Source organism: Cygnus atratus, chromosome 2 (genome assembly GCF_013377495.2).
Source record: "Cygnus atratus isolate AKBS03 ecotype Queensland, Australia chromosome 2, CAtr_DNAZoo_HiC_assembly, whole genome shotgun sequence".
NCBI classification, from domain to species: domain Eukaryota; kingdom Metazoa; phylum Chordata; class Aves; order Anseriformes; family Anatidae; genus Cygnus; species Cygnus atratus.
In genome coordinates this window covers 157,656,230-158,232,945 of record NC_066363.1, presented here as the reverse complement: position 1 = coordinate 158,232,945, position 576,716 = coordinate 157,656,230, and the positions used below count along the sequence as shown (strand labels likewise).

The window sequence follows — 576,716 nt, the reverse complement described above, 5'->3', positions numbered from 1 at the left end:
AGGTTGGCTGTAATTTTCCAGGAGCCTGCAGTCAGGGCCGGAGCAAGAAGCCAATGAGTCCACAACTCTGTGATACGTCTCTGTTACGGTTGCCTCACCAGTCACATCTATGCCCTAAGAGAGTTCAGATCTAGGCTCACACTTATGTTGAGGGTGGCAAAGGGGGGGTAGGTCAGAAACATATCACCTAAATCAGTCTGTAAAGAGGAAGATACCCATGCAATGGTCACCACTGCACAGGAGATCCTTTTATGTGTCATGATAGATGAGAAAAGGATATTCTTATACCCTAATGTAGGGTATATTAACTGAGTCAGCTGATCTCCCTAGGCTTCCTCTACAGTTGATGGTGATGCGCTGAAGGTGGGATCCTTTTTATCTGTCTTCAGGTGTCTTCTATCCAGGTGTCCACCTCTACACTAGTTGTCTGGCCTCCAATAATAGTGGAGATCTAGTCAACAGAGGCAGTAGAGTTAATGCCACAGGCCTGTCCATGCTAGGGTAGATGCTCAGCTATAGTTAGATAAACCTGAACTTGGCTCAGTAAAAAGAACCTGGGGTGACTTGCTCGGATGGAGACAGCTAAAGTGCAGATACCCATCCTCAGTCAGAAGAATTTACCCACGAGGGTCATTTGAAGGTGTCTGGCCTGAGCATGCTTTACCTCTCTGAAGAAGACTTAGTACTTAGACACCAGCAAAGACCTTGGGTGACCAACTAGCTTGGCGTGAGTAGAAGGTAACAAGCCTAAAAACACTTAACTGATACGCATTTCCCATTTCGAACACAGAACTGTGCATGCAAGCATCAGTTTAATATCAAAGCTCATCCTTCTAACATCTGATCTAACACAGGCTGCCAAATACCACTCAGCAACACATTAATTGGGTTAAATGACTACAGTTCCCTTCTTGCACGTGGAAATGACTGTACTACCTGAGCTCTTGGGTGTCTGCCACAGAGACTTAAAAGCTTCCAGAGTCACAGACTTGACAGGGAAGGGTTTTCTTCCTGAAGCAAAATGTATCTTCTTTGACAGGACACACAATTCATTCCAGCATGACCCAACTGCTCATAACCTAATTGGATAAAAGACAAGTAAGTATGAGCATTAAAAGACAACATACGTAAAATCCATAAAGGAATATCAGTGCAGATGCCCAATACAAAATTAACCTCAGTGAAATATGAAGTCAAATATGAATCTCAAGTTATCCTGGGACTAGATCTCCCTAGTCTGAAAGGGTGATATCAACTTGCAGCCTTCATTTACAAGAACTGCACACTAATGTCCAGTGAGCAACATGCAGATTCATGCTTATGAGCCGCCTGGCAAATACTTATGCACCTCCCACAAAAACACTCTAATTAAATGTTAATTAAATGCAACACATTAGGCTTTAGCAGACACTCTGCTGCTGAGTTATATACATACACTGCAGACACTCTAATGAAATACTTGACTTTGATTTACGAACATGAATGCTGCTAGAACTGGGTTTCGCACTGGTATCTAATTTTGTGCAAAACAAAGGAGGCCGCCGTGCCTCTGCTAATGGTTCCAGCTTTTTAATGAATGCTTCCCGCGATGATGTAATTACACAGTAACTTACAGGCAGGAAAGAGACACAGAGAAATGCCTTGCATGAGGGGAACCTCCTCTCCTGGCAGGGGAAAAAAGATTCCGTCAGCTCTCCAGCGCCAAATGCCCTTCATCCACTGCAGCGATCTTGTTTCGGTCCTCGTTGCTCTTGCTGCCATCACAAGCCTTGTACTTGATCTAAAGAGAAAGAAACAGCAGCTATGGCCTGTATTATGTCATACCAGTTACAGTCAAGATGATGAAGGGCCACAGGTGAAAATCATCAAGAGAAAATTAGAGGTGTCGTACTTCAGGAGTGAACCCATTTATGCAGATGACTCCTGACAGAGCTTCTCAGTGCCATATTCACTCATTACACGTATGAAATCATTAACACATCATTAACCTTTATTCAGCTCAAAAGTAAGGAATACACCTAATTCTGGCCTAAATGTAGAGTAATTTAAAGATTGTCTACTTTTTTTTTATTATTATTATTTTTTAGTTGACCCCTTGCAGAAGCTGATTGGCAATTTCAGAAAAGAAACTAGAAAGTACTTCTAAGACTATATGTAACCTGGTGTACGGAACAATTCTGAAACTCTACAGTGTTTGCAATACAATTCATTTCTTCCTGATCTTTTCTATCGGATCTTCCTTTAGTATCCAGAAAGAGAGACAGATCCTGTAGTGCAAAGTATTACAACTCCTAAATGACAAGCAGCATCTAGCATAGAGCATACAAACATGTGGCATCCACCCTTACCACAAATATCAGCAGAGAAAGTCTTTTTTTAAAGGTTTCCCATCTAAAAATAATTAATTAAATAAATAAAAATAAATGATAATAAAAAACTCCAAAACTCTGAGGCTAGTGCCAGGTATCCATTTGCCAGGGCTGCCATAGATTCTCCTCTCGAAAGACCGCTCTTACTCCTTGTGCAATGAGCCACCCAACAAAAATACAGAGCAAATTGCCCCATGCTGAATTTGTAAATCCCTTGACAAAGGGATAATGAGCCCAGGCAGAATTTGTTCTGCAGCAATTCTCTTTTTGGCAATTCTCTTTTTCAAGCACAGACCTCTTTCTCACTAAAAATATACAGCTTATTCCTCAGTGTGGAGAAGAGCATTGTTCTCCAAGCGAGCCCAACCAGAGAAACTTGAAAATAGCTGAAGTTGTAGGAGGCTGAAGTCACTGAAGTTGGCATGGTACTTCGAGATTCCCAGGATGGAAGACATGGCTGAAATGCACATTACTGTCTCAGAGACCAAGAGGAGAGATCAAATGAAATAATGATAAGGAAAGGCAAAATAAATGAGCTCTTCCTTGCCTCCCTGAGGGTAGGCTGTGCTTATTTTATGAATGTGAGAACCTATTCTTGGCCTTACACAGGCATCTGTGGAAAATGTGTCACTGCTGCATCTCTTTATGTGTATCCTGTCAAAAAGAGTGAGCATGGGGAAATGTAGTGCACCTGACACATTCTGCAGGAATGTTTGTGGATGCAGCCACATCTTTCTGGAGGGCTCTGCACACAATGTGGATAACTGAAGAACCAGCAAGGTCAGAGACTGCCTTGGATGTAGTCCTAGAAAACCATCCAGGCGCACTAAATAAAACAGAAGCCAGTAAGCATCTAGGGGGAAGTGATCTTAATGTATTCAGATCAGAGGTGTCACCAACAGAAGGCTCAAGCAGCACAGCTTGGAACATAGGACCTTTTGGAAACTTTACCTTAAACAGAGGTCCTTACCTGTGAGGAGACAAACAGGTAATGAAAATATCTATTTTTTCCAGTCATTCCCTAGAACTAAATGGAACAGAGGGAGTCTTTCTTGGGAACTGTCCCCAGAACAACAACAGAATCACTGTCTTATGAAGAAGGTTAAAAAAAATAATAAAAATAAAAATTTAAGCTGTTAAATGTTACATTGACAATGCTAAACAACGTCTTGATGGACATACAGAAACTTTATTAGTTAGGAAGAAGATCTGTGCCTATAACTCACATATTGTGAGAAGCCTGCAAAAGATCAAACCACTCTAAAGCAATGGAGATAAACTAGTATTTTGGGAGGATCAGGTGACCTGTTGTAGACATCTCCTCCAGGATGAAAAGATTCACACCAAGCAGTGCGTATTGCTATGCATTCTGCTCAGCGGGCAGACGTGTTTCCCTTAATACCTGTAAACAACCCGCTTTCTTTTTGGCAAAACTGGAGGAAATTTAAAAGATTTTGATTCTTTATGGGAAACCATACAAAAGTTTTGGCTCCAAAAGAAGTATAGCACTTGGATTTTTTTACCTCTAAATACATTTAATTAGCTATAGCCACCCAGGAGTGGAGCATACCACTGAACTCAACGCATGAGCTCCATAGAACAGCTACCAAATTATGCTGGTAATTTGGGAAATAGGGAAAGCTTTTTTCTTCAGATAGCCACTGTGGGTTTAACTCTTCCTCAGCCACACATACTGAGTAGTTTGAATGAAGATGAAATACTGTTTAAAAACTATAATGTAAAGCCACACCTCTTTCAAAATGTTCCATGATTTTTGAGACTTATGGCCAGAATATTAAATAATCCAGAGTTAAGGTTAGGGTTTTTGTGTGTGTATGTGTGCGTGTGTTTTTTTTCCATTTGAAATAGTTAGTTCTTCTTTACTTCTCTAAAGAGAATGACTTCTTTAACTCTCCACCCCATTATAATACATTATAATACATTGGCATAAGGCATACATTATTTGATTACAAAGTGCTTAAAATACATATACATCAGATTTCCCTTAAGCAGATTGCCAGAGAGGGAAACCAGAGTCAGTAGCTTAAGAAGCCAACTCGTCCACCTACTGCTCAGACTAATCTACTGTTAAGATGGAAAGATTTGAAAGACGCAATAAGGGGTGATAGCATCTAATTTAATCACAGAGAAAACTAAATGCTGAACAGAAGAACAAAAGTAAATTCTGCTCATCTACCTTGTGAGGGAGACAGTGAGAAATTAAAATGAAGACTATAAAGGACCCTGGGTAAGAAAATGGAGTAATGAATTGCCTACTGTGAACCAGGTATGCTGACAAATCAATGGACACCCAAAACTTCAGACTAGTCACCACAAAGTTATTCTCAACATTGCAGCAGGGAGTCAAACCTACAGCTGCTGCATCCAAAGTCAATGAACATTGGATAAGGCTGCTAATGTTATGAGAGTAGAGAGGAATGTTTTCCTTCTAGTAGTATAGTCTATAGTCCACAGGGTAAGAGCTGTGAAGCTACCCTAAATTGTGAAGAGGAAATCATAAATTATCAAGTTCAAGACACCATATGAAGAGAAAGTAATTGTCTCCATCAAAATAGGAAATGTTGAAACCTAGGTTCCTGTGAAACTGCATCTTGTGATGTTTTAGATTATTATAGTAAAACTGTAGTTTGAACTATTGGATGTCAGAAGAAGAAACAGAAAGAGTTTCCAAATGCCTAGTTTAGGGGAAAAACTTGAACTGGACTTTGTGCTCTGTTAGACACCAGAGGGGAGCAGGAGACGCAACGTGCCTCTTTGGAGTCTAGCATGTCCCATTGGAGTCTTTCTAGACGTAGGGCCACTGATTCTCTACCTGGAAGTCCATCCAATTCCATCCATACCTGTGAGAATTTAACATTTTCATTCTCTCACATTTAGCTTTAATTGGAAAAGAGACTCAAAAGTCATGAGAAAGGAACAACTGACAGTCATAAAAATAGTACGCAGCCCCAGCTGACTAAGTCTAGCTGTGCAGAACCCATCAACAGTGAGTTATGACACCCAGAGCTGCAGAAGCTGCCAGGAGGAGAGGGAAGCACTGATAGAGCTCTGGTAGTTGGGAGAGAAATATCAAGACAAAGATATCTGTGTAGATGGGCTGAAATTGAATTTAAAAATTGGAATTAAAAGGAAATAAAGAGGAAGCCAGAGATTAGACTGTGGGCAGACTGATTAGATGGAGAATTAAAAATGCTAGCAACCACAAAAAGTGGAGAAACCCTATGAAAACAGAGAAGATGTAATACGAAAACAGAAAAGATATTAATATAAACTGTTGTAGAAAACCAAACAGGGAAAGATTAGAGTGTGGACTGAAGTCTTGATTGTGGAAGATAGTGATTTCCTGTGAAAATGGTTGGGAATTATAGGAAAAGAGGTTTCCAATAGGGATAAAAGGAAGAGATCAGTGAGGAGAAAAATGGCTGCATTGATTTCCAGAAAGGGGAAGGGGTAGAGGCGATGGTGCATAACAAGCAAGTCTGTGTTAGGCAATTCAGTGATGTGGTCTAATAAAGCTGGACCCTGTCTCCTTTTCTCAGTCATGCAAGTGTCTGAAATGAGATTCACTCTAGGGGAAAGAAATTAGTTCCTAATAATCATGAGGGAGGAGAAGTTAATTTCTGGGATGGAAATAATTTGGTACTTCATCAGGACACACAGCTCAACTATTAAGAAAATAAAAATAAGAAACACAAAGAAGACATATTGTTGGGACAAGAAAGACATGGGAAATTAAAATTGTTTTTTTTTTTTTTTTTCCATTTTAAGGGAGGAAATGGTGGTCAGCTCTAACAATAGCACACTGAATTGTTCATGATGTCCACAACCAGTTATGCCCAGAAGCTGGGTGCAGTGTGACCAATTTAATAACAGAGGTATCAGCTAGCTGCAGACAACCTGTGATTAGGTTTGGTTTCATCACTCCTATTTAAGAAGTGGGCATCCACTAAACTGGTTGGTCTTGGCTCCTTTCTCGTTCAACAGACTAAGATCAGCACCTCTAGAGGTGATTCATCTTCCTCGCCCCCCACTTCTGTTCCCCCCTAGCTTTGGATGAGATGAATCACCCTCTGGAGATATCATTCAACCTCTAATAAATATTGAGGGAGCCTATTTGGCTGTCTAAACAAATGGTATAACTCTTAATTGGTTAAGAGTATAAATCCAGCCAAGGTGATGACTTGGCTGCTGTGATGACTTCTCTCCATCTGGGGATTGAGTTATACAGTTTTATGAGATGGGGTTTACTCCATCCTAACACTGGTCGAGATGACAGGAGCAGCCTTCAATCCAAAGAGATGCAATCCCCACACCAACAGCACTAACGACCCAGCTCCAGTTTGTAGCTCAGATCTCTTGACATTGCTATCATTTAGAGCCACAGGAAGGAAGCGGACATCCATATTTTGAAAGGGAGAGCCAATGGGTTTCTTGTTTTTCCAGGGGTCATTGTTGCGTGCTACATGGCAATAGAGTTTTGGGAAATGAGAGGAGTCACAGAAGACTTCAGATATTCCTCTTTGCTGCAAATTGCACATATAGCTGCATGAGTAATTTTCATGCAAATGACCTTGAAGAAAATATTAATAATATGATAATGAAACATTTGCATACACTGCTGAGCATGTTGTCAGTTCAAACAAGAGAGTTTGTCCAGAGCTCTTAGTCAGCAAACAGAAGCAGAATAAGCTCTGCAACTAACTTTTACATTAAAAATCCCAACCTGGTGCTTGAAAATGTTGGCAACAAACTTGACTTCTTTGAAAGATGTTTTGAATGCCAGACTATGGTGAGTAGCAATTGGACATGGACACTGTAAATATGTTACTTGGTATCCAGAGCTTAATTTCACCCTATTTTCACCTTTTCTCTCTTGATGATTTTTTGTATGCTTTAACATTTCCTAAACATCAGATGAGACGGTTTCCTGATTTTGAGAATTAGAGCATGACAAATACATTCAAGTTGTGCTTTCCTTGAAACCTGCCAAAATCTGAACTTTGTTTTTAAGAACCAGATGCACACAACAGAGAAAAACACCAAACCAGCCTTTCCCATATCATTTAGGTATTTAACTGTGTGGTAACTCTTCCTGCAACAGATCTATGATAGTTCCTTCCAGGTGATTTAGAAATATCTGAAAATGCCATCAAAATTAAAAAGAAAAGAAAAAAAAAAAGAAAAAAAAACCACAACCTTGTAGACTTATAATTTTCTTTTCGCTTCCTAGTGCAACTTTCCCTCTGATGATTACATTTATTATAGGCATAGAAAGGACAGTCTCAAACATGAAATATGTGCTTTGTATGCTAGAAGGGCTAATTTCTCAAAGCTGAGAAAAAATTTGAGAGAAATTGACATACGTTTAGACAGGAAATTGTGAATAAAAATTGAGTCTTTTTGGAATAATTTATTAGATGGCCAAAAGCCAAGCATTCACAATGAAGGCAGAGGATAACTTCGACTAGAAACCCATTATGGTTTTCTGACAAAGTGAAAACATCAAGTAGAAATATCTATATATAGCCATGTTATCTTTATGTCTGTGTGCATTTATTATATCTAATTTCTTCTTTACTTCATCTGTGTATACATGCATTTTTCATGCATATGAAAAAGTATGCATTATGTATTTGTTAACTTAAGAATTTCAGACCACAGAAGGTAAACAGAAAACGGTGATTAAAGTTTTCAGAAAGAAAAGGTAAGGTGAGGGAATCTCAAACTGACAGGAATATAGGATTGTGGAAAGATTTTTGTTTTTTATTTTTAAATATACTAGAATGAGAATGAAGCAAGGAATGGTAAAGGGCAAGGATCTGCAATCTTCATCTAACACCATTATAGAAGAAGGAGAAACATTGAATAAACCTTTCTTTACTATATTAGGAGATGTAATAACCTTGTAATGATGATGAAGCGCTTCGCACTTCCCTGGTAACTAAGGGGAATGGTAAGCAAAATTCAATCAAGAAGCAACTGGACATTTTAAAATCAACAAGTCAGGTCACTGATATTCAAGTCCAAAAGACACTTTTTGAGATTTCCAGTCCTGGCAATCATTGTTAAATTTTAATACATCTTGGAATCTCAGAGACATTTCAGAAGGCTCAGTAAGAATTACATCTGCTCTCACGACCTGAAAGGGCAAGCCTGAGGTTATAGACTGTATAACCTGACATCAGTCCCAAATAAAACATTGAAATATTGCTGTTAATTGGTAAAGAATGGAAGAACAGGCATATAACAAATGACAGTCCGCATGGTTTGGGGGGAAAGATGTGCTGCAAATAACTCAGTCTGATTTTATTCTTTCAGGGCATTTGCTGGAAGTGATTTGAGAGGAACTACAAACACTTTTAAGGAATTTGACTTAGTCATCACAGACTCACAAAATCATTGAGGTTGAAAGGGACTTCTCAAGATCATCTCGTAGTCCTACCACTCACTCAAGTACAGACAGCTAGAGCAGGTTGTCCGGGACCATGTCCAAGGACAGAGATATTCAAGTGATGGTTGACATTCGCATTAAAACCAGACTCAAATACCATCAGTGCCATGTTAAGTGGATTAAAATATTGTTGACTGACAGAGAGTGGGAAATTGCTGATAGATCTGCTTCTAACAAGATTCTGCAGAGGTCAGTCTTAGTACTGCCCTCATCCTGTCTTTTCATCAGCAGTGTGAAAATAAATATAAAATTAATTATGATTAAAATTACAGCCAACACTAAGCTGGGAAACAGTGACTGGTGCTGGGGCAGTCCCGTAGGGCAGCCTGGACCAGGTGCTCAGTTGTGCCCATTCCAGCAAAATGCAGCTGCATCCATCCAAATGCCAAGAATGAGGAACATAGGCCATGCTTCCAGAGCAGGAGGTGTTTTTCTAGCTCACAGGGGCTCCAAGCACAATTTTGGGAAATTAGTGGCTTTCAGCCATGACCTCCCAACACAATGTTGTGGCAAGAGAAGCCTTTGGCTGGGTGACCAAGGGACAAGTGAGTGGGAGAGAAAAATTCTGTTGTATTTGCAGATCGAGTTGGTTGGACTGATGCTGCTGGATTTGCATCACTTTGTTCTCCATCACTTTCAAAAGGTCACTGGCGGTTCTGGAAAATACTGCTCTATAATTTAAGATGTAGAAAAGAATTCCTTATTAAATGAGACATAAAGAGGTCATACTTTATCAAAAAGATGCAGTGTGTAGGTTATGGCATGGACATACCTGCATCAGAGGAAATTGTGGGTGCTCATGTTTCTTTAATCTAGCAGAAAAAGGCAAAACAAATACCAAAAGCTGAAAGCCGAAGGCAGAGAAATCCAAATTAGGGGAAAGACACATATTATTAATCGTGATTAATCACTGAAATAAACTGTCCAGGGAAGAGGCAGAATCTCATCTCCTGATGTTCTCAAAGCAAATGCATTTGCTTTGTCAGACAGGATGTTTTCAGCAAACATATGCTGTTGGTCTTGTTACAGGAGGAAGAGGTAAAATTTAATAAAATGTTTTAAAAAGAGACCTAAAGACCCTTATTCTCTTCTTTTCTTTTAAAGTTTTCCTAAGCCTATGAATTGTTACCTAATTAACTATATTCAGTCATCACAAAGATAATGAGAACATCTCAGTTATATAAGGATGAAGCTACATTTGCATGTGACACCTCTAAACAAGCACAAAAGTCTTCCAGACAAAAATAAATAAATACAAAAATACAAATAAAAATTGTGTTAATAGACAACTACAGGGAAAAAATGGGAATAAGAAAAAAAAAATAAATCCTATTTCTCTCTCTTATGGATTTTTATTCTCATTTTGTCTCAGGAAGTTTGTTGTGACCTGGACTTCTTTGATGGTATATATGCTTCCTCACCTGTCATTTTAATTGCAAGCCTTTTAAAAATTTGATATTCACTTAAATATAAGTAAGATCTCTCTAGCTTGCTGTTTGACACTTAAGTTGAATGCTGTGCCTAATTTTTTTTTAGGATGAGCCCTCAACATTGCTGTGAAACACCTCCTTGAAACTCTTTGAAACATTAAATCACATGTTCCCATCACAACTGCTGCCAAAGGGTACTGGATATGTTCAGATGACTTGGTGAAGAGAGTCATATATTGGTATTTTTGATAGCAATGCAAATATTAAGGGTTGTCATATAATGTCTATGCACAAGTTGGTTCATGTTAACATGATCCCAGAGAAAATTATATAAAGCCTAAATTATAGCACCCTTATTATTATTATGACATTATTAAATAATGCCAAAATTAGCATTTAAAACCTCTTTCTTCTCTAACTAGGTGATCTCTACTCAGAACACTGCCCTGTAACAATATATAAAGCTAAGGCTGGCAGGCTGGGAAAAGAATGATTGTGAGGGTTGGAGCATTAATTAAGAGAAGCTGAATTCTGATTTATTCTATTCTCATTCATCAACACCGCTGAGGTGTTAACTTCCTGATTTGGTTTCAGCTGTTTACCTGAATGTCTTTGGCTTGTTAGTAGAGCATTCAGAATTCCTAGGCAGGCTCACACCTAAATACTACCCAGGCTTGGGGTGGGTTCATTTCCAAGAACAGATGAAAGCATCTCAGTTATTCCAAAATGGGCATAGGCCAAAACATTCAGTGCTCACAGCCAACTGCTCATGAACTGTCTGCAAACCAAGAGTTATTGGCAGGCAGCATATGGCAAATATGTTGCTCTTCAGAAAACTGTGATCTCTTTGTGGGCCACTTTTAAGTAGATAAACGGACCAAATGGTTTGTTATGAATTATGTACACCATTTCTATATGTCACCAGATGTGTTTCAGTGTAAAATCAGCATCCCATCCTCCAGTCTGTAATGATTAGTTAGCAAGCTGGATATGAGAAGAGCTTGGACAGGCATTTAGAGCTAGCTGGTTTTTAAACCCTGCCAAGATAAATTAGATTGTGCCCAGATATCAAACTGTGCCTAATAAACACCAGTGCTGACAATGAGCACCTGTATTTTTCACTGTTATATTTTAGTCTTTCACCAAAGATTCATCATAAAGAATAATTATTATGAGCAAGCATAAGACTGGCTATAGCAATTAATCTAGTAATTGCCAGACATCACAATGCCATTGATGGCAATGCAGATGAGGAAGATAGTGCTAAATGTGCTAAATACAGATCTGGACTGACATCGCTCTTTTCCAGGCTCAGAAGATATTCTCCTTCTTGTGTGTAGACTTCAGGTTGAAGTCTCCAAAAGCTTTCCACCCCTTCTACTATCAGTTTTACATCACCACAGTGAGTTTGGGGTAAATTTTTTCTAGTTTTATGCACTAAATTTCACTTCAGACCAAATTTTAGCCTATCACTCTTGAATTTAGTGAAGCATTTTCCAATTTAGGAATCTGGACAGATATATGCTGGAAGCTCTTCTTATAGAGCTCTTCAGCCTCTTCATTTAGTTGTATCTCTGTAACGAAACAAGACTTCAGAAAAGATTTAGCTTAGGGGGGTTTAAGCTTAGCCAAAAGCTTTCATATAAGATCTGTACAGAGGATTTATTGAATGAGAATAAATTCCCTGAAAAGCACAGAGGCCAAAAGAAAACTTGCAATAAATAGGAAGCTGGAAAGGATGGATCTGTGCATCCAACAGCCCAGAGCATCATGCTTGCTAAGTCATGGCTCTCCAAAACAACAGCAACATGCTGTCAAGAGAACCCCCACCATTTCAGTCAGTATCTCAACAAAACCTTCTGGTCCTTACCTGGATGCAGATGCACAGCGTATTTTGAGAGGACTGTACCACCACCAGTGGTGTGGACCACCAGTCCCAGGTTTACCACGTACTGCATTGCCAGGTCGATGTGGGGAGCACTGGGAACTCAGTGCCTGTAAAGCCAACTGTGCAGAAGTTCAAAAATAGCAAGAAACCAGCATTCACTTTCTCCCCTGAAATCCTTCGTACTCTTCTCTCAGACATTCACTTTCTGCTGGAATAGCAGGTTGATTGATGCTGGGATGTTCACCCAGGCTGGAACGTGAACTTTCTCTTCATGCTTACATAGTCTGGTTTTCATTTCAGGTTTCTCTCTTTCCCTTGTGGGTTCCTCTGCCTGCCTAGCTCTGTGAATTCACTGGATTTTATGAGTTATGCTAATCAGTCCTCTGAGTCTGTGCTAATCCATCATTTGGGCTTCAGTGGATGGACAAAGCTGGATGGCTTTCAGTCCCCTCCCTGTCCCCCACAGCCTCCAGCAACCCGAAGGATGAGGGTGGCATCTGGAGCTAGACCTGCTGGGGAGAGGTGAGGAGGGACCTGTTGACAAAACAGAAAGGGCAAAGGGATGCTCATTTCTCTCCATCATCTTGGAAGGGGGAGTCTGCTTTCCATGCAACTTTTCCTCAAGGCACAACAATCCTCCTGAAGTCTAATTTGAGGATGGGGTCCTGGGGAGCTTCTGAGAGCAGACTCAGTGTCAATAAGCTGTCAGGAACTGGCCTTATTCATCATGGTTATTGGGTAGCTGCCAAGGACCCTACAGTAATTCGGTTGAGTTTCTTCTCTTCTAAATGAGTTTACAGTGATGAATAGTGTTTGCTGGGTAATTTAATAATATTAATGGGATCTCATTAGCTTTGGTATTCATTTACATTCTTGAAGGTGTATCCCCTGCTGGCAGTCTTGGGAAAGACCAAGGCGGACAGGAAAACCAATATCCTAATTCATTCACATCCCTAAATACTTCCAATAAGGTAAAGGTTTTAAAACACTTTATTGGTTTGGTTTATTTAATTTACATTGCTCTTTGTGTGCTGTGGTTTTATTTCCCACAAAGGCAGTAAAACCAATATTGTTTAGTCAAAAGTGCCCTCAAGAAAGATGATATTTGAGTTAGAAATATCAAAATGGCCAGAATTATTGTTATTATTATTATCCAAGAATCAGATGATGGAAATGCAATAATTCACTTAAAATAAATCCTTCTACCAGGGCACAGGTAACCTATCTGTATGAGATAAGCAGCACTGATAGGACTGGTAGCTGTCATCTCCGTCATTGCTCTAGCTATTGAAAAAGAGGCTGGCAGAAAGAAGGTATTCATACTGCTTCTTTTGATCTCTCTGAATGAGATCCTTTTTTATTATTTTCATTAAATTTGATATCTCCTGTGTGAAACCCTCTCCCTCTTTTTGCCTCACAGGAGACGTGAAGGTAAGAATCATCATATAACATCACCAATAGGAATAACACTATCAGGGCAAATAATCTTTCAAGAATTGAAGTTGCTGTCAGGAGCCAGGACACTCCAGAAGATCCACAGTGGCAAAATGGAGGAGAAAATTAAGTTTAAAATTATTTTTAAAAAGAAGTACCTCAAAATGGGATTCTGTGCTTCATGTTCCCATTGCCCTCTTAGGTGAAAACAGCCAGATCATAACATTGAGTGCAACTTAATTTTCTGGGCAAATGAGAATATTTCACAGAATTTTCATTGGAGACTAGCACAGAAGATATTAACTTTCACCCATATGCTCCCTGATACTCACCTTATTGAATTTCATAATTTTTTTCCATACGCGCCATTTCTCAGTACCTTTAGAAAAAGTTTACTCCTAGGAGATAATAATACAGGCAATTGTAAAATTCCAGATTTTAAAAGAAAACTCTTATTTTCTTAAGTACTTATTTTTCTTTTAGAAAAAAAAATCTTAATAGAAATAGAAATTTCAATTTTTTCACCTTTTAAAATTCTTTTTATGTCGCATGGTGCTGAATATAATTTTGGATGGAAAAGACTTAATAAAACTGTTTGTTGAAATGTAAAAAAAAAAAAAAGTGTAGACAAAAGAAGGGATATTTTTAATAAAATGCGTTATTCAATCAAAAAAAAAAACCTCCCACATTTTTCGTCACAAATTTCAGATGGAATTATTTTAGTCCAGCTGTAGTTTACCTCTAATATGAGAATAAAATCCCTATCACGCTAAAAACCTCCAGATCCTCAGAGCTCATATTTCATGCCATTTTTGCACCAGAAGAGTGAATAATTCAGCAGATTGGAGTAATGAATCATTTTCTCATCCCAAGGTGGCTGCTGCTCGCGATGATTAATACTGATTTATTTATTACTCATGACAGTCTTAACCAGGTCAGGGCCTCACGGTGTGACATACTGTATGGGATACAAGAAATAAACGGTTCCTGCCCCAAAGAGCTTGCAGTGTAAAATTTTGTTCTTCAGGTCCTTGCCAATGGGGAGCTGCCCCTAGTGAGCAACCAACATTTACCCACACCAGCCAAGGACAATGCTGATGGGTGGAGAGGAAGAGGTAGAAAAATAGAAACCTTGCCAGTATATTCCACCTTTGATAAGCACCAAATACATATTTCTTTATCAGCCTCACTGCATGTCACCTTGCAAAAACTGGCTGATGAGATGTTTTGGCAAACAAGGATCCCAGAAAGGTATTTATAGGCTCCCTTGCAGTGTTGTCAGGAGTTGCAGTTACATTATTTAGCTACCCATGCCTGGATGTATTTAGGCTTTTTGACAGGCTGAATTCCCTGACCAATGAGGAACATAAAAGTGAAACACCAGCCATGTGTAATTTTGTTTCTCCACATTTAATAACTGTGGTTCCTTTTAAAGACTGATGTGATTTCAATATAAAAGCCTACCGATCCATACAAATACCACCAATTACATTATGGCCTCTTTTCAAAGGCCACAGTTTGCAAAAAGTTAGTTCCATCCGGAAAGAGGAACATGTACTGTACAGCTGTGGAATGATCAGAACTATTTCATCTTCTCAAAACAGCATGATGGGCTACAAATTCCAACTATGGGCTGTCCAGAAATAGAAAATAAAATAAAATTAAAATTAAAATAATTAAAATTAAAATTGAAATTAAATAATAAAAATAATATTATACCATTTGTATGCTTTTAAGTGAAAAGCATGTCTTAGGAGCTCACATTTTCTCATGAACACTGCCTGTGTAGGTAGAGTCTGCATTATTATTTGAGTTCCCCAAGCAGAGATTATGTAGGTCCTTGTCAAAGAAAAATGATAGAGATATAAAAAAAGAGAAGCCTGTCTTTGTCCCCTGCTCCATTTGGCCCATGACACTGGACTGCACTGATTTCTCTGGCACCTCTCCAGCCCAGACAGACTCTACTTCCATACCAATACCAGGGAAGGACAGGGAGGCTGGCATCAGTTAAGAAAGTGCTGCTCTACTTCTCATCCTGGCATTGCAGTCAGCTGTGTCCCTTATTTCCCCCAACCTCATACATGACACCTATTAGTGCTGTATTGAGTGGTCTGTGATACCATTCCCATTCTCCTGCCTTCCTTGACAGGTGTTTTTATCTAGTTGTCTCTAAAAAAAAAAAAAAAAAAAAGCTCAGCTCAATTCTAGTTAGCAGACTTTACCCACAAGTCTCCTTCTCACCCCTGTCATTCCATAATGAGGAATGGGATTTCTTTCCAGGAATACCTGGCAATTTTTTTTTCCTGAAGAAGATAATTCTTTAAAGGGAGCCTGACTCACTCATGCTCAGCTCACACGCAAGCAAAGCAGTATCTGCAAACCAAGATCAAGTCTTATATCTTTAAAATAGGTTGTATTATGTATGGAAGGAAGTCCCCTTGTCTGTGAGTGATGTCCCTGTAAGGCATCACCCTGGAGGAAAAAGAGAACTTTATAACTCAAGAATATCTGTCCAAAAATATTCAGCAGTCATAACTACAAGGCTACATCAGCGATGCATGGGCACTGGCAGTGCATCTTTCCTCCGATGCTTCCTGCTCAATCATCGTCCGTAGTGTTGTCCTGCACTATGGAGGGACAATTCAGCACCACAAACACCTTAAGTCAGTAATTATAACAACAGGGATATTATCTCTCCAAGGAAATCATTTCAACCTGTATTTTCTTCTGGAGAGCCCAAACAATAATCACATCAAATTATCCTGGACAATAATTTCTCCCTAAAAAAAAGAAGAGTTATTCCAAACTCATGTTTACATTCAAAACTGGTTGTGTCCTGTACCTTTAGGGAATAGATAGATCTAGGACTACCTATTTGTCGTTCTTCTTCTCTTCTGTCTCTTTTCTATATTATTAACTATTAAAAGGTTAAGATCTTTTCTATTTTTAAGATTTTTTTCTTCCCAGTTTCCAGACTCTGATCTTAAGAGTTTTTGTGGAGGGTTCTCAGGCCTCTTTTTACCATTTTTTTTCTCTGGAAAAACTCATCTAGCATCTTTATGCAACGGTCATTAAAATACTCATATCAGCTACATCTGTCTGTGTCCAAACAGATATTTTATCCTTTCTATTTGACAGCAACCCATAAATGGTCCATTGACTGCTCAAATCAAACTAATTTATTTAACTTTTCTCCCAGGAGTTCCTTCCTCTCACAACCACTTCAGCCATAAGACTCAAACACCAGCAAAAGGACAAAACCTTTTCTACTGTCTCCTTTCTTAACCTCTGAGAAAATGCAGTTTTCTCAGCTGTCAGACAGACCTTGATTATCTATTGGCTTCAGGTGAGACCTGTCCCTGATCCTCACAGCCAAGGCATGTCTTGGTCTTGCAGATTCATCCTGAATAATAACTCTACAGTGCCAACTTTTGGGGTCCCTTTCTCTATGCATAACACATACTGCACAATGTGTTAAGCGATGTCCCGCTCCACGCCTCCCTGATCTTTCTTTTTCTAGTATCATCTCTTTGACAAGGTACAAACCTGCTATCCCAGGGGCAGAATTTCCCCCTGGCTAGCAGTCCTCTGCCCCTCTATGGTGTGAGCAGCAGTCTGAGATCCCAGGATTATTGAGTCCAAGTGTGTAGGGCAGGATTCATCTCATCCAACTTGTGAAGACAACCATATGATCCTCTACCTAAGATCATTGCTTACGGTTCCATGCATAGTCAGCAGAAAAAAATAATTTAAAAAAAAATTAAATAAAGCCCACAACAGATACGCTGGGGTCCAGCTGACCTACTTTAGTTTGAGAGATCTATTCTTAACAGCAGGAGGGATTGTACCCTGCAGTACAACACTCCACTGACTATATTGACTATATCTCCCCAAATTAGAGTAGAGCCGAGGGTAAGTTTCCTGAGAAGACATCACACGTAGTTGAAACCTGCTTATTTTACCAAGTGTAAAAAGAATTTGTTGCTGTCAAGTGCACAACTATTTTTTCCAAGATGAGGTGAAAGCATTTAGCTTCTTTGCAGGGAGAAGCCACTGGCGAGGTGTAAGCTCTGAATACCAATCCAGAAATAACATTTGAAGAACTGACTGCCTCCTTGGGAATGAAAGTGCAGACAGAAAATTTATGTGCATTCAGCCTGGGCCTTTTATTCAGAGTCCACACCAATTTCCACACAGGACATTTTGGGTTAATTAGGTCAGCTCAGATTAGTCACAGCTCTCTTAAGGAACATTTTTAAAATAGGTTTCTCTTCTTAGGGCCATATGGAATTAGTAAGAGTCTAGTCAAAATACATGCACGTAGCAGCCTTTTCTGGGCTAGGGCTTTAGAAAGTTTGTTTAGAGAAAGACATTTAAAAAAAGCCAAGACCTAATTCAGCTTCCCCTGAGCATGAGGAAATAAATAGTGTTCCTGTAGTGCTAAGATGTGTCTCTGGAAGTAAACAAAACAAGGGATACTTGCCCCCTCTGCCCTTTGATTTCAGACCTCTAGACCAGACTGATGGCTGCCTGCTAACACTCTCAATAAAATGTGTCCATTATTCCTGTCTGTAAAGCAGAGCACTAAGGCCATAATCCCCTACAGCAAATACTTAGAAAGGGTGGGGAGAAAAAAAAAAGTCTTTTTTGTTCTTTTCTCTGCCTGACTGCTGTTCTGTGTCACCCATACCAGCCTAACCCTCCATCCCTTGTCCACAAGCATCACCTAGACCATTTGTTGTGGTTTAACACTGACAGGCAGACCTTACGGCCACTCTCACACTCCCCATTCTCAGCAGGATGGGGGAGAAAAATGAGATGGAAGAAAAACAAAACCAAAAAAAGCTTGCAGGTATGAGACAGGAGCAGTTTAATGACAGGAAAATGAAAAGGCCTTGCAGAAGCAAAAGAAGAAAAAAATATTTTCTACTTCTCAACAGCAAGTGATGTTCATCCACTTCTTTGGGAGCAGAGCCTCAGTACACATAGCAGTTGCTTGGGAAGACAAATGTTTTCATAACAAACGCCTCCCTTTCTCCTTCTTCCCTCCAGCTCCTAGGTATTTGCAGGAGACTCAGTTTCCTCTATGTTTGTGGTGGGATGCTCACTTGGTTGGGAGCCACACAACAGCCTCCAAAGCTGTCAGCCCAGCTACCCATCTGAAGGCAGTGTCACCAGAGGTTTCTGGTGGCCATGGTCCTCCTGCTCCATTAGTTGAACCTGCAGGTGTATCAGCGTGGCCAGGAGTTTGCCATGTGTGCCTTAAGGTTGGGTGAGGTTCTTGTGCCAATGGGCACACTCTCTCTGACTGGATATGGTGGGGTCACGCCGGTTCTAGCTCTTGGGCTGTGGTGGATCTGCAGAGAAAGCTGACCAGAGGGCTATGGTGCTTTGTTGAACCTCACATCGGTGAGTAGATGTCTTGCTCTAGGTCATATCAAGTGAAATAGCTGTGTCTCTAAACCAAGGACATTCTCTGTTGGAGGAGATGGATTGAAGAAATGGGTCTGGAAATGCTAATGTGAGGTCTGGGTCACAATCTGACCCATTGCCCCATCTCTGCTCCCTCTGACCACTCGTGTATCTTGTGCCTCTGATTTCTCCCTAATAGCTTGCTAGGGATTACCCCACCAAAGGTCCTTCACTTCAAGCTCTCACTGAGATAGGCGACCCAGAAACTGGTCCACCAGTGTTTTGCCCATCCCTCATGCATTACTGGTGAACTCATGTGCATGATGGCACAGGGAAATAAAGCCCCAAGACTTTCTTCTGCTAGGAAATGAGGAGTAGAAGCACTCCTGAGATCAGCATTGGAAGCCATCTCTTTAAAGGGGGATGCTCTGGAATTGCATAGCTGCAGCTCTCATTGACCCTTATAGTGAACGCTACAGACCACCATCCATTCTGTGTCCCTCTGTAAGCATTTACTGAATCCTGAACACTTCTGAGTCCCGGCAAAGAATTAAATTTAGTCCCTCTCCCAAAGCAAATCAAAAGTCACATAGCAGAGCAGGCAGGCTACCAAGACGCATCTACCCCTCCAAATGGGTGTAAGGGAGCAGAGTGAAAGTCCTAAAATGTATGGAAAAAAAAATAATAAAAAAATAAAAAACAGGGCAAAGAAATGCTTTTAAAATAACCCTTTCAGTTTAATGCATTGCAATAGGGAGAGTGGCCATCTGTCTGGAACTGACACTCATCCCCAATCCACTACACACTTTGAGAGCCATTTTCACAGGAGAGAGTCAAAGAGCTCAGATACCTTCACACCTGCTTTTTGCAACAGTTACAAGCGTGTTCAACACAATAAAATAGCATCAAATACAAGGAGAAGGCAAAATGCGTATGTAAAATACACAAATTACATTTGACAAGAACCGATGTTTCAAAAAGTATAGATTACAGGGTCCTAAGAAGTGAAAGTCACTACTATCATGAACTGGAAGTGGTTTCCTGAGCTCAGTTCTACCTCTGCCATGTTTAATACTGGCTACTCCTACGCGTCTCTGCTACTGCTGGCAATGGCCACAATGCCACCATAAAATATCTTGGGAGGGAGTGCAAGGGAGCAAGGGGTGGAAAGCAAAGAGATGTCTGTCCAGTATACTCCAGGTGCAGGGATGTGCTTGAGTTTCCTGGCACTTTCTGTAAAAACTTCTAGGTTCTAGAAAAATAATAATAATAAAAAATAGATAAATCCTTCTCATTGGAACTTTCACTGGCATGAAATTAACAGGTTTAGTGTAAAGCTGGGTATACAAAGTCAAGTTATTACAGTTCAGCAGCCATGTGCTAACCCCTGGGTGACAGGCACACAAATGTCCAGGAAAGGTCTGTTGAAGCAGGACCCTTTCTGAGCGTCACCAAGCCCACCCAAAGGTGCTAAAGGGGTCAAGAACTGGAGGCAGGTGAGTTACACAAGCATTGTTTCACCTCCTGCCATGAACCTAATACCTCCCTCCCTAGTTTAGACCTCGTGTTCCTGGACACTGCACGGCCACTGCGAAGCAACAGCTTCACGGAGACCTTGAGAAGCCAGCTGGCAACATCTCAGGTGTGTATTTTTACCACACAATGCCTGGACACTCAGCTCTGGGATTTACTACTAGAAAGGCAAGGGAAGCATGGGAGCAAGGAGGAAAGCGGGGTACATTCTGATAAGGAATTAGCCATCAAATGATCACCATTTGGGTACCCGAGACGTGAGCCTGTGCCCCAGCTTCAGCATCCTCCCTCATTTTCACATAAGAAGAAATGAGGGAACAGCTAAGGTCATCTTCAGGAGGGGTTAACAGACAAATGGAATTTTTAGGGAGGGAATTGCAGCCCCCGTAGTTTCTCTTGGAAGCTCACAATTAATTTTCTACCCAGACATCAGCAAAAAACATACAGTGCTTCACCCAACAGGTGCATCTTGGTGGCCTCACTCCCTCTGCTTGCCTTTACTGTCATTTATGAAGGGGGGAGTCAGTTTTCAGCACTGGTTAGGCACGCACTTTGCCACCAGACAGCACCATTTAGATGTTTTTTTTTTTTGGGCCTGGGACAGATGTGAGTTGAAGGTTTGGAGGGCCTTCACACGATCGGATGACATCCCAGTCACCAAGAGGAAGGCCAGAAAAAGTGAAAGCATATGAGATGTGGGAGGACAAAGAGTGTAGAGAAGGGATGAATGTCCGGCTTTCTCTGTTCGGAACTGCACAGAATAAAATAATTCATTTAAATACAGAAACTGGCATGGATTACCAGGCTGGCAAGTAGCCCTATGTCAGTAGAGGCTTACAGCTCATAGAGACATCCCTGGTAGCATAGAGATGTGTCCACGAGGTGACTCAAAATACCTCATCTTCGCCAGCAGTCCCCACCTATGAACTTTTAAAGTTCTTCACTTTTCCTGGCCATAAATAGTTATTGTCCCACTGGAGGCTCACACTTCCCCCTGGGGTGAGTCTGTGACCCCTCCTTGGGACATGCATCAAGCATCTGCTGAAGTCTCAGCTGGGACACAGAAGATACATGACAGACCCCTAAGCAAAATCTTCACCCCATGCTGACAAAACTTTCACGCCAGTTGCAAACTGAGAGTCTCCTGAAACCACTTATGGCTAGAAGTTTTTTGGTGATGACTTATGGTGAGTGATGTGGAAAGAAATGTGTTTTTTGAGGGGTTATTTCAAGAGGATGGGATAAAACCAGGGATGGAGACAAGACATGAGGCCTGGTGGAGAGAGCAGTAGCAGACATAAATGATCTATGAGAGACACTTGGGAAGCCTTCTAGTAAGCAGTGATACCACAAGACTCCTAAAAGCAGGCTGTTTTCCTGACCTTGAGAAAATCACCTGTCAAACCCCACTTCTACTCTGCCTCCGCTTCTCCTCGGTTATTAACCACCCCCAGAGAGCTTGGGAAGTCCTCTGAATACCTGAACCTCAGGCAGAGAATTTCAGAGCTTTACATGTTAAAAAAAAAAAAAAAAAAAAGTGACAGGAGGGGTGTGAAACTGAGCAACACCTGCTATTTTGCTGGCTGAGTCTCGATGTGCCTTGATGTACTTCAGAAGAAGTCCTGATTAATACTGATCCCACATTTACAAAATTAAATTAGGCTGCTTAAAATTAAAAATACATATTTGTTTTAACCAGGCAGGGTATTCTGAATGAACTGAAAAAGAAAGAGGATAGAATATTACAAATGAGACAATTAAGCAAAGCAAGCAGGGGAAATTGTATAAATTACAGTCCTGCGATGCAAGGGAGGGGGGCTGGTAAGGACGCCTGCCACCAGATATGGAGAGTGTTGGGGAGGGGTGGTGAGAAAGGGGTTATAGAAGAAATTATAACAATAAAAAATATTAACTTTGAGAAAATCCGTTAGTATTGATTTAAGGAGGTAATCAAGGGACAGGGTGGTGACACCCGAACACCGTGATACTTGGGGCTTCACACAGCTCTTTGACCGCAGAACTGCACTTCTGGGGAGCCTTGGGTCCAAGCCTGGTACCGACAGGTGAGGTGAATGAAGCTCCTAGGTATGAAACGGGATCAGACCAGACCCTGAAGCTCTTCCCTCAGCTCTCAGGATGGGACCGTGGGCAAGTGAAAGGAGCAGGAGTGAAGATGGTTGCTGGGGTTGGAGGCAAGCCAAGGGGAGAAGACAACTAGCAGCCTATGAGCACCAACGCATTTTGCCAAAGGTTGTCATTTTTGGAACAAGGAAAATTCCCAGTAAATCCAAAAGTAAAATGCAAAACAAGTTTTTTTTGTTTTGTTTTGTTTTGTTTTTTGAAATGGAAAGCACATCCCTCTCCCTCCCCGTACAGATCACAGACCCCTGTCAGAGCAAAACACCTGTGCAAAAGAATACTCCCAGGAATGATAGAGCTTTGCCAAGCAACAATAGTGACCTGTTCATTTCAATAGTGCATTTGGGACTGTTTGCCTTTCCCAGCAGAAGACAAAGCTGGCCATGGACAATATTCTCAGTTTGCTGGAGGCTACAGAAGCTCAACACATTGCAGAACATGGCCCCAGGCATGTGGATTGTTCCCGACTAAAAAGCAAATTATCCTTGAAAATACTGAAAATGTTTCTTGCAAGAATGCAGAAATATATGCAAAGCTTTACATATTTTCTTAAAAACATACTCATAATGCAGAAAGAACCCTCAAGTACCTAAGTTTTAGTGGAGTGAAGTAGGTCATAGTCACTACGTGGTATAGGTCCCTATAGTGGGGTGAGGAGAGTGCTTATGGGGGTCCTGGGGCAATCAGTCTAGCTCATCTGGACCCTAAAGAGAAGAGAAGAGTCCATGTATTTTTTCCATGTATTTTGTTCCCCATGAAGGTGACTTTAAACTCAAAACTGTCCACGTAGCACTGCAACTTGACTGTGTGTATGTGGTTGAGCAATTCCTGTGTGTGCTTAAAACATATGGTTTATATTCCCTTCTTGAACAATTTAGCATAGTTATATTTTGGTCACAACCAAATCAAACCTTCTTGAGATTAGTTTTTCAAAGGGAAAATTAATTATCATACAGTGGCCTGAGCTGTCATTGGAGGAGACTTATAGCCCTCTGAATAAGGCATGAGCTGGATGAAAGGAGTATATGGGGCCTTCCATACAAATTTATATTTCACCAACCTGATAAGCAGACATTTTCACCTTGCACAAGTCTCATTGTAGCTGACAGGTCCTACAATCACATTTTCCACTGCACCCAACTCCTCTTTTTAATGGTGAACCAGGAACATAGAAGCCTCAGGACCCCTGGGTTCTAGTTCTGTATTGCTCCCAAACTGTGCAACCTGCCACATCTCGATTTTAATAAAGTTCACACTGGAATGAAGGAACTGAACTGACCCTAGAGACTAACCAGTATCTGAGCCTTGTGGAGCTGTATCGGTCACGATGATACATCAACAGACTGGCACCAGTGCCTCTTTGCTGCAGTCCTGACTATTTGAAAAGAGCATCATCCTCTTTTCCATACATTGGAGAACAAATCAAGGGCTAATTTCTTGACTCACAACAGCCAAAGTGGGGCCCTCAGGAATCTTTGTGTCCAGCACAGTCTGCTTGTTTCCATGCTGGGACATTCTACCACTCCTGATTCCTCCCTGGGTTTTCCCTTTCCATTTTTTCTCACACCTCCAAATACATAATGGCAGTTTGCAGACAGTCCTATAGAAAGGTTTTCTGTCCTTCTGTACTTGTTGGTACAGTTTTCTGTGTGTGTGTGTGTGTGTTTCTTTTTTCTTTTTCCTCTTTTCTTTTTTCTTATTTTCTTGGGGATCAGTGCTTTGGAAAACAGATTCCATTATCTCTAGTTATATTATAGATGAAGGGGAATGTAATTGCTTCTTCTATTTGTCTTGAGAAATGGGTCCTTTGCAGATCTGCCAATTGTAGCTCTCTGAACAGAGATCTACTTGATCTCTGAACATCAGACACAATATTTACTTTCTTTCAGAGGCTCTTGCAAAATCTGGTTTAGATATCCACTGAAGAAACATATATATAAATATATATATAACCACCATATAAATGCAAAGTGGTATTATTAAGGGGAGAAGAGAACTGCCATATTGATCTAAATAATATGCTCTTAACTGCCAAAGAGCAAGCACACTTTCTGCTAACAGGTTTTTCTAATTCTAGAGGAAGAATAACAGGGCTGGAGGCTGGAAGACATTTAGCAGCAAATATGAAAATGGTTTTGTTTGTTCTCATTCTTTGTTCCTTAAACTCTCTGTGCTTTGCTGCACGCCTGTTTTTCAAAGCTGCAAAGCACTTTCACCCTACAGCAAGCTCTAAAAGCAATTCCACATGGCCAACAGAGCTGAAAGGGGGAGTGAAGGGAAAACAGATTGACGTTTCTATACAGGGAAATGCAACATGGCATGGAGAGGCCCGTGAGAACAGGAGGCATCCTGAACCAAGAAGCTCCAGGTCTGCATCTCCTAGGGCCTGCTTTTCCCTCCCTTTAATTGGTTTGTATTGATATTTATTCATTTGGGCATTTGAATATCTTTCTGGTGATGAGGGAGTTCCATTGTGTGCAACAAAAACCTGGGAGCTTAGAAGGTTCCTATACAACCCTCATGCCAACAAAAGGTAGACGTTCTTTGCTCTGCTCTGTCTTTGTCAATTGAAAACCATGCAAGAAATAAGGTCAGAAAAAATCCAGCCCAGTGATGTGGTCAAGTAACTGGGTGATCATCTCTTATTCTGCATTGCAGCTTGCTATTTTGTTATCAAATTTCCCCTCTTTAAGACCTGACATGGTGATGAAACTCAAACTGGATGGTTACAGGCACATATTTTTGACTTTCATAGGGCATCCACAAGAGAAGCAATACTGTAGAACCCATATGCAATTGCAGAAATGAGGCAGATTAAAGATGCTGTCAATCATGTTTCATGAGCTACAGAAGGTACAGAGATAGTCCATGAACAACAACAGTAAACGAGTCAGTACAGAAGACAAGAAACAGCATTAACGGGAGGGCATTACAGAGATCTCCAGACAGATCCAGAGATGGTCTAACTTCAGTGGTCAGTGCCATACCGCAGCTAACAAGTCTTGCCTCTTCTCAGGCTATTCTAGACTCCTCGACGTCTCTTCTACAAGTTTCAATATCTTCCTATTATTTAAAGCAGGGATACACAATCTTTATGACTGGATAGGCAAAGAGAAAAAGGAGTGAGGAATATCCTGTCATGTGCCTTACTACATGGAGTAAGGGATGTGCAGTTTAGTCTGCAAGCATACAAAAAAGAAAGACACCACAGAGGAACTTAGAAACTGTGATGTGAGGACTTGAAAGGTCAAAGCTGAAGATCATGAAGTTTGTGTTTCAGATCTGGAGAATATGCAGGATGGTGATGCCTGTCATTAAAAAAAAATCACCAAGGACGTTGTGGCTGAGGAAGGTTAAAAGCTTAATGTTGTTATATTAGACTTGGTTTGAGGTTAGCCATAAGGATATGTCAGAGAGTCGGCACATGGTTTTGGACAAAAAAAAAAAGGTTTTTGGACAAAAAAATAAAAATAAATTTTAGACAAAAGCTTCTAACATTTATCTCATTTACTGTAAGATACGTGTACAGCAGATTGTCCACCTCTCAATCATCAAAAATCCCTCCCTGCAGGAGAGACACAAATATTTCTGGATGCTTTTCACCACCTCCTGAGAAACACCTCTGAAGTACTTCTGAAGAACTGTGTCCTAAAAGTCATTTTTTACTCCCAGTGACTATAGATAAATAGATAAATAAATAAATAAATAGCTCAGATGCAGAAGTATCCCTCGTGTCTGTACAAAATCAGGCAAAATTAATCTCACCTTAGGTGGCCATCTGTTGAAAGAGAAATTGCTAAAGCAGCTATAGTGGGCTGCCAGTTGTAATGGCAGATGAGAGAAGCAGGGCCACAAGCTTGTGGAAATCCCCAGCCAGATGGAGGATAAGGAGAATCCTTCACAAGAGCTGTGAGAGTGGTAGGAAAACACCGGTCATGGGAAGCAGGAGAGGAGAAGAGGAGCTCCTGAAGTCAAAGGCAGTGGAGAAGCTCAAGGGGATTAAGGGGCAGTGCTGGGCCTCAGCTTTGGCTTGGGAAAGGTCATCAGAGACTTCTGAGCAAGTTGTTTCAGCTGAGAACTTGGGGCATGCACTGGATTTCAGAGGCTTTTGAGGGAATTGGCAGAGGGGAGCTATACACATTGAAAATAAGTGTTTGGGGAGGTTGGAGATGAAAAGGAGAAAATGAAGCATTTTTTCCTTTGGGTGAAAAAATAAAAAACAATCCATAACTAATTAAAAAGGTAAATCATCTCAATGTGGTTGTCATAAATACATATATAAAGTAAAAATAAATATATAAATAAATAAAAGGGAAAGAAAGAAAAAAAAAGGAAGAAAAAAGGAAGAAAAAAGAAGTAAGAAAAAAAAAGAAAAAGAAAAAAAGAAAGAAGAAAGAAGAAAAAGGAAAAAAAAAGAGAAAGGAGATAAAGGAAAGAAATAAAAAGAAAAAAGAAAATAACAGCAACAAAAACTTGTGGTCAGGTACAGACATCATCTTTCTATTCCAAGCCTTACCTTTTGAAAATTATTGATGTTATGGAAGTGTGCCAGAGTCTGGCATAACAGCTAGCCTTGCACAGAGGGCAAGGTAGAAATTTCCCCACAGATATCAGCAAGACTTTTCAAGTTTTATCAGCAATGTTTTGTTCAAACGGTCCGTAATGTGGATACCACAGGTCACATTTTAAGTAGTTTTGGGAAAAGTCTTTAATACTGTTCTTGCCATTGAAGTCCCTGATCAGAAGTAAAAAAAAAAAAAAAAAAAAAGTGAACCCACATATTAGCCATGGCAGTAATTCCCTCAGTAGTGTCAATCTACTGTACTAAAACCTTCCTGCCTCAGTTTCCAATTGTTAAAGCAAATGCAAATCTAAATCTATTGTCCTGTTTGATAGGAATTGTTAAAGCAAATGTAAACCTATGTCCATGGTCCTGCTTATTCAGGTCATAAATGCCTGTAGCTTCTTGTTCTGGGTTACTTTAGTAGGTAGAGCAGTACAATCGTGATCTCATCCAAAGTCACGGAAGAACCATGATATAAATAACAACCACAACCAATTTCCTACAGTCTTACTAAAAAGGTTTTTTCTTCCTTCTGCCATACATATACATATGCATGAATATTAATCCTGCCAAAAAGAAGAGAGAAGAAAAAGACAGAGATAGAGGGGTAATAAAAATTCAGTACATCAAACTGACTTTTCTTGATTTACAACAGATAATTATCATTCTTCATGCATGGCTGCTCTCCTGTTGTGAGAAAGCAGAGCAGGTGGAGCACTGCTCACCCAATATCCTTCCCCCAACAATCCCATCCACCTGCAAACTCCCCATGCAGCTGCACCAAGGGAGGCATTGTCAAGACCAGACAGGATAGGTGAGAATATAGAGATGGAGGTAGCTGAACAGAGGCACTTGGAAAAGTTGGTTTTGCCCCTGCTTGCATAGTCTTGAAAGTTTATTTAGCATCCACTTACTTAACCTGCCATGGTGACGGCTCTATCATTTTACTGTGGGGTGTAAAAGAAAAAAAGGCAGTAAAAAATTTAGACGACATAAAAGAAGTGTGGAATGATAATTGGAATTATTCAGGTAATGGATTAAAACTATTACAAGTACCATGATCTAAATCTGAATGGTGGGGGATGGGGAGGAGGGGAGTAAACTAATAGAACTTGGAATTGATTTTCAAAGAATACTAAAAATTATTACCAGTAAAATTTACAAGCGCTGTAGATCACCCGCACTGCTGCCTTATTTGTAACAGAAATATCCAATTCCAAAATGAATTGGGCTGTGCAAAAACTAACTCTTGCTGATGGTGGCAAGTTGTTAATTAAATGACACTTCTGCGCTGTTCATTTTGAAAGTCTCTGGAAAGATAACCTGAAGTTCTCAGCTTCTGAAATAAGTGGAGTGAGGTGAGCAAGCATGGAGTTTTATAGACCCCAGGGGAAGAAAAAGAAAATTCCCTTTAGGAATATGGTCACTGGGACAGGGTTTTGTCACATTACCAATACCAAGAAGGTATAAAATGTTTAGAAGGGACAGAAATGGAGGTGGGAGAGATGGCATTCACAATCTAGAAACACATGGTCTTTCAGAGAAAATTATGTCACTGATCGAGCTGTTTTGTGAGTAGTTCACAGAGGCTTCTGAGTGCCCGTGGACCATAAAGCCTTGTTTTTCCATTGAAATGCAAGATGCAGTATGCTCGCCAAATGCCATAGGGGCTATATGCATACATAAGGCTGCAAACATGCATAAAGCCTTTGGTGGAGAAAGCTTAGGTTTCTTGATGCCCTAACCACCTCCCTTTTCAGATAATTTCAGTGAGCCTTGGATGGCTTTGTGCTTTCCACCAGACATCTTTTTCGGAATTGGTAGGTCAGTGGCTACTTGAATATGAACACTCCTGATAATCTTTAACCACTTACCCTTCGTGGTGGGGCTGAGTAGCAAGAGTTTCACAGAGAGGACTCAGAAGACAGAGAGAAAAGTCATGTATAAAATCTGACTCAAAAGGGACTTGAGCCCAGGTCTTCAGGGTTTTAACTTAACACCCTGAACACACAGCATGTTAGCACACTTTTAGCCCCAGCCATTATACACAATCTTCCACCACCCTTAGAAACAACCTCTTATGGCCAAAATTATTTGAACTCCTGTAGGAATAATTCATAGGGTTGTCTATAGTCTGTTTCTACACATGTAGCTCTGGTTACCTGCTTGTCATCCAAAGGGTTCCTTCATATTTGGTTAAACAAACAAACAAGCAAACAAAAAACAGAATAGGATGTGCCAAATTCACCTTTTGTTATCACGAAGCATCTTTCCAGGTGAGGTCAAGGAAGTCGTATCTGCTTCTGTTAGAAGAGATACTAGCCCAAAGAATATTTTGGCATTCCGTCAGTATTTGAAATCCAGCCCCATGCATGTGGCAAGGAGAAGCTGTTGCCTTTCAGGTATCCCTCCTCCCATTCAAGTTGCCACACTGGGACACAGTAGCTGGCCCTACAAAATGATCCTAGAACTGACACTCACTTAAACAGATCCAGCTTGGAGGTTTCTTTTTTATTATTATTATTTTGTTTCCTTCGTGCAGTTCTGCTCATAGAGTCTCACATAACTGCCAAACTTTTCATTTACATGCTGATCCTGATATCCTGCCCCAGCTCTGTTCTCTGAAGCATTCATGGGGAACAGTGAAATATATCTGGCGTGGTTCGGCTTACTCATGGAGCAGCTTGCTCCTCACTTAGGGGCAATATATTTTTCAAGGTGGAGATCTTATCTCTTTCATTTTGCTACCTTCATTTATTTATTTCATACAACAGAATGGTTTATTTTTGACTCACGTATGTCGTGCAAGGGGGTGGTGTTAGTGATGACAATGAAGAGGGGAGGAACTTTGCTAGGAATAGGAGAAAAGAAGCTACCAGCTGGGGCAACTGTCTCTCTATCTTCTATCCCATATACTAGGTGGTAGAATCTCTCTAATTTGTGCTCTCTTTGCTTTGACTTTACTCATAATGTTCACCATCAGGCCTTCCAGTTTCCTGTAGACAAGGTAGAGGAAGACAGAATGAAAGACAACTGAAGCAAATAGGATAAACACAAGTCCATGAGGCCGTGCTCCTGAAGTTGCTGGGAAAGTTGGCCAGTGTTATGGTGTCATTCTCTACATTCTCTAGCACGTTCTCTAGCACATATGTACATTCTCTAGCAGATAAGTAAGGTTAAGGCAATCATGGGATTTTCTGATTTCTGGGAAAAGGCAAATGTCACTAGCAGTTTCAAGAAAGGCAAAAAGGAGGATCCACATAGCTGCAGGCCAATCAGTTTATCCTTATTCTCTGGAAAGGATGCAAAGCAAATCCTTCTGGACACTCTGTACAGAAATATGAAAGACAAAGCTCACTAAGAACAGCCAGAGTGAATTTATCAAATGCAGGTCATGCATGACCAACCTGATGATACGACTAGCTCCAAGGAAAGAGAGAGAGCAGTGGAAGTGATTTACGCTGACTTTAACAAGTCTCCCATAACACTCTTGTAGATATATTGGAGAGCTATGAACTGGATAATGATCTTCTAAGATTTCTCCCCAGAATAGTGGTAATCTTATCACATAATTTGGCTTTTCAATATCCCAGACCTTTGCAATGCAAAAAAATGGTGGTGGTTGTAAAACTTTGTCCATGTAGAAATAAAAAGACAAGGGGAAGAAGAGAGAGAGAGAATCTTTAAATCCTTACGGGTGGGACAGAGCAGCAGTCACATGTGGGAGTTTGGGCCCTGATAACTGAGCTCCAAAATTCAAAACAATACAATTCAAAGTTTATCCAGGGTCCAGAAGACATCCAAGAGGGATAAAATATTCTGGCCATTAGCCAGAGAATATCAGAGACGTTTGTTCCAAATATTTTCATCTCCCTCAGAAATACAATTGGTAAGAAAGTGTCTTTGGGATGATGAAATACCTGACACCATACTACGCAGGGGGGTTGGAATTAGGAGATCTTTAAGGTCCCTTGCCAGCCAAACCATTCTGTGGTTCTTTGAGTCCAACCCAGACAACTTCTACGAGTGCCATATCCACAAGGAAAACAATTCCTTTTGCATCTGTCCAGTTTCAAGAGGTAACCATCCAGCTTGATTTTGGCTCAGGTCATATAGCTGTGTGTGTCTATAAGTCAAAGCACGTTGTCTTTGTAATTCATGAAGAAATACAGCCATTTTAAAGGAGTGAGTCACCTGACCTTTTTATAAGTCTGCTTCGGGATCAGATGAATCATGGCCTGAGCTCCACTGTCTGTGTTGACTAGCTCTCCATTTACTGACTCAATTTATTCTCCATTTGTTTTGACAAAGATATTTATTTAATCAGATGCATTCCACCCCAGGAAATATAAGAAATTATCTCTTTATGTCTCCCTCGTACTTTATGCTCTTACCCTAAGTGTTCATGAGCACCAGCCGTCACAGACAGGGTAGCTGGGCTGAGGGACAGGCTGATGCACGGAAACTGCTCTTACAGTCCTCTTTAAATGACCTTCCTTTGCCAAGTCCAGCACACACAGAGGCTAGAAATCTGACAAAATACCAGTGGAGCGTGACTGGAGGAGAAACAGTGCCAGCTTTGTATCAGAAGCAGACAAGCATCCCCTTCTCCATCTCCACAATCGTCCTCTACCAACACAAATCAAAATTAAAACTGGTCTACCAGCAGCTTAGCAAAGACGTTTCCAACAACAGCTGTAGATCTTCCATGTGGGGACCACACATTCACTAAATTGTGTTTTCTTTGATTTCTTTCTTTTTGTGTTTTTCCCAATGGCATGAGCATAGGAAGACCACCTACCTTGGAAGGCTTTGCTGTAATTAAGATCAATTAAGTTTGGTATCCACTGTCTTTAAAGAACCTACAGGTCCCAGCTTTGGGTCTTCTACCTCTAAATACTCAGTTCAGATCACCCACAGGTCTGCAGGAAGGAGACAAGTTCAGTCATTGGTAGCCCACACAATGCTTATTCTGTGGCCAGAACCAGTCCAGCCTTTCTGATCAGAACCTCATGCACAGAAGCAGGGGAAAAAAAAATAAGAATATGGTAAAATGCACCACATTGTGAGCAGGAAGCAGCAGGGAATGTATGCAAAGGGGAGAAAGGAATTACATCATGAAGAACTGCTTTCTCTGACAGAATTATAAAATTATTTGGTGAAAGGAAATTTGCAGATTTAATATGCTAGTTAATGATGTGGCATTTGAAACAGTCCCTAACAAAACACTGCTCATGATATTAATTGATATTGTCTCTGAAAGGACTGCTGAGTTTACAATTGGTGGATGAATAAGAAGCAAAGAATAACCTTTTTCCAGGCTAGTGTGTACCCACAGAATTCTCTCAATAAATTTTAATTTTGGTAAAAAGCATGAATAATGTATTTGATCAAGTGCTAAAGAACAGGGCTTTGTTTTGCTTTTTTTCTTTTTTTTAAACCAGAACACAGATATATTAAGCTATCTAGACTGACGCACTGTGCACAGTGTTTGAAACATAATTTACAGCATGGGATTTATCCTCTCCTGTTGACTGAGGCAACAGTTATTTCAGAAGACTGATGAAGAGACCCAACTCTGGTCCCGTTAGCACCAGTGGCTGAATGAAGTGCCGCACATAAGTGGCAGAGGTGAACAAAATTTCTCATTTGCTGTTTCCTGAGAAATGTCAGGATACTGAACCCTCTATTTTTACACACGCACAGCCAGCTATAGATTGGCCTACAGGTCAGTCAACCATACACTCTAATTCTCAATATAGATTTATTCACGTGGCCACAGATAACACAGTATCCACATGAACTTATTAAATATGTCCTGAGAACCTCACTGCAGTGTTGTTAACTCTCCTGTTCTGAGGGAGAAACAGGTCAAAAGACCTAAATCGTCTGTGCAAGCTCACCCAGAAGATACATCAGAGAGAGATGGACAAAACCCAAATTTCCAGAATCCAAATCCAGAGCCTTAATAGCAGTGTCCTACTTTGGGATATAATGTATGTGTGAATCACAAGGAGGTGCTACTTGGATCACAGTGTGGGTCAGTGTCAGATCAATTTGCTTAACAACCTTATTAGCAACATGAGAGAAGAAGATCAGAGAATCCTAATGGGCGTCGCAGGGTGGAGAGATCAGCAAGGACATTGAACACAGAAGAGGAAACAACAAAATGGTTTTAACCTCCTTGGGGGAGAATGTCCTATAAGGAAGCCTGCTCCTGGGGAAAAACATGAGAAAAAACAATCTCTGCACAAGTATTATGGGTGAGATGTTGAGTTCAAGTGAAAAAAGACCTGTTGTGAAGGGCCCAGATTGAGTGGTCTCTGCAGAGCATCGCCAGAACCTCCATTTGGAGGAGGCAAAGACATCATCCTAGGGAACATAGAAAGGGGAGGAGAGTCAGGATTAGTCCTAAATGCAGGATGTTAAGTAACAGTCTTCCTTTTTTTTTTTTTTTCTTTTTTCCCCAGTGGTACATTATAAAAGTTAGTGCTTTTGTGCTAGATGTTTGGTAATATGCAATATGCCTGACATTGTGAGCGACCTGAAAATGCTGATTAGAAACTCAAAAGCAGTGTAATAAAATCTGATGAAAAAGGAAAGTGATAACAACTGAGCTGAATAATGATATCTGAAGTGTTGAGAAAGCATACAGGAAAAACTGAAGGCATCAGTTAAAAGGTCACACACTTTGGCGACAAAAAAAAAATAGCAACGATATGGGGCTCTGTGATAGATAGACATAGCCTGTTTACTATATATAAGGGAAAAGTGTTCAGTAATTATTACTGTTTTTTCCTTTGGAATTACAATGAAGGGGAAATATTAATATCTTCTTAGGGTGTCAAAGCTTATGGCAGTCACTCAGAAACCAAGAGCATTGCAATGCATATCTAGTGACAGAAATGCATTGAATATTTAGGCCAAGTGAAATGCACTCTGAAATTTTATAAGATGGGGCAAACAGCGGTGTTATCTTTTGGGGTCAGCTTTTGAGAAATCTTCAAATGTGAGATAAAAAAAATAACACAGGAACAGCCATGCAGGGAAGTTGCAGAGACTGAGGACTTTGTGGAGCAGCATCAGAAGTCTATCGGATAATCTTAGGGCAACATAGCTCCAGTGTTCACACAAGGCAATAAAGCTCTTTGTGTCTACTTGAAAAAAAAAGTTCTTGGGCCTGATCCTGAAGTGACTCCTGAACAAAATACTGAGACTTTTGATCTAGGACTCGAAGTATGAATGTCTAAGAGTCCTACACATCTGTGGGAACCTGAATTAAGTCAGTTCAGTGCTGCAAAGCTGCCTTGTGCATTCTTCTGCCTATATTACAGGCTGAGCAGTAAGCCTTCCCAAAGCGTTTGATCTAGTAGTAATGACAAAATTAGCAGTTGGAGTTATCAGTAAAGCACATGGTAAATAAATTAATAGCTAAATTATTAATGACTAGTCACCAGTGGAAAGAGAGGTGTTTTTGATGAAATGCTAGAAGGATGACTTCTGTATTTGTGCACCACCACCAGCAGCGTTAATAAAAATGTGTGGCCAGACTCAGAGAATATCAAGAAGGGCATGCCCAGCCTTGGGGAGAGGCTCAGTGCAGACAAGCCAATGACCATGAGTTCCCACGCAAACCTACAGCAAAAAAGGCAAATTTAGTCCTTGGCTTTACATAGAGGTGAATATGAATAAAAATTTTACTCATTTCTTCTGCTCCTTTCTTGCTCCTCCTTTTATTTGTATTATTTTTATTATTATTATTTTGTCAGCAGGCTAGAAAGAATGAAGAAAAGCACACCAAAAAAAAAATAGAAAAATTGCAAATTGAATGCTGGTGGATTTTTCCCCAGACACCACTGAAAACAGGAAGAAGTGGAAATAACAAACAACGCATTAATTTGGTTTGTTTGTTTGTTTGAGGAAAAAAAGGTCATTTTTCTCTAAGAGAAAACTTTAAAAGAAAATATTGCAAATAGCTCTACTTAGGTCTCTGGAAGCAAGACTGAACTTAATGCCAACGGAGGCTCTGTAGAGAGTAAATGAGGCACCAAAAGACTTTATAATTGCCCCATTAGCCTTCTTTCATCTTTTACATCTATGACACAATCAACACAGGCACCCTGAGAGTCTGGAAGAAAGGGTTTTTACTCGCTTGCAGGATGATACTATCAAGTAGCTACAGTACAAGCTACTCAATTTGCACTGAAGTCTCCCAGCCCAGTTAATTTCTGCTGCAACGTGGAGACAGCAGCCTCAAAGAAATTTATCATTTCTCCCTTTCCATCCAGCAAAATACAGGAACAAAGGGCAAAGAGTCACTGCCAAGGAGTTGCGCAGTTGGCATTTAAACTGTAATTCACCCAGAGCAGAATGGAGGAGTATCAGACTTGTTGGGCCTGGAGTTGTAAGACTAATGGAGCTGAAGGGGAGCAGAAGCTTTTTAAATGCAATTCAGGAATTGTCTAGACTTTGTGAGAAACCTGCTAAATTAGAGTGGCACGATGTTGGGAACAGGGAAGCTCTTCTTGCTCTTGGCAAGAGGACCAGGTGGTGGAGGGGGGGACGCAGTAGGATTGATTGCTGGGAGATGTCTGGTTGTTGCTGCTTGGAGTGTGATGGGGTGGTTGGCAAGACGAAGCATTATCTGACTCAGGACTCTCTTCTCTAAATGAATATGGTGCATGCCCAGAAGGGAAATCATTTGGGGGCATCTGATATGAAATTGGGGGTGTCTCATATGAAATTGCAACCCCATGGCAAAACTTTCATTGATCCCAGCAACAGCTGAGGAGGGAGGAAGAAGGATTGGTAAGGATAATAGGTCAAAGAAAACATTTTTGGCTCTCCTTTCAACACGCAACCCTTCCTTTTTATCTAGTTCTGTGTTCAGGCTTTCCCAAGGTGAGGCTCTTTAACAAGCACAAGAAAAGCAAGTCATGCCAGCTAGACCAAGATATCATAGAATCATTAAGGTTGGAAAAGCCCTCCAAGATCATCTGGTCCAAGCACCCCCCTATCACCAATGTCACCCACTAAACCATGTCCCTAAGCACCACTTCCAACCTTTCCTTGAACACCCCCAGGGATGGTGACTCCACCACCTCCCTGGGCAACAAATCCCAATGTCTGACTGCTCTTTCTGAGAAGAAATGTCTCCTCATTTCCAACCTGAACCTCCCCTAGCACAACCTGAGGCCATTCCCTCTGGTCCTATCACTAGTTACCTGTGAGAAGAAGCCGACCCCCAGCTCCCCACACCTTCCTTTTGGTAGTTGTAGAGAACAATAAGGTCTCCCCTGAGCCTCCTCTTCTCCAGACTAAACAACCCCAGTGCCCTCAGCCACTCCTCACAGGACCTGAGTATGGTTACCCCATGATGTCTGTTGCTGGTCTCCATAACTATTTAAGACAGCTTGTGTTGCAACCTTCCAGATGGCCAAGAGTTTCCACTATTTCAACCCGTGACTGTTGTTTGAACTCCCTTGCTGTTTCCTCTAGTCCCTTCTTAGCTCCCAGACTTGTGTTATTATCTTGGTTCCTGCGCTAGCTCCAAATCTTCAGTTTGTCAGAATCAGTTATGACAGACAATTACAGTTGTTATCCCAAGACAGGGTAATGGGTCTTGTGGACAGGAGAAAAGCAGCAGAGGTTGCATCCTGGCATTAGAAAGGCTCTGGACAGTGTTTCACATGATGTTTTTCTAAACAAGATAAGGAAACATGGTGTGGATGAACGTTAAAAGGTGGGTGCTCACAGAGCATCAATGGGCGTCAAAATGTATGCATGCATCTAATAGGAACATGCAGAAGTCTCCTTTGGACCAGTGAAATGCCAGAAAGCTTGCTTGGGAGGAAGCATTGAGCAAACCAAACCAGAGGAAGAAACTGCAGAGGGTAGAGATGACAGCAGTCTTCCAGATCATAGAAGGTTGTCCAAAGGAAGAAGGGAAATTTTTGTTCCTGCTTCAGTGGTTCCTGGGGAAAATATCATTGCTATAAGTGGAGGTGCTTAAGAACAACCTGATAACAAAGTGTCAAGAATGACTTAGATCCAGTGAGGCAGAACGATAGACAAGGGTATTTTCAGGGTGTCCTAGCCCTGTGATGCTTGGTCTTCTAATAGTGTCACCTGTGTGAAAACATCAATGTTCCCAGAATTATTCCTTCCATGAAGAGCTTAGCCATGCCTTGGAAAGGGAGATCCTATGTAGAGTTTAATCTGGACAAATTTTCAAGCCATTTGAAGGTGGTTGTGCATCTGTGGCTCATGGGACATCATCTGGGAAAGCCCCTAATGACATGTTTTCAGAAACAAGGGGACGAGGAAGATCTCGGGAAAAGTTCTCACTAACTGTGCTGTTCAGGTCTGGTCCTGCATAGAAGTAAAATAAGTGCAAAGTTAAGCCAAAGAGAGGCTATTTCTGGAGAAGAATAAAATAAAAAATCTTGCCGTCCTATTTTCTCAAACATGTTTAACTGAATGTTTAACCAGAACACATTCTTGCCCAAGGCAATAGACCCAAAATTGAAAGTAAAGAAGTTGACTAATTAGGTGGAAGCTTTTCAGGAAAAAGACGGCATTCCTCTGACACAGAACAAACATCTTTAGGATGAACAAGGGATCACCCTGTAGCTGCCATACCTCCTTCCTCTGGGGGATGGAAAAGGAGAGTGAGAGAAGAAGATAGGGGTGTTGGTTTCTGTGGAGCTTAAAAAAAAATAGTGAAAGGTGTCATACTCATCTTGTCATGTAATGTCCAATGCAAAATTAGTCCTCTGCCTGTGGATGGGAGCCCAAGCAATGCTGGCAGTCGTATGGAGGGGAACATATGAAGGCCTTGCAGACCCCCCATAGTCTGATCTACCAAAGCAAATTGGCCATTTCCTAAATCTTTTATAAGAGACCTTTTGTAAGGAAATGGGCCGCTTTCTTCTCCACGCGCTCTCATTCTGTCACTGCTCTTTCCATTTTCTTTATCTGTAATGTTAATAATCCTAAAGGTATTTTTAGTGGGTTCCCTTGGAGATATATCTCTTCTAGTCTATATGTTTCCTTGAATACCAATAGTCCAATATCCTGATATCATGATTATCTGCTAAAATGATTTACGTTATTTTATATAGAGTTTCCCACTAAAAAATCCAATAAAGTCAGGTTTCTAAATTATATTCCATCCTGTGAAAGTGTCTGGGAGAGAAAATAGTTTTTTAAATGCCATTTGTTACTGATAAATTTTCAAATTAACTGCAAGTTAATGAGAATTATTGTTCCAGACAATCCCATATGAGATTTTCCAAACTTTTATCTGTTGATATTTGCCAGCTACAATCAACCTTCATAAATCAGAATGGGGAATTATTCAGTAGCTTTAAATGTGAAAGTTCATTTGCTTGTTTGTTTCAAAAAAAAAAAAAAAAAAAAACTCTTATTACTGAACAGGCATTTATTCAGCAAAGCATTCAAACCTCTGCTGCTCCTCACAGTGTTGTCATCATGACTAACTTGAAGAACTATATGTTAGGTGAATATTTTGTTATATTGCTGCTTTTTTTTCCCAGACCACAAATGCCCATGTTCTTATGTTCCTGAGGCTTTTCTCTCGTTAACACAGTGCTCACAACTGGGCACATCCGTCTGACTTTGATCCCTTAAGCAGCTCCGAGTCCATGACAGCACTTCAGCACTTCATCCATGGCCACTCAGCTTATTAACCTCATGCATGATGCTATCTCAAGGCTTTTTTTGCAGATCCAAATAAATCCACCAGGACTTCATCTCACAGCTCTTTCCAAACAGTTCTTGCTGATTATTGAGATACAACTTTCCCCTCCAGAAGACACTCTGCAGTCCTTATTTTCTCTGTTGTACTGCTGCAGCCGATTTTCCTTCTACAGAAATCACACCTTGTTGGGCAGCCTCATTTGGTACCTCTAAAAAGCTACATGTTGGTACCAAAAGTGTATGTTTTTATGTCAGAACAGCTGTCATTAAGAATTCCAGCAGCAAACTGGAATCCAGAAATATTCCTCCAGTATTGTCTGAATGAAGTGTATTGCATCATACAGTTATTATATTACTTCACTGAGTTCAGACTGCAGTAGCATCCAGACACTATATCAACTTGCAGCTAAAGGACAAGCCCATCCTCAGAGAGCTGAATGCCGTAACAATTTATCATATTGCTGAGTATCACACATGCTCCAGCTGCTCTCTCCATGAAGGTAGTATCTGTATTCTTTCCAGATAAGGTCTCAGACACCTTTCTTGTATCTAAAACAAAAAGCCTTTGGAGGACTGATCTGACTCCAGAATATCATGAGACTGGGAAAGCACTGACCTCGTACTTTTAGGATTTGGCATGAAGAGGTGTATGAAATAGCACCAAAACTTGCTCTCCTACCTAACTTTGCTCTTTCTCCAGACCCTTCAGGAAAGCATTCTCCACCTGATATTCCCTGAGCAGACAAAGACTTTCAGGAGAAGAAAAAGGAAACAGGTAAAGCAGTGACGATACGACAGCAGCAACATAAAATGCAGCTACAGGGTACCCCCCAGCACTGCATAATCAATGTCCTAAATCAGCCAGAGCATTCTGCCTGGGTTACAGAAAAGCAGCATTTTCAGGATGTGCTTTGTTTGCCTACTGTGCAGCCAGAGAGAAACCCGACAGTTTGGAGCAGTAGCTCAACCTACACAGTGTCCATCTCCTTGCTCTGCAGGAGAGGCAACAAGCTGGCAGCAAATTTATGTGCTAGTGGAATTCACCTGATTATTTTCAGCTGTAAATTAAGGTCTGCGAGATAAGAAGCACTCACACACCGTGGCTCACAAGGATCAATGCACAGTTATGTGGAAGAATAGATGCACACATGAGCACACACTGATATAGAAATGTTTTCATAAAACCCTCTAAGAAATACATGCACAAGGTCACATGCAGATAAAGCGAGATCCGTGGACAAAGATGCAAGTTATTAATATGAATTTTCAGAGAACTGTGATGCAGCTGGGTGGCCTTGGGGAAACATCTTTTCCAATAGTAATAGCAGAGTCAACAACTTTCTCAAAATACAAGAGTATTCAAACACCAGAGAATTTCCTTCAACAGAAGGGTGTTCTTTACTTATTCTAATAACTGGCCAGACTCATTCCTTCAGATGTTTATTAATTACAGGCTTGGTAGGCTAGAAACACGCTGATGCTCACATACAAGCAACATTGGCTGAGATAACTCCAACCCATGTAAATAAAGAACTTAAAAAGATACTTAAGGCTCAGATCCGTGGTCCTTTCTGTATGTTCCCGCCTGTCAGATGAGCTGTGGTAGCTATCAGTCTGTATGCCTTCTGCATTGACTGTGGTCAAACTAAATGAAAATAAATCCCAGTGGTATTGGGCTACGGGCACACTCAAAAAGAGTGATTGCAGCTGGGCTACAGCTCCCCACTCCCACAATTGTCAGGACTAGCCCTGCTCAGGGAGCTTGGCTATCTGTGTGGATACATACTCATGCAGGCTTTTAGGAGATGCTGAAATCATGGGATCAGAGACTGGTGGAGGTGGGAAGGGACCTCGGGGTCCATCTGGTCCACAGAAGTGCTGCCTGATGTCCAGATGTCTCCTCCTGCACTCCAGCTTGTGATCCTTGCCTCTTGTCCTAAAATGTGATGCAGGAAAGAAATGGGTAACTCCTAAGAGTGCAGCCTGCTGTCTTCCCCAGCACTCAATTCATTCAACAAGACCAAAACAGCTCCACTGAGTTGGTAGCTGCAGAAGAGCAGATTAGCATCAATATGCTCGTGGCTATAATGCTTTTTTTTTTTTTTTTTCCTGTTTTGCACCAAAATAGCTTGCTTCCATATGGAAGAGATCAACCTAAAGATTTATCTATCTCATTGACTTCCCAGTTCCACAGCTGACAAAGATCTGGGGAGGAAGTTCAAGTAAGCATCAGAAAGAGGCAAATTGGGTTTTCATGGCCCCATGCTACTTTATCCAATTACAGTTTCCCATGTGAGGGCATCCCACTGGGGTCTCACCCTTGGATTCACTCTTCTTAATGACATTCAATCATTTTGTGCTGAAGACAGTCATTTACATAGCTGCTTGCATAATAAATTCACAGAGTTACATGCTCACTGGTTCTCTAATTATACCCTATTCCTGCAAAACAAAATGATTAAACCGAGTTTCTACCAAAAAAAAAAAAAAAAAAAAAAAAGTGAATCAGCAGTTTTATTTTACTGACAGAATTTGAAAGGATGTGTTTTTGTTTGATGTTTTCTTTTGTAAATTGGAAGCTCACCGTATTTAATGGTTAAGAGTAGAAAATTGCTTGTCCAGTGGATCATTGTCCAGCAAGTTTGGGGTACTATTCTGTATTCTGATCCTGGCTCTGCTTAAAATGATCTGAGTGACCTTGGGAAAGTTAATCAGCATCATGTTTGAAGTTTTCAATAGAGTGCTATGCAGAGATAGGAGGACACATTTGGACTAAATGAGTTTCAGACCTAGAGGCAGCATAGGTCCTGCATAAATAAATAATAAAATAAAATAAAATAAAATAAAATGTCATCATTCAGAAGATGTCTGGCAGGGAATGGAACACAAACTATTTATCTATATTTACGTTAGTTTAATCACAGACATCAACATAATCTAACCAGTAAATTTCCACATTTGGGTGGTCCTAGAGAAGTAAATCTGGGAAGCTCCAGAGGAGATGTCAGAAATCAATGGATCTATGATCACAGTCATTGGGGATCCTACTATTTTAGGTATCATGTGCTGAGTATTGCAACTGACTGCTGGCTATGAGGCTTTCTGAACATCTTTAGTTGTCACACATTATTGAAATTCCCCTAATTTCATCAGTTTTGCAGGGGGTGATACAGGTTGAGGACATGCTTCTGGGTGTAAAGGCAATGAAATCATTTGTTCCAGGTGTTACCTGCGCCAACCAATTGTCAGACATAAGATGAACATGGTTCAGAGCCTAAATCAGGTTGAATATGGAAGAAAAAATCCAAGGGACAGGCAGAAACAGTAAAGTTTCATTAGGAAGGAATTTGCTAGCTTTCCTAATCCATTCCATGATGTCATACCACCCTTCCTTAAATGTCCCCAGAGTGACACTGCTGGCCATAGGAGATTCAAGATCTAGGACAGCATCAACAAAACCACAATGAATAGAACAGGAAGGGAGAAACATCTCTGTGGCCACGCTTTGGCCACCCAAACTAGCCCTTAGCTCTGCCCATGTGCCATGCTGGGGAACCTTTTCAGTTAAGTATTTATATACACAAACTAGAAACTAGGAACAAAGGAGGTTGATGCTAGATTGATTGAAGTAGACAGCAGAGCAGGACACTTTGGTTGCCCCAGAGGCAGAACTGCAGACTTGTCCCGAGGTGGGAAACATCTCTCATGATGTATGGGATTGGTTTTGGCTGATCAAAACCAGCGATGAGATGACTGACGTCCTAAACACTGCTAGGTCTACTGGATTGCTCTTCCTTGACCACAGTGGGAGCCAGCAGTGACTGTCTCCGATGCTGGCACTTCCAGGATAGACACCCATGCTTAGTCAAGCAAATCCTGCCCCAACTCAATTCTTCCTTTAACACCCCCACACAATATACCTGCCCTTATGCATCCATTTTGCTTTACCCAACCTTGGCAAAGATACGCATTCCCATCCTTGTTATGGACATCAGGAGGCAAAAATCCACCTCTTACCCCTTCTGTCAGGGTATTTTCTTGTCCCCTCCACGTCTCAGGGCAGACCTGCTCTTTAAATGTCAGCCTTCCGACCCCTTTTGATTTAAGACACTACTGGAAAGCTTCTCAGTCCTCATGGGCATGTCAATAAATGAACAAAGTTAATTGTTATCACTACTGTGTGGATAGAAGATCTATGCCATCACTGTTTGTTTCCTACTGCTGGCTTCTGTCACCACCCATCCCTCATCTTTGTTGCTTTTCGACATTGCAAATTCTTTACAGCACAGAACTTGCTCCCTAATTTGTCTCTTAAATGTCTACTCTACAAATTAGTCCTAGCCATCCTCATTAACAATAGCTGGTACTTATCCCTTCATAAACCGATGGATGAAAAGCTCTATAAAAGTGCAAAAAATATTATTTCCCCCAAGAGAAGGGTTTTCAATGTCATTATTCAAAGAAAGCCAGCAGACTTCTCCATCTAACTGAAATCCACCACAGCACAACTCTGTCGCCAGAAGCATATCTTGTTTTTCCTCTCCCTTTTTTAATTTTACTTTATCTTCTGATTGATTCACTTATGAAATTAAAGGAGATTATGATTTTAACTCTTTGGTTTTAGAGCCATGAGCAAAAAAACAACTAGCAATGCCATCTGCAAATTGCAAGAGACATAAAACAGGGTAAAAGGAAAAGAAGTGTTTTCCACTTAGCAATATATTTCAGCGGAAGATTAATTTGCTGTCTGACACTGGATGGTTATTGTTTGCAGGCTTCAGATCTGCAACTGCATATCAAGCTGAAAAGCATCATCTAATCAAAGAGGGGATAATCTGACAAGAAACCACTCGCATGTGTCTTCTTTCAGGTTATGGGTGCTCGTGTGTGCAAAAAATGTCACAAGAACAAAGCCCCACTAACCCAGTACACGTGTCTGTAACAGCCTCCTCTCTGAGAGGCTTCTTCAGCCAAACTGATTTGTGCACTGACCTTTACTGTAGTCGAGAAAGGAAGAGCTGATGCCATTGCACAAAGCCCAGAGACAACACTCGAGTGCAGGTATGCCAACTCGTCTTCCAGGAAGAGGCCTTCAAGATGGGATAGAAGAGAAAGTCTACAGGGAGCAATTTAAAAAGAGATCTTTTGGGTTGCAACATCCCTGATTTTTAAGACATGACTGCTAAGGTGACAAGCTGACATAGCGTTTCAGCACATTCCTCTACCCCCACCTTGTATAAGACCTTATTAATACGGTGAACCTGCAGTACTGCCTTGAGTACACTGCAGTAAAAAATAATAAAAAAAAAAAAAATCTAGACTTGTTTGAACTCTATTAAATCTCTGCTTCACTGGTTCTAAGCCTGCCCAAGCCAACCTGAATGATTATTGTTATTATTAACAGAGCACAAAGTGAGAAAAGAGAGGTTTTATTTAAATAAGTTATTCTTCCTGCGGCTGGCTGTGCTGCAGAGGTCTGGCAATGGTTCCTATTATGGGCATTAAGGATTCCTTAGAGCTTTTCATGGGGAGAGGCTTACTTTGACATTCTTGTCAACTCTTCTCTCCCCTGTTTGTTGTCCAAAGATTGTATGATGTCTTCTCATAGCAATAATTGCATATTTATAAGCTATCTATGCAGTTCTATCTTCGTGTTAGGATTTCTCTATAGTATTTGTGTTTCCTGCTGTTTACCAAATAAATCAGTTTTGTGGTTTCAGTGAGGCTTTCGTTTCCTTCTCTCCTACCTAGTAGAAAAAGCTCAGCTGTGACTGTAAAAATATGTAAGAATTTGGCATGAAAAACTTAAATAAAAGAAAAAACATACTGGGTCTGTCCAATAAAACAATTTCAGCCTATGTCCTGACTATGAGTGGTTGTGGAGAAGTACAAAGGCAATCTAGGCAGACACTGATACTGCCCAGTACCTTAATGACCTCAGAGGAGTTTTCTTCCATGAAATTTTCCATAGAAAGAACACCGTAGCATAGCTCAGCCACATCCTGCTTGTAAAGAACCTACCCCCTTGTCCTTCACTGCCTCCACATCCATAGGGATTTAAACCTGACAAACCCCTTCCACAATATGTCTCTTTTGAAGAGTGAACTGTGCACATCTATTTAATCATTTGCAGTTCTATTCATTGGCAGCTATTCCTTACAATCCTTCTGTCACCTTCTCTGAGCCTTTTCCAGAGCTGCTAGAGCCTTTTGGGAGGGGGAGAAGAAGGACAAGAACTGCAGACAGTATTCAAGATGCAGGTTCAAAATGCATTTATACAGTGGCATTATGATGATTTCTGTTTGGCTTTCTATTCTCTCCTTAATAATCCTTAACATTCAATTTCCTTTTTTGATTGCTACAGAGCAATGAGCTCATAATTTCATTCAACTGTCCATTATAAGCCCCAAATGTCATTCCTCAGTAACAATAACCAGCTCAGAGCCCGTCACTGAGCATGCAGAGTTAGAACTGTTGTTTTTTCTTGCACGCATCACTTGTATTTAATGCCACTGAATTTCACCTGGTGTTTTATTGCCCAGCCACCCAGTACAGTAAGACAATGCTACAACTCTTCACAGATGTAGTTATGAACCAGCAAGAGTGGGGCTGCTCCACAAGGCAAGGTGAGAAAAAAAACAAGATCAATGCAGGGACAGACCTCACCAGCAAGGATTCATAATTCCCTATATTTGAAACTTCCTATTTAAAATTCATTGTCCCTGAGACCTAGGAGGTGAGATGGAGTCTGATTACTTCTAGTCCAAATACACCACTTCTTTTAGGTGATAACAGCATTATTTAAAGTGGGGTGACTGAATTTTGAAGTCTAATCAAGTAGTTTTCAGCCTCACCATCTGGCAGCAATAATGCAGTATTAAGATTTTGCAGTTGTTTCAATGAGAAGCATCGGATGTACCAAACCACCTGATGTGTTTCTACGAAAGTATCTTAGAAGCTGTGTTTACTCTCCATGTCACAGCATGCTACAGAGAAAGTTTATATGCTTCCAATCTTTGCCTCAGACAACTGTAAAATCCTTCCATCTGGTACACATCTGGTCCCTTAAATAGAGAGTATCAGGGCTTTTTCAGGCTGGACCCCAGGAATCCTGTAAGGAAGAATTGTGCATCATGTCTTCTGGTTGATATTGCCACCAGAAGTTTGGTTAAGGTTTCACATGATGGTAGACCTGTCTGCAGAGCTGGTAGGCCAGGTAAATGTGGATGCCAAAAGCAAGGTTCAAGAAGGTGTGTTGGGTTTACACGGCAAGGTTTTGGTAGTGGGGGGCTGCAGGGGTGGCCTCTGTGAGAAGAATCCTACAGCTGCCCCATGTCAGATCAAAACCTGCTGTGCCTCAGCAGCTGGGAGAGAGGAGTGAGAACCATCCCTGCAACCCCAAGGCCCATGCAGCAGGAGGGCAGGAGGTGTTCCAGACACTCAGCACAAGTTCCCCTGTGTCCTGTGGAGAGGCCCCTGGTGGAGCAGGCTGTCCCCCTGCAGCCCATGGGTCCCACATGGAGCAGATCTCCACGCTGCAGCCCGTGGAGGAGCCCCCGGTGGAGCAGGTGGATGTGGCCTGGAGGAGGCTGCGGCCCATGGAGAGCCCCCGCAGGAGCAGGCCCCGGGCCGGAGCTGCAGCACGTGGAGAGGAGCCCACGCAGGAGCAGGGGGTCTGGGGGGAGCTGCCGCCCACCCGTGGGGGACCCGTGCTGGAGCAGTTTGCTCCTGGGGGATGGACCATGTGGTACGGAGCCATGTGGGAGCCGTTCTTGAAGAGCTGCTGCCTGTGGGCAGCCCACGCCATGACGGAGCAGAGACAAAGCATCAGGGACTGACCACAGCCCCCATTCCCCCTTCCCCTATGCTCCTCAGGGGGAGGAGGGAGAAAAGAGTGGATGGGGGGGAAAGAGTTTTTAGGCTTTTTGTTGTTGTTGTTGTTTCTCACTGCTCTAGCTCATTAGTAACAGGTAATAAATTTTATTAATCTCCCTACACTCTGTCTGTTTTGCCCATGACAATAATTGTTGAGTGCTCACCCTCTCCTTATCTCAACCCCTGAGCCCTTGCCATCGTATATTCTCCCCCTTTGTCTTCGAGGACGGGGAGTGAGGCAGCAGTTGTGGTGGAGTTCAGCTGCCCAGCTGCATAAAACCACCACAGAAGCATCTGTGTGGAGCCAGGAGTCGGACTCAATGACCCTTGTGGGTCCCTTCCAAAACATAATCACCTATGATAAGGTTCAGCCAAAACCTCCATCATGAGTAGCAGCTAGGACAGCATCCCCCCTATCCCCAAGAGCTCATCTGCAGAGATCTGTGTGGCTGAGTGGCTAAGTGCTTATTGGTGTGGGCACAGCTTTTCAGGCGATGCACTGAAAAGCTCTTCAGGCTACACGACATCGCCGAGATGGCTCCGTCCTCTCTGGGTGCTGCCACTCATTTTAATGAATGGGATTCTCTCTGCGGATGACAGCTGGAGGATGCTGACAGAGTGGCACAAGCTGAACCAAGCAACCCTTGGTTCTCCCAGCCTGACAAGTGCTCCTTGTCGGACGTTCATTAGTTGATGTCAAAAATTCAGAACAGAGCCATGTTTGCATAACTGGGAGGGGGTAGCCAAAGGATGTTATACTTACTCTGCTTGTCCAATGTAAAGGCAAATTACTAGTGAGATATGCATCACTCCTGTCTTCCAGTCTGTGTGCTGATGGTTTTAGTAGGTAGAAGTGTTAAAAGGATCTAGCTCCTCCTTAGTGGAGGGATTACAAAAGGGATTACGAAATAGCTCTACACACAGCAGCTCAGTGAAAAGCTTTGGTTAACACAGCATGAGGCACATCCCGAAAGAGCAATGGTCAGAGCTTCCTCCGTGGGGAAATGGGTCTGTGAGATCTGCTTTCACAAAAGAGCACATTATCTACCTATTGTCCCCCCCTTAGGTGATAATGCAAGGTTCATCCCAGGGGAAGTAGAAATTTGCCCCAGCTCTGTCTAAAGGGGTTGGGTAGAAGAGGAAAGAAAATAATTCTTGTTATAAGAGAGGGCATACGGAGATGGGCATTTGGAAATGTGCTGAAAGCTGGGTTACTGCAATGCTGCTACTAATGACTACAATACATCATTTCAACTTGTTGATTTTTCTTTCTTTAATTTCCAGATTATCCGGCTGTTCCTTATCCTCCACCCGTTCTGGAAGTAAACAGAAACATCATATGCCTGAGATTCCAAAAGTTACTTTGAGCTGCAATTAATTTGAATTTTTTTCTCTCTTTTTTTTTTTTTCAGAAAAAAACAAAACCAAAACCAAAACCAAAACCAAAAAAAACTTTACCTTTCAGTTTTACCTTTTTCAGTTTTGCCTTTTAATTTTCTTTTTCAATTTTACCTATGTAACATCCTGGTGATTTATGAAAACATTATTTCTGTTCTGCAAATAGTGGAGAATGTGACAAAGGGTAGTTTAAATGTCTTGAATAAAATCCCACGGGAATCTGTGAAAGGGCTTGGAGGAGAGAAGCTACTACTCTGCAGTCCCAGAGCCTTCAACACAACCCAAATGATGGGCTCAGTCCAGAAAGATGGGATTTTTCCCACACCAACATCCCAGGCACAAGGAGCCTCTGGCATTGCTATGGGAAATCTGGCTTCCCTACCCTTCTCCCAGCCTCTTGGAGAAGCCCTGCAGTGCACCGTCAACCCCAGCTACAAAAACAGTATGCAGATCCTCATCAGGTAAATAGTTCGAGGAAACATAGGAAAATCTGCCAGAAGACCTCGGTAAGAAGGCACAGGCCTTGGCAAGACAACCCAGAGAAACTCAGTAGAAAAATATAGAAGTTCTGGATTTCTCTGCCATTCTCTACTTCTTTGTTTTGGAGCCAACCCCATTTTGTCACGCTCACAAAGGCTTCCACATCTCCTCCAGGGAGCAGCTCTGTTTTGAAAGGGCCATGAATCACATCCATCAATCTTCAAGTGAAAAATAATCAACAGATGGTCATTAGGGATCATGTGGTTCCATTGAAATCAGAGATGCAGCAGAAAACAAGCTCTCGCTCCTCTTGGTTATGTTACTTTAATGCAGTCATGCATTCAGTCAGGCTAGCAGGAAACATGGCAACACCAATGTTTTGTGCATGGTGCCAAAATCAGTACAAAAAGATCCAGACTTGATCAGAGAAGAATATTTACCCCTGATAACCACAAGGAGAAAGAGAGGCATGTTTTCAGGCCACAGAAAATAAATAAATAAATAAGTAAATAATACAACATTGCAGAGAGTTTGGTTTTTGCACTTGGTACGCAACCCTCAGCTGTCTCTCAACCTGCTGTCTTCCAATCCCAACCACAATAACAAAAAGCCATGTCCATTTGAATGCCAATAATTGTGAAGGAGAAGGTACAAGATGAAATTAGACATCTCTTATGCAGATATACTTCACAGCCAAAGAGGTTGTGGAGTCTTCTCCTTGGAGACCTTCAAAAGCCACCAGGACGTGGTCCTGGGCACCCTGCTGGAGGTGGCCCTGCTTGAGCAGGGGCTGGACCAGATGGACCCAGAGGTCCCTTCCCACCCCAGCCAGTCTGGGATTTGTTGTTCTGGGATTCTGGGATTCTGGGATTCTGGGATCCTGGGACTCTGTGATACGTTCGCCTGAGCCTACAGCAAGAGGTGTCAGCTAACCAGTCATCACAACAATGGATTAAGTCAGACAAAAAATGTGATTATTGACTGGTTTTGCTTTGAGTGGCTGATTTTTTAAACCCAGAATATTCTGAAAGATGGACTTTGTCTTTGAACTTCTATTACTGTTCTTTGGTTTATGTCTAGGCTAAGCTGGACCTAACTAAGGCAGAAACCCAAAGTACACCTCAATTTGCTCCCTCATTGCCCATGGAAACTGCCTGAACTCAGGCTGATATTTCACTACCCTTGTAAAAGATGTCTCAGGGGCCTTTCTAAGTCAGAATATCCACGTCTGGTGAAATGTGGGCCAACTGCAAGCAACTTTGATGCTCTAATGACAGCTAAAAAAAGAACTGATCAGAAAGATGACGGCTTTTTGCTGCATCATTAAAGGGGTGGGGTAGAACTTCAGACACATTTTTTTTCATGATTTTTTGGGGGGCAATGGTGGGAAAGTCATTCAAATTATTATAATTTTTCTCCAAAGCTTTTCAGAGATCTCCTCCTTCTGGCTGATGTCTCAAGAAGGGAAAAATTTGTGGCCTGGGACCCACAGACATGGTCTTATAAAATTCTTTAATTGATAATATTCTTACTGTTGAAAAGAAAAAATAAAGAAAATATCAAACAGGGCAGAAGGCAACCTTTGAAATTACATATTTAGGAGAACTCATGTATATTCAGGGGAAATTTCTGAGCATCTTATTAGGAAGTATCTTCTTCCAATTCCCAACAGATCTTAGAAAATAATTTGTGTTCTCTGTTTCCATCCACACAGTCCTTCATTTGCTCATTTTTCTGAGGGCATGCTATATCTCTGAGGCAGGGTGGTGTGTTGAGGGTTTCTGTCTTTTGATTCATTTTTTAAATGCACACCTAATGACTGGCATCCTTTTCACTTCGCACATCCTTTTTTTTTTTTTTTTTGCTTCACACCTACACAGCATGCTCTTGTCTAAAAGACAGATACCACAACATAAAGCAAAGAATAAAGAGCTCTTCCTGGATACATTGTCCTAGCTTGGGCTTTTGTTTTAGCCAGAGTTTTCCACCTGGGTATGGAAAACCTCCAGTTGAAAGCAGCAAGTATTTCACCTTAGCCTGTGACCTGCTCTTGCCACAGCAGTGGGGCAAGCACTTACCTTGCAGAGTCCCAGGGAGTCACTGTAAGAGCAAGCCCCCCCAAGTACAGCTTTCCCATCGTTTTTTGTCCTGCTCTTGAGCATGTCACTTTTGATTTCTTCATGTTTTTGTCTGCTCCCAGTGGATATCCACTTCAAAATGAATTTTGGATCAGGAAAAAAAAAATAATTTTATGTAATCACTCCCAGTTCTCAAAGCCCACCTGAATCACCCCAACATCAGTGTCTGCCATGAGTAATGCATGGGACAGAACCACACACAGTCTGTTCAAGACACTGAAACCATGGAAACACTTCTGACGAGAGCTGCTACTTGGGATGATCACAGGCAATAGTGGCTGAAGGAAGTTCTGGTTCGTCCCTGTTCATAGAATTATAGAACAGCTCATTTGGAAGGGACCTTAAGGATCATCTAACTCCAACCCCCTGCCATGGGCAGGGATGCCACCCACCAGATCAGGTCGCCCAAGGCCCCATCCAGCCTGGCCTTGAGCACCTCCAGGGATGGGGCATCCACAGCTTCTCTGGGCAACCTGTGCCAGTGCCTCAGCACCCTCACAGTGAAGAATTTCCTCCCAACCTCTCATATAAATCTCCCCTTTTTTAGTTTAAAGCCATTCCCCCTTGTCCTGTCATTATCTGAGCAAAAAGTTGCTCTCCATCTTTTTTATAAGCCCCCTTTAAGTATAGAAAAGCTGCGATAAGGTCACCCTGGAGACTTCAATTCCTCAGGCTGAACATCCCCAGCTCTCTCAGCTTTTCACAGAAAGTTGTCCAAGGCCAGATCATCTCTCCCTATGCGCATATAACGAGGGATTTCAAGTCTGTTAAAGTTCACCCCTATGAGGCTGCTCTCAGTTCTGGGTGATAGAAAAGCCTAAGCAAGACCTGAAATTGGAAATTCTGGAGTTTTCTCAGTGAGGTCTAAACACTCTGAACTGGGATCATGGTGTGCCTCCGTGGCACCAAGCTATCTTTATAACCTCTGGCTGCCTTTGAAGGCCAACGTAGGTGTGGAGCAAGGACAGCTCACTCCGGCTTCGTCCTCCAGTGCGGACAGGGATGAGGAAGAGGACAGACCTTACAATAAGAATTTGCATCTTATTTCTGCAATCAGGCTCTTTAAAAAGGTAACCACAGCCCTCCAGAAGCACGTTGGGCACTTGTTCCTTGCTTCTGGGAAGTTCATCTACCTTGCAATAAATCCTATGATTAAAACAGGCTGCAGGTTTTCAAGAGGAGCACTGGGGGGGAGGCTGAACTGCTATACAATCTTCCCCATGGCAAAACCATCCAAATCTGGGCATTCCCAATTGCCAGCTCTTTTTTACACATGCTGGCTGGAGGAGCACAGGCCAGGAAAGGACTGCAATTATCTGTTAATGAGGTATGTCACAGGGAGAAGGGTACCTGGCAGAGGGACTTGTTTTGCCACATCTGAGATATGGGAAGAAAACAGAATGGGAGGAGGAAAGACTTTTCATTTTGTTTTCCAGTCATGATCACGAACTAGTTCAGTAGCAAGAATGGTTCAGATGTAAGATCCCACTCCTCAATGTTGCCACATATTCTCAGAACCAATTTATTTTTCCATCATGACTTCTCCCCTCATCATCTGCTTTTCCATGCTCAGGACAGAACACCTTCCTCACTCACCTGTTTCTATGACACCTGATCCCTCTCCCAACCATTTGGAAGAATTTCCCCACACCTCCTTTACTTGTGGGGCAGGTTTAAATGACACAGAGCAGCCAATGCATATAAAATATACATCCTTTGGTGGGGAAGCAGCAGCTAAAATTAGGCGGTAGTCCAAAAATGTAGTAAGGGAAGAGTCTCAGGTTGGTTATTTTGCATCTTTTTGAGTCACCCATGTGGAGGCAAGCAGCTGCTCGGAACAGTGATGCACACTGCAGTGTTAAGACACCTGTGCTACCAACAGCTCATATGCATGGAGCATCCTTCAGGATCCAGGAAAGCTCCAAAAACTATCAAGAAGATATAAAGTGCATATGTGGAGTGCCTCATTCAAGTCTGCGGTGATGTGGAAGAAAGGTCTCATGAACAGACTCCAAAAACATCTGCAGGTCTTGCAGAAGGCCTTTACTTCTCAATAGTGCCCCCAAACAATCAGTCCTGAAGCAAGACCAAAGCCTGAGCCAACAAACTCTTGAGTAACTTTTCTCACTTGAACAGGTCCAGAAAAAGCCACTGAGATTGCCACATTAAATAAAGATTCTCTTACTGGCTTCCAAAAGCTTCCAAAAGCTTCCTCATCGGTGACGTGTCTGAGCGCAGTTAGGAGCAGACCCCAAATCTGGACACGAACCAGCTCTTAGTCAATACTCCTAAGCAATGTTTCATGTCTCGCCTCTTTCTTTGCCTTCTGTTATTGATGTTCATAAGCAGCACAGACTGATTTCTGATCTCGGTTTCGCTCCAGCAAAGAAATTAAGTCAATTTTCATCCACTGAAACTTGATTCATAGGAGATGGAGCAAAGAGAGACACAACCCTATTGAATAACGGACATGGCTAGTAATTGTTTCATGTTTCTGTTCCTAAGTAGATACTTTTCCCCCCAAAAAATCATTATTCTTCATTCAGGAGAGGCAGTCAAACTACACTGCATTTCAATAGAGAGACGTTTGCTAGGTAATTACTGATATTTAAATTATTCTGCATATACTATATGGCATGAATGGCACATATTAAAATGCAGAGACGACTTAATAAGTTATAGTTATCCATATGTGTCATTCTCCTAATAGAATGGAAAAAGTATTTTTATATTTCAGATTTGCCAGGTGTAGAGTAAATAAAATTAGTGTACTTCAAAACCCCTGTAAGTGATATTGTCCCTGTTAGAATTAAGATAAATGACACCAATAAAATAAGTAGGTTAGAATGCATTTTTTTAGGTGTTGAATCAAAAGTATATTAAACTTGTTGATATGCATATTAAAATCAATGTGAAAGAAAAAAAAAAAAACAAAAACAGCGTTTTCCCATTAAAATGATGGATTAAAGGGTCAAAATCACCGTGAAAGGTAATTGGATAGCTCTGCAAAACTCTGAGAGGCAAAGAATTTCTAGTACCTGAGTTTTCTGGTGAGGCTGCAGAGCAAACATTTGTACAACAGGGAATTTAGCTCCTAGGCAGATACACCTTAACTGATCCACTGATAGACCTCCAGCAAAACAAACAAGACACCTGGGGTGTGATGGCATTTAAAGACCCTATCTTACAGCTAGTGCACTTATCATTCTTGATCGGTTATGAACACAAAGAAAATATAGAATTGCTACAGTTCTTTGCAGAGGCTGGTGAATAACCAGGCACGCTGGGTTCGGCCCAGCGCAATGTGTTTTAACTCGTGTCAGTGCAAAGTCAGGTTTTAACAAAGACTGGAAATTACTCAGAAGGGGATTGTGCCTTGGGAAATGCATTCAGCCAGGTACGCAGAGTCATGCTGAATATGGAAAATTCAGTCTGGGTCGTCTAACCAGGGAAACCTCAAGTGGAGAGAGAGGAGGTTATTAATGCAATCAGCTCTGAATTACTCCGTCTGCTCTTGCTGTCCACCACTGTAAAGGAGGATGATAAACTGGAACGGGTTCACAGCAGACCAACAAGAGCGAGGCTGGACCTGGAAAGCTGGGGGGATCAACGGGCTTGAAACAAAAGGCGAATTGGACCATCCAGGGTTGTGTGTTGTGAGCAAACCACCCAGTACTTCTTTTTTTGGATGCGATAAAGAAATGGTTCTCTTTAGGCAGATCACAATCAAACATTTATTATTTTTTTTTCCTAGCTTGTAACAACACTTGTGAGTTCAACCTGTTCCCAAAGGTGTAGATGTGCATCTCTCTGAGGGAGGTTTGGTGGAGGCATGTGAGTGTCTCCCATTCAACACATCCACGGACATAAAAAGTGAGTTTTTTCCCCGTTCTCCATGTGTTCAATACAGTCATGGATGTCAGGGTTGTGAATTTTTAATACGTCCTTTTGGAAAACTGTATGTTACCATATAATGAAAAAGAGTGGGTTTACTCAGCCTTTCATGCATGGGATAATAATATCATTTTCCTTTAATGTGCATTGTTAAAAAAAAAAAAAAAAAGAAAGAAAAGAAAAAGTAGAGAGAGATCTTTAACTAGGATACTTTTGCTGGTATTATTTTCTCAAAGAAAATTGAGTTTCTGAAATATCGATTATTTTCCTATGGGAAAAAATAAAAAATAAAATGCCCAAACTTTTCTGTATTCTGCTATATTTGGCTTTTGTTCAAGGTTCCCAGGTCTGCTTAGGCTCCTGCCTTTTCCAAATCTGGCAGACTGTCTTTCAGGATCCTCAGTGAGCTTCAGACATGCTCCAAAAAGATTTAAAGGAAATCTCTTCATTTCATCTAAACTGAGCGTGAGAGTTCCCATTCCATGAGAGGCTTGCGTTTCATTCCATTTCAGAATAATTATCTCTAAAAAGAAAACAGAGGGGATTTTTCCGTGGATTTCCCAAGGAGTTCCAGTTTTGAGCCAGATCTATAGATAGATGTAGTTTATTCAGTGCTCAGAAATAAACTGTGAATCTTCCCAGCCAGTACAGAGGATCCCCCAAGACTACAACCTCATACAGGATTCCAAAATACACGGAAATATTCGGGCTTCTCATCTCATTTACATCCTTGGCAGAGATGCCATCCCTAATTTCATGGTATTTTCCAGCAAATACACCCCTTTCTAGTCTGAAAAAGGTGTATACATGCACATACTTGTATACTATTTTCAACAGCCTTCCTCATTTAATAAGGGATATTGTCTTCACCCACAGCTCATGTCTTGCCTACAACATGGGTATGGATATCCCATATCTGATGCCATTATTTGGGTGCAGAAGATGATAGTGAATTTGAAACAGAGACGACAAGACAGTGAGAAAAATGAAGCCAAATTGAACAGTGCCATCTAATTCCTAAACTCACACAAGACACATGATGTCCTCCACTGGTTCTTCAGTTTTGAAGCTTGTTGCTTCAGTTTCAGACCTGAAGGAGAGCTCGTGGATGCTGAAACTTGAAGCCCCAGGCTGTTGTCAATGTCTTAGTCTTCCGAAGTCCATGCTTCCAGGCTTCAGCCCAAGCCCAGTCAAGAAACCACAGTGAAGAGAAGTCCTTAAGAAAGAAGTTCAAAGAACCATATCTATGTTCTTATGCCCCTAAGCCTTTACAATCAGAAAACACCACAAATAAACAAACACACTCTTAATTTTTCTTTAACTCCCTGACACCTCTCCATAGACCAATCTATAGATTTTTGGAGCTGGCTACACCAGACTGCCAGACTATCTGATTGAGGGAATAAAATGAGCCCTCTCTGCCTATTTTTGCAGGTTATGAGGGATGGGTCTGCCTCTGAAAACTTCCTTGCTCAGCCCTGTACGTGAGTTTTGAGACCCAGCTAAGGGGAAGGAGACACCAGGAGATGGAGAGCATCTTGCTGAAGGCTCCATGACTTCTGCGGGTTGGCTTGCGTGGTGCAAGAGGCCGTGAGGATCTGCTCCAGTGTGTTGGCATGTCCTGGGTCAGTTCAACTCCTCTGTATAACCTGGAAACCACAATGCTAAAACCTAGTTCCTCGATGCCCTCTGCGGTGCAATCATTCTCCAGGGGCTTCCCGGCTGATTTGTTGCCTCTTGGAAAGCTCATTTGTGTCTGCTTCAGGCTCAATGACTTCTTCTCCCTGCTAAACCTTGGTTCAGCTTTTTGGTTTCTTCTGAGAGGCATTGTTACAGGAAAACCAAACAAATCAACGATGGCTCAGTTCATCTCTGCAGGAACCCCACCTCGCTGCTTCTCCCTACCCCGTCACACAGCAAAGGATGGAATAAAAATCATTCCTTATTCCACGCAGGCACCAGGATGTGCCTGCTACCAGCGGCAGTGCCTGCACGGGATGGAGAAGCACAAACAATCCCTCTGTACTGTATGATAATCAACAAAAATTAGCTGCCTAAGGGAACCAGGAATCTCTGCCATGAATGCAGCAGTTAGAGACTGAGCCTATTTATTTCACAGGTGTCCCCTGAGCTGGGATGCCAGGCTCCATTTGCCAAATTTGCAGAGAGAGAAAGACAGCTTGAATAAATACGGGCAAGAGGGGAACGTTCCTGAAGGCATTTTTTTTTCCTAACAACTTTTTTTTTATTGCAAGAAAGTATGTGCTAGTTCTTGGCTGTGCATATTCAGAAGAAGCTGTGTGAATATCCAGTTCCCCTCCTTGTGATGCTATGTTGTCCAGCCGCAGCCCAAAGTTAGCACTGCTGGGTGGCTCGATGATTGGTTTGTTTGTTCAGTTTAATTAAAATACAGTATGGGGTAGGGCTTGGATGTGAACCCACGACAGGCTGCTAGGGATCCAGAGCCAACATGAGCAGGATGCTGTGTCTAAATGATCTCCTTCCCCATTCGTGTGCAGTGGAAATGTGCCTCCAAACACGAGTTACTGTGCCTGCTGTGGCCGTGCGGAGAAGCCTTGGGATGGATCAGATGTAGCATTTCACATCAGATTTATTAATGATTCATTCATTTATTTATTTATTTATTTAAAATGATGTGCATTGCAAGGCACGGCATCTGGGTGGTCCTTGGCCATTTTTCCAGTGTCTGGAGGCAAGGGACGGGTAGGGACAGAGAGGAAGAGCTGAAGATGTTGACGGTGATTCTTAAATGGAGAACAAAGCCAAGCAGATCATGAAGGATTTTGGTGAGCTCCAGAGAAATAAAGCCCATATGAATCCTGGACTTCATTCCAGTCTGATGTTCCGCGGGCATCCCTTTTGCCATATATCATTTGTTGACTTACAAAATATATTTTGTATGAAATATACTTTATATACTACAAAATATACTTTTATATACAGCAGCCCTGGCTTACAGCACAACCTGAAGGAAGTGGGGAAAGCAATGTCTGCTCGTCTGGAGAACAATTCGCAGGGAACATCCCAACCAACCCCACAAAAAAGAAAATCTAAGCAGCAGGAATAAATAAATAAATAAATAAATAAATCTTTCTTTCTCCTACTAGAGGTTTCTGCCTGAGAAAGAGAAAACTGCCAGGGACTGTGGAAACTGAGCAAGTGATAAGCTGTAGTAAATGTTTGCTGACTGCAGTGTCGGGCCGAGAGATAATCTGATAAATAAACAGCAAGACATCGCGTTTCCATTTTTTTTCCCCGTAGTTTTAGTGAATAAGGCACTGGCCCTGCGATATCAGTTCCCCAAAGTACACAGACCCCCTGGCTGATGCCAGCACGCCCCGATGCCCTTTCTCTCTGATTAGAGGCACGAACAGGGTCGGCGTTTGTGTCTCATGCAGCCAGGGCAGGCACCTGGGAGAAGTTAGCTCTGGGGAGACAGAGACGTGAAGGTCTTGCTCACGCCTCGTTCCTCCAGCAGCAGCAAGCTGAAGGACGGCAACGTGAGCTGGAAGCTGCCTGAGATACCCCCCCAGTGGGGCACCTGCATGAGGTTTGAAGTCATAAGTGTGTGACAAAGAGCAGCTCGCCTGAGCTGTACCCACGGATATTTTCACCCCCGGCTTGTCCAACAGTGAGGGGAATCCAGAAATATCTGTACCGGTGTAAAGAGAAGTGAGAGCATCATTTGCTTTTCGGCTTTGTTGGTGCAACAAGTGCGCAGCACCGAGCTGAATCCCCCCTCTCCTGGGCTGGAGAGCTCGGAAGAGCCCAGCCTGGCTCTTCGGCCGCTGCATCCCCGTGGCCGCACATCCTTTCGTGCTGCTTCCCACGCTGGGTTGCCCCGAGCAACCTCCGCCACCACCCCTGCGGCACAGCCTGCTCCTCTTTCACCACGCACAGCAGCTCCTCGTGGGTGACGGTGACGTCTCCGGACACCCAAGGTCAGCTCAGCCACCTCCTGCTGGAAAGCTGAGATGGAGAAGCCACTCACCATACGCCTGCAGGCTACAGGTAAAGAAATAAGGGTGAAATAATTCAAGTCACCCCTCAAATCAAAATTTCTATCCAGAAAAAAAAGACAGAGAAGAGAAACGAGGATTTCTCCATAGCAATAGAAAGCTAAAATTGCTGTGTGTTTCACAGACCTAGCTGAAATGACATTGCCACTCTCAATCCACACTCTAGTATAAGGTCATATAATTAATTTAATGCCCCCAAAATGTGTTCACCCTGATTATGGGGCCGAAGGGAGAAGTTTAGGACCACAACACAAATTCACAGGTCTGGGAGAGACCTCAAGAGTCTGTTTTCCCGTCCCAAAGCAAGACACAGTACTTCTAGGTTGCTGTTGATGGATCTTTGTTTAAACTGTTTTCCGAAGCCTTCCATAATAGAGATGTCACAGGATGTTCATCCCAGCGTTTCACAGTCCTGACCTCATAATATCTCTCATAATATCTAACAGCCATCTTCGCTGCACCAGTTTAAACCCTTTATGTTTTTTTTCCTGTCCACTATGACCATGAGGAACAGATTTATTTTCCTCCGATAAAGAGTCCTTTAAGCATTTGAACACATTTTGCTCGGTTCCGTGAAGGAGATGATGATTTCAGTATTTCCCCACAGGTAGTTTTTCCCTGTGGGCTCCTCTTCTGGTTCCCTCTAGATATTCACAAAATAGGCCAAATCTTTCTGGAAATGGAGTGCCCCACTTTACATACCCTCCTCTGACCGAGGCTTTCCCAGGGGTGAACAGAGCATCGCCTGCAGGTAACGCAGCGTAATAGAGCTTTATGGCATTTATCTTTTTGATGACAGCATGATGTGTTGATCTGGGGACAGGTTGTGATTCATTACTGCCTCCAGATGTTTTTTTTTCTTCCTTTTTTTTTTTTTTCTTTTTCCTGAGGACTGGTGTCTGATCAGTTGTTCCCAGCCCTGAATCCATGCTACCTAAATCATTTAGGAAATCACTGTGGTTAAACTTCCTTAAGGCACTATAACTAAGGCCACGCTGGAAGGAAACCAGACCATAGGCTGAAAGTAGGCACATTTAATTTCTTTCTGAAAGATCTGCCATCATGTTCAGGACCAAAGTCTGCCTTGCCCAGTCTCAGATCAACAGATAATGAGGCTTTAGGGGAAAGATTAAGAAACAGAGAAAGTACAGTGATGCTCATCTGTTTTGCCCCTGTACATTCCAGTGTTTGGTTTTGCTAGATTAATCTGGAATAAATATTTTATTGCTACCCCTAAGCCTCTTCTCTGTTGATTTTTCTGGAGAAAAAAAAAAAAAAAAAAGTTTTAACTAAGTTCTGTGATAAGTTCCATGATTTATGTAAAGGAACTTTCTCATGGTTGTTTAAACCTGCGACCTCATCTTTTCATTAGTGTCCTGGCTGCTGAAGGTGTGAGAAATGATGAGCAACCATTTCCTACCCACCCCTGCCATACTTGTCATCACTTTGCAGGTGTCTGCTGGCATGCAGAATGGCTCTCTGCTGCAATGAAAAGTCCTGCTTAGCCACTCCTCATGTTAAAACTACTCCACGTCTCTGATTAACCTTCTTTTTACCTTTTCTAAGTCTACAACATCCTTTTTTTTCACACTGCATGAATGGATGTACACACAGTGTCCCAGATTCAGAGGCACTAGGGATTTATATACCCAGTTTTAAAGTGAAATTCTGTTTTCTATCTCTTTCCTACCAAGTCCTAGGATTTTACTCAATTTTTTTTGCTCGTACTGAACACCGAGATAGGATAGGAAAACACTTTCTGCAATCACTCCAGGACCTCTTTCCTGAGGGGTCAGTGCTAATTTAGAGTGGATCCGTGTGCATGCAGTTATTGGCTTTTCATTTCCCTCCTGGCTGTTACTTGGCATTAGCTCGGGGCTCGTACGTGATGTTCTGAGTCACCAAACGTCCTGGGTCCTCTCTCCAAAAGATCTCATGTCCCAACTGGAGCTTCCTAGTTTATCGTGTGGGCGCAGACTTTCGTTCAGTTGAAAGGGTAGAAAAGGTAAGTGTACACCAGGGTATTTCCCTGAACCTTTTTTTTTTTTTCTGCAAATTAATGCAAGCTAAAATCCTGAGATGAGAGAAGACTCACGTTTCTGCAGTGCACGTCAATCCTAGCTAAAATCCAATCACTTGTGCTAATTTCGCTGAGAGAGAATTTCTATTACCAGCTTCCGCGTTATGAAAGAGGTGGAGGAAATCCCATCATCTGCTGTCTTCTAGACCAGAGGCTATTTCATATGACTCGGGAACACTGCAGGAATAAGCACAGCAAAGATTTCCATGCCTCTTGATCATGCACATGCTGGAGATATGCTGCTCCTTCTTCAAATCAAAAGAGAAAAGCAAACAAAACCCACTAAACTGCCACCAACAACAGCAAAAACACACACAAGCATTCCTTCAGTTCATTAGTGTCACTCATAGCTTGCAGAGGTGAGAAACTGGCTGTTAGAAAACATCGTGTCACCTCTGAAAAGTTGGAGCTAAGTGGAGAAAAGGGGAGCAGAAGGAAGGTCACGCTTCTCCAGCAGCCACAGTCTGCTGACTCAGAACTGCTGAGTCCTAGCCAGCTCCATAATTTGTCTTTTTCCTCTAAATTTCCCCTCTCCTACGAGGAATTTGTGACTGGATGGATACTTTTGGTTTAGCACTCAAAGACTGCCGTCTTGGGAAACGTCTCTGTGTGTTTCTTCTGAGCTTACAAGCCTATCCTAGAGCTGCTCGTTCCTGACTCTTCATTGATGAGCTCCATAGGAAGGAAACCAATTAGTCCCACTCCTGGGCAGAAGAGGAGCTGAACTCTCTGCAGGGGTGTTTTCTGTAATTATGGTCGCTTTTGCATTCCCATCATTGGGAAAATACCCAGGAGAGGAGCAGACATTTCTAACACCCTTTGTTTAGCTGCTGAGAATCCCACTGTAAGAGCATCACTCACACCTAGCACTGTGCCCATTACACCAATGCTTTCTCATATTTATTTCAATAATTTTGCAATGAGCAAACATTGCAAAACATTGGTTTCTGTCTTGAAAGAGAATGAAAAAACAAAACAAAACAAAACCCTTCTCTTACATATGTGCTCATATGGATAAGCAATGAGTCCTGATGCAACCCGGGTCGCTCTTGTTCAATTCACATCCACATTTTTGAGCACACCATGCCCCTCTATCCAGGCGTGAGTTTCTAAATGCCATCATACAATGCACTGCAGCTAAGAGGATGCTGAACGCCCTGGCTTCTTGGATACTGAGAATCTCAGCTGGGACATTAATGACCTCTTTTGCTTTTAGAAAGTGGGACTTTCTTGCCAGGATCCCAGCTATTAGAGTCATAGAGGAGGTCTGGAGAAGAAGCTGTACTGTTTGTCAGAGGAACTCATTAGGAACAGAAAGTCATATAGTTCCAACAAGGAGCCCAACAGGTGACCTGAGGCCAAAGAAAAAGCACAACCTACAGTCCTCCCTGCCTAAGAGGAAAAGCACAGAGACTGTGCAGGGCTGTATTTGGGGACCAAATTAGAGCTCAGTACAGAGAAGGCGGCAGGAGTGTCCCAGAGAGACAGGAGGGGATAAAATACACAGAAGTACTGCTGAGTTGTTGAGACAGGGAGCTGCTAATCAGGAGATTTAGCATCTCTTCCTAAACCTGTCACGGCAAGCAGTACTGAGCATTAATCTGTCAGGGCAATCATCCCCGTGTGCCTTTCTTCTGCCTAAGAAAGAGGGACGGTGGCAGTTTTGCAGGGACCTCCACTGGCTCACGTTCCCCCAGATGCAATGATCTATCAGTGGTCCTTCAGGACATTATTCTGGGTGTCAACTCTTCTCACTCCATGCTGGATATCCTATCTGGAAATCTGCAGTGTGCATACTTGTTCCAGCTGCTGTGGGCAGCGAGGGCCATGATATTTTTTTATATAAAGTATAAGAGCAACATCTTCTCAGACTGAGAAACATCTTCGCGGCACGAGGCAGCAGCAGGAGCACAACCTAATTTCCAGGCTGAATCCAAAGAAAGAAGCAGGTACTGGTGTGGAAGTTTAAAGATGAGCTCCAGCCTGTTAAGAAACGTAGTTTTCTAGGGGTGAAACACCCCCTGGAACTACTGCGGAGGTGCAGAGCTTGCAAACAGGCTCCATTCGCTCACCTCTGTGCTGTCAACAAACATATAAAAGCCTGCATCCAGATCACTCGAAAAGCCAATTTCCCGGGGCGCCATGTTACAGAAAACCCAAGTGCACACACACGTGGGTGTGTGGATGTAGGTGGTAATTTAAGGGTCTTGCCATAATCAACTCTTCTGGGAAAATTTAAAATACCACTCTCCTGTGGGTGGGGATTGGAGGACTTTCTCCTAGCAAATTAGAAGGTGTTTTTTTTTTTTTTAAGTGCATGTGGGGGTGGTGAAATTGGGCTCACCTTCGGCAACTCTGGTGTAAAAATAAAACTTGTAAGACGTTTAAATCTTCAGAGAGGATTTCAGACCTTCCTGCAGACAAATTAGCAATGAATATCTTACGCATATGTGGAATACACAGAGCGACAGGGATACAGAGCTGGTTATTATTAGTACAGCATTAATATCTCTGGAGGTTCAATCTGAGACAGGTGCCGGTGTGCAGGACACAGCAGATGCTGTAAGTGGGGCTACCTAATTATTTAATTTTAATTTTATTAATTAATTAATTTATTTTTGCTCACTGATTGTCTTTTAGCTAATTCCTCATGCCTGCCCCAAGACATTACCCAGTGAACTTTTGGTCACACTGAAAAGCTTTATGAATCTGGGTCAAACTTCCTGATTAATTTCAAGTAAAATAAATCAGAAAATAGTGGCACCCTCAGGCTTCTGCTCTGCAGCTCAATGAGGGGAAGAGGTCTTCAGTCCTCAGTGTCTGGCCGTGGGGACGTTTAATTCACCAATACAATGCAGCCCTTCAGTGGGGAAAGCTCTCATGCTGATCATAAATACGGCCCAGTAGGAGACATAGAGCCCACATGAAGACTGTATGATGGTCACTTAGGAGCGAAATAGAGCAAGTAGTCTATAGGCTGACTAATTTTGGTATATCCTGGCTTAGAATGGTAGCATTGAAATAGAGTTTATAAAGACAGTGATAAAAATCATGGATGAAAGTCATGGTAAAAGGAGCGTTAATTATTGTTGATTTCAATAACAGGAAAATGGTGAAAAATGATGTAGAACCCAGAACTGAATTATAGAAAATTATCCTTAAAAAGGATCAAATTGCAACTTAAAATCCAAAGCCCTTCCTCCTTTTGAGGTGTTTTTAAGCTTTGGTTTTAAATTTCTCCTTGAAGATCATTTCCAAAACCAGAATAAAAGCATTCCTCACTACCTGTTCAATATTAAATATGCCTTTAGATCAATTCCTAGGCAGGAAATGTTTTGTCTAGGACCCTGGACAAGGCTTCCATGCCGTTTTCTCACTTGGTAGACCCTGTGAGAACTAAAGGCAATGTAATGTTCAAAACAAAAGCCCAGATCACATGCCATTGATAAGCATATTCCCTTTGCCCTCAGAATAACAAAAATTGTCTTCTAGGAGAGGAGATTTATAGCAGTAAATTGCTGTGAAGGACACTGAGACAGGATTGGGGAGAGAGGATGGGGACTGGTCTTCGACACTGGATTGTGGTTTGGGAAAGACCTAGCAAAAGCTTTGTGTTTAGGGGCAGATTTTCTTTCCATTCACCTATAATCACAACCACCCTAGCCAGGCTCCTCATCTTTCCTTGGTGTCTTTTTCCTTGTAATAGCTACCGGGATCCAGACATCACCCTGCACAAAGCTCTTCTCTTCCCATCTCCCATCCCTCCTACACATCCTTCTCATCCTCTTCAGAAGTTCCTTTCTCAGGTAATAGTTGAAGTCCTTGCACAGTGATTTACCGGTGGTCTACCCAACTGCTAAACCTTCACACAAATCAGCAACACCAGGAGGTCAACATGCACAGAGTTGGAAATCTGTGGGTGACAAAAGACCCAGCCGCAGTCACTAGCGTGCTCCACAGACCAAACAGAGGTGAGTTGGGATGTCTGAGCCATGCTCTTCTTCTAGAGATACTCCTCTTGCATCCAGACAAGGTGCATCCTTTGATGGAAAGCTTTCCATGCTCATGTCTCATTTTGGAACAGCCCTTGCATGGATTTTTCTAAGCTCTTCATATCTTCAACCAGCCCTGGTTTTCTTTCTTTCTTTTTTTTTTTTCTTTATTTCTTTTTCTTTTTTTTTTTTTTAATGTTTATTTTTAAGCTAAAGAGAGATGTTTTCCAGCGGGATTTCCTGTTTCTGATGAGCAGGAATGGACATTGTTCATATCGTTAGTCTGCTCAGCTCTTCTCCTGGAACACAAATGTCCTGTAGCTATATGGTAATGCTGAATGCCTGAGTCTTCATACCCAAGGTGACTCTCACCTCTGTGAAGTTAAGATCATTTCAAAGCAAAAGACTTGCCTAACATTTCTGTGAACTCGGCAGAAAAGAAAGGGAAGGCATTTCCTTGAATTTCAATGGACACACCAGACAAACTTCAAGAGTTTCTGCTGGAGGATTGTCAAGATTCACCGTGTCTCGGAGCTTCAGAAGGATGCCAGTGCATCGGCTTTGCCCCCATAATGTAGCTTCCAGTAAAATCAGTTTGAAAGTCATGTGTGCGTGGCATGATAAGGCCTATTTCTCACAGTTTATTTTTCTTCCAGGTACATTTCTGGCAAATATAATAAAATAAATCAGCTACTCCTAACAAGGGGAAGTAGCACTAATGAAGGCAGTTATGACAACTGTAGAAAAAATGGGATTTCAGATGCATTTATTTCATTGCTATAAAAACAAACAAAATAGAAAATACTGAGAGAAACAGTGTGCCAGCATTTGGGAAGATAAAGGTAGGGAAGGAGGAAACAGAAAATGACATCGAGTCTAGGGGACAATAACAAGTCTTGAAGAATGAAAGGAGGAGAGACTGATACCTACTGCAGATGGCTTGAAAATGGTAATTTTTATTACTGTTTCTTGACTTCAGTCCTGTAAGCACCACTTAACTACTTCAGTTATGGCCAAGTCACTGCTACCTTGATCTCCTCGCTTGTTTGGTCTAGCTCTCTACAACCTGCCCCCCCGCATCTAGATGGGAAATTACTGAAGACAAAGAACACCCTTCCATTTTCTGAGTATGTCACTGCTTGTATATGGGATCCCTTACATACCTGGCCTCTGAAAAATATCTGGAAAATATTAGTAAATATTTTTATTTAGTTAAGTTTAGTTATTTACGAAAGTTTAGAATATAATTTCTGAGGTCTCACCTTTTTACTGCTACGTCCATTTAGGATACCTCACATCAGTCACATAAAAAAAGGAGGTGCTCCAAGGACCTCAGCACTTCTTACATGGCTGAACACCATTCAGACCACACAGTATAAGAGCTGCTGGAAGGAGAGAGATCAGGGAGTCTGTTTGCTCAAGATTTGAGCTTTACACAAAATAAACGGGAAGTATGGTTGCACAGTTTATTAATGCTTCCAAGACTCAGCAGGCTCTTAAATTGATCTATAACAAAAATATTTTTATTTAATATTTAGTCAGCTTTCTTGGTTAAAAATTGTTTCTTGTTATGTGCCCATCCTGGCAGCACAACAGCTCCTCACCATGGGCTGGGCAAGTCTAATATGCAGACTCCAGGGGATAATATTATGCCCACATGCTCAGCTCAGCGGACGAGGGCTCATCCATGCCTATCATCTGCAAGGAAAGCCCTAAAGCCCCTAAAGCTTCACATCCCAACATAGAAGACCCCTTTCTGTTCTTGCAGGGCACTGGGACGTACCCTGGCCCATAAATGTATCTCCCTTGCTACCTTTTCCTCCACCGGGGTTATTTTACAGGGTTGTTCATCAGGTACCATCCTCCCTTCCTTGTTAGCATATATTGGTCACAGCTTTTATGCAGCCTGTTTTGATTAATGATTTCAGAAAAGCTTTTCTGTAATTACACACACTAATCAATGTTTCAGGCCAAGCATACAGAAAAAGGACAATACTTTATTGTAACAGGTATTTTAGGGAAATACAGTTTCTGTTAATCTATCATGTCCTTTTCTCTAAAGTGAATCTTATATTGCCCTCAAATATATGGTTCTGAATTATTACAACCTTTATTTTCCAAGTTACAGAACATCTCTGTTTAAAATATTTCATAAAACATTAATTCACAACTCTGCTTTTAATAGATATATGAAATTGAAATTTAATAGAATCAGCATTTATCAGCTTCTAGAACTTGCCTGTTTACCCAAAGGAAAGATTATTTTCATGGATGCCTTGGAAATAAAAATGTTAAAACAAATTCCATGAGATTAAAAAAAAATGGAAAAAATGGGATTTGAAGAAAAAATCTGATCATTTCTGAATGCACGACTTGGAGCACGTACGCACACTCTACTAAACCGTTCGCTTCACCTTATCCTCTTGCTGATCTCTATTATTTCACAATGCTTATGACATCCAGAAAAAGTTAAGTTTTTTCTAAGAACATAGAGAAATCAGACTAAGAGCACTGTGTTCCGTGAAACCAAATGTCAGGTATTTCAGAAACAGTTTGTGCTGCTGAATAAAACTTGTTTTCATTTTTTTTTTCTGTTTTGCTATCCCATTCTTTTCAGGTAAAAGATAAATTTATGACCAATTTTTCATAATTATTTATTATAATTTGTCTTTCAATTACCGTGTTAAGCCTAAACCGCAGTGCAAGAAGACCAGGTCATTCTAAGCTTAACATTAAATCATAAAAAGCAGCGAGATTTTCAACACATTTCAAAAGAGACATTAACAGCCATTGTAAGCAACTTTCTGTCCTCCTGAGTTTTGTCTTTTCTAAAGAAATTAGAAATTACAATTGAACAATTGTCCCCTAACATGCGAAAGAAGAGTTTTACAGCAGGAAAACACATTAAAATATTTTGTAATGTAGGGCATAAAGAAAACCACTTCTTATGGATGTGTCTACCCATTTTCCCAGTTTCCAGAACTGTAAAATGAAATATCTCCCATAAATTTTAAGCTCCTTTTGGAGGATTAAGAAAGGTCATTAAGAACTATTGTGCATCATTCAAGGCCTGGCTGATGGAATTGTGAGGCCTCGGCTTATCACCTTCGAAAAATAACAGTTATCAGGGAAAAACCCCAATGACTGGAAAACAGGCCAATGTTATGCACATCTTATAAATAAATAGATAGATAGATAAACAAAAACAATAAGATGAACACAGGAAAGTATAAGTCACTCCATCTTTCTCAGTGACGTGGGTGATGAAAACGTGCACCCTCTGCAAATTTAAGGATGGCACTAAAATCAGAAGAATTATTGACATGCTGAGACATGGAAGAGGCTTGACTCAAGAGAAAGGCAATGAACTTGCAGACTGGACCATGTCCCACAATAAAACAAAATGTTTTTTTGTTTGTTTTTGTTTTTGTTTTTCAGTCTGATGAAGAGATGGTTAAAGGCTGACCTTTGAGTTATCTATAACTGTAGGAATTACAGTTATATGGCCAATGGAGCCAAATGTCCAAATGTCCAAAAACTGCAACTTGGGAGGTTCAGGTTGGGCATTAGGAGGAAAAAAAAAAAAAAAAAGTAGAAACAATCACTAGTAAATTAGCACTACCCCAGAACCAGTCACTAGAGAAGTCATAGAAGCCTCAAGAGTTGACTATAAGAAGCCATTGCTGACTTGATCTAGAGCTGCTTAATTATCAATCTTTCTCTATTAACTAAATTTCTCTATTAACTAAAATTTCTCTTATTAACCACTTTATCATCTCTCTTCCTTCCCACAACACTCTGGCTCCACAGATACTTCCTAGCTTTTCTTTCAAACCCTTCAATTGGTTAAAATAACTGAGATTAACTTTCAGTAATGATTCTCCACTTCCATTTGGCTTAGAAGGCTGCTGATTCGACTCTGTATTTGGAGAAGACCTTGTGTGCCTAAAAGCTTTTTATTATTATTATTATTATTATTATTATTATTATTATTATTATTATTATTTAGTACTTTTTTCTCAGTTATATCAGATTCTCTAAGAAAATACGTTGCCCATCACTACAAACTTTGCCTACTTCATATTTTCAGAAACTACAGACCAACAACGTTACTTATACTATCAAAGTCAGTATTAGCTTTGTCATCTGCTGATGACGACATATTGAAGTCAATTGACTTTAATACCCTTCTTGCATTTTAAGGCTTTCCTAATGAATTTTTACTCTTGCACTGAAAATAATTAAGTAGACAATGGATCACTCCTCTTTTGACTGTATAGGAATGAACATCTGCCAGAAACATTTTAACATTTCCATGGTTTAAAGCACCAGCGGCCACAGAGAAAAATACACCCTTTTCAACCAAGCCTTTAATGATTCTTCTGATTGAAAATGGAGCTAGTACATTACCAGAAATATGTAATGCTTTTATTCTACCAAGATGTATTATTTAACAATGGGTGAATCTTGCAGAACAACTCTATTTAATTTGTTCTTTCAATCTAATGACCCGTATGAATTATTGTAGAAACTATTGTGGCACATAAGTTGCTTCTGTCACAGCCAATGTTTCATTTTCTTCACGTCTTCATCAGGGAAAGTATTTCAAGTGCTTAGATCCTATGCAAAAATTGTTTAATAAGTTAGTTTGCTTGCATGCTACCCTGAGTCTGATGGCCAGCTACGAACAGTTAGGGAAAGTCTTCTGCTTCAGCTACAGTAGCCACAGTAATAATGGCTACCACTGATGATCCATGCAAATTAATGTCCCCAGTGAGTGTGAGGTTTCTTCTTTATAAAGGCTGCAACTGGTCCAGGATTGATTGACCTTGGGCCTGCCTCATGACTACGGTCCTGTCCAGTGATCTGGGCTCTCAGACGAAGCTGGTGACTGTCACTGGTGGTGATGTTTGCCTTCACTGGGTCCTGTGGGCCTGCCCCCCCTATTAAGAGGTCTCTGCTTGCCTTGCTATCTCCCCTAGCTCCCATTTCACCTTTCCCCGTGGAGCAGCTCTCCTCTTCCTGCAACTCTGCCCTCCTTGAGTCCTGAACCAAGCGTGGTGGAGCTTGGCTTTCAAACTGTGCAGGATCTTATGCCTCAAGACGTCCCATGAGCCCATTATTGAGCTTCAAGCCCTGCAGAAGATTATGGTCAGCATACAGAGCCAGGTCACAGCCCTGCAGGCTTCTCTTGCTCTAACAGATTTTTGACTTCATTGGGCAGATCTCAGCAAGGAGACTTTTCTCAGCCCTGCCTTTCTCAGATTGTCCATCTCTTCGCAAGCTCATATCCAAACCTTCCCCTACATTTGAATCAAGATTACCTCTTTTTCTAGTTTAGACATGCTCCTGGTGATCCATGCTGGATTCAGACTTGGTTTTTGTTGCATTCAACCTGCCCCATAAACACTGCAGTGAAGACCCAGCAGCTGCTGAGTTTGGTAGGGTGTTTCCAGAAATTTTATGGCTCCTATCCACAATTGCTTAGGCACCCATCAGAAAGACCTAAAATTTTGAGGCTTTAACTGCCAAATAACCTCATTGCATCTTCACATAGACATGCATGTCTGGTGAACATCCATTGCCTACCGAGCTGTTAATGGACCTTTCATAGGTCTGCCTCCTTGCACGCAATTTCTTTACATGAGTAAAAAATGCAGAAGCAGATTTACGGGGTAATACCAGAGTTTGGCAGGCAAAGTCCATTATTTTTATTTCAAGAGTGTAATTCGGTACAGCTGGGGACAACATGAATGGACTTTACTTAAAATAATTTGTAGGGACTTGGGCTCGCTTTTGTTAAAAGGTTTCTCAAGGCAGATTTTACAGTGAAAAGTGCCATAAACAGCCACTCTGCTTACTTTTGTTCTGCAAAACTTTAGTTGATGATTAAGCTGATTTTTTATTTGCCTAGAAGAAATGACTGAAACGGAGCTATTGTTTCAAGCAAGGCAAATCTGGCCATCTTTAAGGAGATCTTACAGAAATAAGCGGTAAGTCTTTAAAACAAAGGATGTTCAGTCAAACTATTATCTTTCTTCATCTTTCTCTAACTAAAGACTCTTTAAGACTAAAAGAGGGTTTTTTATCCCAAATATAATCATGTCTAGGATTTATCTGTGTATACACTGACATATCCCACAGAGCTTACAGACAACCTACAGATGTTGACAAGTTCCTTCTATGAAAAGCTTTTTGAGGGAGGTGGGGAGCAAGACTGGAATGACCTGTGGCATTTGTGACTTTCGTTCAACAGCTTTAAAACCAAGTGATCAAAAAATCCATATAGTTAAAGGTTCTTCTTCATCTTCTGGTTTTTACCTTTTAGATCAATTCAGGAGACATATTCAAGCTTTTTTCCCTGCAAATGAAATTTATTTTTGTTCTCGTTTTATTCAATAGAAGCTGAGACTTGTATGTAATTATTTGTTTTCAAACATCATAATAGGTGGGATTTTATCATGAAACTTTGCAATGTTTTGACTAAAGGGCACAAACTTGAAGTGTTTTGGATCAGATCCACAAGTAGGATGGGGACTATGAACGCTAAAATTACAGGACTTCTAAACTTTTGATTTACTAATGGTGCAAGGGGCTCAAATGAGCTAAAAACCAGTGGTTTGGTCTCTGCTTTTCTTACCAGTCTGGATCTCTTCAGCCTGGAGAAGAGGAGGCTGAGGGGAGACCTCATCATAGTCTACAACTTCCTCACAAGGGGGAGTGGAGGGGCAGGCGCCGATCTATTCTCTTTAATCACCAGTGATAGGACCTGCAGGAACGGCGTTAAGCTGAGGCAGGGGAAGTTTAGGCTGGACATCAGGAAGAGCTTCTTCACCGAGAGGGTGGTTGCACACTGGAACAGGCTCCCCAGTGAAGTAGTCACTGCACCAAGCCTGTCTGAATTTAAGAAGAGATTGGACTCTGCACTTAGTCACATGGTCTAAAATTTTGGGTAGACCTGTGCAGTGCCAGGAGTTGGACTTGATGATCCTTATGGGTCCCTTCCAACTCGGGATATTCTACAATTATATGATTCTATGATCAGTGTCCAAATATATTTTCCAAAAAAAAAAAAAAAAAAGAGAGAAAAAATGAATGGTTTCTTCATATTGCAGCTAATTACTATTGTAGGTGGAATCATTTGGCTTGGCTTCATGTCTTTTTTTCCTTCCCTCTGTCAACAAACCAGCTCATACAACAACCACGATTCCCTTTAACACACTAAAGTAGGAGCAAATACACTGTTATCATATACTATTCATGTTCTAAACATGTACTACATAGCCTTTAATCTGTGGTTTTACATAGCCTTTAATCTGTGGTTTTTGAATGTCCTGTGTACAAAAAATCACTTAACAAATCCAAAAGTTTTCATTTGAATCCCTCTTTATTGTAATTAGCATATAACAAATATTTAAAATAAAATTTGCAAAATGTATGCATGCACATACACATCTCGGGTTGCAATTCTGCTGTGCAAATAATATTTCTTTCTCGAGTAAGTGAGAGAGTGGCTGGGTGATGCTTAGCTGCCTATTAATGTTAAACCACAACACTGTGATGGAGTGAAATGAAGGCAATGTAAGGTTTAACGTGTAAGACATTGAATCTGGTATAAATGTGCAATCACACCCCAGATAAAACTGCTATCCAGGTAACAAATAATCATGGTGAGAAATAAAGAGGTTATCAGCCGCTGAAAAAGCTCTACACTTACTGGACAGAACGGATCTGATTATAAAATTTAAGATCTTCAAATACTATAAAAACACAGTGACAATGTTACTCAGAAAAATGAAAATATGCGTTCCATGAGGATGATTTTTGTCTACCTGACATCATCTTGCCATTGCATATGTCAGCACATGATATATCACCACCTAATATCCTAAAAAAACATATAGGAAATTAACTTTCTCTTAAAAAGGAGTATAGGAAAATGGAATTTAGAGCATAAGTTCAAATTTCCTCTGGATTTCCAGCCAACTAGTTAACTCAGGTGGAAAATGGCAACCTCGACTGGAGGGTCAAAAGTGACTGAATGGTGTGATAACACTTATTAACATCAGCCCAGGCCAGAAGCACAATGAGATAACTTTACATTAAAGACACTTTTGCTTTTTATTCAGCTTGACCAATGCAACTTACTCTATTTTTCTTGCTGAGAGTGTTTGTGAGCACTTTAAATATGAAACAAGTGACTGGCCTTTTCTTTGGTGACTTCAGATGATGGGGGCACTTTTCATCATATTGTTAAAAAAAAATCCCATTGAAATGAGGAGGATGGTGATTTAACTTTCAGGAAATGGCTTGTTCTGGAATGAAATCTTTTCCCTGGAGTTGTAAAGATGAACATGAGATCGGGACAGCATTTGTGGATGACTCTGTTCTCATACATTGAACGGGCTGGGAATGTCCCCGGCTATCAGAACATTATCCAGCTACATTAGGGAAAGGCTGGAGTGGTCCTTGACATGCCTTTGGTACATGCCAGTGGTGCTTTCCAAATAACTACAAGCACAGCTCAGGTATAAGTGTTCAGGATACCCATTAAGCAATTTGCATACAGCCACCCTACTTTGAAAGAGTTCCCTAGCACAGAGGTAGCTCCTGATGTGCCAGCTGCCCTGATAACCCAGGAATATTTCCAAGAACATCTCATTTTGAGTGTTTCCCAGGAAAAAGCATGATGCATCTCCAGCTCATGTCTCTGCAGCTTGACGGGGACTCCTGCTCGTGCTTTGCTGGTAGCAAAAGTGTACATCAGGGCCTTGATTCAGGAAAGCATGTGTTTATGTGCAATGCAAATCAGAGCCCATACAGATAACAGACCTCAGGCCTTATCTGACTTTCCTTCACATATTCATGGCAACTTGAATTACTTTTCCCCTGCAAAACTTGATAGTGAAATATTCAGCGTTTCAGGAGGCAGGCGTAAGACTGGCAGAAAGGATGCTTGCGGTCATACTTCATATTTTCCCATCCCCAGTGCATGTCAATTAAAAAGGGGCCAAATCCTGACACTCCACAGAGGTTGAGTGGGACCTCAATCATTTCGGTGGGACTTCTAGGAGTAAAAACTGCCATTTGATGGATCGCTGTGCACAATAAAATGAAGAACAGGCATTTCTACCCCAGGGCAGAGGCGCTGAAAACATCTTCAGGAGGAAATATCCAGCACTATTAGAGTCCTAGCCTGCAGTTTTCATCCTGGCAGAGCCGAGCAGTGACAGCTGTGACTCACACAGACATCGGGTTAGGAGGCCTGCTCTGAAAATAGCAGCTGAAGTATAACAGACTGCGGTAGTAACCTGCTCGAGTTAATGAGGGAGATTTGTTCGGCGTGTGTAGCATTTCTTCGTCCTATGATTAAAGGAATAATTTGGCAGTAAATGTGCTATGAATGAGCTGACAAGACTCTATCCACCAACCAGCAAATGACTGCAATATGTCATTTTTATTAGAGCATGCGTCAGCGATGAATATTTATTTAGAAGTGGATTTCCAAGAGATGCAGTGGACTTAAAGGCCATCAACTCTTGAAGCTCCCGGACTTTTTCATATTGAGCCATCTTGCCTTTCTAGAAGAGCTGAGGATCCCCTCTGCTCCCCTCTTCTTCCCAAGTTCCCTTGAAAAGTATTTTATTCTCATCTTGTCTGCATTAGGTCAACGCAAATTGTGAGTTTTTTCTTTGTTTGTTTTTCATACTGATTAATCCCTTTGGGGACTGAAGTAGCAAAGGGCAGATGGAGACACCAAGGCTGAAAGTAATTCTCTGGGGCTTTTCACAGCTTCTCAGGTATATTCTTTGTCCCAGTTTATCAACATCTGCCCCCATCCTTTCCTCGGCACCATGTGAGAATCAAGGATACCTACACCTCTCTGAAACGTGTTTGCCTCAGGTCCTATAAAAACCCAAGAAATTTTCACAACATCTCTAGACGGTATTTGCTCTTCATTTTCTTTCTTTTATGGCATTTAATTTCTCTTCTTTGTTGGACGTTGAACAGATTTCTTGTTGTTCTAGTCACCAAGGGCACAGCACTATTGACTAACATACTCTCCTCTCTTGTTGGAACTGTTTCTAGGCTAAAAAAATTCAACTGCTTCAGTTTTAGTTCATATGTTGCTTTCATCTCTTCTTCTCATTTTCATTGTTATTTTCTGAGTTTTTCTTCAGCATGTGTGGACTGTATATTCCTACTGTGCCTCTTCTTGGGGAGCTGCTGCCACTGCTGCTGTTGCAGAAATTCATCAGATTTCTGATGCTGAAGTCTGTGGCTTTCCATTATCATGTGAAAGAAGAAGAAAATAAATAAATAAATAAATAAAAGATACCGATCTCCAGAGGATTCTGAAGCACAACTTAGAGAAATCACTTCTAAGGAAAGAGAAGATCATTTCATCTCACTGGTCTAACTACTCCTTTATCAATTTACTAAGACTGCTGAAAAGCCTGAAAAAAATAATAAAAATAAATTCAGTAGTGGTCTTCAAGATAGGGACATTAGGCTGAGATTATGGAGAAATAAATCCTCAAACTCACTAGAAATCATCTTGTCCTATTCCCTTATCTCAATATGATTGGGTCATTTCTTTGTCCCTTTCCAACAGGGAAGCTGAGCAAAGCTGAGAGGTGGACAGAATTACTCTCCCTAGGGTTAGGCATCACGCATGATAGTTTTGTCTGTGCTCAGTGAGTGGGACAACAATTCTGATCCTCCTCATGCTTATATCTGTTTAGGGCTCTGTACCCAGACTTTTTGGTCCTGAGAAAGGTGTCTTTGCTAGGGAAGCAGCTGGATTTAGAAGGTTGATGACCTGTGGACTTAGGTTGCAGACTTCAGAAGTGTGGGTGGAAAGCAGAGCTGCTCGGCACTCCAGCCCAGACCAACCCACTTGTGCTTCTAGACCAAGAAAATAACCTACAACCCATGGCAGAAAAAGTTGTTGCCTTCCTCATGTGAAGCCTTTTAAGAGGGTAAAGTCAAATGCAACTTTCTGCCAAACACAGGGACCCTTAAATGCAGCTGCTGACCCTCTACTGACAAAAGCATTCTCTTGCAGTTGGTCCAGGGAAATATCCTTGCATTGCAGGGAAATTAAGGTTTTTCTTCCAAGTTTAGAAGTGCTAAGGGGAGCAGAATAACATTTTGAAGACAATAATAGAAGGTTTTTGTTTTTTTTTTTCAAGATGTGTATCTTTTCTGGAACATCCTGTGTAGTGCTGCCTTTGAGGTATAACAGAGGACAGTCCAGAGGATGGTAAAAGCCCTGAAGGCCTTTTGCATGCTGCTGGCTCAAGACTACCCTTTGGTCTCAGGAGTCTTTTGTGAGTTATAATGACCTATGAAAGAACAGGCCAGTTTAAGAAAAGAGATTTTCAAATGCGGTCCCTGCAGTCAGGGAAATAAATAAATAAATATACAAACCTACAAACAACTTGACAGAAAAATCCAATCACTGATGGCATGAAGTTTCCTTTTAGCAGTGTGAGGACAAAATAAAATAAAATAAAAAAAAGGAAAAAGGAAAAAAAAAGTCCTAGGTGCTCTACGGTATATATTTAATGTGATGCTACTTAAGGCAGTGAAGGTGGTCTCCTAAAACTTTTCTAAGGTCTCAGATGCTGATACTGAGGGACATTAAGGAAACTCCTTCCTCAGATATTTTTTTCTCTGAATTCCTCCAGCCTGACAGAAGATTTCTTATTATTAAAACCCAGAAGTGCATACCATAAACCAAATAAAGCCATTCAGCCTAGAGGTTGTATACAGTCTGTGAAGCTGTCTGTACAGGCAGAAAACCACAATGGCATTGTAGTGTGCCAAAAAAAAAAAAAAAAAAAAAAAAAAAAAAAAAAAAAAAGAGCTGTTACTATTCTTTTAATTAAATTCAAGTGTCCTCTGCATATGTTATTTACTTTCTCTGATTACCGTACACAAACTTGTGTCAAAAGGGTTAGGAAGCATGAAATGGGGATGGTTACCAGCATAGCTATTTAAGCCAACAGGGAACATCAGGATCATGAATTTTTTGGGAGATAAAGATCATGAAAGCATGACAGAGCTGGGAGATAAGTCTACATCCTGAATTTGGAGCTGGCATCTTCTACTTCACTGCAGAGCACAGCAAGGCTGGGGTTCATGAAGATGTAGTGAGCTGATTAAACCCTTTACAGGATGTGAGGAAGGCAGAACCATGAATTAATCAGTCCTTCCTGCTTTTCAAAAGGTTGGGCAGTAGGACATCCTTTGGGGCTATCTAACTTTAAAATTTAATGATTATAATCATGCTTAAAGACTGGTACTCATCATAAAGACATGATCGCATCCTGGCTCAGGATGTCCCAGTGTCACACATTGCCCAAGAACAGAGGATCTTCATTTTATACTTGTTCTTAAACAGTTTTTCCTGTGCACCCACCTGCCATAGCTTTCATTTGTCCTAGATAGAGAGATGAGACAGAGCCAAATTTTGCCAGCCTCTGCCCTTCCTGACTTCTTGACATTCTGTTCATCTCAAAGAACATCCCAGTAGCAGCCATTTGCTCTCCAAATGAAGAACTACAGACGAAGCCACCCAGCCACAGCATTGGTAAGTTGCCATGCGTTACACAAGAGTTACTTATCAGGTGTAGCTCATCAGCACACACCCATAGGGATGCTTGAGCCCCACTGACACCCACCACCCACCATTTGTATTTCTTACTCCCCATATTTCCTTATTTCTTATTCTCACTGGTATATTCAAGCCTAGCTCAGTCCAGCATAGAATCACAGAATCATTTAGGTTGGAAAAGATCTCTAGGATCATGTGGTCCAACCTGTAACCTAGCTCTGCCAAGTCCACCATTAAACCTGTCCCTAAGCTCTACATTTCCATGTTTTTTGAAGACCTCCAGGGATGGTGACTTAACTACTTCCCTGGGCAGCCTGTTTCAATATTTCACAATCCTTTCGGTGAAGAACTTCTTCCTAATATCCAGCCTAAACCTCCTCTGTCTTGTCACTTGCTGCTTGGGAGAACTGACAGATCCCCGCCTTGCTATAGCCTCCTCTAAGGTAATTGTAGTCCTAATGTGCCAGGACATTTCGTGCTACTTTAAAGCATGAAGATCTCTTCTAAAAGTAAGAGTCTTCCTTCCTATACATCCCCTTTTCCCCTCCACACAACACACACAGGAACAGTGGAGCTGCCAAAGACTAGAGGTTATGGAGGTGCCATGAATGAGGGGGAGGAAATAAAAACACCAACAGTTTTAGGAGTAACTGGCAAGACAGCTTTCTAAGAAAACAGGACATATCTGCACTTCACAGAATCATATAAGGATAGAATATCAACTCCTGGGTACACATAGGATCACTCAAAAATCAGACCCTGTGTCTGAGAGCGTTGTCCAAACGCTTCTTGAACTCCAGCAGGCTCGGGGCCATAACCACGGCCCTGGGCAGCCTGTCCCAGTGCCCGACCACCCTCTGGGTGCAGAACCTTTCCCTAACACCCAGCCTGACCCTCCCCTGTCCCAGCTCCATGCCGGTCCCTCGGGTCCTGTCGCTGTCCCCAGGGAGCAGAGCTCAGCGCCTGCCCCTCCGCTCCCCTCGTGAGGGAGCTGCAGGCTGCCATGAGGCCTCTCCTCGGCCTGCTCTGCTCTGGGCTGAACAAACCAAGGCACCTCAGCCATTCCTCATATGCCTTGCCCTCCAGACCCTTCACCATCTTTGTATCCTCCTTTGGACTCTCTCTAATAGTTTTAATGTCTTTATATTGTGGTGCCCAAAACTGCACACAGTACTCAGGTGAGGCCGCACCAGTACAGAGTAGAGCAGGACAATCCCTTCCCTCAACTCGCTAGCAGTGCTGTGCTTGATGTACCGCATTTGGCATTAAATTACTGTTCTTTCATTAACTTCTAAGAAGAAACAAGACACATATAATTTACATCAGTCACAATGTGACTCTGGACCTCTCAAACGCCTTTCCTGATATGTATGGCATTTCCCACAAAATGCTTTCCCTGAAACAGGAGCTATATTTCAAGTTCTGGTGGTCAATTTCTTTTTGGGGAAGTTACACTGAATGGTGAAATTATAATAGAAATCTAGAAACAACCTAAGAGTGGAGCCAAAAAATTGCTGTTCTGGGAACACTTCCTACTGACCTTATAATTACCAAAAGCAAGAAAAGCGCAATTGAAGTCAAACACTCCTGCCCCCTTACGGAGCACGGGGGGCACTATTATTATAACTAAAGAGTAAGTTTTAAGCCATCCAATAAACATATAATAAATCAATGTCCTTTCCCTTGTTTTAATTTCACACACAAGATTTATGAACCTGTATATTTAGACTGTTTATTTAGAGTGCTGGCATGCAGGCTACTCTTGGCACAATAAAAGAGACTTCTCTGAATGTATGCTCAGATGCTGTTTTGATTTGGCTTTATTCTTAATGATTTAAATTAAGGAATCCATCACTGCCTTCCAAAGATCAGCTTAAGGTGAACAAGGTCAAAAGTATGTTTTGTGTTAGTCTTAGCTCAGTTTTAGCATCATGTTTGAATGACACCTGATACTGTGCATGGCAAAATCTCTCCGTTCTTAACATCCCTTTGGTTCCTTCATTAAGTCTCAATTTTCTGTTGGTCTTCTGTATTCATGTCCCCTCCGACATCCCCCCAAGCTCTTATTTATTTCCTTTCTGTATGGAATTCTTGGCCTGTAACCAGGTGCCACGATGGAGCTGAAAGAGGGGAGATCACAGTTGTGCTCTTCAAGTCCTCCCACCGAAGAGCATCCTTCTGCCTGACTCACCAGAATGAGAATAAATATAGGTGTGTGTACAATTTTTGAATTATTTTTGAATTCCTAGCTTCCCCTTTAAACAGATAAACCTCTCTGATGGCATCTCTCAGCCTTCTGCATATCAAGAATAGTCCTTGCTTACACACCATGGATACCACAGGGACCGTCCTGTCGTCACTATGGGAATATAAGGGAGTTGTGACGGCTTTTCTCCTCTCCATCCCTTTCTCTCCAAACAAGGACTGATGTTCTGCATTTTTGCCAGTCTGCCTGTTAAGTGGATCATTTCTTTTCATATGACATGGCCTGAGTACTGGCAAAATTTAATATCACCAACTGTCACTTGAATGTGGGTTTCTGAACAATATTAATCATACCTAAATATTGTTACTTTTATGATTTTTGCTTTTAGCATTTTCCATTCTGTAATCAGTGTTAAAAATGTGTCCAGCTTTAATGTTAAGAATGTATTTGGCTTTTCTGAGTGCTTTGTGAACTCTTCTGAAATCTTCCCAGGATGACTGTGCTGTGACTCCCCACTTTGAGAAACACTGTGGGGTCACAGTAACCCGGTAGTACCCAGCTTACAGCAAGCACCAGAGAGGTAATTTTCTCAGATGCTCCTAGGAACACTACAGAGTATTTGTCAAAAGGGTTCCAAAAATGACATTTTGATCTCTCTCACGGAGGAAATCCTTTCTCTTGCTTTTTCACAGTTCATCCCACATAAGGAGTATTCCTTGAGTGGGACGAACTGTCAAGAGCAAGGACAGACGCCTTCCTCTTAGCGAATCTGTGGAATATATTTCTGATATGGGTGAGACACTGCAGTGTAAGATTTAAGTACAGATTGTCTAGAAGAAAGAAATTCTTCCCTTTCTTAGAAATTTTTCTTTTTCTTTCAAAATGGTCTACTGCTGTTCACGATTTGGCCATTGAGTCAAATCAACAGCCCCTAACAAGAATGAAATCCCTAACCTCCCTAACAAGAGTCTGAGTGCGATGTCACTGCTGAGTAAATTCTCCTGACCGGTTCTGAACATTTCCTTTGGATACTTTGAGTGAGCGTGTAAATAGTTTTGTGCAAGTGCCGCGGGTTATCCCTGTACTGAACAACTTGTTCTCCTGAAATATTTAGTCAGAGAAACTGGAGAAGGAAAGGAGAGCTAAAGAAAAACAGGACGTCCTCCCCTCTTGTTTGATAAACATCTCAATTTCAACAGTGGTTGCCTGTAATGCTCAGTCTTGGTCCAGTAGTTATAAACACAAAATACAAGCAAAAGATTTGTCTCCTCATTTACCTAGGCTTAGCCTGGGCAGTAATGACTCTGCTTAGGTTCATCCTTGCCCATTTTTAATCCTTCTCAGATTTATTTTTCCTATGCTGCATAAGAAATAAAAGCTTTTATTTTTTTTTCCTGTCTACTAACTTCTCCATACCACTGATGGCCCCAGAAGAATTTCATTGCACCACTTTGAATTCATATTTCTTGTATGTGGAAGCCAAGGATTTTGTACAGTGCTCTGTAAGAGGTCTCAGTATGGTCTAATCAAAGAGGAATAATTCTTCCCTGCCTCTCTTGAGAACATCTCAGCTGAGGCATTCCTAGGATGTTTGCTTTTTCAGGTCTGAATCATTTTGTGATCAACAAACACAACATACCCCTTTTATGCTCTCATTTTCTACTGACAAGCTCCTGCTTTATAAATTATTCTCTTGTTATTAATCCCCGTATGCATGACCTTACTCTTTGTACTATTATATTTTTCTGTTCTCTATCCAATTCACCTCAGTAATACACCAATCCTCTTCTGAATTGCCTGTGCCACCCAGCTTTGTGCTGTCTACAGATTTCATTAGTAAATCTCTATTTTTTAAGGCAGGGTCACCAATGGAAGCATTAAATAAGATTAGTCCAAAGACAGAGCATTGTGAAACTACACTAAAAACTGCCCTGCAAACTAAAAGTTGTCTTCTCTACAGAAAGCATGGTCATTTCTCTTCAGTAGTTCCTTACCCCATTAGTATTTTGGATACAGTCCACGTTTTCTCCAGTTAATAATTTCCCATGTGGCACAATACTGATATTGCTTTATTGAAGTCTAAGTGGGTTATGTCTACAGCACTTTTTCCATCCATAAGAATCGGTTATCTCTTTTAAGGAAAGATATCAGACATAATCTGTCTTTGATAAATCTGTATTTCCTCCCATCTTGATTTATTTTCACCTCCTTGTGCTTGTTTCTTTTCTTTAATTATTCATTCATTTTTGTTTTCTTGATGATTTATTCTAAAACATGCACACTTGTGGGGTTGCTTGGTTGCTTTTCTCCAGTCTGATATGGACACTATTTTTATTATTTGACAGCCAGATGGAACCACTCCCAAATTCATACATTTATTAAAGAGCTTTGAGATGGAGCACTGATTTCATGAGCCAGCTCTTTCAAATATCAAGAATGCTGATTACCCAGCTCCATATCTCCTCCCTTCTCCCTAGCTAAATGAAACTAGTTTAGAGAGTTTTGTTTCCACCTTGGTAATAGAAATTTCCATGTCCACGGTCCTCTTCCCATTAATCATCTTGTCTTTTCTTAGCAGGCTCTACATTAGACTCCTTACAGAAGACTGAGCTGGAGTATGCCTTTAACAGCAGGGTCATATTTCCATTATCTTTAATCTCTGCCCTGTATTTCTTAGTCCACCTTTTCTTTCTGTTTTCCTGTTTAAATACTGAAGAAATCCGTGCTCTCTATTTTAATTTGCTCTTCCAGGAATAATTTAAATTGACTTTTAGCAATGTCCATGCTACCTCTGCATTTTTTAAGCTCAAGCATGCAGTTTCCTCTACTGTTCTTTTTGCTCTTTGTAATATCTCTATTTGCTCTCACTTTCCTGTCAAGGTGATTTCAGTTGGAGAAGTTTCCCTTCGGAGGATCTTAGCGAACCCCAACCTTGCAGAACAAAGGCTGGCCCCTTTTTTAACCTGCCACAAGACACAGATTGACTGGCCCTTGTAATCATTGGCCCTAAATGATCACCAGAACCACCTCTTTTGGGGACAGCCCACACTGAGATCAGATTAGAATGCAGATCTGCACTCTAAATCGGTGGCATTTAAAATATTTCAGATAAATGAATCAGTTGGCCCATATTTGCTACTGTTGTTTCTGAAAGGATATTATTTTAAGGTCAAGAGATCCTGCTCAGCCAAGCTTAATATCTTAGGCCATTGGACTATTAAAAATATTTCGTTAACTTAATCACTCTCTCTTTTTGTATACATCATCCTGAAGAAAGCATTTATCTTCAGTACTGTTTCTCTTCCCATATCTAGCCCAAGTACTGTATTATCTCAATGGCCTGCAGGTGTGTAGATTTGTATGTCATTTTATCAACTCTGTCTGAGGAAAATAAAATGGATGCACTCACTCATTAAAATGAGGGAGCCAGCCTCATTCTGATTTCACATTCTTTAATCTGACCGATGAATAGACTTCAGCTCCCATCTCCAAACAGATAAATAACTAAGTAAAACTATTTAAAAATATATTTTTATGACATGCAAGTAAGTAAAAACACTAATTTGGATTTATAGAAAGCCTTCATCATAAACTATTTAAAAGCACATTGGGAACTGACGTAGGAAATTGATCCAGAGCTTGTTGACTCGGCAGAAGTCCTTCCATTGACTTCACGCTAACTTTGGACCAGGGCTGAAATGCAGCTGAGCCACTGCTGAAGGATTACCACATCTGACCAGCCACACAGGGGATGCTTAACACCAATTGTTGTGTAAAACTTTGGGATGTTATCTTAAAAAACCTTAATTAACGTTAATTCCTACACTACGAGTTGGAATTCTTGGTGAAATGTAAGCAGGCAGAATATAACCATTTAGCTTGTTACTAAGCCTGAGCCTAAGACTACCATGCACTTTCTTAACCATCTTCACGTGTCCTTCTTGACTGCAAATAATGGGGAGTTTTAGCTAATTCAGGATGGAAAGGCTCTCCAGTAACGTAGTATCCTCCTGGCCATAAAACGTCTGTCCATAATGAGAGGATGGGCTTATTGCAGGTAGTATTTTTTTTTTTTTTTTCATTTATTAAAAGGACTCTGTTTAGAAAGGAATCAGTGATAAAACCTCTCCTCTAAAACATGCAGCTGTATCTCACTCCAGTAATAAGCAAAAACAGATTTTTAAGAGGAAAGGTGAAGTAATTTTACAATCCCTAGCCAATATATTCAAGAGCAAGCACCACGTGCAGCAACATTACAAAGGGCATCAACTGAGGGAGGTAACATCCATTATTTGGTGGGACAAACCCTCCAGGAAAAAGGATTGAGGATTAGGCAAATTCAAGAGAATTCTACCTATTGACCCCCTCTTTTTGCCACGTCAAACATGACTGCCATTTTTGACCTCTACAGGTTCCTTACAGTTCATCTTCACACCGTTTCTCCCTTCTCTTCCAAGATGTCCTTCTTTGGATGTCTTCTTAGGATGTCCTCATTAACGAGCTGCAATGTGTTTCTTTTGTCGCTTTACGAAGCTTGAAGGCCTTTTTTCTGCACAATGGCTCAGCTTTGCCTAGCAGGATAGAAAGCAGCTTAAGCCCAGCTGCACGACTAGCACATTTTTCTAACGTGAACAGTGGATTGGAAACCTCCCAGCCTGAAAGACTTGAGCCCAAGCAACCCACTCCCTAAGTAAACAAGCAAATCCCTAGGATATCACAAAAAGGACACATTTTGCATTACTAGACAGCCAGGGTAGTGTCATTGGTGATCATCACATGCAACCAGAACATGCTTTTGAGATGAGCTTCATTGAGGTGTTTGAGGAAACAGTGCCGATGTCATGACGTGCACCTCTGGATACGCACAGGAGAAAAAATTAGATGTCTACTACTGTTTAGATACTGCTACTATTTAGGTATCTATTTAGATATCTATCTACTATTTAGATGTCTACTACCAAAAGCATTGTCATTTTTGATGCCTAAAACCAAACAAACCAGGCAATCTCTTTGCAGATAGTTTTGCAGAGTAGCCATCTCAACTTTCCTTGGAAATCAGGACCAAATTATTTGGTAATTTTTATTATTTTTAGTGTAGATCTCATCTCCAGTGCCAGAAGCAACAAGAGACCCGATCGGTATTGGCAACCTGTACTATGAGCACCTCGTTAGCCAAATGCTTTGTGTGGGTCTATGTGATATCTTGTTGTCTTGCTTCTTGCTCCCACTATTGCTATGTGCAGTCATGACACTGAGAAATTTTAGGAGAGATTTAGTAACATAAATAAGGGCAAAGGAAAGCATATTTCCATGATCACAGACTATCTGCCAGCCATTCAGATGGGAGGGGAGGAGTTGATTCAAGCTGCTAAATTTAATTAAAGCATATGCTCTTGGGCTTTGCAGTTAAATATCCTTAAATCTCTCTTACTTTGTCTCCTTTCCAGGTCACTACAAAGTTTTAAATCACTTTGAAAGGTTCTTGTTTCATAATCCTGCAATATTTTCTTTCCTAAAATTTGTTTTGCCTCCTTTCCACTTCCTCCAGAGAAATTACAGAGAAACCCTCATCAAAAGGGTATTAAGACCATTTTCAGGAGGATAGCAAAATTAAGATGCGTGGAAGACCAATCAGGAAAGAAATTATCACCTATTAAAGTTATTGGATTTAAAAGAAAATACAGTTCATTGTTATAAAATGCCAAGGTAGTTAGAAGATTATAAGAAGTAAGTGATGGGAAGGAAGTCTGTGGTCATGGCCCAAATGTGTACCAAGAACACGGGCAAGGGAGGTCCTCTCTGTGAAGGCAAAATCTAGGCTCCTGCAAAAGACCCTGAAGAGTAGGACTTCTACGGTACTGTTCTCTGAAATGCTCCCATTATCTCTTGTGACTCCAGGGAGAGTCACGAAGAGGCACTTTCAATGTAAGGTTTCAAGTTCAGGAAAAGAAAAAAAAAAAAAAAGAAGATTGATATTTGAAAAGTTTGTCAAGACAGGAACCAAAGTGGCCGGAAACGTGTCACTGTGCAAACGCTCGAAACCTCAGAAACAAAGATGGTGAAACTGTCCTTTTTTAGCCCAAATGAAGAGATGGATATACTACATATACCAGAAATGTGGTGGAAGGAAAATAATCAAAGGGACACTATCAGGTGAGCAATATCCTGGAAAGAGAGAGCAAAGTATGTGCACGAGGATCTGTACGTGTGGAAGCTCCAGGCCAATAATGAAGAATACATGCTCAGGTCAACAGACCTTACTTATACCTTACTAACAGACCTTACTGTTACCTTATAGTGACACAAACTGATGTTGATAGAAAGCAAAGAGGAAGGGAGGGCAGGAAAAACACATGTATTGGGTGACTTCTGTCACCTCCACAGAGACAGAGCAAAGGTCACATCCGTCCGAAGAAAAAAAAAAACAGAATTTTTATGTGCCTTCAAAGCATGTGCCAAGCAGGAGCTGGTTACTGACCCCAGAAGAAGATAACCCCCTAGGCTGGTACTAAGTGTTAAGAAAACTCTCGATCAAAAGCTCATAAAGAAGTCAGCATCCTGGAGCAGATTCCACAATGAACCTTGCGTCAACATCCCTATGGGATCAATGGGGGTTGAGCAGTCCACAAAAGCTTTGCCCAAATTCACAGGGGGAATGTGTAAAAATAAGCTCTTAAAAAAAAAAAAAAGTTAAAAGAGGAAGCTAAAGGAATTAAATCCTTACAGGTGTTGACAGTACTGAAGGGTGGCGACTAGGAAACATGTCACTGGCGTACCGCTGGTTTTCTCTTAGAAAAGCCTGGAGAAAAAAGGAAGCTGAACAGAAGAGTAAAGGCTGCTATTAGAAAAAGAAGGCATCCTTCAAAAGGCTAAAGCTGTATCCAAAAAAAGAAACCAGAATGGGGAACTCGAGCAGATTAAAAGCACAATGTAATGAGGCAGGCCAAAAGAGACTGAGGAGGAACCAACGAAAGGAAACAAGACATTTTAATTCCTTTTTTCAACACATCAGGAGCAAAAAGCCTGCCTGTAAGACCAATTGGTAGCAACTGTATACAGAGAAAAAGGTCACTGCAGAGGAACCATATGAATTCTCTGCACCGGTGTTTAGTACAGAAAAAAACAGGGGTGATAAACATCCTAGGCCTTCTTTAAGGGAAGGATTCAGCCAAGAGTCTGCCTGAAATTGTAGTAAAAGCAGAGACTGGAAATAAAGAAGAAACACCGAAAAAACAGAAGGGCTAGATACATTTACCCAAGGGTTTCTGCAGAAAATGAAAGATGAAATATCTGAATTATTAACAAAAATGTGCAATGTGTCCCTTAAAACTTACTTCCCTGGTACAAGAAGACTGGAGAGGGTCCAGGAGGGATCCAGGGAACTACCAGCCCGACATCTGAACCAGATAAATTAGCTGCAACTTTGATGAAGGATGGTAAAAAAGATTTCACTACTGGGAAATTGCACGTTACGGATCTCTTGATTTTTTATTTTTATTTTTAAATGGGTTAACAGGCTCGTGGACGTCAATAACCCAGTAAATAAAATGTTCTTGGTCAACCCTTGTCATGCAGGAACAAGGAACGGGGTTATGACAAACAATTCCTTCTGAACAGCAGCTCTGTGCTCACTAGAAGTGAGATAAAAAGGTTCTAAAATGATAGCAATTCTTTAGAAAGGGACAAAAAATCAAAACGAAGAGCATCATCATGCAATTACACCCGTCTGGGGTTACCCTACCCTAAACATCGTGTGTAATTCCAAACCTGGCATCTCAGAAAGACTACTGAAGATGACTGAAAAGATACAGAGAAGGATGATCAAAGGCAAAAGGAACATTTTCCTTATGGGGAATACTCGTATAGGCTGAAAATCTTTGGACTGGAAAAGACAGTTTGGGTGGCACGTAACTGATTGCATATTCATGAGGGGTGTGGAGGCCTGGAGAGGGATCCAGAGGAGTTTCTTCTAGTGCAAGGACTAATGTCTTCACGTGAAGATAATGGGATTCAAAATAAATGAAAGAAGTGAGTCTTTCATATCGCTGCTAGCAGACATGAAAAATATGAATGACGATTTTTGTAGGGTTATGACTGGGTGAAGAGATGGAAGAGACAATCAGCAAGGACCACAACAAAATGAGGTAAATCCTGAGGCGAGAACACGGGGAGACTGGGGGGAGCTGTCACCAGCATCTCCTCCGGGCTTACTTCTTCTTCGGCATCCACTGATGGGTGCTGGGAGAAGCAGAACATGGGGCTAAATGGATCTTGGCCTGAAACAACGACATTTAAAAATTCTGAAGTTACAACAGAAAGTATTACTGAGTAGTTGCTCCTATTTCCCCAGGTCTTCTGTTTTCTAGATTCAACAAGCTCACCTCTTCCCTTCTTTACTCATAGCATTGGTTAGATTTTTGATCACTCTTGCTGTTGTTTTTGTAGATTTTCTCTTGCTATTTGAAAGCGGGGACAGAAAGCTTGACAGAACTCCAGCCGAGTCCCTATAAACACCGGGAAAAGTACATTTTCTTCATGTTTCAGATCTGCGTATCCCTACCTTTATATATTCAGGTGATGTTTTCTTTTTCTGAGCAAAGTGATGTTGCAAATTCAGAGAGAGCTGATGATGTTTCAAAAGGGCTTACTGAAGTAATGGAAGCAGTTAGTCATGATAAAAAGATTTTTCTGGTGTTCTTTGCTTAGCTTCTCCATTTTGGAAACCATCTTCCAAAAATCAAGTTCTTAACGCACTGCTGGATTCACTGCTAAATACGTGTACTGACACTGCAGTCACACTGAAACCAAAATTTCTACCTTTGGAGAAATGCACAGAAAACTTCACTTTTTCATCTTTTTTTTTTTTTTTTCTTTTCATTTTTGCCATTTTTTCATTTTTGCCACTGATTAGCCATCTGCTTGCACCTTTCATCAGTGAATCCCAAAACCTAGTGCTCTTCTTTGGTCATTTTTTAAATCTTTCTTTCTGAAATGGAAGACTTTATTACATTTCTCAGCACAGTATTTTTATTTAAATAATGCAGCAAAACATGCAGCAGCGCTTGGAGGCTGAACATAGTTGGGAACCTGTTGTGAGAGATGTAGCACGTAGGTGTAGAAAACAGGAATCTTTTCCTCCCAAAGTGTCTAATTCTGGAGAAAACCTAGTAACTGGAGGAGACCACAGGTAGAAAGGACAATTATTGATTAATCAGTAGTAAACGTAGCTCTAATAACAGTAACCAAATAGAGACTTGCTTCTGGTAGTGGGAATTCAGTGTTAGAACCAGGCAATGAATGAAATATTTACAGATTAAATGAGAAATACATATTTCAAACCAAGACTCTTTTCCCATTTTCTAAGAACCTATGTACCTACTTGTATTTCAAGGTTCCTTGCTTTGCGTGATGCATTTATTAGTTTCACATAGGTATTGCACACAATAAAAAGGAGGATTTCGGTTATGCTTTGGATGCCGGGATGCTTTTAGATGTCATAGGGAAGAACTAAGACTTTGACAGCTGAAATCTTCCTTAATGTCTGCGGTGCCCTCCTTGCAGGTTTGGACCTGTAAATCCTGTACTTGGCTTCTCCGTATGGGTCAAATCTTCTGATTATAGAGGTGCAGCAGCAACTGAGTTGCTCTAAGTGAAAACCAGACCTCACTCCTACATATTTACAAGTATTTAGGCACAAGAGTAGCTTATTTTCTGCTTTCCAGAACGGAGCAAATTAACGGTGGTGTTTTGTCATCGAGTTAGGCAGGACGAGGGATTTGTTCCAACATCCATTAGTTACCTCCAAGCTTTCCTGCCCGGCTGCTTGCTTTAGCCTTGCTCCCTCTTTGTGGAGTTATGACTGTTGCACTCGGCATGTGCTCCTTTAGCTGTGCCAGGCTTAATTTCCATTAATTTTCCAGTTTAATATCTCGAGCTTTCCTAAACAAAGCTGATCACCAGGATTGCTGGGAGTATCGGGCACGCTTATTGATGAGGCGACTGACTTCTCAGTGCTTCAGACACAAAGTTTTGTATGCCCGTTTGGGCTTTTTATTTTCCTAATCCTGACGTTTCTAGAAAAGGAAGGGTCAAATCAAACAACGCTAAGATAAATCGAGGCATAATGCCACTGAAATCCGCAGATATACCTGGCTGTAACTAAAACAGGAAAGCAACAGAAAGTCCTGAAAATAGGCTCTTTATAGCTCGTGATTCCTCCTTGTGACGTACCAGACCTGCCGGATAGTCACCAGCTTGGGACGTGTATTGCTGCCATTGCAGTACTTGATGAAAACATCTGTTTTATGTCAGAATCTGCTAGGTCCTGGAATACAAGTCTCTCCTGGACTTTAAATAGACTGAAATAAGGTTGTTCGGGGATTAGCAGGCATTCTCCAGCCTCCTTTTATTGTCGCTATAATAACTTTTTTATTAAATTGCTCACAGGTAACAACATACAGATATGCTGCGATAAGCTCTCTGAGATGTACTGTTTTCAGGGAATCTTAGGTCACCGTCACAGAGCTCTGAAAATGGGAAGTAAGAACCTACCTCGTTTTTTTGTGAAGCATTCAGACCAACTTCTATTTGTTCCAGCGCTCCTTGCAGCTGACTGGCTGGGTATATAAGGCATTTGACTGGAAAAGAGCATTTTTATCAAAGAGAAAACAAAACAAAACTACTATTCTAAATGTGTAATTGTCCAATTAATCTGGGATTGAAAAGTTAAGTGATACTAAAAAACAGCCATATTTTGTCAGAAAAGCTATAACCTCTATCCATATTCTAGGCAGAATGCAGAAATAATAGCAAAAGGAGACAGTAATCTGGAGAGAGGGGAAAGGAAAACATTTTTCCTTGAGATCTGTAAAGAAATTGAGGCAAATGGAGAAACAAACTTCTGAAACGAAGGGGATTTGGCCAAAAGTGGAGACTCTTAAGCAAAGGACCAGATGAAAAACAACAACCAACCAACCAAACAAAAACAAGTATACTAAATGAATAGTTCTGAGATAATTTTAAAATCTGGAAATTTGGTTTGTACAAACTCCAGACAAGTATTCAGGCTTTCTTCTTAACGTTGTGGCAATGCTGAGCTGCTCTTTCCTCTTCCTTTACTGCTGTGTTAGAAAGCTTTGCTGCCAGGTTTGCGTGGCTTTTGGGACGGACACAATTGCTGTGTCCTTCCCAATAATGGGATAAAATAATGGGATGATATAATTATCAATAATTAATGGGATAAATTTATCCCAACAATGGGGTAAATTAACCAGTCATTAAAGCTTTCTTGTGTTATTTAATTACCTCTGTTTTCCTGAACATACCAACACTTCCAGTGAATCCAAAACAGGAGAAAAATTAATAGTGGTTTTGATTTTATAAGAAGCAATATTAAGGCCGCAAAAGAAATTATAGCCTGAATGATCCACATGCCAATCCCTTACTACTCAAGTAAGCTATGTTTTGTATTCTCCTGCCTTGTGGAAAAGTCCTGCAAAACTTATTGGGAATGAAACCCTTCTGGGTTATATGTAAGAATATAATAGGATTTAATGCAAATCTACATTTGTTCTTTTTTTTTTTTTTTTTTACACTGAAAGTTAGTAGGAGAGATATTGCTCTTTTAATATTCTCCAGTATATTTGACCATCATAGGTTTACCATTTTCTACTACATTCTCAATAATGTTTTCATAAAAGCATGACTTATTTTATCATATATTGAACAAAGAAACTCATCAGATGATAAAAAAAGAATAAAAAATAGACGGTGGCAATGGAGGTTGATGAAAAACCAGGAGGTATTACTACAGGAAAATCAAATAAACGCATCTTCAGAAAAAGTAACCTAGACGACAAGAGGATAACCTTTCTATAAGTACCCTAATAGTATAGCTACTGAACGATTATGGGTTAATAATCACAACGTAATTAAAAACAAAATTAAAATAAAATTAATTAATTTTAATTAAAACAGTATTTAAATTTAACTATTTAAATTTAATTAAACAGTAATTAAAACAAAATAATCACAAAAATAAGTCACAAAACAAACTCGTGAGCCAAAAGGAAACTCTTTTTAAATACTGGAAGGAAACTCCTAAAAACAGAGTTAACCTAGCTGGATAATAGTCTCAGCAGCAATCCCTTATGGCTATGGGATGGAATAAGGCCGTTAATTGATACATTTTTTTCTTAATTCAAAGAAAGCTTTGGCTTAGATGATGCGAGACACCTTGCCTGTTTACGCGAAAGGCCTGATTGCCACATCATGCCAAGAACCTACTCTTGTGCATTTTGAAAACTATCAATACGAGATCAATACGCAGCTGGTATAACAAGGACAAATCCTGATACACCCAATATGAATGTAAGTATAAGCCCAAAGTCTTCAAATAAAAAATGTCCCAATTGCAAAGTATTATTATTGTATGAATAACATACTTATTAATCAAGCAGTATTTCTTCAACTACAATATGCAAAATGAGCAAGATGCAGAGACTGCAGACCACATCATATGAGTTTTATCTTACTGTAATTGTTATGGTTGCTGTCCCCTAGAATACTTTGTCTGTATCTTACATTGGCATATGTTTATATAGATTTTTTTCTTATTTATTCTCATGAGGCTCCCACTGAAAGTAAATATGATTTGTACTGCAAATTACAGGACTTTCCTGAATTTTCAGTGGTTTTGAACTGTAATCTCTGCTTCTCGTAGGATTAACCTGCTCTTCCTTCCCAAGAAAACCCCTCAGCAAGAACCAAGCACTTTGCACGTGCAACTGCGGTCAGAGGATTTTGCAGCTGGCAAGCCGGACAGCTGTATTTCATTATCAGTGCATTTTTATGGCCTTTTTCCTTAGGGATTTTCTTTAGAGACCACACAAATAAGTGATTTACCATTGCAGCAAAAGATTGAGAAAAATGCTCTGATAGTGGTTTGGTGCTGTAAAAACCCTGAAGTTTATGGAGGCTTAGGTGGCCCCTCAGCCCTTTTAAAACTTTTTTGGCAGGGCTATTGGTACAGAATTACATTTCTGAAAAGGCAGCTGGCTTGTCAGCCCCTTGTTAAAATGAATTGTCGTTTAAAGGCCCTATGAAGAAAATCCTTGCTTTATAACTCCTTTTGCAAAGCCAACCACTTCCAGCTCACTTAAGTAAAGCTGCTGTCATTTAGCAAATAAAGTGCAACCTCCCCGCGCAGGTACAGCGGGAGCTGTGTGTGCCAGGCTGGTCTGTTAAACCACTTTGCTGGGAAAGCCGCCTGAGCTGGTCTTGGAAACACCACAAATCATGGTGTTTTCAACAGCATCGCATCCATGGCCAGCGCTTTAACAGCAGCAACTCAGCGGCTTTTATCTATTTGCTGCTGATCGCACACTGAACGCTAAGCGCCGTGTCGCTGCAGTGGAAGGCACGATCCTGTCCTCACAGAGCAGCCAGGATCATCTGCTAAATATCGAAGGAGAATCAGCTCATCCAGTGCTAAAATGCGGTTATTTAATTTAATGCTAACAGCTGTTTTAATTAATGAACACACAGGAGGGGTGTTGCAGGGCTGAGGAAAGATGGGAGGAGGGAAGGCAGGGGAAGCACCTCGCTGCCGCACAGGTCCTTAGACCCCAATGACACCAAGCTGGGGGGAAGTGTCGATCTGCTGGAGGGTGTTAAGGCCCTGCAGAGGGACCTGGACAGGATGGGTCGATGGGCAGAGGCCAATGGGATGAGGTTCAACATGGCTAAGTGCTGGGGCCTGTACTTTGGCCACAACAACCCCATGCAGTGCTACAGGCTTGGGGAAGAGTGGCTGGAAAGGTGTGCAGAGGAAAAGGATCTGGGGGTGTTGATCAATGCTGGCTTGAACGTGAGCCTTCAGTGTGCCCAGGTGGCCAAGAAGGCCACTGCCATCCCGGCTTGTATCAGGAATAGTGCAGCCAGCAGGAGCAGGGAGGTAATCGTCCCCCTGTACTCTGCTCTGGTGAGGCTGCGCCTCAAGTGCTGTGTTCAGCTTTGGGCCCCTCAGTACAAGAAGGACATCGAGGCCCTGGAGCATGTCCAGAGCAGGGCTACGAAGCTGGTGAAGGGCCTGGAACACAAGTCCCGTGAGGAGCAGCTGAGGGAGCTGGGGTTGTTTAGTCTGGGGAAGAGGAGGCTCAGGGGAGACCTTATCGCTCCCTACAGCTACCTGAAAGGAAGGTGTGGGGACCTGGGGGTCGGCCTTTTCTCACAGGTAACCAGTGATAGGACCAGAGGGAATGGCCTTGAGTTGCACCAGGGGAGGTTCAGGTTGGAAATGAGGAGACATTTCTTCTCAAAAAGAGCAGTCAGGCATTGGGACGGGTTGCCCAGGGAGGTGGTGGAGTCACCGTCCCTGGGGGTGTTCAAGGAAAGGCTGGACATGGTGTTTAAGGACACGGTTTACTGGTGATATTGGTGGTACGGGATGGTTGGACCAGATGATTTTAGAGCTCTTTTCCAACCTTTATAATTCTGTTTTTCAAGGGGACAGCACAGGTGGACCCCCTCAGGGTGATCCCAGGCGGCTCTGAGGGGGCGCGGGGCTGAGGCGCGTCCCCGACCCCCTCAAGCGCCCAACGCCCTGAGGGGACGGGAGGCGGGGCCGCCGCGCTCATCCCCGATTGGCCACCCGGGGCGGACAAGGGGGCGGGGCGACGCCTCGCAAGGCCCGCTGGGTCTTGTAGTCCGGCGGCTCACCCGAAAGCCCGGGCGGCGGGGAGGGAGGGGAGCGAGCACGTGGTCGGGGAGCGGGGAGGGCGGGGCCGGGAGCGGTCACGTGATGTTTGGGTGCCGGCGGCGGGCGCGCGGCGGCAGGTGAGGGGCGCGCGCGCGCGGCGGCGGGGGCGCGCGCTGGGCTCTCCCCGCCCCTCCCCCCCCCCCCCCTTCCACGCGGGGCGCGCGGTCGTGGGGGGGGGGGGGAGGGGGCGTGTGACCGCCTGGAGCCGGGCGTGCAAGCCGGCACCATGGCCCTATGGCCGTGTACGGGGCGTGAGTGTGCAAAGTGGGCACCCTCAGGCCTTGCACGGGGCGTGAGTGTGCAAAAGCGGGGTTTGCTGGTCCTGCGCGGGCCGTGCGTGTGCAAATCGGGGGCTTCCTGGCCTTGCACGGGGCGTGAGTGTGCGAAGCGGAGGCTCGCTGGGCACGCACGGGGTGTGAGAATGCGTGCTGGAGGCTTTGTGGCCTTGCACGGCGTGTGAGAGTGCAAAGTGGCGGCTTGCTGACCATGCACAGGGTGTGCGTGTGCAAATTGTAGACTTTACGGCCATGCACGTGGCATGAGGATGCATGCCGGAGACTCGCTGGCCTTGCACAGGGCGTGCATGTGCAAATTGGAGGCTTGTTGACCATGCACAGGGTGTGCATGTGCAAACTGGAGGCTTGCTGGCCTTGCACAAGATGTGCGTGTGCAAAGCGGAGACTTTCTGGCCTTGCACGGGCCGTTAGAATGCATACTGGGGACTTTCTGGCCATGCACAAGAATGTGCGTGTGCAAAGTGGAGGCTTGCTGGCCTTGCACGAGGTGTGCATGTGCAAAGTGGAGACTTTCTGGCCTTGCACAGGGCGTGAGAATGCATGCTGGAGACTTGCTGGCCTTGCACAGGGTGTGCGTGTGCAAATTGGAGGTTTGCTGGCTTTGCATGGCGTGTGCATTATGCAAAGTGAAGCCTTGCTGGCCTTGCACAGGGCGTGAGAGTGCAAAGTAGAAGCTTGTTGGCCATGCACAGGGTGTACGTGTGCAAATTGGAGACTTTCGGGCCTTGCACAGGGCATGCATGTGCAAAGTGGAGACTTTCTGGCCTTGCACAGGTTGTTAGAATGCATACTGGGGACTTTCGGGCCATGCACAAGAGTGTGCATTGTGCAAAGTGAAGGCTTTCTGGCCATGCATGGGGTATGAGAATGCAAAGTGGAGGCGTGTTGGCCTTGCACAGGGCGTGCACATGCAAACTAGAGGTTTGCTGGCCATGCACAGGACATGAGCACACAAAGTGGAGGCTGGTTGGCCTTGCACAGGGTGTGCATATGCACACTAGAGGTTTGCTGGCCTTACATAGGACGTGTGTGCACAAAGCGGAGGCTTGCTGGCCTTGCACAGGGTGTGCACGTGCAAAGTGGAGGCTTTCTGACCATGCATAGGGTGTGAGAATGCAAAGTGGAGGCTTGCTGGCCTTGCATAGGGCGTGTGCATGCAAACTGGAGACCTTGTGGCCATGCACAGGACCTGAGTGCGCAAAGTGGAGGCTTGCTGGCCTTGCACGGGGTGTGAGCATGCATACTGGAGATTTTCTGGCCTTGCCCGGGGTGTGCACATGCAAACTGGAGGCTTCCTGGCCGTGCACAGGAAGCTTCTGTGCTCGGGAGCCCCTTGCACACCCAGCCCACGTGTGCCGGCCTGGGAGCTTCGTCCCCTGCCACCAGCCACGGTGACGCTGCTCTGCAGTGCCTTCACGCGACAAAACACATGGGGCTGAGCTCCGGTGTGATGGCCGGGTCAGGAACTGCTCCAGCACCCTCGGTGCAGTTAAATAAGGGATTTGGGTTCACTTCTAACTTTGCTTGGGGGGGTATGGTGGTAATTTTATGACCTTCAAGATAATGCCTGGCAGAAACTTCAGTTGTTATGCCTGTGCTTTAAAATATATGGAGATTTCAGTAAGTTGAGCCCTGGCTGCACGGTGCATTGAACCCACGGCACCTGAAAATCACCCTTCCGGCATCTTTACCAAAAAGCTGAAGGTTTTACAGCCCAGAAGAACGTTTTCCTTCTGCAGCGAGCGCGCCGAACGTGCCCCGCGAAACCTTTTGCTGTTTGCATTTTAAGTGCGCTGATTTAGTGATGCATGGACTCCAAAGGGGGAACTAACCTGGATTAGTTTTACTTCCCCTCTCTCCCCTTGTTCCTCTTCAAAAATAATAGAAATAAGGCGCGTTTTTGTTTTTAATCCCACTTTTACACCATTTTCCAAGCTTTGCAGTGGGGCTGTGAATGCGCCGGGTCCAGGAGCCAGCATGGCAGGTGGGTGGCTCGAGCCTCCAGATTTTCGTCTCATCTCCAGCTTCATCCCTGCCTTTTTCCAGGGCACCGTTGATGCGCTGATTCCCTCTCTCCAGCCATCAGCTGAGCAACAAATCCCCTCCGCTGCGCTCAGCCAGGCCTTGCTGTTTTGCTTGTGCCTGTTAATGCAATTAAAGAAAAACAAAACAAAACAAACAAACCACTGTTGTGGCTGTAAGGGATGTAGGAGAGGCTGAGCTCAAGCGTAAATGCGGCTGTGCCTCCTCTGCCATCCCTGCTCCTCCCCAGGTTGTGTCTGAAAGGAGGCGAGGGCAGCAGCGAGCCCGCTTTGCTCCGAGGAGCTTGGAGCAGGTTTGGGATGCGGAGCTCAGCATCTTCCTGGGATGTCTCGTAAGGTTTTGGGAGGCTTTGCAGTGCGGCGGGTTGGGAAATGGAGGTGGAAGAGCCGGCGGGAGGAGAGGTTTGCCCCAGCGGGTGAGTCGCTGAGCACAAGGGGATGCGAGCGCCTGGGTTTGGGCTGGCAGAGGTGCCCCGGGGAGCTCCGCTGGAAATTGGGTGCGGGAAGGGAGGGTTTGGTACCTCCTCAGTGCTGGCATTCGCTTGGCTCAAAGGGTGGTGAGCGGTGTTGGGAGCACGGGCGAAATTTGTGCTCTTTCCTTGGCTCGTGTCCCCAAACGATGGGTGGGAAGACGGCTTGGGTGGCACGGGCTGGACAAGGGGCCGGCAGCGATTCTGGCAGCGAGATAACCTCAAAATCCTCTGCTCTGTGCTCAGGGCTGGTGTTTGGAGCAGGAACATCTACCAGGGAGTCACATCAGGCGCTTTTTGGGGGTATTTTTGCCGTGTAACTCTGCTCTGCAGTTTTCCAGCCGTCCAAAGTTGCCTCTTGTGCATGAAGACGACTGGAAATTTGTCTAGAGAGACTGGTGGAACAGGGACTTTAATATTAAATCCTTTATTCCCATCCTCCCTTATCTCTCGGTCAAGAATCCGTGGTAGGTGAGAAGGAGAATCACAGAACAATTTGGGTTGGAAGGGACCTGAAGGATCAGCTGGCTCCAACTTCTGCCTCTTGAGAAGCTGGCACGTCGCTATTACGGCACTTGAAATCTAATAAAACAAACAAAAAAAGCGAGCAAGTCAAAAATGAACGGGTCTGTGCTTCCCCCTGCTTATAAATGTATATCGAATGGTATTTTGAATTGCTGATTTTCCTGGGAATTCAGGGATATTTAAATAGCAAGCGGGAAAGGGTAAATAATATCAAGATAAAAATAAATGCTTTTGATTCCCTGCCTGTTCCATAACCGCGTTCTGCTGGACGAAAATGGAAGGAACTTGAAGAAATGGAATTTACTTTTGCTGCCTGTGTTGCCTTCCTTCCTACACTTCAGCTTCATCAGGTGGGGAGATGGCTCTTGCTTGGCTTCTGAGGTTGGTATCTCCACGATTGATGGTGTAAATCCACGATTGATGGTGTAAATCCATGACACCCGAGGGCAGGAGGAGCCTCAGTGCGTGCTTTATGTAGGGTTGGGGTCATCGTGGTCGGGGCGAAGGCTGCTTGCACCGGACTTAATGTCCACGTCTGATCCTGCGCTGGAGACCCGATGGATGGAAAACCGGGCTCTTCCACTTGGGACGTGGCTGGTGGTGTCTTGCCGAGCAGATTTACCTATGGCAGGATCCAAACTTCATCGAAATGCACGAACTTGGCTCAAAACGAAGCATTGGAGCGTGCCTAAACCCCGACACTCGCTGGCGTAGGATCGCAAAGCTTCTCCTCCAGCAGCATCGCCAGCCCTTCAGAGTTCATTTCCTTGCGGCGCGCTTTCTGGCACCTGCAGCTCCACGAAAACCTGGCCAGAAACTCGGGTTGGTGCTGCCAGCGGCGGCGTTAGGTGCTGCAGGGAAGAAGGATGCTCAGTGCTTGACGTTGAGCGCCCGGAAAGCTGTGGATGAAACGCGTGCCACAGCCCCACCTCGCCGGCAGCGCTGCTGTCACCAAGGTTATTTGTGGGTTTTAATAAAGCCCAGCGTTTCCGCCAAAGGAGCGGGGTCGAGATAAGAACTCTGCTCTTTTTATTTTTTATTTTTCCTGTTTGCCTTGCAAATGGTATGTAAGATTAAAATAAAGTAAAAGAATTAATCTGATTTAACGCTTGCAGGGAGGTTTCTATTTAAATCTCGTTTTCTTGGTAGTTCCACTAGTCAGGAAATTCAGTTGGCAGGTGCCGTGTCTTTGTTGGAATGCATGGGCACATCTCTGCCTTCCAGTGATTCTGATAGTGAAAAAATAATTAATATTAAAAAAGGGGGAAGAATGGATTTTTTTTTTCCATGTTACTGTCAGTTTTTTTTTGCAGCACCATCAGAAAGCGGAGATTGGTGATCAGTTGTTCAGAAAAATATTATCAATTGTTAAAAATATTATCAGTTGCTCAGAAAAAATATATCAATTGTTCAGGAAAATATTCTGAAATTGGGTCTAAAAAAAAAAACCCTCAAAAAACGTTTTGTGATGCTGCTTTGCTGGGATTCATAGCTAGGGGCAAAGCTCTCCCAAAGGGCATTTACTTGCATTGGCTCCTCATCTCCTGGGCTATTGCAAGCAAAAAGTTGCAAAGAAGAGTTTATATCTCTATTATCTTTTAAGGGAAACCTCTATGTAGCAGGGTTTTGGACCAGGGCTTTCCCCAATTCCCATCGTTTTCAGAGAATCGCCGAGGTCCCCAGGGCCAACCCTTGCTCAAGCAGGGCCACCTGGAGGAGGTTGCCCAGGGCCATGTTAAACTTGTTTTACTTCTGCATGTAAAACTCGTTTTACTTCTGCGTGGAGGAGGGAGATGCCTCGTCTATTTTTTTTTTTGTGTGTGAAAGATAGGTTCGGAGGAGTTGAGACCCAAATCTTCTGGGTTAAGCCATTTGTCATAAAATTCCCTTTGCCACGTGAGATGCCATACTGATATGGTCCAAAGGAACCCCCAAGCTTGCTGTGAATGGCTGCTTTGAACAAAAATGTGAAGAAATTGTAGAGGAGCTCTGTAATGGAGACATAAAACCATGAACACAGCTTAGCCTTTCTTACTTTTTTTTTTTTTTCCCATCTTTCTTTTTGGTCCCTGAAAGCCACTATTTATTTACCACTTGCATGTGACATCTCATGACTGTGACCACAGTTCACATGAAATGGTGCTCGTGCGTCCCAAAATTAGGATGTCTTGGAGGAGAAAAATAAGTCCTTTTGGCTTTTTGGAGAAGACCAGATGATATCGCCTTGGGTTTACGAGCAATGCGATGATGGCTTGAAATTTGGGCAAAACTTTCTAGAGAAAAAGTCTTAGCAGAGTTTTCTGGCTGTTGAGTACAAAGCATCAGCTGAGACTTCTGTGGAGGGGGAAATGCTGAGGTGTAGGAAATGAGGTTGGAGATGACAGAGGTTTTTCAAAACGAAGCATCTTCAGTGTGAGCAAACAATTTTCCCTCACCGGTGTTATTCAAAGAACACCACTCAACATCCAGATTTCCTCCTTGAATTTAGTCCTCAGCAAATAACCGCTATTGAAATTTTCAGCATGAATAAGTTGTTCAGAAAACATATTAGCAGTGAAAAATCGGACTTTTTATCAATTTGAGCAGTGGCCACAACTAACTGTAGATAACCGTGAATCTGTTGAAGCTGAATTATTACCAAACGCTTCTCAGCATCCCTGCCCACCAAACACTGCTCTCCAGGTGGACGCCTCCTTGGCCCAGCTTGGAGGTTTTGTTATGCTCTGAATTCTTCTAATATTGCAATTTTATGGGGAGAGAAATGCTGCTGTGCATCTGCCTGGCAATGGGGAAGTGAGATGAGGTTGCAGGAACCCAACAGAACTGTGGTGACTCACTGGGTAATTATTTAATATGACGATGGACGTGATGGATTTCCTTTATTCCTTATTTATTGCGCTTCCATCCGCCTGGCACCGGGAGCTGCAGGCGATGAGCTGTTGAGTTTGTGCAATTTTGGTGTTGTTTCTGCTGGAGCGTATTGTTCCCAAAGTGTGGGAATTTTTCAAAATTTTGAAGGAGAATAATGCTGATTATTTGCTTTCAGTGCTAGCTGGGCGCAAGGGCTCTTTTATGTCCTGCCATTGACTGAAAATCAAAGAATCCTCTATGTTGGAAAAGACCTTCGGGATCAAGTCCAGCCATCAACCTGACCTACTGAGTCCCATCACTAAACCATGCTCTTAAACACCACAGCCACACATTTCCTGAAAACCTCAAGGGATGGGGACTCCACCATTTCCATGGTTCTTGGCCAACCTTACCATGAAGAAATTCTTCCTACTATCCAATCTAAACCTCTCCTGGCACTACGCAAGGCCATGCCATCATGAGGATGGAGAGGGAAAAAAAAGACCAGTGTACTCCTCATTGCAATCTATCTTGTTCAGATCATTATGGTCTGGCTGAGAAACTGTACGTGGAATGACCTTCTTTTTGCCAAGGATCTTTAATAATGAGAAACCATTTATTAAAAAAAAAGTATGGCAATTGCTAAAACAGCATGAAGTTAACTCTGATGAACTGTTTTCTATTCACAGCTGGCAAAAGAAAATAATCGTCTTATATAAGAGTAGATGCTGTGCATTGAGGAATAGATGGATCTTCATTTTTTTTTAAATTTATTTTTATGTCTTCCATGTAGATATATTCTACTGTTGGGTCCTGCAGATCTTTAGCTTTTCATGGAATCATAGAATGCTTGGGGTTGGAAGGGACCTTGAAGCCCATCTAATTCCAACCCCCTGCCATAGGCAGAGACACCTCCCAGGAGCCCAGGTTGCCCAAGGCCCCATCCAGCCTGGCCTTGAACACCTCCAGGGATGGGGCATCCACAGCTCTGGGCAACCTATGGCAGTGCCTCAGCACCCTCGTAGTGAAGAATTTCTTCCTGCAAAGCCTAATGAAGCAAGAACTAAACCTTAATGTAGCTTTTGACTGGAGAAGGCTCTGGGGAGACCATATAGTGGCTTTCCAGTACTTGAAAAGGACCTACAAGAAAGCTGGAGGGGGACTCTCTGAGGGATGTAATGTCTTTAAACTGAAAAGAGTGTAGGTTTATATCAGGTATTAGGAAGAAATTTTTTTCTGCCATCAAAAGCTCTTTAAGGTTTAGTTCTTGCTTCATGGTCTAGCAGCCTGGTCTAGTAGAAGGTGTTCCTGCCCATGACAGAAGGATTGGAATTAGACGATCTTTTAAGTTTTCTTCCAATCACAAGAATTCTATGATTCTGTGGCTTTTTTTTTCTCCCCACAAAACAATTAATTTGTGATTCCTTGTGTTACTGTTAGCTTCCTAGACTCTGGTGAGAATCTCCTAACTTCTAAAATACCTGATCTATATAAGTTTAAACATACTGCTAAAGAGCTGGAGAAGGGATTTAGCTATTCAAAGTGCTTTGATGTCTTCTGTCTGCTTGATATATTGCCAACAGATCTCTCGCCTGCTTGTTACTGATGGTGAAACCCCAACATCAGTCCCAACATCAGTCCCAGGCAGCAGGTGCTCAGAGAACAAGTATGAGAAATGAAATTTATACAAATATATATGTTGTATAAAGTATTTTTGTAGAAATAAATATTTCTCATATGTATAAATGTGCTGCATGAGTTTTTGTTTGGTTTTACGCTATTTTTTTAAGAGTTGATTATTTCTCTACTCTGAGTTGTAGAGTTCGAGGCTTCTCTACTCTGCGCTGGTTCAGCCTCACCTTGTGTACTGTGTGAAGCTTTGTGTGCCCCAATATAAGAAGGACATAAAACTATTAGAGAGTCTCCAAAGGAGGGCTACCAAGATGGTGAAGGATCTGGAGGGGAAGAGACATGAGGAGTGGCTGAGGTGCCTTGGTTTGTTCAGCCCAGAGCAGAGCAGGCCGAGGGGAGGCCTCATGGCGGCCTGCAGCTCCCTCACGAGGGGAGCGGAGGGGCAGGCGCTGAGCTCTGCTCTCTGGGGACAGCGACAGGACCCGAGGGACTGGCATGGAGCTGGGACAGGGGAGGGTCAGGCTGGGTGTTAGGGAAAGGTTCTGCACCCAGAGGGTGGTCGGGTGCTGGGACAGGCTCCCCAGGGCAGTGGTAACGGCCCCGAGCCTGCCAGAGTTCAAGAAGTGTTTGGACACTGCTCTCAGATATAGGATCTGATTTTTGGGTGGTCCTGTGTGGAGCCAGGAGTTGGACTTGATGATCCTTGTGGGTCCCTTCCAAATCAGGATATTCTGTGATTCCATGAAAACTCATCATTGACAACCTAAGTTTCTATGTTTCTGTGGCTTCAGTCATTTCTCTGCTGAAGCTGCAGTGGACGGAGTGGAATCATTATTTTACTAGGACCTCTCTTAATGATGATCAACAAGATTTTTACGGTGATAGAAGTGTTGAACTTAAAGTTGTGCTTAGGCCACCACATGTCAGTGGCTCGATTTCACAAAGTGGAGGGCCTTCAACTTCCATTAACTGCAAGTGCCTGAAGATGCAAATAGGTGGCAAAATGTGGGCGTCACAGTCCCAGAAGTGTTGCTTTTTGACATATTTGTGGTAGAGAACAACTGTGAGCTTTCAAAAGACCTCTTAAACATTGATCATGCACCACAGGAAAGTTTCATAGGTACAGGTCATTTTTCTAAAAGTACAATGGATTGCTATCCTAGGAAAGTGCCAAAACTAGTCCCCTTGGAAATGCATCTTAGGAAGTGGTGTGAACAGCGCCGCGATATTACAATAAAATGGGATGCTGTGACAGATGCACTGTTGAATCCAAAAAAGCAGATTGACAGTCTCACTATAGATAGTGTAATATCCCCCTGATTATCGCTGCTGGAGCTTCAAGTGGATGGATTTCTTCTCCTTTGCCACAAACATGGGGGAATGGAAAATATTTCAATTTTGTTTTTTGTCCCCTCATGGAAATACCATAACTTTAATTATAAAGATCCTCTTTCTGCATGGAGACCAAGAATGTCTTTTCTTACTCTTCCCTTGCTTTGTATGTTATTCTGTTATATATTTATCCTGTTGTTTGCACTCAATTTGTTTTATTTTGTGTGTAGAGACATCTCATGGACTGTTGAATGTCCAGACTCGCTCTTCTCTCTTGGTCCAGTTCCATTGCTACTGCGTTGTCTTGGTGGTATTCTTTTAATTAATAAGAATTTAGTTTAGTTTTTACTTGGAGACAGAGTTGTGGGTCTTGATCATGTTTGTGAGGCACTTGAATGTAAACATGGGATGCAGAAGGCAGTCTAGCAGTCTTCATCTCTTTGGGTTGCTTGCCTCCTGCCTTCCTGTACCTCTTGGCTTTTAGCATCCATCTGGCCCTTGTAAGATCAGAAGGAGCTTTTGCCTTTTCCACAGTGGTCACTTTGTGGGCTTGAGATGCTCCTGCTTTCTTGAGCAGTCTTGGGATGCAACATCCCCTTGGCTGGGAGGGCTCAGATTTTGCTGTCTTTCTCTGCTGGCAGAAAGGTGGATGAGAATATAAAGCCATGCTCTTTGAAAGCAAATTGCTTCTTGAAACCTCTGGTGCTTCTTGGGTTGGGAGGTTGGGACGGTAACCTGATGCCCTGGAAGCAGTTGGTGGCCTTTAGGATAAGGTGATGGATGTGTTCATACTTACTTTATGCGCAGGTTGAGTCCCTCTGGTGCCTCCCTCTACATCAGCTTTGGCAGACAACCTGTTGTCCTTCTTCCTCTGCTCCTGTGGTGGAGGTGGTGCTCATGGTCACTTAAAGGCTTGATGAACCTCATCTCATTGCCTACGACTTCTGCAAGAAAGCCCTTGATTGAGGCAAGTTTTTCTGGCATTTTCTGTTCTTCGCCTGCCTGGGCTGACCCAGGCTTGCACACCAGTTTCCAAAAAAAAGAAAAAAAATCTGCTCTCCTAAGCAGATGAGTGTGACCTTGTGCTTGCTGATTTGATAGCTGGGCTCCGATACGACTCCCTGCCGTGCGTCTCGTAAACAACTGTTTTTTGGTTTCATTGCCTGGACCTGTTTATGTCTTGCCAAAAATAATTACTACTTCTGAGACCGGGCTTTGCTGGGCGAGCAGGAGGAAGGCATAGAAAAGCTTGCAATTGTCGGTTTTCGAATGCTTTCGTAGCACAGTGCTGCCAATGGGGACAGGGAGCTCCCTTCTGGGGCATGAGTCAGGCCATGCTCACATTCAGCCAGGACCCCTCATCTTCTTTGCACGAGCTTTCTTTCCCTTCTTCCTTTCAGAGTCTTAAATTCACGTCCCCGGTGATGCCTCCCTCGCCTGCTTTCCTTTATTACCTCTTAATTTGTTTTCCCAAGTACATCTCGTGCTTCGATAAACATCTCTGGCTTTCCGTGGCAGCAAACCCAGCTCCTCCTGCGGTTCTCCTCCTCCAGCTGCTGTGCGCATCCTTCCTCCATCCGTGCGGAGGTACTTTCTGGTTCTCAGCGTGTTTTATTGAGCTCTTTGGTTCTCAGCACTTTGGAGTGCTCTGCAGCATCCTTGAGAGGCGGATGGCTGCCGTCGCTCCCGGTTTTGCATCCGAGCCGGTGTTAGCTGTGGTCATGTGCAGAGCCAGTGGGGAAGGCGGGTATTTTTAGCGTGTGCTTCTGTGCACCGCTCGGGGGGCCGCCCACAGTTGAGTATTAAAATAATAGCGGGGACATTGGGTAATCTCTGCAGCAAAATGTTGATATGCAAATTGCCATCTCAAGAGCAAACCTCAAGGCGATTTTGGCAACGTGCGCAAGGCTCTGGAGCGGTGTGTTTTGAATACAGATTACAGCGAGGGATTTCGCCCGGAGGGCACACTCCTCTCATTTATTCTGAAGCTTAGCCGGGCCTGGAATTCGGTGTTGGAAGCCAACGGAGTGAAACGTGTGCACCTTTAAAAAGGTATTAGATTAGCATTGGCAAAACGAAATGTAACGTCACCTCTGTAACTTGAGTTTCCAGGGCTGCAGAAGCAGTAAATCCAGTTGCACTGCATTTGCAAGCGATTCCTGGGTGCTGTCCAGGGAAGAGATGGCTCTGATGGCTGTGGAGTTGGACTGGGAGGCTTGGAGGTATTATCTGGCATTAAATGAGCTCAAGCCAGCTGCTTCAGTGCTACTTTGGCTTTTGTCTTCAAGTTGCTGATAGGTAGCTTGGCTGTTTGAAACCTTTCGGTAAGGAGTATTGGATAAAATATAAATTGCTTTTTCGGTTTTATCTTCCTTGTTACTGTGTTCTTGGTGGCACTACTGGGAAGGAAATAGCGATGTCTGTAAATTAGGAGATTTAAAACGGTGGTGTCGTGCTTCTCAATCCGTGGCTGTCCAAGCTGGTTCTCTGTCCATCGGTGCAAGTCAGAGGTACCATTTCTCCTATTTTTTTTTCCCCCTCAGTTGCATTCAACCCAGGCGCAGCTGTATTCAAGCAACTACAGCTGGCTGGCTATGTGGTTTCATGGTATTTCTTGGGCAGTTGACCGGATATTTTTGTCTGGGGGGCATTAGTGTCCACAGCAGTTGGATAGGAGAGTTGGAAGACTGCACCTACAGCACTCTTTGCCCTTGCACGTGGTCTCTCTGCAATGTAAAGAACCCGTGCTGAGGTGTGAGTTGGACTTGAGGCTCACGATGGTTTGATGGGGTGTATGGTTGGACTTGAACGAAGCCGATGTGTCCAACAGAGTGGTGGAGAACGTGACCTGGAGCTTGGTTTGGAGCTTGGAGGAGTCTTGGTTGTCTCCTTAAGAGTTCAGTTGGAATCAAGGAATCATTCCCCAATTCAGCAAAGCTTTGTATGAGTTTATATACTGCTAGTAAGAGGCAACAATGTGTGAATGCTTGGTTAGGGTATGACCACTGAATGAATACATTTCATACAGGTTTAGTTTATTCACTTGCAAATTGAAAGTTTTAAGAGTCAGTTCGGACTTGCTCTAGTAAGGTGATGAGGCAGAAAAACAATTTGAGCCCTCCATTTATACCAATTCTTGAGGAGAGACTGCTGTGGTTCTTCAAGAAATACTAATTTGTAGGTGTTTTCATCATTCTTGCATTGTGAATACTGGACGTTGTCAGGCATTGACCTGTATCACAATAAATACGTTTCTTTAGGATTGCAAACTGGCAGTAAACAAGGCAAGTTCTTACGAAGTGTTTTGCTTTTTAGCTGTCTGAGATTGTACAGATCTGTACCTTTTAGAGGCTAGAGAAGGATGATCTTCAAGGGAAATAAAGTAGATTTTTTTTCCTTTCCATGTACCTCGGAAGAACCAGGTGGCTGAGTCTTCCTGGGAACACGTTCTCCTGATTTTGATACAAGTTTGTGTTGATCAGCTCTTAGTTCACTTGTGTCCTTTTAGTTTAATTATACATTCCAACACCATAAGACTTAAATATCAAATTTTGAGGGTGTTCTCTGCCAGAATTCGATAGTTTAAGTGCAGTTCCTGTTGGCAGGCATCTCAGGAGCTGTTTGTTGACTTCCCTTCTACATAACCCCATCCTCTTGGCCTGTTTTTCTCCCTCCTTAAAAGTCAAACAGCATTTGATAAAATAGCAGTGCTCTAGAACATTAAAAGAAAGTAGTCAGAAACTTAGAAGGTGGTGGTATGTAAAGTGTTCTCATGAGTGCTGAATATCACCGTGTCCTGCTTGCATCTCGACAGTGCCGGTCAATTAAAAGAAAAATATCTTCCTAGCTTGGTTCAGGTGTGTCTTGCATCTTCTTTGTGTCAGTCCTTTGTTGCGTCCTGCATCTTCATGTCATTACACGCAGGCTGCTGGTTGCATCTTCCAGAGCCCTTCGTGTGCTGCCTTACATCTTGTTGAGATGTTGACTCTTCGTTCCAAGGTCATGAATCTCTGTTTCTGACTTTCACATGCTTCACATATTTGTTGCTCTGTTGCTTTTCCCTCTTGATGCATTGCTGATGAGTATTTATAGGGTTGTCCTTAATTTTCCCCAATTCTTTTTTTTTTTTTTCCTGAAATACCTACAGCAGACTGTTGTGCTGGTGTTTCTGTTGGTCTTGCCAAGCAAGATTGCCTCCGTGCTTCCTAATATTTCCCTTCCAATCTATGTGCAACTCTGTATGCATTCAGCCTCCTAGTTTTACATCTTTAAGGCGGGAATTGTCTTACTCTGCTTATACATCATTGAACGTGATTCTGAAGTGACGAAGTTGATAATACCTTTCAGGTAGTTGTTGTAGCTGACAATTTGGGAATGCTGTCCTCTTTCTATATTTTTTGGGGGTCTGGAGCAAAAGTTAAGCTGTTGTGGCATGATAGCATTTGAAAATCTCACAGATAATAAAAATTAATATATGTATATATTTTTTTGGTCTTTACCCTGGCTTCCTTGGTATTTATCATATCAGGTATTTGATGTGGGGAATCTGAAATTGTGAGCTCCGATATTGCTGTGTAAAAAAGGTTTTTGTGAAGCCGTGCATTTAGACTAATTATTTCTGCCATACAATGTGCTGAGGATTTGTGATCTTAAGCAGACATTTGACAGATCTTAACTAGTTATGCTATGTCTTGTCAATCAAAATTATACGCCTACCTCACTCCTTCCTACTTTCTCTCTCTTCCAGCTTTTTTATTTAGGTTGGTCATTAAAATTGCTTATAACCATAGAAACAAGGAAAACCCACCCCTTACGTTCTAATTCTTTAGCATGATATTCCTGTACTTACATCGTGAGAGTTATATACACGATGGCTTCAAAAAAAACCCACCCAACAACAACAGGTAGGCAGTTGTCATTAATTCCTCCCTATAACAATGTTGTTCCTACTGATGCCAACCAAAGATTGTGTTCTTGTGTTCGTCTGTGGTGCCCAGCACACGGAAAGACCTTGCTGTGGAGCAGCCTCCTGACAAGATAGTCGGAGAAGAAAACAGATCTGTAGGATGGGAAGGGTGGGAGGATGAGATAAGGAGAAGATGGATCAATGTTCAGCAGAGAAACCGTAAGCGCGACGTAGTGCGTATTGATGTTTTCGATCTTGGTTTTCATCCTTCTAGGGCTGTGCATCCCAGGCAGCACGCGATGATGGGGTGCTCCAAGAGATGGACATAATATTGAGAGTTCTGTAAAACTGGGCCAACAAGGGTAAAAGGCAGCTTTCTGCACTTAGGGACGTGAATCCCCCCATGGAGGGATGGAATGTGACGTGTCTTTGCTTATTCTGAACAATTAAAGTACCGATCTAATTTGCAGAAGCAGTTTTAAAAAAAGCTTGACCTTAGGCTATGTAAAGGTGATAAACTCTTACATTAGGAGCTAAGAACACCCTGAGTTTGCAGTGCAGGACAAGTAACGCTGTATTCGTGCAAAACAGGATTCCTCCATGTAAAACTGCCAGAGGCAAGATTTCTGACTTTTTTCCTTACCTCAAGTTGCAATAAATCATGTGAATGTTGAAGTATTTTACAAAAAGGAAGGAGTAATTGATCAGATGAAAATAGATAACTGCAGCTGCCAGCGTTGCTGTCTATAACTTGATCAGTTTTGCGCTTTTTGTGAATTACAGGAACTTGTTAGCGCATGGAAGATGTCTAGATATGAGGCAGCAGGCAGTGGTACCTCATGTTGATGCTTCCTTAGGTATCTCATATTGATGCTTCCCACATGATATCCTTGTCTCTAAATTGGAGAGACATTTGACAGATGGACGACTCGGTGGGTAAGGAATTGGTTGGGTGGTTGCACTCACAAAGAGTTGTGGTCTATGGCTCAGTGTCCAGGTGGAGATCAGTGATGAGTGATGTCCTTCAGGGGTTGGTATTGGGACACAATAACATCTTTGTCAGTGACATGGACAAAGATCGAGTGCACCCTCAGCACATTTGCCGATGACACCAAGCTGTGTGGTGCGGTCGACACTCAGGAGGGAAAGGATGCCATCCAGAGGGGCCTGGGCAGGCCTGAGAGGTGGGCCTGTGAGAACCTCATGAGTTCAACAAGGCCAAGTGCGAGGTTCTGCATCTGGGCCGGGGCAGTCCCAAGCACAAATACAGGCTGGGTGGAGAATGGATTGGGGGCAGCCCTGAGGAGATGTACTTGGGGGTGGACGAGAAGATCAACATGAGCTGGCAATGTGCACTTGCAGCCCAGAAAGCGAACTGTACCCTGGGCTGCATCAAAAGCAGCGTGGCCAGCAGAGTGAGGGAGGTGATTGTCCGCCTCTGCTCTGCTCTTGTGAGATCCCACGTGGAGCACTGAGTTAAGTGCTGGGGCCCCAGAAGGGCATGGACCTGTTGGAGTGGGTCCAGAGGAGACCATGAGGATGCTCAGAGGGCTGGAACACCTCTCCTGTGAAGACAAGCTGAAGGAGTTGCGGTTGTTAGGCCAGGAGATGAGAAGGCCTTACAGTGGCCTTCCAGTACCTACAGGGGGACTACAGGAAGGCTGAGGAGAGACTTTTTTGTCATGGAGTGTAGTGATAGGACAAGCGTTAACAGCTTTAAACTAAAAGAGGGTAGATTTAGATTAAATATAAGGAAGAAATGCTTCACTGAGAGGGTGGTGAGGCACTGGCACAGGCTGCCCAGAGAAACTGTGGGTGCCCCATCCCTGGAGGTGTTCAAGGCCAGGCTGGATGGACTTTGGGCAACGTGGGCTGGTGGGAGGTGTCCCTGCCCATGGCAGGCGTTGGAACAAGATGGTCTTTGAGGTCCCTTCCAGCCCAAACCATTCTGTGATTCCTTGTGTATGACACAGAGAAGACAGATTTATGCAAGGAATCCTACATCTCTCTGGTGGCAGTGCTGCGTGTGTCGTGGTACAGTAATTATGAAGAGTGAAGACTGCCTCCTTGAGAAATTTCAGGACGTCTTGGTGTTTGGAAGGTGTCCAGGATGGGGACGTGGGTTATTCCTGAGACAGCGGGATGTGGGAGTTTGATCGCTCGCTCTCGAGGAAGGCTTGTCTCTTGGAAAGATGAATTTTGACCTTTGGCCAGGGAAATAACGAGTAAGAAGCGTTGTGTGATGTAGCATGACAAGGTGTTGCTGAGCAACCATCTTAGATTTTAAAGGTCTTACTTATTTACCCTGTCTTCGAAAGCTGACTCTGGGTACTGTACTTTAGCTTAAAGGCCCCTAATGAGTTTTTTTTTTTCCCCATGTGTTGGAGCTGCTTCTGCTGGCTTTTGAGGGTCTGGAAGTGGTTTGTATTTGTCAAAGAGGAGGAAACGGTAATAGTGTGGTACTTCTAAGGGTAGGAAATCCGAGGGCAGGAAGCTCCTTCAACATCCCTTGCCGTTTTCTGTGACTCCAGTGTCATCCCATGTGGTTCGGCTTCTCCGCCATCCTGTTGCAAGGAAGGATCAGAAGGTCTCATCAGAAGGTCTGATGAGCCTGGGAGGCTGAGTGCTATGTGGTGCTACTCTTTCTGCTTCAAACACGCCACCCAGCCAAAGTTTTCAGCAGTTCAATTAAAACGCTTTACTTGAGGAATAACTACTGCACAAAGGGAATAATGTTTCCATGTCTGAACTTCACATGGAATAAAATTGCCTCTACCTGAGGTGCTTAAACCTGTTTCTTCTGGAAGTAGTTTATAAAGAACATTATTATAGTTCATCCATTCAGAATATATCCTCATATTTCTTTAGCATTTCACTATCCCAGTGAAGACAAAACACCCTACAGGTTGCATGGAGCCTCCTTCTTTTTTTTTTAGCATAAGAAATTGCATTAAAAGCGTGTTAAATTCCTTCTGAATTTGGGACAGAAAAACTTAAGTGTGAAAAAGAGGGGTTAAGGGCATCACTTATGATGCACTCCAGAGTGATCTGAGCTATCAGATCTTTATGGATGCTGATATAAAATAGCTGGCTGTATATCTGTTTATATTGATGCATTACCTTTGTCTTTTGCTCTTTACACACACACGTGCACATACTCCTACATGCATAATTTTCCCCAAAGCAATAATTTTTTTTCTAAATTGTGTGTATATATAATTCATAACAAGCCGTGGAGATACCGTAATGATTTTCCAGTATTCTGCAAACGTTGCTTTCTAGCATTATCTTATTAACATCAACACAGAATCATCTGTGCAGCTTTGTGTGATGCTGTCCTAGTGTGGGTTATGCTCCTCCGTGCTGAGTCCTGTTTCAGTGCTGGGCCCACCTGGCTGTCCCAGCTGCGTGCCTCTAACTGGGATGTCAGGTCGGCAGTCCTGGTAGTTGCATGGGCTTTCTTTTTTTAGTGGAAAATGTAGGAGAAATGCCGACAGATCCTGTTTAACTGGCTGAGATTGAATATGAAGTACGAGATCACTAAGCTGGGGGAAATGACAAAGTCGTGTGAAATCACAAATTGCAGAAAATTGTCTGCTATTTCTCACTGGGCATCTTTGCACTCTGAAACTAAAGGTAAAGAGTTTTTTTGTGCGTTTGTTTTGATATGCATGGTACACTGTTGTCAGAGAGATTGTGTAGACCAAAAGGAAATCTTGTTGAAGTTTTTTGTTCTATAACAAATTCTTAGGGTGTGAAAACCCCTGAAGGGGGTTTGGATCTGAAGGTACGGCTAAAATCTCGGTCTTGGGAATACCTGACCTCATGCTGGGGGAAACAACAAATAAAAAAACGGTATGTGCTTTTCATTTGATTTTCATTTATTCTTTTTCCCTCCGCAGAGACAATACCACTGAGACAAGCCTTTGGTCCGTTGTGCTGTAGCTGGCTTGTGCGAAACCGGTGGCTCCACATCACGAGGGAATAAAAGCGTGGGTGAGATATTTGTTATTTTCTCCCTGTGATAATCCTTGCTGTTTCAGGTGGTTTGATTTGGTTGTTTTTCTCCATCTCTCCTGAACTCGCTGGCAGGGATGCTGTATTCTGTAGACCCTGGAGTGGGTGTGGAGGAAGGTTGTAGGCTCCTGGCTTGTAGATGTTCCCCTCTGGGTGGCATCTTCTGCTTCTTTCCTTAATTTCAGTGGTTGATATTGAGGTGGAGGGGGGAAATCTCCATCCAGCTTCTTCCCCTCATGGCTGATCTTGCCTTGCTTGGCTGCTAGTTCATTATGCTCTGGGAGGGCCCACACTTGCCGTGCATTTGCTGACTTTGAGTTCGGCTTTCTGGCCAAAGCGAGCGTTAATGGATGCTTTCTGCTAGGAACAGATGGTCAGTGAAAGTTTCATTTTTCAGGGCGTAACAGACTGTATTTGTAAAACCTTCAGAGTTTTTAGCAGCAGCAGTAGTTTCCTTAAACTACATCTGTTTTTCCCACCTGGAATACTGTTACCGTAATTGGTATCATGGCTGGAGTAGTTATTTCATGTGCTCCAGTCTGATAGTAGGAAATAAGTCTTTTCGTGGGGATTTTTGGTCTGTGTTCCTTCTTCATAAAATACTTTAAGAATGAAAAAACTAAAAGGCTTCATCATTTTTTTTCTGAATCTCTTGGGTGTTTTGCTCTTAATTCTTATCCTCGAAATCACGTTCCTTGCAACAGATCTCTATAAAAAGGATTTTCTTTCTTTACCTCTGTTTTCCGTACCGTGGGGAGAATTGGCATGTTCCAGCCCCGTTTCATATACAGAGCTAAACAGATTTGTAACGTGCGGTAAACTGTATGCAAAAAGTATGCTTATTAGCGTCCTGAGTAATCACCAACAACAGAGTAAATAGGAGGTTAATGAGATTAACGGCAAAGAGAAACGTAAGCATTTGAGTGCTCCTCTCCGTGGCCCCGTAGCCGGTGGCAGCCTGGTTTCTCTTGACGAGCCCAGCATGGGTGTAGACGCAGTAGTGATTTTGCTGCTGTTCCCCGTACAACGCTTAATGAGTTCCTACTGCTGACATTTTCTTTTAGACACTGTGTGATATTATTAAATCCCACTCCTCGCAAGATGTTTTGTGCATTGCTTCTTTTTGTGTTTTTTTTTTTTTTTTCCCCCCCATATTTATGTTTCTGCTGTTGGGACTCGGTGGTAAATAGTCTGATCAGCCCTTGCTGGTCCTCCAAAGTCTTCTCCCAGGCGTGTGGTGCCCTCTTTGATGTCTCCTCAAGGCTACCAGAGGAATTGACCCACATCTCTTTGGGGGAACTTGCTACTACCAGAATATCACAGTCAGAAGTGCATCGAGATTTCTCTCTTATTTTTTTATCCCAAGATCTATCTTGATTTCATTTGTCCTATGGCTTTCTCCTTCCTGACCTTCACATTCTATCCATCAAGTCTCACAAGGAGAGAGAAGCCTATTTTCAAGCAAAACCATGCCTTTCTTCTACCGTCCTACCTCTAGGTTCATTTCCCTTTTCCGGTTCTTTGGGTTAGGGGCTTTTCTGGATGTGGTGTGCTCTGCCTACCCACCTCTCACATCTTCTGGCAACCACCAGCGTGTTCTGAATGTCAGTGCCTCAGAATTGTTTATTTGCATTTTCTCCACCCAAAACTGCGTATGTGTGGTTGGCTTGAACCTCTAGGCACCGACTCCCCTTACTGGTCAGTTGACAAACTGCAGCATATTTTTTTTTTTGCTATTTTAAATAAAAGTCCCTCACCGAGAAACGTGTTTCATTTCCTCAAGATAAATCTTGTACTTCTGACTGTAGTATTTCTCTCTTTTTTTTAATTTTTTTATTATTTGCAGTTCTGATTAAACTGTGAACCTTCAACTCAAACGACTCGCACGGAGTCGGGGCACTGCACATTGCCCAAATGAATTATTCACCTTGCAGCTCTTGTTTTTTGTTATTTTGAATCCCGCAAGCTATTTTCCTCCTATTTCAGTTGAGAAGGGCAGCGGTTTCTCTTTTATGCCAGCTCTCCTGCATTTGGGTGCGATGGGGATTATGGCTGGAGCTGGGATTTCCTTGCCAGACTGCACGGCTGGAAGTCAGCCCGACGTCTTGGCATTGCCTGGGCGAAGTGGAAGAGCGCTCACGCCCTGCACCGCTGCTGTTGGAGGAAGGAGATGTCATTCCCCAAAACTTCTCTCCAGTGTCACGGGCTTGGAGAGGTTCGCCGTGACGTGACGGTGTAATTCTTTGGTGCTGTCCGAAAAGCTAGGAAGGCGTGTTTCTGATGGGAGCAGTTCCTCGCCTTGCAAGGACATGATATGGGGCAGCACGAGAAGAACAAAGTTGACCTTGAGGTTGTTTGCTGGGATCTTCCAGTTCCCATTCTCTCCAGTTCCCATTAAGCTTGGTAACTGGGGAACCAGCTCTGCTCAGTGATGCTCTCCCAGTGCTCAGGCTCTTAATCATGAGTCACGCTGCTGGTCAGCATGCCAAAAATAATATTCGCAGATGTCTTGGTGGTGGTGTTGAACTGTGTTATCGCCGGCATCCAGGACAGAAAGAGCTTCAGAAGGGGAGGAATGTGTTAAAATCACCACAGAATGGCTTGTAGTTTCTTTCTGCTATCTTTGCAAACAGAAAAGCGACGGAAGCAGCGAATGTGTGTGCATGCAGGGGAAGGACTTGCACATCTCCTTGTGCGAGGGGAAACAATTCAGCTTGCTGCAGTGTGTTACTAATACTTGCGTCTGAGCGCTCAAAACTTAGCGAGAGACGTAAGACAGAATGAAACAGATTTCTCAAGTCTTAAACGGATGGTTAAACCATTTCTTCTTTTTCACCGTGGGAATCTTTAAGCCGCTGTACTTGTTTTCTGTGGGGATCATATTAAAAGCAAAGAGGGGCTTCATTATTTATTTATTTTGGAAAGTGCTTGTCTGCCTGTCTTGTGCAAAAGCACTTTAATTGATCTTTCAGACCGGCGAGAGGAGGACGGAGGAGAAAATGTTTAATGCAACGTATAATTCTTTCTGGTTTTGCCTCAAAATAAGAAGCCACTTTGTTAAGATTTATACATCCGAGCACAGTTTATGCACACGGTGCAGCTGTGGTTTATCTGCGTACTGCAGCAGGCTGATGCAAAGAAATGCCTTGATCAATGGTATGAGCTGGTTCAGGGTAACTCCCAAACTGCTCCCATGACAAATGCAGTGCCAATTTCTTGCCACCCTCACTATAATTGCCGTTGTGTCTTGTTAAGTTTGTGATTCCTTTTTAAAATGTAATCTAGTTGAGAATTAAAAACTAAAACGATGCAAATCTATTTCTTGCTGTGCTGTACCGAAGCAGAATAACACTCCATTAAACCGAGATTCTTTTCTATTCATTTTCCGGCAGTAGGATGCTTGGGAGGCAGGTGCAGATGACTGTGCCTTGTCTCTGTTCCTCCCCGATCCACAATACCACATTACAGAGTTTGTGGAAGCCTGGCAGTTGAATACAGATTGCCTGCACCGCAAAGCATCGCTTCAGCGTCAACGCCTCCCTCTTGTCTCTTTAAGGTGAAGCAACTGGGGTGATTCGATGCTGTGGTGTGCTTACCTGCAAGGTTTGAGGTCTGAGCTTCTTTAGTCTGCTCTTGCTTGGTGAATCGGGAGTGTTTACGGGCTGGAATCACGTTGCTTTGGCTCCATCAGAGTCAAAGGTCAACTAAAATGGTGCATATCGGGTCTTGTTTGCTGTTTGTCATCTGTTTTAGTCAAGAAACCACATGCAAGTATTAACACACAGCTCCATGGCTTGCTGTTTGAGTGCAAGAGATGTCTGGGGGCATCTGGACATGGCATGTAATGGTGGTGGTTCTTGCCTTGGGTAGCTTGGGATTTAATTGGGGAGAAGTTGATGAAAACAGGCAGTGAGGAGGCTGGAAACGGAGCCCAGCTCGCAGCTGGAGCCTTTCAGGGCAGTGGGTCCAGCGGAAGCCTTAAGTCCCACAAAGATGGCTTTGTGGGGGAAGTCTTCTGTAGCTGGGGAAGACTGCAGAGACGTGCACAACAGGATTGTTGGCTCTGTCCCACGCTGGTGAGTTTCTCCAAGCAATTGAGTTAAAATACTTGGAAGAGATTCAACTTCTTAGAAGTTGCGTGAGCATCAAAGGTAAGCAAAACCCCGTAGTGAAATAGCTGGGAGGTTTTCAGCTGCGTTTGTTTGAAATACGCCATGTGCCATACCGTAAGAATGCATTTATATATATATATTTGTGTCCCTCTTGCGTAATACTGAGTTTGATTTGAATTTGGGAAGCCTGTGCCTTCCCTTCTGAGAGTTAACAAAAGCCTAAAAGACGAGAGAGCGATGCGGCACGATGCCAAACCACTGCAGGTGGGACATTGTGTCCCCTCCCCACCTCCCGTGCCATCTGTCTTGTCATCCCTCGGCGCTGGAGGCACTGCTCTTGCGTGTTAGCTGGTTTAGTAAACCTGCATTTGCTGCAGTTTGGGTAAAGAAGCGTTAGATTAGCGTGTGACAACAGGAAAAAGAACAGCCCCTTCCTCCTCCCCCCCCCCCCCAAAAAAAAAAAGATGAGAAAAAGAAGGAAGCAAAAAGAGCTTGTCATGAAACCTAGATTCACTTAGAAGCATCTAGTTTAGACAGGCATCTTTAGAAGCTCATTCTCTCCTTTATTACGTGAATGGTGTTATACTGCTGTGCTATATCAGAGAGCTGTGTGATGTGATAGCAGCTCCTCTGTCCTGAGCCACTGGCACGCCGTGTAGCTGTAGGTTCTGTGTTTAAGCAGAAGAATATTTCAGCTTGGTGTCTCCGTGGGTAAAACGGAGGGGTGGCTGCCCCGAGTGCTTGATAAAAAGTGAGTTCGGTGTTTGCAAGAGGCATTAAAAGCTGCAACCACTGCACCAGGGTCGCATCCTGGCGTCGGGGACAGCTGCCAGCCACGGGATGGGAAGCAGCTGAGATGCTGCAGTGAGGTGTTCACGGCCACGTGTGTTTGCACGAGCGTGGAGCTGGGAGCCAGCCACGGACGTTGCAGATCCTCCTGGTGGACCCAGCTGCTGTGGGGGAAGCAGAGATCTGGGGGACGGCAGTCCCACTTGCAGGCTGATGAGAGCCAGTTATTTACTCCACGTGTGCTTAGATGGAAGATGCTGAGATCAGATAAAAAGGAAAAAGAGAGAAAACCCCGCAAAAGCCTTCTGCTTCCCAGCATCAACCATAAAAACGCTTGTAAAAAAAAAATCCTAAGTAATAGGTCTTTTCTCAGCCATGGTGCACGAATAACGCAGGAGATGGTCGCAGGTGGAAGATGGTGGTGCCTCTTGAACATCCTGCTCCTGTGACATATCCATGGGGAGCCAGGCAATGTCCTCTTCAAGCCAGGTCACCACTAGCTATGGGTGCTGAGACCCATTTGCCCAGTATCAGGGTCATTCTGGTCACCCAGTAGAGCTTGGAGCAGCCCAACCCTGCTGGTGGCCCTATGGGACGTGTCCAGCTCCCACCCTGGACCTTACAGACATTACACAATTCACGTGGGGTCCTTACGTTAGCGTATTAATTGCATTTGGTGGTTAATCATGGTTCTCTTCATGAGGGTTTTAGTGTGTGTGTCAGCTGCAGGTCACCGTGGATCCGTTTGCCCCTGCTTTAGGATGTGTGAGCTCTCCACCCAAGGTTGGATTTCGGTTCGATTCTCTCCGTCCCCATGTTCTGCTGGCTGGGGTTGGTGCTGTTCTTGCCACCTTCTCTTCAGAAATTGCTCTCGACTCAGCTTTTTTTAGAAACACGCTTTCATCATTTATAATCCTAAAGGCTCTCCTGCAATGGAGGAGTTTTTGGCTGTTATTTTTAACTGAATGTTTCATTGATCTGATTTACAGCGTGAGCTGCCGGCTGCTGTATTAGCAAGAGAGCGGAGAGCCAAGCGTGGCGTGGGGCAGGGAAGGAGCAGTGTGGGGAGGTCTGAACTTACCTCCCTCGTCAGAGCTAATGCATCACGGAGCTGCAGCCCAAAGGTGCAGTTTCACATCGTTTTAAGCCAATATAAGTCACGGTTTCTTTTTATTTATTTATTTTATTTTTAAAATTTTCCTTTAAGTTGATCCACTGGCTTCGTCTCTATTGCCCGTTTTGGTGTTGGTGTCCAGGTGCCTGTGTGGCGAGCCAGTTTCAAATTCATTCAAAACAAAACCCTACCAGAAATAAAATTAAAGGGAAAAAACAAAAAAAGACTTGGAATTTGGCTAGATGAGGTGAAATTTTGAGCTCAGTGAGAGCTTGTTGCTCTTGCTTGGGTTTGGTTAGTCTTCCACCCACAGCTGAAGGGGCTGAGTACCAGCCACTGAGACGTGGTGGGACCATGGTTGGTGTGGTGGGACCATGGTTGGTGTGGTGCGACCATGGTTGGTGTGGCAGGACCATGGTTGGTGTGGTGGGACCATGGTTGGTGTGGTGGGACCTTGGTTGGTGTGGTGGGACCATGGTTGGTGTGGTAGGACCATGGTTGGTGTGGTGGGACCATGGTTGGTGTGGTGGGACCTTGGTTGGTGTGGTAGAACCATGGTTGGTGTGGTGGGACCACGGTTGGTGTGGTGGGACCACAGTTGGTGTGGTGGGACTATGGTTGGTGTGGTGAGACCATGGATGTTGTGTGGGAATGGAAGGTAGCTTCTTCAGGGCCATTGTTCATGACGTGGAGAGCAAAGTGTCCATCACTGATGCTTTGCTACACTGTGGGTGCAAACCAGAGCTGGGAGCACTTGAAACCTTCAATGACAGATCTGAGTGTTTAGCTCGGTTCTGACTAAGTGTGTAAATAAAACAAGAAGCATTAGGAATGGGTTATTCTTCTACTTGGTGAACCAGAAAATTAAACACAAATATGGTGGGTGGGGCCTGGGTATGGAAGTGAGAACAAATGAGTACTATTAAGTTGTTTTCAGAAGTGGATTTATTTAATTTTTTTTAATGGTCTAAATTCTCTCACTTCTTTTAAGGCTTTCTGCTGTTGGTCTCTTTCTGCTTCTTCCACTTTAGTAGGCTGGCTGAGTTAATCACATCAAAGAAAAGATTACAGATCGCTGATTTCAGCTTTTCTCCTCTACCCAGCCATCAACGAGCCTGTTCACGAAGCACATAAGGGCTTAATATCTCAGTGCCCTCAAGGGAAACAGGGGGAAAATCAGCAATTACCTGTTTTTTAGGGATCATCCAGTCAAACAGTTAGTATGTGTACAGGTCCTGATTATTCACATATGCTGCTTGCCGCCTGCATGGTGCTTGGGGAGGGTGCTATGGAGCAAGGATTGAGAAATTGGTGGGAATTGAAGCTGTGGAGGTGAAGCATCCGTGGATACGACAGAGGTGTCGTGGGGATGTAGAGCTGGGCAGCGGGATCATCACGGCAGGTGAAGTTTTGTAGGAGAAAAGGGCAGGGATGCTCAGCTCCACTCTTGGCTTGGAGAACATGTTGCTCTGAAGTAGTCAGTGCTGTGCCACGTGGAAATGTGTGGTTTTATTGCTGCTACAGCTTGTGTGGCGCAAACTAAAGACGGTGATGTCAAGGAACCTAAATATGCAAGGTAGCACCTCCGTGAGGTCAGGGGAAGTGTCTTTGTTTTACAGGCCATAAATTGTGTCATGGAAATGGTGTCTATGTAGGTGGTCCAAAGCTGGAAAGGAAAGCAGCGTGAGATTCAGCCTGTCCTCAGCATGAAACTCCGCTGGAGTTTGAACTGAAAAGGAGGACATTGAAGACATCGAAGAGAGATGTTGAAGAGAGAAGATGTCTGTCAGCTGTCTGCTGATGACAACCAGTTGAGACCTGTGTTCTGTTCTTCCAACAACACCATGTAAAGAGTTTCTCCTTTGCCTGAGAAGCTGTTTTCATCTGATTATAGCGTTCAGAAGAGAAGAAGTGAACTCTACATTGGTTATCTCCTGTAGCATTTGCAGAAAGGCTGAGAGCTTAAGCCCAGCCTGCTCAGGGAGGCAATCCTTTCCACTTTGCTGGAGGAAAATCCTGGCTACCAAGACTTCGGCGCTAAAATGAGCGAGCCAGTTGGGAGACAGGAGATGACTCAAAACTGTTTTTCTTTGTTGGTGTGCATGGCTTTGGTGAGGAGGAGGTCTCTGTCACAATGGGTGCTACTATGGATGGCACCAGTGCAAGTCTCGTACGCTTCATCGCAGGATCTTGTGGGCCTCTGAGGATGACACTGCATCGGAGGAGAGGAGGGCTCTTGCATACGCAGACTTGCTGTCTGCTTCTTCTATTCCTTGAATGCCTAATGAGCTCCTTTTTGTGTTGAGATATTATTTGTAAACTCCTTTGCCTTCTGCTGATTTCAATTTACCACCGACTTCTCTTGCAGCCTGAATGCAGCGTTCTTGGAACTGTGAAAAATATAAACTGTCTTAAATTATACCTCTTAGCCTCCATCCATCTCTGTTTCATTTTGCAGAGGGATTGTGCATTATCACTTCTGGTTTGCTTTCAGAATTAAGAATGGTCATAGATAAATGTAACTCATAGAAACTGGAGGATGTGGTTTGCTTTGGCCTGCTAAATATGTAGGAGAAAAAAAAAAAAGATTTTTCTTTTGTCTCCTGCTCACCTGTGCCTTGGATAAGCCTCTCTGACTTGGCTGTGAATGAAGCTGTTTGTTGGACAGCAGAAATAGTTAAAATAGAAAAAGCAGGTTCGTGACTTGGGTCTAGTTTTGAAGTACAGTGGCAAAAATCAAGTAATTGGTTCAATTGAATTACACATTTCTGTTAGTCTCCTGCTGCGCTTAGTTATGGTTTCAATTTCTTGATCAAGTGGGAGAGTAATGTGAATAGATGCGTTTGTCCGAGAATGACGGGTTTATGTTGGAAACACCTGTATTGGGTTTTTGTGGCAAGGTTTTGGTAGCTGGGGGGCTGCAGGGGTGGCCTCTGTGAGCAGAGCCCAGCAGCTGCCCCATGTCAGATCAGAGCCAGCTCCAAAATGGACAAACGCTGTTTGTGCTTCTAGGAGAGTGTGTTTAAGAAAAGGAAAAGCTGCTGTACAACAGTAGCTGGGACAGAGAAGTGGGGAAATGTGCGAGAAGCAGCCCTGCAGCCCCCAAGGTGAGTGCAGCAGGAGGGCAGGAGGTGCTCCAGGCACGCAGCAGCAGTTCCCCTGCGGCCTGTGGAGAGGCCCCTGGTGGAGCAGGCTGTCCCCCTGCAGCCCATGGGTCCCACATGGAGCAGATCTCCACGCTGCAGCCCGTGGAGGAGCCCATTGTATTTTTTCCCCTTTTTTTCTTTGAGGAAGGGGAGTGAGAAAGCAGTTGTGGTGGTGTTCAGCTGTGTAGCAGGGTAAAATCACCACAGCACCATGTGTAGAGTCTGCTGGGTGGACACTGTGCACTTGGGGAGTAAGAATATGATCTGGATGAGGGGATCAAGTGCACCCTTAGTAAGTTTGTGGACAACACCAAGTTAGGTGTGAGTGTTGATAGGCTTGAGGGTAGGAGAGCTCTGCAGAGGGACCTGGATAGGCCAGACCCATGGGCCAAGGCCAACTGTATGAGGTTCAAGAAGGCCAAGTGGCAGGTCCTGCACTTGGAGCACAACAACCCCATGCAGAGCTACAGGCTGGGGGAAGAGTGGCTGGAAAGCTGCCTGTTGGAAATGGACCTGGGGGTATTGGTCAATAGCCAGCTGAATATGAGCCAGCGGTGTGCTCAGGTGGCCGAGAAGGCCAACAGCATCCTGGCTTGTGTCAGGAATAGTGTAGCCAGTAGGACTAGGGAAGTGATTGTCCCTCTCTACTCAGCTCTGGTGAGGCCGCACCTCGAGTACTGTGTTCAGCTTTGGGCCCCTCACTACAAGGAGGACATCGAGGCCCTGGAGTGTGTCCAGAGAAGGGCTACGAAGCTGGTGAAGGGTCTAGAGACAAGTCTTATGAGGAGCAGTTGAGGGAACTGGGGTTATTTAGCCTGGAGAAAGGGAGGCTCAGGGGAGACCTTATCGTTCTCTGCGGCTACCTCAAAGATGGTTGTAGCAGGGTGGAGATCGGTCTCTTCTCCCAAGCAACAAGTGACAGGACTTGAGGAAATGGCCTCAGGTTGTGCCAGGGGAGGTTTACGTTGGGTATCAGGAAAAAAATTCTTCACTGAAAGAGTTGTGAGGTATTGGAACAGGCTGCAAAGGGAAGCAGTTATCATCATCCCTGGATGTATTCAAAAGATGTGTAGACATGGTGCTTAGGGACATGGTTTGCTTAGCACACTGGCAGTGCTAGGTTAATGGCTGGATTTGATGATCTTAGAGGTCTTTTCCAGCCTAACTGATTCTGTCATTCTATGAACATAGTCTTCTAACTTCTGCTTGTTGGGGCATCTGCTCCACGTGGATGGCTTTTGGGCGACAACATGATGATATTCTGGTGCTTGTCAGGCTACTGGAGCACGAGGAAACCCAAGAGGCTGAAGTGACCTCAGGTCTGAAGCAGTATTGACTGGCTACACTAGTGGTAGCTACACCACCAAGAGTGACCTTGCACTTGGTGGGGGTAACTACTGGAATGCAACAAAATAAATGCCTAAAACATGAACCTCAAAAGGAGGATTTCCATCTGCTGTCTGTGCTCCATCTGCTGAAGATCAGAAGATGCCTAATTTCTGGTGGATGTGTCTGTCATCTCCTCGCATGTCTTCTACCACTTGCTAGCTGTGGTAGGGTTAGCAACTACTATCTGTTTACCAGTAGGTAAGCCACGTGTTGGGTGGTTGCTGGAAGTGTTGAGTTGTGCTCGCCTTCTCAGCAGATATATTCATTTCTCTTTCCTTTACTCCAGCCTTCATTTTTACCCAACTTTCAGGGTGGTAGTTATGTTCTATGATTTTTTTAGTATTATTTTTTCCAACTGAGCTGAAGCTGCCCAACAACAGCTTCCAGTTACAGGTATGGCCGAAATGACAGGAGAATGGGACTAATAGATGAGAAAGTCAGCATGGACCACTGATGGTTCTTGTATCACTGTAATTCTTTGTGGTGATCATCATCATGTTGCTGGGAGGCTGAGAGGGTGGCGTCCATCACTCCATGACCATGGGAGGCCATTTTGTTTAAGGACAAGTGGCTGGAGGCAGTGCAGTGGTAACAAGCATTACCAAAGGCTTCTTTGTCTCTTCCAGATCTCCTAGTGGGGAACATTAAGAAAGACATCTTCTGTGACTTCTCCATCTCGTGACACAGCATCTCTGTCAACTTTTGGTAGCCTATTTGTGGAAGTACTCAGGAACATATTCTCCTACATATTCTCCCATCTGTCTTTTTCCCAAATTCACTGGCCTTGGTGTATGCTTAAGAATAGACTTGCTTTTTTGCATTATGTTGAGAAGGCAGTTAAGAATTTATTTTCTGACCCTCCTGCGTTTAGATGATAATATTTTTAGTATCTTAGATGATGGCCGTTTCTGAGTTGATTTGTAGTTTGTTCTCTCCTGCCGCCCCTTAAATGCAGAGAGGAAAACTTGACCAGCATCTTTCACCAAAAGATATTTGGTGATGTTCTGTTACTCGGATCAGGTTGCGTGAGAGCCCTTGTCACAGTACTGAACTACCCTTTTACTTTGCTTATAAAGGACTTTTTTCACGAATGGATGAACTATGCTTGTGGCTTTTATCAGTTCACAAGAATTTACACTCACTTGGCTTTTCTGACCCTGAAAAAATAAGCACGCAAAAAGGAAACTCAAAATATTACCCTCCTCTCTACCCCCCAAAAAATGTGAAAGGGAGAAGATACTTGTTTCTGCATGTAAACTACATTATTTACTTGTTGGTTTCCCCACAGAATTGGTGATTAAATGTTTTTTTTTTCTTCTTTTTGCCACTTAAGCATGCTGGCAGATGACTAGGGAAGTCTTTTCTTCTGAAACCAGTGCTGAAGGGATGATAGAGGAAAGAGTATCTTCAGTGATCCTAAGATTGTAGGACATTGAAAAAGCTTCCCATAAAATTATATCCATTTGAGATCTGGTATATCTCCTGTATGTGGTGTAATTGGACCAAATTCATCTGTGCAACCTTGGCATGGATTGGCGTCTCTGAAGGCTTAATAGTGTCTTTAATTATAAGCGGCCCAGGAATTGCCTAGTGAGACACAGGGTTCATTTAGCTCCAGAATCTCTCTTTTGGATGGCGACCAGAAATAGTGTGCTCAAAAGACGAGAAAGTAGTGAGTGCCCTGATACACAAATGTTGTGATAATTTCTCCCTTTTTCTTTTTTCTTTTTTTTTTCTGATGGTTAATCACTAAAGCTGGCTTACGCATTTGTGTTACAGCTTAGTTATGACAGCTTTGGCTGGTCTCGTTATCTACTTCCCCGTCCTTTGGATGCTTAAGTTCTTGGCCTTCATATCCTGCGCTCCAGTTTAATTACTCAAAAAATGTCCCTTACCTCTTGGATTTCCCAACTTCTCATTTTTTCACGGGAGATTTCCTGATTTTTGTGGTATGTGGAAGGATATGTCTGGAAGTGGTTCCAGACCTGTCGGCCCTAAGCTTGATTATTGATTTTTTTTTTCTGCTGTGTTTGGTGTCAGTCAGTTTTCTGAATTGAATTCATCCCTTCAGCGTGTCTCCTTCCATCTCCTCCATCACAGCGGGCTGCTGTTGTTTTGAATATCGTCCATTACATTCCTTTGCAGAAGGCATCTTGTTGGCACAACAAATCCCAGTTACTTGCAGGTGACCAGCCCTGTAGATTTGCTGACAAGAGCGGGAAATCCTTCCTGAGCTCCAGTAAAGAGGTGGTGAGCGTGGCCAAGTGGCCAGATCCCATTTGGAAGTTGGGACACCAACCATTAAGATAACCTTTTTCTGCTTTCAAGCAAACATGGTAATTGGAAGGATCCTCAACGTCTCTTCAGTGTCTTTCATCGTTTGATCTCGGAGCACTTTATTTATTCAGCCTCCTGGCGTCTTTGCGTGGAAGGGCGGTATTGAGAGAGAATAATTTATAGGACTTCGTGGCATGATGCCATTTTGTTACAGTGTAATTGCGCTTGAAATATTCAACAGAACATCGTTCTTGAGTTAATGGAGAAGATTGTCGTTGGGTTATGTCCCTTGTGATTTTATTTTTTTTTACAAAGTCTTCTTGCCGCATGTGAGATAAATAAAAGATTTTATCCGCGTTCTTAATAGCTGGTATCAGAAGTGGAGAGCTCCAGTTCAAGTATTTGTTGTTCTTTTTTCCCCCAAATAAGACTGTTTGATTAGTTTGTCCTTACGTTTTTCCCCCTTCCCCCTTTAAATAATCCTAAAATCTGGATACAAATTGTTTCCCTCTGCCCACACGCTGGAGAAAACATCTATTTCCAGAAATAACAGAATGATGCTGTATTATTTGTTGTAGGAAGGAAAATAGCTAGTTGGAGGTGAACAGCAGAGTGAAAGCTGTTTGAGATGATAGGAATTACATTTTTCTTTTTTTTTTCTTTCTTTCTGTCAGATTTTACCAGATGTAACTGACCCGATGATGGCCTGTAGGTGCTGCAGATATTATTTGGCTGGTGAAGGGACAACAGAGGGAGGTCTGTAAGAGCATGAGAAGAATATTTCTGCATCTCGGTAGGCTACAGAGTTCATTTCCCCATCAAAGCATAGCTGAGAGAAGTGAATGCAGTTAAGAGGACCATTTTCAACGATTTTCAAAATCAGTCTGGGAGAATCATTGCTCCATCTAGCTTAGGTAAAATAAAGGTGATTCAAGGAAGAGTAAATACCTCTTTTTCTTAGAGACTTTCAGCATTTTTGAAAACGATGAGCTTCGTGCTTCTTCGGAGGTGTACACACAGAACCTGCTGCCCCATCGCTGGAGTTTCAGCGTGGCAGGGCTTTCTTGTTCTGCATGGTGTTCCTCGTCTTAATATCAGGGGAAGGAGGATCAAAAAAAGGATTCTGGAATAGGTAGACTGTTCCTATGTGGTAATTCTTGTGAAGTTACAAGGAACTTTTTATCAGGAACTTTTGAGGCATGATTATCTTAATATCACAAAGGCTGATAATATAAATAGAGGTTTCAAGCTTGACCTGATACATCAATAGGATAAGTTAAAATGATGAACAGGATTGAGTTATTTGCTGCAGCTGCTTCCAGGAATTGATTGATTTGAATTTCAGCTGGCAGGGCATTGATACCATTGGGAAGGATGTCCCTGAGTTTGTTAATGGAGCACTGGGGAAGGAGGAGCATTGGGAACAGAAGGAGATGCGAAGGTTGGGTAGATGGTGGTGGGCTGGCTTGGAAGCCTTCTGCAGATATTAGTTCTGCTTGTAGCAAAATAGTTCAGCTAATACAATAATTCATCTTGGATAATGTGTTCCTGGTAGCGGTTGCTGTAGTTGGTGCATTGCAATGTCTGTTTATTTATTTTTTTATGGTGTTACGGGCTCAGAATTGCTGCTGGTGAAGAATTTTCAGGAAAAAATATGGAGTGTGTGGGCACTTCCACTAATGCTGATTTACTGACAAAGGTTTCTTTTGGAGTTATTTGTATTTTCTGGCAACGTTTCTGTTGGCAAAGGAATCTGTGGCCCGTGGCATGATTTTGTTGCAAACCCAGACAAAGTGACACGCTCATCTGTGAAGTGCAAGACCTCAGCTGGATCCGTGCTGTTGAAATTTCCCTTCCCCATTATCCCAGTCACGCATCCGAACAGTGGACTAAATTGTTTTCCCTTCTCTTGTTGTTAGACCGCACCTATGTGTAACTTACATGGTGGTTTAAATCGGGTCCAAAAGCTTTGGCATCACAGAAGATCAAGGTTGTGAACCTTCCTGGAGGAGATCTTGCCTGCAGGCTCTTGGCATTGATAAAGAAGCAGCATCTCAGCAGGGATGGGTATGCTGAGTAATTAGAGGGTGCCGCCAAATCTCTTTGCAGGTACACATCTGCTTCGCACAGCTGTATGGGCTTCTGTTTCTTTTGACTCCTAGCCACAGAGCACGTTCTGTTTTCAGCCCATCTTGGCTACCCTGCTCGCCAGGTAAAGCAGATGCTCCACTGATCCCCTGAACTGAAGGCTCTTACGTCATCAGCCAGATTTCCTTCAGCCGTATTGACAGCACGTCAGTAACGAACCTTAGAAAATGAGATTTATCATCCTAGCTAGAGAGGGAGAGAAGTCTTTCCATGGTAGAAACAAGGTGCTGACCTTTTTCTTGGCCGGTGTTGGTGCCGATGCCACTGGTGATCTGATAGCCTTTGAAAACCATCTCCCTGATCTGATGAGACCTTGTCGGTAATATCGAGGTCTTGTGTCTTTGTGAAGATGCAAGGGAAAGGGTTTATTTTTTTACAATAGCATAGCACATAAAAAAAAAATGCATGCACGCACACACATAATACTGTTGTTGTTTTTTCATTGACAAGTTAAAGTGGCAACAGGGGAATTGCCTGAAATAGAGCAGCAGTAAATTAATTTTTTTTTGCCGTTTCCTAGCCATTCTAGGTCCAGCTTAACCCCCTCAGTTCCAGCCTTCGCTCTGAAGGAAGCATCTCAGCACTGGACACCTGATGAGCAAGTTCTGTGGGAGAGTTAATGACTGCAGCTCGCTTGGGTAGAGCTGAGGGAAGCCGTGGTGCTTTGGAGACAGCGAGGCGAACATACCCTGCAAACCTTACAAACAGAAAGCCACAAAGGATTTGGCTTTCTGCTTTATTGGTTCCGCTGTAATTGGCTGTGTTTTTGTAAAAATAGCATCTCCTGTTGTCAATTTGCAATGGAGAAAGACGGTCCAGTTCTGGAGCAGAACTAACAGGGTAGTGTTGTGAGCGAGACAGCCGCGATGGCTGATCGGGGAATATGTAAATAACAGCGTGGTTTTGGGTTTCTTTCTCTTCTGCAGTAGCTCTTGTTTTTTTCCAAATGGCCATCGCTAGGTTTTATGATGCACGTATGCTTGTAGGCACCTTGCACTGATGATGGAAACAGAGATTCCCCCGGATGGGATCCTTCCTTTTCTTCATCTCGGACGTCCCGGGCTGTGTTAAGCGGTGCTGAAGTTGGAGGTGGGGACGTGGAGCCCAGAAGTGGTGACCAGGTACAGGGCACGGCAGCTTTTGCCTCTGTCCTCACCTCTAGGCACTGGCTCAAGATGAGTCATTTGCTGCTTTTCACTTGATTTTTGTCATCATTAATGCATCGCATTCTCAGTTTGTCCTTTAAATAATGCAGTTGCGTGTCTCTGTTGACATTAACCTCCTAGAAGCGTGTGTCCACAGAAGAGCAGCTTGTTTTCTCTCCAAGCATTCACCTCTATCCAAACACCTCATCTACCAGCTCAGCTTTACTTAACCGGCGAAGAATTAAAGCACCTAATGGCTGGAAGCGTTGACTACGTGAACTAAGCCTTTTATAAATCAGTATTCAGCAGTCTCCAGCGCAGTGTGTAAAGGTAAATAGCTACTCCATCTCCCCCTCCTGCTGCTTCATGGCTCCGTCCTTGTGTTAAGTCCTCGGTAAAACTCCTTATTGTGTCTCCTCTGTAAATCCTGCAGGTTGTAACGGGCCCTTAAATCTCACCATTTGGGATAGAAATGTATCTTCTGTGTTTACTCGTTTGCTGCGTTTAAGGGAGTCATTTTTATTTGACCAGCTTTGTGCGGCTCCCTGTATATAGATCTTATTTATCCTAAAAACCTCGTCCCCTGCCAGGTAAGCAGGTTGGGAAGCGATGCCTCATTTTTATAGGAGAGTCAAGATTTAAATGCACCAACTTTCCCGCAGCTTAATGCACTGCTGCAGAGGCATTGCAATCGCCGTTCCTATTTCTGCTCCTCGCTTGTGCGGTGCGTGAGATCATCGCATCCTCTTTTATCTTCTTCCTCTGTCCAAGCAAACCCGTGTGTGCAAATACAGCACCCGTGGCTCAGCTGATGCGCACCAACTTGCAAGGTTGAGCTTCCCTGATGGCGTGCCCAAGCCTGTGCTTTGCTGCATCCACACTTACGCAGCCTTCTGAATTATAGCCCCATTTCTTCCCCTCCATTTCTTTCCAGGACTGCAGCTTCTTCTGGGACTTCTCAAGAAAATAGTGAATTTCTTCCTACTCAAAAATCAGAGCGGTGTCTGGTGCTGCGAAGGCCTTTTATAAACGCCGTGCAGCGCTGCTGCTGGGAACAGCCTCCCATGGCAACCTTCAGCTTGAAAGCTAAAATCACATCACCCCATATGACAGCTTTATTATTAGATTGGCATGTGAACCCTTTGGAAGGAGTCTAGGTGGAAGAAAAAAAAAGAAAAGTTTTCCTAGACTCTGCCTTCAGTTTGTTTTTTGGATTTTCTATTTTGTGATTTTTTTTTTAATCGCTTCGAGGATTTATTTTTTTTTCTTTCCCAGGTAAAGTAAATGCTAGAAAAGTGAAAGACTTCGTTCTAGGTGAGGTGGAAGATCTCTGCCATGAGGTGTGATGCATGACGATGACCACCGCCACAGCAATTTCAGGTCCTCTACCGCTACACATGGATGAGAGTTGAGTTCAGCGTGTGCTACTTTTGGGGTCTGGTCTTATTTTAGGAGTGGTAGGGAGCTCCTGAGGGTCAGGGTTCTCCTCAGGCAAGGACTGGGGTGGATGACAACAGCTCGAAGGGAACATAGCTGCCTTCTGCACAGCGTCTGGTAGTTAGCAGGTAGCTCTTGAAGGCGTTAAGTTGGTTGGTCCAACGTGCTCTATGTGGCATCTTGGGCTTTTCCCTGCTGTCCTTGGACAACGAGTGCTGTGCCCGCGGTCAGCCGAGGGGCCTGGCTCTGTAGGTCAAATTCTGCGTAAATAAATTGGTGCTGGGGCTGTGCAGGCGCCTTTCTGCTCTCTCCAAAGCATTGTGTCGGCAAAGTTGAGTGTTTCTACTGTTAAGAGGTTTTAATTTCATCACCCTGAGCTCCATGGGGCTCCATCAGCACTCAACACACATCAAGACTTCGCCGGCATGCACGCTGTTGCTGTTGTCCAGCCTCGTGTCACATTTCCATGCTGGTTCTTGGGTTTGCTTCCTTTGACATCGGGGGGCCTGGGGGTGTGGATGAAGGTCCTGGAAAGTTGGGGGGCTCCGGAGAGCAGCTGTGGGACCAGGCTGGGACCAGCTTGGTCCCGCTCCATCTGCTGGTGATTGTAAGTTTGTTTCTTGGGCCGTTGGTTGAGCTTGGCATCACCGATCTGATGGACTCCTCCTCCCCACCAGGAAACCACCTGCAGAAAGCTGCTGGCACCCTTCTTTCCAGCCACCTGCATGGCCTCGTGGCTCGCTGAGCTGCAAGGGTAGGAGACAAAATGCCTCGTGCCATCGATAATAGCAACTTCTATCATCTGCCTTTCCATGTTTCATGGTGCAGAGATGGTCCCGTCTGCATTCCTGAGCCACCAAGCCCATGGGGGGAGCAGCATCCATCCTACTTGCTCTCGGAGCTCTGTATTTCTCCTCCCAAACTCTTCCGGGGAGGACGAAAAGCTCGGGGAGTTATTTTTGGGTGAAGGAGAGGGGGCGGCTTTCTGTGCTGGCTGCGGGCGAGACGCCAGCCAGACTTGAGCCCGGGGAAAGTTACGGTGACAAAGAAGAGGTGACGGAGCCTGTGTCTATGAGCAGGGTTTTGGAGCTGCTTCACTTTATCTGTGGCTCCCTTGAAGCTTTCCTACTAAGCTTCGTGAGTGCCTCCATCCTCTTTAAGTCCTGTACCTCTCCATTCCCTTGCACTTTCTAGAGAAGCAGGGAGAAGTGACTCATTACACAGCCTACGAGGAAACTTTAATGAATAAATGCGTTTAAAAAAAAAAAAAAAAGGAAAACATTTCTCCTGTCTGGGGCAGAGTGATGCTTGTGCTGTCATGAACCCTGAAAAAAGTAGTTAGGCTGTTTCTTTTTATTAGCTTTTAATTAATTGAGTTACAGGAAATATTTTAGTGCTCTTGTTGAGACTAATAGGACTTTGGGACTAGAGCTGCGGGGTTGTTTTTGTTTGTTTTTAATTTGCTTGAAACCTCAAGAGCAAAATTTGCAAACCTCCCAGCTATTTCCCTTCTTTTTTTTTTTTTTTTTTTTTTCCCTTCAAACTTCTGAGATGCTGGCAGCAGCCTGCGGGGAGGAGGAGCAGATCAATGCCCTGCGGTGCTCCCTGGGCATCTAATTGGGGCAAAAAGGTATTTTCCGAGGCACCTGCGGTGGCCGGGAGGCGAGGTTCAGCCCTTGCACGGGGCATCACCGAAGCAGAGCACCGCGGATGCTGCGTGAGACGAGGGACTGCTGCTGATCGCACGCCGTGAATCTTTACCAGCTTTGGGGAGCAGCCTGGCTTTATCCACTGGGCTGTAAAAAAGCCTAGAAAAGTAAATCTTCGTGCCTTTAGGAGGAGCGGTGCTTTTCTGCCAAGTCCCTGAAATAAAATATTTAGCTGCCTTCCTTCCTTTGTTGCTCGCGTGGAAGGGACCTCGGTGATGCTTTTCGCTTTTTGTGATAAAATAACCCCGCGCAGATGCAAGTTTTAAAAAATACGCCCTGTGCATCCCCTTCCTTGGGCCTGTTCTGCTCGGGATCTCTGCTCACGACTCCTGAGCAGCTGTGGCAGCGTGTGTTTGGAGCAATGCAGGACTTCTGCTGTACAGGGTCAGTTGGTTAGGTTGTTCTGGTGGTCTCAGCTGAGTTTTATTTCAACTGGGTTTTATTTAAGGGGGGGATCTTCATTTCAAAGGTTCTCCTTGAATCCAAAAGCTCGTTAGCGCTCTGCTTCTCCTCCATGAGCTCCAAGTCTTCTTCTCTTTGTTTAAATACAGGAAAGCAATGTTTTCAAAGGGAAGGAAGAGGGTGAGAAAGAAGTGTGGGTGCTCCTCTGAGATCAAGCCGATCCATTTTTATCTTGTTATATATCGTTTTTACTTAATACTGTTATATTATTTCAGCTGTGCTCGGTTTTTAGATTCGATGCAGAGATGAAGTTGCTATAACAACATGATGATTCATATAATGCTAGCAACAATCTGCCGGGATTTATTTTTCTATCATGACGACTTGGATGTTTTTGGTGGGGATTTCTGTCTATTTTCAGACAGACTGCGCCATTAGCTTTCCGTAGCGATTTACTTCGGCTTACCAGTAGTTGTACCTGTACTGGTGTAATACAGCTCGAGATCTCAAAGCCCCTTCACAAGGGGCAGCACCTTTAGGGCAGGTTTAGGTTAGGAAATGGGGGTATGGGCATGTAGGACTGACTCGAGCACCTTCAACACATCAGGTGTGTGCGCTTCTGGAACCTGTACTCAGGTGGTTCTCCATCTCATTCCCTCTTTCAGAGGTACAGCTGATAAACTGAGTATTCTTGAATTCCTGATCTGTGTTCTTAAAAAATCAAGAGGCACAAGCTAAGAGTTCTTGAATTTCTCCTGGGAAAAGACTGTCGAGATCTTTGATACCACCTAAAGTTGCTCGAAAGTCGCCAGGGAGCTATGGGCTATATCCAGAGGAACTGATTAATAAATCTTCCTTTTTTTTTTAAATAGGAAAAAAAGCGCCCAGAATTAGCAATGTCTGATTTTTCCGTGGAAGCTCTGTCACCTTCTCCCTCTTTTCTGCCCCAATGTTAAGAGCTTCAGATAACAAGTCTGAAAATGAAGCAACTTGCCCCAGTGCCTTTCATGAAGTTGTGGGTTTTCCAGTCTCAAAGCTAAGGTGTTAGCAGGAACACAAGCTTTCACCTAAAGCCAACAAATCCAGGGTTACTTGATTTATTTGTTAATATTAGTATTATTTTCCCCATGCCTGTGTAGACCTGCAGCAGGACACGATGCCTTTTGGGACAATTTTTCCTGCTTGCAAAATCCTGACCAATTTTACAGAGATCTGGAGGTGGTAGCGTGCTTTTGGCCAGCCTGCTTGTTGGGCTGGAATCTCTTTATCTTGCCCAACAACTGGAATGCAGTTGATCCTGTAAAAAGGTGTGAGCTTTCTGTCCTGCCTAATTGTGTTAAATTGCATTCACATGCTAATAGAGAGCGACTGGGAGAGGATGTTGAAGCCTGTACGCATTTTTAAATTCATAAATAACATTACAGGAGTGTCTAAAGCATCAGATAACTGACTGTGAAGACCTTGCTGCGATGAGGTGATACAGATATATCTTTGAAAGCCGTCTTCCCCTGCACTGAATCTGGATCCTGCTCGTGTTGCTGTCAGCTGTATCAGGAGTAAGGAGGAATTGTAACTGAGCAAACAGCGCTGGAAATGTGCCCTGGGGGGCTGCAATATCTGCATCAATACCCAGCAGCGGTGCAGGAGGGCCTGGCGTATCAGCGAGATCGAGTTTTCAAATGAATTTTGCATTTTTGCAGTGGGTTCGTGCTCTTGACACCTGGTGTTGCTGCTTTGGGAGGGCTTCCACAGCACAGCGAGGAGGTCTTGTTGGATCTGGCCTCCTGCATCAGAGGAATAATCTTCTCCTGGTGCCTCTGTGTGTGCTCCTTCTGATCCCTCTCTGTTTTTTTAAATGTGTGGGTGTTGGGGCACCACGATGAGAATGCAGTAAAACTGGAGGCAATGAAAAAAAAAAAAAATGCCAGATGACTCTTTCTAGAGATGTGTTCCAGAAGTTAAGAGTTCATGAAGCAGGTGAGCCAACGTATTATATGAGCTATTGCAGGCATGACAAAGCGATGCTGTCTTCACTTCCTTCCTAGGCATAACTTCAATCCTCTGACCGCATGGATGATTCTGACACGACCCCACATAGCCTACTCCATGCACAAGTGTCAGACTTAGAATCACAGAATCTTTAAGGTTGGAAGAGACCTCCAAGATCATCTGGTCCAACCATCCCCTACCACCAATGTCACCCACTAAACCATGTCCTTAAACACCACGTCCAACCTTTCCTTGAACACTCCAAGGGACGGTGACTCCACCACCTCCCTGGGAAACCCGTCCCAATGGCTGACTGCTCTTTCGGAGAAGAAATGTCTCCTCATTTCCAACCTAAACCTCTCCTGGCACAACTTAAGACCATTCCCTCTGGTCCATCCACGTTTCTCCTCTGCACACAGGATGAGGATCCTTGTGTTTGGCTTGGTGGCTCCTTGGATGCTCCATTGGATGCTGTGATGGAGCAGAGGGAAACTCCTGTTCATCACAGCCAGGACAGTCCTGAAGTTTTATTTTCTAGTTCTTGCTACTTTTGCTTCTTTATGCCTTGATTGTGTTTTCTTAGAGACACGTCACATAGAGCTGTGCCGGTGGGGTTAGTTTAAGACTGGTGGCCGTAGACAGAAGACCCAGCTCCTCTGGGGTGCACGTGTGTGTTTCTGTGCTGGGGAGAAGATGATTCTCAGTCTGAGTCACGCCATTCGTATTTCCTTCTATAGGCTGGTAAAAATTAGTCGGGAGACAGGGAAGAAATGGGAAGTGTCTCTGTATTTCAGGAGAAAAAGCAACTGCTCCTCTGTGGCGGTTATTTTAGCAGCAGTTTGCATCTCAATTTCAACCCCAAAATATGCATCCTAAGTGCAGGCAGCTGTGTTTGCTGAGCCAGAAAGTGTCTGAGATGGTCTCAGTTTTCTTGCTGTGGTCCTGGTAGTGGAAAGAGACGTAAAGAAACTGTCAAACACGTGGACAAGGAGGTCATCTGCAAAAAAAAACCAAGCCACCAAACCTGTGTTTCTGACGGTGCTGATATTTTCTTGCATTTACACCTTGCTGTGGATATATCCTTTCTTCTCCAAAAAGGGTTGGCTCCTACAACGAAACGTTCTGCTAGGAGAGGCATGGTGGCGGAGCTGGGACCTTGCTGTGGATCCTGCTGGTGGCAGAGCCCTGCTCTTCCTGCTGTCGGGAATCTCTTGACGGGGAAGTTTCCGCACCGTGGATCTCCTCCTCGCACGCCGAATTTCAGGGAGTGAGGCGAGGCCAAGTGTACATTTTAATTTTAGTTCTGCGTGACGGAGGATGCTCGTGAGCGCGTCGTATTAACTTCAAAAAGCTCTTTGGTATTTCGGGTGTTTTACTGGAGTAGTACAGTGGGTCGACTGGGGAATAAGCAAACGAAGCAAGGCTTTGGGGAGTGGTGAAACCACCCATGCAGAGATAAATTAGCCAGCATACCCCATCAGTAACCACTTGCAACAGGCAGCAGATACCTTCTTGACCCCATTTCTGCCCCTAGGAAAGAGGTTCTGACCCTGAAGGATCTTTGCATCCTTGGTCTTTTGGGCTGTAGTTACTGGATCGGAAAGACTCCAGTTGTCCAGCTCTCTCGTTCAGCCATCTTCCGCTGGTCCCATCTGCTAATTCATCCTCCAGGAGGAACAGAGTCGATGTCACGCCAGCAGGAACTGTCGTAAGCTATTTTCACATCCAGTGCCTGGGCATGGCGGAGGGGAAGGCACGGAGAATTCCCAGAAAGGCGGCTGAGTAATGGGAGGCGATGGGTCCAGATGGAGGGGAGACATCTTCCGAAAAGGGCCCTTCTTCATCCCCTCCGGTTTCTTTGACAGCACGAAAACGTCACGTAGCCTCTGTGTGCAGGCGTTTGGTCGCTCGGGAGGGGAGCTGGCTGCAATTGACTTAGAATTATAAAACCATAGAATTATTAGGGTTGGAAGAGATCTTCAAGATCACCTGGTCCAACCATCCCCTACCACCAATGTCACCCACTAAACCACAGCCCTAAGCACCACGTCCAACCTTCCCTTGAACACCCCCAGGGACAGTGACGCCACCACCTCCCTGGGCAACCCGTCCCGATGCCGGACTGCTCTTTCTGAGAAGACTTGCACCACTTCAAGCTGGGAGGAGCGGTGTCGCCCCACTTGGTCCCCGCGGCGCATTTAGGGCCGTGCATGGAAACGAGAGGTGGCCAGCAGCGAGGAGCTTGGAGCGGGGAAGCCTGGGCTGATCCCTCTGTGACCCCACCGCCTTCTTCTTACTGCCTTACTCGTGAAATGTGGCTCATGCACTTCTCAGCTTCGTAGGGTGTGGTGAAGACAAGCACACGAGGAGGCGCGAGGACGGCTGGATAGGGTGGGAATGGGGACCAGACCTCAGCGAGGTAACGGGGTTTGAAGCAAATGTCTCAGATCTCTCCTGCTTTACCTAGTTTTTTTGTAGCACAGGTGTGCAGGGCAGTGGTTTTGAAGGCTGATTTGCCTTGGCACTGTCCCAGTTTCCATCCTTTCTGTGATGCCAATCAGGGACGTTCGTGGAGAACCCGGCAGGGAAACTCTTCTGGACAGCAGCTGTATTGGACGTTGTACAAGCAAGAGGAAATCTATGCCTCCAACTCGTTATTTTTTAAAGTAAATAGCATGTTTGTGTGTTTGGATGACATTTTCCATTCAAAAAGGGAGGGAAGGAATGAGTGTCACCCACAGCTAAGGTGCTGGCCACGTAACTCAATTACTCATACAACTGCAACCTCATCATCCAACCATGAAGGATTTCTTCCACCAATTTCCTCGGTCGTGGCCACACTCCTGAAATTAATCCCACCTAAGCAGTCCATAGCGTTTCCTCTGTCAGTGCAGACAGAAGTTGTTTCCTTACACGGCTGAGTGCTTCAAACAAAAAAGAAAAGGAAAGAAGGGAGGAAAAAAAAAAAAAAAAAAAGCTCAAATGCCTAAGACTTAGGTGGTTGCGTTTTCTTTGAGTTTTAGAAAAGGTTGTCACCTTCCTGGTCCCAAGCAGGTGGGGGAGCACAAGGAACTGGAGGATAGATGGCCTTTGATATTTTCATCGTAGTTTTATATCGGTGTATAGGGATCGAAATCCGTGGTGAGTTTGTCCACCTCGGGAAAGCCTCCTTTCCTCCCGCCATCGGAAGCTTTGGCACGTTTTCTTCCAGCCACCCTTCCTTCCTCGCTGAGCTTTACCGTGCTTCCCTCTGTCATCTCCCGCTCAGTGTTTAGTGCTCCAGATCCTCAGGGATGAGCGCAAGTGGCCAGCATCGCCCTGGGCACGCTCATCCCGGCTGAAGGGCGGGATGCTTTTTGCAGCGTTTGCTTTCCAGATGGATCTCTCCCCTCCGAGTCTGCTGTTTTGCTCTGCTTGGGAAAGCACACAGGCGTAGGTGGAGCAGATTGGAGAAGCCTCAAAGCACCTCGGTGACTGGTGAGCTGGGTGGTTGAGGTAGTTTTCCCTCCCTGTAAACATTTCACGAGGAGGGAGTAGCTTCCCTGTTGGGGTAGCAGATGGGATTTGGAGTTACTGAGCCCCTCTGGGCACTGGTAGGATGAGCTCATTTTGTGGATCTTGTTGCCTGGGAGAGCCTGTGTGAGGCTTCAGGCTGTCGAAGTGCACGCTCCTGTATTTCCTTCCCCCAGTGGAGAATCGCCTGGGTTTTAGCTGCTCTTAGCAATGCCCTGCAGTAAACAGGAACGGTGAGAATGTGAGCGCTGCAATTCAGCTCTAAGTGCATCTCTCACTGATGGTAGGATTCAGAAAACCAGTGGTTTCCTCTCTGCTTTTCATCATACCCTTCCTAAATTTATGTTCCTGGAGAGGAAGAGGCTCACAGCACCTGTGCTCACAAGCCACAAATTCCCCACTTTCAGCCCCTGCTGCTTATTTACCTTCCTAGAGAGGCGGTGAAGGATGCCCAGCAGAAAAAGCATCCTAACAGCCAGAGCTGTGATGGTGTTGCACAACAAGAAGCTGCACCCAGGGACATCATGGGTGGCACAAGGCTACCTGGATTGCCACTTGTCTGCTCATAAAGAGCAAGGGGATGGAGGGAAAGGGTCGAGCTGAGCTGCCTGGTGGGGATTTTCATAGGTTAAACAGGACCGTGTTTGGGATTTATGTCCTCTAGCTGTAACAACTCAGTAAGATCGGCGTCTGCAAAAGCACCTTGCACAATTTGATCTAAATCTTGATTAAACCTCTAGGCCGGTTGTCTGTAGCCTGAAGGGTGTGATAACGTGTCCTTGTTGCATGACCTTTTGTCGTTTCTCACAGCCAGCAACAAGAAGAAGCCGATGCAGGAGGGGAACGCCTGCTGTCACCGCGTGTAATTGGCCTGGTACGTTCGGAGGGGTCACCGAAGGCTGGCATTGCTGCTCCGGGCAGCTAGAAATCACTGCTGCAATTTTATCTCGGATTTTTTTATTCTGCTTGGGGAGATTGCAACCATTTTTAAGCGAGCTTTGTATCTAAGAAGTGTTATTAATACCCTAAAAATACTATTGCATTCAGCAAACGATGACCAGAGTGGTATCGGAGGGATTCCGTGTCCGCGTTATTTGCACAAAGCAGTGGGTAGGATGCTAAGAAAAAGGTTTTTTCTGCTAACAGCCTGATAAATGGGCGCTGCATTTTCTTTGTAAAGGAGTAAATTAAGAAATACGGCCTGCTAAATGGCTGTTGCAAGGTAGATGGATACCTGGAGGAATCCACCATTTATCTGGCTAATGCTCATCTTGCATCATCCGAGTGTCTGCGGAGAAAACCCCGGAGCTGTAGGCACAGCTCTGGGTTGCATCTCAGAAGCTGCTCAGTTGTCGGCGGATGCAGGACCTGCCTCTTGGCGATGCATCGGTATTTTTTCCTGCTCGGGGGATCGAGTGCCTTTATAGCCAAGAGGGGTTGCGTTTCGAGGAGGAGAGTTCGTGGAATAAAAGCTAAAAATGGGAGTTCTTGCAAGGTAGGTTGTGTGGATGTGTGTGATGCAAGCGCGACAGCAACAACTTGCTGGTGAGAAGTGCAGATCCTCATTCAACTGGGCTCTTAGTGTTCCATCAAACTGAACATAATCTGAAATGATTAACTGGGTTGTGGCCGGAGTGCTCCTCCCATGGCAGGACCAGAGTCCTAAAGAAAACAGAACAGTTAAAGAAGTGATTCCTATTTGCCACGATGGATTTCAATTTATTTTTCACAGGTACTTTGCAACAAACGCCAGCTCTCTACCTATGCACCTGTGCTGATCTGGAAGTCTTGAATCCCTGTAGCTCCTTTTCAGCTTCGTGTCCCCAGTTTTTAAAAAGGAGGCTCTGTTCCCATACTCGGCAGGGATGTTGTGAGAATCAGCAGTTGGTTTTGTATCTGTCCATACAGCACGGCTCAGGCTGCAGGATGCTGCTGGACACCAGAGCTCACGCCTCAGTGGTGTCTACGATGTGATGAAATGGTTCATCCCAGTACTAAAAAGTCTTATGTGACCAGTAGAACAGGACTTAGGAAGCACGTGGTAAGAGCATCTCTGCAGGTGTGGGCCGTCTGCACAAGGACGAGGCGATGAGGCTCCGGCAGACACAAGTGGTGTGTGTTCGCCTTGGGAAGCGCGTTACTCCCAGCTCTCCTTCACAGATAGATGCTTCACCCTCTTTTTGAACGAGTTGTGAACTGCTTTATGAAAGTTTTGAGCTCCTCCTTCTCCAAAACAAAGCCTTCCTGGCCAGGCCTTTTATTCTTTCTAAACTCTCCCCCAACTACAGTCCTGTTGGGAGTTGCTGTTTTAAGTGCCTGCGCTAACGCGGTTAGAAATGCCACTGATCTAACTCAATTAAAAAGCCACCTGTTTACCTACTCAGGCATAGCTGGTGGTCTGGCTAGTTGTCTTTTTTTCACTCCCACGTCCTTGGTTCCTGTGCCAAACCAGGCAGTACACAGCCGCCCTGCAGAAGCTAGCGAGGCAGGGTTTGGTGATTTTCTGCGTGCTGATACGATGGCGAGGCTGGGGAAGGAGTCCCTGTGCGTCGTGCCTTAGCTTGACTCATAGAGAGAACAGCATTATCCTGGAGGTGTCTCAGCTGTAGCCATATTTTTGTGTTCCCTGCTGTTGTCATTGTGCTTGTCACTTGATGGTTTCATGTCTTGGATGTCTAGAGCTAGCTATGTACTGAAAAAATGAAATATGGATGATGGCAGCGTTCTGAAACTCGGGCGCTTAAAGATGCAGTGCAGAAGTCCCTGAAATTGCTGAGAATTGCATTGTTGTAGGTTTTTGGGTTTAACTTCACATTCCTCGTCTTGGAAACTCTTGCCAGAGCGAGTAAAGCTTGGTTGGGACCCCGTGTGGTGTGAAAGGCAAGCATGGGATGGCTGGTCCTGCACCACGATGCCCGAGTGTGCTCTCATCTCCTGGGTCCTGGCAGCGATGCCTGCTGATGCTCAGGTCACCTCCCGGGGGATTTGCCATCTGCTTCAGCAGCAGATCCACAAGAGGCAGCTCCGTTCTTGGCCAGGAGAGCAGAAGCGAAGCTCCGCTTGCTTTTCCTGGGACTGTTCTTTTTACTTTTCCCTCCCATCTGGTTCACCTCCCCTCGGAGGTGCGGATTTACGTGGCTCGTCCGCGGTGCCCCTTGAGACGGCATCTGCGATTCACCACCTGCATGGCTCGTGTTTGGAGAGGAGCGGAGCTTTGCACAGCCATTCCTGCAGGCTCCAGCGTTACCTGCAGGAGCACTGGTGCTGGCTCAGCAGTATGGGTGCCCCTTTTAATCCAGGTGAGGCTTCCCTAAATGCCACTGCCCATTGCTCCTGGCACTCCTTGCAGCAGGATTCGTGAAGAGCATGAGCAGTGTTGCTGTTCTCCTGAACAGCCTCCCAGCACCATGTTTGGATGGAGGGGGATGACATAAACTGTCTTCCTACAAGGAATTGGGCTGAAAACCACAGTATTTGGCTTTCAGTGCTAGCTAGTCGTGCTTTAAAATTTTGCTGAAGGCGTCTTCTCAGCTTTATAGCTCTCCCTTTCCATCTCTTGCTTTGACATGCAGTTTCTTCTGCGTGGCAGAAAGGACCGGCTGCGTGGGAACGCGGCCTCTAGGAGCTGCCTAAACCAGCGTGGTAGAAACCAGTTTACAGCTGCTGTAGTCAAGATTTAATTTTATTTTTTTTTTTAGGGTGGGGGTGGATGGACTTATGTGGCATCTCTGTGCCTTACCGCATCTTGCTTTGAACTTGCTCCCGCAGGGTGGTGCTGGCTGGCGGTTGGCGGTGGCGATGATGGAGAACGTCAAACGTGATGAGTGTGAAGGCTTCAGGCTTGGAGAGATGTGGGGTTGGTGTCGGCAGGGGTGAAGCTCCCACAAGATGGGCTAACAGCGTGTTGGGCCCTGTTGAGTTGATAACCCCATCTGACTTCAGAACCAGTTCTGTGGTGTCTTCATGGTGTCCCTGCCCATGGCAGGGTGGTGGAATTAGAAGATCTTAGAGGTCCGTTCCAACCCAAACCATTCTGTGATTCTATGATCTGTTTGGGAAGGGTCACCCCAGGTGCTGGTTGGGCTTGGGATGCTCTTGGAAGCCTCATTATTGGGCAGTGCAATGTGTGGTCATCTGGGAGCACAGCTACAGAAGGACATCTGCAGCAGCAAGGCCGTATCTCTGCGTGCCCAGGCTTGCTGTTTTTCACCTCTTGATACCTTTAAAGTCCAGGCAGCTGAGTTGGTTTTTAGCTCCTCGATTTGCACATGGGATCTGCGTGGAGCCAACGCTGGTGAAGGCAGCCTTGGAGCTGGAGCAAAACAGTAGCGTGCTGCCTGGCCCTGGCTCTCTTCTTCCACGTGTTTGCCACAGGCTGTGCTGAGGTCCAGAGAGGCCACTCTGTGCTAAATACACCAGCAGGTCCCCCAGGGGACACCCTTCAACTGGCCTGACCCATCCCTTGGCCAGCCAGGTGACACAAGTGAGAGATTGACAGGGGCTAAGTCTGCACCTGGACCTCTTTGGGTAGGAACAGCGAGCATCAACTTCAGCACGCCAGCTTTTCTTACATGGCCCAGTGGTTTTCTTTCTCCTAGTCTCTGTCTGGTCATCTGTGCTTTCAGATAGAGGCATGATGATTGGAAAAATTGGGTTTATATCAGTGTATAAGAATACATATGCGTGCACAGAACTATATATAAGATATTTTGGTTTGCTAAAACAAATGGAGGCATAGCTTCCAGGTGGTGATGCCCTCACTGTGCCCTGCTCCTTGCTAGATCTTGTTGCGTTTCCTCTTCATCCCCTCTGGTCCCTCTGGTCTTTGCAAGGGCTGTTTTCCATAGGGATACTTCTTTTGTTGTAAGGGGCACTAAGGAATGGGGAAACTGCTTGTCCCAAGAGCGTGCACGAGAGCTCAGAGCTAATGATAGGGACTTGCTGCTGCACTTGGGGTGCTTCTGTTCCTCTCCCAGAATGCTGCTTCATATCTTCATCCCACAGGTGTTTCTCAGCCGTAGTATTGCTTTATGGGATGCTGCTGAGTGTGTGTAGAAGGGGAAAAGCAGATGGCGTGCAACTGGCCTGGCCGTCAGCGGGTGATGGGGATGCTGTGGTGACCCAGCAAATCTGCTCCATGTAAACACACACACCTGCATTACTCTGGATGTCCCGAGGTTTAGCTTCCAGCAGACCATCTACCTTATAGCAACGGGCAGTGTCACCAGGCTGTTAGCATATTGTGTGCTTTCTCAAACCAGTATTTTGGGTAATGTTTAAGCGTTGGGGTAATTTTTGTCCTGAGTTCACCCATGTGACGGTTTCTGCTCAGTTAACAGGGCTTTGCCTTCAAAAAGGATCCCATCGTGGTGTTTTTCCCTGCGTCTCAACACTTGTGTTACTGCAGGTGAAGGAGATAACCAGAGCAGCATTCGGGTAGCAAACCTCCGTTGCAGTGACAGCTGTGCTGAATGTGCGTTGGGATGGGCGATCGCTGCGCCGTAGTCCTCCTTGCTTTGGAAGAGCTGCCACCCTCAGCTTCCTCGGTTGTCCCTCTTGAGAAACGCTGTCCCCAAGTGACCCGGGATCTGCACAAAACTCCCGGTCTTCCCCCAAGAAGTAGGAAGGTGTTCTCCCACGTCATCAACGTGAGTGGGGTTTGGCAGCACGGAGCGTGCGACTAGATGGAACGCTCCTCGTGCTTGGGTGTGAGCATTGCTGTCGCTTCTCGTGTTTGGGAGCGCTCCTCAGATAGCTAAAACTTGGGTGTTGAGGATTTATCTTCTCTTTGAGATGCGGGGGAATACAGAGGCATGCAGTTATCGCTAAGGACAGCTCTTGGATGTTTGTGCTTTTCAGAAATGAGCTTCATCTCTACCATGTGTTAAAGGACTGATGAGAGCTTTCCTGTGCTGGGCAGGTGTTTGGACAAAGCACTGGCACCTGAAAACGTATGAACCATGGAAATGCTCTGTTGATTGCTCTCCTGCAGCATCATAAGTCTGCTGGTGGCTGCCATCACATTTTTCAGGCTGTCAGTGCCCTGTTTTGCAGCTCAGATGGGACAGAGGAAGATGAAACTGTCTTTGTCCTCCCTCCACACATCCCAACCGCAGGGTTGACAATTTAGCCTTATTTATTCACGCATTTATCTTTTAAAGAAGTGGAAGGACTGATTTTTCTTGTTTGACCTGGAATTTGCAGAAACCCAGCCTCCACGATAGTGTCTTAAAAATGAAGACATCTGTGCAACCACCTTACCTTCTGCAGTGAGCTGCCAATGAATCTGTCCTGTGTCAGGCAAGACTTTTTGGCAGTTCTGGCTGCAGCCTCTGGTTTTCAGGGCACATCAACATATTTTAAGTTAGCTGCATCCCTGGGCTTTCTCTTTTGTGAGTTCTGGATTTCTTTTCGTGTTAAAACACCTTCTCTACACAAGGGCAGGTTTCAGGGTAAGGAATTTCCTCCTTACACCTAGCTGGAATCTACCCTCTTCCAGTTTAAAACTGTTGTTTCTCCTTCTCCTATCACCACACACCCTAGTGAATAGTCTCTTCCCATCTTTCTTGTAGGCACCCTTCAAATACTGGAAGGCTGCTATAAGGCCTTCTCTTCTCCCAGAGCCTTCTCTTCTCTAGGCTAAATAAACCCAACTTTCTCATTCTTTCTTCACAGGAGAGGTGCTCCAGCCCCTTGATGATCCTTGGGGCCTTCTCCTGGACCCACTCCAACAGGTCCATACCCTACTGGGGGCCCCAGAGCTGAACGTAGCACTCCAGGTGGGGTCTCACAAGAACAGAGGAGGGGGACAATCACCTCAATCCCCTCCATCGCCCTGCTGGCCATGCTACTTTTGATGCAGCCCAGGATATGATTGGCTTTCTGGGCTGCAAGCGCACATTGCCAGCTCATGTTGGGCTTTTCGTCAACCAACATCCCCAGGTTCTTCTCCTCAGGGCTGCTCTCAATCCATTTTCCACACAGCCTGTGTTTGTGCTTGGGATTGCCCCAGCCCAGATGCAGAACCTCGCACTTGGCCTTGTTGAACTTCATGCGGATCTCCCAGGCCCACCTCTCAGGCCTGCCCAGGTCCCTCTGGATGGCATCCCTTCCCTTCAGCATGTCGGTGTCACGAGCCACCCAGCTCGGTGTCATCGTCAAACTTGCTGAGGGTGCACTCAATCCCACTGACTGCCACGCTGCAGTCCGCAGTAGAATTGTCATGACCAGCTGTAGTGGGTTTACGTGGCAAGGTTTGGTAGCGGGGGGCTATAGGGGTGGCTCTCTGCGAGAAGAGTCCAGAAGCTGCCCCATGTTAGATAAGGGCCCCACCGCTGGCCAGAGCTGGGCCAGTAAGTGATGTTGTTTGTGCCTCTGTGAGAGCAGATTTAAGAAAGGGGAAAACAAAACAAAACAAAACAAAAACCTGCTGGGCAACAGCAGCTGGGAGAGAGGAGTGAGAACCATCCCTGCAGCCCCCAAGGTGAGTGCAGCAGGAGGGCAGGAGGTGCTCCAGGCACGCAGCAGCAGTTCCCCTTTGGCCTGTGGAGAGGCCCCTGGTGGAGCAGGCTGTCCCCCTGCAGCCCATGGGTCCCACATGGAGCAGATCTCCACGCTGCAGCCCGTGGAGGAGCCCCCGGTGGAGCAGGTGGATGTGGCCTGGAGGAGGCTGCGGCCCATGGAGAGCCCCCGAAGGAGCAGGCCCCAGGCCGGAGCTGCAGCACGTGGAGAGGAGCCCACGCAGGAGCAGGGGGTCTGGGGGGAGCTGCCGCCTGTGGGGGACCCGTGCTGGAGCAGTTTGCTCCTGGGGGATGGATGGACCATGTGGTACGGAGCCATGTGGGAGCCGTTCTTGAAGAGCTGCTGCCTGTGGGCAGCCAATGCCATGAAGGAGTGGCGGAGCTGAAGCGCCAGGGACTGACCACAGCCCCCATTCCCCGTTCCCCTACCACTGGGGAGGAGGATGTAGAAGAGGTTGGATGGGGGGGGAGGTATTTTTGATTTCTTTCCTTTGTTTCTCACTGCTCTAGCTTGTTAGTAATAGGCAATAAATTTTACTAATCTCCCTACTCTGAGTCTGTTTTGCCCGTGACGATAATTGTTGAGTGACCTCCCTGTCCTTATCTCAACCCTTGAGCCCTTCCCATCATATTTTCTCCCCTTTTCCTTTGAGGAAGGGGAGTGAGAGAGCGGTTGAGGTGGAGCTTGACTGCCCAGCCCAGTAAAAACACCACACCAACTCAAATGGAGATTGAACGGTTCCTTTTCGGGTTACAGCACATCCAGGACATAGTGCAGCCACATCATCCTGGGAGAGCCCCCACCACGTCCCTGTTTGACCCTATCACAGCCAGAGGCAGCACTTTTAGGTCCCTTTGTATCCTCTACTTCTGCCAGCCCTGCCAAGCACCGTCATTGCCCTATCCCCATCTATTTCCCATCTCTTTTCTTCCCAGGTGCCCCGTAGCTAGGGAGAAGCCCCACCTACCATTGTGAAGAAGCTCATAGCAAAGCAGCTAACAATCACTAACCAGCTGATGAGTAGGCAGTAACATGTCCCACATCATAAGAGGCCCTGGAGGATCCAGAACCAAATGGCCATGGGGCCAGTAGATAGGTAAATTGAGGGGGTTGTTGTCCTGATGGCTGTAAAATTCGACAATACCACCTTCACTCATGACAAACCATGCTAAGAAGGATGTGAACAGCCTAGGGAGACTTCACAGCAAAACAAGAATGAGCCATCTGAGAAGAAGATGAAAAGGTTCGTTTCTTTTTTTTTTTTTTTCCCTGAAGAAGGGCAGTTAGGAAGTGGGATCGTAATCACCATCATCTCTTTCTTCTAAAGAGGCACCAGCAATTTGTCTTTGTTTACACCAGGGTTAGAATACAAAGCTGTAGGTTTCAGCTACAGAATGAACATTAAGATATACTTAAGCAGGGAAATGCATTATATGAACAATCCCAGTTCACTGTGATACTTGGTAATACGTTTTCAGTAATAAGGAAAAATAGTTTTATTAAGCATTCTGTAAGAAAAGATGCTTCGTGGAAACTACAAGCAGCACTTTACACCTGTAATATATTAAAAACATCTTTGAAAAATACTACATCTCATTTCAGATACAATTGAATGCTGGTATTGCAGAAAATGCATCTAATTGCCATTAATGAACAGCCTTGGTAGTTACAGATAGGGCTCTACCCATTTGCTAGCAATGTTCTGCTTTGCTTACTTTTTTCCTTCTAAACCAAAAGTCATAAGTAAAAATTGCTGCATATTCTTCAGTACAGTTGTCTTCCCTTTGTGTAGTTTGAACTGACTTCTAGCTCAATGCCTCATCCTGAACAAACACTAGAGTGAAAATCATGATGTTCTACCAAGTTAAGCTGCATCTTTCTTAACGTTATAGACGTTAGATGAAGGCTTAGGTGTGATGTCCACCAAGCTCTTAGGGTGTTTGCCCTCGTCCTTGTCCATTCACTTAGGTCCATGAACCACACAAGATGGGGACTGAGGTCTGAGGCCTGATCGGGCCTCCAGCTATCCCTAAGGTCCTGTAAACACCTTTTAGTGGAAACAAAGAGAGGTGGGGGCGGAACTCTTCTTGGGGTTAACTACCATGTCAGCTTTCCAAGAAGTTCCTAAACAGGTCCTTCTGGAAGACCTTCTGCAACACAAAGGGTAGAGAAGGGCACATCTCTGGAAAATACTTTAGTCACCAGGGAGACTTCTGTTCAGGTTTCCAGTCAATTCTTCAAAGCAAGTGAAGAATCAGATTTGTCTGAGTAACAGCAGAATTAGAAGGTTGGTTTAAAGCCAGCTGAGGGAGAAGGGAAGAATCCAGACCTCAGTCCGGTACTGTCAACCTGTTTCCTTGCAAATCTAATGGTACGAGCTACGGTCTGAATGTCCAAACTTGTCCTCCATGAGTCCAGTTAGGCTTTTCTTGACTGAAGCACACTGAATGGGCTCATTTTCTTCACTGCATTTCCAGGAGTCTTTGCATCCCAAACACACAGGTCTTGGACTGTGTGTATAGAAATATAGTCTTCATTCTTTGAATCCTCAGGTGCTGGAGGAGTGCAGTCCTCAAATTCTGCAGGAGCACAGCCAAGCGCTGCGGGAACGGGCTGATCAAAATCTGTTGGAACATAGTTCTCGTGTCCTGGAGGACTGCAATGCACTGATTCTGAATGGCTGTTCTTCCCAAAGTTGGGGGCGATACATTTCATTAACTGAAGCAGGAGGCTTTACAGCTTTCCTACCGTTGAGCTCTGGTGATGTCGGTCTTTCTCCACCTGGAACGAGAGGAGTCAGTTGAGTAGAAATCTCGCCACCAATTAGACAAAACTGTGATACATGGGAAAGAGACAGGGTCAAAAATTGGCAAAGGCTGGCTCTGTTGGTGCAAGCGGTCAAAGACTGTGTTAAGGGACCCCCTCCTCCTGTCCTCCAGGAGGGAAGGAAGCACGGAGGGAGAGAGGCCAGGTCAACCCTTCCCCAGAGCAGTTGAGCTGGAGGCTGTTGCACCCACCGTATTTCATTGCCAATTGCAGAATTTTGTGTCTGCCTGCCAGCATTATTACTTCTCAGCAAGGTGCAGTTGTTTAGAGGCTAGTAGGACTTTTGGTCTGTGTATGGGGAGGGATATCTAGAAGTGATTAGAAAATAATTTTAAATACCTGTGCTTTCCAGTTAATCTTTTGCAAGTAGCATTGAACAGTCTGTTTCTTCCCCTGCACTTGTAACAAGCCTATTGCCACGTTGTAGGCATTTTTATGATAACAAAAGACATCATGTATCTACCAAAGCTCAGTTAACTAAGGCAAATGGAAGCCCTCTGTTGCCAAACAACAACGGGTGGCTGGGGATGTTGATTTCTCTAGGGATTAGTAAATTTGGCATATGAGTGTACTTCTAAAACAAAAACTACATGCTCTCCTGATGCCAGGTAGAGAAAGGGTGTTATTTCCATTGATTCCTTGTCTCTTAAATGGTCTGCAAAATCATGTGTTAGACTTTTTTGTTCCAACAGTAATAGGGTAATGACAGTAGCAAAAAATGGGTAAGAAACAGTCTGGGCAGACTGTGGAGTTGAGAGACAGATGTATTAACGCATCCCTGGGACTGAAAAATGGCCCCGTGGTCTATCGTAAACAAAGCAAGGCTGCATCTCCAGAAGCACTTGCTGTGTACTGCACACATTTAATAATGCAAGTTGTTAGTGAAGGTAAAAGCTGCATCACACTGTGAAGTGCTGACTCTCCAGAGCTTGCACAAGTTGCTTGAAAATCGTCGGCACCCTTCTGGCCTGGAGGTGTCCTTCCTCCGCAGTTGGTGTTTGGGTGCCTCTTGGGGTGTGTATTTTCATAGCCCTCTTGGTTTTTGCTAGATTTTGTGAGTGCACATTAACTAGTTTCTTACAGTCAGCTAGATCTTGGTGGTGGGGTTGGACTTTGCTAGACATGAAGGGGTGACCTAAGAAGGCAACTGGGCTCATGGGTGTTGACCCCATGTCTTCATTCTGGGGAAGACTCCGGACTCCAGCTCCGTGGGGGTCCTTGGACTTGCCATCTTTGAATCTCTTCTGTTGAGAAAAGTTGGCTTCTAGTTAATGAAATTACCTCTCCAGCACTGTCCTGCTCCCTGGCCCTTATTTCTTCTTTGGACCTGTGCTATCTTCTTAGGACTGGGGTTCTTCGTGGTGTGCTCCAGTGAGGAAAAGTGAAAGCAGATAGAAGAAGAAACTCAACGTTAGAAAGCCCTGCTGGATAGGAAAACCTGTTCTTGCACAGTGGTGGCTCCCAGATGCTTCTGCTGACCCCTCAAGGCATGCCATTGAGCCATGTTTCCGTGGTGGATATCCCTTGGGTTGTACTGGAAGTGGGAGCCTGTGCAGTGGGAGTAGTAGGGTGATGGTTGGACCAGATGGTCTTGAAGGTCTTTTCCAACCTTAACGATTCTATGATCTTAGGGAGATGATTTAAATATTTTCCCTTGGCTGATCTTTAGTTTGCTTGGACCTACTCTGTAGAGTCTGGGCTAAGGGGTCCAGTTGGCATAATTTCTCTTTCCTCTCACAACCATCCTCATGCATGATGTCTCTGATAGAGGGCTCGTATCATCTTCTAAGCTCTGTATTTGCAGCAGGCTGTGCAGCCTCTGCTGCTGCTGCTGTAGGGTAACCATAATGAAAGGCAAACCACCAGAGTTTACTGTCTAAATGAGCAGGTAATTACGTATGTTAAAAAGGGAGGGGGAAGGAGGGAGGGGAATCTATAGGCTGATGTGTTGTTTGCAGTATGCTCTAATCATTTTATTTTGTAATCTAATTATAAGAGAACAAGGGGAGGAAAAAGTTAGGTGGTAATCAGAGCAGCTGACTCATGGCATTGAGTGGATAAACAATTCTCTCCCTTGAAAAAATGAACATGTTTTGAAATTGCTTTTGAGAGTTAATATTTTATATTTACAGGTGATAGACCTTCTGTTATGTCGTGATTAATCTTGACAGCGAAGAACTTTCAGACTCTGTTACCTGATTAAATCAGATTTGGTGCTGCTGTGGTAGGGTTTCTTAAGCTCCTAACGTTAGCCAGGCAGAAGTTCACTGGCCAGAGACCTGTGCTGTGAACCCACCTATAATTTTCCCATGTTTTTGCCGGTAGCATGTCCCTCTAACCAGCAGAAAACAAACAAAATCCCAACTTCTGAAAAGTCATGACCTGGAGAAAGTAATGTTGACTTTTCTGTCTTTTATGATTAAGTTATTCTGTGGCTTTTTTGCCCTGTTTCTTGCTGCTGCTGCTTTTCTGATGAGATGTTGAACTTTGGTAAAAAATACAAAGAAAAAAACAAAAACAAACACCAACAACAAAACTGTGTTTGTCTAAAAAGCAAACAAACAAACAAAAAACCTGCTGGATCTGATTACTTACATTAAAATAAATGTGCAATTTTTCTATAGAATGTAGGTGTCCAGCAGATTTTTAGGTAACTTAACTTTATTGGTGGCACCTACACTCATTCCTGAGGAGAAGCCTAAGCCATAGGGCTGCTTTTATTCTGAGTGCATGTAGTTGTAAGAGCTCAGTAGTCCCACTGCCCATACACTAGTTTGGGAGGGTTTGTCACCTGTGGAAAGAGCCACAGGGAATGTGCCAGAGACAGAGAGAGGGAAAGTCTCAGAGGTTTTAGAGAAGAGTGCTCTCTTACTTTGGCAAGAGTTTGGCCCTATCATGAGTCTTCTTGCTGGTAATGGCTGTTCACACCTGATTGCACATTTCATTTTTCTAAAGATAACATCTGGGATATCTTGTAGTTTGGGGTTATGATCAAGGCAGAGCAATTTCAGGTTATGCCTTCGTGGTTGCACCTACACATCTGGGTCTTTGTGCCTGTTGGGCTGCTCCAGCTCACGGGAGGTGTCTGGGCTCTTAACTTTCTGCTAATTCACCAGATATTTGTTCATCCACCCGTGTTTAAATGTGTCCTGCCAAGCTGAAAACATTACAATCACAGCATTTAAAAAGTTCCTTGTTGAAAAGATGTCCTGGTCTGCTTGGCCTTTTCTGGTTTTGTGATGGACACGGGTCCATTGCTTGTCGTCTGCGAGGGTCCTGCTGGTTCTCACCCTTCCAAAAGCTCCCCTCCTGACACGGAAACACATCCCTTGCATCAGCCATTCACCGCATGCAGCCTAAGGATGCACGTTAAAAACTACACAGAACTTGAATCAGCTTTTAAATACTCCAGCTCCTTGCCAGCCCTGCGCTCGGTGTGAGGGAGGCAGCTCTTGGCAGCTGGGGATTTGGGCAGCTGTTGGGCCAGGACGCTGCTTTACGAACCCCTTTGCTTTTGGCTAGCTGCAGCTCATGCTCTGCAAGTTTAATTTTGCTCATCCACTGCGATACGCTCAGCCTGGTGCTGTTTGTCTCCGTGTCAGAGGTGTTTTATCCTGCCCAGCTGAGGCAGGACGGGCTAAGGGGGGTGGCTGGAGGTGCTGAGGGAGATGCTCGGAGCTGGGCAAGCAGCTGAAGGCACCACCTGGATGTCTGGGCATCTTCCAATTGCCTGCGTGAGCCAGCAAGGACGGTCCACTCCCTTATGCCTCCTTTCAGACGCTGGCACAACGCACGGAGATGTCTGGTTGTCTCTTTAACTTTCCACCTGTGTATCACGACTTGGCCACCGCTGCCTCGCCGTTGGACACAACATACATTTATAAACAGGAGGGGAAAAAAAAAAAAAACAAAACAGGTCCTGTGAGAGTTCTGAGGCTGTGGATTTCACTCGTTCTGAATAAATTTGGGGTTTGCAAGGCATCTAACCGCTGTCCAGTCCTCCCTCGGTGCTCAGCAGGGATGTCTGGGCAAATAGCCTTGTTTTCCTTGGCGCGGCGCCCGAAGCAATTCATGGGCCTCCAGGGTGGCTGGGAAATAAAAGCTGGAAAACCGCTACCCAAAGAAAGTTTCGGTGCCCAAAAGCTGGAGAAATGCTGCCGTTTTGGGACGGCGGTGATTATGTGTCAGCATGCTTTGGTGTTTTGTAGGTCTGCTCTGACCGTTGCCCTTGTGGTCTGACCTCGTCAGCTGGAGGTGGCGGTGCCCGTCTTTAATATCCAGCACCACACACTGGTTTCGTCTGCAGTTTGCTCCTCCAGTTGAGCTGGGTGCTGACTTTGCACGCGGGAGCACCTGTAGCGGGATGATTTGGGATGACAGCATCATGAAGTGGCAGCGCACAGCCTCGGTGTTTTCTCCTATGGGAGCCCCATTTGAGACCTTTCGGGGTCTTTGTGTTGACCAAGGGCTTGCTGTTACTGCTGTGCCCTACAACTGTACTCTAGGAAACATGTCGATAGGGCAGCTTTTGAAATAGTCACGGTTTATAATGAGTCAAGGCCTGGCTGAGCTCTGAAATGCCATGGGGAACCTGATCTGTGGAAGTGGACCGACGACATAAGGACAAAAGCCAAAAATTTAAGCCGTTGAGCTGCCTGTTGACTGGCAGCCTCGTGAGTCTTTGCTGGGGTCTGAAGAACAAAACTGTACACGATGCTCTTCACGTTTGCTCACGTTTTGCTCCGAAGTCCTATCTACCAGGCTGTGGAAGCTGGCTCACGTCACCTTCTCCATCTACAGGGCCTGCAGAAGACATCTCCAGGGGATCTTCCTCTTTCTTCATCTTCCTCCCACTGGCATCAAGGGGGTTTGGTTCTCCTATATGGTGTGTGGGAGGAACATCCTGATTTGCTCCCACACTTCCAGCCTGGGCTAGCCAACACCTTTTGCTAGGACTTACTGAAGGCCGTAGACCTCTCTGAGATATCCCTCAGCAACACACGAGTTTGGAAAATGGAGATGCCCTTTTTTGATGGCAGTTTCCAGGCCATAAATGAGGAGGATCTACACCATAATCACAATTCAGTGAAGTTTTAAGGAGGTATTTCAGTCTCCTTGAGTCACTTCTGCCTGTAAGGGTTCCCTGCTCAGCTGGGGCTCCGTGTTGCGACAAGACTTTGTGGTCACCTTTCAAACCACCATCTCTTCTACCCCTTACTTTCTGCTTGCAATACCTTAAATATCTTTCCTTTTTTTTGGTGGCTTTTCTAAGGGCTGGACTCTCCTTTGTTCTCCTTTCAAGTCCAATTCACTCTGGGTAAAACGGGGCTGGAGGCAAAGTTGCTGTCCCTTTTTGAAGTTTGTCCTTTGTGTCTGGGACACGTTTGTAAGCAGTGACATTTTGCTGGCTGCGTGTTTTTGGGCAGAGCTGTCCTGCCTATGGGATCGCTTGTGCAAACTCAGCAACATCCTGCTGAACCTCTGCTGGCCTTGTTACCTTTGGGAACCTTGTGGGGTCTGTAGGGCAGTGCTCTGCTGGAGAAGAAGTCTATGTACAGAGACACGGATGGCAGAGATTCCTGGGGCAGTGGGCAGTGTGGAGCGTCCAGGAGGGATAAAACCCCATCCAGTTCCTTGCACATCTCTGGGGTGTTTTTGTCTACTAATGCATCTGGTGGGGCTGAAGAAATATACTTTGTTTATTTAAGAGGTGGTGCATTTTGGTGAGATCTGACAAATCTCACCAAGGGAAGGGAAGCAGGGGCCTGACTTGAAATATCTTCTGTGGGGCTAACAGCTGGCATGGAGCTTTTCTGTCCCCTGCTTTTTGATTTTGCATTTTGGATGGATGGCTGAAGAACGAGGGGGTCAGTGAATACCGTGTGCTCCTAAGTCAGCAGCAAGCTTGCAATAATACAGAATAATACAGAAAGCTTTTGTCTCCGTGTGAGCAAATATCTAATTCCAGAATTAAATCCTTCCCGTCCCAGGCCCCTCAGACATTGCTCCAGCTGGGCAGTGCTCTGACGAATGGGTGGTGCTGTGACCCCCTTCTCCGGCCACAAAGAAGGATCCATCCTAAAAAAACAATGTCCTGGCTTCTCTGGAAGGAGCCCAGGCATCCCTGAGCAGTGCTCTCCTGCCCACGTTGGGGTTTTGGTATCACATTTTGATGTGTGTACACACACCATTGAACATCTGGCTTCTCTCACGCAGAAATATTTTGTCAGGATTTGTTTCCCCTCGTGGCTGCTGAACAATGTGTGAACTTGGAAAGCGTTTGATTGATTGAATGAGATTTACCTCTGAAATGTGTTTTTTGTGTATGAGCAAACCTGTGGCATTGGGGTAGTTGGAAGGAAAACGAGATGTATTGTTCATAATGCCACCGAAACCTTTTCAACTAAGAACCTGCTGTCCTCCCCTCACCCCAATTTTTCAGGTGTAGCAAGCTTGAAAGCTGGAAACCTCAGAGTCGACACGACACGACAAATATCTTTTTGGCAAATACAGAACAATTGGTATGTTACTAAGGGGGAAATGCTACTGATGCTGTATTACTAAAGGAAATCCCGCTGTTGCTTTTTTTTTTTTTTTTTTTTTCCCCCCCTGAAGCTACCGAATTTACTGCACAGTTAATGTGCTGAAAGAAAACTGCAATAAATTAGTCTCTCTAGTCAACCATACTCGTACTGCGGAAATGCTCATATTTATGAGAGTGGTCAAACATCCAGTAGTGTCCAGAGATGTATGGCAGTGTTTACAATGGACCATAGCACTCTATGATTTATCACGGTGCACTACATAGCAGGCTATAATGTGTCTTGTAATTAGTGTAATGTACCCTGTAATAGCTGTGAAATAAATTCTGCGCCGAAACTTCCAGCCCCAAAACACAGGATCTACTACAGATTCCATGAAGATAGAGGAAGAAAATCATCTAACATCTTCCAGACCTCGAAGTGAGGTCTGTAGGACATGCATCCACAACCCACAGGTTTCATGTCCGAGGGCAAAATGTCTGTTAACTTTCCACTGGGCTCCCTTTCCCTTCCCTGAAGAAGGGTTTTCTCTGTCTCAAAGCATCGTTCTTCAGTGCCAGGTGTTTTCCTGAGAAATACAGGTAGCTGTGATACACGGAAGGTATTACATGATTAATTATGATTAATTATGATTAATCAGCCAACCCCGTATTTTTGCTTGCAACCTCTTGGTGTGGCTTTTCTTAACACTTGGTCATTTAGAGAGGGTACAACTGAAAATCATATTTTGAAGCTCTTTGGGCATCTTCTTTTCTCTTATCTTTGTTGTAGCTTGCATTCAAGTGGACAGCAAAATGTCCTTTCTTGGTGGTGGTGGCTCTCGTGTGCACTTTTCGAATGTATCTTGATACAGCTGAGCAATGCAGCCAAAATATCCTATTTATTTATTTCCCCCCTTTTGGAGGTCTGTAGGACTGTCAAATCCTGATGTTCCTAGACAAAGGAACTGGCTCCCAGATGGCTGGGCTGTTGAGAAGGACCAGGCTCATATCTTTGGGCATTGCTTTCCTGCAGAGGTGCCCTCTGAGTGCTTGGGGAAAAAGTCTTGTAGTTGATGTAGGATGGAATTGATTTCATTACTTGCTATCTTTTTAGTATAAATGCTTATTTTAGTGTTTTTGGCTAAGGAGATTTATTACTCAGATTCTTATTAGGTAGAATTGCAGGAGAGAATTTCATTTTTTGGGGGCTGGTGTTGTGGCTTTTTCTTTCTTTTTTTTTTTTTTTTTTTTTTTCCTTCTCTCACTATCTGTCTTTCACTCCATAGATCACGAGTATTTGATTGGGGGTGGAAGAGTCAAACCAAAACAAATTTATTTTATCTGTCAAACTTCCTCTTTGTAATATTCTTCTCTATGTAAAAGATGACACAAAATCAATCTCCCGGCTACCTTAGCCATTCTGCTCGTGGCGGCTTGTGCTCAATGATCATTATTTTTGGTTCGGTTGCATTTTATTCTTTAACGTGTTTTCAAATACATCATCAAACAACAATGCTTACGCAGGAGGAGATCCTCTTTTCATTTGAAGGTCTGAGTACAGATATGCATTCACATGGCCTTTTTCTAACCTTTTGTGATCGTGTTGTGCTTCTTCTTTAGACAGGGAGTCTGGGGGAAGGAGTTCAGTGACAGGCAAGAATGAAGAACAGGGATGTTATATTGCAGAAGGGGAGGTAGCTTCCATGTTCTTTTTCAAGCAATAAATTTATGAAAGCTTCCAAATATCCTTTAGTTTGTGCTCTGATTCTATAACTTTTCTTTCCCATCCTGCTGCTCTTTTGCCTTTTCAGATTCTCCATGGTCTTTGTGATGGATTGTGAAAGCGAATGCGTGGTTGTAAGTGAAATGAACCAAAACATGAATTCTTAAAACTGCTGTTCCACTAATGTGATTCATTTTTTCCCCCTGCATGCTTTAATTCAGTACAAGTTCTTCCATACTATCACTTTTAATTCTAAGAGACTCTTTGAGAGCCATTATATTTGTAGAGTTTCTAATTCAGGAGGAAAAAAAAGGTGTGGATATCACTGAGATTCTAACCTGTGCTGAGTGACGTCTCTTCTAACAGGTCTTTTTATAGTCAAGACTTTGCAGGACCTTCCTGTTTCCCCCCCAAAAAAAAAACATTAAACATTAACTCCATCATTTGAGTTATCGATCTTTTAAGACTGGGAATTGTTTTTTTGTTGAGAGAGTATTGGAGAACTAACTGATGACAAAAGGTGATGAACAGAAGGTCTCGGAGTGAAAGCGCACCCCACCGATAAGAAGGCACTGAGAACTGTGGTTCAGTGGAAGGTCATTTTTCAGATAAAAGACCAAAACAGTGAATTTTGAGCCCAAACACCACAAGGGACCTAAATATGAATCTGAATGTGAGTCAGCGGGGTGTTCTTCTGGCAGGGAAGGTCAACCACGTCCCCTGTTAATAAAGCATATTTAGCAGGTCCAAGGGAATAGTTTCCCTCCATTTGATACTTGTGAGACTGCATCTGGCCTCTGTGCCCAGTTTGGGGCTCCCCAGTACAAAAAAAGACACTGGTTTGTGTCCATCTTTAGGACAAGGTGCTGGTAAGCACCTTCAGGAGAGGCCACCAAGATGTCTGAGTGTTGGAGCAAGGATGTACAAGAAGAGACAAGAAGAACTGGATTTGTTCATCCAACAGATTTTCCAGAGGACATTTTGTCAGGATTTTTGCCAGAGGACATGGCAGAGACATCATTATTTTTGTTTGCAACTCACCACAATGGTTTTTGAAGACTGGAATGGAGAGCTGAAGAGGTTGTGAGATTTACATCCTTGGAGATACTCGAAACTTAACTGGGCAATGTCTGACCAAATCTAACTGGAGCTACTTCGAGGAAGATAGATGTAGAGACTTTTGGAGGTCAATTGGAACCTAAATAATTCTGTGATTTTAAGTTGGCCTTCGTTTAGGCATGAATGTGAAGGTGTTCTTGCCCCATGGGGTGAATCTGCAGAGATTTACCCCATTTTCACTAAGAAATTTCTGGTTTCCTGAACTCCTCTGAAGGCACCTGTGAAATTATCCTTTTTTCTGTTCTTCCATTAAGCTATTGAAGAGATTTATGCTATCGAAGAGATTTATTTCTTGAACAGCTATTCCCAGACTGAGAGTTTTCAGTCCTCTAAGTGGGATTGCAGGCTGGGTGGAAATGCAATTGTTGGGGTGAAGAGACAGCAGTCAGAAAATGGGTTGTCAATGCAAAAGAGACGTCTTCGGTAGAGTGATGAACTGATGATGTGCAATACCAATCATGCTCTTGCTAGTCTATAAATGTAAAGTTCCCCTTGCCCTGAGACTTCCGCAATTAAATGATATTAGCAGTGTCTTCAGCTGTGTCCCATTTAGCTTTTCAGTGAGCGCTGGTTGCATTTGAATTTCAGTGTCTAAGAAACGGGTGGGTTGTTGCTGTTGCTGTGTTGAACACCAAGGGCAATACCAGTTTCTGTACAATGGCAAGCTAAAACCTTACGAGTTGCCAGCTTTTCAAGATGTCTTGGCTCATGCGGAGATAAACTCTTCTCCTGGAGGTGTTACAACTGAAATTGGAAGGCACAAGATTTTCTGATGATTTCTCCTGCAACAATTGATTACTGCTTCCGTAATCGAGTGGAGTGAATGGCCTGATGTAAAGCTGGACATGTGGAGACCTTTGCTCATCTTTAGTCATATGCTCTCCAGTGCCATAGTGGATTAAATTATTATTACTGTAAAAGCTACAATTCATTGTCCTGTGACCAACACCCATAGCTCTATTTTTATTTAATTATTTATATTTTTATTTTGTTCTGTCTCAAGACATGGTAGATCTTTCTTAGGTCTACCAACAGCAATGAAATTAAGAGTATTTGCTACGTACTGTGGCCATATTAGTGCTCATTGCCACCAGACCACTTGTGTCTAATTGCAGTCATTTCGGTCCCAAATAGACCCAAATGTGATAGCTCAGTATTTGCTTCCTTCAGCTTCTAAACATTTTGATTTTTAAGCAGACAGGTCTCCCTTCCCTTCGTCATTGCACTTCAGCTGATGCATTGGCGAGAGGCAATGTTAACACACAGGTATTTTGTCCTGATGAGACGTTTGGCAGCTCTTTATTAGCCTTTTCGGTGTCATTCTCCTGCTGTGAGCCGAGGATCAGAAGCTGGGTTATTTTAGAGGACTTATAAGACAAAATATAAGCTAATTCAGTTCCCCTTCTTCTTCTGTGTGTATGCACAGGCTACATTGTGGAAGCCGCTGGAATTCTCTCTCTTAACAATATAGCCTTTCATCTCTTTCAGGCTGTAATATATATATAATCCAACCGGTTGGTTTATTACATTTTTGTAGCTGTCAAATTTTGCCGAAGATTAGACTGGGAGGAAAAATGCCTTGGGAGCGTGAGCAACGAAGGTGTGAAATAGTCTCAGAAGAGAGGCTCTGGAAGCGCCATGGCTTGAATTATTGCAAAGCAAACAGGGCAGAGGGCGGAGAGGTGTCCCCTGGGGGCATTGATGTCTGGGCAGCCTGGCTGGGATGGATTAGCCCACGCTGGGGGTCGTCTTCTCCATCTGCAGGGGCTTACAGGATGGATGGGGCCGGCGGGGAGAAGAGTTAGCTCTTGCTGATGAGACTGTTGGGCTCTCAGCGCCTTTGAGATGTGTTTCCTATAAAACTGGCTACGCCTCTTTGTGCTGCTGGACCGCAGGGCGCATTTCTATTTTTTGATGCCTTCTATATGGTTAATTTCTGATTTTCCCTCACTCCTTTAAGGGATTTAATTGCCCTCTCTCCCAGCACGTCCTTGAATTTATCCTAGTATTCACTTGTGGTGGTCTCACCCAGCTGGGAAGCTGAACCCCTGCACAATCCAAACCGCCTGGATGAACATCAGTAGGTGCTCTTGGCATTCTGTTGGGAAAGGTTTGCTGTTTTTAAATATGGGGTTTTTATATGCTGCAGGTCAGTCCATTTTGAAAGCGATATTTCGGGGTGCACATCCTCTTTTTTCTGTGGCTGAAGCGGACTTCTGCAGGGTCTTGTGGGGTTGTGCAGGCAGTCTGAGTACTGGGTTTGGACCAAACTGAATGGACCAAACCCTTATTGGTATAATACAGCCTTTGGAAGCAAGATCATTTTTTTTAACACTTCAAGGCTTTCCTGATGGATCCGCTGCCTTTAGCTCTGGTTCTGGGCAACCTGTGCAGGCGCACTCATGTCGCACTCCCCAGAGTCCCCTTCCTGCAGAGACTGACGTTTTCTTCCCCCATTTTGAGGAAAAAAATGTTTTTTCTTAGTTGATAGCAAGGTGGGCACTAAGTGTAATGGTTGGACCAGATGATCCTGGGGGTCATTTCCAACCTTAATGATTCTATGAATGATTCTGAGTGCTGCAACAGATATTCTGGAAGCTTGTGTCTATAGCTGGTGAGGGGAAAGTCAGTATTAACAATAATTATAATGGACATCTTGGTGGAAGCTTAAGCTTCGTCTGTATGGTTGTATGAGTGCATGCAAGGAGCCCTGTCATTTTTAAAGATCTTAACAGCCCAGCGTTGCTTTTCCCTAGCAAAGCTAAATATATTGTACAATGTCTCTGAGACCTCTTTTCTCTATGCCAGAGAATTTTCTGTTCTTTATACGTCTCTCCACTTCAGCACAGAGGGCTCGCTTTGAATTACGCAAGACCTGATTAATCCTTTATTCCCGTATAGATGTGAATCTTGGCTGGATCCACTCATCGTCATATTTCAAGCTAATAAATAGAGCTCCATACAGGTTATCACATGGGGTTCTTCCAGAGAAAATCCTTACCACGTAAAAAGGTTAATTTTGCTTTTTGTGGTTATTAAAGATCTGGGACACCATTTGCAAGAGTACATCCTGAATGCTTTTTAAAACCATTTCTTCTAAAAAGTTGTCTCTCGCGCTGCACTATTTGATCTCTTATCTGTTACCTCCACAGTAGAAAGTACATTGCTGCATTTCACTGATAACCTTATTCTTGTATATCTGAAGCAGTCTTGCTTTAGGTGTCTTTAGTGCCTTTCATCGGAGCATCTCCAGCAGCTTTGCAAGCGTTCTGGAAAGTAGGTCAGTGTTATTCTTGTGTATGTTATAGAGGCTGAGTCTTTAGGTTTCGCTGCAACCAATTTTGTTGTTATTTGCAAGTGGCTCTGCTGCGGACAAGTTGCTGATTTCTCAGCTTCATTTTGCAGTTGTGAACCTCCCCCTCCTTTCCCCGATGCAGTTGCAAACCACTTCTGAGATGTCTGGGGAGAGGCCTGCTGCCGAACGAGCAGCACCTTACCTGCACATTGCATTTTGTTGGTCTCTACCAAATTCCTTCATCTGTCTCTCCGGGATCTCTCCGCACTGTGCAGACTGGGAAGCAGAATATAAAAAATATCTCAAATGCAGCAATTAAACTTAACCTCTTCTAAAGCTTGTTTTTCTTTGCATTTTGTATTTACTTTTAAAATTCTTAGACTTCCTCAGGAAAGGCCTGTGCCTCAGGTAGGAGAAAAGTAGAAGCACTGCTACATCAGTCCATGGTACAACTCCTGCTCTTGTCGAATTCATTGCCTTTAGCAAAGTGTTCCAAAAATTGTTTTGAACAGTTTACCCAGAAGCTGTCAGCTTCCATCACATTCACATCCGAAGTGCCCTTCTCCTTCACGAGTGGCCCATCATTAAACTCAGCTGCCCCCCATCTCTGCACACCCCTCTGCCCATCTCCCCTCCTCTCTTGCATATTGCATATTGAAGGGTCTTCAGCAGAAGGAAAGCAGAGGTTGTCCTTCCCTGGACATGACAAGGAAAATGTTGGAAAATAACCTTCGGGGATGGTTTTTGCCTTAAGGGGGATCAGTATTGTGAATTACTCTTGAAACTGTGCAGCTACTCTAAGCCCTTACAGAGCACTGGGTGTTTTACAGCGCTAATGGACGTGTTTAAGTAGGCTTGCATTTACTGACAGGTGAGGTCTGCACTGGTCTCCTGGAGGAAGAGCTGGTAAACAACATTTTTTGGTGCCTTTTGCCCCCGGCTAGGCAAAATATGAAGCGTTTTGAGGACTAGAGTGTAATGGTCCTTGAACAGGCACATGGAGTTAGGAGTATGAAATTTTCTCAAGATCCTCTTAGAGCAATTTAGACCTGGCAGAGCTGATTGGGGTCATTGTATCCCATTTTAAGCTACTTTTATAATGTTTTTGTAGACTGTATTGGGTTGCCTACAAGAGGCAACTGCAAGATGTGGGTCTACTCTGCTTCAGCTTTCTTTCTACCTGCAGACATGTTGTCCATGTGATAACAGAGATTTTGTTAGGTGAACATGTCCAGAGGAATTTCGGATGTGGCCTGTGCAAACAGCCCAGCCATTCTGCTCTCTCTTTGAAGTGCCTGACTCCAAATTTAGAAACCAGAGGGGATTTGCAAGGCTAAGACCACTCCTCTCTGTTGGGCTGAGGGTGGGAGTTTCACGAGTAAAACTCATGAGTTACTTCACTGTAACTTCTCCATGGTCCATCCCAATGGAAAGATTACTGAAAAACTGGGAATCAGGGGGTACAATTAGAGCTGTCCTTTGTTGTCTGATGGGATGTTTATGGATGCCCAAAGTCCTGACGTCCTTTTTCTTTCTTTTTTTTTTTTTTTCCTTTTTCTTTGTCGCATCCTCTGGATTACAACTTGCATCTCTTTGGGCTGGGGATGGAGGTTCTTGGTTTTACGTGATCTCTTTTCTCTGCCTTCTCAGGTTTCCCTACAAGGTCTTTGCATGTCCACTATGTAGGCACACTACCATGGATTACTTTAGTGTTTAACGGGCGTTTGTCTTTGTACTCTGTGCCTCGTTCTTCTGCTTCTTGTCAGCCTCTTCCTCCTCTCAGTTCAGGTGAGTGGCTGGGGAATGCCCTTTGGAGGAGGAGATGTGCTTTTCTCTTTCGAGTGGAAATAACATAGGGTAACACTTTACAGGAATAGGACTCAAGTGCTGTCTGTGGGATCAGCCCCAATACTTCAGTGCAATGATAACTCTAGTTTTAAGTGTCTTCTCTTGTCTCTAGGGCAAATTAGGGCAAATTTTCATTTTCTCAGCGAAGTCCACCATGGTTTTCCCTCTGCAATGCCTTTCTCCCCCCTTAAAAATTAGTTGCCATGCCATTTTTTTCCAGCATTGGTTATTTATTAGTTATTATTAATTATCATTAGTTATTTATTGGCTGTTGTTTATTAGCAGAGGACTAGCTGGTTCTCCTTGATATGGTCGTTTGCTCACCACCCTTACCTGCACAGTATTTCTTTTCCCTCTGACCTCATGTTTTCCTCACTGTCCTCCTCTGCCTTTCCACATCTCCGTTGGTTTGAGCCATTCAGAGGGTTCCCGGAGGCAGAAATGGAAATAACCGGTGAAATTTGGATACCAACAGCTTTGCTCTAAAGTATCCCTTTGCAGAGTCAGGTCATCCTGTCCTGTTACTTCCAAACTTCACACTGAAATCGCTCTTTTATTATGGGTCTCTTGACACAGGCAGAGCTCTATGGGCTTCCTTGTCCCAGGGAAGATCCATGAGATCTGGCTTCTCTGGTGCTGTAGGTGGACAGTAGTGAGGCTGGGTGTGAATAGTGTCTGTTCTCTCTACCTTTCTGGCATGAACTTCTCAGCTCATGGGACACCTGATCATCTACTTCTGAGTCGTTAAATCTGAGATCAGTGTTCCTCTTGCTCTCCTTGCCTTTGCTGCTGGACTGGTAACCCCAAATTGTGACATTCCTTTCCTGGGATTGGTTTTGTTCTCCGTCCTATCAAGCTTATGCTGCTTGTAGTTTATAAGTGATGTAGAGGAGATACATGGAAGAAAAAAATGTGATGATTGATGAATTCAGCTGGAGTAAGCTGGAAAAAAAAAAAAGTCTCATTCTTCCTTCTGCATTCCTCCAAAATTTGGGGTCAGATCTGAAATACTCCCTTCATGGAAGCGTTGAACTCTCCCTTCAAGTTACTTAGTCACAGCCATCAGTTTTCTCTGCTTTTTCTTTTTGATACCTCCTAGATAAAGTCCTAACAGAAGGTGTATAGCGTTCTCTTCTATTTAATTTCGTGGTCACTGAATCCATTAATCCACTGGAGGAGTTCTAGATGCCTTTAAAATTTCACATTTTAGATTGCTGGGCAGAAGGACTTGTTGTCATCGTGTCCTCTGAAAAAGGACCGTAGTATGAAGTAGTCCATAGGTTGTAGACTGAAAAACAGTGAGCTAAAGTATCTTTGAAGTGAAATGGAAAACATCTAAGCTCTCAGTAAGTTTTGGGATAGGCCCCTGTTGCCCGTAAGTAATTATATGGCACTGCTTGCTGCGAGGTTAGAAAGTTGGGCTCCAAACGCGTTCCTGAGAAGCAATCTGCTTTATTTTCTGGCCAAAAGATATCAATGTCTATTCCATTTTTGGTCCATTTCTGCTGCTCCTAGAAGCGGTGATGATGTGTTAATTCCCAGAACACGCTCTTGCTGAGGATTGCAAAGGCGTGACATCTATCGATGCATCAAAATGTCCCCGTTAAGCATTAAAATCTGCTTTGTTTGGATGTGAATATTAAAATCAGACTTTTCCACCTTCTCCCCCCCAAGATCAAAATGCTTCAGAGAATTATGAAGTTGTAAATGACTACAACTCCATTCTTTAAATTGAATGGTACGTAACTAAATGTAGAGAAATTTGCTTTCCCCTTCTGCAGAGTTGCAGTTGCCTTTGGTGTGGGACGTCACAGCAGGGTAAATTAGTAACTCTGGTAATCGTCTCTAGCCCCTGTGGAAGGCGGATGCATGAAAATAAGAAAAGTGGAAACATCCAGACTCTTTGGAGATACCTAGTACCCCCAGTCCTGTCCCTCCTTTGTGTGGAGTTGCTGTCTTGAACATTAACAGTTGTTCATGGTGGCACTTCTCAGCAACAAGTCTAATATAGCTATTTAATGAATGTAATAATATACGTGTGAAGGTCAGCAGTGCTGCGCTGGAAGGAATACAGATCATGCTGTTTAAAAGGGCTGCAAGATAGGTTGCAAACTACAAGTCAGATTTATTTCTTTGAAAATAATTACCATCCTTGCAGGCAAGAGAAGGTGCCTGCAGAGAGCTCTGTCCATGGCAGACCTGCTGTTTTAAAGACTCGGCACTCGTTTTAAATAACATAATTCAGTGCCAAAACGCTATTGCTCCTAGGTAGTTCAAAAGTTGATATTCCCCTCCCCCCTTTTTTTTTTTTTAATCAATTAGCAGAATAAAAATGTCACCACTATATATAGGCTGTAGAAACTCAACGTTAGTTTTCGACAGGATGTTCTCCGAAGAGAATGCAGCTAAGGACGGAGCTGCCGAAGGAGGCGGATGGATGCTGGGCTGCCCGGTGGAAATAGCCAAATTCAGCCTTTGATTATTATTTTTCACCTCACATCATCGTTGCCCAAACTTCGGTCCCTCTGTCCTTTGTGTGCTCTAGCTTGTCACTCAATTTAAATGGCATAAATCCCAGGGACAAGGAAGAGGACAAAGCCTTGTCCCTGGGATTTTCCCAGGCGATTATTTGCATCCGAGGTCCTAATTGCACAACCTTTTGCACAGTGTCAGACGTGTGGCATGTTAAATCTTGCTTTCTTTGCTCGTCTTGCAAGTTATTTGTTGCCTTAGGAAGCAAACCTGGATAGGTGTGCACCTCGCTGGGGGATTTGGAAAGCGAAGAGGATGGTGCCAGTAATGATTAATTAGGATTAGCCTGTCTGCACTTGCAAACCTGGTCTTGGGAGCAGATTATTCCTGGAAGGGATGAATGGGGGGAGGAATATTTACACAGAGAACAACTCTGGAGCTTGTGCACAGCTGCTGGAGGTCCATGCTAACATGGATTCGGGTGGTGGGTCGAGAGAAAGCCAGAGATTAAAGCTGGGGTGTTGGACTTCTGCAGCAGCAAGAGGCAAACAAGAAATTTGGTGGCCACAATAAGATTTCTGCTGGTTTCTGTGGCCACTCAGACAGTTGGCTGTTTTTTTTTTTTTTTTTTTTTTTTTCTAAGGCTTTTTGGAGGATTCTTCCTCCTTGTATCCCAAGTGCGGTGTTTGCTGGGCGGTATTGCTGCCGCAGGAACCTGCAGCTGAGTGGTTGCATGCCTGGATTTTTTTTTGCGCTCAAAATGCAATCGTAGGAATGGTTTGTGCTGAGGATGCCAAACTGGTAATGGATAGTTGTGTTTTTTTGTTATTTTGCCAGTGGTGCACCTTGGAGATGCAGCTCTTGAACCCTCCACCTCCTACCCCACTATCCCATCACCGTTGTCCCTTTTCTCTGACTGCACACCCGAGAAAGCATAAAAATCTTGGAAATAAGTAAAAACAGTTTGCTGGGAGATGGCCAGCTGTTACCCACATCAGACAGGATTAAAGTGCATCAAGCTTTTGGTCCCTCTGTTCTACAGAATGATTTATTTTGTCCTAAGGCAGCTACCCAAAATAAGGTGGGTGACTCCATCTAAGGTTGCAACCGGTGGAACAAGGCAAGAAGGCAAAGATTTAACCCCCCCAATAATATCTGCCTGCTGCTGTCCTAGCAATAGGGCAGTGAATTTAAGTATTTTGCACTGTGTGGTGTGCAGGAGGGGTTATTCTGTGAAATAGGTCCACGTTAGGAGAAAAGGGAATGTGCTAACACTGCTTCTGCGTGGTATGTCTTCAGGGTTACCTTACCACGAGAGGAAAACACACACACGCAGTGCTGCAGCCAAACAACAGAAATTCTTGTTTTTCGGCCTGAAGGACAATGCAGGGTTTGTCCACTCCTCTGGGGATAAATAATTTGTTATTCTGATTGCGGACTTTGGACGTGGCCCTGGGCAACCTCCTCGTGGTGGCTCCGCTGGAGCAGGGGGTTGGACCAGGTGGCCTCCAGAGGTCCCTTCCCACCCCAACCATTTTGTGAAGTCTCTATTGCATCAGCATCCTAACTTGAGAGAGAAAATCCCTGTGGGATTCAACTTCAGGGAAAAAAAAAAAGAGTTTTCAGTTTCTGTATTTACCTTGTGGCACTGATGTCCTTGGTGGAGAGGTCTTCACAGGTCCAGGGCACGTACTGCAAGTGGAAATCTTTCTGTTGAATATCACGGGCTGTCCCTTTCCTTGCAATGCCTGTGAATAAATGTGGCTCTTGTTATTCTGTGGCTTTCCCATGAGGCTTTTACAAAAGGGGAACAGCAAAAATTTTCTTAATTTTGTGGTTTGACTGTTGATACTTCGTGTCCTTTCATCCCGGTGTTGGGGAAGATGTTTGTGGTGCGAGCCGTGTGGCTTGTGTACATTGTGCTCAAAGATTTCCTCACCGAAAGAGGGTTGGCTGGAGCATTGCATCTTTGTCCCACCACCCCCAGGCTGGTGGAAGATTTCTTTGTTAGACAAAATGCTAAATTGCTGCTGGACCCCACGTGCTTACTCTTACTGTAGGATGGGCTCTTAAAAGCAGCATACCCCCATGAAAACTTCTCAAATCCCACTGCATCGAAGGTTGGATCTTTTTCTTCCCTCCGTGGGTCCCTAGTGCACAATCATCTCCTTAGTTTTTTTGGCTTTATTTTTTCCCTCACCCTTCTCCCCTGTGCTGTTTGCTACAGTTTATACGGACTGTGCAACCTGCTCCTCAGCTGGAAGAGCAGCAGATGAGGCCCATGCTTTGCAGCCAGGTCCTCCTGCCTCACCAGCTGGAGAACCTTCACCATCAACATGTGGGATGTCCACGACCAGCTCCCAGCCTCATCCTCTCCATGCCACCACCAGCACTAAAAGGAAAGGACCAGCACCAAGACTGAACAAGCCTCCACAGCACGACGGGTCTGACTTCGGGCTGCCTCCCGAGTCGGGTGGTGGTTCTGCCCATTGCCTTTGCTCCTGGAGAGCTTCCACCTTGGCTTCCACCAACTGTGGCTGGTTTTGCAGTGGCTGGGTTGTGATGGTACCACCGATGGGTTCAACTGGCAGAGGTGTGGAATGGCCTTTGGGGTCAACAGCTTCAGAGGAGAAGTGGCTTAAGATGGGGATGAAGTTTGGAGGGGAGAAAGTCCAACTGGAGAAACGTGCGCTGGGAGACCTCATATTGTTGTTGACATGCCACTGAGATGCCTTCGTGTCCAGCTATTCATTTGCATGGTGCCAGTTCCCTGGAGGCACCCCATGTCTTGTCTTACAGTGCCATCTGACCCCATTAGGTGGTGATGTAGCATCTCCATGTCTGCATGGCAGCTTGCCCAGAGGACCCCAAAGAGGAGGTTGGGAGGTCCCAAAGAGGACCCCACCTTGCAGAACCTACCTCCGACTGTAATTTAGACACCAGCCAGATGACTGGAGAGCTTTGTAAACCCCTCGGATTTCATTGCTCAAGTCGAAATAGAGAGAGGTAGTGAGGCTGGTTGGCTGGGTGGAGTTGATTAATTTATAATTTATGAGTTGTTTGCTGTGTTCCCGAGTGTGAATTAGCAGGATTTTTCTTTAAACCCTATTTGAACTTGGTTATCCTCAATTACTTGCCCTAAAAATTTCTCCGAGCTCGTATCATGATAGATGATTTGCGAGCGGTTCAGTGCCGGTAGCAGTTATCTGAAAACGGAAACATTTTGCCTGAAAATGTGAGCAGTGCTGTACACTCGTGTTGCTTGGCTGGACAGATACGAATCGCCGTTCTAGATTGCTCTTGACCTTGTGTTAGGATGTGCCTCGCTGTTTACTGAACCTGGGTGCTGTTATGAATGATCCTGCTAGTAAATGAGTTTGGGAGAGTGCTGCACGAGGCAGGGCGGCAGGAAGGCTTCCTAAGAAAGGCAACAGCCCCGTGGGTGTTTGTGGGGATTGCTCAGAAGTGCTGTCCTCGCCTCGCTCTTGTCTCCGGCTTGTTCGTGCGTGTATTTTTATTTTGCTCCAAGTCCACCCAAGACTTTGCTGGAGTGCCCCCTCAGCCATAACCTTTAAAGCTGCCATTTGAAGTAAGGCAGTAGTTGGAAAAGCGACTCGCTGGAAGTGACACGGTGGCACGTGGTTGAGGATTTCAGTCCCTATCCGTTTCCCAGGTGCAATGAAAATCTCAGTTTTCAGTGAGGGAGGCGAGCGGTGTTTTACATGGGCTGGCTTTGCTGCAGGAGCCTGACCGTGGATGGCTGGCACCCCAGCAGCCCCATGTCGTGCAAAAACTCACCTTTCCAGGACATTTCCAGCCTCGCCATGCCCATCCCTCCTCCTTCTGTTGTCCTGCTGGTGTACGCCTTGGGGCACGGGCTTGGCAGCTCCTGCCCCTGATGCTGAAGGTGTCGGAGGCTGGAGTTGTGCTGGCGAAGTGTGCAGGAGCAGCAGGATTAATTCAAGGTAGAGGCTTGCTCCTGGGCACCTCATCTTTCTGTCCTTGTCCCCTGCAGCTCTACAAGGTACTGGTTTAGGTGTTACAACCGTGTGATGTTTCCCTTCTTGCACCTCCCGCCCTGTCTTCAGTGTTTAATAAACGCCAATCCTGTGAAGGAAACTGAGAATAAAAAATGCTCTGTAGTCCCAAAGTGAGGCGTGAGGGAAATCCCAGGGCTTTTTGCATCCATCTCACCCGGATTTCAGGAGAAGATGGACAATCTGCCTGCGGCCAACATGTCTTTAGGTCTGCAATGGGAATTGGTCCATGCAGGCAGCGGATGGGGTGGGACGAGCTGGGACATTCCCTCGCTCTGGTTGACCTGCTGCTGCTCGAGGCGTTACACCGAGCACGTTCGATGTGAAGTTACCTGAATACATGGGGATATTAGCCCACGTTTTATTTACGCATTTGATGCTGTTGGTTTTTACCCACGTGCACGCTGCTGCCGCGTGGTCCCTCCCTGCAGAGTGCTCTCCTCTGCAGCCCCACACGAGGCAATGCGCGTTGACCATGGAGGTGAAGCTGCCAGAGAAATAAAATACCAAAATAAATCACAGGTGAGCGCTCGGTGCAGCCCAGCTGGCCGTCAACCAGAGCTGGGAAATGCCTGTCTTTGCTTTTGGTGGCTGGTTTGCTGTCTTTTGCTCTTCTCTCGTTTGCTGTTGTGTCTTTGTAGTTGGTTTTTCTTTCTTTTTTTTTTTTCACTCATATTCAGTGCGAAATAAAGGCAGGAAAATGCAGCTCCTGGGAACTTGAACACATCCCGAAAAGTTCCCCCGGAGCAAGAAATATCGGTGTTTTTCAGCACCTGTCACTGTTTGAGGTTGCGACTTGTTTTGTTGCTTCTGTCTCATCAGCAGCTTTTTAATTAATGTGGAAAAGCTCCTAGATAAAGCTTTTTTTTTTTTGCCGTTTTTTTTTTTTTTTCCCCTCTTCATCTGTCAATATAAAGCTGGTGAAAGCTTCAGGCAATGAAAAATGCCCAAAAGATGTGAATGGCTGGCAGGCCAAGGGATGGAGTTGCCTCTAATTACATCTTTCCCACCTCGGATTCCCTGCCTGCTGGTCCAGGACCTTCAGGAAGCTGCCGCTGCAGCCTGTGTATTTTAACTCGGAATAATCTTTAATAATCCCTGTCATTTTATATTTATGTGACACTTTCTATCCGGCAGCGTTCCGTAATTCACCCATCACACACAGAAGCAGCAGTTCTGTCAGGGGAAGACACAAAATACCAGAAGCTGGATTTTTCTGTTTAATTGAGGTTTCTAACCTTAATTACAGCGGGCCGTCGGTCCAGCAAACTTTTTGCTTCAGGAGGAAATCCATCGACAGCATTTTCACCTTACTAAAAGACATCAAAATGAAGTCCTGGACTTTTTTTTTTTTTCTTGTTTGGTAATGCGGAGAAATAGCAATTCAGAGTATGAATAATGTAGAAGGGATGCGGTAGTTTATGGGCGAAGCGAGCCAGTTCTGCTCGCCGAAGCAGTCTGAATGCTCATCCAGAAAGAAACACCTCTTGCTGGGAAGGAACGAAGAAAAATGCGTTTGGGTGTTATTTTTAATAAAAGACCTGGCATTTTGGAGCTCCTGGATGGTAATGTGGGAATGCAGGGTGTATGCGGAGGGACTGCAAAACCGAGCTAGTTACTAACAAAAAATAATGTTAGGGGTCTTCTTCCATCCTGTAAAGGATGGTAAAACATCTTATTTTTAGGTATTTGCTTATTTATATGAACTTCTACGAAGAAGTTGAGTTTTGCATGAAATGCCCTTGCCCAGAGGACGTTGTTCGCTGGCAGCTCTGCGTTTTGTTTTTCCATTAAATCCCCTTTTCCTTCCCTGCATCCATAACCTTTTTAGCAGCTCACGGGTAAGCAGTGCTCTTGCAAAGACGGGGCTGCAGATGTGGAGATGTGGATAATGTCCGTAGGGGGAAGCGTAGGGAGTCAATAAATGTCCTCAGGGAAATTTTATCCTGCTTTTCTTTTTCTCTTGGCCTCCCTCCTGCTTTCTTTCCTTCTTCCACAGGAAGAGGTGGAGAAGGATGTGCCCGTGGAGGGTGTCAGTCTAGCTGCTGTAGACCGCTTCTGGCCCCAGCTCTGCACTGCGATGTCCTTTGGCATGTTGGCACAGCAGGGAGCTGCAGATGCGTCTCCTGGAGATGTCTCGCCTCTCCCTGTGCTGTTTGCTCTTTGCTTTGCTGCCCTCTTGCAGGCTGGAAAACACAGTCTTCCATAAGCTGTGGCTCTCTGGCCAGCAGCCGTGTCCAAACATCTGGAGCTGCCTCCTTGCCGCTCCATCAGCAGCTCTCTGCTTTTTTTTTCTTTTCTTTTGGGATGCCCTTCTTGCTTCCTCCAGTTGTCTCATTTCTGATAGCAATGAATTGCTGCTTAAAATTTAAAGATCCATCTGTCACGCCGTGCTGGTGCATGGGAGCCCAATGTGATGAGCAAGTGGACTGGGGAATTTTCAGGAGGAATTTGATAGGAGTGGTGTTACCCCATGGGTCACCTGGCGGGGCTGTTAAAACCCCTGGCACTAACCTGCTTAGCAAAGGGGGAGCTGATAAAAGGTGGGCGGGAGGTACCGTGTGCCAGAGAAGTCAAAGTGGGGAGTTTGAGCTGAAAATTGCAAGATCTTGAATACCGTGGGTCAGTTTCTTCAGCCAGCCCCTTCCCTTGGTGCTCTTTCCCAGCTGGAGGTTCCCAGAGAAATCAAAGCAGGTTGTACAGCTTACTTGTAGACTTTAAGAAGAGGACTTTCTGCTGCATATAGCCAGAAAGACACTGAAATGACCTGTTAAATAGCCATCTTTTAAGAAACAAAGGTGGTGATTTTCTTTAATACTTTCTCGGTGGAGATCCATCCATGTACGTGCATTTGTATGAGAGCTCGTGTCATAACTTATAGATACCATTGACTAACATTGTTCTTCTTAACTTGGCTTGGAAGGTGGTTTCATCTGAACTTGAGCAGGTCTGCGTAGCCGTCTTTTGCACATTAGTAGCCAAAACCAAAGCTGGGGTGAGTGCAGATGGTTGGATTTTATTTTTTTTTGACTTGTCTTTCTGCTGTATTAGTTGCTTCATTTTTTTGAGCGTTATCTGATAGCATGGCCTTTCCATAGTTTTTTTTTTGTGTGTGCGTGCATTTCTCTGTAATTCCATTTTGCCTTTTTAAAAAGCAACTTGGGGACCCCAGGTGCTGTATAAATGCAAGTGAAAAAAACAGTTTCTGTGATGAAAGTGGTCATTTCAGGTGGTGGAGGCACATCTTGAGGGCTGATCATGTGTTGGATGTCTTGGTGCTGCGAGAGAGGAAGGGATGGGCTACAGGGGCCTTGGCAAGTCAGAAACCGACTTGAGAGGGAATGGGGGGCACGAGGAAGAACATCAGGGTTGACTCTCAGGGTATGGAAAAATGATTTTTTGCATGAACCTTCTGGATTGCTTAGAGTAGGGCAAGATGCATATATGAAAGCTGGAGAAACGGGCGGTGGTGGTTGGAAGAGGAGGATGTGGGAGCAGCCCCCTGTCCCCATGCCATGAGCCCACGAACCCAAACGGGAGCTGCAGGAGATGACCGGGTGCATGCAGAGCTGGGAACGAGCCCATGGGGAGCACTCAGGAGAGGAAAGTTCCTCTGGTCCTGGGTAACATTTGAGATGACAGTCAGAACTGAAAAAGAAGATAGCTATATATGCATAAATCCGACTGTTTCATCTTTCAGCTGCCGTGTTTTATACCTCTTGCTGCCTTTCGGTTCTCTTTGGAGAGCGAGGAGGACGTCGATGTGTCTGCAAACCATTGGAACCGCAACTCTTGGTGGGAAGGGGCAGGCTTTATAGGTTTTCTGTCCTAATCACCAGGCTATGTGAAGCACCTTTAAGCTTCATGCCCCACCTCTTCATTTTGGAAATGCTTTCTTTCCATCATTGCTCTTGTTCATGCGTGTCAGGGCATGCCTGGGAACATGTCGATGCACCTGAAAAGTCTCTCTGGAAGGGGGAGAGAGACCCACAAACTGGTTTTCAAGGCTAAAATAACCTCTCGATAAATAAAATCTCCCCGATGGCTGTTGCTGCTGTAAGGTGAAGCTCACCCCAGAGCCCTGACCTGCCTTCATTTGCTCACTTGGATCTGCATGGCTGAACTTCGTCTTTTTTTTTTTTTTTTTTCCATCTTTTTGGGGACTTCAAGCTCCCCCTTCTTCGTCTGAGTATCCCTGGTCAGTCGATTGAGGCTAATTTGTGTTTGGTTTCTGTTTTTTTGGGGTGCCTCAAGGAAATAAATACGAGCATCCTTAAGGTAGGAGAACGGAGTGGGAAGACTTACATAGATGGAACCCAAACCTCTGACGGAGGAAGATGATGGGAGAAGGATGGAGAGGAGATTATTTTATCCTCACCAAGGTGAGGAGGCCAGCGAAGGCACCTGGTTGGACAGGAGCAAAGCTGGAGATGGGTTTAGCAGTGGGGGTGCCCTGCATAAGGAACCCACCTGAGTGTGCTTCTGGGGGTGCTTTGAGAGCTGGGACCTTGCTTCTCTCCTGGTGCATCAAGGAGAGACGACTTCTCTGCCGTCCTGCCCCCTGTCCGTGGCTCCTCCTGGCCTTGAGGTACATTCGGTTCCAGCTGGTGATAATTTCTACGTGGATCACTCCTTGCCACTTCCCTGCATTCCCAGGGGTTTGGTTTGGTGGCAGTGTTCCTCTGATTCTAGCAAATAAAGATACTGGGATCCTTTGTGGGCCTTTATACATGGAGATCTAGAAAGAATGGCAAACCTCTCTTTTCCCTTTTAGCTCTGTTGTAAATTCAAACCCCGTGTAACATCATCTCTGACTCCTTTCTAGGTCCCAGAGCTGCTGTAATGAAGAAAACCCGCAGTTGTTTCAAGCCGTGACCTAAAATAGGATCTGTCACCCCACATTTTCTAAGCTTCTGTATGTGCAAGTCCCCTGGTCTAATGCATCTATTCAATTATTTTTTTTCTACTGCCGTATATGCTACGCTGGGTAACGTTAAGGGTCTTACGTATTCTTGCATAAGAGATTTTTGCTTGTAGTCGTGCTTTCCTGGAAGAAACACTAGTAGGTGAGATACCCAGAATATTTTAGACTCCCATTAGCAAACTAATGTTGTGGAAAGGCGAGAAAGATGTTATTTTTGTAATGTAATAATTCAGGTAGAGCAGCGCTAATGCAAAGTTGAACACAGTCCTTCCTTTGCATTCTGTTTATGGAAGAAAAAAAAAAAAGGAACAAAAAGCTCAAACAAGAAAAAAGAGTACCACTTTTTAATATTTAATGGAGAAGAGTAAGGATGCGATTTATTTGTGTAACTTAAACATTTCCACGAAGACAGAAGCAAGGGTAGAATGTAAATAGTTACTGGGGAAGAGGATGATTTCTTTTTTAAGGACTTGAGGCAGGAAAGCTTGTATGTCTTTAGGCACTGCTGTTGGCTCCAGCTGCTGGTTCCCAATAAACCTCCAGAAGGGAGCTCACTACATGTGATTTGGGGGTTTGGGCAGGATCTGGGCGGAGGTGATGTCTTCTTTCTCTTAAGAATTTTGTTGTTTCTGCATGCAAGACAGCAGTTCCCAAACTGATCCCAGTAATCTAGTCAAAATTAACCTCTTAACCTTTAATTAAGGGTTTAACCTTAACCAAAATTAACCTTTTGGTCAAGTGGAGACTTCACGGAGCTTTTAGTGTTTTCATATTCCCACCCGTGGTTCCTACTTCTCACTGGTGAGAAGACTGGAAGTGTTTGAAACGAATCGGCGTTATCCCACCTGTGCCCAGGGAAAGCAATGACTTAGCAAAAGAAAGGTGCTGGCAGTTGCCTCCGAAATAATTTGTTTCAAAAAAAGGTGTTTTGGCAGCCTTCCCGTGCTGGGACACGCTCGGGTTGCAGGGCTCCCACGCTTGCTGACCTGGAGGGTTGGACTCTGACACTGGCTTAAAAGAGCATCACAAAATGGAGTTTGAAGATAATGCTGTAAAAAAAAAAAAGAAGGAAGAAGGATAAGGGAAGAAGTGGCATCTTCTCAAAGACTGTAATTTTTATAGCCATTAAAAACACAGACGAAAATAGGGATTGGGCAAGTTTCAAGATGCTGGAAGTGATGGGGGGTGCTTTGTCAGAAGATGAGGGTTAGTGGGCTTCGTGAGACAGCTGATTGCTTCAGGGATTATCTTACTCATTTTTTTATCTCATTATTTGTTGCTAAAAATACTTCAGGTGTGTCCCTGTGTAGTTTCGCTGCACCAAAGAGTTTGTCGATGCAAGCTCAAGGCCAGTGCCCTTCACCCTTACAAGGTGCCTCGCAGGAGGCACCCAAATTAAGTGGTTAATTTGATGTCTGTAATGAAGGAAAGGCAAGAGGAACTGAAGCAAAGGCAGGGAAGAGAAACGAGTGGGCAGGACTGAGATGGGGAAAGCTGCTTATCACAGTTACAATCAGCCTACTGCTCTGAGAAGAGAATTACGGAAATGCTGGAGAAACTCGATCAAAACGAAAATTCATTTCTGCCCCAAATCCATTTGTTTCCTACAAAATCACACTGGGCTACCAGCGAATAATCAAGTTAGCTCAGCTCTAATCAAGAATGTCAGTGGCAAAATCATCTTCATATAGAAAAAAGTTGTTAAAGTAGCACCCAGATGCTAATGAAGATGATGCTACGCGCTGCAGAGCCATGAAGAGGCTGGGTGACATTGCTTGAAGCCTCTCCAGAGCTTTTCTCTCTCTTTCCCAAAAAATCCTCCAAGGCAGTTATGGTCCTTGCAGGGATGTTTGTGCTGAGCTCTGCCACTGAGTGTAGCTCCAATGATTTCAGTGGCAGCTGAGAAGTCGATTATAAAGCCAGAAGGATTCACTCTTAATATCTAACCTGACTTTTTATATAGCAAATACCTTAAGTCTTTTTTTCCTTCAGGTATTTTCCCTCTGAAGTAAAGCATATCTTTAAAACAGGGGAGGGAAATCTAAACTTAGATCATCCCTCATTGCATTTACATTTTTTTTTTTAAATCTCCACAGTGGATTTTTTCCAATGGTAATGGTCCCTGGAAATGGAAATTATCTCCTGATTTCTAGTTTGTCACCAAGTTTCAAGCTTACCTGTGATTAGTTGGCTTGTTTGGCTAATTAAAGAGGCAGTTAATGATAACTCCTTGCTGGATACATCACCTTTTAGGTAGAGTTGCACCAAAATCTACCTTTGGTGAAGCAAGACGTATAGCAGGAGTAGAAAAAACTGCTATTTTCAGTACGTGAGTAGTTCTCTGGGTCATCTTTGGATGCTTGGTCCATGTTTCGTTGGACGTGGTATCTGTACCTAACATGGCCAGGAGCTTGGAGAAGTGCAGAAGTAGCCTTCACGTCCCAGCTCTGGTAATTGCATGCACATAATTACAGCCTGACGTCTTGTGGTCGATAAAATTTTTAATCTGGGATCTGTTGGTCTTTGTGTTTGGTCACTCAAGATGGTGCCGTGCCTCGTGGACTTCTCTGCGTGCATCACGGCGGTGTCATCGCCCTTATCAGTGCCACTTGGGATCATCGGGAAAGAAAATTCATCACGCAGTTTGATAAGCCATAGTTCCCATAAATCCATACTGATTTAAATATTTAATAACTATTTTTTTTGGCTGAGCGTTACGTTACCAGCATTTGGAGAACCAATGTATTGAGTTTATCATTTGCTGGAGAGAAACCAGAAGGGTTAAGTTGGCCACTGCTTCAGGAAATGATAATATTCTCCTTTAATAACTGAGTCCAACATCAGCTGTTACTTCTTTTTTCTTTTTTTTTTCCTTTTTCTTTTTCTGGATTTGTTGTTAGGCTGGCAGGCCACTAATGAGCAGTGTATTATCTGTTTTACCCTTTAGCTTTGATTCAGCGTTAGCTTTTCTTCTGGAATTTCCTTGATTTTTCCAAATGGTGTCACAAATCAGCACTAATGAGCCAAATCGCTGCTTAGCTGGCTTTTTCAGCTACGTTGGTGCGGATGTTACCGACACTTGCTGGATTTAATCACATCTAAGCTGCTATTTTTGAACTTTTTTGAGCAACTGATGAGGTGAACAACAATTTCCACCAGCTTTCAGTGAAATTGTGCATTTGAATGTTTTCCAAATATTTTCCAAATGTAGAAAAAAGTTATGAATGTTGTATAATGTATAATGATTTTCCTGAATTATTTCTGAGTTTGGTTACTTCTGTCCTGTCCTGTACAAACTCTGTTGAAGGTTACCTTTGCCTTTTTTTTTTTTTTTTTTTTGGTGGTGGTAAATGTCCTGCGGGCTGTTTTCTATTTTACCAAACTGGTCCATTTTTTTCCCCACCAACTCATATATGAGCATTGTAAGTGTATTGTAAGGTCTATTTTTCCACATGTGAGATGGGTTGCCTTCCCCAGATGAGAATTGTGGACATCCAAAAAGGGGTACCTGCCAAATTCCTACTTATCACTGATATTTTGTGCACCTTTAATGGGTTCAGTTCTCCCCGCTCCTTTTCTACTTTATAAAACAGGCCTTTTAGAACAAGCAAGGACTTATATTACTGATTTGATTACTGATTTATATTACTGATTTTTTTTATTATTCTAGATTTGTGATTTTATTTTTTTTTTAATTTTTTTAAAGTGAACAAGTCACATTTACTCAAGCAGCCACTCATTTCCAGTTCTTTGATCAACTCCTCCATATGAAGATGAGCTCTAACACAAAACTCCCTTGAGCTGCACAATCCTTTCCGAGTTAGGAAGCTTGTCATCTGTAATATTAAATAATTCTAAGGATGTTTTAGTCCTGGCAGCAGGAGACTTCAAGCATATGCCAGTCAGACTGAAGTCCCTCAAGAGAAATTTTTCCTTACTCTTCATAGGCAAGTGCCAGTCTTCTCTCCTCTGGTGCATCCTCTTGTTCTGCACGCTGCTTGGTTTGTCTGCAGCTTGGAAATCCTGCCCCGTGTGTCGCTGAACGCTGCTGCTTCCTTCGCTCAGCTCGTCCCTCTTGCAGAGGTTATAGCCGGGCAACATCACGTCCTGAATATGCAAAGACCACGTTTTGATGGTGTCCATCCATGTGGGCCATCAGAGCTTCCCTAATGGGAGAACTGACCTTCACTCTAGACGGCAAACAGGAATTGTGACCATCTGATTGCTCTTTTGAGGAGCTGATGGGTGAAATAACTCAGTCCCTTTTGAAAGGTTGACGCTGACTTACTGAATTTTTAGGAAAATCGTCTTTCCTCTTCTACTGATGGTTGTTCTGAAGTGTAATGAAGTTTGCACGCCCGTCTGCGGTGCTGGCTGAAAAGGTCTAGGCTGACTTAGCCGTGTCATGCATCAAAAAATTATGCAAATGTTTCAGTTTGACTTCGTTAAATGGAAAGGCTTGACAAGTTTCTTCAAGGGATGGTGGATGTGGCTTCTGCTTTTCCCCTGAGTAAAACAGCAGGAGAGGTTGGGCTGGCCTGTGAGGATGGAGGTTTCTGGCAGAGCTAAGAAAGGAAAAAGCTCTCCAGAAACCACAGCTTGAAATTGTGGGCAGGTCTTTGTCCTCTCCAGAGGCATTCAGGTAGTGGCTGGTAGGGATTGCTTTCTGGGGGAATTTTTGTGGCTCTATTCAGTTCATTATAGCTTTGTCTTGAGATGAACAAATGAGAGACGAAAAAATCCATACTGCAGTTAGAATAATAGATTGGAACTCATTTAAGAAGTCCCAGTGTTTTAAAGAAATGCTGAAAGGTGGGGGTCTCCTTTTTGGGTCACTGTAAAGGTTACTTAATGTATAAAATAAAAATTAATATAACTTTTAATTTAAAATGTAAAATATGTAGATTCACTTACATGCAAAGCTGAAATGTTATTCCGTGAAGGACAAACTCGTGTGTGCAGTACTGGCAAAATCCTACAAAACGAAATGCCTGAAAGCTAAACAGGCCTTCTCGTTTCGAAATGCAGATTTCAGACAGTTTAGATTTTGCAATCTGGAGTTTCCAGCTCCTGAGAGTCCTTCAAGTTTAATTTATCCCTGTTGGCTTCTGTGGCAGAGAGACAGGGCATGCGTGAGCATTTTGTTTTAACTAATGCCTCTTCAGAGCAGCAGCTGTATGCTTCAGCAATGATGAGATAAGGTGTGAGGCTTTTTAAAATAGTTCGTAAAGTCAGGGAGGAGGAGAAACGGCACCTACTCTGCAGGTCTGCTGCTTGCCTGAACCTCAGGCATCTGCATCGGAAGGTTTTTTTAACCCAGCAAATTGAAAAGGTAGCTTTTGTTTTGGTGTTTGTGTGGGTTTTGTAGCAGTTATTAAGAACTTTTGGACCCTGAATTCTCAGAACTATCAGTTGAGCTAGAAGAGGTTTCTCCGTAGACACGAGGCATTGTTAGTCCTTGTACCTTTTTTAATGAAATAGCCCGTAAAGGAAGACTTCGCACACTCTTTCAAACTGCTGAGTGTAACACTTAGAAAAGTCTTGTTCTTCTACTGTTCTTATTTGGACCAGCACGGAGAGAAATGCCTTGAGGATTTATCTGTGTTCACTTTTATATATATATATTTCTAAAGCTGTGCGTGTATAGACAACTAGAAGGACGGAAAGAAAAGGGAAGTTTGCAAGATAGAGAACTGAATACCTGAAAATGATACCGTGGAGGAACACGAGCAGAAGCAGCAAGGGTCAGCCTGCTTTAATCAAATTACACTGTCTGAAGTTGTTATTTTAGGAGCTTTTCCATCTCACCATGCCCTAGAGCGAGTGTCACACGGTTAAATCGGGAAGGCTGAGTTGGTTCGGAGTGTTGTGAGACAGCATGCGGATACAGGAGGGATTCCTCAGTGGTTAAGGTTAACTCATACCAGGGGCTGAAGTTGTGTTTTTGACAGCTAACGTGTGCAACAAATGCTGTTCTCTTGCTCTGCGTACTTTGAGATGGAGGAGCATCACGAGCAGCAAGGCTGCGGTGGGACCGTGCTGTTTATTGCCACTTTTTCAATACGTTTTTAGTACTATTGAGTATGGGAGTCATGTCATTTGTGAAGTGCTTAGCTAAACATACTGTTTTTTCTTTTTTTCTTTTTTTTTTCTTTTTCTTTTTTTTTAAATAAGTGATGGTTTTGAAGAAGCGCACTTGAATTTGATTGCCATGGCATGTGGCTGAGGTCGAGTGCGACTCCTAGAAAGCACGGCCTTGGTTTTGAGGATGGGTGTTACAGATGAGATCCTGGGTGGCTGATGACAGTCCTGATCTGTCTGAAGCACCTCTGGTAAGCAGGATGCTGTCCTAAGGAGATGGGGCACGCTACAGTGGGGTAGCAAAAAGCTCTGTGCCTTTATGAGCGTAGCCAACGTGTAGACATCTATGTCGCTGTGTGCTACCTTCTTCAAGATAAATGCCATGAAAAGCCTGCAACGTTGGACAAATTTGCTCTGCCATATGCTTGTGGAGGAGTATTTTTCTGAAGCTTTTCTGTATGACTGGTAATCATAGATTGGTTTAGAGAGACATTTCTGAAAGTGTGAAGGGAAGGGAAGCTGCAGCGTGTTAATGTGAATTAATTGTAGTGCTCATCAAGGCAACATCCAGTGGAGACCGATTCATTACATAGTCTCTTCTTTTGCTTCTAAAAAGCTTAATGCTGCACTCAATAATGGATCCAAGGTCAGCTTTAAATAAAAAATTGGAAGAAACCCCTAACATCTAATTTGCTGTAAATTCCCATTTTGTGGTAATATGTGAAATGGGTCGGTATGTTTGTTTGTTTTCCCATTAATCTGCCTGCAGAGATGCTAGGGGAGGTAGTTACTTGTATTGCACAGAGCTGAGAAAACCCAACATATAAAGATCCAAGCTTAATTCATGCATCGTAATGGAGGGAAATTGTGTTTTAACATCTTTTATTGGGTTACTGGGGAAAAAGGGAGGAAGAAAGATGCATAGCCTTGAACAAGAAGCCCGCGAGCCATGACCTGGACCTTCATCCCCTGGTTTCAGCCCACTGCCTTCATGCTGTTACCTCCTCTCCCTTCTACATCAAATCCAAAGGTACCAAATACTGCCTCGGTGCATACCCTGAAACAAAAGGGTTGGATTACTGGTGGTGTCGCAACCCTTCTCCAAAATTCCTGATTAGCATGGCAGGATTCTTTGTGGTATAAAAGACTATCCCATGTTCCTCCTCAGTATCAGCTGGAGGTCCACAACCAACGTAAATTGATCTTCGTGTCCTTGATGTATAAACTGCTCCCTCCTTCTTGGGCAGTCCCAGTTTTGGCAAACAGAACATCAGTGTTTAAAAGCAGTAAACTGAGAACTTTTTTTGGCTAATCTTAAATGAAAAAGTGGATGTTTTATCCTTGTGACACGTGATTAAGTATCTTTTGGTATCTAGAGACAGCGCTGTCATGGGACTAGACTGTTAATTTGTTACATGAATGATGGTGGTATCAGCCTATGCTTATCCGAGCTAAGTCTATTTTAATGAACAAATTCTTGAACTTGGAATTCAGGGAATAACTTTGTGCTAAATTAAGCAAAGGGACAATATCTCTTTTCACGGAATTGTAGAATCAACATTGATTAATTGGAGTTACTTGCAGTAATTACAGATGAGATGAAAGTCTCTGTCCGCCTTTTTTTCTTTTTTGTAATAACATAATATCTTCTGTGAGTTTTTTTTTTTTTTTTTTTTTTAAAGGACAGGTGGAGAGCCTTTGGTTTCCACCTCATCAAAAAGAAGCGTAAGTTTTGGTGACAGAAGATCTGTAAATATTTTACAGAATTCAGCCGGGAATCCATCTGGACCATACTTCTTTTTTTAGCCTTTCGTTCTTTTATAGTTTCCCTTAATTTTATCTGCAGAGAGCAGCTATCTCAACTTTCGGAACTGAGTATTTGAAAATTGATTTTGAAACGTTCCCTGCAAAGTAATGGCCTAGTAGAGGCATGTATTTCCTTAGAGCACTTTAAAATGGGACGACCCATCCCTGCTGGAGCTTGCACATACTTTGTTTTCCAATGGAACAATTTTATTCTCAAGCATTCGCAATATGTACAGTGCCTGGTAAAACGTAATTGATACAGTTATTTATGATACTTAGTTGAAATAACAACAGTATCTTCTGATTTTTATGAGCATGTAGTCATTAGGGGCTAGATTCTCATACTTTCTGTGGATAACAAATTTAATCCTTGGATTAAGGCAGCTCAAGGAGGGAGGCAGTGTTCAATTTGAATAAATACTCTTGGTCTCATCCTGGAATGAGAACCCTTTAGACACAACTCTTTGCACCTTCCCTGTGCTCCCATGATCTTAATTGCCTGAATTGTTTGGTGTTATATTTGACCTCAAACAATTTCGGCTATGCTCCAGCAGCTGTGTTTTCATTTCCTTCCTTACAACATAGTGAGATTGGGTTTTGATTTGAAAGTTACAATGGGTTGTTTTTTTTTTTCTATCTTCTTTAAATTGAAAGCCAGAGTTTTCATCTTTTTACTTTTTTTTTTTTTCTTTTTTTTTTCCCCAAGTTAAATGTGATTTAATCAGGTTATTTTCCAAAAGGAATATGAATGGTGGAGAAGAAGAGCTATGAGCTTGGAGAGTGGTTCTGGAAAGTAAGAGATAAGTCCTTGGACTTTCTGTTATGGGGTTTAGGAGAGCTTTAGGTGCCTGGGGACTCACCAACCACCATGGTCCTTTCCCTTGGGCTCTCCTAAGAGCTCCCCAAAGCAGCACAACTCTTTAAGGGAGGTGAAAGGTGACATGGACCTCATGTCCCATGTGATGATCCGTGTCAGAGAGCCGTGCCCTATGGCTGTGATCAGTTCACCAGGGGCTTTTGTCTGATCCAAAGCCACGTAAGGCCTGTATGTCTCCAATCCTCTCTGTTTTACCTTGCTTTTGGGATTTTAGACTTTTCTGTGGCTGATTCACAAAGGACAGAAAATGGCCAAGCCTGTTAGGGATCTCCTAGGTCCTACAGTGAGATAAGAGGAAGGAGGGGGAGAAAACAACAAACTGGCAGGGATCAAAACTGCTCCAACATTTGTCCCATTCATTTTTGCATGGGACTGTTTTCCCTCCCTTTGTCATTTGATTTTATATTTTCTTCTGTCGGATCTCCTCTATTCACCATTTCTCTTCCCGCACAAGCTGTTCCATATTTTTCACTTTATCGTTGGGTTTTCAGTTTCATTTTCCAGTCAAAGCACTTTCCTTTGGTGCTGGCACCTTGCAGCTGTAATTTCCGTGGATTATTTTATGTCTGTGTAGGTTTGGATGGCTTCCCAAAGCCTTGAATGTAACACAAGCAAATGGTGCAACAGAACATTTGAATTACAAGTTCTTTTGGTCCATGTCCTAACTCCATTACAGAGCCTCCTTCATTTTATGTTTTATTTATTCTGTTTTCAGAATGATGCTTTCTTCAAGATGAAGAAGTTTGTGAGACAAAGAATATAGGTAAAAACTGACTGCATGCATACAAAGAGTGGAAAGAAATAATTCTCAAATATGAATGCTATCCTTTATGTAGAATCAAGCCACTAAAAACCAACACTAAAAAATGGGGCCAGTGAGTTTAGATGAGCTTAGCTAGAAAATAAAAACGGCGTGTGTGGGAGTATGTATTTCTACACATGCGTGCATGCCCACACAATATTGCAGTTCTGTGGAATGGTGTTTTTAAGGGAATGCCTGTGTGATGAAAGTGCTGTTGGCACTACCATCGCAGGCTGAAAGCAAATACAGCACAACAGGGTCTGTCTCTCGCCTCACCTTATTTGGGACCTAAATACTTTTATACCGCAGAACCGTCTTGATTCCCATGCTTCCTTGGCAGGTGTGCAATTGTACAGCTTAATTACACTATTTCTTTCAAGAGCAACACAGGTTCATCTTCTGTAATACAGAGCTGCCCACTTTTCATCGGATGTGGGCTTAGCATCTGTAACTTTTTCATGCCCATTCCCTACTTCAGTCTCTAAAGACTATGTTTACCTTCGTTAACGCGTGGATGGATTTAGATTCGAGCCTGCCTGAACATAGAAGGATGCTCAGCCACTAGTCTTTGGTGGCTGGTGATTCTCTCGCTCTCTCCTTTCTGCTAAGTGTTTCTCTTTCCCCTTTGGTGAAGGAGATCTTGTAATACTTGATAATTCAGTTATCTTGAAATGTGGGTCTCAGAGTTGGCTCTAACGTTGATCTGAAGGCCAAGTTAGTAGGTCATACAAAGAGCACTTAGTAGTCAAAGAGGCAAGACAAAGCAGTTGACCAAAAGAGGTGAATTTCAGGTGTTCTGGCAGGTCTTGAAAAGTCCAGTTCTGTTTTTACCTGGGGAGTTTCCTTCTGACAGTCATATAAAGAGGCAAACTGGGTCAGTTCAGAGATGTGTCCATGTAAGACGGACCAATTCCTGTCCAGTTGTGTGATGAGTCGTGGCTGCTTAGTGAAGAGCATGACGGCAAACAGAGCAAGGCTTCTTCCAGTGTTTTCCATGTTCCCTGAGTCAGAGGTGATACATTTCTGATTAATACTACCTGATGGATTTTTATTCTCTTGGTCCCATTGCAGTTTTAAACCTGTGTTCCCTGGCACTGGGGTAGTTTGCTTTTTCCTGGCCACTCAGTATGTCAGAGGATGATATTTTATGGGCTTTTCCCCATCCTGTCATTCTTTTTCCAGCCTGAAGAGACTTCACCTGTTCAATTCTTCTGCTGTATTAGAGGGAAATTGGTAGAATTAGAGCACAGAACAGGGAGATGAGGAGGAGCAATTTAAAGGTAATTTTTATTTTTTTTTGTCTGTTGTGTGTGTTTGCACCCTAGAAGATGCCATCTTCCTCCATTCCCTCTTTTTTTTTTTTTTTTAAAGAAAAGTAAGCACCTCCTGCATATTTTGACTTCCTCTCCAGGCTCCACTGACTGTGTTGACTTAAATCCCTACCAGCAGCCATGGAGGTTCAGACACTTACTGAGATTTAGGTGCCTTAAGACGCTGGCCTCGGCTCTCCTGGCAGCCCAGAAGGTCCCTTTCAGGTCTACTAGCCCCACATAAACCTCGTAGGGCATCTCAGGTGGTACTTGGCACCTATATTTCATAGAATCATGGAATATCCTGAGTTGGAAGGGAACCACAAGAATCATCAAGTCCAACACCTGGGTCCACAAAGGACCACCCAAAATCAGACCCCATGTCTCAGAGCGGTGTCCAAATGCTTCTTGAACTCCGGCAGGCTTGGTGCTGTGATCACTGCCCTGGGGAGCCTGTCCCAGTGCCTGACCACCTCTGGGTGCAGAACCTTTCCCTAACACCCAGCCTGACCCTCCCCTGTCCCAGCTCCATGCCAGTCCCTTGGGTCCTGTCGCTGTCCCCAGAGAGCAGAGCTCAGCGCCTGCCCCTCCGCTCCCCTCGTGAAGGAGCTGCAGGCCGCCATGAGGCCTCCCCTCGGCCTGCTCTGCTCTGGGCTGAACAAACCAAGAGACCTCAGCCATTCCTCATACGCCTTGCCCTCCAGACCCTTCACCATCTTTGTAACCCTCCTTTGGACACTCTCTAATAATTTTATATCCTTATATTGTGGTGCAGAAAGCTTCACACAGTGCTCAAGGTGAGGCCGCACCAACACAGAGCAGATTGGGACAATCCCTTCCCTCGCCCAGCCAGCAGTGCCGTGCTTGAGTTTTCACCACAGGGTACAGTTCCTTGTGGCTGCCAGGGCACGCTGCTGGCTCAGATTCAACTTGCCATCAACCAGAACCCCCAGATTGCCTTCTGCGGGGCTGCTCTCCAGCATCTCCAGCATCCCCCAAGTCTGTTTGTAGTTCGTTTGCCATTATTTAGGCAAATGGATCTCACCCTATGTGTTGTCTTCATCAGGGTCTTACCCATGGCAAATTGTATAAAAAACACTCCGCTTTTTTTGGTGAAAACTCACAGTCTGTATTTTTAAGGGCAACTTTGAGCTTACAGGCACAGTTTGATAGTCAGCTGTTTTGCTTTGGCTTGCTCAGGGCTTGGCGTTCTCGCATGAGTCACACGCTGAAGTGAAGCTGCTTTTCTCCTTGATATTTGCACTTGGTTCCCTTTGGTGCCATCATGTGCTACGTGAGCTTATCAGCAGGAAGAAGTCCCAAAGTATGCGGTGAATGATACTGAAGCTGGGAAACGAGCTGAAACGAGGCTTTTATGGTTCATAACTGCCTGGTAGCTGTGTCAGAGCAGGCCTCACCGATATAGTTCTCTCAGCATGATGGTGGATACACCCCAAATGTATCTGTCATTAGGGTGAAAGAAAGTTGAGAATGTGATGGGTTTAGCTCTCATCAGGCTGTCTCATGCCATTAGCTGCCTCCACTTTTTCCTCGACAAACGCTCTCCGAGCAGAGCTGGCCTGGAGAAGACGAGCTCCTTTGACAGCGTGTATTTACACGTCCAGATGCTGCAGCAGGCTTCGTGTGCACTGTCTTGTCGTCTTTGCTTGTAAGCTTTCAAACCTGTGAAGTCTCTTTTTCTCGTGTTACGCTAGTGCTGCCACTTACCTACCATGCTCTGCAGCAAGCAGGAGATGTGGCAGTAGGCTCTTCTCTGTCCTGTAGGGCCTCCTGTCCCCTGATGGCAAGGGGTTTTTGTTAAGGTTTAGGATTTAGGCAAATTTGTTGTTGTATTCTTCCACTGCATCCCTCCGGTGAATGACTGTGGTCTAAAACATCTCTATCCCATGTTCCTCTTCAGTCCACATTGCTTAATTTTCATCCTGTTGCCTTGTAAGCACCCCAACAATTCTTTACTTGACTGTGGCTTTTCACCTCCTGAGGAACATCCCATGCTTTAAAAACTTTTTATTTTTTGATGTCTTTTATCTGGGGTGGTAAAAAGTTGAAATACAGCTAGCCAAGGCAGTCACCATCCCTTCTAACTCACAAAGACTGTGATGTGGTTTAAAAATACACAAAATCCTTTTGTGAACTGTCTTTCATGGTCCTGGGCAACCTTCTCTAGGTTTCCTTGCTTGAGCAGGGGGTCGGAGCAGATGACCTCCAGAGATCCTTTCCAACCTCCACTATTCTGTGGTTCTGTGTGATTCTGTGAACGGTGAATTAGTGTGCTGTTAAGGATTTCTTGAAATAATCAAGGGATCAACAAGTGGGAACATTTGAACAGAGCACTGAGACCCGCTGGGTTTCTAATCTCAGATGCTCCTCCAGCTAGGCAGAGCCTCACAAGCCACTTCACCTTCCTTGCAAGATAGAGCTAATATTTGTTTCTTTCCCTTTCAACCGTGTTCTCCATCAGTGAAGGGTCTTGGAGAATGTGGATGAGTTGAAAAACTGAACATGCTTTTTAATTTTATTATTTTTTAATGTGTGCACTGGCACAATGGAAAGTTTTCAGCAAATTTACTTCAATTTGATGGGAAAGTTGGCTCACAGACATTGCTGACAACAGGCTGTGGTTTCTGACAGATGGCCATAGGTCTCTGTGCAATCCTGAGGATCTTCTGCATTTTCTCATCAGTGGAGCACATGGATTTTTGCTAGTTGATTTTATTTAATCTCACAATGTGGCCATCATTTGGAAGTCTTCTGTAGTTTTATATGCAGATGCCTAGTTGGAGTAACCATAGAAGTGCAATGGGAAGAGCAAGGAATAGAAATAACAGAAGGACTCTTGCTAGCAGAGGCTGGTGGTATGTGTAAGTTTGCCATCCTCACCTCTTTGTGAACAAGATTATTTGTATAAAGAGAGGAAGTACACATTTGGATGCAGTATTCATAAGGTATTTTACATAGATGCACAAGTAAATGTGGCTCCTGTGGTTGAAATCATTAGTCCTTGTCATCTTGGGGGACCTGGGGGATGCTTCGGTGATGGTTACATAGTAGTTGACACCGTGCATATTAAAGCTGGTCACAGCCTGGGATTGTGTTGAATTATTTTCTCCTCTTTTTATCCACAAAATATTTGCAGATATCACTGTTTCTCTCCTTTGTTATGTTGGTCTGTGGCTCCAGCTTTCTGGCTCGTCAAAGGTAGCCTTTGCTTCCAGGGTGTCCTGGGGATGCCCCAACTCACACTTCTTGGCTCCTGCCAAGGCTCAGCATCTGTCGGTGGTTCACCTGGGCTGCCCATGTTTGCTGACATTTGATTTCTGAGCTTGTTTCATTTCTGCCTTCCTGAGTTCTGGCTTCTCCCTGGAAAGAAACTGGGAAACTGCTGCACAGTATCTCAGTGGTTTTCTTTCAGTTCCCACTTACAAACAAGCAGAATAGCTCCGAAGAAAATCGTTCATCCCCATCGACACTGGGCTTCGGAGACTGCTGTCCATCATATGGCCAATGCGGTATATTTTAATTCTCTCCTCTCTATATCTGTCCTTTGACTTGAGTTACGCTGTGCTTAACTGACTGCTGCCATTTCCCATGGCTTTGGTAGGAATCCTGAAATGAAGACACCAAGTTGTTTACTGTTTCTCAGTGAACTGCTCCCAAAGGGAGAAGTAGATTCTTGAGTTTTCCACCATGTACCGTCTTTCTGCTAGACCATGCTGCTTCTCATTTAGCCTTCTGCAGGATTTGTTTATAGTAAAACTACTGATGAACATAAATGTAGATGAGTTCTTATGCTGATGTATATTCTTATCACGTGCAGTGAATAGCAGTGTTTCTCCTTTGGGAAGTGATACATTGGAAACAAGTGAAGTTGTGTTCCAGGCAAGCAGGATCCTCAGATTTAGGAGTCTATTACTTCATTAATTCAAGCATTCCATTTTATCCTGCCTCTTCTTCCCCTAAAGCATTGCAGGTGTGTCAGTGAAGACGTTCCTGTGGACTCAGAACTGGTTGTCAGATGTATTTTTTCCTTAGTCTGTTGAAATCTGATATTGATTTATAAATGCTATTTTTAATTTTGTTAAGCTGACCTAGTGCATTGCACTTAGTCTTTGTCCATTCATGCATGTTTGTCTTTTATAATTAATAAGCTTGCTTTAACTTCAGCGTAGCAAACTAGACACCGGTTCTCTCTTTCTCTCTTCTCTGTTTTGCTCCTTCCTTTTTTTTTTTTTTTTTTTTTTTTTATACAGCAGGTAAACATTAATATTCCTCTTTTGTAACCGCTGAAAAGGCAGATGAAACCTAGATTTTGAACTGACTGGAAATTTAATTTTGCTGTTCACTGAAATATGTAATACTTCTGTGTTTGTCTAGCATATGGATGTCTAGCATGCAGGGTTCACAAAAAGTAGACAACATGGCACAAAACAGCAAATAGAAGGCGGCAATACAGGGAAAAAAAAAAAAGATAAAATCCTTGGTAGATTAGAACAGGCACATTCAGAGCATTTGTACTGAAGAATTTCAGGGTTGGGAACTGTCTAGATCTTGTTCTCCTGCAGGAGATATGTTGTTTAACTGTTATTTAATGTCAGTTTAAAAAATAGGAGAGATGACATCACATCTCTATCAAACTGAGCTAACGATGACCCGGCACTAAGTCATCTCAGCAGTGCTTCCCATTTAGCCTGAAGATAAACAGAAGAAAACGTTACATGCAACTCAGTGGCAGTAGACTCCAAAACATCTTCGGTCTTCCTTCTTCTCTCTTGATCTAAATACCTCCGTATCATGGAGGCCTGATTGTTTCTCCAGGTGAAAAGAAATTTGGGTCCTGAGGGTTTGACCTTGCTTGTGCAGTCGCTTTGTCATTTATCACACTCTGCTGCTGCTCCTGGGAACCAAAGTGTTTCAGTATGTACTGCCTTTTGCTTTGAAGATGGAAGGCATCCATCTTTCCATGGCATTTGTGATCCTTTTGATGGAAGACTTTCTCTCGCAGCCCTAACCAGCTACTTTTGCTCTCAAGAAGTTTATTTAGCTGAAATGGCGGGTCTATGAATCTGAGATTCCCAAGTTAAACAGAATATACCTCTAGTCCTTATTCTTGGTATTTGCCTAAGGCCAACCTGTCTCTGGTGCCTCTCAGCAAGATTTGAAGACTGTCTTCGATTCTTTAGTGAGAAGACATGCAGTAGGGTCGATGTGGAAGAAGACTGCCTATTGAAGTGGCAACTGGGACTGACTTGAAAGAAGCACCACAGGCTTCCAGATTGCTTGCCTTACCTCTCTTCTTCCTGTCTGCGACGCACAGACAGTTGTGCGACACGAAATGAATACAGATGACTTGTAGGCATTCATTCCTTCCCATCTCTGTTGCTTATGATTTTCTTCTCCTTTATGTTGTGTGACGATCCATCAGATCTGAAGTCCCCTAACGTCAACAGGAGGTCTCACATTGCGCCTTCGTGAGCTTGGTGGGGATGGAGATGACTTGTGATTGACAAGAAGGGGTCTGGTGTACCTGATGGGGGCAGTTGTTGCACATAATGGAGGTAACTGACTGATGAAAGAAGGGGTTAGGTAGAAACGGTTCATGTTGGCTCTGCGTAGTGCCATGGGGCTGGTGGAAAAATGAGATAAAACACAGTTTAATCACATGCGCTGAGGCCAGCCACAGCCCTTAGTGTCATCCAAATTAGAAGCACAGTGAACCGCCTGACTTTCTCTGTGGCTCGGTATATATCTCCGTAAAACTCCAGGGCCATCTTATCCTGCTATCTCCGACTTCACAGTCTGTCCTGATAGGATCTATTCCTGAGACAAACTGCTGTGCTTCTGGAGACATGTATGATGGCAGCTATACCGCAGGGAAGAAAAAAGAACAAAACAGATCTGTCTAAAAGTAATCAGATGGTTTCCTGAAATAAGGCTTTGACAAAGAAAAATGGGGGGGGGGGGGAAGGGAATTTTCTCATTGTTTCTTAGGAAATCTCCAGAAGAGCAGAAGCAGCTTGTTTCTTAGATAATTGGAGCTGTTTTTACTTTGCACCTACTCCACAAAGCCTTAAGGCTGTGGGCGTTCGCTTCACTCTGTAGTACACTTCAGCCGGAGGAGGGTAGACAGGAGCGTGCTTCAGTGTATTGAATCGGGTTGTTTACAGTCATAAGTGACGTTGTGCCTGTCAAGTACTACATATGTGTCTCTAGAAGCTTCTGGAAGCCAAATCAATTTGTACAAGGTCTGATTATAGATATATATATTCCTGGCTTTTTTTTTTTTTTTTGGTTTTATTTGGATGATGTTGTTGCCTTATTTTGTGCCATGTCAACCTGGGCTAGACAGCTTGCTCCTCAGGGCATGGGGGCAGAGATGACTTCAGTCTCCAAGGGCCTTCCATCAGCATTAAAACTTACTTGGGAAGCAAAGTGGAAGGAAATGTGTATCGTTGCCTGGAGAGCTGCCTCCCCTGCCCTGCTGCACGTAGGGCATCGTCCTGGACCACTCTCCTGCCAGTCATTTCATCGGCCTCGGAGTGCTGTGTCCTCGCCTTGCCTGCCCGAAGCCACCTGAGAACACAACGTTAATATTACAAGCATCAAAGAAGATCTAGAAGAGCATAAATTACCTCAAAGCCACAGCCTGAAAAAGAAGAAAGTCATCCCCTACAGCTATTCTGATTGACCTCTACGGGTCACGTTACGAGGCTCAGTAAGCACTTGGGGATTTGTGCAATTACACCAATTCAGTGTTAAAACCATTGATTTATAAAAAATGCTTCGGCAGTAGAGCTTGTTCATAAATTCAGGCGCTCTGAGAAAAAGGAGAGGGGCATTTTTCCAGGTGAACAAAACAGAAGCTGCAGAAGGTGAAAAGTGGCACATCTGTGACGTAAGTGACAGAGTCAAGTCCAGGGAACAAACCATTAGAGAAGTTTTGGAAGTACAGCATAGTTTGTAAATATTTCTTCTTGTCCCATGGCATCAAAAAAGAAAAAAAGAAAAAAAGCAACAAACCCAAACCTTTGATATTAATCAGGTTAATCCTGGTACCCTGCAAAAAGGAGGGCTCTACATCTGTCCATCCATTTTACAGACAGGGAAACAGAGGCAACTGTACGGAAAGCAAGCAAATACTAAGTATTCTCCTTTCTTGTTGTGATTTGTGTGTGCTGGTAAACAAGTCACCTAACGAGAAATGAAAGGGGATCAATCTGTTCAGTTCATCTGAGGGAAGGTTAAGAGGCAGCAGAGAGATCAAACAGCGAAGTTCAAGAGGTGAGAAGATGCAGCTCTTGAAAGAGTGGCCGGGGCTAATCCTTTATTAATTGAAGCCTCAAAGTCTCTTCTGGTAAGAGGTGACCTGGTCTGACCGGAGTCTGTAGGGGTTGATGTGTAAAGATGTTTTGTGTGAAATGATCTGCTCTCTTTATGAAGAAAGTCAGGCTGCTTGATACAAGGATTTTATCTGGATTAAAAACTTCAGAAAATGTATCTCTAGCTGGTAACCGAGAAATGGAGGTTTTGTCATCACGAATCACTTCTGAAGCCCCCCCAAAAGCACTTCATCATCAAAGTGGTGGTCGAGCTGCAGTGCTGCTGCTCTCACCACCTCCAGCATTCATTCATGCCAGGTACTTATTATCCAAACTACATGATTTTAGTATTTCAGAGCTGAGTAATAAACAGAAACATGCTGCTTTGTGGCAACTGTGCCATTCCTGAGGCAAAGATAGGCTAAAGGACACACTTGGTGCCTCATGAAGAACACATTTGTAGACTTGTCCCCCTGATGACAGATGTGAAAACCCAAGAGCAAAACTGGAGAGCTCAGCTTTTTTTTTCTTCCAGGATGAAACTGGGAAGCTACAACTTACGAAGAGCTCCTTCTTCTCCTACCCACCCCAAGCCATCTGTGTACTGAGGGGATGGTTCAGTAGCAAACATCGATCTGACCTACTGAAAAAGCAGTTCAGTATTTATTTTCTGTCCTATCTTTTCTTTATTACTATGTCCCATTTCTGTGTTACTGTATCTTCTCATTTGCTTTTTCGAGCTCATCTATCCAGCATCATCTGGTCTTGCACCTCTTGACTTTAAAGAAACATCTAAGTTGCTTACGGTACTCTGTAGTCTGTTTCTTATCTTCCATGCTGCAATCTTCACACACACCTTTTTTTTTTTTTTTTTTGGTCTTCTGCTGTTACTAATGCTGGCCACCTGAATGTCCTGCTAAATGGAGAGCATAGGGGAACTCCTTAAATAAGTTTGCCTGCTGGTAGTAGCTTTCCCAGCCCATGAAACAAAGACCAACCCCTTCCTTGGGGTCCTGCGTCCTTCTGATATACTGACTGAGTGATTGATTTCTACAGGATATGGACAGCAAGAAATAGTTACATGTCATTAAAATGCACATACATGCCTGTGGTGGGGTGGATGATCTTTTGGTCTGGCTTGGGTGTTGTTCTTTCATTCCCATTGTAGGTTATGGGATAAAGCTGTGATCAAATCTCTTATTTTTTCCCTTTTTTTCTGTATCTAGTATGTTAGGCAGCGCTTGTTCCAATTTACATGAACTGCCTTCACAGCAAGTCACCTGCCTGTCACAGTAAGTTGGACAAGCCTCCCTGAGGAGCTGTAGACAAAAGAATTGGGAGGTGCCATAGGGATGGGGAGGGAAATGCTTTTATTGCCAGTCAAAGGGAAGGTGTACAGATCTGCTCTCAAATTTTTCTGTGAATACTTTACTATGGGGTAGGAGTGTGGTTCCGGAGCTGTGTGAATAAGGGATATTTCAATGGCTTAGTAGGATGGGGTGGGAGGTGGTTGCTTCTATAAAGGTTGGTTAAATGAAAACAAAATATTTTGTTTTCAATTCTTTCTTTTTTTCTCCCTTTTCAGGGGGAAAAAGTTTTAAAATGGAAACAAGCTTTGAAAATGAAAAATCAACATGAAGCGTTTGGAGTGCTGTAAATGCCTTCCTCCTCTCCCCCTTTCACGCCACTCTGTTGGGGAAAAAATAGACACATTCACTGTTTGCCAGAGAACGCTTGCCCAGTTGTAATCAAGTCATCTTATAACACGATGTAGACTTTTGCTCCACATTTGTTGTATGTGACCTTGGGGAAGTTGTGGCACCATATGCTTCCCCTCGTGCATCTGTAAAAAGGAAGGGTAGGTCAGGATCAACCTCTGAGTAGAGGCAGTTTTCCAACCATTTGATTGTTTCCCTTCCCTGCTTATTGCACATTGAATCTGTAGCCACACTGAGAGATAAATAAAATAAAATAACACCTTATCCCTGCCCAGGACTGTTCCTGTAACTGTCTTCTGTGTGTCCTTATTTTCCCAGGTGGAAGGTAAGGTCTTGGGTTGCATTTTGCAGCGGAGGTTGTGTTACTGTTGTAGCTGTGGGCTGACAAGAGACCTGGGAGAGGCAGGATGTGTTCCCAAGTCCATCGCAGACTTCCCGAGTGAATCTTCATCTGATCCTTCTATTGTTCAGTGGTTGTGACAAACTTCCATCAAGGCATCATAGATTATACTTCTACAATGCATATGGCTGTATCGGGTTTACGTGGCAAGGTTTTGGTGGTGGGGGCTGCAAGTGTGGCCTCTGTGAGAAGAATCCTGCAGCTGCCCCAATGTCAGATCAGAGCCAGCTCCAGACGGCTCCAAAAGGGACCCGCTGCTGACCAGAGCCGAGCCAGAAGTTCCCCTGTGTCCTGTGGAGAGGCCCCTGGTGGAGCAGGCTGTCCCCCTGCAGCCCATGGGTCCCACACGGAGCAGATCTCCACGCTGCAGCCCGTGGAGGAGCCCCCGGTGGAGCAGGTGGATGTGGCCTGGAGGAGGCTGCGGCCCATGGAGAGCCCCTGCAGGAGCAGGCCCCGGGCCGGAGCTGCAGCCCATGGAGAGGAGCCCCCGCAGGAGCAGGGGGTCTGGGGGGAGCTGCCGCCCGTGGGGGACCCGTGCTGGAGCAGTTTGCTCCTGGGGGATGGATGGACCCTGTGGGACAGAGCCGTGTGGGAGCAGTTCCTGAAGAGCTGCTGCCTGTGGGCAGCCCACGCCATGAAGGAGCAGTGGAGATGAAGTGACAGGGACTGACCACAGCCCCCATTCCCCATTCCCCTGAGCTGCTGAGGGGGAGGAGGTGGAAGAGGAAGGAAAGGGGGGAGGGTGTTTTTAGTTTGCTTTTAGTTTCTCATTGCTCTAGCTTGTTAGTCATAGACAATAAATGTCATTAGTCTCCCTATTCTGAGTCTGTTTAGCCTGTCACAATAATTGATGAGTGATCTCCCTGTCCTTATCTCAACCCTTGAGCCCTTTCCATCGTATTTTCTCCCCCTTTCCCTTTGAGGAAGGGGAGTGAGAGAGCGGCTGTGGTGGAGCTCAGCTGCCCAGCTGGATAAAACCACCACAGTGGCTTTACCTTCTTGACACGATTGACTACTGTGTCGTTTAGTGTCTTTCTAACCCTTGGTTCGCAGGTGGTTTCTTTTAACTTTTGCTCTTGTTTACTTCATTTGCTGACTGAAGGCTGTTTTCCTAAACTGTAGGATTTATGTGCTAGAGGTACCTGCACCCTCAGATGCCAATTATGTGTGTATGCTGTGCACTGAGGCTGGGTGGGAAGCTGCGCTCTGGATTTGCTACTCTCTTAATATATTCAGCTGGTTGGTACATCCAGCTCCCACCCCTTTTCTCTCAAGGCAAATGCACTTTCATCCTCTTTTAGGTTTCTTGCCCAATTAAGACAGGATGGTTAGTGACTTCCTTTAGTCCTATAGATCCTCTGTCTGGCTCTCCTCAGCAGTATTGTTATTTTATTTTATTTTATTTTTTTTAATTTTGAAACTCTGAAATTAAAAATGAGAATGAAGTGCATGAGGGGCCCTTTTTTGTTGAGTAAGCCCCTGCCTGCCTCCTCCCAATTTTCCCTGTTTGGGGCATTTTTTCCCAGCCTTGATACAAGAAAGCAGCAGCCGGGTTTGGTCCTGCATCATGCCCTTTCTGATGTGGCACATCTATCCGTTTTCTTCCTTTGCTGTTGTCACCTCCATGCCGTAGTGTTGGGCTGCATTTTTATATTAAAGTCGTGGAACCCCGATGATTTGCTCGAGGGTGTCTGTGGCTCACAGTGAGACGAGGCCTGCAGACAGTGAAGTGGAACAGGGGGAGAAGCCTTCCCCTGCCAGTGCTGTACTGATTTCAGTCTGCTGCTGCTACCTTAGACCCTGTAGCTGCTTCTGCTTTCTTTTTTTTTTTTTTTTTTTGTTCTTTTTCTTTTTTTTTAAACCAGCAAGGAAAAATAACCCTGGCTCCAATATTTATACTAGAGGTCCAGGAGCTTACAATACAGCAGCAAGCTGTCTCTTTTGAGAGCTAATCGAGACTGTGGTATGATGGATAGACTCCTCACCAGCTCTGTAGCAATAATGTTCCAGAAGACAGCATTACCTGGTTTTGATCAAGTGCCTAGTCTATGCCTACCATCTCTAGATCTCAAAGCACTTTGTGAACAGCGAGGAATTAGTCTTGACATGGCTGAAACAGATAAATCGTTGCCCTTTATTACTGGAGAAAGTAAGGTTGAGAGAGATCTAATGACGTGGTCACCCCCAAGATCATCTGTAGTCCAGGAAACCTGGATTTTAGTTTTTAGTTTTGTTTTGTGGTTGGGCATCCTGAAGTTTGGAGATAGGCCTTTTGTTTTTCGTTTGCCTTCCCTCCTCCACCTAGAGTAGTGGGATTTAACTGACTTTTAACAGTGTTATATCTGTCTTTTTCTCTGTTCTCTTAGGTTTAAAGTACAATCCTGCATCCATTGCTATCTAGAAAATGTCTTATGGATCCATTGACGGGAGTGGATTTGGGAGCAGGAACCCATTTGGAGGCCCTTCAAGACAAGGCTATCAACCTCTCGGTAAAGTATTGATCCCCTGCTGTAATTTATTCTACCAGACTTCCTCTTTTTCAAAAACATGAGATTTTACTGAATGATGTTCAATGTGGCTGTTGTATACATATCAGGCTATCTCCAGAGGTTGTTTCTGTTACAGATTTTCAAAGGTGAAAACCAAACTTTTGTTGGGTTTGATTTGTATGATGAGGCGCAACATCGTACCGTGCTCAGGTCTTGAGGTTTCAGTGTATCTTGCCAATTGCCATGGAAAAGCGACACTGATGAGGGTTTTGGAGGTGTTTTGAGGGATTGGGAGAAGGAATTTAGCACATTTTCTACATCTGTTTGTGGCTCTCCTCATTTCCCCAGCAAGAAGTTGGTTCAAACGGTTGTTCTCTGGCTAGTTGTAGCTGCACTGGTGATGGGAATAGATGGGGTAAGGACCAAGGAGAAGAGGGTTGTGATTCCACCGGGCACAACTTAACTGCTGGGGAGGCTGCTTTAATCTGCAAAATGCACTCCAGCATGGCAACAGGGGATAAAAACCTCCTCAGGGAATGCAGAAACCATAAACAGCGACTTGCAAATGAATGCAGATTCTGGTTTTGTGGGGTGTTTTTAAGTGAACACCAGACATACTTCCTTTTCTTGTTCCCTCCTTCCCACAAAGGATTCTAGGAATGCTAAAGTAGAAAGAGAAAAAGCATCCAGATGTCAGCCTTTGTATATGAAATGGTCTCCACTGCACAGGGCAAAGCCGTGCTTCATAAAAGCATATTCCTAGTGTAACTGCCGTAACACAGGGCTCAGCTAATGATTATAACCTCCTGCTTTGGTGGGTCGAAGGCATTGGATCTACTGTGTCCTCTTCTTGTAGGAGGCATCCTTTGCCAGAAGAACGGTAGGTAGAATAATTAGTGTTCGTTAGGCACTGCAAGCATGCCATCGTCCCTGTTGATTCAGGGCCGGCTCATGCTTGGAGGTGGAAAGGAGGTCTCATCCTGCCCACCTCTGAGCTGATGTCCGAGAAGGATGGAAGCCAGCCCATGTGGGCATGGGCAGTTAAGGCCACGTCTCCAACTGCACCATGTCCTGGTCCAGATAGGGAGTTGCTGTAGGGCCAGATCTGGTTTAATGCAGCCTGACTTTCAGCAAGCCCTGTGAGCTGGAGCGTATTTTTGCGTTTAGTTTTAGTTCTGGGTCTGTCCTGCACAGCAGGGTGAGGGTGCAGTGGCTGCTGCAGAGACACAGCTGAGGGTTCAGACCTTTGCAGAAGCATCAGGAAAGGGGACGTTGTAGCACGGCAAAGTTACTGCTAGCACGGCCCGTTACTGCTTTGCACCTGGGAAAAACATCACCACCACCCCTCTCTTACGTTGCCTTTGGTTTCAGCGGTGCTGTTCATTAAGGCAGCCTGACTTGGTTTCCAAGTTGTCAAGGTTGCAAATATTCTTCGGGAAATGCTTCATTGTTTTGCAAATAGCTGTTCCCCCTGGATGGATCTATAAAAGAAGCATAAAGGTTTCTCATGGTTTTGTGTTTTCTTACGAGTTTTGGTGCAATTATCTTTTTTTTTTTTTTTTTTCCCTTTGAAGAGGGAGAGGGTATTGAATTAAGTGTGAGTTGACTGTTCAGTTTTAAATAGTGGTTTTTAGGCAGTTCTACAAGGCAAAATTAAAGGCATAAAAACAAGGAAGAATGGGATGCTTGGGCACAATGAAAGAACCACACAAAAAGAGAATCAAAATCTGGAATAGACAAATGATGGATCTCAGTGCACCGTGGTTTTGGATTAAAAACAAAAAAAAAAAACAACAAAAAAAACCCACCCCAAACACACGAATACTTACAGTGCTGTACAAAATGATCACTATTTTTAATGCAAATGCAGAGAATAATTCAAGATGTTTGCAGTTCCTAAGTATTTGAAGAGGTACCACATCAAGCCCAGCTTGCCGGTCGTTTTAACAACCCTCAGTGGATTGCAGAAAAGTAGCTGACATAGAAACATCAGCGTTCTTAAGACCATGATCTTGAAACCATTTCAGCTGCCTGTCCAGAGCCTTTTAACTTGTCAGCTCGCATCTCAGAGGTGAGAAACTTTCCCTCCGTGCACGCACACATGGTCTTGGGTGGTGTTGCAATGGCCAAGTCTTCCAGGTCCTCCAGGGCTGATTTTCCTGGTGAGCAAAGCTTGGTCACGGAGTTGTTCAACACCACCTGGGACCCTTGGCTATGGAAGGGATTGCAAGGCTGGAGCAGGCACTTCATCACTTCGCTGTATTCCATCGCAGAAAGGCATTTCTGAAAAGAAAGAAAGACTTGTTTCCTTGGCCAAGGGCAACTCGGAGAAACTTTTCTCCTTTTTGTGTGTCTGAACCAGAGATGAGCTCTCTCAGCCTAAATAACTCTCCATGCCCCTTCGCCGTGGGAGACTGAGTAGTACCTGCCAAGCGTCTTCTGTTGTAGTACCCCCAAATATTGTCATTAAGTGTCAGGAGAGGGTCAACGCAGAGCTCATCTTACGCCTCCTGCTTCCCAAAGATGGATGACTGCCTTGCTAAGAAAAACTGCTCTCTGCATTACCTCATGGTATGGCTGGAACAAAAGACCGTGGCCTTCCTGCTGCCGTATGGATGTCTGCTCACAGCGGGGCAGACCTCGATGGACATGTTCGGCGTGTGCTCTGAAACCCTTCTTCTTGCTATATCCAGTAAACAAGTAAATAAAAAGTACCAGCATCCCTGCAGATAGGTGCTGTAGCATGTGGTTCAGCAGAAACGTTCAGGCATACAAGAGAAAACCCTGGGATCTTTCAACAACAGAAGTGATGGGGATGCTGCTGCTTAATAGCTTTCCTGTAATAAAATGAATAATGCAATAAATGGAAGTTACAAGCGGGTTTCGGTGGCCCCGGCTCACCTCAGGAGCCGGAGGCTCTTCATAGCAAGTGGTCAGACAGTGGGATGAGGAAGAAGTAAAAATCACCAGGGATTTTGTTTCTGAACTCTTTAATTTCGTGAAAGAGAACAAAGAGGCCTCAGGTTTTGCTTTTTAAAAATAAAATACCAGACATTACTAACAGGAGGGTGGCCTTTACCTGTCTGTCTTGGTTGTATCTGCTCCGTGGAGGAAATGGGAGTGACAGTGAGGCTTCCCCTGGCCCCGGGCTGCCGCGATGGTGGATGGAGTTCCAGCTCATTGTCGGGCGCTGCAGTGGTCGCCCTTGTTCCCCATCCTAATTAGCGAAATCCGCAGGGTCCGTCTGCACAATTTTATGGAGGAATCCCAGGGGCAGCTTCATGGGGAGTTAGAGTTGGGTGTTGGGCAACTCCAGTTCGAATTCTGCTTTTAATGGTTTTGCTGGATATCCAGGATTTAAACCTGAGAATGGAAAAAAAAAAAGTGTTTCAGAAGATTTTTTTAAAAATAATGTGTGATATCTGAAATAAATGGAGGCCAAATGCCGTGCAGCAGTAGGAATTAAATCCTGAATTCTCAAGTGTGCAACATCTGCCATATTAGACCCATCCTTCCGAAAACAGGCTTTTTCTGGGGAGAATGAACAAAATCTGCTGTACGCAGGGAGGCACAGAGGTCAGGGAATTCAAATAGCTTGAATTAAAATGCCACAAGCCAGGAATTTTTTAATGCTGTTTTTATTAACCTTACTGTGCACTGGCCATTACAGGACGGATTTGAACAGGTCATTTCATGTTCCAGAGGTGTAATGTTTCCAGGCGTGCTCACGGGAGCATTGGGTCAGTGCTTAGTTTTGCCGTGACTTCATCTAGACTATTTTTTCTTTGGTTGGTTGCTCGTGAAGATCTCATGCGGGACACTGGCCAGGGTTGTACTCAAGATATATCGCACATGCGGCTCCCTGCTTCCCTGCTAGGCTGGCTGTCTTGTCAAAGAACAAAATTAGATTGGTCTGTGCACCTTGTTCTTGGCAGCGTTCGCTGGGTATTTATCACCTAATTATCATTGTGATACTTAGCAATTCATTGTTATATAATTTCTGCTAATATTTTTCCAGGAATTGGGTCTATAATTTTCTTAGCCCTCCCGTCAAGTGGTTGGGCCATCCTGCCGTCCTCTCTGTGCCTGTCCAATCCTATTTTGCTCTTTCCCAGGCAGTTTTGGAAAGTGGTTCAGAAGAAAATACACCTTGAGGGTCACTGTTGCCTCCAGGATGGTGGAGTCGCAGAGTGCTGCATGGGCAGGAGGTGCTCACATCGGTTGTGGGCACTTTGGTGGGGTGGGGACGGGGCAGGAGCTCTGATGGAGACCCGGGACCGATGGCCAAAGCTGGGGTGGCTGTTCTGTAGACCGAACTCAACACCAGGTGTACGAACCAGCATTGTGGCCTGACCACCACGTGTTCCTTCGCTCCCTCCTGGCGTGGGTTGAGGTCTGATGGCAGAGCGTGGGAAGGATCCCACCGCCAAGCTTCGCATCTCCATCCTGCAGTGCGCCGAAGCACTTGGATTCCTAAACACACAACGAGTCCCCGAGGTCAATTAACAGACAGCAGGTGGTTAATGCTTCTGCTTTATTGGGACCTGAGCGCGGTTTTGTTTTAGCATGAACTTCCCAAGTGACTTTCGATACCTACAGTGCTTTGTTAAAGGAACACTGAAATATCTCATTGCTGCAGTGTACAGAGCTGTCCAAAGGGTGTGGAAGATGCTCTAAATCTGATCATGGCATGTTCCTCACTGGAGCAATGAAGGATCCAACCATGAGCTTAAGCTTCCCTGGTATAAATCATTATATCAAGAAAGAGTTAACGGTGGTGGAACAAAGCAAGAATAAAGCCTTGGCACATTTTAGTTTTATTTTTTTAGAGCTCAGAACTTTAGACTGATGCAACATTAAAGGTTTTTTGTTTGTTGGTTTGTTTGTTTGTTTGTTTCCACCAAAGTTAAAGCCTTTAAATCTGAACGATTGCATTGCGACTTGGTCACATTCAGTGATATAACCAAAGTATGTATTTGGGATGGAGTCCCATCAACAGCAGAATGGAAAGACAGAGTTAGAAGTGTGCCCATCTGCAGCACCTTTTTTTGCCAGTTGTAGGTAATTCACAAATGCTACTCACAAGTTACTCACTGGTCTGTAAAGAAGGTGGTACGTCTTCTATTTTATACAACACTGAAAATAAAACGGCTTGTCGAATGCTGTGTAAAAAGTTTGTGCGAGTCTTAATGATTGATTTTCACTTCTGAGTCTTGGTTCCTGTCATATTTTCTTGAATTTACAGGGACACAGACGTCTAGAGGGCTCGAGTGTCGTATTAATCAAATCATTAATTGGCCTGAAATGAAGTGCTGGTCCAAGTCTAGATGCAAACAATACTAAAAATCATAAGATGATCTGTCCCACTAGACAACTTCAAAATCCTTCTTATAATATCTACAGAGGAAGTGTTTCATATCGTTTCTCTGCTATTGTGCAATATTCCCAACATTAAATGCTTGTTTCCTTAGTCCAATCTGAGGAAATGTAGGGGATATTCTCTGTTTTACATCCACTTAGCAATGATTTAATGAATTAATAAGCCAAAACATATGAAAACATATTAAAGAATAATGAACAACATGTTTTATAGCAAAACAAATTGCCAGGAGAATTAACTTTGATACACGAATCAACTTTGAAACTGTTTGTTTTGAAAACCTCTGCCCTATCCCTTCTGGCAATTTTAACATTATAATAAATGTTTCACTCTAATCTTGGTATTTCAGGGAAGTTAGGTGGTTATGCATTTATTTGAATAACTAGCAAAACCAGAAAACAGCATTGAAATAAATAAGTAAATAATGAAATATTTGACCACCTCATAGCAGTTTATACAAAACAAAATAGAAACAAACTCCTGGGTAAAGATAAACTATTTTTTTTTCTCTAGCTGTTTTATTTGCTAGTCTTCCCCATGCAAAGCCATTTTATTGTAACCATGTGAAAATCATCCCGGTGCTCCCAATCTTTAGTGGAAAACCAGAAAACAAACACGCAATCTTGTCCTCGGGCAGCGTTCAGCTGGAAATGCATTTAAACATCTCATCCTCTCAGAATAGCTTGCTCCATTTTCCACTTGATTACAGCCAAATTAGAAGTAGTTGAAGAAGACGTTCTCCCCTCGGTCTGCTCATCGTACGGGTACCTTGGTGGAGAATGCAGAGCAGGATGAAGGTGCTGGTGGTTCCTTTAGTGGGTACCTGGCCACGAGCCTGTCGTCTTGGGACATCTTTCCAGGTGGATGCATTTCCCCGTTGGAGCAGAGACTTGTCCTAGGCATTAGTTTCAACTCCTGAAATTAATACAGCTCAGTGCTTTTGCTTCTGGTTGCTCTGGCAGAGCCAGGAACCAAAGTTTTTTTTTCCTTGTCTCACAAAAGAGCAAAGAAAATTTTGTTAAAACTTGCATTTCTTTACAATTAAACACTCCCCCTTAACTATCACTTTGCAGAAAGTTTGTAGCTGTTCTTGTTTAAGCTGTTTAGACCTGGAGGAGATACTGATGCTCCTGAGATTCCTCTCATCCTTCCTGTCAGTGCAATCCTATTCATGTTTGCCAGCTCTCTCAGTCTCTCAAAATCATGTCTCTACTTAAGAAAGCAGAGTGGTCTTTGCTTTAGAGCCCTTGTCCAACAAGCCATAAGTGAGTGCTTGCCTATATTACTAAATTCTTGCCAGCACTCTGAGCCTTCCTCATATTTTCTGGGATACCTCTGCTTTTGCACCTTGTGCTTTGCCTCTGTTTTTGTACCTTGGCAATATCAGATGCTTGGATCAGAAACCATTTTTTCTTGCACTCTGCCTACAAATAAGTCTTCCTGAAGCAGGACACCCAGCTGGAATGGAGTTGTGTGCCGCAGCAGGATTCCTCCAGTGACCTTGCGTATTAGTCTGGTAGCACTTGATGGGAATTACACTGGAAAAGGTGGCATCCAGGAGCAGGCTGGCACTGCTGGCACAGGTTTATCCACTCCTCGTCGCATTCCCTGTCCTGTTCTCTGGAAGGTGCCGGCAGTTTTTGCTGCCCTTACAGCTCGCTAGAAGGTCTTTTCACTTCTGATTCGTATGTTCACATCAGGAAACCAAGTGAGGTTGGAATGAAATTCAGCTTGATCTGTCTTAGGTCGGATCAGCACAAGGACGTGAATGTGCAGCGAGTGACCAAGCGTAGGTTCTGTCTCCTCTGCTATTGCTGTAGCAGCCCCAGTAAATTTGGGAATGGAAATTACTGAACATTGAAAGGCAAACTAAAATAGTACCTGGCATGGTTTTGCTTGGTCCCAGACGTTTCCCGGGTGTGAATCAGACATTTGCACAGCACAGGTTGTTAGCACAGATGAGGTGATGCTACCTCAGCATTTCTCTTTGAGCCCTGCTGGGGCAGGCATCAGGTCCACGCATGCACCTCCGCTGTGCCTTGCTGGTTGTGAAATGCTAAACTCTGATTGCGGGCTGCAAAGCAAACTTTATATTCTGCTAATTATCTTCTGTTAAAGCACTGTTGCTTCGGGGACATGTTTTTATTATTGCAGAATTTCTGTCTGGGGTGCTATTATCCAGCAAAAAGTCATACTGAGTAAGTGAGCCTGATGGGTGGGTGGATGGATGGACGGATGGATGGATGGATGGATGGACGGATGGATGGACGGACAGACGGGTGGATGGACAGATGAACAAGGCACCCGAACGTGACCATTGCATCCATGGCTACCCCACAGTACCCTGTTGGAAAGGTTTCTCATCAGCTCTTCTCTTAAAAATAAGCTTATGTCATTATTTACCTCTCTATAATACAGAGCTAAGGTGTGCATTTTATAGTGGAGAACCACAAATTTGTTTTAGACTTAGTTGATACCTAACAGTCAATCTATTATAAAATTTCACATGCTGGAAATAATTCCCATTTGACAAATGTATTCCTATTTCTTTCCTGTCCAAAATACTGAGCCCAGGAGCTGCAGACCACTGGCTTTCAGTACTGAATGAGGAATACTCTTTTTTTTTTGACGTGAGGGGAAAACCTTTTTAAATTTTGATGTTCTGGACTTGAAGTCATGAACTTCCCAGTCTTGACCACATCTGCTATCGCTCTTGTGCAAATCTCTGAATTTACCTGTATTCTTGTACCATTCCCTTCCTGCTGCCTCGTATTACCTAATTAATTACGATTTTAAGGATGGAGAATATGTCTGTCCTAATCTATTAGAACGCACTTTATCCTTCCTCCTCTGTGTGTGCCTTTTTTTTCTTTTTTTTTTTTAAGACCCAACTGGAGTTTTTAATATTTGCTCCTGCCAGCAAAATGGGGAATGAAGATTTATGTAGGTACTGAAATACCGTACCGGTGGATTGCTGTTCTGAAACCTAAATGTAAGGATGTATTTTTCTGCAGAAAGTACACAAACTCACCTCTACCCATTATGAGGGGTGGACACAGCTGACACCAACATGTACATGACACAAAAAGAAGCTGGGCTGAACAGAAAGGGAAGAATAAAGCTTTTATCCATGCTGTCACTCCAGAGATGTCATTGCTAACTCTCTCTTTTTCCAGGCTGATGTTCGCTTGGGACAGATGCTGGCAGCTAGAAGTGGGCAGGGATGAAAGATCAACAGTGAGGAAGGACTCGACAGATGTAAGCAGGTAGATTGGGGATTAGGGCGATTTAGTCTGGATGGAAAGCACTTAGGAGCAAGGAGGGATTTTAGATTGGATGTTAGGATGTACATATTGCAAATCTCCCCTGAATTTCTCTGTTAGACTTGGGTATTTATGGTTGGGATTCATGAGCACCTTTAGTAACTACTGGTGTGACTGAAGGTAATGAGAGTCGTGCAGGCAGTTGTAGCAGGGTGGAAAAAGCAGTTTGCGTAGATTTTGAGGTGTGCAAGTGATTGCATAGGTATTTATAATACCGGTTTCCCATTGCTTGCTGATTCCAAGCTGGAGAAGAGAGGGCAAAGAAGGAGGAATAAAGCAAAACCCTGCTGATTTTTACATATATGACCAAAAACGATGAACTTAGCTGGGAAAACAACACAAAGTTGGTTGCACGTGTAAACTGGACAGCTCTCCTGCTTGCCCCTTGTGCTGAATCAGCCACGCAGGGTGCTGGGACCATCCCTGGATGAACGCTATTTTGTGTAGTCACACTTTGCAGTAGAGCTGTGCTTCTCAGACAGCCCTAGCTGCTCACCTCTCCAGCTTTCCAGAACTCCACAGCTATGCAAGCATGGGTTATTTTTGGTGGAAGTGAAGCCTGAAATTTAATTCTGCTCCAATAGGCACCGTGAAGGCTTGTCCTTCTGGTTGCTCTGTAAGATTTGAATGAAATCAGCTTATTTTCAGTCCAAGAGCTGAACAAATGAGTCAGCTCTACAGTGCTAGCAGACGAGATGGGGAGTCTTTCTATCCTAAGCTGTTTGTGCATACTGTAATATTTTGCAAGTGCTGGATTGCAGATTTTCCATCTTTTTCACCCCACCACACTGGAGTTGCTTTTAGATCCTGATTATTCCCTTAAAACAGGGATGGCTTTAGTGACTGCACTTTCTTGTCTTGTGATTCATAGGGCTTGCTGTCATCTGCTGGTCGTGCTTTAAGCTGAGCTGCTTCTGTCCTGGGCTCATCCTTCAGAACTGCACACAAGCTTTGCTGCTGGGATTTTTGAACATCTGCACAGTAGCAACCCAACAAGGTGTAAATTTGCTTTTACATTTTAAAGGAAGTCCTTGACAAGGCAAATTTGCTAGCAGGTATCCCTTTCCTCCACTCCAGGTCCTCATCTTGGGCAAAGGGGAGAGTCTCGGGCAGTGAGCAACAAGACAGCATCTCAGAGAAAGTACCGATTTTACATTATTATTATAGCTTAAGGTGCCAGCAGCTTGATTAAAATAAAGATCATTCTGAGATGTTCTCCCCGTGCTTTATCGCGCTGTGTCTGTGATGGGGGTTTTCCTCTCTTATCCTTTAGCAGAACTGGTTAATATCTATCCTCCTTTGATGCTCCTCTCTCCTTCCCAGATGTTTTTTTAGTCTGGACAGGCACTTGAAGAAAGTGGTACTTCTTTCATGTAGCTGTGGGATTTTGGTATAGGTTGTCATCAAGAACACTGTGACTTGCCTTAAACTTTTTTCCTTGGTCTCACTGCAAATGAAGCAGTTGGAGGGTGAAGTAGGGCAGGTGTTGCCCTTCAGTGTACAGCTTCAGCACACATAGACACCAGGGCTGGAGAACCAGTCTTGAAGACACTCTTAAGAACCATAGATAATGCTTTTAGTAATGAGTTTTTAAGCTGTGAAGAGCAGGGCCTGGGACTCACAACTTTTTGGCATGACATTCTGAGCAGTACGTGCATTTTACTCTTTGTTTTCCATCCCTTTCTGCAATGTTTTGTGTCCCAAATACTTTTTTTAAGAGAAAACCCTACATTTTCACTTATTTTAGGAGGTCAAAGTCAGAAGGACACTACTTGTTCCGAGATAATTTGCCATTGTCATCCTTGTTCCAGTCTTCAGTCTCGTGGGCATGTCTCGTCGCTCTGGGAAATGTCCACAGTTCTTCCAAACCACAGAACAGCTTCCTTGGACAAAGGTGCTGTTTTTAGTTTTAACTGGGCTTAGTCTATCTGAAAAACTTGGTCCTTTTGTGCCTGGCAAAGACCCACGCATCTAGCTGGGCACGCTGCCATCTCACCAGATGGCCAGCAGAGCAGTGGCCAGCACTGCGTGTCACATCTCCACTTGGCAGCACACAACATGATTCCCAGGTGACAGTTGTCATCAGCTTTGAACTCAAAACACACCTAAGGACTGGCCGAACTGATGTGCCAGCCTGAATCCAGCTCTGCGTAGTGGTAACTGGGTTGGACGTCATGGAAATAATGCCCTCAGCTGCTTTAGAAGCAGGTAGGACTCACAAGACACGGCACCGGGTCAATTCTTACCTTTGCAACATACTGCGTGAGGAGGAGCTCGGCTCCTCTGGGCAGAAGAAGGACATAGAATTATTAAAGAGTGTCCAAAGGAGGCTACAAAGATGGTGAAGGGTCTGGAGGGCAAGGCGTATGACGAGAGGCTGAGATCCCTTGGTTTGTTCAGCCCAGAGCAGAGCAGGCCGAGGGGAGGCCTCATGGCGGCCTGCGGCTCCCTCACCAGGGGAGCGGAGGGGCAGGCGCTGAGCTCTGCTCTCTGGGGACAGCGACAGGACCCGAGGGACTGGCATGGAGCTGGGACAGGGGAGGGTCAGGCTGGGTGTTAGGGAAAGGTTCTGCACCCAGAGGGTGGTCGGGTGCTGGGACAGGCTCCCCAGGGCAGTGATCACAGCACCGAGCCTGCTGGAGTTCAAGAAGCATTTGGACAACGCTCTCAGACACAGGGTCTGATTTTTGGGTGGTCCTTTGTGGACCCAGTAGTTGGATTCAATGATCCTCATGGATCCCTTCCAACCTGGGATGTTCTGTGATCCTATGATTCTTATCCAGACCTCCGGGTGGCTTCATGCAACATCTTTAAATGCATTAAGTGGAAACACATCAGTTGGATGTCTGTGTTTCTTACCTTTCTGTGGCTGCAGAGGCCCACAACAAGATGATGATTTTTTTTTTCTATATGAACACATCCTAAGTATATTAAAAATGTTTTAAGTCATACTAAATCTTGTATTTTTAATGGGAATTAAGCCTGCAGCACAGTGAATTGGGGAAGGCAGCTGATTATTCTTGTGACTGGGGTTGGGAACTACAGTAGTGAATTTAACATATTCACAGTGAGATTTTTTAAAGCCTTTATCCCGTTTTCAGAAATGCTCTTGAGGTCTGTTTTCACAGGTCTCCAGGTACTTGACGATGGAGGTACAGATGTGGGAAGGAGTTGATATCCAAGGCCCTTTTGTGCTCTGGAAGGCTTCTAAGGACCTCTTGAAATACAGTCCTTTGACCAAGGGCTATTCTATTGCCAGTCAGACCTGAGAGCTCCTAAATCCACAAAAATGTGCTGAAATTGGGTTCAGTGCCCTGAAATATTTCTATGTTTTGGCTGTTCATTTCTTTGAAAGCTTTACCCAGGGACATTTGGGACTGGGTTTCCAAAGAGACCAAGATATTCCGATAGATGTAGATACAAAAGCTCATTGTGAAGACACATGCAGGGACTTTGTTTAATTAGGTAGGGATTTTTTTTTCCCCTAAAATACTTTGCTCAGGGCCTTAGTGGAGAACAGAAGCAGACTGGAGAGCTGACCACAGCCACGCTGCATAAAATTCTATTTATCCTCTATTCCTTCTCCTCTCCTAACACAGCTACAGTTACAGAAATAGAAGTAGAGACACAGCCATTGAAGTAGAAGGACTAAAAGCTATATAAAGATTTTTAAAAGTCATAAATCCATCTTTTAAGATTGAGATTAGCACATTGCAGTGAACTTGGGAAATTAATCTGTTGTGTATGAAGCTACACTGAGGCAAGACCATAGCGAATCCAGTTCCCCAAAATAAGAAGTTTTGAAGGAGGACAGTCAGTCCTGGGTGCATTAAAATTTCAAAGCTACCGTACTTGTCCACATATATGGAGGCAACTGCAGTGATGAATTGAGCAAAATGAGACTTCCGTATTGCTTTTTCCTACTGATCTCTTTTTTATTATTATTATTTTCACTTCTGTAAAAAGTTAGAAGGCACAGATTTATAAAGAGGGTTTGCTATAGAGTACAGTTTGCAAAGAACTTGGGTTTATGACAAAATGGCGCAAAAAAAGAGTTTATTGCAATCATGTAGTAGTCAGTATTTCAGATTTATTGCAAGCACAGTAAGAGTTAAGCAGGTTGGGAAGGAGGAATGGTCTGCTTCTTTTCCTGCACTGCTTTACCAACAAGACAGTAGCCTGCTTGTGGTTTTGAACAATACACAGATAATATCAAGTCAAGATCTAATAAAAAAATGGCTAAAGCTATATAGATAATGGCCAAAAGTACATGTATATCTACCTAAGGGGTATGCATTTGTAGGGTATGTATACGAATATGTAAGTATGCTTTTGAAATGCAATTTGGAGGTTTTAGTTGTACTGTTATTTCACACCTCTCCTTTTATAGTCTTACTGTTAAAATAAAGTGTGTCTATTCATATTTTTTTAATTTGGGGTTTGTTAACAGAATTTCAGTATTTTCACAGAGATTTTTTTTTCTTCATGGAGTTTTCACACTTATTGCTCATCCGTGTTGGAGAAGAAGAAACCAAGCCTTGTTATCATCCTGACTGTGAGAAAAACTTTATGCTTATATACAAGATTAATAAGAAAACAGCCACTGTTGCAAAAAAAGTTTCCTTCTGGGAAACTGAACTTGCTGGAGATCAGAGAGTTGAACTCCTTTGGATCTGAGGGATGCCTGGCATCTCTCCAAAGAGATGAGGGATATTGAGTTATCAGTGCATCTTATGTCAAGGGTTCTTTTTCCTCCATACCCCCCCAGATTTGACCTGGTAGCAATCCACCTTCTTTTTTTTTTTTTTTTTTTTTTGATAAAATATCACTGTATTTGATGCTATATAACTGTCGGGAAGAGGGCTACCTGTCCTGGTTTTGCTCTCCAACCCTTTTGCTTCTGGTTTCTGGTTGAACATCCTATTCCCTTTGGTCCACCTCTGTTTTACTGCAGCATTTTACTTCTTCCAGGCACATCTGAGACCTCCTTAAAGCTGAGCTGAGATGGTACAAGGAGAGGGCCAGCATCACACTACTCAGTGACTCTGCCTCTCTGCAACAATCAAAAGCCTTACAAGCACTTCTGGTATCTTCTCTCCTCCTTGGCATTTCCATCAGGGTGGCTGTGAGTCAGGCAGAAGGGATTCCCAGTCAGCAACAGCTGATCTTTCTCTTCAGCTGCTGGAGCAGTGCTCCCGTAGCATGCTGTGAATTCCTCTTGTTGGCTAAATACAAGGGCTAGCATGCTTTGGGGGAGAAATGCTGGGTCTTCTGCTTGATTTGCCATTTCTTTCTTTCCTAATTATTTCTAAAAATTCCCCACCCTCCACATCCATCAGTTTAGGCACAGCAGGGACTCAGCTTTTTTGATTGTTTTTGTTTTGTTTGTTTGTTTGTTTCCAAAACCTTTTTTTTTTTCATTTTGTTCTATTATTTTCTCCCCCTTCTCTCAGGCCCTTTCTCCTCACTTGCCTGTGCTGCTTTTCTTGGCCAGGCTTCCCGAAGCGAAGGCAATGACATTGTTTTACAGTGCCGTATAAATTCTTACCCTGCTTTGGCACAAGCATATTTATGTTCGCCTCCCCCTTGGTGCACACTGCGGAAAGGCTTTGTGCTCAAACCCAGCTATTAATCTCCAATTGCCCGGAGCGAGCTCTGGCTGTGAGCTTCCATGGGAAGGGTGGGTATGGAAATCCTCAACCACCAAAACAAACCCTTCCCTGCATTGAAACGAGCACTGAAGTTGTCCAGTTTTAGGGCATCCATTTAATTATCTGGTCTAAGAAGGGGACCATTACTAGTAGGCTTAGATAAATCGTCCCATGTTACACCTTGTGTGGGGATACGTTATGGCCATCCCTTGAAGCCTGTGCCACAAGGAGATATGTGTCATCGGTATTCTTCGGAGTGCGGCACATGTTAGCACTGCAAATAGATTTTCTTCTCAGTGTGCCTGCTGAAGTATATGGGCTTTGCTCTCCTCCAGAGAGAGTCATCTTGGCCAAGGTTGTTGTGAGTATTTCCCATGAAACTCTGTAGAAATGCTAAATGTGGTGTTTACTGGGTAGTTCGCTGACTTGTGCTTTCACATGTACAAAGTGGGCCATGGCCGTGATTCACTGGACAACCTTCAATAAATCAAGTATCTTCATGTGCATCTTGCTTTCTCAGCGGAGAAGAGGAGACAGAGGAGAAGGCTGTCTCCACTCCCATTGTGCTTTTCCCGTTGTGCCTGCAGGTAGGAAGGTGGGCAGGAAGCGAGCAGAAGGGCTAGGAGACTTCATATGCTGGTGTATTTCTTCTCTCGCCCTTTTTAAAGGCATAGTGATTTGCCTGGGATGGTATTTGGGTGTTAATCTTCAGCTGAGCAATGACTATGTCAGACCTTTTAAGTTAAGAAGGCAAGGAGAGGAAACCTCTAAAGAGAGCAGAAAAAATGAAGGCGATTCAGTGGCTAACCTAACAGGTTGTAAAGTAGAGGTCCTGACAAATACTTAGAAGAACAAAAATGTGAGATTCCAGCATAAAAAGTACCTCAGTTCCTGGGAGGAAGCTCTGTCAGGCCTTTTAATGACCCCCAGTGGCCAAGATCAGTTTTATCTCGTCCATGGCTTTACAGAAACACCTAGCTGTGAACGAAAGGCTTTGCAGCAGAAGGCACGGACAGAACTTGGTTATACGGGAGCCAAGCACCGAGAAATAACGTGGCGATGCGTGTGAGCTTGGGACCAGACCAGAGTTTCTGTATTGCAGTGCTGGTTACTGGGCTGCAGTGTGTGAATGCTGCCCAGTCAGCTCGAGCTCAGCTTCCTCTGCCTGCACTCGGATTTAGAAGGTCAAAAAATAGATCAGGATATTGGCTTTGTCTTCTGGGAGGAGAAGTGAGCGTCGACAGGTCGGGAGATGCAAGCATTAAAAAATAAAGAAAGGAAGGTTGGTATGCTCTAATGGAGAAGCTCTTTTGCAGCTTTTTTTCCTCTTTTCCTTTTTTAATATACTGATAACTAGTCTTCAAACATCAGTGCTTTAGGGAAAGCTTTAAACTAATTCTGCATTTGGATGTTCTGTCAGGCTAAATGCTTTGCATTTTTTTAAGGAGGATGTTTCCAGTCCCAGGTATATCAAAGTAAAGGTGAAATGACTACTGGCACCTGCAGACACCAGAAATTTGGGTTTTTAGCTCATTTTCTACGACCTGTGGTTGTCGTCGGTTCAGTATGAGGGTCAGCACACTGGCAGAAGGGTAGGAGTGGGAGTTTTGGTGCCTTCTCACTGTGAAACCACAGAGCAAGGGCAAGCAGTGGCCACATCCAGGACCACCAGCCCATCTTGGTGATGCCAAGGGTGGCTGTGATCACAAAGGTGGTGATACGGGGAGCGGGACCACAAGGAAGCTGTCTTTCTGGGGCACCCAAAGCTCCTTGCAGAGATGGGTCTGGCAGCAAACATACCAGCTTCCCTACTAAAATAGATATCAATCTTGTGAATGCTATGCTCACAGACACCTTGTAAAACTTGCCACTTTGGGCACCAAGAAAAAATACGTGAGCAGGGGGGTTCAGGAAGAAGATGGAAGAGCTCAAGAGTGTTTGTAGACACCTTGTTTTTCCCTCTGACTTGCACCCACGAGGTTCCTTAAAACACAAGGCTCTATATTCACATAGGGTAAAATAAAGCCATGTTGGTAGTTTCATTTTCATGCTTTGGGATATAACTGGTAGGGAGTTGTTTGGTTTTGTTGGTCCAGAGTTGCTCATGGACGTGTCAAGCTACCTGCCAAGGTGAGTACCTTGCTTTGGGAGGAGATTGCCATGGCCAAAAGTTCATCCAAGCACAGATAAACACAAACTATTTCTGTGGCCCCAAAGCATATATACAGCTGCAGAGGTAGGTATATAAGGAGAGGCAGATTAGACCCTTTTGCTTTGGGGTATTAAAAACTCCTAAAAACGGAGTCTTTGAAGACCATTCCCGTGTAGGTTCTCTCTCCATTTCTGCTTTCTACGGCTTCTCGGTAGGTCCTGGGGGCAGGTATCAAAATAAATGAATTTCTGATGTGGTCTGTTGGTTCAGATCTTGTATTATACCTGGGCTGCCTTGGGAGGACTTTTGTTTGGGGGAAAGTTTTCTGAAGGTATTTCTAAATTCTCTGCTGGAAGGTGCTTTGGAAGGGCAACCAGGATAAAAACAAAACCAACAAAGAAAACCCAGCAAAGAGCAGCGCATGTAGAATGGCATTGTATAAGTTTAGGGATGAGATAAGTACAAAAATCTTTGTGCAGAAGTGTTTGCAGTATCTGTTTGGGGGCTTATCAATGAATAACGAAGCAGGCTGCAGGAGACCTCCTCTGCACCTTTGTTGGGGATTTATCTCGGGGCAGTTTATGAGCCCTCACGAGGAGGTTTTGAATTTTTGGGGAAAAATAAGACCCTAATGTGGCAGAGCGGAGTGTTCATTTACACAAGATCTTTTGGTATTCCTGGTGATTACCTTTTATATGGGATTAAATACTGACCATCTTGTGAAGCTTTCATAGTAATGCTTCAAGGCCAACCTCTTCTTGCATCTGGGCTAGGAAAGGACCCGGCAGAGTGGGAGAAGTTGCTTGATTGAAATCTGCAAAGCATAACCCGTGTCCTTGCATATGAAATGCCATCATTTTGCTCAGGGATTTCGGAGCGGGCACACACGGGTAGATTTTAATACAGCAGGCATGTTTGATGTCCTGTCTTAAATCCCAAACTATTAACTTAATTAATATTTTAGGCTCTTAACACCTTTCCCTGCTCGTGATCTACCTCGTGTGAGACTGGAGGATGCTGCTGCTTCCCCTTTCTGGCCTTGCAGAATCAGAATTGCATGTTCTTTGTTCTGTATTAAGTATTTCACTCTTAAGGTCCTGATCAGGCTTTGACAGAAAGCTCCACATGGGCTTTTAGCTCCGTGGTTAAGCAGCATCCTTGCTTTACACCAGAGGCAGCTGCACTTCACCAGTCTGTATAGTGGTACACAGCTGGATGTATACGACCAAACTCCATTTTCTAACTGTTCCAGCAGTATTTTAAAAGGTAAATGAGTTTGTTTGCTTCTTTGTTTTTCCACTGCAAAGGTGGACAATATGATTTCAGTGGTTTTTACCAGCGTGGTGTGCTCTCCCCGGGCACAAGCAGCCTTGTGATGTGCGAGTGAGAGTGCAAGCGCTGATTTTCTTAGGGAGATGGTGGTGCAGAAGATGTTAGATGACTGTCTTGATGGATTTGCTGTTTGCAAGGACAAAGGGAGGGATGGGATGGTTAAGCTGCTGTCTGACGTGGAGATTAAACTAGGTTTAAGAAGGGTTTTGAAATGTCACTGAAGATGAACTATTTTGAATAGGCAATTCCTTAACCAGCTGCTTTTAAGTATCTCTTAAAGTGTTCAGCTGAGGTGTGCTGGCTTGTTTGGTGGGGAGGAAGAGGGAGTGGGCCTGGATTTGGGGTCTGGCCCTACAGGTCTCGTACACACTTCTGCTTCTGCTTGGAACAGGCGTAGTAAAGTAAAACCCAAACCATTGTGATTTCTCCATGGCATAAGTTATTTCTACAGTTCACAGGGTGGTTAAGGTGGGAAGGGACCTCTGGGTCCATCTGGTCCAGCTCCTGCTCAAGCAGGGCCACCTCCAGCAGGGTGCCCAGGACCACGTCCTGGTGGCTTTTGAAGCTCTCCAGGGTGGAGACTCCACAACCTCTCTGGGCAGCCTGTGCCAGTGCTCAGTCACCCAAAAGTAGATTCAGTTTTCTCATTTTCTCCAGAAAACAGGCAGAAAAATAATAATAATAATTTAAAAAAAGCCATTTATTGAAGAAACAACTGTGTATCTCTTGATTGGATAGCTAATTTAAAAATATTTAGGATCTGGAAGAAATCTCCCCATTTTCCTAAGAAGGACTCCATCTTTTCTCCACAGGGAAATGAAAGGAGGGGGTGGGAAATGTAAAAAATGGATTTATCCTAGTGTTCAGGACAAGAGTGAGGGCTGGGACATCCCAAGATCTTATCTCAGCCCTGATCCCACCTCCCTCACCATTTTTTCACAGAAACTGGAGCTGTGCTTCTTTCCCCAATGCTGCGGATAACTCACATTGCACATTGCTCTTTCTTTTGTAATTTTTAAGCATACTGAGGATCTTGCTGTGATTATGAAAATTGCAAAGAAATATTTATGCATTCCCAAGCTGTCAGACTGGGCAACAGGAGAGGAGGAAAAAGCATATCATACTCTTCCTGAAGGAACAGGCAGGTTTTTGAGGATCTCAAGGCAGAAGGAGGACAGGGGAATGACTGGGGTCCTGCTGGACGTTTTGCATCCCGTTAATTCCCCCGCTCCCGAGTGCGTTTCATCATCATAAAGGTCTTGTCGCAGATTTTGCTTTGAGTGCTAAAAGCTTTGCTCCCCTCTGCCTTCCTCCATGATTTAAGAGCCACAGATGCTGATACATCTCCGAGACAGAATCTATTACACTTCTCCTGCCAAGCAGAGCTATGGTGCTTGCTTTATGTCCCTCCTCCTAACACTCAATTTGTTCTTTGTCGGTGCTCAGCTGGCCACATTGCTGAGCACCAGCAGGGCTCCCTCCGTGCAGTGGTTCCTATTAGCTTTCCCCTTCTTAATTTCATTATCCATTTCTAATGGCGTTTTAATGGCTGAGCTGAATGTACAGTATCGAGGACTTCATGCAGCTTCTGTTTCTCCAGAAGTTTGCCACGGAGAGCACAACTGACTGTCCGCTGTTTGCTCCTGCTGTAGAGAAGAGGTGGGCTCCAGGACTGGAAATGATAGGGGTGTCTGCATTTATTATCTTTAACTTATTTTATTTTTTATTTTTTATTTATTTTCTCGAGGATGGATGCCGAAGCATTTACATACGTGTCAGCTTCCTACGAGTTTGTAGCAATTGCTGATTTTCCTCCTTTGAATATCAATGTATTGAACGCTCATTGCATGGACTTTTGAGCAAGTCTTTGTCCACTTGTATCTGTTCAGGTGGGAGTAGCATCTTTTCTGGACTGCTCTACAAATAATCTTTGCAAACATCATCTCATATACGTTTTCCTTTGTTTCACTTCACAAATAAATCATTTAGTATTTCCAAAGCTCAGTTTTCACTTTTTGTTTGTTTCTTTCCTTGGTTATTCCCGTGGCCTTTCTCCAAGCATCCTTGGGTCCTTATCCCAGCTGTAGAGCAGAGCAAGAGGTTGCCCTTCCTCTTGGAAGCCCACCACCCCTCTGCGAACCAGATTACTCCATGAGCTTGTCTCCGGCAAGTAGTGCCAGTACTTTACACCTAATCTGTCTGGTTTTTGGTGGAAGCAGGCAGTGCCTTACTCTCTGGCTGCCCCAGGGTCTTTGAGGGCCATGGAGTCGCCAAGAGGATCGATGGCTCCCAAAGCCACTCCAGCACCACGCAAGGGGCGTAGTCATTGGTATCGGGTTTAATATTCATACGAACATCTGCTATTTTTATTAGTCACTAAATCTGTCGGTGGTGGAATTGAGGCATTCCGCTTTTCAAAGGTAATTAAAGCCTGAGTAGTTCATAAAACATGACTCAACCTACGGGGTTCTGGCAAGGTACTGTGTGTTGCTTGCACTTGCCAAAAGGATGCCAGATGTTGATGGGAAAACGGAGCTCTCTCCTTTCCCAAAGGAGCACCAGGTTCTTCCAGACTTGAGCAAGACCTGAAGCGAGGCTTGGCGACATGGATGTGACAGCAGGTGATGGGACGAGTGCTGGCATTATTCAAGCTAAGGCATCTTCACGGCGAGGAGCAGCCCTGCAGTCCATCTCCCCTGAAGCTGTCCAGAGCATTTCTACGTGTTCCGCACCATCAAACTTCAACTGCTTCTTCAGGGGGATTAATTCAGAGCGCAGTCGTTCTCGCCATTGAGAAATGCTCCTTGAAACATAATCCATTCTTTCCTTTTAAGCTTAATTCCTTTACGCTTAATTTTTCTTGCTCTGGTCGTGCCCAGGTTACTTTGTTGGAGTAACGACGTGTGGCTGCAGAAAGGTCTGAAGACTCACCTTTTGTCTCTGATGACATTAGCCCGGATTAGTATTGCACGCTGCAGAAGGCGAGAGGGAGCACCACATGGCAAGATGAATAAATGTGATTACTGTATGGCGTGACGCAGACGCAAATGTGCCTGGGGGGCTTAATGGGAAACAGAGAAATCTTTCAGTTTTGGAAGAAGAGACAAATAGAACAAGTGCTGTTGGACTTCTGAAATTAGGAATGGCGTAGTGGGGAGAGGTGCTGTTACAGTGCATCATTTCTTCCCTCTCTGTCATCTTTTCTCTCAGAAAAAAGATTTTTATTTATGTGAACACCAGTGACCAGAACTAACAGGAGGGATCAGTATTCATTGCCTGGAAAATGGGGATTGTAGCTGCCTCGATCATCTCTTCTCTGGTAAGCTTCTGGTGCGTGTATCCATTCCTTTCTGTTCTTAGTGAAGCTTCACTCTTATGTCTTGTGTTTTCCCACCACAGTGGGCCAGGTATTATAAATAGAGCAGGACGAGTTATGCTGTCCTTTGGAAAGGCAAATACAGAAAGGATCTCCCTGATGCTTAAGTTGCGCTGTTGTGATGTTAAGCGTTGTTAAAGCAAAGTCTGGGAACATAAAACACGTGGTCTGTTCTGCCAGTATTTCCTGGACCATAGCACGGATTGCGCTGAATTCCCTTGGAGGGAATTACTATTATTATTTTTTTTCCAGTGTAATTGGTATGCATGTGATAAAAATAAGTCCTTCCTGTCAAAGACCCCTGCAGGAAAGGGAGCTTTGGGATGATTTTACCCATCCATCTCCTGCCCTGCTGTTCCATATCAGGAAGAGAGGGAGGGAGCATTTTTATTTTCATAACACTATTTATTTTGGTTATCAGTCTGATCAGCAGCATTTGCTGTGTCCTAAGGAAACCAAATGAGAGTTAAGTGCTTGACCAAAGCAAAGCACTGTCTTGCAAATGCATCTCTCCCTCTGGAAAGAAGAAAATGGAGGTGTGAGTGGCTTACATGGAGCAAGTATCAGTCCCTTGAATCACAGAATTATAGAATCTTGTAGGTTAGAAAAGATCTCCAAAATCAGGCATTGACGATCTCCAAGATCATCGAGTCCAAGCATTGACCTACCACCACCAAGTCTACCACTAAGCCATGTCCCTAAGCACCACATCTACACGTCTCTTGAAGACCTCCAGGGAAGGAGACTCAACTGCTTCCCTGGGCAGCCTGTTCCAGTGTTTCACAACCAGTTCAGTGAAGAAATTTTTCTTAATATCCAACCTAAACCTCTTCTGGTGCAACTTGAGGCCGTTTCCTTGTCCTAAAACTTTGCTGCAGGGTTGCTCTGAGAAGCTGCAGAGCGTACAACTCTTAGCTCTTATCTGTACTCTTCTTTATCTGTTGGAGGGGCTAATCCATAGGATCATTTAGGTTGGATAAGACCTTCAGGATCTTAAAGTTCAACCATCAACCTGACTGACTGAGTCCCGTCATTAAACCACGTCCCTTAGTGCCACGCTGGATGGTTTGGGATGGTTACAAGTAGTTCAGTGCTGTTCCTAAGCTACTACAGGCAGGGCTGTTGGGCTTGGACATGCTGTGCTGATGATGCTACAAGCCTTCAGTCCGCATCTGGCAGCTTCGTGTCTCTTTGGTGAAGAAGAAAACATGTTTAGGTCTGGTCTGCCCGCCAGCATTTTTAATAGTTAGGAGAGATAATTGCTCCATTCAGAGTAGTGAGACACGCAGCCAGGTTTGAAAGTGGTGAAATGATGATAGATCGCAGCTATTTATCATGTGTTGCGAGGAAGGAGAAGAAGGGGGAGGTAAGAAAAGCGGCACCAGCTCGGTGCAGGTGCTTCCTCGCAGCTTGCATCACCACTGCCAGCTGCGCCGGCAAAATGAAGCCCTTGTCCTTGCGACCTCCGGAGAGGTCTCAGAAGTTGGCCAGTCTTCTTCCCTCTGCTTTGCTAATGCACTAAATGGCTAGGCACTAATCACAGTAGTCTGCAAAAAAACGTGAGAGGTCAGAAGACCAGCTGAGTTTTTTAGGGTTTAATTTGTTTCCAGCATTGCAGGAGGAAAAATCATCATTGCTTGCAGGTTGAATGCACTTGAGAGGCATTCAGAGAAATGTATTTAATACACATATTTGCATATGTCAGCTCTTAGGTTTTGTTCCTTGCATAGAGATGTGGCAGGATGTGCTTGAGACAGAGAAAGTGGCTCATTCGTTCAAAACTGTTCTTCCCAGGAGAACGTGGTCCACGTCCCCCTTTCAAGGACACCAGTGTGGTGTGAGTGTAATTTTAATTTCCAGCAAATAAATTTAGTAGACTGGCTAGACAAGGATAGGCCTGGCTACCTAAAGGAAGTAAATACCATGTTGTTGAATGCCTGCCTTTAAATCCCATCTATTTGTGTTGGGCCTCCAGTCTTGCTTCACGCACAAGTGAGCTCGCAGAAGCGGTTAATAGACATATGTCTGCAGGATCAGGCCCCCTCTGAAAGCACAGATTCAATTATACGCATGACAAATTCATGTACTTGTTTGAACAAAGGAACATTCAGTGCAAGCTCTTCTGGGGAGGAAGCGTGTAATCATGCGTGTTTGGTGCCGCGCTCGGCGTGATGAAACATCGGGGAGCAATTCATTCTCAGCACCAGTGCAAAAATGGTGATTAATAAAATTATAACCGTTTACAGTTCTAATGCTAGGTTTGAACCAGTCTGCTTGTGTCTTTCCCTGATTCGGGAGATAGTACAATTATTTTTATATATGTGAAGCTTGGATAATATGATAGCTCAAATGCTTACTCTCTAGTAGCTGATTTAATTATATGAAATGTCAAGTTAGTTTAAGAAACACTCGGGGAAACCCCTACCTCTGTCAACCAGGAATATGCCAAGTGTTTCAGAAGATAACTTGCACCTTGTGAGTTAAAAACAAACCAAACCAGAAGGCAACACATGCCCAGCCTCTGTGCTCAGTGTGATGCATCGTGAATATAAAAGCAAAACTGAAACAACAGATTTGATTTTCTTTTATATTTTGAAGAGTGAATAAAGCAGCTTTGTGTTGCTCACGGTGTGCCTCATTGATGCCTTTTTATTGCCAACGAGTTTCAAACATGGTGAACAAGGGTAAGGCTTGGGATTTGGGCTGGGGAAATAAGTGTTGACTGAGCTGGTAGTTAGCTCTTCCCCGCAGTACAAATCCTCGTATGCATGTGGTCTCTGCCTCAAGAAGATGGGCTTCTGATCGAGAAGAAAGGCCTGGATGAACAAAAGGAATGGATTTGCTCCTTGCTGAGATCAAAGAGTGCAGGTTTTTTAATTTGAGCTCTGAAGGCTTTGAAGCGGAGGAAAGCCGCCTCGGTTTAACAAGTCGCTGTGTGTCAGCGGGACTGTGGTTTGTCTGCTGAACCCGATGGAAATGTGAGATAAAACACACTCGCCTGAATCTTTCACAGGGGTGTAAGCAAGTCCAGCACATCTTATTTTGCTGTTGGCAAAGAGCACGCGTCCTGCTCCTTCCATCAGCTCAGGCGACATAACTTGGTCATGCATCCAAGTCCCCGTCCTAAATACAGACAGCTGTTGCTCCCATTTCTTTTAGAGAACTCAGTTTAAACCTGTACAGGCAATACGTGAAAAAATATCCCAGCCGAAAGTGATTCTTGTAAGAGTGATTACTAAATTTCAGATGTGTGCTTATGGTTGGGCATAACTTGTGCGAGATGTGGACTGTGTCCGGGCCACATCCTTCTGCGGAAGCCGAGCGATTCCATCAGCCTTCAGATGTTTACTTTGATGTAAACTACTTTTGAGATGCAAAATATTTGGAAATCTCATCTGAACGCGAGGCTGAATTTAGTAACATCCTTGTGGCATTATTGGGTAAACAAGCACTTCATGCACCAGTATCATCGGGCTGTTTGAAGAAATAATTGGTTGCTATTTTGGGATACAGCTTAAGTATAAAAATACTAATACGAAGTGAGGAACTTTGTCAATGTTCAGAAATACCTTGCTAGACTTGAGGAGATAAGTGTCTTGTTCAGAAGAACAGACAATAGCTTCTTTTACTAATTAAGGACAAAGACTGCCTGAATTTTGAGAAAGCTCTCTAGAAAAGGCAAAGAATTTAAGAGTATTTTTGGTACTCTTTGAATAAAAGTTTTGCCTTCTCTGCAGTTTCTTGCAAGTTCTGTGATCTCTGAATGAGGGCTAAGGGCAAGGAAAAGTCATGGCATCAATAATGACAGAATTCTGAAGATGTTTTGATAAGAGACAGCAGTGGTTACACGGCTCTTCAGCAGGCATTGACATTCTCTACATGATATTTAAGGTATAAAGACGAACCCCAAACAGATACTTTAGTCCAGGCTGACCTCTGGAAAAGGTACCAGTTGTCAGTACCAGTAGAGGAAGAGAGGATGTACTTCTGATATTAAACCAATGGTGCTGGTGCTGGCAAAGATTTATTTTAGGGGAGCTGTGGAGCCCTCATTCTGTTTTCACGGCTCTTTGGTAGTCATCATTTCAGCAAGTTCTAAAAATAACGTTGTAATATAAAGGATCAGCAGTCTCTTCTGGTTTCGAACATTGGGTTGCTTGAGACACCAGTGAAATTTCTGTTGTTATTTCGGGTTGTTTAATAAGAACTAATTCGTGTTCTTGGACTCGTGAATGACTTTGAGTTGCAACTTCAATTCCATAAATCAGGGTTAGTTTTGCCCATTTTTAAGAAACTGCCTTGCTTTTGCTGGCAGCAAGCGTTCCCAGCGCAGTAGGTGCTTTTCTCAGGTCCCGTATCAAAGGTGGAAGAAGGCAGCGGGTGCTATCACGGGGCGGAGGTGTCAGTGTGGCTGTCATCGGGAGCTGCCGTAGGTCCTTGGGGCTGTGCGTACGGGTGTGTGTGTGATGTGAGCTCCTCTCCCTCAGCTCGCAGTCCTTTAATCATCACCGTGCTGCTGTCTTCAGTCGTTGTCTCCTTTAGTATGCGTAACATGTTGACAGTTAGATCCCAGAATTGATGCATTACAGCATTTCAGTGTGCAGGCAATTGCATAACATATTTATGTTTGCTTTTTTTGTGTGCGCGCCACACTTTTTTTTTTTTTTTTCTTTTCTGAATTTGTTTAGGCTGAAATTACCTGGAACACTGCTGTTTCTAGTCCTGCAGACCCTGGCGGGACTTCTGACCGCTCACTTGGCTGGCGCGTGGGCTGAGTCCTCCTGCCAGGCTGTGCTGACGGCCAGCATCGTGGAAGTCAGCCCACTCACACAAGCGGCTTCGGTGAGATAAAAGCAGTGGAAGAACTCCCCAATGGAAAAGAAACAACAACAACAACAACAAACAAACAAACAAACAAACAACACCTTTTTTTGAGTCTTAAGTGATGGGAATGCCTATCAATCAGATGTATTTTAAAGTCTGAAGCGATGTGAAATCCTGTAAAAAAATAATTAAAATACGTATGTATACCGAGGTTCCTAGGTTGTAGGTAAAGATAGTTAATTATTTCACAGGCAGTTTGTCACCTGATTAAGAAAGCACATCGAGCTTATCAAGAAAGCATGTCTATCTCCTCACCCTCAGCCCTCTTTCCTTTTTCCAGCAGGCCAGTTTTTATGGTCTCTGAGGACCTAGTTAATGCCTTTAAACATTTCAAGCCAAATTTGGGGACGTGGGCATGGAAGACTTCCCTGCTCCTAGTGCCATGAAGACTTGAAAGTTTGCTTTTGTTCTGGCAGTCCGAGAATTCGTAGCAAGTGCTTTCACAGTTTCCAAATGCCTTTGGGACAAAACCACCGACCCTTGGAGGAGCCTGGGCGCTCGGTACTTTTGTCGTTGCTGGCTTGCACCCAGCTGGTGTCTTCAAGGACCAACAAAATAGAGTTTCTGTGGATATTTTGGGCTGTGGCTGGCACCAAGTGTCTGCCCAGGGACAGACACACTGATGGGGCAATATGTGCTGGGGTAAAACAGCGTGTGCTCCTGCAGCAGTTAGCTTTAATGCATGTGAGTCAGAGCCCTTAGTTCTCTCTGCAGCAGTAAATTAGGGATAATTATTGCCTTCCTCACAATTTTGAGGTATATTATAAGGTGAGGTTTGCAAAAACATTTTGACCTAGATATTACAAGATTAGGACTTCCTCCTCTTTCTCCTCGTCATTCCTGCCGTTACCGTTGCAAGGTATTGCACTATCTGGTAGCCATGCGGGCAGCCTCGAGCATTTGCACATCCCAAGGTTTTTTTGGGTTTTTGGAAGGATGCCTTCTTTTAAGGGAGGAATTTCTGGGAAGGCCTTGGGCAGGATTCATCGCTGAAAGGCTGCTCTTGCTTCCCCTGGATGGTGGCAGCCCTGGACGTTAGAGCTGAAGCCATTTCTTTTGCTGCACAGCTTAAGTTGAGCTTATGTCTGTTAAAGGCAAGCTTAGGAAGGTTTTTATTCAAATAGTTAAAACCTTCATTAGGTGTTGCTTACAAAATAATCAATAGCGAAATGAGTGTTTAAAGCATTGTTTCTTGAAGGGGAACATGTCCCCAAGAGAGAAGTGGAAGACTAAAAACTATTTCTGCTGGTCAAACCATCGGTCAAGGAGCAGAGCTTCAGCAAATGTACTGAATTTGGTCACCCTTGTATTTATGGCTACACACATCCACATGCACTGATGAAGCTGTTACGGTGATACTCTCTGCCTCAGTGGTTTTAAGCATTTAGTTAATAGATTTAAAGTGCTCTAATACCGATAGGGAAAAATAAACATTTCCTTTACATTGCTGGGCTACTTCTGTTGTGGCAGCAGAGTCCTCAACGTGTGTGTTTGTTTCTAGTATTGAAGTATCGATTTCAGTATTTTGTCTTTGGATCCAGTGTAGTAGCAGCAAAGCTCAGCTTCACGTATGGATTGAGGGAGCTGGGAGGAGGGTAGCCTGCATGTGCCTGAGGAATTCGGCAAGGATGAGCAGCTTCCAGAGCATCTCTGTCAGCTGGCAGCACAACAGCTTTGGTCCTGCAGGGCTGTCCGTCCTCGAGGTGGAAATTTAACATTCCACGGCGCTTTCCGATGCATTAAGCACAGTCCATAAAGGTACTGGAGTGGATACCAACAACAAAGGCATCAATCAGGATTCACTCATCGGTTTTCCCCTGTCAAGCTGCAAACCCTACCGGGAGACGGTAACCATGCAAAGATGGCATTGGAGAGGCTCGTGCTCCAGTGTATGAGTGAGCAAGGAGATGTATAATTATGAATGCCTCGTATCGCTGCCCATCGCGAGTGTGGGAGGGGAATTTTGAAGCTCTGCTTTTGTCTGCCTTCACTCTGCCAGTTATTTACTTGAGCAGGAGCAGTATTTCTCCAGCATTGCAGGATCTCAGCTGGGAAGATCTCTAGCTGGGAGCAGCAAGAATGATTTACCAGCCGTGGTTTGCATGAACCAGAATCAGGCTCATCTCCACAGAGCTCGGTTGTCCTACCAGGAGGCTGTGCTCCGATTTCTTTTCCAGCACTTCTGGCAAGCAGCATGGCATGATGGGTGCTCAAGTCTGTCCTGCTGAAAAAAACATCAGTGCCCTGAAAAATTCCAAAGAGTAGTGTGGGCTATCACAGAGCAATGTTGGCCTTTTCAGTGGAGAAGGGGATACACCCCATGCTTCCCCCTGAAAACTGATGCATTGGTAATATATTTTTATTTTATATGCCTTACTCTTTCCATGGGTAAACGTCTGGGAGATGTTCAACAGACAGAAGCAAAGCTGGGCATTGTTGGTGAGCCTGGGGAGCAGCAAGATGATATCATTTATTAGGAAGAGACCCACAGACAACAGCAGGAACAGCACTGCATGCCAGAAGACCAGCTCCAAATAATGCCGTGCTTCAGAGCCTGATTTTTTTTTCCTTTGCTTTCAGCTTTTCTTTGCCACCCACTCAATGTCCTTCAAAAGCTGACTGCCGGGAGCTGAATAACGCAATGATGTTTATTCTTCGCTATGTCATCATGAAAAGTAGGCTGAGTTCATTGAATCTGGAAGTTAAGTTGGTGTCAGAGACCTGAGTGGGCTCAGCCTTCCTCAAAGATCTCATTTGCTGTGTGTTGGCTTTGACAAATAGTTAGTGGTGGAATTGGGAGTCCTGCTGTGTGGGCTGGGTTTTTGCCCAAGGTGGGGTTTACTCCAACACGCCATGCAGTAGAAGAGATGAAGACAGGCTAAACAGTGGTAGACAGAGGTGGAAACACTGCAGGGAGAGGGAAGGACTTGCCATCTTCTAGAAGACCAGGGGTCCATCTAGTTTGGAAACACTTTCTTGCTATGAGAGTGATGGAGCACAGGTTGCCCAGAGAAGCTGTGGAGTCTCCTCCCTGGAGAGCTTCAAAAGCCACCAGGACATGGTCCTGGGCACCCTGCTGGAGGTGACCCTGCTTGAGCAGGGGCTGGAGCAGGTGGACCCAGATGTTCCTTCACACCCCAACCAGTCTGCAATCCTCTGATTCACCTCTTTTGATGTAGTTCTCACAACATCTTGAAATACACCTGTAGATCAGATGTCCCCTTGGCATTCTGCATTAGACCTCCTTCTGTGGGAAAGCACACTGGTGCTGACTGAGGGCAAGGTGTATTTTCTGCTGTTTCAGTAAAGCTGACTGTGCTAAGCCTTTACAGGGTCTGGGCATCACAGGAGGGAGCTTCGTCTATACTGATGGTAGTACACACAGCTGGAAGTAGTGATAGTAAAGCTCTGCTCTGCCCCAGCGAGAATAAATAATAACAATTTCCCCATGCTTAGTGCCTTTCATCAAAACATCTCAGCCACTCTGCAAGCATTAATTAATGTAACCTTCGTGCCACCCCAGAGCAACAGTCCAGTATTTGTCATCACTGCTTTATGGATGCTGTAACCAACTCACAGAGAAGTGAATCAATTTTCTTCAGGTACCGACAGAAAGGAATAAAATATGGGAGTTTGGGGCTTGTAGATCTGTAGACAGTACATTTTCCATTTTTCTCTTTAAGACATCCAGAAGGGGATTTACCAGGTTAGTAGATAAGGAGATGTCTGCTTTCAGGTCCTGACTGGGAAGGAAGGAGGTGCCTGTGAAGGCACCTTCTGAGAGGATGCAGCTGAGCTGCCAGGAGGACCATGGCAATAGCTTGTAAGGAGTTAAAGTCGATTCTAGCACTTAGCACATGAGGCACAATCTGTGGGTTTTGGGCAGCACCACAATAAATGTGTTAAGGCCAATTAATAACAAAGGCCCTCAAGCAAACTTGGCTTTCTGTGGAGAGATCAATGTCATTCTTCAGCCTGCAGTAAAAATAGATCATTGCTAGGATGTGTTACACAGTCTTTTAAGAAATGAAGAACAAGCTTTGCTGCTTGAATAGCATTAAAACAAGGGTAGGCGATGAGAGTAGGTTTGTCGAGGGGCATGAAGCTGCAATAAAGGAGGGTCAGGCTGGGTGTTAGGGAAAAGTTCTGTACCCAGAGCTGGTCAGGCACTGGGACAGGCTCCCCAAGGGACGTGGTCACGGCTCTGATCCTGATGGAGTTCAAGGAGTGTTTGGACAACGCTCTCAGACACAGGGTCTGGTTTTGGGTGGTCCTGTGTGGAGCCAGGGTTTGGACTCGATGGATCCTTTTGGATCCCTTCCCACTCAGGATGCTCTGTTATCCATAATGGCTGTGATTTCTGTGCTGTCTCCCTCCTTGGGAAGTGACCTGGGGAATGTCTTTTTCCATCGAGTCTGTTAATGGCTTAGGTTTTGCACAGTTAGGATTGGCACTGTTGACCTGCTGGCTCAGAGAGATGTTGAGCCATCTTCCTTTGGGTGGTTGTATGGCTCACCCAACAAGTGCGTGCAGAGGAGCAGCAGCGTAGTAGAGGAAGTAGAAGCCTCTCAAAAACTAGGAGAAGCCTTTCAAGTTCCAAACATTTTTCTTCCCTTCTTTCTTTCCTTCACTTTTTTCTTCGTGAAGTGTTTCTGTGAAGGACTTGGAGCCGGGCCTGCTCGCTGAGGCCTGACCCGGCCTGCTCACTGCAGCCTTCCCATGGCGTGGCCCAGCCCATGCCCAGCAGGCAGCAGGAACTGTATTTTTTTTTCAGACTGGATATCAGGAAAAGGTTCTTCACCGAAAGGGTGGTCGGGCAATGGAACAATCTCCCCAGGGAAGTGGTCACAGCACCAAGCCTGATGGAGTTCAAGAAGTGTATGGAAAACTCAGACACATGATCTGACATTTTTTTCTTTGGGGACCCAGGAGTTGGACTCGATGATCCTTGCGGGTCCCTTCCAACTCAGATATTCTATGATTCTATGATTCTACAGGGTCTGCTGCAACAATACTTGACTGTCAAAGCAGATCCCTGCACAGACTGGTTTTGGATAGCATCTTTATGGTTTATTCTGATACTGAGCTCATGCCCTGGGTGTGAAGAGCAAGAGTCACGTTTGGTCTCCACATGTCGTGTGAAAGGAGAAGGTGCTGTGTTCAGAGCAAAGGGAAGGAGAAGAGCCTTAAAGAACTAGTTGTGCCGTTGTGTACATGGCTTAGAGGGGAGGCCGAGTCATGATGGAATAAGCCATAGAAAGCACTTCTTGCTCAAGAAGTCCCCAAGATACGAGTGGTCAGTGCTTGTGCAGCAGCACACGTATTTTCCACCTTTCTGCATTTTCTAGGCATCTGCTGTTCTCCACTGCTATGGCCCTTTGATCTACCCCAACGTGCCTGTTCTTGTTTTGTAGGTCAAGCTGAGCCAGATCCTGGCCACTCGTCCTTAAGAGGCAACCCAATGTGCTGAGAGCTCCAGTGGTGTGGTGGCCTCCTGCTTGAGGCAGGAGGTTGGGTGCAGTGCTGCCTGCAAGGGGACAAAGCATCAGGAGGCAAATAAGCTGCTAGGGAAGGTGTGAGTCAGCCAAGACAAGCTTTTTGTACAGCTCTTACTGCCCATCCACTTGCTCTTTGACCACGAGAAAAGGCAGAGGAAAAACAGCCTGTTCCCCACAAGGGGATGGAGAGGAAATACTTAATTAGCAAGACAGTATGCCCTGGAGGCTGCTGCAGTAAAACGTTAATTGAGCAAGCCCAGTTCAGAAGTCGTACATATTCAGCTAAATGTTTAATAGTTCACATTTTTGCACTAGTTAACGGTGGCAGTGTTCAAAAGGCCGCGCTGACTGCAGTAAAACTTCTTCACGAGGTATTCTTGGGCTTTTTCAAGAAAGCCAGGCGGAGAGATGGTGGTCTTGTCTGCAAACACGGCTGGTTTTACATGCCTCTTCTACAACGAAGAAATGCTGGATGACACCAGGACTTTGGCCATGGTTCTGGTTTTGGCAGCAGACATTTGGGCAGCAGAAAGTGGATCTACACATCGTTTTGTTGCTGCTTTGTGTAGGTCACCTGCCTCTCAACATCCCCACTTTAATTTTGCAGGAAGCTCCAATCAAGCTAAGAGAGTTAACACTTCTGTGGGGTAAGGATGGAGGGGGAACCTTTTACAAAAGGAATAATTGCCAAATAGAGATAAGAAGGTCTCATTTTTTCTCTCCTTCCCTGGCAGGTTTCAACATGGTAGAGTCCTCCCCCCCCCCCCGTTTGGTTTTCGTTGTCATTTTTACAAAGGCACTATTGTTTTTCTACACAATGGCATGGGTGGGAAGGGACAAAATGGTTCAGACAGCTCAGGGCAGGAAGATTAGCTTTGCAAAATGCTTATAATTCTATTATTTAGCCAGGCAAGCGTTGTCATTTGGGAGGGAGGGTGGGGAGGCAGAAGAGAGAGATGTTATCAACAAAACTGATTGCTTTTTTTTCCTTCTATCCTTTCCTCTGTCAGAATAAAATAAATAGCTGTCTTGTCTTGAAGAAATATTTATATTTCTTGATTTCTAGAGGATAAACTTGAAGTTTAATTAGATTCAGTGGTGCAGTATTACTTCTCATCGGCTGATCATTTTAATTAAATTATTGCAAAGATCGGAAAGTATTAATCTAGTGGTTGAAGAACAGAGGAAGAGCTTGGGAAGTTTTGCGCTATGACTCTTACCTTGAAACAAATTCTCAGTAACCGTACATCACTCCATGATTCTGTTTTCCTTCCTGCTTGCGCTAATAATCTGTTTTCCTTGGATATCAAGAAGATGGTGCAATACCCAGAAGTGCGTGAAACATGTAAGACATTATGGAAATGATGTTCTACATTCATCAAAATGACACGTACATTAAAAACTCAACAATTTCATTAACAGCATACTTTGGATTTTCATGAGAAATTTGGAGGTTTTAGCAAAGATTTAATAGCAGGTGCTTTTAATGTGCTCTCGTGCTAGGACATCTCAAGAAAATATTTGCAATGAAAAAGTAATATGCAGTAAAACATGTTTTACGTGTATCTGGGTGTATACATAGCCACATGACATGCATATAACTACTGTACGATGACAAACTCCTACTAATACTCTAATGCTAACAAGCAAACAGAAGACTTCAGATATTTTCTTTAATTTACTTTCTTGGCTTTGAAATTCCTAAAATAGCGTGTAATTTTTTACTTAATTTTTTTTTTTCTTTTTGAGCAGTGGGAGATGAACGTGATTGTTCCTGTCTTTACTATATAGAGGCAATGTTTCTGTCTATATGGGTAAATACTGCCATAGTGCATCCCACTATTGAATGCAACAGCCTATGCCCTATGGATGTTAAATCCCCTGAAACCAGTGGCAAAGCCTCCAGGGAGTTTGAGATTCGTCAGAGCATGGTGCCTGGGAGGCTGCACAGTGCCTGGTTGTATTCTGACCAAAACCAATTTGACGTGGTTTTCTGTTCTGCTTTTCATAGATTTCACTGTTGGATCGGGCAGATGGCCTACAAGTCACTAGAGCAACTGCATGTAATGTAATAGCGCGCTATGAAATTACGCCCGTCTCTATTTTGGTTGCATTGCTGCCTAGCTGTTCTGCTGATCTCAAACTCTGTGCTTTCACCTGATTTCCACCTAGGACCTGGTCTGTGTTGCAGTGGAAGGGGGGATTTGTCCATCCCAAAGGAAGCTTGCCAAAAATCCCCAAGGTTTCCATGTGTCTCAAAGACGGCGAACCACACCTGTAATCAAATTGGATTACTTTATACCTATCCATGTCAGATGCCAGAAAATATGCTTATTAATACTGATTTGGGCTACAAACATCTAAAATGGTTGTTCCTACCCTGGCATCCCTGTTGCCCGCTGTCGGGGTGGGTCCCTTGGGTGTCCTCATGCGTGGCACCTCCTGGCAATGCACAGGGTGCTCGGCGGCCAGGCTGGAGTGACAAGCCGTGAGGCAGCCAGCAGAGGGAAATTGTCAGCTCTCTCCTGCAGCTTTAATTAGCTCTCTGGAGGCGACTGCTTGACAGCAAATCTTTTCTACGGGCCTGCCTCCTAAATTGTATTCATAACGGGCAGACGCGCTCAGCACAGCGTCACCTTCCCGGCGAGGTGGCTGCTCGCTGCTGTAGAGCGTAATTGAGCCTTGGGATTAAGCAGCACATCATCAGTGGCTTGAATTTCTCTGTATTCCTGAAATGGGGGGGGGAGAACAGAGAGGATGGGTTTGTCTGTGAACAATGCTGCCTGGTCTAGCAAAACCGGGAATGAGATCTTCACTGCACACTTGTTTAGCCCTCAGAAGACCATTTCCATCAGGACGTGGCAGAAGGGTGGTGGCTTTTCTTCTGCCCCCACCCCAAAGCCCCTCTTACACACCCAGGAGCCTGCTCTCAGATTGATCCCTCTGTCCTGTTGCCAAATCGAGCTCGAGTCCAGGTTGCTTTATTGACTTAACACAATGCAACTCTTGCCAAATTTCACACACAGGAGTTAAATGGCAATTCGCCATTTATTTGAGTTGGCTTCTCCCTCCCGATGTGTCTCGGCTCTCTCTGGGCTTGCAGGCTGCTTTCGTAGGTGAATGCAGCTCAATGGGATGCCACCAGCTCTGGGAGGCAGAGGGATGGGGGCAGCTCCTGATCCCCCGTGCTAAGGGCAAGGATGGCCGTATCCAGTTGGAGGCACGTTGCATGGAGAACTTCCAGACCCTTCCCTTCCAGTATTTCTGCTCACCGCTGTGGTGCAGACACTTCTGTGCCCTACAGCTCAGGTATTTCTTCCATCTCATCCCAACTGGGCTGGTTTCTTCCAGAAAATTCATCAGACAGATGATAAGCAACGTGGACAACCAGCAGTTGGAGAGCTCTTCCATCTCCCGTGAGTCTTGGAGCTCGCTGGGGTTTGTTTTTTAACAAAACCAAAATGCACCCGAGGAATGTAGGATTGTGCCTCCTTCATGCTTGCATCAAAGAATTTTCTTCTTCAGCAATGCTTTTTTTTAATAAGGCATTTTGCAGGCGGTGTCTCAGCAGCATATAATCATGCTGACTGCGGGTGATTGTTGCTTTGGCCACTGTTTGAGTTCCGCACTGCTCAGAACAGAAGCGCTGGTGTTTTTGGGAACCGTCTGCCCCCATGTGCCAGCCCCACTGTCAGCCTCCCGAGCTTTCGTATCAAAGCAAGAAAAAGGGATTTTTCTCGTAGCTGTAAAAATCAAAGCTGGGGTGTGCAAGCAGGAACCAATGCAGGAGCACCCCTTGGGGGCTTCTGGAGCGTCTGAAACACAGCTGCTGTGTCCTGAGGGCTCGATTTGAGGAGTATTGGGATAATTTGGTCCCCCACTGCTGTGATGCTATGGGCTGCTGCTGGACACCGGGTCTGGGAACCTCCTCCCAGTGGGCAGAGGGATTTTTAGTGATCCCTTTAGTGTGTGATGGGGAAGTACGCAAAACTCACAAGGTTTGGGGGAGAATTTCATCATTGCTGGGCAAAATATCCTCAGTAATGGAGCAGCAAGAGCTCAGTGTTTAAAAAGACAGGATTGTGCCTTTCCATATGCCGTGGCTTATAGTGCAACACCAAATATTGGTGCTTTAATCTGAATATGCAACATAACCCGTAGCAGTTAGATGAATCTTGCTTATGGCCACTGAGCTGGAGCATTAAGAGGCTGATTCCTGGCTGAGGACAGACCGACTGCAACAGAGCTCACGTTGAATTAATGGGCTTACATCAGTTTATGTGGGCAGGATATTCAGATGGCAGTGCATGCCTAAGCTTTATTTTTAGAACAAACCAAAGCCCGTTTAGGAAAGGTAAGCTTCCGACTTTGCACAAGAATTTTAACTTTCCTTTTCTGCGAAGCTCATTTTTTTAAAAAAATACATTTTAAGACAATGGCATGGAAATCCCCAGACATAATCCCAGCTCATTTAGAAAGAGTGTGCTTTTAATGACGCGTTCCTGCTGAAAACAAGCTCCTTTTTAAAGTGATGTTTTCTGCCTACTGAGCCAGTTTATAGGTGCAAAAGTTTACTGGAAGTTTGGAAATTCTGTTATTTAGCCCTTTCGCGATATTGGGTGAAAACATGTCTAGGCTTGGCGTTAACAGTAAGCAATGCTGTGTTTTTTGGTATTTATTTCAGCTCTCACATTTATGGATTTTAAAGCTGGAAGGGATCATGAGATCATTTTGTCAGTCTTTTTGGATCACCTCTATACTAAGAACTCGCTGCAGCATTATTCAGCATACATTCAGCTCCTTGCATCCAGAGGTCGCCTGGATTTACCTGCAGGATGGATGCTGCTGCCCCATCCCATTTTTAACTCTGGGAACTGTTTAGCTTTGGAGCCCTGGAGCTATTCAGTGACTTGGCTGAGATTACACTCTGAATTTCTGTGTAGTTGGTAAGTCATGCCAGCAATCCCATGGATTTCTGGACCTTCGTGGAAACACTTCAGTAGGGATGGGATTCACACTGTGGGTCACCCACGCAGGACCAGGACTGGGTCCGTTGCCCCGTTCTTAACCACAGCTTACACATAGCATGGCCCACAGTTTGGGGAGGTTTGGGGCTCTCTCTGCTCGCAAACGTAACCCCAAATCCAATCTGTGGTGTCCCAGGGGCCCATGTGTATAACCATGTTGGGTTTCTGCTCTCTGTCAGTCTACTGCAAGAGTTTTGGGTAGGTTGGTAGGGGAGGACGATTCTGCAGCCCTCACAAATGAGTGTTCCCAATTCTGGCCTTTTTTTGAACACTGATTCTGCAATTGCAGCTGCTGTCATGCGGCGCCCCGACGAACACCACGGCCCCCATCTCAGCTCACTCTTGTTGCCTCCATTTTCCCAACAACATTACATGAGATGAAGAAAAGGCGGATATCTGGGAAACTATAGACAACCCCAGACTGGTTGGGGTGGGAAGGGACCTCTGGGGCCATCTGGTCCAGCCCCTGCTCAAGCAGGGCCACCTCCAGCAGGGTGCCCAGGACCACGTCCTGGTGGCTTTTGAAGCTCTCCAGGGAGGAGACGCCACAACCTTTCTGGGCAGCCTGTGTTGGATGTGCTTGGGAGTATTTTGCTGGATGCAGCTCCGCAACAAACACTGTTTGCTTTGCTTAAATGGCTGGGAGCAAAAGAGCTCTGGGATTTTTCTAAGCTGAAATGCTCTTGCTCCAGAGCACCACGTGCAAATTTTGAGCTACATGAGTGTACTCCAAGCTCATTCCCATAGGTCCTCTCCTTTTGTGCTATAAAAAGATCCGCAGCATCTAAAGGGACTAGGCTTAGCATGTTGGCCAATATATATTTATATTTATATTTTTTAATATGTATCTTGTCTTTGATTGAGTACAGGTGGCAGAGGGATGTGTGCATGTGTGCGTGTATGTGTATTTTTTCTTCTTCTCTGTTAAGCAGTATGATAAAACCAATTAGGTTTGTAGTTAATGCCTAGTGGCATCATTACAGAGGCTTTCCTCCTGAATGTGCAGGCTTTTCCCTGCAGACATGCACACAACACCTTTCTGAGAAAGAAGCGCTTTAGAGATGTCATTCTCCTTACAAATTGCTCCTCTCTTGGTGTGCTCTAATTATAGAAACTGCAAAGATGTGTGAGCGTGCATGAAGGCGGCAGCAGGAATTTCAGATAAAATCAATTCACTTAAACTAACTGATGTTAACAGCTTGGGCTGCTGGTTAAGATGAACTGGAAGAGAAGTGCTGATTGACCTCCCCGCATCTCTGGGGGGATGCGAAACCATCTCCAGTGCAGGTTTAGCACACTGTGAGGAGCAGGGCAGGACTGCCAAGCTGTGATTTCCACCTGTTTTGGGTGAAGTTACCAGGTTATGAACATCCGAGCATGAGCTCGTTGGAACTGAATGAATGGTTAGGGGCTGATCCCATTTCTGGACACGCTCTTATTTTATTTATATCCAGCAGGAGGTATTTTGTGTTTTGGGGGAGAATTGGCTCCTGTGACTTTTCCACGCACCGTTTTCCACGCACCCACGTTCTCCTGTACAGGTCTTTATTCATCTGATGCTGATCAGGAAAGAAGAATTTGGTTTGGGATGCAGCCCCTTTCCCAGCACCTCCATGCTCACCACTTTGAGGTCTGTCTTGAGGTGGGGCTGCCAGCGAGAAGAGGCTGTTGGATAGAAATTTGCTCTGCCTGGATGTCACTGGTTGCCCCTGTTCAAGCACCTGGAGCAGGTTGCCCGGCATCAGGATGGGCTGAAATTTGCTGCAGCTCCCCATGGGCACGGGGGATGCACCAGGCTGGTGGCAGGGGTGGAGGGAGTTTTGGAGGCCCTCAGCTTTCAGGCTGCCCTTCCCGAGGAGCCCTTGGCTTTCAGCCTTCCCGAGGAGTGGGGAAGAGGGGATTTCGGTCCCCTCGGTCCCCCGAGCTGCTCTGTGAGATCGCATGGCACCGGCTGCTGCTGAATTTACAAGCGGTGGGTGGAAGAAAAATGTTCACTGCGATGCTGGGGGAGTGAAGGAGAGGAGGAGGAAGCAAAAGGAGAGGAAAGGAAGGCGAAGGCCATCCAGTTGGTCCCCATGGGGCGTCCCCTCTTGGCTCATGCATGGATGACCCCTGCTTGGCCGCCCTGGGCACAGCCCCGGCTGCTTCTGCCCAGCCAGGTAGTGCCAGCTGAGGCACCAGCGACGCGAGGGAACAAGGAGGAGCATGGATTTGGCAGCAGTCCTGTTTCCTTGCCTCAGACAACCCATTTCGTTACTGTAGTGCTGACGGCGACGGAAATCCAGAGAGCCACTGCTAGCGGCACGCTGCTCAGGCATTCAGATTTACTGGGGCAACGGCGTGCAAAAAAGGCAATGGCTGTACATGTGCAAAAAAACCCCAACAAACAAACAAACAAAGAACCAACAAAAACACAATGTTAATCCTTTTAAACGCATTTGGTGGAGAGTGTGCATGGGGAAGGGTTTCTGTGGGCTCCGTTGCAGCAACGTGTGCCAGGAGGAGCATCAGCAGCGATCGCAGCGCTTTGCAAAGGCGTTTGGAGAGAGGCCGCAGGATGAGGAGGGACATGGCAGAGATCAAAGCGGTATTTCTTGGGTTAGTAGCACAAACAAAAAGGCTGCTACAGCCCTAAAACAAATGTCTGGTTTGGGTTCCTTGAGATTTTCAAAGGGACTAAAGGATTACCTCCTGTGGAGGCTGCGGATCTCCAGGAGTTTTGCCCCTGGAATCCAAAACCTTTTAAGATGTATTTTGTTTTCCACCCCTTCCCTATATCTTGTATGTGCGTGTCTCTCAGCACGAGCAGTGGTACTGCTGATCAGCAGGGGGGCTGTAAATAATAGATTTTTATTTACTTTTTAAGTTTTTCTGCCCTGTGGCTGATAAATATGTTTAGAATTTGTCTTGAAAAATTTGAAAAAGAAAGATGAGTTGCACTGATTGAAATATTTTGGGCAATGTAAACTCTTTTTTTTTTCCAGTTTAGTTGTTCTTTTGGGCCTTAAAGTGTTGGGCAGTTTTGACAAGACTCGGTATTTTGAGCCAAAATATCAAAATGCTTCTATTTGAAAGCTTGCAATGGGCTCCTTCAACTGTGGAAAAGGGAGAGGAAGAAAACCTTGTAGGCGAAACCGGCTTACTGGGTTTGGCTTTTGTAACTGCTGATCTAAACCAGAGCCCTTTAGCTAATAAACCAGTGGTCTAAAAAATTGCATTCAGTCTTTTCTTCATCATATTCCTGTCATTTCCACTGCCTCTTATTCATCAGTATCTTAGTGCCATGGATTTTTATGTTGTAGGCAGAAACATCCACCGATGTCTCAGTTGTATTTTGGAAGAATGGGAGAAATTCCGCGTTCAAGCACATAATAGAGTCTTCTGGATGAAGACGAAGATCAAAATCTGGTCTGCAGATCTTTAGTGAGTCATGCTGAGAAAGAGGGCAAAGTTCTGCTGAATTAAACAGCAAAAGGCCAATTTTTGTCTCACATCTGAATGCACAGATGGGCCCGAGCTTAAGGCTGAGAGCTGCGGTGTTACCCCTGCCATAGGGAATTGATAGTCTTGCTTTTATATATACATATATATATACACGTAAAAGCAAGACTATATAAAATATATATATAATATACATTTATAATATATATATATATGATATTTATATATATATATTTTACATATATATATATAATATTCTCTAATAAACTAACACCCATGCAATCCTTTTCTTTCTTTTTTTGTTTTTTAAGTGTGAGAGCAGAAGCGTAAAGTTTATTGTCCAAATCCCATTACACATGGAGTAACTATATTTCTTCTGTAGCTTAACATAAACTTCTAATGAAATTCTTGTCTTTTATTTATTTGTTATTTAGCATTGTGATGGGCTGGGGCGTTCTGCATAATTTGGAGGATGCCTTATACATTAACAGGCCCATGAGATTATGCCTGAAATTGTCTTTGAAATAGCAAAGTGGGATTTTTTTGTTGTCATTTTTGTTTGTTCATTTATTTGTTCAAATGGCCAGGTAGCAGTAAAGTTGTGCTCAGCTCTAGTGCTGAAGATGAGGAAGGGTTGTTGCTGAATGCGTGCCTCTGTATATATGGAAAAAAAGAAAAGAAAAAGACCAATTTTGTAATGTTTTCCTACACTGACCATCTCGCAGGTGATGAGCAATAGGAGGGCTTGCAAGTCACTTCCCCTGGCTCAGAGAACTGAGAACCCGGGGATTTTGGGAATCCCAGGGAGAGACAGCTGAGCTACACCTCCTAGAACAACCTTTCTTTTCAAGTGAATAACCACAGCAGTAGTTTCATAAGAACAAGACATTTTATGGCCATTAATATGACTTCTGACCGGTGCTACAACTTCTGCTGACGCCACAAACTGAGGAGGAGCAGGTCTACACGGGACATCCCAGGCGACTCTCAAAAGGGTTGGCAGTAACAATGTTATCTGACCCTCACCAAATGGTTGTACAGGTTTTTATGATGCTCTTCCAAAAGAGCTGTTTCCATGGGCCAGTTTCTGTTATCATTACTCTTGGGTGAACAGGTTAATCTCTTCCTCCATTCAGTAAAGGTTGGGAAGGTGCTCTGTGTTTTCTGCATAAAATATCCGTATAGCTTTCTTATTTAAAAATATAGATAAAGCTTACCAAGAAATGGCAAAGGGGGTATTGCACTTTTTCAGTCCTCTTTAGGACTTGTGATAAGTTACCTTGCTCCTTTTTTGCTAGTGAGCAAAGCGCTGTGGAAGGGGAGGGTGCATCACTCGCTGCTTTTATTCTGAGCTTGTTTTTTTGTGGAGATCTGCTCCACAGAGCACTCTTCTTTCCTGCAGGTAGATGCCAGCTGTGGCATTGCTCCATCGCTGTTTCCCACTGCATCCACCCCGTCTTTCAGTACCTTCTGCTATCTCACTATACCAGCTCTCACTTCATCCCTCTGGGACCTCTGCTTTATAAAATCTCTGTTATGATGCTAAAACATCTCCGGGACAGTGCAGGGCTCCTCAAGGGTGCTGATTCTAATCCCAACAGGTGCAATTTGTCTTCTGTACCTTTGAGATGACCTGAATTTATTTTTCCTGGCCAACAAAGGAGGTGACGAAGAGGAAGAAGATGGGGAAGAAGCATTTTCTGCACTAGAGCTTCTTCAACCTTGTGCTGGAACAAACACAGCTGACCCCGAAGCAAGCTTGGGATCCAGCAGTGACACTTGAAGCTCACCTATTCCTGCAGAGGTCTCATCCCCGTGCTGTCCTCCGCCAACTCCTCTTCTCTACAAACTTGCATGTGCTAAGACCAACGCAGACCAATGCAGCGAGGAGCAATCCCTTCTCCCAGCCCACCCTTCGTTTCCATTGGAGCATCACCGCAGTCCGGACATGGTCACTGTCACTGTCCTTACAGTTCCCATTAGTGGCTCATCCCACGACTGGAAGCCCTCCGGTACAGTGGCAGTAAGGATAAATCATCAATTATACATATTATCTGCTGGGATCTGCCTTTCCCATTCAGTTTTATTGCTAACCTTTTATCCAATATTCAGGGGCCCTTCTGGTACATGCATTTAGATATCAGAATTTGGCTTATAGTATCCATAATTTACAAGACATGAAAAATATATGGTTATTTATATATTTTCAATTGTCAAGCACCTTGTTTTAATGTTTTTAAAGGTTTCTCTTTTATTCATATGGCTGATTTTTCTGATACCACTCCCTTGCATCACACAGATTTAATCAGAAAAAATGAATAAATAAAAAATCAAACAGTCATCTCCATTTTGTCATTAATAGCCTAGATCTTTTAAAGGGTGTTTTGTAAGCAATTAGTGCTGAGTGCATTAATAAGACCAGAAGTGAGACTGATTAAGAGCTGTACAACATTATTTTGTAATTTATATAGCCTGGAAATCCTCAAATAATAACATTTCAAAAATATTTGTGTTCTTTGTCATTTTCATTGGCTGTTTTCACTTTACATTTCCTACAGCTTGAGCAGTGAGTGTAAGATCAATCCTTTTCACTTTGTTTTTCAGTCAATCCTTTGCATTTTCACATACTGTTGGTGCTTGTGTCTGTGTTTGTGTTAGCACAGTGCTGCAGACTATCCTGGGGATATAGCAGTGCAAACAAAAAATGGCTTTCACAGAAGTTTTATTTATATACTTATACCACATCGTCATTAAAAAAATAAAAATCTGCCAAATGACTTTAATTGCCTTTTTTTCAACAATTTGGGTATCCTTATAAAAATGCAGGCAGACTCTGCCATTATGCATAGTTCTGCTGCTGCTTTGGAGCATGAAGAAGGGAACATGATTAGACTTTCCATCTTGGAAAGCAGGAAGCAATGGGATTTGGAAGGGAAATTTTGCAAATGAATTGATATTTTCCAGTACGTTGATTTATTTCAATCAAAAATGAATCATCTTTTTAACTCTCTCCTAATCCACCTCTACTGAAAAAAAATAAAAAATCAAAGTGCTTTGTTTTATTTAAAAGCTCCTCAACTACATTTTGGTAACACATCAGAATTATGCAAAACCTTTAATGTTTGCCTCCTCTTTGTTTAAAAATGGAGGAAAACTCTTAATTGTAAAACTGTCCAAGCAAAGCCAGAATTCCACACTGCCAGAATAAGCAGCTTCTTAATCCATTGCATAGTTCTAATCTGTATTTATTCTTCATAAAATTTTACTTACAATTTTAAGTCTGTTTTGCAGTTAGCCATCACAGAAAATCAGTTTCCTAATTCTTCTGTTTGGACACGTGCTTCTCTGTAAATGGGGATATCTGTGGGGAAAGTTTCCATTGCTCTCCGAATTACTTTATTAATTTTATGGAGAATTGAGCAGGTGAAACAGGACCGAGAATCCCACCAAGTAATTTCCCAGGGGCTACCAAGCCAGCCTGACCTTCAGATCACTTTCACATCACTCTTAGCCATCATGTTGCTGCCATGAAGCGATAGCCTTTTTGTTCCGGTAATGGTCTCATGAGTCTTTTGACATTTCCTTCTACTAAATTAACAAGAGCTACTGTTTTCCTTGTTTGAAGAATTAGAAGGCAGTGGGTTTTTTATTTATTTGCTTTTCATAAATTATAATAAACTGGTAGAGTCATAATGTAATAAACATAGTTGGGTGGTTGGGGCTTTTTTTGTGGAGTTTTGTTGGTATTTGTGAGCTGAAGGCAGCCTCTATCCAGCATTTCTGCATCATCTCACCCCTTTTCCTTTACTCCTCTTCATTTATGGTGTATCCAAACTTCTCAGTAACACTTCATGACAGAAGCTTTCCCTAACGCTTCTTCTGAAGCTCTGCTTCTCGTTAAGGTTGCACGTGTGATCTCTCAAGGTTTCAGTTGTAGCTACTCTGGTCTCGACGTAGACCTTCAGAGCTGGACAACACTTGAGCAGGGTGGGCTGATGTGGCTCATATGCCTGGCCATGTGGAGTAGCATGGTGATCTCCAAGGAGGACACGGCTTGGCCAAGAGCCAATACTGGTAGCATCGGAAGGAGTGTGTGGGTCTAGAGGTGGCTTCTTCTCTTGATGCCCTCTTTAGACATCTCTCTTTCTTGCCTTAGTACTGCGTGAGTGGGTGCGGGGGCTGGTTTTGTTGACTACTGCTGTGAGAATGGTGGAAACGTCTCCTCTGGGGTGTGGATCCGTGGTGATTTGGCAAAGCTGAGCCATGCATCGCCAACAAGACTGCACGACTCCCTGCAAGCTGGTATATTGGTGTTGTCTGTCCTGCTCTGCTGGACATTCAGGGCAAGCCGTAGGGCTGAGGAGACACCAGCACTGGCTGTGCACCTAGAACGGCTCATTATGTTCATCTTCAGCAGCTGCTTATTAACATACACACCAAAAAAAGAGGAAACAAAAGAGCACAGACCCTTGCCAAGCTGCAGTTTTGGTCCCATTGCCCTAGACCTCACCTACGTGAGAAACCTTTGCCTCTATAACCTCTTTTCTGAGCTTCTTGGTGTTCTTCCTTGGCGTAGGCTCTGTGTTTATTATTCCTTTCAGAGAAATGTGTTGTATTTATATTTGTAAGTATTTTTCTTTCCTAGGATCTTCCAAGAAAGAGCCCTGCTGAGCTCCAGTTAAAACGTACTAGCTCTACCAGGAACACTTGTAGTGGAGATACCGTGCGTTGCAGTTACTTCTCTAGGGACGTGTTAACTAAAGCACAAACCTCAGAAGTTTAGAAAGGTTAATGTATGGAAACTCTACTTCAGAGAGCAGACAGACACAAAAAAATAATAATAATAAAAAAAATCATGACTGGATGGGGTCCTTTCTAAGTCGAAGTGATTCTCTCTGCATGCTTTACCTCCTTGGTCTTGTGCACTCATTGAATTTAGCCCCTGCATTCAACTTGGTGTGGAAATGATAAATCTTTGTTGCCCCAGTCAACTTGCTATAGATGTGGTAGGTCATTCAAGGAAAAAATAATTTATTAAAGTAGTGTGGTTGTTTTTTGTCTCATTTGCTCTCTGTTTTTTCTGCTAGTTTATCTGGTGGGAGATAAGGTGGAAGTAAGGTACTTCATCAAAGCAGGGCTTTGAGGGCAGGGTGACTTCCTAGCTTTGTATTTTTTTCTTGGGAAGAATAGGAGGAGGCAGGTTCTTCACTACCTAAACGCATCTCCCTCTCAGATGGATGGGATGAAATGGGTTTTCCCAGCTGAGATGCCTTTGCCTTAATACCTTCTTCAGGTAAAGCTTAATTTCTAAGAAATGTAGGAAAAATGTCTTTTATTTGTTCAGGGGTATTAGGCCAACCCAGGAAGGCAATTTCATAAAAATGAGCAGGAGTTTATGAGCGTCAGTGCAAACCCAGACCCCCACCTAACAGGTAACTGAGTTCCCGAATACAGTGATCCCACTGTACGAGAAGGGGGGTTGGAAGAAGATTGATGCAAACACTGGTTTTAGCCCATCTGTTAAATGTGTAATCCCCTCAGTGCGCCCCTTGGTGTTAGGGCCAAGCTGAGGACATCCAAATCTTTTGTACGAATCCATAGCGGAGAGCTTCAGAGCATTTCCACGTGAAGCAGCATCATGTTTTCCAATGCTGGTGGAAAGCATGCTGCCTGATGAGTGTGATTTTTGCTCACATTTCCCTTTATCACTTATTTCGCTCAAACTTCAACAGGAAGAAATAAAAACCTCGTAAGCTTGCATGCCAGGAGCAACTTCACAACATTAGACACGATGCAGCTCCTTCCATTCCCTTCCACTTCCCTTTCTATTTTAAGCTCTTTTCCTTGAGGAAAGGGGCCTTGTCCCAACACGCTTTTGGCCAATCCTTTCTATGCCGGTATTTGTTGAAGCTTTTTGGCCAGTTTCTATGCAAGAGCAGAGGTGATGAGGATAAATGAGGTCCCTGTGGTGTATGTGAAATGGAAATGAGGCTGAAGAGCAGAAGAGCGTTCTTGCAACACGAGAGGCTGAGGACTGGCATGAACCATGGGAAACCAGAGAGTCCATGGAGAGGAGGACCCCGGGATGCTGTATGAGGGCTCTCTCTGGTCTTTGTAGGCATTTGTGTCTGTGCACCCACCACTTCTTGTGTGTTTGTGTCTTTTCTGTGGCTCTTTCTTTCTCTGTCCTCCCCATGACAAGCCGCAGCTGTGTCTTTCCTCTTTGCCTCCTTTATCTTTTTTCTGCTTTTTCATTTTTACTTCAATCATTGTGGAAGAATTAAAGATGTGAATTTAGCATTTTGTTCTAGAGCACGCCCTTCACTCTTGGAACAGCAACCAGAAATGAACATTTTTCTCTCCCCTGAGGTCGATTTCCCAGTGCCAAAGGAACGTGGCTCTTGTGGATCATGGCCTTCAGGAAAGAGTTGCTCTCTTGGATAGCTGAGGACAATGCCATGAGACGTCTTCTAGAGGGGAATTGAAGCCTTCTGATGGATCACCTGGTCCTGGGGAAGGAGCGGGGCTCTTGATAGGTCAGGTGTGTCTTAAGCTGGGTTGTGAAAAGTTAAAGCCACAGGGTTTGAGTGCAGTCCTTTATCTTTATCGGTAGGGGTGAATCAAGGATGTAGGGTGAATGGTTTGACCTCACGGCGTGCAGCTTGCTCCCTGCCGGCACTTTTCCCCTTGCAGGACAGCACAGAAGGGGAGTTTGGCTACTGGGTAATTTTCTGCTGAAAGGTTTTTTCCCAGCAAAAGCTGGTGTTGCAACTTGAGTTAAATCTTTCAGATGAGCAAAGATGCAGGAAATCTGTGACTGTGTTTTATGCTGCAGAGACACACATAGCTCACAGTGGTGCACTGGGGATATTTGCATTGAACCCGAGGTGCTGAGTTCTGCAGCCTCATTTAGTGCTGTAAGTAGAAAGATTGAATGCTTGTCTTGTTTTTTCTCTTTTCCCTTTTTATTGGAGTTGCTTCAACTATTGTCTCTTCTTTTCTGCAACTCTTGACTTATTTTGGGTTTGCTACAACATTCAGATCATGGAGGCAATTGACTTCACCTGGCTGCAGAAAAGCCATTAGGAGCTTCAAATTGGTGTGAAATAATTAATAGGCAAGGAAGATTAACGTGGGGAACATGGGCAGTTTTCATTAGCATTAAGCACAAGGATGTTCCTGTATATACCTTTGCCATGCATGTTGTCCTGCACCTCCAGCTATCCCCTTCGGACATTAATTATATCCAGATCAGTAGAGGCAAAACCCAATAAGCCTGCTCAGGCTTCACAGAGGAACCAAAAATCATTTTTCCTCACCAGTTCGCTCAGATATCTCCCCTGCAAGAACTGCTGTCAGTGGTGGTTGAAGCAAATTGCTGCTTGTCCAAGGGCCTGAGAGCCCCAAGGACACCCAGGTGCAGCAGCAGCAGCATTTTCTTCCTTCAGAGCAGGACGGGGGAAGCAAACCAAGAGCCAGGAGCCCCCCAGTTACATTCTGGTCTGAGCAACGACCAGATCACATCCCTCTCTCCCACGGGTTCTCATCCTGAGTGTCTCCTGGAGGTGACAGTTTAGGTAGTGGTTGAGGTTTATAACTGCACTGGGACATGGAAAGCATTCTGGTTTCTAGTTGAACAATAGTTGGAAAAATAATGCCTGAGGCTTGCAAGGGTATTTGAGGTGTTTGTCTCCTTTCTTTCTTCTTATTTCTTTTTTTTTGGTTTTGGTCAGCCCAAAATGCAAGGGGTATCACAGAACTCAGGCTGCAGGCTACACATAGCGGGTAACCGAGATGGCATTGCACATCTGGAGGCAAACCTGCCGCAGTCTCACTGATTTTGCCCAGAGAAGCAATCTCTGTGATAAACTGTGCCCCAAACAGCTCCGGAGTTTGTCTTGGCAAAGCCTGGTCCAAAACAGAGCTGGGGAGCCAGCTGATGCTAAAATACGATCTTTTTCCCCTAACCCTCTCTTATTTGCTGGTGTATATGTTCTCTCAATGTTTATTTTGAACTATTTTCCTACAAAATAGTAGGAATATTTCAGAAATGCTATCGTTGGCTGCTGCTTCTTTCACAGTTGAAATAAATGCATTGGTTTGTCACTATTTGCTGGGTGGGGAGGAGGTGGAGTTGGTAGCATAGGAAATGGTCTTGTCCTGTCCTTTGCCAAGGGGATTCTGCTGGAAAAGCAAACGAGGAAAATACTTGGAAGTTATAAAAGTAGTTTTGGCCATTAAGGAAACAGAGAAGAAGCAATTTGGATGCAGGATTCTGTAACATTTCCACTGCAAACTCCTCGTGGCTTTCAGGACCCATGGTGTAATTAAAAATCACCTTTTCCCAATTGTGGAACCGACCTCTATTAGCGTAGGGGCATGGCAAGTATTTACTGCATATCAGCAGCCTCATGCTCCTTCTTAGGGAATCGTAATATTTTAGCAGTCCCTTTATGCAGTCGAAGACATTTAATTTTTTATTAGACACAAATGTGCCTCACATTCACTTTCTTTCACAGTCTTGATATGTCTTCACTTAGCTTGGCAGTACAGATGCATTTTTGCTTTGCTTTCTGCTGCTGTTTTAAAATTGTTTTGCTTGTCTGCTTGGACTGCTGAATCCTCCATGAATAGTTACAACATTTCTGCGCGACGTGTGGAAGCTCGAAATTGCAGCAGCAGTGTAAAACAACATCCCTGCTACTATTTACTTATCTTTCCTGGAAAAAAAAAAAAAAAAAAAACAGAGCCGGCACCATATTCCAACACAAAATAAAAGTCCAGGTGCAGGGAAATGCAGAAAATGGTAAGCCAGATTCTGTTCAGTTTTGTTAGACAATCAATTCCCCGAGCATTGCATTTTCAAAGTGTCTGGAAATTCTGGCCAAAGGTTGCATCCACTATTTTATTTTATTTTATTTTATTCGTGTTTGTTTGTCATTTGGAGGTGAGGTGTGTCTCTCTGATAGATATTTATGGATTGAGACTTTAAGCCTTGGAAGGGGGAGTTCGTCATCTCATGGCCCTCATCCATCCAGCCAAAATAAGTATCATCCTGCTGAGGCTTAAAAAGTTAAATATTTCCATGTTCTTAAAGTATGGTCCCCACATATTGTCCTGTCTTATTTTGCCTCTCTTCCATTAGGGAAATGTGGCAGAGGATGAGCAAATTGGTCTCTCCGTGGCCAAGCAGGGGAGATGGGATGAATCCTGCTCTGCCAGATCAGCCCCTGAATTTCTGGGCAGTTGGGGTCGGTTAATTTTGGGGGGTGGTTAATGTGATTCTGTCCCTTGCTGGGTGCTTGAAACTGGGGATTTGGAGGAATTTACAACCCTGACTTGGTTGCGTGGTGGCTCATCTGGGGCTTTACCCAGCAACGTGGAAATAAGCACATAAATAAACTCTTCCCTCCCCCCCCAAAAAAAATTAAAAAATACCCATCCAAAGAACCTCTATCACAAAATGCGTGGACCGCTACATGCAACTGGAAATGCCACTGCCCTGAAACCCTGTCGTGGCCACCATGTGCCCGTCCTCCCCTATTACTAACCCAGAAATTTAAATTTTGTTGAAAAATTCAAGAAAAGCCTCCTGAAACCGGGGTCTGCGCAGCCTGTAAAGATCTAAAACCTTATCCTGTGCTGCTCTTTTCTCAGTGATTTAATGAAAGCTGGATCTTGTTAGTAACAAGTGAAATTCCTGGGGGACAGACAAGCCCAAGCTGATTTCTTGTTCTATAGCCCGACACATGAAGTGGCGGAGAGGAGTGTCTGGGACAGCTGATTTAGGAGGAGCTGTGGAAGGAGAAGAGTGGGGAAATCTCTGGCAATGAGACCCTGTGCACTTTGATTAAACACCATTTAATGCCCTGGATTTGTGTCAACCTGACAGACTGAGCCAGGACTTTATTTATGGCTGGGACAGGGCCGAATCGTCTCACACAAGGATTGCTGTGGGCGAGATGGGTGAGAAGCAGTGGAAAACCCCCTGGATGCCCAGATTGAACATGAGGCTTGTCCTGAAGTGTTGGGGGACATCCTCAGGGCCACCCAGAGCAGTGCATGGGGAGGGCTTTTTGTTCTGACTGAGATTTGTGGAGTTTTGCCTTGCCCCATCCTTGACTTTCTGCTCTTCCAAATGCAGGCTGGGAGCGCAGTGCTTTAACAGCGTAGGGAAATCTGGGTAGAGGGTGCAGAATATGTTGCAATTACAGTCTCCTGACTTGAAAAAAATGAATAACAGCTCCTGTCTGAGTGTCTGTAATGCTGCAGCTCCGTGCTGTGGCTGTTTCAGTGTCGGAGGGACAAGCCCTGCGGTGCTTTGGACTTGGCCAAGGTTTCAGGTAGAGCAGTTTCTGGGAAACCTGCAAAAGCTGACCCAGGTGGGAGGCAGAATGGGGCAAAACCTGGGAAAATCTGCTGTAGAGTTGCTGCCTTAATGCTGATGCTAAAGACATAAGGGGAAATGAGTCTGTCTCTGGGGACTGTTGCCAACCAAAACCCCGACCCTTGTTTAAGGTTTATTTAAGCAACAGTTCCTTTCTCTGTGGTATAGCCCAGTCCAACCTCATATCTCTCCTTCTCTGGGGATGAAGTTGCAGTTTCTCATTCATTTGCAGCTCTGCTATGCCCACTTGGTAAATGAGCAGAAATCGTTTCTATTCCAATTGCTGATAATGCCTGCAGAGGCTGCCTTGATCCATGTAAACCTTATCTGCTGTATCTCAGCGTCACCTTTACTACCTGATGGAAATGGGGATGCAGTAGGTATCTGCCTGTGATCAGTGATCACACACTGTGTAAGGCTACATCCGACCCCTTAGCTGGGCTAAATTTCCAGTGAGGAGGACCCCACATCAATGAATTAATGGTTAATAAGTGTTTTAATGAAAGAGAGCATGCAGGAGTTTCGATTCAGTGCTTTGTTACATCCTTCAGCTGAGTAGGAAACACTTCAGGCTGCTGTGGGTTTGCACAGCACTGCTGGGACAGGACAGGGTCCTCCATCAATTCTCTTCTTGCTGAAGCAACACTGCAGTGAGCAAATATTATTATTTTGCTTTCCAGGAGAAAATCCACATTCTTTGTATCACTTGGGTGCTCCAGCCCGGCGTTACTGGTGTTTCTCTGTGCCTGGTGAGACTGATCAGGCTTTTTTGCAGGTGTTGGTGTTGCCCATTCTCTGCGTGGAGTGTGACAGCACATCGTCGTTGCTGTAACCTGTGTGTATATAAAATATAGTATTTTGGTGACAGCTCTATCGTAAAGGTTCTCAGCTGGGCATCCCCCTTTGGAGGCTCTGCTGGGAGGGGAGCCCCCTTCAAAGTGACGGTAGTCTCCACTATTAACAGGTCTCTCCCTTTTTGTCTTTGCAGCCACCCAGATTGATCCCAGCGAACTGCAGGAACTATTTCAGGAGACTTCAGCCAACGTCTTCCGAATTAACTCCAATGGTGCGTATAATGAAAGGTTTCCTAGTCGATTGTGTGCTGTCCTGTTGATGACTCCTGTGCGTGTACACGGCATATGACAGCTCCTGTTGTCAGGGAGCAAATATTAATGCAGTTTTCTTACTGCTGCATCTCACGAGCACCAGCACATGTCCAATACACAGTTCTTTATAAGATGTAAAAATATTCCACCATATGTTGCATTAAGCAGGCACAGATATATTCCAATTCTTACAGAGACCACATCCTTTTCTATTTTTAATTGTGTCATCTGTTACAATGGGGAGTTAGAGCGCAGAAAGGTGGAACAAGCCAGACTCATTTTCTAATGTGTTGCAGCCCTACTGTGTTCAGAGCCTGTCACGCGAGCCTGCAAAACATCCATCTCCCTTATAAAAACACCAACACCAAAACTCTTCTGTTATTCTTCACTCTGTAGATGGAGCAGCGACGCTATTCCTGCTCGTGCCTCCCCGGACACTGGAGGTGCAGAATGCTTCCCTCCTTTGGAGGTGTGCTCTGGCTCATCAGTGCCTTGTTGGGGTGGGATGTAGAGATGTATTTTGCAGGTAGCTATAAAGGAACATTGTTGAATAGCAGTTAATGCCATAATATTGCAGTTCTAAAATACACTACCGCCAGACAAGGATTTAAATTCATTGGGTGCTGATGTTGTGGATCACCTGGCCAGCTTTTCTCTCTCTGGTCTGATCTGTGTCTAAGGGGATCTGGTGGGACATTGCGCTGGACTGGGTGTGAAGAAAGGATCTCAGGGCCTCCTTCTTGTTGTAATTCTCCCCATGTGTCCTGGGGAAAGGTCCCAGTCTTTCTAGAAAAGGATCATTGCTCGAAGAAGGATGGGAAGCAGATCTTCTGAAATGAAGTCATCTTTTGTCTATCAGGATTCTTGCATGCTGCAGAGCAGTCATGCCTCCATCTGCCAGGCAAATTCAAGTGCAGAGATTTCTATGACTACGAGGAATTGATAAGTTTGAGTTTGCTTTTGACAATCATCTTTGCCTTTGGTCAGAGCTTGAGGACATCCTGCAACACAGACCTTGCTGCTCTCCAGTATCCCAGAGGGTGAAGTTGAAGGCCTGAAATCAGGTGCTGGGTAGGCCCTCTGAAGGTATTCAGGTGCTCAGTTGGCTGTAAAATCAGAAGAAAAATAATTATTCGTACTTTCTCTTGTGCCTTCGGATGGAAAAACCCCGTGCAACAGGACAGGACGGGTGCTGGCTTGCTATAAAACTCTTATGAAGTAAAGACCTGGGAGTTGTGGTGAACCACAAGTTGAACAGGAATTAACAATGATCCTACTCTTGTCTGTAATTACCCAGTATGAGACTGTAGAGAAGATGGAGCCAGGCCTATAGGATGTTCGTGGTGAAAGGACCAAAGGCAATGTGCACAGTCTGAAATATACAACATTCAATATGGAGCAAACGATTCTGGGCATCTGGTTGCAATGGGAGCCCAGAGAGGCTGTGGGATCTCTGTCCTTTGAGATATTCAGAGCTGGAAAAAGACCTTGCTTTCAAGTGGACTTTCTTTGAGCAAAATGTTAGACTAAAGACCTCCAGAGATCCCCTTGAACCTGCATGAGTCTATGATTCTTCAGTGGTTTGTCAAAGTCTCACATGTAAGATGATTCTGAATGGGACAAAATCAAAATGGGAAATGGACATTTCATGTTTCTTTTTTTTTTTTTTTTTTGTGGTTGTTATTTTTAAGAAGAGTAACTGATATATTCTACAAGCAGTTGATTAAAACACATTATTTATAGCCTTCTGGAAAACTGGTTGGGTACAAGTTTGGCAACCTTCTTCAAAGAGCACAAGTTGAGAAATTCAGTCATTGCAAGTCACCTTTGGGTTGCACTTACACGTACCCTCTGTGATGCTGGAGAGCAGTGATGGGACTGATGGGACTTGGGATGAGGTAAAACCCTGCAGAAGCTGGAGGAATTCATAGAATCAAAGAGTGGTTGAGGTTGGAAGGGACCTCTGGGTCCATCTGTTCCAATGTCCTTGCTCAAGTATGGCCACCTACATCAGGGTGCCTAGGACCATGTCCTGACAGCTTTTGAGTATGTCCAAGGAGGAGACTCCACAACTTCTCTGGGCAACCTGTGCCAGTGCTCCGTCACCCACACAGTAAAAAAAATGCTCCTTGTTGTGTCACTGGGCACCACTGAAAAGAGTCTGACCTCGTCTTCTTTGCATCCTTCCTCCAGGTATTTATATATGTTGATAAGATCTCCCCAAGCCTTCTTTTCTCCAGGCTGAGCAGGCCCAGCTCTCTCGGCCTTCCCTCACAGCATAGATTCTCCAGTCCCTTTGTCACCTCTGTGCCCTCACCAGTATGCCCAGTTCTCCCTTGTGCTGGGGGGCCCAGAGCTGGATGCAGTCCTCAACGTGTGGCCTCCCCAGTGCTTAGCAGAGGGGAAGCATCACCTCCCTCAACCTTCTAGTGCATCCCAGGACACCATTGGCCTTCTTTGCCAGAAGGACACATTGCTGCCTTATGTTCTACTCGGTGTCCACTGGGCCTCCCAGGCCCTTTTATCCGAGCTTTCCTTGGGAAACCTCCAATGTTGTGACCTGGACTTGAGGCTGCTGTGGCAGCTTGAACCTCCCAACTGTGCTGACCGGTACTCGGCTTTTGGATGGGGTATGACTGTGTTATTACATACAGAAGCACCTCAATTAGCACCAGTCTTTCTTCTTCCAGCACTAAGTGCTACCTTGACACAATGGCAATGTTGAATGGCAGCAGTACTTCAGCTGCTGGCTATTACAGGGCTCAGCGTGAAGTTTTGCAACCTGCTTTGGTCTGCGTGTGCTGTTAATACTCCAGCTAACCAGGTTAGGCACATCCACGCTGCAATTCCTGCCTTAATGGAGTTTGTGCTGAGAAGCCTTTAAGATGAGTGGTGCATCCTTTTTTTTTTTTTTGAAATGCCGCAATCCAATTTATATTTTTATTCTTTGTTATAATTGCATTTATCCCCTCAATTTGGTTTTGAGCTGTTTCTGGTGGTCTTTGCTTCTCCTTTTAAGACTGTACAGAGTGCACGAAGATACACTTTCTGTTAGAGTTGCCTGCACTGAGTGCTCTCCCAAGCAAGTAGTGACAGCACCTATATTTAAAACTATTTTGCAAAATTGGAGAGGGTACAGAGAAGAGCTAAGACAACTGTTTGAAGTCTGAGAATCAGACTTTAAAATGCATGCGCCATCAGAACTTCTGTTTGAGACGTCTGAGAGGACTTGATCGTGGTCTGTAAGTACCTCTGAGGGAAGAAAGACTTCAAATAGATTGCGTAGGGCTCATTAATCTAACATTCTCACACATAATGAGATCAGGAGATAGGAGTCAAAGCTAGACAAATTCAGTCTTTCTGTATGAGGATAACTAGCCATTAGAACTGCTTGTTGAAGGGACGTGATGGATTCAGTGTGGCTTCAAACCTTTAAATCAAGATTCAGATGACTTTTTGTAAGAGATACTCTAGTCCAGCTACAGTCTACAGTCTCGATGTAGGAGTGATGGGGCAAAATTTTATGGTAGGAAATCAGACTTGATAATCAGAATTGCTCTCTCTGGCCTTTAAAATCTATGAATCTATGAATTTATAATGCTTTTTAAAGTGCTTTTAGGTTGACAAAATACCCGTAAGATACTATGCTGTTGTTGCTCTGTTCACCACCCAGATTATTTCAGTCTGCTAAAGTCAGTTTGCTTCAACTTGCGTGTGGCTTCTTCATAAGCTGGCTGTGCTGCTCAATTTTTGCAAAGCTAATCCACCCTAGATGAAGAACTTTGTAGGCCTGTAAAACGGGAAAGGATGCCCAAGATCCCTCCTGCCTTGCACAGCTGTACCATATGGTCTCTTCAGCCAACCCAGCAAGCTCTGTGTCCGAGCTTGTAGCAAAAGTCAGAGCTGTGTGTGCACCACCATGCAAGGGGCTGATCAAGGAGCGGGCGCCTGCATTGCAGATGCTCACCAGATGATGCTTGGTGCTCCTGTTGCTCCAGGCATGGTGTGTTGAATGTCCTTCAGGGTTGCATAAATCCAGTTACAGCGCCCATTTTCCTTCTTTTCCTGCCTTACGCCAGCCTCTTAGGGGCTTTCCAAGTTCTCCATTGCATTTGGAGACCAAACCAGGCACCAGAAATGCTCCTCTCCCCTTAGCTCTCCATGCTCTGCCTCTGTTGTTTGAATTTCAAAAATGCAAGGTTGTGGGCAGCTGTATTTTTTTCTGTTTTTGAAGAATGAGTATTCTTAATGAAACAAGAAGTCGACTTTATACTGGAATTTTAAAGCACCACTGAGTTTTGTTTGGTGTCACTACAAAAACAGTAAATGCTGCATGTCTTGTTCCTCCTTGCTCTCCTTACTTTTCGCAGAAGTCTAAGTCTTTGGGATGATTTAAATTCGTATTGGGCAGTTGAGGACTTGGCTCCTGACCAAGGGGAATCTTTGCAGCTCTGAGCTAATCTTGGCAGATCTCACATATAAATGCCTCACGCTCCCATTTTCTGCTGTGGGTATGGAAATCTTCCTTGCGTGTTGAATAAAAGCCATAGCCAGGATCGTTGGTTCTGTTTATGTGCCACTGGATCATTCTTCCGCCAGTTCATGAGCTTAGGGACTTTTTTTAACCTATCTCTTATAAAAGTGTCAAGGGGTAGAGGGAACTTTTACCTATTCTTTGCATCCGCTTTCCATCTCTAGTTCTTTGGGGACTGTCTCTGTTGAGCATAGGGAAGTTTGTCTGATATGGCTTTGGCTTCTCTGAGTTTTACGTTTCCTTCTTTAGTTGATTTTTCCCTTTGGGTGAAAACAAAAAACAAAAAACAAAACACAAAAAGAAGCTCAGGTACTGGGTGAGTTTGTCTGGTTGATGGCTTTTTTTTCCTACTCATTTTTATGAAGGTTTTGCATTTCTGTCAGAGCATGGCTTTTAGCTGCCTCTCAGTAAATGCCTTATAAATAAGTAAAATAAATAACACTCGTAAACGGAGCTAGGTTGGCGCATCGTGTCTAAAGGGCTGATTGCTGGAGGATGTACTGCAGGAATCAGACCTGTTCTGACCAGATGGAGAACCTGAGTGCTCTAATGGGTCTCTTCCCTCTCTAATTCCTGTTACTTGCTCATTAATGACTCCCCGTGACAGGCTGGTGCCGTGTGCAATCCCATTACCTTGATCTGAGAGGCTGAGCAAAGGATTTTTCAGCATCCCCCAGGTGTGATAAAGTCTCCGTTGCCATCTAGGGATGGTTTCTCATCCCCCATTGATTTTAAGGATTGCGATGGCGTAGACAAGTGGTGCCAAACTTTCAGTTTATGTAAATCAGTGCAGCTCCAACAGCAGTGATCTCTGTGGATGCCTCATCTTGGAAGACTAGCATATGCCTTTTTTAATGTTAAGTGTACAAGGATTTTTAAGTAAGATGTCAGTTTTAGCACTGGCTTCACAGCATCAATCCAGCACAACTTGACATTTTGCTTCTTTGGTAGCTCGAATGGTCAGAACTGGTAAACTTGGGGGGAGATTTTCCATATCCAGCACAGGAGCCATGCAGATTTCAATAGGGATCTTGTTAGCCAAAGCAAGGTAGGTCTGTCCCAAAATACAAAAGAGCTCAGTCCCCTGAGATCCAGCTCAAGTTTGCATCTCAGTTGTGCTATTTCCCAGGTAAGAGCCATATCAAATGCCAACATCTTGTGTGTTCCACAGCACATATCTTGTCCTATAGGGATAACTGACCTTTATGTATATGTGTAAATATTATGTTCAAGTTATAATGTTAGATCAAATTTTAGGATGGGGACTTAAACCTGAGTCATTTTCTTACCTGACCAATGTGTGCTTTGCTCTTCTCTTGCAATCCTGTCTCAGATTCTTCTGCGTGTAAGTTTTGAACAGTTTTGTGCAAAAGGAAAACTGTTTCCTACTCTATTGTTGTCTGAAGCAGGCAGCAGCAAAGGTCCATACTGCTTTTGCTAAGAAGCACCCGCCTATCAGATCTGTCTTCCCTCAAGCCCGTGCTCATTTCTAGGAAAAGCTGGCAGAGAGTCCTTCACTTTGGATTGCCTTGGTTTTACAGCTCAGGTTATAGAAAGGTGCCTGGATGCTGTAGCTGCTCTTCTCCCTCCTTGAGCTGCACACATGACGTTAATGTGTTCCTAGAAATTCAACGTACAAAGTGCGTTTGCTACCTTAACTCGCTCTCCGTTCTCCAAGGACATTCGAGCAAGCATTGTGCTCTGCAGCGCCCTGAAGGGCTGCTGGGCCTGGAAGTATTTTTAGTTTTGTCTTTGAAATGGACAATTTCCATGGGAGATTGAGTTGTTAGGATTGTGGAGCAGAATGAGAGAGTATTATCATATCTGTGAGATCTTCGCAGGATCAATGCTGTTAAACTAGAGAAGCAAATGGCTATTAGTGAAAACTCTCAATTTATTCCTTAAAATATCATGTATCCAGCAAAGGATAATAATTATGAGCTCAATTGTAGACAGTTCCTTAAGGCTTTATCTTACTGAGCTGCCAAGCTCTGTACTGAGATCTGCTGTTGAGATCTAGCAGTGTAGTAAGCAAGGTGTAAATATGTGGTGGTATTCAAGCTTGTTTGAATACCATGTCCAAGCACATTAAGTATTTTTTTTTCTTTTTTTTTGTGTCTTTTGGTGTCAACCCACAGAAGAAAAGAAGGGATTCAGTTTTGTCTGCCAGTGTAAAAATAGTTGAGTGATTTGTTCAAAGCTGTAGACCGAGACCAAGTCTGCAATCATTAAAACAGAGGATATCTTAAATTTCAAGTGGAATAGCTAAGCCATGTTTCTAATCTGTTTTTTTTTTTCTTCCTTAAATAATGAAGTGTGACTGCTAACTGATCATAAGTTTGTTTTGTTTTGTTTTTTTTTTACAACTGGAAGCATCCTGAGAAAACCTCATGTGTAAATAGAAAGAATGTCATTCATTTAGCATCTTTCGTTACTGAAGGTCTTGAAGTGTTGTGCATACTTGATGTGCAAAGTCCAAACGTAATGATCTTCTGTTAATCTGAGAATGAAGATGTGGCAGTGAACACACACAAATATATATATATATATATATATTTCTTAAATGTGAAGTTACTGTGTATTGCAAAACAAACCATGTTTCCAACTTCGGATCACTTAGGGTAGAGCATTCATTCTTCTGTCCTGATGGAAAAGCCCAAGAAGCTCTCCAGCTCAAGCACATGAGATAATCACAGTAAAACACCTCATTTTATCTGAGCTAAAAGAAAAGATTTTGACTGTTGAAGTCCTGAACAATGAGTTAGAAGATATTACAATGGCTGATAGAGTTCAGGCTCTTAATGGCCATTTGGAGCAATTCACTGCTATGTTGTCATGTCCTGTCATGCCACAGCACCTGTGGAATCTCCATTTCTTCATCCTAGGGACCCAATTTATCCATTTTGGGGTAGTGGGCATTGCCTAATGACCCCTTTGTGTCACAAGGCACCTGTCTAAACACTACTTCATTATGTTGTTTTGAAAGGAAACAAATTAAAAGACAAATGAATGAAAATCCATTATTTTTTCTTTGAAAAGGTGTGCTGCTTGTTTATCTTTCTTTCTCTGCTGTTGACAGTGACCTCTCTGGAAAGAAGCCTTCGATCTCTGGGGACCTCAAACGATACTCAAGAGCTGCAGGATGGACTGTGAGTCTCTTTTGAATTGCTACAGATCTCTCTTTGTCCCAGCCTTTTCATTTTTTTTTCCCCTCATCTATCCTCACCCTTTTTCCTGTCCTTTTTTATAGCTGGACACTTTTTTGTCAGGCTTACTTCATTTTGTTCTTTTCTGTTGGTGATTAATGATGGTAAGACGTGTATTGATCCTATAAAGCTTTGCTTGTGCTGGTTTCAGGTGGCGGAGAATGGTAGGTAGATAACAGAAAATGATGGCCTACAGTGAAAGACCCTTTTTTGTGGTTGTGTATGGGTTGTTTATTTTGTTGTTTTCTAATGTGAAGCCAGGCTTGGATGCTTGTGTAGCTCTTTTCCTTCCTTCCTTCCTTCTTTCCTTCCTTCCTTCCTTTCTTCCTTTCCTCTTTATCAATGACAATGAATCTAAGAGGAGTAAAAAGAGAGAAGGATCAAGAAGATATTTTATAGGCAGAAAAGTGTGCTGTGGTATTGAAACTTGAATCACAGCATCACACGGTACAGCACAGAGAAGATGAAACTTCAGTTTCACTTGCAATAGATACAGTTCATTAAACTCTCTTCTGGATATGTGTATACACAAACACGCACAGTTAGTTTTCATTGTATGCATGCTAATTAGAGAATTAAAATGGCTTTTCCAAATGTAGCACGATTTATTAAAGCTGCTTCCCTTCATGCAGCCTGCATACAAAAATCAAGTACTTAGGACGTGGTTCTGATTCTGTATATATGACTGCATTTCCTAGTGAGGTTCAGCTGTGAACGGAAGGGAGAATTTGGTTTCTATTTCTTTGTATTGGCATTATTCTCTGTAGAAGTGCCTGATGTACTTGACTTGCCTTCTCGACGCAATATAATCTCTCAGACTGGTTTGCAGTCTCTCTCCTCTCTCCAATCCATTGCTTTCATCTGTGCTTCAGATCTGCCGTAATTCACATATACTCTGTTTTGCAAACTGGAGGATTAAAAATAGTAATAGTAATAATAGTCAGAAGATTTGGATCTAATTTTAGGAGATTGGAGAGGATGTAAGAGTAAAGAGTCAGCCTGTGGAGATCAATGTAATCAGGAAAGATGTTTACATGTACAAAATTATTTGTAGCATAAACTGCCCTTGTAACTAATGGAGATCTTTTACCAAGGATGGCTTTCGATCACCCGGAGCATCTCTTGTGCTTACGTTCCTAAACTACTTCTTTTTTATTTAAGAATCAATTCCTTGGCTCCTCAGAGAGCTTCAAAAACATGGCTAGATAATTTTCTTCTTTCCTGAGCAGTTACATAAATAGATCCATAATGCACTAATTGCAATGATTATTTTTGATCTTGGAATTATCATTAATTGTCCAGGTAGCTAAATGCAACATATTTTTATTTTAACCATGCTTCCTTGTCCCTGTCATCAGCCCCAGAATTCCTCCAGCTCTCGGCTTCCACCCTCCTGGTCTATCCCCTATCCCCAGGCTATATAGAAGGTTTCTCTTGATTTCTCCTGTTTTCCTCATTGCATCTCCAGACTGAACAGTTGCAGGGTGCCAAGCAGAGGAGGACCAGCAGCTGTCTTCCCCTCCATCATCCCATTCTTTTCTCCTGTCCTAAGACTGGTGTGTCCTTCACACTGACCCCATTTCATCGCCAGATGTGTGCAAGCAGCCTTGAATGCTCTGCGTGCATCTCTGCCCATCTCTCATGAGAGCTGCACCAGCAAAAAGCAGCGCGCCATGAATCATGAGAGCCGGCAGGGCTGCGTATATCTCTAAGATCAGGAACAAGCAGAGGGTCAGCTCTTCAGGTGAGACCTTTGGGGCAGCATTTTCTGCTTCCCCAGCTGCAAATCATGGCTTAAACTCGTGCTCCTTTGCCACTCGACCCCTTCCCTTCAGAGGCTGATGCATGCTTCTCCTTGAACATCCTCTAACTTGGAAGACGGATTGGGAGCAACGAGTGAACATTTGGTAGGTTTATAGCCTCGGCTATTAGAAAAATGATAGTGTTTGTGGATATCTAAATAATAAAATCACCGCACCTTCTCTTTCATACTAACTAGGTGACTTACCACTCTGCTGTCAGGCAGGCAAGGGGAGGCAGAGTATTTGAGAGCAGGGGTTCGTGGTGAGAAATGGGCCTGCCACGAAGGACGTTTAGTAACCATAGTCTGTGCACTGCAATAGTGTTTGCTTACCTTGCCGCAGGATCTTGCTAAAAACAATACATGAAGCCAAGTTTCAAGTTGCCTGACTTTTAAAAAGTCCTGCAGAGTTTCCACCTCTTATGCACGGGGCTCATAAGAGCATGACAGGGAGGCTGATTCAGACGGGGGCAGACTTCTCACTGTCAAACTGGGCTCTTCCCTTTGCTGAAATGCCTTCTCTCCCTTTGATAGCTGAGTCATTCAGGATAAGGACTGCACCTGTGGCAAGTGAATTTGGGACGAGTTCATCCCAAACAGGGTGCCAGTTCTAGTCAGTGAGACAGAGATGGCTGGTGATGTGTGAACAGGGTATATATGAGATCCGGCAGCCAGTAACCTTGGTCAAAGCTCATCCCAGAGCCAGCTCTAATACTTGTGTGCGACGTGCTTGGAGCTGGAAGTGCAGGAAAGCGAAATGTAAATGCCCGTAAGAAGCTCTAGATGGAGTCGGCTGAATGCAACTGACCCCGGATTAATTGGGAAAGGAGCAGGAGCAAAAGAAAGAAGGATGCACGGAGCTAGGGTGAGGAGCTAGGGCCATTAGGCAATGCTGACAGCTTTTTCTAGTGATACATGGCTGCAAACAACTTGTTAAGTACTGATCCCATGCAAGAAAAATGTAGAGATTTTTTTTCCTAACTGTTGGTTTAATAATCCAAGCTCCCAAGTAATTTATCTCCCTCCTTGGTCCCAGGGTGTGGGATTCAGGAGATTCCCTGATGTTAGGCACTGACGGTAACTAGCCCTTAATTTGGGCAAAATAAAATGAAGTGCCTGGAAGAATCACTGTCTCAAAGAGACAGTCCACAGGCTGCAGTGAGCATAAAGCTTCCCCATGTACCACTGGATATTCTTCCTAGGAAAAATATGAGATAAGAAAAAATGTAAAAATATAAAGCTGGCTTTTTTAATTATTATTTTTATTTTAGCAGAAAAGGTTGCAAGCAGCATTTGATGGCTATCTCGAAGACACAGGGTCGAGCTGTTAGTGGCAGGACGGGTCTGTGAGTCCCTTCATTGCAGGCTGGTTGACCATGACATTGTTTCATGCTTCCCAAACCAGGCTTCCTGGATAGCTTACACACAAGTATATCCTCTCATTCGACACTTGACCTTAGCTTATTTCAGGGCAAGGTCAATATGATGCTGTAGTGAATTACAGTTGTACCCCCCTTTTTTATAAGTGATGGGATGGAGCCAATGACTCTTCATGCTGCAGCATTTTTTGGTTCCTTTACCAGTCACCACCAGGAGAATTTGCCTGTTTAACGAAGGGATGTGAGGAGGATATTTTTGGGGCTTTTAGAACTGATGAGATTTTTTAATGTGTCCATGCTACAAAATGTGTTGATTTCTCCTGATTTGAAAAAAAACTACAAAACCAACAAATTTTGGCTTCCACCTCCGTTTCCTGATTGACTGTTTTTTTTTTGTTTTTGTTTTTGTTTTTTTTTTTTCAATTTGCAGATGATAGAAATATGTAGATATGTTTTTCTGCAGCTGAGGGAGGACTCAGCTTTACATCTGTACACCGCATGAAAATAAGCCTCCTATTCTTGTAGAAGTGATCTGGCAATAGTCAGTCCTCTCTATTATAAATCCTTCCCAGTCCCCTGGAAAAATCAGGCATCCTGACACTACAAGATTGCTATCAGAGAACCCATAAGGACACAGATCCTCCTGTATTTGAGTCCTGATTAAGAAAATTCCTATGGCTACAGCCTGATTGTCACATCTAAGCAGTATTAGTGGATATACACCCATGAAGCAGTCACTGTCTGCAGAACACTGACAAAGTGCATGCTTTTTGATGTATAATACTTTAATGATTTTATTAGGGCTATGCAGCAGAACTGATTACGGTGCAGTACTGCAAAGGAGATTCAAAGTATTTGCTGAACGGGAAGCACAGTTTTCAGATCCGAGCTGCTCAGGGGTGAGACAAGGGCAATGGTCCTGAAAGGGGCAAAAAGTGCAGCTTTTGGATCACTGATTGTATCTGCCTTTTGGCCAAACAGTAACCTCAGAAGGCACCTGTTTTCCCTGGGAATGCAAATTAAGCCAAAATTCATATATGGTTTGCCATATTCTTTGCTGGGATTTGGAGTAAGTCCATCTTCCTCTCCATTCCCTGGTAAGTATGCCAGATCACTGGGAGAATTTCTTGGGGTAAATAAAATCATTTAATCAGTTTATCTCATCATCACATGTTTGTGAAATCAAGCGAAGCCTCTGGGGAACCACTGCCCCTGTGATGTACAGGGTGCTCTGTTTGGGTTGCTTTCGGGAAGAGAAGTGCCTCTGTGGCAGCCTGAAGCCTGTCTGAGCAACAAGAATTAATTAAAGAATGACAATGAGCACTTCAGTCCACTCCAGCTCACTCAGTGGTGTTTTGCTGGATTTATAGAAGTGTTTTTGAAAACACTTTGGCGTTCAGGACATGGTTGTTAAGTCTGTGGCGTATTGGATTCAACCGTGGCTGTTGATGACACCTTCATGTCACCTTCATTATGGATAAGGCACCTGCAGGTAGGTGTCTACGTGGGCTTGGCCAAGGGCATCTGTCAAGCTTCAGGTCATCGCAGTAAGATGAAGGACCCTTGAGGCTACTGAGATGCTTCAGGGTGTCTGAGACACGCGTGGGACTGGCAGGTTTAGTGCAGGACTTGCTGTTCACTCACTTCTGAAATAACAGCTGTGGGCCTGGTGGCAACCTAGGACATCTCAAGTGATACCAGCTGTCCCTGTGAACCAAATGGGAGAATCACCACTGCTAGTTCACCTTCTAGGCGATTGATAAATAAAATTCAGATTCATTCCACTGAACTGATATTACGGTAAGAGGCATAGTAACCCTGGCTTTTCTGGGGAGCTGTGGGGTCATTTGTACCTTGGAGGGACTGAAACGCCCTTCAGAAATGCCCAGCTTTCTGTGTGTGTGCTCCAGGAAGGCTGAACAGTTGTCCTCATTGGTAGGAGCCTCACCATCCTCCCAGGGAGGCAGATGTATCCCCACCTCTTGGGTTTTTTGAATTGTCTTAAAACACTAAAGGTTTGTTTCTCAGTTCATTTTATCATTTATGCTTATTGTTTCCTTTTTCTTTCTTACCCATATGTTTGATAAGTTGGAGGTATAGCTTAAAAATAATAAAAGATTTCAAAAAAAAAATAAAATCCACCAAGCTTCTGTTAAGAAGGTTTTAATTCCTGTGGAATGCAGATTCACTTAGAGCAGAAAGATATCTTAAAGACATAATTTACTGAAAGAAGATTTTTTAAAAGTAAATCAGACAGAAGCTTTTAAGTGTCAGCATGTTTAATTAAGGGTAGGATTTAATAATATTTTATATGGTTTTGTTATTCTGCTTGTATAAGCTTAAAAAAAAAAAAAAGATTTCCATAAATATTTTGAAATGTCGTTTTGATTCTGTTAATATGTTAAACCCTTCAAAGTAATACCTTCCCTGTTCAACTCAAAGCAGTCGGATTAACTTTATCTATCCTCCATTTATCGCTGTTGGCATCAATTTCTGACATGAAAACCTTCTAGGTTTGGCAGTAAAAATGGGTTGCCAGATTGCAAAATTTGCATTTAACTGTATAATACACTTGCTGTATTAATAGTTGTATTTATGTGACAGATCTCACCCTTAAGAATCCCAAAGCTCCAGATATGACATCTCTGTGATAAACTGCAAAAGCTGGTGACAAACTGCAGAACTCTCCAATGATGATAAATTCATCTCCTTTTGACCACCTTCCCTGCTTAGAGAGGTCCTTCTCATGCCTGAGCAGCTTCTAATGGTCACTACAAATCAATCTGTCAGAGAAAAGTTTTCCTTTTCAGTGTTTTCTTCTCCAATTGTCCTTGCCAGAGGTCTGAGATGGGCAGAAATCCTAGCCAAAGCAGTATGTTCCTGTGTCAAGATATCAGCCTTTGGAAATAAGCTGTGAATTTGAGGCCATGAGGTGATGGAGTGATGTTGTTATTTGTGGCAAGTAGTGAGTGCTCCAGGAGGTGCAAGGAAGGGAACAAGGAACAAAAGCATGTAGGGAATAACCAAACCTCTGCTCTTGAAGGTCTCCTACTGCTGTTGCTTGTCATGTTACCTTTTCATGCTGTCTCATGTCTTGGCTTTCAATTTTTGGTCTCTCCTTGGTGTCATGGTGAGTCATGGAGACAAGACCATAGGGGCCTGGTCGCTGCTGGTGCCTCCACAGGTAAAACTGGTTGAATGACAGGACCCAGGGGGTGGCGGTCAGTGGTGGGAAATCTAGTTGGAGGCTAGTAATGAGCAGAGTACCCCAGTGGTCAATTCTGGGCCTTTAACGTTTTCATTAACCATCAGAGTACACCCTTAGTAAAGGAGTGGCTGACACACCAGAAGGCCTTGCTGCCATCTAGAGGGACCTCAACAGACTGGAGAGGTGGGCTGGCAAGAACTTTGTGAAGTTCAGCAAGGAGAAATGTGGGGTCTTTCACCTGGGGAGGGGCAACCCCAGGCACCAGGAGATGCTGGGGGCCACCCAGGACCAGGTGGGCTCAGAGGTCCCTTCCAACCTCAACCAGTCTGTGATCCTGTGAAAACTGGGTTGCACAGGAGCCCCAGCCTTCCCACCTATTCTTGTTCCCACGTCGTTTGCAGAATTGCCCTTCAGCTTTAGATCCAGTTGGTTGAAGACCAGGGATGTCAGATTTGGGAGCTGATGAACAGGAGAAATTGGTTACACAATGTGAGCACAGGCCCGTGCAAACACAAGGAAATAGGGCCTGCAATAACATCCCAGGGTCTTCATGCTGTTCAGATCGTCGATCTTGGTAAATGGAGAGATGCCTTTCGTATCCTGCCAGTGACTAGATGCAGTAAAAATCAGCTCTCTCCCCTCCTCCCAAAAACCCTTTTGATTCAGTGCCTAAGGAGAAAAGAAAAGAGCACACCCCCATTTTGGAAGCTAAGTGCATTGTCAAGCAAGTGCTGTACTTGTAGCAAGAAAATTTGACACTAGCAGAAGCGAAGCTGGATATTGCTGTGTGTAAAAATACTGTAATGCTTGGTCTTTTTATAAATTTATTCTAAGATGCTTATCTGGAAAATGCTGAATTCACAGTGATGTTATTTGTGTTTGTGGGTGACAGCAGAAGGAATAAATAAATAGAATAAAACTCTGCCTCTTTTTTCAGCATTTAGACTACCATACTAATAGCGGTACTTTGGGTAATTTTGAAGAAGCCTGTATGAGCTTATTCAATACAAAAATATGCAGATCTTCCTTCCTATTATTAGCCAAAATGCTTCTTCTAAATTTTGATTTTATTTTGTTTTCTATTCTCATATTAGAAACAAAATGTGCCGTTTGAAAAGATTAAATATTGGCATTTTGAGTGAACAGTGTGAAATCCACCCCCCCAAAAAAAAATATTAAACTTAAAATATTTCGCCTCTTTCGTCTCTCAGAGTTAGAGATAGAGAAAGACAAGTTTTCCTTCTGCGCAGCCTGCAGAGGGCAAATAATTTGTTATTTGGGTTGAAATATCCACAGGCGGAAAGTTTATCGTATGACATGAGATCCTGGTTGGAGTGACTTGCCTCTGGATTCGTTAGCGTAAGTTTTGTAAACTTTCAGAGACCAAAATAAGAATCCTGAGGCAGAGAGCAGGGCTGTCTGCATGTTTACGGTAAGTTTTTATGCCTATAGTTACACATTCAGCAGTGCAGCTCATATTGATTGACTGGGGGACCTGTGGGATGAAGTTCGTTTAATAATTCATGTATGCAGGCACGGAGTGTGCCATTGTTAGGGCTGAGCATCCAGCTTGCCGCAGAGTCCTTCAGGGGTCTGGCACACTAATCCAAACATGCTAATGTTTAGTGAAGTACTTCTATTGGCTTTGTGTAAGGTCTCATTTTTTCCCCAAGTCTTATGCTAGCCGTAAAGCCAGGAGCGGCGATCCTGTCAACGGGAATGACGTTTGTTGTGATCCGTGGCTTCAGCTGATCTTTCAGTCGTACTTCTGGAGGCTATCTGTTGAAGCAATTAGCATCCTCGAACGTTTGCTGACTTGGGGGGAAAAATAAAAAATAGAGTCCAATCTTAGAGAAAACTAAGGGGGCCTGCCAAGCCTTTTCTTGCTGGAGAAGTCACTCTGGCTCGCTAACATCACTGCATTTTTTCAGTACAGTGCTCAAATGGCTGAGCCTTTCTATACCATGCTTACTCAGGGCCATCATAAACCTTCTGCACAAAGACATCCATCTTCCCACTACTTGAGGCACCACCAGGAGTTAATCAGATCTTTGGGCAATTTGTGTGGACAAGAGATGTTTTAACTGAGTTAGAAGATGGTTTTCAGCAAGAAACACTTCCACAGTGCTAACGTGAGATGAAGGAATTCCCATTGGATTATTGGGTTTAATCCCCTGGCCCTAAGTTGTTTTCCTTGTGTTTTTTTTTTCTTTTTTTTTTTTTTTCTTTTTAGGAAAAAATTCTTCACTGCAGAGGTTTAGAAGTACTGGAACAGGCTGCCCAGGGAAGTAGTTGAGTCACTGTCCCTGGAGGTTTTCAAAAAGCATGGAGATGGAGAGCTTAGGGACATGGATTAATGATGGACTTGGCAGTGCTTGGTTAAAGGTTGGACAAGATGATCCTAGAGGTCTTTTCCAACCTAAATGATTCTGTGATTCTATGATTCTGTAAGTAGAACTATGTAAACCAGATGAGGTTGCTCTTTGGGAAAATGTTTTGGAGGCAGAGAAGTGAATAATGTCAGATAAAAACCACAAAGAAAAGAGTAGAGAACCTGTGGCTGCCTTAAATAAATTATAATTTTAGTATAGATTTTACTGGTTGTTGGTAATGTTACAGTTTCGGGAATTTACTTTGTGGCTTAGGAGATTTATTCCAGAAAATGCTTGTGATCAGCCGTGGATCCACAGCCTCATCTTGACTAACCATGCTGAAGGTCAAGTGTCTGCCAAACGTGCATTTTATGTTGAAGAAAGTCAATCCTCAGAGGGATTGTATGTGTTTACCAGAACATTTTATATCACTGTCTCCTTATATTCTCTCTCCTGGCGTTCACAAAACGCAGACGCAATTTGTACATGAAGAGCTTGCCTCTTCGCGTCCTGTGATCTTCATGCATTCAGTCTTGCAGAATAATGAATAAGTAATGTCATGCCTCTTTCCTAGATTGCTGTGTCACACAACAGGAATCTTCTTTCTGGATTTACGACGATGAAGGAAACAAATCTTAGTTCCCCAGTACACATCCATAGGGGTTAAACTGGCAGTGGAGGAATCTAAGAGTTATTTTTTTAATAGCAATACAGTAAATAAGTGCAGAAGGTTAAAACTGTACAGCTGGCTCCCTACACTGCACAACAGCAAACAGTTAATAAAGTTTGAGTGTCTGAGTACCAGGAGTGCTGTGGACTTGGTCCCATGGCAACAACCACCTTAGGAAAGGTGCAAGACAAAGAGAGCAAACTTGTACAAGCATTCAAAAGGTAGAGCATTCAGTAAGGCTTTTGTTTCAGCTGTATTTTTTCTTTTCTTTCTCAGGCTGCAAGAAATGTTAACCCCATGTGCCAAAGGCTGCTCTAACACCCTGTTTGTTTGTTGTCTTGGAAATGTGTTTATTGTGTTAAAAATGAAAATATGCTCCCTTTTTTGGAGAGATCTCTTTCCTTGAGAGGGGGTGGTTGTGGCTGGAGTCCAGTGTTGCTTCTTGGAGGAGAAACCTAGGGTGGGAGGTGGAAGCATAACTTAGAAGGATCAACAGCTTTTGTTTCTGGTGCTGACCCCTAAGAGGTGCAAAATGGAAAACCCTGGATATAGCCAAAAATAACAAGTATCTGATCAGGGCTGTCTTGTAAGGTTGTACTTAACTTTTGGATGCCTTTTGGAGCACAGCTTTTTGAAGGACTTTGGAGGAATCTGGTTGGGATGGTTAAATAAAGATGTAAAAGGAAGGGGTTGGGGCAGGTTGCCAAAATTTTGATCCCCACAAATGGTGCTGCAGGATGGGGAGGGGTGAGTTGGTGGTGTTTCTTGCTCAGGTGAACCATCACTAGGGGAAGGAAGGAGATGAGATCAGAAACAGTTTTGCTCTGCAGATGACTGTGCAAGCTCAGCTGGACCAGGAGAAGTTGGAGTTGTGTGGCAGAGAGCAGTGCTGACGTGGGCTGGGCAGTGTTAAAAATATTTTTTGTAGATGGAGTCCCAAGAACTGGAAGAGGTTCAGGGAATCAGTGCTTTGAGGGCTTCCAGCTTATGTTCAGGATTGTGTCTCTTTTCCTATGCGAAGCTTTAAGTGCACTTGTTTCTTTTCAATATAATAACCCAGTAACAAAGTCTGATGCCTGACATTTTTGTTGTGGCTTTATGGTACTGCACATGATTGCAGTCGTGTTATAATATGGCAAGGTTAGCGATAAAACCATCTCAGCTGGTTAAACTGGTGGTGATGGATCATTTCTGCATGTGGACCATTTAACTGTCTGCGATAGCAGATTGCAAATGGGATTTAATAGGGGTTAGTATTAGCTACTGAGGCATTCAAGGAGCTGGGCAAAACAGCCGAGTTATTTGCCAAAAAGCAGGTTACAGCAGCAAGTTGACAGGAGCTTTAGATTATAGTGTTGATAAAGCCCCTCAACCTTTCCTGCTTGATTCACAACTGGAGTAGAGGGAAAATCCAGCTATGTCACATTGTCTGAAGAACAGAAATGAAAGAAAGTAAGATTATTGAATTGCTGAGCATGGCAAATTCCCCCAAGCCCTGCAGAATAATGTATTTTAGCCATGCTGTACAGTTTATAAAGGTCAGTTTGCACTTCAATTACAAATCTAGGTTTAGAGCTTTTAAAGGACACGGGAAAAAAATAGTGATTTTTTTTTCTTTTGTGATTACCTCTTGAAGTGCTGATAATATTTCAGAATCATTTGTAAAAAGATTCACAGTACTATAGCAACAGGCATTTTAAAAGCCTCCGTTGAAATGCTGAAAATCTAACTCCTAGTTTTATTTCTCCATTTTGCAGATGGACAAAATAAGCCCGGTGAATTTTTAAGGTTTTTCAGTGAATTAATCAAAAGTTGGGAAGCAATCTTGTGTGAAAGATTCAGTTGAATAGCAAACCAGGTTTAATTAAAAAGAACCCACAATTTTTCTCTCTCTCTTTTTTTTTTTTTCCCCTATCCTTTTTACTAGCATCCTGGCTGTTAATCTTCTTTATTGAATATGATTTCACTCAGTTGGGAGCGCAGGGTCTTTGCGTCCTAGTTAAATTTAGAGTTGACTGGGATGACAAGAGAAAAAGGTTTCAGGCAAGGAGGAAATGACCAGAAAAAGGAATAACCTTTTTCCCCTGAATAGATATGATTGGAATAGGACAAGAAGTGTTAGTTTTAAAGAGGCGTGTAGATGCCTGTGCCTTTTACCTTACCGTGGATGGCAGCCATCCCATAGCTCTGTAAATACCTCTTCTTGTTCTTGGCTATGCCTGAGTGACCACATCACTAACAAGCCATAAAGACAGCAAGCTGGGTCACGGGGTAAAGGTTACTACGCTACAGGACCAGACCACGCTAATTATGGCACTGAGAAGTGATTTTGAGTGGATCCAGCTAAATTATTGCATTTCTCAGGCTTGCAGAGGGAGATTTTTTCCTCTAGCACCAGCTGAGGAAAGCTCCCTCCCTTGACACAAGTGCTGCAGTCTACTTTATGTGTGTCTTGGTTCAACCAATTATACCTGGGAGATGGACAATTAAAAAAGCATCTGTTTTTACAGCAAGAGCAGTCTGCCTCTGGCATTTTACTTGCCGTAGTGGTTTTCTACATAGAGGAGGAAGATAAGGGAGGGAAAATGGGGTCAGAAGGAAACAAAAAAGAAGACAATTTTGGAGACGCTCTAATAAAAATACTATCAGCTGCACATGTACCTCCTGAACTGCCAGGCTTGCTGGATCCTTTCATGGAGATGATGGGCTTCAGGACCACCGTGTTTTTCCCTGCTTTGCCTTGCAGGAAATGGCTCATTGCTGAAAGAGGAGAGAGAAGCCAAGAGATGTAGGACAACATTTGTCATGTGTTTTCAAGTATCCAAGCCACTGCTGGGGGCTGGCACATGAAACAGCTCGATGCCATGGTCTGACAGTCAACTCTGAGCAAAACCCAATGGCCAAATCCACATTTTTAAATAGCACAGCTCTTCCTGCTGTGGTTTCTTCTGTAATAGACAGTCATGGGGTTTGGGGTACACCTGGGTCACATCACCTTCCCAAACAGGAGTTTGCATGCACGACAAGCTGGGAGAATTTGGGAGAGGAGGTATAATGTCACCACCTGGTAATCCCAGCCATAGCCATATAGCCATGGCCGTTGACATGCCAAGTCAGTGCTGCAGGTCCATGTCAGATGTGTGTTCTTCGGTGTGTCTTATTTGCAGCCAAGGTAATGTCAGCTGTATTTCTTCCTCATTTTTGTGAAGCCACTGGGGCTCAGTTTCTTTCTGCTCAAGCAGTGTAAACAACAAGCATTAGTTTCGCATTTAATTACAATTGTGTTCCAATAATATAATTATATATGTATTGTATATACAAGTGTATATATATGTGTATGCACAGTATGTAGGCACCCATACATAATGATTAAAATGCTGTATTAGTGATATATAATAATTATTGTGTTGTGTTTTCAAATGTCTTGTGTGTTGAGGTGAGGAGTGGCCATATAGGCATATGAACTGTTGCTGGGAAGGACATAAAATGAAAGACATTTGGGATTTGGGGGTTACTTTAAGCTACGTCCCTCTTCAGCAGCAGTGGTTTAAGGGACCACTTTTCTTTGTTGTTTAGAAATGAAATGAGTATGCACAGTACTCTTCTCACACTTTTCAACTGGCAAGATGATGGATAAAGAGGAGAAAAGAAGTGCTCATGCTTGTCAGTGATGCTTATACACCACTAAAAGCAAAACACATTATATTTGCTTGTGAAGATATTCCTTAATCCAGCTGCTAGATCACAGAGTGATTGTGCCGCTCTTAGAAAGCCAGAGCACCTCTAATTGCAGTTGTCCTGATTCTCTTTTTTGCAGAAAGTACATTTTCCCCAGTCTGGACAGAGCAATTTTACCAATCCACCCATCCAAATAATACACATAAACCCAGATACGCACCTGCTTCCCTCACTGTATTCAGCGGGGGCTGCGGGATGGGGAGAGCTGGAAAGAGCTGGTTTATGCATGAGCTGCCGTGCCTGCTCAGCAGAAGGAGCTTGTTCCTGCGCAGATGGGTAGGGTGACTGAAAAGTGCACCTTGGTGGCCTGCCTCGCTAATCTCTTCCCTCAGTATTTCGCAGTATTCACGGTGAACGACAGGTACCCCCGAGCAAAGTAATTTATTGCTGTGTAATTGCATGGAGCAGCGAGTGTGCTTCTTTAGTATAGAGGCTTGAGGCACACGGGGGATTTTTCTCTTAGACTGCATACAAATTGATTTTTTTTTTCTAGATTTTGGGGGGGGGATATGGTCAAGTTGAAGATACAAGTCTCTGTTGGCTAACTTACTTTTTCTAAAGCACTGAGAGAGTGCTTAGCATTGATTAGGTGCAGAGAAAAAAGCAATGGAAAGAAAGACATGGCCCAGAGAGCCAGTTCATGTCTTGTTTAATACAGGATGCTCTGAATATTTCACCAGATTTGATGCTTTTACATGTTTGTTAGTACCTAAGTAGGAGTACTTACGGGGCCCAGTAGGTATAATATGCCCCAATACCATTTATAATATACCCTAATAACCATTAGGATGTAGCAACTTGCTCTCTCCAGCCCATCCAAAAAAGAATTGGGAAGAGAATGAGTATACGCAGGCAAGCTTACTAGCTTCGTGCTTTGGTCTGAGTTGTCCAAGTGCCTTATCTGAGAATATTGCCATAGAAAGAAGACTCACCTGAGTCTCCCATGAGGGGCTCTGCAGTTTCTGATATGATATTCCTCTCTGAGGTTTCTCTGTATAAACAGTGTCTTATTAATATTAGTATGAGCTGTTGGACCTATCAAGAAAACGTGGTGGCTTAATAAATGATGATGCAGGCAGCATTTTATTCATAAATGATGGAGCGGATGGAGGCACAAAAAGGGGAGTAGGAGATGAAGGAGACATTAAATCTGGCATTTGTAGAGTGGGAAAATCATCAATGTGAGGGGGAGCTGGAACATGATGGACTATTTATTGTGAGAGAGGAGAGATTTATGACGAGTATATGAATGGCTCACTGTTTTCCCCATCACCTCCTGTTTTCATGGAAGAATAGAGTTCCTAGCTGAAATCAAAGTTTGCCTAAGCAAGAACAACACACTGTTCAGAGCAACCAGGAAAAATAAATAACATAAGTAAAGAACCTCGTATTACATTTTAAACTACCCTTGGCACAGTGTAAGATGATTGTAAAATTGCAAAGATGCCTAGAAAACACAAACTCTGAATAATTCCTGGATGAAATGAAGAACAGGATTGACTTCAAAAGAATATTATACATAATAAAATTGAATAAAATACAGAAAGCTGACTCGGTCCTTTCATATGTAACCACAAGCATTCATGTTTGCTTTCTTCGTGCCTCTTTTCACTCCCCCATAAATTGGCTTAACAGGAATTATTCCTTTTCTTTACCATCTCTCTTGCGTTACGTAGGTACAATGGCACACCTTTTGCAGCCCAGCACCCTCCTCCTATGCAGATGCAGTAGCACATCCTTCTCTGATCCATCTGCCTTATCATTTGCATCCTATGCGTCATTATCTATTATGGTTGTGAGTTTTCTCTAGGTTCTTGTGCACTCTGTTTGATAATCTTCTGACCCAAGGATTTAATATAGTCACATATTAATGATTTCTTAATTAAATCCAGATTGCAATGATGCCTTAGTTCCCCGTGACCACTCATGACTAGTTTTACAAATGGTTCACTTAGCTAAAGCTTTAAGATGTGATCAAAGCATATGCATAAAAGTAGTGTCTGTTCACTGGCTTTTATGGGGTTTGGATATGTCCATTTGTATGGATTAATAAGGTTGTTCTGTATTTAAAAAGGTACTGCTCAGTATGTAAGTGTCTGAGAGTCTGGGAAGGATATACTCGGAACAAGTTGTATTTTTCTTCAAGGCTTTATTTCTTTTCTTTTCTTTTCTTTTTTTTTTTTAGGACTGAAGTCATTTTTAATCCAATTTACTTGTCACAGCTGTGATTACTCAATACGGGAAACAACAACAGACAGATTATTTTTAATCCTTTTTTAATCATTTTCCCTTCTTTAGTTTTGTGCTGTTAATACATGGCTGCAGAGTCTGAGCTGTGTGGATTGTAGCACGTTTAATTCTGACTTTTGAAATCTAGATTGGTGAGAATAAGGACAAACAAACAAACAAAAATGCAGTCCCTTCTGTTCGCCTATGAAGCCTTCAATCTGGCCTCAAGGCCATCCTAACCCCTGTTTTATTCAGCAGGGAGGTGTTAAGTAAAAAAATGTTGTCCTGTACCTCTACCCACTGGAAAGGGGTACTACAGCAGTTCCTCTCTGAAATCTCTTGAACCCAATTCTTCAGTGCATTTTGTACATTCCAAAAATTCTTTATTATTATCACAGAACTGTGGAATCATTCAGGTTGGAAAGGACCTTCATGATCATCAAGACCTACCATGGTGTGGTAGTTTTACCCAGCTGGGCAGCTGAGCTCCACCTCAGCTGCTCTCTCACTCCCCCTCCTCAAAGGGAAAAGGGGAGAAAATACGATGGGAAGGGCTCAAGGGTTGAGATAAGGACAGGGAGATCACTCATCAGTTATCGTCACGGGCAAAACAGACTCAGAATAGGGAGATAAATGACATTTATTGCCTATTACTGACAAGCTAGACCAGTGAGAAACTAAAAGCAAACTATAAACACCTTCCCCCTACCCTCTTCTATGTCATGTCCCCAGGGGGTGCAGGGGAATGGGGAATGGGGGCTGTGGTCAGTCCCTGTCACTTCATCTCCACCGCTCCTTCATGGAGTGGGCTGCCCACAGGCAGCAGCTCTTCAACAGCTGCTCCCACATGGCTCCGTACCATAGGGTCCATCCATCCCCCAGGAGCAAACTGCTCCAGCACGGGTCCCCCACGGGTGGGCGGCAGCTCCCCCCAGACCCCCTGCTCCTGCGTGGGCTCCTCTCCACGGGCTGCAGCTCCGGCCCGGGGCCTGCTCCTGCGGGGGCTCTCCATGGGCTGCAGCCTCCTCCAGGCCACATCCACCTGCTCCACCGGGGGCTCCTCCACGGGCTGCAGCGTGGAGATCTGCTCCATGTGGGACCCGTGGGCTGCAGGGGGACAGCCTGCTCCACCAGGGGCCTCTCCACAGGACACAGGGGAACTGCTGCTGCGTGCCTGGAGCACCTCCTGCCCTCCTGCTGCACTCACCTTGGGGGCTGCAGGGATGGTTCTCACTTCTCTCTCCCAGCTGCTGTTGGCCAGAAGTTTTTATTTTCTGTCTTTCTTAACTCTGCTCTCCCAGAGACCCAACCAACATCACTTATTGGTTCGGCTCTGTCCAACAGCAGGTCTCTTTGGGGCCAGCTGGAGCTGCCTCTGATCTGACATGGGGCAGCTGCTGGGCTCTGCTCACAGAGGCCACTCCTGCAGCCCCCACTACCAAAACCTTGCCATGTAAACCCAATATACATGGGGACAATTTATAACAATTTATAATGTCTTAGAATGATACAGAGCAAAAAGACTGATTCAATATGTCCTCACCTTCCTTCTTGCTCTGAAGTTTTCTTGGAGAGAAATGGAGAAGCCCTAAACCATCCATGCCCCTAACAAAGCTCGTGACACCAATACTAAGCCAGGCTTTAAGCTTTCAGTCCAGTTGAAACCTTGTTTATTAAAGATGTAGATGCAAGGGTCCAATTTGTTCACTTTATTATAGCTATTCACTCTCCAAGCACCTCAACAAGGGGAAAAGAGGAACGCATGGGTAAAGGAAGACATGTGAAACCCGTTGTCTCTCTCTGCTTGTTCCCAGTCCCCAGAACTAAGGTCTTTGCCTTCCGAGTAGAAAACATTCCCATGTTTTCAGTAGCATTATTGTAAGCTAGCTAAGAAAGGCCTCTTTTGCCCTATTCTGCACAGCTTTGCATGGCTGAGATGCCGCAGGAGGGAGTTTGGTGTGTGCTGCCACACACTCCAGCAGCGATGTGCATGGTGGGTGTGCAGCGCTCCTTAATGTGGTAATTAGGGAATGCCTGATTTAAACACACTACAAAGGGCCTGCTGTCATTTATTTACTTGTTTATTTGGGGGCTTTATTTGTTTGTTTGCTTTGAAAAATAACTAGCTTTAAATGTGCACAGCAGAAAGCCTCTGGCTGCAGTCCCTTGGGGTGTCCCTGCCCAGCGTGGGTCTCTGCTATTCCTCAGATTAAAAATAAATAAATAAATGAACTCAAAACACACCCAAACTTCTCTTACTGAGAGTTCTGTTATGTAAATGTATATTTAGAAAAAAAAAAAAAAAGAGAGAGAAGAAAAGAAAAACACACACTTAAGTGGAGATAGATTATATACTAACACGGCAACAAATATTCTGTAAAAATGGATTGGGTTTAGCCTTCAACCTGGTGAAGCAACCAGGTTTAAATTTGATCTTTGACTTGAGTCCTTGACTAAAGCCTGTGTTTCCAGGTGAAATATTGCAAGTGAAGTTCCAAGCCTAAAATAATTCACCACTACCTAAGCACTTGGTTGTGGCACATACCGAAATTTATCTCTGTCCTACCTTCATTGCAGTGATGTCCGAGCTCCTGGTATTTATTACAGTTTTAGTCAGCAGTCCTTTGAATATCAAAATATGGTATGTAAAACTCTTACAACGTTTACTTCATTGGGACAGCAGCTGTGCTAGAAACAATTGTAGTAGTAATAAGAATGAGAAAGATTGCTGGGAGGTATTTTAGTCACTGTCGGAGTTAGTATTTTATTTTCATAACAGGTTTGTGTCTCTCAGGTAAGCATAATAGCTGTACTCTAGGGACCAAAGGATGTAGCAGAATAGATCAAGCCCTTTGAGCTGCATGGAAATATGTCCTTAGGATCCCCCTGTGGCCCTCACCTTGCAGTAAACCAAGACTGCGTTTTGTTACACCCCCAAATCTTGTTAGTGTAAAGGGAGCACACCATCATTATGGAACCACAGAGTTTTTGTGAGTCCAGTTATCACTGTAACAGTCTGATTGCCCAAGTTACCTAATTACTACAGAAAGGTTCATTAATAATGCAGTTATAGTTGTTATTACTGTTAATTTCATCTTGTTAGTTCCCAGCTATTTAGTGTTTCTGTTCTCTTTTTTCTCTCTAAAGCTGATTTTACGGGGTTGACAAAGTTGCATGACCATTGACGGAGCATCATGAGTTGTATTTACAAACTAGGATGTCTGGTACCATCTCATGTCTGCACTCCTCCACATCTTGTTTTGCCCTAGTTTTAAATAGACTGTTCTATCAGCAGAGAATAGCTACTTGTAATTACTAAACCAACGTTCAACTAGAACAAATTTGTGCAGTTGCCATTGTCTAGAAAATTGTTATCGCAGCTAACATTAGCTCAGATGAAGTCTGAGAGTGAAGGGCAGTATAATAAATGGCTCTGTGTTATGCCCAGTCCTTCCAGATTTGGGAACTGATTTTCAAATAGGGAATGAATTACACTGTATGACCAATATCTGCTGCTAATGAGAATGTGTTTTGTCAGAACCAGGCATTAGAGCTCTCTGAAGGTACAATGCTTTTGACACAACTAGAATGTAGCTCCATTTTCCCTGGTTATTCATTACATCTGAGGGCAGGAAACAAATGGTACTTGCTATTCAATATATGGTGCAAGCAGCTAAAATGTCTTCCATGGCTTCTTTTATTGTCAAAAATACCTTCTTCAAGTGGACTTAAATTAGCTTGGCACACATATGTGTTCCTGAACAAAGATCAGGTTCTGCACTAGAGAAAAAGCATTGAGAACTCAATTTGTTTAATTAAGGCTGGAAGTGGATTCTCCTTTGGCATGGAAGCAGTGCTCACCCTGTTAGATTACAGATTATTTCCACCAAAAATAAATATATTAAAAGGAAACAGAGCATTTTAGCTCTTTAGTTTTTCCAGACAAGGATTCCCCTCATCCTCTTTGTTCTCTTTTCTGTGTGCCAAGTGGATCTAGATAGGACCTTACTCTACTTTAGTGATGAAGCAAAGATGAGATATAAACCTCGGTGTGTAGGTTGCAAAACCTAGCTTAAACTTATCTGTGCTCAGGTTATGTTTAGATCATTTCTCCATGAATATGTTGCATCCAGATACCCGACATCTGCACGATGTTTTGTCATCAGCCCCATCTGCTCTTGTGCGTGATGCACAGGGATGGTTGCAAAGCCCTGAAGAACTTCGTGTGTCTGCAGCTGGCCTTACATCAAGCTGAGAGCTTGACCAGATGACCACTAGTGGCCACATCCAACGCAATTTATGATATTTTGGTGTATTCTACAGGAAAGTATCAAATACTGGCACAAATACATGAGCTGCATTGGTTCAATGACAAGTTTTGCTACATATTTACCTACGTGATGTGGATAGGAGGGGGTTTAAAATGGTTTGCCAATTTTTTCTTGTGCATAGATGAGGACAGTGGTTGCTTTCAGAGGAACTTTGCAAAGTTTTAGTGATGCACATGGAGAGCCTTGGGTGCAAACTGCCTTATAGGGTAGTTTACTTCGAAAGGTAATATGCAACTCATGGTAATAGAGGTTCAATCTGTTTTATTCCTGCTGTTCTGTCATGGATTCAGATTTGTGCTTTTGTGGGCTTTCTCCCACCTTCCCTTGGTGAGTTTTGCTTTGCTTTCAGATAAATGGACATAAGATGGTGGAGGTGACTGATGGGATTTAGGGCTTAGGCAACAGACTGCTTTTCTGTCTCACTACTTCACATTCATCCCTGTTTTATTTCAGTGTCTGATTCCATAGCATATTTCAATGTCTGATTCTCCCAAACAGTCCCTCCACACTGGTTATGGAAGAAAGAGGAAAACAGCACTTCTGGGCTATAATATAATCTATGCAGTTAAATAATTGCCATTTCTGTCATCAAAATATCCTGAAGTTCATACCTTTTACTGCTGGATCCCACTGCCATGCACGCAACCCCAAGGAACGTACCTTTTGGCTGACAGTGACAGCACAGCACAGTTCGTGGGTATCAGCCACACTGGCATGACCAGGGCACGTTCGTGTGGCTTGATCTTAATGGCAAGGTCTGGAAGGGAGGTCTGGGCTGCCATCTCATCTGTGACCGCCAGCTGCTGCTTGTGGTGCAGAGACTGGCTTTTCCATCTCCTTAGGCTGCTGGAAGAAAAATGCTGCACGTCTTTGAGTTAAAGGTGGCCTTGCCATCGTTGTACGCTGGATCACGGTGAATGGTGCTTCCCTGTGATGCTCACACACTTGTTTGTGGAGTATTGAGTCCTATAATTGGAAAAGTCTCACTGGGTATGATGGGCAATGATGGACTGTTGGGGGTCTGATTCAAGGCATGGTGTGGTATCTGCAGTATCCTTGCTGGGAGACTTTATTTTTATTTTCATTTTTTTTTCCTTCTGTGAGTCATCTTGATTTTCCTTTATTTTTCAGTGTTTCCTTCAGTTCCTCAAAATATTATATTCCTCAATTTACTCCAAAGAATCTTTCAGTGTCTTCCCCTGAGACTTCTGATTGCCCTGACACTGAACTGAACTATTACAAAGTTATTAACCTAATGGGAGTTAAAACACTTTGCCTTTCTCTGCCTGGCAGGATGGTATTCCAACTCTGTATAATCCTCTGCACACGGTGAATCTTAAATTTCATATAAAAATATAATATGTTAATTAGGCTGTCTTTGTCACGTGTGTTAGACTAATGCTTGCAGATCATTGCTCGTCTGAGGACGGTCGGGGCGGTGATCAATCACACTGAGATGGTAACAGGTTTGTGACGACTGACCTCCATAATCCAATCTTTGAGGGATATGGGAGGAGAAGGCTTTTCCTCCCCAGGGGCTACCTGAAAGCAAAGTGTGAGTTAATGCAATGCCAGACCGAGAACCCTGGTGTGGATTCGGAAAAGAAAACTAGCTGACATTGTTCTCTGAAAAGGGGAGAAAAGGGCTGTTTATGTGACCCAGTTAGCATGGCTTTTTCCATGAAGAAATTTCTCTTACTGCAATCACAGATTGATAAGAGCCAGCTCCTGACACGTGAACATTGAGCTGCACTTGAAACATCCTGCACAGGCAGCTCCTGGTGGAGTAAAGTTGGTTTGATTTCAGCCGGGGTAGTGAGCGTCTGGCCTCTGAGGATGCACCAAGTGTTCAGAGTGGTGAGTATAGCACTGAAAAATCAACAGGGCTAAAGCAACCAGCCATGCCTGCCTGAACAGCTAGACATTTCCACTTCCATGCTCCTCATCCACCTCCTCACCATCTTCAGCTTCCTCCAAGGCTGTGATGTGCCGGCTGTTGCAGCCCAGACGAGAGTCCATAAATTTCATGGCTCATTGGAAACACCAAGTTTTTGTGACCTTGGCTGCCTTTCAGAGACCAAATTTGAGGTCCTTGGCACACGTGTGGCTATGACGTGTTGATGTCTGTGCTCCTCATCTTGGCACCTCCTGCACGGATTGAACAGGGGAGAAGGCAGGACCTCATGGTGTCTGTAAAGTGAGGGGATCCTGCTATCCTTGAGCAAAAGGGCTTCTTTTGTGAAGCCTCAAATTAGAGGCATCTTTTCTCTTTATGTTCATTTTGTTGCATCACAGGAAAGGAAAAAGGAAAGGAAAAATAATGCTGTGCGCCTCAGCAGCCTCAATGCTGGCTGTGCAAAGCAAGTCAGAAAAGCAGCGCTTTGTGCAGGGTGTGTGGGGGAGCCAGATGAGGAGGAGGAGGACTGTGGTAGGAGACCGAGCTCAGGTTTTGCCTTGTAAAGGCAGATGTTTCAGTATCGTGCTGTTCAGCAGGACCTGGTCTAGCTCAGACTGGGTATTTATTAAAGAGTTCATGTTTCTTTCATTGGACAGGCTTGTAGATGGAGTTAGCATCTTTTATTAGACCAAGTGTTTGAGCTGGAAAAATAGATGAGCTTTCTTCAGACGTACAAGACCAGCCTTGTAGGCCTAAAGCTTCTTCTAGCTCTTTTTTGATAAAAGATATTGCCTCTGCCTAAAAACGTTGTCTTACATATGTTCTCAGACCAGAACAACAATAGCAAATTACTGCTTGTTACCTTGGGAAAGGATGGAGATTGTCCAGGGTATTCTAGGAGAAAATCTCTTTTTTTCTGCAAGCTGTGGTGGCTGTTGTGTTTCCTGGGTGGGACTGTATTGCAGGATCCCTTTGGGAAACCTCTGCTTCCAAAATGCTCTGTAAATACATCCTTCATATAACATGTGCCGTATAGGATGGAAAATCTAAGCCAGGTTTTAGATTTTAGAGCTGTGAATATGTCAGCTGAAGTACGGCATGGCTGTCTTCTCTGGGACCGGGTGGTGGAAGCCAAGAGGAGGAGTAGGATGATGAGTTACCTGGGGACATAGATCATCCGAGGGAGGACAGGAGATTGTCTCATGTTAAGTGGCAGAGGGAAAAAATAACGGCTAATCCTTGCTTTATTGAGCAGAGACAACAAAGGTATGTTTACAGGGAGTGGTGACAAGTATAATAACCAGTTACAGTGCACTCCCAGGTATGAGTCCCTCAGTCTAACGTCACCAGGATATTAACCTTTAGAAGAAATAATAGCAACCATAGGACGTCATTGTGTGAAACACTCCATCTTTTTCTCTTTTCTTTTTTCTTTTCTTTTTCCTTTTCTTTTTCCTTTTCTTTTCTTTTCTTTTCTTTTCTTTTCTTTTCTTTTCTTTTCTTTTCTTTTCTTTTCTTTTCTTTTCTTTTCTTTTCTTTTTCCTTTTCTTTTCTTTTCTTTTCTTTTCTTTTCTTTTCTTTTCTTTTCTTTTCTTTTCTTTTCTTTTCTTTTTTCTTTTTTATTTTCTTTTTCTTTTTCTTTTTTCTTTTCTTTTTTTCCTCTCCTCTCCTCTCCTCTCCTCTCCTCTCCTCTCCTCTCCTCTCCTCTCCTCTCCTCTCCTCTCCTCTCCTCTCCTCTCCTCTCCTCTCCTCTCCTCTCCTCTCCTCTCCTCTCCTCTCCTCTCCTCTCCTCTCCTCTCCTCTTCTTTTTTTCCTTTCCTCCTTTTTCCTTTCCCTTCTGCTATTTCCATATTTCCAATTTTCCCTTTCCTTCTGCCAACACTCTGGAGCCAAAAACAAACCTAAAACTTCTTGTAGAGGACTTGTCCTGATGCTTTCCCTCTCATTTAAAAGCTAGCGAAAATATCTGAAAGCTGTCCTAGGTCCCCTTAAACACCATCTGATGGGAGAAGCAAATCGGTAACCTTAATATTGTCCTCGAATTGAACAGCAAATTGCTGGCTAAAGGTGCTCTGTGCGGATTAGCAGGCCAGTAACATTAGCACTAATGTGTATCTGTGCATCCAGCCTCAGCAGTGAGCAGAGGTGGCACTCACGTGGGTGGTGGTTGCCAGCAGAAAGGGAAGAGGAGATGACGAGAGAGCTCATTTAACAGGTAGCAAAACGAGGAGGTTGAGGGAAATGGTGGAACAAGGAAAACAGCGTGGGAGTTGTGTTTGAAAATGGGGAGGAAATGCAAGGTTTGTGTTTGGTAGCTGATACTGCCTTGTGCTTTTGGAAGGGCTTCTTTAGACAAAAAGGTTTGTGGGGTGGATTGGGGACGATTCAGAGGAGGTCCAGGGCTCTGTTCTACACTCACTTCAAACCAGCCATGGCAGTTGAAGACGTCACTACCCTGTGTCTACTTTGTCCCATGCTGGAGTCAAGGCCAGCAGAGGAAAATGAATTTGCAGTTGCTTCATTTCAACACATGGCTTCTTACAGGAACACAATTACTTTAATTCTGTGTTATAACTGGAGAGACTGGTCCTGGAGATACTTTCCTCTCTTCCCACCACCACTGACCTTCTGCTGGAGTGTGCAGAGAATAGGCAGGGCCATGAACCATATGAATTTATGGAGTCCGCCAGTGTTGTTTATTCATCACACATCTCATGCTTCCTTCCATTACCCTAAATTATGTTCTGTTTACCTGCTGCTGATTTAACTTTTGGGGAAATTCCGCAAGTAGTATTTGCTGGGCTTGTGTAAAGACGTCAAAACATGAAGACTGTCTAAAATACTGTATTTGCTTAAAAAAGCAACCTGCAAAAAGATCCAGCAGAGATGTTCTTTATCTTCATCCTGTGGGGGATTGAGAAACCCAACTGATGTTGCCAAAGCTATTTTAAGCTATGAGAACACAATACATTTGAAAGTTTAATTGCTTGCTGAATAATGTAAGCTGTCAAAATAAATACTCAAGGTCTTGCATAAGGGAGAACATTTAAAAAAAAAAAAAAAAAGACAACGCACAAATGTGAAGTCAATGAGAAGTGGAATCACACTTTACCTCAGCGTTAGCAGCACCTTTATTTTTGTAATCAGTAATTGCCGCAACAAAGAGCCAGCGAAGATTTCAGAGGTAATACTCTTTATTTTCCATCTGCTGGCTGGCTCCCATAAGTGCAACTGTTCAGAGATAACCTCCCTTCCCCAAAGGTGATGGATGCGCAGGTTGCTTTTTCTTCAGACTAACCAGAAGGAACGGCTCAGCTCCATTATGCAGCTGATGAAAGCTCCCACCCTGCAGAATGCAAAAAAAAGGCAACGGGAGGGTGGCTGTGGACGCGCTCAGATGGACAGGAGGCTTTGGGCCCCAGAGTTTGCCGGAGAAGCAGCTTGAAAAGAAACTGACGGCTGGTTGTTTGGCTTCGTTTTCTCATTTTATTGCTCTTGGGGAACAGGTCTTTGCGCATGTTCTCTCTAAAGAAACAGGATTGCATCAGGAGCATACCAGCCCTTAAAACCATGTCTTTGCAGCAGATGGAATGAGGAAAACCCTCCCTGCCCCTGCAATATCCTGGGAAACATGTACAGTGAAGGGGTTTTTGGCAGGTCACCTCGATTCCAGCAGGGTTTCGTGAAGATGCATTGCAAAGTTGGCAAGGATCAGTGTTCTCAACCAACACAAAGCCAAGCTCAGAAGCATTCAGCAAGAAGCATGGGATAAATAAATAATTTTCACCCCTTGTTGTGTGCTGCAAGTGGATTTAAATACCTAAAGTTTTGAATGACATCAGTTAAGATTGTTAAATCCTTTTAATTAAGATGGATCTGGGTTGGGCTGGTGCTCCGTAACGATAGCACTTTTTAACAGGGTGTTGCACGCAACCAGATGTGTGGTTTTCTCGTGCCCTGTTGCTGCCAAGACCAGACACTTCCATGCATCAGTACCAGGAATGATGCTCGTGTGCGGAGGGGACGAAGTGCCATATGTGCCTCCCTGCCTGCTTCAGGGAAAGACCTGCTACCAAGATGTCAAGTCCCTGACACCGTTGGAGGCAGAAGGTGATTTCTGTGAAGCTGAGCACTCATGGAAGCTGCTCTGCCACTTGCACACCAGGAAGAGCCATGTAGGGGCTGGGAGGACATTTGGCCCTCATGATACGAGCTCTGCGTGAACATGCATCAGCAGTCTGCTAGGGTTTGTACAGCAAACGTATTGCCTGGTGTCTTCCTCTGGCTATCAGGAACAATTATCTCTTAACCGAGTTTTGTGGTACTTGTCTCTAAGTGAATTAATTATCTTGTTCAGGGCTGAAATTTAGAAAAGCTTTTTGGGAAGCCACATGAATTGAGTGTTTTCTTTTTTAGTGAGAAGCTAGAAATGGCTTGCACTTGACTCTTTCTTTCAGAACTGGCAGGCATGTAACTTCTCACGTGCTGAATCCTGCCAGAAAAAGTCCCTTGTAAGAGCTTCCTCTGCATTTCTCGTCCTCTCCTAATCTTTTCCTCCTTAAATCCAGCTGGGAAGTCCAGGTGAACTGTGATTACTTCTAGAGCATGTGGGAGGCATTGCTGCCATACATTGCCTAGCTTCCCGTGTTGGGAGCTGGCTGGTATATATGATCTCTCTCCGATGGATAGGATAAGATAAGATAGGATAGGATAGGATAGGATAGGATAGGATAGGATAGGATAGGATAGGATAGGATAGGATAGAATAGAATAGAATAGAATAGAATAGAATAGAATAGAATAGAATAGAATAATAGTTTGGTTGGTAAGGACCTACAAAGAGCATATACAGCCCACTTTTCTTTCAATTGAAGAGGGGATTCAAGGGAGAATGATAAATGCCCAGGTCTCAATGCGATGAAGAACTAAATGCTCCCTTGTCACCTAAATATATCATCTGTCTTTCCTAAATCTCTCTGCCCCTTACACACACAGGCACATACACCCAAGCGGAGTTTTCCTCTTTGGTTTACTGAGTTTGCAAGACAGGATAAGAGTGACAGCTCTCTGCAAAGTTAAGAATCAAAACAGAGCATTTCAAATGGGTTTTCTCTGTTTGCTAAGTCATTTCACCAGTCAGCACTAAGTGCCTGTAAAAATGTTGCTGCTAAAATGCAGAGCTGATGCAAAGATCAGTGGCACCACTGAGGAGTCTGGAGGAGCTGTACCAGTGTGAGGCTAAGCTTTTTCTAGCACCATGTCTCTGTATATCCAAACACAGAATTATAGCTAAGAGAAAGCGCTATGAACTGTGCTCATAAAACTGGGATGCATGTTGCAAAGTGGTGACCTGAAGTGGGTCAAGGAACTTGGCATGGATTCCCAGGGATGGCATTCACAACTGTATGAACCATTAAATACTGGGTTTGGAGCAGGAAGGTGATGATTTTTTTGTTTTGTTTTGTTTTTTTTTTTGTTCTCTCTGTAACTAAAGAATTTGCCACTGGAATGCACTGTAATGTTTTCAGTGTTTGTGATTTTAAGGGATTGTTGCGAAACTCCGAAAAGGATCTGAAGGAAAAAGAAGAAATAATTGAGATCTGGGGAAAATATCTTCCTTAGCAAACCTTGTAGCACAGCCAGTTTAGTTTATTCGAAGCGAGACTGAGAGGTGACTCAATTACAGAGTACAAGCACCTTCAAGGGGGGAAAGCAGTGGCATCTAAAGAGCTCTTAAATCTAGCAGGAAGGGGAGCGACAAGAAATTATAAGAAGTCAACAACAATTAAGGAATTAAATTAAAACTAAAATTTACATTAAAAGGAATTAAAAGGGGGAAAAATTCAATTAAAAATAGTCTTGAATGTGGTGATCCAGGGAAACTAGCCCCCAAGGGTTTGGTATGCTATGTTTGATTCCACTTGTGAAATGAAAGAGAGGTTGAGAAGGTATCTGAAAGTCTTTTGAACTGTTTTTTCCGAGGAGACATTTGCAGAACAGAATGAAAAGCTCGAACTATGCAAAGACGGGCAGATGCTGGAGGTGAGCAGGTCTCCCCTCCTGCTGGGAGCGATTCACACATTTCGGCAGAGGTGTTTTCACTGAGCTGGTCACACATAAGCTCCCTTTAGTCAATGGAGAGAAACAGACACTTTTGTGGCATATAGTTTGCCTGTACTTGCCTGTATTTGATTGGGTTATTCATGTTTGGTGACTGTACCTAGGTATGCTCCATACCATTTTATTTCTCTTTCCCCTTTTCTTTTTAATTTACAAAATAAATCTGCACTATATTTCAAGGAAATAAATAATTTAGTATTATTTACAGAGTGTGTGGGAGCCATCTCCCACCTTGCACTGATCACCCATCAGATCTCCAGGTATGGTTTTGCACCCAGACTGAACTAAACTGGATGTAAAATTAAAATTGCTATATATGTTTCTGCTAAACCACACATTTTCTGTGGCGCCTTTTTGCATCTTCCTTTTAATAGCCATGAGATGGGTTGTGGGAAGCTACAATTAAAAACCACAAATTTCAGGAGGTTAAAGGAGAGACTGTATGCGGACAGCACCTGGAAACAACTAAGAAAAATAGTAACAAGGCCAGAAAGGCATATACCGGAGCACACTGTCCCCTTTTGTTCTCAGACATCTTGGATTATAAATAGAAGATAATGGAATGCAGCGTCCTGCAGGAACCGTGAATAATTAGATGGCTGATGTACAAGAGCAAGTGGAGGTCACACAGATAAACTAAAATAATACTTGAATTTATTGGAGAAAAAAATGACTTGGAAATGACTTTAGCTGGCTTCTTTTTTTTTAATGGTAGGAAAACGAAATATATAAATCCTGAAAAGCAAAAGCTCAATTCAAGACACCAGTGCAAATCGAGAGTAATTCCATTAAAGCTAATGGAATTACGTCAGTGTAAGACCGGAGGTAAGTTCAGACCCAATTACATCTTGCTCCCGAAATGAGATTTCGATATTGTTTGCTAGTGTTTGTATTGCAATGAGAGTCCAAATGAGAGCATCGTATTGCTGAACTGGGTGATGCTCCCTAGAACCTCCAGTCCCGGTAGCCAAGGTGCACAAAGTAAGAGATCAGAAGCAAAAATGAGTTCTGCATATGACAGAATGGGAAACTGAGGCAGAGAAGTAGCCAAAACTGCAATACAGAAACAACTTGGCTCATAATTGCATTCCTTTCCCAGTAATATTTTAAAAAAGAAAAGCAAATGCCCTGCTTTCCGGGGGAGCATAATGTGCATGGCCAGTGCTATCTGTGTGGCGGAAGGCTTGACCTTGGAGTCACTTATGAAATAAGAAAAAAATAAAAAAAAAAAAAGAAAGTAGAAAGGGGTTGCTGATGGGAAACAGCAGGATGTGTGGCTGGAAGGTGGCAGCTTTTGGTCACCTGAGTTTTTGATCTTCTTTTAAAGAATAGAGTTGCAGAAAATGCAACATAGACATCTCCTTTTTAAGGTTATTTCTCCTTCTTTTGTTTTTAATACCTTTTTGTTCTTCCAATCCACATGTGGAGGAATACTTATACCAACTAGTACAACCACACTAAAATTCCACCTTGTCCTGCGGGTAAGGAGTAGTTATTTTCTTTAACAGGAGAAATTGATTTTGCTAAATACGGAACATGGAAAGAGCCAACATCTATGAAAAAGGTTCTGTTATGGTCACTGCTTTCCCCTGAACCCACAGTTTTATTACTTTTTTTGTTATTACTTGACATCTGTGTGGTTTCGGGGAGACACTAAGATGCTCTGCCTTTTTAACAATGCGGAGGTATTTTAACAATACCTTAAATGTCCCCCAGCCATCCCATCAGTAAAGAGATTTTCTCAAGAGTCCACGACAGCTGTTACTGAGCTGTTGGGCTCTCCATAACAGAGTGCTGCCTAAACTGTGGTAAAATTTTTATAACCTCTGATTTACTGTCTGGACAGTATCAGGCTGGCTGGGGAATAGTAGAGGAGTTGCTGTTTTGACTTGAGTGACCATCAAGACTACCAGTGCGACACAGGAAAAATAATGTGATATTTCAGTCTGATTTAATAACTAAATTACGGAGTTCCCTTAGGTCCTTGTTTCTCGATGGCAAATCCCCAGCTCCGTAGAGATAGTAACTGCTACAGCTTGGACTAAAGCCTAATGGTGAGTAATGGTAGGTGTAGCTGAACACATGAAATTTTGGGCAAATCTCAGTTTGCCGTGCCAGGTATTGGGGCTGGAGTCGTGAGCCACGGGGAGTTGAAGACGTGCTGTCTTCAATGTTAAAAGGGGAGTTGATAAATTACTGGATTGTCTCTTTTCAAGATTGATTCTATTTTGGTCCATGGGAGAGAGAGTAGGTGATTTGACTAGTAGATTAATTGATCTTTTTCTTTTCAAGTAATTTTGCTTGCTGTTTTCCAACCGCTTCACATTTGGAGAGCTACCACGCCAACACCGAGAGTGTTAAAAAGGCAGCTGTCCAGGGAGGGGGAGCAGAGGGGAAGAGGAGTATTTCTGCAGTATTTTGTTCTCCATTAAGAAAAAAGACCCTAAAATTACATAATCACTGGCTGAGGAGTTGAGATGGAAATCTTCTTCCCCATCAGTTTCCCTGCCACACATCCAGACATTTGACAAGTTGATTTTGTACCATTGCTCAAAAGCTGCTGCTGTGGCTTGCTGAATTTACTTTCTGTTCTTGGGGAGACAGTCCGAAAGTCCTTTCTTTGTAGTTTTCTCTGACATCTTTCAACCTCCAAAATAATAAAAGTAAGGCACACTTCCAAAGCCTCATTAATTCGATACGTTAATATAAGAGATTGATAAGGAGTAATCAAATTCATCTGATTCAGCAAATTCCCTCTGTGGAAGCTTTTAGGGCAGATAAGATTCAGTCCCTGACAGAGATGTTTTATCCTCTGTGAGAGATAGTAAAAGCATCCCTTTATTTAAGTCTGTTTGGAAATGTGTTTTTGGCCTGGAGGTGCGAGCCTGCCGGTGTGAGGGTGAGATGACGCGGGGTGCATGAGGCTCCTTCGAGCTATCAAGGGCTCCCAGCAACACCCCCAAAGGAAAAGTGTCCCCGTTTTGGAAGAGGAGAGGAAGAGGAGACACGGCATCACACCGCAGTGTCTGCAGATGGATAAGAAGCAGGTGATAAAGACTCATCCACGTGAAAAGCAGCAGCACAGATTATGAGCCACCTCTACATCAGAAAATTATGTTGGGCTCACCAGGGGTGTAAAAATTGCCAAAATCTTGCTGAACCAGAATTGTGCTTGCATGTGACAGTGAAGTCCCAGTAACATGCTGAGTTGTGACTGGCTGCAGGGCCACCCTTAACACCTTAAGGACTTTAAGGTGCACGTCAAGACTCAGGCCTGGCAATGCATTTGGTCTGGCAGAGCATATGTCCACTGCCTGATGTAGTTGCTCAGAGGAGCTTATGACCACAAAATATCCAGCTAATGTTAGACTAATGGGGTGAAATGTATAGGCAGAACATTTGTGTTTGACAAGTGCAGCTAAAAATATCACCAGGCCTCTTTGCTGTTCCACGTACCATTGACTTAATGTTCTTTTGTGTCATTAATGTGGGAAAGCAGATAATCAGGAAGCAGTGTGTATATATATATATTTATATATGTATTTATATATATATATATATTTAAACTTGTATGATTGATTTGGGGCTTACCAAATATTTTGATAAACTCTGATGATTGAACAGACACATCCCTTGGGGGCTGGAATTTCCCCTTGGACTGAAGTGGTTGGGAAAACAGCGTTAAGTTCTGGAAAAAACACCAGCCTAGGCAGACTGAGTCACAGGATGGCGTCGGCTCAAAAGGGGCTTCTGGAGGTCTTCTCGTGGAAGCCTCTGCTCAAGAGCAATGCTGACTGCTTGGGTCTTCATTGTGTGACATAAACCTTGGTTTAGGAAAACAGCAGCGTTCAATAATGTCTCATAACTTGTTCGTGCTGACTGCATGTCTTCTCAGTCTTTTAGGGACGGGGGAAGAGACCCAGGTGAACGATCCAGGCATAAGATATGATACAACTTGTGGGTTGGCAGTAGCAGACCTAATTTTGGGGGTTGTCTGTGCAGGAACCCATCAGTCTGGATGGCAAGAGAGCTTTAAGAGCAGGAGAGCTGCCTATCTCCACAAAGCAGGTTTTTCTAAGCCTTTGGAGGGAGCAGACAGTAAGTTCCTACAGGACTTTAAGCAAACAGAGTGCCAACATATGTATGTTGGTACCTACACAGTGGTGTCATCCTGGTTGATAGGTGATTAGGTGGCTGGCTTGGATCTACATATATTAGAAATTATGAACGTGGATCTCTTCTACCATTTGCATGCCGTGCAATTGAGCAGAGTCCTGAAACTAAACACAAGGACTGGTTTGGGACAGCTGTCAAATTTGATGTCAGTGAAAGAAGTAACGCTGGATGGCAATTACCCCCAAAGTCGGGGGTAACATTAAAACAACCTAGAATCCAACATGTCAGAGGTGTTTGGGCCCAAAAAGGCCAAGGGACTTACTGAATGTGGCACTACCATCTGATAGCCAGTCCAGGATTAAGGTACAGGGACCAGAGATATGTTTTAAGAGACACTCTTTTCTTTTTCAGCGTGGGAAAACGTGCTTCCTAATCTTGTGGTTTATCCTTACCCTTTAACTGTAATGGTTTCATTTAGGGATTATTAATTCAGATTGCTCAAAATCAGTCCAAGATTTGGAGCTGGCACGTGCCTCCTGGTACTGCACAGCACACACTGTGTAGTACACTTGAGTTAGCTGGCAAGCAAACAGGAGGTGAAAACCTCTCTCTGCTCCTTATGAGCCAAGCCAACATCATTTACCCACGATCTCATGTCCCTGAAGATCTCCAGATCTTCGTTCTGCTCTAGAAGTCAGTTTCTGTCTGAAAAAAAAAAAAAAAACAACACTTTTCTGTCTAGTTGGGAAAGACAGAAAAAATAAATAAAAATATTTAGGATCACTCCCTGTAGCTTCTTGCATTTCAGTCTGACACTGTCATGATGTAAGATCCCTTTATTTTTTTAAAAAAATTGGTCATATGCTTCAGGAATACCTCTGCTGTGGTGCTTTAATGGACAGTGCTGCTGTATATGTTTTGGTAATTTGTCAGCTGGATCCATGTGCACAGCCCTTTGGCAGCTGTTGCATAAACCTAGCATGCTTACAATTTGGAATGAACGTCTGGCTTTTAAGCACTAAGAGTGCAAGGAAGCATGCTTGGGCTGATTGCTCTGCTATTACAGTGCACTGAATGTGACTTTCTCTGTTTTCTTTTCTTCTTGTGTACCTACTTGCACAAATGCAATGATTTGCACAACATGGTTGTAAATGTATAATTTTTTAGCTTAGTTACATCTACAATAGCTTGCGTTGCAGCAAGGCGACAGAGAATCCGGCCATGGAATATTTTATTCCGTTCATAAGCCTCAATTCAGGAAGAGGAGAAACATTATTGATCTTTCATCAGGTAATTTTCTTCTTTCAAGTACCTGCAGTGGACTCTTAAAAGCAATTCCTAAACTGAATCCATTTTCCCCCAGAGAACAAATTTGCTATCAGCAGCAAAGGTTTCTGACAACGGGACCTACAGTTTTCACATCTGAATGGATTGGAACAACTGGATATTTCCATTGTCCTTCACTGTGAACAGAGTTGCTGTATCTGAGTTCATTATGTGCTTGGTCCATTGCCTTCTGCCGGCAGAAAAAGATAGTCTTGCCTTACCCGAAACAAACTTCAGAGCCTGTCGGTTTACGATGAACTTCCTCAGACCTTTTATCCTGTTTGTTTATTGTTTTACTATATATTTGTGCCCGATTATTAGGGAAATATCTCTTTGAAGTTTAATTTTTTGGACCACTGGCAGCGCATTTTAATTGTTACTCTCCCCACTGTGTCCTTCTGGCCACAGCCTAAGATGTTTTTGCCACGGACCATGGCTGGTGATTTGCCCAATTCCCGTAATAGCAATGCCTTTTGGGTGCTAGTGCAAAATTTATTGCCCCACAAAACGGGGTCTTCGTTCACATGGTTACTCTTGCGGGTGTTTTATTGGCCAATAAAGGGCCTTGTGTTTTTGTAATCTAACTGCTAGGCTGCTTTATGATCTGTTGTTGGCTGGCGGGTGGTGGGGAAGAGCGACTCGTGGCACTTTGGGAATTACACATTATTGTCACCTGAGAGCCTGAAGGATCTTTAAATTGATGAAATGTGGGGCTGATCAGCAGAGAAGCCTCACGAGTAGCATTTCTTTTAAGAGTTTCTCATTTATTTATTTATTTATTTATTTATTTGAAACCTAATCATTCCTGAAAAGAGACAAAGACAATTTTTTTTCTTTTTTCTGCCAGCTAAATTAAAGCGTTGCTAGAAAGGCGATGCAAGGCAGAGGAAAACGTAAGTTGAATGGAAAGGACAGTGAAGGAGATAGGAAGAAAAGTATTTAGAGATCAGGAACTCAATATTTTAAGTGTATTGCACTCTGCACAGGATAAATATATTAATTTCCCTTGCATTTCACAGCTTGCCCTGATGTTCAGAAAGTTGCAGAGATGTCAGTTAAAGAGGCATATGAAGTATACAGGATAGAGCAATAGGTGGTGAGTTGACTGCAAAGATCCATTTCTCTTCCCAGCACAATTCCTTTTAGTCATCGCTGTGCTTTTAGAAAATGAAATGCAGTATGAAAACAAATAAAGCCATAACAAAAAATTTTGCTCTCAAGCAAACATAGTTTAAAGCTGTTTTTTCCATCATATGTTAACTTTTTTTTTTCTTTTTCTTATTTACCCTCTCTTGCTCAAAAATCAGAAAAAATCAGACCTTGGCACATGTGCCTCAAGGGAATGTGTTCAGAAGGTGCCAACCCTGTCACCAACTTTGACTTTTACGCTTCACGTTGTACTTTAAAGTGGCTCTTTCCTCCAGCTGGCTTCCCTATCTGCATACTGCTGTTCTCCAAAATCCCTTCCAGGACAGGAACAGGAGGAGGCGAGAGAAAACAGTACCAAATTGTGCAGCTGGGCAGGGACTATAGGGTCCGGTTTGGGAACACAAGTGTGTTTGAGCACATCGAGTCACTACATTAAGATTGTGGGTTTTTTGTGGACAGAAAGGTCTTTGTGTTTATGTGCTGTGTGATACATGAGAGGTCTAGAGGTTGCTTTTTCTGTTTAGGAAGATAAGGTCTTGCTGAACATGGGTTCTGCAGATGCATGAAGTAGACTTCTCTGGGATGGCCAGATGTGCTGAAATCCCAAATGCCTAATCCCCAAATCTTCATGCCCCATCTTAATGGGGTTTCCAGGTGGAAAAGAAAAGATGTCACAAGAAATCCAGTTTGCAGGATCCTTATACACCTGTCTTGGAAGCCAAAAGCTCTGCCACTGTCTCTGCTGTTTCCCCTGCCTCTGCCCACTGATGGTGCTGAAGCAAATTAAATGAATTTGCTAAATTCTCCGTTTCTCTGTATGACATTTTGCCATTAGTGAATTTTGCATTTATCTTCAACATCTGCTGTAAATACCAGTCCACATGCATTGTCCAGACAGCTTAACAAACCGATATTTAGGGTGAAACATTTATTAACGTCAATAGGAAGGTTCATGAAGGGTTTCTTCAGTGTCTAAAATGTGCACTTCTAACAAACCTGACAACCCATTGCTTTCAGTACTGCTGTTTTTTTGAAAGTGTCTTCACATTGCCTGCCAAGGAGATCGGCACGTATTACACCTTCCTCTGAGCTGGGCTGTGAGCTTCATGGTTACTTTTCCTCCATTTGTCATCTGGGACAGGGTGGTCCATATAACTTCATTGGATACGTTTCCTTTGCCAATATGCTTCCTTCTGAAATATGGAGCACTCAGTTCCTGCTATGGTTAAACACGAAGCATTTGCTTTTGTGCACTGGTGCAGTGTTTCGTGCATCTTTGTATGTTTAATCTTAAAGCTGAGCTTCTCGGAGATGATAAACCATTTTTTTTCCTTTTTTTTTTTCACTTTAGACTACAAAAGAATTACTTGGTCATTGTCTTTCTATTTAGATTTTTTGCTAGTTAAAGGATGGACATTTTTGACAGGTTTATAGGACATCCTGTTTGCTACACATTGGCAATTCAGTGGTACAATCACTGCTAATGCCTTTTCTTTCTCACTTAAATCCTGACCGAGGGATTGGGTTTAGGCATGTTGCTTAATTTAAGTATACACATAGGAGTGCCTTAATACCGCTAGCTGGAAATACACAAAAAATAGCAGCAAGCTGAGAGGTGTTTGTTTGCCTTAGATTTCTTGCTCACTTCACAAAATAGCGAAACACCTTACGGTCTTTTGAGTGAAATGGTTTCATTTTTCAATTAAAATTGCCTGGTTTTAAGCAAAGTTGGCTTTTCTTAAATGAAACATGACTTTTCTTGTGTGAAAATCCCTCTGTCCCAGAAATCTGTACAATTTATTCCCTTGTTTCATCTATTTTCTGTGGATCTTCTTGCCACTGAAAAAAATTTGGCAAGAAAACACAGGAAACAGCAAAAGCATCTCTTGAAAAACAGAATAAAGCCTCGAAAGATCTGCATCTCTTCAACAAAACTTTTCATACTCAAAAGTGCAAAGCACCAGTTCTTTTATTAATGATGGTTTCAGCGTAGTTTCTCAAGGAGAGCGAAGGCAATCGATCACTCATTCACATCAGTAAAGTGCCCTTCATCTTTACTTTTCACAGCGCCGTACTGAGTATTAAACCCACGTTAAATGCTAAAGCTAAGAGAGCAAGTGTGGGAAGGATAATAGGCTAAATTAATCTGCAGGGCAATTTATCTACAGGCCATTTGTCCCTGTCTTTCCTTTTACATGTCTGCGTGTAGGACACATTCTTCCACACTCGTCCACCCCAAATCACCCATCGAGTCTATCCAAATTGCTTCGTCAGTTGGGATTCACAGAAAGAAACTGATAAAGGCATTGGTGTGTAAGGAAGGGACTGGCTTAGGGTTCACTGAAGCAGTGAAAAGTTCACTGAAGCACCAGAAAGGGTCAGAGGGTTTTTGGGGCGTCCAGAGGTGGCAGTTCCCTGCCCTCGTGTGCACATCCCTCCATGTGCCATGGAAGGATTTATGAGAAATTCCAAAATAGGGGGACCCAGGCTTCTTCTGTTTCTGGTGCTCTTCCCAAATGCAGAAGCTAATGCCTACAGGAGTATGTAACATGAGAAAACGTATTGAAGAAGATCCGACAGTTGGCTTTTTTATCTGCACGAAGTCCGTGGGATTTTAGTATATTGCTTCTTGCATTTTGCGTCTGTGGCTTTCAGCCTCTGCTCTGAATAAAAAGCAAAACAAACAAGAAACCACAACAAAACAACAACAACCAACCAAACAAAAACAAGCAAAACAAACAAACAAAAAAACCTTAAAACTAGAAGTTTGCATAAATTGGAGTCCAAGTCCTTAATGTTCCCCAAAAGCATTGGGAATTAGAAACGTAAGGCAACGTGTAGTTTTCGGGAAATTTCAAGGAAGGGGTACAGTTTCTAACCCTCTTGTACAGTATATAAAATGTTTTTTTCTGTGTTTGTGGACTGTGTGCGGGACACAGAAAGCATGTTGTTCTCCCTGTGTCTCTCTGCAAGTTGTCGGGCTCCATTAACTCCTGCTGCAGAGTCCAAAACGAAGCAAACCTGAGCCTTAGATGGGCATAGTGCTCCTGAAAAACCTGGAAAGACAGCTTTCATCCAAACTTTGAGTAAATTACTGGAAGAAAGGCACAATAACAACTGTGTAGAGGTTGCACGTGGCTTTCTGGTGTTGTTAAAGCACCTCTGTGCCTCTGAGAGCTGCTGCAGGGATACATCCCCGTCACCTTTCCATCACGGATATCGAGCAGAAATGCAAAAGACACAACAGAATTAGAAAGCACAGGCAAAGCTATCAGAATACTCATGGTTTGATGACATTTATCATAGGGTGATAAAAGGATTATTGGGGTAATACCAGGAATAGCGGTGACTATTAAGAGCTCACAGAGGGCAGATGAGGTCCGAAGGCTGGGCAGGGAGGGACCTGCCTGCTTTTTGCAGAAACACGATGCAGGACAAGGGACTGCTTCAGTACAACATACATTGCAAGAATGGTTAAAAAGAAGTCATCTGTTTATTAGCACCTACAGGGAAAAAATGGCTATCGTGATCAGTAGGCACCAGGGTTCATCAAAATGAAATTATGGCAAATTAAATTAATTTCTGTCTCTGATAAGCTAAGAGGCTTACTGGCTAATGAGAGGGAGGTGTAATATAGCTCCGTTCCGGCAAGGCGTTTACAAAGGATCCAAGGGGCTCTTTTATTAGGAAATAAAGTGAAACTCGGAAAATTAAAAGTGAACTGGGGAATGGTGTGGGTGAGAGAAGGAGAAGTCACTTGAGAGGTGACTAATGGCAGCGACGCCGCTAAGCTGCTTCCCGTGGGGTCCTGCTTTGAGTGCTCCCTGAGCTGTCAGTGATGACCCGACAGATGGAGGCTGAGGCGATGCTGATCTAATCTGTAGGTGATGCGGGGTTAAGAGGGGGTCTTTTATACTGTACTGGACATAATTTAGTTGAAAAACACAAACCTGCATTCCTGGCAGCAGGTCAATGAATAAGCTGCTTGCAAAGAGTGGTCAAATTCTGTAGGGGAGCAGCATCGACTAGGGCAAGCATTCTCCTTATTTTAGCAACAGCTGCTTCTTCATTTTTAATTATTTGTTTTTAAGAGTCAATAAAAATATAAATGAATAAGTAAATAAATAAATAAATAAATAAAAAGAATACTGCCTGATAGGTGTTAAAAAGACCATGGAAAATTTAACTAGGGTTTGCAGTGTTGTTAATTGCCCTGGTTGCATTTCTGTGATGAAATTTATGAGGACTTCTCCCTGACCTCAAGTCAGATGTTTTAATCCAGAACCTGTGAATACTGTAGCTGCCACCCTACAGCCATGTTCGTCTCCAGAGGTGACGTAGCACCAGAGCCAGGTGAAATACCTCCCCTGCTCTTCCCACACAACCACAGACCATCCCCTGTGCTCCATGAAGAAAAATAGCACCACATCTCCTAATACTTTCAAGTGACAAGCAAATTGGAAATCTATGATGCTTTTATTATAGAACATTGTGTGGCTTGAAACTTGGAAGTAGCACTACATTTTTCTCCTGAGTTTTACTCGGCTGGATGATTTACACCCATGCAAAAGGGTTTGCTGACGGAACAGAATTAGAACTCTTATTTTGCTCTATTGTAAATGGTTCCTCAGCGTGCAGAATCAGTTCCTAAAGAAAAAAGGGGGAAAAGAAAAGAGTTTGACTGTCACTGTGGAGCCAGAACAAGTGGATTTATCCAGTCTTCCTTTGGTGACTTTAACAATACAGTAAAGATAATTTAAAGCTTGGTAAAACAGCTGTTCCTCCTAGCTCATCTTTCTGCTTTGTTTACATCTGCAATAAATACTCAGAGGTGAGGGATGCCCACTGCTTTCATCCCTTCCTGCTTGCAGCAGCAGAGCCAGCAGCCCTGGGGGACGATGCACTGGCTTGTCCGTGGCCATGAGCTATAGCAGTCTAATGCAGCACAACTTTCCATCCTATTGGTGTTTGCTAACACAACTGTTAGACACATCAGCCTGGAAATATCCGTAGCTCTGCTGTAGGACCAGCCCAGCTGCACAGGAGACACCCAAAAGTAGTAGGTTACTGCTGTAGGGTGGGCTTCTCTGCAGCTCTGCACAGACGATGAAGGACCTCCATTGGCTTTGGGGATGGAGTTTTCTAAAGCTGAACAACTTTTTTAGGTGGATAAAGGAAAATCAGAGCCTTTAGGGACTGAAAGTGCTCCTTGCTACTCCATGGCTGTCCCTGTGGCCAATGCATAAAGTCCTATATGTGTGCATTTAGAGTTTGCTGAGTCCTATTTTCAGCCCCTACAGTCCTTCACAAAATCCAGCTGTACGACAGGCAAGAGGCTGGCTAAAGTTTTACAATGAGAATAATTTCCTTGTGCATGCTTGATGCACCCTTACATATTTATGTCTCTGACAAATATGGAATATATTTAAATGCAGATACTCAGCCTATTTCTGCTTGAGCCACAGATTGTGCTGCTCAGTGCCCTGCTCCGTGTACTGTAATTTTTACTTTCTTTGTACAAGAAAACTGCAGGGAGTGGTAAGCATTACAGCTGCTGTATAAGAGGCAAGTGAAGGGTTTAAGGGTTAGGGTTAGGGTGCTAATGCTGTGCTACCCAGCTTAGTTGTGCCCAAACCTACTTGACCACCCAGCTCTTTAAATGCCTGCTCCATTTCTGTGTAGTTGAACTGTGCCAAAGGAGATACTAAATCGAATGAGGTTTAAACTAGTATTGTAAATGTTTCCTTGATCTGTACCTGAAAATCTTATTATTGGTCTTATATCAGGGATAGATGAAAGTAAAATAAGCCATTCCTTCTAGTCTGAGTGGAAATGCCTTTCACCTGCTGCAAACAGAAAACAAAGCTCTTCGGGATTGTTGTGAGTGGCAGCAGGCATGGTGAGGCAAAGCAAAGTCTTTCCTCTGTCGGTCTTTGTGGTTGCATTTGGGGTCTGATTATTTTGTGTTGACCTGGTCATTCAGCCTCTACGAACGGCACAAGCAGTAGTGAGGCTCCCTCATTCTGTCCCTGCAGAGAGCAGAAGCAGCCGTCACCACATCTGCATCTTCTCTAGGCTCATTTTAAAACGGGATAAATAAATCACAGGTACGACCCCTCAAAGAACAAGCTGTAAGCAGTTGCATGCTGGGGTTTATGGATTCAGTGGACCATAGTTCCCTAGTAGAGAAAACAGCAGCCATAGGAAACTCTTAGGCAGCAGCGTGCTATCTCTTGTATTATTTAGTGCATTGTCTTTGCAATCTCTGTGCGTACAGAAATGCACAGCAAGAGGTGTTATTCTTCCTAAGAGATGCCCTTTTTGTTTTTACTCTTAGAATGCTAATTTTCACAGTACCGCTGTAGCCAGATAAGTCTTTTACAACGTTTATATTTTAGGCACTCTGTATCTCCTTAGATTATTTAACTTGCTGTTGTGTGGAGGACTTTTTCAGAAGCACATTGTATTCATCAGAGACACCCCTTTAATTAACTTGCACACTTCCATGGGGAGAGGAGTATAAAGAAAGCTAATAATAATAATAATAACAATAATAATAATGACGTATCTTGTTACCATTACATATTAAAATAAAATGCTTCAGGGGGCAAGTTTCAAGGCTCCTATTTTTTAATGAAGATCTTAATAGCATTTAATGTAAATTAAATATAATCATTGTCTGATTCCTGAGCATATCTCTGAGGCTAAAGAATAAGAATTTAATTGTGCTGGCAATATAGTGGGTAATGCTAAAATCAAGCACTAACTTGTTAGTTAAATGCATTTTGAATTAAGAGGTGGAAAGCAGAACTTTTAGTTTTTGTACTCCTTCTCCCAGTTTTTTTGTAGTAGCTCAGTACAAAGTTTGTGTGAGGTGTGGATTTATTACACAAGGTATCTGACATCAAATTTGTATTAGAATACAAGTGTGGGAGACTTTCTTTAACTTTAGAAATTGGGCAGGACAGATGTATAAGCCTAACAAAACTTTTTACTTTGGGGATTGGAAATTGCTGGTGTGTAGATCCCTGACTTGTCCTGTAGGGAGATAATTTAGTTGGGTCTGCATGGCAACTCCAGTGTTCTGAAAGGCTCAGTCTTGAGATGGCTCCTCAAGGAATTCATGCCCTTCGTGGCAAGATTTACTTGATTAAAACATTGGGGCTGAGGCTAAGTGTGTAGTCCTCAAAGCAGATGATGTGACAGGGTTCAATTCCCAGCTCCCTCTCTTGTGACAGTATGGAATACCTGCCTGTGGTGGATATGACCTCTTCTATCTCAAATTAAAAGTGATGCAATTAGTCAGCTGGTGTTGTGGGTCCTGGGATCATAAATAAATGAAATGCATTTTGATGAATGGATCCAGAAACGTTATCTTAATTTAACTAATGAGAGCTCAGAGTAACTAGTTATCTGATCCAATCTTCTCTTCATATTAGATTATTTTTCTTTCCTGTATGGTATCTGTGACTTCTCTGCACTCGCTCTTCTGAATTACTGTTCTGCAGCTAAGAGATGTCATCTTCATGGTATGCTAAGCTTTAATTTGTCTACCTGTTAAGTACCATGTATAAACCTAGTGTACTTTTCTCCTAGACAGGATTTTATCCAAGGATTTTGTCCTAGACAGGATTTTTTATCCAAAACATGGTCCACCTGTTTTGTCTGCACAGGGAACATGATTTAGTGGATGAGAACTTTCCTAGGGGGATGAATATTGCAGTTCTGGGTGTCTATGTCCATCTGCTCTGACCAGGTGGAAATGACAGTGGAGTGCTTGCTGACAGGGTTCAATGTGTTTGTAGCTGAAGTTGTGTTTGGAAAAGTCTGTGTTCGGTTGCTGTAAGATGCATCTTACAAGATGCACTTTCTGCAGAAAGCAAACCTTGAAAGAGTTGGCCTCCATCAGTGCTGACGTAGCAGTAAAGAAGGAGCTGAAGGGCTGGGACTGGCCCTGGGTCTTCAGGACAGAGGGGCCCTAATGAGTTGTCTTATCAGTTTTTTAATCAAGGAACTCCATTCACTCTACATCCCGCCCACTCTGAAAAAAGAGTAGCTGACAAATGAGTTTTTCCGTACCACTGTGACTTAAATGTGTCCTCTAAGGGAGAAAAAAGATTGTTTTCTCTCGGTGTTTTTTTGAGCCTTTCCTGAGTTTTTGATTGAAATATAATTGAAAGCCACCCCTTTCTCAATAAAAAGATTTGAAGTTCTCTCTGGAGAAGTTTAGAGGCTGAAAATACCCTGATGACCTTATGATGCTTGGGAAGCAGGGGACTGAGGTAATAAATTCCTTTGGGCAACATTTAGGTCTCTTCCCCCAACTTTGTGTGGTCCTGACCAGAGACACCAGCAACCAGTCCTTAAAGAAATAATGGTACTGGGATTTGGGGTGCAAAGGAGGGGGAGAGCTATGGCTGGAGAGGGGGCTGGTTTGGCTCCCTGCCTGCCTCTTTCAGTGCTGGCAATATCTTCTTTGGAGATAGCATGTCGTTAGCAGGGAGGTGAGGATGGTGAGGAAATTCGTCCTCCTCAGCACCTGCCTCCTAAGCAACCCAGCTTTTTCTGGACAAGCCATCAGACAGCTCCCCAAACACATCTCTCTCTCCAATACAACCCTACTTTTGACAATTTCAGTCGCAGTACCAACTGTCTGTGATGACCTGGCTACCTGCCCACCCTCCATTCTCACCTTATCTTCCCCCACTGACTTTGCAGGCCTATTGTCTGTGTGCTGATCACAATAGGGACGCTTGGGGTATTTCCTTTCTAGGATTTCCTACAGCCTCCTCATTGCTGCTCGAGGCCCTGGACTTGCACAGTCTCGCTGTGGCTCCGTGTGATGTGTGGTGTGTTGTCTCGACCACTCTGCAGCTTGATGAAGTTCTGTAAGTGTCTCATTATGCAATTAATTTCAATTGCAATTCCCATCGTCTCTCCTCTGCAGGCACGCAACCCAGCAAGAGACTAATAAAACCATCACGACTAGCACCAAAGCCATCAAGCAGCTGTCTGAGGTTGTCAGAGGCTCATCCAGGGTATGTGTCATTCAAGATGCTGTTGGGAGAGGGTGCTGGGCCTTGTGGAGGGAGGAATAATGAAAAAAGAAGTGGGTAGTGGGTGCTTTAAAGCTGTTAACTCCATGTCTTATTGTAAGTTCCTTTCCTGTTACACAGTAAACATAGCTTATGTTTCTAAGTCACCAGTGGAAAAACAGCTGCAGAAAGCAGTTTTCCCCAAACCTGGGTCATTTGGAACTGGAAAGCAATGATCAGTAACAAAAACTAGCTCACATCTTTCTCAGGGGCTCCCACAGCTTGGGTGAAAGTACTCCAGAAGTTGTCCAGCTCTACATGAGTGTGTAATTGGGTATACTCAGTAGTGCAGTGGGTGCAATGGGTGCCGATGGGTTTAGAAGTGTGTTCAAGTGTCCAGAAAGAGCAGAGCAGTGGATTTGTCTATGACATTCATTCAGTGCTGTATCCTAGCAGGCAGGCAGCGGTTGGGACAGATAATAATAACTGGCTATATGACCAGATCAGAGCTGAATTTTGAATTACAATTTACCCTACATCAGTTCCATCTGTTGTGTGGACAGACTGGTCTTCTGCCATCAGTAGGTTCAACTCATATGGACATCATTGTCAAAGGAGTGTGAGTGCCTCCCATTCCCTGGTCCCCAGTGCAAGGGCTGGAGAAACAGATGATGTCTGACCTTTCCATAAAGGCCTTTAGACCCCAAAACGTTCCTGCTGGCTTTGGGCTGTGGTATGCATCTTGGGGAAGAGCAGCAGCTCACCATATGGCATCCCTGGGGAGCAAACTCCAGCTGGTGTGAGAGTTGAGAAGTTTCACCCACATAGGTGATTCAGCAGTTGAAAAAAGGACAATTCTTTTCTCCTTGACTATGGACATCAGTTTTCTATCATGTTCTAGCTTCTAACTGTGTATTTTCTGGGTCAGAAATTTACCTGAATTGGGGTTAACCCTCACTCACTTCTGCCATTCTCCAAAATCCTGTACTACAACACTGTTCTCACCATCCTCACACCTGGAGGAAACTCTGCTCTTAAAATAGAACAGAGCTTTGTCCAGGTGCTTTTTACAGACCAGACTGAAGTCACAGAATCACAGAATCACAGAATCGTCTAGGTTGGAAGAGACCTCCAAGATCACCTAGTCCAACCTCTGACCTAACACTAACAAGTCCTTCACTAAACCATATCACTAAGCTCAACATCTAAACATCTTTTAAAGACCTCCAGGGATGGTGACTCAATCACTTCCCTGGGCAGCCCATTCCAATGCCTAACAACCCTTTCAGTAAAGAAGTTCTTCCTAATATCCAACCTAAACCTCCCCTGGCGCAACTTTAGCCCGTTCCCCCTCGTCCTGTCACCAGGCATGTGGGAGAATAGACCAACCCCCACCTCGCTACAGCCTCCTTCAATGTACCTATAGAGAGTGATAAGGTCGGCCCTGAGACTTGCAAGCAGGAGTCTGAGAAAAGGATTTAAGAGTCAAATCACCCCAGGCTACCTTTATAACTGGTAGAAGACCATGTGCAAATCATCCCACCTAAAAAACGAATGGATAGTGGCATCCTCCAGAGGACAGGGAGTGAAGCATGAAATGATTGTTCTCCATTTATAAATATCAACCTTAATATTTGGAGGTTGTTAACACATTGCTTTGGTTCATGCTGGACTGCAAGGCCTATTTTTTTTTCCTTTCTCTTACACACTCAGAATAATTACATTTTCTTGATGAAACAAAAATTGTCTTTTTGGAGGTATGGAGATCTGGGCTGTTCCGTGCTGATCTCTGTCTTCCATTTTGTGACATAAATTGGGACCAAAAGGGAATCAGCCAAGGGCACGTTAAAACCAATTACAGTGTCACACGAAAACGTCATTATTAACCTTTGAAGCCAATGTTGTGTCCACTGAAAACTGTCAGCAGAACAGCTTTTACTGTCATGTGGAGAAAAATTGCTAAGTTAAAGGGGGAATATTTAGAAGCTGAAGGAAATTGACACATAAACAATTATGGTAATATGAGGAATAAACTCACCACTCTCTACTGGCATCACATAATAACTTTTTCTGCTCCCTGGTCAATTCATTTAACAGATTTTTTTCCTTAAACTCTTATTTTCTAACCGTGTGCAGTTTAAATAATTAAACCTACAAATTTTTATATAGTCTGTAGTCCTTCTCCCTTATATAGAATTAATGATTCTGGTGGGTATCGACTGCTGGGTCGGCAAGTCCCTCTTGGGGATCTGGGTAACATTTCAAACTTTCTTCCCATAAAATTTCTCACAGCGTGAAAAGCCTTCCATTAATTTGGAGCTTTATAGTCAGTCCTTTCCAATCCATTATTCTATGTATTGCTTTGAATGCACACATGGAAAGCCAAAAAAAAAAAACACCTTTATTTGCCCCTTATTTTCCAGCCATAGTGCAGAGCCAGCAAGGTACATGGTGGGAGTTTCTCCGACTTCCCTTGAAGCTGCAGGTGCTGGTGGTGTCAGGATTGCCCAACTGGGCAACCTGGTAGTATTTCAGGAGCAAAGATACTGATATAAGTGGATCAGTGTGATACAAGGCAGGAGACTGATGTGAAATAGCACATGGTTATTTTAGGGCTTTGTTTTAAACTAATCTCAAAGGGCTTAAATAGAGAGGATCTGGATTCCAGGTTTCTGTAGGATGAGTGCTAGACCATTAGATCAGCTCTCCAGGGTGGCAATCTTGTCTTATTTTGTGTATGTAACAAAGTTTATAGACCTTTATTGGTAGAATGGGAGTAATGATATTTGCCCTGTTCTAAAAAAGGTTTTAAATCTTTGGATGATGAACTGTACAACTAAGATATTCTTCTCTACAAAAATACTACCATTAAAAATTAAAGATGTTTATCCTATCCTTCATGAAATACGCTTTTGCATTCTTATGCAGTTATCTGAAAGGGCTGAAAGTACTGTAAAGTGAACATTTTGGAGTAGTAGCTTTAGCATATATTGGGTTTTGTTTGCTTAGTCTGAGGCTGGGTTTTAGTAAGTAGAAGCAGCATACAATGCTACAGCCATTTTCTTCTCATTATGGCATTAAGGTCTTTATTTGCTTGTGCTTCATGAGTCTTCAAGAACAGTTATGGAACTGAGACTCCTTCCACGTAAGCAGGCAGGAGAGAAAAAATACCACCCAGTATTTTGCTGGCGCAGAAGGTATCCAGCTCAGATCACAGACTATGCTGTAGTGCTAACACAAGTGTTACACTGGATATGCAAGGTGGCATTTTTGGAACTGATGGAAAGAACAGAGCACTGTACCATCCTGGCATCCCCAGTAAAACTGGATTATTTTTTTTTTAAATTCCACCTTTCAGTTTTGTCCACCTTGTTTATTTGGTGTATCCCACCAGGACTATTCCCAATAGTTAGAGTCAACTCAGGTGGTTTGAGTTAAGTCAACAACTTGATTTATCCCCGCTGACCTGCTAACCAGTCCTTTCTTCTCCCAATACAGCAGGAACGACTTCAGCTGGACAGGCTGAAGAACCAGCTGTCTGATGCCATCCAGAGATATGGAGCTGTGCAGAAGGTGAGGGGCTCTTGTTTCCCCCCTTCAGCGTGTGAATTTGGGATCATCCTAAGTGGGAGCAAGCGTGGCTCCCAGGGGTGTGCAACATCTGCATAGTGCCCATCTCCATAGCTGCTCACGTGTAATTCCCTCCCTCTTTTATTTTATCAGCCCAGTAGTGTATCATTATATTGAAATATGCACATGCATCTGACTGCTGAACAGTTCTGCAGCAATACCAAAGAAAAAACAAAAAAAAAACCTGTCCCTTTGTAGGCTGTGTATCTAGTGGACGATCAGTGGTACCCCTGGCTTAGCCATGACATTTTTTGGCATTTCTCCACTCAATAGAAGAGCAAGAAGTAGTTGCACAGTGTCCCTTTCCCCTTCTCTGTTTGCAGATAATGTACGGGCAACGCTGATATTTATGCTAAATGTTAACCCACTGTGTGGCTGTGTTGTGCTATGTGTCTTTGCCAGAACGTTTCCAAATGCATCTTGTGGGCTGGACCTGTCACGGAGATCAAGCTGTTTAATTAAACAAACAAAACCTGAACTCCAGCTCTTCCATTTGCATCTTGCTCTCCCGCTTTACCCTGGGAGACTCCACTGATGTGCACATTTGCTTTGCTTTTAAACACTGTAGTAACAGTCTAAATTTACCATCCTCAAACCACTTCTTTCTCCCACACTGCTACCTGCACATAACAAATCTGAACATTAAATCAAGTTCTGTGCAAATACAACCTGCACAAACTCTCACTGCTTTCTTATACTACTACAGTGAGTTTGGGAAGAATATACTGGAATTATACCGGTGTAAAGAAATTTGGCTGGTAACATAAGCTTAATAATTTATCTCTGTTAGAACCACTCTGATTGATTCCCCAGCATTTGCTGGCTATGATTAAAAAATAATAATAATTGAAAAACTATTCAGAAACTCAAGTAAGGGGACTTTAAATGACTTTATTCCATTAAATGAGAGTTTGGAAGGATCCAAGTAAAGGACCCCGCCCCTGTATGCACACACCTTTTTCATACTTTTTTTTACTGTTCATGAGTACAATCCATCTGAACTGTACGTGTGGCTTTTCAAAAAAAAAAAACTGTCATCAATTCAGAAGAGCCAAAATTAGCCACCGCATTTTGTGAATGCCCGGTTGCGTCAGGAAACCAATCTGAGTGGTAAATTGCTACTTATCCACGTCCTAGCTGTCATTTCTTAAATATACGTTTCGGTTTTGATAACCTTGTCATTCTGGAAGCTTTGAAGACTTTTAATTCCTGCAAGACCAAACTTTTTTCATGCAGTTATGCTCCCTTTCTTTTTCTAAATAGCAAGAGTTTTGTCTTTGTCTTGTTCTTTAAAAAGCAGAAGAAATAGCTTCATATGATTTCTTCCCTAAATATTTGGATTCTGTTTTCTCAACCATTTTCCTTTATTTTTTTTTTAATTTAATTTAATTTAATTTTCCATTTTTTTACAGAAAATAGCAGAGAAATCCAAAGCTTTGCTTCCTACTGGGCAGAGGAGTAGCAAACAGGTAAGTTCGTGTGTGTCTCATGGAACTGTTTTTCTGGTCTTTCGGGGGGTTTTGTCTACTCTGAAATTCAACAAAGAACAGTCCTGTACCGAATTCTCTGGGAGCTGGGCTCCTAGGCAAAGTGAAATCACACTCCAAGTGCAATTTTGTCAAAGGAGGTGAGATGGGCTTTTATCAAAGCTCTGTCCTCAGTTTTAAGAGAAATTATGTATTTTGTGTTCTTCATCTACATTAAACTGTGGCTAACAGTTATAAATGTATGCGAATACAACTTTTTTTTCCCCACTTTCTACCTATATTAGGAAGTTTGTCAATAAACAAATACTACATGTTGTCAGAGTATTTATAATTCTATGCATATATTTAGATTCACACATGCATTCATGTGTGTGTATTTATATATGATGAAATATGTGTCTGTGCAAGTATGTAACAAGGGTGTAAATGTGTGTATGTGTATATATGCATATATATATACACATACCTATAGAAGTGCATGTATATAAATATGTGTGAGTGTGTTTAAGACATCTCCACAGCTTTCCATGAGAGGTTTGATGCCAGGAGATGAGTTAAGCTGTAGTGTGAGTCCGGCAGAGATTAGGTTGGCCTTTCAAGTCCTACACACAGAACAGCTTTTAGGTGTTTGCATATGATAGCATGCAACCAAAAAAAACCAGAACTGTATGTCTAATTTCACTGATTATTTTTGATATGCTTGATACTCTCATCTCCTCTTTTTTTTTTTTTTTTTTTAGGGGTGGTTAGCAGATTTTCTGCTTTTTTAATGACTCTTTATTCTCTACCTTGTTGTACTACATGGTTTTCCACATCCTCTTTAAAGTGTATGTAAGAAATAGTTGTAACACTAATGCTTCTTGGTAAGGGAGGGTTGTGATGTCATTGAAGACCCTACCATTAGGGTAAGTCAATGGACCAGAGCTTTAATATTAGATAGATTTTAAGCAGTTATGATTCAGCATCAGACCTTGTTCTTATTTACTTGGGCTTAGGTGTCAGTGCCAATGAACCTAAGGCCTTCGAGTGCCAAAATGCTCATGTATTCCTTTACCCTTGCCGAGCATTCCCAATGGCACCGCTGGATTGACTGTGCACAAATGTTGATTTTCAGCTATGCATTTATAGAAATGTTGTACTTTTTTTGTCTGCCAACTGGTGATCGGTATTGGACACGAGAACTTTCTGTGGTCACAAATGGCATATTTTTGAATTGTGGTCAAATCCTGTGAATGTCAAACAGTCATTGGTGTTGATGGTTGAGCTTGGGGGAAAAGGGGTTTATTTTGCGCAACATAGCTGTGATTTTTTTTCATGCCATGTATATCAGATTGCTTCTCGTGCTTTTAACCAACTTTATTAGAGTACAGCCTGTCAGTGGAGTGGATTGCAGAGGTGGGAACAGCTCTGGTCTCACCAGGACCACCACATGGTTGCATGGCCATGCCTATGCCACATGGTGTGGGACTCTGCCAACCATTAACCAGTGCTAACAGGATGAAGAGGACTAATTACTGCATAGCTGTTGTCCATCCCTGCACCTGGCGTAAACCTAGATGCAATCAAATTTTTTTGTAAATTGAAAGTGTTTGATGACTTCAAAAAAAGCCTTGTCTGGGAGTGAGCAGAATTTTAAAAGAGGAACAAAACAAAAGGCTGGGTGAAAATCCTTGAGGCAGGTGATGGTGGGGTTGGAAGCAAAGGGAGGCTGGAGGAAGAGCAGGACAAACCCTGCTACATTCAAATGGGTAGAAATCCTACCCATTTGGAGTCTGCATAAGTAACAATTTGGTGTCAGTCAGGCAGCATCAGCAGAAAACATGTTAAAATGGTTCAGCAAAAGTGTGTTGTAATATCTCCTTGGTGAGATGCTTCTGACTCAGAAGCAGGCTCACGCACTTGTTTGCCTGTACCTGGCATGGATGCTTACAAGGTGTTGCTTCCATGTGTATCATGCCTCAAAGCACATCCATTTTCATGCAGTGACACTTGCTCAGGCTGGGGACACGTAAGGTTTCATGCAAACTGCTTGAAAAGGATGATGGTTAATTCACATCCATTTCATCTGGTCCCTATATATTTGCAGCTTTATGCGTGTCTTCTTTTGTTGCTCCTTCAGATATGAGAGAAATTGGATGTAGGAAATCTGCTGAAGGGAATGCAGTGTGGTGACTATATTACTTATTATTATTTGTCAGCTGCAGATTGGTCAGAACATACAAAATTATAGTTCCCACAGCAACTGTAACCTGACCAGCATGCGCATATATTATGGCATTAAAGTTACCACTCTATACAGTAATACAAAATACTACGTATGTTCAGGGGACCTGATTTATGGGTCTTGTGAGACTGCATGGTCAACTTCTTCACTCTGGTGCTGATCCAGTCTTAATTCAAATTCTGCTTGCCTGCAGGGCTTTGTTTTTATTTTATGTTTTATTTTATTGCAGCAAATTATAAGAGGTTTGAAGAATGCTAGTTTTTCCATATGGATGTCCATATAATTCCTCTCTTCCATTGATGGGTGGGAGAGGTAAGGTGTTTGGTAGCACGAACTTTAATAAGAGAGTATTTAACTCCCTAGACCCAAGTAATAGGTACAGTAAGTAACAATTGGAAAGTGAAGCTTCAGAATTATTCTCCTGTCCATTGTGGTTTGCTGTAAGAAACGTTTAATTGTGTTTATTTATTTATAAAAGCGAAAGAAAGGCATTGATCCAAAATTCCTTGAAGCCTGAAGTTATATAAATTCTTAATCAAATATATGTTTATATGAATGTATTTGTGTGTAGACAAATCAATTTAGTTCTATAGCTGTGTTATGTATTGAAAGACACAAATTTTTACAATGCTAAATGATCACTGTTGAAAGTGAGTTGTGGAAAAATAATTGCAAAAATCCCTTTCACTTGAATCCATTAAACCAATTTTAAATATTCACCCGGTGGCCAAAATGAGACCTCAGAAGTCTCATTAAGAGAGTGCACGGGGGAATCCTGGAAAGCAGCAGTTCTGTTTCTCTTTTCATGTGTGAGAAATGCTGTTGCAGAGATGGTGAGGTATTTGGTGGTACACCACTCTAGGGATGGTTGCCTCCCCCTATGTACGGGGCAGATGTCCCTTGGATGCCACCTACTCCCCCTTGGAGTGACCTTGGTGCGAAACATCCATTCCTCCTTCCAGACACAGAGCCCACTGGGATAAAAAGGTATTTTGTGTGTCCCCCAGCAGCCCAGGACAGCATGGTCAGAGGTAGGAGAGGTTGGGCAGCTAGATAGACCTTTTCCTTTTGGCATGAGTCCATCCCACAGGGCAGCAGCTGGGTATAATAAAATATGATAATGTTCTGTGTAAGCACAGAATAGATCATCCATAATATTAAAGTAATAAATGATAGCCTGCAGAAAATCCACAAGATAGCCAATAATCTCTCTGAGCACAGGCAGTGAAAAGAATCTTTTTAATTATTTTTAATTATTTTTCATCTCACATCATCTTCTTCCCGTTGAAAGAAGAATATGTTATTGTGCCCATGGTTGAACAAGTTCAAGTGATATTTAACCCAACAGCAGACTACACTGAAAAACTTTGGGCTGCTAAGGATCTGTCCCTGGAAGTACCTAGCAGGGATAGCACACTTTGTGCATCGTTGTTGCATCTGTGACATGTTTTTAGACCATCTCCATCTCTCCTGGATCCTCAGTGACCACACGGGGCCATTTACCTTCTCGATTCTTGAAGGGGAAAGTTGAATTTCTCACCATTTGAACTTTTTAGCCAATTTCCCCAAAGGACTGGGAGAGGGGAAGGAAAGCTGAGGAATGAGTTTTAAATTGAAACCACGTCAAAAATCTGAACAGACTTTTTTTTTTTTTTTTTTTTTTTTTTTTAAGAAGAAACTTTCCTGGCAATTTTTAGAAATCAAAATTACAGTAATTCTCATAGTGTAATGGCACCCCTCTTCATTTTCTGTCGCTCATGGGAAGAGGGAAGGATAATTACTGCTCTGGGATATGGCAGTTGCCAAAAGAGATGCCTTTGTCTCTTATTCCATAAGCCCACTTGACCCTTTTCACAAAGGTTAGTAAATTATGTTTCTTAGAAGCAGAAAAAAATGGGTAATAAACCTCTATTTGCATTACAAGCTTCTTTCTCCTAACTGCATCAATTTATTCATGCTTTAAATGGACTTCCTTATCACAGGAAGCATCCTTTCTCTCTTTCTTCCTGTGTTTATGAAGTTGTTCTTTTTATGTGGTTAGAGAGAAATTCTCATTTTGGGGCAGCAAGATCCAATCCTTGCCTTTATGGGAGAATAATTTCTTGGCAATAATATCTGCATAAACTGCATATATGTATGTGTGTGTGTGTAATGACTGCAGTGACTTGGGCTTCTATTTGTGCAGAGCCCTTATCATGGTAGATGATAAGCTCAGCTATTGGATTGTGCCACCCTGAGGATCTCGCAGGCTAAGCAAATGCCAGCAGGCTATTTTGAATGATAATTAACAATGACTTTTTAATGCGATAGGTGCTCTTTGTGCTGGAAGTCCAAAGCCCGGTCTGAAACTGGCTTCCACTTCTGGAGAGGTTGCGGCGTGTATTTTTCTGAAATGCAAATTGGAATTTTACACAATCAAAATAAGGCTTTTGCCCCACCAAATGGAGCTTTTTATTTACTCATTTTTTTTGTTGACTCCAACATCTTATCTTAGCACTCATCCCAGATCCTAATGTTCCAGTCTGGCTGGTATATCTTAGGTAATCAAGCCTTAGCTTTGGCGATAATGTATCTTCCATGTGTGGTGGTAATTGCTATGCCTTTTCAAGGTCATTTTGAATGCAGCTACTTCTGTAAAAGGTGTTATTTCAATAACATCAACTTTGTTTTAGATGAGTGTACATCCATGAAGAGCCATATTCTAATCAACCCACTCCTGTTCTTAGGGCTGTCAATAAGGAGCAGTTAAATCACTTGGCTATTTTTTCTTGACTTTATTTATGCGTGGGCATTTTTTTAAGGCAATCATTAAAGCATTTTTCCTAAACAATATATTATATATATATCTTTCGCTGATAGAGGAGTTTAATAAGTGGGCTGAAAGGTATTCAAATCCTTTTTTTTTTTTTTTTTTTTTTTTACATGGCCCCTATGTTCCCAATGGAGATGCCGGTGGGCTTCATCGAGACAGAACTTGACTGACTAACTGCTAAACTCCCTCTCTGACACATCAGGGACGCAGCATCTTGCAACTGTGGGAGTTAAACTGAGGAATCCTCCCTCCATGCTTACGATGAAGCCCTTGGAAAAGTGCCCGTGTTCCTCGTGCTGCCTGTAGATGTGCACGTGTTTGGTGGGGCAGCGGGCTTCGGTGCTGCATGTAAAAATGAACAAGAAAAGCTCCAAATCCCACTAAAAGGAGGGCATTTCCAAACAAACAAACAAACAAACAAAAACCTAGTCTTCCAATAACCCATAGCTCTTTATTTTGTGGATGGAGAAAAATAAGAAAAGACCAAATCCGTCCCAAGCTGCCGTTTCCGAAATCTCCCCAGCAACCTCAGCACTGTGGATTTTCCCTAGCAATCAGCTGTCAAGCTCCTTTCATGACATAAGCCTGCGTTGCTTGCCAGCTTCTGCTGATTTAGCTAAAAACTGCAGCTGCCTATATCTGCACCTGACCAAAAAGTTTTGTACTCATTAATTGGGTTTTCCGGTTTTTTGTTTTGTTTTGTTGTTCTCCTTTTTCCTTTTTTTTTTTTTACTTTTATTTTAATTTAAGTGAGAAAGAACAGAGGTTTTTATGTTGGCAGAGGATGAAGGCAGAGGGTTTCTTTTATTTCTTTCTCCTCCGCATCTCAACTGATACCCATGTTATTATTCCTCCACAGGAATAATAACAGAATAATTCTTCCTCATAGACACAGCACTTCAAATGCTTAAATACTTTTCCTTCCCATTGCTTGTGCCAGCTGCCTGTGAAGTTGCAGTGCTCCTTTCTCCTCCCAGATGCTAAATTTAAAGGATATTGCAAATACCAATCTCTCCTTTTATGCAAAGTCAGCTCATTTGTGGATGGGGCTGATGTGCCCAGAAAGATGGGAAAAGCCGTCCTCACCTGTGGCAAGCGAGCATTGGCTTTGGCAGCCCTGCCAGATCCATCCTGACAGCCCTATAAGAGGAAAGCAAATACAGGCCACAAGCTCAGAGCTGATGCACATAGGCTGGGTCTGTAGGACACCTGGCCCACAATGCTAATAGTGTAATATTAAAAAATTCATCCACGTATCAGTCTGCCAGCTTGAATTTTGTTCACTCTGGTTCGGTGGCTTTTTCCCCCCTATATATTCCCTTTTCAAAAAAAATTAATTCTCCTTTGCAGAAGCCTGATGATGCAGCAAGCAAGTGGAAGTAGTTCCTTGCTGGTGTGATGTGGTTGCTTGTATGACTTCGTGCATGCCCTCCACTTCAACCCCACCTTGCAGAAGTTGCATTGCAGCAGTCCAAATTGACTTTTGCCCCGGCAAAGATCACACAGTAACTGGAGAAACAAATGTGAAACCTTACTGAGTGTGTCACCTTGCTCCAAAGTGAATGCAGTGTTATTTAATACATTTAAAACCCTCTGTGGAGATGGATTATTGAAAGGAAGGAAATCAAGGAAATCGTATTCTTCTAAACCCACTCTGATGGCTGCATTTATCACATGATTAAATGTGAATGGCAATGGTATTTTCCCATGACAAAATATATTTGAAAATAGGTTAACCCTTGGCTCACCAGGGTGAAAAGTAAAACTTGGTGACCTTTCTAGGCTCCATTTGATTTATTTTCAGGGTCTAAATAACCAATGCTGTGTCCACAATATGATTCAGAGTTATTTAACCCCCTTGGCTCCTATGTAGAGGGTATTGCTGTTATCACCACTATAACATATATCATCTGTGAAATGCTGTGTGAGGCCCCAACTGGGGCACCTACCAGCCCCCAAATCCACCTGGCATGGTAAGACAGCCTTGCTATCTCAGATTTTTAGGACTAGACTAGATTTTTAGGAATATCAGCAATATTCTTGATTTACTGCAAACACAAAACCAGTCTTCTACTTAGGATTCTTTGTTCTGCTACTTAGCTCCAGTGCTCGGTTGAAAATATAACCCAGGTTTGCATTATTTTGCCAAATTAAGCTCTCACTGATGTTTGGATTTATTGTGGAGTTTCATCTTCACTTCTCCTTCCCCCAGGATGCTCAAACACCTTTGGAATTCAATCATAAAGCTAGGCATATATCAGAGAGGGGATTTATATATAGTTGCTTTATAAAGTACACCAGGATCTTTGAGATAAGGGATGTGCTGCAGATGGTGTTTCAAATGGTTATTTTTAAGCTGATAGCAATAGCCTCTGTGATAAATAAAATAAATGTGCGTGCAGATGAGCACAGGCGGTGGTTCTCCCTTATAACTCTCCCTCCAATTTGAGAAGGCTCCTGGGCAGCAGATAATTCCCTTAAGTTAAGGAGACTTCTCCAGCTGTGTCTGACTGTCCCGGCTCTGAACTGAGATGGTTCCCAGCACATGCTGCAGGCAAAGCCTGCTGAAAACTCCCAGGACATGCTCACGCATGCATAGATGGGAATGAAAAGACTAAGTCCTGAGTGTTGCTCAGTACTGGTACTGTCAGGAGCAAATCGGTGTCGTGTGGCTGGTACCTCCTCAGCATCGCCCCTGAGATTCCTCCTGCTTGTGGATGAATCCCAGGGGGGAGCGATGCAGCCAAGCCAGCGCAGGGCGTTCTCCTCCTGGGGATGTTCAAAGAGGCAATTCCTTGTTGCAACAGCGAGCTGCCAGGGGGGCCTCTTACTGTGCCCCCCGTGGTAAAACACAGCAAAACTTTGCAGCATCCCGTTCATTAATTCCACCTTAATTAAAGCTGTGTTACCATGCAGCGTGCTGGGATGAGCATTAAGCAGGTATTTATGCTGTTTATTATTATTATTATTTATTTATTTATTTTCACGTGATGGGTTGGAGCCTTGAAAAGGTTGAGTTGGGCCCCATGATTCTTTTGACTCCCTTCCAGCTTGGGATATTCTATAATTCTGTGATAACAGACAGTTGGATCGTGGTCAGTGCAGACACTGAGCAAAGCAGAGCCATCCTCCTGCTCCAACTTGTGCAATTTCCCAAAGCAGAACTCATGCCAAGGATAAGAGGTGCAATGTGTTCCTCAACTCCCTCTTGTATGGAGACTAAGACATGGGGAAGTCTATAGGGTTTATTCCTCTGCATGGAGAAGCTGTTTTGAAATAGGTCAAAAAGGCTTATTTCCATGAACTTGGCTTTCCATGGGGAAAAGCTGAAGATCCTGCTTCCAATCTATGCAACATGTTATCAGTTATGGTTTGCATCCGGCATTTCATTTGTTTAAAATGAAGAGCTTCAGTATTGTCTTGCACCTTCACTCAGACTCTAAGCTCCTGGATGCCTGTGACCTTGTACACTTCCACTTCCCCTTTACATTTTTTCTGTATAGGAATACTTTTTCCTGAAGAGGTTAATAGTGGCATGATGGGAAACACAAGCGATCGCTCAAGAAAAAATAAAATGAAAAATAAAACACCAATGAATAAACAAAAAACAAAACCAACAAAAAAATCAAGGAAAAAAAAAAGTAGTCAAAGCACCTGCTTGCAAACACAACTGATTTCTGGTGGGTGAGGAAGGTGTTGTGGTGTTTTGGTGTTTTCTCCCTTTCTGTGCCCAGCAGTTTGTAATTCGTGAGGTGATTTGAGCAAAGAGTGTGGGAATTTGGCTTTGTGTGCAGCATGACATACTGACCTCTTCTGGAAGCCCAGGACCGGGAAGTTTGATGGCCACAGAGTGTGAGCTGCCTCGACTACCTTTATATTCAAGCACGATTGAAAGCATCAGTGCTGAACTGGGCACAGACAAAAAAGCCTTTTCCAGGAGTTGCTGGGGATGGGGTGAGGGAAGCTGCAGATGCTGCACATTCCGGAGTGCCATCTGCTGGCACAGGATTCCCTGAATCAGATACAGGAGCCTTGTTTTAGCGTGCTCGGATGAGAGCGGCAGCAGAGAAGGCTTGACAAACCATCGATGTTTGTTGTTGCTTAGCATTGAGATGGGATAAAATCTGCATGGAGGTGGGGTGCATTAGGGGCCGTGGGTGTCTGCTGAAGTGATGGGAGAGAGGGAGGCACGGTGACATGTCAGTAGGTGCAGCACGGAGTTGTGCTAATCTGTGAATTTAACAGGCTCCAAATGATTTAAATTAACAATAAACCTCAGCTCAGCTGTGTGAGTATGAGGTGATGGGGATATCAAGGGGTTTTCATGGTGGTGTTCGTGTTCTGGATGCCTGCCGTGTTGGAGCTGTCAGACAAGCATGGGCTGGGAGAAAGAAAAGGCAGGAGAAGGGGTTTTGTGGACAAGCAAAGGGAAGGTTGCTGCACTGGTCAAGAGGAAGGAGAGAACTCTTTCTTTTTTCTTTAAAATGTTGAGTTTGGGATAGACTTTTTTTTTTTTCCTTTTGCTTTTATATTCTTTGTTCCTCATATAGTAATTTTACAAATTTGTATCTGTTCCATGTGGGATTTCATTTGTGTTCGTGTCCTACACTAATCCTGCTTCTTTTGAAATGCTTTATTTATTCTTTTTTGATGTTGTTGTTCTTGATGATATCCGTCATTATAAAACCTTTCTCTCCTCCTAGTATTGCTTCCAAAACTGCAGGTATTGCCCCCCCGTTGAGACCTAAGTTCACACAAAATCCCTTTAATCACTCTTTAGCCATCTTGAGTATCTCCTTCTGCAATCTTAAGTCTCACAGCTCACCAATGGTGCTTCTTCCCCTGCCCACAGCTGTAAAAGTCTGGAAATCGTTATAAAATATAAGGTAGTCATCCAAAGAAAAGAGCAAGTTTGAAGAAGCATAGTAAAGGAGTTTGTGTTTTTCTTTGTTTGTTTTGGTTGTTGTTGTTACTTTTTTTTTTTTTTTGAAATGTTTTATTAGGCTTCTTTCATTATGAACAAACGATAATATTTAATTGATGTGAAACGGGGAGATAAGCTGGGAAATTCTCCAATGCTGATTTTTTAGTAAATATTCCTGCAGGTCTTAACCACTTTGCAAGTTATTTCAGCTCTACTGGGGAAAGAACCTATCCCCATTTTACAGAAAAGGCTGAGGTAAGATGGAGAGTGTAGGTCATAGAGCAGATTATATTGAGCTTAGGGGATGTGACTTTGTCATTGCAGTGAACTCAGTGTATTTGTTCCCAGAGTATCCTAGGCCATGGGTTATCTGTTTTGTTTTGTTGTGGTTGTTTTTTTTTTTTTATTTGGGGGACTCATTTCCATGGGAAATAGAACTTGGTGGGTCTGGAGGTGCGTTTTTTTGACGTGTAAGGAGTCCGCAGAGTATGTGTTTCATGGGTTTGTTTAACCACTCTAGCACTGGAGCACTAGGTGTGGGATTGGAAGTGGACATGCAGAGTGAAGTACTTCTGGATACCCCTCATTGACTTTGAATGCTTCTCTCTGTAAAAGTAGAAGAACTGGGCCATGGTGTTTTCATGATGTGGGGATTTGAGGAACATCCCCTTTTCTTCTCAGTAGGGTTGTGCTGCCATGGACCCTGCTTACAGAGTAGGAAAGATGGAAGGTGGAATTAAACTTTCAGTGAGGTCCATCTCATATGACTTCTTCATAAAGGTCATGTAATCATAGTAGGCATTGTCAGGAAGGGATTCTGCAAAAGGAGGGATATGCTGCATTGCTCTCTTCATTCCACTGAATTTCTACTGAAGAATCAATGAATGAGTGAGGTATTTCATATTTATCCAACATCATTACGTTTAGCAGCTCTGAATTTTCATTTTGATATCCTCCATTAATTCCCAGCATCTCAGCAGGGAACAAGTCAATCTCCTTGTTCTCTGGCACAAATATTTGGTGAGAAGGTTACTGATAAGCTGTAAATTAGCTTCCATATGTTCTGAATGCAAAGATATACACGGAGTTCTTTACATACCATGCCAAGTGGCTCCTCTTGGCAGGTCGCTCCTCCGAATATGACAAAGAGGACTTTGGCTTCATTGCAGAACAAGCGATGCGAGAGGACCGCTTGTCTGCAAAACCTTTTACATCAGGAAAATTCCTTGTGCCGTGATTCACTCATGCCATATGCGGAGGAATTAAATTCTGGGTGAGATGCATGAAGGAAACCCCACAGGAGAAGAAATTATTTGGCAGCTGATCTGTAGAGCTCTTTCAGCCACCTCTAAAGAAAATGCTGTGATGCCAGTATCAGTTTCATTACACATCTGGGCTTGACTCATCTGCTACAGTAAAAGAAGAAAGAAACCCAAAGAAATAATTAAAGTTCGTTATTGCATAGATATGAAATAGCATTATTAAGTATCTACCTCACACTTACTTATAACCCTTCTTCTTGACAGAGCCTGACATGTTTCGCAAACACCACTGAATGATTATATATTCTTTGCCCAAAATCTGAGGATGTTGCTCTGCATTTTATTCATCACTTGTTCAGTCAAAATTTATGTTCCTGCACAATCCATGCGTTTTCCGAGATCTCTTTGTGTAGGTACATTACTCATGAGACCTGTGAGGCATATTTAGAGCAAGTTGGGGTGGAAGGACTTGAATTTCTTTTTGAGAATGCTGACACTTTCTGAGGAGTGCTGGACTGGGCACTGCTCCTGTGTGGTAGGGTGAGACTGGGGGAGAATACCACCATTGTCACTCCAATCCAATAGACACATCTTCGTTAGCAGGATATGGTTATCAAGGACGATGCTTGTCAAGGACAACAGAATCATCATGATTCCTCTTTGAAAAAATCCTGGGATGATGGACAGTGCCTAATTCTCAGAGCATTGTAACACTTCAGCAAAACTCAGGCAAATGTAGTTCCCTGAAAAATTAACACATGTCAATGTCCTTGACAGTCTGACTTAGGACATATTTCAAGGACTTAGAGATAAATCAGCATCAGGCTGGTCTCATCCCTTTCCATTTTCCAAATTTGACACAAGAATAAATTTTTTTTTGAAAGGTATGAATTGGATAAGTGCCTTTGGTGTATTAGCACAACTGTTTGAGCTAAGCAACACCACAGGTAAAAGCATGGATGGTGGAAGGAAATGCAAGGACTACAGCAGAAAAATATTGTAAACCTGTCAGGCACTTAAAAACATTGAGCTAGATTCATGCACCCCTACTGATGGGAAGTGTCACCACCCTCCATAGGCAGTTTCAGTGGTCCATAGAGTACTTTTCGTGGAGAAAGTCATTGTGCAACCTAACAATTATGTTAAAATACATGGTGATATTATGGACTTCGCGTCCACGACTGGCCATGGAAAATAAATGTCCAGCATTAAATCTGTCAACAATTTCCTCACTTGTTCTAATCACAGATCAGCAGACAACTTAGGATTTACCTTTAAAGAGTGTTTTTCCAATGATTTTTTTTTCACCATTTTTTTCTATTACCACTTTTGCCACTTTCTCTATTGCCACTTACTGTGGCAAAAAAGTTTCCTGTCCAGAAGGCAGGAGGGATGTTTTCAGCTAGTTCTGCCTCTTTCTCTGTTAGTCTCTCCTCCTCCCCCATCTCTTACTCATGCCTTTCCCCTCTGTAGAAATTTTGGCGTAGAATTGATAGCAAAGAGCGTTGAAGCCAATTCCTTGCCATGTGTTCCCCCGTTTATAGCATGTGATACGATCAGTTACATTTCTGCCCATAGCCATACTATTAATGTTTAAATTGTGCTTATTGACATAATGAAACCTACTGTGAGACTAACAATATAAATAGGCTCAAGGAACAGCTAGGAAAACAAGATAAGAGTATCTCAGCACCCAGGGAACATTCACGGGGTGGAGAGTAATAGTGAGCATTATTTATTTTGCTCACCAACAATTTTTCAATGAAAGCAGACTTAAAAAGTGTGGCAGTTCTCAGCATATTAAGTGTGCAGCTCTGAAACAAATTGGGATTAGCTTGTGTAGTGACTCCTCTCTGTGTAGTAGCAAACTTCTTCTGACTGAAGCTTTAGTTTATCAAGTTCCTCTCCTCGACTGAGCCAATGGAGGCTAAAAGCATGTTCTGTGTACATTGCTGTCTTTTCTATCTTGAAACATGAAGAAAGCCAACAGTCCTTGACTGTGGATGATTTTTTAAGTCTTAGTACAAATTCACTGAGTGCTTTTTCCTCTTCTACTTCATTTCAGATACCAGCATGAGTCCATATTGGTTAACAATATGTTAACCAAATATAAAAATGAAGTCCCTTCTTCAAGGCTCTTACCATCTAATAGACTGATGTTTTTAAGGAACTGCACACAACATTGTGGGCCTAATTAAATAAAACCTATAATGAAGGGATATGAAATGGGGTTGAGCAGGGACTAGGAGTGCAAATGGCAAAACACAGTCCTTTTTCTATTGATTGTTCTCTTGCCTGGTTTCTACACTGTCTTTTAGGAGAACAGGGTAGTATTTTTGTAGAGAAGAGTAGTAACCTTCATAACTCAAAAATGTAATTGTGTGCAATGATAAAAAGCAGCCTGCTGACACAAAACAATCAGGTTTAGTCCAGGTGTTTAAAAGAAATAATTAGATATGATGAAAGCAAATAAAGGTAGTAAACAATTTTCAAGGAGTTATCAAGAGAACAAAAAGAGTCAAAAAAGACTCATTGAGATCCATGAGAATTTTGCCATAAGCTTCGCTAAGATCAAAATTTAGCCTTCAGCCACTTGATCCTAGGAATTTTAAGTCTGTTTTCTTGCTGATACTCTTTTTCTTGGTCAGAGCCTCAGCTTGTAACATGAAAGTTCAGCTTGGATCTTGGGGGAGAGGAAGGTGGAATTTGTGAGGAAGCCAACTTTAAAATAGCTTCTTCTCCACTTCGGTACATCCTTCTTGGGTCATACTGGGCCTCCCTTGACTGATTTAAATTGACTGTGAGGCTTCTTCCTGCCTCTTGTTTTGTTCTGAGCACTAAATCTGGGAGAAGCAAAGACCTCTTGTCTGGCTTGAGCACGTTTCATGGATATCTCTGTCTGTTCTCTAGGCTCTATAATGTCTTCAAAAGACACAGCATCGAGCATCTGCTTTCTCCTCTCTCCCAACCATCAGTTTGTTTCTTATGAAATATTTATTAAGAGAATGATATTTGCAGGCAGAGAAGGAGATAATTCATGTGAGCAATCAGCTCTGGGTTAACTGGAGAATGAAAATGTCTTGGACCGTAGCAAAAACTCATAATCAAAGGGCTCCCCAGCTATCCATCAAACAATCAATTACTGTATCCATTAGTCCCCTTTCACCACACATTAGAACAATTTACTAGACATGCTAATGTTTGGGTCATTGCTCCTTAAGGATGAGCAAATAGCTGAGGCATCTATCAAAGTTTTGATGCTGTGTGATCTCATACAGTGTGAATATATGGCTTAGATCACTTTATATCCTCATGGTATCGTTAAGTCTATTAAGGACCTCGTCTGTGGGGGGCATGCTGCTTGCCTCCAGCAGCTCAAGAAAACGTCAAAAGAAATTCAGCATTTGATATGGCTTCTCTGTGGTGAGATAGAGGGTCATTCTGCGTGAAACATGAATAAACAAACTATGCATCAGTAAAACAGTGATGTTTTTGTCACTTGTTAGTTATGCTGTTCAGATTAATTGCCAACAAAATAATCTTTTTTTTTTTTTTTTTTCCTTCCTCCCCATAGTATCCCTTGGTTGTGATTCATCTAGCCAAACCTTGGCATGTGAAGTCTAGGTCTCTACCTCTGACCCTGACATTGGAGGCTTCCTTTATAGTCAGTGATACAATCTCATGTGTTAAGTAGCTGTCAATCTTTTTAATCTGGAACATAGGGCTCTAATCTCCATTGACTTTATTGACTGTGTCTCCACTGAATATAATGGGAGACTTAATAAGGAGTTTGGAGGTCAGTGCTTGCCAGATACGTAAAGCTTGGTGAGGTGGATTTCTTGAAGTTCAATTTGGCTGCTGAGTTCAGACATAGATATGTACTGTGCAAACATCTCAAATTACTTTAAGAGGGATCCTATGTGCATGCTTACACCTCTAGACCTGATCTGGTGGCACAAACTGGCATCTGGCTTCAGGTAACTGTTAGCAGCATATAACTCCTTAGCTCCATTAGCAGCACATAGATCCTTAGAAAGTCAGTACAGAAAAGGCAAAAAAAAGACCAAAACAAGGGCATAACTTCATTGGATTGAATTTCCCATTGGAGAAACCCTCTATATTGTTTTGAGTAGACAGGAGCAGAAGGAAATAAACTCCCTACAAATATTGTTCCTGTGCTTCCTTGTGGTGTCTTTCTCCCCCATACATTCATGGATCCTTGGACAGAAAGAGAGGACAGTGCTGGTAGGTACATGCATGATGCTGAGCACACACGTGTATGTGTTAGCAAGGAACATTGTGTGCAGTGTGATGTCTTAGGTTATGTAATTAAAAGCTCACGTTCATGCATGTAAAGGAGCATGGAGGAGCAATGGCATGTGAAAAAGCCTGAATGATACCCTGCCCTCTCCTGGTCAGCCAGAGAGGGCAGCGGGATGAGGCTGTTGGTGCCATTTGTATTTGTGTGGGTGAGGATGTGTCTTGTCAGTGTGAATACATATGGTCAGTTGTTTGTATGTGTTGTATGCATGTGTGTGCCCACTGGAAATACATGCTCACCCTTGCTGCTGGTTGGACCTAGGGGCATGGAGCTGTCAGATTTTGACAATAAGCAGTTATTTCATACAGCATTTTGAAGCTTGAGGTGTAATCTAGCCATCAGAGCAAGAGCAGAAAGCTGTCCACTTTCCACTGAGAGCATCTTTTTCCAGCGTGGTTTTGGAGACAGAGGTCTCTTTCAGGGAGTGAAATATGATTTTAATTCAGGGAGTATGTCCTAGCCTTGCAGAATCAGTTCATTTCTCCTTTATTGCTGTAGGAATGGAAAGTATCCATATTTGAGCCCTTTGAGACTAGGTGGAATAGTTAAGAAAATTACTGAGAAGCAAGCAACCAACCAAAAACACATGCAGCAGTTTTCAGAGTACACTCTAACATGTGACAAAATTCCTCCGGTGTTTGCGTGAAAGTTTCCAACAGAAGTATTTTTATGGCACAAGCAATCAAATCTTCAAGCTAATGGTTTGGGAAGGGTATTGGCATATAAAGAGAGATCCAAAAAGAATCCAAACAGAGCAAGTAAAATAGCATAACCCATAGAATATAAAGCATCAGATGAGAAAATGAGGGAGCTAAATTAAGTAGTTTAGAAGAGATTATCAAAAAAGATGTTTTTACAGTCTATAAATACTTTCAAGGTGAAAATATAGATGAAGACTGGGTGGATTATTCACCAAGTTAAATGATAGAAGTCAGAATGGCCTAATGTTGGGAAAGAAACATGTAGGTTTAGTGCTAAAGCTAATAAAGAACAGTTGTGTTGATGGTTTATGCCCCATCAGTTCGGCAAGTGAATAGTACAGTTAAAAGTAAAATAAATAATAATAATGTTCCAATAAAAATGTGTGGTAGAAATTATCCAAATCTGTATCTGTGGCCTCTCCTGCCTTTGACGCAGTTAAGGTATTGTCCTGATGTTCACTGAAAAAATGAACATAATTTGGGCAATTTTGTTACATGTCACATTCCAGAGGCACTGAGCTGAAAACCTTTCAGCATTTTTTATCTTAATCTCTTCCCCGAATGTTTTATTTTGCAAACATTTTAGGTAGCTTTTCAATCCTCATGAAAGCCTCCATGAAGCCCATATGCTAATGGTGTGGTGTGGGACTGAACGGCTGAGCTTAAAAAAGGTTAGCAGCTCTGTAAATGTATGGCACAGAGACAGCATGGAGCACACGAGAATAATAAAGCTGGCTTGCATTGCATATCTCTGCTGGCATTTCCTATTTCTTGTCACTGTTTGTAAGGTCAAACTCACTTCATCTTTCCCAATGTAGAACTCGTACAGGATAAATTAGCAAACTGCAGAATTCCTCTTACTTAATTTTCCGTGGAAAAACTAATTCAGAAAGAGTATTTTATTCCCTTGAGCAATGTTTATACTTCCCATTTTTATTATTTCACTTCGCAGGCATTTTGGTCACAGATATACACCTACAAGTAAATTTACCTAAAATCGTTAGTTTCTCTTTCTTGAGACGTTGTCTAAATCTGTAATAACTTTATTGCTATTCTTGAGGAAAGATACAATTTTCTTGTTGCTGTTCTTATGTTTTTCTTCAAATCAGCAAATATCCTGACTTCATTTGACTTGTAATTCAAGTTGTCACTCTTCATTTTTCTTGCAACTGAAACTTACGTACTCCAAATTAAGTTGACTGGTTGTTAAATGTTTCCAGTAATACCGTGTCCTCAGATCCAAGTGGCTTATTGCTGTCACAGCACACGGAAAACAGGGCAAGCATTTAATTCCTTCTGTTGAACTTATCTTTTTAAGGTTATTTATGGGCTGCAATCTTAGACTGGGTTTTTTGGGGACTACCACTGGTCAGGGGAATGAACAAGGCTCTTCTGCTCTTACATTGTGTGTCTGGGACAGGTGGGAGGAATGGTCACTGGAAGAGCCCCCGTGGTGTTAATGGAGAATAGAGGAAGTGCTCCTACAGCACTTAGATAGCAACCACTTAGCCATGATAGTTGAAAATGTGTTCTTTATTGCACTGGATGTATTTCTTTAGGAACAAATGCCCAAGACTTTTTGATTGAAAAAGTACTTTTCTAAACAGGCTCTGCTATGCAGTGCCGTGCCATGATTATACACTTAAGAACACAACTATTAGAATCCAATGCAAATTTCCAAGTATCTCCTTTCCTCCCAAGAGGATGATTGTGTCCCATGACCTGGAACATATCGTATTTGAAGCAAAAAGCAAAATAAAACATGTTTGGTAGCATGGGGAGACAATAAAATGAACTGTTTGTTAGGTTATACACTTTCAGCATATCCCTTTTTAGCTGGAGCAGATATGTTGCTTCAAAGAGACGTAAGACTTAAGGAGAAGCCCATAAGGACTGTGTTTTCGTCTTGGTTATTTTCTTGACCCAAGAGGAATAGCAGAACCTCTGTAATAAAACATAGACAGATGTGCTCTTCAGATCCACCTGAGTGGGCTTGAAGGCACAACCAGCTCAAGTAGTGTTGGGACTGCCTTCATGGCTTTGCCAACAGGATAGGTTTTGTCATTGCTGCCAAGTTGTTTTCTAGCAAAACAAGTGGGGAAAAGTCCATTCACCTGTTTAAAGGTCACTTGACTATATATCACTGATGGAGGATAAGGGACATTCACTAAAATACTTGCCAGAATCACTTGCCTGGATCTACTCCTTTAGTATATAATCTTTAAAAAGACCCTAGAAAAAAGTCAGGCAAATTTTACCATGTTCAGCACTGCTTGTGTTTGGAAATACCACAAAATATTTACCTAGTGTTTGTCAGTAATGAGTTCCTCTGTCATCTTCACAGCATCCTTGCTTTATTAAATCTAGATTTATTCAAGATGTTTTTGATCTTTTCAGTTTCTGGTCACAGAATCATAGGATATCCTGAGTTGGAAGGGACCCACAAGGATCATTGAGTCCAACCCCTCGCTCCACACAGGACCACACGAAAAACAGACCCTATATCTGAGAGTTGTTCAAATGCTTCTTGAACTCCATCAGGCTCGGTGCCATGACCACTGCCATGGGGAGCCTGTCCCAGTGCCCAACCACCCTCTGGGTGCAGAACCTTTCCCTAACACCCAGCCTGACCCTCCCCTGTCCCAGCTCCATGCCGGTCCCTCGGGTCCTGTCGCTGTCCCCAGAGAGCAGAGCTCAGCACCTGCCCCTTGTGACTTTAGGGACTTGATTTGCTTTCTATTTAGAGGTCTCTTTCTCATCTGGAGACACCTCATGGGAGTCATCAGTTAATTACTCAGATGGACTCTGCTTGGCTCTGACTCTCGCTGGATCATTTTGAGTATATCACATTGACTTTATGTTTTCGGATTTCCAGCCTGTGACGCTGCCCTGCTTTGTTCAGAGTTAGTATTGAAATAATTTTCTGTGAGGTGGACCAAAGGGATGAGCACCCTTTGCTGTAGAAGACAGACTGTTTAAGTCTTGATGCCTCATTTTTCCTTATGGTGAAATCTGGTGGATAGTAATTCTCAGCTGTAGAAGGCTGAGAAAAGCCTGTAAGTGAAAATAGGTTATGTTTGCCTGCAGAGGCAGTGCTGTTGTCCCAGAGCTAGTCATTTCTGTGCTGAAGCATCTTGCTGCTTTCCCAGGATAATGCTGCCATAACTTGAGCGGGGGCTCTTCCGTGGGTGGTGCCAGAAGCTGTGGTTGGATGAAGGAGCCTTGTCCCATCCTGCTGCTCCAAGCTCAGCCCCCGGCTTTCCTCCTCCTCTCCCCCAGAGGTGGACCTTGCTCTTACAAAGATGCAGGACCCTTGCCTAGTCTCCCCAGCCCAGCGGCTGACCACCGACCCCTGCAGATGCTCAGCAAAGCTCCTTCAGATGGGCAGTGAAAAGCTGCCTCTGGCTTTTGTCCACGTTTCAGGTCAGGCTTTTGGGCAGTGGCTGAAGTGTTGTGACTGCAGGCAGTGCCAGGGCTGTGAAATGGGCAGGTGTTTAGCAGAGCAGCCACTAAACGGGAACATTTCTCAGTTTCAAGCTGTGAACATTTCCTTGGACTCTGAGCAGTCCACTGAAACCCTGGAAAACACCAGTAGTGGAACGACATTAAAAGATTGCTGTCAAAGAGGTTTGTTTTGTGGGAATCAGTTGTGTTTCTGAAAAAGAGTAGCTGAGAACTCCAAAAAAAACAGAAGGTGATGAGGATTAACAGGAGTGGCTTTCCTTCGAAGTGTGTGGCATTGAAATATACTCTGGTTTTGCCACTAACATACAAATCCAAATTCTCTATTCTGTGTAGCAGCTATTAGGATTCAGTAAATGCACCCATTTTCATACCTTCCATGTAAAGCAGTGGATTTCTTGAAAGAAAAAGACGTACTTTATGTTTCCAGCATCTTCCTCCTTTTCCCCTGCTCCGCTCTACAGGGTGGCACTGCGCCCGTGCTAGGGGTTGTCTCTGCCGCAGGAAACCAAGCTGAATCTGGCTCTCGCCTCCATGTGAACCCAGGAAAAGGCTTCTCACTTTTTTTTTTTTTTTTTTTTTTTTTGCCCTAGACAGGTGTTAGCGAGTGAGCCAGTGAGTCATTCACCTTCTAGTTTGCCTTTCTAGCAGGAACCTGCTCTCCAGCTGCGTGGCACATACACCGGGAGGCAGAAACAACACGGTCCTTTCCAGGCAGTTGTGATGTGTCTGCGAGCTCTTGTGAGCGTGGTCCATTTGCAGAAATGCCGGGTGCTTCAGCTGCTCAGCGATGGAGCTGAAAGCAGGGGAGTTTTCTGCCTAGCATCAGGATCCAGGGACGACGTACAGTACAGCTCTCAGCCAGCAGTGCCAGCCAAAACACAGTGCCAGCAGCAGAGCTGTGCAGAGCCAGAGAATGATGAGAACATAATTCAGACAGCTAGGAAAGGGCAGGAACAGCTTTAGAAATGTGATGCGATGCTGTAAAAATACCGGTGAATGCTCTTCTTCAAGACAGTCCTAAAGGAACGTTTATCTGTTTGCTTTGCATTTATGGAGATGACACCTGAAGCTGCTGATAGTACAGGCAGCTGGCTTTGGGAAGGATGGGTTTAGGTATTTGTGATCAGACTTCCATTATTCAATAAAATGAGCTTGAAAATAAAAGGATGTTAGGTGACAGAGAGGGGGAATTTATACTTCTTTTTCACTGCTGCTGTTTCATTTCACTCAAGTTGCCACAGGACCATCTATTTGCATAGCAGATAAAGTTCTCAAGTCAAGGGGAAGAAAGGAGAAGGGCTGGAAATAGGAATAGGACAAACTGCTTCTTCTCTCGCTTATGGGGCATCTGTAAGAGTTATGCAGGGTGAAAATAAGGCTTGTTAGAGGTGTGCCAGGGGGAACAATGGCAAGGCCGGGGGAGAAGGCAATGGCCCAGCTGAAGTGCATCTACACTAATGTACGCAGCATGAGTAACAAACAAGAGGAGCTGGAAGCCATCGTGCAGCAGGCAGGCTATGACTTGGTTGCCATCACGGAAAAGTGGTGGGACCACTCTCATGACTGGAGTGCTGCAATGTCTGGCTATAGTCTCTTCAGAAGGGACAGGCAGCACAGAAGGGGTGGTGGTGTGGCTCTCTATATTAGAGAGTGTTTTGATGTTGTGGAACTTGAGGCTGGGAATGATAAGGTTGAGTCCCTATGAGTTAGGATCAGCGGGAAGGCCAACAAGGCAAGCATCCTGGTGGGGGTCTGTTATAGACCGCCAAACCAGGATGAGGAGACGGATGAGGAATTCTACAGGCAGCTGGCAGAAGTTGCAAAATCATCAGCGCTTGTTCTCGTGGGGGATTTCAACTTCCCAGACGTATCCTGGAAGCACAACACAGCCCAGAGAAAGCAGTCTAGGAGGTTTCTGGAGAGCGTGGAAGATAGCTTCCTGACGCAGCTGGTTAGAGAGCCTACCAGGGGAGGTGCCCCGCTAGACCTTCTGTTCACAAACAGAGAAGGACTGGTGGGAGATGTGGTGGTTGGGGTCTGTCTTGGGCAGAGTGACCATGAAAGGGTAATTCTCTATTCTTGGCAAAGTCAGGAAGGGGATCAGTAAAACCGCTGTCTTGGACTTCCGGAGGGCTGACTTTGAGCTGTTCAGGACACTGGTTGGCAGAGTCCCTTGGGAGGTGGATCTGAAGGGCAGAGGAGTCCAGGAAGGCTGAGCACTCTTCAAGAAGGAAATCTTAATGGCTCAGGAGCGGTCTGTCCCCACGTGCCCAAAGACAAGCCGGCGTGGAAGAAGACCGGCCTGGCTAAACAGAGAATTGTGGCTTGAGCTTAGGAGAAAAAAGAGGGTTTATAATCTTTGGAAAAGAGGGCGGGCCACTCAGGAGGACTATAAGGATGTTGCGAGGCTGTGCAGGGACAAAATTAGAAAGGCCAAAACTCATCTGGAGCTCAATCTGGCTACTGCTGTTAAAGATAACAAAAAATGTTTTTATAAATACATCAACACAAAAAGGAGGACTAAGGAGAATCTCCATCCTTTACTGGATGCGGGGGGAAACTTAGTTACAAGAGATGGGGAAAAGGCTGAGGTGCTTAATGCCTTCTTTGCCTCAGTCTTTAGCGGCAAAACCAGTTGTTCTCTGGATACCCAGTGCCCTGAGCTGGTGGAAGGGGATGGGGAGCAGAATGTGGCCCTCACAATCCACGAGGAAATGGTTGGCAACCTGCTACAGCACTTGGATGTACGCAAGTTGATGGGGCCAGATGGGATCCACCTGAGGATACTGAGAGAACTGGTGGAGGAGCTGGCCAAGCCGCTTTCCATCATTTATTGGCAGTCCTGGCTATCAGGGGAGGTCCCAGTCGACTGGCAGCTAGCAAACGTGACACCCATGTACAAGAAGGGCCGGAGGGTAGACCTGGGGAACTATAGGCCCGTTAGTTTGACCTCAGTGCCAGGAAAGCTCATGGAGCAGATTATCTTGAGTGTCATCATGCGGCACTTACAGGGCAACCAGGCGATCAGGCCCAGTCAGCATGGGTTTATGAAAGGCAGGTCCTGCTTGACGAACCTGATCTCCTTCTATGACAAAGTGACATGCTTAGTGGATGAGGGGAAGGCTGTGGATGTGGTCTACCTTGATTTCAGTAAGGCTTTTGACACCATTTCCCACAGCATTTTCCTCAAGAAACTGGCTGCTTGGACTGGTGTACGCTTCGTTGGGTTAAAAACTGGCTGGATAGCCGGGCCCAAAGAGTTGTGGTGGAGTCAAATCCAGTTGGAGGCTGGTCACTAGTGGAGTCCCCCAGAGCTCAGTGCTGGGGCCAGTCCTCTTTAATATCTTTATCGATGATCTGGACGAGGGGATCGAGTGCACCCTCAGTAAGTTTGCAGATGACACCAAGTTAGGTGCATGTGTCGATCTGCTCGAGGGTAGGAAGGCTCTGCAGGAGGATCTGGATAGGCTGGACCGATGGGCTGAGGCCAGCTGTGTGAAGTTCAACAAGGCCAAGTGCCGGGTCCTGCACCTGGGGCACAACAACCCCAAGCAGAGCTACAGGCTGGGAGATGAGTGGTTGGAAAGCTCCCTGGCCGAGAAGGACCTGGGAGTACTGGTTGATAGGCAGCTGAATATGAGCCAGCAGTGTGCTCAGGTGGCCAAGAAGGCCAACAGCATCCTGGCCTGTATAAGAAGCAGTGTGGCCAGCAGGTCTAGGGAAGTGATTGTCACCCTGTACTCAGCTCTGGTGAGGCTGCACCTTGAGTACTGTGTTCAGTTTTGGGCCCCTCACTACAAGAAGGACATGGACGTGCTCGAGCGAGTCCAGAGAAGGGCAACGAAGCTGGTGAGGGGTCTGGAGAACAAGTCTTACGAGGAGCAGCTGAGGGAGCTGGGCTTGTTCAGCCTGGAGAAGAGGAGGCTCAGGGATGACCTTATCGCTCTCTATAGGTACCTTAAAGGAGGCTGTAGCGAGGTGGAGGTTGGTCTATTCTCCCACGTGGCTGGTGACAGGATGAGGGGGAATGGGCTAAAGTTGCGCCAGGGGAGGTTTAGGTTGGATATTAGGAAGAACTTCTTTACCGAAAGGGTTGTTAGGCATTGGAATGGGCTGCCCAGGGAAGTGATTGAGTCACCATCCCTGGAGGTCTTTAAAAGATGTTTAGATGTTGAGCTTAGTGATATGGTTTAGTGAAGGACTTGTTAGTGTTAGGTCAGAGTGTTGGACTAGGTGATCTTGGAGGTCTCTTCCAACCTAGACGATTCTGTGATTCTGTGAAAATAAGTGACAAATGTAGCCCTTGCGATCAGCTGAAATTTGCTGTAGAAGCTGACGCTTTCCATGGGCAAATTATCTGACCTAAGGCTGTGCTCGGTGTCAGCCCCACCACCTGAGCCTGGTGGGAAGGGCATTCTTCCTAAATTTTGTCTTCACCTTGGGGTGAAAATACGCGGCACTTCTTAAAAGCACATTGGATATCAGAGAGCTAAACCTCAGGCCTCTGGTTTATTTTCCTTTTCTTCGTCTACCAAAGACATGTCATTTAATTCTCCAACCCTGAGTACAGTGAGATCGACTCTGAACTAGAGCAGCCCTAGGAGCTGAGGTCAGGATTGCTCAAAATGAATTTGGTGGAGTAATAAAGTCTTGAAGGAAAAATAAAGAAGAAAGAAACAGTAGGAGGTATGAACTGGGTAGTCTGTTAGTAAGTCTCTTCTAGTTCCAGGAAACTAAATGGATTTTCTTAGTCTTCATGACTGCAGAGACTTGAATGATTGAATTTATAAATGCTGAAAAGCGAATCAGCAAAATAGTTTCTGTTTTTACATTTTCCCTAAAACTAGTAATTTCTTGCAGACTCCATAGCAGGAAGCTGGTAGAAGTGGTGATTTTCTTGCTCAATTTCAGGCCCGCATCATTCAAAAGTAAACAACTTGATCAAGAGTGAAGACAGCAAAACATGAGACATTCTAGTTAATTTAAATAAAAATGTACTTCAGCCCTTCCCTTTATGCTAGTTTTTGCATGCTGCTTTTTCTCATGCTACATTGGTGCAGAGTAATCACATTTACATAACTTGAAGAAAATGCTGAATGCATTTCTGTATTTGCTTGTGTTAGAGATGCATGCAGGAAGGATGGAAAATATCCCCCTGAAAGTGGCCTTTGTTTAGGACTTAAAGGCAGTAGTTTAAAATGTGCCCAGCGTTTGAGTGAGAGGGAAGAGCAAGCAATGGTTAATTTGTGATTGCATTTCTTCCCCTGTTGTTGTGGGAAGCTCCTCTCCTAAGATAACAGAGCTCAGATTACCAATCACCACTGCGATCTTCTGTGTGAAAGATAATGCAAAGTTGTAATATCACTATTTCACTCCTCTAAAAGATTTAGAGGTCCCAGGCTGCTTGTTCTGTGCCTGCCTGAGGCCTTTCTACCTGTAATTGCTTTGGGCTTTTGCTTGGCGAGAAACAGCTCTAAATCTCATTGAGACTGCAGGGTGAGTTGTTTTGGAAGTGTGGTTTGAGAAAGATTATCTAATTCGATTTATTTGTCTTCTTAACCTCGCTGTATATTGTAGATAGGCAGGCCAAACTGGCTATTCTGTGCCATTTTTGTCCTATTCGGCTTGCAGTGCCAACGTGCTATTAAAAATGTGTCAGGCACAAGCAAGTAGCGTAACAACGGCAGTATTCTGCACAGTGGTCCTCCATGCAAAGTATTTTATTGATCTTTAATGCAGGCACTCTGGCCTCATTATTCTACATGCAATAAAATGCGAATCCCTGAGCCTGGATGCTAGCGAGAATAGGATATCCTCATAAAGTGTAGCCTGGCTGTTTATGTGTCTATACATACTATAAAGCAGGAGATAAACATCTCTGCATTTGCATTTTGTGTGAAAGCCAGAGCCAAAATGTTACCCAAGGAGATGTGAGAGTTTGCAGGAGGTGTGGGAGGTGCGTTGATTACTGTTTGAGCTGGCCATATCCCTGCTGGAGGCACGGGAAGCTTCTGGAGACTGGAGAAGACAGAGCACCTTTCCTTGGTGTGCTGCCTGAGGCATGTAAGACCTCTAAAATACTCTTATTTTCCTGGCTGCAAAAGGTTTCCATGGAACAACCTGCAATATGTACTACAAAATTAGCTTATTATTAGTGAGACGACTTCTACCTGGGCTTGTATAAACTTGGGGGGGATCAGGGAATTTCTGAGCTATGATGTGCATAGAAAAGGAAGGTTATTTTCTGTTTGGGGATGGTTTTGAGCTGAGGCAAGTGGCTCTGTGTAGTAGAGCCAGTTGCCAGCCCCCTTCTTCCTGCATTGATCCTGATTTCATGATTTTGGTTATTTTTCAGTGAACTTCCAGTAACAGAAAGTGCATAATGAATTTTGTGTTTCAGAGCAATAATGTGAAATAATAATGCAATAATAATATTTCAGCACAATAATGTGAAATATTTCAGCACATTAATAACTCCAAGACCTTGCAGGATGATCTAGAATAAATGAGACAGCTTTCAGTCATGAGTGTCTTCCAACCATGAGATTATGAGGACAGCTCTAACTGATTGAAATATGCATTTAAGTGGAGAAGTAGCCAGAAACATATTGTGTTCCTTCTCATTTTCCAGAGTTAGGTTTTCAAGCCAGTTAGGAGACTCGCCTTCCTTGTTTTGGCAATAGCAATGCTGTCACATCCATCCTAAGGTAGCAAGGTGAGAGCTCTTCCTCTTCCTAGTTCTCCTCTTCAATTGCCTTCACAGAGAAGCTGAAGGTAGAAGTGCAAATGTCCTCCTCAGCCCTTCATCCCTCTATCCCTCTGGTTGTGTCATTCATCTGGGGGACACAGTCTGTAAACCCAGTTCCAATAAATCTTGGTTATTTACATCTTTTACAGATAGTTTTGGAACGACTGTGAGAGGCTGCAATAGCAGCTCACATCGGACTCCTTAATCATCTGACTTGCATCTAATCTGAGCTGAATAAGTGTATGCCTGTGTCTCCCTCTTTCTCTCTGCCTTACAATTTTGCTGTGTCTTCATGGTTTTCGGATCCAGGTTTTGCTGAAGTGTGGAAAAGAATTTTTCCATTGAAATCACTAAACCTTTCACTGGTGCTGAGTCTTTTCTCACCTATATCCAGTCAACACATCATGTCCTTTATCTGTAGTACCTGTCCAAATGCCTTGTTTGCTTGATTATTTTAATCTCTGGTAAGGGAACAGCCTGTAATGAGCAATCAGAAATTACATCGTTAAAGTTAGAGACGTAAAAGAGAGCTACAGGACTGAATTGTTACCAGCACCCACCTGCAGGATATTCCCTAATTCTCTGAAGGTGAACCCCACAGGTTAGGTGATATTATAGTAGGAGTAGTTCAGGTTAGATTCCTGCTTCTGGGCGGAATTAAGAGCCTATTAACAGAGGTCATTTCAGTCCCTTCCTTGCTGGTTTTATGTGACATGGGCTGTAAAACTACTGATATTGCTGTGTGCGTAGAGAAGAAATTGTGCATGTTAGCACCCTTCTTTTGTCCCAGATAATATACAAATGGGGAGTGAAGCAGACACAGGGCTGGTTGGGGGGACTCGTCTTCAGAGCGGTCTCAGATGTGCAGCTGATGTAAAGATTTGATGGCTGGTAAAATACAGATACTGGCAGAAGTTGCCCCTTCCAGATAAACTTTTTTTTTCTTTTTTTTTTTTCCCTTTCCTCTATCAGCAGCTGCATATAGCATCTTCCCATTTGTAGAATAAATCTGATAAAAAAATGTAGTTGTAAGCAGGAATGATTTTATCCCAGTGAAGAGATTTTATCCAACAGAAAAAAATGTTGTGCTGGGGCATAATTTTTCAGATATGATGAATAACAACAAAGTATGACCCTCAGTCCTAAGAATTTAGTTTTAAAAGAACTACTGAGCATATCAGATAAACTCAACTTTTTCTGTCCTATCATTTTTTTCACAGGCAGTGTTTGGTTTATAGATATATCTTGACAAAAATCTGCTACAGGCAAATTTCAACAAAAGAGCAACTTCAAACACATCCAATTAACAATTTATGAAAGGAAATCCAACAGAAAATTACATAGAGATTCACAGGGCATAAAATTTGGCACTAAATCAAATTTAATGCAGAAATGCCTGTATGGGGAGTTATGGCCCCTTGCAGTGCATTGTCAAAAGGAACTTTATCTGTGGAGGCTCAATGAGTGCCCTCCATCATATTTCTTCTTGCTATAAATAAGAGATTTTGTCAGACATGGCAATGAGCAAAACTCTAAAGGGAAAGAAATACACTGATAAACCCACTTATGCACAGTTTTCAATCAGAAATATTAAGTCATTAGATTTCTTCTCATTTCCAAATCCAGGATTTGTTCACTTTATCACTGAAATGAGGGACACTCTAGCATCAACAACCACAAAATCACTTTTAATTTCTCTGCACAGCCGGCCACCATACAGATCCCCCTAGCAGGTCATGATGCCTACAGTTAAGGTTACTATGGAGCCATTTTTGTGGCTGGGAGGCAATTTGAGACCCCCTGCATTCTGTTGTTTCACAGTTCACTCGTTCATTCAGCAGTTGTGGTTGGGTTTTCTCAAAAGATGTTAAGGACACAAAATCACATAATTGCCTTCAGCAGCTCTCAAATTAACTTAAGCCACTACTTTGTTTGGAGAAAAACATCTGTTTCTAGACCATTATGTATTTAAACTCATAAATAGCCGGCTTTTGTAAGAGATGACTAAGCAGCATCACTTGCATTGCACTATGTGTATTATATTTGGGGGTTATTTACAGATAGTAGGACCAACAAGAGAGGATGACAGATACAGTTGACAGAAGCCAGACCAAGCATCTTTGTGATACAACTGTAGTATTGCAGGGACTAATATCATTTGAGGAGCTGGTTATTGTATTGCTGAATCTCCTGTTAATCCTGTGCTCCCACTTCAGAACAGGATGGGAAACATTTGGTCATTAGCAAATTTGATATCTTCCACTGAAATGGATATATCTGCATGGGGAAGCATGGATTAAGGTGGCCATTCACATGCATTTAAATCCATGGTACAGCAGCTTTGTGACCATAGCACTTCACCAAATCATTGCTTTCCTGCATCTTCAGAGGTCAAACACGTGAGCCCTTCCAGCCTTCATCACCTTGTGCAGTATGACTGGTGAAGATGCAAAAACTCCTCTATCACTAAAAACAAAGCATTAGAATACCCCATGGTGTGTTTTCTTTTCTTCTTGAGTCCATTAATATATGTTTTTGGCAGTGAAACACTCAACTAGATAAGTTACTGTCCAAGGCACACAATAATTGGTGAATAAACCCCCCCAGAGTATCGTAATCTTATTAAAATATCTTTTAAAGTGTAAATGAATTTTTAACCTCATTTTAAATGATGATTTTCTTCCTGTAACGCACCCTTTCTCTGTAGATAACAGATCCCAGGGAAGCAGAAGGTGAAACAAAGATGTTCATGTCAAATATTTTTATCTTCTGTTTATATGTTTGAAATATACTTGACTCTATACTGCCAATTTTTTCTGCATGCTTCTACTTCTTCCATTACCCTACTTACTTCATCACATTGTGTAATTTTCTTCGTCTGCAACTAGACAATAGTGATAATAATAATGAATTGCTTTTGTTAGGCAAAGTCTATATTTAGGCATCTGCAAAAGTTCTTTAGTCTCCAAATGCAGAAATTATACACTTTTTAAAGAGTTAAATAACAGTTTCCAGGTACCTGATATTCTTCAAAATCCAGCTAGTTTGCGTGTCTAAATGTGACAGTAATAGTTAAAAACTACCCATTTTCTCTATGCCTCCTTCACAGTTCCTCCAAGGCAGATCTCTAAGCAGAGCAGCATGAAGTATAAGCCCCTTATAAGTGGCTTTTTTTGCTCATTTTCCTGCCTCCCTCTTGCATAATTGGTTAGGTTTCTCGTTTGTGCCTAGGTGATTTGACATTTTTTTCCACTGCGACTTCCACTGCAGTCCTTACAGTCTTCCAGTCCTTCTGCGCCCTTCCAACAAGCTACGTGATGGCCTTGCTTCCTGTCCAGTTTGGGAGAATTCAGGGCATTTAACAACTTTGAGAACTTAGCTGTAGCAAGAGAGCAAAGGCCTTTATTTCTCAAACACGACTCCTTGAAGAGCCCCAGTGTTTGTGTTTCTGATAAGTCCAGATTCAGAGAACTGAGCACCCTCCTCAATGGTTGTGCTTGTTTTCTCCTGTAGTTTTTGTGGACTTTGGGGACATTCAGGTCAAGAGCGTGCTGTAGCAACTGCCATTTCATCTTTCAACTTCATAGCGCTGGAAGCAGTTGCAATGTCTTTTTATTGTAACTTTTGACTGGGAGTCAGAGCTCAAATCAAGGCCAGTTTGAAGGACTATGTGCATTGTTTGCAGTTAAATACCCATGAACTTGTACGATTGGAGCCTTCTGCAGTGCCTATTAGTTTAGGACTTGGACTCAACCTCTGGACTATCCACACCAACCTCGTATCAGTTCATTCTCTTGAGTCCTGTCTATACTGAATCGTCTCTATAGGCGCAGAAGCTAAAGGCTGGGAGGATGAGAAGACCTTGCTAAACCTCCACAGTGTAGATGAGTTGGATCACGAGCAGGCTCTTTGAACCTGGCTCAGAACACAAGCACAGCTCCTGAAGGCAACATGAGCATCTAGCTACCTAGAAATTAGTTTCTGATGTTGAAGCAAAAGCAAGTCAACTCTACAGAGGAAACACCATAAAGCTGTGAGGTTCTCATACTGATGACTGTGCAGGAACATTGTAATAAATGCCTTGCTTTTTTTTTAGTTGTATTTATAGTTTCTCATAAATAAACAAGATAGCATCTTTGTTTTCTTTTGAAAGTTGGACTGTAAAGTCTTCAAGGCAGACACGTAGGGCTTATGTACATCTGAGAAAGCATCTAATTCTAGAAGGATTTACAGTAAAATCAATGAGGTAAATGAATGTTTTTTTTCAGCTGCATGTAAATGTTTTGTTCTGTGAGAGTTGTCAGAAAACAAACTGGTTGCTGGGGCTCTAATGTAGCTCAAGAGATCTGGCTTCAGGTCCTAACTCTTCCTCAAGACATGATATGTGTTCTCTCATGTGACTTCCAGTTACTCTCTTCACCTTTTCACTATGGTTTATGTAATCTATTGTATGACTATTTTCTTTCCTGCGAGAGGGCTATATAAAACTGAACAACAGTTAAATTTCCTTTGCTTTCTTTCTATTCCCCCACCTAAGCAGAGCCCTAGGACTCCCTTCTCTGACCTCGCTGATGATGAGAAGATCTTTAACGGAGGAGATGGCATGTGGCAAAACCAGAGTCAGGATCAAGCCTTGCTCTCAGAAATCACAGAAGAGGATCTGGAGGCCATCCGTCAGCGGGAGGAGGCCATTCAGCAGATTGAGGTGAGTAACCTCCTCTTGTCGTGGGCTTGCAAGCTGGAAGTGCAGGTTCCTTGTGTTCTGCATTGCTCAACGTGACAAAAGAAATGCTAATTAACGTGGCTGCCTATACATCATCACTAGATACAGGAGAGATTATCAGGCATTTCTAAAATTGGAACTCTGTGGCAGAAGGAAGAACTAGAAATCTATATGACCTGTAATAAAAATGGCAAGTAGTAATTAATTTTCATTGGCTGGTATTTTCTTCTTCCGTAACGGTCTGTAGTAAGGTAGTTCAGTTGAACTTGCTTTTGAACAGCTAAACAACTTTCTTGGTGTGTTGTAGAAACAATTGAAAGTGAAGTTTGGGACAGAAAATATTCATCTTTCTCATTAGAGAGAATAAGTAGATGAAATAAGTTGATTTTTTTCGAGAAGTGTTGCTTTGTCACAGTGTTTGGATATTCTTAATATAGGTAAAAGAAGGCATACTATTTTTCCTCACTTTTTTTTTTTTTATTAGAGGTGCTATAAATATAATATGGTAAAGGGAAAAAAAAGAGGTCTGAATGAGTTAAACATCCCACATTTTTCTTTTTATACCTCTCTTTTATGCTTTGGGAAACTCTTGTTACCCAAATTTAGGTAATAAATGAGTAAAAACTAGAACATAAAATCTTTCTAATGTGTATGCTTTTACAGGCCTAAACTCAAGCTGAACCAAAAAAAGAGGGCTTCAGAATAAATCAGAACATTTAATTAAGGACTATACTTTGTCTTTTAATGGGATTGAGCTAATTTTATCAGAATGGATTTTGGTTGTGGTGTAGCAGGAATTGTGATTGAGTTAACAGTGGTAAAAGAGGACAAATGTTCCTGCTGTAGAATGGTGCTGTGAGGGTTTGACCTCTGTTTGCACACAGTGATAGTTACATATGAGTCAATCCTGTAAGTAGGAAATATTGATAGTTTTATAGGAGTGGGTTGAGGTTAGCGTACATCTAATCTCTGTTATGGTTTGCTGAATAGAGATGATTGACCTCTGTGCACTTGTGTGCATTACTAGGGATGAAATTGTGAAAGAATATTCTCACATTGAGTATCTTTGGGAGTGAATTAACTTTTCATACCTGGGGAATCTCTTTGCACCGACCAGGACAAACTCTAGGGAACTCTGTTGCAAGAAGATGCGTGTTTTGGCATGATCTTGTACTGTGGTGTCCAAGAAGGATGGATGCAATGGTATTTCTGCATTGTTTTGCGGATTAAAAGGATGTTGTTGTGATTGTTTATTCTAAAATATAGTCACTGCTTTTCTCTTTTCAACTTTATCCTGCCCTGTTTCATTCCCAGGGGAAAAAAAGAAAAAAAAAAAAAGTAGTCCTTATTTTACTGTTTAAAATTCTGTGTTTGTGCCACAGTAAGGTATTTCTGCATGGTGCCACGCTGGACCACGTGGCCATGCAGGGGTGGTCAGGGTGACTCCTGCTGTTTCCTCTCTGTATTGTACACCTCTATGCATCCTGAGAGCTGCTTTCCAGTGGCTTGTGGAAACTGGAGGAAAGCTGCTGGTGTTGAAAGCTGAGGAGGCAGCCAAGGAATTTGGGTGAATATAGTCCCAGTGCTATACAACTTCTCAATAAATGCAGTGCTCATGTATTTTGCAGATTGCATATCTATTGATTTGGTAGCTTCTGCTTACCTTTCTGCTTAATATTAACTTCCCTCTGAATAACCTATTTGACTTTTGCAATTAGTGAAGTTCAGACTTGTGCTTCCCAAGAATGTGTGCACTGCTTTTACCAGTTGTTTTTCCTCGTCCCCAACATAGCTGCATCCATTTTGCTTTGCTATCTGAGATCCGTGTTTATCCAGTAAGCAGGACTGCATTCCACATACATTATTTCAAATGCAGCAAAAACATTTCTCCCCAGGAGGAAAGCATTTAGGCCCAGCAGTATTTTATTTAACATCTCTTTTGAAAGAAATATAATGAAAATGAAATGGATTTTTGGACTGCATCATACCTCTCCCCAGCTGTATTTGAATAAGCAGATGGTGCGTTTAAATCATTTTCACTGGGTTTTGTTTTTCTGTTTGTTGACCCACATGAACATATTTCTTGTGAAAAGACTCATCTTGTACATTAAAACTTCCCCAACTTCATTAGAAGTTGTCAGTGTACAGAGAAGGGACTCATTGAGCTCAAAGTCACCCTTACAACTTTTTTTGCAATATGCTTTCAAAACCAGTAACTAACCAAGAAGGCTGAGAGGAAACATTATTCTTAACTGTCAAACCCAACTAATAAACTAAATTTATCACCAAATTGATATATAGCATTTGTACTTCAGTGCTCTTTGGGGACCAGGATGAAGACTAGAGCAGTGCAAAACATATTTTATGCAAGTAGATTGGCCTTACTGGGATTGTTACTTTTCTGAGTATCTAGCACCAGAAACACGCAGGTCTTAAGCAGAGCATTGCTACAACATTGTGTCTTCTGGGGCACACTGATTAGCACATAACTTCAGAGAAGCTCGTGATGCTGGTACCAGTGTTAGGCCTCTTCTTTTGGAGACATTGAATTTGTCCTTTTTGCAAGAACACATTAAAAAACGTTTTTTCATAGCTAAAAGAATGAGGAAATAAATTCTCTTGCCATCTCATGTCCTGAAAAACAGATATAAAATTGGGTCCATAATAGATATCTTCTTAATGTTCCAATGGCTCTTTCCCACTTGTGTGTTTTCCACATCTCTAGAATCTCTTCAGAGGTGCAGGTTAATGGGACATTGTTCTCTGTCGTGAACATCCCTTGAGGCACTTTTCAGTGTTCACAGTTTCTACCTAGAAAGATAACAGCCATGTCAGAAGTTCAGCTGGCTGTTCATTTTATTTAAATCTACTTCTTTTGATATTGCTTGCAGATTAAAAATAGAGAAGTCTGCAAGGGAGATGTCTCGCCAAAACCTTACATTTTGGATAAAGATCTTTATTGCTTGGAAATGTCAAAATCTGGTAGGACACAGCAGCCTTGACACAAGTGTTATTTCTTAAAATATTGCTTTGAACTGTTATATAAAACCTATTTTAACTTGAACTGTATTGGCAGTGAATAATAGATGCCATAACAACTTTATATATAGCACTGTAAAATGTGCCATCAGAAATACATGAGCTGAACTGTAATGTGCATTGTCAGTGCTCAGTGCTGGCACAAGCTCTGCCATAGCAAATGGATATAATTTAGCCCCCTGTGCCTTTCATTGGCACCTGTGGTCAGGGGGGAAGAATTAAAACTTTGAGAAGGAATGGATAACCACTGAATGAGGAACTTTGCCTGGTGACTGGAAAGACCTACAGAAAAAAAAAAAAGATGCTAAATGCAGTATTGATTCAGATGACCTCTGGTGATCCTTCCAATACAGACACAGCTTGTCCAGAGGTGATGAGAGAGGAGGAGGAGAAGAAGCCCTCCCAGGCACTACCACCACTTCCATCAGGTCATCCCACCTCTTCCACAACCTTCTTTCCTTTCCTGTAGGAGCCTCACATCCCACTCCTGTGCTTCCCGGGCTGCTAATGCAGCAGTGAGCATGGTATTACCATCTACAGTGGGGAATATCAAAAATATCATAGGATCATAGAATCATTAAAGTTGGAAAAGACCTTCAAGATCATCTGGTCCAACCAACACCCTACTACCAATATCATCCAAGGGCATATTTGAAGAGCTCCTGCTGTTGGGAAGGGTTGTGCCTGTAATAGCAAAGGCCAGTTTGTCCATCCTGAGCTCCTTACACCCATTTTTGTCTCCATCCCCACAGGACGAGCAGCAGCAATAACAGTTCAGCCCATGGGGGTAGGCAGCTGCCCATTTTGTTGGCTACTAAACCTGACATTGCCAGGACTGATCACATCACCTCTCAGCCCTGAAAGGTAGCAGATGTCAGACACTTTATAGAACTAATTGTAGTTATCAAATTACTTAACAATTAGGAGGTCAGTCATTCAGACCAAATGAATATAAGGTGAGTCTGGCTGAAACACAGTCTGGTGATAAATCAGCACTAACTGGGTGGACATTGCAGATGGGAGATCATCAGCTGCAGATGCCCATGGAGAGTTCCCCAACAGAAGGGTGCTAGAAAAGCATTTGGAAGTAGTTCAGTGTCAATTCTGCCATCAGCCTATGTGACCTGGGTGCTCATCATACTGATCTTAAGTCACTTATTAAAACAAGGATAAGAGTGTCATCCTACATCTCAGAGAGAATTGGGAGAATAAGTTGTTTAAAGTGTTCTTTCCTCACTTTCCTCATTTAGGTCAGAAGAAGCAAAACATCACAGAAAGGATCCCCCTGGTCATTTCCACAGGTTTTCTTCTCTCTTTTTTTTTTTTTTTTATTTTTTTGAATATATGATGTAGAACCCAGGCATTAACTTGGCTAATATGAGAAGGTGGACAGTTTTCTCCAGTAATATCTGGTCATCAGAGCATGAGAGATGATGCTTTGCTTGCTTGTGGGAAGTGAGTATACATTGAGAACACCTCCATCTAGTTTCTGATCATCAGTTGAGGATATCCTGGAGAAAACAAAAGAAAACAACAGAACTTCATTTTATCTGATACCTCTCTTGGCAAAAGAGAAGATGAGCTGAATAGGCTGTGGCAACAGGTGTGAGATGCTCTTATTTTTAGGAAAGCCTGTTCCCCCTGGATTGGTGTTGAGAAATGTTGATGTTCATTTCCTATCTGTTTTGAAGAGAAGTGGTAGATGCCAACTTACACTCCTGTCAGTCAAGCATTTGGAACCAGACAGAAGATGAAATACAATAAAAATAAAATAAGAAAAAGCCCCACAGAGTCTGTCAGAGTATGTTTGTTTGTTCGAACATGTTCCTTGTTCACTCATTATTACGTATAATTTCTTGCTGAGGGGTATTTTCAGTAAAATCTCTCACTGATGCTAACCGTTTAGAAGGTTTAGTGCAAGCTATTTCATCAGCTTCGATAGTCCAGGGGTTTGACTTATGAGGGCTCTGCTTGCCTCTTCACACAGACTTTTCAACTCAAAGTAATGTATAAATAACGTGGTATCATGACAAGCACCGTACGTGAAAGATCTGCTGCCGTGTAAGTGTCAAACAGCTTTCAAATGCACTCTGCTCACAGCAGCGTTGGGGAGCCTCATTATCATGCCCATCAGAGGTTGACATGGCCATCCCTGGGACCCGGTATTGAGTTGTTCCCTGGAGAATCCGCTCAGGTATTTTGGCCAGTCTAATTTAAAATGACCCGGGCTGTAGGGCTGCCACTATTTATTTTGGGAGACTATTTCACGGTCCAGCAGACTTCAGTGTTGATGAAATGCTTCCCTCTGTTCTCGCTAAAGATTCCTTACTTGTTCTCAGCTCTTAACACCTAGTAAAACTCTATTGGACCCTGCAAATAATTCTTCTTCCCCTTTGGTGTTTAAACTCCTCAAGTGCTAACAGTTATCCTCCTCTTCACAAGTCACTCTCCCTTGCTTTTCAGCCACCTCGGTGCTCTTTTCTCAATTCTTCCCCATTTGTTAATTCCCTTCTGCTACAGCAGCAGACTGTGCATAGGAACGTGGTGTCGTACCAAAGCTGAACGTAAGAAATGTGTTAAACTCCCATGGATACAATTCAAAGGGTACAAGCGCTGATGGAAAGATTTCTAGGTAATTCCTACACTAGTAAATTAAGGAGTATCAGGGAACACTAGCAGGCACCGGAACTGACTCATTACACTCCTAAGTTGTTAGGGCATATCCTAGCACGTTTTTTTCCCAGTGCTTACCCAAATATTAACACATTTTGAGAGTTAGTATTCTCCAAAAACAATTTGGCTGCAGCCACCCCATTCAGGTGGTAAGAGGACTCAGTAACGTGGATGCAGAGAAGTGCATACCTGCAGTTGCAGAGCCTGAGAACAGGCATCTTCTCTGTCCTTGTACAGCCGCAGCCCTATTGATTTGATGATTTGATCACAACAATTTTCTGTAGTCTTCACTGACATTTAGGGAAGAGAAGGAATAAGGAGAATTAAGGGTAAATTCTGTGGGAAACTGTGCAAGCCTGAGGGCAAAATAAGAGATATGTGGAAATAACAGCTGGGCTCTTTTGAAAATGTGAAGCCTTAGCAAATATTGAGAACAAAAAACAGCCTATCCCAGCAGACTCATGCAGAGACCGGCTTCTTAGCATACTGATTTACCTGTTCTGCCCCTGTTTCTACTCTTGTGGCCGGCATATTTATGCATTGCTCAAAAACTAAATTACTTGCCTTCACATCAAAATGCTTCCTAGTCAATCTCCACGTCCTTAGCATGTCGACTCCTGCCTCCAAACTGCCAGAATCATGCCAGTTAGAAATGAAAGGTTGCATTAATTGGAGTTTCAGAGCTTCTGCCCTGAATGGGCCAGTGCTGTTTTGGTGTTTTCTCTGTCAGTTTGACTCACTCGGTTGCACTCCAGATGATGCTCTCTCAAGCATCTACACTGAATGTGTGCTAGTTCACTTCCAGGCTTCCTTGTGGAGCACGTTAACTGAGGGTGCGTCTGTTCAAAAGTTTTGTGTTGAATGAGAAAAGCACTTCTGGTGAGAATCGCACACGTGTCCTCACATCCTGTGTTTTAGCTCATGCCACAGAGCTCTCAGAGCTCATAAACTTAATGCTTCTTGGATGAAACTGCTTTAAGAGATGTATTGCAAGGCTTCACCTCAGGGACTCTGACCGACAGTAGGCATTCAACCCGCAGGAGGGAAAATCTGCTTCTTGGTCTTCTCCAGCAAGCCAGTAAAATCACATATTACCTTAAGTTCAGCTTTTTCCATCCAGGACAGTTCTCAGTGCTGCCTAAAATTGTCATATACTTTTTTTTATCATGTCCTAGAGCCCAGAACATCATCATGCTAGAGGAGCTTCACCATCACGCTAGAAGAAAATTGTTCCAACAAGCTCTGACACAGGTTTCTCATGATACCTGCCACCTCGCACAGAGAAAACACACATAAAATAAGATTTTGTTTCAGGGATGAAGAGACATCACATGGGACCCAGAGGGGTTCCAAGTGAAGTGCTGTGCAATGTCCATATAGCTCGTCAATTCTGCTAGCCTTGCACGGTGTGGTGTTCAACCAGTCCATATCAAATACTTGAGCAGTCTGGATCATTTCCCTGGAGTATAGACAATTCCATAATAACCCGGAAGATGGTGTGGGTGGTAGTTGCATGTTTAAAAGACAAACGTCTGAAAGTCTCATGCAGCTGTGGAGAGTTTTTGCTGTATCTCCTTCTATTTCTACTGTTTACTGAATACAACTGTTGTAAGTCTGTTGTTATACATCCATCTGGCCTATAAACCCAATACATCCAGAGACATAGACAGGAGACACAAAATGAAATACTGCCAGTTATACAAACTGAAAATTCTTCCATCATATCCTTTCTGCTCAGACAACATTTTTGCTAAGGCTACTTGCAAATTTCCAAACTTTTTCTTGGTGACTGGCTACAACTGTACTTTTTCCTCTCCTCACGGAAACGGTTAATGCTTGTATATTTTTGCAATCAGCATTTCATCAGGGATATGTGGATGATCTAGGATTTCACAAGACAGAGAGACAGTAATACATAAAAGCTATTTTTAGCCCTGGGTGTTTCTTGTGTCTCGGGTGTAACCTTATGATGGTACTGTGTATAGTGAAGTGCTTTTAACTAAATTGGTGAGGTTTCCACTGTGTACTAGAGATAATTTTCCTTTTTTTAGATTCCCATTGCCTTATCCAGGGACTGTTAGCCTCAAAGAATTTCACCCTAAATCCTTCTCTTTGTGAACTCCTCCTTTCAGTGAGTTTGCACGAAGCTAGCAATGAAAGCCCTGATTCAGCAAATCATATGTAAGTAAGGCTTAAGAGCTTTGCTGAACAGTGATGGACTTCAACACCTACTAAAAATGAAGTATTTCCTCTGCAGAAGGAGAAAATACTGCTAACATCCACATTATTTTGCTAATAATCTGAATTTTGGGCAGACACATCTGCATATGTATCCACAGAAACTGAGCTGAGCTAAAGGCTGTCTGTACATTGGTAAGGTAGAGAGCTGGAGAGAGATCTCTAGTGCTTCTAGTGAAATAGAGTTTATCTTCTGCAAATTCTCTCACGAAAGCGTTAATATTTCCTTTGTTAAAAAACGTGTTGCTTTCCACCTCCATTTGCTGCATTTTTGCCTATTTTTTGTTGCCAAATGATGACTGTCTCAATAAAGGTAATATCTTGCTGCTATTTCTGTTAGCGCAGACAGTACAAACATCATCTGCCTCATCGATACGACTATTTTTGTAGATGCGATTTGCTGCCCCAAAGGGGAATTACCACTCTCACCTACTATTTGGGTTAGAGCAGTTCACTCTCCGGTGCTAATTAATAACAATGCAGACCAATAGTCCATCAATAAGGCAAGATCCCCTAGCAGGACTCTCAAGAGCTGTTACCAAGGATTTGACTTCTTGCCCTCCTGCTTTGAGTGCCATGCTTTCTTTTTTATTCATTTTAGGTTAGCAAATAAGGAGGGTTTTTTTTGTTTTTGTTTTTGTTTTTCTTCTTCCAGCAGCACATTGCTTCAGATCATGGTACAGTAAGAACACTTTTTTTCCTTATTTCATGATGGTAGCTGCTGCACTTTACTAATATCCCTGAGTCTTTAACTCAGAAAGGGGAAAAGAAGCATTACAGAAGTGAAGGGTGATACAGACTTGCTAACCTGTTGTTACCCTCTCCATTTGGATTGGTGAAAATTCCGATTTTTTTTTAACCTATGTCCTGAATAGAAAAAGCTCACGTGGCAAACGCCCTGAAGCATCCCATCCCTGCCCAGGCATCTTAGGAGAGAAGGGTGAACCAAGGGTAAAGATGAGACCCTACAGAGGTTACAAGGGAAAGGGATCACTGAGAAGGTGGCTGAAATACACATTTCACAGTGAGACCAGTTCGTGTTCCCTCCAGTTTGCCAAAAAGTGCGTGCCTGGTACTGCCTTGACAGTAATAGACTCATGTTCTCACTGAAATTAGAGTAAACATCCCAGGCAATGTTAACAGTATTATCAGTGAATGTCAGCTTTTAGAGGCTGATACCAGAGACTATTATTTTACGTCCTCTGCACTCTGCAGGCTCATCTTCTTCAGGTATTCTCTAATATTTTTAGTTGTTCTTTTATGAAAAAGATTTTATAGAACTGTGGTTTTGTGTTGGTTTTTGAAGGAGGAAGAAAGATATATCTGCTGGGTTTGTCAGAAGATAACCTATGTGGGTAAAAAATGGTCTTTTCAGCTAGAGGCTTACTAACTTTGTTGGTTTTGGCACCCCACTGTGCCACGTGCTTTCTGCACACCTGTATTTCCCCACTACTCCGTTCACCATCAGTCTACCTGGTATGACCCCTCTGGTTGTCATTTCCTTCCCTGCATTGAAGTCTTCAGTTCCTCTATGTACTGAGGCTACCAGACAGCACACTTGAGGCAGAAACTGCTAAGGCTTGCCTAGATATTATGGAGTAATGCAATTTTTATGTAAATATATGTATTTTTTTAAATGCACATTTTTAGATAAACTCCTGCGCAACCTGGTGTGATGTTGTAGTCTCCTGTGAGCAGGACGTTGGGCTAGGGCCCTCCTGTGGCCCCTTCAAGCCTGAATTATCCTGTGACCCTGTGATCCCATTATCCTTCCATCTCCTCAGACTGCACCACTGAGAGCTACCAAAAGTTCATGCCTTAATCTTCCTTCAGTCTAAATACAAGACACTTCAATTTCCTCACCCGTGTGAGGAAATACAAGTCATTCTCATTCTCCGTCCTCTGACATCTCTTGCCACTGCAGGCAGGGGTTCATGCTCTTCATCACCCTTCACCACATCTGTCATTTAGCTGGGAGAACGGTTAGGATATTGGGATGGCATCAGGGGGATGGGTGGGAGTCTGCAAAGGCTGGTGTGGGGACAGTGTCTGTGCCTGCATCTGCAGCTCCCTGGAAGAGAAGTCTGTGGGGTGGCCCTGTGCCTAGGGGGTCCCTGTCCTATCAATGTTGCTCTGTGGACAACCTCTGGATGATGTGTCTGCATGCTCTGATGGGTCCTGAGTACATTAATCAGCATTCAACAGAGTGCTGACATGGTGCTGTGACTATCGAACTTGCTGGATTAGTCCAAATAATTGCATCTTTTTTTGAGCACTTCTTTCTGAGCCATATTCGTTGTTGAGGAATAGATCCCAACAGAGTTTGTTGGAATCAGTCCTTTCCTAACATGCTTATTAATGCATTACTCCCGCAGAGAAAAGCAAAGAATGAACAGCAGAAAAGGCGTCGGAGAGGCCTGAATATGTCAACCCACAAAACACACACGCACACACAAAACAAACAAACAAACAAACAAAAACAACACATTTCTAGTGCTTGGTAGGGCGTTGCTAGTTTACAAAACTTGTAAAAGCGCATGGTTTAGCCTTAGATAAAGTCACCATCCCTGGGTGTGTTCAATGAAAGGTTGGACATGGTGCTTAGGGGCATGGTTTAGTGGGTGACATTGGTGGTAGGGGATGGTTGGACCAGGTGATCTTGGAGGTCTTTTCCAACCTGAATGATTCTATGATTCTACCTCAAACACCAAAACACAATAGCTTTTAAATATTCCTCCCCTTCCTGGAATTCTAGCATCATACAAGCAGCTGGGTTGGTCTGTATTTCCAGTTTGTGTCGGAAGCCAGCTGGTCATTGCAAGCACGGGTGTCTGTAAGCACTTACAACCAGGGTCATGTTTTCATTACAGTTCAGCAAGTGGCGTGCAGATATGGTGGGGCCAAGCATGCAGTGAAAGTTTGGTTGCTTTATTTAGGAAGGAAATGGAGAGTAACTCTTAAAAAATCCACTTGCTTATGGAGGAATCAAAAAGCATTTTTGGATAGTGTGGTCTCTTGCTGATACAAAGCAAAAAGATGAATAAACGTCTGATTTGAGGGTGAGGGATTGCTGTTGAAGAATGGGAAGCAGAAGGGCTTTGGGTCAAAGATCAGTCCATACAAAGCCTGTTTTTACACCCTGTAAGCTGTCAGGGACTAAAAAGACCTTTCTATAAGCACTCTCATGAATGTCTAAGACTTCCCGCTAGTACCTGTGGCAGGCAGTGCTGTGACAGCTGTAAGCATTTGCTTACCTTTAACTCTGCCTTTTTTTTGCTGGTGATTTTTTTAGCAGAAGTCCCCGAGCCCTATATTCCCTTGTCAGTTCCTGCTCACGCAGCACATGAGGGATCAAAGCTGCTGCAGATGTATGACCGTGCTCCTATCCCCATTTCACAGCTGGGGAAACTGAGACATTGCGGATTGTTTCGCTGCCAGTGGAACTCCATAGAAATGTAAATGCCTTGCCTAAGACCAAGGAAAGAGTGGGTGTCCGTGCCAGGATTAAAGCGCTGCCCGTTCCCTACTTCCGCTCCCAATTCCCTTTGAGCGTGCTGTGATGTGAGATCCAAATACAAGATCTGGCGGAGCTGGCTTTTAATTTTTCTCCCCTTATTTGAATTGCGAGGCAGATGGGACGTGCTCTTGTTCACAAAATACACTGTCGTCTATCCAGCTTGGATGAAGCTCAAGGAAAACGCTAATCATCATTTGTAACTGAAGGCAGATCTCCCCTACAGGGGGAGCTTGCTGTGTTCTGAAGGTTCGCCCATGATATCATGACTTTATCGGGAGAAGCTAAATAGCAAACCCATCTCTCCGAGGGCGTGTAGCAGATTGTACTGTCAAAGAGAGAGATAACTTCTTGCCCTCTGAAAAATCCTGAGATATGACGATGGAGAAGGGCAAGGAGGAAAAGAGTTGCTAAGATACTTGCACGCATAAAACACACCTGGGGGAAACATTACCAGAGGGGAGGCTATGTTAGACAAAGTGCTGTTAAGCTCTTAAAAGATGAGCAGTCTCCCGAGTGCTGTGGGACTGACAGATGTCTGTGGTGGAGAGCAGGTAGGGTGCTCCAAGCTGAGCTCTGGAGACTGCAAACAGCATATGCTGAGTTTACAAACGATGGTTCGCTGCTGGCTGCACTCACAGGAGGGGTCTGTGTTCAAAGCCCTTGTATGAACAGCAGCATTTTGCACATGCCAAGCTTCTCAGCAGCCACCTTTCTCCCCACGCCACGATGGAAGCCCAAATAGCTGGCAATGATCAGGAGGAATAACTTTAAGTCACATACAATGCTGAGTCCTTGTACTCTATTTAAGGAGAAGGATGTTTTAATGTAAGAAAATATGCTTTCATGTAAGAAAAACTCATCTTCATGTGCGAGACAAGTTCTTGGGGAAAGCAGCTACTGTCTCCTTCCCTGGCTGGTTCTAGGGATTGGCCATAAATTCAGAGGTTTGGGGGAATCATGAATCTTTTCAGCTTCTGCATCCTCCATTCTGACCAGGTTTCAGGTCGACATACCTTTGGAAAGCTTCGATTTGTCAGGCATGAAATTCATTTGCTTTCTTGGTCTTAGCTAAAAGTCACATGCTTAAACTGGCTGTACCCGATCACTGCAGCAGAAGGGGGTTGCACAAAGTAACTCATGCTCTCCCCACCACCCAAAACACACACAGCAGTGTGTGTCTGTCCCTGTGGTTTTCCAAGGTTTTGGGGCTTTCCTACCAAAATTTGGAGGAGAGCAGAGGTGCCTCTTTATTTTTTTTTTATTTTTATTTTTTCCTTGGTATAGGGTGGGGGGAGTGATATTGAAGGGAGGGTGAGGGACCAGTAAGGAAGTAAAGCGAAGGATGCCTTCAGATCTGCAGTGATTCAGTAGAATGTTGCATTTAGTTGAATTTTGACAATCCATATAATCATACTGTCATGCAAATTTCAGCTCATTGGCCTGTTTTGATTAGCAGGTGCTGCCAGCAGTGGTAGCCCAGAAGTTACTCCATTAGCATTGGTCCCTATGTTAGGCTTTATCCTTTTAAATAGCCCTAAAGACAAACTCTCTGGAGCATCTCGGTTGTCACAGGAGGAATTTCTCTCCTTCCTCCTTGTTCCTTGCTAACTGCAGATGAATGATTAAAATAGGAGGAAAAAATGAAGACCGACCACCATGACTTCTCCGCCTCTTAAATTTCAGCTCCTGCTCATGAGCCTCAATTATGAGCCTCAATGCTTTCACGATGGGAATTTGGGGATTAGGCCCCTCCATGCTGGATGTACCTGGAGGAAATAAATGAAGTCCTGCACCTGTGTGCGTTGGTGGTGATTGCGTAAGAGGGAGCAACCTCCTACCATGGTCAGACAGATAAGCCATGTTCCTTCAGTTATTTCCCCTCTTGTTCTTTCTAATTTGTATCACTGTGAAGGGTTAAGGAGGGTGACTTCAGGTACTGCCATTAGAAAGTCAAATTGCAAAAATAAAGCATTAAAAATAAACGCCACGGCAGAGTTGCTGAGCCAGTGAATAAAGAGCTTTAAATGCAAACAGGGAACTAGCTGTGCATTTCTCTCCCAGTCACCTGTCTCCCCATCTAAGGATTAAGGACTCTGCATCTTTTAGTCCTGAATCTTCCCGTTTAACTCCAGGCACTGCTGAATGTCACACCTTTTTACAGCTCACCTGTTAAGATTTACGGGAACTCCCTTTTTTGTGGACCACAGCAGAAGGTTTATTGCTTTTCCTGAGATGCCTCCTTGTAGGAAAGAGACCCAAGGAGGATCTATCATAAATCAGTGAATTTTAAATATAGGCAATGTTCCCCCAAACACACCTTGGGAATTTGGTGAGTGAGCTCATTTGCTTGTAGGATAGATCCCCCACTACTGGAAATTGATACAGATAACTGACTTCAATGATGATTTCTACTAGCTGCAAATGAACTGGTACCTCATTTTGAGTTACTTTCAAACACCTCCAAGAAAACAAACACGTGAACAGCATTTCTTTAGTGCACAGCTTTCCTCTCCCCTGGGTATTTTGCAGAAGAACAAAGCATTTTACAACCACACTCAAACAGATACTGCCACCTTGGAGCTTCTTGCAACATTTTCTCTCCTTGTCCACCCCTGCAAAAAAGCAGGTTATCCCCCTGTATCAGGGTGCAGCCCTCCCCTGTAGTCCCAGCCCCATGTTTGGGACACTGGTGCTTTGCTGGGGGGAAATGCAGTCGGATGGAGCATGGCTCTGGCTGCTGGGGCTGGGGAGACCTCGTGGAAGTGTGGTCCTTGTTGGGGGCAGAGAGCAGCTGAGAAACAAGAGGATTTGGGGGCTGGAAGCTGTACAACAGCTATACCCTGCTGTTGGTGGCCCTGATTGACCAGGGGCTGGACCTGATAGACCCAGAGGTCACTTCTAACCTCACCCATTCTGTGATTCTTTAACGGTACCATAGTGTGTTACTGCTCTCTCTGAGCTTCCCTTTCTTTTCTCCATCCCTCCATTCCCCCTGAACCAGAGGTATTAATTCTGCAGTACCATGTGTAGGCGTGGTGAGGTTTGGGTTAAACACTATTACATTAACGCCTACTGCTAACCTTTTTCTCCCGATGCCTGTGGAGTTGGAGCATCTATTGTTACCTTCCATCAAAAAGAGCGCCACAATAGCTACGGGAGAGCCGTGAGCAGCCAGAGCTTTGTTTCACAGGTGGGTTTTCTCCGTGGGCGTCAGGACAGCACTGCATTGCAGCGGGTTGAGCCGAGGGGGTGGCTTTGCTTTGTACCGCAGGCTCTCTGATGCTTGGTGACCTTCAAACAAGGTGAGGCAGGACCGTGTCCTCTGAGATCTGGGGACAGGAGTGCCACTGAAGTGCCACTTGCCTCTCCCACATCGTTCCCATCTAAAACAAAGGCACTGGCACTTGCTGACCGTATTGCATTAGCATGGCAATAAATGAATCCCTCCCTCCTAAGTGCAGCCAGAGCTGGTGAGTGGTGCCAGACTGGCAACCTTGTGTTATTTATTGCCCGGTTTATTCTGCTTCCTAATAACTTGTTTGCTGTTTTGGAAGGCATCAATGCATTAAGCAGTGGTTTTCCTCGGGCTGCTCGAGTCTGTCTGCTGAACTCTTGTGCCAAATGTAGGGGCATGTGAGCTGTACGAGCCGCTTTAATTTTTCCCTCTCACACTTGCATTCATCAGTGTTGAACATCGTTCACTGTCATATTATTGAAAGCGCTTAGGTCTTTCTGGTGTAGCAGCCCTCTCCGGTGCTGGCTAGCATGACTACAGAAGTACAGGCTGCTTCTGTCCCGAGCATTGCCCCCGGTGGTTGACTTCTACCTCTTCAGTGTACCAGGTCTGCGCTATTCATTATTCTACCTTTTTCAGACAACTGTCCATGCATTGCCCCACACACTGGGCATTGCCCTCTGGGTGCAATCTGACTTCACCATCCCGCTCACCTGTCCCACAGGGTCTGCGCTGAGCTGTCCGGATTAACTCTTGTTGCACTTGGCCATCTCTTAAGGTATTTCAAGAGCTCTTATGGTTGCCCAGGCCCTCCCCATGCTCATCTATCTAGGTCTGCCTCTCTCACTAAACAGCCAGTTACTGACCCAGATCTATTCGCTTTTCTTGGCAGGTTTTTCATCTTCCTTTCTTAAGGCTTGCATTTTGACAGAGGGCTTAGGGTCATCAGTGGCTTGACCAGTAAGCCATGTAGTGCCTTGGGCTCTTGGATAGTTATCCCTACTCGACCTATGTACCCTCCAGAGCAGGGTGTTCAAGTGGTCCTGGGTTTGTTGATAGCCCTGTTTCAGATTCCTGCCCCACAGGGTCTGAAGTTACAGTCGTAAATATTCTACTTATCAATACAGCTTCCATGTTAACATGCATGCAGGACCATCATGATGTCAGATTGGGATTTTTTTGGTCTGCTTTTTAGATTTTTCTATTTGTTTTGCTTCGTTTTGTTTTTCCCACCACTGATTCCCCTTCCTGGGACACTAATAAATATATTTAACAACATGGCATCCAACAAAATGCCTAGAGGCAGCAGACTGTTAACCTTTTGTTACGATGGAAACTGACCTACTTTTAGGTTTGGTTTTTTTTCGTGCGTGCATTTTTTTTTCTTCTTCTTTCTTCTGAAGTACTTGCCATTGCTTTTTACCTCACTCCATGGTAGTTATCGTCTATAGTCACCTCAGGAGTGACAATATCACAGGCCTTTACAATCTGAAAAAGAATTAAATCAACTGTTTTACAGTTTCTTTTTCATTTCCACAGAGCTATTGACTTGTTTAAAGACTTGCAAGGGATAAGTGATTTTCCTTACAAGGACCAGGCTATCACAGCCTTGCATGTGTTTTGTTGTTTTGTCCTGGTTTAGCCATTTTACCACGAAGCGTAAAGTTTTATTACTCTATTCATCATTCAAACAGCCGAGGCTTTTTGTAAGGCTCAGTTATTTGTAACCAGCAATCTGCAACAGGGGTTGTTCTTAAATAGAGATTAGATGTTACTGTTAGCAAGTCAGCTCTTGTTTACTACAGGTCATTAGAACTTTTTACTGACTGGAGCAAGGTACTTCTTCCCTGGCTGTAGGTTCCCAGGATGCAGATGTCCCCATCTGACTTAAAGGTCTCATTATAGTTAATGAGAGGACACTTTTAGGACATATTTCATCCAATATGATTTTAGACATTTGCTGAACCGTGAGATCATCCGTGGTCTCGCCTGTTTGTCTTCATTTGCCTGAAGAGCTGTTTATCTCACAAGCTCTCACATGCATCCATAATCATGGATATCTATGGTTTTCTTTAGATAAATACAGGCCAGACGGTTTGGACAAAACACTATTTTTTGTGGATTTTTTTTTTCTTTCCTTTTGAGTGACAGCACTACATCCCTGTTTCAGTCATCCCCATCTCTTAGATCACCTTCTCACATTGGGCATAAGTTCAGAAGCTTGTCACTTGAAGATTTTGTCATTTGATTTTGCATATTAAGCTATTCGTTTTTCAGAAACCGATCTTAATCTTTTAATTTTCTGCTTACTTGTAAGAGTATGACATAGTATGTTAATAACCGATTTCCTTGATTTACCCCATTTTTAGTTAAAGAGAAGATGCATAGTATTGTCTGGAGAATCGTGGACTGATGACTGCATGAGCAAATGCACTTATAAGCTGTCAGTCTGTGATAATGAAATTAAAGAAAAACAATGTCCTGATTTTGATGCTTATGTTTAATTGAACAAATGAAAAGCTTTCCATTTAGGCATGCCAGGGTTACCTAAGTAGTATTCTGGCAAGTTGCCCTTTCACCAACGTGACAGTACATTCCAGTTATAAAACAGAGACAAAAAATCAATTCAATTGAAAAACATAATAATTGAATCTAATGTTAATTGCAGATCAGTTCAGGAGAAGGAATTTATTTTATAATTTAAGAAAGCTAAGTGAAAAAGTGAACAACAGAAAAAGGTTGGCTCATTTCAGGATGAAATTCATATCTCAGCCTTTGTTGGTGAATGATGTAACACGGCCTGTGATGTGACCTGACAGGCTAACAACAGTATATTGAATTGGGCTAGGATTTCTAGAGCTGACAAAACATTTTTTTTTCCTATTCTGACTTTGTCAGAAACATTGTGGCAGTGTCTGCAAGCCAGTCCATACTGACTTGAATGACGTCCATTACATGACGCAAGGCACAGCCTCTGAGCAGCCTTGCGTACATTATAGAATCATTAAGGTTGGAAAAGCCGTCCAAGATCATCTGGTCCAACCATCCCCCTACCACCAATGTCACCCACTAAACCATGTCCCTAAGCACCAGACCCAACCTTTCCTTGAACACCCCCAGGGACAGTGATGCCACCACCTCCCTGGGCAACCCATCCCAATGCCGGACTGCTCTTTCGGAGAAGAAATGTCTCCTCATTTCCAACCTGAACCTCCCCTGGCACAACTTGAGGCCATTCCCTCTAGTCCTCTCACTAGATACCTGCGAGAAAAGGCTACAACCCCAGCTCCCCACACCTTCCGTTCACTTGCGTAGCCTGAAGAACATTTACACCAGTGCTGCATGAATGCTCTGGTCCCACCACAAAGGATTGACTTTTCATAATCTTCTAAGTCTAATAACGGTTCCCAGTGGTGATGCTATCTTGGTACTCCAAAGTCTTTTTGGTGGGCCGTTGAGCAACCCAAGAGTTGCCATAAAGGTGCAAGCAAAATGGTCTGAGACAAAGCAACAACAAAACAATATTTAATCCCAATGAAGGGTTTAATCCTGTAGTTTCTATGGTGCTGTAGCTCTTGCCTGCTTCTTGGAAGAATGCAAAATATTGCATCTATAAGTGAAAAATCTCTTTGGTAGGATCAGATTTGGGTTCCCATTCTTTTAGTGAACACAGTTATTTAGTTCTTCATACCTCAAGCTTATGGTGGTTTTATTGGGTGGAGATGTAGGTGTTGAGGCAAGAAGTGAACTGTTGCAAGACTAATATTTGCATATAATTCCATGGGTAAAATTTCTGTTTTCCTACAGCTCGAGCTGGATTGTAGCCTAGTCTGGTTTGATTTAGGTAATTCTGGAAGGCGGGAGGATCACAGCAAGCAAGAATGCAAAGTACCTTCGCTGGGAGATGAACAATCCAATTTTTGCACAGCAAGAGAGCAGGGAAATTTAAAACCAGTAACATTAATAGAGAATTTATCAAAAGAAAGTGAAAAGGCTAATAGTCAACTGAAATGCAGCCACACTTCCCTGAAGTTTAACTTTTCCTTGATAACACAACTTCACATTATGTGATTATAATGTCTCTGTGTTAAAAGGGAGAGGAAATCATCATCAGTTGTTGCACTCATCTAACTCCTCCTTCTGCCCACAAGCCCACAGAGCTTGGGAATAAGGGAAAGGTGGGGGACAAAAAAAAAGAAAAGAAAAAGAACAAAATTAAAATTGGAATGAAGCCCTGGAACTGGCAGCTGTCAGCAGCCCTCAGGACAAGTGATAAAATGCTACATTAAAGTAGCTGCAGTGTGAAATGCCATTGACGGAATAACGAGGATGGGAAATCGCTTTATAAATGTGCTTACCAGGATAAACAGATGTGACTGAGGGCAACTCCATTCTGTCACTAAACACTTGAAAGGGCAAAATTTATGGCAATCTATTTTCTGTTCAGAAAAAAAAAAAAAAAGTAATAATAATAAAAAACAAGGTAAAGATACAAAACAAAACCCAAAGAGTGTTCAGACAGAGGTGAGGGTTCAATGCACATGTCAGAGTGGGAACCAGGGCAGAAACACTCACCATTAATAAACCACTTCGAGAGTCCTATAAATCGAAATGGGACAGTGCATAATGATGCTGAGGAAGGGGGTCCAGTTCCTGACTGTGAATGCTTTGGGAAAGCAGGAGCCCCTCTATGAACCTGACCTGGGGTCTTTCAGAGCAAAATATGCAAAGGGATATTAGTTCTGAGTTTCTTTGAGCTGAAGCTGGCTGGTAGCTGCTCATGGAAGCTGCCCGATTTTAAAGGACCCTTTAGGCTCCTAGCTGAAGGACTGTACATGCCATTGGGGTTGTGCCAACTAATGAAATGCTCCTGAGTGCTGTCAGTGCCTCTGGCAATTAAGGAGGATGAGCTGCGATGGTCCAGGTATTCTTCATGTAGACCTTCTCCTCCCCATGGCACTGGGGAGACCTGGCATGGGCAAAAGTCCCAGATTTGGGTGGAAGCCTGCAGGCCTGGGAAGGCATTGGGGCTAGAGGGTTAAAGCAGTGAAGCAGAGCACATCACTGGTGTTTTCAGAGGTCAGCTCAGCTGCTGAAAGGTGGAGATGACAAGTTGAGCAGGAGTCAGCAGTGTGCTGCTGTAGCAATGAAGGCAAATCAGATCCTGGGCTGCATCCATAGGGACATTGCTAGTAGAGATTAGGAATGTGATCATCCCACTGTGTTCAGCACTCCTCAGGCTGTGCCTGTAGTACTGTGTCCAGTTCTGGTCCCCACAATTCAAAAAAAACCACTGGGACGTGCCAAAGGATGGCCATGAAGATGGTCAAAGGGCTGAAGAACCTGCCTTATGAGGAAAGACTGAAGGAGTTGGGTCTCCACCCTGGAGAAGAAAAGGCTCAGGTTGGACCTCATCACAGTATTCCAGTACTTAAAGGGTAGCTACAAAGAGGACAGAGGCTCTCTCTTCACAAGGAGCCACGTGGAGAAGAGAAGGGGCAATGGGTACAAGTTGCACTGGGAGAGGTTTCATCTTGATATTAGAAATACATTTTTTTTTACATTGACAGCAATCAATCATTGGAACAACCTCTCCAGGGACATGGTAGAATCCCCATCACTGGAGGTTTTTCAAAAAGTGATTGGATGGGGTGCAATAATCTCATCTAGACTCCCTTTTCCCACAAAAAAAGTTGTATCTGATGATCTTTTAAGGTCCCTTCCAACCTGGGCTGTTCTATGATTCTATGATCTCTGGTATGTGGGACAGCAAAGAGGATGTGTTCATCGATGTTCAGCATGAGCAAAGGCCTTATCCAGCCTCCTGGTGCAAAGCAGTGATGAGCCAGTGAGCCTTGGGGAAGGCATGTGTTCAGTCTCATAGGACAAGGGTCTCTGTAAGAGTTGTCATCAGATAAATGTCTGCTCTCAGTACGTATAGCTGTCCAGGCAAATACAAATTTATTTATTTTGCTTTAGGAAAGCAAAGCTTCATTCTGTTTTTATTCTAAATAGCCTCATCCAGTGACCGCGTAAGGGAATGCTTGAGCTGTGTTTGGATGTTAGTACACCCCCACCGGTCCTGCTGGCAGGAGATGAGCAGGGGCTGGAAGGACTGGACAGAGAGCTCACTCCAAAAGTAGATGCCAAGGAGTCAACAGGCACTGAGACTGCCTGCTTTGTCACCAAAAATCAAAGCAATGACTCACTTTCCTCCCTCCGTTCGGAGCGTTCGTGGAACTTTGTAACTTTGTGGATGGAGGCCTGAAATGAGTGTATTGATATCATTTAGTATTAACGAAAATGCAAATACCTGTGTATCTATATTTCGTTATATTCAGTGACACGTAATCTGGGGTATGATGGGCAGCATGCTTAATGTTCTCTGTGCTGGAAAATTGTTCATTTTGCCACTCTGTCTTGAAGGGAAGAAGGTATATTCAGTGCAAAAGTAGCCCCTAAGTCCTTCCACTTCTCATCTCACACCCCTAGACCCATCTGTTTTCCCCAGGGCTTCATTCTATGAGCCAGAGTGAGCTGTGAGGGAATGAACCAAGCCCTCCTTGGTTCAACTTTAGACCTAACCCAACTCTTTTGCAAATTAAAACAAACCATTTAAAGCTGGTATGAATTCAGGGAGCATGAGCTGGGCATGACCAAATACACATGCTTGTGACTTTGTAACAAACTGGAGAGATGGATTCTGAATTCTTCAGATTAGCATTTCCTTGGGGGGGCCATCGCAGGTGGAAAGGAAGGCAGGGTAACTGTTGTGCTTCTGTACTGAGTAACTCCTGGTTTTATAAGCCCAGGAGTATGTGCTCTGTCACTGCAGACATGCTTGACAGTTTCTAAATGCAGCCTTTGGGACAGGGGTTGGTTGTGGTTTGTTTTTACACACAGATGATAGATGGCACACTGTTGTAAGGATTCCCTGCCTGCAGATGCTATTGTTCCATGCTAAAGAGGTGAGACGCTGCTGTCTGATTACTACCCATTGCTATTTAATGACAAAAAATGTCTTCATTGCTACTGAAAAGTTGTTTAAAGCTTATTGGGTTTTGCCTTTTATTTTTGTGGACAGGGATGTTTAGCAGAGCGGAGATTTGCTGAATTTGTCTTAACACGTAAGAGCTGGGGGAGAGGTGCATGCTTTAATCAGTTTAGTGACTCGAGTTGATAAGAAGTTTGTGGCTGCTGCCTGAAATAGTGCGTCTCTGTCTGAGTTCCAGGGTTTGTATTGATTGCATTGAATATTTGACAAGCAGAGTTAAGAGGAATCTTTAAATGTCATCAAATCCATCTCTTCGCTCTAAGACAGGATCAACTACCCAAATCACCCAAATCATTAACTTCTTGTATGAATATCCTCTGTTGCAGTTCAAACCCATGACTTTCCATCCTATCCATAATGGATACAGAGAACATGTTCTTCCCTTTCTATCTGCAGCTGTTTTACTTACATGGAAAGCCTTATCATGTTTGCCACCACCACCCCCACAGCCACCACTATATTGGAAAGCATGCTACTTTCTGATTTTCCTGTTGGGCTGTGTTTCTGATGCCTTTGACCACTCTCCCATGGCTTTTCTATGCACTTTCTCCAGGTGGTCCACAAGTGGTAGCTTTGTTTGCTCCCCGTAGCCGTCATGGGCTTATTTTTCTTTTTTTTCTTTTTTTAATGATCTCTTCCTAGAAAGTTTTTTTCCTATTCTGTATCTCTAACTGTATAACTATATATTTTCATTATTTGACTTCACCTTTATTTCTTACAGTATTTTCCTAATTTAACAAGATCAGTTTGAATTCTAATTTATCTTCTGACAGGCTTAAAATATTTCTGAGCTTCACTGCACCTTTGTATTTAGTAACCCTCCTTTCTATTCCATCACCCAAATCATTACTGAAAAATATCGGTTAGTCATGAATCCCAGACAAATCCATGAAGAACTCATCTCAGTGCATCCTTCTGATCTAGTACCTAAGCACAGAGAATTAGTTTTTAAATATGTTTTCCAAGCCAGTTTTACAATTCTTTTATCTAAACCATGTTTTCTCTGCTAGCGTAATTGTCATCTTCTTCTTCTCCTTTTCCCCAAGGTGTGTTGTCCTGTCCTAGAAAGGTATTAGGTTGCGTTTGACAAGTACACACTTGTTTCTTCTCATTCTCCTGCTGAGTTTTGTGCAACTGCAAATCATACATTTCACTATTTGTTCCAGCACCTCTACCAACATCAGCACAGGGCTGACATTAAGCTGACTTGTCTGTAATTCCCAGACTTTTGGATTTTGTTTTGTTCAGACTGTATACTCTCTTTTTGAGTCTTCTGGAAATTCACCTGATTCCCCATGACTTTTCAGACTTAACAGCTCTAAGGTTGCTTCAGCGATTTCTCTGAAATCTTCAGGTCAGTATTTATGAGTCCCCGGCAGTTTGAAAATATCTAAACCTTAATCTAAACTCCTCAAGCCCACTTTAGGCTCTCCACCGACTCTGAAAGGAGCCCAGGGAAATTTGCTGAGCTGTAAATGTAGGTGTAGCAGACATCAACATGTAATCCACCAACCCTGCTCTATAAATAGTAGCTCTGTCCTTTAGAGATTTAAATGACCTAGACTATTTTCTATGTAAGCATCTCCCCCAACTGACAGTAACAGATAAGCAAAACTGACAAAGCAGAATGAACGCTTAACTGTTTGAATGAGAGCTGCTTTGGTCAGAGAGAGAGCTGCTTGTTGTTCATAACTGTCATTTTCATTATTGAATAGTAGTGTCATTCACAGTGCTGCTCTGAGATGAACAAAAGATTTGGGGATGTCAGACACCTACTGATATTGTACTGGTGATCTACACACATAAAAGCTATTATGTGTATATATCTATTTATCCATTATGTGCCCATATCTTTCAGTATCCAGTTTTCCTTTTTAGAAAGAAACATGTATTTATGGATGCAAAATGTGTTCCAGTTGTTCTCCCACCCCAGAATTTTGGGTCCTTCTCCAGAAAATTTTGCTCTTCCCTACTTAGCTGTTTGGGAAAAAAAAATGCCACTTGATAGTGACTCTTGAATTGTACTCCAAAGGAAGCAAGACCTGGGCTCAAAATGATTGTCTGCTAGCCTTCCGCAGTTGTGGGTTGTCTTGTTTCTCCCCAGCTCTTACTGGGAAATTCCTCTAAAGCCTTCAACCTGCAATGGTACTGAACTAAAGCAATGGACAGGCCCAGCTGTCTTTGGACGAGAAAGGCCAAAGCATCAGATAAGATGCTCCTATTTGCCTAACTAATGAAGAGAAACTTATGGGGAAAAACTGTTCTGGAGACTGAGATTAATATGGCTATGATGAGCTGAATGAAGGAATTCATTGCCTGAGAAGTCCTAGGCACTTCTGAGAAAAACAAAGAGAAAATGAAGAAAAACATGTGTGGATGGTGCTCCAGATGCGGTCTCACTAGTGCCAGGTGAGATCCCCAGGTCCTTCCCTGCAAAGCTGCTTTCCATCTGGTCAGTCCCCAGCCTGTACTGGCACATGGGGTTATGCTTCCTTAGTGCAGGACTTGCTATTTGCCTATGTTGAATTTCAGGAGATTCCTGTTTGTCCATTTCTCCAGACTGTCCAGGTCCCTCTGAAAAGGTCATTTGAGGAAGATCCATAATCATGTTCAGGAAATGGTTGAGCTATAGAAATTAATGACAGTTCAGGCATTGCAGGGTGTTATCAGTACTAAAGCATACCCTAATCAGAAACTGAGGGAACAATTATATGTCATTTTAGATTGTCACAAGATCATAATCCAGCTCATGATATCATAGAATGATAAAGTATCCTGAATTGGAAGGGACCCATAAGGATCATTGGATCTATTTCCTGACTCCATGCAGGGCAACCTAAGAGTTAAACCATATATCTAAGAGCGTTGCCCAAAGGCTTCTTGAACACTGATCATGTGTGCAAATACAGGTATGTTCACTGCAGGGTTGGTGGGCCAAGGTATGTTTTCTGAACAACATTTTTCTCTCTGGGAAGAAGGACTCAGAGGATTCTCTCTCACTTTGCAGTGCTACGTACAGTGTCGCAGGCTCATCTCACTTCTGTTTAAATTTGCTGCTTTCTGAAGGTGCCTGTCTCCCTCTTGTGCCTATTGAGGAAGCCAAGGGAAACTTTTCTTCTGGGTGACTCCGGGATTGCAGGACATAGGGGTTTGTACCTTTCTAATCTCCTTATACAGACAAACACCAAGTCCTTGCCCCAAGAATCTCAGAGCATATTGCAAAAGTCAGTCTAGAAACACTGTTCTAAACCATTCAGACTGTGCCACCCACCAGAGAATTGCTGCTGCTTCTGAGATATGGGCACTGCTCATCTGCACAGTGTAAGATACTGATGTAGTTTTAACCAGAACACGGACATTTTCAACTGGAAAGTAAATACAGAAACTTGGAAAGTAAAGTAAATGGTCATACATTTTTCAGCATCTACCTTAGACATTGGCAACTTTTATCTGATAGGAAGGTGTGTAAGAAATGAGAGCTGCTTGGACTGGTTTTTCTGTTAGTAATTTGGAGGTGATCCAAAGGGAAAGAAATGAGGAAGTATTACATCTAATTTATGAAGAAAGATTACAGGAATTTACCAACTGCAGGCTCAGAAAGTGCAGCAGTGATTAGTTGAGCCATGATGACCACATAGAAATACTTGGTGTGGAATAGCATCGAAAAAGGGTAGAATAATTTAAAACATTAAGCTTGAAAGTGGTAACAAATTACCAGGTAGTAACTAAAGACAGATAGGTATAAATTAAACATTAAAGTAATCCTTGGTCAATGAGAGTAATCATTTTGTATATAATGGATACTTTTAACAAGAAGCTGTCTCGTGCAAAATGGAAACCAAAACCACGTGAGGGTTGCTCTGGAGGGTCAGCTCCACCAAGTCTGGTTTTTACAGGAGGTGAGAACTGACAGGCCTTCCTTTTATAAGCCTTTAGCTGTAGTAGTAATTAATTGCCCCTCAGATGCCTTTACTCAGCATTTGTTCCTTTAAGGAACATTATTGGCTGAAAATACACAAGATGAGTGTCAACAATATAGTCAGCAACCCACAGAGCTGAAATTCAAGTAGTCTGCAAAGAAAATACCATTTGTTTTGGAAACATGTAGGACAATACAGAGCAGATCCATTTTCCCTTTGCTTGTATAGAGGATGCATCTTCTCTTTGCCCAGTTCTTACTGTTGAGGAGTGTGTCAACCTTGCGCAGACCTAGGATATGGAACGACTCAGGGAGCTGGTGCTACCTGCTGCTCTTGGAGATCTGGACTGCCATAGGAATCTGAAAGGGATCTGGGGGTTCTGGTCAACAGCAAGATGAATATGAGCCAGCAGTGTGTGTCCTGGCAGCCAGGAGGGCCAACCATACCCTGGGATGCATTAAGCATATCATTGCTAGTCAGCCAAGGGAAGGGATTGTCCTGCTCTGCTCTGTGCTGGTGCGGCCTCACCTTGACCTCTGTGTGCAGATTGGGGCACCACAGTGTAACAAGGACATAAAAACTATTAAAGAGTGTCCAAAGAAGGGCTACAAAATGGTGAAGGTTCTAGAGGCAAGGCTAATAAAGAGCAGCTGAGGTCCCTTGGTTTGTTCAGGCCAGAGCAGAGCAGGCCATGCAGAGGCCTCATGGTGGCCTGCAGCTCCCTCACGAGGGGAGCGGAGGGGCAGGCGCTGAGCTCTGCTCTCTGGGGACAGCGACAGGACCCGAGGGACCGGCATGGAGCTGGGACAGGGGAGGGTCAGGCTGGGCATTAGGGAAAGGTTCTGCACCCAGAGAACTAGGACAGGCTCCCCATGGCAGTGGTCATGGCACCGAGCCTGATGGAGTTCGAGAAGCTTTGGAACAACACTGTCAGACACAGGGTCTGATTTTGTGTGGTCCTGTATGGAGCCAGGAGTCGGACTCAATGGTCCTTGTGGGTTCCTTCCACCTCAGGATATTCTGTGATTCTATGACTCAGGGAGCTGGTGCTACCCGCTGCCCTTGTAGATCTGGACTGCCATACCACATCGTTTGGTTGTACCCCTTCTGTCTCCTGGAGACAGAGGACAAGCACTTCCAGCCTTCAGTGACATCTTTAAAAGATTATGTCCTCCCAGCATCAAAACCATGGACACCACCCATAATAAGAAATGAATTATCTCCAGATTCTGTACAGAGTTCAGTAGTTCCAGCTATTTCCAAACCGAGTATTGGCAGTATAGCAAAGAATCATGAAGAGATGCTTATGTTGGCAGTCTTCTCCTCTCCCCCTCTCCCTTGTTCCTTTGTCTTTTCCCCTTCAGTTAAAGTTAGATTTTTTTTTTCAAGAATAAATACCGCACCTAAATGAATGAGGGCTGATGAATGCAGAAGTTGATAGCTGCAGATCAGACTCTGCAATCAGTATTTTATTTAAGGAAAATAATTGAGTGGCAATTGATAATACATGACAGCTTAAGATTGCTCTAATTGCTTGGTTTCCCAGAACACTCCTAAAAGGAAAATGAATTTCTCCATTGTATGTTTCTGGTTAAATGACCCTCATGAAAATAAATCTAGAGTGAAGAATTAATAGTGCTGCAAACAAAGTGTAGAAAGAGTTGAAGTTTTTGTCATAATCTTTGCACTGTTTCTATTTTTAAAGATAACATACCGCCTGCAATAAACTACCTTTCCTGGGGCTGGTATCAGTCAGTGTGATAGATTACAGCAACTTTCCTCACTACTCGTATTAGTTTATATACTGCAGCCCAGGGCAGAAAGTAGGAGATGCTAAAGGAAAAGTCAGTGTGTAAGATACTGAGTTTGGAGTTTGGTTATGGATTTCCATATCTCTGTTAACGTAGTACTTGGGAGACCTTCTCCTGAACAGCTGCAAAAATAGTGTAGCTGTAAGTATTAAACCTACTTTTTTTTTTTTTTTTTTTAAATGCTATGTGTCCCCAACAAGCATTCCTATTGTAAAAAATAAATCATAGATTGCTGTATGAAGCTATATATCTCCCTTCTTGCAGTTTGTTGTTGAAGAGACCCAATGGCTTACTGGAGTGGTTTGGAAGCTTATATAAAATAACTGTATAATACAGACTAATAGTTCCTGGTGGGCAGGTATCCACATCATGAACAGTCCATGGCAATTGCATCTAATCAGTGTGTTTATTGTCCAGCTCTTGCAAAGGAATGAGTGACCTCTTGCTCATAAAGGCCTTTTCTCAGACAAGACAGTCAATAATTGTGGATGGACATTTCTACTCCAGTTGGTGTGGCTTTTTTATTTTATTTTATTTTATTTTTTACATTTTGCGTTGGATTTCATTTTTGCTCTCAGGGTGTCAGACCAGCAAATTTCACAAACCCTGAAGCTGTAACTTGTATTCTAATTTCTAATGGATATGCACTGTTGGGAGAACCTTTCTTCTTCACTGAGCATTTCTATTTCCAGAATATGAATGCCACAATGTCAGGCATTTCATTATCTTTATTTGAATCTATTCTTTTTGGGTCTTTTATTCATTTATTATAGCACAACCTGATTACCCCATAAACATAAATGAATTCAGCCTCAAAATGGATTCCTTAATTCAACTCCCAGGAAGGTGAGACAGATGAGTTGCCCAAAAATCCCACAGGGAATTTTTGTGGCATAGCAGAAAACAGAAGCAGTGTTTCTAGCCTGCCAGCCTCTTTCATATACAATGCAGTGGTATGTTGGAAACACAGCAATATTGATCTTTCTTTAGTGGCAGGGTAGCTAGAAACTTGTTTGTGGGAGAGCAAGAGGTTGGATTTGTCATTTGGGTGCAAATACTTTGTTCTGTAACATTGTCCAAATAAAGACTAAGAAATGTAAACAAAAGTGTTAGGTGTGACCAGACTATTGCATTTTTGGTGTTACTGTCTATAGTCTATGGTGTTACAGTCTATAGCATTTTTGGTGTTACTGCTTCCAAATATGCATTATAGTATCCCAGAGATTTGCATCAGCTGCGTTAACAAAATGCAGTGACAGCAGACAGTGAGCAAATGGAAATAAATTTGTGGCATTCTCCCTTCTGGAGAGCAGAGCTGTCGTTCTCCCTCATACTTGGGAAAGTAATGAAATCATTTCCCTTTTCATTTACGTGGTGTGTGGATCACCCTTCAGCTTTCAGCGGGTGCGGACAACTAGCTGTCCGGGGCTTCATGAGTTTCTAGGGGAAGAGCGGAGAGGTGGGGATGAAGGAAGGGCAGTGCACTGCAAAATATGGAAACGCACATGCTCTTCTCCATCACAGACGATTTTTGCTCTTCACTTTGACTTCGTTGTATAATTTATAAATTTGTAATTTATAAATTTCAAAACCCTTTAGATCTGGAAATGTGAGATGACTTAATGGAGGACCATATGGAGGACCATGTATAAATTTATAATTTATAAAAAAAAACTTTGTCCCCACACAAATGATATCTCTTGGTTTTCTGATGAGAGACATTACTGCCCATGCCCCACCTTATGTAATCGAAACATAGAACCATAGAATCACAGAATCGTAGAATGGTTTGGGTTGGAAGGGACCTCAACCCACCTGCCACGGGCAGGGACACCTCCCACCAGACCAGGTTGCCCAAAGCCCCATCCAGCCTGGCCTTGGGCACTTCCAGGGATGGGGCATCCACAGCTTCTCTGGGCAGCCTGTGCCAGTGCCTCACCACCCTCTGTGTAAAGAATTTCTTCTGAATACCTAATATAATATCTACCCTCTTTTAGTTTAAAGCTATTACCCCTTGTCAGGCTATTTCAAATATCAAATTATCATTCCATTATCTTTAAGATAAAATGGTATTGATACAACTTCTGTTGTCAAAACTAAGCAAAGCAAACCAATATTTTTTGTTTGTTTGCCTGCCTGTTATCAGAACATATCAGTGTTCCTGCTTATCCTGCACCAGAGTGATTAGCCAGGAAAAAAAAAGTGTGAGATTTAGGTTCTGTTTTGTGATACTGTAGACAGAAATAGGCTGTTTCTATCTCTGCAATCTGCTAAGCCTCAAACGCTCAATTAACACCTGGTGCACATTGGGGGCAAGTTAGATCTTAAAATTATTAATGTATTTCTTTATATAGTTGCTGTTTATACTTGTGGGTGGGTTTGTGGTTGAGTATACAAGGATACAGGTGTATGTGTGGCTGTGTGAATGCTCACCTATGTGCATGCATATACGTAGTCACATACTGCTGTATTAATAACTGCTGCATTTCAATGAAATTTTGGATGTAAATTAATTCGGAGTTCAAAACCATGGTTACTAAGAAGAACTTTTGACATGATCTTTGCTACTTCATTGTACACTTCAGCTTCCTGAATATAAAGGGAGGGTATCTGTTTAAAAACAGAAATATTGATGAGGTCCTCCATTAAGTCATCTCACATTTCCAGATCTAAAGGGTTTTGAAAGGGCAAAGTATCTCTTCCTCTCATCTGTATTATTATATTTCCCTGAGACACCAATCCAGTTCTGACCTTCAGCATGGACTCAGAACTGATAAAGTACTCGTGAAAGAAAATATCTGCCCTAAACAGTTTGTGATCCCTCTAAAGGGATACTGAGGGATATAGAATATGTGGGGAATAGTGAGAGCAATTCATGTTTGCAGGTAATCAGATCCGAATACACAGTTGTGATGCTTCAGAGAAAGGGTGTAGTGTAAAAGGTGGCTAAAAGATATTAACAAAATACTCACGGTAATGTGCTGTTGTTCGTGCATGCTACCTTTCACACATTTTAGGTAGTATTGCAGATAAGGAGGCCTATTATTAACGCAGGCTGTCGAGACATGTCTTCAAATATGGCTAGATGGCTAAGAGCTTTCCAGGGGAACTGCCTGTCAGACCAGCTCTTGCTCAGATTGCTGCTGGTGAGAAGACACGCTAGGGGTGGTAGAGAAGGTGAGTTGGAGGTCTTATGTCCAATTCATTCAAGCACATCATTAAAATAAATAGTGACCACATCTGTGTCTGATGTGTGAGATGTCCATTAGGATGGACAAGGGTAAGTGAGCTGCAGTAAATATGTTTAAATACCTTTCTTGCTCTTACCAGTCCTGCAAGAAGTTGTTCCTGCCTCTTCTTCTAATACGCAGCCATTTGGTCTTCCCACACACCAGCCTTATCCCCTTCACTATAGAGAAATTTGCTCTAACATTTGCACTTGGTATGGTAGGTTGAACATACCATTGGGTCGTTTCTCAGGGCACAAGGAATAATATTGCTAGCTGGCTGGTTCCAGGAGCTCTGTTCATCCCTGTTAAGGTTCTCTCTGCAATGGCTTCACCTCTGCATAATGAGCTCAAGGCAGATCACTTTCCACAGCCTCACCGTTTGGCTTTTGGTGGACAGGAAGACTGTTAACGCCACGTTTCTTGAGCCTGCTGTCCCCAGGAAGATGTAGGATTAGCATGCTGAAGCTACACACAACTATTTTAATTATGTGGTGCAGTGCTACACTTCCCAAGATGACACCAAGTGCTAAGACAACAAAACAGAGAGGAAGCACACACAAGTGAGCAAGAGGGAGAGAGAAACTCCCCACGCTGGCTGTTGTGCAGTCCCAGAGGAGATCTAACTCAGTATGTAATTGCTGTTCTGGATAGCTTCTGCCCTCAAAACAATTTTCTGTTGGTCTGCTATTGCTTAGGCTGAATCAGTTTGATTTATAGAATGTCATTTTTTTCTCCCCAGCCATAGACAAGAGAAAAATATTTGTTGAAAGGTTTTTGCAGCAAGATTTAGTTTTTGCCCATCTAGCATCAGAGAAGCTTGCTGACTTTTTATATGAGCTTTTCCCTTTCCCTTCTTTCCCCTAACTCTAAGAAGAGAATGGGGATAGATGCTTTGATTAGACTTTCTGTGTAGTTTGGATCTGTGATTCACACATGCTGGAACACAGGATAAGAGACGTCCCACAGATGGGAAAATATATGCGGAGCATCTCAGCATCTTGTTTGTAGAACATGCCAGACCCTACAAAGTGTTGGGTTTTTGTATTTCCCTTCCCTTCCCTTCCCTTCCATTTCCTTTCATTTCCTTTCCTCTTTCCAAGGATGACAAGCACTAGGGGATTTTGTTTTGTTTTTGGCAGCTTTTGCAAGCCAGAAATGCACACATGAACATTATATTGCTTCTTTCAGAATCTCCTTCAGATTTATTTTATAGCCCTCCTGGCTGCTTGTTGCAGAGCGGTTGGTGAGGAAGAATCGGACCTCACTAGTAAAATTCAGTACCACCTAAATATTGAGCCAGCAATTAATTTAGATGTTAATTTGTACTCCTGTAAAAGATGGATGGATGGTTTGTGAGCACACACATATGCACACATGCTAAATAGAATAGACCACTGATATTTCTGATCCCATTTTTTACACGGACCTAAGGCAAACATCCTTAGAAGCACGTGTGACTCTTCCCTTGCGGACCCAAGCTGACATTGATAAAGGATTCTGTAATCTGGCAAAGTGTGAGAGAGAAAATATTGACAACACTTGCTCTTTTTGTATCCTTCTGCGGAGAGCATGTTTCCCCTCTCTGGTTTATTTAGTGTTGTTCTCATGGCTGGAATACAGAAGTGTCCTCAGAATACGATTAAGGTCAGGGCTGTGTTCAAAGTTTTCAGTGTCAGTAAATCTTCATCCCATTAGCTGCGAGACTGGAAGTGGGGGCAGATTTACTTATTTGCTGTCGTGTCGAATATCTCGGTAATGTGCATTCTGTGGGGAAATGGGCTGCTGGGATTTATGATTAGGTTGTTCCCATCTTGGGAACAATGTCTGAGTTTTACGACCCAACTTGTTCCCAGATTCATTTTTTAAAATGTTGAAATTGTGGTCTTGCTAAAGTAAAAAATGGGAAATGTAAATTTATCTGCAAACTCGTATTTCCAAAAGTTTCTGCACAAGAGTTGGAATTTCAGAAATTTTCCAAATTTCGAGTACTTTGCTGTGACATTATTCACTTACCAAGTCAGCTGAAATTACTCAAACAATCCTTTCATCTTAGCCAAGTACTTTCTGTTAGGAAGTTTTGAAACAAATTTTCTCGGGCTTGAGTTAATCCTCCAGTTCTTTAGGGTCCCAAACTCTTATAATTCTCTGGTTTTCTCATCCGCATGTCTTGTTATTTGGCACTTCTCTGTTTTTTTGGTCATCTTTAGCTCTTGATATTTCTTTTTACCAACTGTAACTGCACTAATGATTTGTCTTACTCTGTTTCACTCTGACATGGGCCAAATAAAATCCAGTATACTAATCTGTACAATGGATATCTCCTTTGGAAAAAAATAAAATAAAATAATGATAATAATAAAAAAGATTTAGATGAACACTTTACTGTCTCTTGCTGCTGAATATAGGGTGTGAATTGTTGCCAAACATGAAAGGCTGGTGTTGATTAAAAAACAGAAGCTCTACCCTTGTTAGCTGGCAGGGAGGACACATTTTTGGAACAGTAGCTGGCTGTTGTACTCCAGTTTTGGTGGAGTCAAAGGGATTTACGAGGAGCTCTATTTCACTCTGAATTCTGCATATCATGTGCAAACTTGGGAAACTAATGCAGTTTGATTTTTACAAACAAACTCTGATGCTTGGCAAGTTCAGAGGAACTTCATGATAGAGTTAACCTGGCAAGAAGGAATGGGAACATAGCTGCAAGGTATATGACATTATAGAAGCTCTTTATTTCTAGCTACTCTTTTCTTCTATTTTTTTTTCTTTTCTTATGCTTACATATATCAGGTGCTTGGAAACTTCACGTTGCCAGGTTAAATTATTCAACAGATTCCTTGCTTCGGGTCAGATTGCTTTGTACTCTGTGCTTTACAACCACCCCTGTTTGCTTTTTCTTAAATACAGTAGTCACATTTCTTCCTTCCTAACAACTCAAGGGCTGGTTTTAACTAATGCATATTTACTGAACAATAATTTTAAGCATTGTTACAATGTTTTGAAAGGGATCTATACACTGCAGCAGATGGCTTGTTCATCTCAAGTACCTGAATAAAAATGACAAATCTGAAACAGCACAGTTCATATACAGTATTGAACTGCCTTTCTTCTTACCTTTCCTCTCATAATATCCCAGGACCAGCAGGCAGACAGCCCAGCTCCTTGCAGTTAAATTAGCTGAGGTAGACCCTGTGGGGAGTCAGTATATCATCAGATCTTTCTTAGACCAAATTGCCTGCATGGTTTATTCCAATGGAAACACTGAGTGAGGGTACAGTTCAATATATTACCATAGCCTTCATCTAACCAAATGTATATGCAAATAGAAGTTCATGGGTTTTAGGCTGCGTTCATTTAAAGTGGTTAAAAGAAGCAGAGCAGAACAAAACAGACTAACTGAAAGGTGGAAAGAATTTTGTTTATGTTGCTTGTAACAGAAACCAAAGACTGATGTCAGTGGCAATTTAGCCAAGAGAGACAAATGAGTACTCTGTGGTTTTTTTTAGTATTATTTTTGTTTGATTATTTTTTCCTTAGCCGTTTTTTACTAAGCAGTTAAATGAGAGCAGAACAACACATTAAAGTTAATTCTCGATTCTTTGCATTTTAATAAACTTTAGCTTTCTCCTCTCAAATATTTTTATAAGAAACCAAACAATTCCCCCACCCAAAAAATCATAACTAATTTCTCCTTGTTTCCTGGCAATGATTTATGACCACAGTGCTCAAGTGCAATCCAAGTTACTTAAACATCATTGCTTTACAAAATATTCTGCAGTATTTACAAGTTACGAATAATACCATACATAATTAAAGCTTCACTATGTTTGACAAGTGAATCAATGAAGTGCATTTTGTGATGCATTACCCAGTCTTTGTTTGAGGGTTTGGTTGGTTTTTGTTTTTGTTTTTGTTTTCTTTATGATTTGTTTTATTATGATTTTTCAGTTTTTAATACCTTTTTCCTACGTCTTCAAACATTCAACAATTTGGTGTATTCAGGAATTCACAATGCTACTCACAGACTTTATTGCAAATGAATGTGATTCCATTGCATTTTATGATTAAATGTTATGCCACTTACATTCTCACAACAAACTTCAGAAGGATGTGTATTCATTTTGCGCCATTTTCTAAATTTATCCATAAGGATTCTTAGTTCTTTTAAAGTGGGATGGAAACAATCTGACTTTCTGGCATGATGGACTAGAGTTGCAACAGGACCCAAGCAGGTAAATGAATTACTGTGTAATTAGCATTTTGGGCACTGGAGCAGCCTCCCCAGGGCAGTGGTCACAGCACCGAGCCTGATGGAGTTCAAAAAGTGTTGGGACAATGCTCTCAGACATAAGGTCTGATTTTTAGGTGGTCCTTTGTGGAGACAGGGGTTGGACTCGATGATCCTTGTAGATCCTTTCCAACTCAGGATATTCTGTGATTCTAGTGTTGGGAGATGCAGATTCTTCAGAAATACTTTCAGTGTTTCAGAAAACATCTTGGTCTTAGATCTTGTGGTAGGCATGTCTTGATGCCTCTCTGTTGTGGAATTTTAATGGTGCTGCCTTTGTTGAGCTTGTGTATATTTTGATTTTGTAGTCCTTGATTTATCCAGCAAGTTGGTTCTGTGAAGGAACTAAAGAAATCTGGTTTGCTTTGCCTTTGTATGTGTTGTTTGGATGGTTTTTTTTATTATTATTATTTTTTATCCATCAACTTGTGAGATATTTCTAGTATTGGTGCACTCTAATAGAGATTGGTTCTCTATTTTGGATTCTCTGGTGTCTAACAGGCAAGTTTTCTTCAAACCCAATTCTCTCCTTTTTTCCATGAATATTTTAGACACAATATATTTGTGCTACTCTGTCAGATTTGATTGCAATCTGCCAATAAAGAGTTTAAAGTGTTGGGGAGTGGTCGTGGGGTGTGAGAGGGTGGAAGAAAATGGGGGAAAGACAGGCCAAGAGGGCATGCGACCTGATGACAAAGGACACAGAGAAGGACAAATCAATGCCTTTTTCAGCTTCCTCGTTACTGGTAAGAATGGTCTTCAATGGTCCCTGGGTTGAGACTGGATGGAAATTCTGGAGCAAGGAATATTCGTGGTAGAATGTCGGGCCAGGGAGCATTTATACAAACTGGACCTACGAAAGTCCATGGGACCTGACTGGATGCAATTATAAGCACTGAAGGAGCTTACCAATGTCATTGCCACTCTTCATTATCTTTGAAGGATAGCAATTGGGGATATTCCCAAGGACTGGAAGAAAGAAAATTTAGCTAACTAACCTGATAGCCTTCCACCATGAGATGATTGTCTTGGTTTGCGAGTAGAGAGCAGTGGTTATTGCTTATCTTGACTTTAGGGCAGAGCTTTTCAATACCAGGTGATTTTGCAGAAATTCAGAACACCCTCAACAACCTGGAGAAATGTTCCCTGACAAAAACACCACGAGGTATAGAAACTGGAGATGGCAAGTCCTGCCCATAGGGAGGAGCAACTCCAGGCACCAGTACAGACTGGGGACTGACACAATATGGAAAGCAACTTTTCAGAGAAGGACCTGGAAGTCCTGGTGGGCAGCAAGTTGACTTTGATCCAGCAATACACTGTTGCAGCAAAGAAGGCCAACAGAATCCTGGGCTGCATTAAGCCCAGGGTCATTGCCAGCAGGTTAGAAGAGGTGCTCCTTCCCCTCTGCTGAGCACTGGTGAGACATCTGGAGTGCTGGGTCCAGTGCTGGGCTCCCCAGTACAAGGCAGACATGTTGCCCAGACAGTCTGGATGTTCATGGAGATATGCAAAATACAGGGGACATAGCCCTGAGCAACTGGATTTAATTGACTGCTCTGAACACGTTTGCTGGATGTACTGATTTCTAGAAGTTCTTGCCAACCTCAGTGTTTCTCTGATTCTGTGATTTGAACAGCTAAACAAAATGCATCTTGCTTGAATGCTTTTTTTTTTTTTTTTCCTGCTATGTTAATGTTGCCTTACTGGTAGTGCATTTAGCAGCATCTACATTATTATGTCTATTATTGCTAGGTTAATTGTTTTTATAAAAGCTAGTATCATAAGAAGTCAACATATGCTCACATTTGGTCTTATATATGGTAAATGTTCTGATACTAGGGAAACAAACTCGCTGGGGTTTGCTGTGTTGGAACTAGGAAAATTCTGTGTTGAATTTAGTAACCCGCTTTTTACATTTCTAGAGGTATGAATAAATCCATTCATCAAACAGGTCATGACTTTTTGATTTCTAAATTGTCGTAACAATAAGGAGGTTTCAAATTCAGTGAGTTTTTGATCGGATCTCCATCAATTTACAAATAGTATTTTACCAGATCGATGCTATACTGAAAATGAGCTTCTTCTTTGTAAGAATCTGCACTCCAGGATGAATGGTTTGCACCAAAAATATCTTTTTTAGAAAGAGACGGGTGTAGTGCAGTTGTTTTTATTGTTGCTTTTTCACTCTTAGTACTCCACAATTCTGAAAAGCAACCGTATAATCTGATCATTCTGCGTGTTTCTTATAAAAAGTTCAAGTCAACTGGCTGACGTAGATCCAGGAAAACATGGCTTTGTTCAAAGGCTTTTTGGATTTACTGTGGGAGCACTGTAGCTTTTTCTTTTAATTCTACACAGACAAGTTTTTCCTTGTCTTTATCTTTTGTTTTGTTTTGTTTTTCTTTGCCACGCTTGACTGCTGGACGTTTCTTTTATGCTTGGATATTGCCCATTCATTAATGTTTGACTTCCTGTCTTTTCAGAGTGACATGTTGGATGTGAACCAGATCATTAAAGACCTGGCCTCCATGGTGCATGAGCAAGGAGACACAATAGGTAGGTATCACTGTTAAGGTATGGGCTTTGTTTCCCTCCTATACCACACCGGTGTGATGTTGTGTGTCCCCTCACAAGAAACTTTTCATTGACGCTGTGCTTATTTGTCCTGTCTTTTGTGCATTTTGTATACCCAGTGATGTTTTGATCTGACAAGCTGCCCTGTGCAATAGGGTTCTCATATTCAGGATAGTTAGATGATATACTTAGCATAAAATAGATTTTGCAGTGAAATTAATCCATTCACTTTTGACTGTAACAAGGAAGCTGAAGAGATGTAGTATTAACTAGAAAGGGATTCAATTCTTCCTTTCTACCTGGAATTGTAATTAGAAAACAACAATAGTAGTAGCAGTTACTGTTATGATTATTGATGGTGGTGAAGAAAATTAAACAGCTTGCTTTTCCTAAATAGAAATTTCTATCCTGATTAATCTACCCGATTAAATCTACAGTACTCTAGCAGTACTCTAACACTATGATGTATACGCATGCACAGTCTGAAGCTTCTGGCCATTAGCTGACCTCCTCTTGCTCTCTAGCTACCAGTGGCTGAGAACATTGTGGAGAAATCATGGGAATGGAGGAGATGAGAGAACCCCCGAGTATTATCTTCAACAACAGCCCATCACTGACCACCACCAATCTTTCGAATGAGGGATAAAACGTAGATCTATTCCTTTTAAATTCCTCCTGACCCTTTCCTTTCCCTGTTGCAGCTTCTGATACAGCTAAGGATGATCGGCTATTTTTCTGTGCCTCTTTTTTTTGTTGTTTTGTATGTATGATGATACTGTGCAGTGCATCAGAAGCAATTTCCAGTTCCGAATTTGAGAGCTAGGAATCCTAAAGTCATGATGAGGGACCTAAACACCAGAGAAGCAAGATTTGTGAGGATATTGCTAACCGACAGTGCTTTTACCTTCTCCTAGAAGTGGAGTTCTTACCAGAGCTCATGGGAGCTGGATCAAATCCTAAGGCAGCTATATATAAATCATAAAAGAAGAAAATCTTCTCTGCTGTTTATTAATCACTCTGGATTTCTTTGCCATGCTCATACCTTTGCAAGTTCCCATTAGCATCAGATACCTCCTTTCACACTTCAGATGAGCTGGCTGCATTCCACTGAGAAACACCACACTGGTTCACAAGTGCAGAACAAAATCAAGATAATATCCCAAACCAATTCTTTATTACATTTTTTATTTTTAATGCTTGTTGAACAGCTCGGTTTTTGTACATGTATAACTTTGGAGCCTGACTCATCTCCAAAAAGTACTTCAGATGTTAATGCCTTGAGGCACATGACAACCTACATCAGTTAGCTTCAAGATCCTATGATTCTACGGCTGTGACTGTGATGTAGTGACTATGACTGTGTGGTTGATGTAGTCTAGTTAGACTTCAGCAAAGCCTTTGACATGGTCTCCCACAGTATTCTGCTGGATAAACTGGCTGCCTGTGGCCTGGACAGGTATACTTTTCTCTGGGTAAAGAACTGGCTGGAGGGCCGTGCCCAGCAGGTGGTGGTTAATGGAGTTAAGTCTAGCTGGCATTCAGTTACAAGTGGTTTCCCCCAGGGGACGGTACTGGGGCTTATCTTGTTTAATATCTTTATTGATGACCTGGATGAGGGGATTGAGTGTACCCTCAGTAAGTTTGCAGACAACGCCAAGTTGGGAGGTAGCGTTGGTCTGCCTGAGGGTAGGATGGGCCTTCAGAGGGATTGCTGGGCTGAGGTGAATGGGATGAGGTTCAATAAGGCCAAGTGCCGGGTCCTGCACTTTGGCCACAATAACCTCATGCAGTGCTATAGGCTTGGGGCGGAGTGGCTAGAAGACAGTGAAGAGGAAAGGGACCTGGGAGTGTTGATTGATGCTTGCCTGAACATGAGCCGGCAGTGTGCCCAGGTGGCCAAGAAAGCCAACAGCATCCTGGCTTGTATCAGGAATAGTGTAGCCAGCAGGACCAGGGAGGTGATCATCCCCCTGTACTCAGCTTTGGTGAGGCCGCACCTCGAGTAGGTGTTCAGTTTTGGGCCCCTCACTACAAGAAGGACATCGAGGTCCTGGAACGTGTCCAGAGAAGGGCTACAAAGCTGGTGAAGGGCCTGGAGCACAAGTCTTATGAGGAGTGGCTGAAGTAGCTGGGGTTATTTAGTCTGGAGGAGAGGAGGCTCAGGGGAGACCTCATTGCACTCTACAACTTCCTGAAGGGAGGTTGTGATGAGGAGAGGGTTGGCCTCTTCTCTCAGATAACTAGTGATAGGACTCGAGGAAATGGCCACAAGTTGCACCTGGGGAGATTTAGATTAGATATCAGGAAAAACTTTTTCTCTCAAAGAGTGGTCAGGCACTGGAACGGCCTGCCCAGGGAGGTGGTGGAGTCCCTCATGGTATTCAAGAAGCGCCTGGATGAGGTGATACGAGATATGATTTAGTAGCTGAGTGGGTAGTATTGGTGATAGGAGGATGGTTGGACTAGATGATCTTGTAGGTCCTTTCCAACCCTGTGTTTCTATGATTCTATGATTCTATCCTTGTAAACCATTTTCTTAAAGCAGTATTTATTATTTCAAGACATTGTGCATGCGTAGGAGTGGTCCCAGTATTACCTTGCTTGTGAAAGTTAGATAAAGTAGGGAGTTTTGGTTTTAAGCCACCATGACTGTTTTTTCTTCTTCTCATATTTATCTGTGTAGCTTCTTCAGTATCTTTTCACTGTGGAAGCTAGTCAAGATATCTTCCCAGCCAATTGCTGTAGGGTCCCACTGTTATCTTTGGACATTCGCATTACATAAAAATAAGTGAGACTAAGACTCAGATGGTAAAGGGAGTTGAAACTTCCCAGTGAACATTCAGCAGCAGTGAGGATAAGGGACAGTTCTCTCGACACTTGCTTTATTTTTTTAATGCATTCCTCTTGCATGCATGAAGTGAAAGTTGTGTTTGTGTTCATTCAGAAGACACAAAAGAAATATGTATCCAGGAAATCTGAGGTGCATCACTTGGTAAAACACAGACAGGGCTGTAGAGCAAACCACTCTTGTTCACCCTGAGCTGGGGAGAATTAATGGGAAGACCTTGTCTGATCTATGCATAGCACAGGAAGAATAACACGTACTTGTTATAAAAACCTAAAAGAAGTTTTGCTCCTGTGTGGGCCATTTCCTTAATGGGAATGTGCATAACACTCCCTAGAGTAGAAAGAAATTTCTGTCAGGCAGAGAGGAAAACAGATGAGGGGAAATGCACAGCCGGGGCAGCAAGTCTGTTATTTTTTGGTTTGTGCAAATGCCTGTGTTCCTAGTCACGGCATCTTTTTGATAAGAATATTTAATGAAACATTATAATGTCAGTGAGCCCAAGCCTCAAAGCCAAAACAAGGTAGTGGTATAGGTTTCCTTTGAATTAACAGAAGTCTTTTCAACACATATTTACAAGAGCTCTTGGCAAAAGCAACCCTGTGAAGCTTCATCACAAATATGAGGAACGGGACATCTCCTTCTCCCTTAGCCAAACTCCATCTCATCCACTTTCTATTCCCAGTCTCAGTCCAGCTTTTTTTTTCTTTCTTTGTTTACACAGGACTGAAATACTTATGTGAAAGTTCACCAACCCTTTTCAGCTTCTTTGGGGGACTCAAAAAAGGACCCCCAAAGAGGGAACACAAAATCTGGGATGGAAGCCTACAAACAATTTTTGGGGGTACTTCAGGAGAGACTTAGGGGATCAGAAGCACAAATGGCAAGATCTTCACAGGGTAGTGAGGAAAAAACTTGAGGAGCATCAAAAAGCTGACAGTGGAGTTGGGTTGTCTCCTCTGCTAAAGTTTACTCTCATGGTAACAAATGGGTTCTTCAGCCAAAGCATCCAAGGCAAAGATTAAGGACTTGGTACTGTGAGAAATAAATTACATTGGGGGTGACTGCTAGAGCAACAGAAACTCCTTTCCATGCTCACAGATGGCCACTCAACTGAACTACAAGTGCCTCAACAGGTGGAACATTCCCAGTGTTTCTTACTGAATGTCATTATTGTACGTGTGCATGCCTGTCCCACTGGCCATGCTAGGATAAATAGACATAGTTCCATGAAATAGGTTTATTATTGGTGTTAGGGAGAATCCTTAAATTTCCATTTCCTCTGTAGTATGTGTCAATAACACAGTTACCAGTATTTGTATTAGTACCTGATGAAGGCATGGGCTTATTGATTCACCTCTGTAGGCTCCTGTTTGTGTTGTAACAGAGAATAAAGATGACCTGAACAATACAGTCATTGCATTGGTTTTGACTGTGGCAAAAGAAAATACCGTTTTTTTGTTTGTTTGTTTTTGTTTGTTTGTTTTCATTGAGAAGAGTTCTTTTTCTCTCCTACCTCTGTATGGAACCTTACTAATTATACCAAAATAAGGTGCAAGATATACATCCCTCATCTAAACTGTCCTAATTCAAATTTCATTGCTTGCAGCTCCATCACATTTCTCAAAGCCACAAAGACCCACGTTGTTCTTCATAAATTTGGAACAACTTCTCTCATAAATTTGGAACATTTTATACATTTAGAAAAGGCACATTTCTTCTGGTGTTGGACAATTTTGGAACCAACCTTCTGTCAGTGTGTCTGTAACCTTCCCACCTCCCTAAAATGGTGAGAGACTGGCCATCTATTTTAAGATTACAGTAGCAGGGATACGGGAATTAATTTACCAGTTCTCTACTTCTCTGTCCAGGCAAAATGGGTGCAAAGTAATGTTTGCAAAGCAAATCCCACTGGCTGGAAGAAGACCCTACTGCATTGAAGAAAATACTTTCTCTGACTTTCTTTTTCTTCCAGTACTTCAGGCTTAGATCTTCATGCGAGTAATGTTTCATGTCACTCTTGAAGTCTGTGCATTTTATACCTGCAAATAATAGGGTGAAGCTTTAAGTGGATGCTCCCTCACTTTTTCTGACATTGTTATATGGTATCTCTCAGGCTAGAACCCACAGACCTGACAAGATAAATATAAACATGGCAGCTGGTGCTTTCCTTCAGTCTAGGAAGAACTTCATGATGGGGTCAATATATTCAGTCCTCGAGCAATGCTAGTGTTTGCTGACATACCATGTTGTCAGTTATTGCTTGATGATAATAATAATAAACCTCCTTCAATGTAAGTATATTTGCCTGAATGCAAATTTCAAAAACTTTGGAAACTTTTGAATGGTGGTTTGTCGTGGTTTTTTTTTCTGTTTTTGTTTTTTGTTTTCCTTTCTTTTTTCTCAGTTTTGTTGCCTGTTTTATCATTATTGCTTTTGTGACCTGAAGGCTAGTTTAACATGTAGACACTCTCAAAAGTCAAGAGGACACCTTTGCACACATGGTCTGCAGTCTGACTGCCTGAATGGCATGACAAAGAGTCTGTTGTCAAATGCACTGGTGCAAGCCAAGTAGGGAAATCATTCAACTGGATCCTTAACTAAACTCTCCTGAGTTATGTGTCTCGGTTGGGACATCTGCAGAAAATGAACACATCTTGAGAGTGGTCCCTGAATACCTGAATGTAACAGCTCTAATATCCATGTTGTTGAAAGTGATCTGCAAAGTCTCTCATTTGGTTAAGTCTCCTAAGTGATCTCAGAGGAGACCATTATGTGAATGGGTACGTTTATGTTCTTATTGGTTCCTGATGAATTAGGAAATTTCTCAGCTGTCTTGCTTTCAGTCGTTTGTGGCAGCACGGAGTTATGTGTTGGTACAGAGCACATCCCATGCAATGGGGTATTTCTGAATCAGTAATTTCACATGAAATAAACACTTCTCATTTCTTTAAAGAAACCTTCAGTTTCCTTGTGCATCCTAGGTATACATCCTGTTCTGTTATCAATCTAATGAAGGTTTCATGTAATCCCAAAATTTCATGTATCCCAAATGCTGAAATTGCGTAGTATTGTTACCCTTAATTGAACTGTGGGCAATAATCTTAAGGGCACAGTGCTTTCTATACCACTGTTCTTGCTCTCTGGACTGCAGTATAATCACCTCCACTATCACTTTTCACAAGTCCATAGATCTGGACACCACTGAAGAGCCCGTAAGGTACCCTGTTTCATGTTACGCACAGGTTGTTGTCCGTTGCTATAAATGAATTGCTGGAATCAGGGGTGGGCTAGCATGACCTTCTCTGACCAACTCATTTTGCTCAAGATAATGGGCAGCATAAAAATAGGGATGTGCTTTTGTGACTCTTTCCTGTTTCTGCTCTCTGTGAGTGTGAGTTTTTTTCTCTTCCCTTGTGTGTGGACTTTTACATTCAGTTTTATTGCAGACTGCTAGTAAGACAGCACATGCTGGCTTATAAGGAAAAGAATAATGGGTAACTCTAGATTTGTAAATTTACTAATGCCTAAAGATTTGTCTGCTGCTCTGTGTTTGACCTTCGTAATGTGATTGGGCTGGTGTACTGGCAGTTAATGAGCCAGCTAATTTTGTAAAAGAAACAAGACTCTTCCTTTTATGAGGTTTATTGACACTAGTAGGATTGTTCTCACACCAAATTATCCAAAGTCATTTTGGGGAAGTTGGAACTGCTGTGCTCTCAATTTCTAGAAACCTTGTGATCAATCAGCAAATGTCATACAGCTGGAAGCTGCCCATATAGTTAGTTTTTTTCTGCTGGGAGTTGTCATACTCTGCCATAGATAGTTTGGGAGGTCATGGCTTGAGCAGGTTAAGTAAACCAAACAAGCCATGTAAAGTAAAAGTGTTCAAACAAGTTTGTAGATATCGGTGACTTTACTTTGTAAGTAAAATAAATGACTTTCTGAGACAGCAAGCAGAAAAAAGTTATATTTCTTTCTATGAATCACCCCCCCCCCCCCAACATCCTCATTTACTCCCATGACAAACCCAGATGAACGCTTATTTGATCCGTTGACTGAGTTGTAGCACTTGGTATCTTATGCGCCCAGCTATGTGATTGGAGAGGAGTGTTGTATTAATTGTAGACAAAAGTAGACTTTTCAATAATGCTTAGTGCAAGTGAAAGTAAGGTATTTATCTAAACTGTGTCAATGCATGAGCTAGATTTGAAAAAGCAAAAATATAAACAGTTTGATTTTCCTTCCTTCCTTCCTTCCTTCCTTCCTTGTCATTTTAAATGAACATATTTTATTGCAGATTGAAATAATATTTTCTTTAATTTGGATGTTTTATCAAACTAAAAAAAAAAAAAAGTTTTGAGGTTACATCCCAAGGGGAAAAAAAAAAAAAAGAAAAAGAGTGTACTACAGAAGAGTAACTAGAATTTCTCAATCAGAGATAGATTGTGTGCTCTTTTCCTCTTTAAATTAATTCCAGAGATTATTTTGGAAGAAGAAAAATATGACAAAAAGAAAATCAATAAATTTTCATAGAATCATAGAATGGTTTGGGTTGGAAGGGACCTTAAAGACCATCCAATTCCAAACCCCAGGGGTCCCATGGGCAGGGACACCTCCCATCAGACCAGGTTGCCCAAAACCCCATCTAGCCAGGCCTTGAACATCTCCAGGGATGGGGCATCCGCAACATCTCTGGGCAGCCTGTGCCAGTGCCTCGCCAGCCTGACAGTGAATAATTTCTTCTGAATATCTAATATAAACTTACCCTCTTTTAGTTTAAAGTCATTACTCTGTGAAAAGTCATGACTCCTTAAAACCATGACTTCTTTTTCTCACAAAAGAATTGTGTTTGTTGAAATGTTTTGTTTTTTTTTAACCAGAAAAAAAATAATAAAATTATATGAAATGTGAATTTATTCTGTTACCATGGTATAATATCCTCCCATGTTCAAATTTAAGGAATTAAAACTAAAAAACTATCATATGGGAACCTTGGATATTTCAGATAGTAGAGGGTATGCACACAGGCAATGAGGGCCAGGCGATACCATGCACCTCCAGGAAACTGTTCATGAGCTGACTTCTCCTGGGAAATACCAGTTGTTTGTGACCACTTATTTCTCTATAAGAAAGGAAAGGCAATCACTTTGCATGTACTAAAGTGGTAATATTTCTGCACTCTGCCCTTTACCACAGAGCAGATGACATGAGGTACCTTACTCTCTGGGAGGACGTTCTGTTTTCCAGTGGATTAACGAAGGATGACATCTGAATTTTAAATCCCTGGAAGATGCATCCTGGCAGGCATGGTAAACCGCTGGCAGGGCGATACCATTTTGTCAGTGCATACATATGTAGCAGATACTTGACATTTCCAAGATGCATTTCAAGGAGAGTATAAATCACTCAGGAGCTGAAGCGCTCTAAATTTATGCTGGTGTTTGGTCATTGCCTCGTGGCCACTTATTTTCATTCAGACTAGAGCTTTGGTCTGTTTGCTGAGGAAAACCAGCAGGAAGAGCTGGTTACGACATTTGGGGGAGTTTAAACAGTGTCTCCAGGCCTGCTTGGAAAACTAGGGTGAGCAGTTGTTGCTTTAGTCCTTACCTCCAGGGGTTGTGGTGTGTCACCGTGTGGGAGAATTAGAGCTCTGCTAAAATCAAATAGAAAGCTAGGTACTACCTGCTTTTGTTGAAGCAATAACCACAGCTCCTGATGACTCATGGAGCTGCAAATTGTGTTTCACTGCACCAATCTAAGCCAATATGACCCATTTAGCCCTGGCTTAGCAAACAGGAGAGATTATATTACAAATCCTCTCGTGTGCTGAATTTGTAACTTGACATATACACAGAAGTTTGCAAATGTCTAACCCTAAGTCATTTTAAACTTCACTCTGGAAGAACTGCCATAGTTTTCCTTCCCCTTAACATCTGCAGTCATGTCTATAGAAAGCCCGAGGGGGTTTTCTTCATGGAACGAGACTCCCTTAAAGCTCTCCATGTACGTGGCAATTAGAACAGGCAAAATTATTTTTCATGCTGACAACAATTTTACCCCAAACTTGGCTTTTAATTAAGAAAGAGACCTTTACATATTACCAAAATATTCCTTTTTTTATTGTGCTTCTCAGTATGTTGTATTAATTATTTTTAGTCAGAAATTACAGTGATAAAACAGTGTTAAGCTTATTAGAGTGCTAAAAATAAAAGTGTACTGTGAAACCTAAAGGGGACCATTTTGGTTATTGCCAAGTGGGAGCATTTTGAAATTCTCATTCACAAGCTCACTTTCCTGTCTTTCAAGCAGCTCTACTGAAAATGATGCCTTGTGAAACCAGTCCATTGTTGCCGCTATAAAGACACGGGTCATATGGGTGATTTCCCAACACATTTGGACAAAACCCCATTCCAGCCACTGTCACTCCAGTAATTTCACATATAAGACTCTCGCTGGTCATTAGCAGGGGGATGATCTCAAAAGACAGGAAAATAGGTAGGGTTGAAAGAGACTTCTGGGGATCATCATGATTTCTGTCTCTGCGTGACAAGTCTGTCATAAAATCATATCGAGTTACATCTAAAAGCTTGTTAACTCTGCCGCCTTCATTATTCCTACTGAAAGGATGTAGAATTTAGGCTGGAAAATGAGAAATCTTTTCCTAATTCCCAGGTGTATTTGTTTGCAACAGCCATCTGCTTTGGTGCAGCCTTGTCCCTCAGTTTAATAAAATGGTGATCACATCGCTTTAAGGTTTGTGTTTGTTTCCAAAATGTACCGTAATTATAAATTTGTCATCACAGAATGAAGATGGGAAATTGCTAGGGGATTCAGGGTTTTGGAAAGGTTTTCCCTTTGGAAAATCCCTGACACAGGGCTGGGTTATCTCACCTGTTTGGGAGCAAATTCACTGTCCTTTCATGCCAAAAGCAGTAAAGAAAGGAAAAGCCAGCCCCTTCCAGCAGATGTTTCAGTCTACCAAAGATCCTAATGCCCCTTTGGAAATGCATGCCTCTCCATCCCCAGCCAGGGTACGTGGGAGAGAAGTCTGGAAGTAATCACAGTGAAGCTGTGAGCCATCTCTGGCATATGCACTGAAGGAGTGCTGAGTGGCACGTTCATCCTTGATTTATTGATATGGCCTGCCTACTTCCTTGTGATTTGACCCAAAGTCTCATTCCCTCTCTTGCTTTCCTGCATAAATCTGCAGAAATATCTAGTTACATTGTGTTACATATTTATGTCTCATTTTTATAGAGCTTTGCTTGTTTGTTTGCTTTTGCCTTCTGCTCTCAGGATTACAAATTGTTACAGAGAAAATTTAAATGGGAATTCGGCTTATTCCAAAGCTGGTATTCCCGTGAGGAGAGAAAGTGAGAAGAAGCAATGCCACCAGGGTCCAGTGTCCTCCTGTAACATCACATCAACTTATATAGGACTTGTAGCACGTGCCCATCCTACTTGGGAAAGCCTGTACTGGGAAAAATGTAGATAGTGTTAGCAAAACATGATGCATAGCACATGATTAACCCATTCCACGCAGTGCTAAGGGACTGTGGTAATATGTCATTAAACGTTCAGGGTCTGAATTTCAATTGGTGCAAACTGGTGTTCTCCCAGTGTTTAGTTCTTATGGCCTTCTGGAGAAGACATGAAAATGTGTTTTGGCAAAACCAGTCTGGTTAATTTGCATCCTATAGTCACGGTTAGCTACACAAGTAGGCATTTGTCACCAGCTAGGTAGCTAAGAATTTGTCACACTGGGTGGGTGACAAGTTAATCTATCTGATACGTCCTCTGTTTGTTAAGTGCATATTGAACATACTAACCCTTTTGGTTTCTCTGCCTTATACCTTGCAGTTTCCAAACCCAGAGAGGGCCATACATGCAGTGCTGGAATTTGCAGTGTAGCTTGTGGTTGCCAATTACACAGCACTGTCCTAGCATGCAAACACAGAAAGGAAGCACTCCCGTGTTCTGCAGAACTAATCTAGCCCATAAATCTACCGCTTCTAAGCTATTCCTCAATCCTACAAAGAAAGCATCAAATGTCCCTCTCCTATTAGTCCTATAAAATATGTAGAATGATCCCTTACGGATTCGTGGGTCAACCTCAATTTCTGTCTGGAAAGACCCCAAGGGCAGTCCTGGAGTTAGGACATCTATTCTTTTTAAAGAGGAGTGGGAAACCAATTAATAGTGATAGCACTGGTGGACATGTGCTATGTCCTGCTGCTATGTGCAGTGGGATTTTCCTTGGAGACTTGCCTTGGAACTCATTATTAAGAGAGAGGTTGAAAACTGCCTACCGTGTTTCACTTACAGCTGTTTCTCAGGTACTCCTGTTTGAGGTAGACCTTGGGTAGATCCACTCACATGGCAAAAACATTGCTCACTGCAGCATGATACTGTAGCATTTGTGTTTCCGTTTATCATTTTTGGTAATTCAGCACCATTGCTTTCTACTGGTGTTGAAAAGAGAAAAATCTGTAACTTTCCCTGAAATACATTCATATGGATGCAGTATTGGAAATAAGCTTTTCCAGGCTGTCACACTGGTGTGTGCGTGTGTGTGGACTCAACTCTTCTAAGGCTCCGTACAAGCAAATTTGCTATTTCTTCATAGCCAGGAGTTGCATCATTAGAAAACTTTTGATCTGTTCCTGCCGAGTCCTGCTTGCAAGGCAAGCATTTGGGCAGAGCTCAGTGATGCCAACCAACGTCCACGGTTTTAAAATCCTAATAAAATTTTTTTGAGAGGCTTTGTAAATGGCCAGTAAAATTACGGTATATCAATCTATAAAAGTGCCAGCCATGTAGTTTGCTCTTGTGTACCATGGCATGCATAATATAGCAAAAAGGATTGGAAAAAACGTCTCTGAGGTGTGAAGAAAGACTTTTAATCGGTTTCTAGATGCTAAGCTGAAGTTTGGGGTGTTGTTCCACAGTTCTGCTGGCTTGGGTTTTTTTTTGTTCTTTTGTTTTGTTTTTAAGTTGAATTATCAGAAATGCATAGTTATGTTAGCAGACTTGCAACACTTTTTCACTAAAAATGACAAAAACTGAACACAACTACCTTCCACCATTTATGTGAAAACCTTCATTTATTTATCCATCACAAAAGTAGCCAGTTGGCTTAATGTTCCTAATGTTTTGTTTTTGTTATTGTTTTTGTTTTTAAAAAAGGTAAAAAAATAAATCTTCTGACTTAATCCAACTGTTCATACCATCAGCTGAATAATTTCTGTTAATTTTACTAAAGATTACAGAAATCTCTGGAACCTTATTCTGAAATCTTTGACATGGACTGAATTCCTTCTGATCATTTTCATGTGTTCTGCGGTGTAAATCTCTGCTGTCTCTGCTGTAAAACCCACATAAGCAGACCAAGTGCACATATTCTCCCACTGTGGCCAGAAATTACTGACTGTGCATCTCTTAGGGGACAAATTGGTCAACGTTTCTAAGATTTCCATTTAAAACACAAACCACAAAAGGTTTTATGCCATAGCAATTCCATCTTGCTTTCTAAGCACAGCTCCGGAGCCAAAATTTAATCTTGTTTTTGATGGAACTGGGGGTTTCTCTCACTGCCAGCTGCAATGTGTGGCTGTCAGTCTTTCTTTTCTAGACTCATTTTGATTCCTCATGTTTCCTTCAGTTTCTCCCAACCTCAGACCTAGCAGTCCAGGGTGAGATTCATCTCCCGTAATTTTAGGCACTGGCAATTTGTCTCATTCTGAGATGCCTGTGCAGATCTCTCTTGCAGCTTGGAAACGTGATCCAGGAGTTGAGGTTGTGATTCGTCTGATCTGATCATCAGGAGGTAGCTACTGTATTGGGATGAATCTCACCTTGTGGACTTGCTCTCCGTTGACTGTGATAGCGTAAGAGGGGACTTGCTCAAATACAGACACTGGAGTATGGTCAATAACCCACAATGAGATGAACCTCATCCCTGAGCTCTAATAATGAGATAAATTTGAATAAAATCTGCTAGGTCACCTCTGTAATTTAACTCTAATCCAGTGAATTTGCCAGTCTTCAGCTGATTTCGTGTGAATGTGCTATCGGTCTTTCCATTGATTTCATGGGAGTGGGATGAGATGCTAACCTCCATCTTATCTCGGGACACATGGAGAGATGACAGTCGTACTGCCTCTAACTGATGGGTTTTGGTGCCTTAATTCATCAAAATGGGGTACAATTCCTATTTCTTTCTAATGCAATGACTTGCAAACAAGAAGCTGCTTGTCTCTTTATGTCCGGGAGTAAACTGCTGAATCGCTGTTGGTATAAACTTTTTGTTTTAGGTTTGTACCCTCTAATTATCTTCTATTATCTTAATTTGCAGATAGTATTGAAGCCAACATTGAGACGGCATCTTCTAATGTAGAATCAGCCAATGAGCAGTTGGCAAAAGCCAGTCAGCACCAAGTAAGTGGGTCTAAAAAACCCTACGGATACATTCAGTAATAGTATTTAAAATAAAGAGAACACTTGACGACTGTGAACCACATGGCACATGGGCTGCGTTGGATTTGTGCTACCTGGAAAGATGATAAAGCATATTCTAAGTAAGAGCTAAACTTTTATGTGTTTATATATATATTAAATTACTGTAGCATTGGCAATTTGCAATAGAGGAGTCATTTAGAGATCTGCATATTAAAGAGCTGTTTCCCAGTAGGAAACTCAACAATTAGCTACTGTTGTTCTTGGAAAGATGTTAAAAAAAGTGCATCATATCAGGGTATATGTGCTTCTTATTGGAGTGTTTCCCTATAGTCAGGCAACAGCGCTTTTCAAAAACAACAGAATTGCCAAAAGACGTGATGTGGCTGGTGAATAATGGTTACGGGAAAGGCGTTCAGCACTTTTTAAAGGCAACCAGAGTGTTGTTTTTGTTTTGTTTTCCTAATTTTCCTTCACTGGAGCAAGAATAAAATACACACAAAAAAAAGCATTTATCTTGTTTGAAAATAGCTTGACCAGAAGAACTGGTTGATGGTTATATTTAGTACTTCCTAGGGATGAAGGAAGGGGAAAAAAAAGAAGAATCAAACAAAGAAAAAAATGTTATTGCTTGCATTAGATTAACAGAACAAAAGTTGCTACGGTTTCATTCTTTTCCTCAATCTTTAATCGATTTGTTGAACATCAAGGTGATTTTCATGTATCTGGAGTCTTGTTATGACAAAATGTAGCTGAGATGCATGTGAGTACCTAGTGCCTCCTCCTTGATCCTTTGACACAATGAATTCTGAAGGTCTAGGACAAACCTCCAGCCTGAAGGAGAATGAAACATAAGCACTTTACTCCAATGAAATGGAGTAACGTGATTTTAAAATTATCTACAACTCATTTCCTGGTGAAATGTACCTTGTAAATTGTGGGTAATAAGAACAATTTTTGTAGAGCTTTGATATTATGGAAACTAGGTGTGGTCTTCAGCAACATTTTGGTTTTGAAGTCATATATATTCAAGATAATGTGTGTCACCATGCATTTAATCCTGCATTTGCCTTGAAAATAGGCTGTTGCATTTTTACAGCGTGAAGTCTAATATAAGACAAGAATAAATTTAGTACTTGACAGTAGAAAGATCACAAAGCTGTAAATGAGTTAATAACAATTTTGGCTAAGAAGGTCAAGGAGTAGTCAGGCAGAAAATGAACTCAGCATAGTGGAAAGGATCTGCTTCCTTCAGCCAGCGGGAACTACTGAAATAACCTGTCCAGTTAGGAGGTCCTTTATTCCTCAGATATGTTGATCAAGATGAAGATGTAGTCAGCCTTAGCAAGTCAACCACTACTAGGGGCATAAAGAGATGTTGTGTACTGACTGGTATTTATAGGAAAACACTTTGGATTCTCCCTTGCCCTTGAAACGAGTCTGGATACAAAAAAATTGCTTAGATAAATTCTGCTGCCAAAGAAAATGTGCAATCTAGGTTTCCTATAGAGGACAGGTAGTGTTCCTATACACTGCTGGATGAGGATCATGGTGTGCAACCCCAACTTTCTCTGTCACCTCTTTCATGAGATATGGGCAGAAAAATGGGTGAAAGTTTTGTGATTTTGATTGCTGGCCTGCTGCCTGGGGTTTGTGAAGTGGTATACAGTGCCTCTTGTGTTTTGTGCCCTGATATCTGCCCATTTTATGTCTGTAAGGACATTTTTCCCACAGTGTGACAAGAAAGTTCCTGGTCACACATCCCTCAAGAGCTTTTGTAGGAATTGATGTTGGTGCCACTACCATATAGATGGACAGTGCATTGCAAGTATAGGTCATCATTCCAGGTTGTGTGTGTAGATTTGTCTGCTTCAGAAATACCTAGGATGGATTTCGGAGAACGAGCAGCTGGACGGCTTTGTGGTGAACTGCTTTATAGGGAGCTGCTGTAGCTTTACACCCTTTAAATCCTCTTCTGCTCTCTGCACTCTCCTGTGCTGCTCAGAGATCAGAAGCACAGACTGGTATTTAAATCTTACTGAACAGTTTTCTTTTTTTCTTTTTTTTTTTTTTTTTAATTGCCAATTCATTAATGCATTTGGCTATTACCTATGACCTCTAGCACAGTGGGATTGTCCTGTAAATGCAGAATGGCTAACATACCTTTGTTATTTATCCCTATTTATATGTATATATGTATATGAATGTATGTTTGTGTGCATGTAATATTTTTGTGACTATATTTACAAATGTATACATAAATTGAGAAATCAGAAATGTCAACATTGCTGAAACATTCAAGCTAAAGACCTGCTGTAGACCTTAATGAAGGGATTTCTGCCAAGAATAAAGACTAAGTGATGGGTTATTTAGCATAATGTTTGCATATAATGAAGTGCAGTCACTTCAACAATACCACTTGGAGCACCAGTCCCAATCCAACCATTAACATAACAAAGCATCAGTAAATAGCTTTTCTTTAAGTTGTTCAAAATGAGGCGTTTAGGTTCTATGCACTGATAGAGATATTTAAACAAATATAAATATCTTCCTGCTGAACTCGTTCGTCTGCGTTTTAAATTTTGAAAGGGGCTCACTCATCTTGAGATGTGGGTGCTAGCAATAGCATTTTACTATTCAATGTGAATTTTCATGTGCTCCGTCTGAACTCTTCCACCAAGAAGAAAAAGATAAAATGAAATGAAATGAGATGAAATGAAACGAAACAGAACAAAACTAAATAAATAAAATAAAATAAAATAAAATAAAATAAAAACCCCAGCATCTGCATCAGTCTGCATCGTGGGGTAGGTGAAACTCCTCAACGGTCACCACACAGAGGTAAGACACCAACCGAGCTGTGGACTTTTTGGGGCAGCTTGCTTCACTACTACTGTTGTACGAGGCAGGATCAGACAGGGGAGTAGATGGTCTCAATTGGTTATTATATTCCTGACCTTAGATGCCATAGGAAGTCCCAGAGTCCATAACTGACAAGCCGTGTCATTGCCTGTAGTCTTTCTCAGCTGTAGACTTCACCCCCTGACGATAACACTTCCCTGCTTCACCAGGCAAATTCACTAAGGACTGTGTGGTGCTCAGATACTAGAGAAATTATGTGGATGCTGTAGAAAAATAGCAGTAATTGCTATTTATAATTTATAATAATTACTAAATGCTTATGCCTGTCCATGATGTAGAAAAAAATGTCTTATATCATAATCACTTTATTTCCATAAATATTTCCCTGCCATTATAAATCATTTTATATGAGCTGATTTCAGCAATGCTTGATTTATATTGGGTGATATGTGCTTGCTATATTTTTGCTGCAAGAGAGGATGTAATAGGTGAACTTGTAATGAATCATTAACAACAAAAACAAAAGTATGACATCCCATAGGCATAAAATGCTTAGTGGGAGCTGTCAGAGCTTTGGAAGAAATATATATTTTTTTAATTCTTAGCAGATTTGTTTTTCTCATCTTAAATTATTATCATTACAGAATTTTTTTTTTTCTTTCAATAGAGATAATAGTTAAGCTGGTGACCGCAGTGTGTGCAGAAACTTGCAGGGTCAAAATGCATTGTTGGATATTGATACCGGGACGAGAGGAACAGAGGCGTGTTTCCATATGAAACCCCTTTTTGGTCACAGAAACTTGAAAATTTTAGTTAATTGTCCTGTTTTTCACTAGAAGAGTCAAGTTAGAAAAACAACAACTGGGAGAAAAAGTCTGGCAAATAAACCAGAAGAAGCAGTCTCTGGCAGTAGACTTGCTTCAGTGCCTTTCCTTTCTGTGAGATCTCACTTCTCTTGGACATAAAGAAGACATGGTGACCCTTGCCTTTTAATACCTATGGTCCATATTTGTCACCTGAAACATCACTGTCCTCCCCCTAGAGGAGGTAATACATCCCACCTGCCTTAAGATGCCAACTTTAACATGGGGTGAATTGCTCTCTGGAAGGTAGGGATTTATCAGACCAAACACAAATGCCTATGGTGGAGGCATGTGTGGCTGAGGTGCGTGTCTGGACTCCTTTTAAACTAACAGGGAAGAGGAATTGCTTCCTACACGTCTTGTTTTGTCTTACAGAAATGTCTAACATAAGTCCTATGGACTCTCTGGGCTTGCCTCTTCTCCTCTCTGTCTCTAAAGTCCAGACTTCAGCAATTACCTTGCAAACATTTCCTAGGAAAATAAGTCCCATGTAAATCACCTTTCTCTTTATCGGGAAAAAAGGGGGGATCCAGACACCCAACAGCTTCAGGACCTGCTTCTGAGATTAGCTTAGGTGTGATGAACATCACACAGAGGGGCTGGATGTGGTCAGATGAGCAGTTTGTTCATAGCTTCCTGCAGATGGATTGGGAGAAAGAAAAAGAAACAAACGCAGACTCCGCGGATACATATTAAACCAGTTACTCTTTTTGACGGTAAGTTTGGCCTAAGTTCAGCTTGGCCGCGCTGACTGAAGGACTCTGTGTGCTGACTGTTGAAGCTAATTTGTTTTGGAAGAGCTGCTTGTGTCGCTCTGATTAATGCTGGTTGCTTTCCTTCCCTGTATCCTCCGTGGAAGTCAAGCTAATTTGGATTCACTGGCATCGCAAAGGCAAGCAACAGTTCAGTGACCCACTTGTGTAGTCTAAGAACAATGAGTTTTTTTCCTGTAAAGACGCAATTCCTGGGCCTGGCTTTCAGGGATACACAGAGGGGCACTTTGAAGGCTGGAGCTTTAGGAAAAAGCCTCATAAATCTGTGACATTTGCAGAGAGATCTTATTGCCAGGGGACCACCGTTAAAGGGCTGGCTTCAACTTTCGCACAAATAACTCTTCAGTACTTTAAAAAAGAAAGAAAAATTGAGTTTCAAAATCACATTTTTATATTCTTTTAAATTTCCTAGCATGCTAACATCTCAAAGCACTTCTTATTTATAAATGCTGTGATAATGCAGAATTTCTCTTCCTTGTCCCTTTGGGTATGCCCTAAGATCCTGACTTACGCTGTCCTTAAATCATTTAAAAGCTAGTCATTTTTAAACTGTAGCTGCTAACCAGTTAGCACCACAACACGATGGGATCAGACCCTGCAACTTCCCTACCTGTATGGAAATGCAGCTTCACAGCTACTTCATCTAGAACGAGGGTCTGGTAAGGCATCAGGACCAAGATGTGCCGACAATCTTGCCCTAGCTGTAAGATGCAGGGTAAACTGTCAACCTCACATTGCCGTTGCTTTGCTGTGTCTGTCAGGAGTGCGAGCATGGATGAGTTTGCTGCTGCTTTGGCTAATTAGCACTTGGAAGTTTTATTTGGGGGATTATGAAGCTATTCTTTCTTCTGTCAGGTTTTGCCTGTGAATGTGATGGGAGCTGAATTAAAGCTGCCATAGGAGCTCGGAGCTCTGTAAGGACTCCAAGCAAAAGCCGATACCAAAGTGACTGTGTAATTACATGACTAAGCCTTAATCCCCTCTTCAGCAGCAGAGGGAAACTTTGCCGCCATCCAGAGTCCTCACAAGTCTGTGCTGTGATCTCCAGTTAGTCAAAAAGTCCTACCCAAGCTGGCTGAAGCTCGCAAACATGCCCAATTTCCACCCCCTTCCTCTTTTTTGGTCTGCAGTCCCACTCACTCAGAACTGATTTCTCCAACTTCAAAGTTTCCCATTTTTCCTCCATTTGTTTTCCTTCCACCCCTTCTATCTCCCATTCAGCCACATTATTTCATGTTCTCCATCAGTCCCAGTGCCTCCATCCTCCTGTTTGATGCCTGCTTGTCAGCATCACTGCTTTCTCAAAAGTCCACTCCCTTCTAATGATCCCACTAATTTGCTTGTCCCGGATTGCGCAGAACCTACCACATAGGGATGTTTGCCTGTATCATCTATCAGATGTGTCCTCCCACAGTCTGTGTTGTCTTGGAGCTGCTCCTTGCTGAGTGTCTGCTCCTGCTTTCACCTCCTTTTGTCACGCTGTGTGCCGTGCAAGGCTGGCCAGGGCAGTGCTTTTTCCAGTTACAGGATCACAGAATCACAGAATTGTAGGGGTTGGAAGGGACCTTGAGAGATCAGCGGGTCCAACCCCCCTGCCAAAGCAGGTTCCCTAGAGCAGGCTGCCCAGGTAGGCGTCCAGACGGGCCTTGAATATCTCCAGAGAAGGAGACTCCACAACCTCCCTGGGCAGCCTGTCCCAGTGCTCCGTCACCCTCACTGTGAAGAAGTTCTTTCGCATGCTGGTGCGGAACTTCCTGTGCTCCATCTTGTGGCCATTGCCCCTTGTCCTATCCCCACAAACCACTGAGAAGAGGTTGGCCAAATCCCTCTGTCTCCCACACTTAAGATACTTGTAAACATTGATAAGATCCCCTCTGTCTTCTCTCCTTAAGGCTGAACAGACCCAGGTCTCTCAGCCTTTCCTCGTAGGGAAGATGCTCCAGGCCCCGTATCATCTTTGTGGCCCTCCGCTGGACTCCTTCCAGGAGATCCCTGTCTTTTTTGTACCGGGGAGCCCAGAACTGGACACAGTACTCCAGGTGAGGCCTGACCAGGGCAGAGTAGAGGGGGAGGATCACCTCCCTTGACCTGCTGGCCACACTCCTTTTAATGCATGCAAGGAGTGTGGCCACCAGGCCACATTGCATCGCCCTTCACCTTCCCTTGATGAACAGGTAACAGCAGCAGGTGGTTGGGATGAAACTTGTGCTTCCTTTGCTCCACTTGCTCTCTGTTAAAGATGGGCTGGGATTTCAGATTTCAGAGTGTTTTATTTTGCAGCAAATTCTGATTGCGTGTTTTTGTTTTTTTTTTTTTTTTTTACTGTTATTTTAATGCAGCCCATTTACAAAGCAGCTGCTTACTATAGGAAATGGTGTTCGAGTCAGCGGCAGTCCAAGTGATAAATGATCTGCGTGAATGCAGCAACTTAACCTCAGTGAGGTCTGAGCCATAACATTTATTTAAACCCATCCTTTTTCTGTAAATAATGGATCCATGTGATCAAATATTTATTGGGAAAGAGTTTGTTTAGAGCCTTTGAATGTCATGCAGTTGGGTGCTCTTGCATGTGAAGGTAAAATCTTTCGGGCTATTCATAATCACAGCTGAACATCTCTTCATTTGTACTGTCAACAAGAGACAGTTTACTCAGCCAGGTGGTAGTTTAATCTTTCTTTCTTTTACTATAAACCATGGCGAGAAGGATTTTTGGAAGGAAAAAAAAAATTGTTACTGTGAACTCACTTTGTATTTAAGCAAAAATCACTGCTTTCTCAAGGATAAAACAAAAAGAGGAAGAATAGAGGAGGAGGGAAGGATATGGCAGAAGGGGTGAGGGTAAGTTTAGCAGTGAGGCATCGCTGATGAAGCTGCTCTGACTGGCAAGAGGACGAGTGAGTCGCTGTGGTGTTTAGCAACCATACAGCAAGTGGCCTTGTACTTATGCAGCTCTAGGGATAGATCATGTCAAGGTTTAGGAACATCCATTACATTATGCACAGGAATCTGGATTTGGTATTTCGAAGGCAAGGGTTTTGTGTGTGAAAGCTGAGCAAATCTGATCCGCGACAGTTTGGAGACGGCAGAAGGAAATCACATACTGTCTTTTGTTCCTCTGTTTTGTTTGTTTAACAAAAATCTCTTTCCATGGTACAATTTCATTTTGAGGGATCAGAGGTTAAAAAGCAATTTTCCCTCGCTGACAGCAGCATAAAGTAGTGAGTTACATTTCTCTTAATGGTCTCATTTAAATGAGGAGTGAATGGAAATCCTTGGTAACCGAGTGGAAAACCACATTTCGAGTCATTCTTGTGCCCAGTGGCAGCATATACAACCAATTGCATTGCCCAAAGGTCAAATCTTTGAGAAACAGTATTAAACATGCCATTTAAGGGTTCTAGGAATACCAGGAAGTTGGGAATTTTAACACTGGAGATGTATACCTAACCTGACATCCGATGAAAACCAGGAATAGAAAATAAGTATCCCGGTTTGAGTCCCAGCTGTATAGCCTGGAGCAGTATTATGCTGGGCTGTGATCTTGTCAGATCTCATCAAGTAGGAAAATTATTGGGTTTGGTCAGTGCTCATGCTGGAAACCTCTCCTGCAAACCTTCTTGGATGGGCAGTGTAGCCTTGTGCTGTTCAGTGGGTAGCCCCTTCTGAGTGATTCCTTTCTGGCACAGGGACACCATCCAAACAGTGCCATCGTTCCTGAGGTATTTCATCAGGTTTTGATAATAAGCATCAGTAAAGATGCCATGTTGTTTTTGAAAACAAAAACTGAAATTAATAATAGAATTCCAATATGAGGACTTATATCCTGATTTCTGTGCCTTGATGTTTTACTTGGTTCTCACAAGCGTCAGTTTATCAGCTCATCTTTTTAATAGGGACAGTGTTCCTGGTTTCCACTCTAGTAAACTGTTTTTCCACTGAAAATCACAAGTCACCTATGCTAGTCATATTTAAATGTTGCAGAGAACCTGGGGTGTCTCAAATGGTCAGAAGTGGATCAGAAATTAAGTGTTTATTTCCCTACTGTTTTTAATAACAATAACAATATCAATCATGAAGAGAAAACAGTATGTAAGAAGGAAGAAGTTATGGATAATGAAATTGCATTTATTTCCACTTTGGCAAAACCTGAGAGCACTTTCATTAAAGGTTTTCTCCATATTCCTGAAAGAAGTCACAGACCTGCTGGGATACATTTGTAGTAAAGTTATAAAATGGCCTGGCACTATGAGAATTGGAAACCAGGAATTGTTAATTATGCTCAAAAGGAGACAATAGAGTGAATTATAGTCTCACTAAACCCAACTGCAGCAATACACAAAGCTCTTGAAGACATTTTGAAACGAAGACTTAAAAGCATAAAGTTCAGTGGAGACTGGGACAAAATGGCATTTCATTTTACTTTGAAAAAGTAATTGACTGTCTTTCTTTGTGAGGATAAAGAATTTGCTCAGACAAAGGTGATGAGAAAGACTTGACTTCTGGACTTCAGAAAAACATTTTCTACAATAGTATCACATAAGGATTATCTTTATTTAGAAGATTCATAGAGAATGAGGTTATCTCAAACGATAATTGGATGCTTGTGGGTGGACAACTGAACTGCCAATTCAGTGTACTCAACAGTTAATGGAAGAATATTCAGCTGATTCCCCAGTAAATGTCTACATTGGATCTAACTGATTCACTTCCTAATCTTTGCGGTGGGCTCTGAAGGATACTCCCATGACTATAGCAGGTGCTTAGACACGAACATATGTGTGTAGATATGTCGTACATCAGGTATGGACACAGATAGCCAAATTGGTGAGATATGGACTGGCTAAGTGGGGAAAAAAAAAAAAAAGAAAAGAAAAAGAAAAAGAAAAAGAAAAAGATGGAAAAATGGAAAATTGGCTTAACTTTCAGGCTTAGCAAGTTGGAACCAGCATTCCAGCCTAGCGTGTCTGGCATGGGGTAGCTCCTGGCCTCTTCCCACAGAGACCACCATGGCAGCCCCCCGCTGCCAACACCCGAACACTGACACCCAATTCATATGCATTGAGTTGTACAGAAACTTCAAAAAAAAAAAAAAACGAACACATAACATTTAAGATTAGAGCTGAATTATATTCATCATATTTTTATTGGACTGCAGTATCAAGCAAGCCATTTTTTCTCATTATGCTTGAGAGTTAGAAAGCATCAGAACTGATGTTACCTCTTTGCTATTGATCATAATCCAACAAACATGACTTCCCAGTGAGATAAACTTGAAGTGAAAATCTTTTAATTGGCTCTTTTTATTAAAAAAAAAAAAGCAGGTAAAAGTCAGAGCTTAACTTTTAAGCTGAAAATCAGCTGTTCAGATGTATTTTTAATCTTCTTTAATGTAAAGCAGATATTCTGGACACAGATTGTATGTCAGAGAGACAGTTCGCTGTGGATTTTTGTCATCTAACAGGAAAGCAAAGTTTGGGATGTAGACTCCCTGTGGACTCCCTGGTTAACAAAAGAAACTACAGAGAGAGAGATCCAGATCTTTGTAAGCTGCTAAAATGGCTTAAGTTGGGAAACATGCAGCTGGGCCTTGCACTTTATAGGAAATTAATATTAAATTTGTTTTGGTGCAGTTGCTTCCTTTTTCTTTGCAATATGTTCAGGCTAAGAGAGGAATGTGTGTTGAGTCCATTGATTCAGGCTATAAAAGCTATGAAGAACCAGAAATATTTATATGGCCAGATGAGACATCAGTCCTATGTATTCAATAGTTCCTAGTGCTTTTGTGAGATCTGCACCTGTTAGCTAAATAAGAAAATTCTTTCATGGACAATCCCATCCCTCCCCCATTTTCTTTTATTTATTTATATTTATATTTTTGGAAGCAGTCCTGTCCAATATATTGCGCAAATACAGTTGAGCAGCTGCAAACCCAGCCAGTCCTGCCAGGTTAGCCAGCTATCAGTTCTGTCTCAGTAGGCCCAACAATTTTATCATTAATGTTTGTATTTCTTAATAGACAAATCACTAGCCAACAAGCTCTGCAGGCTTTATTCTTACATTGCAATTAACAGTGCACATGAAAAATCACATCCGTGATCTCAGTGCAATTAAACTAATCTAAAAATGTAGGAGGCTGAGGTTGCACTTGAAAAGACTCATTGTCATTCTAGGTGAATGAGGAGAAGCTTCTTTCAGACATTCACCCAAATGAAAATCTGCCACTAAGTTTTGGTTTCCCTGGGAGTATATGAAAATCTGAACGTGGAAACCACACTTTGCCTGGTTCTGGTCAAACTTCCAGCAGCATCAGTCTTCTGGATTTCTATTTCTATCCATTCAGTAGAAAGAAAATCAAACCCTGGGCTTCTTTTAACCTCTATTATTGATCCTCAGGTAGTATAAATGTGTGCAGCTGCCTGGAGTTAAGATTTTTACACCAGGTAAGAAATGTCCCTGTTTCTGCTACATTTACAACTGACTAGTATCAGTTGTCATAGCTTATCTATTTATTCATCGTCTGTGGAGGCCATCATCAATTAATATCAGCACCAGCATATCTATTTCTGTATTGCTGTTTACCATTTTGAAGTAATCTTTTGTGAATGTTGAGCAACCACATGTATTTCATTACACTACCTCTAAGTTCTGGTGGGGTGAGAATCCATCTTCAAACGGTATTTTCCTGTAAGATTCGCCTTACAGATTTTTCTGTAATGCAAGAATGTCTCTTTTACACATATTCTTCAAATTAATTGAAAAGTATTGGTCCTGCAGAGAAAAAGGCAAACATACACAGATAGGAAGGACTTTTTAAGCTCTAGTATTTTATCACCAAGGCACATAAAATGAAGTAGGTGCTCCAAAGGCAAGGAAATCCCTCTAGTGCATAGTACAAAACATGAAGGGACTTTTGCATCCACAAAGACAAAAATCCTAAGGAGAACCAAAGCCACAAAATGCTTTTTCGAAGTTTACAGGTACAGTGGCAAAGAAAGCACAAAGAAAGAAGGAATCACTGCTCTACTGCCAGAGGCTTCTTGTTACATTTCTAAAGCATAAAGAATTTGTGTTCTGATGTGCTTATTCTTCCCCACAGAAAAGGAGGAGAAAGTGCCTTGTTGCATGTGGATGCCTTGAGATGATGAGGTGTCTGTGCCAACAGTGACACAGAGGTTAGAAGCTAGGGGCACCAAAGACCTCGTTTCATCTTTTTCTGCTTCCACCTCATGGACCCAGCCTTTAGTAGGTGGTCATGCCAAGTGGGACATTTCCCAGTTTGAGGATCACGTGCTAGATGCCCCTCTACAGCAGAGCAGTTTTATGTCCTAATGGTATCAATATCAGTGTCCCTTACTCCAACAGAAGCTCATCCGCAGAAACTCATCCTGGAGAGCTCAGTGGAACCAGAAGGCCAGCAGATAGGTTGGTGGGTTAGAATCATAGAATCACAGAATGGTTTGGGTTAGAAGGGACCTTAAAGACCATCTAACTCCAGCCCCCTGCCAGGGGCAGGAACACCTCCCACCAGACCAGGTTGCCCAAAGCCCCATCCAGCCTGGCTTTGAGCACTTCCAGGGATGGGGCATCCACAACTTCTGTGCGCAGCCTGTGCCAGGGCCTCACCACCCTCTGAGTGAAGAATTTCTTCCTTAATTTCTTCCTGGGTTCCTGACCCTTGCACAGGGAGACAGTTTGAGTGCAAGCCTGCACCGTTGCTATTCACCTGCCTTCCTGGTTAGGTAGTGGGGAGACTGGAGCAGACTGGGACTGAGGAGTTCTGTGGAATGATCTTAAAAGACTAGCAAACATCTAAACTAAGCATGCCTTAATCATAAAACACAACTTAATTATTATGTTTTTTTAAGACAACTCATAAGAAAAATAATTATAGGATGCGTGAAAAATCCATTATATTTTGTAGGTCTCAATGAATACTTTAGTAGCTCTGGTTTTAGTGGGTCCATCTTGTGTATATTCTTCATAGCTTGCCCTTTTTTTTTTTTTGACCTAGTGAGGGTCAATGTATCGTTCTTTTTTATAGACAATAGTACTGTCCATTTATGAGAAACAATGCTTGCATCAGTTCCTTTATACTGTAGAAGGCCTTATTCTAACACAGATCTGAAGCATATAAAAAATAAAGTAAACTCAATTTTTTATTTATCTTTACTCTTCAGGATCTGTCCTAGAAGATATTACTCTGTTCTGGAAATACTTCCCCAACTCCCTACTCCCCCCACTTTTTTTTTTTTTTTTTAAAGAGTTTAAAGAAAAGAAAATCGTCTGCAAGGATATAGTAACTTAGGGCTTCTACTGATGTCAAAGGTATGTTTCTCTTTGCCATTAATGGGAGTGGAATAGAGCTTTGTCTATTAGACGGGTCGTATTTGCTGATTCAATAGTACTGGGGAGTGTTCAGACAGGTAAGTTTATTTTTTCTAAGTGGAGGAATCTGGAATTCCTCTCATGGCCTCTAAACTTTTCCTGACCCTCTCCCTAGCTGTGTCTTTAAAAGATAAAGAGGTTATTATTGAATATTTAGGAGTATAAGAATGTAATAATGACTGTTTTCAGCAATCACCAATATAATAAAAAATGCCGTGATCAATTTTTCTATAAGTTCTAGTTCCTTTGACCTAAAAGGAATACAATGCCATGTAACATAACTGAACATACCATATCAAATAATAGGGCAAGCTCTCTGAAGACTGATAGAAACCTTTACATTGACAGATTGTAGGTACCCACACAGACATGATCTCTCAGTGGAATAATCATTTAACTCTGTTAGTGCTGGTAAAGGCTTCAGCAAGGCTGTGCCATCCAGTGGCTCTCATTTCAAGGCTCAGGCCAGTTAGTGAGAGTGGGAAAGCAGCAGGAGAGCTCTAAGGGCCTGCAAGCCTGGCTGCAGAGGAGAGATTACAAAAATAAAGAAAGTTGGTTAGGCTAAAAAAGACAAGATGGAGAGGATGATAACGGTCTATGGGTACGTAAAAGTCGGCTCCAAAGAGGAAAAGAATAATCATTGCTTTTTTGTTTATTACAGATGGAAAGAACAAGAAGTAATGGGCTTAAATTGTAGCAGGAAAGAATCAGGGTAGATACAAAGAAAAAACTACCTAACAATAAGGAACATGAAATACTTTCTGGGGAGATTTTAGAGTCTGCAGCACCAGATATCTGTAACAGTATCTTGTGAAACATATTTCAGGGATGGTGTTTGCATAATTGCTTTTACTCTTGCCTGTCAGATCACACGGCAAGGTGCAACGTAAATAGGACATGTTCATATTGTATCACAAACCATCATTATCTAATCAGAAAATGTTGCAGCCATGAATCATTCTTTGATTTGTGTACTCATCTTCTCTTCCCTCTTCCTCCACCTCCTCCCCTCAAAAAAAAAAAAAAAAAAAAAAAAAAGTGTCTTCCTGTTAGGCACCTTCTTTAGGGACCAAAATCACTGATTTGTTTTGACAGAGGTGGTGAGACTCAGCATTTTCTGTCAACTTTGGTTAGAGAGGTGGTTGGTTACAAACCCCAGAAATCACTTTGCCTTATCCAAACATTTTCTGCCTGGCTTTCAAGTGTCCTGGCCTTGGTTAGCAATCACCTTTTGTTCTATAGAGAATTTACACAAACAGGAGTCATTAAGATTAGGGATTATGTTTTCAGTAGTGCTTTGGATGATGTTGTTGAGCCACACAGGTGAGGGGTGTGGGAGCTAGGCTGGCAAGGCACCTTCCTTGAAGAGTAGTAGATAATGATGTTTAACCAGCACATGGGTTGGAAATAAAGAGGGTTTGTAGGAAGAAGGAAAACTTATATGCTGTTCAGGAGGAAATACATCTATACTACTCAATGAAATAAGACTGAGGGCTGTCCCGTGGCCCCACCAGCTGGTTGTGTCCCCGCAGTTATATTGTCAGCCATGCCAGAAGAAGGTGACAGCATCCAAGTTGTCCATGAGGAATGGTTCTTGACATATGCTTCTGTAGACCTGCATCATTCTTTGGGAGAACAGGACAAAGCTGCATCACAAAGTGTGGCAAGAAATATGCATTAAAGCATTTAATGCAGGAGATGCATTAAACTCACTGGTTTGACCTTCCAGCTTGGCTTTGGACCCCCCCTTACTTGTACAGACACGTCTGGAGGTCACTCTGCCCTTGGCTGACCACGGTTAATGTCATCAGACCTGCTCTGCTCATGCTTGGGTGGTGTGAGACCCAGCCCTTTTTGGTGAGGGCACTTCCCAGCTCACCTTGTTGTCACCCTCTCTTTGAAGTAGTTGCAGTGTGGTCAGTAAGGATATTTATTGCAGTTATTTTACTACTGTTGTTGCTTTTTCATGGCTGTAAAGGAGTTCTTGATTTAATATGAAAGGGCTGGGTTTTTCAATGCTAAGAAGAGAGAATAGAGGCAGCATAAAAAGGTAACTGAGGCACTAGTTGGACCCCTAGGCTCTGACAGAGACTAATCCCATGTAAAATGAGGAAACAAATCTTTTTCTACCATGATCACATAGGTGATGGTCGTTAATTGCTGGAGGACAGACGGGGGAAGACATGACATATTACTGTATCCACCTGGAAATTTATCTCGGAGAGAGAAAGAATGCTGAATACAGGTACTGCTTGCATAAAGCCAAATCGTGTTGGCAGGGGGAACATTAAATTCTGGGTATTGCACATTAGGAAGGTTTAAACATAACAGTAGACCAACAGCATGCAATAAAGTCAGACCTGAAAGTCCAAGGATTTGGAAATGAGAGCAGCATGCCCGCGACCAGGCAGCATATTGATCTGTGCAATAGAAAACGAGGCCACGGAGTAGCAGACGGAGGTGAGAAACAAAATCCAGTGGATCAGGGCCTGATATGTTTTAATTCACATTTCTCTGTAATTACTTGGAGTGCTTTCCAGCATGCAGCAGAAGAGCCTCAAAGTCAGATTCTGCTCTTGATGTCATTGTCATTGACTAGGAAGAGCATCATGGAATTAGGATACCAGAAGTAATCTGGTATGAGGAGAGCAGAATACATCCCACCATCTGACACTGCTGCTTCCCAACCAAGCAAGGGATACTTTCTGCTTTTTCAGCCCCCAGGCTGTTGCCTTTCTGAGCAGAGCTATAGTGAAATGCCTGCGGTGTCTGTGGGCTGGGCGCACCGTGTGTTGCACAGCAGCCTGCTGCATCAATAACCATTACCATATACATCCAGTGGCTACCAGGAATTAGATTACTTCTGCAACATGTATCCCCAGTGTCCTTCAGCAGCATTGCCTTCAGCGACAGGCAGCATGGGTACTGGTTTACTGCTCTGCTGCAGCCTCCCTTGGGTTTTAGCATCCAAAGCCAATTAGGATTGAACAATAGAAAGAGGATGTTGAATGAATGTTCTCAAACAGATCATAAAATACTGGTGGACATGCTTTGTTTGCAGAGGCGGATGAAATGTTGACCACTGTGTAGCCATCCACAGATGGTTCTTCAGTGAAAAACAGACATACACTTGCAGGGCAAACTTTACGTCATTTTTGTTTGTTTGTTTGGTGGTTTTGTTTGTTTGCGTTTGTTTTGTTGCTGTTGTTTTCGTTGTTGTTATTTCTTTTTCTTTTTTTTCTTTTTTTTTCTTTTTTTTTTTCTTTTCATTTTTTCTGGTCTGTCTTCTAAATACAATTCCAATTCCTAAAGTCAATAGTCTGTCCTCATAATACTTCTTTCCAGAAGACAAAAAAGGATCATTTCAGATCTACCACTGGAAACCAGTAAAAGATGGACTCATCACCAGAAGGTGGAAGGGAAGACATAGTTTTGATTCTATGCACTGACCTTCTGTCTCTTCACCTACTGTTTAAATTTTGTAACCAATCTTCTATCCCTTTGGGTTGCTTATCTCCACATAACAGAGAGAGGGATTTTCAAACATACTCCACAGTCTAGTGAGGTCTTCCTTGCCTATGTCTACATAGAAGGAGTGGAGGAGCAACAAAACACTGGAATCACCACTTCTGTCTGAGCCTGGATCATCCCACCGAGATAGCCAACAGACTCCTTGTCATTCACCAGTCTGTTATGTGGCTGAACCCACCAGGAGCAGGGTGAAAGATGAGGAGGGATATACTAGGGGCAGAGCTGCGTCTGGAAAGGATCAGAGCATCTGTGAAGCCTGCAAAGTCTGGTTAGCTTTGGAACTATTTAACAGACAACATCATGTTGTAGAAGGGCTTCAGTAGTTGACACGAGCACCCAAAACATGCTTAACCTCTGTCGCACAGTGCTCACTGCAGGTTCACTAAGGGTCCCAGGAAAATGAGTAAATTTGCTTGCACCCTGCCACAGCTGAGCTGGTTCCAGCTTGTCACCTTGCTAACAAAATGTACTGGTGTACTAGTACTTGAAAGCACAATCAGATATCAACCTGGTAAAAGCTGCAGATTGATTAAGCTCTGTCAAATTTTGCTCTGACTACGTAAGACATTACTGTCCCCAGAGCTGATGTCCCCACGGGCAGAGATTGTTGGTGGAATGGAGGCTGCAGGAGGAAATGGATAAATGGATGCCTGTGCCCCAAGGAGGGTTGGTGGTGGGATGTTTGTACCACTTCTCTGTTGGTATGGATTGTCCATGCTGGACATGATGGGAAGGTGAGACACAGAACTTTCGGAACTTTTAACCAAAATGAAAGTTTTTTCAGTTGCGTTTTTCTCAGTATGCTTTTAATCATTGATTTAATCATTGAAAACATCTAATTTCAAACCTGAGAGAGTGAGAAGGAAAATAATAATAATAATCAAAAAAAAAAACTTAACCAGCCCTTCGATCTGATTTGTTGTTGAGATGCATTCAAAATGCATCCACACAATACATAGTTTTTTTAAGATAGCCCACTTAATTAAGACTAAACCACAGAAGTGGTGTTGGGCCACCTTGTGCCCAAGGGATCTGAGGTGCTACATCCTATAATTATTCATATCTTTTTTTTTTTTTTTTCTGCTTTCAGTAGTAGAGGGCTGTGTTGCAAATCACATCACCTGTCTCATCACCCATCCCATCAACATCTCGGAGGGCCCTTAGTCACCCCTAGCAGGGAAAGGTTCAGCAAGCTCCAAATGTGTTACCTGGTATCATTCCCTTTCCATTTTTGCTAGTTTGATTTGATTCTCTCTGTGTTTCAGAGAAAAAGACGAGAATTTTATATACACCCTGTGAAAATTATTCTTCATTCCTCTCTAGCAGCCTGATTAGTTACTTGACAGGCTTACTGAAAGTGTGTCTTTTTTTGTGAAGCCTTAAATATTCCCTACCATGAAATTAGTCCATTACTCATTACTACCTGGTTTGTCTTTGCTAAGTAATAATAGAAATTCCTTTTTTTTTAGTTTTTTGTTTGTTTTATTTTGTTTTGTATTTACAGGCACTTAACCTGTCTCCCGTGGCCCTGTTTCCTCCCAGTTTTTTCCAAAGCTTTTCATCTGCATGTTTACCAAACCTTTCTATAACTGTGGGTGCCCTCCTCCAAACTCACTTATTTACATACAAAGTAAGTCAACTTGTGCCCCTTTGATGATCAAGAAGACAGAATGAAGAAACAAGTCCATCACACTAGTTTTATATGAAGGCAGAAGGTGCAGAGAGAACAGCATGGTGGCACGGGACATTGTCCTGTGACATGCAGGAAATTTGGAGGTTTTGGTGTGAAATTGCTGGAACAGTGCCATTGTGGGGACAGTATTTGGTTGTTGATGCACAGATGTGGGCAGATTAAAGCAGTATGGTGGATAACCTTCCTCAGATCCTAAATCACTACTCCACATACTGAATCCATAATTCAACATACTGAATTATATTGTATTTCTTACCTGTGTTTGCGTAAATCAAAAGCTGTTTCCTAAAAGGTTTAGCCATCCCTGCCATCTCCAGGAGAGGGGAGGAGGGGACAACTGGCGTTAGTAGCTCTTCTTTTATTTGATCAGACTCTTCCTCTGCTTAGCTGTCAACACTTACAGGTTGCCTAAAATGAGCAAATATATTCAATTATTTTATGGAATGCTCTTTTCTGGACAAATGCATGAGAATCAAGTGAAGTTCATATGGTACACATCCTTGACTAGAGCTTGCCCTATGGGGAAGACGTCTTTGTGACCTCAGCTGGTGAGCATCCGGTACCCAGAAGCACTGAGTATGCGGTAACCCTTGTAATTCATGTCCTCTGTGCACAGCAGCAGATGCTGCTCTTGACATCAAGCTAACCTTCCATTCAATCTCACTCTTTTTTGTTTGTTTTATTATTTCTCCTTCACAGCATTCTCCGTCAGAGCACATCAACGGTTCATTTAAATTTTTTTATTCCCAGGTCTGCAAGGCCTCTTGGGCTGAACTCGTACATAGTTTTATTTCTCATTCTTTTCTTTCTTTCTTCCTTTTTTTTTTTTTTTTTTTCTTCCCTGCAACCAAACAGAAAATTGCTTTTCAGGGTGAAAAGCTGCCTTCCCCTTGTGCTTTTACACTCAAATCTGCCTCAAACTGAGGAATAAGCACGATGAATCACTGGCAAAATTGTGACTCCTTGAAGCACTTAGGAAGAAGGAAGTTCCTTGATATTTCATCACTTAAGCATTTTTCTCACATTCACAATCAACAACATTTCCTGTTTTTCACTCAGTGAAGTTCTTCAGTTGTTTACTCCATGTTCAGGTAGAGTTCAGAGGTAGTACTGTGAAAGTCAGTGTTTCACCTTTGAAATCCCATTTAAATGTGACAGAATGATGCAATTGAGGAGCTTCCAGGCCTTCCAACAGTCATGAAAAATGTATGCCATCCTTTACCAAACAATATTCAGAGTGCCAAATGGAATTACAAATGAAAGAGGTGTTTACTGTGCAGGTGGGGTGTTTTCTAGGTCTTAGTGAACAAAGGATTAAACCAGGGTGAGTTATTTCCTCTCCTTGTACAGTTGCCCAAGATGAATCAGCTCCTGGGGTGTAGTGAATGTGGAAAAGGAAAACTGGAGTCTACACCCAAGGTTATAGGGCTGGCCTGAGTACAGGATGTAGAAAGTTTTCAGGGGAGAGCCTCCATTTTCCATTACTTTTCTTCTGCTTACTTTGCCTTTAGTGTCCATTGGTGTGAGACCCCTCCACACGCTATCCTTCTACCTCATTTCTTCATAGTCAAAATTTTGGCAGTGAATTTTGCAAATAATGCTACAAAATAATTACATTTTTTTCAACCCTGACACCTTCCTGAGTGTTTCAACGAGCAAAACAGGCAGCTGCCTCCTCTTCTTCAAGCCAGGAGCCCACTGCCCATCCTGCCCACCACCACCAACCCTTGTCACAGCCATGATTCAAATGCTGTATCAAGGCTGGTTTTTGAGCCTCAGCAAATCCTCCTTCATTTTTCTGGAGAGGGGAAGACACAGCCCTTCTCTTCACAAACAGGAAAATACACAAAATCCACAATGCTTTTTGGCTGACCAAATGCAACCTGTTTGTCATTCACTGAAAACCACTCCTCTGCTTGCTTTGTGACCTTCAAATGTAAGAACACTGTTTGCTGTCCCACACTAAGTAAAGAAATCTGACCTTGTGACATATCCTACTTGTATCCCTGTTTGGCATTTCTAAATCCTTTAGGCCCAAATTATGGAAGTTATTAAAGAACCTAATTCCTGCTAGATTAAGTGGGACAGAAAGATTGTACTACCAGTGCAAACTGTGTGTCATATCTAGTATGTTAAAGGATGGTACTGGAGGGAGAAGTGCCTTTGAGTAAAGCAGCTTGAAACAGAGCCTAATTGAAATATAAGGTTCTTTAATTGCATTAATGAAGCTCTTAATAGGATTAAAACAATTGTTCCTTTCTCTTTTATCTTGAAGCTTCTTTCTTTTTTTTTTTTTTCCACATAAATTCCATAATTACATCTGCTTGTGCTTATTTTCAATTTTCAGTCCTAACTAAAAAACAAGGTGTGGGTATTTTCATCTGAGCTCACCTCCCAAGAAAGAATGGTCCAAAAAAGGCAAACTTCAAAAGTATTTCCTTGTCTTTATTAGAAGAGGTGTTTGGTGTTGTGTATCCAAAAAGAAGGATGAAATGACCAAAATAAAGGAGCAAAACACAGCAGATAAGCAAAGTATCCTTGTTATCTGTACTAGTTACCAAGCAAAACTGTGGTTTAAATAGTTGGATTTACAGCTAGATAATGCTAAATTTTGGTCTCAGTTTGCCCTTCCCTTCCCTTCCCTTCCCTTCCCTTCCCTTCCCTTCCCTTCCCTTCCCTTCCCTTCCCTTCCCTTCCATTCCCTTGTAAATTTTTGGAAAGGAAGAGGACTGAAGAAAGAAAAGGAGATATAAGTTACTGTTTCTCTGTGACAAATTTGGCTCAAATTTCTTCTACGGTACTGCTGGAGTAAATGCAGTAATCAGTACTTACTCCAGTGTACACTCGTATCTTCAAGGCACTGAAAGCAAAACTTCACCCTCTGTGACTGGCATAAGCTCCCCCCGCCCCCGTGCACAAAGTGCTTACACTTTTAATTTTCAGGCGCATCAGATTAAATTATCAGGAGCTGTATTTCATTAAATGCTACAATGGACCTTAACAACTCAGAACTCCCTTGAAGGCAGCATTCTTGCAAATGTCATTCAGCTTATCAGATTTTTATAAATTTGTACTTTCATGGCATTATGTACCATCCCTGCTGTGCTTCTGAGAACTGTAAATTCAATTGTTGATTCTTTTTTTCCTTTTAAAAGGAAAGTGCTGGTTTTCTGTAAAGTCCCTTTAAATCTATGTATCTCCATCCCCTCATCTCACATACAGTAGTTTCTTTCCTGTATTTCTGTTGTATGTTAACATTAATGTAAAATAGGAAAATGACCTTGGACAAAAATTTAAACCTGTATCTTCTCACAGAACAAATGTAAGGATGGGGTGGAAAGGGAGTTTTGAGCTATTGAAAAATGTTTAAAGGATAAAGGGATCATTGCAAGTAAAATGTAAATGCATCGTAGGCTATTTTTCAACTTTATATCACTCCAGCCTGACAATTACACATATAGGTATAGATATATTTCCTTAAACACTCCTTATAACTGCATAAATTGAAATAATCTCAAGGAACTCACAGTAAATTTTGTTTCTCATTCATCCCATACTTGCACATTCCATATTAGACCCTCTTTATCCGGACTGGGTGGCATTTTCTAAGCTCATGAAGGGCTATAGGTGACAGGTTTACTCGTTCACTTCAAGCACTATTCTAGGCTGTGTAACAAGGTGTCAGAGCACATCAACATATTGGTGTAATTAATTCTGAGACCAGGAGAAGAGGAAATACTATTTCTCCCATTATAGAGTTGGAAAATTGGCATGTAAATGTGGAATTTGCTTAAATTTATTTATTTATTTATTTATTTGTAGGGGAAGGATGGGATTAACCTGACAAAAGCCAGAAATACTCAGCTAGTCTACATCTGAAATGGTTGCCTACTCTTGCTTTGTAGTCAGGGGATAGAAATAGATATGTTCACAACACAACTTGTAGGAAATCAGTGCAACGAAACTTGGAAGTGATATTTATTTTAAACAAAATTTATCTCAGTGACTAGCTCTCACTCATACTGTCTCATAGATTTTGCTCACACTTGAGCACCCACATACTATAATCCATATAACCATAACAAGATCATCACTGAGGTGTGTGTATCAACTAGTCCGGACAGGATGACTTGTGTAGGACAGGACAATCAGCACCAGCTCATATCCTCACTGTGTCCTCTCTGTGTTATTCTACAAAACAATGTTCATATCACAGAATCACAGAATGGTTTCAGTTGGAAGTGACCTTCAAGATCATCTAATTCCAACTCCCCTGCCATGGGCAGGGACACATCCCACTACACCAGGTTGCTCAAAGCCCCATCCAACCTGGCCTTGAGCACCTCCAGGGATGGGGCATCCACAACTTCTCTGGACAACCTGTGCCAGGGCCTCACCAGCCTCACAGAAAAGAACTTCTTCTGAATATCTAATCTAAATCTATCCTCTTTTAGTTTAAAGCCATTCCCCCTTGCCCTATCACTGCACCCCCTGACAAAGAGTCCCTCCCCAGCTTTCCTGTAGGCCCCATTTAGGTTCTGGAAGGTCACTGTAAGGTCTCCCCAGAGCCTTCTCTTCTCCAGGCTGAACATCCCCCGCTCTCTCAGCCTGTCTTCATCGGAGAAGTGCTCCAGCCCCCTGATCATGTTTGTGGCCATCCTCTGGACTTGTTCTAATACTTTCATGTCCTTCTTGTGCTGGGGGCCCCAGAGCTGAATGCAGTGCTCCAGGTGAGGTCTCACGACAGCAGAGCAGAGGGGGACAATCCCCTCCTCACCCCATTGGCCACGTTGCTTTTGGTGCAGGCCAGGATATGCTTGGCTTTCTGGGCTGTAAGCACACATTGCTGGCTGGTTTTCCTCCATAAGTACCCCCAGGTCCTTTTCCTCAGAGCTGCTCTCAATTCACTCTCTGCCCAGCCTGTGTTTGTGCTTGGGATTGTCCCAGCCCAGGTGCAGGACCTTGCACTTGGCCTCATGAGGTTCACACAGGCCCAGCTCTCAGGCCTGCACAGGCCCCTCTGGAAGGCACAGGCTCCTTCCCTCCAGCATGTTGACTGTATCACACAGCTTGGTGTCATTGGCAAACTTTTATCACTTTGGTCATTTTCCATGATGACCTGTAATTTCTATAATCTTTTCTCTAATGTTTCTTCTTGTACTTTCTTACACAGAAATACCAATCTTAATATTACAAAGCTCCAGAAGTTCATCTCATCCCACAGGAGACATCTAAAATTTATCAGGCGAATGGCTGTCTTAGAAAACCTATTTCCTCTTCTTGACTGTAAAGAGAGATGAGAATGTCTAGGTTGGCTAGATTTATCTTCCTCTGAACCAGTGCTCACCTGATTGTCAAGGTTTGCTTCATAATCACTTGAGAAAAATTAGTGCCTTTAGCAGTTGAGTCACCCTCCCCATTTTTAAGATCAACTTCAGGGTGCAATGACTTGCATTCTTGAGGACAATTAATTTGATTAATCACCCGTCTTTTAGATTTCTAAGGTCTAGTGAGTTCACTTCATGCAACGTACCTTTATACCCTCCATAACCCTAGCTGCACTCCGTAACAGAAGTAAATATGCCCACACTCGTACAGAAGACAGGATGGCAGGATCTGTGCAATCCATTGTGCCAAAGCTACTAGACTTTGCTGAAGTGTCTGATTTCTTACATTGTTATGTGTCTGATGTAGCTGTTCTGCCTCCAGAATCTGTGATATCTCTGTCTAGTGCTGATCTGTCAGGATATGCGAACTCTCATAACCACTATCTTGGATTTCCTAAAATGTCTTTCAGAAGATACCACAAGAGATATGCAAGATGGCGTTAAATCTTGCTCTTCCATGTAAACATCTTAGTTATGAGAATTTTTCTTCTCCTGTACTGGCCAGATTTCCCCTCAATAGAGAGTCTATGCTATGACCAAAGAGATCAGACTTAATCTTGGAGATTCTTCTCCTGAAGGTCTAAACTAGCAGATGGAGGGAAGTGGAAGAGTGTTGTAAACAGTCACCTTTCCTCATGGCCAAGTAGGATTAGGTGCAGAAGTTTTTTTAAATTTTCCTCTTTCAGTACAGAGTCATGATTATGGTCAAGACTGAGAATTATTGAATTTACCTTTCATGATTTTGTTGGTAAAATGGATGATAATTTTCAGGAAAACTTAGATTTTATTAGTGACTACCGGAGTACCTTTTGGGTTCCAGTCTTTCATGGGTCTTACATCGTGAATAACCCTGATTTCTGTCCTAAGATTTCCATAGAAAGTGGTTTCACCTTTAGATTGCTGGAGCATTAAGCTGATGAATATTGAGTTTTGCTGATAACTATTGAGTTTTTCTAATTAGCAGGCTTTCTTGCCAAAATCCTACCAAATAATTAAGATACTGACAAAAGACCATGTTCGCTGACCGCTTAAGGTTCTTTCCACATGAACCATGACCTTAAACACTGGTACTACAATGACCTTTTTTATTTTTATTTATTTATTTTTTTACCATGTCCTGAGTTTAAAACAAACAATCAAACAAAAAAACTAAAACATGTTTGTACATACTGTCACTTACAACAGTTACCATTAGTTTATTTCCACTACTTGCTTTGCAGAAAACAAAGGTTTTCTTTGGGACAGGCAAACAAGGGAAAGCAGATAAATAACTCAGTGGTAAGTTTGGGGGATTTCATTCAAATAATTGCTGTGCTACAGACTCTTTGACCTCAGTGACATGAGGCAGACCTTCAGTGGGAAAGATCTGTCAATAAAGCTGTAGGTGTATTTTTATACTTGTTTGACCATAAGTAAATGAATGTGTGGAGGAATGCATGTTTGTACATGGTTTCCTTGATGAAAAGTAACTGATAGGAAAATAGCATGTACAGTCAGTACCTCGTGGTTTCCCAAGTGAATTAATTAGTGCTATGATTTGTTTTGTTTGTTTGTTTTTAATACAGTTGTGCCTGCAGTAAGGCATTCACCAGTATCTAAATAGCCCCCAAAATAATGACCCTAAGTAGCATTATTTAACTAAAAAAAATGTTTCAACACAGATCAGATCAGATCTACTGTCCTAATGACAAACGCACTCCCTGATCTCAAAAAAAAAAAAAAAAAAAAAAGTTGTGAGGAGAATTACATTTAGAAAAATAGCAAGTTTGTGAGCAGTTCAGCTGTTACTGGAGCAGGAGCCATATAAGTGTGTTAGATAGACTGCCATGTTCTTCTCCTCTTGGGATGCATTTGTGCATCACCTTTAGAAAATATACAGCATGCTGCATAGATGTTCTGCAGCAAAATCTGTGTCCTTTTGATGTATGTGAAATCATAATGTCATAGGGGTCTTTTCTGTCAGACTGGAACTATACAGCTGCTCCCTGCGATGTTTAGTTCTTTTCATGTAACTGGCTTGCAGAAGAAAATGTATGTATCTATTCCATCGTGAATGGACATTTCAGCAGGTGTCAGGTTATAAAATCACTTTACACCACTTCTTCGAGTCAGTTTATGATCACTGGATATTGTGCCTTTGGTCCATGATATGGGGCATTGCCATATTGATTAAATGCCTTAGGCTGTTACAGGGGAAAAACTAAGGATATTTAATCAATAGACCTGCACTTTAGTTACTGTTCTTGTCAGGCTGGAACAGAAATAGCTCCGGGAAGGGGCAGACTCTCATACAATTTGAGGGAGTTAAAGTTTGAAGAAAGCTAAATAATGCCTTTCCAGCCCTGTGAGTGAAAATAATCAATTTAGCAATCACAGGTGCCAAGACTAAGAGCCAGGATCAGTATGGCTTAGGGGTTCAGAAGGGAGTACCCAAGAAGTCATGGCTAAAACACCAGTGGAATTAATGCTGTTCATTGCCTCTGGTCTGTCCAGATTCTGAATATTACATTTATGAGGATTAATTACCTCTCAAGATAAAACATCTTTTTTTAGTGAGCTAGTTCGGGGGACAAGTCTCTCCACTTACGCACTAGAGTAAAACTGAAGAAATTTTCCCCTGAGTGCCTGACTTTGTTATTGAGCCTCATGACTGTGGTATTTTGTTGCCATTGTTTTGCTGTTATTATGTTGCTGTAACACAAGAACTATATCTTTGCATATAGGATATGTTTGGATATATTCCCTGAAGACCCGTCAAGCAGATGTGATTTATCTCACTTAATTTAAGATGCCTTCACTGTAAAAGCCTGCATTCACACTTACAGTCAAAGCTTTCATTACAATCAGTGCGCAGAAACAGGCACTTTTAAGAGCACAGTTCGTCCCATATATTTTCAACATTTATCCCTGGCTGAGATGGTCCACAACGATCTTGTCCTTGCCTGTCTCTCCTCACTGAAGAAAAGGAACCTAGGGTAACCAGTTCTGAAGTTCTTCCACCCAATAGACATCTAGGACAAGTCAATCTTGTCCCATAGGATATGGGAGGAGGTTTTAATTCTGTATTGTAATGGTCAAGAATAGACATCTCCTTCTGTTACATTTTAAAAGCAATTATGAAAAAAATCCAGGTTGGAAACAATACAACATCTGAAGGAACTAGATGTGTATAGATTATAAGAATGAAGACTGAGAGGAAACTTTTTTACACTGTACTTGTATAGTCCCCGTAAAAAAAAAATACTGAGCATTCAGGGTTCTCAGAGAGGAAAACATAGCAAGAATCAATTTCTAGAAGCTGGAGCCAGACACTTTCCAGGTGGAGACGCATACTTCCTTATTTCTAACAGTAAGTGTAATGAACAGCTGGTGGATGTTACCAAAAGAACAGTGTTTTTTCATCAGTGTTCTTCTGATGTATTCCAGTCCTCGGTAGATGCCTTACTCAACGATTTCTCTAAGGAAGTGATTTATACCTGATGCAGAGGAAATGTGTGAAGCAAAGGCGGAAAGGCTAGATTAATTAAGATTACTTAATTATCCCTTCATATCCCTAAAATGTAGGGATTCACAACAAAACTTTTTTTTTTTTTTCCAGAAAAATAACACAAAATAGCATGTCTAATTCTCTTTGTGCCAACACAGTGGTAGCTGAGGTGTACTTGGTATTTGCTGCCTGCCTTTATTTATCTATTTTACTAGAGCATAAAAAGGAATCAGCTATTAAGTAAGGTTCTTGGAGCTTGATACACTTCAGTCATTACTTCTTGGGGTGGAAAGGACTGATGTATATATTCAAGAACAAATACAGCTTGACAGCATACAAGCTGTTAAGACAACTTGACCTTTGTGTGTCTGCTCTACGAACAGTAAGCTCAATTAGCTGTAATGCTTCCAGGTCCTGTAACACCATTAGGAAATGCCTTATTCAGCTAAAACTGCATATTTTTTTCTCTCTCTCTTTTTATTTTATTTTTTTTAATATTCTTTTTCCCCAATCTGTGAAATTGTTCATTTGCCTGATCCAAAACTGTGCTGGGATTATTCTAACAATTTAATTCTCTGAACGGTTGCAGTGTAGTGCTGGGGTACTGTGTAGTTTACTGGTAATAATGTGGCCACTGGAACCTTGTCCTTGGCTTCCGCTAGGTGATCAATCAGCCATTGTATTTCTTTCCTGTATTTCTTTTATTTTCTTGTTTACTGGGAAAACTGGGGGTTTCAAGAGACATAGTGGCATCTAATGCTAATCAGTATGTCTCATCAGTATTATAACAGTCCAGGACACAGACTGCTGAAGAACAATTCAGTTTCTAACCAAAAGTTTTAGCACTGTTTGAGCCATTTCAGTGGTTTCAAGATATCCAGAGAGTGTGTCAGGTGAGATAAAGAGCCTAGGGGAGACTTGCACCCTTCTGGATTAGCAGCTGGAGGCCAGGTGGAATGCCGTAGAGCCTTTCAAATGGACTAGAGTCCCAGACATCTGAATTTAGACCAAAATTCAAACCTCGCTCCTTTTCCTATCCCCCTTGCCTGAAGGAGGAGCTGACTACCCAGATGTATGCTGTTCCCCGCCCCTTCTCATCCAATACCTGGCTAAGAAAACCACACGTCTTGTCCTGAAGCTCTGGTGTCACTGTTCTCAAAAAGCTTCTTACTTTTTCACATCCTCTGTATCTGAGATTTGGGGTTATGTTCCCTCTACCCATCATACATTTCTCAATGCTTAATTTTATTCACTTAGCACCCGAATACCTTTTAAAGTCTTGGCTTTACCTGGTATCGTAGCTTCTCTATAGGAGAAAAAGAAGATGGGTTAATGTGGTTTTAAGAGCTGTTCCCGAGTCACTCTGCATTGATTTTGTGGAACTATCCTTTTAATTGTGTTTTCTGTCTGACTTCTCGTAGCCTTCTGTTGAAAACCAGTCTTCAAGTGCAGGCTTGATTTTACATTGATTATTGTCTTTGTTGTCTTTCTGTGACCCCTTTTGAACTGTGAACTCAGAGCTGTGACTTGGCTGTGAAGTGTTTTTTGTGTTCGTTTTTTTTCCTATCACGCTGACTATAACTGTGGATTAAACAACTGAACGCAACAGGCATCTGATCTTTCTCCTGTGCAAACAAAGAATGTTACTTCCTACCCTATATTAAACTGTCATTTGTTTCTAAACAGGAAACATATTAATAACTGACAACAAACTGCTTGCATTTAGATGCTGTGAGATGGGAGAGACGAGCAAAAAACGCGTGTGCCTTATTCAGCATGGTTTGGGCAACTGTCTAGGCGGAGGCAAAGATCTGCATTTCTCATATTCTGGATATATTAGTGCTGCCATAAAGAATCATTTGCTGCTGTACGCCTTGTAAAACTGTCTTGTTTCATTTCAAGGGGAGAAGGGCTGGTAAACACTTCTATTCCACTTCAGCGCTGGGCACTTTGCACATGGACTGGGAACCATTAGCATGGATTCTCCAAGGGTAAATCATGCCTGACCAACCTGATTGCTTGCTACGATAAAATAGCTGGATTTGAGGGTAAGGGGAGAGGAAATGTCATTTTCCTCAATGGTAGAAAAGCTTTAGATATTGCACCCACAATATTTTTCTGTTAGGACATTGCAGTCTGGGTCGGTAGACAACTTGTACGCAAGAACTGGATGGTTGGACTCAGAGGATAGTGGTCAATGGGTCGTACTCTACCTGGAGACCTGTAGTAAGCAGAGTGCTGCAGTGGTATTTTGTGACCTGTCTTGTTTAACATCTTTGTCAGTGATGCTAAAGAAGTGACAGATTGCACTCCCAATGACACCGCATTGGAGGAGGGTCAGTTGGTAGGCTCGAGGACAGGGCTGCCATCCAGAAGGACCTGGACAGGCTGGAGGAATGTGCTGGCCAGAATCTGCCAAAATTCAACAAGGACAAATGCAAAGCCCTGCACCGTGGGGTTTGTTCCACCTGGATGAGGTGGCAGATGTTACTTGCAGGAGGAGATTGGAGAGGAAATCTCCTGAGATCTCTTCCAGCCTGAATTATCCTGTGATCTTATGTATGGCTCCTGCACAAGTGAAGCTTTGCAGGGTTCTCTGCAGTGCTACGAGTCTGAAGCACCATGAAAAAGAAAAATAATGCCATTTGGCTTGTTAAAGATAATCTGGAGAACAGTTTTGATTAGCTTTTTTGCCTCAGTAAGTACCGTGTTCATCCGTTGGATACATTTTTGGAGGATACACAAAGTGTTAATTTATCTAGATTAGCGTTTTCTTTGCAACACAAACAATAAGTACTAATAATATGTCTAAATGCAATTATAGCTAATAAAGCACAGACTAGTTTTCTCAGGTTTAAAATACTTGTTATTTTTTCCTTTTTTCTTTTTCTTTTTCTTTCTCTTTCTCTTTTTCTTTTTCTTTTTCTTTTTCTTTTTCTTTTTCTTTTTCTTTTTCTTTTTTTTTCTTTTTGTCTCTTCACACATATGTATTCTCTTTGGCTACCCCAGAAAAATTTGGAAATTATTTTCTCTTTTATTAAAATGCTTCTTTCCTATACAAGCAAGGAATCCAGATACAGCACCCAATTTTCATCAGGAGCAAGAGCACGTTATCAGGTTATAAAAAAACAATTCTTATCTACTTGGCAGTGCAATAATTCATATATGTCATTTACTGAATCTTCAGAAGACCAGCAGGACACAGCCAGAACTGTATCAGATGACCTTCATCAGTAAAGAAAAAGGAGATTTCTTTGGTATTAACTATTTCTGAACCCAGATTCTGCATTTGTACTGTCATGACAACATCTAAATGGTGGATACTATAGGTATTTCCATAACAAGGTTATCTTTATGCTATTTTTTTTAGGGAAAATGGAGATAAGTTTTCTTTTGTGGTCTAATTGAGTACCCAATCCAGCTCTTAGTGCCTCTGAGCTTTAGAATTGCATTTGTGCACACAAGGGTCTGAGCCAGGGCCATGGGTCCATGAGACTATCACACTGTGGGGAGCTCTGAATCTGAGAGAATACTCTGTTCTGTAATGCACCAGTCTTATTCTTGATTCAAACTCAGTCAGGCTCCAGAAAAAAATAAAAATAAAATAAAATAAATTCAGGTATAAACACAGTGGATTGAAAACATCTCTGCTGTATATCATTACTTTTGCATCATGTGAAATGTATAACCCTATCAGCTGGTCCATCTGCACATAACCACAGGCTGTATAAAGGGGTATGCCAAGAAAATCCCAGTCATTTCCACCAACTCCTCTTCATTTGGACTGCGCTGCTGTGAAAATGATTTTGTATGGCCATCAGAAGGGCTGTTGGACTGGTGCCACAATATCCAGCTTGTGCTTGCTGGTGAGGACAGACTGTGGAGCTGTGGCGTGGTTGTTGCAACTGCTGGAGCTCATTCCTGCTGAAAGCACTGCCCGTCCCACAGACACATCCCCGTGGCAAGTGCCTTTGCCTGTCTTGTCCTCTAGATTGCATAATATTGCAAACAGCAAAATAAGAGGGAGAACTGAAGACCTGAAGGGTATCAGAGCAGTCAAGGTTGTGAATACTGGGTGCCATTATCACTAGCACACGGCGGGTTTGAAAACTAATGATGCTACATAATGAACCTATACAGGTAATTTTCTGAAAGGCACGCAGGTCAAAAAGGGTTAGTGCTGTTTTCCAGCAGTCTTATGTCTCCCGATATTATTGAAGATCAAAGGGGTTCTTTTCTTTCACTTAGAAAGTTTTTTTTATTATTATTATTTCTTATTATTTCTTCTTGATCTTGTCATCCTCTCCTCCTTGCTACTGCTGGTTACCTGAGCCCTTTTTGAAACCTGAAGCTCCAGCAGTTGCAGCACAGATACTGCAAAGCTGAGGATCCACAGATGGATGTAGCTGTGAACAGGATGTAGAAATGACTTCAGCAATCCCTTCTGGTGCGCTCTGAGAGAAGTGAAAATTTAAATACACTATAATTAGTTTACGTACAGTATATAATATAGGCATATAAAATGCCCACTTGTATTTTGATCAGTTGATAACAGTTGTGCTTTAAAAATATATAAGTAACATATGGTGATTACGGCAAAGTTGTTTAATGAAGCTTTAATTGAAGTGAGTTGCTGTACTGTGAGGAGAAAGGCTAACAAGCAAGATCAAATGAGCAGGAACAGAAACCAGTGTTCCTGGAGCTGAGGTATGTATTTTACTTGCAAAGCTAGAGGCACTGGCAGTGTATTGAAAGAGAGTTTTAGTTTTCAAAGAAAAGTAAGTCTGAGGTTTTCAGCTTTTCAAGTAGATTTAAGGAAATGAAGAAGCATGTCAGGTTTGACATCCTTGCCGCTGTCCCTTCAGACTTAATGAAGTGTCACTAGAGCCTACGAGATAAAGCAATATTTAATCCCATATCTGTAGCTTCCTCCCCTCGGACTAGGTTCTCAGCTGCCAAAACTGGCAGAGGCTCAGCCTATGGCACTACATCAACATTCACCACTTGATGGCCTCGTCCTTTGAGATGTTGACTCAGATTGATTTTACTGAAATGCATTAGGTTCGTTTTTTTTTTTTTTTTTCCTCATTCCTTTTGGCTCTGCAGACTACGATGGAGCTATACTACAGTACAGTGGATGTTGCAGTATTCTGCATAGTGCATCAACAACAGCACTGTCGGTTAACTATTTTTTTTTTTTTTATAATCTCTGTGGCTGATGAGGATATGAGGAGAAAGGATGGGCATCTTGTTAATCAAATCTCTGGTGATATTAATAACACTGGCTTTAAGAAAAAAAAATCACAGAGTGGTAAAATTTGGCTTAGATGAAGAAATACAGAAAGTAAAACAATTCATGGTCACTTTTCCAATTGCAACAGCAATTAGAGAGAGACAGAGAGAGAGAGATTGAAAGAGAATCTCTGAAAGGAACTTGCTGCACAAGAAATCAGTGTAACCAGAGCCACATATGCTTCCCAACATATGCCTTCCCAAACACACTGAACAAGCACTCGAATCCATCAGGTACCAAATAAGTCCGCTAACATTTTGACATGACCACAGTTCAGTCTGTGTAGCAGAAACAAATAAGTCATCCATTTGAGCATTTCCATTTCATAGGAGGGAAAAGAGAACAATTGTCACACTTTTTGTCTCACTCTAAAAAAAAATGCTGTATAAAAGAACCCTCTATTCTAACATGAAGTTAATTCTGAAATAGATAGTTACAGGACTACAGAATATTAACTTCAAGCTGACAAATAAAAGAATAAATCTGAAAAGATAACATTGTTCACTCACATATCTGATGTTTGCAGGTGTTGGAAAAATCAAGCGTTTTTCCAAAAAAATAAAAAATGAAATTAATGTATGGGACAGTACAGGCAAGATGTTATATTTGTTTAACAGTTATTCGTGTTGTCCTAAGCTAATTCTCTAACGAACATGGGCAAGGTAAAGATCCTCAGAGAGATAAAAGCAACTTCAGCCTTTCGTGATTTCCCTGAGAAATCTGAGAAGTTTTTTGCTTGTTTTCTACTGAATATGAAATGAATCTTCCTCCAGAGAAGCCATTGGAGAGAGATCCCTTAATCCCCGTGGATGAGGCAGAGATTCAGATGGGTGAGGACAGATGGAAAGACCCTTCTCCCATTACCTTTTCCAAGCAGTTTGCCTTTTGGACTCAAATTTTTAAAAGTCAGTGGGGATATTTATTTATTTATTTGTTTGTTTGTTTTTAATTTTATACTTCCCTTGTGTTCCTTTCCACCTTGTCCTCGGGTGCGTTGCTTATATGCCCATGCCATTTGTGGGTCTGTGTGTCTGGTCTGCCCTGTATAACTTTTCAACCATTCGGCTGGTGTCTGTAGAAACTGCTAAAATGGAAAATCTTCAGTTTTACATCCCTACAAAGTTTTGCAAAACCCGTACCCAGGTACAGAGGAAATACTATTAACACCTACACCAAAGGAATGGCTACAGGATGAATTCATCCTGTTAGATGTGAAATAACCCACACAACAGAAGGCTTGTGAAAACTAGCTTTGATAGTGCTGGTGCTGTCTGAGTTACTAAATTCTACAGTAAGCTTTGAAATGAGCCACCAGTAATGCAACAGAGACCGTGAAACAAATGGACCAATGATGCACACCTGATTCTGCAGTGGATGTGTTGTGGTCGTGGTGCTGAGATAAAAGCTAGAGAGACTTTGTAGTGAAGATCGTGTCTTTTATTAGGCTGACCATATATTTGAAAAACAAAAACAACAAACCGAGACTCTTTCAGGATCACAAACCCTTGGAGTGGCCAGGAAGAAAGGCTTATGTGCCTGAAAGTCTTCTGCTTCTTTCACTCAACTATTTCCATCACTCTAATAAAAGATATGTGCTCTCCTCACAGCATGTGGTGACTGACATCATACTGATCTAAAATGGGAAATTAGGAGAAAGCTCCTGTAAAGTGAAGAAACAATGTCCAGATAGGGGAAAAAATATTATATATATATATATGTACATATATATATGTATATTTAGTTAGTTATTTCAGTATCGGGACATGAAAATCTTTTACTTTTTTTTTTTAATATATATTTAAATCTCTGATGATGATGTTAGGATCATAGGACGAGGAGGCTGCACTGACAGAGAGACAGATAGCTTTTGGCTACAAGAATACCTAGCTTTATGACACTAAGTTGGATAGGATGGGATGGGATGGGATGGAATGGGATGGGATAGGATAGGATAGTTCAGTTGGAAGGGACCTACCAAGATCATAAAGTCCAACCGCCTGACCACTTCAGGGCTGACCAAAAAATTAAAGCATGTTATTATAGGCATAGTCCAAATGCCTCTTGAACACTGACAGGCGTGGGACATCAGCCACCTCCCCAGGAAGCCTGTTCCAGTGGTTGACCACCCTCACAGTAAAGAAATTTGTCCTAACATCCTGAATCTCTTCTGGTGCAGCTTTGTGCCATTCCCATGCATCCTGTGTTCAGTTACCAGGGAGCAGAGACCAACACCTCCCTCTCCATTTCCCCTTCTCAGGGAGCTGTGGGGAGCAGTGAGGCCACCTCTGAGCCTCCTTTCCCCCAGATTAGGCAGTCCAAGTGTCCTCAGCCTCTTCTCACAGGACATGCCTTCCAGCCCTTTTACCAACTTTGTCGTCTCCTCTGGACACTTCCAAGGCCCTTAACAACCTTTTTATATTGTGGAGCCCAGAAATGCACACAATATTCAAGGTGTGGCCACACCAACACTACATATAGCAGGAGAATCATCTCATTTCACCAGCTGTATTTAATGCATCCCAAAATGCAGTTTATACTCAGCTGCCAGGGCACTGGCTCGTGTTGAGGCTGCTGTTGACGAGGGGGAATTTTTTTCCCCCTCATTTGCAAAAAGGCCTCAGCTTTCTGACGGAGCACACATGCAAATAAAAACTGTACCAATAAGGAGGTGGGTGTAGTGGTGATGTGTAGGTACCAAGAGATTATCCATTTAATAGAGCCAAACACCTGGCTATTTAATAGAGGTCACCAGCTAAATCAGTTAGAAATGGCTTAGGCAGGCATGTGGAAGCAGTGCTGAATTAGAAATAAGTGGATCCTAGCTTTGGCCACAAATGTGTGGAAAATGAAACTAAATTAAGTTGCTTCAGCCCTTTCACTGGCACAAACTGATATAAATTGGTTTCATTAAAAATCCCTAACATATTTTAAGGCTGCAGTCCTAACCTATTACGCTTTGTGTGGTTGCCGAAAGCTAGTAGCTTAGTGGCATTTTATGTAGAAAATGAACAGGGGACAAATAGAATTTTATTGCTTTCTAAATGAAAAGGCTGGGAAGTTTCAGAATAAAATTGATTTTCACATCTGGAAAAGTTTGCCTTATCATTAGCTCCGCGCTTGCTCTCTCTCTTTCTCTTCCCATTTTTCACTCCATTGTTTTCCACTTATTTTGCAAGGCAGCCCTGTAATTTCCATTCTCACTCATTCATGTTCCCAAATTGTGTTTTTATTTTCCGAGTGCAACATTTGACAATGTTTGCACAGGGGCTGTTCAGCCGAAATGTTACTTGGATGGAGCGGGACAGGCACTGGCCTCTGCCTCATTTCACGCCTCTGGATGTAATACTTGCAACAGGTTTTGTTGGAACAGTTCCAAAAACCCCTATTTCGCAGTGGTAATTTGGTTCAAAATACTTAGAATAGCCTAACATTATTCTAAACTTTTCTTTTTTTCTTTTCTGGTAAATTGGCAAATTCCACTTTAATAAGGAAAGGGCTAAGGGAGCGTGTGCTCCCCTCCAGTTATCCCGTAACTTGCAATGCGTTGTGCTTTGTGACTTATCATCATAGACTCATAGATTCAAAGAATGGTTTAGGTTGGAAGGGACCTTAAATATCATATAATTCCAACCCCCTGCCATGGGGGGTGGGGGGGTCATTGAAAGAAGGTTTACAAAGGAAAAGAGAAGCTCTTCCATCAACTGCTGCTTCATCTTCTGTGCAGGGTCCAGGATACTTGTGCCTGTGGATGATATTTTCTCACCCAGAAACAATCCAAGTGTGTTTCTCTTGTACCTCTTATAGCAAGAAATGGAGCAATGTATATTGCTGATATTATTGGCATGAGGTTTGCAGATCTAAGGACGACCCTTGGGCTTCTTCAGGGATTGAATCCCTCTCCCAGAGAGGTACACAACTGTGATAGCTCCATGAAGTAGGATGCTTGGGAAGGAAGTGGTGGTCCATGCAGAAGGGCATGGACTGAAGACACATTTCAGCCAGTGCAGCTTGCTGACAAACAAACAAACAAACAAATAAATAGAAAAGAATGAGAGGCATACCCGTGTTTAATCTGGAGATGGTGAGGACACCACCCCCCCCATGAATGTAGACTGCTGGTTGGAGAGCTCTGCGCACCTTGCTGAACTGTGCTGAGCTAGCTAGAGCTTGTTTTTTTACTAGCTTCCATGTCTTTTGGAAACTGAGGGAGAAAATCCTATGAAAGCAGAACTCTATGGTGGGAAAAAAATAAAAATAAAAAGTCACTCCTAATGGCTCTCCTTGGCAACGGTCAAACTCTCATTTCATCCCTGGGCATCGTTCCTCTGTGTGAGACAGGTGGTGGGTTATGGAGAAGTGTGTTTGCTGGAGTCTGTACTGCCCCTGCCCATGCTGCTAGCTCTGTGCCACTTTCATTAATTGGCTTCTCATTAAAAGGAGCACATTCTTTCCTCAACCACGATAAAGCATTACTGCAATGGTCAGCTGTGAGTCTGGGCTAGTGATTACAGGGTATTCTTGGATTTGTTATGGCTTCCCAGCCAGTCTAAAACCAGAAAACTACCATGCCTTCCCCTTCATTTTGGGTTGCTAAAGTCGCATTAGGTAGACACAATTTTTCTAGCAAAGATATTCATCCCAGAAGTTTTGTCTCCAGTGCTGTCAGCTGGTCATCTTTTACAAGCACTGAATGCAATTTAAAGTGAATAAATTCAGTAAGATGTTTTGCCAAGAATTACTCAGCTCTTCGTGCCGAAATATTAATCAATAATACCTCTTTAAAACTTCTCCTCACTCCAATCATTTTTATGGTCCTGCAATTTACTGCATGGAAGCAAGGTAGTTAAAGATAGAAAACATCTGTTAAGTAGCATTACTATTAATATTTATCTGTCATTTACAGAGCTGCAAAAGGTGTGCACAGCACTTTCCCGTTGGTCAGCATGCCAGACAAGGCAGCCACTTTCCTAAGGACTGCAGTCGTGAATAGGTACAGGACAAAGAGACACTGTAGTAAGAGAAATGCCTTCAAACAGTCCCATGAATCTTTCTGCCAAGGATGTCCTGTACTTCCTGATTAGCTGCTGGGGGCTTTTAAAATGAAAAGGGAAGGAGCATGCCTGAATTTGCAGGAAGACAGCATTAGACCTCAGACCCTAAGAAAGGAAGATTAATTTAGAAATAGAAAATAAAATAAAGTGATGTACAGGTGTGTGCAGGACACAGAGTTCTGAATTAGATCTGGGCAATTTATTTTTTTTTTCATTTTGTTTTGCTTTGTTTTCCCTCTGAAGCTTTCCAGGATTTAATTTATTATTCTCAATTTGCTCTGGAGCAAATCCAAAATATTTATGGTTTTGGTTTTTTGGCTTTCTGTAATGAATATGCCTATTTTGGCAAAAATAAAATAAAATAAATTAAATATTTCTCACCCCAGTATTCTCAACAGCCTCACACCTAGCACAATCTTAGATGTCTGTAGGTGATCTAGGGTCCAGTCATTACTTCTCATTCCTCTGTGTCCCAAGCGAAGAATCTACTCAACAGAGCTGTTGGTTACTATAGGGTCATTTTTTGGCAAGGAGTTGAATATTTGTTGGTGATGGTTTTGTACCTGCATCTGCTATAGCCTGAGCGTTACACTGCTTCAAAGCATCAGAGGAAGGCAAAGCAGATTTCCCAGAACAACTGCAAGCCTGCTACTGAGAAACTTGTGGGGAGCCTTCAGATTGGAGTAGACTTGGGGACAGAGATATTCTCATGAGCTGTTTGCCTACAGCATATTCCTCAAGGGTGTCTGTCTGTGACACAGTCTAGATGCTTGAGCTGTGGAGAAATTCACCGGACAATTACAGACACTTCAAGGGAACATCAAATGTGATGATGAGTATGCCCTGAAGGAGCATGAGGAGGAGAGATAGAGGCTGTGTTTGTGAAGATGTAGAGCATGGGGGTTTATTTTGCTAGGTCACACTGAGGAAGGTCCTCTTCGTTGGCCTATGTGTAGAGTCAGTGCTTCACAACACCGTTCTCTACCAAGTCTCGTGAACTTGACCTTAATAAATAAGGAAACTGCACACAATGTTTGCTCCCACATCCCGCTCCGTAATTGAGATAATTGTGCTCGGTCATGAAAGAAGTATGTGAATCAGCATGTAGGCAATTCTAATAAGGGAGTGAGTTTGGAGAAAGAGCATTGTTCAGGCTTCACTAGCTTTCAGACATTGAAAATAGCACAAATATGCTTTTATAACTGAGGTTCCAAATACTGGTAATTACACTGATTATGCAGAGGATGTCTTGTTTTCATCTTTTATAAATCCTTTATTCCCCAACCATTGTAAATGGACTAGGTTTTGCTTTTCTCTGATTAAAAATATATGAACAGAATCTCATTAGTTTCTATCTATTAACAGCAGGAGGAAAGCAATGTCAGAGCAGTTGTGCCTGACTAGGGAAATCATGGTATCACGTGCTGAATGAAGGTATAGTAGTATCCAGTGTCCAAAAACTGGAAATGAAGGCTTGAAAAATAGGTACGACCATAGAAATACTGGTCAGTCTTGGTCTTCCCAGGCTGTGTTTGATGAGCTTGTATGGGGTCTAGTGATGTTCTACCTTCTCCAAAACTTCAAACTGTGTTGGAAGTCTTGACAGAGATTTCATTCATGGGGGTATTTTAGACAAGATAATCTCTCTATCTCCCTCTATCTTTCTTCTCTCTATCTTTTACAACTTAAGAGGTTGGGGTTTTTTGTTTAAATTATTCTTATTATTATAAATATTATTTATTTATTTGTTTATAAGATGTTGTGTATTCTAGCCCTACTTATGTTTGAGAGAGATTTGCAGGAACTTTGCTTACATCCACACTGCTCTGAATTTGTTCTTTTTCAAGATATGGAACATTATGAAAAACATGAAAGGTGCAAGGAAAGAATGTAATGGTCTCCTTCTGTCACACTGGGTAAGTTACTGTCCCATACCAGGCAATAAGAGGAGCATTTGCAGGATACTCTTTAGTCACAGTTGCGGCTGGGTTTAAGAATGAGGAGCAATACTGTTTTTGCACTCTTCTCTGGTTTGGCAGGTCTCATTGCTGCTGCTTGCACAGTTCATTTGTGCAAATGCTGGAATAAAAGCTAATTTCTCCTGGGATAAGACAAATTCATGAACAGGAGGTCCATATCTCTTGGGAAGATCAATGGAGGGACAAACACTTGAATGTCACAGCCTGAAGGAAAAGTCTTTAAACCTAGAATTGTATTCCTGGGTTGTTTGGTACCAGCTGGGCATACTGAGATTTACTATGGCTGTAGTGAAGTCCTGGGCTTAAAGGACATTTCTAAAGCAAGCCGAAAACATCAGGAGCATCTCAGGCAGGGAGGACACAAGATACGGACAAGCAGTTGAAGCAAATGTCAAGTGCACACTCTGGTAGAGAAACACTAAGAGGAGGATGCAAGCAAATCTGGGGACCCCTGAATAGAAGAAAATCAATTTTATTTTTTCTGCACACGTGAGCACAGGGTGTGAACTTCTTCCTTTGGCTACACATGGGACATCACCTCCCAGCCTCACCTCTCACCAGCTTCTGCAAATGCAGCCAGTGAAGGAGCTGCCATTTGCCTGCACAACGTGAACAACCTTAAATTACTTTGTAAAGGGCCTTAAAGTGCAGTGTACTTCTCTGGCTCTGAAATCCTGAAGAGAATGTAAGAAAGTGGATTTCTGTGAGTAAATTGTGAATGAGTAGTTTTCTCTGAACGGTTGTTTAATTGAGCTGCAGCTGGAGCTGATTATGTTTGTTTTTCCTTCAGTGTCTCTCATTTCCTTTCGTTTCCGTTAATTCCTGCTTTCATTGGGTAACTGTTGCTGTACAAAATTTAAAGAGCAGTAAAAAAAAATGAAAGAAGAAAACAAGAAAAAAAAAGTGCATATTTTGGGAGCTTTTTATGACAGTTGTTCCTGAAGACACCTGTAAACTATTGAGCTGAATTGGGCTGCAGCTGCTGCTGACAGTGTGGGGTGTGAAGGAGAAGGGGTGTGACTCATTTTTCTGGTTGTTCCACCACCCTCTCCTTTAAGTTGGGCCATGGGTGCTGTGATGCTTCTTTAGCTGGGTCTTTGGGTCGAGAAAGTTCTAGACTGATGTAGTGCTTGAGGGGAAACATTGCTCCCACCTCAAATTGGGAAGAGACAGGGCATTGTTAGAGATGGAGGTTGTGTGTTATGGCATCTAAGGAGGCATCTATGGCATCATTGGTGTATATGAGAAGCCAAACTGCTGTGTGTCCTGGGAAGGCAACACATAAACAGGTAAAAAATTCTATCTTATCTTTCACTGTATGTGAGCACGAAGTGAAGATAGTCAAGGTGTATTTGTTAACGGGCAGGACCTTGGCATTTGCTTTCCTGCCCTGTAGACCATCTTCTCTGCTTTGCTTATGTTACAGAACAGATGCTGGAGAAAGAAGATTAATTTAGGCAAGAACTGGGCTAAAAGCCCTAGCATAGGTCTGCTATGTTAAATTTGCCAAACATTACTCTCCTGAGGAAGCGTAATAACAGCAAAACAGAGGACACAGTGTGGTTTTCTGCAGGAGTCCATGTCTTATTTTTGAAAATTAAGTTACTTTGCTTTTCTAACCCCCCGGCCTTTTTTTTTTTTGATCCCATATCATACCCAAGGGAGTAGTCTTTGATTGTCTATGACTTTCAAAGCTCCATCTTCTGTAAGCATAGTTCTTTTAGTAAAGACATGGAGAGAAAAATCCTCCAGAGGATTTCAGAAGTATGGTAAAAGCAAAATCTTGGTTGTTCTGAGAGAGGAAAAGAAAAGATATTCACATGCTTCTGGTCACTGATTCCCATATGGACTGCACAAGTCTATTTCTCTTTTCTGGAAAAAGAGAGCTTCTTGCTCGTTTATTGTATGTCACCTCTCTCCTCCACCCCAAAAACATTTCTCCTTGGCATCTGTCAACTTCTGAGGGCTACAGACAGCTAGCAGTCTGCATCTTGTGTTGTTTAACAATTATTATGTAGGGAGACTAAGATGGAGGTCTCTGCTACTTTCTTCTGTGCATGGTGATTCATTTGCCATCATAAGCATTTTTTCTTCACCTCCAGTAAAAATGTCTTATGTCTTGCTCTTCTGAATTTCCTTTCTTTGGACATCAGGTTTTGTCAGCCTATGCCATTCTCCTTAATGCTGCAAAAATACCCTGTGGCTGAATTCCCAAGATCACCTCCGCAAAAAATAGTCATGCAGCCATTCTTTACGTTAAGTATTTTTGCTGTCAACAGCTGTTTCTCAACCACTTCAGTGTCACTAAATGTACCTGAACACACAAAACCAAAATGAGCCCAGTTTTCCCTTGAGTTTAAGTCAATCCTATTTTTCTCAGTCATGCAATACTAAACAGATAACCAGGGTCTACAGTATGTCACCATGTCACAGTACCACATGGTAGCATGACAGCCTTGTGAAAAGATATCCTGTTTTAGTATTGCAACTGTGACTGCTTGCCACGTCTTTTAGCCTACCCTTGATAGCACACGCATTCAGTAAGAGGTATCTGTGCAACGAGGTGGTAGCCTGGTCTTGGTCATAGTTCTAGAAGGAAGCTTGAGGAAAAGCAATTTAGGACCAAGTCACTTTAAATTACCCTTGATCAAATTTCTGTTCTTTGGGACTACATTATATCCTGGTTTCCTACATAGCTTTTCTGAAGCTCTTGTTACAAATGGAACTTTCCCCTGGTGGTCAATGCTCTTAAAAAGCAGAGTTCCTTGGGGCAGCATCCCTTTCTTTCCTCCAACTTGTAGTTGCACAACATGTGTGGTATTTTAATAGCACTGAATTAATAATTGTGAGTCCATATCAAAACACTTTATTTTCCCCCAGTAATTGTGCCTAAGCGCTTATATGTGTAATAGAATAATGCTTCCTTACTTTGGTTTTAAGGAAAAATTCTGCCTTAAGCACAGATTCCGTGCTACTCTGCTTCTTGTGGAGTATCACCAACTCTTTGCATGGAATTAAAAGTCAAGGTAGAATTAGCCTTCAAATTCACAGCACCCAGACCATCCAGCCTTCAGTTGTTGATTATCCCATCCACATGGTGCAAGTATGTTCTCCAGGAGTATAACAAGGACCGTATTTTGTTGCAACCCCTTATTAAAACATCACCTACCAGCTATCACTCCAGTGCAAAGTCTCAACTAATTGGTAACTCGAAGAAAAAAAAGCCTGCTTTGTACTGCTCCTTGGGGATCCAGAAACTGGAAGGGTTAATTTGTGCTTTCTGTCTGAGCTAGAGGAAAATCTTGTTTAGCTTTCTTTATGAGAGAGAAGCCAGTGCATCAATCCATGGCACCTCCTAGTCTGCTTGACATCCTGCTTTTTGTAATGAATACATTTCCTGCATTGCTGCATACTTCTCCCAGTGTAGATATCTATGATTAATATGCCTTGTCTTTTATAAACAAACCTAATGCAAAGCCAATAATGTGAGTCTCATTTCTTTACTGCCAGCCCACAGCTCAGCTTTGTTTGAATATATATGTAAAGGAAGAAAAATGAATGTTCACTCAAGCTTGGGAGCTGGAGCCATAACAAATTTATGGGATGAAAAACGCACATCAGTGTGAGGCAAATGCAGCCTGGGAAGGTCTCTGCTTTGCTTCACCCTGTATTTTACCTTTTTATAGTAAGAAAACTGCGCTGTGCACCCAGCCAACAGATGTCATGCCATGCAAGCACACTGCAACTTGCTGAAGTACCTGGTAAGCTTTTATCACTGACTGGATTCAATTATAGTATCAGAAATGATGAAAGCAGAAGTAACTGCTGTGATCACGTCAACTGGACATCAGCCAGTGGATTTCACCCAGATCAGGTTTCTCCTGAACTAATTTACCTCAGAAGAAGAGGTAGAGGGAGGAATTGCAGTTTTGAATCTTTAATCACGAGAGGGACGACCACAACTTTCATCCTGTTGCTCCTATGGTAATCCCTTCAGTGCTCAAAATTCACATCAGATTTCAAATGTGAAGTTATCCGTCTTAGGGTGCAACCATGGGATTTTACTGTTCACTTACATGCTCAATCAAAGGCCTTATTAACAAAGTCAAGTACCCCAAGCAGCTGTGTGCTGGGGCCATGACAGACCTCAGTTTCTCTTTGATGGGAAAAATTGATGCAACTTCCAGAACCTGCCCTAAGAGATCAGATATGTTGGTCCTTTTTTTTTTTTTTTTTTGGGGGGGGGGGGGTTGGTTGGTTGTTTGCTTGCTTGCTTTCTTGTCTTTTCTTCTCCTTTTTCCCTTTCTTCTTTTCCCTTTCCCTTTTGTTTTTCATTCTTTCAACCACTGTCTTTGAGTTACACTTCAGAGTTTTTCTGGACTCCCTCCTGTTTGTCAAAACCTCTCATGGTTTGGACATGGATCTGTGGATCTCAGCACTTCAACAGTGAATGCCACTATCAAACGCTTCTCATTCCTACTTGGGCATCCCACATTCCAGCCTTCATGTCCTTATGGTAACTCCTGTTGACCTGATCATTCATTCTGACCCCTAAGCATTTATAGAGTCACCCAGGCAAAAATCACCATCATCACCCATCTTATTGGTATGGCCTGAATTTTGTAATCTTCTGTGTGTGGGTTTCCATTTGGCCCTGTTGAATTCTCTCATCTTATGGAGGTCTTCTGAACCTTCTGCAAGAGGGATCACGCAAGGAGTCAAGTCCAACATGATAGATTTGCCATCTTACTAACAGAAATACCAAATGGGGCAGTCTGTCTGTAGAAAAAACACAGAGGCTCTCTCTTGTGCTGTATTTCCCTAGTTAGTTGAACAGCCTAAGACCAGTGTGCTTGGGCAGCCTTTGATTCATACTGTATGCACCACGGGCATGCGTTGCACCAGTTCAGACATTCATTTTATAACAACATAGATTAGCCTCACCACACAACATAGTACTGTATCCTCAACAAAAAGGACATCACATTCAAAGGTCTGTTTTCCAAAAGCCAGTAATGACTGGCATTGATTTATATCAATTTTCTTTAATTCTTTATTAATGGAGTCCTATATAGTTGCTCTATTATTTTGACTAAGATCAATGTTAGAGTGGCAAGCCTGTAATTACCTGGGTCATCCCTTTTATGATCTGACTACATCATCTGGCTTCTTCCCAAAGAATGAACAAATATTGCATTGCATGCTCTCACTTTTTTCTTTCTTTCTTTTTTTTTTTCAGCTTTATTATTGTTACTCTTCCATTTTACTTGCAATATTTGAATTTAGTTTAAGATGCAAAGTGTTCCAGCTAGCAATTTGATATAAAAATGTGATTCAGTTACAGTTTAGGTTCCTAGACTCAAGGATATAGTTCAGAGAAATCTAGCTTACGTGCTTAGGTGCTACTGTCTGGTTTCTTTTCATAATTCTTCAGTTTCCGGTAGGGCCACAAGTTGATTTCAGAATCAAAAAGTGTTTTCCACTTCTTATATTCTGGAGCAGATTTCACTGCTCAGGCAAGAATTATTAATTTCAGTGTCCTTCTCATTCAGTAGATAATGGTTTGAATGCAAAACTGAATAGAGAGTATTGTCAGGGTGGAAATAATTCTTTTACCATGGAGAACTTTGCACTCCTGATGAGATTTTCAGGTTCATATTCCTTGTAATTTACATAGTAGGAAATAAGTAGAGACAATAATTGAGTTACCCAAGTGAATGCACAGTAAATTTTTTTGCAGAGCTGGGAGTGGAAACCTGACTTCTCCATGCCCAGAAGGCTATATTTCTTGCTGAGGAGAAAAGAAACTGTGGATAAAATAGATGATTACACACCTTTCATGTCTTTCAATTATATTTAGCAAACAATTTGGGTAGGATATATATATATATATATATATATAATGTGTGTGACACTTCTGGAGACAGTATTTCTGAATTAGAGAAGGTCCTGATCAGTAAGCGAGGGATTATCTTGAAGGGTTTGCTAATGACCTTAAGTTTCCAATAATTTGGAGTGGTTATTCTGAAACTGTTAGAAAAATATGTTGAGTCTCCTAAATTCCATTTTGGTGAATGAAAATAAGCTTTGATAGAGAGAAAGAATGGAAACAGGAGGTAGTTTATGTCCAACATGGACAATTCCTGATCTAGTGGAAGGTGTGGGTTGGAATTAGATGATCTTTAATGTTCCTTCCAACTCAAACCATTCTCTGACAAGAATGTTGAAGATAAGGGAGAAACTGAAATTTCTCAAACATATTGCTTATTATATGTTTCCATTCCATTTCCAAAGTGCCGTTTTTCAAAAGCTTCCTGTCTGGAAGAGCTCCTGTTTTTTAAATGAAAAGGCTGTTGCATGGACGCTAGGACAGGGAATTATTTTATATTAAACATTTTTGCTATGGGAGTTGAAAAACATGTTGATTTGTTTGACATCATGTCCTAGACTTCTTGCAAACATCTTGCAAATATCTTCTTGCAACAATGAAGGTTTTTTAAGGTTTTCTTCTGCAGGAGGAAGACCTTTGTGGATGAGCTAGTGAAGGACACTTTGGGGAGAATTTACAGCATTTGACTTCACACATTTATTTTGAGGTACCTAAATTAGGGCTCAAATCTTTGTGGTATCAAATGACCCACTGAAGCAATAATTCTTTGACTGAGAGAGAGTGTTGGTAAATGAAGATCCAGCTAAGATGCTTAAGGTTGATTCCTGAGGTTAAAAGTGTGAGTGGCTCTTTACTCCAGGCAGGCCTAATGAGCAGCATGGAAGAGTGTATGGAGATCAGGGTAGCAGCTGGCAGAAAGGATGCTCATCATATAAAGTATTATTGGAGTGAAGCAGGGGAGGTCCACAATTAAATGAGACACTGTCAGGTGAGTGCAGAGAATTAGTAAATGCTGACCTTTTCAGAACACAAGAAGAATGAATTTTGCCCGGGCATTCTGAGGTAGGTCTGTAGAGAAGAAGTCAGGAATGTGAAAAGTTGAGAGGTGGAGAAGTGGTTGCAATAGCCATGACAGGATAAGAGGGTTATTTATCCAACCTTTCCTGATAGTTCAAGTGCTCAAAGACTTTTGTCATTGTTGTATCTCTCCCCAGACTACTCCTAGTTTATATCTACAGTTTTTAAAGTGCAATGTCCAAAAATGAATATATCAATTTACTTCATCAACAATGAGTTTGCTTGAAAAATCTGTTCTGCGTTAGTGATAATACTTTCAACAAAACATTTGAAAGTGAGATTTATTTTTCTTGTACAGCATTACATCATTGATTCGTAAGGAGCTTGAGGTTCCCTTTCAGCATCAGATTCTTTTCTAATATCCTGACAAACAGTCAAACAAGCTTGTATTTGTGCATTTGACCTCTTCATTGAGGGCATGGAAAACTGCATGATTCTATATTAAATTTCTTCCAATTTCATACATCTCTCCATATTTTTTTCAAGATCATTTTAGATTCTTGTACATTTAGATGCTTTTACATTTACTCAAGTGTGCTATCATTCACAAGCATTTAGGCTTTTTATTTTTTTATTAAAATAAGTCAGTGCTTACATTTTGAATAGAACTGGGCCTAAGAAACATCACTGAGAGGTATCATTTAAGATCCTCTTTTAGTCAGACACTAAGAAGCCTTTGATAATTACTCTTCAAAAGTGATTTTCCAATCAGTCCTATCTTTGGAATTAGACCTTCATAACCTTACTGTGGAAAAAATCTTTTCCTAGCATCAGTTTTATAGCATCTTCTCTTACCTCCTTTCTCACCTGGTCTCTCACTAAGTTAGAAATTAAACTTGATTATTTTGAATTATTTCCTCTTGCTGTATTACGTATTCATTTATTTCTCTTTAGGAAGATCATTATCTTCTGGATATTTTCAAATAGCTGCTTAATAATTTCTTCTAGCATCTGCCCACAAGCTGAAGTTTGGCCGACCAGTCTGTAATTTCCCAGCCGCCAACTCTGTTTTCCATAGGCGGGTTCTATATTTGTCCCTCTTCAGCTCTCTGGTACTTCTGAATCCTCCACAAGCTCTTGAAGATAATCAGTAATGACTCAGTTTGCTTCAGCTAGTTTCCTGCAAAATCTTCAAGGCCCAACTGACTCAAATGTCTCTGCCATCACAAAATATTTTAAAACCATTCTTCCTGTGATTCAACCTCAATCCAGTCTCCAGTCTTAAGATTAACTCAGTCAGCATCTAGTCGCAGGTTATCTTCTTTGCCAAGAGAAGCAAAACTTTTCCAGGATTCAGCCTTCTCTGCACCTTTCTTTATTAATTCTCCTTTCTCAGTATTTTACTTCTGATTTATAAAACCTTTATTTTCTTTCTGATGGTAAAGCTGGAGTGCATGAGTCACTGTCTCTTGACTCTCTTTGGGATACAGGGGGCTTCACTGGGGCTCCTCTGTAGTGCTTGTTCCATAACCCATAGCAATAAGCAAGGGCGTGACAAAGCGGCCTCATCTCTATTGTTCTGCTGCAACTGCTCATGAGATCACAGAGCAAACCATACCAGTGAAATAATACAGATGATTTTAAACAAATAAAGGAAGAAAACAAAATCCTCAGTGCCCTTGTATAATTTCATAGATTCTTCCAAAGCATGTTTGGGTGAATCCTTCCAAAGCATGGTGGGGTGAAATCTCATAATTCCTCTTCTGTGCAGGCTCAGGTGTTTACTAAGTGTGGTAATGAGGAAGTTCAGCTCTCTAGCCTAGCAGATAAGTAAAAATCAAGAAAGAATTTGCATTTCCTTCAACGCTTGTGACGTCAGACGGCTCCTGAAAGAGACAATCTGGCAGTAGACCTGGCACACGAGAGCATGTTGGTTGGTTAAGGAAGTAAGTACTAGGGTTTAGGAGTGAGATTCTTCTTTCCCGAGTGATGTGTTTTTTACATCTGCTTAACCAAGTTACACAGCTTCATCCTGAGGAGACAATTTCTGTAAATGCCATGGCAGAGATGGACCACGGGGAACCTCTTACACTTGCTTTGCAGCCAGATAAAACATATCTTCTGACCATCACTCTAGGGGCTTCTTCCTGCAGACTTTACCAGGCTTTGGATCAGCCCCAGAGAATACAGCAGTCAGAGTTTCCTAACCTTCTGCAGTCTTCATTTCCATGTAATGCTCCAGCTGTAGTTTTGCCTTGCGCATAATGTCTGGAAACAGCAATAATAATGATAGAAAGGGCTATGCAAAGCATCTGAAAAGGAAGCTCATTCACTTGTTTGCATGCCCGCCCCTCAAGCCCCATTTATTCCTTTAAATAATATAGATTACATTCAATGCTAAGAAGCAAGTCTATGATTTTCGGAAGTGCTGAGCTCCCATTGTCTTCAGTGGGCGTCGTGGCTGCTCAGCATTTCTGAAAACCAGACTCATAATGATCAGCATGTTGAGAAAATATTTAACAGCTAAATCTTTCCTGTCCCCTCCTTTCCATCCTCAAGCCAAGAGACAGCTTCTCCCTATCCCACAAGCTGCTCCCTGTAGTATGACCATCCTCATCCCTCTGTCCCACCACTCTCATTTCCCCTTCACCTAATGTCTTGAAGGTCATGCTCTTCACCTGGAGCCCATTTGGTGGGATTCATCTGATTAGCTGCGGATGTCTGCCATGTGGGTGTCTGCATCTGGGCAAGTTGCCCTAGACTCCATTTGTAGTCAATGCAGAGTGAGTCAGCAGAGTCAGTGGAGCTTGGGGCGTGATTCCACATCCCGAAATAAGCATCTACATTTGGTCAGATGACTCACACTCAGAACACCATTGACTTTATTTACTATACCTACAGCATCTTCAATGGGAATCCAGACAAGGAGCTCAGGTGGGACAGCTGTATCAGATCCTCAAAGTGAGATGAAATGAATTCCATCCCTTTTGTGAACTAGTAGATCAGCTCGCTCCATATATCACATTCACCTCCATCTTTAAGAACTCTTTCTGTCTTAGTGCCTACAGGGAATGAATCAAGTAATAAAGGGTAGTGAAGTGGAAATATGACAGTAGGTCATAACAGAAAGTCAGCCCGAACCTTAGGTTGGATAAATTGGAGCAGTTTTATTGTTTCCAGTGGAATCTCTCTCCTATAACAATTTTGCTTAATAGAATTAAAAAGAAAAAAGAAACAAAAGCGAAGTATGCCCATGAACTGTCAAGACACATTATCTTTCTGTGTGAATTTATGGTTCACCATATTTTCCTTCCAATTTCAGTATTACTGCCTGGATTAGAAGACTTTCCCCAGTGGTAGGCACTTCCTGCTCCTGAACCCTTGCTGTTTGCTCTGAAATACTCCAACACCTCACTGATTTCAGATCTTAAGGACTGGTGGGAAACTTCTGGGATCCCTTTAGGACTACAGGCAGGGTGTGATCTCTAGCAATGTGAGATCACATGTCAAATATCCTCCACCTCTTCTGCAGTACAACCACTGATGTCCAGAAATAGCTGAGAAGTTGAAAGTTGATTGTTAATTTGTTCAATCAAAAGTTTGAGAGTTAGCCCACAGGATACTGTCCAGTTCCTAAATTGTCACAAAAATCGGAAGTAACCAATGTTTAAAATCCCTAGGTGGGACACACCACTAATAAAGTGGAGTTTGTAGCCTGAATATTTACCCCAAAACAAATTGACTTTACCTGGTGGGTCCCAGAAACTCCAGATGCAGGCAAAAATCCTTGTCAATGCAGCTTAGCCATGTATGGAACAGCACAGCAGGAAGAGCAAGCAGACTTATGAAATAGATACATAAGAATCGGTGTGGAACACAGCAAAACAGAGAGTAATAATAATAAATTGAATTTAATTAGTTCTCCTCTGGTCTTCATTATTGCTATCTTCATCTTTTCCTTTTCCAGTTCATCAGGCATAAGCACAGATGCTATTGCTACCTTCTACATATTTAAAAGACGGAGCCCACCCCCTCCTCAGCCTTAAACATTTCCTCCTAACTCCCTCATTCATTACACCATCCAGTTTAAAATTGCCCCTCTGTGTTATAAAACCCACCATAAAGGGAGACCAGCCTCAGCCACAATATTCCTCTCTCTCTCTTTCATTATTAGCAGTCATTTCCTGGAGTATTTCTGCTGTTGGTGAGTCTTCCCTACAGCTCTGACTTTATCCTTGTGCTGCATTTGTTCTGACTCATTTCAAACATCAGCCGAAAACAGCTCATCTCTCCCTAGCTTCTGCCTGTTAATTTCTCCTTTCCCCTGTTATTATTTAACTATAATGATATTTTTTAACCCTAAATCGTTTTTGTGGGCATAGTTGGTGTGAAGAGTTTTTCATAAAGTAAAGTATCGCAGCAGGTAGACAATTTGTCATGTACTACAACAGCTAACGAGCATTTTAGATGTGGTTGGTCTGAGTCACTGAAAACAGACTGTTACTAAACCTCTCTTTTTATTAAGATTAAACAACACATTTGTTTACTCTGATGGAGAAAATGCAAAGAAACCAAACTGTCTCCTTGTCTTTCTTCCTCTTGTCTGTGCATGTAGATTTGTGAGTGTATTGCACCTACTGATGCACACAAATCATTGAACAATATAAAAATCTTCCATAATGAAGCCCTGAGATCCGTCGCTAGCGGAGGTTGTAGTGTCACTCAGGGACTCATTGACAAGCTTTAAGGCAAGAGATGGATTCTCAAGAGCGAAAGAACCAACATCTATCAGGCATAATTGAGCAAATTAATAGCTTTGTGAAGTCTCTTCTTCGGTTAGCATCCCATGAAATGACAATAGATGTGGCAGGGTTTCACTTACAACTTCTGCTTGATTTTTTTTTTTTCCTTCTCACCAGTGTCTTGTACACAATGTGTAATGACAGTGGAGCAAAGGGGCTTCCTCTACAAAATCAGCAGCAATTTTAGGATTGAAACAAAGATGTGAAAGGTGAAGATTGAAAAGTGCTCACCTTCCCCTCTGGTACTGCCTTTGAAAGAAGGTTTCTTTGCATTTGGACATTGGTTTTGTCCCAGACATTGTCTTGCTCACAGGAGTCAGCAGGGAGCCAGCGATGGGATCTGGAAGCCCTGACTACTTCTCCCTGATCTTCAATTAAGCACTTTTATGGCCCTTTGCTTTCCACTTCTCAGCTATTTCTGGACATTAGTGGTTATACTGCTGCACTTAGTGCAGACACAAGACACTTCCAATTTTTCCTTGAAATGGGGTCTATTCTCTTTGCTTGCTACCAAGGGAAGAAAATCTTAGGAAGAGAGTTCTCCACCAGAAGAGCTAGCAAGGAGGTGCTCTACATCCCCCTTAACAGAAGAAGAGAAAAGCCAGTTTGTGCCACCATCATGATGGGCAGCTCTCCATATTTCTGACAACTCATTACTCTTGTTTTGTTTATGCTCTGAAGTGTAAACATGATAGTAAATTGTCAGCATCAGTGTCTTTACAAAGGACATAGAAACCATTCAAGATACAGCCAGCATGAAGATGCTGTGGTAAGCAGGATAAGGTCATTGCTATTTAGAGCAAAGCAGTACTCACAGTTCTCACCAGACTGAGTGTTATAAGTAAGCAAAGTGAGAAAGCGGAGCTTGAGCACAGATCCAGAGACACTAATCCCAAGTGTGGCACAGCATCCTGCCGCGTCACCTTGCACATAACCTTAAGCTGTTTTGCTTTTTTCCAAAACAGAAAGCTATCCTAATCATTCGATTTAGCACATTGAATCTGTCTCCTTAAAGCATTTTCTTCAGCTTTGAAATAAAATTTGCTTATCTTTTCCACTCACTGTTAAGTTTTTCAACATTTTTTTTCCTAAATGACAGCACCGTTCCAGTATTCATCTCATTACACCATTTACAGAGTAAACTGAGGTTGTGTTATTTGCTTGTACTTTTCTAGTCTTTGAATTTTCGCAGGTCTTCCAGGTCTATTAAAAATAAACATAAGTGGGTCAGTCTTCTTCTAAGAACATTGCTTTTTGTGGAACTTGCCTGATTTGCTCTTTGAGGACTTTCTTTGGGGGAAAAAACAGGGGAAAAAAAACTCAACTTACTGTTTTCCCAACTGAATCAAATATTTCTCATATGTCTCTCACATATTAGTGGTCTTGATCTGTGTACACTATATATCTTGTTAAATGTACTTAGTTTCTAGTTATAAGGACAGATAAAATATTCACAGTCAGGGCTTCAGGGACGTGTCATCTTTGTGCACGGTGGGCTTTCTTTGCAGTTGAGTTCCTAGTTGTTCTGAGGTTAGAAGATGGTTCATCCTCTAGTTTTTCTAGATGCTTTCATTTTTGGTTTGTTTGTTGTTGTTTTTCCTCCATCTCAGATTTATTATTTATGGATGCATTTATTTATTTATTCTCTGGAGGAGTAAAAGTGTTGAAAATAAGCCAGTTTAAAAAAAATGAAACTGTGCTTGAGTCCCCAGAGTTTGTCGTGCGGAGAGAAAAGAGCCAGCTGATACTTAGTCCCTACAGCCAGCATTATTTATTCATTATTTAAGAACATAGATGCATCAATTTATATCTTCACACCCATCAGTTTGTTCCTTCCCACACCACTTCCCACTCTGGCTGTTCCAGGGCTTCACAACTCTTACATTGACAGCCTTCTTCTCATTTCCAGTCTACATGTCTTTATGGCCAGTTTACAAGTAGTTGTCCTTGTGACAACTTTTCCAGTTAGTTTAGCTATCTTGTCTTCCTCCCTTCTCTTTACTTTCCTGCTTTGCTTATAGAGTTTGGTTGTATCCCTTCTCAGCTTCATTCTGGTAGTCTAAACCAGCCGTGACTAGTATATACATGCATATAAAATTAAACACGCCACCTTCAAAACATCTTTCATGGGATTTGAATTTGGTTTTGGTGGAATAATGACCAAAGTCAAAATCTCCCAAACTATAGGCCAGCTCTAGTAAGTCACAGTTCTGCTTCATGACAGAGATATTGCTCATTTCAAGATGTCAGAAGCAGTGGCCTCTTTTAAAGAGTTAATTGGAATATCTTCTTCTGACACCAGCGTAAATTTGTTGAGGTCCTCTGTGGAAAATGTCACTAACCTGTGGTAAAATGAGCAAGCAACATGGTTGGTTTCACAAGGTTAAACCATACAGCAGGCTATCAAGCAGGGTCTGGCTCCTTCCTCCTTGCTTACAGGGTATATCATGAGAATTTAGGACCTGGCAAGGGCAACAAATTGTGGTGGTCCAGAACTTTTTTATCTTTTGCCCTCATCCTCTGTGGTCTGGTCCTCCACTGTCATGGGCTTGGCTCCTGTGTTGGGAAATTTCTTTAGAACAGCTAGAGGGCTAATCCAGGCATTGGCTGGACCAGATCTAGGGCATGTTGGTGCTGCACAATATCTCATTTCATGCATTTTCTTTTGCTAAGGACTGTTCCAGAGCATATAAAGTCACCCCTTCCAGACAAAAGGAAGTGCTCATTTTTTCCATAGGTGTTAGAGTTGCGCTCTCGTTGTTCAAAGACAAAATGGTATTTGCATTTCACTTCTTACAGCAGCCCCAGGGCAGGTGATATTCTGGACCAGCCTGGCCTTCCTAGTATGACTAATGTCACACTTACGTACTGTCTGTAAGTTGGGGCTAATCTGTAGGCCATCGTTTTCCCTGAAACCTGAGGTTTTTTCTCTGTGTACTCAGCTTTCCTTTTAGCTTGCTCTTGGCAAAGTTAGAGTGCATGAAAAAGATCTGCCAATTACATCCACACTGTCTGCTGTTCAGGGGGCAAACATGTCTTATGCATTATGATTCAGAAACCTGCTTGCACATTTTTTACCAACTTCTGAATTCTCTGCATTGCTCTGCCAGTTTAAGGAAAAGCAAAAAGTCCTGAATGAGGATTATGGTCAAATGCAACATGTGTTTGGTCTGTATTTAAGGGTGAGAACTTCCTCCTAGAAAAGGGTGGGGAACATATTTGGTAGCCTTAGTTTTGTCCTCGTGAGGAAATGTCACTGGTTTGATGTCAAGAATATTGGTCACTAAAGGGGGTGTGTAGCCCCAAAATTAGACTTTATTTAGATATAGCTTATCCTTGAATCTGAATCACAGGGGAAAAAAAAAATCATTTGTTTTAAGTTCAGTGTTTGCTTTTAGCCTTTGGAAACAGTATGCTGAATCCACGCTATTCTCAGTACTTAAGAAAGGTGATAGCCAGGAATCTAATAGGACCTCCTGAGTCAACATGGCTTTCCTTTGATATCAGAGCTTCTAGCAAACTTTTCTATGTCCCACTTTACCTTTGATGTAAAATATCTTTCAGACCTGCTTTGGGAAGCATCCCCTGGTGTGATCCACAGCCCTATTGCCTCTGTGGATAGGGACCAGTTGCTTCTGGTCCTGGAGGAAGCCCTGCATGATGGGCAATGGGAGGACTGAAACATGGGGATGTGCCCTAAGATGATGGTCACTGCCCTTATAGTGCTGAAACAACACAACAGGGCCATGTTTTGCCACACCTATATTCGTCCTTCCCTAGCAGATTTCCTATGTCAAGGTAGAAGCAGTCACCTGGCATGAGCTGTATAAATGGCAGAGAAATTCCCCATCAGCTATTTTTGGCCAAAATCAATTCTCTCTATATTCGAGAAGCTCTGAGCTTGCTAAGCTCCCTACCTTTTAACTGCAAATTGCTCTAAATATTTTCCCCTTATCATCAATACAGCACAGGGAAGTAAATCCAGTTTGAGGCTGAGCTGGTCAATTTTCAGGCCAGTTTAAGCCAGCTGTTTTATTCATTTATTTTTACCTATATGTGCAAAACCCTCCCTCTCTTGAAAGGCATGGAAGTCCTCTCTTGATGTCGTGGAGAGCAGTTTAGCCCAGAAATGGCGAAAATCAAAGAACTGGAGAACATTTATACCACCTCCTGTATTTACAGGGAGGGAGGGATGCTGGCATCCTTTCCAGCTGGTCTGGTTGGTGGCAAGCTAAAAGCAGCTAGCCCTCAGCTAGCCAGAGAGGCAAGGTCAGGAGCAAGATATTTGGGATTCAAGTCAGAGCAAGTAGAGAGAAACAAAGGGAAAGAGTGACCCCAAGAAACTTTGTAATCACTGGGTGTAATTTTAACATCCACTTTGACCAAACTGCGCCAGATTTCTTCCAGGAGGAGTATGTCTCCTGGGGAATGGTTGTGGGAGAGTAAAACACCAGTAATTGCTGTTGCCAAGTCCATCAAACAGGCCTTGTATGAACAGGACCGTTATTGCTTGGCATTGTACAAGACACAAAATGGCTTGCCTTCAAACTGCTATTGTAATTTTCATCAAAGCTGTGCTTCTGACTCAACACGCTGTACTTAATACAATTTATGACAATATTTCTCCCTCAATAGCTTTTTGTAGAGTGTGTACAACCTATTCTGCAGACTGCTGGTTTTCTTACTTAGCATCTATTTTACGGTCTGCATTTTAAACTCCTTTAAGTGCAGGCAGTTGAGGAACAGGTTTCTGGGAGAGAGAGGTATCAACTAGTCAATCCCAATTCCCTCGTGCAGTGTCTGTGTGCTCTTTATAGGCCAGTATCTTCTTCCCCAGAGACTGCGGCATTTCAGGAGTACACAGAACAATCCCAGTCTACGTAAATCACTTAAAATTATAATGTGCTGTGAGATACTTCCATATATAAGATGGAGTATTGATATTGATATGACAGGAACTTTTAGCTGAGATCACAGACCTCTCATACTAGGCATTACCCAAATCTATAGGGAGAATTTGTTCCTGCTTCAGAAAGCTTGCATTGTATGAGATAAAGGACGGAGGAATAAACAGAGGAAGCCACAGAAGATACATCCACGTTGTCAAATAACTCCCACTTTTTTGTCCCCTAATCATCCACATTGCATAAATATTAATTCTGTACCACGCTTTTTTTTTCTTTTTTTTTTTTTTGAGTGAACCAACAGCTCGCTCCAGAATGAAACCTGGATGTTTTGGGGGATGACCCACCTCTATCTGGATGGAAATGCACCAAATCAAGTCCCTTGCACCATTCAACACCATTCAACAGACTTGCCCTGTCAGCCTCTGATGTCAAGGCATGTAATCCATCCCCATATGACTATGCTGTAAAAAGCCACCCTGATGAAGAGCAGCAATTTTTTCAAGTGTTTCTGGCTGCTTTCATGTGAAAATGAATGAATGAATAAATAACGCACACAAAACTTCATAATTATGTCTAAGAGCTACAGAGGCACCTTGGTAAGTCCAGAGCCACATGTTATGACCTACAGACACTGCTGGTCCATTTCAAAGGGGACAGGCCAGGACAGGGTATATACAACTCATCTGTACCATTTAGTCAAAATCAAAGAATAAACGATTATTTTTTTTTTTAGCAATGTAAATATAACCATGGTATAATTCTGTAGCAGAATGGATTATTAACATTCCCCATACCAGCCACCTCCTCCTTCCTACTCCAGCTTTCTTGCCGTTGAGCCCAGCTTGGGGAAAGGGACTGAAGGGCATGTGTCGGTCTGATGTCTTCCCAAGAGGTGATCGTGACATGAAGAACCTGAACTGGCACGAATGGACAGGATTAGCATTGGAGGAGAAAGCCAGCTGCGCTGATGGCAGCCTGACAATGCAACACGTGCAGCAAAAGTCAAATGTGTCAAAGCACGTCTTCAGACGTTTGAAGGACTCTAACTTATATGTAATTGATTACTTTCAGGGCTCGAAAGCTATGTTTTGATTATGACCTTAGTACAGATTCAGATTAGTAAAATCAACAGATGACTGCTGTGCAGGTGGGCTCCAGAGGCCATGTGAGAGAAACAAGCCTGAATTCTGGGGCTTGAAGCATCAGCCAAGTCCTCAGCATGGCCCGTGCAGCCAGGGCATGGTGCTTAGCTGAGGTGACAGGAGCAGCAGGATCATGAAAACACTGAATTAAAAAGGATTCTGTCACAAAGATTCGGTTATGCATTTCCACATCACATACATGCTCCCAGCCCCAAGGCTGTATTCTGAGTGCATTAAGGGTGAGATGCTCATTACTGGATGGTCTTCTGCAAAGCCTAGGAATCACTTAAATCCTCCCAAATCCCTCTTTTGGGAACCATAAGTGGTGCACTGGCTTCTCCTAACCCTCTGTAACCACCAGCTTGCTGTAGATCTTAGCTGAAGACATTAAAGGCTTTAGGGGGTATTCTGTGGTGTGATGATCTGCGCCATGTGAGGTCTTTCCTTGAAGTCCTGAAATGCTGGCAAAGGCTGCACCAGCAAAAGATAAAACTAGTCAGATGGCCTAGGAAGATAGCTGTTTTTTTGTTTGTTTTTGTTTTTTCTAATATTTATGAAAGCCTAGTAGGAAATCAAGGATATCCTGCGGCCAGAAGTCTTCAGGTTCGTTGCATGTCTCATGGTGTTATATTATCATTTGTAATAAAACTTTATTTCATCCATTGATGTATGCAAACAATGTAACCATGTACTTTATACGGATGCTTCTCTCCCTTAACATTAATTTCATTTCAATAATTTCATTTGGCTTTCCTTACAAGAAGAATTCACACTTGTAAAACAGCTTCCATCTGTCTCACCATCTTATTTAAGATGCAGAGAGACAAGACATTTTCAAACCTTCACAAAACAGAAGCATAAACTACAGTTTAGGATACTGACTCAATAGTCTGTAGCACAAAAATGCTCATCTCTCTTTCTGCATTTTCTTGCTCCTCATAAGGCTGTCTGAGCTCTCCCACCAGCTTCTCTTCCCCCGTCCTTCCCCTCCGTCTTTTATGTGCCTGACTTTCTCTATCCCAGTCATAATTCTGTTGTGCTCCTGCTCAAAATGAAATAACCTGTTCTCTTCTCTCCTGTTTTGTTGGCAAGTCCTCCCAGGCTTCTGATCATTTTCTTTGCCTGGCCCTGCCTCTTCCTCCCCTTCTACCTACTTTATTTTATTTCATTGCACTTCATTTAGTTTCATTTTTGAGGTGAAACAGCCAAACTCGATCACAATATTCAAGGTGAGGGCATTTCGTTAAATTATACAATGGCATTGTGGTACTTTCAGCACTATTATCAGTTCCATGCTTTCAGCACAATATGATTTTCTTTGCTTTTGTGACTGCTGTTGAGGATCTGGAAGGTATTTTCATGGAGATATCCACATTTGCACTCTTAACTGAAGAATCTGAGTCTATCAGAGAGGTTACTGCATACAGATGTAATACAGCCTTGGAGGTATAGTTCAGCAGGCAAATTCTTCACTCTTCCAGGGTAACACTGGGAGAAGCTATATGAAAATCTTCAGCTATATGAAAATCTTAGACTGATTGTTATTTTTTATGGTGAGAGTGGTAGTTTTATTTATTTATTTATTTATTCTGTTTTATTTTTTCTCTGCTTTTTTTTTTTTTTGGTTGTGTGGTGGTGGTGGTTGCTTGTGTTAGGGGAGTTTGAGGTATTTGGAAGAAGATTCCTCATTGTTACTGCATTACAGAGCTCAGCTCAGTTCCCTGTTCTGGCACAGACAAGGATTGCATAAGTTCCTTTCTCTGACTGTGTTTTTGTTCTCCATCAACTAAACAACATTTCCTAACCTTGAAATAAAGTCATAAGACAGTGGGGTGCAATTCTGCACTTGGTGAAAATAGAAAAGCTTGCCTTGGCTCAGTTTCTATATCAGTCCCTGTACTGTGATGCTAGTAGTCCGTTTATTTTGCATCTGTGAAGGTAAATTTTGTTCTCTCCCAAAGCAGCATAACATTGTCCATGTTGCCTACTGAAAACAGTCTGTGGCTTGTACAACCCCATAATCTCTTCCCAAGCAATGTCTGGAAGAGCAGTAGTTGGCCCATGTCAAACTGGCATGTGGGGTGTGCTGACAATTTAGCAGCGTGATTCTCCAAGTTCTCGAGTCTGTGCCCTGGCACCCTTCATATTTCTGTTGAGGAGCTATACTGCTTTTGGGCAGTGAGAATGATCCAAGGCGCTGGAGTGCCTTGATATGGACACGCCCAACCACACCAATGCATGTCTACAACTTTTGTGACCAGGGCACATGGGTGAAGGCAAGCCTGGGCTGCTGCTTTGAAACCCCCTGGATTTCTGTCCTATGTGATAGGATGCTGTGGGATGTATGACGGAGACGTGACATGAGCAGAGTGGAGGCAGCCTGAGGGCCAACACTGTGACTGTGGACAGGGCACTACTAAGGGGACCTTCTCTACAGTTGGCCTCAGAAGCAATTTCTCTGTGAGCAGAGATATGTGAATCGCTTCTCCCAGGTTAGGGAAATAAGAGGCAGGAGCTAGTTAGTCAGGTCTAAATTAATGAATTTAATGACTGTCAGTGGGCGAAGGATATTTATTATTTGGGAAGATCAGAAGGAGTATGTTGAGTTCTACTGAGCAAGGCGGAAGGCAGCATGTCTTAGGTCTCTTCAAAGAAAACTGAGGTTTTCAGTAAGTTTTAATGCTGTGGTCCGGTGGAAGCAGTGATGACAATCTGGACATAGTGTGGCAGGAAGGTCTAGAAACGCTTTATGCATAAACCTTGATTGTTTTTATTTTTAAGGAACTTGGAGCCTCCAACCCTGTATTCAGGTTGACTTTATCAACACATAAAGGCAAATATCTGCCAAATGCACATCCGTCAGGGAGCTTTGGCTTATGTTTACTCCTTGAAAGTGGCATAGGGAGACGCAGTAGCACCATGTCAACATGGACATTTTCATACAGCTCTTAAACTCATTTCTCTTGTCAAACCTGCTCTGTACCCTCCCTCTCACTGTGCACTAAACCTATCCCCACAGCAAGAAGCTTTTGAGTGCTAGCATCAGTTTTTATCCTGGCTGGTATGTGCAATGGAAGCCTAATCACAGTCAATCATTTCCATCTTTACTTCAAACAGTTTAAGAACAAGGTTTATCTTAAATCACAAATGATTCCCTTCATCCCATCTATTCGTTGTTACATATATTAGGCTAATTTTTTATATCACCTTCATGAAAATCACTAATGATAGGGAAACATGGGAGACCTGTGCCTCCTGCTGGCACTCAAGACAGTCAGAGAAGTGAGTTTCTTGTTTTCCAATATTAGTCGATTAAAGTATGATGGTATTATGATCAACAGTGCTCTTATGGGTCCATCAATGGAAGGAAGTTTTGAATAAAAATCCTCTCTAAAGAGGTAAGGGGTAAGAGAAGATAGCTATCCATATCTATAAATTTAGAAATAGGTAGACCAAAAAGAAGCCCAGTGAGCACTGTGGAAGTCTGATTTGGGGGAACTGACTTTCATACACACATAACATAATTCAGCCACACTCCTGACCAGGGTTTGAGCCCTGCATGCTTCTTATGTCTCCAGGCAGGATGCAGGAAATGGCCTACCTGGTCTGGGCGATGACCCAGCATTCCCACTAGGAGGAAATCAAGATTCAAGTGAACTGAAAACCTTCCTGTATAAGTGAGAAGCATGTTTAGGAATGCTTTAGTGCTTAAGAATAACGAAAGCAATAAATACCTAGGGTAATTCCCATTAATTTTTCTTGTTGTCGAGCATCCCCAGTACAACTTTGTAAGTAGCACCCAAATTAGGAAAAATGACATTAAGAAAAAAAGGCATCTTCTTGGAGAAAGCAAAATAGGAAAAAAAGAAAAAAAAAAAAGTTATTTCCTTTGAAATTGGTTGGAGATCCCTGGGATCTCCATCCCTGGGAATGTGTATCCCTTTCTGGCAGGGAGATCTGATATGGTTGAGGATACCAACAGCAGGTTATAAACTCTATGTGTTGTTTTTTTTTTTTTTTAACCAGGGAAAATGCCGCTGTGAAACTGCTAGCATCTCCTACACCTTTTTAGTCTGTTCACCAAAGAAGCACTTGTAAAGTCTACAATATATGCTGGGATGAATATGCAGCTTATTCATCTAATATGAAGAGTTGGGAGTTTTCTGCTGAGTGTCTCTCTCTTTGTACCCTGCTATAACCCAATTGCAGGAATTGATATCCCACTTCACAGGACAAAGCTGCGTTTAATTGTAATCTTTCCATTTGGGAAGATGGTCAGATTAAGTGGGGAAAAAAATGCATTTCAGCAGCAGTCTGAGTTACACACAATTAGAGGCAATATCAAGCATGTGTTTACTCCAGATCTCCCCCTTCCCCAGAGCCCCTGGCCTCTGATCCCCCCTCATCTGTTCCTTATTTTAGTATCTTCCCTATTTCTCATTCCTCCCTACGTTTGCCCCTCACTTTGTCCCCATTATGTAAAAGTGAAGGTTATCTGATGATTTATTTGAGATGTAATCCTATTTTTAGAGTAGTGTGGGCTATCGGGTGCAAACTAAGCATGTGAAAATACAGCAAATGGAGTGTATAAGGCAGAATAAAAATGATACAATATCATCCAGTTTATCCATTTCTTGCTGAAATAGGTAATTACTGTCTTTAGCTAGCATTGGAAGCTCCTTGTTAATATAGAAAATGAAATCCTAGAAAGAAAGAGGCTGTTAAACCACAGGTTGCTTCACTCTGATTTCTTATCCTAATGTTCATTTACTTCTGAAAAACATGCAATTTTTCTAACTTCTCTGAGACCTTGTTTTAATAGTCAAATACTTCAGCCCAGACCCTTAATTTTTACAAGATATAAAAGTTGTTTTATACCCAACTGCTTACACATTTAAGCCTCTGCATCCCTCAGCTGGTTTTAGTGCCACTCTGACAATGAAAAGAGCTAATTCAAGATCTATTCTTACATTTATAGCCTCATAAAGAATGTTCAGAGTAAAGACTTCATTTGCATACATCATAAAAATAAACAAAATAATTTGCATAAAAGACTGTGCATGTAGCACTGCTTTGACTGAATGGGGAATCTTGGGAAATGTGTTTGTAAGATGAGAACGCGGAGGGGGGAAGAAGATGACTTACAAATGTAGGGAGGCTTTCAACGGGTGGGATGCTCTGCTTCTCTATATTGCTAAACCCTTTTGTACTTTGCGGTTTTAAGGCAGACGAGCTCTAAAGATCCCTGGGAATCCCTTGAGAGGTGCTAGGTGATGTGCAGCAGCTTCAGGGATTCTCTGGGTCGAAAGGGGTGATTAGTGCTTCGACGTGGTCAGGTCTAGGGTTGCACTAGTCTGGCCAAAACTTGAGAGAAATCCCAGTGGTTGGTCATGTGTATTTAGCATGCACCTTTCATCATCTGTGTCTGCATCCCAGATCTCCCTGGTGTGATTCGGTGCTGCAACTAGTAGCTTGCAGTGGAGGTACGCTCATTTGTTGTGTGAGGGGAGAATCTAGGTTGATGGCGTAGCCATATGGCATGACACGGGGCTAATTAAGAATTTTGGCAATCTTACAACATGGAAAAATAACCCTGATGACCTTCTTCATTTTAGCCATGCTATCATCACTTTTTACTGCCATATTTACATTTATTTGGGAAAATAATTTAATTTTATGCTTTGATTACTTTTGTTTGCAAGCATTGTCCTATACGGCGCTTGTCTTGAGGCAAATTTGAAGCCAGAGGAACCTGAATTTAAAAGCTCCATGAACTAGCTTCTTAAAGCTTTTAAAAGTGCTTGGCCACTTTCATGCTTTGGGGTTTTGAATACCACTCCAGATCTTCCCAGTTCCCTGAATTTTTCAATAGGGTTTAGGTTTCTGTGACTAAATTCTCTCCCCTGTGAAATAAGGGTTGTGTAAAAGGCGCTATCTAAATAGCTTGGAAAGACAGGTTGTGAAAGCTAAGCAAAGCAGCCTAAAGAGTCCTGAGACAGGCTGTGGCTATTCTGTGGTAACACATCCAGCTAATGAGTGTAGAACAAAATTGCTATTTGGATGGAAGAGCCTCGGGAAATGTTTGAGTCCTGTGCCTGAGCAGCTAGGTTAAAGCTCGGGTGATTAGCTGGAAAATCACTCAATCCACATCAGGGTTTCACAGTCCTCCCTGATCCTGCCCTCGTGTAAAGGTTGGTGGATCCAGGAACTGCTGGAGCAAACAGACCTTACCTGTGGGCTGTGCTGACAAGGCAGCCCATCAGTACTACACGTCTGGTGCCCATCTTCACCGCCCAGACCACCGACACTGCAGGATGAATCCCTGTGGATTCAAGGGAGGGAAGACTGCTGTCTGCATCATCATTAGCTTGAAATTTTCATCTGTGTTTTGTATGCTTAATCCATAATAAAGCTGTGATTGTGTCTTCATATTTCAGTAGCTTTAGAAGCCTGAATGCTATTAGGCATACAAAAATTCTACAGCAAGCAATTTGCAAGAGCAAGGTTTTCTCTACTGTGTCCTGTCCCAAATCTTCATGTACAGAACCCTTCTTTCCACCCTTTGTTCTACAATTTAAATGATGGGACATGCACTGTACTTCTGATGCTGGGACCACGCCGTGTTAGCCTCAGACACCCCTTGTCCCCCAGTGCCAGCTGCATTTCAACAGAGAAGCTAAATGTAGAAGCATAGCACACCTGGTTTGCTCTCCAGTACACACCACTCTCTTTTGTATAGGCCAGTAATTTTGTGCCTGGACATTGGAACGTAGCACACTTTTAGGATGGTTTTGTGTTGGGTTTGGTATCTTCTCAGCTCTGACATGGAATTCCCTTGTTGCCAGTCGCCAGCAGCATGGCACAATGAACAAGACAGCCGGTTTGGGTGTGATGCTGCCAACACCAGCTAGTAATTTATACCATATTACACAGCAGGGCAGGAGCAGCTAATGAAGTGCTACCTAAGTAAATAGTCATTTGTGCTGCTCCGATTAAAACCTTTGGAAGTATTTCCAGCAGAGCATATAGCGCTAATGAATCTCATTATTACAAATTGCCGAGCAGCGCCAAGAGTATGGGGGGACCTTGCCAGTCAGCCCCCTGCAGCCACAAACCTTGCAGACGTGACTTAGCGTGGACATAACTTGCACCACGAAGAGGAAGGATTCCTTGAGATGAGACTGATTCCCTCTCTCCTCCTCTGCTATCTGCCAGTCATCCCGAATACCTCCAGCCTTCCTCTTTCTCCCCAATCTCACTTTTGGCATCTGTTCTCAAATTCTTCTCTTTCCAGGATTAGGTTTTTGCATTTTTTTTCCCCCGTTTTTCTTTCTTTTTTTTTTTCTCTTTTTTTTTTTTTCTTCTGACTGCTGAATCATAGCAGAGAAGCAGAAGATAAGAATATCCCGAATAATAGAGACTATCCCGTGCCCAGTTCTCCTGGCTTCTTTACTGGAAATAATGCAGAAATGATCAAGTCAAATAAGATCACTTTGGGAGGTTTCTATCACTCTTTTCCTCCTCTTCACCTTATTAATATTGCAGCTGTCGCACTCTATAATCTCATGTGTTAGCTTTACCCAGGCACGCAGCTCTTGTGTTGATTTGTTTATTTTAATCAAAGTTTAGCCTCCTGATATTTTTTCCTGTCTAGGCTGGAACAGAGAAAATGAAATTTCAACAGAAAACACACACACAAATCGTTAATATTTGACCTCTGGAACGAACTCATTTATTAAACATTTTTTCATCCCTTTGGGGTATTCAGAGACATAGTTTCTTTGTGTGTTACTTTGGCAGTAATACTAGAGAGTTTCCCCATGGGCTTCTCTAAGTGATCTCAAGTGTACACTAATAGCCCTTTGCCTTTGGCTTTCATGAGTATAGCACACACTTAGTCACAGGATCCCCTTTGGCTGATGAGATTTTTTTTTAGGTGAGGTATTTTTTCATTTGGGATTTTTTCTGGGTTTTGTTTTTACAGCTTATAAGAAGACAGTTTGTTACTGTTTCAGTATGAAGTATAGGAGCCTTCTGCTCTAGCTCTAGAGTTTTAACAGATGGAGAATATTAAACCTTCATATTATATATATATAGATATATTTCAGAGTGTAAAAGGATTGATGGCCACAGAGGAAGACACTAAAAGCCGTTCTGTTTTTTTTGTTTTTTCCCCCCGTCATACTGAAGGATGTTTCCCTCCCGATGGTAAATGGCCCCAAAATGATGTTGACGTACTGGTTGTCTACTCACATCCTTCTGGGTGGCGGACGCCCTTACAGACGATTTAGAGATTGAAGGGCCTGGAAATACATATTAAAGCAAATTAAAAATCCAATCAAAACAACATAATAAAAACAGGAACTGAAACTGCAATTGCTAGTCTGAGCACTAAATCTTGAACCAGCGCGTTTCAACAAGCAGTTTGACAAAGTTTGACAGATGAAATCTCCAGTCTTGCGTGGAGAAGGGGTATTTCCGATGGTGGAGGACACGGGATCATGTCATGGAGTGGTGGTGGGACTCACACAGCCAAATTCATGGGCTTCTCGACAAGTGGGGAGTTAAAAATGTTAGAGTTGGTAGCAACAATAGTGCCCACAGCTTGAAGGCAGCTTGAAGCATTAACTGTGCAGCAGTCTCGTCTTCACAGCAGCGTGGGTAATGAGACAAGGCTTGTCCCCAAAGTGTGAGGTGGTGCCACAACACTTTTCCCTTTGGAGAGGGGGAATATCTGTGCCTGAAGAGAGGGCTGGCTAGTTTGGACAAGCTGGTAGGGATTTACGCCCTCTTTGTTCCCAATATATACTATATGCTTTTACTCTACAGGTGCCTGGACAACCTGTAGATAGGATGAGACCCAAGGGATACACATATACCAGTTTATGCCAGAAGAAAAAAGAAAATACAAGTAGCCACCTTCCTGTCTTGCCCTCTTTCTCACATACACCCCCAAACTCATCCCAGATGTCCTGCAAGACCAGCACTTCCCTTGCACTGCCAGGGTTATGAAGCATTTTCTGGAGAGCTGGGGTCAGTTTCTCCTCTATTTCAGAGCTGCCCAGCCATGCACATAGCACATCTTTAAGGGTCACAGCAGTGGGAAATGTGTTTTTCAATAAAGCAGCAATTAGCAGTGATTTCTGAGTGTGCTTGGTTAATCTCTCATTGTACCTCACCAGCCTCCTCTTCCCCTCCACCTGATTCCTCAACACTCAGTTCTTTCTCGAGATCTGTTAATAGAATGTGATTTACCTATATATAAAGTATGTTACTTACTGATTCCCACTGGGCATATGGAACAGATGTCCCTCTTCAAGGGACTTAACAGCAATTACAAATAATGCAGTGTAAATAAGTTTTCCAAGACCTTCAATTACGCACATTTGCTTGAGGCTAATGAGACGTGGGATCAAACTTAAATCTGCCAGCGTATAAAGTTAAGGACAGAAAGGCCTGCTTAGATGTGCAGCTTTGAAGACTGAAAGTGAAGCCAGTACAACAAGGAGCGCTGGATATTTGAGGCAAAGCTCCACAAGATCATACTAGGAGATCCGCATGAATTAGGATCCTGACTGAAGCTCTCATTTTTACCCCATAGAATTTTACCATTGTAGAATTTGATGCTATTCCACTTACTTTTGTTTGTTCATTTAAAGGAGCTGCTATTTTAGAGCCGCAGGGGAGTGAGTAAATTATTCTTCAAGGAGCACCGCCTTCAAGGAAAATCACAGGACAACACGAATGTTAAGGTTCTGCTTCTGGGGAGAGAGGTTTTATTTAGCTGTGGGCTTCCCAGGTATTTTTAGTTGCGGATGCATCAGGTGCTTCAGATAAGAGCACATCTGGAGACTGCAAGTCCTGTGTCTTCTTAGAGCCCCCCTGGTTAAAGTTGTAGGGGATAAAAAAACAGATGCCATGTCTATTTTTGTAACTCCACTTCAGTACATCAGGCCCATTTCTGCAAGGTGTTTTTTGCAATGCCATTTCTTCCCTCAGCTCCCCATAGGAAAATCTCAAAATCCTGCCAAATAGCTATACCCATATACACACACTCACAAATGCACACACAACTATGTATACATGGATTTGTGTATAAATGCATATCTTCTGCAACAGATGCTTTTGCCTTAAAGATTAGAAATACCTCAACAGAATAGCTTCATCCTTGGCTGGTTATTAGTGAGAACAAGGGAGAAGGGGTTGATGGGCAGAGAAATACTTTGTTAGCCTTCGCAATTTCTCATCTTCAGGGAGGACATATCTACTGGTCTACCTCAAACTTAACTCTGGGATATTGCAAATAACTGGCATGTATTTAATATGCTGATTTTCTGTTAGTGTATATCGTCTGAAATTACCAAGAAGATGAGACAGGATTAAATACATACCAGAGAGAGATAAAAAAGGCACACTTAGAGCAGGAAGGCAAAGCAGCCTTTGAAGTCTGTGGGAGGTATGACTGTTTCCTACAGCCCAGAATTTGTATCAAATTATTTAATTCATTTTAGGACTGTGTGTTAACAAGCTTTTTTAATAGCATAGCTTTAAGCAAGTAAGTCAAAGAGCAGTCCGTGTTTTACTTCTGCTTTCTGTGTCATGATCGATAATAGACCACCAACTCACCATGAAGTGAAGGTACATTTCTCCCAGAAGAGGATCTGTCCGATACTGGATTTTTTTTTCTCGATATACATTAAAGATAGATAGATAGCTTATGTTTTGGTGCAATTAAATCTCCCAAAACATCTATATCAGATACAAAAGTGAATGTGAGGATGTTAATTCAGGAGAATATTCAATGGACACATCCAAGACTCAAAGGCATCCTGGAAAATTCCAAAATGTGCTTTTAAATATCATCATGCAGTGCAAGGTGCCCAAATTGACTTTAGAAGTACATTGTTGTTATTAGCAGTTGTTATAATAAGCAGAATCAAGCAGAAGCCATTTCCTAATGGGGTTTTATAATTACTTGTTGGATATTTCTGGGTTTTGGCTCAGAGCCTTTTATTCTTGTTGCTAACAGAAAAAGTGTAATAACCAGTAGCTGCAGCCTACTGTGGAGGACACCATCCAAGTTCGAAGAATATGTAATGAGCAGTTTTGATTCACATTCTCTTACTCTTTAGAAAATAATTCTAGTCTTTAAAAGGCTCCATGCACCACTTAACTCAGTAATTGGCAAGAGGGGATGGAAATACAATGTTCTGCAAGCAAAGTTGCACTTTTCAGATTACTCTGTGAGGAGAGCAAGCACTTTTAGTCACATATTCATAACTTCTTCCCAGTTTTCAGTAACCATTCGATATCAGGCAGTTGGCAGAATCTTGCTCTGCTTTGCCTGGAAAGATGCTACCTTGTGGTCCAGTGTATGTTAGAGGCATGGTTACTTGGGGCTGTTCCATACCATATTTTAGGAGTTAGGCTGGGCAGGAGTTGAATAGTTGCAGGGCAAGGAAGCACAGATGCTTTTCCAGTCCACAGGGAAGAGATTTCCACGTGGAGATGCCCTCAGGCTAGAAAGGTAACAGGAAATGCCTATTGACAGCTTCCCCCCTACTGTGTTGTGCAGCAGTTTTTGGAAAAAAAATCATTATGAATAGGACATATCTCACCAAACTTTAGGTGTTTACAGTATGGGTGTCAGTACTTGGTACCTATAGGTATCTAAGTTCCCCTTACAGTCAGTGACATTTAAGATAGTGGTCATCTAATCAAATATAAGCATCTGTGTTGGGGTGAGAACATCCATGCCTTAAACCCCACACGTCAACGAGTATGAAATATCTCAGGTCTTTTAGAAAGAAACAAAGACATCGTGCAATACAGCTTTAGCTGCTGTCATTTATTATCAGAGACACAGGATTTCATGCCAAAATGCAAAGTACATTTTTGGCTTCTGACTGCTTTCTGCTTTTTCAGAGAGGCTAAAAATCGAAGGAAATCATCTGACCTTAAATGTGTTGTTTTTGCCGAAAACTCTGTGTTTTCAGTAAAACTCACAGGTATCGAAAGCAAAGCCCTTGTAGAACTGACAGTCTTTCTCAATTTACTTAACCTTCTGTAGTCATCCAGTTTAAGTTCCAAAAAGAGTATTTTTAAGGTACGAAGTCTTGCTTTCTAGTTCACTGAACACACAGTGAGCCTTTTATTGACATTATCTGCACTGTATCTTCACGGAAGACAGCGAGTTTATAAGTGAAAAGGTTCATGAAATTCACATCCAAAAGTCAGGGAAGCAAACAAGCAGAGAGATAAAATATTCCTGACAGGACTGAGTTCAATGTTACAAAATAAATTTATTTATTTTTTTCAGAGGGAACAAATGCATCAGGGAATTTAAATTCAGAATTACATCAGTTTATTTCTCTGATATTTGCATATTCTTAGTGGAGAGTTTAGTTCTGGTGAGATCATTAATTTGTTAAGTGATTAATATAGGATCATATTAGAACAGACAGTTTTCTCATTACAAGTATCTTGTTTTATCTCATCTCTGTTAACTAAGGTGTCAAATCTTGGAATGTTTAAATTCTGTTCTTCCTGGAGGAAATGGGAAACTTTCAGTTCTTCTAGAAAAACATGTAGTAGTCATTTGGAGGTCCACTTGGATCTCTAAATTTGATCTCTAAATTGGATGCTAGAAATTCATTTTCAGTTGCTGAAAGATGCCACGTATGTCCTGTGGATCTTGGGAAAAACTCTTTATCATTGTCTGAATATTTTCTTTGCAAATTGAAGCTACAAATTCTCTGATTCATCACGTTTGTTCTTCAATTATATCAAAATTTCTTTGGGGGACGTGTGACTAGATGACACGTTGTTCAGGAAAAAAAAAAAAGCCAATTCAGGTTAGAATTAGTTAAAATACAAAGCTAAAATCAAAGAAAATCTGAGTTTTTGGTTTTTTTTTAATCTGGAAGGACAATAACATTAGTAATGGAATTTTGATTGATTTTGTTTTATTCTAATCAGGCCTCAAGAATCTTATGGTAAACTGATCAGATCTAAGTCAGGCACAATGCAGTCCTGCAGTCCTGCACTTATACTGGGAGATATTTTAGCCAAGCAATCTTCAGCCTTCCTCCTGTTTGAGGAAGGATGGTCCACTGATTGATTGCCTCCTGACTGAAGTCCATGGCTAAACTTCCCAAGAAAACTCCATGAGTTTCAACTCCCCAGATTGTCATAACATCATCTAAATGTCAGGATTTGCCTTTTGAAGGTGTGATCAAAATGCCTGCTCCTTTGATATCTCAAGAGCTGGCATGTACTTGGGACAGCAAAAGGTGGTATTATAAATTGAAAAGAATATGGGAAATACTGGGTGATGCCAAATCTTTGTCTCTTTAAATATAAGTTTTCCTGGGATAAGGGATAAGTTTTCCTGAGCTTTGTTTGGAATTCAGAAACCACAGTATTTTCATATAGGAAGGCTTAAGTAACTTCAGCAATCTTTCTAAGCAGCTGCATCCTACAGCGTGCTGCTATGCAGAGGTACTTGAGCAAATGTGGGCAAGTGAAGCAGCACAGCATTTTCTCTGGTGCAAGAGAGCTCACTCACCTTTGTACCTCTGCATCGAACCACTCTTCAATGAAGAACTATCCCAAATGATTTAGGAATATCTGTATCATTCTGGGTCAGTGGGGTTCAGTCAGTAAGGTCAGTGGAAAATCAGAGACAAAAATAGGAGCATCCATAAGACACTACAACAAATCTTAAGCTAGATGCTGGAGACAGTGGGAAAAATCTCCCCTTTTCTGTCCATTTCTCACTGGTCTGTGGCTTGTACCAATACATGTTCATATTGTCATAGCCGGGTTTAAATCCTACTTGAGAAACGCTTCCTGAAACCATCAACATTTTTTGTTCCTTGCTTGGAGTGAAGAATCTAGCCCAGGGTGTTATAATTAAAGGGAAAAAGATTTTGCTGCAGAATACTTCCTAAAGATTTTTGTCCGTTTCTGAGACAAAGCTGAGAGGTGGTTTTGCTAGAATTTCTTTTGCTCACAGATCATCCTGAATTTTGTTGTTGTTGTTTTGTTTTGTTTTAACAAGACTTCTGATACTAATTTTCCGTCACATATATTTGAAGAATTACTCCACTTTCTACGCACTATAATTTTTTAAACACTGGCCAAATTCCTTACTGATCTTATATTTAAAATGACTGAATAAAAAAGGAAGAAGAATAAATGTGATAACTATTGAGTGGAATATTTCCAGCCTTTAATCTGGCATTGATTTAAGCCTCACATTGAAAATGGAAGTGAAGAAATTCAAATTAATTTGCTTACATAAAACTCACTTTTTATTAAAAGTGATAAGCAAATCCTGGGAGAAACTTTTTATGTAATTCCTCTTCCTTGGGCACTGGAACAGGCTCCCCAGGACAGTGGTCACGGCACCAGGCCTGCCAGGGTTCAAGAAGCATTTGGACAATGCTCTCAGATGTGGTTTGATTCTTGGGTTGTCCTGTGTGGAGCCAGAAATTGGACTGAAAGATCCTTGTGGGCCCCTTCCAACTCAAGATATTGTATGATTCTTTGATTCTGTGATTCTGTGTTTATTTCTTTTCTGGGTAGGCAGGACAGTTTTTAAGTGACAGAATCACAGACTCACAAAATGGCTGATGCTGGAAGGCCTTAACAGCCCAACAGTGAGAGATAACAAAACTTTGCAGAAAAGGACATTGGTGGACACAAAGTTGAACAAATCAGCCATGTGCCCTTGCTGCTGAGCAGGCTGATGAGATTCTGGGTTTAATTAGGTGAAGTATAGCCAGCAGGACATACAGACACAGACACAGATTTCTAGGTTGGAAGAGACCTCAAGATCATCGAGTCCAACCTCTGACCTAACACTAAGTACTCCACTAAACCATATCACTAAGCTCTACATCTAAACGTCTTTTAAAGACCTCCAGGGATGGCGACTCCACCACCTCCCTGGGCAGCCCGTTCCAATGCTTAATAACCCTTTCGGTAAAGAAGTACTTCCTAACATCCAACCTAAAACTTCCCTGTCGCAACTTTCGCCCATTCCCCCTCGTCCTGTCACCAGGCACGTGGGAGAACAGACCAACCCCCACCTCACTACAGCTTCCTTTAAGGTAACTGTAGAGAGCGATAAGGTCGCCCCTGAGCCTCCTCTTCTCCAGGCTGAACAAGCCCAGCTCCCTCAGCCGCTCCTCGTAAGACTTGTTCTCCAGACCCCTCACCAGCTTGGTCGCCCTTCTCTGGACTCGCTCGAGCACGTCCATGTCCTTCCTGTAGCGAGGGGCCCAAAACTGAACACAGTACTCAAGGTGCGGCCTCACCAGAGCCGAGTACAGGGGGACAATCACCTCCCTAGACCTGCTGGCCACACTGCTTCTTATACAGGCCAGGATGCTGTTGGCCTTCTTGGCCACCTGAGCACACTGCTGGCTCATATTCAGCCGACTATCAACCAATACTCCCAGGTCCTTCTCGGCCAGGCAGCTTTCCAACCACTCATCTCCCAGCCTGTAGCTCTGCTTGGGGTTGTTGCGCCCCAGGTGCAGGACCCGGCACTTGGCCTTGTTGAACTTCATACAGTTGACCTCAGCCCATCGCTCCAGCCTATCCAGATCCTCCTGCAGAGCCTTCCTGCCCTCAAGCAGATCGACACACGCACTTAGCTTGGTGTCATCTGCAAACTTACTGAGGGTGCACTGGACGCCCTCATCCAGATCATCGATAAAGATATTAAAGAGGACCGGCCCCAGTACCGAGCCCTGGGGGACACCACTTGTGACCAGCCTCCAACCAGATTTGACTCCATTCACCACAACTCTCTGGGCCCGGCTATCCAGCCAGTTTCTAACCCAGCGAAGCGTACGCCAGTCCAAGCCCCGAGCAGCCAGTTTCTTGAGGAGAATGTTGTGGGGAACGGTGTCAAAAGCCTTACTGAGGTCAAGGTAAACCACATCCACAGCCCTTCCCTCATCCACCAAGCGCGTCACTTTGTCATAGAAGGAGATCAGGTTCGTCAAGCAGGACCTGCCTTTCATAAACCCATGCTGACTGGGCCTGATTGCCTGCTCGCCCTGCAAGTGCCGCGTGATGACCCTCAAGATAATCAAGACATGAGAGGTGATCCTTTGCCTTTACTTAGCACTGATGAGGCTGCACCTGGAGTGCTGGGTCCAGTTCTGCCCCTCCCAGTACAAGAAACCTGGATGTACTGGAGACCAGTGAAGGGCCACAAAGATGATGGAGGGCCTGGAGCACCTCTGCTGTGAGGAAAGTCTGAGAGAGATGGGACTGCTCAGCCTGGAGAAGAGGAGGCTTGAGGGCATCTTAACAATTTCCATAACCACTCCACCCCTGGAAAGCTTCAAAAGCCACCAGGACGTGTTCCTGGGCACCCTGCTGGAGGTGGCCCTGCCTGAGCAGGGTCTGGACCAGGTGGTCCCTTCCCACCTCAACCATTCTGTGATTCTGTGAAAAATTGTGGGAAGGTAACGAGGGGTGGGGACACATGTCCCACCTCAGGTGCGAGGCCTGCTAGGCCCCACTGCAGCATGTGGCAGAGAGATCCGCAATGCCTGGCTCCACATTCTGGCATAGTTTTATGACTTCCAGCAACATGACGGTCCACTCAGTTCTCCTCCACAGCAGGTTGACCTTTCCCACTCTGCTAATTCCACCTATTTCATCATAAGTGCTTCAGCATCCAGCCTTTATTAAAGGACTGACAGTATTTGTACAGTGCCTGCTATTCCAGCCCTGCTCTGCCAGGCCTGTAAGTACTACCATAAGCATGATTAACAATATTTATTATAAGTGTACAGTATATTATGCATTTTATGAGGCTTCTACAAATCCGTGGTCTTTAAAACATGCATTTCAACTAAAATTCCACCTAAGCCAAAACAACAAAAGAATTATTACACTGCAACAACAACAACAACAAATATTTTTCAATAACACTTTATTTTCTGTAGATGGAGTCACAAGGGGTTTTTTTTTTTTTTTTTTTTTTTTTAATTTGGCTGCAACTGTTTTCACTATAGTTTTCTACTCATCTTTTCTCAGGGATATTTGTATCGTGTGTGCAAAGGTTACACCAGTGGTATGCAGCCTCTTCTGGGATGGAAACCAAAAACTTTTAATTCAAATATCATTCCATATTGAAATTATCCACTGGAAACTACAGTGCAAAATCACATGGTGGTATGCTATCTGTTTCTGTGTAATCTGTTTTTACAGACCGATATCCAGTTGCTAAGTCACATACAAAAATATTTATTTTTATGATAACATTCAAGAGTTTTTAGATAAGGAAATTTAGCTGATGGGATGCATGTAAAAATCAGTAAGTGCTTTGATATATTTTCACATGGAAAGTTAATATTATTTTGGAAAAGCTAGAGATTACAAGAGGCACTTAAAAGCGGGTAAGGCACTGATTTAAGGGGAGAAGATATGATCAGTAGCTGTTGGATTTGAAATTGGCAGTACAAGCTGGGATTAATCTTATTTAATATTTTCATAATATGTTATTTTACCTTGGTGCACAGTTAGGAGATATTGGAAATTCAGATGAAGATCAGGATATCACTGCGAAAGAATAGTTTCACCCCTGTTAGTGAAGCAGCAAATACATTTCCTAACAGAAAGTCCCAGGTTATTCACTCAGGGACCAATCATTTCCACTGTAAAATGAGATCTCATCAGTTGAAAGTGAGAAAGAAAAAGGGTTCTGCATACCTGGGTGAGCATATTTTATTAATAAGCAGGATCATGAAAACATGTACATGGCCTTAGGATGTGGTGGGCAAGGTGTTTCTAGCTCTAAGAGGGACTATTGCCATTGCACCAGCTACTGTGGGGATGTTAGAGTATGGTATGTCATTCTGCACTGCAAAAGTGAGTTCAAGTAAGAGCAGTGCATAACAGAGCTACCAAAATGATGGGAAGAGGGGAGAGGTCACCTGAATGCAGGCGTTTATACCTCCAGCGTAGCACAGAAATGTGCTAGCTGGCTTCTTATAGCATAACTCAGATAATAGAAATACTGGCTGTGCATTGATAAAGTTCCATCGTGGAAATTTACCTGTTTGCTTAACAGAGTAAAATGCCAAAACCGGAGCGCCTGTGCCTGGTACTTCAGCAGTCACTGCTCGCTAAGATTTTCTCTGTATGGAACTGTAACAGAAAAAGAAAGGCTGACAGGAACTACTTATCCCTAAGAACAATAATATCATAAGAACAAACAGGTATAATGTCCACAAATAAATTTATGCTAAACTTTTATTTGGGCTGTCCAGGGGAGACCATCGGACTAGGGTTCAGGTGGAGCTGATCAGTGGGTAAAAAGGGATTAGGAAGTGGTGCTGGCAATAGCAGGAGATAGGGGGCCTAAATAAATCAAAATAAATAAATCCTAAATAAATCCTAGTAACAAACACTTTTCAAGAGAAGTATCTCATTCTTCCCTCTCATATGCTTAACTCCATGCTGGTCCTGTGACAGTACAGCCCATACTGTTTTAGAGGTACTTGAGACCAGTTGTCAGATTATTTCTGACAACTTCATTCCTTTATGGATGAAGTAACAAAGTCCGATTATGTTAAGTATAGTAAAATAGCCAACTAGTAGGATTAGGCAACACAATTCCCTTCACAAAGAGGTGATTGTACCCAAAAATTCAGGACAGTGCCATCTCCCTAATATTGTACTTTGAAATGTTCACAGTTACTGAGAATTTTGAATCTGTTCTGCCACCAGCTGTTCTGAAACCAGCCTAGAGAAAACATTGATCATACACAGTGGGCTTCAGATCATGTTTGGTTTGTTTCTTTGTGTGATACAGAAATGGTACTTTTAGTTAACGAATCTGACATCTTTTTCTTCTTTGAGTAATTTGTTACTTTAAGCATTCATCTTACTTTCAAGACTGTCATACCTGTGTGTGTGTGAGTGTGTTTAGGATAGTTATCTCTGTGTGTTCTCCCAACCTCCCATATATTCTGATTCATTGGGATTTCAGTGCATCTTACCTGTGCATTGGATTTCATGGGTAATACTTAAAAGAAGGCCATTTATTTTATTTAATGATGCAATTACAAAGGTATCTTGTTTATTACATTAGTTCCCACATCCACGTCAGACTTGTCTTCAGGAGAATTAGTATCATTTGTCTCATTCGGGACCTGTAACTTTATGCCTCAATTATTCTGTACTATCACATAAGTATCATTGCCAGGATATCTATTAGATGGGGACACCAGGTGACTTAGGGAAATTTAATACCCTGGCATTTTCAGCTGCAGAGCACTTGGTCCTTTTATTAATCAAGACTCCAGAGCCTTATTCACCTCCTGATTAAAGATTTAAGAAAAAAGGAATCATGCGCAGTAAGTACAGTATTTTTAATTAGGGACAAATTCAGGATATCACTTTGCATTACATCTTCAGTAGGTTTAATTAAAAAGCTGATCTGTAAAGAGCTCACTTGGAAAAATACATTTTTTTTAAATCCTAGCAGCCTGCTCTTAGAAAATGGACCAGAAGAAATAGGGCATAAAATCTACCCCTCAGATATCTTCATGGGAAATGTCTTGTGGTCACTGTTGTCACCTGAAGGCTGAACATCTTTAAGGAAGATGCTTTCTTACTAAAAAAAAAGGTTTAGTCAGACCACGTAGTATACAAAGGCACACTCACTCAATCTTCAAGTATTTGGAGAATCACTTCAGTTTAAGAAGGAGTTTATGAACTATCGTAAAAAAATGGAGGATTTGCTGTAGCTAACCTTAACCATTTAAATACAATATATCTAGTTTAAACTAAATCATCAAGGCATCCAGTGGGGAGAGAAAGACTCCACCAGTTAGGGCTTCATCCCGTCCTGAGACCGTGTGTGAGACCGAAGTGTGTGAGACCGGTTATTGATGCAGATGGTGCAATATACCACATGTGGCAACTACACTCCCCAAAGACACCTGATGAGGCAGAGGAAGAAAAGACTACATAACCAAAAAGGCCAAGTGACTGAATGCTTTAGAAGCTCAGTAAAATAATTTGTTTAATCTGCAATCAGAAGCCTCTCCTGGCTTGTTATTAATTTCTGCAGTGTGTACTGCAGCTTTCTTTGGCTTGATGCTCCTCTCAGCTCTCCACTCATTATTGGTTTCTTCCAGTAAAACTCTTCAAAGCTGAACCATGCTTTTTTTTGTTTTGTTTTGTTTTGTACAGTGTCCACAGTGATATGAACATCGGTATGAAGCACAACCTGTGAATAAAGGGTGTATGATACAGAACTGGGATAGAAAATTTCTCAAATGTGATACGGATTTTAGCTGAGATAATGTATTGAAATATTACAAGTCCCTTATTATGGGAAGCACCTGCACCAAAACCAAAATAATGGTATTTTGCTAATTTGGGTAAGGTTCCTCCCTGTACATTTATTTTCTGTTATCTGCTTGGAGCCAACTGATATGACCTTGAGCTTTAGGAACCATCACAGTAGTTTGGACTCCTATCTAATGTATAGACCAAGGATTCTCTATGGCTAGAGGGAATACTTGTTCGATATAGTCTTGCAGTCATGTTAGAGTAGCTGAAAAAGCTACCACATCTCACCTTCCAATTAACACTTTTCAGATGAGAGGCTATAAATGAACGTGTTAGTGTTCTTGGTTTGTTTCGGCACCAAGAGTAACAGGGACAGCATTCTAGCTGAGGAAACACTAAGTAGGACCCAAGGAACAATTAACTCCATGATTTCCATGAAAAGAGCGTATCTGATGACAAATGCAGCTGTTCGTTAATGGATGCTCACGGGGTAGCTGAGATGTCTGACGGCACTGGTTCGTGGAGAGTCAATGGAGGATACCAGCACAGCTCTGGTGGATATACTCTGGATGTAAATGAGCACCATGTAAACACTGCAGCTAAACTGGGGAAAGCTTGCCCGGGAATAAACCATGACTGTCACAATTTACAGCGAGCATTGGAAGGAAAATGAATACACACATGAGCTTCAGAGGAAGGTATACCGTTGCTTACAGCGGAGATCAGGCTGTGGTTCTGAAATTTGTATTTTGAACTCCTAATGCCAGATTTAAAAGCTGTGTCAATGCAGTGCAATGCACTGATTAACTAAAGACATTCACCTGGCTACAATTTGTTCCAAAATTGGCTGCATTGCTGTGACAAAATGAATGTGAGCCAGGTGGTGTCTCCCTGCCATTTTAAGTTTCTGTTGGAGCAGATACCACATGAAGGTAGCGTGAACCCCATTTCACAGAATCACTTGACTGAAATATGATGGCACATTCAGACTTGATCCCGTGCTGGTGATCCAGTAGTTCAGATCTCATCCTGAGGTCTGTGGGATCACAACATGATCTTTCCTTCCTCATCAATGGCCAAAGGTCACAGGCACAGACCAATCTCTTAACACCAAACACTCATTTGCTGATTGGCAGTTGCTTAGGCTCAGATAGTAAATTTCTCTGGGAGAATTGTCCCTACAGCTGTGGAAGATAATAATTTAAATCATGTAAGTTTTGTTGTTTTATTTTTCTTCAATTTAAAAATGTAACTGATTAAAATGAACCCTGATGAACCTCAACAAAATCCAACTGAACAGTACGGTAAAGGGAAGAACATTTACCTCCCCAGGAAAAGTGTCTTTATAGGCAATCATTCCTTTTCAGTTAACCAAAATGACTTAAAGGAAAACAAGATGACAGCTACAGCAAATAAAACGTGGGTAAGAATGCAGTGAGAGAGTACAGTAATGGATCAAGAACAATCACATTTGGTTGATTTGTGTAGGGTTTCTGCATAGGGGTTTTCTATTTATGGACTCGAAGACTTGATTTTCTTCATATAATTTTAATGTTGACGGAGGACAGTAACAGAGACAGACTTGTGATAATACATCCCTAGTACCACTTTCCAGTATTCAGGGCTTCCTAGCTCAGGCACTTTCTTAAGCAAAGATGCTATCTGTGTGCTTAATACTCTTTGATGGATATATATACATATATATATATATATATTCTCCTTAATTTTTCTGCTCACATTTTGCATGCACATAGATATTTAGTGCATTACCATCTGCTCACTCTCATGGCAATCCCTCAGTCCACCATCATGTAGTGAGAAAAAAAAAAAAATCCTTCCTTGTATTTAGACTTGCCACGTGATATTTTCATGTGATGGTCCACAGTTCTTGTATCAACAAGATACTAGGGGAAAAACAAACAAATGCAGAAACGTCATCAAAAAATAAATAAATAAACAACAACAACAACAAACATTGTTTGTCTAAAAGGAATGCAGAATGGAGCTGATCTACACACAAATTTGGTGGTATAAACAGTATTAAGGTAAACTGGCCTGCACCCTGTGTTGTTAAGCTGAGGCACCAGGAGAAGAGGAATAACGAAGGGCTCCATACCATGGAGTTTCTGTCTGTGGACTGCTGATAAAGATGTTCCCTTTAGGCAGTTTCCTGCCCCAGCCCAAATTGTGCACTATGTACTTATTTGCTAACATGTTCTGGCTGTATCCCAATGCTGTTGCATAAATGGGAGCTAGACCCTGGGTGCTACTAATGTTTGCTCATGATATAAAGGCATGAGACAATAACAGTGCAGAAGTGGAGGGAGAAAGAAAAAAGTGATTCTGAGCACAAGAAAAAGAGGAAATGTAATATTCAGTGTCATGCAGTTGGGGATGAATATTAAAGAAAATGATCCTACTATCATATAATTTAGCCCATATTATCAGAGACAGCAAGAGGGATATGAGCCAAGGATTAGGATGCCGAGGAGCTAAGTTCCAGTCTTGTCTCTGCAAATGGCTTGATGTATGCCCTTAGGTAAATTCTCTACCTTCTCTCTTACAGCTTCTCTTTCTGTATTAACAGGATAATAATATTTAGATGAGCTTTGCATGGACTAATTAGTTAATGATTATAAAGTGCTTGAATATGTAAAGTGCAATGGAAGTGCTAGGGATTATTATCATCTAGGAAATAATGAAGAATGTTTATTAGTTAGTTATTGTGATTATTTCTTTTAAATCTCTTTATTGCTAAGTGTATAAGAGGCTGTCATCCATAAAGTGGGTTTTACAAAGGGATTTAAAAGGGAGGGGGCGGAGGCATGGCTAGGAGGCACTGAGATAGTTTTAACAGAGAGTTTTGGGAGCACAAAGCATATCAGTTCCCCCATGAATATGGCAGACGGTAGTACGGAGTGGAGAACAGTGATCTGCAGCATTTGTGACCTCCAGTCAGTGTTTTGCCTCTTCCTCTCTGTGACTTTCCACTGTCTGCTTGCTGGGTGCAAGCACTCTTTATCTGTTCAGTGCTCTACATACTGCTCCTCTGCAATCATTTGAAGGTTATCTCTGTGCCACCGCAATAAGAAGACAGAGGGATAAGCAGCGGGAAAAAAAAATTGTTTTAAGTCTAGGCTATGAAGACCATTTTTATCTGGGAGCTCGGTTGGGATGCACACCAGGAAGTTTCACTTTGACCCCGATTAACTGACAAAGTCACGCAGTAATTGTGGTTGGCAGGTGTCTCTGGAGATCACGTACTGCAACCATCTGCTCAAAGTAGGGTTAGGCAGAGCGTGTTGCTATGTCCAGGTGGGGTTTGAATATCTCCAAGGCCCAGACTCCACAACCTGTCTGGGCAACCTGTTCCCCTGTTTGAGCACCTTCACTAAACAACAACAAAAATGATATTTCTTGTGTTTAAATGGGATGTGCTGTATTTCAATTTGTGCCCATTGCCTCTTGTCCTGTAGGCACTTCATCTGCTGGCAATGCTTATGTGCTTAAAGCAGTCCGGGAGGTTGCTGGACTTCTTTGCTGCAAATGCACATTGCTTGCTTATGTACAACTTGGTGTCGACCCCAAGTGCTTCTCTGCAAAACTGCTGTACAGCCGCTCAGCCCCCAGCCCCTACTGGTCTGTGGGGTTATTGCTCCCCAGGTGCAGGACTACAGACCGAGTACACACTGAACAGCTAAAACAAGGTCTCTCAATTTTCAATACTGTTTAGCTCCTAATTTATATTTGGTAAGTAAAATGCACAGTGATGTCTGGTTTCCAGGAGAATGACAGAAGATCATATGATAATTCAGGCTGGAAGGGACCTCAGCAAGTGTCTCGTTCAACCTCCTGCACAAAGCCGGCTGCTTCCACCTACTGAATACTGCCTTTTTGCGTTGGAGCTCTGTCACGAGTTTCCTGTATAGCCAAGCTTGTCTCCTGATATCTTTACTTGTTTTGCTGAGTATTGAGATGCGCCGTTCCCGTCATTCTTGTGCTTGGAGGATGCTATCCTTTAAACTCTGTCAGCTTTCCTAAATTCCTTTCCCCTTCAGAGAGCTTCTTCACCTGGGCTCCCACCAACATGTTCCCTTAGTAAATCAAAACCTGCTCTCCTACAGTCACCAATCTGCACTGTGCTCCTCTCCCTCTTTATCTTCTCAGGGTCTTGAACTACACTAGCTCATGCTCACTACAGCCAAGACTACCACTGATTATTACCTGTCTGCTTCATGCACCGAAGTCCACCTGCACCACACTTGGAGATAAAATTGTGCTAAAAGTTTCCCATTAAGCTGGCTGGACACCGAACACTTTGCATCTGAAAACCTACTTCCGTGGTGTTTAAAGATCATTTATTGCCATTGTCTTCCCTGAGCCCATTAGCAGAAGGATCACATTGTGCAGGAGTGATAATACATTACCGGGAGTGAGCTGACAGCACTGCATTGAGCAGGTTTATTCTCACCAGCCCAGAGTCTCTGCAGCGCTTTCTGCAGCATGGTGTAGATGTGTTCTACATTTTCTCTAACATCCTAATCCTAGAGCATTTTGCTATCAAAGCCCCTAAAAGTATGTTAATACTAAACCTGTAAAAATTCTGCTTATCTTCCTCCTGCCCTCCTACTGTCCCAAACAGAAAACTGCTGACAACGCTCACGATGAGATAAACTGGTTCATGAGGATGAGGAGAAGGAAGGAGACTTAAGCTGACAGCCTTGATCTCCTCCTGCCATCCTTTTTCCTCCGGAGCTTCAGTACGAGCTGCATGTGGAACAACTTTAACATGACAGTGTTTGTGCTGCTGTATCCTTCCCATGAGCTTCTTAGGGAGGAGACTGGATTTACTTCCGTTTCTCTGAACTTCTCTCCTGGCACTGCAGCCCAGCCCTCTGCTTTCCTGCACACCCTGTCAAACAGTGACGGCATGATCTACAGACAACTTCTGAGAGGGAGACTAAGCTTATAAGTGCCTTAAAATTTCACATGAAGATGGGTTTTCCACTGTAATAAGAGCTGACGGTACCTTTTTATAATCAAAATGCAAACTCCCTTCCACTGCTCACTGCTCAGGAGCACAATTGAGAGTGACAGAATTCATTACACAACGGAGACAGATGGAAGACTTTAAAAAGAACCATACATCAAGAGTGGAGGTCTGCGAGTGTGTAGATAGTGGGCAAAAAAGCTTTAAAACTTCAATCCCCTCCACACTGCTGAAAATTACCAATCTTCTTATCTTGGCAAAACCTTATTATGCAAATAGTTGTCAAGTGGAACACTCAAATTGGCAAAATTACTTTATTGTAGCACTTTTTACCCTCCCTCCAAGAAAAGTCTGGTTTGCTCCTATGATAAATAAATGATTGATTACTCTCGCTGTTTCAGAATAGCAGAGAGTGGAAAATGATGTAGTAATACCATCAGTCGAACAGACTCCATTCAAACAGAGGGACGCTACCATTTTCAGAAAGAAGCATGCCCAGTCAGTAATTCTTCCCTCTCCTGCTTAAGAGTTCTGGAGGCATGAAGGCACGTGAGTAAACCGAGATTTTTAAGACACAAAATGATTCCTCCCTTTTACTCACACCACTATGCACTTCAGTCTTTTCGAACAAAATATGGAACTTGCCGGCACTTCTTCCCTGCCCAAAGTAATAGAGACTTAACTTTTTTCTTTCACTCAACAGTTTTTTGTTTTTGTTTTTCTTATTCTTTTCTTCTTTTTTGTTTCTTTTTTTTTTTTTTCCCTTTTTCCTGTGTTGCAGCCTGGAAGAGTTAGGTCTTTCTGTTTTGGGCTCAGTGATGAAATGCATCCATTACCTGCACGAGAAAAGTATTATTGCCTCAGATTTTTTTTATTTTATTTTTTTTCCTGAAAAGGCAAGAACTGGAAATGGCTAGTGGAGCAGAACTGCATCCTCCCTCACTTCAGAGGTGTTCAGCCAGTTGAAATTGGCTCTAGAGCCAGTTGAAACTGGCTTTTGAATCGTGGGCACAATATTGCCAGGTACACTACTGTCAGACTTCTTGGCACTGGCTTACTACTGAATAATAAATGGCACCAGATAGGAAACAGACATAACATCAAACTTCCTGAAATGGTTATCCCATTATTAAAGTGATCCCCTGAGCATTTATTATAGGAAACAGTGATGCAAACAGTCATGCCATCACCACAGGTAGTCTTGCCATCATGTGAAGCTGACTACGTGAGCAGATGGGATGAGGTGGTCATACAAACATGAGCAGATTTCAGCAGCCTTCCAGGGTTATAAGGATTCCCAGCAGCAGTGTTAGGAGTAGTCTGGAGCATAGATCACCAGTGTGAGTTTGCAGCCAACAAACAGATGCTGTCTTCCTTCTAAGTGGTTATTGAACAACAGAATAAAAAATAAATAAATAAAAATAAATAAATAAATTTTAAAAGACCTGTTTTTCTCTTTAGATCTCCCTTGAGTTGTTGTAGGTCACGCTAAAATGAGTGTGAAAGGAATCGTGCTATTCTTTCTCAGAGCAGGGATTGCAATAGCAAGTGAAAAACATGCCCATGGGCTGACATTACAAAAGCTTTTGGGAGGGCGAGCAATGACCATTCATCTCCTGACATGGCTTCACAGGAAGAGAAATTCAGATTGCTTGTTTGTTTTTCAAGTTGTTTGCAAGTTGCACTGCTGATTTCCTCATCCATCTTTTTCTTTCCCTTTACTTTTTTCATCTTACAATGTGATAAAAGTAGAAGAGTATCTACTGACATTGCTTAGGCTGCACCAGCCTGGCCACTAGTTGTAGTGGGACTGGTAGCAGAGTCCTCGTGGGCTGTTTTGGGGCTTGTGTTACACAGCTACGTATGCTCATTGCTCATACGTATGCTCAAATAAACAGCATTCTGCTTGCTTTGCTGTCTGCTCACTGTTAGTTGTAGAGTGCCAAACCTTATCAGAAAGCTTTCTTATTTGGTAAATACGACTGTCCTTTTCTTAGATAATTTCCATTTTGGTGGGTCTTTCCTTACTGTTGCTGTACATGCATTCTCTTTTCCATCTTTTATCAAGATCACTGTCCATCATCTTTGTGGGCACTGCTGATCTTACAGCTCCATAGATTATACCTACACTTCACTGTTGGAGCAGTCTCAAATACCTGTAAGTATGGTGTGCTTGGCATTTCTACCATTTTCAGATGCTTTCTAACTGTGTGTGGTAGACTATTGTAGTGGGTTGGCATTGGCCATGTGCTAGGCATCCCCCTGCTGCTCTCTCACTCCCTCTTCTCAACAGGACAGGGAAGGAAGTATGAAGAAAAAGCTCATGGGTTGAGATAAAGACAAGGAGATCACTTAGCAATTACCATTATGGGCAAAACAGATGTGAGTTGGGGAAAATTCATTTAACTCTTTTAAACCACAGAGGCCCTGCAGGCCCCGGCCAGCCAACGCCTGAGCACGGACACCCAATATACTGTAGGGCTGTGTGTCCTCCAACACTTCCACTGTTTATTGGCACAGTCCAGCATCTTTATTTACTGTGGAGTTGAACCTAAATTTCAAACTCATACCTGATACTTGTAGGTAGTTAAAACTGAGTGATATGAATCCAGGCTGAAGCTGAGGCCTTTTCTGTCTGGGAACTGCCTGTATGCAGAGCAGGCCTCACCATACAGTGAGGTCCTGGCCCCCCAACCACTCAGACTCAGTATCTTCTGAAGCAACCTATAACTTCCATAAGGAGCCACAACTCCGTGTTGGAGGCATATGGGATAGTGAATGCACAAACAAGTTCTGCCCTGCTGTGGTACACGGATATACTGGAGAAATCTCTTTTCCCAGGAACATGGAAGGGCTCTGGGATTCCCTATTTCAGACATAACCACAGAGTTGTTCTTAAAAACCTATACCGTTTAAGCCTCATGAACAGACCTTGCTGCACTTCTGTCTTTCAAGCACCTCCTGTGCTAATTGCAGGCCTGCCTTACAGCAAACATGCACACAGGAAAGAGTGCAAATACAAAGACAGAGAGTTAAGATTTAATGAGAAAGTACAAGAAGATAGGACAGGCTTCAGTGTTCAGCCACGGGGCTCGGCCAGACAAGCATACTGACTAGTCTCATTTTACATGCAACCCTTTTATACCCTTTTATATCTATCCCCATTCTTTGTTCCTCCTGCTCCCCTTTCCCTCTGCTTTGCAGAGGGTTTGCAGAGCTCTGCAGTTTCCTGCACCATCCCAGTCCAGGGCCCCTTGGTTCACAATCATATAAACTGCAAGGTTCATCCTTCCTGGAAGTGATCCCTGTAGCTTGTTAGCCCGCCGGTAAGTGTGACTGGGTGATATGTTTCTTGAGATTGTTTCCCATGTTAGAAGTCCTCCAACAGATGACCCCACTGGCATAAATATTTCTACAATCTCACCTGCTCTCATAAATTGTCATTACTGACCAGACTTGGTTCCCATCACTGCCTCCCTTTCTTATTTTCCCTTGTTGTCCTGGAAAAAAAAAGGTTCTTCTTATTTATTTATTTATTTATTTAAAATAAGGGAACAGATACCCTTAAAGAAGAAGACATTTCCCCTTTTACTAAACCTTACAGGCTCTACCTGCAAAGAAGGTAATGTAGCGTTAGCTTCCTTTATTGGAGAACTAATAAATGCTTTGTGTAATTCTAATTCCTAAAAAAATTTGTTCTGTTGTTTACACGTTGCCATGGTTTTGTCATTTCTCCCCACTGTAACACATCCTTAAAAAACGAACAAACAAACAAAAACATAGCATTTGTAATCCACTTAGAAAATATTGCACTGCAGACAGCACCACTTTAGAAATAAATACACTTCACAAAGATCTATCTAAATTGTGTATTTCTAGATTATTTTATCTGAAATGCAGTCTAATTATAAATAAACATTTTTGTCTCAGATCCCATATTTTATGAATATATTTACATAGAATACAGTTACACAATAAGTCCATTTGGACATTTTGCAGCTTCAGGACAAGTACAAAATCTAGGCAATACAGATTCCTTTCCCTTCTTATAGGCACACAAATCTGCTGTCTAAAATGCTCTTGTTTTCCTTTTGTTGACTTAAAGTGGTGAAGCTTCACAGATTTTTGTATGTGATGTTGATAATGCATCAATTTTCATAAGCACTTTCATGATCTGTCTGATTACTTATATATCTGCCCAATTACTCGTCCATTGAGTCTCATAACCGTGTTTTTAAAAAGCATTATTCCATTAAGGCATCCAGGCTTAACTTGCAGACCAGACCCAGAAATGATGCTATTTGTTCCAGTGGTTAACCAACCTCAAAAGCATTGCACCTTGTTTCTAATTAGAAAGTAACTGATGTCTGCTTCCAACTAAACACTCTTTTTAAGTCTTTTCCACCGAGTTAAAGATCCTTTTAATAGATTTTTTTTTCTTTTTTCCTGTCCATGGAAATATATGTATAGATTATAATTTTCTGTTATTCACTGAAAGACATTTTTCCAAACCTTAAATGATTTTGGTGTCTCTTATCTAATCCATGTTGTGTTAGTTAGCATCCATTCTAAATGATGAGTTCTGTAAATATATTCAACATTTTAATTATGATTTCCTCAATGTCATACACAGTTGGGAAATATCTTCCCCCTCTTACTTGCTGCAGTGCATGTCCAAGGAGTGCCTCAGATCTGTGGACATATGGTCTCATTGGTAACTCATCTCGAGCTGTTTATCCAGCATGATTCTTAAATGTTTTGCAGTCTCTATTTCTAAAATTATGGTTATCCATTGCTAGTTCTGTATATATTACTTGTTCTCAGATGTTTGCATTTACATTATCTGCATTGAAATGCATTCATTTGTTTGGTTGGATCTCTTCTGTCATGACTATCACCACATGTTCATTGGCCGCTTCAGATCACTGGTACAAAGATCAGAAATACCAAATCTAATGTCTGTTCCTAAGATCAGTGTTAGAACCTGATCCATTCAATGAGTTTCTTAGCATCAGCATGAAGAGTCGGAAAAGTCTGTGAATATGACTATCCTCCAGGAAATGGATTTTGAGGGATCAGTGGTAGGCTTAGACTTCCCTTGCTTTCTCTGTAGGTGATCCTTAGTGATGTCTCTAGTGAAAAGATGCAAGCTTCTTCGTCTGAAATTTTCTTTGTGGAAATTTCTCAGTGCTATATTTTCCATCAGAGTGCTATGGGCTATGAAAAGTCAAACACCAACACCTTATACTTGACCATTGGATCTTCACACCTTCAGCAATCAGTTCTCTAACTTCTCAGAATGTAATCCAATTCTTTAAATGTTTTATGTTAAAAACAAACAAATAAATAAATAGGCTGTTACTAGTTCCAGCCCCGTATTTTAATTCATTCTCTGATGAATCCTGTCTTGCTGTATTCTTTTGAGGTCAAGCTAAGCATACTCTGGTTATCTCTCTTGCCCCTCTTGCCTTTCTTTGATTAAGTGTGTAACATCAACATTCGTTCAGCACTTTGGAATTTCCCCTGTATCCCAGGATTTATTAACATTTATTAACACAACAGTGGGCCAGGTCTACTTGGCTGTCTCTCTAGGAGCACTAGGGAACAGCCTATCCAGACTTGCTGATAAATGAATGTAAAAGTTGTTTAAAATCATTCTGTCTTCCTAATACAATCCACACCGGTATATACAACATCCTTCATTACCCAAATATGCAACAGAAGTTTTTATTGAATGTTTTTGTATTTTCGTGTTCTTAATAACAGCGCTCTCTCTCAAACTCAGTTGGTCTGTTGCATTGCTAGGATTTCTTTTCTTTCATTCTCCAGAAAATCCCCCAAACTCAGTTCATTAGCCTGGCCAGGAATTGTTTCTAATGGTGCATTTAGCTTCTCTTTGTAATGCCTAACAGATACTAAATTCCATCTATTTATATTGCATTTAAACTTTTAAGCTTCATCTCTTAAGGAATTGAGATATATTATCTGTCTGTCAGCCTCTATCATCACTAAGGTTTGGGGTTTGAGTTTATTGCAAATTTAGGTGGGTTTTGGGTGTCCCTCACAGGGAGTCAAGCTGATAGATGTAGCATTGGTTATATCATTGTAAGAGCTGTTGCTATCAATGCAGGGACCCAAACAGCCTGCTGGATATAAAACTAGAAGATTGCAGAGAGCATTCATCCTCCATTCGCAGTATGACTCCTCAAATTTTTAATTGCTGCGTACACTTTATCACTGAATCAGGGTGATGTTTTCACTAAAGGTCTTCATTTTTTTTGATTGCAAGATTAAGGCATGCTGGTCAGCTAATATGCTGTTCTTTTAAGCTCTCCAATTTTTCTTTCTCATTTTTCTATTTATACTTTCTGCTGTCAGTTTTACTCAAATTTTCTCAGTTTGGGGAGATGTGCCCCTTTGAGGCACCAATTATATATATAAGAAGTTACTGATTAAGAATTTATTCTGTTTTTCATATTGAATGTAATCAAATCATGATCACTCATCCCTAGGAAACTACAGATTTCCAATCCAGTAAGTAATTCATCTATATCCATCATAATCAGGCGTAACAAAGTCATTTTATCTTGGTCACACTAGCATGATCTAAGAAGTAGCAGCTGCAATTTTTGTGCATTATTAGTGGCCCATTGCAACCTTAATCATATGCCTCACAAACTGAAATTTCCCTTAACTGTTTTTTTTTTCTTTTTTTTTTTCCTGTTTTTAATGTTTTTAATCTTCTCTCATCAACAAGCAGGTGCTTAAGGATTAACTTCAGTTTCTCTGGTTTCTTTGGGTAGTTATAAGAAATTCCCACCACTGTGTCTGCTGCTGGACTCTGCCCAGCATACTCAAAATTCTGAATTATTCTGTAATAAGTGCTCAGAAATAATTCTGCAATTCTCAATTATTAGCAATTCTTTAATAAGTGTCTGTGTCTTTGACACAGCTTTGTGTCTTATTGCCCCTCTCCCCACCCTTTTCACCTTCTTGGGCCTTTTTAAATAAGAAAGTGCTTAGCATCAGAAGTGATTTGGTTTTGATCTTTGAAAAAAAAATCACGATTTGAGGTAAATACATTTTTTTATATGCAAGAATTTCCAGTTTCTTTTGCCTGTTTTCCAAATATCCAGCAGAAGCATGCAAGCAAGCTGAAAGCATCTTATGTACATGTTCTTTGTCATGTCAGGTTAATCAATTCAGCACTGCAGAGTTAAACTTTGCAGCACATGTGCCTTTTACACCTCCTCTCCTTGTATTACGGAGCTGGTCAGACATCATTCGACTAGAAAAGATTAGTCCTCGGTATGCAGTCTCAGAATTTAAAACACTGAGCTGCAATGAAACCAAGGGAAAACTGCAAGGCCAAATATTGACTTTCTAGGAAATCTGAGCAATAAAATCCCCAAAGGTGGTTCCTGCTCTCCAGTTGCCAGAAGATTAAATCCATTGCCATCCTCCCCTCCCATGCTACACCTTCACCTTCCAGAGAAAGGGCTCAACATCTGCCAAGTTGAAGTACTATAACTCTTTATAACAGAAATATCTACACATGCATTGCAAATACTCAACAGCATGTATTTCTTCTGGTATTAGACCTCTGACATGTCTCTGGACTTTCGTTGACATGACTGTGTGTCACTTGTGATGCACTCCAGAATTCAATACTGCCTAATTGCTTTTAGGTCTTGAATCGTCTTAGCTGAGCTGCTGTGGAGAAGCTAAACATAATGGGAGGTCATGCCAGTTCCTTGCCAGCAAATCTAAATAGGAAAAATCCAGATAAGAGCAGTATCAACATCTTTGTTTGTTGTTCTGGTGAAGATTGAGGACTGAATATATATATTTAAAAAAAAAAAAAACATATACTTGGTTACCTTTCACCACCATACCCACACTCTCATTTATTGATTCATGGCAGTTTTAAGATGACAATCACGAGATCAACATCTGAGACCAGCTAATGAGACCAACAGAAGAACTAATTACAGAAAGACGGTGATTACTTCAGTTCCATCACTTTGAACACCCTAGCCTGATGTATCCAAAAAGGCTCCAACTATAGCCAACTATTTAAAGGCTAAGTCTACAGGAAGTGAATTTAAGTAGAGCTTCAAAGCCATCGCTGCTCACCTCAGAAAATAAAAAATACTAGATCTTTACCCGCCTCTCCTTCTTGTGAGCTGTTGTTCCAACAGGAGCTTACAAGGAAGAGTCTAATCCTGTCTTTTCAATACACAGTAACACCAGGTACTAATTATTTGTAAATTTGAGAGAGACATTCACATTTTTTTAAAGAATAAGCCACATCAGGTAGCATTTCTACTAAGCATCCAAGGAAAGGCACCCTGTTGTGTTTTTTTCTGCAATTATCTACATCAAATATCTGAGGACTTTGTGATCTGTTATTAACAGTAACATGCTCAGGGATTAAGCTATGAGTGCAGACAATTCTAAAAACAAAAATTCCACTCTCATGCTGTTACCTGTGTGAAACAAACAAATAATGAAAAATCTCCCCACCACTCCAAACTGCTAATAAAATTTCTGCTCCATTAAACAGGTGGAGAAAAGGAATGGGTATTTTTTTTCTTCTTGGAAAGATCATATGTGTGTCTTTCCAAGATGAAAAAATAACAGCACAACATTCACCTGCCTGCCATCTGGACTGTTTTCTGAGCCTTATTTAAACAAAACAAAACAAAAAAAAAAAAAAAACACAGTTCCAAGATCTTTGCATGAAAACAATGAGAGGAAATAAAACAAAAATTGGCAAAGAACAAGGTGTATGGAGTAGTGCCCAGAAAGGCATTGGAGTTAGAGCTCCAGCTTCAGCAGGTATTCCTTTTTCCTACCTCTTGGCATCAATGCCAATGAAAGGTCCAAGGTGGCAACCCTTCGTAACATTGGCATGGCCTACAAGCTCCTTGAAGCATGAGACCAAATGTTAGTAGACAGTTGAATGCCAATGGAGATCCAAAACTTTATGACCCTATTGAGCATGTTCTACGTCCACTCACCATTAGCTTTGCTCTGGCATTGCTGGAAGAGACTCCCACAGTTTGCCTGACAGGTGCGATTTAACTGACCTATTCACTTAGTCTTTTCCTTCTGTTTTTCAAATGCATTTACTAACTTAAGAACTTCTAGAGGATGTTGGAGTGGGACCCTGGAGAAGAAAATCCTCAGCTCAAGCACTAAACCTGCAGCACAGAAATAGTGGCATGTGAATCCAATCTTTGCTTCCATTGTCTTTCTCTTATTATTATTACTTTTTATTTATTATTTTATTTTATTTTATTTTATTTTTTAAATCTGGAGATGCAAGTATAGTCTAATATTCATGGTTAGACCAGTCTTTGACCTCTTTACTGCTAAAATGCTGGTAGCAACTTTGCCTTATAAACATCTGACTTATTCTGGTGTAATTCAGTTTTGGTTCTTTTGCCTTATTTTCTGGAAAAAAAAATATCTTTTAGACAGGGTTTGTGGTCCATGACCTACATATATTCTGGACAGAAACCAACAGCATAGAACCAGTGTCACTGAAATGTTGAATCACTGTTGAACTAGTGTCTTCTGTGGCTCTTTGCTTGACAGAGAGGCAAAAGTCAGAAAACTGACTTCAGTTTTCTGCTTTGTCACAGGTTTCCTGCTTACAGAAGTTACCCTTGAGCAGATCCAGAAGGATCTTTGCACTATGATACTTTGCATTATAGTGCCCCCACATAAAGGATCTTCATGCAGGAATGGATTATTTCATAATACCAAATGAGGCAAAATCTTCAGAAAATTGCAGTATTAGGTGAATGCCACTGAAAACCTTCACCTTCAGTACACACACACACAAAAAAAAAAGCTTTGGAGTGTTTCAAAGGGATATTATAGGGATAAGTGCTGCCATAAAGCCTCTAAAACCCTCACTCTCCATGATTTTGAAAGTACTTTGGCCAGATGTAGATCTTACCTTTACAGCAGGGTGAAAAAATAAATTATTATTCTATTATATCTCTGTCTGCTACAGGCTCTTCCTCAAACATTGCTGTTGCAACACTTTTGGCCAGGCAACAGTTTTCATGGACAATAAGTAACTCCATTTCCCTATACTGCAGAAACATTTTCTGAAATCCTTGGACTGAAAACCAAATTATTCCATGAGCAGCAGAATTAATAACATCTTGTTTTATGTCAGCTGTGGCCACTGTCACCCGAAATTTCTCTTTTCCACACCTTTCTCCCCTTTGCTTAAACCCCACTGCACATACATTGAAAAAACACGGTGTTTCCAGAAACCACGCTGTTTGGGAGCAGATTTTGCAGTTTGACCAGTTGACTGCTGCCAAACCAAAGGAATGGTTATCCTCTCTACAAGGCATCATGGGAGCAGAACTATTTTAGGGGCTCTATTCCTCTCAGATTTGATTGAATTTGGCAAATTTTGGAGCAAGGAAAGGAAGTGACAAATGCAATACCCACTTTCTTGCAAATTACAGGGCTAATGACAGAGCACATCCATCCTATTTTAAGAGGATATGGTTAGAAGGAAAAAAATAAATTTAAAAACATGTAGTTTCAGATTCAAATTTTATTTGTTGGAAATGATCACAGAGATAAGCAGAAAAGCACAGAGTGTTTGTAAGGAACATTTGTAGAGCAGCATTTTGCCTATTTATTAGGGGACTCCCTGGTAATAGAACTAATTCAGGCCCACAATTTAATATAGCATGTTATAAGATTTAGCAGGATCGTAGATCAAATAAACAGCAAACAACAACAACAAGCAAAAACAGTTTGCTGACATTCTCAGTCTCTTTTTAAATAACCACCCCCTACTGCATGTTTGGACTCAATTTGAGTCAGAGACATTAAATATAATAAAGCTATGCATTTAGCTGGTTTTGCCTGTCGTTCAGATTAGGTTGGATTCCAGCAAGGAGAACTTGTGAGAATTTCAGAACTAATGACTAAGGAGACAACCAGGTCTTAGCTATAATTGAAGGTAAAAAGCTGAAGAAGCTCGCTGAATCAAACCCCCAGAGATTAAGAATATCATGTTTGCTTCTCATTAGTATCTACAGCACCTTCAGTTCTACTCTGAAGAGAGGTCATAAAAAATATTTCCTGTCACACACTTTAGAATCATAGAATCATTAAGGTTGGAAAAGACCTGCAAGATCATCTGGTCCAACCATCCCCCTACCACCACCATCACCCACTAAACCATGTCCCTAAGCACCACGTCCAACCTTTCCTTGAACGCCTTGGGTAGTGGATGCTTCTGCCTATCGAGGCTTCTCTCACTGGCAGAACAAAGTATCTTCAAGTGTGAATCTGTGCCCCACTGTTTGAGTAATGCACATTCCAGTCTTCCGTCCGCTATTTTAATAAAAAGAATGGGAACCAAATTTATCGCCCAAATGTTTGACTTTCCTTCAGAAATTTTCTTCTCTGTCCATCTAAAACTGGTTTCTGGTAGTTACACAATCATCATATTCCTAATAGAAATTTTTCTCCATCCAACTAACAAAGTAGTGTTGCCATTTCTGATATATACATTTTTTTTAGAGCTCTGTCAAGGATACTCTGAAATGGTACTTTAATTTTAAAACATATATGTATATTTCCCCCCTTTGGGAATAATTACACAGTCTAATAGGTCTTGGTGTTAAGGTTTTTTCTTTCCTCAAGTTTAAATTGCTTTTTTTTTTTTTTCAGAAGCATAATGTATTCTTACTACTCCGTATGGAACACTCTAAATTATTTTCATCTTATACTTTAATTTTTAGCTTATTTTCCCACTTCCCCACAACAGTTTTGTCGCCTTTTTCAAGTTATTAATATGTAGAGATTGCCTCCGTAAGTTCCTTGACATTTTTGCAGACATTCTTGCAACAGATTGAATAAATTATATTATCAGATATTAACCAAAGTAATGGCCTATTATGAATGGAGAAAAGCAAATAATAATAGATCAAGCTTGGCATTTCAGTTCTTACAGCATGTGAACTGTTGTATTATTGAATCTTTTACTGCTGTAGCAATAGCCAAACAATGACTGCGTGCCTGAAGGCTGCAGTGGAACATGCATATCCCGCTGACCTTTTGCAGCACTGTTTCAATGGAAATGGCTGTTCCTTCCTTCAGCCCACTCTTTTTCTCCCTCTGCACGCGTGCAAGACTCAGCAAATATCACTGTCTCAACACTTCATGGAGTAAATTCTGAGTCTCACGATGCAGTGACAATAGAATAACCTCTAGGAAGGAAACCAGCTTTCCTTTCAGTAGGCCTATAGCAATCACCAACTTTTTCAAGCGTCACCACACCATCAGCTGTCAGCCCATGCCATCCAATAAAGTCATCCATGATTAATTATTCTTAAACGACAGCAGCATATTGAAACAAGCTGATAGCTGCTGACAGTGGAAATCCAATTAACCTGAATTACTATCTTGATTGTGGCCCAATTAATGTCAGCTGTGCCACATCAGAAGTGAAGGCTTGGCTAATATAATTGTTTAATTAATTCACTGCACAGATTAGTTGATGTGGGACTGCCCTTATGCTGACTTCTTTTCTTTTTTTTATTTTTTTCTTCCCCCACTGAACGTTAGATTTGAGAAAGAAGGGGAAGCAGCTTGCTGTCTACGGCTTTTTGCTTAAGTGGATAAATGAAGTTCTATCTTTAAATGGGGTTTGAAAGATCACAGAGGGAATTGCAGAGCTGTTAAACTTCTGTTAAGAGTCTGTTGTTGCCTGTTGCTTTAGTGAGTTTTGCTGTGCCCTATAGCTGAGATACAAAGGGATTGTGAAGAATTCTCTTTGATGCGTTCAAATTGAGACATGACGTTGCCATGCATTAATGATTTTTCTGCCTTTTAAAGTACATATAGTGAGCAGCAGGAAGGCTGGTAATGATGAGGGGTGGATTTATTTATCTTTAGAAATAGAAACTTGAGTCAGAGGTGACTGGAAGTTTGCTGTTCATGATGCAATATCTGCCTGGTGTCTTGAGATTAGTTTGTACTTTTGGATCTCTTGTGCAAAGGCAGACTTCCATGACAAATAATTGAGTATTAAGAAATGCATTATGAGCAATTTCAGGAATGACTCACTAAACAAACAGGTCTGGTGGCGCTTCTTCCAGTTGAAGCGCATTACAGTAGCTATTATGATCTTTGCCATATCTATTTTAATTCCTCTCTCTCTCTGCTGGTCAGCTTTCAGCAACCATAACGCATTTAAAAGAAAAGTCACCCTTCCATTCATAAAGGGCGATACAAGAAATAGAAAACTACCACAAAACAATTGTAGGCCTAAGGGTGGCACCGAACCACTAATAAATTGGAGTCTGTGAAGTAGATAAAGAGAAAACTTTCCTTCATCTCCACCAGAAACTTAATATATTCTTAAAAAAATACAGGCAGACTCAGACTGATTACCAAATAAGAGGATTATGATGAAAAAGGAGCTCTAATAACTTAAAGGAGCTAGCATTAAAAAGTTGAACTCAATAAATTAATATGTTAAGTATAGAGGCTTTGACAAGCAGAAAGGGGAAAATATACACTCAGCCATGCCACATGTCTCTCTCTTTCTCTCTTTTTTATTCCATGGGGAACTCAACTATTTAAGCTCTTGTCATAGATGCCAGGGAGGAAAGGAATAGAGAGTTAAAAGCTTTGATCTGCTGTGTGTTTAAAAAAACAAAGCTGGGACACTTAACGAGTTCAGAGGTTCCCTTCACATATCCAGAATGTTCAAAAATAATCTGGTTTCACGAATGCTGACCTCCAAAAATTCCATAAGCGGGACCTCTCTGGAGATTTCTGCCTTTGAATTGCTCTCCAAATACCACCAGCACATAATCTCCCATGGAGGCTTCACTTTAGGCAGAAGTCCTCAGAACTACTTTCAAAACTTCCGTAGAGCTTCAAACCAGTCGCTCAGTTCGGTTCTCAGGATTATGGTTTCGGAGGATTTGCAGATAAGCCTTACCCTGGAAACTGATTAATATCCTCATCTTCTCAGCAGCCTAGGAGACCTGCCCAGCATATTTTTGAGAAAAACATGTCACAACGAACCAAACTATATAAAAGTTTTAAACTTAACCTACTACAACAGTTTATTAATTTTTGGCTGTGTATCTCTACAAGGATTTATTTAAGTATGTAACTGAAATTTCTTTGTCTAGTGTAAGAGTTAGTCATAGTTGAGTAACATGTTATCTTTTGGCTACATCCCCCGTTTCTACCATACTGGCAAATTGCATTTCTCTGCTGTCTTGCTCATGGGAAGAAATGTTTGCAGATTGTTTTTTCCTTGCACAGCATAAAAGGCTGGAGTAAATGTGTGTTCTACCGCAAATCTTGCAAATCAGCTACTAATTGGCACCGTGACAGAAATCATGCATAGATGTACAAAGATGTATGGATTTAATAAGTTTCATTGCTTTCTGCCCCACTTCCAGTCTTGCAATGAGATAAAACTCAAAGACGGAGGTTATTTTCTCATTTGCCCATAAAGACTTATATTTTCTTTTAATTTTTTTAGTTTGGATACTGTCCTCTCATTGCTGCTAGTAGTGGATATTCTCTATGGGAACGACCACTGGTATGGTACTTTGCAATGTTCACAGAGCTCCACTGTGTTATCCATCATGATTAAATTATTGCTACACACTTTGCACAAACAGATCCCTGCACTGACAGCACCAACGATGTTGTGCACTGAAACTGCGTTTCGACAGGCAGGGTCAGGCAACAATGCAATTTGTGAAGCAATGCTAATAAACAATTATTTGTAGCATACCGATCTCTTTTATTCAGGATTCCTTGCAAATTGTAAAAACACAAGGATTTTGACACAGATGCAGAAACACACAATTTTGATGGCAGTAAATTATGCAGCATGCTCCTGAGTATTGTTTTATTGGCAGGAACAATAACAGGTGTAGTCTTGTGATTATTTTTAACTTTCAAATTAGTTATTGTTCACCTTAGTTTTCTAGCTTAGTTCAGAGTAAAAATTCAGTTTAGGACAGCTATTTAATGATAACATCGCAAAGAGTGCTGAACAGTTGTTTTAGAGGTGAATAAAGGGAACTGTGTTGTATTTTTCTTCCACCTTATGAGCTCCAGTGCCATACTCATAGCTCTATTATGTGACTGTAATTAAAAATAATCTATCATCCAGGAAGATGTTAAAGCTTCTAATCATAGTAGTGGGTGAACTGAAAAACAAAAGAAAACTCCACTTGGAAACAAACTTTTTTTATTACTATTTTTTTATTAAAAAAAATAATAAAGTAAAAAATCAATGTTTGTGGCTTAATATTAGCAAGTAATGAGAGCCATCACTACACATGTTCCTGTTTGTGTGCCATGTATTTAATGGAGTAACATCACTAAATTTATGAAAGGGGAAACTAAGGAACTAGGAAGTTCTCTAGGAATGTCTCATGAAAGTTCACAACAATTTGAAGAGAGAAAGAGGCATAGATGTTAGATCTGCCAGTACAGTTCTCTGCATTGTCTTCTATTTTAAGACACATTTTTTTGTCTTTATATTTGAATCCTGTTATTAACAAGTCCTGAACTTTGTTCTTTTTTTCTTTGTTCAGAGTCCAGAACTCTGTTCTGTGTTTTTTGACTTTCCCATCTGCAAAACTGAGTAGGAAACCTCAGGAAAACATCACACAAAGTTTTCCATTAAGTTCTGATTTCTTGTATAGAGGCAGAAATTTGGTGTCAGCTCAGGCTGCCTTGTGGCATTTGTGCATTTAATCCATCGGTAAAATGAAACCTCACAGGCCAGTGTGAAAATGGTAAAATAACAGAGGTTAAAATCCTCGTCAGACCTTGAAGATCTTGTTCGGGTTTAAACAAAAGTTTAGATTGGGAATTTTGACTGCCTATCCAATTCTCCATGGCTTCTGTGGAAGATTGTTCTGCCTCAAATTTAATTGTGTCCTGCCCAATACAATAAAGCGGAGGCACTATTATTCTTAGTTTCACTGGTGTTACACTAAATGTGGCGTTATCCACTTCTTGTGACAGAAATTAGTAGGTAGTAGAAAAGAAATATCCTTTTGTCCTTTAAGGATGTTCATTTGGCAATTGCTTAAGACTTTCAGCTTGTCTTTCAAGGGTCTACTTTGAATAGGTGAAGACCCACATATAGGTACTTATGGGTTAAGAAGCTGTAAAATAGCTTCTGCTATATTAATCTGCCTGTATATGTATATGTCATGTTAGGCAAAGCATGGAAGTGTGCATTCCCTGAATTTCTAGCACACAATTTATCACTCTCTCCAAGTAAGATTTTCATGCCTGGTCTCAATTTAATTTACTCACCATTACTTAGCACTTTGTTCCCATCTTGTCTGCATACTGGAAAGGAGCAGCAGTGACGTGGTGAATGCTTGTAGACTGGTGAATAATAGGATTCCTGGGAGGAAAAACATCAGTCTTGAGCTTTAGTGATACTCTTGGTTGCCAAACTTGGTGGTTCTCTTTTTTTTTTTTTTTTTTTTTTTCCTTTAAGGAACATTTCCCTAAGGAAGAAATAATAGTAGTCCTTTAAGGAAGGAGTTTTTTAAAGGAGCATTCTCTTCATCTCTTTATTGAAACATGTTTTCCAGTGTCTTTGGCCTTCAGTACCAAACCAAACCTATTTACCGTGTTTAGATATCTATTTAAAGTTCAGTGCAGCAGATGTCAGCTCTCGTCTAAAAACTATGAAGTACTGTATGATAGTTTGTCCCTGCCAAACAGTGCTTGACATGCTAATGATGGTAGTGTTTTGTAGTAGTAGAGATACTGCTAGAATAGGAGTGATGCTAATGTTTTTCTAGAGATAGTGGTGAGCAAAGTTTGTAAGATGTGATATCCTACATTAAATGAATCAATACGGTAAAGAAAAAACAGACATAGAGGTAAGTAACAAGTCTTTTCTGTTTTTCAGTTTGTTTTTCAATTGTTTCAATTGGTCTAATGAAAATACAAATACAATACTGCCTAATAGGGTTCTGTGACATTTAGGGGATTCATCAGCTCCTAACACTGACTTTCTGAGGTGTTGATGGCACAGTGCTTCCTGGAAGCTATTCCACAAATTGGTTTTACTTTTGATTCATAGTGCTGGGAGGAGCCTTTTCATGGATCACTCACAGTAATGCACTGACTGGTGTTTGTATGTACAGCTGCCTGCTGGTGATAGAATCAGACTAGCTTAAACTTTAAGTTTCTTCTTTACTGTCTGACAGTTTAGCTGAGGGTAATTTCTCTTAATTATAGCTGAGACTTGAAGGCAAGTCTTAGCTCAAGAATAGTGTGCTTTGAAGTCAGAAAATCCCTTCTTTCAGTCCCAACATGAAAAACAGTTATATGAGTTATGTGTTCAGCTGTTTTTTCCCCTGCCCCCCAAAGTGCCTTTGCTTTCTTTATCTGACACTTGCATTTGTTTGAGGATGGTCTGAAGATCATTTCTGGCTGATGCTCAACCCTTTACCCAGTATTTTATTTTTATTAGAATTTTCAAATAAAATGTTGCCTATAGCTATACACATGGTTCTAAGGAGAAATTATTAACTTCTTTGAACCAGAATCTCATAAGGGTAGACTGAAATTGTTCCATTAACACAAATGGAGTTGAGGCAGATTATACGCTTTCTCTGGCTTCGGTCCTTATAAGTTTGAGCAAAGTTTGATCTCGTTATTATAGGTGCTAAGTTGGAGAGCTAGACCTTTTTTTTTAGGATGGAAAAGGAGCCAAATCTTTCCTCGGCTGGGTCTACAGTTAAGGCTTTCAGCACTGCCTGCCATAGTGCACTCATAGACAAACTATTGACATCCAAGTTAAGAGTCTGGCTGAACTTCTGGGCTCAGAGGGTTTGAGATCAGCACCATAGTGACGCAAACATTGCCATTTCCAATCCAGACAAGTAGTCCTGTTCGTATGGGAGTACAAACTAACTGATAAACACTGCTCAGCAGGAAGGCTTTATCTGAGCACACTTCAATGTGGTCCAATCATAATCTCTCTGCTCCACTGTCACCCATGTTTCTGGGTTTGAATTGTTGGGGAAGTTCAGTTCCCTCTGAGTGACTGTAAGGGGTTGTTAAGAATATCAAGGCAGTTTTTGCAAAAGTATAGGGACATTTGTTTATATATATGTTTATATATTGGGCAATTTCTGTTTTGGAAAAATGCAGACTCCCTGGTGTTTCATCTACACAATATCATAGAATGGCTTGGGTTGGAAGGGACCTTAAAGATCATGTAGTTCCAACCCACCTGCCATGGGCAGGGACGCCACCCACTAGACCAGGTTGGCCAAGGCCCCATCCAGTCTGGTCTTGAACATCTCCAGGGATGGGGCATCCACAGCTTCTCTAGGCAGCCTGTGACAAGGTCTAACCACAGATACAGTGAAGAATTTCCTCCTTACAGTGAAGATTTTCCTCCTAATGTCTAATCTGAACCTACCCTCTTTTAGTTTAAGACCATTCCCCCTAGTCCTGTCATTATCTACCCAAGTAAAAAGTCCCTCTCCATCCTTTTTATAAGACCCATTTAAGTACTGAAAGGCCACAGTGAGGTTTTCCTGGAGCCTTCTCTTCTGTAGGCCGAACCTCCCCAGCTCTCTCAGCCTGTCTCCACAGGAGAGGTGCTCCAGCCCCTTGATCATCTTTGCGGCCCTCCTCTGGACACACTCTAACAGATCCATGTCTTTCTTGTGCTGGAGGCCCCAAACCTGGACGCAGTGCTCCAGATGAGGCCTCACAAGGGCAGAGCGGAGGGGAACAACGACCTCCCTCACCTGCTGCCCACCCCTCTGGTGATGCAGCTGAGGGTGCAGTTGGCCTTCTGGGCTGCAAGCAGACACTGCTGGCTCATGTCAAGCCTTTCGTCCACCACAATCCCCAATAAATAGTCATTACTTGCTTTAAACTGCTGGCTAGATCTGCTACATAGAATTAAAACAGCTGCCAAAGGTAGGTGGCTTCATTCCAGTGCTGGGAAAAAAAAAATCCTCTTTATAGTGAATTTGAAAATCACATTGGAAGCCTATTGGATTGAAAGACATGATAGAAATGTAAGCCATTTTCATGTGTTATTATAAATGATGTTTCAGCCATTAAAAAAAAAAAAAAAACAAACAAGCAGCAACAAGTATATTAAGGGGATATAAAGATTGCGGTGTGTATGGTCTCCACCAGACCCTGTTTGTTTTTGGGCAAATCAACACAGAAAACATTGTGCTTTTATCATTACCCTGATAAGAGACTGTTGCAGGTGGTAAAAATTACTTGAGATTTTGAACTAGTCATGAGTGCACATGAACTGGGATCTTAGAGAAGCCTTACCTTTCCCAAAGGAGAGCCAAAATTTCCTAGAAAAACCAAAAAAATGCCCCCTCACTGACAGGGCAAACTCCTTTCTCCCTGTTCTTCTTCATATTCCCCATCTTGCTCTGAAGCATGTAGGCACTAGAGAAAATGTTTGCATTGTCTTTTCCAGCATGGGACACTTGGACAATTTTCTGTAGTTTTCTTCTTTGAATTGGCTGTATTTAAATAAAATACATAAAACAGCTTGAGATAGATTTCTTGCTTGGAAAATGTCATCCAGAATGACCATCACTGGCTAAAGAGCTAAGTGGCAGAAAATTCTGTCCTCCCATAGGAAATGCTGAGGAACCACACGTGTAGGTGGCAGTTGGTTTCACCTGGGGTATACACCAAGAAGATAAATGGGCAAGAAGTGATTCATAAGAAGACTTGGAGGGAATGGAAAGACTGCGTAGAGTTAGTGCATATGGCAATTATGTAGACACAGAGTCACAAAAGGAAGTTTGAAATTGACCCAAATGATGTGGAAGTCAGGGCACAAAAACATTGACAAAGTAAATGATATTCCCTTGCTGGTGTGGGCTGGCCTTTTCCCGTTGCTATCAAATCTTGTAGGTTTTACTCATATGCAACTTGACTGATTCATACTCATTTAAATACACCAAAAGTGCTTAATAATATTACTGGCCTTTTCTAGTCTGTCTGCAGAAGCAGTGATATTTAATAGCAAATTCATTGTTACTCTATAAGGAAGCTTTACCATAAAGGTCACCAAATTTGGTCAGTGCATTTTAATTTGTACACACGGTAAAGGTCATATTCCTCACTGCTGTTGCAATAACACAGTCTGTTTACTATCTTATCAGAAATGATTGTGTATAACTTAGCTGAGGGATTTTACCAGCGTAAATGGAATATAAGAACAAAAACAATAATGATGAAGACACTGGTAGAAGTGTAAGGGGAATTTTTCCCTCTGTATGTTTACATACTGCTTGAAGGTAAACATACGTCTGTGGTCTGATTTTCTGCTGCATTACTACAATATTTCCTTTTTTTTTTCTTTTTTTTTTTTTTTTTTTTCCCCACGAGAGCTTCACAGCCTTCAGCAGAGTTCCTGCTGGTGTATATTGGAGTGACAGTAGTTTCAGATTTATAATATCATTTCTGTATAAACATGTCCAAGTGTTAATAAGGACCTGGACTCCCAATCCAGCAGACCTCAAATTAGCTTTCAAAATGCATATTAAGGGCATAGACAAATGCTTTAGTGCAATTCCAAATGACCTCCAAGGGCAGGGTGAATGAAATTGTACGAACCTCTTTAATGTCACAAAACGCTCTCTACAGAGATTTGCATATAAAATGTCCCATTTTATGTCAAACAGATTTGTTAATCCTACAGTGAAGGAAACAGTACTTGAAAATTAATCAAGGTGAGTTTTCATTGCCTGACAGGCCTTCAAAATGACCTGACCCAACGACTGGAGGCTGTTAGTATATGGTTTCTAAATTGAATCAATTTTGGTTTATTGTTTTATTGTGTGGTTTTATCTTTTTTTTTTTTTTTCCTTCCCCTGTATGGGTTTGCAGGAAATGGATCTCTATAACAGAGGTAACTCTGATGATTCTTTGGACAACTAGTGGGATTGTACTTCCAGAAGCCCATGCAACGCTGGCTCTGATGGAAAATACTTCATTATTTGCTCATTATTTAAAAAACTGTGTTTAAAATATGCACAAGCATTTCTGCAGGTAAAAATGGATAGCCTTACTGGGTCCTTCTGTACTGAGTACAGGATGGCTTGTTTGCTCACTTACCATAATAACCAAAGAAATGAAGACTGAAAAAATAGACCTCCTTTCCCTTGTGGCATATTCTTGCCCATATAACCTAACTGAAAAGTCTGGAGTATGTCAAATATTTACACTATCTGACATTGCAGGAGGGAGGGACAAAGGTGCCTGCTCTTGGGCTAACCATCTTGGGTGATGCTATTTCTTTGATATCCTCATCCCTATCCTAGTCCATACCCTATGAACAGGGAAAGATGTAATAAGGAGGCAAGATATTGGTGAGATTGATGAAGCTAATGACAGCAACCTACCCAGGGCTTTTGTCCTGCAGGAGACCTAGGAAATGCCACAGCCATGGAGTTGCAGGGTATGTCTCTACTCTGAAGCAGTGTCTTATGCCCAGGATGGACAACCTGTACTAGTACAGATCCAGCACAGATCCCTGCCTGAACTAAACTGCATTTGTAGGGCTTTTGGCCTCTTTCCTAAAGCCAGTTCTGAAATCTCTATTTTCCCTGTAGATTCAAAAGTTTCCATGCGTTATTATATACTGTGAGGTCACTAGTGACAGGGAAAAAATGCAGTGTACATTATAAGCAATCCATGGAGGGTAGAGAAGCATGATGCTGCTTTTCCATATGTGAGTCAAAAAAATTATACAGGAACAGTTTTCTATGGACCCACTCTCCTTTTATTAATGCTTTGCCCCTAGCCAGCATTTGAATCTCTAGCAACGAAACATTTCTTTCCTCCTTGTAACTGCATTTACTTTACTTCATCTTTCCAAGATGAAACTTGCTTTTCTGGGCCTACGGCAGTATTGGGCTTTAATAGTTTTTAATGACTTAACTATCTGTTGTGAGATAATTAAAATGTCTTTTAACATTTCACCCCCAAGAGAGAAATATCTTCTAAGCTGTAAAACATGACCTGCAGCTTCCTTTATGAAACAATGAGGGAAAGGTTTCTTCCAGGCTCAGTCACGTCCACTTCTCCTGTCAATATAAAGTACTCCTTAGCTGTGTCCCTAAATAGCCTCGCTCGTTCCTTCTCGGCTTTTCACTCCTTACTGTTTCACGTGTGTTTAAAGAGCTTCTGTCAGGATTAAAATATATCTTTACCTATACTATGTTACTAAAAAGCCCTGAGAGCCTAGCAAAAATAACTGTAAAAAAAGACATTTATTCTCACTGCAGGATTAGGTGGTTGGAGGTGATTTTTCTTTTTTTCTTTTTCTTTTTTTTTTTGGGGGGGGGTGTATCCCACATTGTATTCTTTTCATCTTGAGCAAATGTTAATAATGAAAATAGCTCCAGTTTAATCAACAGGTGCCTTGTATTATGGAAAATGGTCTTACAGCAGTTTGGAGCAGAGCTATAAAACCAGAGTAGTGCAACAGCATGCCATTCAAGGTTCAGAATAAACTAATATCATTAAAATAAAATCAGATAATACTGCTTACAGTTGTTTGTCCTACATTTTCCACCAGAAAATAATTCTTTCTTGTTGCCTTAAATTTGGCCCAAATTTGGCCTGAAATTATGTGTGTCAAGATGATTTCCATATCTCTATTTATTTATGCATTTTAATGGATAGTTAAGGGTAGTCAGTGTTTTCCAAAATGGAGTTCCTGTTGTCCTTAGGGCTTCCCCTACTGAAGACCAGAAAAGTCAAGTAGAATAAGCAACAGCATTAATGCAGACAATCTAAAAGGAAGATCTCCAGCAGCTGAGAAGTGAAAGAGTTGGAAAAAGACGAGTGAAATCAACTGTGGATTAGTTGGATGCATGGAAAATGTTATAAAAATGCAAAGCTCCCTGAAGAATTATGTCCCAAAATAAATGAATCATCTTACAGTTTGTGATTTTTTTTAACCTTTTCTTAATCTTTCTGTGGATGTATTTTTGCTGTTCTGCGACTGCTAATTTTGAGGCAGAAACCTAGTAGTACCTTTCTCAGAGCAGTAAGGATCTTGCCCTGGGGAGAAATGATCTTTGGCTTTCCAAATCTGCATTTGTAAGTGTAGATTGACCTTGATTCAAGAGATGGCGTCATGATTACATAACCACATTGATATTTGGGATGGATGGTAATCGTTATATGATTCTACTGTCATGAAAGCTCCCATGGGAATATTAGGAGCTTGGTGTTAAGTGAAAGGTTTAAACATTTTTGTGGTCTCACGTGAGCATGACTTTGATAGATCTCCTAAGAAAAACTAAGCTAATAAGTAAAATTTATATATACAGGGTGTACACAGTGTGATAATTACCCATTTACTGAACAAGGTAGAGATCTTGATGGGGAAAATATTTTTTTACTACTTGTATATGCATACCTGAAAAACCTGAACCATAGCACGTCCTAGCTGTAGAGTGCTTAAATTTCTTATGGTGATATGTTTCCAGTATGCCTTGGTGCTCTAGGGTTATTAAAGATATAGGATTGTATTATTATTTTTTTTTGTCTTCCAACTTGCCTCCACAATTATGGTGGCATTAAGACATTGTATATAATCTCAGGTTAGCGATCACTCTCTGTTAACCTATATCAGGGATAATAACTAGAGTTTATGTGTAATATTATTGTGTATGCTGCTTATTATTGTATATTTTTGTAACATTTGGGTAAGGGTGCCCATGCCGTGGTCTGCAGATCCTATCTGCTGAACAGAACAATCTGTTGCCCTTCCTGCTATGTGCTAACATCTTTCTCCACTAATAAGGGCTCTGATAAGCTTGCAAGAGCCATGTGAACGATCTAGGTCATGAGGGATCAAGTTATACGTGAAGGGCTGCTGGCACAGTCCTTTCCATGGCAGTATGTGCATCTGTACCTTGAGGGCAACCACTGCCTTTTGCTAGTATATCAATATTTTTCCATCTAAGTGACAAAAAGAAGTTGGGGTATATGGCCATCCTTCCTCAGTGTGTGTAGAAAAGCTTGTGGCAATGGTCAGGACTCAGAGACTGTGTTTCTACTGCTCCTACAGCACATGCAGATTTATGAGTGGAGACTAAAGGGACTCAAAGAACTGAACATTTTCCTTACTGAAATATAAACTAAAGAAAGAACTCAGAATTAACAGGAGAATCCTGCAGTACGTTATATGGCTGTGAAGGACAGTAATATTTAATCCAATAAGAGATGTTGTAAACATAGTAGGAATCATTATCCTGACTTACCAGCCAGGACAAGGTCATAAAATGTGAACCAAATACCACAATACAGACTTGGCTGCATCTCTTCTACCCTCTGATTAGTCTGTTTATGGTCCAGTTTGTTGCTTGCCTTAACATCGTTTAAAAGAAAAAGAAAATAAAAAGAGTCTATGTAAAGTACAAAATAAGAGTGAATGTAACTTTGCAATGATAGAAAGAGCAAAACAAGGGAACCTCTCTGCAAATGGACTGATGTAAAAACCATATGAAGTAATACCATACAGCCTTTGAAACTCTCATTAGGAATATTAGACTGCTGCTGGAGTCTAAGTGACCTATTAGCATCCTCTCTCTGCTGACGGAACAAAGGCACTGGCATTATAGAAGTGGACGAGGACATCTAGGTGTTTTAAGATAGTCTGCAGTTTTAAGCAGAGGTTTCCTGGTTTACCTTGGAATTAACTGAGGTTAAAAGAAAAGAGGATGCTGTAGCAGCCCTGTTATCTCATGCACTCTGTTTTAAGAATGCATCTAAGTTATCCCTCCGAAATGAAGACTGCAAGAACCACTGTGAAGAAACATCATTTAGTGGGTGAAAAAGAGAGAGAACTAGTCCAACCATATTCTTCCCAATAAATAAGTCACAATAAACTGATCAAAAAGCATGAACAAAGGGGTGCCCCAAAGCAGAGTTTTAGGGCAGGGGGAATAGTCTCGCTCCACTCAGTCCTGCCTTGCATACTTGATAAAAAGATCCTTCTTAACACATGCACATGGAGAGATATATTCACAGCATCTATTTTTTTTTTTTTCCAAACTCAAAGAAAACATTTCTGTGTGAGTAATTGAAAAGCAAATGGAGAACCAAGATGGATCATTGATTATCTGCTATGGACATAGGGCAACATGGCATTTGTATTTCATAAGAAATAATAACCTGAAAATCCACACTTTAATAAAAGCCACCAGTTCAGTTGGTGATTGATTCTAGAGGAGAGGACAGACCATGAATTACAGAGTTCCCCGCTGGAAGTGCTTCTCCAGCTCTTCATAGAAAAATGTATAGGCTCCAGGAGGGTTGCAAGAGAATGAAGTAGTGGGCTTTGGAGCATAGATGGAGGAGATGAGTTCCCAGGCACTTTCAGTGTAGGCCAAAACTTCTGTTGAAGAAGATAGCTGTAGGGAACAACAGCTCTATTGGAAACGTAATTCAGTGCAGAGAGGTGTAAACTGGTTAGCAAAGAGTTTCAAACAGACCGTCAGGGCTGATTATACCAGTTAGGGAAAGAATGGAAGGAAAAATAGATCAGTAGTATTAACATAGTGTTTCCAATGAGATTGTTGTTTTAGCTGAAAGGTAAAGAACTCTGCACAAATGTGTTCGGTTTATCAGGGCAAGATGTTGTTTTCAGGACTGGTGTCTAGTTGATATGGTCTCAAGGAAAATGTGGGAACTTACTCCATGTTTCATTGCCATTATTTTTTGTGAGTCAGATAAGAGGATTCCTGACAGAGTGGGATTGCAAAGAGCTATTTCACACTGTGAAGAGCTGCTGTAGATTGCAAAGAGCTGCCTTAGAGAAACAGCCTTGAGACAGGTTGAGAGCTTGTAGATAAAAATTAAGGACCAGAACAATAAAGGACACCTTGGGGTTGGGGTCTGCAACAGGCCATGTGATCAAAGGTTGCCTGTTGATGGGACCTTCCTGCTTCAGCTACGATAAGCATTGCACTCGCACGCTCTCATCCTGATGGGGGATTTCATGCACCCAGATACCTTCTGGGAAAGCTACACAGCAGGCTGTAAGACTCCTGGAGTGCATTGAGGATAAATTCCTGGTCTAGGTATTAGACAGACCAACCAGAGAAGCATTACTGGACCTGGTGCTTACCAATGCAGACCAACTTATTAAAGAGGTTAAGATTGGAGGTAGTCTGGGCTGCAGTGACCACTCCCTGGTTGAGTTTGTGATCTCAAAGAATCACTGGGCCTGGCAAAGAAATAGTGAAGCAACAGTGAACTGCAAGTTTGCAGACAACACCAAGCTGAGTGGTGCAGTTGATACACCAGAAGGAAGGGATGCTATCCAAAGGGACCTAGACAAGCTTGAGAAGTCATCCCACATGAACCTAGTGAGGTTCAACAAGTCCAAGTGCAAGGTGCTGCACCTGGGTTGGGGCAATCTTGGACATGAGTACAGACTGGGAGAAGAACTCATTGAGATCAGCCCTGCAGAGAAGGACTTGGTGGTTCTGGTGGATAAAAGGCTCGACATGGGCCAGCAGTGCAGAGAAGGTGATTGTATTTAAGAGGATTTCCCTTGTAAAGGGAGATTCAGGATCATCCAGCAGGATGTATCAGTTTACAAAGACACAAGTCCACTGTGTTGTATTGACTTGTTTCAGATAGTCACAGCAATGGAAGAATTCTATCATGAATTTACCCTCCATCTTCTCATTCAGAAATCCATACATTTATTTCTTCGTCTTTCTCCTTTTTTCAGCTACGTGCCAGGAAGATGAAGTGCTGTCTTCTCTCTGCTGCTTTGGCCGTTCTGCTCTTCATTGTCATAATCATCGCGGTCTCAGTCAAACGCTGATCTGGTGACTGTTTCCACAGGTAAAAGCCTTTAACTAACTTTTATCATACTCTGTAAGGTAGTTGGGAGACAACTCAGGAACCTGATAACGGTAAGAAAGATTTATCTTAGCTTGTGGATTCAAGTCTGGCCTAGGAAAATTATTTCCTTTAAAGGGCATTTGAGCTTGGAAATAGAATACTTAGTGGATTCTTAAACGTATGCCAAGGTGGTATTCAAACTAAACATCTTTTTCATCCTTTTCTCTGCTGATTATGTTGTATTTGTTTGTTTTTAATATGTGGATTTTTATCTAGTTAAATACTAGATAAAATACTAGTTAATATATCCTAAATCCACTAAATTTGAAGTGCAGAAATGGTGTTAAAGACCCCAGATTGGCAATCAGGGTCAGGAATGGCAATCTGGCATCCTACAGATATGCTGAGATGTTCCAAAGTGCACCCAGAGAGATGCTGGAGCCAAAGTCTCCTGAGGAGCACAGGAGATTGCAGTACAGACAATAAAAAAAAAGGGTTTCTGGTGATCGTTGCTCTGGATCCATCCCTAAAAGAAGTATTAATCTTTACTGGAGAGACTAGGCTATAAGTTTTTCAAGATAGATGGGGTGTAAAAACAACTTTCTAGAAGCAAAAGAAATATCCTCTAAGAGGAAACCATAAGACCAAAAAGAAAAAAAAAACTGTTTTGCTTTTCTCATTCCTCATTACTTTAGGAGACTCAGTTGTTTCACCTTTAATCCCTGACTGATACAAAGCATTTCTAGGTGTCTGTTTCTTTAGAAGTTTGGCAGGACATTATTCATGGAAAGATTATCAGATTTACAGAATTTCTACCACCCAAAGGGCGCTGATGTTCCATCTCTGTGTGTCTGCTGCCATAGCAAGGTTTCTAACTGGTAAAGCCAGAACCCAAGAGTCTCAGTTGGACTTTCCCCCAGGCTGCAGCTAGGACCCCTAGGCAGAAAGCAAAGAGGGTGCAAGGACGACTTTTAGTTTAGAGACCTCTCCTGTCCCACACAAATTTGTATGAAGCCTGTGTGATATCACTCCTGTACTTAGTAGATACTGCATTATACTGAGGCTCACTGAGACCTTTTCTATAATTAAAGCAGAGATTTCTTAGTCTGAACTCTCTTCTGGAATGACCATGGAGAAAGCAAAAAGGATTAATAGATTTTGTTTATTGCTTCCCTGTTTCTGGTAAGGCTGTCCTCCCATCTCAGAATGAAGTCATTGCACTTTAATATGCCTTCTTTCTAAAATGTGCTATCAAAAGAAATAGCAGGTGTTCATTCAAAACAAACCCAGAAAGACAATTCTTCACAAAACGTATCCTTAAGCTGTGGAACTACTTCCTGTATGATGTTATGGATGCCAAAATTTGGGTAGAAAAAGGGCTTGGACCATCAAGTAGCAGCTCGCTGGTTCTGGATGAGGATATAAGTTTTTGGCCACTGCTGAAGTGAGGAAGGTGTCTGTGAAGTGGACCTTAAGACAATAGAATGTGGATGTTCTTGGCGTCTTTTTATTATGATACATATGTGCATATATTTTATATATATATATATATATATATATGCCTCTTTTACATGAGACACGCTCCTTAGGGATGCAGATAGTGATCTGTCCTGCTGATTTAAATATAGAGTAACTACAATAATTTTAGTTGCATTACTCTGGTTTTACTCTGCATTAATCTGGTTTGAAAATGTGATCCCTCATGGCAATTTATAAGATAATAAAATTTGGTTCATATATGCTTAAATATTCTCAACTACTAAAAATCACAAATCTTATCAACAGTTGACTAAATCTAGACACATTTTAATTTAAATCCCTCAAGCAGATAGTCAGAGAACCAAAATATTCTAACAATAAAACTCTATCCGAAAACTAGATCTAATCTTCTGCTAAAAGATCCATGTCTTGAGGGAAGTGAACCTAGAGATCTTAATGAAAGCCCCAGGAAAAATACAATGCCGTACTTTTTCTCATCAGTTGGGAAAATAATTATTAAGTTTAAAGCATGAGTTACTTTCCAGCAGTACAAGTTCAGGCAAAAAATGTACAGAGTTATATTTAAAAAAAAAGTATATTTTCTAATCATTATAAACTGTTCGTAATCCACATTGACTCCAAATGTTGTACAGCAGATTTCACATTTAGATTTAGAAGATTTCAAATCCGGAGCATTTTCAGAATTTCCTTGTCCGTGTTTCAACTACCCCAACAAACTGTTTCATATAAAACCCCCTTGCATACATTAGGGAGATAGAGAACAGCTGGGTTTTAGGATATAGCTCGACATGACAGTTCAGATAAAATAAAGGGAAGAAAGTGAGTTAGGGAACTGGTTACACAGTACTCTGAATTGGCAAAGGACACATAACTGAATAAAATCCCAAGTTTAGTAATGACCAGCCAGAACTTCCGTTTAACACATCAAACAATTTTTTTCTGTGCTGGATCAGGAGGAATCCAAAAGAAATGCCACCAACTACCCCACTGAAGCAGTTCAAGCCCAATCTGCATGATATTCAGGCTGTGTTTCTTTAAGTTTCACAAGTGCAGCTACACTGAGAGATCTGAAGGTCACTGTGCAGTGAGTTAAAGGACTGAAATGACGCCATTAGTATCTATGATCACTAATGATCATTATGATCATTAACGTTAAAAGCTGCTTCTTTTCTTTTTCCTTATTTCTATTTTCTCAATAATGATGCTGAATCAACAGCTCTCCTCAAAAAGACAAAAAAGCACTTATTTTCTCACCACAAATCAGACATGAATTTGTCAGAAGTGCCATTACTTCCATAGGAAAGATCATTAGCAAATCTTGAAAAACACAAAACACTTTTTCCCGTGACTTTCCCAAGCAGCAGTGGCACCATCAGCTGCTGCCTAAGTGCGTGCAGAGAGACCAGCTGTTCAGGAGAGCTCTGAGCCCTGACTTCTGCCTGGCGAAGCCCTTGCTGTAAGTATGTCACTGCTCCCTTAGGGCGGTTTAGTCTGGCAGAGAGAGAGAGTAGAGCATCTACGGAGGACGTGGAGAAGCTCCTGGGGACTTATGTCTTTATGTTTGTTTGCTGACACCTCAGGAAAATAGCCCAGGAACTTTTGGGTCACGTTGCTCATATTGTAGCAACATCGCAGCTGCTCTTTTTGCTCTTATTTTGCATCAGTAAACCTCTTAAAAGGACAGTATCACAGTCGCAGTCTGAAAGAAGTCCCTCATTTAACAATGTCTTTGTCTAAACTCATGATTTATTAGCCTAAATAGACCTTCTGTGTCCTCTGTAGTTTTTGACTCATTTAGATAAGTGTACAATTGCACAAAATGGTGAGCAAGACTGTTGGAATCTTAAGTCCAAGGCATTTTTTTGATAGGAAAAAAGAGGTGGCAAAATTTGAGAAAGATGCTATATGTACATGACATTTGGGAAATATGCTTTCCAATGAGAACTAAATCATCTCCATGTATTTATCCAAAGAAAGAGAGAGAGAAAGATGACTTAACGGTAGCAGACCCTTGTTTTTTGGAAGAAGTCATTGCAGCAGAAGGTGCCTCCCCTGCTTCTAAGACACACTTCAGTCAGACAAAGGTTGCTGGAATGAGTACATGGACTTTGTAAGGTCCTTAAGCCCTGTGAATTTACTCTTCTTTCTAGCATTAGGATGTTTCAGTTACGGTTACTGATGCAATGTTTGACTGTGATCCACAGCTATGGAAGAGCAGAGCAACAGCCAAGTGTACAAGAGATCATTGAGCACAATTTTCTCCCAGCCCACATCAATTAGAAGTTAAAAGACTTCCTAATCCGGGAAGTAGTTCATTAACAACCACTGATGCATTCCTTTCCTGTTAATTTGACCAGTTCTATATTGGACCATCACAAACTTTTAAGAAATATACTGAGCAAGGAGTTCCACTCTTATTGCAATCAATATGTAAACTTTAGTGTGCAGTTAAAAATCCCTCTTGGCCAGCATCTCTACAGCAGGGCTGTAGTCCATATGGAAAAGCAATAATCAGGCTCCAGGTATCTGTTTCCTGAACAAGCAACTGTCTTGGTTTGAATTTAAATTGAATTAATCTTTCTAGAAAACTGGAAAATATTGTTTTAATTTGTTTATTTTTTTTTCTCCTTTGCAATCACAATTTTCTTTGCCTAATTCATTTACTGGCTTATTACGTGGTTAAATGTTTTCTGTATCCTGACCAATGAGAATGAGATTCAGACAACTGATTTCATACAGTCCATCTTTTTGCCCTCTAAGGGCAAAACAAAGACAGTTTTATTTCATTGTTTTGCTTTTGCTTTTTAACTTAATATCACGGGGCTTTACTTATTGTCTCTGTCTTTCCAAGTCTATATACAGTTAAATAACTACACGTGTTTCAGTTTTCAAGCTTGTTTCAGTGTCTTGAGCTCTATGGGGTTCTTACTATTTTTGACAGCTGTCATTCAAACTCTAAAATAATTCACCCCTATGCCCAGGCTGTGGCATTACTGCCATGCTTTCCCTGAAGCACAATCAGAAATCAATAACTTTTCAATATCTTCTTTTCTCTTTGTTTCCTATTTTGTAAAGTTTCTTATATTTATAGTCAGGTGTCAGTTTTTGTCAATTCAATACTTGTGCTTTAGTCTGTAATTAATTGCTCAGATCCTGGCATCCTTGCTCAATTTTTTGTTCTGGCAAGGAAAACTGAGGTGTACTCTGATTCTGCAGAAACTTTTGTGCTGTGAATTTAAACCAGTCAGAAATGAGATCTGAATTTTTTACTGATTAGTATTTTAATGTGTCTGTTTTTAAGATCTGGCCCCATTTCTTAATTTAAGCTAACATTTATATTCTTCAAGACTTTCCTGATTCCATTTCCAATGTCCTCATCTATGCTTCTCTTAACTAAATTATTTCCATGACAGCCAGTTGAAATCTGAGGTGCAGATATGTAGAAGAGAGAATTGATTACCAGTAGAAAGCGAGATTTTTAAGAGATGAAAGTCTGCTTTATGCAAAATATCTTTCAAAATAATAGCAAGAAGTATAAAAGTGCCAGGAAATAGGTGGATTTATTTCTATGAAATTCTCTGAGTTTTCACCAATTAAGCAAGCCTTCAAACAGATGAACATTTTAATGGGATATCACATGATTGGGTTACTGTGGTTGAATGCATTTCAGGTTGACCTTGGTAGTTGTCCATTTGCACGCTCTTAGGTCTTTGCAAGCATCATATAATGCCAGGTTGTTAATTCTGCTGTGAAAAGAGCTAAGGGAGGATATATTATGCTGCCTTCACCTTAGACTGAAAGCCCCCACATAGGCAGCTCCTGAAGCCCAATTAACGTATAGTAATATGAATTCATTAATTTAAATCCAAAGTGAGTAGGACTTCTGAGCAATCAGCAGCTTTCTTTGTCCTGTCTCAGGTTTCTGCACTGGTTCTTTGCAATTGGTAGGAAAATGGAGTACTCCCACTAAATGCTTGTGCACAGTGCTGACCCTTCAGATGGATGGAAAGTCTGTGATCTGAATTTACAGAAGCAATCTGCAAACATTAATTATTTATTCTTTGTGATGCCTTTAAACTTTAGCCATGATGACACACACATAAGGACCTGACAGAAGAGACTGATCTTCAGTTCAGTGCACTTGGTTTCTACTGCAATAAATGACACAAAAATGGTCATACCATGTTTTTTGTCCATGCTTCAGACATTGATTCATGCCAATAACCTTTCTGGACTCAGATTCTGCGTCACTTACGGGTGCTTGAGGAAAGACCGTGAAAAGATCAGGAAATACCAGATGAAATTGTGGTCCTTCCTTTAACTGCCTAAATATGGCTTTAGGTGCCTAAAATAGAGGTTCCAACTTGGAAAAGACTGTCCTAAAGTGTATTTCCAAAACCTTTGAATGAGTTAGACACAAGTGTCTTGCCTATTTATACTCTCATTTCCTCAGGAGTAGAGATGTCTGGTTGAGGGAACAGTTGGTGTTTTCAGTATGATTAATGGCCCAGTAGAGTTCTCTGAGGCATAAATCACTAGCCCCATGAGAAAGGAGGATTAGGCTCTCTACAAGAGAGAGACAGATTTATAAACTGTTCTCAGCATCACTCCGCCCCTGTTAAGTGACATTTTCAGTTGGCAATGCTTGGGTTTTCTGTCTTGTTTAACCTCCCAAATCAGGGAGATCTTGGTGTTGTGTGAGGTAGAAGAACAGAGATGAGTCCAGGGAAGAGCATTGTTCATCCTGGTCTCCCTTGGCTCTAAAGTATGGGTGGTATATGATTTTTTTTCGGTAAGGTATAAACAGCTTCTCTTCTCTTGAAAGCAATTCCTTTTGCCCTGGGAATGATGGGGAGGTGGACAAGGTTTCTGTCACTGAGAGCAGAGCTTGGTGTGTGGGCCACCAGGAGGCCCTAAGTGGCCAGTTCTGTGCTGGCACATATTGATCCGGAAAAAGACACAAATTTTGTGTCTTTCATCACCATTTCAGATATTCATCACCAGTATCAACTGGTTCTGTTGTATTGGAAAGCTTTTACGTCTGAAAGAGAGTTTGAAAAAGAGGTCTCCAGTGCTGGCAAGTGATAGATCTTCACTTTCCCTACTCATAATATCAAAACACTGTTATTATTGCTTCTTTTTTTTTTTTTTTGCTTTTTTTTTTCCTCCTTAAGTAACCCAGAAATTCAATCTTAACAATGTAGCCTCTGAGAACAAACTTTTTTCAATCAAAACAACTTTGGCAATGTTATAGCTCCAAAATCAGCTGCAAAGACTGCATCTTCATGTTTTGTTTGTTTGTTTGTTTGTTTTTTCCCTTCTGTGGACATGCACAAACTAGTATTAAATAGAAGCTCTGAGGATATTGGGTTTTGATACACTTAGGTATTCTACCTACCTGTGTTCTTGAACAGATTTTGAATAGAGCAGCATATAGTTCACATATGCCACTCATTAAATGTCAGAATGTTATTCTTATTGGTATGCAAGTTGCTTGAAAGTGTTCCATGAATACTATCCTTGGTGGTGGTGTAAAGCCAAGTAATTTTGGATCAGTGGGCTCTGGAAGAAAACCAGAAAAAACAGCACACTAGGTTTTCTTTGATAACAGTCTGTTAAAGAAGAAATATTTTGGTAACTGAGATAGAGAAACTGGTGTCCCAGCAGGAAAGCCTCTTAGAAGAGCAGAACATCTGTGATTATTGCTGGTCATGAAGAAAGATGTGTATTGAGGGGACCGTGGTTTGGTGTCCATGAGTTAGTTGTGCTTCTCAGTTGTTTGTAACTTAACAACTTAATGTTTGACAAGTTAGTTAGTATTTACGTGTCATAGAAAAATAATTACAGGTAATAAAATATACTCATTAAGTGCTGTGATTTATCCCAGCAACATGCACCGAAGTTCTGGTGGTGGTCATCCTCGCTGGAAGATAGCCTCGTTCTACAACGTGCTGTAGCTTCTTGTGTTCTGCAGTACAACCAAGTTGCTCTCTGGAAACAACCATAATGCTCTAGGAGGTATTATTTGAACTGGAGAGTGAAATCAGATAAAAGCTGTTTCAATGGGCTCTGTTTCTTCATAGGCCTTCATTAACAGGAAAAACAATAAAAAAGGTTAAAAAATCCCGCATGACTTCAGACCCAATTGAGTTACAATTTAGTAGTTGCCATGTCTTCATTAGATATCCACTTCCTTGGGTTATCTTAGAAATATCCACATCTTGATAATATTGTCTGTTTAATATATAAATAATAAAATTCTAATTGCCTTTATCTCTGTGTTGTAAGATTCTCAAATTGTCTTTAAAATAAGAATTATAATTCTGCCATACTCGGTGAATTTTCTGAAATATCCTTTTTAATTTCATTAGGCTTTAATAGGAGTTGAAATCTGCTTCACAACAACCTTTCCTTTACCGAACATGTTTCTGCTCTCAAAATAGACTTTTTAGACGTATCAGGAGAAGGGGCCTTTTGACTTAAGTAGTCATTAAAGAAATAACTGTCTTTATTTTCTAAAGACTCGTAGAGAGATGGCTCTTTTACTTCAGTTTAAAGAAGTTGCTTAAGCTTTGAAAGGTTATTAATTCCCCAATTAATAGCCATAATTTTACACTGAAATAGCTTTTTACATTACAGTGTCAAATTACTTTGCTGTATAGAGCATAACCCATTTTCATTTTTCTCAGAACTAGATTATCAGGAATTACTATGTTGAGGTTCTCTACAAAGAGACACCGTAGTTACAACTGTGCCTCTCAAGTGAATCTGATCATCCCAACTCAGAAAGTGAGCAAAGTTTCTTGTTACTGACATGATACATGAGGTGGAGTAGAGATAGAGGTAGATCATTTCAGTTTTCATATTACGGTGGTTGATTGAATTACCTCTTGTTAGCTGAACCACTATAGCTGTCCATGTACAGCCTGCTGAGAGTGCAGAGTAAAATGCATTAGTTTTGATGTCATGTCATCAAAACACTCTAAGAATAACATCCCATCCGTTGCTGCCTCTCCACTGACAAGCAGTAACTCATTAAACAGCAGTAATTTGATCCCTTTTGATTGTCTGCCTAGTCTTTAGATAAAAAAAGTCTTACAGTCTGTGGTATGTTTTTAAGGCATCTGCTTTTTCTTCTTCAAGTTTGAGAGTGCTAGAATGCTTACAGAAGAGGAATAAAGCAGCAATATCTTGAGCACCCTCTGTGCAGTTTTGGACTGAAGGGATTTTTGAAAAGAAAATAAAGCCCACCCAATTTAAGGCTCTGATAATAATTGTCTGCATTGCTCTTTGCTTTTTTTGTTGTACATCTTCTTACTCCTTCAACCCCCAAGCTTCCAACGTGCAAGTGCCTTACAGATCACAGAATGGTTGAGGTTAGCAGGGACCTCCAGGTATCATCTTGTCCATCCCCCTTGCTCAAAGCAGGGTCACCAAAGCAGATGCTCAGGGCTGCGCCTGGCCAGGTCCTGAGCACCTCCAAGGATGGAGACTGCACAACTTCTCTGAGCATCATACTTCTGTGTTTGACAGCCCACAGAGTCAAAAAAAGTTCATTTCTTACGTATAAGTGGAATTTCCTTTATTTCCTTTTGTACAAGGATTGTTTTCCTGATGTCTAGTCCTGTGTTTTTTAAAAGTGATTGCTGTAGGAAGAGCATTCTGGTTGATTATTTTGAACAAAATTGCCCTTAGTTTTACAACTACCATTTGTATTATGTTTACAACATGCAATTAAGGATTCCTATTAAATGTTCCGTACAAGGCAGATCCCAATAACCAATATTTATTTACATTTTTTTCCAGAATACGGGATTAAAAAGAGTATAGAGGACAAATTTAATACAAGAGAGAAGCTATAAAAACTACATTTCAGCTTTTATGAGCAAATTTGGGTGTTTATTGGCCTAGGAATTTTTTTTTCCTTTGACTCAAATATTGTTGTGGGGTGACAGACACAGAAACTTCCTGGAATCTCCTTAATTTGTAGCAACTTCTCTTTTATTAAGTTATGTATACCAAAGCATATCTTGTTAACAACCAGTATATAGCAAATATATTTTCCAAGCTTATTAGTACAGAAAGAATTGTAAGTGGCTGCTATAGTTCATTAAGGCTTATTTATTTTATAGTTCATTAAGGCTAATTTTATAAGTATAAAACATATTTTAATAGCCATTTTTGCCTCAGTTTTTTATGTTTCTCTGCCCCCTACCGCTAGCAACAGCTTCTGATTCTCTTCTTTAGTGCTGGATAATTTGCCACTCTGTTTACTGTGAAATACTTAGTGATGGCTTTTAATCAACAGTTTTGCTGGGCAGTAGCAGATGCTAATCTTCAGTTAGACACATATTCAGTTGTGTCAGACATATATGCTTTCTTGGGGTCAAAAGGGCCAGGTAATTTGATTTCTGCTCTCTTGATCCAGCACACTGGATGTTCTCCTTGCTGTATGGACAGAAATTTATTTGTGTGTACAGATATGATTAAAAAAATCTGTAACTTGATTCGGTGACTGCCTTGAAACCCAGAATAGGTCCAATTTGCACATAAAATTTGTATCAAGAGAGGAAAAAGGAATGTGGGTAATTTATTTATTTATTTATGTATTTTTAGGATGGCCATGTTAGTAAAATCCTTTAAAATAAGTTTTATCAATGTGCTGTATATTGTTTAATATAATCAAAGGGTATCACAGTTGTTTAACTTAGGGTTAAACTTACTGCTCTGGAGAGCCAATTTTCCAGCTTGGATTTGAAATACGTATTTTTTTTTTCATTGATGTTTGTAATGAGATGTTATAATACTGACTTTTCTCCTGCCCTTTGCTCAGTATCTTGCTGAGCCAGAGGGTACCTTGCTTATCCATGGCAGATATGTGCTCGATAGATACCGCATTGCTAAAGATAGTTAGATTTTTCGTGGCTGGCAGTCAGGTTTTCTGACAGATCACAGGGGAATATTCTTCATCTCTAACGCATACTTTTTTACTGTTTGAAGAGAAACTTAACAGCACCGGTAACTTAAATCTAGTCAGATTATCTTAGAGAAATACTGATGCACAACTTGGCAAAGGGAGCCATCCACGTCAGTTGAGACATACTGGGGAACCCCTCTCTCTCTTTTCTTATGTCTTTTGAACTTCCAATAAATACTTAGGTATTTATTGATGAAAAGACCACAGTTGGACCATTCTGCCCGTCATACCCATGTCTTTGCTCTCAAGCAATGGAGCAGTGCTTGTTTAGCTGCCTGTCCCAGCAGTTATTTATACATGTGAAACAGTGAAGCAACTACAAGATAGACAAAATGGAGGCCCCTTCTGCATGTCACATCACCTGATTTACGATAGAAAGCCTTGGTTCAAATCCTTATTTTGGGTTTGGGGCAAGATCTGGGTTTGAATTCCCATCTAAGTAAAGCCAGAAGGAACACTATGAGGAGGACTAAACTGTTTTCCTTCCTTCTTGTGGGATTAGAGGCACCGATGTGGCAGTATTCAAGGACAGACGTTTTTGTAATTCATTTGCACAGGACACCAGCAGAAATTAAGTCTCATTTAATTGTTGACAAATGTAGATGAAGGAAGGTAGTTATCTTGGACATTCTTCCTGCTTAACTTGTGAGTATACTATATTTTATAATCTGCTGACATCTTTGTTTTTAATACTGTGTTCAACTGGTGATTTTAATACAATTTTCTATGGTGAAAAATTCATTTTGGTAAAATCCACACATTAATCCTTTGCTAAAGCATGGGACACACCACCATGAGTGTGCAAATGTGCACCCCAAGCCCAATGTTCTCAGCAACATTAAAAAAATGACCTTGGGGGGGGGTGGAATGAGGTCACGACGATGATTACAGTGGAGGATAAAAGTAGGGATTGCTTCAGTTATGAAGAGGAATGAAATAGCATGAAGTTAATCAGCAGCCAGCCTTCTCTTCCAGTTTCTTGGAGCTGGAGGACCAAGTACTGACAAGAGCTGTAAGCACAGTGTGCATACATTCGGATGTGTGTTTTGGGTGTATGTATTTTCCAGTTCATATCTGCATCTGCACATAGAGACCTCTGTTAAAAACAGACTGATTTCACTATCAATATCTTGCAAATTGGATACTATTGTTTTCAATTGTTTATAAAATGAAGGTCTTTAGAATTACTTCCTATTGTGATTAAGCCCTGAATGCTCTCCCTTTGGGAACATTTATGCAAAATGAAGAGATGGCCGTTCTTTCTATTTGTATTTTTTGTGATGAGTGGTTGTGAGGGCTGCTTTTGTCTAAACACCTAGGAAGTTAATGAGCTTACTTTCACGGGCATAGGAATCTCACTGTGAGTCCCTGTAATCCTTTTTTTTCTGGTAAGACCTTGTGGAGACATGCAGTAGAGAAACGCTCCTCAGTAGCCATGAAAGCGGTTTCCCATCTTGCAGATTACTCCACCACTTTTCTTCTCTCATCCTGAGTGACACTGAAATTCAAGCACCTGTTTTCATTGTCAAAGCACCTCCATGCAAGACAGGTGTTATGAAGTCCCCAGTGAGCCAGCAGAGATCTGGACAATGAAGTCTGAACACCAATTCATCTGCCTGCTTCACAGGGCTCTGTGCACTTGTCCACATGCATATGTCTACAGTTATTTTGAGATTCCCAAAGCTACATCACCTGGATCCCAGCTGTCAGTCCAGGAGGCCGTGGGTGTCACTTGTCATAGCTCCTAGCCCCACATAAATGTGTTGCATACCCTAGTAAGTCTCAAATGGCACGAGGTGGTTGACTGCAGGTAACTGATTTGAGCCCTAAAGGTCTGATACGGAGCAGTTTGCTCTGTGGGCTTCATGGACTGTCTTGTCTGGCTGTCCTGTGACTGTAAGTGTAGCTTGAACACCCACTGCACATGGAGACAGCACCAAGCTGATGCCTGAAGTAGGTGCTTTAATCCTCAGTCATGAGTGGAAGTGCCGTTTGGATTAAACAAAATGAAAACGATCTGAAACATGATCCGGAGGTAGAAGTCCATTCAAAAGTCAAGATGGGTGTTCCTAAGAAAAAGGGGTGCTTTTGAGCTTCATGCTGTGACTGTGCATGGGATGGACTGAATGTTAGCCGGACTGATAAGGTTTATACGTGTCAACTGCAGATCTTCTGCAGAAAATATGCTGCCTCCAGGCTGCAGAGTTTTTAACAGCGGAAGGGGCTGGAAACATTTCAGTTGATTTTAGCCAAAATGACAGATAAAAGGACTCGCAGGCTGGGGCTGCATCTAATATGACACTAATTCACCTGTCAGCTCTGATACACTTTTTCTCCTTGCAGTAGCGATCCAGAGTGTGTGGGTTCATTGTTTTAGCAGGAGATGACCAATCTTTTCAATCTTGTGAGCAACATAATGTTCTAGTATTTCTCCTTGCTTCCTACAAAGGAGAAGTCATGGGAAGGAAGATGCAAACATGATGAGGCCAGCGGCAATGACAAGTAGTGGGGAAAGGTGATGCTCATGGATTATTCCACATACCTCCCCTTGCATCCTTCCGGTTCCTGCATCTTCCATCCCAAGAAAGCCTCTGGATGCTTTCTACCTTGGGATACTCGGCCTTACCCAGAATCTCTGACATCCCTTAAGTTTCTAGGCAATCATGTTTACCACTCAGTTTTCTCTCAATATCCCTCTCGACTTTCTGACTTCTATTTCCAGTAGATAAGAAATATTTTCATAGCCAACAAGCTCATATAATGTGTCTGAAGTGGTAGAGGGGCACCTCCAAACTTAGCAACTCCTGTAATAATGCAAGGTATTTTATTTGTTTAGATACAATAGGTGTACATTTTAATTTCTTACGATGATTTTAATTGAACTACTGAGTTTCAGTGATCCACATGGCTGCTTCCTTGTTGTTGAGTTATCTCGTTGGATTAGGTTGCTTGGACCTTTACAATAAGTTATGCTGTTTCAGTGGGTGTCCTGGTTTCTATCTGAGGCACATAAGGTATCCAAGGAAATGGCAAGTGATAGCCAATTATTGCCTTTCTCAAAGAACTGTGAAGCCATTGTGTTTTTTCATCTGCAAAGAGTCTGAGCAATGATTCCAAATTTAGTGCACAGTTACTATGAGGCATGATGAAGTATGGTCTTACCTCACTTCAGTCATACTGAAAACTAGGCATAAATGACCTAAAGGTCAAGCAGGTCATGGGTATATTTCTCAGAAGTGAAATTTAACCACAAGCTAAGTTAACCGCAAGTTAATTCACCACTTTCTGCCTCTAGCACTCACATTAATGTTGGAGAATTTGTGTTTTCAAGGTGTTTCTCTCTATATAGAGGGACCATAGCTGAGCTCAGTGAGGGTAGTACTGGCTTTAACATTCACAGTGGTAGAGTTTTTTACGTGCTGTTGGGCAGTACATACAGAAATGGGCATAATGGCCATAATGACCCTCCTTTCTCACCTACCTTTATTCACAGATAGGGAAAAATTCCCTCTTCCACTTGGGGAGTGAAGAGTTCAAGCAGAGCCTTGGGCACACGCTTAACAATGAGCACATGTAACCTTCCTGCCTTGTAGGAGCTGGTGAAGCTGTTCCTGCATTTAGGGTGCCTGTTTCAACACAGGGACATTGGTGAATCAGAAACACAGAGTGAGTTTCTGGGTGAGATAAAATAAAAGCCAGTGTTCTTGCACTATCTGCACTTCCAAGTAGGGACATATTTAGGTTTTTTTTTCAGGCTATCCTGTTCATGACTTTTCTCCCTCCACACTGCCTACTACTTCACAAAGAAAACAAAGCAAAACAAGAACAGCCAAAGTATTAGGCTTGATACTGCAACTCAGATAACCAAATCCCCTGCAGAAATATGTTGGAAAAGTTTAGGGATGCCAGAAATATTTTGTCAGCCTGTCTATGGCTTTTGAGTGAAAGTCAAAGTTTTTCTTTCTGTCAGATTTTTATTTATTTATTTATTTTTTAATCTCCTTTTGATGAGCTTTCTATTGGGTTTTTAGCTACTTATAAAGGAAAAATATTTTTTAATTGCAATTTCCAATAACAACAAAAAAAATCACTTCAGAGATCTTGCTTTCATTTTTCCCTGCTGTTGCTTTTACTCTTGACATTCAACCTACTCAACAAGTCCTGATGTGACACTGTAAAATCTTTATCCTGTCAAAGCCCTGCTGTGAGCATTGCCCGGTACTTCCAAAATTTGCATTTAGCATCTATTCATATGACTAAATCGGTGGGGTTTTCTTATCATTGAGTAGCCCTCCAGCTTTATAGGAAAGGGCACAAAGTTAATGAAAACAGCATTAAAACTCTATTAACATTTAGTGAGATTGCTAAGCCTTGTAACTTAATATTAGTTTCAGCTTTTTCCTTTAACTCACAACAACCAGAACCTGATTCAGCAGAAACAACTCTAATGTTGAACCCATTTTCCAGGTGAGGATGTTATTTCAGAAAAGATTGGAGTCTTTGCTTTTTAAGGCAGATTGTTTGAGGCTTCAGTTTTTGGTCCAGAGGGAGAAAGACCTCCTGCAAATGCCGTGCTACACCCTACACCCTAATTTTTTTCAGAATATTAATGAAGGCTTTCCCTCGGACATAAACTTTGCTGTTGTTTTGCTTGGAAAAAAAAAAAAAGGAGGTAAAACCACAATGTGGTAGTAATACAGCAAGGAATTAGCTACCATGCAAGTGGAAGAGCAGGCTGAAGTATGTTTGAATCTAAGCATCAATATGCTTTCTATCCACAGCCCTGGCTCTAGCTCAAGTATGACCTCAAGTTCCTCAGATACATCAAGTAAATTGCTTCTCTAAAAAGTACCAAGGGATTATTTCTGAGCCATCCCCAGAAAGTCAGCAAGTAGATGTGAATTAGTGCTTATGTTTCACATCGGGAAACTTGGCCTTACAGATCCGATCTATCCGTCTGTTATTACTGATTACAACTAGCATTGCTCACCTCTCCATAGGCTATTCCAGTGTGAGACACAGACAGTCACAAAAGTAAGAATAGTTCTAGAAGAAGAGTGGCCCCAGATGGGGTACTAGATACCTACAGTCTTTCTCTTCCTGTAGAAGGAAACGCCAAAGAAATGCTTAAGCTCTTATGAGCTAGAATGCACAAAACACACTTTTATTTTCAGCCTTTTTACTGAAGGATTGGTTTGGTGGCTCATAAGGATCTGGATGGAGAACTGATCCCAGCTTAGTTCTTGGCCTTTTCCATTTAGCAAAATCTTCAATACATTTGTTTGTTTGTTTGTATGTTTTCTTAATTCCTCTTCCCAATATTTAGATAATGGTTTTTGGTCATGTCGTCTGTTTCGCTTTTATACTATTTGGGTCAATTCTTCTGCTAAAAATGATGGAAATCTTCTCTAACCCGAAGGTGTGTTCTGAGGGCAAAATCAGTAAGGGCTTCTGCCTCAGCAGATGCTGTGGTATCATCGGGAGAGGGCATATAAGGGCTTTGGCTGATTAAAAGACATTCAGAGAAGGACTGTACAGAATAATCTGCTGTCATATGTTGAGTCAGCTAATAAAAAAGGTAGTTACTTAAAATGTTCACAGGCATCAAAGCGTAACAGAAGTTTTAGACAAAAGAAAATAATTGAAATTACTATGGACATAATGAGAAATACACTATCAGGTTTTATAAAGGCTTAGTCAAAGGGCTTGATTCTCAAACTGTAGACAGTAGAATTGCATGTAGCCAAGTGTAAAAAAAAATTAAAAATGGATTTATAAAAGGATATCACGGAGGGTGGTATTAAGTGAACACAGCTTGTCAGTTCTGGGACTCAACGTGAACCCAGGTACTGCCCTTGTTAGAATGAACTGAGATTGCAGCATTTAGTACAAAACACTGTTTTATTCCTTACATTTCTTTCATAACAGACTGTAAGACAGACTGCTGAACTGAAGATATTATAATGCAGATGTTACTAAAAACCCTGCATTCCTTTCATCCAGCAGGTCTTAACTTACCACTCTGAGCACCCCTCTGAGGCACAGAGCTATCAATACCTTGTTTTAAAGGCAGTGAAACTGAGATACAAAGAGGTTAAGTAACTTGCTGGAGGCTGTTATAGGAGAGCAATTGTGTCAGTTGCTCCCAAGCTCTCAGCTTTCAAACTCAGAGAGATTTTGTTTGCCCCTCACTCTGTTTAAAGCACATATTTAGAAAAAATGAACCAAAGATGTGTATATCTGACAATAGCATATATCTGACAATTTCAGTAGAATTGCTTTGGGGTTGTTTTGATCTGCTAATTTTTTGGTAGGTACTAGGAAGACAGCAGTGTGTATTTACAGCACACTGTTCCCATCTATTGGGGTTGCTCTGTAATTGTTTCTGTTGGGTGGCAGCAAGTCATCTATCTTCATGTTGATAATCTCTTTTGGTTTTAGTAACATTCCATTATTTCCCTCTCCATTAAATTTCTTACTGTCTAGGGAATTTCAGGTGAAAATGTGCTCCCCCCACATAACAATCTCTGTTAATAATTTCACTGCTATATCTGAGTCAAATATCAACTGTGACTCACCCCTGAATGAGGAAGATGATGATGTTCAGCATCAACAGACTTTCTGTCTTGTATCTCATTTCATGCAAAAAAATCTCATTGTGAACCAGCTGTAAGGATTCCCTAAGAAGACTACTGGAAAGGAGGTTTCCATCTTCTTTAACTTGTTTGTCTAAAAGTTAGATTTTATTCTCAGTAAATTCTCTAAGCACCTCTCTAGATAGTCACAAATTGTAGGTAAACACCAGAGGCTGAGTAGTCTTGCCTCTCTTTTTTGTATTATCCATTGGGTCTTGCCTTCTCCTTGTCAGTGGATATACAAAAATTTGAGAAACTGTCCTTCAGAAAGCTGAAAAAAAAAAAAAAGGCACAGGTAGAAACCCACTACCCCAATTTTGATGGGAGGCATTTATGGAAGTTCAGGAAAACAGATGAGGAAAAAAGCACATGAAAGATTTAGAGAAGTAAATGAGAGCATTGCAAGATCTAAACAAAGATTCACCTGGATTGTGGGGCTTAACTCAGTTTATTGTGTTTACTGCCACTAGCTGACCTAAGCAGGGAGTGAGGATGATTAAATGTATAAAGACACCAGAACTCCAGTGCAGGCTTTCTGGAAGAGCCCACTTCTAAAATAAGGACAAAATAGAGAGTGGAAAAAGAATGACGATGGGTATAAGCTGGAGGAAGTTTGATATTAAAGGTTGGACCTGGCACTTAGGGACCTGGTTTAGTGGGTGACATTGGTAGGAGGGTGGTGGTTGGACCAGATGATCTTGAAGGTCTTTTCCAACATTAATGATTCTATGATTCTATATCTTGCCAGAGAGCCTGAGGCTGACTTCTCCTTGCCCCTGTTCCCAGTTTTTGACCCCATTTCCCTAAGCACAGCAGTGGGAACCACTGCTATAATGTACGCAGTTCTCTCTAATACAGAGATGTCCTTCTCAGACCAAAATACTTCCCAAGTGCATCAAATCTAGCAAAAAGGACTGCCATATAGTTTATTGATATTTGTAAACTATTGGTTATTTTCCTATAGTTATAGGAAAATAACTATAGGTTATAGGTTAACTATATAACTATATAGTAACTATAGGTTATATAGTTATAGGTTTTCCTAGGTTATAGTCCTAGTGTTATAGTCAGGATAGCATGTTAAACATAATTAATAATTACTTCAGTTCAGCACTTAAATACTTGTAAAATGCTGGTGTGAATTTCAGATTTGTTGTACATTTAGTCCGAACTATTACAGTGCTTCGGGTTCAATAGTTATTTATTTATTTATGGTTTTGCTAAAACACTGGAGAGTAGAAAAAATATATCTGTATATACTAAGCTGCCTTCAAGATATTTTAACTAAATGCATGAATATTTTAAACAATCCAGCTCCGTATTCAAGAATTCTACTTAAAACTAGAATTGCTGCCTTTTTCACTGCTCTGTGATTCACAGCTAGAAACATTCTGGACAGGAGTTCAGCCTCCCAGGAAGCAAATACTACTTCTATAAGGAAAAGGTTTTCTTTTTCTCTCTTACATAAAAAGATAAAAATATGTCAAAATTTATAAAAAGTTGTCTAAAAATAAATTCTTATTTATGCTTCAGACATCTATCTTTGAAATTTACCATGAAAATGCAGCTCAGTTGACATCACATATAACTTGTTTTCAGATACAGGACGAATATTTTGTGTTCTGATAATTTGTTGTTCGTTTTTTGTAATCATCTAAATTTCAAAATAATGCTGATGTTCATGTGAGATACTAGTTATGCTATTTATTTTGTATCTTCCAAGGTTCCAGAAATAGCCTTCTATTCTCCTTTCTAAATGATACTGGAATATACAGAGAAGTAAACAGTCATATTTCCTTTTGTGTGTGTGTGTGTAATAATAATAATCAAGAGGAGTAGCATCCTTTCTACCTCTCTAGCACAATTTAATATCTGGGGATCTCTAAATGCCTTTGGAAGTGCATGCTATTATCTCGGCTCTAGTGACTGAATGAACAGCAGCACAGAGTTCAAGTGATTTTCCCACCATCACAGCAAAACACTGCACCAGGGCTAAGCACAGAACCGCATCTCCTCCTGATTTACTCCTAGGTGGTCAGCTCTTCTGTAGTCTCTGCACAACTTCCATCCTTTTTAGTTGAATTTCCTGCACCTAGTCACACTTTGTTAGATGTGATTTAATCCATCTTTTATTATTTACCGTGATGACAGGAGAGAATGAATCTTTTCTCTTTCAAATAGAATGTAGTTTCAGAAGTTGCCTGAGTCTCATATATGAGACTCAATTGAACAAGTTCTTTTTTTTCGTTTCTGATTTGGTTCCTGTGCTGTGCTCACCACTGCAGTATCTCAGTGCATGCGGTAGCATAAGACTTGCTGGAAGACAGGTGACTATTTGAAGGACTGTAAATGGCATATGGGAAGGGGTCCTGACTCCAGTAGGTCATTAAACTGCTTGCAATAATAAGGCCAGTACTAATGAAGGATGCACAACTCCTCCATGCATGCACTACACTATTCTCCCATTACTCTCAGAATGTCATAAGACCCAAGCACGTAGCAGATCTTGCTGAGTTTCTAATATCCTAACCTGATGTTCACCAAGTATTGAAATTTTAGAGGGAAAAAAAAAAAAAGGATATTATGAAAACTGCATCCTGTTTACTGAGACAGCCCAATTCTCACAATACTAACCCAAACAGTTCATTCCTAAGAAAACGTGGGTATAGACCTCCCATGTCACAACTTTGACAGTTTCTAAGTTACTTGCTTGGCTCCACCTTTCCTAGAGTAGTTTGTTGGGTTTTTTTTAACTGATGTACCTCTTATCGTTCGGTTCACTAAACCTCTGCGGGCAGAAACCATGTGTTAATATCACTGGAAAACAGGCCTAAAGAATTAGCTGTAGCTCCAACGAAGAGTTTTTTGTTTTTTTTTTTTTCTTCTAATTCTTGGTGGCCAGCCTTACAAATCCCTTATTATTCATTCATGGAAGTGTCACATTTAAAATGCAAATTCCTTCCCATCCTCCTCCCCTTTCTGAATGCATTTCCTTTGAAGTATCCCTGGAGCTCTTGAGGTGCCATCCACAATGGGCTCACTATGATCAGCCGGCTTGCAAAATGAGTGCCCTGCATCAGCTCAGGTGAATTCATCTGAGCCCTGCTCAGCTGTCCCAGCTTGCATCAGGGCTTTAAATTAATGTAAGGAAAAGGAGAAATGAAGGGTAGTGGGGATACTACTCTCAATGCAAACGCACATTTATTTCTTTGTTTATCATTAATACTACTATTAGGAATAATATTTTGGCTCAGCCAGTGTTGCTTTTCTTGAGGAACATCACAGACCATATCTGCCATCCACAGAATCCAATACATGGCTATGCAGTGAAGTCAATAATATAAACAGGTCTGTTTGTCTTGCACGTATTCACCTGTTTGTGTCTCCCAGCATGGGAAGAGCAAAGCTCTTCTATGGCATCCATACTGGCAGACAATGTCATGGCTCAACTAGCATGGGGTTTCTGTATCAATATGGGGAGTGGTGCATTGCCCTTGCTAGCTTCCAGCCATAGCTAAGATTTCTTCTAGGCTGTGCTAGCTGGCCCAGGCCAAAATTGTGCTAGGGAAAATTCCACTAATTGAGAAAGTCTACTGTGTCACTCTGCAGTCAGTACCTGTGGTCCCAGAGGGCTTGGGGAACGCAGTGGAGGAAAATATCTTGTTTTCAGGTAGAGGCCAGCTCAGTGGATGTAATGTTGATGATTCAGACTTCTAGGAGTAACGTAAGTACAGATAATAATAACCATAATAGCATAATAAATCGCATTATCAGTGATGGGTAAATAGTTTAACAAACTTCATCAAATGACTGAGTTCCTTATCCAGCAGCTAGACTTGCTGTCTCCTGTGTGCTAATGCAGTCAGTACTTAAAACCAGAAGCAATGTAATTTTGAGTATAGGCCACATTATTTGAGTTAAAAGCAAACTTTTATCAGTTTATATGAGATTTGTGGGGAGAGCTCATGCACAATAACGAATCTCTGAAAATCATGGCCACAAAGTGATAGTTTCAAACTTATCAAAGTTTATATGATATTAATGGGGTATCTGCAAGAAAAATCTCAAATAAAATGTTATTTTCCTCTATGAGGGCAAAAAGATACAGTATTTTTAGTCAAATGTATTTTCCTAAACTGCTAAATGTTAACTGTATATATACCGCTGGAGGTCCTGAAGATCATGAATACATATTGGCTTTATGGATTGGCAATGATCCATGTCCATAAACTACCTATCTTTCTGACTCTAGGGTAATTGTCGTCCACTTTGATTTTACATCCATCACATGCATCCCACACACCTTGGTGTTCTCATATGGTTGTACACTTTGGCTGTCTACACGTTTTTGTCAACGGTACAGTAGAGACGTGGACATACTGGAGGGAGTCCAGCGGAGGGCCATGAAAATGCTTAGGGGACAGGAGCATCTCTCCTATGAGGAAGAGCTGAGAAAGCTGCTGCTGTTCAGACTGAAGAAAGAAAGGGTCAGGGGAAATCTTAACAATGTCCATAAATACCTGAGGAGAGGGTGCAATGAGGATGGAGCCAGGCTCTTTTCAGTGGTGCCCAGTGCTAGGACAGAAGGCAATGGGCACAAATTGGAACACGAGAGGTTCCATCTAAACATCAAGAAACATTTCTTTACTGTGTGGGTGACGGAGCACTGGCACAGGTTGCCCAGAGAGGCTGTGGAGTCTTCCTCCTGGCAGATCTTCAAACGCTGCTTGGACACGGTCCTGGGCACCCTGCTGTAGGTGGCCCTGCTTGAGCAGGAGGTTGTCAAGAATTCACTGAGTACCTCATCCTTCTCCTTATCCCAGGTAACCTGTTCTTCTGTTTCTTTCCAGAGAGGGCCCACAATTTTCCTAGTCCTCCTTTTATCACCGATGTACCTATAGAAACTTTTTCTTTTTTTGTTACTCTTAATGTCCCTGGCCAAATTTCATTCTAACAGGGCTTTGGCTCTCCTAACCTGATCCCTGGCTGCTTGGACAATGTCTCTGTATCCCTCCCAATCTATCCGTCCTTGCTTCCACTCTCTGTAGGCCTTCTTCTTCTACTTGAGTTTGTCCAGGAGTTTCTTATTCATCCATGCAGGCCTTCTGGTGTTTTTGCCTGACTTTGGGGTCTTTGTTGGGATGCATCACTCCTGAGCTTGGAGGAGGTGATCCTTGAATATTAACCAGCATTCTTGGGACCCTCTTCCCTCCAGGGTTTAGTCCCATGGTACTCTACCAAGCAGATCCCTGAAGAGGGCAACACCTGAAGAGGTTCTCCCAAAGAACAGGGTAGTGAGCTTGCTGTGTTCCCTCCTCACTGCCCTCTGGATCCAAAACTGCACCATTTCATGGTCACTGCAACCAAGGCTCCCTTGAGTTTCAGGAACCTCCTGGTTTACATACGCCCTGCTGTGCTGACCCTCCAACAGGTATCGGTGTGGTTGAATTCCTCCGTAAGGACTAGGACTTGCAAATGTGAGGCTGCTTCTATCTGTCTATGGAGGGCCTCATCTGATGACTTCCCAGGGTCCCTTCCAAACTCAACCAGTCTGTGATTGCCTATCCCAATGACTAGGGAGAAAAAAATGGGACATATATAGTTACCTAGAAAAGCCAAATATCCTCAAACAGCATGGTATGATCAAGTTTGTATCTTTCATTAGCAAGTAGGTAACAAGTGACATGAAAATCCTTTACCAAATTCCCTTAGCTGTCTTGGCTTTTGTGCTTTGAATTTGGCTCCACAGGTGTCTGGGAAACCTATTGCTGTTTTTAAGCATGATTTGTGGCTTTATTAAATGGATTTTGGAGTTAATTGTGTTGGGATGATTCTGCCTGCCAACAGGAAACCTGGACAGCATTTTCAATGCCCTTCAGCCTTCATAATCTAAATAAATTCATGAATGTACAAAAATGATTCTACTTCTTTCCTCTTGCCCAGCAACATGTGTTGGCTCAAAGAGCTAAAATTTGCTGTAATCGCCTTTTCCTCTCCAGTAACTCCTCAGAAGTCAGTCGTCTCCTTCAGATAATGCTGCAACTTCCACAACTTCTAAGTATCTCATATTTTGCTTTCTTCATGAACATTTGGAATCGGGATATTTTGCATAGCTTCAAAGAGAGAGGATTTCATTAGTAATTTCAGAGTTAAGAGTCACACCAGCACGAATACTGGGAGAATACACTCCTCAGTTATTTATCTGTTGAAGCCAGGAATGCTTTTAAATGCAGTCATTAATTTTTAGTACTGTAAAGAATGAATCTCTTAAACAGGGTTATCAAAGTAATAGGAATGTAGGCGTGGAAAATAAAACTCTAAAGGGATAAAATTTTGATTTGGTAAGGGATGAGGACAAAGCCTTTTGTGTTTTTCCCAAATATCACATTTTTTATTTTTTGTTTTACTAAAAAATAGATATAACCAGGTAAACTTAAATACTTTTATAATCTTACTCTGTTGTGTTCTATTTCTTAAAAATGCATTTCCATAGAAGATATATGTACTGTACTAGATGTTACATTACTTGCAAGCTATATTTACACAACCTTGTTTTGAAAAAACAACAGTGGTGAAGAAAAAAAAAGATCTGTTCCATTGTCCTCCTAAGTATAAGGTTGTTTTTACTGTGTTTAGTCCAGCTTTACAGCAGCAAAGCAAAGAGGGTTGCACTGTTTCTGTTAAGAAATAATTCCTTGGTCCTGTGTTGCTAAGTATTCAGCATTTGTCCACATACATTATCTGGTGTTTTCCTTTGATTCTTGCTGTTTTGTCAAACAGTTGTCAGCACAGACCTGCCTTCTCCCATGGAAGAAGCTGTGGATTTAGGTCTTGGAATGTTAAGCAGAAAGATCAATTTTGATTATATTTGATTGCCAGGATTTCTACTTTTAACAGATGCTGACAGCTGTCACCCTTTTTTCTTTTATATATGTGTTTGGTCAGGAAAACTCAGCAGTACTTTTCTAATACTTTTGTGAAAAAATGATGCCAATCTCTGACTTACTTCAGATTTAGTGAGACCTCAATGCTGATTTTTTGGAATGCAAAAGAATGAATTCTTGTTAGTATCTTGTTAATATCTTACCTCTTACACCTTTGGGATCTCAAACAATCATTTGTTGTGTGGTGGTCACCTGTGTATTCTAAATATTCTAAACAAGTTGCCACTTTGATTATCATACATTCTATAGTGGCTTTTATCTCCCCCACCATTACAAATTTAATTTGTATTTCTCTTTTTTCATATAAAGTTAGAGGACTATCTGGACAGAGAAACAACAGGGTTTTTCTCCCTCCCTTGCTACCTCCTTCCCCCCTTCCCTCCTTGCTATTTAAATACTAAAGGCAATGATTTAAAATAGAGAAAATAAAAATAGTCTTCTTAATTAAAATTTGACCAGAGCATAAAGATTAATGGTCCTTTAACATTTTTACTTTCCATTGCTACATGAAGAACAGTTGCTTCTTCTGTAGGCCGTATTACAGTGAGTTTAGGATCATGTTGCAGTGAAATCTAAAGAAAGAAAATCTCCATTGGAAAAAGAAAGGAAAATCACTCCTACAAAATGAACTGACATTTCTGCCTGTCAGTTGAAAGTTTTGTTGTTCAATACAGACCAGATCATGCCTGGTATATGACAATGCAGCTATTTTTTTCTGATTCACATATCATTACTAATAGTACTTTCTGTCATAGGTACTCAGACAAAATATATAGTACATTGTATACGAGGCAGAGTAGCATCTAACTTATTTTCCTTACAGTGATACTTAAGAGGAATGAGGTTTATTTTTACCAGTGAAATGCAAAGGCACTCAGAGAAATGATACCACTCCTTCTTCCATTTTCACATGACTATTGATCGCAGGGTAGCTGTGAGGCACTGATGAGGGGTACTCATGAAAGTTTTATCAACTAATCCATTTCCAGTTGAGATAAACAATAATGCAATTGCTAAGGGAATTATATGGTTTCCCTCTGGAATACAGCATATACTTGTGGTTAAGACAAATTAGTTTAAGCTGGGGAGGTGGAACAGAGGTAGAGTGGAGTAAGAGGTAGAAAAAGGGGTTAAAGCAGTGGAGACGTCTTACAAATGGGGTTCTTCCACCATGCAGTGGGAGCTCACCTTGGCCTGACCATGGACAGTGCTATATTACAATCCTGGGCCGTGATACTTGATCTGATTTAGAGATAACGTAGATCATTCTGTAAAGGGTTTACACGGATGACTGTACCCTTGCTCTCAGCGCTTCCATGCTCCTCAGTGTGAAGAAATTTAACCTAACCCACAAAGCCCTTGTGTTGTTTTATTTTGCAAACTGGAGTCTGAAAGTGGATACGCAACTACCAAAGGATGGATTCCTTTCCAAGGGATTTTCCAGCTGATAAGGGTTTGCAGATTCAGTTCCTATAAAGGTGAATAAATTAATGCATTGGTCCAAATGTGGGTTCTCCTGTATATATTACTTCTCCTTTCCCCTTCATATGCATGTTACAGACCATTAGACAGCCATGAATTAGGTTCTGTGTTCAAACAGGCTCTAACTCTGTTATTTTCTCTAGCTGTTTTCCAGTCCTGTTTCTGAAAAGGAGCTGAACGAGACTAGCAAGGGGTTAAATCAGCTGAGAGTGGGCAGTAAAACACACAGATTGCAAAGGATTAAATCCATAAATGTCAAAGGGAAAGAAAGGAAGAGTCTGCCTTGCAATCTTGACTGAGCATCCCTTTATTCCTCGACGTTAATGCTGGTGAAACAGAGATTAGAAACTCTGCTACTGAGCTAAGTAGAGACTGCAGCTGGGAGATAAGTGAAGGAGAATATCTGTTCAGGGCTCATTTGTTCAACTTCACTCATTCAGAACCATTCTGATGGAGAAACATGGGTTTGAGTACAAAATTCACAGCTTGTTCAGCTCTTCCATCACTTCCAAGCCATCCTCATGAGTGAAGATCCATTTGCCGTCATATAGAAGGCTTCAGAGGACAGTTTCTTAGCGTGCAGTTGGATTTACAATGTGGAGTTGCTCAGTGCTTCCTCAGATTAGGAGACCTTATTTTTTGTTTCTTGCTCTTGTTGGATAGAAAACCTTAGGGAGAAAGGATGAAGGAGTAATGTTTTTGATTCGAAATACCGTCCTTTTACTTCTAAAAAAATATTAGCTGAATGTTCTCAGAAAACATAGCTGTTGCATATTGAGTTGTCAAACTGTTAGTCATTAAAATATCCCACTACATTTTCCTGGGATTATCCAACCAAATTTAAGGGCATATGATTAGATTCTACTTATCTACATCGATTTTCATTCAGATTTTTTAAATTATTATTCTTTTAACTTCCCTGATATGATCCAAGCCCCTGAGTAACATAAAATCTCTGATGATTCAAATCTGGCCTGATAAATTGAATAGTAGGCAGTGCACATGCACTGAGAAGGTTGAAGATGAAGTTAAGTAGAACAAATATCACGCAGAAAGTAAAATATTCTCCTTTATTTCTCTAAATGTGTTCTCTGTTCCACCAAGAAGGGGTTTGTATTTTAGCATAGTGACATTGTCTACAGATCATGTCACTTGGGTGATAGTGAGGGTTAACTGATAGCATTACTTTTTAAATCACTGAAAAAAATACCTGAGAGCTTGAAATATCAGCATCTCTCCCATTTCTCTCTGGTTTCAAAGGTTCTTTGCGGAGGTGTGGGAGTGGAAATGTTCTCTGTACAGAATCAAATATTCCAATTTGAAAGAGTAGTATAAGGGACAAATCGATGTAATCTTGGTATTTTTCAATGTCATCCTAGGTCCAGTTAAGTTTTTCTAGTATTTTAGTGTTATGAAGCATAAGCATGTGGGTATTGCTGGGTTAGAACCTTGAGCGTTTTCAAGGGTGATAGGCTGGGGAAAACCATTTGGGGGTTGGTGTAAAAGTGAAGCAGCAAGCAACTTTTAAGAAGCCAAAGCCTTATGTTTCAAGGATGATTAAAAAAAAAAAAGTTTCTAGGCCTTAGGAAATGCAATTTGCTAATGGACTGTAGTATAACGATTAAGGGGAAGTGATTGTAATTGTAAATTACTCTGTACCACGTGGAAGGCACTAATACGTTTAAAATACAATAGTGCATACATCTATGACTAGTAATGAAGGTGATAATCACCTTATATTCACAAAGGAAATGATGTAATAAATCCTATATAATGCAGTTTACAGGTTACCTTGGCAAGGGCACTTGAATCGACAAGCAAAGAACAGGCAGTCCAATAGCTGCAGTATATATTATAATTAGGAGCATAAAATTCTAATGAAATGTTGTCCTAAGTAGTATTGATTCCAATTTGGTGGGGTAAGATGACAGAACAGTGTATGATGATGTAATGGAATTTAGCTAGGTTGGTTCACCAAGGAATTAGAGAAACACCCAAACTACCTTTTCAGCAAGACTTCCTTTTCTTCCTTTTGTGAAACTTACTACTTCCTGACTTCAAATCAGGAAAATGGCTTGAAAAGGTTCCTGCAAACACTAAATTGCAGCAGAAACTTTTCCTCAGCTCTAATTACCATAAATCTAACATCCCATAAAAAAAAAAAAAAAAAGACGGGGCTGCAGAGCATACAAGCTGAACAAACCCTCCCCAAAGTGTTCTTAATTTCACATCTCACTTAGTGGTGGGCGGGCTGGAGATGTTTGGAAGGAGAGCTTCATTATAAGCCAGCCTGAAAGTTGGGGAAGGGTTATACATGGTGTGCGAAATGGTGGAAGTGAATTAATGGCAGTTATTAAATGAATAGGATGGATGCTGCGGTTGTCTCTGGCAGAAGATTAGCAAGACAGACTGCATTTATAACTATACAGTGGTTATGTGAGATTTACAGACATTCCATAGAAACAATATAATATCAAATACAGTTTTTCTTTTGTTAGTACAATATTCACACATGGAAGATTAATTCTACTTGACTTTTTTGTACCAAAAGATATGAGCTTTCAGGTATCATAATTACTTCAGACTTCCAAATAATTTTTCTGTCCATGTACTTTCATACCAGCTTTGTTTGCATATTGTTGATCCCAAAGTAAAAATGAGTTTATTTTCATATTTTCAAATAATAACTGAATGCCACTGCAAACCCAACAGATCTGGAAGATCGATCATATATTTTTCCATTTCAGCAACAGTCCCATGGAGCTAGTAGAAATATTAAAATAGCGAAGAGTTGAAGGTGCAGGTAAATATAATGTGTTAGAGTTCAGAAGTACTTTTCAAGTTTGTAGTCATTCTTACACCTGCCTTAATCAAATAAACTTGCTTTGTGAGTTCATGATCATGCTTATACATGCCTTACACAAATAAACTTGTCTCCTGATAGGGCAAGAATAAGAAAACCTCTTCAGAAAGTATGATTCCGCTGAAGACGCTGTTTTATCTCTGAAAATGTGCATTACCTTTATTGTTAGACAAAATTTCAAATAATAGGAAATATCAAGACACACTAAAGTCTGTTTAGCCGTGCACACAAAACAGACATGCAGAATTTTGAATAGTCAGGAAGATAATAATACACATTTTTGTACCCTTTATTTACAGTACTATACCTTCAGCAGGAGATAGTAGCCCTGTACTCATGAAAATTCAAATTAAAACGTTTGGGAAAGGAAAGCTTATGTTGTTAGGAATGAAGGAATGCAGATCTTAATTCTCAGTGACTTTCCTTTGAAAGGATGAGTCCCACAATGATTATCATGACGCCCTAATGAAATTCTTGTTATCATTTATAGCACCGAGGCAATGGGAATATCTCACTGACCCAGTCAGTCCCAATAACTCAATTTGTTAGACTTCAGTAGAGGCTCCTGCCCAGCAAACAAATATACTCAGCTTGATGCTATAAAATACGTCAGATGTTTTAAGGCAAGATTCAGATGAGCCAAACTGTGTATCTTTTTAGATGGCTGTGACCAGATGCAAGTGTAAGCAGAATGGCCTACAGAACTGGAGATCACATTCCTGAAGCTTTACTGAAAATGAATCCTTGCCTATTTATCTGTTTTTATTTCAACACAAGTCTGCAATTCCATATGCTATTTGTTATCTGGGGTTTTTGTCATCCTCTGCATTGCTCTTATTCTGTCTCTCTCTGTTCTCCTTTTGTGAGTCTTTCTCAGCCTGGCTGGCATAATTCCAGCATTGCAAACTTTAAATGACAATCCAGCAGGATAATGTCTCAAAGGAATCCTCAGCAGTGCTGGATAAGTGAAGCACAGAGGAAAAGGGACTCTTGAAAGACCGAGCAGAGGGTCAGATCCAGAGAATCAGAGCCCAAAATACACCTGAGAGAACAGGGAGCTCTTATGGTATTTTGGGGTGGATTTGAAGTGGAAGGGGAGCCTGGGACAAGTGAGAAATGCAGCTCTAGTGCAATAAGGGCATAAAGCCATGGGAAATTTCTGGGAGCTTTCAGACTAGAGTATCTGTTTTGAAAACTTGGTATAGTTTTTAGATAAACAGATTAATATGTCAGGGAGAGTCTTTGTAGAGAGATGTCACACAGCACTAATCTATTGAGGCTTTTTGAAAGGCCAAATAAAAATAGGCAAGGACAAGGGGTCAGCACAGTGTGCTTTGATTCCCACAGTTCCACACGCAAAAGAAATTCTTTCACACCCACATTGAAGAAGCTACAATGTAAGAGATAAGGTTGATCACTTATAATGAGAAAGAGATCGGAAACAGAACAAATCAGAAATAATGTGATTAATTCTCACACTTGACTTGGACTCGGTTTAACTCATCTGCTGTTCATAATACTCATACGGGGGGGGAGAGGTAACGATCTGGTAAAATTTGAGGTGACACAGAATTATTCAGACTATTTAGAATTAAAGAGTCTTCAAAGGATCTCAGGGTGATGACACACACACAAAAAAATCACTGTTGACAGAATTAAATCCACGTGCATAGGAAAAAACAGTGCTAACTGTGTGTGTCAGTTGTTAGAATTTGAATTAGCTATTGCTGCTTAGGAAAGGGATTGTAGAGTCATCACCTGAAAACGCCAACTCAGTGCTCAGTGGCAGCCAAAAGGGCAGATATAATGTTAGGAATTATTAAAAAGCAACTTGAGAACAAACCAGAAAACACTGTTGTGCCAGCATGTAAATTCACAATCTGCATTCACACAGAATACCACATGCCAGTCTAATTGCTCTGCCTCTGAAAGTTACAGCAACATCAAACAAAGTATAAAGAAAGGCAATGATGCTGATCACAGATATGGAATGATTCCCGTGCAAAGCCTTTTGATTATAAAGTTCCTGACTCAGATTCAGTCCTGGGTACAGCTGCTCTCCATGCTGACCACCTGGTCTACAACATATACATGTGCTGTGCAGAGACAGCCAGGGAAATGAGAGTGGGTTGAATACGTTAGCATGTGTTTGAGTGAAACAGCAGGAGTCCGAAGTAGAATTAACTGCAGGATTAATTGGTTTCTTGATTCCTTTTATTACTGCACATTTTTATCCTTCATCAATCGAAGCAGAAAGGGACAAAATAGAAATGTCCCTCTTAGTTCAGGAAAACTGCCAGTACTCAGCTCCTTCCTGGGAAAAATGCCAGCACTCCACTCATGCAATATCTTACTCACTTTAAGCACACCCTTTAGGAATTGGGAGAAGAGGAAAAACCAATGAATGCCCAACACAGGATAGCACACTGTGCATCTTCTTTATGCATTGGCAGAAAAAAAACAACCAAGCACATAAATTCTTGGAGTTTGCTAAGCAGGATCATACCAGGGAACTAATTTCTCCAGGATTCTGTTTTGTACAAGTGCTCCTTTCACATAATTTTATAGCTCTTCATCATTGGTTTTTACTGCATTTAAAGGTGATACCTGCAAAGCTAGCTTAAATTCAGAAATACCTCGGGCTGGGAAGAAGGGAAACAGAAGTCTGGAGTGGTATTGCAGCCTGAAAGGCTTTGTGTTTCAAAGCTGGGGTCACACAATCTTTTTTCTTCTCAGTCTAGAATTGATGCACTTGCCTAGATGCTGTGTGATACATGCTGGTGGTCTCAAGACATCGCTTTGCATCCTCATTATTTTGACAGATACATGAACATTAACTTGCCTACCCATGTGGATTTATTATGGGCTTATTTGGGTAAGAGATTTACACAGAATGAGTCAACAGCAAGATGATTATTTTAATGGAAAAAGGAGAGTCCTTCAAAGATCTCAAGCAGGAGTAAAATGCTATATCACATTGCTTTCCAAAAAGGATTCTCTGCTTTTGTGCCTTTGAAAATCTTCCTCTGAACACCTAATGCCATCATCATAGCTGCCATCATCATTTTGCTTGCTTCTTGGGAGCAATTGGTGCTAGGAGTATCTATAGAGACAAGATCTCACCTCTATCCAATGTTCTCCTTGTGTAAGCTGAGATCTGCCCATGAAGCAGTTGACAGATGGTTCAATTGCTGTTGTCAATCCTAGTTTTATACCATCTAAAAGAAAAGCAAAAAAGAAAGAAAGAAAGAAAGAAAGAGAGAGAGAGAGAGAAAGAAAGAAAGAAAGGAAATGAAGGAAGGAAGGAAGGAAGGAAGGAAGGAAGGAAGGAAGGAAAGAGAGGAAGGAAGGAAGGAAAGAGAGGAAGGGAGGGAGGGAGGAAGGAAGGAAGGACGGAAGGAAGGAAGGAAGGAAGAAAAAGAAAGAAAGAAAGAAAGAAAGAAAGAAAGAAAGAGAAAGAAAGAAAGAAACAGTATCTGGAGATTAAAACAAATTATCTAATCTTTTGGATTTACCACAGAGAGGACAGCATGCCAGCATGCTATGTATAGCCTGCCATGAAATGTCCAGGTCACAGTGAAATTTTAAGGCACTGAGAAATGACACTGCTTGAATCTGAGTCCTTGAATTTGACCTGGAGCCACTGCTGTTGCATATTTAGTGGAGTCAGCTATGATAGATGCCACGTTTTGGGACCTGAGAATTAGAGAAGGGATACTTGGCAAAATTTATTAATCAGGTTTTCTCAGGAATGCCTTTATTTTAGGGTATCATTTATTTATCATTAGGGTATCATTGCAGTGTTGGAGCATAGATTGGGTGTCACTCAGAAAGAGGTCTCCATGATCAGGTCTCCAGACCTGGTCCTGTGACCATGGAAATAAATGACAAAACTCATGGGGATTTCAGTGGGAGGGGAAGACTGAGTTATGAAAATAGTACAGTAATGCCTAAAGCAGGATGTTATAGAGAAAAGGTGTCAGATTTTTAATTATGCAGTGAAGATAGTTTGTAGGACATCTGGAGTAGCTTGGGAGGTGTCAAGAGGAGTTCTGTAGCAAACACTTATTTATATGATTCCTGATAACACTGGAGCTGACACATCAAACTACAAAATTATGCACAGGAAAAATACATCTATATGAAACAATCCCAGTGAGTACAGAAATAAGCAGTCAGGACTATAGATAAAATTTGTTGTGCTGCAGTGAATTTTTAAACTGGGAATTGTTTACAGGTCACATTTGGGGACTGATCACAAGAAAAATGCCCACTACTATCACTGAAATTCTATCCCACTTTTTAACTTCTGTATATAAAGGCTAATATGGTCTGGCTTTAAATGTCTGAATCTTTGAGTTTCTCTTAGCACCTATAGGGATCGGTCCCACAGACACTCTGTGGTGATAAAAGCTAAGAATTCTTCTTCTTATTATTATTTTTTGATAACTTAATTTCTTAGTTTATTCAATTTTGCTGGAAAACCTTTTTTCCTGATATGGGGTTCTACTTATCCCAGTGATTAATAGCTGTTTCTTTTCATCAATTGTTATTGCAACATGTATGCAAATAGACATAAACAAACAAAGAGAAAAATAATATACAACGAAAACAAAGTTTAAAAAAATTCTGCTACAAAGTAAATATAAGAATTTAAGTCAAGCTAAATTCTTCAGTTCAACTTTCATTTCTTTCATTTCTTAACTTTGGATGAAATTTTAAATGAAATGAAGTTAGTTAATTTTCCAAATCCATCTGTTTGCCTTTGAAAATGTCAAAGCATAGGCATTTATTTTACTGCTTCTGTTAATTTGTTTTCTTTTTGATAAACCCCCAGAAATTTTTATTAATGTTGTCAAAAGATCTTGATTCTTTTTTCATCCACAATTTCACAGCAAAAGTAGCTCTCAAACCCAGCAATAACCTCTAGGTGTCCCTTTATGTTTATTTAGGTCCTTCAAACGCTAAGAATTATGAATTTTTTCTTTTGGAACATTTTATACTTCTCCAGCCATGTAACACAGGGGAAAGGATGAGAAAGATTTAAACTACATAAACCATGAATAGAATGAAAAACCATTTAACTAACTAATGAAACCATTTAATGGAATGAAATCTCATGCTTAGTGACTAAAAAGTACATCAAGAACCCAAGCAGATTCACGTGAGAGCTTCAGGGAATAACTGCAGAGAAGAAGCACTGCTGTCTAGAAAAGACAGAGACGTGGCTACATAGATTATAAGTACTGAAGTCCACCAGCTAAATGCCTTTGATGCATCCTATGATGCGTTTTTCTTCTCGCTTCTGTCTGCAGACACTATTTACTAAGTGAAATTTTCTCATCTTCCCTCTCATCTTGTGTCTGCTTATTTTAAAATACATTTATTTACCAGAGTAGATTATTCATCTCTTTCCTCTTCTTCACTGTCTCAGAAGAAGACAAAGCATAAGGGAAGCTAAGCTGGGACATGAGAAGAGCAGCTGTAATCAGAGGCATAATTGTGAGGTTAGTGTAAGACTAAGTTCTCGTGCTAAATGAATTTAGCTTTTACGTTGCTTCGTAAAAGACATATAGGAACTTCCTCAGGCTTACCAGAAGGGAAAATTAATTAAACAAGAAGAATCAAAAGGGCAGTTTTGTTTTGTTTTGGATTTTTTTTATATATATATATTTTAATTTGACACAGCTTTAAGTTTTTTCCCACAAAAAGCCCTGTGCTTCAGTTTGTACATGCGGTACTGACTTTAATCAGGAGCTGCGGTAAGAGCCTATGCCGACCATATCTTCCCATTAGGGAAGAGCCTCACGATGCCTTTCTCTGCATCACCACATCCCAAGGGATCAGCTATGCTGCACCCACAATTGTGTGGCCCCAATGACTGATGCTCTCCATACACTGCCAAAGGGTACCCTGAAAATGTCCCTGTGGGACACTCTGGGGGCACCTAAGGTCACCCCAGTCTTCTGACGACTGATACGAGTAGAATGAGGAAATGTTTCATATATATATATATATATATAAAAAACTTATATGTACTTATACATATATATATAACTTATATATGTATATATGTTATATATAAATATATGTATATATGTTTTATATATATAACTTATATATATATATAAGTTATATATATATATATATATAACATATATATATATATACGTTCACATATTTCCTCTGTGAAGAAGAAAGAATTAGCAAAGCTCAAGCAGCACACAACCTGATTAAATGTCTCACCAAAGGTCATCCAAGACTCCATGCTGCCCCTCAAAATCCAGACAATTCTAGCAGCATGGCCAGTGACATTGGCTTTAACTTTTAAGGTGGCTGCCTCCCAGGAACTGCGATGAGACCGCCTACTTGCTGGAGAGTGACTTCCACCAAATTGGACTTTCCAGTGTTGCAGGGCTGGTATTGCTTTCATCTAAGCCTCTGCAGTGAGGCTTCTGTTGAGCATCTTTAGAAGAAGTTCTGCTGAATTTCCACTTGCTTGCCTACCTGGCAGGAGGCAGATGAAAGAACTCTCTTTGTAAGGAGGCACTTTTGAAAGCTATTGTTAGCCAGTGGTCCTTCCCACCTGTGGCAGGTTCTTATCTTCTGTGCTCCCAAACTCTGCTATAATGATTAGCTTTCACTTGTATTTTCTCATGCAGTTCTTCTTGGCATGGGTTGCTCTTTTTTCTAGAGCTGTAATGGATGAAGTAGTCAGAGAACAGAGCAAATGTGGTCCTGTCCCTGCTGGCTTGCCACTTAGTGGCCCTCCCTTGAAGATGCTTCTAGGGAGTAAGCGAGGTATATGGGCACAGCCACCTGTACTGGTATTCTGTTCAAACGTGTCTGTATGCCTATTAAAAATAAAAATAAAAATGTGAGATTCATGATACACTTTCAAGCTTCCTTTTGCCCTAATTTCTGTGATGGATGTTCTCCTTTTTTTCTATGCAAATGGTTCACATTTTATTTTATTTTATTTATTTTATTTTATTTTATTTTATTTGTTTTATTTTTATTTTATTTTATTTTATTTTATTTATTTTACTTTATTCTTCCTTCCTCTTTCTTGTGCACTAGGGAAACTCCTAAACTTGTCAGGCTCCGTAACCATCTCCTGCATGACTCCATCTCTGCCACAGCTTCTCTCTCTGCACCTAGGGACTTGTTCTGTCTGTAGATACTCTGCAACATACAATGTTAACTGTTAAGACCAGCCTTGTCAGTACTAGCATAGATGAAAAATCCCCTCTGGATCTCGGTCAGTGACACCATGAGCAGCTACTCCTTACAAAGCTCCTGTTGTCCCTGCTCAGCAGCACCAGGGAGGCAGAGGTCAGAGCAATGCCAGAGAAGCATCAGGCTAATGAGTCTTACATTAAGCAATTAGATTAAATGAAATATGAATGGTGATACTGAAATCACAGGGAACCTTCTGTGTAAGGCAGAAGTTGCCACTCATGTGAAAGGTATCTCAGCTTCTCCACAGAAATACGGGGATTGGTTTATTTTTAAAGCAGCCTTGACAAATCTAATACATTGTAATTGCTAACCTCCAATGGCAACTAATTCCACCAACATGAAGCATAAGATCTCCCTAAAGGCGCATCCTATCGTGTTATATCTAACACACTGGGAGAAGCAATGAGCCTTCAGCAGTCGGCTGCGAAACAAGATGAGCCTCGTAAAGGAAGAGCAGCCAGCTGTGTAGTTAGGTCTAATCCTTTTCCCAAGTTGAAATCTAACCTAAGAGGAGCATTAGCTTTAAATAGACCGTTCCCAAATATGTGGCACGGTGCAAAGCACCTAAGAAAGCAAAAAGAGTTGTCATGCCAGACTGAAGCATTTTGCATTTCCCTTTTGACTTTAAATGTAGACTGGTTGTACCTTAAAACCAAACACCTGACATCTAACAGTTGCATGTATATAGCCTAAATTTTATCTGTAATAGTATTCTGTGAGAGTAATCATGTGATTCAGTAACAACCCAGGTGTGTGTTTTGTACGAAGTAGGAATAATCAATGTATTCAGAGATACAGAACTTTAAAAGAACTCCACCAAACTATTAAAGAGTTAACAAACATGAAAATTAATATTGCTTATACAACTTATTTCAGCTTCCTTGAGTATGTGTGTTGGTGTGATGTTGTCTCCAGTGATCTGATATACAGGACATAGTGCACAGGATGGTGAGTGGTCAGTGGAATCATCATCCTTCTCATATTCTCCAGCAAGTGGCTACTACGCATCAAATCCTGCTCTAAACATGAAGTTCATTGATTCATTGTGAGGTTCCATCAGAATTGGATTTTATGAATGAGAACCTCAAGTGCAGAGATGTTATTGTCAAAATTGCTGGTGTTTGGATGCCAAATTATGCATGCTTATGGCCTGTTTTTTTCAGAGCGCTGAGTTGGATTATAGTCTGCGTGTTCAGTACAGATTTTAGTAGCAGATGTGCATGCCCAGAAGCTTTGGAGAAACCCAAAGGTTTGGATACTTGCTTGCCTTGTGAGTGGAAGGCAAGGGGAGCACAGAGGAGGCATTCCTGTTTCCTACATTTCCTGTGAGCTTATGGGTCATTCTTTGCAACTGAATGAATCATGCTTTAGGCAGGTGTTGTTTCTAAAGAATTTCAAATTTCTGAAGAATTTAGAAATCTACGTTATTGTGCTTATAGTTAGTATAGGCAAAGATTGCCTTGCATCTTGGCCAAATGCATTTTTCACTTGAATGACAAACATCATAGTCTTGATGCCATGCCAGTTATCAATTCCCTATTTGAAAAATGGTTACATCAGAGTTTCGCAGCAAAACATTTAAAGAATGTTTTAATACTGGGAAAAAAAAAAAAAAAAAAGTTTCATCAGTTAACTGAGTTTGCATTTCAATAAAGTGATCTACAGTAATCAACCAGCAAAGAATGACCGTCATTGAAAGGGAGATAAAGATACACATGATGTTTCAAGCATTTCTGGCAGCTAGTAGTTCTGGGTAAGCTCATTCAAATGGTTATGTGCTCCCTTATGGCATCATCAATGAGGCTATTAAAACTAAGGTTATTTAGAACAAGGGATACGCTAACACATTACAAACTCAGGAGAAGAAGACGGGAAAAAAAAAAAAAAAAGAAAAAAAAAAAGGTTGTCAGCAAAACAGAGAGGAAAAAAAATGCCAAGACTTTGACAAAGCCAATTCGCTCCTCCTGCTGTTAAGAGATAATAAGAGATCAAATATCTACAATAAAACTGTGTGACAATGGAGATAAATACTTGGAGCACAGAAGATTAAACTTAAAATAAATGTAGGCAGCTTCAGCAAAAGGGTGGGAACCCTGTACTGTCTAAATATAGAATAAATTCATGCAAAACAAATGGCACTAAAATACATTGGTCACAATCAACAGCCATTTTAACAGAATTTTGAGATTTGTATAATCCACTTCTGGGGTATAAACCTAATTCTATCATCTGCTTGTTGTGCAGCTCTTCATGAGCCATTTGAACTTCTCGTGGCTTAATTTACTGTCTTCAAAAAACACATAAGGACTCTTAAGCCATCTCTTACATTGACCACCTGAAACAGAGAACAGTGAAATTCGTCTGGGAAGAAAGTCTGGGTATGTCATTCCCTACGTCAAGCAAAATTTTTATTAAAATCTGATTGTACCTAGAATTAGCTACAGGAGGAGGAGTGTGGAGGAGATCTTTTGGCCCCTTTTGAAACAGAAACAATGGTTTCTGGGTTTCAGAAATTTTCCTCTTATCTGAATACTCTTTTGAGTGTGCACGCTCTTTTGAGTGTGCAGATAAGTGAATTTGAAGCTTTTCTTTACGTTGTGACTGCCATTTTGGGTTGAACACCATTTCAGAGTGGAAAAGATTATGTAATACCTGCTTTGTTCATGCCTGCATAAAATCTTATATGAGCAACATGTAAGGACAGATAGTAGAAAGAAAAAAAAAAACCTTTTAAATCAAAACATGCAAATTTCCATCAATTCACAAGCAATGAAAGTGAGAAATGATCTGTAAGCCAATCCTGATTCCGCAGCATAGTCATTCCATGTGACATTGCAGAGAGGGGCTCCTGTTTGAACAAGGTGCTGTTGTGAAGTGAATTGTCTAGTGTTGCTCTAAATATGTCTCCCTGCAGGATTTTCACTTCTCCCCTCTCCTAGAGCATTATAGATTTACATGTCAACTTTTATGCTTAGTCTTCAGTTTACAGCCTCTTTGGGTGAAGTCACACTGGAAACACAGGAGAAGAGCATCTCTGAGCTGTGATGCAGGTATTTGGAAGAGAATACCCGCTATTCTAAATGGATAAAGCATACTTCCTCGCCCCAACCGAATTATGATTTCATACTAATCTCTAATTCTCAAAATTACATTTTAAAACACTGAAGGTGTGATATCCTTTGAAAATTTTTGTGAATGTTTTTTTGCATTAAAGTAGATAACCTTATTAGCTACACCTGTAGCCAATTTCTCTTTTAAGACCAGGATGGTCTTAAGAGACAGTGGGTTTCACAGTCCAAATATAAGAATACGGTGTGGGATTTGTCAATCATTTTGAATACAGCTCTTCTGCTTAATCAAGTTTGTTCTTACTCTATACTTTCATACAATTCTGAATTAACTCTGAGTTATAAATTAACTTTTGTAAAATGTGATTATTTTACATGCTTTTAGCTACATTACCATGCTATTGAATTTGCATAATATACCTCCCAGTCTTTTTGTCTTGTTTAGGAGAGTAGTTTTTTCTTACCAGTCACTCAATCAACACCTGTCTCTTGATCTCATTCTGTAATATACTCTAGATGATTGACCTGCCACCTCTAATTTTACATTTCCCAGGTGTTTTAAGCTCTTACCACTTTCCAAAATCACTTGAACAAATTAGAGATAATGCTTTTCCTTTTTTTCCTTTTTTTCTTTTTCTTTTTTTTTTTTTTTCTCCCACATGAATCAATGATCCTTAATTCTTGTTTAGGTATTTGTTATCTTTGTTTCAGCATTTGGACATCTAATTTTGATGTCAAGAGGAAAACTGATCTGAACTTTAAATAGAAGACATATCCTCTAGTATGTCATATGTCATGAAGTAAAATTGTTCTTTTTGTCTTGGATCTTCCTCACACATAGATGTTATTTTGAGGTTTTTACTGATGTACAGTTGTAAAGCGGTCATGAAATGGCTGTTTTTCTTAAGTATAAACAAAACATAGGCATTTCTCCTACATGTAGTTATCGTTGCAGCACTGTTGCTTCCTTTCCTCTTAACCTTTTGTTATGCTTCAATGCCTCAAGTGGTTAGGACCACAACTTCAGCTGATTTGTAATGCTCCACAGACATTTGTGGCCATTCGTCATTTCTGGACAGCTTTTCAGCTGTGTAAAGTAAAGTATTCAGAAGCAATTTTGCAGCCTTCATATCTTGGAAAGTTTTCATAGGTCCATATTTACTTCCTTAGGTACTGAAGTACCTTTGAAAACTTTACCCTAGCAGGGTTTCTACTGAAATTGATGCGTTGGCTGGTACATAGCTTCATGGCTGAATGCTCATAGCATATCAAGACAGCTTCAAGAGCCTTAGCGCTGAAAAAATCTGAAAGCAATTAGATGAAGGGAATTTCATAGCTTTGCCATTAACACAACCTGTGCTATTCTTAGTACGTTTTTATTTTGCACAGTGAGTCACACAAATGCAGTAAGAAACAACAAGGAGGATGTCAAGTTCCATTACTGTAGTAAGATGGTGGATGACAAGGGCATCTGGTTGATAGAACAGTACAGAAAATTGCACTTTGTCTGGCAATTAAGGGAACAAAATGGAAAAATGTCACTGTCCTATTTCTGTTCAACTTCAAAAAGTACATATGATTTCTGCCTGGGAAATTTCTGTAGGTGGCTGCCTGCCTTCTAATGCTGCTTAAGCAACATTTTGTGTTCAGAGTGGAGGAGTAAACCAGGTGATGAAATATTCATCTGACTAAATTCCTGTCTCTTTGGGGTTTTGCTGGGAAAAAAAATATATAGTATGTATATAAAAAATATATGTAGTCCCATTGCTGGCTAGTTTGAGCATGGGAGTTGATGTAACCAGTCAGGATAGGGTATTGTTTTTTTAATGAACTTTGCAGCTAGTTTATGTTGAAAAATGCTGCAGACATAATGAACCCAAATCCTTTTTTTTTCAGTGCTGCAATCAAAAGCCAAACTTATGTGCTTCTTCTAAAAGATCTAAACCAAGCCAGAAATACCTGTCCTTTATTCTGTTAAAGCTGATCAATGCAGCTACAAGAACAGGGAAAAAAAAAAAAAAGTGAGATTAGTCTTGTAACGTAAAATTTTCCACATTTGTAAAAATCCAATGACTCAGTAGTCAAAAGGGAATTTTGAACAAGTGATTTCAAACAATTTAGTTTTGAGTTGTATTTAAAGTTTTATTACCCTTTTTATTACTTTTATTTGCCATTTTAAAACACATGGCTACCTTCTCAGAACCAAACACAAACCAAATCCAAATCTAGCCTGTTTTCAGTAGTATTTAATACGAGTTTTCATTTTTGTTCACAAATAGAGAGGAATTCAAAGGAAGTCTTGACAACTCTGTGCCAACGTAGAGGTCACACAGAACAAGCAGTCTCCTGATATGAAAATACAGAAAGCAATAACAGCAGCAGAACTGGGTGAATCGGGACACAAATTACGTAGATTTAACATTTCCCAATACTTTCCCAGGTTTCTAATAATATTATTAAAATATTCAATGTTATCACTTAATCATTCTTAATGAGTTTATATGTAATAAGATATGGATAAAATAACAAATAAATTAGACACTTTACTCTCTCTTTCTTGCAAATGTTTTATGAAATGAAGACAAAAGCATCCCACAATTTACAGTTACTTTAAAAAAATAAGCATCCTCTGGGAGACCCTGGGAGTCACACTATGTCCTCTTCCAGCAGTACTGGAGGTTTTCCAGTAGGATAAGAGAGATTTTCAGGCACTTACATCCTTGGAAAAATACTTTGTGGAATGTGGGCTTGAGAATCTATTGAAAAATCTTTAAGAAATAATTACTCCAGGTTTTTATTCTCATTTTTCATCTGGAAATTTCTGCTCCCATATTGGTTTGAAATCACTGTCATGAGCTCAGTATTTTTGCAGGGTTAGCTAAAATTATTACCTGTAAATGACTTTAATGGGATGCGGTGTTTCCCCCAGATCAGTTTTGGAGACAGCAACTCTTGTTAGGGCATCACAAGAGCTTTTCAGTTATTGTAGGTGTTTTAAATTGTTCAGCAGATAAGTCAGACCTGGACCCTCCAATTTCAAGTTTGTCATTCTAGTGTCTGTGATCTACATAGTGCATTTGGTAGCCCATGTCATCCCTAAAACAAGAGTAGCAGTTATATTCCTCAGAGATAAGCTAATAGTCAGACTTCCCTCCATCCAATGAGACCACTGGGTTTTCATTTACATTCAGGCATGGTCCACATAAAGAGGAGAGTGTAGCACATATTTAATTTTCATGGGCTAAAAATACACAAGGGATCAAGACTTCATGGCCCAGAATGAGAAGTGCAGAAAAGTGAATGAAAGTAGCAAAAAAATGCCTCTCAACTCCAAGTGAACTGTCAACACCACAAAGCTACATCTAGCATGTTACACCGTGGCCCATAACAGATGTTTCTCTTTCAAGCTGTCTCTTCTGAGGTCTCTTACTCAAATATGATATGAAGGCAATACAAAAGAAGGCTTTCAAATGCAAATATGAGGAGGGAAATAACATATGGCAGAAGGAGCTGGATGTGCCAGTGAAGGAATATTTAGTATTTCTTTTGCATAATGTTTCATGAATATATTGAAGCGTGATGCTCTGGTGACATTGGTGAGAATAGCCCGTGTAATTATGAATTCTTCAAGGGATAATTTGTTTCAGCAACCTGTCTTTTGTTGTTGTTGTTGTTGTTTTGATGAGAGATGTGGTTTTACAGGGTTTGGAAATCACTCTGTTTAGAACCATGATCTACAAAGAAAACACAGTTCTTCCACTGTCAGTGGTTTCTTAAAAAGAGAGAAGTAGCAGGCAAAAGTATGGCATTACTAGGAGTTTGTGCACTCCTGATTGTGAAGTTGGAAAAGTTAGAAGCCACCAAGCTACACAAACATGTTTTGCTTTTTCAGATTTTTTTTTTTTTTTGCATTTCCGGAGCATATGTTGGAGGAGAGTAAAGTTCACCTACTTCTAAATAGAAATTATAAGAACTGTCAAACTTTGTGTTTAAAGGCACGTAGTACTCATTAGCACCAGGAAAAAAGTTTAATTTGTCTTTATCTCAAAGTTTATTTCTCCTCTCTTCTTCACGTCTCTTCCTAAAACACCCTCTGTAATGCCTATCAAAAATTATCCCATACTAAATAATCATATTTGGGTGTATTTTGAATGGTTCAAACTACATGAATAGTGAATCAGAACTGCTTGGGTTTCCAAAAGATCTATTCCAATTTTATGGAAGGGCTTACAGCCTTTATATGATTATCTAGATTGTACTTTGAAGGTCAGCCTATGTTTTCAGTATGATCTTTTCTTTATTGTTGGGATTACTGTGTCCTTTTTCCACTATATTGAAATGACTCAAGCCTGAAGTATGTAATTGTGTCACTGGACTCTGCAGATATTCCCATGTGGTATGAATTCTAACATTTAGGGTAATTCCAAAAAATCATTCCATATTACAAAATTTTGCTTCAAAAGGGTTTTTATTGCCTATTGTCACCAGCCTTATCTATCTATATAATAAATATACTTGAATGTGTCTCTTTTTCTTTTTATTTTGCTTTTGCTTTTGCCTTTTATGCTTTTTCTTTTTTTTTTTCTTTTTTTTCTTTTTTTTTTGCTTTCCCTATTTCATCTTTTGCATTTGCTTCTTTTGCTTTTGCTTCTTTTTTTTCTTATTTATTTTGTTTGTTTTAGTCATTGTTAAAAAGTTCATTTTCAGTGAGAAAATCGTAGGACAGTCTACGTGCATTTGTATTAGGGGATTTCTGTCATATTGCTCTCCAGCCTTATAGAAGTATAGCACCTCTGCATAATACAGCTCCAAGTATACCTGTGAGTTCTGGGTATTTGTTATAATAACTGTAGAACTGATAATATATCAGAAATTTAGGACTTTTTAATACTTTCCTTTGGCTCCAACCAATTTTGGAGACAGAAAACCAAATATTACCACTGTAATAAATAAAATCCTTACATAAGCAGAAACACAGAGTTTTCATCACAAACGATCAGACAGTTTACAAGTCATTAAGAAGATTATTGCAGTCGAAGGTAAAGGAAATCTCTGTTTCTGTTTTGCCCAAGCATTTCTACTAAGGCCAAATATCTTCTGTCAGCATTTTGAAACATATACACAATATATTATTTAGGTTTAATCATTGTTACCCTGGATTCACTTTTACTCACAGGAGAAATGTAAAATGGGGCTCACAAAAACTTTTGCCTTTGAATATTGTGTTGTTGAATCCAAATAGCTGAAAGAAAGATTTAACGGAAGTACTGTATTAACATCTAGGTTTAAAAAGCCAAATTAAACCTAGTTGTAATTCACTCAAGGCTTAGGCTCTGTAACAACTACCGCATTACATTTCTCATGGATGGATGGATGGATGGATGGATGGGATCCAGGACTTTTTATTTATTTATAATATCTCTGTACTGACTTTTAAACATTGCTATGAAACAACACAAGTAATTTCAAGCACAGCAGAAAGCAAATATTAGAGTCCCTAGGCCTGATTCTCATTAACTTTAATGCCATTTTACACCACTCTGGCACTGCACTGGGGCCATAAACTGAATTACATTAAGCATAAAATGTTTCTATTGTAAGAACCAGAGCCTCTGTATTTACAGCAGTATTACAATCAACCTCACAAAGATGGTACAACACTTCCCGCAATAATGCTTGCTTTCCCATTTCTAGCAGAGGGTTCATCACAGCTGCTTTCTGTCTGTCAGGCTGGAAAAAACAGCATTTCTTCCTTTCAGGATGTATAATATTGTACAGACTAAAAAAGACCTGTGAAAGTAATCCTGAGGGGGACAAAAACAAAAACAAACGCACACACACACAAAATCATTTGTGAGCAAAAATAAAATAAAATAGAATAAAATAAAATAATAATTAAAAAGCAGATACTTTTCTGAAACTATAGTATTAGCTACGTCAGCCCCACACTTGACTCAGGGATATTCTACACCTGTTTATGGTTGATCCATGACAATTTCTTCTCATTTATTGATTGCAACCTAATCTAAACAAAACAGGACTGGCCCAGGAGGCCATTCAGGGCCATACCTCTCTGCTGTTGCACTCCATGTAGGTTCACGGAAATTAAATCACACATGTAGAGCTGGCTGAAAGAAGAAGGTACCTAAAGTCATTGGGAAAATTCACAACATAGTCTCTGCCTTTATATCATTGTTTATTTGGGAAATTCTAGAAACAGTGAACAGTATATTATATTTCACTATTTCCTTTTATCTTGAGAATGCAACGATTTTTCCTGCTATTATCAAAGTCTAATCTCAGTCAAAGTAATGGAATATAAAACAAAACTTTGCCTTTCTGAAGATGCAAAACTGCGACCAGCTCCACTGGTGGTTCATAAGAACCTTGATCAGCTTTTTAGCAGAGGAGGTGATGCCTTTCTTCTTACCTGGTATTGCTTCTGAACAGTTTGCTTAGATTCTCTCTATAGCCACTGGAGGGGGATAGGCACTTTAGGGTACAGTATTTCTCTTCCCAGAATAGGCCTCTGAAATGGATCAGTTGAATCATGCTCTAAAATCATGCCTACTTCTCTTCATTAACTACAAAGAGGGCTGAATGAAATCAGCTGTTAGGACCAGGCTTGTAAAATACCCTGTTGTGCTGAAATCAAAGGCAAAGTGAAGGAAGGCAGAATACAGTAGTTGCATGTGTTCTTACATATGAGTAGTACTCCTTTCAGAAAGCGGTGGTGCAAGTTTGATGGAGAGTCATTAATGTTTGAGAGAGAAACACTAGATGAGTCACCACGACAAATAAACAAAATAAAAATCAAGCAAATAACTTAAGATAGCTCCAATAAAAGCAACAACAAAACCAGAAGACTTATGAATGTTGGGCAAAGTCTATTTTTAATGTATGAACTGATGATGATCTAAGGATATCATTTGGTAATGTGTCTAGTGTGACCTACAGGTCCCATTAAAAGATTTGTGAAGTGACAGCCATGAGTTGTCATAATTTGCAAACAGTTTGGGAAATAAAATGAAAAAGAAAATGAAAAAGAAACAGGAACATCTTAATGCATTTCCATTTATTGCTTCCAGGACTTAAAATTTAGTAGGAACCAACGTGAAAGTTGTGTTTAGTTACAAGCATCCAGCTTTGCCTTTTAAAACATTGAACAATTGCAGAGAATGATAAATAATAATGAAAAAAATCTTTGTTAATTATAATTTGCTTCCTAAAGAATTCAGATTAAATATTAAAATAACAAGAGAGTTGCTCATTAAAGGAATTATTGCTCTGATAATACATTTACAAGATGTTCTTTTTTATGGTATAGTGATGAAGATCGGAAGTTGGAACAAATAGTAAAAACCACTGATTAGATAAATATTAAATACATCTTGTGGATTCACAGATTTTATAGAAGAAGATAATACACACTGTATTTTATCAGAAGCACATACAGCCAACCTTCCGTGTTGTGTAATGCAGTACCACAGCAAGGATATATGAGCTGCAGTAGGTATGTAACTCTGGGTAATACAGTCCCAGTAATGTCAGCAGAGCAAATTATCTGGAGTGCCATGTTGGATGGTGAAGACATACTGCTGATGATTCCAAATCTCCTTCATTCAGTACAGAGATGGGAAGAGTTGACTGGCTTCATGCACCGTTTTGTCTCAGACACCAAGCCATGAACATCTTATATCCCTGACATTTGTTCCAGAGGAAGAAAATTGCAGGCAACCAAACAAAATTTGGAAACCATTAAACTGTGTTTCAACCATAATGTAAATGGAACCATATTGCTTTGAACCTGTGGTCCCTATGGCTGCTAGTCTTATTTTGGCAGTGCAATGTCTGCCATTGAATGTGCACTCTTGCCATACCAGGACCTGTCTGAAATCTAGATATCCCAATGGCTTATTTTCAAATAAACCTCTCTTTTCTGACACTGAGTCAATATTTGCCAGGTTCCCTTTGCAACATGCTTCAGCACTGATTTTCTCCTCTGAGGTCTTTTAGCCACTTTTTGATGCAGCTCAAACTTGTTGAGATTGAAATATACACCATGAGCATGGCCCTGGAGGGGGAAGGTGAAGCAGAAGAAATACTTTAAGAACTTTCATCCTGCTCCAAAACTAGTGCAACTATTACTTGGGCCAGAACACACTGAAATCATCAGTGGCATTTCTCCTTGAAGCCCCATAAAGGACAAACCCTCACGTAGCAACTCTCCTGTGAAGAGGTTTGTGATCCGTCAGTCTGAATCCAAGGGTTTGGAAAACAACAGAAGTTCTTTCTAGGGAAGAAACAAGGCCTCCAGCAGTTCCGAGTAGAAATGGAAGAGTTCAATAAGAATTCATCCTTTGAACTTTGTCTTTCTCTCCTGATTCTCTTTCCTTGCATTTTCTTTCATTCTCACCCCCTTTCCCTGCTGCACTATCTAGTGTGCACCCATCTGTTAAAAAATAAAAAGGGCTCCCTGCGCTAGTGTCTATTGAAGTGCCATATGGCTGAGGTATTGCCTTAGGTGGTGAGCATCACCGAGTGCATCTCTGAGTGAACAGAGATTTCTGCATTCGAGGTTTAATTAGGTAACTGTTTTTTAAGTGGCACCAGTTTCCCCTTAAACACTTACTATTTCTCAGTAGAGAAAAAAGGCGATGAAGCCGGTCTCAAATACAGCCTGACATGTATCATTGAGTGTTCCCATCCTTCTCGTAATGATTCACGTCTCCTTCATCTTCACTGTTGGGAGTAACAGGGAAAGTGGTCTCCTGAGCATTCACCATCCCTCCCACCCCGATCTGCCCAGCTTTCCTGCTTCATTCCTGCTGCTACAGACATGCTTGTAGTCTGGGTTACACAGCACCATCTGTTACAGAGGAGGAAGGAGTTGTTTATTTCAAGATGCAGCTGCAATATAGCATTAGTGAGGGAGGGAGATCTAGAGGAGTTGTATGCTTTTAGATGTCTCTGAAAATGACAGACTTGGGTGTCATGCAGCAGAAATCTACCTGCAAACAAACAGAAATGCAGTACAGGGAAAACAGAAGAAAAAAGCTATGAGATCTATGAGATCTAGCTGGGCTGGGGTTTGCTGTTGCATTAATCCATTTCATAGAATAGCTCAGTGCAGACAAAGCAACTAATTGCGTATGCTTGATAATCAATTGAAATGAAAAATTAAAAGTGCTTACTTACACCACTGATGAAGCTGGAAATTTAGTATCAATTTAAGCAATGGCCACATTGCAAAATACTCTAGTATCATTGTTGTTTATTAGATTTCCCCTAATTAGTGCTCTACTAGTGTAAGATTTATGGGGAATGAAAAGTTGTGCGTGTTCTTTCTCAGAGAGGGATTAATTTCACAGTGGCTGAGGAGTCCATGTGTTTCCATGTATTGTACCCCAAAACTTGTGAATCCTCTCAAGGAAGTGAGACTTTACTTTATCCTGTGGTGATCTTGTATCACTACACAATAAATGGGAGGATGAAATAACATCAGGTGACTGTGACATTTATGAGCCCGAAGGAGATATTTGCAATAGGCAGCCAACCACAGCCCCAGTGGCAGTCACACGTGACTATCATACAAGCACAAGTCATCCAGGATGCATCATTCTTAACCTTTGGCCATAAAGGACTTCTGAATAGAGTCTTGGCCAACTGCAATATGAGATTATTCTGATCCTGCCATCTGCTGCCAACTCCAGGTCAAGAACAGTGCAGAGAATTATTTGTTATTTGCTTGTTTTTTGTTATTTCTGTGCTTGTTTCCTTGTTGTTTTTTTTTCAATGCCACTGTCATTCTTGTTAAAGGGTGAATTTTGATATCTGAGGAGAGAGGAACTCCTCATGCTTGGTGCGTGTGAGGATGTGTAGGCTTCTGCTCAGCCACACTGGATAGCCAGTAACACCTCTGAAACACGCAGAGGGCAGTGCCAAAATTCGTTGCTAATTATTATTGTCTAAGGAGATCCCAGTTGTGCCAAGTGGAGAAGGCTGCACAATAACTACCATAGTTATTCTGTTTTTCAAATAATTCTACAAACATAGAGTTAAAGATAAGTCAAAAGCGCCTTTCCATTCCATGGGTTCATAATAATTCTCTACAGTTTAATCTCTTGTGTTTTGTCTAGACTGGTTTTTCACTTTTGTGTTAAACATGTCAAAGACCTCCACCACTGTGATATCCAAGATACGTTTAAAACCCTAAATGCGTCCCCCTTTTTTTCTTCCTCTGCCTTTTGTTTATCAGATTTTAGCTGTAAAAACGCTTATTTGATACCCTAAAGTTCTCTCTGTGCCTCTCAGAGCTCTTAAATACTTCATATCCCTTCTTTTGTTTGTTGATTCCTTAGTACTAGATGCTATAAAGTAAGTAAAATCTTAATCATTTCCATTCATATAAATGGAACCAGCAGCACAATGCAGAATATGTGATATATAAGCAGCTCTTCAGTGACTATTCATGATTATTTTCCCTCCCCAACAAACTTCTGTATCTTTTCAAAAGAAAATTAAGACACTTCTGGAAGCCTACATGATCCCTTTAGTGATACTATTCATGATAGTGATAATAAACAGAAACGAGTCAAACAGATGAAGCACCCTGCTAAATCTAACCTGGCTGCTTTTTAGGACAAGGACACCCACTCTTGCTGGTACAAAAGGGCTGTTCCACCCATTTCCTGCCTTCAGCAGCACACATAAGCAGACACCTAGGGAAGGGTAATAACAGATGATATATACAGAATATTCCCTCACATATACTCCAAGTCTCCAATTATTTTCTGCTTAGGGACTTCTGACACCATTGTTTATTCAGTAACTCAGAGAAGATCTTTCTTTTAATTTTTCCCCTTTTTTTTCCCTTGAATCCATGGATTTTTAAATTATTTTTTAACTTCTGGTGGGGATTTAAGGAGAACATGCATATAACCAGCGGGAGATGTTTTTGTGTGTATGAAGAACAATACAGGGAAAACAAAATGGAAGCTATAGATATATATGTAGTAAATGGAGAATATATGAGATTGCTTTTAGATGGCTTCAGTATAATTTAGTATGAAAGGTAATAATTAAGCTCTCCATATTGAAAATGGGAACACTGTGTGTGGTCACAAAACAAACAAACAAACAAAAGAATCCAAACCTCAAACTTGCTAACAAACAAAGAACCCCTGAAAAAGAAAAATATGTATATATTAAAAACAAAACAAACAAAAAAATGGAACAGAACATGTTTCCCGGGCACATTTTTATGAAGACAGGCTTTCTTCCCTATACTAGTGTATTCAGCGCTAGTGTAACTGGTCACTGATGTTTTATTTATAAAGAAAATATACAAGGCAAATCAGTAAAACTTGCAAATAGAAGGAGATAATACAAAAATATTTAATTTAGGAGTAAAATATAACACATTATAGGATTAAATTCACTTAACTTTAGCCAGGTAAACCGGAACTGGTCACTTAAGGTTCCTTTTCAGGCTAACACATTCTGTTGCATAGATTTAGTTGAAGGTGAACTGAAGACAAAATATTTCACCAGCATAGAGCAGAAGCATGATGGGAAAGGTCAAGGTGAATGTCATCTCAGTTTTTCTTACTCTCATTTATGAACAGGCAACTGAGGAGCAAACTCTGGCACTATGAGGAGATATCCAAAAGGCATATCAGGGTTATCTATAAATATCAGAATGAACTCCCTGACATACCTATGTTTTCCTGCCATAACCAATTGCTCTAGTATCCCTGGTGTCTCCTAAAACATCTGCTTTCATATGGGCTTTTTTATGTTAATGTCGTACTTACTGCTACTGGGTAAATGAAGCAACCGTGTGAAGTGTACTTCCATTTAGTGTTTCAGCCCTAGCATCATATGCATGAATAATGCCAACATATGTGCATAAAAACAGCATCACCCAAGAGTTAATAACAGCTAGTGTTCAGATGGATGCAGAAAAGCATTTTATTAACATCAATGGACTGAATTAGTTGTTTTTAATCAGTTCTATGTACAGCAATCCTATGTCTAGCACTGTTCTTAATGAAAACATAAGTTCTAGTTCTAATTCCAGTACAGAATTTTGTCTATTCTGTCTCTGTCCTCATTACTAAAATCAATTAAAAACTCATAGTTAAATAGTCTTTCTCTTTTTATTTATTTATTTATTTATTTGGAAAGCAAACAAACAAAGAAACAAGAAAGCCAGGAAAATCTGAAGTAGGTATTTACTGCATTTGAATATACAGGGCTGTTGCACTGAAATATCTATCAGTGTATAAGATGCCACACAATGTACATAGTCCTATTCTGTTTTTCTTTCCTGAGAGGTCAACTTTACAACTCTAATTTTCTCTGTCTTTACCAAAACCATGTAATACTTCCACCAGTTCCCTTTAACGAACATACAGAGCATACAGTTCCTACTCCCCGAGCTGAAATAGTTGGAGTTCAGTGATAACCATGCTGTGTATCTTCTGTGGACTCTCTCAGGGATTATCACCTCTATCTCCACTAACATGTAAATTGTAATTTAAGGGCTTCTGTCACATTTTACAGCTCTGCTTTTTTTTTTTTTTTTTTTTTTTTTAAATAGTTAAATGCTGCTGTAAAGTGAAAGTCTAGTATTTCCCACAACTCTTGCCAGATTCTCAGGGATGGAGAAATGGTAATGATACACTGAAAGGGTACTGAAAGATTTGCATGCTAGGCAGCCTTGGCTACATACTCTAGTGTTTAAGCATCTATCTCTTTGAAATTGTCTTTTCCTGCAACCAGATATATTTTAATCTCAGTCACCATTTTTCTTTCTGATAGTTAATCCAAACTGAAAGTCCAATACCAGTCCAATGCCAGTAATTCTACATGCTCCCAGCGAAACATAAGATTTGCCAATTGCTACAAGCTGACTCATCAGGTCTGCTATCTAGTCTCTATTAGTCTCCAGCACACAATGTCTTATCTGGCCAGTGTTTTGTGTCTCTTATTTCTGTGTTATCCTGAGTGCTTCCAAGAATAATGCAGTTTATTCATAAAGTTCATTTTCTCTCTTCCTCCTCCACACAATAGGAGTTGCCAAATGAGAGTCTGGGAGCTCTGTCTTTCTAGGGAAAGATTGGCAGTGACTGCACAGATCAAAAGAGTTGTGGGCTGTTCCAAGGCAAGTGAGACTCTAATCACTTTTCCATGCAGTTTGGGGAAGGGAGACACATACTGCCTGGCTCAAGTGTTAGCTTGCACAACTAACACAAAGGGATTAGGACAAAGGGGTTAAAGCATACTAAAAAAATAGATTGTCCTGGAGTACTCTAAAGGTGAGGTAGGAGGGCCATGTAAGTGGTGGCCTCTATTTTTTAAGATAATGTCTTCAAATTGCCTCCATTACCGTAGAAGTTTGGTTAAAGAGATGCATTGGGAGCACTGTCCCTGCTCATCTTTACTAGCAGTTTTTGCCTGACAACCACAGCACTTGCCAGAGTGAACAAAATCATTCACGTTTCTCTTCCAAGTGGCAACAGGAGGAACCATCCTTTCCTGAAATGTCAGCAAATCCAGAATGTCTGTGCTGTGTTCTCCTTCTCTTACTCCTCTTAAGAACCAGAATTTCTTACTGTTAATCTAACGTGTCCACTCCCAAAGCTGCCAAGCTGCCCCAAATTGTCTTTCAAAAATAAAGAGATAAATGCAAGGAAAAGGCTGTATCTTGTAGTTCATCAAATTTAGTGCAGCTTAACGTACAAAGAGAGCTCATAGATGGAGAGAGATCCATGCTATTTTCTTGGACATTCAATCCCATCTGTTTAATGTCACTTAGATTTAGATCACTCATTGCTGGCAATTTTAACCTTGTTTTTCATGTCAACAAAATGAAGTGATAACCCTTCTGCCACTGATTAAACCTCTTGGAGCCTCACTCCTCTGCGTTTCATTCTTAGACTCAGAGAAACACAGAATATCCTGAGTTGGAAGGGACCCACAAGGATCATTGAGTCCAGCTCCTGGCTTCACACAGGACTTCCTCAAAATCAAACCATATGTCTGAGAGTATTGTCCAAATGCTTCTTGAATTCTGTCAGGCTGAGTGCCATGACCACTTCCCAGGGGAACTTGTTCCAGAAGAAGGTGGTTCCAGATAAGGTTGTTTGTTATTGGACAGTCATGAAGGACATCCCAAATGAGAGACTTCCTTTGAGAAGTAGGATGACAGTGCTTCTACAAGGATAACATGGAGAAAAAAAACAAGCATGTTTTAAGGAAGCGTCTTCTTTGAGTTGTGACCTGGAGAAGAAGCAAGACTGTTTTAACTGTTTTTTATTCCTTCTCTTGCCTGATTGTTTTGGCATAGGCTTGAAGGAGTTCTTCGTTTAAGCACACCTTGACTGGAGAGCAGGATTGCCTGCTTATTTATACCTGGATGTCAGCTTTGGATACCTCTGCCTATTTCCTACATTTTATTTGCAAGTTGTCTGAAAAAGCGTGTCTTGTTGGACCCTGAGCTGGAGCAAAACACATGGAATAATCTATATATAAGATGGTGAAGCATCTGCAGCGAGGCCAATGTTAATGATCAGTGGTCTAATGCAGGAAGTATAGAAAAAAAAATTGGAGAAAGTGAGCCTCTGTGGCCCAAAACACTGGCCAGAGAAAAAGCTAGTAAAATGTCAGTGAATCTTTGGTGAATTACATTAGCTCGCTCACACATTTGTGCTCCAGGTAGCTCCTGGGGACTTCTGTCAGAACTTACTGGAAGTACTTGTCAGAATCAAATTTTTACACCTCACACAACTTCAAAATAATTCGTTCAGGGCTTATGTCAAATTTATGGCTCAAATAATAAGAACTTACTGGAGGTTGAAATGCAACTGTATCTTGGAGTAAACATTGTCATGTTAAAGAACTATGTAATGACTTATCAATCATACACAACTCTGCTATGCACAGTTTGCCATGAGGGCAAAAGAAACAATATCTTTTTATTCAGATATAGGGGATTTTTACCATGTTTTAATCTGATAAAACAATGCTTCTGAAACTTGCTACTTACTTGCTGTTTAATCAGAGTAGAGTTTGAGATGTCATTATCTGATGTTGCACATTGTCAACACCAGATAATACAAAAATCCTTGAAATTTAAAGATTGGTTGCATGTTATTGCCACATCATCTTGCTACTTCCATAGCAATATGTATTTTTAAGAATTTGGGGAAAATTACTGCTTCTCCTTCCCCTCCTTCCCATCTCATCTGTTATGTGTCATGTCCCAAATCCTGGGCACTTCACCTTTCTGTGAAATGGATCTTCTCACAGTCCTCAAAATTCAGCTAGCACTGTTGCACAGCTTTGACTTCTAGGTGCAGATTCTGACACGGTTACAGAATTTTTAATAGATTTGCACGGCCTTATTCAGTTCCATGTTTCTTAAAAACTTTGCCATATACTCCAACACTGGTAAGGAATTTGCTTTGCTAAAACAAATCTTTACAGCTCAGAAGTGGCAATGCATGGGAGTAAATTCTTACTAGCCACATGCCAATTTTCTAGCATGGAGCTGGAAAATGGTTTGGATGTCTTTCACTGTAGTGAGTGCTAAGGAGCTGGCTCATAGAGACATCTATTTTGGACTCGTCAAAACATAGGCACATCCCCAAAAGATGCCCATTCACCTGCATTAACATTTACCTGTTAAACTTCTATATTACCGACGATCTCCAGTTGCTAAATTAAAAAGCAATTTAAGCCAGAGCCAGAAGTCTTCTGAAGTTCCAAAAGATTTCTATTCTTTCTATTTCTAAAATAAAGAGAAATTATTTCAGTATAGTTGGATGAAAAAGGGTTGCTGGGCCCCACTCAAGCAGTTAAGAGAATGCATGGAAGAAATTAATGACTAAGTGAATATGAAGCAATATTCTATGAAATATATCATCACCCTGCTTTCTCATTTTTATTTATTTATTTATTTCCTGACAGAAGGCTCTTGGGTTATTAGGTCTGTCCTATTTTAAGAACCTGTTGTTAAAATTACAGTATAAGCAGAAATGGCCAGTGTGACTGAATAGAACAGCGGCTTTTCTGCTGTGAGCATTGTGCACTAGAGAAATGTCTTTAGAAGATTTCTGCAATGAAAAGTGGGTATCATTTACTTCCTTGGAAAATTTGTGGGAAGGACTATTTAAAAAGGAATAATTTTAACTGATGGAAAAGCTTTACTGAAGGCAAAATCTCATCATTGTATAGTACTTTTGAACAAAGACCCAGATAAAAGCTTAAGGCTGGGAGATTCACAATGTCAGTGATGAAGTTCTTGTCACAAGTCAGTGTAATGAAGTTCTTGGATTAATCTGGTGTCTGATTAGCTTCAGCTTGAAAGATGCAGGATATACTGTTTTTGGTTGGTTGGTTGGTTGGTTTTTTTCCTTAGCATTTGTTTTGTGAGTTTTGTCTTTACTTCATCTTTTTTTCTACCCTGAAAATACATCATTTAGCATTAATGTATATAATAATGTAATTATATCAGGCCCAGGTTGAAACCTTCATAGGAAGGTGATCAGAAAGGAAAGACTTGAGTCCTCAGAAACCATTCCACACCATCACAGGTGGAAGTTCAATCAAGTTGCAGCATGACCTGCAGAGGGATGTCTGGTATGGGGCTAAATTTGATATCGATGTCCAAAGCTGGTGATCTGGTGAATTCTAAACACATAAGAAAAATATATCAGCCATGTCTGGAAAATCTGAGAGTTTTCTCTACCTCTCAGAACTACTATGCTCTGTACGCATATCTATTCTCTGATATTTCTATTATATCTATTTCTATATCTATATATGTCTATTCTGTCTCTCAGAGGCAGAAAAACAACCATATGTTTTCTACTTTCAGTATTCTCTTGAGGCTTTTCAGAAACAGAAAACTTAGAGACTCATGTCACAAGATGATATGTCCACTATCAGCCTTGCATGTGAGTTTAGGTTCTTCATCACAAAAAAAAATGTTGTGAAAGGTCAACTGTTGTTGATAAGGGAGTGCAATTTATCTGGATGAGTCCTTCCAACAAAAAAGTTCATTGAGGTTAATGTCTATGAAAAAGCCTTAATATCTGTATAACTTTGCAAAAGTAAGAAGTTATATTGTCAAGACTTATTTACACAGTATGATAGGTATCATCACATTTTCTTAGAGCAAAAACAGATCTCACATGATTCAAAACAACAGCAGATAGGATCAAGTTTGTTTTTCATCCTGGAAAATTTATCTTCTCATGAGACTAGCTGTTTAATTCACAGGCAGAACAAGCTAGACTAAATAAATGAGCAGAGTTTGCACTGTAAACTGCAAAGATTCTTCTCTAAAGCCAAAGAGGGCTGTGGGATGGATTCATACCTCAGATTCCTACTGCAACTTATAGCCACCACGTGACTGGAGAGGTTCATCTGTCTGATTTTGTGGTTCACAGTGAAAAGGTCTGTAAGCCTGCATCGGAGAGTAGTCTTAGCAGTCTGATGGCAGTAGAATCTTTTTCCATTTGTCTTTCCTTTCCTGCCCTCTCTCTTCATGCATGTAAAGAATCAGGTTAAATGTGCCTGTTTCCTGTCATTAACTGTGAGTGTAATAGAAATGATTCGCCGAAATGTGGACAAGCAAAGCCTCGTCACCCAGGTTTCTACTTGTAAAGTTCCCAAAGATCTGCCCCAACATTGTTTTTATTTTTGTATTTTTATTTTATTTCTATTTTATTTGCTAGGGATTGTAATTTAGTTCTGCTGTTAACACAAGATTGTGTACTCTATGACTAGAACTGCTAGACTCAGCATTACAATCCTTATTACTACCATAGCAACTAGTAGAAAAAAAAAAAAAAAAACCTCCTTATTCAAAATCTAAGAGTAGGACAGAACTCAAACTCTCTTTCAATAAGTGAAAATAACTAATTTTAATCTCCAACTGTGCCAGAAACATATATTGAATTTGTTGGTTCATGGCCCAATGTATCTTGCAGTTAGTTTGTTTCTGGAGATCCTCTTGTTGCACAAAAGCCAAGTCTATATATTGTCTATTTATAATTTAAATGTTTTTAGTAATGTTGAATATTTTCTCTGTCTGCAAATCAAGATTCATTATTCACAGTAGCTTCAGAACCTGCCAAGAGCAATGGCTTGTGCTGGTAGTGAAATTTGCTTTCATGTCAAAAATATGGTGCCCTTCATTTCAGTCCTCGGAGACAAAGCCTGTCCAAAGTCTGCAGGACTTGATTAGACTTCATTCTTTCTCTCCCATACACAGGAATGTGTGCTCACACATAAGCTCTCTCAACCCCCAACCCCATACATACATATAAATGCACACATACGGTGTCTTTATAGGTCTTTAAGGAAGCCTTCTGTTAGTGATTGATTTGAATTTGTCGTTTACACAGTTGTTGACTAAGTACAGTGCTAAGAAATCTTGACAACTATTTGGTGGTTCTGTGATGCTAACACCTGCATCTCAGCCAGATTGTGGCCAGAAGGTCAAGGGAGGTGCTCCTTTGCCTCTACTCAGCACTGGCAAGCCACATCTGGAGTTCTGTGTCCAGTGCTGGGCTCCCCAGGACAAAAGAGATGCATGGACATACTGGAGCAAGGTCAGCAAAGGACCAGGAAGACGATTATGGGACTGAAGCACCTGACATGCAAGGAGAGGCTGAGAGCTGGGATTGTTCAGCTTGGAGAAGTCGTGTTATTTATGCAAATGGGGGGTTATAGAGATTATGGAACTAGACTCTTCTGAGTGGTTTCCACAGACAGGACAAGAGGCAACAAACTGAAATACAGAAAATTAGTTTAAAGATAAGAGAACACTTTTTTACTCTAAGAACTGTCAAATGGAAATAGGTTTCCCAGGGAGGCGTCCATCCTTGGAGCTACGCAGAATGCAACTAGACGCAACTCTGATGACCTTACTTTAGCTGACCCTGCACTGAGATAGTGGTTAGACTAGATTATCTCTAGAGGTCTCTTCCCACCTCATCTCTTCTGTGACTTACATAGACAGCGACCATATTGTTTATTGACAACTGCAGAAATGTTCCTTTCTTTTCTCCTCACTTTACCTGCAGCCTTTCCTCTTTGAAGAAAGATTAGGAAATGTTAACAGCGAGCAGGGTAGTCGAAATGGTTCCAGAGTGAATGGAAAGGCAATGTGATTCCTAGTGCCAATCTCCTTTCCAGAGCCTTTCTACTCATCTGAGTAACTCTAGCAAATACGTTTCTGATATTAGAAGAATTTCTACTACTGAACTTATACAACTTAGTTTGTGTGTCCACAGTGTATACTTCTACATCTAAGAGAGTCATTCTGAAGATCTCTTTGTAGTTAATACAAGTCAGCAACAATGAGTGAAATCTAGGTCGTTCTGAAGATGGTGTCTTTATTCAAATGACATGACTCCCACCCTAAAAATCCACTGGCTGTATTGATTATATCTGTAATTATCGTAATAGGAACCTGGAGCCTGGGAAGCATTATACTCAGATGGAGAGACACAACTTAAATTAGCTGAGATGAACATCATGTGCAGAAGAATACTCTTTCTCATTAAAGAGTGTTTCTATTAGCTCTTTGCAGTGTTTATGTGAATGCAAGACACTATCTTCTATGCTTTGTATTGAGTGCACCACAGCACACAATGGATGTTTGATTTCACAAGATTATCTAAATAATATCTTACTATGAACAATTCTAATAATTGGCATAAATAACAATATGTGCTTATCTTTTCATTTTGACATTGTTCTTGATTTAGAGTAAAGCGTAATTAAAACAAAGAGCAATTCTAAGGTTTTCAGCAGTAGTCAACAACAACAGAGTTGTTCTCTGTTATGGTTTTACTGATAGCAACAGAAAAAATTTCCATTTCTTTCCTTTTCCTTAATACCAAGTAGGACCAGATTTTCTAGCATAGCATATACACAAAGAAGGAAGTACAGGTAGAAAAAAATGCAACCACTACAAAAGTCTGTTTGTATTTTTCATGGTGATATTTACAACAAACAGCCAAAGCTGTTTCACAATAAGTGCAAAAATACAGTTTGTTTAACCTCTAACCTTTGTCTATAGTGCAGATGTCTATCTTTGAAGTCATTCTAGGAGGCTTCTCTTATAGCTATAAGAGAGAAGCATGAACTTTTATAAAAAAATAATTTAAAAATATTTAAAAATTATATATATTTTTAATTGCATCTGTATTTTCATTAACTATTTACATTAGGCAATATAAACATTTTATCGTGTAGAGATCTACACATGATATGGTGAGAGTCCTTCCTATCAAGTGAAAGTGTCTACTGGCTTCATTTTGTGGAGAAATGGAAAAGAGAAATGTTTCTAAGATATATTCTCTTCTGCAAAGTACACCAATGTCACACTCCAGTTTCTTAGTGCACTTTTCAGGAAAATGTATTTTTAAAATCAGACTTACTATCCTCTAGGTATGGGAACTGCTGGCATTGAAGAGAATGCAAAATCCACCCATTTCTTTGCCACATTAGATTATACTACATATTTTCTGTATAAATTTGATTTGTCTCTATTCTTATTCTCTCCACCCCTTCCACTTCCACAATTATTTTATACTGGAATCAGTGAAAATACACTTTTCTGAGTTATGTCTACTTTGTTGTTGCATTTTGGCATCATTTTGAGTAGCCATCCTTCCATCAGAAATAACATTATATCAGCAAATCTCTGGGAATCCCATGAATGCTTAACTATTATTCTTGCTTTTGCAGAGCCTGTGAGCACCCCATGAAGTGGAATGGATTCTCAAGGCATTTCACATTCAGGCCCTATATCAATGTCTGCTTTACTGATCACAGTGTATTAAAACTGCTATAACCAACAAATACTGTAATTGTATGAAAGAAAAGCTGAGTTTTATACCATGTGTTAATATAATTGCAGATAACTTTTTTTTCCCCTTCATTGAAGATATGTTTTAACTAGCGTTATGAATTTTAATTGTGTCCCCTGTGTATCTGGGGAATGTTATTTCTTTGCCTCCATATCTGGTATCCTGTGTGCTGTGAGATATGTAGCTGTGAATTCATCTGTATTGTTTGCGTTTTTAACAGTTCTGCTCATTTAAAACCATGAAAGTCAATGTCTTTTGTTTGATTCTTTTGTGTGTGTGTGGTTGTTTTTCTACATTTTAAAATATAATCCAGCTCAGATTCTCATTCTGTACACTGCTGCTTTATAATTTGCTCTGCAGATCTGAGCTAAATATTTTCACAATTACATGTGTCATTTACAAACCAATCAATGAGATACTTAGTTGATACCATTGTATGCATAGAACAACACATTTGTTATGAGAAACACTAGTGCAAGAGCAGAACAAATAAACATTAAGACATATCCCCCTTTTTTTTAAAAAAATTAAAAAATAAAATCTATAATCTGTTAAAAAAATCAAGCAAAGCATCTCATGAAAAATGTCAGATTTTGTATTTGATTTAATTTCATAGGTTTCAATGAATCCAGCATTTGGGATTTTGTTCTATTTTCGCGCACAATAATTTCTGCTGAAACATGATTGAATATGCAATTTAAATTCATCTTTAAATGTGTTATGTACTGTAAATGCAGTTTTCCTCCAGCAAATAAAGCATTTCAGAAATGGTTTTAATTAAAATGTCGTAGGAAGTATTGAAGAGAATTTCACAAAATGGTTTTTTTTTTTTTATTCTTCGTGAAAAGTTACATCTTTTAGCAACACAGTGTCTCACCAGAAAATAAATAAATAAATAAATAAATAAAATCAGGTACCTCGATATGATATGTGGTATTGGTTACTGTGAAGGTTTAGAAAAGAATAATAAATATTAAACTAGATTCTCACCTGCACTGATTTCAATTACATACTTCCTTTCCAAAAAGCTGATGCAGTCTTTTGTCAGTAAAGGTTGAGCACAGAAAATGCTCAGAAAAGTCTTGCAGTTGCTTAAGCTCATTCAGGGTCAAAAGTGTAAAACTTTTAAATCAGTGCAGTTAGGTTTGGAAGGGAAACAAAAGTTAGAGTTTTGTTGTTGTTTTTTGTTGTTGTTGTTGTTTTTAATTTTGTGTGTGTGTGTGTTTCTCCCTAGATCTAACTGGCAAAGTCTACATAACTCAGTCATATGTAATATTCAACAGTGGCTATTAAGAAGAGGTAATTAATAGGATTATACTTCCCTCCCCCCCCCCCCCCAAAAAAAAAAAAAAAAATGAGAATTGGTGTGAAATTACAAATGATGCCTCTGTCTTTACCTTTCTACAGATATTTTACTTCTGAAATAGAGCTCCCTGTTTATTTCCAGTACAAATTGCAGGCTGCCTCTATCAGCAAAATTGGCAAATTCTCTAGTGATGAAAATGATTTTCATCTAGTCAGTAAGAGCTGAAACGAACCCAGCTCATAGCTGATTGCAAGCAAATATTTTGAGAGCCTCGAGTTGCATTTGAACAAGGGATTCAAAATGAACAATCCCTGCCTATTCGCTAATCCCATTCATTAGAAGCTCAGTGATTACCTCATTAGTATGATGCAGTGCAGAGACAGACTGATGGAGCTTACAATGAGCCAACTTACACAGCTGATGGATTTGGCACCAATGACCCAGGTGAAGTATTTCTCTGCTGAAACTGTAGACACTGCCTGGCTTAGAGCAAGCATGAAGTCTATGTGTGGCAACACAGACATTCCTTTTCCATTGTGTATTATGGACTTTCTTATAATGACAAATGCTATTTTTTAAAAAATATATTCCATTAGGTTGCCATAAAACAGTATGTTGCTGCAGAAGATGTGTTTTCTATTCCACATCCACTTCTCGGGCACACTTGCCTTTTCCTTCCTCACAGCAAATATATACAACAAGGCCATTAAACAGCTGCTTATGCTATTGATGCTTCTGTCCCTTTAGATGAGAACACTGAGTATACACACTGGCATAGTTTTATTCTTCCTTACAATATCACACACAGAGACACCAAACTAAGAACCCCCCGGCATCACAAACTTTAATTTGGGCAGATTCCCTGAGCCACCATGGTGTGTGGGGTTAATCTGGAAATGGGGTGTGACAGCGGACAATTCTAATTAACACTTTTTTGTGGACATTACCGATAAGCTAGTGCATGCTGGCAACAGAGCAATAACAATTAAAAAGATTGTGACAAAATAAATTAAAAACAGGCATATCGGAACTGTAGTGAGCTGAGCACACAATTCAATTAAGTTGTCAGGTCCTCTTACTCAGGAGAGGAATAGGAAGTAGTTTTCATCCCTAGTGCCTTAAGGGCAAGTGTGAACATGATAAAACAAACTTATCTGTCATGTCAGTTACTGTCAACTAATCAAACAATTCAGAAGGCAATAAAATTTCTCAGATCTGAGGTCTTTGTAAAAGGGCTGACACAGTTGTACCTACCATCTATTGTTCAACAATTTTTTGACCTTCTGGTCACTTTCACAGTACCTGTTAAAGCTTTTATGAAATACATAAATCTATTGCGCTGGGAAGATGGTTGCTTAAGCTAACTAGGAGGAAGTTCAGAGGAGCATTATATGTCTTAATCTCCACAGGGTAGGACATAAAAAACATTCTACTAATTCACCTCAAGGGTCTGTATCACCTGGTACTCAGTCTCCAACACCGGCCAAAAATAAGTACCTGAGGGACAGAAAAATTACCTCTGAACCTTCATTCCTAACACTCTGCCAGTCTCTGTTCTTAATTTTTCCATTAAGTGGATTTCCTGATGTTAATGTAGCTTGTAAAGGAGAAAGGAATTTCACAGGTTTATTACTTACTATGAAAACAAACACACAAACAAAACTAATTCTTCCAGTTTGAACTTGGCTCCTGCTGCTGTCATTTACTGTCCCTTTTTTCCTTCCATCAAAATAGGAATAGGGCGTCTTAATACGCCCTTTCCATCCCATCATGATTTTGCAGACCTCTCTTACATACTCCCTAATATATCTCTTTTCTGGTGTGAATAGTCTCAGCTGACTTGGCCTTTCGTCTTTTACTTGGGTTACTTGCTTTGTCTGTATGACTTACTCTTTCAGTCAGCTGTAGAGAGATCCTCCACAGTAGCTTTAAATTATATGCCTGATTTTTAGACAGCTACATCTAGCTGAAAGTAGTTCAGTCTATTATCTGAGCTATTTTATGCTAGTAAAGCATCTATTATCTCCTGTACATGGTGTGTTTTGATCCAAAGTCAATTGAAGTTATTGGAAATATCAGATGCTCTCTATTTTGCTTCAGTTTGGATAATTTCTCAGGTGAGCGCCAGGGAAAGAGGAACAGAAATGGCAATGATTAGCACATTTCTCCACTTGAGCATTTCATGCCTATAAGAACATATAGACTGAAAATGAAGAACGATAGGGCAGGTCAACAGATCACTCCCTAACAACTTATTAATCTACAGTTCTTTTGGTTTAAGAGGCCTTGAGACACTGAAAATAGCCCCGATTCATCCATTTAGTATAAGTGTATTAACCCACATAATTAGGTGCAGACTCTTCCAAAGCAGCAGCCCAGAGCATATTAATGATCCTTCACATTGGGTCTGAACCATGTTTCTCATGCTTTCATTCATTACAGGCTTCCACGCTGTGGAGCTGAGTTGAACCTAATTAGACCACAAAGAAATATGGTTATAATTGGTCTGGAGCAGCTTAGTAAGAGGTAATAAGGTAGTTTAATTGGCTTCTTCTTTGTATTACTGACTCTAGAATTTATCATTTGCTGTGGACAGTGGACCAACTACACTTTACCTTGCCATGGAAAGAAGATGAATAAAACACATGATGAATGGTAATCTGCTTGATCATTATACACAGAAATGTCAGAAACTGATAAATTTCACAATAAAAATCAGGGATTCCTGATCCTTGGATGCTGTTGACAAATGAAACGTGTGTTTTAAGAGTATCAGATGCCATTTAGGAAAGAAGCTAAGTCATTGTTGTTTTTGTAACCTTTATTCCAGTGAACTATAGTTATGGTTAATTTCCAAATCCCTGCTTATCATAGCTATAGACACATGCATAAAAGTGAATAAAGGCCTATCATCAAGGTGAGCATCTTAGGATTTTTGATGTTATATGGGGTGACCTTGTAGGAAATGTGTAGGAAATTGAATATTTAAAAGATTTACTGATTTTAATACAGATTCTTCTTTCTTTCCTTGCTAATGAACATGTAGGGAAACAGAAGACAATACAGAACAAAAACAGAACAAAAATAAGGCAGACATTCCCAGATATGCTATCCATCCTTATACTCTTCTTACAGAGAAAAAAAAAATCCAAACTGAATAGGGAATCAGAGGCCTGTTGGAGTAAAGGGCTGATGATCTGAAGTTCCAGGTCCCTACCCTGTCTGGACTTAGAAAGGTCCTCACCCCAGTGTAACCCTGTACACCAGCCTTCTGCCAGTGCAGCCTTTAGGTGGCAATGAAGTGCTCTTTAGACAGGCTATGAAACGTAAATGATATCAAAATTTCATTACTTACATGTGATGTAGAATATGGACCTGATACCTCAACCTGAGTCACCCATTTCCTTTCAGCTGTGTTGCTGCTTGAAATCAGCTGAATCTGGTCAATTGGCTATTCTGAAAGGCAAGCTCTTAAGTGCTGAGAACATGCATTTCCAGCTTTCTGGCTAAGTCAACAGGATTATTAAAATCTACGTTTGAAGGCCTTGTAGACCCTGGAGGGGAAAACAACTTTTTCCACTGAAGGTTTTATAGGATTAAAATAGTTTAATGGAGCTCAGGTGTGTGAGAGATTGCTACCATCACCTTAATGCCATTCAAGTGTTGGAGTTCCTCTCACCTCACTTGTCTAAGTGTTAAAAACAATTTTCTGTCCAAGCACCTCCAATGAGTCTCTACCAACTCCCTGAGGAAATTAATCCATGCCCCAAGTGAAATCACTTTTGAAAATGTTTTGCTTGAATTTTCAATATTCTTATTACAGCTTCTGCCTGGTTGCTTTGCTCCCTTTGACAACCTAAAGTGATCTCTCCCCCTCAGGAATAACACCAGTACAGTAGGCTGCAGCGAATGATCTCTGTGCTGGGTCTCTTTTTTCAGAGGAAAAAGTCACAAAGTTCATGACAGGCAAGGGTCAAAAGTTTTACCCAAGAGAGGACCTGAGGGAAACCTTTTAGGTGCATGCATAAAACCCTCACAAGTTATCCCCAGAGCAACTGATTTGGCACTGTATGAGGGAATAGATGGGAGGTGTGCTTGAGAGAGTGCCTTACAGACCATGCAGAGTGCAAATGTGATTGTGTAGCTGCGCAGGCTGCTTTCATGCTGTTTGTAGTAATGTCACTGCAGGACATTAACCCTGAAGGAGGAAGGAGGAACACGCAGAGACAAGCTGGAGAGCTTGTGGGACTCCGCCTGGTGCAGCTGATGGACACTGGAGATAATGTTTGGTTGTGAGATCGTGCAGGGTGTTTGCTGAGAAAAGGAACCCAGCAAAAAGCAGGCATGATTACTGCAATCATCTGTCTAGCTGTGGTACTAACTCCCTAGTAGCCAGCTTGCTGTCACGCTAGATAAATGAAATAACAAAAAAATAGAACCCTATAGAGTATGTTGACATACTGGGACAGCTTTTGTAATGCATGGCAAATGGGCAGTTAGCAGAATGCAAAATCATGAAGTGAAGACCGACACTTTTGACAGCAGCAGGTAGGAAAACATCAGACATCTGTGATTACACCATCCTTCTCCTTTTCTTTCCATGCTTTATGTCTCCACTGGGGTGTTTCTGACAGGATCAGCAGCAATGCTAAGTGCTGGAAAGCAAGTGCCAGGATCCTCTAGTCCTGCACATTCAGAGCACAGACTCAGCAATTCTTCAACCTACAGGATGGTTTAAGAGCTCATTCGCTTCACAGGTAAGTTGGATTCACTGCAGAGCCCAGATTTGCCTCATCTTACTTTAAGGGTCTAAATGAGGAGCACAGCCACTTTCATCTCCCTTTACAGTCAGTAGGAAGAGATCTTGGGATAGGCTGTAGTACCCTCTGGCAATGCTTATGTTTCCCAAGAGTGACTGTGTTCAAAATTTAGAGCCTCAGTTAGGTGGGGTAAGTCTAGATTGAGTTTCCTTTCACAATGCTCCAATTCCAGATCTCTCTCTAGTGGGCCATAAAGCCCACTAGAAATATCAGGGCTATTTCTTCCCACTTTTCCAAATCTCATATTGATCCTTCCTATGCTTTGAAGTGCTACTGACCTTCTGAAACTTCATCTTTGTTTGACATAAGAACATATAAAATACTCCACAGAGGCAGATGAGCAAGGCAGAAGAAGGCAACTTTTGTAAATTCTTCCAGGTTCTTGCAATATCTACGGTCCCCGAAGGAGAAAATACAAGCACGGTGCAAGGATTGAAGAAGAGTCATTCTACATTCTTTAAGGAGATTAGAAGCTTACTAAATGACCTTATATAGTTCTGATTATCAAGACTTTTTTTTTTTTTTTTTGAGGAATGTTGCAGTAGATGATGTCAGAGAAGTGGTATGCATGGTGTATACTCACACACTCATACTGCATGATATGAAAGGACTTACTGGGAAGAGTATGAGATGACATCTATGTGGAGAAAGTTGAATAATGGCTGAAGAGGATTCAGAAAATATAAATATGTAATAAAGTCAAAAAAATGTATTTTATTTTATTTTTCAATTTTTGGAGCCAGAGAGATGAATGTTTGGGGTGGAAACTGCTGTTAATTTTTTAGTTAATATGGTTGTGTCTTCCAAGCCAGTTGGGTCTCAAGTTTGAACAGAGCCAAATTTGACCCCGTATGAACAGAAGTATTTTCCCGATCATAGTGAAAAATGACAGCAAATATCACCAACTAATCAGTGATTTAACGCATGAGGTGTGTCCTACTCTCCTGCCAGTCTATAACCATTCTTTCAAGATGAACATCATCTATGCAGCATCACCATGCCAAAAGTCTTCAAGGCATCTCTTATATAAAAAGCTCCATAACAACTGTGGTTGTTCTGCTCACACGCATTTGTTAGCTTCCTATTGGAGGTAAATATTTCTGCCTTTCTCCTAACTACGTGATTCATCAAGGCATGGAGATACTAGTGGGGTCTCTTCTAATAGGTGAGGAGAGAACAACTTTCAAAGACTGAAGGAAGAACAGCAGCCAAGCACCAAAAAGACAGACTGCACCGTAACTCACTGCAGTACGGTCTTAGTCTCCACCACTGGTGAAACATTGGCTGTGAACTTCATTTTTCCAGTTTCACTGTTGAACAGTGTTTGTTCGTTTGTTTCTGTGGCAAAATAATAATAATAACAATAACAATAATAATAATAAATAAAAAACTGTAGGTTTGTTCCAAAAGGTGGAATACCTGATTGATGCCTGATAGGATCTTTATTCTTAATTTCAGCTCTTAAAGACACCATATATGAGCTGGTGAGATAGCAAGAAAAGGATCTGGAGATGGTGCTAGAAATACAGGTAGAACTGCATATTAGTAACACTAGCAAAGGGGGAGAGAGGTAGGAGATAAGAATTTGGAAGATAGTCTGGTGAGGTTTAGGGTAGGGAGAAGGTTTGGCAACGTTTAAAAATTATCTGTCTGGAAAAAGGTATTATTCAACACTCCCTTATACTACTCAGTCCACAACACTGAAACTTTTTCACATATTTGCCATGGATTTCTCCCAAGCTTGTGATAGTATAATTAGTGATTTGATCTGTCCAGCCAAAAACACATCATAGAGTCAGAATGGTTTGGGTTGGAAGAGACCTTGAAGATCATCTAGTCCCAACCCCCTGCCATGGGCAGGGACACATCCCACCAGACCAGGTTGCCCAAAGCCCCATCCAGCCTGGCCTTGAGCACCTCCAGGGATGGGGCATCCACAGCTTCTCTGGGCAGCCTGTGCCAGGGCCTCACCACCCTCTGAGTGAAGAATTTCTTCCTTATATCTAATCTTAATCTACTTTCTTTTAGTTTAAAGACATTCCCCCTTGTCCTATCCCTACACCCCCTGACAAAGAGTCCCTCCACAGCTTTCCTGTAACTCCCTTTAGGTACCGGAAGGCCACTGTAAGGTCTTCCTGGAGCCTTCTCTTCGCCAGGCTGAACCACCCCAGCTCTCTCAGCCTGTCTTCATAGGAGAGGTGCTCCAGCCCTCTGATCAGCCTTGAGGGCCTCCTCTGGACTTGTTCTAACACTTCCATGTCCTTCTTCTGCTCATGTTGAGCTTCTTGTCAAGCAACACCCCCAGCTCCTTCTCCGCAGGGCTGCTCTCAATCCATTCTCTGCCCAGCCTGGATTTGTGTTTGAACAAATAAATTTGTGCTTGAATGCAGATGCCCATTTGGGGAGCAGAACTTTATCCTAAAACACACAAGAGAGGCAATCTTGGCACTGGCTTCTGATCTTATTACTTCTTGACTTGGTCAGGAGTAAAGGCTTGCCACTGAATTATGGATTGTATAGTTTGAACTCAGACTGCATTGATACTAAGGGGCTGGGGAATTGTGATCAACCTCCAAATAAACCCCTTTATTATTAAAAGAACAAAACATGTTAGAGACTAAGTGAGAAATACTCTGTTCTCCTGCTCTTAGCAGTCTCTCCCACGTGTTATTAAGCACAGTTTCCCACAAAGTGGGATATTTTTTACATTTTTTTACCCCTTCACTAAGCAGTGACAGTATAAGATATAGTCTGTATCACAAAACCCAAAGCCCCTGCAGTTAATAATAATGTTCTTGGTTTTAGCAGTCTTTGATTCATACCCTGATTTGTTATTCACTTGACCATTCTCCCTATTCATACTTTGTACCACAAGAAAACCTGCACATTCCTCTCCAGAAAATTAGTTCTTTCTCTGCAAAACCTCTTGAGATATGGCAGGCATTAAAATCAAGAACTGGAGCTAAGAACAGAAAAGCAAGGTGGTAATCAGAACAATAAAATCCCCCAGATCACCAGTCAGAGAAAACATTTCCATACACCTTTGGAGAGTTAATGTTCCCCAGGCACAACCCAATTATAAGTTACATGGAGGCAGTAGGTTAGAAGGGGGATAATGGTCTCTTACTGGTTTCTATCGCAGTCAGTAAGTACAGTATAGAAGTGTATAAACTAGGGGAACTGGCTGGGCCATGTCAGCAGGTCTGAAAGGATGATTGCAGGTGAGATAAGCCCCTGGAGTGGTTCATGAGATCAGGAAAAAGATAAGTTGATAAGCCACACAAGTCTCAGTAGTACTGGTGAGAGTCCTTTAGTGCTTCTTCCTTGACCACAGAACTATTGCTTGCATATAATGAACACATCATTTCCCACATCATATACTCCAATATTGGTCTAACAACACTTTTTTTTTTTTTTCATCATATGTAACCACTGCTGTGCTGTAGTAATCTTATAAAATGAAGCTTTGTTAATAACATTTCTCATAGTAAATTTTTTCCTCCTGATTATTAATGGACATTTTTAGAATCCCTGAGATTAGACCTACCAGGAAACTGAGCACAACTGTTTAAGATCCTGTCTGTTCTGCTGCTTAAAAGACCTTGACAGCCGAGCTTCATAGAGGGAAAATCTGATGTTAGAACAAAAACTCTGCAGGACAAATTGACCCCATGGAAGCAGGGATAAGAAATTTGGTGAGGAAGGAGATGGTGTGAGAAGTGAAATGGGGTAGGAGGGCACTAAAAATACCACAAAAATAATGTGATATATGCCACTGTGAAAATATTATGTCTCTTCTCCTTTCCTTTGCCTCTTTACGTCTGTTTGCTGCAGTATGCAATGCACTCAGTGAAATGCCAGTTGCAGCCTCCCAAAATGGCACACCTCCAGCACTGCAGTGGGGTTGTTGTGCCTTCCAGTTTTTGAGAATATGAGCACTGTAACACAGAAATTACACCTGTTTTCTTTATGCTGTAGGCTTTCCCAGGGCCTGACAAGAGATTTGCCTCTTCACAGCAGCCAGTGTCATGGTTCGCATTCACTGATGCTAATCTGGATTTTAAGTTCTCTGAAGGTGGTTAATTTCACCTGGTAAATTATTTAAGAGGCTAAATTTTTTCACTTAACCCCCCCAAAACACACACATTTCTACCAAAAGTTGGCCTGCTTCAACTTGTCAGTGCAGTACACGGTCTGGTGGTCATTTTATTGTCATGCTGCTGTTTCCCAAAGGCTTCAGACAAGCAATCAACTCTTCCATAAGGTGGGTAAAGTGTCCTTTGCATTCCTCTTCATAAGTGCCACTCTTCTGCCCTGCAATCCTTTCATCTTTTTCCTAGATCAAAAAGATATATCAAGGGGGTGAATGATACCCAGAAAACACAAAAGGGTATGGAACAGTAAGAAGGTGTTTGAAGACTCATGTTGTAATCTAGACACTGCAATCCACTGCAGTGTTTAGATTGTTCCCAATGTCCATATGTATTTTATTTTATTTTATTTTATTTTATTTTATTTTAATGTCAGGAGCCACATTTCCAGTGGAAAGTGACATTTCCAAGGGAAGCAGAATTGATGCTTTCCCCTTTTCTTTTGTCACAGGAACTACATGTTGTTGTTGTTGCTTTTTTTTTTCACATGCTAAGATGCAGTTTCCATTGTGTTTCTGTAGCCTAATAACTGCACTTTCACCTGCACCTGTAGGTTCCAACTGAGGGCAGCCTTTAGGCTCAGAGTCACCACATATATGTGAGGTACCTGGTTAGAGGTTCAGTTGTCATGATTACCATTTTTTAGTCAATGAAACGATAGCAGCAGCTCCCAAGAGGAGTTATAAGAGGAATATTTGCCCACTATAGAAGATATATTCTCTTTCCATCAATGACACGACGTATCTGGGATAAATTATTTTACAGTTTTGCTTAAACTATTTGTCATGTCTGGTACTCAGAAACAAGCCTCCTTGTCCATGGGATGGGAATGACAAAAGACAGAGGAAGTTCCATATGAACATAAAAGCAAGAATATAAGAACAACCACACTGAGACACACCAATCTCCACCAAATATTGTGCCTCCACCAGTGCCCACCATGTCTGTGGAAGATCATAAGAAGAGAGCACACAGAGGTGATAACTCCCCAGACTACTATCCGATACTCTAGTGGCTTCTTTGGAGGGTTCATGCTTGAGTACAGTTGGATGGGCTTTTCTTTCATGAATTTTATCCAATGGCTTCCTGCTTGTGAAAGGCATCCTAGTGATTTTCCTGGTTATCTGTAGTTGTATTCACTTCAGTGGCCCCAGTTAGGGTCTACATGTTGTGAATTTATGCAAGGTAACACATGTTTTTGGAGAGACTGAAATACAAGTAAGCTAGGCTTTGGAGTGTGTCAGTAATGTCATGATGCTCTGTTCAAGACAAGGACCCTCTTTTTTGGCAGTATCCTAGCCACCATGAAACTTTCCGTCAGAAAGAAATGAGTTGTCTGGGTTAATGAAAGGATGATGTACAGTCTTTATACGATATAATGATATTACATCACAGAGTGTGACAGTACAGTCTGAAAACTCATCTCTGCTAAAGGAAAAAAAGGCAATATTACTGGAAATACTGGGAAATATTACTGTAATTCTGTCTCTGAGATCCATTAGGATCTGTCTCTTTACATAATTTTTTTTTCCGCTAAAATATTTTGCTGACCTTAAAGAATATTTTAGAACATATTTAGCCTTCAGAACCTTATTATGGGGCTGTCAAAAGTACAGTTTTAGAGAAAACTGTGAATTGTTTAATATGATTTTCCAGGTTTTGTTCCACCAATTAGGTGGTCCTTTATTTAAAGAAAATAGGAAAAGAAAAAAAAAAATCCTTTTTGAGCCTTGGGGAAAGTAGTGATTTAAAAACATATTTTTTGCTTCACTCTACTAGTGAAACCAAGTGGATTTACCTGCAAAGAACACAGCCTATGGGGTTCAGCTGGATTTATATAAACACTCTCTGTAGACACACCATATTTGTCCTATAGATCAAAATATCAACAGAAGAAAGTCATTTATCTTCAAACCTCTCAGGACTAGAATGGTTATTATTTCCCTCATTAGGAAAGCTGGTATATCCCAGGGGAGGCTGGGGGTTATGGTTTCAACTCATACTCATTTGTCATATTTCTATTGCTGGTTACAGGCATATATATTTAGGTAAAGAATAATCATTGTTGCCTGAGGTTGGTATCATGATTCTTTTAAGAGAGCCATAGGTTTATGAGGAATAATAGCCACCCTTTAGTAAAAAAATAAAAAAATTAAAAAAATAAATAAAAGGAAGACTAAGTTTGTTTTTAAGACCTGGAGACTTCTCAGGGGCTGGATTATTGTTTGAATCAGGTATCTTAGGTTGGACATGTGACTCTAGACTTGTCATCTCTATCATTTATGCCTTGAGTGACTGGCACAAAGAGGACCAGCTAAGGGGAAACCCCTCAGCAAGATTGTTGCAGAACATGACAACAGGTACAAGGAGAACAGGGGAAACTCCAAAATTACAGAGCACAGCATGGTCACAACATTCAGTTGTATTTTGAACATGTGCTTTTTGGCCCAAGAGATGAACGTCGATCTTCAAAACTCATCCTGAACCATCACATCATGTCTTTAATAAACTCTAAAATATTAAGTTCTATGTGGATCACTTCACTGGCATTCTGGATCACCACTAGCAATATATGAAGCAGTGTCTGAACCACTGATAAGCCATAACTCTAAGCATCTGCTGGCTGCTTGAAGGTATTTCCAGAAAGTTTTACTCTTTTCTAGTAGGCTACTGACACTTTAATTGCACCCATTCTTCAACATACAGTGATGTTCATCTTCTGCTATGGTGAGCGTGACTGGTAGATGGTCTCACTAGATGGTCCCAAGGGACTATTGATGAGCTATATAATCTTCCAGGTCTAAGTTATCTGTTCTTATTTACCTTGGTTTAGTAGTAGCCAAAATTCATTACTTATCTTCAGACTTTATTAAATAAAAACACGTGGTGGGTTCAATCCAAATCTGAGTGGTCATTCATCAAAATAACGCCCTGACTTGCTTGGTGGGTTCGTGCTTTCTTCAGGGAGGCAGGAAACTACAAACAGACTATGCAGACTGAGCTGTTGTCTCCTCTATAGAGAAGGGTCCTGCAGAACAGAAATAAGCATCCTGAAGCAATGGGCATGTTTTCTCAACTGTGTAGGTAAACAGAGCCACCAGTCTCAGGGGCTGTCACTCTTAGGTATTTCGTCGCTATTCCATTAGATTGTAAGAAGAAACAATCAAAGAAGTTTTCGAAAAGCCACAAATATTGCAGGATTCTATACAACACTTTTTCCTTTTTTTTTTTGCTTTTTATTTTTTTATTTTATTTTATTTTATTTTATTAATTTTATTTTATTATTTTGTTTTTTTAGAGAAGAGAGAAAAAAAGTCTTGTTGCTTATCAAAGGTCACTCAAGTATCACATATGTTCTCTGGTTAAGTATTTTATTACAGAGCAGATAAAAGCCCCAGCTGTCCCCAGTGGCTAGTGTTGCCATATTTTATTTATTACCTTTTGTAACTTTATTCATCATAAAGGACACCTCAGTGTCGTTTTCTTAACCTCCAGTTCAGTTTGATTCTGAAATGTAATTCAATCTATTGCAAATATATATATAAATATATATATATCAAATTCTCAAAGGATTTGAAAATCTTCCATTAGGTGATTCAATCAGGTTTCTTTATACCAAGAAAATCATGGACATGGAGTTTTCTCATTGGAAAATAAGGGAATAAAATTGGGAATACAATGACATACTATGATGAAAAAGATGAAATATTTCAGTGGTAAACATATAAGCTGTCAGTTTTGAGGTTCAGGAAAAAAAATAAAATAAAAAAAGGTTTCCATGAGGTAAAATCAGTCTCTCAAACCCTATTTCTAGGATTTCCTAAGATATGAATATGTATTACAGTATAAAAATGAATCACTAAGTGCACAGGTATTTCTAGGCTCCAGAGTTCTCTCTGAAGAGATGAAAAATAAGAGATAATATTTATTCTTTACTGCAAAGACTCTCTTTTGACCCCCAATTAAATATATAAATATATATACACACATATATATATATAACGATACAAACAATCCAAACTTGGGTAGTCTGAAAGTTTAAACAATAATAAAGATAAACAGAAATGAGATTCAAAAGGCCAAAGTAGAAAGATACCTCCATCAAAGATTCTATATTAAAAATATGAACAATAAATTAGCCCTATGGACAGTCTGATATTTTACTCTATTTCCGTAACTAAAACCAGGATCTATCTAAGCTTCTGTCTCATCCCATTCTCTCTGCTTGCTTTGGAGGAAGAGGCATTGGCTTCAGCAAGCCTCAGAGCAGAAGAGCTGCAAATATCTTTTTGATCATACAGATTTCACCAAGATAGAGATGTTCCCTGTATCTTTAACCTATGTGACAGGTCAAGCTGAAGTCTTGACTTGCCTTCCATGTCTCTCATTGGGCAGATCCAGACACTGTCCTCAAGCTCCTGTTTCAGTCAGGGGAATTCAGAGTTCACATCTGGGTTAAAACAAGGAGCATGCTAAAGAATCAGTAATTTCTGCTGAGTGCAGAAGCGCTGGTGGGCAGGGAAGTGTTTGAAGCTCAAATCTTAAAGCAAATCATAAGATGGACAAGCCAAGCATTATCACGTAAATTGAAAATCATTCACAGAACTCCCCACTGTGTTCTGGCATGGCAAATAAAGGTGTGACAAATGATTGTAAGAAAGTAGAAGAGGCAATGTCAGGAAGGACGAACGTGTTCACAGTAGTATTACACAGTATCATAGACTAGTTCTGTGCATGCTTAGCAGGGCACAAATCAAAGCTCTTTTTAGAAATAAAAATGCAGTAATAATGTAGGCTGTATAATTAGTCAAAGATAATTAAACAGTCTTCAAATTTGCAAAAGATACCATGGGGAGAAAGAGAATAAAATGTTCCTTTTCATTGTAGGTAGAAAGCAATGCACACACTTTCCAGGAAGGAACTTTTATCCTAGATTTCATTTCATGTCTGAGAAACTTTCTGGTATAAAGGATAGCAAGGCTGTGGAAGACATGGTCTATACTCAGGATTGTAAAGACAGCCCCTACCCTTGGGTGATTTCAAGAGTAGCCAGCATTGACAAATGTAGAATCACAGAACAGTCTGGGTTGGAAAGGACCTTAAAGATCATTTAATTCCAACCCTCCTGCCAGGGGCAGGGAACATCTGACAGAAAAGCACGTCTCATTGAACTTGTAAGGGACTGACCAGATGACCCTACAAAGCTTTGTTCTATGGCTCTGCAGTCATCTGACACCTAGCAAAACCTACCACATCTCCTCAGGGTTTTCAATATCCTACAGCAAGAGAGTAAAGGCATTTTGTTTCCCTCCTTCCTGCTGTTGCACTAAAGGCAGCTCCAGGACTGATCCCTCTGACAAGACTGAGATTGACAGATTTGTCAGTAAGATTTTAACCATGAGATGGAAAAATAGAAAACAGTACTGAAAACTGTGTGCAATGAAAGCACGTAAGTGTAGGGATTTACAGTGATGCTTTCAGTGCTTTAATGTCATGTGAGAGGAACTTCCCAATTTCAGAAATAGCCCTGAGCAATGTTATCTCCCTGGGAGCCTGAGGGAGATTTCAGCACACCAACAGCATCATCCAAGAGACATGGGTAGGAAGAGTCTTTTTTCTACAACATGATATCACTTTGATTCAACTTGAATTTGAAATCTGTGTTGTCAGTGGGGGGAGTTCACTGAAAATTCCTGTGCCCAAGGCCACGTAAGCACTCAAACCATTCACTTTTAACCCAAGACCACGTAAGCACTCAAACCACTCGTTTTAACCCCAAACCCTTCATTTTAACCCAAAACTGATTTTTTTTTTTTATTTTTTTTATTTTTTGGTAGAAAGGTTTGAGACACACCCATGACACAGCCATTCTTATATTTTTTCCCCATCTCCAGTTTACTGAAAGCTTTTGGGAGTATGTTACTCTAGTCACACCTCAAGGGAAACTGAAGGGGAAAGGAAAGCAACAGGTCCCAATTCTTACTGAATTATACAAGGTAAGTCCCATTCCTGAATCTCTAAATTATTCACATCATCAGATGATTTTCAGGATATAAAGATTAAATCTTAAAGGGCCCATTTGTCCATCACATCTTTCCCATCCCATTCTAAGAAGAAACTAAAACTTCTTACTGAATGTGGAAACCTGTGTATAACTGACCGTTGTATGTGAGCATGGGTCAAGGAATCTTTGCACAGGTCAAGGAAGAAGAGGGAACAAGATCCTTTCACCACAACTATTCTCCTTTCCCAAAATACCCCTACCATTATTAATGAAATTCTATTAACTTACTTCGTTTCCTCCCCTTCTACAGAAACTTCTGTATTTATCTCTCTCTCTCTCTGGCATAGACAGGAAACTTTGACAAATTGCTCCAATTTGTGTCACTGGAAGTAGATGAGATATATCTTGTTAAAAGCATCTAGTGTCTCACAGCAAGCTCAGCAAACTTGTGAAGGGGATATATGCAACAGCAGAACTATCTGCAGTGCTGTGCCAGGTAGTGCGTGCCCCCACATCTTCCATACCACTGTACTGGCCCAGTGCAAAAACAAAGTAAAACAAAATTACCAGCCTGAAGGATTTGCTGAACAAGGACAGGGGAAGGTGAGCGCTGAGTCCATGCTTATTTCCTCTGGGTGACAAAATTCGGTGATGTCTCCAGTCTCACACAGCAAGCTCTGGTAAAGCTAGTGCTTTATTCCACATTTCTTACATTCCTCTTCCCTCTGCTAACTAAGTATTGGAGCAGCAAATGCTATTGCTAGGCTCTAAGACGTACCATGTACTATGATTTTGCTGATTGAAAAGTATTTTGCCATATTCTGTGTCTTCCCCATTTATTTGGTTTTCTTTGTACAAAAATCAGAGCAAAGTGGAAACTGCTGCTTCCTGAAATAGATGTGAAATGTGGCAACCATAAGCCCACAAGCAGCCTCACTCTGTGAGCATACCCTCAGACAGTCAGTCCAGTTAGCCCTGGAAATTTTGAAAGATGGCTCTTAGAATTAGACCGAATTCCCAGTTCTCTTCCCATATTATCAAAGGTAAAATAAAAATAATTAAAAAAAAATTGTCAGTGGGTGAAAGGAAGCTACATTTATACAGCTTCTAACTGTACCTGAAAGTACTTGAGAGTTAGTACAGCCCTCTCAGGCATCCACCAACACAGACTGTGTGGTTATCTTTGGCTATCGTCAATGAAAGGAAAAAATAGTATCTGCAGCACTCCCTCAAGGACCAGTTCATTTACTTTCTCATTTTTTGGCTCGACATTATATATGAGCACTTAATGTGGATTTGAAGGGTACAATTCCCTGAATGAACAAAACAAAGCAGCAGCCTTTAATTTGAATTTCCCTGGAGCTGGGGAGAAAAAGGGGTTGTCAGAACTAATAATGGGTGAATCCCAAAATGGTCTTGTGAAAAGAAATTGTCTAATCCTAGTCATTTCCCTTGGCAGCAAGCTCCACTTTTTCTGGGAGATGCTGCCTGGAAATATTTTATTCAATAACATGTTCTGTCTATATGGACCAATTTCAATACAGTTCCATTCTTGGAGACCCATCTGAAGAATTACATCTTCACATATCAAACATTAGATACTCGAGTACAGAAATGTTAATTTTGGTTTTGATGTATTCTCTATTTTTACTTTGATTTGAGAAAATCCCCAAATCAATCAATTTGAAAGCACTTACCCACGGTGAAGGAGGCTGGAGGTGTTTAAAGAAAAGGGCTTCAGTAACAAATAGTAAATCACTACAATAATATAGAACCAAAAAGCAACATCAGGGAACAAGAAACCGTGCAATGAGATTCTTCCCAAAGCAGTGCAAGATGCATTAGCATCTTTAATATAATGTAGGGAAACAGAGTTTATTTCTTTTAGGAAGCAGAGATAATTCATCAGAGAAAACATATGTCTTCCCATATGATTTAGCATCTGGGACTCTGCGGTGTAACACACCGTTGGAGTTAACACTTATGTCTTAGTTCTACCCTGCAAAGAGCTATTACTTATTATGCTGTATTCCCATGGTGCCTTCACTTTCCTGAAAGGTATATGTATCCACTGCTGTTCAAGAAGTGCCTATGCAGAGTCTTTTGGATTTAGACAAAAGCTCTCTTTGGGCCAGGGAAAATAGCTCCTTAATTGAGAAGATGGGACTGCCTAGTTGTTTCAGTAATTAAGTCTCCGACCACATGGTTTGCTGGACCTTTTCAGAACTGTGTTTATGCTGTAAAACAACTCATGTGAGGCAAAATCTTCCTCATTTGAGCATTTCACTTTCAGGCTAATGTTATAATAATGTGAAAACGACACTATATCCCTATGGATGTATCTTCTTATTCAAAGAGAAAAAAAATATAAAAAGAAAAATATAAGAATATATATATATATATAAAAATTTATTTCACTTGGAAGCAAAATAAAACATTGTCCTTTATGTACTGCATATTCACTAATATGCTTAGGTTGCATGAAGTATGTGTTAGGATACCTCCCCATAAAATTTAAAGCAATATTTATATTGTAAAAACTGAAATATCCAATATTCCCATGATATTTACTGAATTTTAGATGTGCTGGATGTGGTAATAATCTGTTCCATGCTTTCTTAAGTATAGGCATTAGATTTGTGCTCGTTAAATGTACATTAACTGTAGATGAGGTGGTTCAACTAAACAGTCAAACCCAGCTCCAATCTAAAGGTCAAATTTGCAGTTTAAACTGAGAGTAAGAACCATGGAGAGCTGAAACAATTCCTTAATGTCATCAAAGACACTTAAATTTCCTTTATTTTCCCTTTCTTTAAGACTAAGACCATCACTTTATATCACTACATGCTGTAGAGGATGAATGCATTGATGGCTGTAAGGTCATAAAGTAGCCAAACAATAGGAAGCAAGCAATTATTTTGGAGCATTAAATACTTGGTAGAGATAAAGGTAAGCCAGGTAAGTTATTATTTTTAAAACCATTTTATCTTTTTTAAGTCACACGAAATACTAAAATCTGTTTTAGGATCTATTGTATGTCTATACAAGAAAACAAGAGAAACAGTAGGTTATGTAATTAATAAGAATTATTTAACTTCCTTAAGGAAAACAAGACTAGCTGTTAAACTCTCTCAGGCATAGCAGAAACAAGACCAAAGACAGATATCGGGAATTGTTCCACAGGACGTTTTTCTCTCTATTTTATCTATTTTCTTATTTCTATTTTATTTATATCTATAGTCTATTTTTTATCTATAGTTTTATTTACAAGACATTATACATTTTTTGAAGGTTATCCCCATTCGTTTAGTATGTCATTTAACATTAAACAGTAATACTTCGTTTTTATGGACATCATAAAGTTAAAGATAGTTTGAAAATACCTGAGAACATACCTTGATTTCTCATATTAGAGGATACTTGATGTGAAAGCTCCTTCATGGTCTTATAAAAAAGTAATCAAAGGAACACATGAATGTGCTACAACGTTACCTGTTCTTGTTATTCCATTTATAGGAATCATGTAGCCTCTCTGCAACAAAAGCAAACAATTATATGCTCATTTCACCCCTAAATCCAAGATCAACACATTATCCCATCTGTTAGAAAAACTAACAATTTCTCCAGTGAATAGCCAGTTTCTGTTTGCACTAATGCTTGTTGTAAAAAAAAAAAATATTGGTGTAAACAACAAGTCTCTTAACATAACTATATTTGCTTGGATAGTGTCTGTGTTTTGCATAATTGCTGATACTTTTCAGAGATAGCTGCAAGGCCAGGCATTTCAGAACAGGTAGTAAGTTTTAAGTTCAGAAGGGAAAGCACAAACATGAAAGCACATTCACTTAACCTACTCTGCCTGGTAAGTTTCAAGGCATGCTGCCTATTAGTACCATCACCAGATACCTTTCATAGAAGCTGTGAATTAAGGAATTAAGGACAAAAACAGGTAAATTCTGAACCAGATAGCTTTGTGCTGTAGCTTGGTAATCATTACATATATTTATTTATATATATATATATATATGTAAAATGCTGTTTTATATGTAAGGGCCGTACCATGTACAGCAACAAGCAGACGTTATTTCTTTCCTAATGAAAAACATTGGTTTAACTTATTTCATTGAGATTTCCTTTATGATCTCTTTCTGATCTCTCTGTCAAAGACAGAGGCTTCAAACAATGATGGTGTGAGAGATACATTATGTGTTTCAAGAGCACAATCTGATCCATAAATATGTTTTCCTGCCAAGCATGCTAGCATTGCTACTCACAGAACACAAGGATGCTGAACATTTGACTTAAGGTATGGTGATTGTTTCTCCCTTTATGTGCCAAGGCTGGATGTCTAATATATGATACCACTATTAGAAATATGAAGGCAGTAGTAGCTGTGCACAGCTTACTTTCCCAACATTTTGTTCCATCTCTGCTGCTGGGCATGCATAAATAAAATATTGCGAACAAGTAATTCTGCATAAATCAGTTGCAATATTTAAACAGATATAGATGGTTAAAAAATAAATAAAAAATCTGATTTGGGGTCTGCAAGTTATAGGGCAAATCCTCTTTTTCTTACTTATCTTCTCTCCTTCCTCTCCCCACCTGCCACTCCCACAGATAAAGTAGAAGGGCATAAAATTGTAAACTATCTAGTGACCTAACAACCTGGGGTGGGAGGAAAATTTCTAAATAAAGAAGGCTGAAAGCAGTGAGCTTCTCAACAGAATCGGATAAAATAGCTGAACACATGCAATGAAAGCACTGACATTTGTATGTATGAAAATGCTAAAGTATTCAATAGACTACAGTTTGGTCCCACATAAAGAAACTAAAAATGTGTTCTTCTGCTCTGCTTTGGAGGTACGCAGCT

At 41.9% G+C, this 576,716-nt stretch overlaps 1 protein-coding gene across 8 annotated transcripts; it reads left to right on the top strand.

The window, feature by feature from the left end:
• The first annotated feature begins 94,449 nt into the window (after positions 1-94,449).
• On the top strand, positions 94,450-556,409 carry TSNARE1 (t-SNARE domain containing 1). Of its 8 annotated transcripts, XM_050708984.1 has the most exons (19): positions 94,450-94,522; positions 112,401-112,494; positions 128,477-128,611; positions 128,777-128,965; positions 129,069-129,225; positions 129,911-130,015; positions 138,496-138,559; positions 192,722-192,840; positions 196,671-196,793; positions 248,233-248,310; positions 255,964-256,033; positions 299,374-299,464; positions 302,960-303,034; positions 304,504-304,560; positions 335,573-335,740; positions 373,247-373,319; positions 386,540-386,622; positions 495,842-495,957; positions 555,441-556,409. In XM_050708984.1, exons 9-18 carry the CDS (start codon positions 196,709-196,711, stop codon positions 495,935-495,937), a joined length of 876 nt encoding a protein of 291 aa, XP_050564941.1. In that variant the 5' UTR covers positions 94,450-94,522; positions 112,401-112,494; positions 128,477-128,611; positions 128,777-128,965; positions 129,069-129,225; positions 129,911-130,015; positions 138,496-138,559; positions 192,722-192,840; positions 196,671-196,708; the 3' UTR covers positions 495,938-495,957; positions 555,441-556,409. The 8 variants fall into 8 exon arrangements, with proteins under 8 accessions (XP_050564941.1, XP_050564943.1, XP_050564944.1 ...); XM_050708986.1 differs by lacking the exon at positions 129,069-129,225 and having other exon boundaries at positions 112,401-112,490; XM_050708987.1 differs by lacking the exon at positions 129,069-129,225 and having other exon boundaries at positions 302,963-303,034.
• Positions 556,410-576,716: the final 20,307 nt, after the last annotated feature.

What these genes read in the sequence shown, in the direction of transcription:
- TSNARE1 (XM_035566387.2), top strand. Translation starts at nt 196,709, where the DNA reads ATGTCTTATGGATCCATTGACGGGAGTGGATTTGGGAGCAGGAACCCA. An exon ending in CTTCCGAATTAACTCCAATG is followed by an intron (nt 248,311 to 255,963) that starts GTGCGTATAATG and finishes TGCTGTTGACAG; the next exon opens with TGACCTCTCTGGAAAGAAGC. An exon ending in GGCAGAGGAGTAGCAAACAG is followed by an intron (nt 304,561 to 335,572) that starts GTAAGTTCGTGT and finishes CCCCCACCTAAG; the next exon opens with CAGAGCCCTAGGACTCCCTT.